We start from the raw sequence: 576,716 nt of genomic DNA on the forward strand, positions 1-576,716 counted from the left end.
GTGGAAGCACAGATTCTTAACCACTGGATCACTAGGAAGTCCTATGAGAGCATTTTGGTCAGTAAGAAATTGACCAGTCACCTGGCCTTGCATATTCTCCTTAAGAGTTGAGCTTGGGAGAGAGGCAGAACAAACTGACTCCTGGTTCTCTTATGGGATCTGCCTACACAAGTGAAAAAGGTGAAGACAATTCTATAGCTATTAAGCACTTATTTGATACATAATTTCATAGACTCCTCAGAACAACTCAATGAGATAGGTTTCATTAGTAACTTCATTGGAAACATGAGGAGTCCAAGGGATAGAAGAATGGAATAATCAGCCCAAGTAATCCATCTAGGTACTGGCAGGGTACACATTCAGACTAGGTGACTGCTGGTTCCTACCATTGTCATGAAATTTAAAGACCATTAGTCATCTCTGGGCTTTCCCAGAGGCTCAGCAGTAAAGCATCTGCCTGCAATGCAAGAGATGCAGGAGACTTGGGTTCGCTCTCTGGGTCAGGAAGATCCCCTGGGGGAAGGCATGGTAACCCACTCCGGTATTCTTAACTGGGAAATTCCATGGACAGAGGAGCCTGGCAGGCTACAGTTCATGGGGTAGCAAAGAGTTGGGCACAACTGAGCACGCATGCATCCGCAGTCATCTCGAGAAAATTTGGCATGACCCTTTATCCTTGCCAGGATTTGGGGTCACTGTGGGTCTGGTGATTGCATAGGAATTCCCTAAAGTATATTCCTGACCTGCAGACATCCTTCTGATTAGAAAGGAAATTTCAGTTCAAAAAAGACAAAACATCTAATAGCCATTCAACCACTGCCATTCTGCTTTCCTACACATTTCCACTCTTGGAAAGATGTCTACGTTTCTCTGATCCTTGAATAGTTCCAAAGGTTTTCCAATACCATTAGAAAACCAAATCACAAGGGCAAATTCAGCTTCATGGAAACAGATAATAGAGCTTCATTCAAATATTTAAAACCTATATTCAAATTTATACTAGGTACTGAGGACAGAGAGCTAGGAATTACAAAGCATGGGGTCTGCCAACAAGAGTTGGCAGGGATAGTCAACAGAGTCTTCATGACCCCTTGACATAATACCTCAGATTTCCAGCAACTGAACTCCTTTAATGGACTTACGGATTTGTTTACAAATGATTAGGTTTATGGAAAAGCTCCTAAGACTTCCAAAGTGTTAAGAACAGATCAAATGAAAAGATATCATATAGATATCTCTAAAACGATATCTCCAATGAGTACGCCAATTTGATTGACAAAACTGTCTGTACACCTGTTTCATGATTTAATTTTAAATTTGAAAGACACTATCTTAGCCTGAGACAAAGACTTGCTTTTTTGAAGGCAATTTATCTGGGAGCAAAGGTTAGGGATGAAAGAGTGATACAGGGAATGAAGGAGAGATGATATGAGGATGCGTTATCGCATTAGCCACCCAATGAGTGAGTGGTACTCATGCCACAGAACCTTCTGAACGTACGTCTTAGTCATGTCTGACTCTTTGCAGTTCATGGGATTCCATGAACCTTAGCCCACCAGGCTCCTCTGTCCATGGAGTTCTCCAGGCAAGAATACTGGAGTGGTTGCTGTGCCCTCCTCCAGGGGATCTTCGCGACCCAGGGAGTGAACCCTCACCTGTTATGTCTCCTGCATTTACAGGCAGTTTCTGTACCACTGTGGCCACCTGGGAAGCCACTGAACCTTCTGAAGAGTCTTAGGAAATCTCAGGACTGCTCACTCCAAAGGATGAGAGGAAGAAGCATTTACCATAGACTCACCATTAGTGACAGGTGGTCCACACTTTAGGATCATGCACTTGTGACTAGAGAACAAGTTCCTATGGGTATCCCATGTTGCAACATCAGAGAAACTCTGGAGCAGGAAGCAGGAAGTACATGGCAGGATCCTGACAGTGCCAGGTAGCAACCACTTGAATGTGGCAAAACCTCTTAGTATAAGACATGAGGCGGAGAACAAAGTGACATTCAAGAAGTCTCCAACATAAAACTATTATCAACAACCCAGATACATTTTTTTTTTTCTGGCCGCACCACAAGGCATGCAGGATCTTAGTTCTGGACCAAGGATCAAACCTACACCAGTTGCATTAGAAGCGTGGAGTCTTAACCACTGGACCACCAGGGAAGTCCCTGCTCAGACACAGTTTTTAAAAAAATTCTGCCATTCATTCATAAATGCACCCAAAAAACATTTATTAAGCATTAACCACATGCCAGTGTCTATGTTAAGTACAAGGGATAGAGTAGTTTGTCTATTATAAGTGCTTTGCTGTCTTGGAACTTGCAGTCTACTGGGGGGAATCAAGGATTCAATAAATTATTACAAAAATTACTGAATTACAATTGTGATAACTGTCATGAAGCATAGGATGATAAAGTTTCTAGTAATGAGAATCAAGGAAGGCTTCCTGGAGGAAGTGGCATTTAAGCTAAAACTTGCAGAGGAGATGGTGAAGAAAACAAAGTGTAGGAGTGTAACTAGGAAGAGAGCAACTAGAAAGCAAGTTGCAGGCAGAAAGAAGGAATGTGAACAAATACCCTATGGCAGAAAAACTTAAACTATCCTGAGTAAAAAGAAAAATCCAGTGGAACTGGAGTGGGTGAGTGAGGGGGAAACATGGGCATAAGTCGATGAGTGAGCAGGAACCATATCACGTCTGGCCTGACAGGTCAGAAAAAAGATCTCGATTGTATCCTAAGGTCAATGGGAATCTACTGAGGGATATTGCACGGGGGAATATTTACGATCAGATTTTTTTTAAAAAACATAAATCAAGGTATGCTGGTACATACAAGCAACAGAAGCTCGTAAATATCACACAGCAGGTATTTAAAAAGAGCACAGTCTGTAATGAGTACATAATCGTACAAATATAAGCAGGAGTGCCGATGGGGTGCGGGTGGTGGCCTGAGCCTGGAGTCTGGGAAGCCTTGCAGAGTTCACCTCTTTGCTGGTTTTGGAGGACTGGTTGTTCAGTTGATCTGATGCCAGGTTTGCATTTGGGTAAGCCAGGATGAAATCCCCACTGAAAACTCTTCCCCTGCTTCAGAAGCTTCAAAAGAAAATTTCTCCTCAAATTTCCACTAAGACTAACCTCGTAGGTGGGCGGTGGTAGGGACCACCTACAGGGCTTGACCTGAAAGGTGCTAAAACACCACTCCTGTTCAGTGTAAACTTTCTCTGCCCCACATTAGTGTTGAAGTTCTACCATCACCATTTTACTATGAAGAAATTTTAATTGTTAAATATAGTAGCACTGGATCTATTCTGACTTTCTGAAATGGAGTGTTCTCAGGGATGGGAGAATCTGAAGCTTTTTGAGATGACTGGCCACATAGGAATAGGGAGGGCCCGTGAGATGGGGTAGGTTACAGGAGGCATCCATAATATTGTGTATGAATCTTCACATAACACTTATGTAAACACACATGGTGTACTTAGGGCAAATACATAACTTCATAAGACGGGGAACAAAAATGACAAGGAACCTAGGCCCTGGGATTAGGCCAACCTAGATCACAACCTCTGTGACTCTGGGAAAGTTATAGCATCTGCCTTGTAGGGTGGTTGGCAGGAAAAGGAGATAGTCTGTTCAAAGGGTTAGCACTGCTCTGGGGCATAAATGTTACATTACTTGTCCTTGTGCAAGCATGTGTGTGCCAGTGTGTGAACGTGCAGATGTGGGTATGTAAGAGAGAGAGAGGATGTCCAAGAACAGGAGAGGGGAGCAGGTAGAGTTCCCACAGGAGTGGCCCTCTCTGCAGGGTGAAAGGACAGGGGCCGCTCACAGAGGAGGCAGATCAGCTTTACCAAGCAGGGACAGCAAAGGGTCTCAAATGGCAAGGGCCTTCCTAATAAGCACAAAATCTAAAGTGGAAATTAACTGAAGGAGACAGGTAATAGAGTGAGGTGTGGTAGTGTTGAAGCTCAAAACACCCTCCATAAAAGGGAGAGGAAAAAAAAAGAATTGAAAGTGATCTCTGAAATTGACACAGATCCAAACTAGGGCTCTGCACCTGGGGGACATATGACTTCATCTGTTCCATCCCTAAGATCTCCCCTGTTTTGAGCTTCAAGCATGCTTACTTTTTCAGAACTGACACGGAAGAACTTTCTAAAACAAACAAATCACCACAATCTGTTTGCTTTCTGCCTGATAAGGAATTGTCAGCCTTATGTCTGAGAGAGAAGACATAGTAAAAAGAGAACACCCACTCTCTAGTCCCAGCTCTGCCCCTAGCTCACTGAGCAACTTCAAGGAATCTCCCAACTTCAAGAATCTCTCAGCAGCCTCGTCTGCCAAAGAATTTGATTGGTCACTTTAGTCATTATCTTTTGACTTTCTGCTGTCTTAGATGAGGTCCAGCTCACCTCAACCATCTCTCCTCCTCTTAAAGTTGTATTACCACAGGACACAGTAGTGAAGGAGGCCACAGATCACCTGCCTCTTGCTCACCGTGTCTCTTGGGATGACTTATTTAATGTCTTGGGTCTCTGTTTCCTTCTTCATAAAATGAGGGTAAGAGGCCAGTGTATCATTGGGTTGATAGCAGGATTAAATGAGTTCATGAAGATAAAATATTTACAACAACACTTGGCACAGATAAGGGCTACACTACTCTGTTGTTAGGTATTAATAATAAGATTATTATTATTTACTTTATTGGATAACTTTGTAGTGTAGTGTTAAAGTGTTAAATTAAATATACTATTGATAAATCAAGAAATAGAAGTATAAGCATTATTTGGGGCTATAAAAGGCTCCAGTGGGTAGGGTAAGGAAAGCTGGAATATTGCTTTTTCTTTTTACCTTTTTAAATTTATTATTATTATTTGGACCATGCCACATAGCTTGGTGACTTGTGGGATTTTAGCTTCCCGACCAGGGACCAAACCCAGCCCTTGGCAGAGAAAGTTCAGAATTCTAACCAGTAGACCACCAGGTAATTTCTACTAGCCCTTCTGTGCTTTGATTTTTCAAGGATGTGTCTGGACTACCACAACACTGTTGCTTTGTTTTGTTTTGTTTTTAATTTCATAAGATTGAGCAAATAGATCACTCAAGTCCGTCTCAAATCTCACAGTTAAAGGACTGGCTGATTTTATAGAGTAGTACTTTTTAGGTGACCGGTTTATCTTTGTGTTCACAGCTACCTTAATACGTTTGAACTTTTCAGGAAATCCTCATAAAGGTTTGAAATAAACACAATCACCTTGGCATGTTCATAACTTGAGTGTGTTTCAATTTCCGGGAAAGGACAGAAAATGAGGAAGGGGAAATATAAACTTTGTAAATACTTAACCTTAGAGGAAATTGACTTGTATTTTGCCCCCTTGTAATCTTTTCCCTGAAATCGACTCCCACAAAGGAAGGATCGGTAGCAGAGTGTGAGAGTGCACAGGACAGAACGGCGGTGAAAGCGTTAACTGGGCTGGGTAAGGCGATCCCTGAAAAGAGTTAAGACTCGAGTTAAAGTTTTCAAAGCGGCGGCAGCAGCAGCTCCAGGAGAAACGGAAGCCGGTGGAGGGAGCCTGGCGGAGCATCGAGGACAGTGCCGAGCTGAACTCAGTCCCGGGTGGCAAGCTCAAGGTTAGTGGCCCCCCGCACACCTCCGCGTGCTGACATCTTTGGAGCTGTCTCAGGAGGCTGGGCGCCTTCTCCCAGCCTGGCTTGTCCTGTCTGCGTGACTCCACCAGTGGGGCCACCGGCTCGTGCCAACCCTCCCGCTACAGGTTCCCCTAAGCCCTGGAGCTGAGAGGGATCGGGACCTGTTCCCAAGCCACTTTCCTTAAGGAGGGGGGGGGGACTTCTCAGACATCCACAAGGAAACTGTTTCTGGAACAAGGGTAATTTTCAGAATATACACACACACAGGTACACACACACACACACACACACACACACACACACACACACACCTGTATGTACTGCCCCATCTTGGTTCTTGCAGGCTGTGACCACAATCCCAAATTCCTATCTGCTTCAGTTGAAACTGAGAAGTTGTCAAAGTAACAAAACAGGCTGTGCAACTTTATCGTGTGGGAGGGATAGTGTCTCTGAGGCTAAGATAATCAAGGTAAGAAGGCCAAAAAAAAAAAAAGAGGTACGAAAAGAAAGAAAAAAACTTTCAAGCTCCACAGCCTGGAGTTGAGGCAAAACAATTTTTGAAAATTAGGTTCTCGTAGAAATTGTACATTGCTAGAACAAAATAAAGGGGGAAGATGTACTGTGAAGGACAGAATTCTACAACTACGGGAGATTCCCATACACTTATGTAAACAGCTTGTTATCAGCGTGATGCAGATAACAGATACACTTAAAGAAGGGAAAGAGAGAAAATAGCTTCAGAGAAATTACATCCTGAGGGGCCTTTCATTTGAGATCCAGACGGACTGCTGGAAGGCTTCATCCTTGGAGCCCTGGGTCAGTTCTGTCTCCCTTCTCCCGCCTTGCTCACGGAGAGGCAATGAGTAAGTTAGTCCGGCAAGCAGTCAGAAGCTGTATTGGCTGCTCCCTCGCATCCTCCAGCAGGCAGGAGTCGAGGTCTCTACCTGCTAGCACTGAATCAGAATGAGTCATCTGAAACTTGGGTGCGGAAACAAAGTCCCTGCGAACCGCCTTATGAGGCTCTGCCTCCTGTAGGTGGGATATACCTCTGAAAGCAGTCACGGTTTTTTCCCTCTTCCTTTCTCCTTCAGACAAGCGGGCATCCTGACGCTCTCAAGAAGCCCCGTCTCTGCCCCACTGGCTCAGCTGACCCGACCATGTGGACTCTGCCCCTCCAGGTCAGGACTGGAGTTTTAAAATAAAATGGATGACGTGACGTTACTTGATCTTCTGGAGTGCCCCGTGTGCCTTGAAAAGCTCGATGTCACCGCCAAAGTTCTCCCTTGCCAGCACACCTTCTGCAAGCCATGTCTCCAGAGGATTTTCAAGGCCCACAAGGAGCTGCGGTGCCCCGAGTGCAGGACCCTGGTGTTCTGCAGCATCGAGGCGCTGCCGGCCAACCTGCTGCTCGTGCGCCTTCTGGACGGCGTGCGGGCCGGACAGAGCTCCGGGAGAGGGGGGTCCTTCCGCCGGCTCGGGGTGCTGACCCCACAGGACGGCAGGAGGAGCAGGACTCACCCCAGAGGTCCGCAGTGCAGTCCTTTCCGACTGGTGCCTAACGTCAGAATCCACATGGATGGGGTAAGAAAGATCTCTGTTCCTTCGTGTTTCCTTGGAGGTTTGGTTTGTGTGCGCCAGCAGTTGGGGCTTCTCTTCTTTTAGCTGTGTTTCAAAGAGCCGCTGCCGAGGATTCCCTGAGGATAAGTTTCTGTGGGTGGTGATTGTCGTACTGAGACTCAGTGGAACCCTGAGCCTATCCAGTCCAATCAGGAACTCTTAAAATTCTTAAAGCTACCCAGGTCCTCCCTGCTTGTAGTCCAGAAGGTGGTGGAACATGGAAAGCCTTCTTGATTGTTTATTTATTTATGTGTTTGTTTTTGACTGCACTGGGTCTTCCTTGTGGTGCGGAGGCTTCTCATTGCAGTGGCTTCTCTTGTTTGGAAGCGGGAGCTATAGAGCCTGGCTCGGTAGTTGTGGTGCACAGCTTAGTTACTACTGGCATGTGGGATCTTCCATGACCAGGGATCGAACCCGTGTCCCCTGAATTGGCAGGTGGATTCCTAACCACTGGACCACCCGGGAAATCTTTTGATTATATTCTTGGTACCAGGGCATGGGAAATGCACAGAGGATGAGAAAAAGAAAAACAAATCCAACTGCTTGTCGCTTTTGTGATCTCAGAGAAGTTACTAAATGTCAGGTTTTGTTTGCATTTTACCCAAGTCCCTCTTTCCACTCCCAGTCATAAAGTGCCATGATGACAATGCTCATTCACAATCACTCAAAGTTATCAAGACACTGGACACATAAAGTTCGATCGAGAAGGAAGCATATATGTGGGTGGAGTGACTGACAGGAAAGGCTGGGCTGTGAAGTACAACTGACATGTACAGGAGCCCCGAAGATGTGTCTTATTTTACAAAATGAATAAAGCATACAGAAAATGCACATCAGAGCCTGCCATGAAAAATGAAGCGCCTCAGGCGAGCCGCAAGAGATCACCCAGTAATGCGTTTGTGTTTGGACAACGTGAATCGTCCTGTCCAGCCTTGTGGGCACATCCTTGAGACTTTATATGATCTGACTGTGAGCCTCATTCTGAGAAGCTGGGGAAGGGGATAACTTGAGAGAAGATCATGGTCCTGTGGCTACAGGAGGATTATTGGCTGTCACCCCCAGAGTCAGTGTGTCCAAGTGGGCATGGCACGCCATGGCCTGGGTGGTTGGCATACTCAGAAATTCTGTGAAGTGCCACGTAAAGCAAGCTTTAACCCTGGCAGCTAACCACGACTTTAACCATGACTCCCTGCTGTGAAAGAGTAGCAGAGGGAGGGAGGGTCTTCCCCGGACTCCTTCCAAGGAGAATAGGCTTGGGTGTGCATTCAGGACAAGTTTCTAAAATATTCTTCTCAACAGCCTATTACTCCTTGGGCTCCCTGCACCCTTAAGCCACCCATGCAGCAGGGTAGTGTGGAAACTTTCCAAAAGGAGAGCAGGAAGAAACCAGGCTTCAGTGTGATTTCTTCACAGCAGACTTTTTACTGCCATTGTGCCTGTGTGTGAGAACACATTCCACAAAAGGGCTTGGTGCCCTCCTTTAAGGCTCCTTATTAGCCCCAGGTCTAGTCATCAATCAGAATCCACAGGCTTGGAAGAGGAGGGGTAGGGGCGCAAGCTTTCCCAGGCAGGCTGTGTTTACAGAGCATCAGGCTGAACCTCGGGTCAGCAGATCTCCCTTTGAATTCCTGAGACCCAGCAACCTCTCTCCTCCCTCACCCTGCAAAGTCTGACTTGCCTCCCCGCAGGGCGGAGTATCATCCATCACTCAGAGAGTGCTGGGAGACTGGGAGGAGGCAAGTCCCCTATCAACTTCGCATATTTTTGTTCATGCTTTCTTCTTTTTGATGTGGCTATGTTGCTAAGAAAAGGTAGCAACAGATGGAGCCACAGCTACCTACTTTTTGAACCACAGCGAATTCCCAGGTCCCTCCTGGCATGGGGAGCTATAGGAACTAGAGCTCTTATTCTCTTATAGGAATAAGAGACAGCCAGTAAGATCCTGCGTGTCCCTGGAAGTCTTTCCCAAGGACCCATCACTTCAGACCAAGGGGCCGGTGACGGGGTTGTGCCCATCCTCCGAGCTGCACTGGACCGAGTCCTGCCATGAGGCTAAAACAAACCAAGCCATTGAGGGTACCTGCTTTCCAGCAGCACCTGGTTTAGTGAAGATGCTCTGTGAGAGGGCAGAGCCGGGGGCCACTCCACACCCTCACCCATTTCCTCCCTTTCCTGAGCCCACCTTTCTCCGTGTGGCTCATCTCATCCCTTTTGACTCTCTCAGTGGGGATGTGAACAAACTATTCCTGGATGTAAATACAGCTATAATTCTGCATCCTGTTTTACTCCCCCCAGTTGTAGCTGCCTCTCCTGAAGTGTGAAAGCAATGGTGCATCCCTGGGTTCAGACAATTGCAGATGATCTGAGAGTCTACACACTGTTCTGAGAGGCAGAAGTGTGGCCTTACATCCTCAGTCAAACCCTCATCAAGCTACTTGCCCTCTTGGCCTCAGTTTACCCAACCCAGTCAACTCTTAATATTTACTACCCCTCTTCCTCCAGGATAGTGTAAACATTATCTTTACAACATACTCATATCACCTTAGAAAACCTATGCTGGGTAAATGCAAAGCATCATCATTATCATTCATTTAAGCTGACTATATGACTGTGGGCAAGCCACTTCAGCTTGCTGGGTCTCAATTTAAAATTCTGTAAAATGGGAAAATGTATTATAAGAGTGGAGAGCCATGGTGAGGCTTAACTAATGAGTGTTTTCAAGGCACTTTGAGATCCTTAGATGAAAGGCATTTGGAAGATCTGTTATCGTAGTAAACATTATTATTGACTGTTTATTGTGCCCTGTTGTGCATGAGACATTCTACAAAACACAGCAGGAGTGATAGTCCTTGCAGGAGAGTGTAATAGGTGTTATTATTGAACTTGAGTCTACAAGGAGTCCAGGCCAGTATAATACTAAGTGTAAAGTACTCTACTAATAGGGTATAAACAACCTGTTGTCACTGGGTACCATTTTGCAAAATACCTCTTCCAGAGGACTCAGTGTTAAGGTGGCATTCTCAAAGAGTTAATTTAATTTCGTGTTCAGGAGCTTTTTAAGTCCAAAGTCTGTTCTGCTCACCTTGCGTCATCTAAAAAACAAGCTCATCGAGATCTTTCTGTTGGCTCAGAGAGGTCTGGTACGTTCTGTGCTAGCCAGTGTGCCAGGGTGGAACCAAGAGCCACACTTCATAGTGCCAACTCAAGAGAGAAAAAAAAAATAGTCCATTGTGCCTACCTGTCTAAAACCCTCCCAAGCCAGTTGTGTAAAAAGAAAGCTTGAGAAATGGCTTTAGGTTTCTATAGCAGGCAATTATTTCAAGCCAACACGTAAGACCAACAGACTCCTGGAGGACCCATGTCAGTGCTGATGTCATTGGTTCTTATTCCTTCCCATATTGTGGCCGAGCCAAAGGAACTTTGCAAGTCTTCGAGAAGATTATGGGCTTCTAAATTGCTGATCGCTCTTCCTCCTTCCTCCACTACCCTTTAATAGTATTTCTGATTTAGAACAGGCAGGAAAGCAGTGAAGCTAAAAACTTGCAAAGTTAGACTTTGAAAAAGCCAGAATTCAGATTCTGATTCTGCCTCTCGACAGTTGCATACTTTGGATGAACCTCAGGGCCAGCCTCCAATTCCCCTTCTGAAACCTGGAGATAATAGCAGTACCTACCTCTGAGGGTTGTTGCTGCTGCTAAGTCGCTTCAGTCGTGTCCGACTCTGTGCGACCCCATAGACAGCAGCCCACCAGGCTCCCCCGTCCCTGGGATTCTCCAGGCAAGAACACTGGAGTGGGTTGCCATTTCCTTCTCCAATGCATGAAAGTGAAAAGTGAAAGGGAAGTCGCTCAGTCGTGTCCGACTCTTCTCGACCCCATGGACTGTAGCCTACAAGGCTCCTCCATCCATGGGATTTTCCAGGCAAGAGTACTGGAGTGGGTTGCCATTGCCTTCTCTGTTCTGAGGGTTGTTGGGGAGAAATAAATGAGACAGTTCATGTCACTTAGCTCGTAGCACCGTGACTGGTTCATATTATGTGCTCAATAAATTTTAGCTGGTATTGCTATTGTTATTAAAGCAACTCAAGACTTTCCACGCTAAATTATGCACCATCTCTCTTGTTAATCGAGTGTCCCCCAGAGATGGTCCTTGGTACCCTGATTTTTGGTTGGTATGTGTGTCTCCAAAGGATGTGAGGCCATAATTCACGTGTGTGATTCCTCCCAGCATGAGCTGGCTTGGCAGTTCATTTCCAAGACCCTTTAGGAGCTAGGAATGGATTCTAGGAGAAACAATACTCGCCAGCTTCTCTTCCCCAAATGGTGAGCTCAGCAAAACACCATACATGGAGCAACAACCTGGTCCAGCTTCCCAGCATTGCCAATGCCTCATTAGCATCTGTCTTTCCTTTCCCCTGCATCTTTCAATCCCCAACACAAATGTCGCCGTCCTGGGTCTTGCAGGGCCAGACTCTCTCGCTTCTTTGTTAAACATCATGCCAACCACACACATTCCTATCTTGCTTGCCCTACCTCAGCAAGAACACACCTGCCACCTCCAGCACACAGACCAGGTGGTTGTGTCCTAGAAACTTCTTCAGCTGGTGTGGCAAGCAGTTGAGATGAAAAATGAGGTCAGAAGGCACAGGGGGGAACTGAGGCTGGGGAGAAACCAAAGGGCATCCAGGCCCTTTCCTGGGTCTCAGCTGCTGTGTCCTGCAGCAGTGCCGCGACACACATGGTCATCTCTGCTAAATTTGCAAGGCAGTTAAAACCATCCCAAGCCCTTGAAGATAGCAGGCAGATGGCACTGGGTCAGCGAGGCCTGGATGTGGCACGTGGAGGAGCCAAGTTTGAGAAGTCAGGAGACCCAGATAGTTCTCCGGCTCCCCCCACCTTTGCAAACCTTTGACAAAACCATATGGCTCCAAACTGACTTGACCCCTACCCTCTGTCGATATACCACCCTCTTCATTACAGTCCTCCCCATTTCACTGATTACTGTTTAAGGACTGTGGTCAAATAGAGCTGAGTTTGTGCTGGTATTCAATTACTTTTGAGCTGTGAGGCCTCAGGCAAATCACTTAACCTCTCTGATCCCCAGTTTCCATATTTGTGCAATGGTGATATTAATGGTATACATATGTCATAAGGTTACAAGAGATGATGTATGTAAAATGCTTAGTATACTATGGTAAATGTTAAGTAACAAAACAGCAACAGTAGAGGACAAAGTTTGGAGCTTTGGATTTGGAGCTCTTTGTACCCACACATAAACATACAGAGACCTCTGTTCAAAAATTAAGCAAAGGGGATAACAAAAGAAAAAGGGGTTCCTGACAAGACAAAACTAGGGACTTCCCTGGTGGTCCAGTCGTTAAGACTCCATGCTCCTAATGCAGGTGGCATGGGTTTGATCCCTGGTTGGAGAACTAAGATCCCACATTCCAAGTGGTGTAACCCAAAAGCAAAGGGACAGAACTACAGTGATGAAAAAGTGTGGTTTTCAGTGGTGACCAGGGGTTATGGGTTGGGAGAGGATTTATAAAGGATAGCATGAGGGAGTTTTATGGGATGAAGGGACTATCCTGCATCCTGTTTGTGATGAAAGTTAAATGAATCTATGTATGTGTTAACATTCATATGAATATATGCCAAGAGGGGAAAAAGTCAATTTCATTGTATGCCAATGTTTAAAATAATATTTTTAAAAATGAAAGGAAGCTCTTGTACATTTCTTTGAGTCTCTACCTGATTTTCACCTGGCCTGCTCTGATGTCCCTTCATGTCTGTGTGTATTGGGTCAACGCTATTTTGGAGAAGGATTTTGCCATCATTTAAGCAATCAGGGTAATTCCTGCGGGTGGGCTTCTCTCTGTTTTAGCAAACTATTCTATTAACTGCTTCAGTTTTCTCATCAGTTAGAGGTATCTGGCCAGTAGACAAACAGCAGCGCATCCCCTGGTGGAGATGGCCCAAGCAGATGGCTGGGGCAGAAGGTTCTCCTTACTCAACCTCAATTATCCATCATGTGCACTGGGGCGTGTCACCTAAGGGATTAGTCAGTGCATATTTCATGTTGTTTCGATGCCTCTTAGGAAAGGTTGTCTGCCCATGTGTCCCTTCATACTATGAAGAGATTATGGAACAAGGGAAAGTGCTTGTTCAGCCCTTGACACGCAAAGAGCATCCCCACCTATCTCATTCCAGACGCCACTGCATAGCTTTTGGCTGAGCAGGGACCAGCTCACATATGGTTCTCTTCAATCTCAATATCTTCCCCCTTTTTCATTTATTTAATTTAATTTATTTTTTTTATTTTATTTTGCCTTCTGGGACTTTGTTGAGGTGTGCAGGCTCTTCACTGGGCACGTAGGATTTCTCTAAGTTGCATCATGCAGGGGTTTTTTTGTGCTATCGAGCATGGGCTCTAGAACACCTAGGCTCAGTAGCTGTGGTGCTCAGGCTTAGTTGCCCTGTGGCATATAGGATTTTAGTTCCTGGACCAAGGATCAAACCTGTGTCCCCTGCATTGGAAGGCAGATTCTCAACCACTGGACCACCAGGGAAGTTCCTCTTTCTCATTTTCAAATCTATACTTATGTGTTAGACCTGTCTTTGACAAACTGTATTATGTAAGTCATTAATGGAGGTTCCATAAAGCTCCAGAGTCAAAGAAACCTGAGGTTGAAACAGAGTTAAACCTTTTTTCTTTGCTGCAGGACTTTTTCGTACTTTTAGTACTAAAGAATGGTGAATCTCCAAAGAGCAGACAATGATAAGAAACATTTCCCAAATTCCTGTGACAGTGGTAACCCTAAGACTTTTATTAGTGCCCTGAGTTATATGAATTGTCCACAGAACAAATTTTGGGAAATGTTGTCTCATATTAATGCAGAGATAGCTGAGCCCTCAAAGAGAATCCCTATTATAATTAGAGACTACTGATGCATTCCAAGAAGAGTTGTAGGCAAGTTTTTGTCGTTAGAAGATATTTTTGGAAAACTGTTTGAAACTTGCTACCACCAGTTTCTGCAGTATTTATTTAGCTTCTATCATTTTATTTTTTGGTCATGCCACACATCATATGGGGTCTTAGTTTACCCACCAGGGATCAAACCCACATCCCTTGCACTGGAAGTACAGAATCTTAACTGCTGGACCACCAACGAAGTCCCTTAGCTTCTGTCAGTAGTCAGCCATAGGTACTGTGGGAATCTACCCAACAAAGTAAAGATTCTACCTTCCCAGTGCTTACTGTCTGATGGTAAAACCAACTAATTAGATACGTGTATTAAGCATATGTGTATAAATATATACATACATATCCCTAATTTAAAGACATTATCTATTATAAGATACATTATTTAGTTATAGCCCTAAAGGGAATAAAAAAAGCACTACTATATTAGATGTTCACTGTAAGATACATCCAATTTTAGAAATGTTAAGATATGAAAAAAGGACTGTCTTACTGAAGAGTACATATTGTCTGATTCCATTTATATAAAATTCCAGAAATGGCAAACTATAGTGCTTTTTGGGTAATGCAAATGTTTTATGTGGTGTTATATAGGTTTGTCTAAATTCATCAAATCGTACACTTAAAAAGAGTACATTTTTGGTGTGTATATATATATATATATATAACCCAATAAAGTGATTAAGACAAAGAAGTCTTAGACTCAAAAGATACTGGTTTATGAAAATGTCAGATGAGGAGGTGGTTCAGTTTAAGGGAAATGAAGTTTGTCTAAAAAAAGAAACTTCCTTTAAAAATATGGGCATTTTAATGGTAGGAAGGACACGGTCAGAGAATGAAAAGGCAGGGTCTAGTCTGGGCACGTGGGTGCTAGGAAAGATGGGATATCTTGAACAGAATGAAAGTTGGAAGAGAGGGAGAAAGAGATGGAGAGGAGTTGGCGTGACTGGTTATCTGCTTCAAAACCACCACTAGGAAGGCACATGTCAATTACTCTGTAATTAAGTCTCTCTGTGTCTACTTCCATGTAATCACGTGGCCTATGGGTTGTATCTACCTGATGGATTCAGAGCAGCCAAACAAGATATCTCTGCTCTGAACAGACGGCCAAGCTCCCTGGGTAAACTGAAGAGCAGTTTCCACTTCACTGGCAGACGGACCACTCTTTTTCATTGAAATGGTCAGGTTACCTGACAACCCCAGCATGCAGGAACACTAGCCAGCACATCCACAGCAAGGGGCAGAACACAGGGCAGGGAAAGACAAGTCTATTCGTCATGAGCTGCTTCCTGCAACTTGGGTCTGTGTCAGCTGCCAGGGTCACACTGTTCCCGATGCCTGGCTCAGAAGCCAGGGCATTCAACAGACTGCTTCTAAGTGCCTGCTACGTGCCAGGCTCCATCTTGAAAGCTCACACCTTTGAAAGCTCACAGCAGGAATGCTCATGGGCTCAGACTCCAGGACTCAAATAGCAGCTGAGTTCACTTTAGATCTCTGTCATTTTTCCAATCTTTTATCCAAGCAGCAGCACAACAGGCAACTTGTCCTGGGTCTGGGTCTGGGTCTCAGTACCATGCTTGGAGCACAAACCTACAGTCTGGTCCAGATTAGGAACCCTCAAATGTTTTTTGAATTAATTAATGAACACATTCACGTTTTTGGTAGACTTTATGGAGTCATGGAATAATAACCCCTCATAATGTGGAAATGAACTCTTCCTGAATTGAGCCATGACAAAGCTCTATGAGGAATGAGCAGCGTATTATATTAGGCATAAAGCCACGTGGTGAATGAAATATTCTGGAGGTGAATCACCTTATTAAATACCTTTTGGGGTGACAGACAGTACTGCCCAGAAAACATAGTGGGCCAAGTTCAAAACCACTTAGCTCATGAATTGTTAACCCTAAGAAGATAGGAAATGTGTCTCCATATATGACCAAATTCCTGTATCGGAATCCACAAATGCTATGTACTCCTCTGATGGTGGGAAAAATATTCATAGTGAGTTAATTTACACTTAGCCCCAGTGGCAGAAAAGACGAAACATCAGAAGAATTTGCCAACAAGTTATGTACTAAACTGGCCTGGCCTCCTCCATGAAGGAAGCAGCATTTCAGGTAGGAACATGGCTCCTACACCTCTCAGGCTGACCAACCTATGTCACACATGTATATAATATAGAGAGCGTAAAACTGGCATTTTTAGCCCCTTTTGTGTGTGTAGGGCCATCGCATTAAGTATATTTATATTGTTGTGCACCCAGCACCACTATCCATCTGTCTCCAGAAGTTTTCATCATCCCATACTGAAACTCTGTACCAATTAATAGCTCCTCATTGCCTCCTGGTGTGTATGTGTAAGTGTGCGTGTGTGTGTGTGTGTGTGTGTGTGTGTGTAGATAGATTGACAAATAGATATTCACATGTATATTTTTTAACTTCTTTCTGGGTAAGAGGAATAAGTCTTTTAATATCATTTTTTAAATATATACTCTAATTTTCTGCTGCTTCTGACCTTAGACTTCCAATGAGATAAGCAAACAAGATAATGCTGTGATTCAGAACCAAGGCTCTTCATTCATGTGTACTGGCTGTATGCTTCTGGTCAAGTTATTTAGTAACTCTGAGCATCATTGTTACAAGATGAAAATAGGAATCTTAGCTCCTAGGGTTCTTGGGAGGATTCAATGAGGCAGTTCCTGTAAACTGCTTAGCACAGGGTCTGGATGAGGTAAGCTCCTGCTAAGGGTGAGCTGTCTGCTCGCACTCATCTGGGTAGGTTAACTTGTAAAGCACTACCACGCTTATTGCGGTCAGCCTGCTATTTTACTGCATTGAAGACATGGGGGTAACTGTGATCGTGGCTTCATTTGGAGGATAAGTCAAGACAATTCTTGTAAAGTTCTTAGCACAGGGCGTGACACACAGTACTTCTTGATAATAATTGTGAGGCATTATTATTATTTCCTATGCCTCATTCAATCAGCAAGCATATACAGGATGCCTTTTATGAGTAAGACCCAATGCCAGGCTCTAGTGAAGAACAAAAGCAAATAATATATGATTCTTATTAACATGTAGACATGGAATAGACCCAGGAAAACTGAGTAATTCACCAAAATGGCTGAAACCCTGCTTTAAAGAGCTCATGGACTTTGGGGAGGCAGCCACGTAAGGTAATAATTACGAGGCAGATAATAAGTGTTAAAACAGAGACTTACTGTGTCAGGCACTGGGTAAAGCACTCTTTACTACAGAATCTACAGAATCTCATTTAACTCTACAAATCTGAGTTGACTGTTCCCGTTTTGTCTACTTCACACATACGAGGTTTGTGCTCAAGAAGAGCTCATATACGAAAACACAATGGGAGAAAACGGGTGCAGATCAAAATTGAGCATTCCTGTGCTTGTGTTCAGGGCAGTTGTTGAGGTTGCATTTTATTTTATTTTTTTAATGCAGCTTGTTGTCTAGTTGTGTCTGACTCTTTGCAATCCCATGAACTGTAGCCCACCAGGTTCCTCTGTCCATGGGATTCTCCAGGCAAGAATACTGGAGTGGGTTGCCATTTCCTTCTCCAGGGGATCTTCCTGACCCAGGGATTAAACCCTCATCTCTTGCGTTGGCAGGCGGATTCTTTACCACTGAGCCACCAGGGAAGACTTAAATGCAGCTAGTCTTTGTTTGTTTTTAATTTTATTTATTTCTTTACTTGGCTGCACTGGGTTTTAGTTGTGGCACTTGGGGTTTTTAGCTGCTGCATGTGAACACTTTAGATGTGGTATGTGGGGTCTAGTTCCCTGATCAGGGATTGAACTCCAGACCCTGCATTGGGAGTGTGGAGTCTTAGCCACCGGACCACCAGGGAAGTCCCTGCAGCTAGTCTTATTCTTGACCATTCACAGCAACCCATGACACTGAGGACTGCAAACCTCAAAATACACTGAGAGGCACGTACACTGGGTGGGGAGCCCTGGCATCATGGTCCCCACACCGCTGGTTTGAAAAAATATGCCTTTTGGCTGCCATTCACACTCACAACATGGAAAGGCAAGAGAACTGATGAGAGAGCTTGGATTATTCACTGTTAATCTTCCTTGAGAAGCTAAGGAGAAAGAAGACAAATATTTCCCAGAGTGCCTGACGCAAACCACCCCCGTTTAAGGGTATCAGCCACCTGCCAGTGTTGGAGAAGGCAAGTGTGGAACCACTTGCCTAACTGGAAAATTGGTCCACATAGTCAGCTGCAGCCCATCCTCCCATCTCAGTGTCCCCTTCGCTCCTCCAGAAAGTCAGCCCTCTGTCCCAAATCCCAAGCCAGTCAGCTGCAGGTTCCTCAGGCTCTCCGAGACTACCCTCCAGCCTCCCAGCATATGTAAGCTCCTGAGGTTAAGGAGGTGTCTTGTCTTCTCTGTACCCAGCAGAGTGCCTGAAATGCAACCAGAATTCAATAAATATTGAAGTACTGAATACGTAGTGTTGGTGATAATGCAAGAAACTGCAGTTAGATTCAGCATCTTTAAGGCCCTGGTGTTTTTGCCCGGGACAAGAGGAAAGGAGACATCCCCACTATCTCATCCCCCGGATCCCTTTCAGCCCCTGTCTTGTTGACCAGGGTGTTTCTTGACTCAAGGCCAGGTGTGTTAGGAATGGCACATAAGTGCTTGCAGGGGATTCAGAGGTGAAAAAAAGAAGTCAGACCAGTATGGAGCCAGATAGAGAGAACACCAAAACTGGCAAGTGCGTTCCTCTGAGCAGGTTCCCCTGGTTTTGCACAATTAAGGATGATATCGCCACACACATAGGAGTATTTTAATTGGTTGCCAAGGCAATGCGGCAGAGTCAGTGGGCATGAAGCAGGAATAGATCTCTGCAGAGCTGTGCTCAGGAAGGGTGCTTGGCTGTGACATTAACGAGCTGCCTGGATAGGAGAAAGGCAGGGCTGCCATAAATCTTATTTGGGGCTTTTCTTCAGTATATGAAAATGGTAGAGAAAGGGAGGGGCAAAAGAGAAAACTTCTCTTTCTGGCCCTCTGGAGAAGCAGGAGAGGTAATCGTCTGGATTTCAAGTTTCTCCTCGGAGTGGTGAACTTTTGTGGATGAGAGAAATCCAAGGAGATTTGGTTGCATGCTGGAAGGAAGAAGGAATAGGATGACTGAAGAACAGAAGGAGATGACAGTGTTTTCTTCTTCTTGAGAGATCATAAAAAGGGCCCAGGATGCAGGAGCCTGTATTTTCACAAAAAGAACACTTTCTATCAACTCCTTTTACTTCCCTTTGTGTGAGCAAGGAAAAGAATTTGCTATTAAATACATTTCTTTTGGGGGCTTCCCAGGTGGCACTAGAGGTAAAATACCCGCCCGCAAATACAGGAGACATAACAGACACAAGTTCGGTCCCTGGTTGGGAAGATCCCTGGGGAAGGCATGGCAACCCACTCCAGCATTCTTGCCTGGGAAATCCCAGGCACAGAGGAGCCTGGCTGCCTACAGCCCATGGAGTCACAAAGAGTTGGACATGACTGAAGTGCTTAGCATGCATGCATGTTTCTATTTACTTTTTTATTTTCTTAAGTTTTTGAATAACTAAGTTTTTGTTTTTTTTCACAATCATAGAACTTTGTGGTTGAGACAGGTCCTGGGTTTTCTAACTTCTCTGTTTTACTTGCTGTCCCACAACCTAGAGAATCAGGCAAATTCCATCACATGGAATGCTCGTCCTGATGGCCTGGGCAAGGAGGGTGGGACCAGAAGAGAGAGAAGCCAGAAAGGAGGTGGACATTTCTCATTAGCACCTTAATAAGTATGACCATCACGCAGCACACACCGTGTGCCAGACACTGTGAAATAAGTATGATTTTCTTGAATTCTCCCAACAACCTCTGGAAGTCCATGATGTTTTCTCATTTTACAGATGAAAGAAGAGGCAGGATTTGAACCAGGTTTGCCTACATCCAACGACTGGGCTCTTAACAAGATCAGTTAGGGTGTCCAGAACAAGCATGGTGCTCCCTTGGCACCTCAGGGAGCCCTGCACCATCTGCCATTGCCGGTCACTTTCTGTTGGCACCAACACCACCATTCTAATGTGGTTGATAGACTTCCAGAGTACGAGGTAATCTCTAACCAATCCAGCTCCGTGTGCATGATATGCTGTGTCTTAACTGGATGCCACTTGGTCATAAATTGAAGGGTTTAAGTAGTAGAAATGAGTCTAAGTGAGGGGATAGAGAGGGAGACAAGAGAGGAGGAAATGGAGTCAGAGAAAAGAGAAAGGTAGGGATAGAGAAAGGCAGAAAAGATGCATGGGAGATGTAGACAGGGGCGACAGAAACCAGGAAGGAAGGAGGAGGAAAGGCAGAAGCTGGTCAAGGCAACAAGTGTGTGGGAGTAGCGGGGCTGGGGGGGCAACCTGGGGGAGATATGTTATCAGGAGACATGTCAGGCTTTGATCCAAAGCTGGTCTGCTTTTCTTGAACTTAAACAGAGTTAGAACAAAATATTTATGCTCCATTCCTTTCAGAAACCTGTCATCAGGACAGGCAAAATGGTCTATTATAGGTGGGGAAAAATAGAGCCTGAAATTCAGGAAAGTCAGCTTTTAATCCTGGCTTAGCTGAGAACCACCCTGTGACATGAAATGTATCCGAGTGCTTATTAAATGTTAGCAGTTACTATGGTTAAAGAAAAAGGCAGATTCTCTGAGTCTCTGAATTCCGCTGTATCACAGATTTTACAGAATATGGAAATGATTCAGAAGTATTTGCATTTATGTTTTAAAGAAAAAGATGCATAAATTTCTCCCTTTTCAAGGCTTCTCTGGTGGTTCAGTGGTGAAGAATCCACCTGCTGATGCAGGAGGCGCTGGTTCAATCCCTGGCTCAGGAAGCTCCCCTGGAGAAAGAAATGGCAACCCACTCCAATATTGTTGCCTGGGAAATCCCATGGACAGAGGAGCCTGGCAGGCTACAGTCCATGGGGTTGCAAAAGAGTTGGACACAACTTGCACATTGTTGCAAGTGGCAAAATTTCATTCTTTTTCCTAGCTGAATAATATTCCATTGTATATATGTACAGCACATCTTCATTCATTCACCTGTTGATGAGCACTTGGGTTGCTTCCATATCTTGGCAAGTGTAAATAGTGCTGCTCTGAATACTGGGGTGCATGTATCTTTTCAAATGGGAGGTTTGGGCGTTTTTCACATGTATGCCCAGGAACGGACTTGCTGCAGCTTGTGGTAGTTCTATTTTCAGGTTCTTGAGGAACCTCCACACTGTTCTCCACAGCAGCTACACAAATTTACATTCCTACATGTTGGCGATTTTTGTTATTGTTTAGTATTAGTATTGCCCCTGTCTTTGCATAGTTGTCCATCTTATTCTACTGGGAGCGCCTGGTCCAGAATCCAGTTGCCTTTTGCTTAAACTATCTAAAAAGTAAACAGATCTGTCTTATGAAAGATCTCTGAAGTATCTCCACACTGGAATTTCAGGAAGCAATGACACAGTCTTAGAGAATGTCTCTTGAGATCTCTTCCAGTAAAGAGCCTCCAGCCATAATAAACCTTGCTAATCAATACTGTAACAGGAATGCTACTCTTGAAAGCACTATGGAAGACAAATATTTTTTATTCTGTACATTTGGGAAGAAACATGTAACATTTTGTGGGTGCAAGATATGTGTGTTAGTCGCTCAGTTGTGTCCGACTCTTTGTAACCCCATGGACTGTAGCTGTCCAGGCTCCTCTGTCCATAGAATTCTCCATGCAAGGATACTAGAGTAGGTTGCCATTCCCTTCTGCAGGGGATCTTCCTGACCCAGGGATCGAACCTGGGTCTCTCGCTTTGCAGGCAGATTCCTTACCATCTGAGCCACCAAGGAAGCAAGGTAGGTTAGTGGTATAAACTAAACTCAATGAAAGGAAAAAATGCTACATTGCAGTAGTAATACCACTAGCAGGTACTCGTTACACAATTATATATTGCGTGTTCTCACTATGTACCAGCAGAAAACTAGACAGCAGGATATAACCATGAACAAGATAGACATAAAATGTATGCTCTACTGGGATCGATGAACAAAAAAGCCATGGTCTTAGTTAGGTTCCCCCAGGAATCAGACTCTGACATGAGAGTTGAGTGCTCACAGATCATTCGGGATGTGTGAGGACATTGATCAGGGCGTGGGGACCTCATACAGGAGAGGGAGGTGACTAGTTAAGGTGTGTTTTGAAGCCACTCACCACAATGGGTTACTGATGCTTAACCCTTTGGAAAAACTGTGGGAAACAGTGTAAAACTCAGACCTTAGAATTACTGTGGCCAAGAGGTGAGAGATCTGGGGCGTTTAAACCCCTATACCTGTCAGTCATTGGTTAAGAGCTACCCCAAGGGGCACAGTATGTTCTAGAAGCTCAAAGCAAGTCTTCCAACAGAACTGCAGGTGCTGGCTATTGGAAGTGAAGCTGAATTGCACAGAAATGGGAATGGGACCTGAGAAGATAAAGGCAGAGCACTAACTGTGTCACTTACACGCACACGAAATAACCAAGATAATCACAAATTGTGCTAAGTGTCTGCTGTATAAACTAACTTTTATCTATACAAGGATATGAAATAGAGGATGAAAGGGAAGATCCTTGATCAGGGGAGGCATTTGTGCCGAGATCTGAGTGATGAGAAGAACGCAGCTCTGTGATGAGGCGAGGATGGGTTCTAGTGATGGGGGACATCATGAGCCTGATCCCAGAAGGAACTCGCTGAGTTTGGGGAACTGACCGAACACCCACTTGGCTAAGGGATGATAAGCAGTGAGGTGAGAGGCATGAGAAAATGTTGCAAGGGAAGGTCTACGGAGACCAAGAAGCCATGGTCAAGAAGGGAACTTGGATCCTGGATACAATGAGAAAGACTAAAGCAGGGATGCCATCTGACCTGATTTTCAATTTAATATATCACTTTGGCTCTTGGGTGGAAAGTGAATTTCTGAGGAACAAGAATGGAAGTACTGGGTTGACTAAAAAGTTCATTTAGGATTTTCTGTATGATGTTATGGAGAAACCCAAGTGAACTTTTTTGCCAATTGAATAGAAGATCAATTTCAAGTCTTCTGGATGTGTGATCTGGACTAAGATGGTATGTTTGATGGAGAAAAGTGGATGGGTTTGAGAATACACTTGGAAGTAGAAACAGTGGAACTTGATGGATTTGGGCATGCACACTGGACCCTTGATGTGTCACTGAAAACTCACTATGTGAAGCACTTCCATTTAATTCTTGCAACTTCTGTGTGAGGCAGATACCATTACCTTCATCCCATTTTACAGGTAGGGAGACTGAGGCTCAGAAAGAATAATTTGCTTAGGGTCTCACAGAGATCAAGAGACAAAGCTGGATGTAGTCATAGCTGGTGACTTTAAGGTGCTCTACGTCACATACCAAACCCCTCTTCCAACAACACAAGAGAAGACTCTACACATGGACATCACCAGATGGTCAACACTGAAATCAGATTGATTGTATTCTTTTCAGCCAAAGATGGAGAGGCTCTATACAGTCAGCAAAAACAAGACTGGGAGCTGACTGTGGCTCAGATCATGAACTCCTGTATGGTCTAAATCAAATCCATTATGACTATACAGTGAAGGTGAGAAAAAGATTTAAGGGACTAGATCTGACAGAGTGCCTGATGAACTATGGATGGAGTTTCATGACATTGTACAAGAGACAGGAATCAAGACCATCCCCAGGAAAAAGAAATTCAAAAAAGCAAAATGGCTGTCTGAGGAGGCATTACAAATAGCTGTGAAAAGAAGGGACGTAAAAAGCAATGGAGAAAAGGAAAGATATAAGCATCTGAATGCAGAGTTCCAAAGAATAGCAAGGAGCGATAAGAAAGCCTTCCTCAGTGATCAGTGCAAAGAAATAGAGGAAAACAATAGAATGGGAAAGACTAGAAATCTCCTCAAGAAAATTAGAGATATGAAGGGAACATTTCATGCAAAGATGGGCTCAATAAATGACAGAAATGGTATGGACCTAACAGAAACAGAAGATATTAAGAAGAGGTGGCAAGAATACACCGAAAAACTGTACAAAAAAGATCTTCACGACCCAGATAATCACGATGGTGTGATCACTCACCTAGAGCGAGAGATCCTGGAGTGTGAAGTCAAGTGGGCCTTAGGAAGCATCACTACAAACAAAGCTAGTGGAGGTGATGGAATTCCAGCTGAGCTATTTCAAATCCTGGAAGATGATGATGTTAAAGTGCTGCACTCAATATGCCAGCAAACTTGGACAACTCAGCAGTGGCCACAGGACTAGAAAAGGGCAATTTTAATTCCAATCCCAAAGAAAGGCAATGCCAAAGAATGCTCAAACTACTGCACAATTGCACTCATCTCACATGCTAGTAAAGTAATGCTCAAAATTCTCCAAGCCAGGCTTCAGCAATATGTGAACTGTGAACTTCCAGATATTCAAGCTGGTTTTAGAAAAGGCAGAGAAACCAGAGATCAAATTGCCAACATCTGATGAATCATTGAAAAAGCAAGAGAGTTCCAGAAAAACATCTATTTCTGCTTTATTGTCTATGCCAAAGCCTTTGACTGTGTGGATCAAAATAAACTGTGAAAAATTCTGAAAGAGATGGGAATACCAGACCACCTGACCTGCCTCTTGAGAAACCTATATGCAGGTCAGGAAGCAACAGTCAGACCTGGACATGGAACAACAGACTGGTTCCGAATAGGAAAAGGAGTACGTCAAGGCTGTATATTGTCACCCTGCTTATTTAACTTATATGTAGAGTACATTATGAGAAACACTGGGCTGGATGAAGCACAAGCTGGAATCAAGATTGCCGGGAGAAATAGCAATCACCCCAGATATGCAGATGACACCACCCTTATGGCAGAAAGTGAAGAACTAAAGAGCCTGTTGATGAAAGTGAAAGAGGAGAGGGAAAAAGTTGGCTTAAAACTCAACATTCAGAAAACTAAGATCATGGCATCCGGTCCCATCACTTCATGGCAAATGGATGGGGAAACAGTGGCAACAGTGGCTGACTATTTTTCTGGGTTCCAAAATCACTGCAGATGGTGACTGCAGCCATGAAATTAAAAGATGCTTACTCCTTGGAAGGAAAGTTATGACCAACCTAGACAGCATATTAAAAAGCAGAGACATTACTTTGTCCACAAAGGTCCATCTAGTCAAGGCTATGGTTTTTCCAGTGGTCATGTATGGATGTGAGAGTTGGACTATAAAGAAAGCTGAGCACAGAAGAATTGATGCTTTTGAACTGTGGTGTTAGAGAAGACTCTTGAGAGTCCCTTGAACTGCAAGGAGATCCAACCAGTCCATCCTAAAGGAGATCAGTCCTGGGTGTTCATTGGAAGGACTGATGTTGAAGCTGCAACTCCAATACTTTGGCCACCTGATGCAAAAATCTGACTTTTTTGAAAAGATTCTGATGCTGGGAACGATTGAGGGCAGGAGGAGAAGGGGACGACAGAGGATGAGATGGTTGGATGGCATCACCGAATCAATGGACATGGGTTTGGGTAAACTCCTGGAGTTGGTGATGGACAGGAAGGCCTGGTGTGCTGTGGTTCATGGGGTCGCAAAGAGTCGGACACGACTGAGTGACTGAACTGAAGTGACTGTCACATTAAACCCAAGAAGAGGTGGGGATCAGCCCCGTGTCCCCCTGTCTGAACGTGTCCTTGGTCAGTGGTGTTGACTGGCAGAACGTCAGTCAGGCAGAGGGAAAAGCACAGGCATTAAAGCCAAAAGATTTGAGTCTGATCCTAGCTCTTTCACTGGCTGGCTGTCACTAAAACTCTCTGAGCCTCAGTTTCCTCCTCAGTAAGTCAGCTTCGTCTTTTCAAATGGTTGTTTTTATTTAATTTTATTGATGTATAGTTGATTTACAATGTTGTGTCAAATGGCTGTTCTTTATATTAAATGAAGGACGGGGAGCCTAGCGTGCTGCAGTTCATGGGGTCGCAAAGAGTCGGACACAACTTAGCAACTGAACAATAACAACAAAGTGAATCACTGGGTTGTCCAGAGCCAACTCAGACCAGCTCCCTGGGCGCCTCCAGCCAGGAGCAGAATTGGGGCCACATCAGGCTTGCATCCTTAGGCGCTGTTTCAGGAGACTTGACTCTGAGGACTCAGAAAGACAGATTCCTTTAGAGGAGAAACCCATCCAAACAAATTTCTCCCATGACTCTCCCTGAGGCCTGACTGAGACTGGGTGTTACATAAAAGGCGCTCTTAACCCAAGTTCATCTCAGGCTTTCTTTTTTAAAGAAAATGCCACCTTGTAAGGAATCATAAAGCACAGGTGCTGAGAGCTGAAAAGGATCATAAGAAACTGCCTGCCACAGTGTCTTCCTATACAAATATGGAGTCTGAGGCTTAGCAAGAAGAAAAGACTAGCCAAGGCTACACAGTTTACCTGTGAATAGACACCAGGAGCAATGCCAGGCTTTCTGAATCTGGGCCTGAGCACCTTGTATTTTAACTGCCTTGCCTCTTGCCCAGGCCATTGTAATGAGTTTGCTGGACTTGGATTGGAGGCCTCCAAAACAGATTTCAGCATAAAGCACTCCTTTAGAAACGTGAGCACATTCAGATCACGTGTAGTGTTTTGCAGCGTGGCCTGGTAAGGGCACTTTGAGACCTCTGGCCCTCAGCTGCAGTTTGGGCTGAAAAGCATGTAAACATTTCCACAGTCTTACAGTTTACACCAATTTGGAGCCTCAGGAGGCAGTTTCTAAAGACTTGGGGGAAAGAACAAGGGACAAACTACACAGAGAGACATAGAGCAACACTGGATGGCAATGAAAGAAAAATCTTTCCTATGTGAAACAAAAGGTATGAAAGAGGTGAGCCTGGCATTGGCATCAAGGGGCTCAATTTCATGGATATTGTTCTCTGAAAGCCCTTTCTTATGCAACCATTTGCCTAATAGCAACCACTATTTTGGTTTTGTCTTTTAAACATTTTAAATTATTTCCAAAGAATAGAAAAGTGATTACTGGCTCAAAGGGGATGAATATTTTTGAGCCTCCTGATACATAATATTCATTTGCTTTCATCTGTGTTCGGCTGAACTCTTTTACTTGCAAGTGACAGAAACCCACCTCAAATGAGCTCAAACAGAAGTGGGAGTTTGTTAACTCATGAAATGGGAAGTTCAGAAAGCTGGTCTCAGGACCTCAAAGGACCCAGATTGTCTTGCCAGATCACTCCTATATCATAACTCCACTTCTTTCCCTATAATGGCATTATTCTCCCCAATTACAAATAACATTCTCTATAATATGGTTTTTCCTGTGGTCATGTATGGATGTGAGAGTTGGACTGTGAAGAAGGCTGAGCGCCAAAGAATTGATGCTTTTGAACTGTGGTGTTGGAGAAGACTCTTGAGAGTCCCTTGGACTGCAAGGAGATCCAAGCAGTCCATTCTGAAGGAGATCAGCCCTGGAATTTCTTTGGAAGGAATGATGCTAAAGCTGAAACTCCAGTACTTTGGCCACCTCATGTGAAGAGTTGACTCACTGGAAAAGACTCTGATGCTGGGAGGGATTGGGGGCAGAAGGAGAAGGGGACGACAGAGGATGAGATGACTGGATGGCATCACTGACTCGATGGACGTGGGTCTGGGTGAACTCCGGGAGTTGGTGATGGACAGGAGGCCTGGCGTGCTGCGATTCATGGGGTCGCAAAGAGTCGGACACAACTGAGCGACTGATCTGATCTGATCTGATCTGATAATGTGGATGGAAGAAGGTGCATCCCCCAGGGTTCTTAGTTGCAAACAAGAGAATCTATTGCAAATAATAATAGTAGTAGTAGTAATAGTGTACTTCCCTGGTGGTTCAGTGGTAAAGAATCCGCCTGCCAATGCAGAAGACTAGGGTTCTATCCCTGGGTCGGGAAGATGCCCTGGAGAAGGGCATGGCAACCCACTCCAGTATTCTTGCCTGGGAAATCCCATGGACAGAGGAGTCTAGCAGGCTATAGTCCATGGGATCACAAAGAGTCGGACCTGACTGAGCAACCAAACAACAACCAGGTGTAGAGGTAGTAGTAACAAAAGTAAGAAGAGGCAGGATTACTAAGTTCACAGAATTTCTGGAAAGGCTGCAAAGACTGACTTGAGGCCACTTTGCCAGGAACACCACCTCAAATGACCAAGTGCTGACTTCCAGGGCGGACCTTGCAGACACTGAACACTGAATCTCCCCCGCCCCAACCATGGCCTTTCTCCTTCTCCGGCAGTTGGAGGTCACCTTGGTGTTATCCCCACCACCTTCCCACAGAAGTGCAGATGAGCCTTCCCTGGGTGCCTTCTTGTGTCACTCACTCCCAATTTGAAGTCCAAGTCAGATTTCTGTCACTGACAGAGCCTGGCCCCTGGTGGAAAGTGGTACTGATAAAGCTGGCATTTACAGCTTCGTAATTTTGAGGCAGTTTCTCCCATGCACTAAAATTCATAAGGAGGGTGACTTTCTAAACATAGAAAGGGAGTTCAGATACATGGCACTCAAAAGAATCACGAACACATACTACAAGAAATGTGACAACAGACAGCTGAGAGTTACATCACTCTAGCTCCACAACCCCAGAAAGAAAAAAAATTCTTTTCCGACACCACCTTGCTCGGTGCCTGTGTGCATGAGCGCTCACTCAGTCGTGTCCAGCTCTTTGCCTGGCACATCGTAAATACCTGTTGGACTGAAATAATCCTGAAACTTTAACCAATAAGACCTGATTCCAAATCGCAAGACTCCTTTGTGTCTGATACTGACTAAACTAAGATGAAATTAAAGTCCTGTGTTCCCCTGGTTTCCTTGTATTTAAAGTATTTCTTCCCTGAACTTTTGTTTAAAGGTGGGCAGGCTGACATACCTTGTTTGTGTCTAATGTTCATGGCTGTCTGATTTCTTCTTGCAGAGGGAAAAAGGGGGATATAATAGTTCTGATAAATGGAAACCTGGCATTTTTACCAATGGAAGTCTGCTGAAATAGAAGATGAGATTCTTACCTAGGAAGAACATTAACAGCATGTAAAATTGCTATTGGCACTTAAAGATACATTAGTAGGGTCAAAACTGGGATCAAAAAGAGTCCAATAGGCAAGGCAGATGACAAATACAATTCTCAGTTTCATTGAAAACAAGGCAGGAAGTTAAAATGCAGTCCCTCAAAGAGCTTTCACAGGTAGCATGATATTTGATAGCAGCACGCCACTGATGGAAAATTTTATACAGATGCTGAAATTAGCTTTGCTAACACATCCTCCAACAGTGAGCATTACCCAGCTTTGACTCTTGGAAAGTTGCCTGTGGAGATAAAATGAAGAGGGTACACTGGTATGGTTTTTGAAGACAGTAGGATTTTTCAGGAACCACTGTATTCCTGCATCTGCGTCCATCCTTTTTTTTTTTTTTTTGCTTCATGTCAATTCAAAAGAGTGTAGTACGGAAAAATCCTTAGAGGTTATCTTTAGTTATCACTTGTGACAGTCTTTCCCTAATTTGGTAGTAGAAATTAGCACGTATTGAGTCATTAGAATTTTTTCATTTCTCAGGAAAGCTCACTGACTCTTCCCCAGACCATCCTGCCTCTTTCTCCCTGTGGGGAAGGAGGGAGCCAGAGAAAGAGATAACCTTTCAGAGGCAGATGAAGTAAACACTCAGAAAATCCTAGGTGCAGATAGGAAACTATTTCAGAATTCTCTGGAATGAAAGGAATCAAGACCCTAAAATACACGAATAATAATGGTGATTCACGGTTTAAAGAACTTTGTGATTTTGGTGTAAAGAAGTCAAAGTCAGGGCATCTACTTAGTCTTGTCTTAGAACCACAGTGGTTTTATCATTTTAACTGCAGTTGCTGATTGAAGCCGTCAACTTATCAAGCATGAAAAGTTGGCCAAACCAGATGTCAACCTGAAATGTCAATTTTTATTATTACTGTTTAGACCAGCTTATCCAAGAAAATTTCCCTTGTGTCAACACAGTTTATCAGCTCTATGTGTGAGGATGTTTTCAGCTGCAATTTGCAAAACTCCTTGCCAAAAAAAAAAAAAAAAAATGGGAGAGAGTGACTAGAGGATGGGTTGTTTCATGGGGATTTGAAGAACAGATCTTAGGAGTGGCAGGGTTTGTGGGTTCATGGCAATCTGAATTCCATAGCTCTCTGTCTCTGCCCTACCTGCCACTGCTTTCTTCACTCTTAGAAAAGTTCTTTGCAGGAGAAAGATACTGGCAGCCAAACTCTACAACATTCTTAAGGCTGTTACTCTTACAGAAACTGCGGGTATTCTCCTTGACAACTCTATACCAGAGATGCTGATTAGCTTGCCTTGGGTCTTATGCGACCCTGTGAGAAATTGCTGTGGATGGGATGTAAGGAATTCTCTGATTGGTCAGGACTAGGTCCTGTGGCCACAGAGAGAAGGCTGGGGTCAGCCATCTGCACTACAGGGCCAGAATTATTAGGGAATAAAGGAAAGGTAGCTCACAGAAGGAGAAGAGCCTGTGCAAACATCTCAGTAAGAATATACCTAAATCCTGGGCACATCTTTAGTATTATTTAGGATTAACTAAATGCATGGCATTTATTCATGGCAGTTAAAAGCAAAAACAAACCAAAATACCAAGTACCTCCCAATGTTTTATTATTTCCCTGAACTGTCTGACTTTCCATCCAACCTTTTTACCACCCCACAGTTGAGCACATCAAAATCCTGCTTTGCTACTTCTTCTTTTTCTTAATTTTTTTTAAATTGAATTATAGTTGATTTATAATGTTTTCAGGTTTACAGCAAAATGATTCCATATGTATAACAATGAGGTATCACCTCACACAGGTCAGAATGGCCATCATCAAAAAGTCTACAAATAACAGGTGCTAGAGAGGGTGTAGAGAAAAGAAAACCCTTTTACAATGGAATGTGTATATATATATATATATATATATATATATATATTCTTTTTCAGATTCTTTTCCACTATAGGTTATGAGGAGATACTGAATATATTTCTCTGTGCTATACAGTAGAACCTTGTTGTTGATCTGTCGTATATGTGGTTGTATGTGTTTGTTAATCTCATACACCTCATCTATCCCTCCCCCACCCTCTTCTCCTTTGGTAGCCAAAAATTTGTTTTCTATGTCTGTTAGTCTATTTCTGTTCTGTAAATAAGTTCCTCTGTGTCATTTTTTTTTATTCCATGTGTAAGAGATATCATATGATATTTGTCTTTCTCTGTCTGGTTTACTGCGCTTAGGATGACCATCTCTAAGTCCATCCATGATGCTGCAAATGACATTTTTTCACTCTTTTTTGGGGGTGAGTAATATTCTGTTGTGTGTGTGTGTGTGTGTATGTATGTGTACACACACACATCACATCTTCTTTATCTATTCATCTGATAATGAATATTTAAGTTCTTCCATTTCTTAGTTATTGTGAATAGTTGTGCTATGAACATTGGGATGTGTATATTTTTTTGAATTACAGCCTTTGTCTTTTCAGAATATGTGCCCAAGCATGGGATTGCCGGATCATATGGTAACTCTATTGTTAGCTTTTTAAGGAACCTCCATACTATTCTCGGTACTAATTGGCACTCCTACCAATAGCGTGGGAGGGTTCCCTTTTCTCCAGACCCTCTCCCCAGCATTGTTATTTGTAAATGACTTTTTGATGATGGCCATTCTGGCTGGTGTGATACTTCACTGTAGTTTTGATTTGCACTTCTGTAATAATTAGTGATGTTGAGCACCTTTACATGTGCCTGCTGGATATCTGTACGTCTTCTTTGGAGAGATGTCTGTTTAGGTCTTCTGCTTATTTTTTGATTGGGGTGTTTGTGGGTTTTTTTTTTTTTAATATATATTAACCAGTATAAGCTGTTTGTATATTTTGGAAGTTAGTCTCTGGTCAGTTACCAAGTTTACAAATATTTTCTACCATTCTGAAGGTTGTCTTTTTGTCTTGTTTGTGGTTTTCTTTGCTGTGCAGAAACTTTTAAGTTTAATTAGGTCCAATTTGCTTATTTTTACTTGTGTTTCCATTATTCTAGTAGATGGATCTAAAAAAATAAAAATTGCTGTGATTTAAAGAGTTCTATGTTTTCCTGTAGTTTTACAGTATCTGGTCTCACATTTATTTGTCCCTGCCTGAGATTCTGTCTCCCTCTTCAGTTCCTGTAGCAAGCCTCACCTGGCACTCACTTTGTCCTGCCTCCATGTATCCTATATATGCATGGTTTTACTGTACACACTCACCCCACCACCTCTGTCACCAGACTAAAACTCAGAAAATACTTGAAAAAGATAAGGAGGCAAGCTAAGAGGAAGAAAAGAGGCTTAGTCAGAATCCCCTTTGGACTCCATGCTTCCCCAACCATAACACTTCTCTCCTTTTCTTTTTTTTTGGGGGGGGGAGGGTGGGTGTGGGGAGCACCCAACACATACCAGGCCACCCACATCGGTGCGCTGCAACGGCCTGGCGACCAGTAGTGGCCACCACAGCAAACTTCTCTCTTTTTCTGATGGTTATTTCTTGCCTTTTTCTCCTCCTGGACTCAGTTTCTTGAAGGCAATGACTATGTTGCTCAATTATTTCTTTCTTTTATAGTTTGCACAAAATAAATACTGGATGCATGGATGGATGGATAAACAAAAAATGATGACTTAATAGAGTCAGCTGTGGGCTGGCATAAACCTTCCCCTTACCCAATAAAATGGAGAAGGCAATGGCGACCCACTCTAGTACTCTTGCCTGGAAAATCCCATGGACAGAGGAGCCTGGTAGGCTGAAGTCCATGGGGTCGCTAGGAGTCAGACACGACTGAGCGACTTCACTTTCACTTTTCACTTTCATGCATTGGAGAAGGAAATGGCAACCCACTCCAGTGTTCTTGCCTGGAGAATCCCAGGGATGGGGGAGCCTGGTGGGCTGCCATCGATGGGGTCGCACAGAGTCGGACACGACTGAAGTGACTTAGCAGCAGCAGCTACCCAATAAAAAAGAGGTCCAAAGAACGAAGGGATTAAGCTCAGCTGGGTAAGAAATGAAAAACTTCATAAAAGGAAGAAAGAGAGGAAGGATGGAAGAAAAAGGAAACAAATGGAGCACAATACCTTAAACTATTGCATAAGAGAATTTGTTTTCATATAATGAAAACCCACTAAACTAATCAGTCCTGTCAGGCTGATTAAACACCAAATCCCCTCCTACCTTCGCTTGTATCTACCTTTCAAGCCCCCTGAACACAGGGGCTGAATTAAATAACATCAGGTGACCTTCTCAACCCTCTCCCTCATCCCCAACTCTTTGATTCCTTGGAGTCCCTCTTAATTGTTTTGGGTTTTTATTGCTGTGTCGCCATATTATTAGAAAGTATGAAAACTGCAGTTCTAGTTCAATTCTATTTACAACAAAACCAGAGGCGAGCATGTTATAGATGCGTGCCGTGTCAATTTTGACTATGGATCCTTAAGTGATCTGCTTCACAGCTCCACTTTGTTCTCACAAAAAAAACGCTCAGTAGAAAGACATTTTCTTGTATGTGCCGAGAATAATTAAATGGCCAACTCATTTTTCAGGCTTTTGTTATTTCTGACAGGTTTTTCAAAAAGCAAAAGCTAGAAGAGCCCTACTTTAGCCAATTGCAATTTTTCAGGTTTTCTCCTAGAAATGGCACTGCCCTGTTTTGTCAGAGGTGTTTACCCTCAGTTTCTGTTTGATTCTGCAGGTAGTTATCAAATGAAGAGTGCTGTGAGTTCACATGTTTATCTGGGGCTGTATTAGCCCAACAGTCAATGGTCAATTGACTCCATGTGTTACACATCACCCTAAGACCATTCTGAGCAATCATCATTTTGCTATCTCGAGCCATCACCATTTTGGACTAGGATGATGGCAGTCTTCTGTTAAGCTGCCAGAAAGAAAAGAAAGTTGAAACTCGATTATATTCATTTCAACAAACATTGCCTTTTGCACAGAGAGCAATAGAGTGGGCATTTTGGGGTGTTCAAAGTTGAAAAGAGGTGAGGTAATCAGTGTTGATATGAGCCACTCTAAGTGTCATTCATCCTTTCAGCGGGTATTTGTCAGCCACCATATGTCAGGCATACTGCAGTGGAGGGAAATGGAGATGCAGCTTCCACTCTCACAGAGCGTGCCTTCTCATCAGGGATGCTAAATAGTAAAACACATAGACACATGGAACATTCTAAGGTGTGTCTGGTAATAAGATGAAAAAGGTCCGAAAGCTCTAGCCTAGTCTTGGGGAGGGATATTCTAGACAGGAGTTGATGTTGTTATTCACTCACTAAGTCGTGTCTGACTGTGACGCCATGAACTGCAGCACAGCAGGCTTCCCTGCCCCTCACTATTCCCCAGTTTGCTCAAACTTGTGCCCATTGAGTTGGTGATACCGTCCAAGTGTCTTGTCGTCTGTCATCCGTTCTCCTTTCGCCCTTGGTCTTTCCCAGCATCAGGGTCTTTTTCAATAATTTTTTTTAAATTAAAAGAAGTTGATGAGGGAGGCTTTCTTAAAATGAGAATTAGAGATGAGAAAAAGTTACTTCCTAAGGGAGTGAAGGATCAGTTGGGATGACCCAGCTAAAGAGCTGGACAGGGGTATCTGAGGCAAGGGTGTAGCTTCTGCAGGAGTCCCGAAAGAAGAGAAAGTGAGCTATTAGAGGACCCGCCCTCAGGCCTTGTACTGAAGGGGCGGGGAGTCACAGGAAAGGGGAGAGGAAGGCAGGGGCCCGGTCAGATTTTAAAGGCTATGAGAAGCCACTGAAAAGTTTCAGATGGAAAGGGTATGATCTAATTTAGGTTTTCTAAGGATCATCCTGGCTGTGTTTGTGTGAAGGACTGGATGAGAGCAAATCGGAAGTAGGGACACTGTGAGGAGGGCAAGGCAGAGAGAGAAGACGATGGAAGTGAGACAGAAGTGATCTAGCTGAGACCTATTTTGGGACTCAATTCCCTCACCTTTAAAATGGAATCAATAACACCTAGACCTTGAGGTTGTGAGAAAAAAGGAAGGCAACGTATGCGATGGTTTATAGCAATGTTTGACACGTTGTAAAAGCTCAGTAAATGTTAACTATCGTTGCTTGCATAATTTTCAGACCAATTTTCAGAATGATTTGGAAAAAAAAAAATGAACAAACTTCTCTTCTCTGTATTGAGGACCTCTTGAAAGGGGTTCTAGTTCACAAGAATTAAAGTACACGTTCTATATCCAGTCCTGTATCAGATGCTGGGGGACCCAAGAGACAGAGGAGATGTGGTTCTTACATTCAGAATAATCCAGACTTCATGGGTGGGACTGAAGAGATGATAAGATGGGTCCTCATGAAGCAAAGAGAATTAATGACTTCACAAACAGGGACCAAAGATCCTTCAAAGGACCTTTTTCTTTAACCCTTTAGCTCTTATCCTTTAGGTGAAAATCTGCCAGTTGGAACCCTGATACTGGAACAGGAGCCCTGGTTTGAGTTGAATACTGTTTTAAATGGTTCCTACTTAGGCAACTGCTTCAAAACAATAATTTTGTGTAGAGAAAAGGTGCCCAGCCTTTAAGTAAACTCAACATAGATATGAATTCACCCTTCTAATTCTCCCTTTTACGACTCCTGTTCAAGTTGGTCACTGACCAGGTACCAAGCACTGAAAGCAGTCTGTAAACTGTCGGTGGAACAAAGATGCCTCAAGGTAAAATCCTTCAGCAGAAGTGCCAAAAGAGAAATAATATTTGTTTAGTGCCTGTCAGACCTCGTGAGGTAGGCTGTGTTCCTCTGCTTCATGGTGGAGGAGACTGAGGCTGTGTGAGTTCAAGGTATAAGCCTCAGAGTGGGACTCTGAACCCAGGTCTGCCTACCACCAGGGTGTGGACTTTGGACCACTGCAGGCTTGTTGCTCTCTTCTAGTCAATAGTCAGGACTCCTAGAAGCTGAATTTATGGCAGGTTGTTTCACCAGCAGTAGACTCCTTAACTTTGTTTTGTTGTTTTTGTATTTGGGGTTTTGTTTGTGTTTTATTTTAAAATTTTATTTTATATTGGAGTATAGCCGATTAACAATGTTGTGATAATTTCAGGTGAACAGCAAAGGGACTCAGCCATACACATACGTGTATCCATTCTCCCCCAAATTCCCCTCCCATCCAGGCTGCCACATAACACTGAGCAGAAGATACTATGCTATATAGTTGGACCTTGTTGGTTATCATTTTCCATAGAGCAGTGTGTACATGTGCTTCTTAACTCTGATTTCAGAAGATCCTTGAATTCCTGACACTCTATGGAAAACCATACACATGTTTGCCTGTGTGCAATTTCCTGGAGAGAGAGTCCATACCTTCATTAGATTCTCGAGAGTGTTTAAATTTGGCTTAATCTATCAAAAATTTGAGATATGTGTACTTATTACTTTAATAATCTCACTTGTGAAATATTAGTGAAGTGCTTAACAATATTTGTGTATAGATGCTCAAGCTCTGCATCATTGCTTATAAAAGAAAACACTGAAAACAGCCCCAGTTGTGAGAAATGATCAAATAAACAATGATCTATCTATACAACAGAATATCTATTGCCATTTTTTAAAATGAAGATAGATCTAAATATACTAATAAAGCATGTCCACAAAGTATAACTAAATGAAAAAAGGCAAGATGCAGAGCATATCTACATGTGCTATATGGATATTTTTGTTAAAATTATGTTTACATATGTTTGTGCATGTATATGGATGTGTATATGCATAGAAAAAAGTCCTAGAACATTATTCTCTAATATAATGTGAGCCATGTATATGATTTAGCTTTTTTGTGGCCACATTAAATTTTAATAATGTATTTTAGTTAATCTAATACATCAAATATATTATTTCGCATGTAATCAATATAAAAATTACAAGATATTTTCATTTTTTTTGCACACTAAGTCTTTGAAATCTAGTGTGTACGTGAAGCACATTAAATTTGACCAGCCACATTGTAAGTGCTCAGTAGCCACATGTGGCTACCCACTGAATAGTGCAAATCCAGAAGCATAGACATCAAACTACAGTCTGCCTGCAATGCAGGAGACCCAGTTTCGATCCCTGGGTTGAGAAAGATCCCATGGAGAAGGAAATGGATACCCACTCCAGTATGATTGCCTGAAGAATTCCATGGACAGAGGAGCCTGGTAAGCTATAGTCCATGGTGTTGCAAAGAGTCAGACACGACTAAACAAGTAACACTACACTACTGTCCAGGAAGTAGAATAGAGGAGAGAGCAGAAAAGGGAGCTATGTCTTCTTAATACATTTTATAATGTCTAGATTTCTTTTATTTTTTAAAATTTTAAGTCTTTATTGAATTTGTTATAATACTGCTTCTATTTCATGTTTTGTTTTTTGGCCGGGAGACATGTGGAATCTTAGCTCCTCCGCCAGGAATCGAACCCACACCCCCTGCATTGGAAGGCAAAGTCTTAACCAATGGACCCCCAGGGAAGTGCCTAGATTTTTTTATAGATAAGATTTAGTTCTCCTTAATCACATATTAATATGTGATTAAAATATTTAATCACATAAAGAACTGTTAGGAGCAGCATAGAGGTACCCAAATTTGTTCTCAAGTTCAGCCAGATATCCAGCCAGACTAGAATGTATTTGAATGTATTTTGTAATCTAGAACAAATTTTCTAGATCCAGGATATGTAAATATTTACATGCTTCTGCCAAACAGATAAGTCAAGCCATCAAATGTTTATTAAAAATGTACAGTGCACTGTCAGAATGTCTGTCATCAAAAGTAACATAAATAAATGTTGATAAGGATATGGTGAAAAGGGAACCCTAGTACACTGTTGATGAGAATATAAATTGGTGTGACCACTATTGAAACAGCATGGAAGTTCCTCAGAAAAACTAAAGAGTGTTTACCATATGATCCATCTAAGCCACTCCTGGGTATAATGAAAACACTATTTCAAAAAGATATATGCACCTCAGTGTTCATAGCAGCATTATTTATAAGCTAACCTAAGTATCCATAAAAGATGAATGGATAAAGAAGATGTGGTGTGTATATATACAATGGAATACTACTCAGCCATAAAAGATAACGTATGTTGCCATTGCAGCAATGCAGTTGGACTTAGAGGGTATTATACTATGTGACTGCAGCCAGGAAATGAAAAGGCGCTCACTCCTTGGAAGGAAAGTTATGACCAACCCAGATAGCATATTCAAAAGCAGAGACATTACTTTGCCAACAAAGGTTCGTCTAGTCAAGGCTATGGTTTTTCCTGTGGTCATGTATGGATGTGAGAGTTGGACTGTGAAGAAGGCTGAGCGCCGAAGAATTGATGCTTTTGAACTGTGGTGTTGGAGAAGACTCTTGAGAGTCCCTTGGACTGCAAGGAGATCCAACCAGTCCATTCTGAAGGCGATCAGCCCTGGGATTTCTTTGGAAGGAATGATGCTGAAGCTGAAACTCCAGTACTTTGGCCACCTCATGCGAAGAGTTGACTCATTGGAAAAGACTCAGATGCTGGGAGGGATTGAGGGCAGGAGAAGGGGACGACAGAGGATGAGATGGCTGGATGGCATCACTGACTCGATGGACGTGAGTCTGAGTGAACTCCGGGAGTTGGTGATGGACAGGGAGGCCTGGTGTGGTGAGATTCATGGGGTCACAAAGAGTCGGACACGACTGAGCGACTGATCTGATCTGATCTGATACTATGTGAAATAAGTCAAACAGATAAAGAAAAGACAAATATTACATATTATCAGTTATATATGGAATCTGAAAAAACCAGCAAGCTATGAATAAAACAAAAAAGAAGCAGACTCACAGAGAGAACAAACTAGTGGTTACTAGGGCTCCCCAGGTGGCACTAGTGGTAAAGAATCCACCTGCCAATGCAGGAGACATAAGAGGTGCAGGTTCCATCCCTGGGTCAGGAAGATCCTTTGGAGGAGGGCATGGCAATCCACTCCAGTTTTCTTTCCTGGAGAATCCCATGGACCCAGGAGCCTGGTCCTGGGTCCTGGGACCTACAGTCCATATGGTCACAAAGAGTCAGCCACAACTGAAGTGACTTAACACACACACACACACAGACACAAACACAGTGGTTACCAATGGGAAAGGGGGAGAGGCAATATGCGAGTAATGGATTAAAAGGTACAAACTATTCGGTATAAAATAAGCTACAAGAATATATTGTAGCTTAGGAATATAACCTAATGTAACTCAGGAATATAACCAATATTTTATAATAACTATAAATGCAGTGTAACCTTTAAAATTACAAATCAGTACATTGTACACCTATAACTAATATAAGATTATACATCAACTGTACATCAAGTTAAAAATGCATAGTGTGAAAAAAATCTAGTATGAGCTAAACCCCATATGGGTTATGAAGAAGAAGGAAACACAACTCCTGCCCTTGAATTTAGAATTTTGCTGGAAGAAAAGACGTATTTATGGAAAAACTAGAGAAAAAAATTCAAGGTTGAATGGCATCATCAAGTAGGCAGTGTAGGGCTGACAATGCAATGGGAATTCAAAGAAATAGGAATTGTGGGAAGTTGAAGGAAAGGATGGAAGGGAAGGAGATGAGAAACAATTTCAATAGATCAGAAGGACTCCAGGTTGTCATGTAGCTAGCTGAGTGGTGATGGAAAGGGCTGGAAGGCAGATTCCAACACCTTCTATTTCTCTACCTGGTTTTTGTAGTAGCTACAGAGGTGAGAGGATAAACCAGCTTAGAGGAAAGAAGGATCCCAGCTGTGAGTTGTCAAAGAACACCAGGCAGATCAGGATGGGGTGGTCAGTATACCCGCCAACATGTGTGTGTGGCTCCCAGGATTTTGAGTGACCAAATTCATCCTGTAGCATCACATATCATGAGCACATTCTCCTAGGACTTGTTCTCTCCCTACCCCTTTAATCTGAAAATACTCTACTTAACAAGAAAGAAGAGATTCATGTGCAAAGAACCTACTCATTCTGCCTAATAATAATAATGGCTAATCATGACCAAACCCTTTCTTTCAGGGCTTTACATGTATTAACTCATTTAATCCTCACAGAGACCTTGGGTAACTGTACCAACATCATCCCATTTTATATCCTGGAAACTGAGATTCAAGAAAAATTAAATGTTTGGAATGCTTCTCCAACATTTTATTACATTTTAACTTAATTTTTAAAAATAAAAATAAATTTATTTTTTCTCTAATGAATTACGATGTCACCATTATCTCATATTAACTGAAGTGTGTCACATTATGGACTTTATTTTATGCCACACTTCTATTATAAAGACTTCATAGTGTATTTAAGTATCTGAGAAGTCTAGTTTAAAATTTCTCTAATTTTTCAATGCTTTCCTGAATTACATGTTTACATATAAATTTGAAAATCAACATGTATTGCTTAGAAAAATAAAAAGAAACATTAAATAGCTTGTTTGCCCAGATTTCTACTGCCAGTAAGGGCTGAGTTGGCATTTGATATAGTCTGAGCCCAAACCAGCATTCTCCCATCACCTCTTAGTGGCTTGTTTGTTTTTTGAAGTAACATTGATTTGTAACACTATATGTTTTGTGTGTACAATATTTTATCCCTACTTCTGTATAACCTACAGTGTGCTCACCACCAAAAGCTTACCTTCCATCTGTCACCGTACAGGTAATCCGCTTTACCATCTGACTGTCTTCCCCCACTACCCATCCCTTCCCCTCTGGTAACAACTACCCTGTGTCTATGTGTCTGTTTCTGTTTGATTTTTTCCTTGACTTTGCTTTGGTTTGTTTATAGCTTTTCTTATTCCACATAGGAGTGAAGTCATACAGTATTTGTCTGCATCTGTCTGAATTATTTCACTTGGCATAACACCCTCAAGGTCCATCCCTGTTGTTGCAAATGGCAAGATTTCGTCTTTTGTACGGCTGAGTAGTATTCCATTGCATGTGTGTCTGTGTGTGTGTACACAGCCATGTCTTTTTTCCTTCTTTATCCATTCATTCGTTGATGGGCACTTAGGTTATTTCCATATCTCACGTGTTATAAATACTGCCACAATGAACATGGGGTACGAATAAATTTTTGGATTACTATTTTCATATTCTTTGCATAAATACCCAGAAGTGGAATAGCTGGATTATATGGTTAGTTTGTTTTTAATTTTTTTGAAGCACCTCCATACCTTCTTCCATAGTGGTGGCATCAACAGTATGTGAGGGTTCCCTTTTCTCCATATCCTTGCCAACACTTATTATTTGTTGTCTTTTTGATAATAGCCATTCTGACAGATGTGAACTGATATCTCACTGTGGTTTTGAATTGCATTTTCCTGACAATTAGTGATGTTAAGCCTTGTTTCACGTGCCCGTTGGCCATCGGTATGTCTTCTTTGGAAAAGTGTCTGTTCAGCTTCTATATACGTTTTTAATCAGATTTGCCCGCCCAGTACTCTTGACCTCTGTGCTGTTTGTTTTCCTTCCTATTGAGTGTTGAATGGGTCCCATCTTACTCTAGCAAATGAAACGGAAGTCAGCATGAGAAAACTACTCTTTCAGTTTTTCCCAACCCCCTGGGAGTTAAGAGCTTTGAGAATTTTTTTTAAGAGAGAAGTGAACTTGGTGATTTTCAGATGTTCTGACAATTAATGAATGTGTGATTTTCCCTGACGTGCTTAGAAATGCAATTTGATTTCCACATTATTCTCAGAGCATGTGAAAAGGAGGGAAATCAATCTCTTTACAAAGCTTTGACTCATTTTTGAGTCATAAGGAATATTAATGAGAACCCAGTTCCAAGGACTTCCAACCCTAAATAGTCTCAAGTTTTGAGGTTTCCTTTGCATTAGGCTGGTTCTTCTTAGATCAGGGCTCTGCTTTGTCTTGTAAGAACTTAGAAATTCAGCCCCAAACAGCCTATGAATATTATTTGCATGACTGTGTCTGGACTTGAAAACTCTGCAAGAAGCCATATTTGTCTCATCTACAAACTAAGCCCTTGGGCTTGGAAACTCTTCCTACCAGTCAAAAGCTGACAAGCAGGCTTTATTGGTTTGTAAGTAAATGAAGCAACGAGCCAGTAAATAGCAGTCTGCCTCTCTCTTTCCCTCTGGATCCCAGCATCAGGACGTAACTGTCCTAGTTACAGGAGCTGGTTGAGGGGAGAGGAGAGGGGATCAGTGCATGCGGGGCTCCTCACATGTGTCATTTCACCTCTACAGGGACTATACAGGGTGGGAGTTATTCTTTCCACTTGACTGATGTGGAAAGTAGAAATTAAGATGGGTTGTTTTTCTGAAGTCTCCCAGCCAGCAAATAGCTCTAAAGCCTGTGTTTATTCCTCAACACCATGCTGTTTTCTAAGATAGGGGAAGCAAGCATCCAGGCTTGAATGACTGATCAAGATGTCCACTGTGTCCAGCTACATGCTAGGTGTTGTGGTGAGGAAAAAAACAAAAATCACGTGGTCTTAGCTGATCCCAGCAGTGTTGGTACATAAGACTGTCAATCCAGAATGGTCAGATTAAGACCCATCCACAGAGTTAAGACACAAGACAAAACACAAGACCTGGAATAGCCAAAAAGTGAAAGTAACAATGGTGATTCTAACAAATTGGAGCATTTAACAAAGTTCTGAGCATAGTATATGGACTATTTCTTTTAGTCCCACAACAACTGCATGAAGTCGGTGGTATTATTATCATCCTCGTTATAAAGAGGAAGAGACTGGGCCAAGGTCACTCAGCTAGGAGTGGAGAAACTGGGATTTGAACGTACTTTCCCTCTTCAGTGAATATGCTTCTTGGAATTTAGAACCAGAGAGACTTTGTTTTAGTCCTTACTAGACCATTCATTCTGGCAACCCACTCCAGTGTTCTTGCCTGGAGAATCCCAGGGACAGAGGAGCCTGGTGGGCTGCCATCTATGGGGTCACACAGAGTTGGGTGTGACTGACGCAACTTAGCAGCAGCAGCAGCAGCAGGCCATTCATTTATCTGATGACCTTGAGCATGTTATTTAACTTATTTTGCTTGCATCAATTCCTCTGGAAAATAAATAAATAAAACTAATAATACTGAAAGAGGGAGGGAGGGAGGAAAGAAGGAAGAGAGAGGTCACATTCTTAATCATATTAGGTGGAGAAAACAGGAACTCCTCTAGCATCCCAGCAGAATAGCAGAGGCTCCATTTCTACTCTTCAGGACCAGCTGGTGTGCTACCTCCAAAGGGAGTGCAGAAGTAAAGGCATTAGAAGGATGTGGAGTCCCCCCATCACCATGACTACCACCCCAAATACTTGACTTGCTCCCTGCAGATCAGGCTCCAGGGTGCTATTCACAAGGTAATCACCAGTGCCCGTCCACAGCCATAGACGGGGCAATGGATTGGATGCAAAGTCCTCTCCTAACCTGAGCACTGCCTCAACATGTGAGTATCTGGGCCCACATGATGCCAGAAGGAAACATCTGCTCTGCAGTTGCTCCTACATCCTTTGTACCCTTCTGGGAGTTACAGAGGCTACATATGTTATCTTTACCTCGGATGATCTACCACCATGGCAAATCACCTGGCCTATTTGGTTGAGAGATTTTGAGAGGAGCTGGGCCTGGCATTGTCCATTACCCTGATCCTAGTTTGAGCTCCATGGGGGTGAACCTCGGTCCTATTTGCTGCTTTAGTCAAGTGGTAAGCACACAGCAAGGTGTGAGGGATACAGAGGAACCAAGCTATGAACCTTGCCCTTAAGGAACTCACACTTCACTGGAGTGAGACAGGCATGTGAACATGCAATTAAAATGTAGTATATTAAGAGCTATGGTTGAAGAAGGAAAGGTCCCCTGGAGAGAAACCTGACCTGTGCTTGGAAGTCAAGAAAGGCTTTGAATGAATGACACCTCAACTGAGACTTGAAAGATGGATAAGAGACAGCCAGTTAAAGAACATGGCAAAGAGGGTTCAGGGCATAGGAACAACATATTCCTGTAGCAGGAAGCTTCTGAAACAAGAGAGATCTAGGAACAACAGAGAAAGAAAGAGCAATAATGAAGCTGAAGAAGTTGACAGCAGCCTTTAAGCCATGTTGGGCTTCCCAGGTAGCACTAGTGGTAAAAAAAAAAAAAAAAAAAAATCTGCCTACGAATGCAGGAAACACAAGAGACATGGGTTCCATCACTGGGTCGGGAAGATCCCCTGGAGGAGGAAATGGCAACCCATTCCAGTATTCTTGCCTGGAGAATTCCATGGACAGAGGAGCTTGGTGGCCTACAGTCTGTGGGGTCACAAAGTGAAGTGAAGTGAAAGTCGCTCAGTCATGTCTGACTCTTTATGACCCCATGGACTATACAGTCCATGGAATTCTCCAGGCCAGAATACTGGAATGGGTAGCCTATCCCTTCTCCAGTGGATCTTCCCAAGCCAGGAATCGAACTGGGGTCTTCTGCATTGTAGGTGGATTCTTTGCCAGCTGAGCTACCACAAAAGCCCTGATCGTAAAGAGGGAAGCCACCAGGAGTCTCAAAGAATCGGACACAGCTGAGTGACTGAGCACGCATAACATTTATTGCCCATGTATTGTGTGCAAGGCCCTGTGCCAGTCATCTTTACGTTCATTGTATCCCCATACGCGGTAGGTGTTACTAATATTCCTATTTTGCAAAAGAGAAAACGAGGGTTCAAATCAAGTCCATTTCTCAAGTTTACATAGTGTAAAAAGTAAAGCCAGAATTTACAGTCATTTCTACTAGATAGATGCCACTGTCCAAGTTTATAACTACTATTCTATGTTTTATGAGAGCTGAGAATGGGAGAGAGAAAGAAAATAAAAGAGAGAATAAAGAAGTAAGAGAGAAAAGGGTTTCCAAGTAAATGCAAATTTGTTCCTAAAAGAGTTGGCAATCAATAAGGAAATCTTAGGTCTATAATATATTGGATTGGTTTCAGCAGGAAGCAGCCAGTTAGAAAAACATGAATTTGAACTGAAGCTGGTAGGACCACTGATGAGTCTCAGCTTCTGAACCCTTTTCTGGCCCACCTGGGTTTTTCAGAACCTGGAATGAAGCACTGCAGTCTAGGACCTTGGAGATGCCAGCTCATCCAGGCAGTGTCCTATACCCACCTTCTGCCAAATTTCTACAGGAGCACATCTGGGCCCAGGTGGCTGGGCTGGAGCCTGGGCTCGTGTTTCACGGCTCATTTGCAATGTCCTGTTCTATTCCTGGGCGCTCCATCCTTCCCAGGTGACACTGGAGCTCAGTTTTCCAACAGTAGCTGTAACTCAATTGCTCTAAAAGTGCTACTCAGCATCAGTCCCTGGAACTAGTATTTTCCAACCTGTGCTCCAAGAAGGAAGGCTGAGCACTGTACAGCCCTGACTGCTCTCCAGTGTCTGCACGGAGCAGCTCTAGGCAGCACAGGAAGCCTCCTCCCGCGGACAGAAGATGACTCTCAGCCAGCAGTGTGGGGGAAAGGAAGGGTTTAGACACAGACCCCCTGCACCAATCTGGGGCTGGCAGTATGACTAGCCCCAGCCCCCACCCCCACTGCCTGCACTGTTTGACTTGACAAAGCCCCCAGCTGGTCCCCTCCTGCCCAGAGAGAGATGAGTAAAACCATTGACCTTATGGTTCACAGTCAACCCTGTGGGAGTCTGACCAAGCCTTAAATTTGAACTGAGTTCAGACTTCACACTGCGCCCGCAGCAGAGAGACCAAGGAAACAGAAGACATTTTGTCCTCATACCTGGCCCCTGCCATTCACAATCTGTGGCGTTGCTTGGGGCCTCATGTCCCTTTTCTGAGGGTTGGGACAAGAGGACCTACGTCATGGACTGTTATGAGACTCAGGTGAGATGCTGCCTTAGGACGTAGTACTAACTAACCAGTAAATGTAACTTACAGCAGACACTCAATAAGGAATGAAGGGTGTTGAAAAATTCCATACCTGCATTGAACAATGTATACAAATACTGTGCAGCTTGAGCCAGACAGTGACATGTCACATGCACAGCAACAAAGAGCTTTCCTTTGCATGTGACAGATTTAGTAATATTTGTGGAGTTCATTGACCCGAAATATCCAGCAACTACAACCGAGAAGCCACTCCTCTAACACTACCTGAAGAGGGATCATTAATAAATGTAGGATGCAAGAGGCTGGGCTTCACCCTCAGACTCCAGCACCTGTTTATCAGCAGGCAACGCCTCCTCTCTGAGCTTCAGATTTCTTTGCCTGTAAAACATCAGTAATAACTGCCTCAGGACTTCCCTGGCAGTCTAGCAGTTAAGACCCCATGCTCCCAATGCAGGGGGCACAGGTTCAATTCTTGGTTGGGGAACATAAAATACCACATGCTGCACAGCACAGCCAAAAAAAAAAAAAATGCCTAATAGGCTGGTTGTCAAGATTGAATGAGATATTGCATCTAAAGGTACTTTAGCCTGGTTGCTGATCCACAGTAAACACTCGATGATAAATAATGACTTTCATTCACTCTTTTACAGACTGAGTTAAGAAGGGAAAACAAAAGGGGATTTATCAATTGACATGCACTTGCCTAAAGATGAAAATGACTAACTGCTTAGAAACCACCATGCTGCAGTTTCACTCCCCAAATTGAGAGAAAGATTGCCTCATTCATGCCTGACTGGGAATTTGAATAGTCTTGTTCTAACTGGAAAAGTCAATGAGAAGTGAAAGATATTAGTCACCGACTGATAAAGTATCTAAGCTGGATAGACTCTTAGACCAAACTGAGCAGAAGTGATATCGCCACTGTAACCCAGTCAGCCCGGGCAAGCCTAGGACATCAAAGAGAAGCGCACATGCCTCGGCCATCCAGTTGACAACTAGGCTCTCCAGCCAGTCCTCCCCGTGGTTCTCTAAGCTCAGGTCATTTGAAACCATGTAGAGCTGACCCACTGTGTGATCCTGGGCAAGTCCTGTCATCTCAGTTAGTGTTTAATAATAGAGCGTGTTAGAACAGAAAGTCACTCAAAGACTCACCCGCTCACCGTGGTGCAGAGTCTGGCACGTACCTTTTTGTCTATACACACACTGCGCAGGGCAAGAACTCGTTACAGAGAAGTGCATTCACGTCGTAAGAGCAGCACACAACTGGACCAACCCACACCCTCATCTCAGTGACAGATGAGAAAACTGAGGTTTAGTGAACATCCGATGAACAATTAGAGGCAAGCAGTGGGTGAATGGAAGCCAGAACCCAAGTTTTGTTTCGTTTTTAATTTGGCCGCACCAGGTCTTAGTTGCAGCATGCAGGATCTTTAGCGAACTCTTAGCGTGCAAACTCTCAGCTGTGCATATGGGATCTAGTTCCCTGACCAGGGATTGAACCAGGCCCCCTGCTTTGGGAGCTTGGAGTCTTAGCCACCAGAACAGCAGAGAAGTCCCTCAGGTCTTCTGATTGCTAGCCCAGAGCTCTTTTTCTCAGGTCAAACTACCTCCCGCACCAACTATAATAAAAGAGAAGACAAGGTAGCTAATGGTTGCCGGTCACCTATACTTTGTTCTGACATATATGTTTATTATTTTTCCACAGACTCAAGGAAGGGAATTAATAGCTATTGAATACCAACTATATACTACAGATGCCTTACATACATTAAAGTCTCATCATACACCTCATCTTTTATATGTAGAATCTAAAAAGAAATGATACAAATGAACTTACACAACAGAAAGAGATTCCAGACTTATAAACAAACTTATGGTTGATAGAGGAAGGGATAGTTAGGGAGTTTGGGATTGACATGTACACACTGCTATATTTAAAATGGATAACCAACAAGGTCCTGCTGTACAGCACAGGGAACTCTGCTCAATATTATGTGGCAGCCTGGGTGGGAGGGGCATTTAGGGGAGAATGGATTCATGCACATGTATGGCTGAATTTCTTCGCTGTTTACCTGAAACTATTGCAACATTATTAATTGGCTATACCACAATACAAGATAAAAAGTTCAAAAGGAAAAAAAGTCTCATCATACACCCACAGTAATAAAAGATAGAATTTATTGATTAAAGATAGCCAGGTGCCATTCTAGGAGATTTTTTTTTGGCCACACCTTGCGGCTTGTGGAGTCTTAGTTCCCCAACCAGATATTGAACGCAAGCCAGGCCCTCAGCAGTGAAAGTGTGGAGTCCTATCTCCTGAACCACCAGGGAGTTTCTTCTAGGAGCTTTATGTGTATTTGCACATGGAACCCAGCCAAAGAGGTATCATGTGGGCTGAATCCAACCTCTGCTTATCCAACCTTGACATTTGACCATATCAGCTGCTTGGCAGGAGGACAGGCCTCTAAGCATAACTTACCTGCCCAAATATACACACAGGCACACGTGGATATGTGGTGCAGGGGTCTTGACAGCATCTCCACGTGGCTAGTCCTGTTACCATTCACTTGCGGAGATGCCACAGCTAGGTAGTGGGGTTGAGGCAGGATTTGAAACCAGGAACTCGGACCCTTGTCTCATATGTGGGCTTCGTGAGAGGCAGGTTGGGACAGGAGCTCTAATATATCTTGAGGACAGAAATTCTGACTGCTTTACTGACGTAGCCCCAGTGTCCAAAAATGTATCAGCACGCACAAAAACACTCAGTAAATCTCGTGGACTGATTGACCCCCATTTTACAGATGAGGAAGCCAAGTGTCAAAGAGGCTAAATGACTTGCTTCAAGTGACACAGAGAGTCAGAGATAGAGCTGGGATTTGAATGCAAGTCGCTCTGACTCTAAAGCCCCTGTTCTTTCCACAGTAGCATTCTGTAATTCATAAGCATTTGCTGAGTGTATTGAACTCTATGTACTCAGAAATATGGAGCTACAAAGATTAATAAGATTTAGTGCCTACCAAGAAATTGGAATCCCAACTGCCGGCAAGAATTCTTATTCCCCGAAAAAGGATAGAGATATGTTTATGTATGGCTAGGTCACCTTGCTGTACACCTGAGATTAACACAACATTGTAAATCAACTATACTCCAATATAAAATTTAAAAATTAAAGAATTCATATTCCTAGATTCACGTCCCCCAATTTCTTAATTCAAAGCAGATCCAAATGGTATAAGCCCACAGTACATTTTAAGGCAAGAGAGTTTGCCAAGCCCAGGATTGCAAAAGTGGCCCACTCAGTCCATCGGCCACATCTATTTCCTTCTCTGCACAATTGGCTGGGATGTCCACAGAAGACTGTTACCAGGAGAATAGATTAAATCTGTGCAAACCTGGGGCAGCCAGATCCACATCCCAGTTCCTCTATATTCCTTTGAAATGATGTCCACAGGTGACTTTTTATATATATCTCCTTGCCCTCTTTTTTTTTTCAATATTTTTTTTAATGCAGACCATTTTTAAAGTCTTTATTGAATTTGTTACAGTATTGCTTCTGTTATTAATGTTCTGGTTTTTTACAGTGAGGCATGTGTGAGATCTTAGCTCTCCAACCAGGGATCAAACCCAAACCCCCTGCATTGGAAGGCAAAGTTTTAACCACTGTTCCGCCAGAAAAGTCCCTCAGTGCTCTTTTGCTTTCTCCCCATTTACCAAAAAAAAAAATGAGATACTTAAGTCAGAACATTAGGTTAGGAAAGTTATGCTGTTCTAAAAGCAGCAATCACGTTCTGATGAGGAACATTAATTCAGGATTTGCTTCATTTGCCTTCCTGGTTTTGTGTTCTATCATATTTAAGAGGCAGAAAGTGGTTAGAAGAGAAGGGTGGTTTAACAAAATACCTCTAAATTCGTTAGTTGAATTCCACAGGGCTGTGTGAGCAATCTCTTAATAATCCTACATCAATATGAGAGAAGTTGTAACTAGTTCACTTGGTGTAATTATAGGGCAGCTCACTTTCTGCCAGGCTTTAAAGATAGACTTTCAAATGTTCCTTTTTTTTTTTTTTTGATTTGCCTCCCGCTGTGTGTGGGGAGCAGCTCAGGCTCCTGGGATACCAGCCAGAGCTAAATGGGGCCAACCGAAGAGAGAGGCACCAAGATTTGGTTCCTGTCTCCTTCTGCTCAGACTGCTGAGAGGATAAACCTCTTGCCAAAATGGTCTCCTGTAGAAAGCTCTGGAGCTGGAACCAGTACGGAAGTTCTCCCATCTTTTGATCAGAGAAGAGTTGGTCAAACCACTAGGATGATTGCAAAAGATACAGCACAAAGATTTAGAGATTGTGCCAAAACTAGTTCCCCATGAGTGGTCCGCAGACCAGCAGCATCAGCATCGCCTGGGAACTGGTTAGCAATGCAAATTATTGCACCCCACCCCAATATACATAAGAAATTCTGAGATCACCAGCAATCTGTGCTTCAACAAGCCCTTCAGGTGAATCTCAGGTGCCCTAAAATTTGAGAACCTCGTCTCTAGGGACATGATATTGATGAGCATGATCCTACTAGCTTTGTCCAGGAGATGAGAATTCTCACTTGTAAGGAGAGATTTACTCAAACAAACCATATCTAAACATTAAGATCTTTGGAGCTGAGTAGAGCAGTTCTCAAATCCAGGCTCTGCCTTTTACCAGCCACGGGGTTTAGACACAAGTAATTTAACTGCTCTGAGTGATAGGGTGCTGGTAAATGTTTAACAAATGGCTCAGTGGGAATGTAGTGTTTGCTGATTTCCATGGTATAAATACTCCCATCTCAGCTAATTTCAAGCTACCTTCATGATGATCAACCAACTAAAAAAATTCGTGAAAATTTAACAATTAGCTCTCATAAACCCATGCAAGCTGGTGCCAGCACACCACTGCCTCTAAGACTCAGTTTTCTCATCTGTCAAATGGATGAATTTAGTATTTACCTTGTAGATTTGTTGAAATGCTGAAGAAAGACAATAATGAGATACTTATATGTGCAGGCACTTAATATGCCTTATGTCACTGAATTCTCATAACCATGAGTTGGGTACTATTTTCCTTTCTATTTTATTTATGAGGAAACAGCTGAAGTGTCCATGGTCCCACACTTAGCAAGTGGGAGAATCTGAGCTTGACTGCAGAGCCTGTAGGTGAGAGACATGTGTATAGACTTCTTAGCACCATGCTAGGCACGGGATGTCACTTAGTAACTGGTAGCTATTATCACCATAAAAATGAACTTTTTTTTTTTTTTTGGCTGTGCTGCACAGATGTGGGATTTTAGTTCCCTGGCCAGGGATTGAACACATGCCCCCTTGCATTGTAAACACGGAGTCTTAACCACTGAACCACTGAACCTAACCAAAGAAACTTCTTGGTCACAGACGCTGCATTCATTTTCTTCTGGGAGGAAGGGCCAGTGTCAGTGCATTCAGGCTGCTGTAGCAAATACCACAGACCAGGTAGCTTATAAACCACAGAAATGTCTTTCCCACAGTTCTAGAGGCTAGGAAGTTTACAATCAAGGCACCAGCATGATCTTGTTCTGGTGAGAGCCATCTTCCTGGTTCACAGTTCATGTCTTCTCCCTTCTGTCCTCATATGGCAGAAGAGCTAGGGAATTCTGTGGAGTCGTTTTTACAAAAACACTAATCTTGTTTATGAAGGCTCCATCTTCATGACCTAAGCACCTTGCTAAGTCCCACATCCTAATTCTATCATCTTTGGGGGTTAGGATTTTTAACATAAAAATTTTCAAGGGACACAACATTCAGACCAGAGCAGCCAGGTTGTCTGATGGAAAAGCCAGCTGTGTATTATTCATGGTACTTATTTAAGCTCCTCCCCTCCCCAATTTCGTATAGTTTTTCCCCAGGCTTTTTCTGTGCTTACACACTGATAAAATATATATATACCTACACATGTGTGGGCTTCCCTGTGGCTCGGTGGCAAAAGAATTCGCCTGCCAACAGAGGAGATGCAAGTTCAGTTTCTAAGTTGCCAAGATCCCCTGGAGGAGATGGCAACCCACTCCAATATTCTTGCCTGGGAAATCCCATGGACAGAGGAGCCTAGGGGTCTACATCCATGGGGTTGCAAAAGATTCAGACACAACTTAGTGATTAAACAGCAGCAAATATGTAGTTTTCTATCAGATCATAGTACACATACGTACACACAGTACACACATTTGTTTTTGTTTTTTTTTTTTTGCAGTTTTCTTTTCTTTTTAACCTAAAAACATATCATGGACATCTTTCTGATGGTGGTCCATACCAGTTTATTGCATCCTCTCTCAAGCTGTTTAGTACTCCTCACTGGCTACATGCCAGCATTTATTTAACCACTTCATGACTGAAGGACATTTAGACTATTTCCAATTCTTCACTCTTATAAATTATTCCCCACTCCATAATCTTTTATAAACTCTTGCATATGTCTGAAGGAAAAATTCCTAGAACTAGGATTTCTGGGTTAAAAAAAAAAAAAAAAAACACCCAGTTTAAATCTTGATCAGTGTATCCAAATTGACTTTTCAATGTGAAATTGAGAAGGTATTCAAAAAGAAAGTGCCTCATGTAAAGGTGCACAATATTGCTCATTATCAGAGAAATGCAAATCAAAACAACGAGGTACCACCTCACACCAGTCAGAATGGTGATCATCAAAAATTCTGAAAACTATAAATGCTAGAGAGACTGTGGAGAAAAGGGAACCCCTACGTTGTTGGTGGGATTTTAAGTTGGTACTATGGAGAACAGTATAGAGGTTCCTCAGAAAACTAAAAACAGAGCTACCATATGATCCAGCAATCCCATTTCTTGGCATATGTCCAGACAAGATTCTAATTTAAAAAGATACATGCACCCCTGTGTTCATAGCAGCACTATTCACAAGAGTCAAGACATGGAAACAACCTAAATGTCCACCCACAGGTGGACAGAGAAGACGTGGTGCACACACTCAACGGAATACTGCTCAGCCATAAAAAAGAATGAAATAACGCCATTTGCCACAACACGGATCCAACTAGGGATTATCATAGTAAGTGAAGTCAGAAAGAGAAAAACAAACACCATATCATATCACTTATATGTGGAATCTAAAATATGACGCAAATGAACCTATCTATGGAACAGAAGCAGACTCATGGACATAGAGAACAGGCTTGTGGTTGCCGAGGGGGAGGGTCGGAGGAGAAATGGAGTGGGGATATGGGGTCAGCACATGGAAGCTATTATATGGAGGACAGATAAACAACAAGGTTCTACTCTATAGCACAGAGAACTATATTCAATATCCCATGATAAACCATCATGGAAAAATATAAAGAAAAATGTATATGTATGTATGTTTATATATATATATATGTATGTATGTATGTATAACTGAATCACTTTGCTGTTTAGACCTCTAAAAGCTTTTATTATGAAAGTTTCTTAATACAAAAAACACAAAATAATAATTCTGAACTGCTGTGTAGCTATCACTTGGCTTCCATGATTATCCAGTCTTATTTCATTTATACCCTGCTTTCCCCTCCCACTAGATTAAATTGAGATAAAACTCATGTATCATCTTCTATTATCTGTGCACAGCTCAATAGGTACCTTTAAAAGATAAGGAGTCTTTTTTGTAAACATAACCTCAATACCATTATCACATCTAAAAATTCTTTGGTATCATCCAAAATCCAATTAGTGTTCAGATTTCCCCAATTGTCTCAGAAGTTTGTTTTTAATTTATTTATTTGTAATTGAAGGATAATTGTGTTACAATATTCTGTTGGTTTCTGTCATATATCAACATGAATTAGCCATAGGTATATGTGTCCCCTCCCTCTTGAACCCCTCTCCCACCTCCCACCCCATTCCACCCTTCTATGTTGTCACAGAGCACTGGGTTGAGCTCCTTGTGTCTCAGAAGTTTTTAATGATTGTGTTGTTTGAATCAGGATCCACCAATGACCACACATTACCACTTGATTGACTTACTTCTTACATGTCTTTTGATCTCTCTATGTCACACACACACACACACAACACTCTCTCTTCTCTCTCATTAGACGAACTCGGTCATCTGTCTTATAGTTTCCCACTTTTTGAATTTTTCTTATTGCATCCTTGTTGTGTCATTTAATATGTTCCTCAGTTCTTTGTATTTCTCACTCTCTCTCTCTCTTTTTTTTTTTTTTTTTTGGCCGCACCACGCAGCTTGTGGGATCCTAGTTCCCCAACCAGGATCGAGATTGTGCCCTCCGAGGTGAAGCGCAGAGTCCTAACCACTGGACCACCGGGGAATTCCCCTTTCTGTATTTCTTTTAACTGTTATATCTAGAGCTGTGCTGTCCAGTATAATAGCCACTAGCCACAGGTAGCTATTTACATTTATATGAATTAAAAATAAATAAAATCTAAAATCCAGTTCCTCCTTCACAATAGCCATATGCAAGTAGTCAGTAATCATGTGTGGCTGGTGGATACTGTATTAGACAGTACAGAATAGCACCTTTCCATCATCACAGACAGCCGTTTGGACAGAATGCTTCTAGAGACATCATCATATCCTCTATGACTGTTTAATTATTTTTCCCTCATTTGTGCTCAAGATCAAAGATGATCACCCCAAAGCTTGCATTACTAGGCAGGCTTAGGTAATATAAGAGAAGTCACTCACATGTGCCAGACCACCCCTACCTTTTTTAAGTGGCAGCCACCTGTGTTTCCAGACAATGATCATATGTTTGCAATGAGACATGTAGCTACGTATGAGATTCCGTGATGCTAAAAGGTCAGCAGCTCCCAGCGCACTAGCAGCCCGGACCCTTCCCTGCCTCCTCAGAGGGAAATTGAGGGAATCAGCGCTAACCTGGAAGGCTCAGGCTTGCAGTTATAGGGCATGCTGGTTCCAGAATACGCCCAACCATTCCTCCTTTCCCAGAGGGGCAGGTGCTTCTGTCTGGAACCTTCTTCCTGCCTTGGGTCTTTGTCTTGGCATGTGTGTAATGAGCACATTCCAGAGCACACCGAACAGGTTTCTCAGCTTGTTTCAGTGACACTTGGCAGAGCCCGGGGCGGGGAGGGGGCCCACCACGAGGCAGGGGAGGGGAGCGGCTCCTATGGAGATGAGCAGTCTGGCTGGCTGTGCATTCTAGCAGAAACCCCATGCCAGAATCCTGAGAAAACCTCAACCAATCTATGAGAAAAGGGATTCTCTGGGGATCCTGATAGGAAATAGCCTAGAAAGCAGAGCATGCTGTGAGTGTAGGCTTAGAAGACCATCGTTCATGGGTTCATTCATTCTCAAAATACTTATTGGCCATAGACTGTGTTTGGCACTAGGATCAATGAATTCAGTAAAAGTTTCTGCCCTCAGGGTGGGATGGACAAGCACACACTGCTATATTTAAAATGGATAACCAAGAAGGACCTACTGGACAGCACAGGGAAGTCTGCTCAATACTATGTAACTACCTAAATGGGAAAAGAATTTGAAAAAGAAAAGACACAAGTCTAACTGAACCACTTTACTGTACACCTGAAACTATCACAGCATTTTTAATCAATGGTACTCCAATATAAAACAAAAACTTTAAAAGAAGTGTCTGCCTTCACCAAATTTACAGTCTTGGAGGAGGCAGATCCAGAAACAAGCCGTTTAAACAACCCCGTGATGGGGGTGGTAGTAGGAAGTATCATTAAAGTACCTGGAAGAGATCCCTGCCCCTGATGTGGACTTTCAGGGACACACTGTTTAAGCTGAGACCTAAAAGTGAAGTAGCAATTGGGCAGGAGAAGAAGAGGGTGGAATGCTGAAAGAACATCCTGGAAGAACATTAGAAGTAAGTGTGCATGAGGCATTGGTAGCACAGGAAGATGCATGGTTGGGCCGCAGTGGTCAGTGTGAGAGGAGAATGACCGGGGTGAAGAGTGGAGAGACAGGGACTGAGCAAATCCCAGCTTTGGGAGCTGAGGCAGCTCTAGCTTCCTGTGCCTCGATCTTCCTCCACCAAATTAGCATGACTCTAACCATGCAGCATGATGGTTAGAGCCCAGTGACCTAACAGATGCAGAAGTACTTTACCGCCCATATCCTAAAGTCCCAGTTGCAGAAAGACAACTGGACTGGTCTGCACAGTCTTTCACCCCTGGAGCCAGTGTGAATTAGAGAGCTATGTCACATGGCATTTAACTCAGCTCCTCTGGGCCCATGAAAGGCAATAACACATGTCTCCTGTCTTCCCAACGCCATGTTCAGTGACGCCTGGTTGGTAGCCCAGGTAGGGTATTTACATCATAGAAATTGGCAAACACTACAAATCAGAGCCATCTTTTCCCCTTTGTTGGAGAGCTTGTTAACCAGCACACCACCAAGAGGAGGAGGAAAGGGATAGGAAGAGGAGGAACCCTGGGGCAGCATTTATCAAGGAATGTCCATCCACAATAGGAAAGATTCTTCACAGAGTGGGTCTCTCATTTTTTCCTGCCATCTGAAGCAGGCCCACCCAAAGCCAGCCCTCAGGGAAGAGAACAGCAGGGCCACTCTTTCATGCCAACCTGCTCTCAGACATGCGTGAGGAGTGCCAGTGACACCCAGGTCACGGGGCTGGGACTGGAGCCTCTCAGATCAACAGCTGCTGGGAGCCGCTGTCTTTGGCTCATGTGGCTGGCGAGAAATTGGACTTCAATGTTCTGAATAGGCAGAAAAAGATACCTCCTTGCTCCCTTCTGCTCCCTTTCCTGGGGCTGCCAGCTGGCATTTTTTGTCACTCATCATGGCTTCCTGCAGTGGAGATTAGACCCTTGATGAAAAGGACGTGTGGGCAAGAAAAAGTCTTTAGCAGTAGGAGGCTCCAAGGCAGGTATACATTGGCAAAATGGGGACGCAGACATAGCTCAAAGCACATTCCAAGTAATGGGGCCTTTTTTTAAGGATGACCTAGAGAAATACTGCTTTTATCTGTGGCTAGCATGCCTGAATACTCTTCAACCCTGGGAAAATAACTAGTTGGGCCTGCTAGAATTTTATGGCAGGAGCAGAGACGACAAAATATCAAAGTTGAAGTTGAATTTAAGTGACAATGGTGTGGCTTAATATTCATTCTTTCATTCATTCAACAGATGCTTTCATTCAACAAATACAAGTATTGAGTTACTAGGTGCCTCTAGAATGTAAGTCCCGTAAATGCAGAGACAGCATCTGTCTAACATACTGTAGGTTTTCAGTACATTTGTGTTGAATAATAAGTCGATGGCATTGCTTTGTCAGGTGTTACTGCTTTGTACACACCATGTTGCTTCAGTCATGTCCGACTCTTTGTGATTCTGTGGACAGTAGCCTGCCAGGCTCTTCTATTCATGAAATTCTCTAGGCAAGAATACTGGAGTGGGTTGTCATGCCTTTCTCCAGCCGATCTTCCTAACCCAGGGATCAAACCTGCCTCTCTTTACATCTACTGCATTGGCAGGAGGGTTTTTTACCTCTAGTGATACCTGGGAAGCCCAAGAGGAGGATAAAGATGGAGAAATTGTAGACTGTGCTGAGGCAGAGTTCAAATCTGGTGGACAGGCAGACAAGTAAACCAGCAGTTACGATACAAGGTGATGAGTGTTGTGGCAGGGGAAGTGTAGGGCGCAGTGGCTCACAGAAAAGGAGGCTCAACTCAACTTTGTGGGATGAGACAGCAAAGGCTTCCCAAAGACCGAGATGCAGAAGACAGAGACTCCATGCCAAAGATATTGGCATCTATTTGATAAGACCTTATGGAAAAAAACAACCATCCATGTATTCTGTAACATCTCATATTCCTAGGAAGACTACAGACTTTATCTTATTGGGAATATGGTTGCAAATAACTGCTGGACTACTTCTATGGCTTAGCCCGCAGAAGCAGTTTCTATTTCTCAGGGACTTTCAGAGGATTTCCCTAAATTCAAGCTTCCCCCTCCAATGATCCAGTGCCCGGTGTGACAGACGACTTGTGGGTCTTTAGTATTTCTCTGATGTCCAGTCACTGACTCCTAACATCAGGTACAGCTCTGTAGGCAAGCAGGGTACTCTCCTCTAAGGTCACATCTGTTCCATTTGATGAAAAGGAGAGGGATGCTATGAATTTTGATTTCAAAGAGGCAGACACGACTGCAGAGATGCAGAAGGTCCTGGTGGTGACAGTCTTGTCTCAGGGACAGCTGAACTGAGAGGGGAGATTTCTAACTTCCAGGGCTTTCTATTTTCAGCAAAGGCCACGCAGACGTTTTCTTTGGGTATCACCAGATTAAGATACCAGTAAGTCTGAGTGGGCACACATACGCAAAAACACCCGAGGCTGAAAGGAGGGAGACTAAGAAGTAAAGCATTTGAAACCCAGATGTAACTTTTGAACAGCAGAAGACAAGCCCAGACACTTCAGCTCTGCTTGCCAAAGTCACTTTCCCTGAGGGTCTGGGGCATCCCAGATCTTTCATCCCTCATCACACCCTGTCCAATATGGCACCTTTGCTCAGCAGCCATTCTCCGGAGGAACGCATACACGAGAGCAGAGAGAGTGCTGAGATAAAGCGCCTCTACCCAGGACCCTGCAATGGCTAGCAGCATTTTGCCAATTTGGTTTTGTCTCATTCATTGCCCTATTTCTGGTATATTCTGGTATATTCTAAAGTAGTTCCTCTAACAGGGAACTCTGCTCAATGTCATGCGGCAGCCTGAATGGGAGGGAGTTTGGGGGATAATGTATATGCATATATGTATGGCCGAGTCCCTTTGCTGTCCACCTGAAACTATCACAATATTGTTAATCGGCCATACTCCAATACAAAATTAAAAGTTTAATAAAAAAAAAGAGATCCTTTTTTATTAAAAATTAAAAAATAGAGATCCTCCTGGGGCTTTAATCATCTACTTAATTTCCCATTATCATAAGCATTGGAAGGAAAGGTAAAATTCACCTTCTTCACTTTGCAGTTAAGGAAACTGAGGCCCAGAGAGGTTCAGTGCTTCGAGGACCAAGTCTATGCGTTGTGTGTCTCATCTTGGGGCCACCTCCAGTGCTCAGACCCAATGGCTCCTTGATCAGAAACTCTGTGCTGTTTAAGTGCGTCATTCCTCCTTCCACTCCAGAAACCTCCACGCGGAGGTAAAAGGATAGAAAGAACTTGGGGGGAGAAAGCCAGTGTACATGCTAGCAGAGCTTACCCCCAAGGGGAGAAGTGGCGGTGACGGTGGGAGGGTCATTTGACTCATCTTTCCTCCCTGTGTGGTGGCTTGGGCTCAGTTTCTCAAACCAAATGGAAAGACACTCCAGCACCACACCTACAGGAAAAGCTCTCTCGGGGAATGGGAAAAATGAATGAGGGCAGAAGGGCCCCCAGAATGGGTGAGGTGGCTCTTCCCTTTGTCCTTCAGGCTCCCACACACCTCCAGCCCTTCCTTCAGGATTCCCTGTGCCCTCCTGGAAGAAGACAAGGCCACCAGCAGCTTCAGGATCAGACACCCCACTCATCTCAAAAGCAACCCCAAGCTGTGTATCAAAAATCACCTGATGGCAGGAGAAAGGGTTATGGCTATGAATGTGTAGGGCATTACTTCCTGTGCCGGGGGAATGAAATCACCTCCAAAGCAACCTCAGAGAAATGTTTGGAAGGAAAAATGAAAGCATGCTAATAGTGATCCTGAAAAGAGGCTGCTGGTTGTGAGTGGTTCTATCTCTGATCACTGGTGTGAACTCCTGCTTTCTTCGCCTTTTCCTGCTTTGCTGTGCTGTGCTTAGTCACTCAGTCATGTCTGATTCTTTGCAACCCCATGGACTATAGCCTGCCAGGCTCCTCTGTCCATGGGGATTCTCCAGGCAAGAATACTGGAGTGGGTTGTCATGCCCTCCTCCAGGGGATTTTCCCAACCCCAGAATCGAACCAGGGTCTCCTGCATTGAAGGCAGATTCTTTACCAGCTGAGCTACCAGGAAGCCCTTTCCGGCTTTCAGTTCAGTTCAGTCGCTCAGTCATGTCTGACTCTCTGTGACCCCATGGACTACAGCACACCAGACTTTCCTGTCCATCACCAACTCCCAGACCTTGCTCAAATTCATGTCCATTGAGTCGGTGATGCCATCCAACCATCTCATCCTCTGTCGTCCCCTTCTGCTCCCACCTTCAATGTTTCCCAGCATCAGGGTCTTTTCCAAGGAGTCAGTTCTTCGCATCAGGTAGCCAAAGTATTGGAGTTTCAGCTTTAGCATCAGTCCTTCCAGTGAATATTCAGGACTGATTTCCTTTAGGACTGACTGGTTGGGTCTCCTTGCAGTCCAAGGGACTCTCAAGAGTCTTTTCCAACACCACAATTTAAAAGCATCAATTCTTCAGCGTTCAGCTTTCTTTACAGTCCAGCTCTCACATCCATACATGACTACTGGAAAAACCATAGCTTTGACTAGACGGACCTTTGTCAGCAAAGTAATGTCTCTGCTTTCTAATAAGCTGTCTAGGTTGGTCATAGCTTTTCTTCCAAGGAGCAAGCACCTTTTAATTTCATGGCTGCAGTCATCATCTGCAGTGATTTTGAGTGTAGCAGTGTGTGCAGGAGACCTTTTGAAGGAAGTCGCCATTATCTTTATTACCTCCACCATAGTTTGATCTCAAGTCAAACAACAGAGAGGGAACAGAGCCCTGCCCATCAACAGAAAATTGGATTAAAGATTTACTGAGAATGGTCCCGCCCATCAGAACAAGACCCAGTTTCCCCCACAGTTAGTCTCTCCCATCAGGAAGCTTCCATAAGCCTCTTATCCTTATGGACAGAATGAAAACCACAATCACAGAAAACTAATCAAACTAATCCAGGGATCAAACCCAGGTCTCCCACATTGCAGGTGAATTCTTTACCAGCTGAGCCACAAGAGAAGCCCGAGAATATTAGAGTGGGTAGCCTATCCCTTCTCCAGGAGATCTTCCCAACCCAGGAATCAAACCAGGGTCTCCTGCATTGCAGGTGGATTCTTTACCAAATGAGCTATCAGGGAAGCCCCCATATGGACCACAGCCTTGTCTAACTCAATGCAACTATGAGCCTTCGTATAGGGCCACCCAAGACAGATGACTCATTGTGGAGAGTTCTGACAAAATGTGGTCTACTGGAGAAGGGAATGGCAAACCACTTCAGTATTCTTGACTTGAGAACTCCATGAACAGTATAAAAAGGCAAAAAGATATGACACTGAAAGATGAACTCCCCAGGTCGGTAGGTGCCCAGTATGCTACTGGAGATCAGTGGAGAAATAACTCCAGAAAGAATGAAGAGATGGAGCCAAAGCAAAAACAATACCCAGTTGTGGATGCGACTGGTGATGAAAGTAAAGTCTGATGCTGTAAAGAGCAGTATTGCATAGGAACCTGGAATGTTAGATCCATGAATCAAGGTAAATCAGAAGTGGTCAAAGAGGAGATGGCAAGAATGAACATCAACATTTTAGGAATCAGTGACCTAAAAGGGACTGGAATGGGTGAATATAATTTAATTCCTGCTTTAGGACCCCTGATAACTCAGGAAGGAGGCAGGAGGGACCAGGAGAAAGAAGGCTGGCATGTTCCGGGTGCCTTATTGATATTTGATTCAGGGGGAAGGAAGAAATGCCATATCCACTGACTCACAGTGGCTGGAGATAAAGAAGGCACATGTGGGTCTGTGCCCTTCCAGCTCTCTTCCCAGAAGCAGGAGAGGCCTGAGACAGAAGACTTCAGGGAAAGAGGAGAGAGATACATGACAGAAGTTGCAGGACAGAAGAGACTTTTTGAAATTGGAAGATAATTGCTTTACAATGGAGATGTTTAGCTATAGAACCAATAATAAGAACCTTCCTTGCACTGGTTCTCCTTCTATTTCTCAGGTTCTCTCACCTCCCTATTCTCCTCTATAGCACTCCAACTTCTAGTTATATACATAATTGTTTACTTAAGTTTGATCGTTGTTTCCCCCTACAACTAGACAACACCTGGCATAGTTGGCACTCAAAAATACTTAAGGGACTTCCCTGATGGCCCATTGGCTAAGACTCTGTGCTCCCAATACAAGGAGCCCGGGTTCGATCCCTGGTCAGGAAACTGGATCCCACATGCTGCAACTAAGGGTTTGCATGTCGCAACTGCAAATTCACAAGCCACAGCTGAAAGATTCCATGTGCCACAACTAAGAGCTGGTGTAACCACAGAAAGATTTTTAAAAAATACTTATTGATGTCCATCAGCAGATGAACGGATAAGAAAGCTGTGGTACATATACACAATGGAGTATTACCCAGCCATTAAAAAGAATACATTTGAATCAGTTCTAATGAGGTGGATGAAACTGGAGCCTATTATACAGAGTGAAGTAAGCCAGAAAGAAAAACACCAATACAGTATACTAATGCATATATATGGAATTTAGAAAGATGGTAACAATAACCCTGTATACGAGACAGCAAAAGAGACACTGATGTATAGAACAGTCTTTTGGACTCTGTGGGAGAGGGAGAGGGTGGGATGATTTGGGAGAATGGCATTGAAATATGTATAATATCATATATGAAACGAGTCGCCAGTCCAGGTTCGATGCATGATACTGGATGCTTGGGGCTGGTGCACCGGGATGACCCAGAGGGATGGTATGGGGAGGGAGGAGGGAGGAGGGAGGAGGGAGGAGGGAGGAGGGTTCAGGATGGGGAACACATGTATACCTGTGGCAGATTCATTTTGATATATGGCAAAACCAATACAATATTATAAAGTTAAATAAAATAAAATAAAAACAAAAAAAAGAAAAACAAAAAAAGAAAAAAAAATACTTATTGAAAGAAAGAGTGAGATGTGGGGCTGGAAAAGTCAGTCCAGAAGGTATAACAGCAAGCTCATTACTCTCCTTTCTTCCTTTGGGCAAAAAATATCTAAGCAATTCTATTTTAATACTTCTTATTTGCTAAGAATTTTACTAAGTATTCTGTGTAATTTATCTCATTAGGCTTCTCAGCAAACCCATGAGAAAGTGTGTTCAGGGTCCCCAAGAATCCCCAGGATTCAGTGATTCCCTAGATGGGCTCACAGAACTGAGCAAATCTGTTATACGTAGCCCACCAGGCTTCTCTGTCCGTGGGATTTCCCAGGCAAGAATACTGGAGTGGGTGGCCATTCCCTTCTCCAGGGGAATCTTCCCGATCAGGGATCGAACCTGGGTCTCCCGCATTGCAGTCAGATTCTTTTCCATCTAAGCCATCAGAGAACCGCCTTATATGCAGTTACGATTTATTACAGTGAAAGGATACAGACTAAAGTCAGAAACAAAAAGAAAAGAAAAGAAAAGCACAAAGAATAGAATGTGGGAGAGACCTGGCACAGCTTTTAGTCATCCTCTCCCAGATGAGTTTCACAGACAGCACTTATTTCTCCCTGTAACAGTGCATGAGCACACACATGAAGCATTGCCAACCAAGGAAGCGTGCCCAAGACTCGATGTCCAGGGTTCTTACTGCGGGTCAGTCAGGTAGGTGTGACTGGCTTCCCATGCAGCTGGCCTTAGTCTCTAGCCCCTCCAGAGGTCACGTTTTTACTGCATAACCCAGCCTCTCCCCAACATAAATTGCATTGCTCACTTAGTCTGCTATGTCCCAAGGCTCCAAGCAAACAGTTCTTCTCATCAGGCAGGATTTTCTAGCAGCTTAGAGGTTATGTCTCAGGTGAATGGGCCAAATCTTCCACTGGAATCTGCAGAGTTTGGCTAACACAGATTTGCCGAGTTTACTGCACAAAGAAGTGTTAGTATTAGCCCGAGTTTATGAATGATCCATACTAAGAATCAAGAAGGCTAAGTGATTTGGCCACAGTTACCAAAACCAGAATGTAAACCAACATCTTCCTTCGCTTTAACATCTGTGTTCTATTGCACCCTAGTACCATTCCCTGAACAAGTAAAATTCTCTACGATAAAAAGAAATTCTTATAGTATGTCTCATAAGCCTGGCCTCAGATAGGAATGTCCAGATTCAGACCTTCTGGTGATCTCAGGCTCCCAGAAACAGATGGTCTGGGACTTATCAAGGCCAGCCAGATATGATGTTGTTGAGTGAGTGCTGGGAGGGTGGGGGTCTCCCTCCTCACCAGAGATACATGAGCACAAGGGCCAGCCAGCACTTTCTAAAATATACTCCATTGCCTCCACTATCTGCTCCAAAAGGATTGTCACCATGAGGGAAGGAGGCAGGATGGCTCAGTTGGCCAAGAAAGCAACTAGGAAGTGAGGACCCAGGCCAGTCAGCTTGACTCTTTGCCTCATGAGCAGAGTGAAGTCACGGGCGAAGTTATGTTTGCTTTACCCAGCATTCCCCAGGCATATCCTGCCAACCTTGCAAAGTGGTTCAGATGGCAACACAAAGTCACATGAGCGGAGTGGAGCTTCTGAGAAGCCTGCCAGTAACAAGCCTGTATGAGTTTGTTCAACTCAGTGATTCCTGAGCCTATTTGAGTATGGAACACTTTCTGAGTATGTGTAGTGCTAAATTGTTAAAATTCAGGGCAATTTGGAAAATAGGACCCCAACTCTCCTTTTTTTTTATTTTCTAGCTCATGCCAATAGATCTTTCAAATAATTATTATCAGTCATAATTAGTAATCTAATATGCATTCTTTTCCTCCAAGAATGGCAATTCCTGGATGTTTCTGGATTAATTCACAAACGCATTCATTCACCAAGCATTTATTAAACACCTGCTTGTGTCCAGGCCTCAGAGATAGAATTTAAGAGGTGTTTCAGACATGAACCCTAAATTATCCGGTAGGGAATTCATAGCCTGGTGACTGATAACTTGAGCCAAAGGCCAGAATGTTTTCTCTTGGCTCCATTCTCCCGTGATGGGCCACCTTGTGACCAGCAAAAGGAGGTAAGCAGTTAAGTCAGCATGTTGGCTTTGGCCCCACCCAATGCCAGGAGTAGAGAACCAGGCCAGCCTCTTTCTAAACAAGTGGGGAGTGCCATTCATGCATGGTAAACAGCTCGTTACCCAGGAGCAGGCTGAAAGTTCACTGCAGCAAAGCTTTTTCCCTTGTCTGGATCACTGTGATGGTTCCATTCAATTTGGGCTCCTTTTCTCTTACCCTGTTATCATTCCACCTGCCTCCTTTATTTTCCAATTGGAAATAAGCTCAGAGCTTGTTGGCAGATAGACCTGCTGCTGTTTTTGAATTCTGCCATTTGGTTATTTCTCTGTTTTGCAGTTTTACTGTCTATGGGGTTATAATATGTATTAATCAAGACTTTTTCAGTTTCAGGGTCAGAAAACAATTCCAGGTAATTTCAATAATAAACAGTGCATTGGGAATATCATCTCATTTAACTGTGTATCCTTCAGGCATAGCTGGATGTAGACATTCAAATTTTATTGCCAAGGCTCTGTCCATCAATACCTATTATAGTTACCTATTTATCTTATGGTATCGCTAGTTCTTGTGCCTTCTGCACCTTCATTCAGGAAGGTGTGTCTGGTGTCTGGGAAATATCATCACTGGTAGTCCAAGGCTCACCACCTCCAGGCTCATGATCCAAAAGAAACACTCTCTTCTTGGGTGTCTATATATCACACATCAAAGAAGATTCTAACTGACCCAATTTGGAGCACATGCCTGCCCTGTACCGGCATTATACCAGGAGGATTTGGGCACTCTGTTACTGAGCCAAACTTGGGTCCACTCACCCACATGGTAAAACCAATCTACTGACATCAGTTGTGGTGAGGAAAGTGCAGCATTAATTGCGGAACACCAAGCAGGGAGAATGGGTGGCTAATGCTCAAAAGACCCAAACTCCCCAAAGGATTTCAGGGAAGGGATTTTAAAGGCAAGATGAAGGAGAGGGTTGCAGGATGCCTGATCAGCTCATGGATATTTTTCTGGTGGTTGGTGGAGAGGTAACTGGGTGGTATTTAGCGAGTTAACAGCGTCAACCTTTTGGTTTTGACTGGTCTGGGTTCTACGTGTATGTGGTCATCACTTTTTTCACCTGATGGGGATTTTAGTATCTATAAAACAACTCAAGGACATGGCTCAGAATATTATCTATCATCCTTGATGAGAAACGAAAGGTCCTTGACTTTGTATTATGACTAAACTATTTATTGTGTCTTACTTGGCTGTTCTTGTTTCTGCATTTTCTCATCTTAAATTTGTTTTCTGAAACTCAGGGAAGCCTTAGGAGGCTAAAACTTTTTTCATATAAACAAAAAGCAGAGGACATGGCACTGGATAGGGGTTAGTTCTGTCCCCAGAAAGGCCCCCATGGGGCCTTGCTCAGTTTATTAGTGGCCAGCCTGGGCCACATACCCATGTGTATGTGGTGTGACCAGAGTGAATGACATGCCTCTGAGAAGATGGATCCAAACAGGTGGATCCTCAGAGAAGGGACACCTGCCATTTTACTAGTAACACACATAAATACTGCAACATAATTTTACCATGAATATCTCTGCATGCCCCTGTGTCCTTATTTCAGTGTCCTGTGCTTTATCTTCCCTCAAAAGATGGCCCTCAAGGCATTCAGACCCTGCTGAGGTGACAGACCAATAGACCGGCACATTGACTTACTAAGTCTTTTGAATCTCAGAAAAGGATAGCTTGCTGGCCACACACTCAGCCTTCCATTGGATTGTCTGGGTCTTTGAAAAGCACCAGGAAAAACATTTGGTTATGACCTGACTCTGAAACCTCCACACTCACTTTATCCTCATCTCCCCTCCCACCTGCACCTGTCAAGACAGAAAACAGTCAGGGTAGTAAAAGCTGTTTCCAGCAATACACCGGGTGATGGCTGCTGTGGAACTTGGAGTCATTTTCCCTTGAGAGAACCTTTGAGGACCAGATAGAATCAACCAGCTCAGTCTCTTCAGGTGCTTAACTTTTACATGAGGGCTCTGAAGTTCAATAATTCATGCTAATGCTATCAGCAGCAAGCAAATCACATTCAAACTCTGTTCAGATTTTGATTATAAAACAACACCCCAAATGAATTTTATGATGGATAACATACTAGGTGATTTCAGGAGGATGAAACAGAACTCAGGCTTTGAGGTCAAATGAACGGAAGTCAGTCTCAGGGCCGCTGGTCATTGGCTGTGTGACTTTGCCTCAACGTTGGACAGCTCAGAACTTCTGTTTCTTCATTGATAAAATTAAGATAAAACTATTTCACAGGATTTGAGATCATATGAATGAGCTAGTACATGGAAAATGCAATTATTGTTGTTGTTTAGTTGCTAAGTCATGTCTGACTCTATTGCAACCCCATGGATGGTAGGTTACCTGCCAAGCTCCTCTGTCCATGGGATTTTCCAGGCAAGAATGCTAGAGTGGGTTGCCATTTCCTTCTCCAGGGGATCTTCCCAACCCAGGGATCAAACCCACATCTCCTATGTCTCCTACACCGCAGGTAGACTCTATCACTGAGCCACCTGGGAAGCCCACAGTAGGACAATAAGACAAATTTCTATGGCTTGCCACAACCACAACAAGTGTTCATTTCCTTCCCCTCTTCAGATTCTGTCTCTTTCTTCTTCCCCATCCCCACCCCCACCTCCACCACCTTTACAACGTAGAAGCCAATGTTTCCTATAAGTATGAATGTAGAACTGAGAATAAAAGGGGACAATGAAGAGAAAAGGTGATGGAAAATATTTTCATGTTAAAAGTAGAATTTACAATCTGCTTCCACAATCCTTTATCTCTACTGAAGGGAGATGGAGATAAGATGGTGATGGTCAGACAATTAGTACTATCTCAGGGTTTCAAAGTTTATGTCTCTTCAAAGAGATTTAAGCAGTTTGTGCAGTTTTAGTTTAATATTCTTGCCCGGTGGTCATTAAAATATGTAAGCCACTTGTATGGGAATGTCTTCCAGAAAAGAAAGGAAAAAAGCAACTTGGCCATTTACAACACCTGCGTTGAATCTCCATTGCTCCTATTTTAGTTAGAATAAAATGTAACTCAGACCAGAGGCTGAGTTGGATGAAGGGGAAAGTGCCATAAAAATGCAGCTAAACAGTTCATGAACTTAGGCAAATTTTTAACTTCTCTGATCCCCAGTTTTCTAATCACAGATGGTGAGAATTAAATAAAAGATATTGTGGAGTGCTTAGCACAGTATCTGGTACATAGGAAGAAATGCTGAATAAATATTAGATATTGATATCATCTTATTATGCAAAGTCAAAAGGGCTTAAATTCTTTTTTCCCCTAATTTTTCATTCCTCCTTCCTTTGCTTTCCTTTCCTTTTATGAATCAAAAATGACAGTGTATTAGGCAAGATGGAAGTTCATTTAGCTTTCAGATAAAAATTGGGATGTAAAGTAATCCAGGACTTGCCTAGCAGCTCTACAATGCAGACTACTTCCCCCCCTTTTAGGTGAGACTTTCATCCTCATTGTTCAAGATGGCAGCTGGAGCTCCAGCAATCATGTCCACATTCCCCATAACAAAATGGAGGAAAGGAAAAGAAAGTCAGTCCTTCTCAGTAAGGACATTTCCTAAAATGTACTTATATCCTTTTGGCCAGATGTAGCTGCTGGTTGAGTTCAGTTCAGTCACTCAGTCATGTCCGACTCTTTGCGACCCCATGGACAGCAGCGTGCCAGGTTTCTGTGTCCATCTCCAATTCCCAGAGCTTGCTCAAACTCAAGTCCATCGAGTCGGTGATGCCATCCAACCATCTTATCCTCTGTCGTCCCCTTCTCCTCCTGTCTTCAGTCTTTCCCAGCATTAGGGTCTTTTCCAGTGAGTCAGTTCTTCGAATCAAGTGGCCAAAGTATTGGAGTTTCAGCTTCAGCAGAGGCTGGTAAATGTGACCTGTGTGTGCCAAATGCTGACGTACCCAGAAAAATGTGATTTATATTACAACATAAAACTGAGAGAAGGCATAGAGACTGACAACTATTACTCCCTGATATAGCTCACCCTGGAAGTCTAACAGATTTAGATCATTCCCCAGAAATCCTCCACTCTCATTCTGCTTCCACCTGCTTACTTCTCATGTAAGGGAACAGCTTCTCCAAAAGGTAGTTCCATGGTTTGTTAGTCCTACTTAGCTTGGCTTATTTTCTTCCTAAATTCCTCCCATACCTTCCTAAATTCCTCCCATACCTTTCACTTCTCATCCCCCAGCTTCATTCATTTCCTTTTCACCATCCAATTTTAATAGACAACACAATTACTCCATTGTATAAAAGTTAGAAAACACAGCAAAGCACTTAGGGGAACTTTTTAAAAAAATATTCAAAAATCTCACCATTTAGAAATAACCACTTTTCAAATGTTAGTGTACAGCCATCTAGCATTTTCCTCAGGTGAATATATATATATATATATATATATATATTTATAAAGAAAGTCTAGTGTACATAACTGTTTTTAATCTCTTCTGTTATACTTAACAATATGAGTAACTCTCAATGTTGTTAATTATAGATCAACATCATCAGCTTTAATGATTGCAGGGTTTTCCATTGTATGGGTGTATCATAATTTATTCAACTGATTCTGTTTATACACAACACTGTGTTAAACCTCCTAGTGCAAACATCTTGGCTTATTTGTCCACCAGATGAGTGTGTTCCCGTGGTTGTCTAACTCCCCAGGGACCAGCAGAAACACACTGGTCTGCCATCCCATGAGCCATATGGTGCTGTTCAGGTCTCATCTCGATCCCTAAGCTGTTTACAGTTCATTTTTAAATGAACATTGAAGACTCAGAAGGTCCTTGAAGAACTGAATTAACGTCTCCTTACCTCCCCCTCATAAATAGCAAGTCTGTCCCCAGCCGAGGGGCTACTCCACCCAATGACTGAGGAAAACACAAAATACAATACAATTGCAGGTGACACTGAAGGGCTTTCTATAAAACCCAAGTTACTAGAACTTTCCATTTGTCAAACTGACTTCAAGCAAGACCAGAGTGAGACCGTTTCTCTGTGGAGAAACCAGTTTCAATTAGGGGGAAAAAATTGACTGAAATAATTGTTTAGACTGACAACTGATTTGACAAATAACAATTCTTTAGCTGATCTTTTTTAAGTGATGACTGATTTCTGACTGTTAATTTGTCTTAGTTGTGCTTGCTAAAGATACAAACACACACGGGGTTTTCAGTTTCTAGACAAGGCTGAAGACAAATTATGGTGTATCCCTCTCACATAGCACTTTCTATTTTCAGGGAGTTTTCACCTCAGTTTTCTTCCCATTAACACTGAGGAGTAGGTACAACTGATATCATTAGCCCTGCATTACAGATGATCATTCTAAGAGGTGTCATCTATTGAGCACATTCTATGCAAAATATGAAACAAAACCCAAATGCATCATTAATATTCTTTAGTCCTCACAGCAACTCTAATAAGGTAGGTATTGTTATCACTTCATCTTATAAGTGAACATGGTTTAAGAAAGATGAAATAACTTGACTGTAGTCACACAAGAGCAAAGAGGTGAAGCCAGAATTCAAAATCAGTATTCCTAGCAAGAATCACGGTCTTACTCAAGTTCCCCTAGTTGCAGAGTCAAGTCCAAAGTCCTGCTCCCTGCATAGTGATTAAGAACAGGGTCTCTAAAATCAGATTGTCTGAGTTCAAGCCCCATATCGCCATTTCCCAGCTGTACTACCTTAAGTGAGTTACTACACCCCTCTGTGCCTCAGTCACTCCACCTTAGAAACGGGGATAATGCTGTCTGTCTCAAAGGTTAAACAAGGTAATCCACCTATGGCACTTAGTGCATGGAAAATACTTTGTAATTAGTAACTAATGTGACCCCCTTGGTTCCTCCAGCCTCTAGGCCATACATATTTTCTTGATCTGTGTCGCTCCAGGTGCCTCGAGCAAAGGCCCTATGCAACTACCGAGGGCAGAATCCCGGTGACCTGAGGTTTAATAAGGGAGATGTCATCCTCCTCCGAAGACAGCTGGATGAGAACTGGTACCAGGGGGAAATTAATGGAGTCAGTGGAGTCTTCCCAGCCAGCTCCGTGGAGGTCATCAAGCAGCTGCCCCAGCCACCCCCACTGTGCCGGGCCCTCTATAACTTTGACCTTCGTGACAAGGACAGGAGTGAGAACCAGGACTGCCTGACCTTCCTCAAGGTGAGATTCTGGGCAGCCACCAAAGTCACCAGTGATCACATAAAGGCTGTGGCAGAACTTAAGTTGTTTGTTTAATATTTGTTGATTTTTTTTTAAATTACATTTTATACAGGCTTCCCTAGTAGCTCAGTGGTAAAGAATCCACCTGCCAATGCAGGAGACGCAGGTTTGATCCCTAGCTTAGGAAGATCTCCTGAAGGAGGAAATGGCAACCCACTCCAGTATTCTTGCCTGGAGATTTCCGTGGACAGAGGAACCTGGTGGACTGCAGTCCACACAGTCTCAAAGAGTCAGACACAATTTAGTGACCAAACAACGATGAACAACGTGTGCTTATATATGTTATGCGTATGTATACTTCAAACGATATGGAGGTGGTCACCAGAGAAATCTAACAGGAGTTTGATGGAGGTTCTCAAACATTTGTATTGCAATTATGAAACTAAGTATCCATATACTCATTCATTCATTCTGCAGTCACTTTTGACCACCTATTCTTTTCAGACACTGGGGAGATAGCATGAACAAGTCACAGCATCTGTGCTTGGGCAGAGTAGTGGGAGAAACAGATGGTTAGCCAGAAAATTGTAAACATAGTTTAATAGCATGCTATATAGAACTACAGATCTTACCTCTTCATTGAGTGTCTGTAAGGATATTCTTGCTGACCAAGTTCACTACTGCTTGTTTACAACACTATTTTGTCTGTAGACATTGCATTCAAAACACTCCAAACAGCAATTACTGAAGCCTGCATGCCTAGAGCCTGTGCTCCTCAACATCAGAAGCCACTGCAATGAGAAGCCCGCATACCACAACAATGACCCTCACTCTCGGCAACTAGAGAAACTCCGTGTGTAGCAACAAAGACCCATCACAACCATAGATAAATAAGTAACTTTTTAAAAACCACTCCAAACACACACAATAACATAATTATATCTTTACACATAAATAACCTCTTACAAGATATACTTTCCAAGGACATCAGTTACCCTATGATTTTTTTTACCTCTCTTTTTTATTGGCTGATTCTTCACCATTTGTAAGCAACAAGTCTGCTAAAGTCTAGACTATAGCCATCCCTGTATATTCGGGGTGAGGGGGTAGATCCAGGACACACTGAATCCTGAGGATGCAGAGTCCGTGGATTCAGAGGGTCAACTGTACTCTATCTAAGTCTCGAATTTGAGCAACCTGCAGGAGGTAGTGAGGACGGGGAAGTCTGGTATGCTGCAGTCCATGGGGCTACAAAGAGTTAGCAACGTAGCAACTGAGCAACAACAAAATTCAGTATTTATTATTCCCTAAACATTCAAATTTTCTCATAGAAACCAAAGTTGGGGTAATTTTTATTCTTTGCAACTTAAGTCAAATACAAGTGCAAGTAGCACTGCTACTCAGTTCAGGAAAAGTCTTTTGTTTTATAAAATATTTTTATTCCATCACTCCCTGAAATGAGATTTGCTTCAGATTCCCTCAGACCAGATAACTTCACTGTCCTCCATATTATGAAATACTGATCTTTGTTATTGTCGTCGCACCTCAGAGTGAGTCCCCTAAAGAATACCATTCAGTAGCCGACCTGCACATTTTATACTTTGGCTACAGCCAGAGGACAGCAGTTCAATTCCACAAGCATTTGTTGAGTATTTACTTTATCCCTGGCATTAGACACTGAGCTCTGGGGACACAGCCAGAGGAAGACATAGACAGGGAGCATATCTGCTTTTGTGTCCCCTCTCTGGGAATTTGCAAACCAGGACACTTACCCAAGAACTTGTTCATTCACTGAATTCATCCATGTACCAGGCTGTCTATGCAGATACAGTGAAGAGTCATTGTCCATATCTTCAAGGAGCCAGCAGTCTAGTGGAAGGAGCAAACACATAAATGGGAAGTTATGACAAAGGACTCAGAAGAGAGGATTTGTTCCCTCCTAGGAGATTATCAGGGCTTCCCCAATGGCTCATCGATAAAGAATCTGTCTGCCAATTCAGGAGACACTGGTTCGATCCTTGGGTTGGGAAGATCCCTTGGAGGAGGAAATGGTAGCCCACTCCAGTATTCTTGCCCAGAAAATCCAATGAACAGAGAGCCTGTCAGGCTATAGTTCATAGAATCACAGAGTCTGACACGACTGAGCACAGCACAGTGGCAGAAGGCTATCATAGACTGAGACTTCACTAGGAAATCTCATGGTGTTCCTAAATGCAGCATGTCTAAAAAAAACTCAAGATCTTTTCTCCCAAAGCTATTCTGTCTCAGTAAATTTTCCTATTTATTCACACGTGCATTAATTCATTTACCCATGCATGCATTCAAGAAATACTGATTGTTTAAAAATTGTGAATCACTGTGTTATACACCTGAAACTTATATTGCACATCAACTATACCTCAATAAAAGAAATAATAAAAACTGATTGGTTGACTGCTAAAAGGAAGCCACTGTATAAGGTCCTGAGGAAAAAAATGATCAAAATAGATCCAGGCCCTACAGACATAGAGTTTATGGTCTTATGGGATAGACAGACATTATAGCAATCACAACGTAAACATGTGTAACTGCAGATTATACTAAGGACAAAGAAATCTAAGAAACGGTATAATGCCGTAATGAATTTAGATTTAGATTCATCTACATTACTAAGGGACATAGATCAGAGAGATCAGTGGATGAATATTCAGATTTAGATAGATGAATATTCAGACTTAGATCGATGAACAGGTGTGGACATGGAAAGATGTTCCTGACATGATATTAAGGGAAAAAAACAACGTATCCTATATGACTTGATTTGAATTAATACAAAAGAAGACAAATGAATATACATGCTAGAGTCAGAGTGGAGGTAACTTCTTGCTAGGTGTCAGGGAAAAGCACAAGAGCCATCTAGGTGCTGGAAATATTCATCTCTCTTGCTCCAGATGGGGGCTTTGTGGATATATTCAATTTTAAAACTTCATCAAGCTTTACATCTAAAATATTTATGCTTTATTGTATGCCTGTATACATGTTTTTGAAAAAGTTTTTAAAATTTTAGTTTCTAATTTTATATTAAATATAAAATATATTATAATTTCATATATTTATTTATATATATTTTATCTTCATATAAAAGAACCTGGGGAAAAAACATGTTAACCAAGAGGTTAACACTGATTGTATCTATATTGTGATAGAATTCTTTGTTTTGCCTATTTACGTTTCCAAATGTTTCTACAAATCTCCATATAACCTTTGATAATAAAAACTTGAATAAAGAGCCATTTTATGTTTGATACATTAAAAATGGAACACGTTCTGAAAAGTGCTCAAAATCAGAATACAATGCATCCTTCCTTTTGCTAAGTCTGTCTCTCTATGTCTTCCATGTTGATTTCTCATCAGATTAATTCAAATGAAAAGCCCTGATTCTGCAGGTGATGGAAAATTAGAGATATTTCCAAGTTTTCTTAATGGATTTCCTTGGTACTCCAGATTATTTCTACTCCTCTTTTGGTCTTAGTGACCCAAATACTGCCCTTAATGGAGAAAAGAGTATTTTAGCAGAGAGATTTTGTAAATAGATTATGAAAGAGTTACCTTACTTGCACCTTACACCATCTGAGATTCCAAGCTGATCTCCATGAAAAGCTTTCCCTCCCAGAAAACTGAGAGTAAATGTTAACCAGGAGACTTTCTCTCTTTCAGGATGATATCATCACTGTGATCAGCCGAGTGGATGAGAACTGGGCAGAAGGCAAGTTGGGAGATAAAGTTGGTATCTTCCCAATCTTGTTTGTAGAGGTACGTGACTATCAAATCTACATCTGATGCAAGGTTAGAATTATACCTGGACTACAGTGATGCCTGAGAGCAATTTCTATTTGATATGAGGCTTATTTCAGAACTAACTAAAGTCTTGAAAGAAAAGATGCTAGTCCATAATACCCATTTCTGAAGTTCTCTGGTGGTTCAGTGGTTAAGACTCCATGATTCCAATGCAGGGGGCACAGGTTTGATCCCTGGTCCAGGAACTAGTGTCCCATATGCCATGCTGTGAGGCCAAAAACAATTTTTTTATTACAAAATACCCATTTCTGGCAAGAGTGTGGGAATATAGGCCTTTTCATTCTGCTGATGGGAGTACAAATCACTGTCATCTCTCATCTCCAGACTCAAATTCTTATCAAGGATATGGAAAAGGGACATCTCCTGTGAGTCATGAATTCCACACCTGAGAGTTGATTATAAGAAAATAATAAAACAAATGTGCTAAGAAGTATGTACAAAATGTGCAAAAATGTTTATCATAGCATTGTGCAAGTGGTAAAAAGTCAGAATAAGGATTTAGTTTTTTTTTAATTATGGTGATGGAAAAATACAAGCCCATTAAAAAAAAAATGTTAAAAGGTAATACTCAATATCAGGGAGTATCTGGTATTATGGAAAGATGTTTGTGATTATTTTTCAGTTCAGTTAGTTCAGTAGCTCAGTCGTGTCCAACTCTTTGCAGCCCTATGGACTGCAATACACCAGGCTTCCCTGTCCATCACCAACTCCCAGAGCTTGCTCAAACTCATATCCATTGACTAGGTGATGCCATCCAACCATCTCATCTTCTGTTGTCCCCTTCTCCTCCTGCCTTCAATCTTTCCCAGCATCAGGGACTTTTCCAAGGAGTCAGTTCTTTGCAGCAGGTGACCAAAGTATTGGAGCTTCAGCTTCAGCATCAGCCCTTCCAATGAATATTCAGAACTGATTTCCTTTAGGATGGACTGATTGGATCTCCTTGCAGCCCAAGGGACTCTCAAGAGTCTTCTCCAACACCACAGTTCAAAAGCATCAATTCTTCGGTGCTCAGATTTCTTTACGTCCAATTCTCACATCCATACATGACCACTGGAAAAACCATAGCTTTGATTAGACGGACCTTTGTCAGCAAAATAATGTCTCTGCTTTTTAATATGCTGTCTAGGTTTGTCATAGAAGAAACCAAGGAGCAAGCATCTTTTAATTTCATGGTTGCAGTCACCATCTGCAGTAATTTTGGAGCCCAAGAAAATAAAGTCTGTCACTGTTTCCATTGTTTCTCCATCTATTTGCCATGAAGTGATGGGACTGGATGCCATGATCTTCGTTTTCTGAATGTTGAGCTTTAAGCCAACTTTTCAGTCTGCTCTTTCACTTTCATTAAGAGGCTCTTCAGTTCTTCTTCACTTTCTGCCATAAGGGTGGTGTCATCTGCATATCTGAGGTTATTGATATTTCTCTCAGAAATCTTGATTCCAGCTTTATCCAGTCCAACATTTCACATGATGTACTCTGCATATAAGTTAAATAAGCAAGGTGACATTATATAGCCTTGACGTACTCCGTTCCCAGTTTGGAACCAGTCCATTTTTCCATGTACGGTTCTAACTGTTACTTCTTGACCTATGTACAGACTTCTCAGGAGGCAGGTAAAGTGGTCTGGTATTCTCATCTCTTTAAAAATTTTCCACAGTTTGTTGTGGTCCATACAGTCAAAGGCTTTGGCATAGTTAGTGAAGCAGAAGTAGATGCTTTTCTGGAACTCTCTTGCTTTTTTGATGATCCAGCAGATGTTGGCAATTTGATCTCTGGTTCCTCTGCCATTTCTAAATCCAGCTTGAACATCTGGAAGTTCTTGGTTCGTGTACTGTTGAAGCCTGGCTTGGAGAATTTTGAGCATTACTTTGCTAGCATGTGAGATTAGTGCAATTGTGTGGTAGATTGAACTTTCTTTGGCATTGCCTTTCTTTGGGATTGGAATGAAAACTGACCTTTTCCAGTCCTGTGGCCACTGCTGAGGTTCCAAATTTGCTGGCATATTGAGTGCAGCACTTTAATAGCATCATCTTTTAGGATTTGAAATAGCTCAGCTGGAATTCCATCACCTCCACTAGCTTTGTTCGTAGTGATGCTTCCTAAGGCCCACTTGACTCCACGCTCCAGGATGTCTGGCTCTAGGTGAGTGATTCCACCATCATGATTATCTGGGTCATGAAGATCTTTTTTGTTTAGTTCTTCTATGTATTCTTGCCACCTCTTCCTAATATCTTCTGCTTCTGTAGACCCATATCATTTCTCTCCTTTATTGTGCCCATCTTTGCATGAAATGTTCCCTTGGCATCTCTCATTTTCTTGAAGAGATCTCTAGTCTTTCCCATTCTATCATTTTCCTCTATTTCTTTACACGGATCACTTAGGATTGTTAACTAAAATAAATTTTAATGCCTGTAGAATTTCAGATTTAGTAAATGAAGTTCTAGAGTTCTGTTTCTCAACAATGTGACTGTGACTATAATTAATGTTAACAAATTGTATACTTAAAGATGATGATTATGGTAAATTTGCTATGTATTTTTTTCACCACAATTTTTAAAAAACAAAGTAACTGCATGAAAGTAGCTTTATAAATGTGTGTGTGTGTGTGCATAAATGGATAAAGGACTGGAAGAATATGTACCAAGATATTAACAGTGGTGATCACCAGATGGTGCGATTCTAAATGATTTTCATTTTCTTCTCCCACCCTGTATTTTGTAAATCTTCAGAAATTAGCACATATTACTTCTATTTTTTTAAATCTACTTTAAAAGAAAGAAAGAACACCTGTTAGGTTATCTCCCTGTTTCTCCAGATAATATATCATCTATAGCCTCTAACCCTCTAGCTGTCAGCCTCACCCCAGCTTGAAGCAGGTTATCACAAATTTTAAAGGGAGACTTCATTGTTTAACTACATTTGTTGAGTGCTTACCAAGCACAAAGCTTTAAAAGTGAGCAGTGCCGAGCTATAAAAGAACTAAAAGGTGTACTCTTGGCCCTTTAGGAGGGTGGGGTGAAACAAAACAGAGGCAGAGTTGCAGAGAAGGAACCAGTATTTCCATATGAAGAGCCAGAGCAGGTTGTGAAGTGAGTGCCCATAACACAGCCCAGTTGTTGAGGTTCCCTCTATGCCACCCCCTACTCAATCTGTATGGAAGGAAGGAAAGATGGAAGGGAGGGAAAGAGGAAGGGCCCAGAGAGGCTGGGCCTCCTACTCTCACCACCAAATGATAGTGCTTTTTCTCCTGTTGAAGCCCCATCCAGGTATACCCACCCAGTTCTCTACTTGTTCAATTTCACTCATTTTATGAGACTCAGCTAGAAACCTATTTTTCCATAAAATTCCAGTAACTAGTTGGAACATTCAGCTGTCTCTTTCTTCTCTGAGCACCTACCTGATGAATATGTGGATTGTACTTCACAGGCTAGGCCAACACAGAGCAGATACTTTGTTTAAAAAAATAATTTTAGCTTCACAAGCAAATGAATGAAAAAATATTTGGGAAGTGTTCCAACTGACTGGGGAAAAAAACTCAGAGAACCATCCTTTCAACATGACCTCGTCCCTCATCCTAAATATACATTCAATCATTCAACTAATTTTTCACTGAATGCCTGCCATGCCAGGTCTTGTGCTAAGTTCTAGTGATACAAGTCAGATATGGGTCCCTAATTTCAAGGACTGTAAGGTGAGACATTAATAAGTAATTATAAGTGTGATGAATGATGCAAAATGTGAAGGAGAGGGAATTACTGGGGGGAGGAAGGTATGATGTGCAACTTACTTGAGTAGGGTGTTGGCAGATGCCTTGTAAGCCAAGATCTGACAAATGATTAGGAGTTGTTTAGATAAGAATGGAGGGAAAAGAGTTTTGGGGACTGGAGGTAATATGTGCAAATGTCCTGCAGGATAAGGAAGTGTATTAGCCTCCAAAGAACCAAAAAATACTAGAGCTGGAGCTTAGAGAGTAAGAGAGAGACAGGAAAACAAAGCCAGGGAAACAAATGGGAACCAGACCAGAGGAGACCCTGTAAACCTTCCTGCATTAATCAGGATGAGCCAAGTTATGCCATGGTAATAAACAGCCCCCGTATCTCAGTGGCTTCACAAGAAAAATTATATCCAATCCATATCACTTGCTCACCACACAATGGTGAGAGGTGGTGCTCACATAGTCATTGAGGAACCCTGCAGGATGAGCAGGGCCATCTTAAAGCTATGCCAGCTGGAACACATGGACTTCCTAGGTTTCATGGCAGGGGAAGAGTAAAAAAGAGGGAGTTGTATACCAGTGAAAGCCTCAGCTCTGTGACATTTGTCACTCCTACTCATAGTTCATTGGCCTGAACGAGTCACATAGTCCCTTCTGTCCTGAAACCAGCTGAGAAGTATAGGGGACCACATGGAATATTTGCTGAGTATTCCTGCCATATCGTAAGAAGTTTGAACTTGACCTAGAAATCAGTGGACATGACTGAAATATTTAAAATGAGGCAGTGACTCCATCAGATTTGGGTTTCTTTTTTGATTATTATTTTTACTTCTTGGCTGTGCTGGGCCTTCGGTGCTGCACATGGGCTTTCTCTAGCTGCGGAGAGAGGGGCTTCTCACTGTGGTGGCTTCTCTTGTTGGGGAGCACAGGATCTAGCCCCACAGGCTTCACTTGTTGCTTCATGTGGACTGGGAGTTGCAGCTCATGGGTTCTAGAGCACAGGCTCAGTAGTTCTGGCACATGGGCTTGGTTGCTCCATGGCATGAGGAATCCTCCCAGACCAGGGATCAAACCCATGTGCCCTGCATTGGCAGGCGGATTCTTTACCCACCTGGGAAGTCCATATTGGGGTTTCTTAAAGATTGCTCTGAATGCAGTGGGAAAAATGATTTGAGGAGGAGGGATTAAAAAAAAAAAAAAAAAAACAGAAAGATCATCTGAGCTACTCCATCACTCAGTTAGAAAATGACTGTGGCTTTGACTAGTATACTGGAAACAAGTGGACAGATTCCAGGACCTTTTAGTAGGTAGATCCACAGGAGCGGGGGACAAGGGAGAGGAAATGGTCAAGGATAAAACCCCACTTTTGGCTTTGTGTGCCTAGGTCAGTGGTAGGGCCATCTGCTGGATGAAGCAACACTTGGTGAAGAGGAGCAGTTATGATGTTTAGGAGATGATGGTTGTATCTCCAAGGACAGAGATCAGCTACAATTAATCTCTGTGCTGAGCTGAGTTTCTCAGTCAGGTCCGACTCTTTGCAACCCCATGGACTGTAGTCCACCAGGCTCCTCTCTTCATGGGATTCTCTAGGCAAGAATACTAGAGTGGGTTGCCATGCCCTCCTCCAGGGGATTTTCTCAACCCAGTGATAAAACCCAGGTCTCCCTCATTGCAGGCTGATTCTTTACCATCTGAGCCACCAGGGAAGCCCAAGAATACTGGAGTGGTAGCCTATCCCTTCTCCAGGGGAACTTCCCAACCCAGGAATTGAACTGGGGTCTCCTGCATTGTAGATGGACTCTTTACCAGTTGAGCTACCAGGGAAGCCCCTCAACTAATCCCTAGCTGGATGCATAGGAGGTGCTTAAATTTTTGTAGATTAGAGCTTGCATAGTCCCTTGTATTATTTCAAGAAACTTTTTCATCAGTATGGGAAAACAAGGCATCATTGATTTTATTACCCATTTCTGATACCCTTCTTTCCCAAAACGTCTACATTTAATGATTATTCATTTGGATATTCTCCCCACCACTCCACCTCTAAAATTAGTGATTACAAGAACCCTCACAATCATCATCAAACTAGCCATCGCTTCATCTGTTCTTCTAATTGCTAGGAGGGGGAAAGATAATCAAGTGGTTGCTCTAATCTGGGAACCTGGTTTTCAAAAATTACTTAAAATCCAAATTGAGCTTTTTAAAGCAGCACTTAAATGTTGACTCCAGTCATTTCATTAAGACCAGCACTTGCTGAGAACTCTTTGAATAAATTTTGAACCACCAAGGCCATGCAGAACAACTGGAAGGAAGGAGAGCTTCCTTCTGGGAGCAGCAAGGTGGGGCGTTTTTGGCATCAACGGGATTTTTCTTGTTAATGTATCATTTGACTTATTGAATTGCACCTGGATAAAGGTGCTAAAACAAATGCCGAGCTTATGCCAGTTCTTGTCAGGACTCCTCCTGCGGGGCCTGCCTGGGTCATGTGAACCTCACTCAGCCCAATGAACCTCAAGGATATTGTTTCGAATGAGTGAGTGCAAATTGAAGAGCTCTGCAGTCCTTCCCCAACTAAGCTATTAATCACACTGGCAGAGGACAGGGAAGACCTACAGTCACATGGGGCTCTTTGTCTGTGTTGCTGATGGAAAACACTCACAATGTTGCTCACTTAAGGACAGGAAAATTAGATGGAACCAGAAAAAAATATATTTATTTCATTGTGGCTGTGAATGACCAGAAAGAACTTTATTCATTCAGCTCAGAGGGTATATTATCCTTTTCCTGGGGGAACAGTAGCAGGAGGCGTGCTCTGGGGGGACATGAGGCATGGTCCAGGCTTCCACTAGAACTGCCCTAAGTAACTTCAGTAATTTTCCAATTGATCGCTCTCCTTCTGGCCTGACACTTCTGAATAGCAGCCAGAATGAGCTTTTGATGTATTTATTTTTATTTACATACAGTAAAATTTGCTCTTTTAAGGGACTACTTAACCATCGTCTCCCAAGCATCATGATTGCTCCTCATCAGCAAATGTTACTTGATCCAGCAAATGGCTCTACTGCTGACCTAGGCACACAAATCAGAAAGTGGGACATGATGAATAACCACTTCCTCTCCCCGACCCATGCTTCTGTCAGACTCCCAGTCCTGTGGATCTACCTCCTGAAAGGTCCTGAAATCTGTCCACTTGTCTCCAATCTACTAGTCAAAGCCACAGTCATTTTCTAACTAAGTAATGGAGTAGCCTCTTAATAGGTCTTTCTGCTTTTGTGATACATGCAAACAATATAACCACACCACCATCAAGATGTAAAATAGTTCCTACACCTCCCCAGAAATATGAAGGCAGACTGCCCCTTTGAAGTCAGCTCCTTCCCTGACTCCTGCTCCCGGACACCCCACTGATCTGTGCTCTGCCCCTGCAGTTTTCCTTTTCCAGAAGGTCATAGAAATGGAATAGAAAAGAATGTAGCCTCCAGAGTCTGCCTCCCTACACTTAGCATAGCGCCTCTGAGGTTCACCCATGTTGTTGGGTGTATATGAAGCTCATCCATTTTTATTGTCAAGTCATATTCCACGGTAGGGATGTGCCAGAGTCAGTTACTCACTCACCAGTTGAAAGACATCGCGGTTGTTTCCAGTTGTTTGGCAGCTAACACTAAAGCAGCTATAAACACTTGCATGCCAGTTTTTGAGTGGGCCTAAGTTTTCATTTCTCTTGGGTAATTACCTAGGAGTGGGACTGCTGGGTCAGATGCTAAGTAAGAAACTGCCAAACCATAGCATGAGGTTTAAATAAAGGCATAAATCAGATCATGTCACCCTTCTACCCCAATCCTGCCAAAGGCTTCCTGTAACACTTAGAATAAACCTGAAGCCTCCCAACCTGGTGTGATCCAACTCCTGCCTGTCTCCGCGGTCTCCTCTTTACCACCTGCTCCTCGCTCACTCTAGACCATTCTCCTTTCTGATTCTTTCACGTCTTTTTCTCAAACAGTCTGAGCTTACCCCCTCTTGGGGATTTTTCCACTAGCTTACCCTGCTACCTGGTGTGTTTTTATCCCCATCTTCACATGGCTGGTTCCTTCTTGGCATCTATGTCTTAGCTTGAATGTCACCTTCTCAGCAGGTCTTCCTTGACACCTCACCAAACTCCCCAAATCTGAAGTCGCTTCCTCCCCCTGTCACTCTCTGACATAGCAGAGCATTTATTACTGCCTGAACTTTATTTATTTATTCATTTGGTTGTGCTGGGTCTTGGTGGTGACACATGGATCTTTAGTTTTGGCAGGCAAACTCTCGTTTGCTGCTTATAGGATCTATGAATAGCTCCTATAATATTACCAGGAATGAAACCCATGCCCTCTGCAATGGGAGCAGGAGGTTTTAGCCACTGGACCACCAGGGAAGTCCCTGCCTGATATTTTCTTGTTTAGTTGTTTATGTGCTGGCCTACCATGTATAAATCACCCCTAAATCACCCCTTTTGGGCCTCAACTCTCTTGTCTTTAAAGGAATAATGCCCCTTTCCCACTTGATGATTTTTTTCCCCAACAGTGTAAGCTTCTGGAGGCAGAAACTACATCTTCTTTAAAACTTTCTTTCTCAACTCTTTTAATCATCTTAATCATCTGAACATTTTCATTAATGTTAATGAAAAAACAGTTCTTAAATGAGCAAATTCCCTTTTCCCTCTATGGTTGAATTTCAGAATTAGAATGAGATGTGCAGTTTTAGAGAGCAACTGGTGACAAGCATCATGATGAAGATACGTATAACTGTCCTGGAAAGTTTATTCACACCATCCCCTTTGTCAGCATACTTCTGATTTCTGAAGCACATGAACTCATGGGCTGCTTGAAAGGCAGAGTATTCAAAAAATACAGTACAGTCAGTGGTGGTGCTAGTGCTGGAACTGGCTGAAACTTGATGGCAACGGCTGGTGTTAGGCTTACAGGAATCTTGCTAGACAGTGGTAGATATTTACACCACAAATCATGGTAAGGGGGTTGTCTGTTTTTCTGATGTACCAGCACTAAGAGGTATAGAACAAGAGAGAATGGAGATGAGACCAAAGTATTTAAAAGAAGTAGTAAAAGATGGCCTTAGCCTTAGATGATCCAGGGTCCTGAATGGATGTACATTCTGGTCAAACTTATCAAATGTGTGAACTTGAGCAAAATATCCACCCATTCTTCCACAAACACTTATGGAACACACACCCTGGGATACAGCAGAGAACACCCTGCCCTCAGGGAGCTAACAGTCCAGTGAAGGAAAGGAAGGTAAATGATTACAGTGTACAGTGGGAAAGCATGGGGGCTGCAGGAACAATGAGAAGGACAAGCAGTTGCGTCAAGGTTGGGGGAGGGGGCACTCAGGGGGAGCTAGAAGAAAAAGGAAGGGTCTTCCAGGTAAAGGAAGCTGCGATGATGCTGAGAGAGATGGGCAAATCAGAGCAGAGTATCATGGCTTGTTTTAAATTCTTCAGCCCTCAGTAGAGCTGTACCTACGTTGCAAGAGAGTTGTGAGAATTGATTGATACAGTAGAGGGATTGGGACTTATGGATAAAAGATGGAAACTGTCCAAGGAGTGACACCTGAGGTGGTGGCATTGGAGCTGGCTTCAGACCAGCCTGGGTAAGATATAGCTACTCACATGAGGTCAGGATGACTAAATTCTTATTGGATCTTTCATCTTTTCAGCCAAACCTCACCGCAAGACACCTCCTAGAGAAGAACAAAGGCCGTCCATCATCCCGCACGAAAAACCTGTCCCTGGTGTCCTCGCCCTCCAGAGGCAAGGCAACCAGCACACCCACCCTCCGAAGGGGCCCGGGATCCAGGAGGAAGGGGCCCGGCCAGTTCTCCATCACAACAGCCTTGAACACCCTCAACAGGATGGTGCATTCTCCCTCGGGGCGCCACATGGTGGAGATCAGCACCCCAGTGCTCATCAGCTCCAGCAACCCCTCTGTGATCACCCAGCATGTGGAGAAAGCGGATGCCTCTCCCAGCTCCGTGGGACAGGTAGGGAACAAACCTCCGGGAGAAGGCCACCCTGGAGTTGGGCAACTGGTCCACACCATGTCACAGGCAATATTGGATACTCAGTACCTGCTAAGTCCTTATAATGCATTAATGATAACTAATGTCATATGTATTATATGTCAGAGCTGTCTTTACATGATCTCATTTCACCCTTGAAACAGCCTATGAGCTAGGTATTATTATTATTGTTACCCCTGCTTTACAAATGAAAAGACTGAGCTTTAGAGGCAGGGGGTTGCTTTCCCATGCTAAGAGCCATGGCATGGTTCCTGCCCCTTAGAGAAGATCCCTCCTGAACAGTAATAGCATGTTTTCTGGGATCACAGTCTGACATTCACTGTTTCATCCTCTGGCAATGTGTCAGACATCACATGGAAGGGAAGGAAAAGAAAAAAAGAGAAACTATGGGTTATTGGGTGTTTTCAGGACTAGCTATATACTTTACAAGGCTCAATGAAAAGTGAAAATGCAGGTCAAAAATGATTAAGAATTTCAAGATGGCAACAGCAGAGCATCAAACCAAGTGAAGGGCCCTTTGGAGCAGAGAGCCCCATGTGACTACACATGTCACACACTCATGAAGCCAGTCGTGGTGTTTTCCTATGACACATTTAATAAGATAATATATATAAAGTGCTTAGTGCCATGCCTGGCACATACTGAGTACCCAATAAGCATTAGCTCTTAATACTATTATTATTATTACCACTGTTATTATTAAGCCTGGCCCCTGAATTGCCTATTGTAGGGAGATAAGCCAAAAGGCAATCCTGACCACCCGGCCGCACAGACATACTTCTAATAGCATGAGGCTATTTAGGTTGAAGGATGCTTTAAAATATGAAGGACCAGAGGTATGAGGCAAAGTAATTAAGAACTGCATGTCGGGTATTCTGCTATAAACACTCTTTGGAACCATGCAGGTGGCAACTTGAAAGGACAAACCTCAACTTGCAATTTTTTTAAGCTGTAAATCTTGTTTTTAAACATGATTCTCTACCTTGGGATTAAATGACTTAATTGGACTCTAATCCGTTTTTAACAAGACAAGGAGGAGGAGAAAGTCAAGGGCTCCTCAAAGACCTGTGAGCTGGTCTAAAAGGAAAACAATCACTTCCAACAGCACTTCAGACTTTATGCCACTGTCTGCATCTCTAGAGGGCTGGCTGTGGATGTCATTCTGCCCACCACTTGCATCACATACATACTGCACACACATACAGTTACACTCTCCCCTGCTTATACACTCTTCCTTCATTAAAAATCATGAATTTCCTTCACTTCCTATACACACATTCCAAATACTTTTTTACAAGTACACACGCAGTTTGTGCCCAAAGTTCAACACTCCCTATACACACACACACACACACACACACACTCTCCAACATGGGGACCTAGTGACACACTTAAGTGAAAGACCAGCAGAATTTTCTGAAACAATTCTTTCTGTACAGACATAGGTATAGGAAGAACAGCCCACATCCTAGGCTAGCTAGGCTAGGTAGACCTAGGCTAGCTCACTCAGCTACAAGTTAGCTTTCCAAAGGATTTAGCCAAGAGTCACTTTCCATGTGCTTTTTAAATTCTTTTTCCTGGTCAATTTACCTCATAGACAGAGAGGCTAGACCAAAGTAGAGAATCCTAGCGGGATTCCAAACAAGTATTAACTAATAACTAACACTGCTCTCAGATGTCTCTGACTCTTTGCAACTCCTTGGACTGTAACCTGCCAGGCTCCTCTGTCCATGGAATTTTCCAGGCAAGAATACTGGAGTGGGTTTCCATACCCTCCTCCAGGGGATCTTCCTCACCCAGAAATTGAACCTGCATCTCTTGCATCTCCTGCAGTGGCAGGTGGATTCTTTACCCCTAGTGCCACCTGAGAAGCCCAGGTATTGGGTGGCCAAAAAGTTCATTCAGGTTTCTGTACCATCTTACGAAAAACCCCAACTGAACTTGTTGATCAATCCAACAGTATTTTTTCTTAATTTTCACAAATGGTGAGAATTCCAAAGTGTAGCTTTGGCATATCCTGTCCCCAAGGAATCACTGCACAGTACTGATAGCCTTTTCTAGATTCAGATGGCGCTGGATTATCAGTATTTCTATGTTTGCCCAGATATTGTCAAAAACACCCTTGTAAAATGTCCCACCTAAGAGCTATATCTAAAGATGAGAAGCAAGTTGAGCCAGTGACAAGGTCTCCTATTTCCTTTGTCTCTAATATCCTTCAGAGCTGTGACTGGATCTGGCTTCTCAAGCCCCTCCTTCCTTCCACATCTCAGCACCATTTATGGTACATAGTCCCTAGTAGGTTCTCAGTAAATCAAGGAATCAAGACATTTGACTTAAACATCTGGGCAGATCGTAGTGACATATGCATAGAGAGGGAAGACGGAAGGAGGAATTGTTTTCTATAAGACCACAGGTCATTGTAACTCTTCCAGCCAATAGACATCTGTTGAGTGCTTACAGTGTACTAGTAACCATAGCAAGTCCTAGGTATTCTATACCAAAACAATAAGAACAGCAATAATAATCTCAAACGTTTATTGAAAGTAAAAGGATAGGAAGGAGGGAGGGAGGGGAGGAGGGAAGGAGGGAGGGAAAGAAGGAAGGAAGGACAGGAGGAGGGAGGGGTTTTCTTTGTTGCCAGTCTCCTGAGTGCTGCCCTACATTCTAAAATATGGTAAGAGCCTTTGTAGGAGAGGTATTCTTACCACTTTATAGCAAAGTAATTAAGGCCCCCAAAGAAAAATGGTTTGGCCAAAGTTCATGTAATTAGTGAACAGTAAGAGTCGGTACTGACCCTAGAATCATGTGACTCTGGCTCATAGACTCTTGTCACTCCACTATGCCATCAGCAAAGATGTCATCAGGCAAAACCATTACATCAATGTTGATTATCTTGAAAGTCTTTAGCCTCCCTTTTCTTGCATATCTTCATTCGACTCCCTGTAGACTCCAAGGCCTTCCAGTATTCTCTTCCCTGCCGACCCCTCAGTAAAGAATTTGCCCTAAGCCTTCTGCACCTCAAGAAGGTCTTCATTTAATAGCACTTTGTTCCTTTATGAACTACCAACTGTGCCCATGTTTTATTCACGGCACTGAAGGCAGCAGGAGTAAGTTTTTGTCCCCAAGGAATTCACAGTCTAGCAGGGATATAAAACATAAATGACTGTAGTGGACTTAGAACTTCCTGAAATGAGATGAGGACCCTGTTGGCACCTGCACTGACTTCAGTCACGAAGATACTTGGAATTTTACAACCAAGAACTGTCATAGAGATGGGTATTCCCTTCCCAGTTTTCCCCAAGCCTTTTGGTGATATCAGAAAGTCTCAGTTCGGTGCTGGTCTTTCTGGAACACCCTGTACTAGGGTGCTAATCTCCTTGCATCAGGAAGAGAGAACAAGGTATCAGACTCAGGGCTTCAGCCACCAGTTGCCCATGTCTGAACTTCATAACACTGCATGTTTGTATCATGTTGTTGGATGGTTATCCTCTGTAAGAGATGCCAGTTTTATGTTCACAGAAGTCTATGAAAAATTTTTGCTTTATTAAAATTTTAAAGCTTTTTTTTTTAAAGAACAGTAAGTTAACAAGGTACAGGTGGGAAGTAGATATGGCAAAAATCTATAAAGATGGGAGGCAATATAGTTTAGAAAGCAGAAGTCCAGAGTAATTACATGCAGAACTAAGACATGTGTGAGGTGCTATGGACGCAGAGAAGAGGGCATTCGTTAGCTTCATTCTCCCCATTGTGGCCTTCATACTCTTGAAAACCCAAATCTGATATGCTGCTTCTCCTCCCCAGACCACCAGTGGTTCCCTACAGTCTTCAGAGGCAGTAATACTGCCATTAATTAAGTGGCCACTGAAAATTAGAAACTATAAAACTTCTTCCCTTGCCTCCTCGGAGCAGTTCTCTCAGGGTTACTTGAGATGCTGCTTCGGCCCTAAAAACGTTTGCCAAATAAGATATAACTCTCAAGAAAAAAAGAAAAGAAAGAAGAAACTATAAGAGATGATGTACAGACATTATGTCTGTTCTCACAACTCTTCAGAGTAGGTGTTCATATGCCCATTTTACCAAACAGCCCAAACTATGGGACAGAAAAATTTGGAAACTTTTTCAAAGCCTTAAAGCTGGAAAGACCCAGGATTTGAGGGCAGACCTGTGCTCTCTCTCCTAAATAGTTAAGGGCATTCCAGACGCTCCCTGATCTGACTATAGTCTTCCAGCCTCCCTGCTTCTCCCCTATACGTGCACACATGACCATGCAGACCTGCATGCTAAGTCACTTCAGTCGTGTCCAACTCTTTGCAACCTTCTGGACTGTAGCCTGTCAGGCTTCTCTGTCCATGGGATTCTCCAGGCAAGAATACTGGAGTGGGTTGCCATGCCCTCCTCCAGGGGATCTTCCTGACCTATGGGTCAAATTCAAGTCTCTTACGTCTCCTGCATTGGCAGGCGGGTTCTTTACCACTAGTGCCACCGGGAAACCCACACATGAGCACACACACAAAAGTTGCCATGATCTCCTCAACATTCATGAGCACAGTAGATACTGGGCCACCTCTTGGCTTTTTGTCCTTCTACCCAGCATAGTGCCTGCATTATTCTGAGCAATGAATAATGTCTATGAAATAAATAAATGTTGCTCCTCCTAGAATTTATTTTTGGTGCAATTGCTTGTCACAAATACATCCATACCCCAACCCCTGTATGCATACTATTTGTTCAAGGAAACTTCTGCCACTCCTCTTCTGTAGAATTCATTTTTCCCGTGTTCACATCAGATTGTCTACAGTTGTGTTCTCTGTGCTGGAAGAACCTCATATATATCTTAAAGGTTCACCAGATTGAAAACTTCTTAGGGGCAGAATTGGAGTTTTATTCATTTCTGTTGCTGTTGACATTCCAAAACCCCAATAAGTTTTCTAATAGCATATTTTGCCTCAAGAATCAAAAACAAAGACAGAGGCCTCTGATTTACTTAAATATCGGGTTGGCCAAAAAGTTCATTCAGGGAACTTTTGCCAATCCAGTAACTACCAATCCCCTTCCACTCTTCTGATTACCCAGAAAACAAGAGGTAAGACAGAGAGGGGAAGGCAGGTCACTGAAATCATTCCTTATTGTGCGATTCCTACACCCAGGCCTCCTCCATCCCATCCCAGGCTGATAACGGCAAGTCTAAGCATCTTTTCCCTGGCTCCTGGGAAGATGAGCTGTTGTGCACCTTAGGGAATTCTGAGGTCTATAAAGCTGACTCTCCTTTTGATCTAATATCTGAAATATCCTGAATGAAGCAGTCTCTGGGAGCTTTAACTCTAAGTCCAGATCTCCTATGTCCCTTTGTCTCCACCTTTTGGAGAAGTCTCCCTACCCGAATTTCTGGTACTCAGGATGGCCATGAGAGGTGCTTTTTACTGAGTAGTAAGATCTTTTTTTTTCTCTGGACACAGTCTCAGTGCTAATGTATGTTTAAGATTCTTAGCTAATCCTCCATCTAAGGTAATTTACAGAAATAAGCTTAACCCTATGTTTATATTCTTATTTTGGTATCTCCCAATATAAATTTATTTTGTCTTTAAAATGTTCACACAGCAAATCCCTACTTGCTAATGATGCTGTTGGAGCTCTCTTGAACTGGCCAAACTGGCTACAAAGAATCATGGGTGGAAGGTGGGGAGGCTTCATTAAATGGACACTTGGCCCCTCAAACTGTTCTATATGATGTCTTCATTATCTGTCCCAAAGTACCACCTATGGAACATAACAGGTGCTTGAGATATCTGTATTAAATTGTCAAGAGCACACCCCTTGGGTGAAGACAGCCTCTTAAACTGTGCTCATACATTATCAGTTAATGCCTTAGCAGAACTTCCCTGGCAGACATCTGAAAACAAACAAACAAAAAAAGACCCAGAGTAGAACCAGAGGGCCTCTGCCACCCTCTGCTTTGCCAGATCCCCGGGTAAAGAGCAGTTAGGAGCCACCTAGAAAAGCAGTGTCACATAGGGGAAACCCCTCCAGCCTTAGACCCAGACACCTCTCCCCCATCGCAGTGAGACTTCAGACAAGTCAGGAGCCGCTCTAAGCTTCATTCAGTTTCCATCAAGAAAATAGGACGAACCCCTACCTCACAAAGTTGTTGGGAAAATCAAAAGATGTAAAATGGATATAAAATGTTTGGCTTCCATTTTTATTACTATCAAAAATGTTAGCAGTCAAAATTTCTTAGTAGTTAGTTGCTAGATTTCTCTTAAATCACTCTCCTGTAAATTTTTGGAACTTTTCTGTAACAGGAAATTTCAAAAATATACAAAAGTTAAAAAAAGAACACAATGAACCCTCCTGTATATATCACCCTGTTTCAGCAATTATCTACTCCTGGATCAATCTTATTTCAGCCGTATCCCCACTCATGAGCCTTCTCCCTCATCAATTGTTTTAAAGCAAAACTCAGATATCTTATTATTTCATCCGTACACATCTCAGCGTCTCTTTTAAAATATCAGTATTTTTCCCTAAAAGTTTAACACAAGCACAATCCCATTATCACAATAAGTTCTTTAAAGCATTATTCAGCCCATGTTCCAATTTCTATATTTGCTTTATACATGTTTTTTTTTTTTTACAAGATGGTTTGTTTCAATGGCATCTAAATGATGTAAACTCCTTGCATTGGGTTGATGTGTCTGTTAGATTTCTTTTATTCTACAGGTCCTCTTGCTTTCATCCTCTCTCTCTCTCTCTCTCTCTTATTTATCCTTTGCTATGGACATGTACAAAAGAGCCAAGTCATTTGTCTTGTTCCATTTTCCACATTCTGGGTATTACTGGTTAGGGCTATGCAGTGTCGACACACTCCCCTCCTCCATTCATGAGGAGCCATTCATGACCACTTGTTGGGGGTTGCAAAAAGGTGACATTCTAAACCTATCATCTCTCCTGAATTTTAAACTACAATGCTTCTTTAAGAATGCTTACTACTTTCTAAGAGCTGATGATGTGTAAGATCCTATCCTGTGACTTTTAAATAAATTATCTCACAGTGATGTCCAAACTTGCATATCATAGGCCCTCAGCGTCCACTGGGGAATCCAAAGTTAACCACTATATATTTATTCTCTACCACCTGCTCCATGTTAGTCTTTCTCTGTCTTCCTTGTTTGTTCCCGGGCGTTCCCCTGGTTCAAAGACAGGACTCATTTCTCAGCACCTTCTCTTTTCTGGCATGTTTGCTACCCGTGAACTGCTACCCCTTTTTCCACTGGTCGCTGCCAGCTAGGCTAATCTCCCCTGCCTGCCTGTGCCAGTCTCCTTGTTTACAGCCTTATCACTGCCCTCAGGCCGCCTCCTCGACCCGGCCTCTGCAGCCATATGTTCACCCTCCTGAGGATCGGCTCTCACAGCTGGGCTAAGACCAGGTTTGGTCTGCCTGGAGAAGAAAGGGCTTCGGGGTTGCTGTGGGGATAAGGAGATGACTTTATGTTTCCAAACGTGGGTTTAGAGACTGGTTTTGTGTTTGTGTGTCTGCAAAAGGGAAGGAACATAAATCAGCACAGGAAGGATCTCATGAGGGCCAAGGAGAAGTCTCTCCCATTGCATAGATTGTTAGAAACCAAGTGCTGAAAATGCTGAAGGAGCCTATGGAGACTGCTGTTAGATTTGGGGTGGTTTTTATGTTTCCCTATAGAGGAAAGGCTCTTAGTATGAATAGAAGGGCTCTGAGTCCTTCTCAAAGCTTCATGCCATGGCTTTACCTCCTAATGACTAAGTGACAATGAACTAAGTACCTTACCCCACCGAGCCTCAAGTCCTCATCTGCAAAATGGGTAGGTCCTTCCACCCAGGGTCTTTGCAGGCATGAGCCATAACCCACCAAGCTGCTGCCATTGCTTTTACCTGCTTGCCTCCGAGCAGAGCGTTTTGAACAGCAGTCCCCAACCTTTTGGGCACCAGGGGCCGGTTTCATGGAAGACAGTTTTTCACAGACCTGGGAGACGGGAGGCAGGTGGGATAGTTTCAGGATGCTTCAAGCGCATTACTTTTATTATGCACTTTATTTCTATTATTATTACATCAGCTTCATCTCAGATCATCAGGCATTAGATCCTGGAGGCTGGGGACCCCTGGTTTAGAACATAGCATCATTTGGTGTGATTGAGAAGAACCCCTGGTTTAAACCAGGCAATGAGCCAGACATCTTCCAAGATCTATGTGACCCTTCCAATCTGAATTCCTTAAGGTATATTTTTCACAACTCCTGGCCAACATGAGAGTGATCTTGTCTCATTTTATATGTAAGAAAATTGGCAGAAAGAGGTGATTCCATAAGAGTCAATGTCTTTTCCTGAAATAAAATAAACTAATTGCAGTTTAAGACCAAACTGAAAGTCCTTTTACTACATCATTTAATGCCTCACCCTTGAGCCATGTAGTCCAGGCTGCAGTAGCAGTTCTGGCACAGCACTCATGCTGCCACCACCTGACGTGCAACTGTGTCACCAGTTAGGCCTAAGAATCTGATCCAAGGGCTCCCTCCCATCCAGCCACATGGCCCTGGGGCAAGCATTTTGCCTCTCTAGGTCCCAGTTTTCTCACCTTCTAGGTGGAATAATCAAACAGACCTGAGAATTCTGTTGCTCTGTTAGTGAATAGCACACTCAAAAGGTAAATGGCACCCAAAGAACTGTTCCTATAATGATGGTCATGGTTGTGGTTCCTCTGGTCTTCCCTCTTTTACACAAGAGTCCTGTTTCCTTTCTGGCTACTGCAAAGCTTTCTCTGGCCCAGTAATGTCAGGTAGAGTTCTCTAAGAGCTTATTAACAAAGAGCTTCTTGGCACTTTAGGAAGAAGTAGTATAGTGAGAGAATGAAAGTAAGGGCTTTGGGGGTCAATCAGCTCTCATTCTGCTTCTTACTGACCAGCGTAACATCAGGCAAGTTACTTAATCTCTCTGGGCCTCTGTTTTTCCACCTGTAAAATGGAACTGGTGTAGTGATTCTTTTTTTCTTTTTTTTTTTTAACCTCTTAAGATTGCTGTGAGGATAAAATGAGGTGATGCGTGTACATGAGCTAATGGCCAGGGTTTGGCAGAGGTAAATGGCTCAATAAATGTTCACAGTGTGATTAATGTTGGGTCAGGTCCCCATGCCCGTGCCCCGGGGCTGGCCTGTGTGGAGCGTGTCGTTCACTGGCAGCATGCTTCAGAAGGATGCTCTGTCAGAGCCTGCCTGGAAGTGCAGAGGCTTCCAAAAGTCCCTGTGCTTCATTGAGAAGCAATGACAATTGTGGAAGTAGGGAAGGAGTATGGCTTTGGGCTTGTATCCAGGGGGGCCCTGGGGCAATTGTACTTGCTCAGCGCAGCCTCTCAACTGTAACTCCAAGGGGAACCCATAGGAGGAAAGTCAGGAAAAAAGACTGGACAAAGGAGGAGACCAGGGTGGAGACTGAGGCACGGTCTTGTTTCCACCATCTTCTGTTGGTACCTTTCAGCTTTTTCTCTAAACCGCATCCTTACCTGATCTGGTCACCCAAGTGCCTCATGGTCCACCGGTGAAGCAGCCAGTGAAGCAGCAGTTGGGTCCCCACATGCACCGGGCACAGGCAATATAGTGGACCAGACAGATATGGTCCCTATGCTCATGGACACTCCAGACCAGCAGGAAAGACAGATACTAATCAAAATACTATAAATACCTGATTACATGGTTGCAGATGTGCAAAGTGCTGTGAGGTTGAAGGATGGGGAGTGAAGAGACTCAGCATGGTCAGGGAAGCCTTTTAATAGGCTTCCCTATTAAATAGCCTATTAAAAGGCTTCCCTGAGGCTGTGACCTTCGGGCAGAGACCTGAAGGATAAAGGGAGTAGGCCAGGGTAAAGGAGAAGTTGACTCGAGTCCCTCTCCACGGCCCCAGTAACTGTATCCTGAAGTTACACCAGAAAACAGCAGCTCTTGGTGCCCTGTGAGGCCTGCAGTCTCAGATCCCAGGCCTGCCTAAGTTCCCTGAGGTCCCTGGAGAAAAGCCATTTTTGTTTCTGGTGACCAAAGCAAGTTCAGCAATTAACCTGGCTTGCTTCTTTGATTCAGCATTTCTCCAACAAGAGCTTAAACTTTACATCATCATTCTGCCCAATTAATCCTGGAGCCCCAGCCCTGCCTGGGTGAAAAAAGGAGTGGCCCAGCCTGCACTGCAGACATTTTAACACAGACGCTATAGCTTTGGGATCTGGGAGCAAGGGTAACTGATTCCCAAGGCCACCAGGGTCTGCAGCACACACACACACACACACACACACTGACAGAATTCAGCAAGAAGGAAAAGTAAGAGAGGAAAAATAAAATAGAAGGGCAAGAGAGAGAAAAGCGGGGTACAGTCAGGGACAAGGAGGGTTGTATAGAGAAATGTGGGATCATGGACAGTCCTTAATGGCACAGGGACCTTGTCCATGTGGCTCAAACTTGCAAGGACTCGGTAAGAGCACCTTTCACACAGACCTGTTAGGAAAGTGAATGAGATATTCACACACAGAAGGATTTCTCAACCTCGGCACTGCTGACATTTGGAGCTAGGTAACTTTTTGTTGTGGGGACTGTCCTGTGCATCACAGGGTGTTTAGCAGCATCCTTGGCTTCTACCTACTAGATGCCAGGAGCACCCACCACCCGGTTGTGGCAACAAAAAAATGCCTCCAGACACTGTCAAATGTCCCCCGGGGTCAAAATCAGCCCCAACTGTGGACTGCTGATGTGCAGGACATAGACCAGGGCCTGGTGTACAGTACATGCAGAATAAATGGCAGCTAAGGGGACTTCCCTGGTGGCCCAGTGGTTAAGACTCTGTGCTTCCAATTCAGGAGGCACAAGTTCAATCCCTGGTTGGGGAACTAGACCCACAGTGATGTGGGCCAAAAAAATAAAACAAAATTAAATTAATTTTTTTTTCCTTTAATGGCAGCTAACATGAGGTCTGTGCAAGGCAACCGCCCTTTCTGAATAGCAGCCCCTTCTTCCCAAACACATGCCAAGGCTATAAGGGCTTTGGAGGAAACTGGAACTTTCCAAAGGCAGGAGAGGCAGACTTGCCAGTGCCATCACTGGACATGTGCAATTGGAGACTCATGTGCCCTGGATGGAGAGGCTCAAGGGAACCTGTGTACTGACTGGACTGTTGGGACAGGTCCACTTTCCACTCTGCTCAGCTTGGAGGGGAAGGAGCTAATTTTGTGTCATGAGTAGCAGGTGTCAGGCCCAGTGCCAGGGTCTTATATACAGACCAGCTTCTGGGAGGACTGTGAACAGATGTAATTACTTCCATGTTAGATGGAGGAACTGTGACCCAGAGAGGCTAAGTAATTAGCTAAATACTATGCAGCAAGTACATTTCAAGATTTGGATTAGAAGATTTGGGTCTGACTCTCTTCCAAGCCCATACTCTTTCCCCACCCAGGTGGCAGGAGTGGGACTCCTCATACACTGACTTAATCATTCACAGGGATAGTTTAAGAGCAAAGCGAGGCCAGCAACCAGGCTCAATGGGATGGAATGATGGGATTGATTAGTAATGTCTATCACGGGCCCAGGAGTAGGAAAAGGAGGCAGGTGTGCCATGTATTTGCCATCCATGAACAGGCCCATAATCCAAGATTCTGTGACTCTGGATCATCCAGTCTGTGACTGGACTAGGGGTACATCTGGGTTTTTTCAGCAAATTAGCTGCTTTCATGCTTTCTCAAGTCATAGCTGAAAATCAAGCCTTCTCTGTAGGTGAGGGTTTCCACAGAGGGCACAAGGAGCCTGCTCTTAACAAACCGCTCTCAAAGAAAAACAAAATAAAAGCCCCTATCACAGCCCTTTGTTAATGCTTGAGAAATTTTATTTTCGGTGAGTAATCATGTACTCAAAAAAGAAAAGGAAAGAGAAACTTCTGGGGAAATGAGCCATCTTTTTTTCATAGAAAAAACTTGTTTATTGTATTTTCAAAGCACAGGCTTTGGAAGATGCCATATCCATCCTTCTCCCTCTCTTCCCACTCCTAAACAATCCAGCCCTGCTGGCAAATTGCACAACTAATGCATACTAAAACCTGCTTACATATGCAGAGAACATTGCAAACTCCAGGTTGTCTCTTTCCAGACACATCAGCTAAGGCAATGTGCTTTCTCACGGCTGAGTTGAAGGCAGCTCTGAGGACAAGAGAGGGCAGAGTCACAGGAACAGACCCTTCCCTCCACTGGGCTTAGTTCAAGCTGCCTAACTGAGCTATCTGCTCTGCCCACTGCCTTGGCCTTGACCTTGACCTGAGCTGCCACTGATTAGGGAAGGCTCCTTGCCTTCCCCATTCTATTCACATACATGACATGCCCACCATGTGCCATTCATTCGATAAAGATTTGCTGACTTCCTGTTATGTGCCAAGTCCTGGGCAAGCCTTGGGAAGACCAACCCTTAATATATTTGAAGCAGTGTATACCAGGTCATAGACAGCATTCACGATTTTTCAGTCATTTTCTTGCATCCCTTTCAAGTGGGCAGAACATGAATGAGATTGGAGAATGTCTGCCCTTGATGTTCAAAGTCATATTCCCTATGCCTAAGATTAGGCCCTTGCTGGGCCCTCATCTCTCAGTCACCAGAGAAGGACTATACAAACTATTTCTGCTGTTGACACTTGGAAATTGTCCACTATTCATTTATTTGGGGGAGCAGTTTAAATGGCAAACTATAGGCCACTGGCCAGATGCTGCCTTCAGCCTGGTTGTGTACGGCCCATAGCTGCGAAGGTTTTTGCAGGTTTGATTCGTTGGGGATAGGAGAGGCTCAAAAGAAGAGTACTCCATGATGTGTAAAATTTAAATGAAATTCCATTTCCAGCATCCAAAACTAAAGTCTTTTTGTCTTTTTTTTTTAACTTTCTGGCCATGCTGTGAGGCCCTGCAAAATCTAGTGCTCTGACAAGGGAACAAACCCAGGCCCACTCCCCTGCTTGGGAGTGCAGAGTCTTACCACTGGACCACCAGGGAAATCCCCCAGAATAAAGTCATATTGGCTCACAGCCCCACTCATTCTTTCCATATTGTCCCCTCCAGTATTCTGGCCTGGAGAATCCCATGGACAGAGGAGCCTGGCAGACTACAGTCCATAGGATCACCAAGAGTTGGATGCAATTAACACTAACACTATTCCTAATGAGTTCTGAGGTCCTAATGCCTTGGTGAGAATGCATGTACCTGGTCACTTGCAGCCACACAAGGGAAGAGGCAGCACAGAGGCCTGGGAGACACCAGAGGCACCAGCTGGTTGAACCCCCTCAGCCATTCATCTCTGCCTCTGGGTGTATGGCTGTCACCTCACATCTTGTTTTGGCATTTATGAAACTGCTGTCTTCTTACCCTAAACTCCTTAACCATAAGGTAACTGGGGCCTCCTGACCCCCTCCAGGGTTAATTCTAGTTAAGCCCGGCATGGGGACGTGTTTAGGAAATGTTAGTTGATTGGAGTGAAGAAGTGAGTGAAACCCAGTGAGTGTACCAAGGTGTCTGAGTTAATAAACATAAACAAGAGATTGAGAAATGGATGAATGAAGGAATGATCAAGTGATTGGGGGGTTGGATGAAAGGAAGGAGAGTATCAGTGAGGAAGTGTCAGTGAGGGAATGCTTGTAAGAGTGAGGAACTGAACAAAGAACTAAGTGTAGGACTTCCCTGGCAGTCCAAAGGTTAAGGCTGCACACTTCCACCGCAGAATGCACAGGTTCAATTCCTAGTCAGGGAGCTAAGATCCCACATGGCACAGCTGAAAAGAAAAGGAGAAATAAGGGTATAAGTGAAAGTAGGTGATGGGCTCCCTACAAATGCCACATAAAGAGGATGAAGGGTGTTACCGCCCAGCTCCACTGATCCCCATTGTGCCTTGCTTGCTCACGCCCTGCCAGCCCTGGGGATTTAGCACTTAATCAACACCCTCCCTTGCTGAGGGTGTGCCCATGCTTTAGTGCTTTAGTGTCTAGGGCTTCTGTCAGAGGACAGAAACACCTGCACCCCTGGGCGTGGGGCCAGACAACTGCCTCCCAGACTGTGGCCTCCCATATATGGAAAATATATGCCTTCAGAAGACGTGTCCTCCGCCCCAACCCTTCTGTGCACTGCGGGGGACAGGACCTACCCCAAAGCTGAGGGCCCCACGAAGGCACACTTTCCAGGTGCAAAGGGTGGGCAGCGTGTCAACCTGGATAACATTCATGGCCAAGATCATCCTAACCAGCTGGGAAGACTGGAATCAAAAACACCCTCTTCAGTGCCAGGCCCTCCCATTATCCTGTTTCCTTCTTGGCACATATATTTGAGTCTTTTGCCTCATTTTCCATTTTTGTGTTTATTGTTTTGTCTGCTCCCTCAGTAGAATATAAACTCTCTGAGGTCAGAGCCAGGTACAGAGAAGTCTCAATAAATACTTGGAAAAATGAATGAAACATAGTCTGGAAAACAAACCATGTAAACCAACCACTTGAACCAGCTACCATCACAGGATCCCTTCTCACAGTGGGGACCTGACCTGACTCTGCCACCAAATCCCACGTGTGACCTTCAGCATGCCATTTCCCCTTCAAAGACTCAGGAGATTAGGTCAGACTATTTCCACAGTCCCTTGCAGCTCTCGTATGTTGTTGTCCCTGGTTAGTCACTAAGTCATGTTCAACTCTTTTATGACTCCATGGACTGTGGCCCGACAGGCTCCTCTGTCCATGGGATTCTCCAGGCAAGAATACTGGAGTGGGTTGCCATTTCCTTCTCCAGGGGATCTTCTTGACCCAGGGATCAAACCTGAGTATCCTGCTTGGCAGGCAGATTGTTTACCATCTGAGCCACCAAGGAAGCTGCAGCTCTCATATACTAGAGTTGTAAAGCCAAGAGGAGGGACTTCCCCAGTGATCCAGTGGCTAAGATTCCAGGCTCCCAATATAGGGGGCCAGGGTTCGATCCCTGGTCAGGGAACTAAATCCCTTATGCTACAACTAAGAGTTTGCATGCCACAACTAAGACCTGGCACAGTCAGATAAATAAAAATAAATATTAATAAATAAATAAAGCCATGGGGTTTGGGCTTCAGGTTTTCCAAGGTTCAAATATAGTTAATAAGAACCTCAGTCCCCTTACCATAACTGTAAAATATATATATATATAGCTTTGACTATTACATAAAGGACAGCCATTCCATCTGACTCATGATCAGGATAAAGTGACACTGGGTGTGGTGACATCCCTGTTTTGGCCAGCAGCCATCTGAGCATCAAGTGTGACTATTCAAATGCAGCCATTCCTCCCCCTCAGGCTTTGCCAAGCCTCCACACAAAGCCAAAGTCCACCTTGATGTCCCACCGCCTATGCCTTATGAAAGCCATGATTGTGTGCCATGAAAGCCTGGGAGAGAAAGGACTCGGAGATCTGTTCTCAGGCATGCTTGCAGGGTTCCCAGAAAACAGGCAAACTTGTCCTGGCTCAGCCCAGCAGATAAGGTATAGACATCTGGAGAGGGTATGTCTGAGGGCTCCAGCCCTCACTGACTTGTGCACTCTGAGGACCCTCCAACCCTGACAGCCTCTTGATCCAACCTCCCAACTGCACACGCTGCTTTGAACACTATGTAGGGAGCTCTGAGAGTGCTAGCTCTCAAGTCCGGATGTTTAGGTTTGAACCCCAGCTCTTCTCACTTGCCCGTTCTATGGCCTTGGTTAAATTTCTTTAATGGATTTTTACCTTGACTTTCATCTGTAAAATGGGATTGGTGATGATAGTAATAGTATTAGGTTGGTGCAAAAGTAATTGAGGTTTTGGACTGTGAACTTTAAATCATTATAACTAGGCTCAAACACATGTTTATTAATCAAAATAGGAACCACTACAATCAACATATTTTTGCCAACTAGAAATAAATTTGCTTATTCCTGTAGCATAAAAATCCATGCTTTGGTATTCACGGAACTCTTGGAAAGCATTTTCTGCCTCCTGCTGGTTGCGGAAGCATTTTGCCTGCAAAAAGTTATCAAGATACTTGAAGAAGTGGTAGTCAATTGTCAAGTGGTCAGATGAATATAGGGCTTCTCTGGTGGCTCAGATGGTAAAGAATCTGCCTGCAATGCAGGAGACCCAGGTTCAATCCCTGGGTCAGGAAGATCCCCTGGAGAAGAGAATGGCTATCCACTCCAGTATTCTTTCCTGGAGAATTCCATGGACAGAGGAGCCTGGTGTGCTACAGTTTATGGGGTCACAAAGAGTCTGACAGGACTGAGTGACTAACACTTTCACAGATGAATATGGTGGATGAGACAAAACTCTGTAGCCCAATTCATTCAACTTTTGAAGTGTTGGTTGTGCAACATGCGGTTGCCTGTTGTTGTGGGGAAGAATTGGGCCCTTTCTATCAACTAATGCCAGCTGCAGGCATTGCAGTTTTTGGTCTATTGCATCAACCTGAAGTATATTTCATATACTTCTCAGATATAATGGTTTCACAGGGATTCAGAAAGCTGTAGTGGATCAGAAGGGCAGCAGACCACCAAACAGTGACCATAACCTTATCTTTGGTGTGAATTTGGCTTTTGGAAGCTCTTTGGAGCTTCTTCTCAGTCCAGCAACTGAGTTGGTCATCACTGGTTGTTATATATAAAACCCACTTTTCAGCACACGTCACAACTCGATCTAGAAATGGTTCATTGTTGTTGCATAGAATAAAAGAATATGACACTTCAAAATGGTAGCTTTTTGATTTGTAGTCAGCTCATGAGGCACTGACATATCGAACTTTTTCACCTTTCCAATTTGCTTCAAATGCCCAATGACCATAGAATGGTCGACGTTGAGTTCTTCAACAACTTCTTATGTAGATGTTAGAGGACCAGCTTCAGTGATTGCTCTCAATTGGTTGTTATCAATTTTTGACGGCCAGCCACTGTGCTCCTCATCTTCAAAGCTCTCATATTCTTTGCAAAACTTCTTGAACCACCACTGCACTGTACATTCTTAACAGTTCCTGGACCAACTGCTTTGTTGATTTTGCGAGTTGTCTCTGCTACTTTACGACCCATTTTGAACTCAAAAAGAAAAATGCTCAAATCTGCTTTTTGTCTAACATCATTACCATACTCTAAAATAAATATAAAATAAACAGCAAGTGATAAGTCATTAGCAAAAAACATGAAGCGAGAAATGCACATTAAAATGACATGTAACAATACTGCACTTATTTAAGAATGTATTCCAATATCAAACAGCAAATTTCAACAAAGCAAAAACCACAATGTTTGCACCAGCCTAATACTTAGCCTTTTGATGTGTTGTGAAGAGGACTTGAGCTAATAGGGTCCTTAGGAATGGGTAATCCTTAGGAAGCAATTTAAATATTAGCCCTTTAGGTGGTTGTGATTTCCAAGATCTGTTGTGGTGTTCTCTATCTTATCTCAGTGAGATTAGACACTCCTTCAGAGGAAAGACTGTGCCTTCTTTTCAACCCATCTGTCATTGCCTCACTCAAGGTTGGAAACACTCAGAACGCTTAACAATCAAAAGGCATCAGACATTCATCCTCAAATGGTACAGGAGGCCTGTTAGTCCAATTCCATGGACACTGAGACTCAGTGTGTTAGAAGAGGCTGAGCTAAGGAACATCAAAAGAAGATAAAGAACAAAAAGTAAAACTTCCCCCTCACACACCAAAAAATATATATGGCTCTTTTGTTTGGTTTTAACAAATTCTAAATGCCAACAGTAAAGAGTTGGGAGGATAGTGTCTTCACATCTCTCCCAGATGGTTCAGACATGGACTTTTCTGGAAGCAGACTCAGCAGACATTTACTGAGTGCTAAGCCACTGTTCTACAGGCTGGGAAAACCAATAAGGTGACAGTTGTTCTAAGCAAGGGCCTGCTTCTTAGTGCGTCCATGATTTCATTCCTTCCAACCACAATGAGATAAAAATATGATACCTGGAAATGGAATTTGTCTGAAAGGTTGTGCTCTCCCTTTATTTCCTGTCGGATGCAGTGCCCTGAAAGCTGAGGTCCATCAGTTGTGCAAACAGCCTGGGGTTATAAGCTGGTGTGGCCCACTCAGGACACACAGAATTGTGCCAAAGTCAGTGGAGGCACCACAGACTAAGTCCTCTGGGCAGACAACCAGAACTACTGAAATCTAAGTTGAGACTGTAGTAGACAAGTTTCTCCTGATTTCTACAAAATCTTATAAAGTCAACAAGCACGCTGTCCAGAAAGGGGCTACAAGTTCCTGCTCTGGAAATCCTACATGTTCTTTTCACTCACTGTAGATTCCTGAGCTTGTCTCAAGAAAGGACCTCTGGATCTTGGTGGATCCTGCTCTGGAAATCCTACATGTTCTTTTCACTCACTGTAGATTCCTGAGCTTGTCTCAAGAAAGGACCTCTGGATCTTGGTGGACTTTACAACCACATTCTATCAACCCCATGGGAAGGAAAAATTGTTAGGTGACAACCACATCAGAGGTCTCCCAAGTGTCTCCTGTAACAATAATCCAGAAGAGGAATGCAGACTTGTCAACCAAAATACATCAGGCAGTATTCCAGGGTACCATGACAGCTCTAGATCCTATAGTTTCTAAGATTGTAAATCCTTCATTTACTAAGGGGACTTAATTACTCAGAAGTAGCAAAGACAACTACTTCAATAATGTGGAGGGGTAGTGAGTGATTATCTTTTTTCTCTTCTTAATATCCAATTTTCTCTTCTAAAATATCCATTAAGGTTGCTATGATATCCTTTGAGAAATTTTTAAAATAATGAGACAATGGATATGTAGCAAGTAATTAGCTTTCTGAAGATGCCAAGAGAACTTGACATTGTCACATGATTCCTGGGCTCACTGATTTTTTTTTTTTTTCCTTTTGGCTGTACCACACCACTTTTGGCACGCTATTTCCCCAACCAGGGATTGAACCCAGGCCCTTGGCAGTGAAAGCACCAAGTCCTAACCACCAGAACACCAGGGAATTCCCTTCACTAAATTCTTTAGAAGGAAGTTTTTTTTTAACCATTAACTTTAAGTCCTGCTTCAATTTCCTTCTCCAACAGAGTCCCCCAAAGTAAACTTATAAACACTGACAATCCTTAGAGAAAATCCTATTAAACCTCACCTAAAACAGATGAAGGAATTTAGAGCCAGGCTGGTAAAATAACTTCCCCAGGGTCACATGCTGAGAGAGTAGTAAAGTGGGGAGCTGTACCTAGGAAAATCTGCATTCAGAACCCACGTTTTGTACAGTGATGCCAGGTTGTCTCTTGACTGGTCTTCGTCTGCTGCTTTCTCCTTCTAGCTCTCCTTGTGGGTCTGTTTTTCTTATTTCAACAAATAACTGTCTGCTCCATTCTCTCCATCATAATAAGCCACTTTCTAAGACATGGTGTCTGTATCAGAGGCAGGGTGAACATGTGAATTTCTAGATATTTAGAAATTGCTCCTATTTGGGATGTGAGGGCAGGACCCACATGTAGGACAGAGAGAAGAGTTCTCATTCAGTCTGTGCTATCCTGGTGAGCAGTGGCCTTTGTCATCCATCCCCAGGACCTGGCACAAAGTTTGGTACTCTGTAGATGCCTAACAAGCATCTCCTGTGAATAAAGGCCATGAGAGGACTCACAGCAGACTCAAGAGGAACTTTGCTTGTTTAGATTTTTATAGCCCCTAAGGAAGCCCAGTGAGAGGATTTAATTATAATTATTGCCAAGCAGTTACTTCTTCAAATGGACTGTTATGACTAGGAGGGCAAGAGTTGTAATTAAGGTTTTGGTATAGCCCAGCATTTCAAAAGGCACTGATGGCACTCAAGTCATCAGACTCCGCTTTGGTACTAAAATCCTGCCTTGCAGGCAGCAAGCTGTTGGGCTCAGGAGGACATGAGGTCAAAAATGGAAGGGGGAGTAGCGGAGCTGGGGACATCTTTGCCCAAATAGAGGACTCAACTTAAAAAAGAGGATTTTGCCTTTCTGATTTGAGGTGTGGGGTTTTTTTTGTTTGTTTTAAATTTTATTTTTCATTGGAAGATAATTACAATATTGTGATGTTTCTGCCATACATCAACATGAATCAGCCATAGATATACATATGTCCCCCCTCTTCTTAAATTTCTCTTCCACTTCCCTCCCCATCCCACTTCTCTAGGTTGTTTTTGCATTTTCTCAAGAAGTCGATGCAAAGTCCAGCTGTGGAGAGGTGCCAGAGCCCTCCTTCACTGGAACCTCAGCATGCATGAGAACAGCCCAGTCCAGTGTCAGGAAACAGACTCCTGAATACATGTCCCACGTACAAGGCTAGTCACCCATCACTGGGTCTTTCTCAAAGGCAATCTGGACTATTGAAGCTGGCCCTTGAGTCCCAGAGAAAGAATATTTCCTCCTTAAAATCCAGTCTTATTGAGAAAGTCCTATTTTCTTCTTTTTTGATGTTTTTTGTGGTGATAAAGGGGTAAGAGTCACATAATAGAAAACATACTGTTTTAACCATATTTAACTGTACAGTTCAGTGACACCAACTACATTCACACCATTACGCAAATCTCACCATCATCTATCCCCCAAATTTTTTACCTTCCTAAACTGAAACTGTCCCCATTAGAAACTAACTCCCCATTCCTCCTCCCCACTCTTCACCTCCCACTGCCCAGTCCCTGGCACCTACCAACATAGAGAAAGTCCTGTCTTCCGCTTCTTCTCACACGTCTGCTTTGTACGTCTCCCTTCTCATAATAGTAGCAATGTTACAGTTTGGCGGGTTTTCCATATGAGCCCAACATTGTGCAAAGTACTTTGCATGCACGTTCTGATTGAATCCTTACGAGAATCTGATGATGTAGGTACTGTCATTGCCTCTTTTTATAAATGAGGAAACTAAGGCTGGGAGGAAATATGCCTGAGCCTCATACAGTTGGTTAGACTGCCAAATTTAAAGCTCAGTTCAGATGGCCCCTAAAGTCCATTCTCTTAGCTATAGCTGCATAGTGTCTCAAGGAGTTAAACAGAAATCCACCGAATCAGTGACAGTCCCCATGGGGTTCTTCTTGAGTAATGCGGTGGTACCCTGGAGATGCTAAGGGCTTGAACTGACAGTGTGGGGGATCACATCAGCTGTGGTTTTCCAAGCTTCTATACAGATATTCCGATACCACATTTCTCCCCAGCAGAGGCCAGAGAAAATGAAAGTCGCTCAGTCATGTCCGACTCTTCGTGACCTCATGAACTATACAGTCCATGGAATTCGGTAGGCCAGAATACTGGAGTGGGTAACCTTTCCCTTCTGCAGGGGATCTTCCCAACCCAGGAATCAAACCCAGGTCTCCCACATTGCAGGCAGATTCTTTACCAGCTGAGCCACAAGGGAAGCCTCGGAAGAGGCCAGTAGGCAAATAAATTAAGCAGGAATTTATCTTCAGCAAACAAGGTTTATGAAAAATATTTTACATTTGGGACATAGCTCTTGGCAACCCTCTAGAATCGTATTATAACCATTAAAGAAATTTAAAATCTTCCCACAAAGGAAACCCCAGGCCCAGACAGGTTTACATGTGAGTTTTTTCACACTTTCAAGGAGGGGATAGTTTCACTTTTTACAAACTCTTCTAAAGAAGGGAAGAAAAGAAAGTATATCCCAACTCATCTCATGAGGCTGAGATATTCATAATTTCAAAAACCAGAAAACAAAAAAATAAATAAATAAAAATATTTATTTTGAATATTAAAAAAAAAAACACAGAAAACAACAACATAAGAAAGGAAAATTTGAGTTTTACCTCACTCAAAAACATAGATGCAAAACCCCTCAAGTGTCTATTAGCAAACCAAACCCAAAAATGTCTGGAAATAGAATATACCATGATTAAGTTGGTGTTTTCCCTAGACTGAAGGGTTAGTTTAATGTTACAAAATTAGTTGATATAATCTATCTCATTAACAAATTAAAGGGAAATAAAGACCTTTTCAACAGATATAGAAAAGGGTTTGATAAAATATCTATAGCTATTCATTATGCATATTTTAAAAATCTTAGCAAGTTAGAAGTAAAAGGGAACATGATAAATGGAATTTATATAGTCTACAGCAAATATCATACATAATGGTAAAATGTTGAAGGCATTCTCTGTAAGATTAGGAAAAAGAATAAAATGTCCATTATGTTTCAACTCAACACAGGCCCTCCCAGAGCACCTGGAAAAAAAGGAAAGATAGGAAGGAAGATAGGGAAAAAAAGTAAAAGGCCAAATATTTGAAAAGAACAAACATAGCTGTCATTATTTGTAGATGATATTATTGTCTATATAGAAAATTCAAAACAACCTAGAAAAGTGTATTAGGAATAAATAAGAACTTAGCAAAGTTACTACATACAAATCAGTACAAAAAAGTTCACTGCATTTCTGTATCCTAAAAACACAGAAAAATAATTTTTTAAAAAAAGATATATATCATTTACCATAGCAACTCAGTTTATAAGTCCAACAAAAGATATGCAGGCCCTTTTTGGAGAAAATGTATAAAACTTTACCAAAAGACATTAAAGAAGACCGAAAGAAGGTCGGGGGAGGGAAGGACTGGGAGTTTGAGATTAGCCAGTGCAACATACAGAGCAGATAAACAACAAGGTCGTACTGTATAGTACTGGGAACTGGAATATATTTGATATTCTGTGATAATAATGGAAAAGAATATGAAAAGGAATGCATACATGTATAACTGAATCACTTTGCTAAACAGCAGAAATTAACACAAGATTGTAAATCGGCTATACTTAAATAAAATTGTAAAGAAGACCTAAAATAAATGAAGAATTATGCTCTTGGATAGAACGACTCACGGTTTTTAGGATGTTGATTCTCCCCAAATTTTTTTACAAATTCAAATCCCAATGGGTTCTTTGTGTGGAACTCAGAAGGTGATTCTAAAATTCAAATGGAAGGACAAAAAGCCAATGACCAAGATACTTCTAAGAAAGAAGATGGAATTTGGTTAGGGTGAAGAATGGGACCTACCCTATCAGATATCAAATTTTATTTTAAATTTATAAGAATTAAGATGTCCTGGATTTAGCATAAAGATTCTATTAAACCAATGGAACATACTGGAGAACCTAGAAACAGATACAGCATGAAGACTTGATTTATGACAGAGCAGGCTTTGCAGATCAGAAGGGAAGAATGAACTACGGTGCTGGGTTAATTGGGTATCCATGTGGAAAAAGATGAAATTGTATTCCTCCCTTGTCAAAAAATCAATTCCAGGTGGGTTAAAGACTTAAATGGGAAAGACAAAACTATAAAACTTTTAGAAGACAATATAGAAGTATATCTTTATGACCTTGGGATAAAAAAAATTGTATTCAAGATTCTTCAAAAGTATAAACCATAAGGGAATATACTGTAAATTTGACTCTTTTAAAAATAAAAACTTCAGCTCTTCAAAGAACACCACAGAGTAAAAAATGCAAGCTACAAAAAATTCATATGTAAAATATTAGAACTCCATAACTTAATAAGAAAATAACTCAAGAGAAGGGGAAAATAGACAAAGAAAATGAACAGGCATTTCATATAAGAAACAAGAATGGCCCATAAACATTCAAAAAGGAACCCAAGCTCATTAGTACTCAGAGAAATTCATTTGAAACCACAATGAGATATCATTTCACACCCACCACAGACAGGTATTAAAAAGCTCAGCATTCCCACACATTGGGGTAACAGGAATTGTCATTCACTGCTGGTGGAGGTGTAAATTGTTACAGCCACGCTGGGAACCAGTTTGTTATTGCCTAATAAAACTGAGCAGGCTCCTACCCTACAGCCCATCAATTCTACACACAGGCATGGATCCTAGGGGAACTCGTGTACGTGTGCACAGGGGGCATACACAAGAATGTTCCTAGCAACATCATTCAGGACAGCCCTAAACTGAAAATCACTCAAATGCCACATAAATGATAGGATGATTAGATGGTGGTAGGTGCATATGATGAAATATGGGACAGCAGTGAAAACCAACCACAAAACCCTAGTGTTAAAGCAGAAAAACGCAAGTCACAGAAGAACACTCAACGTGCATCGATATGCCCTGTGTTCAGAGAAACAGGCAAACCTCAACAACACATGGTTTAGGGATGTATTCTCACATGGTAGAAGTTGCATAGAAAAGTGCCGGAACCATTAGCTAAATTTCTGCATTGTCAGCTCTGGGAGGAGAGATCTGATTATAGAGGAATATGCAGAGGGCCTCTAAGCACAGTGTTCGATTCCTGTTTTTATTTGGTTTTGTGAGTTGGGTGGTAGTGTATGCAGATGTTAGTTTTCTTATTCTTCTTTTAACAAAAAAATTATATACACATTTCTATGCATAGTGTGTGTGTATATATGTACTTTATATATACACATAAAATTTTTAAATGTCAGTAACAAGGGAACATAAAAGAGGAGAGGTGGGGTGGGGGTATGGAAAGGGCAGGGGTGACAGAAACAGTGTGATCTGCTCAAGGAGCTGAAAAAAGACCCACGGCTGAAGGAAGTGAAGGGGGGAGGGATGTGAGGAAGGTGAGGCTGGAGACGGGGCAGGAGCCAGATCACAGAGAATATTCTAAGCTTTGATGACTCCCTGGAAGATGGAAATGGAGTTGTCTTCACAGCGTTACACAGGATTACCCCTACTGACCTCACTATGTACTTTAGAAGACATTTTTAATTTTTTTTGTTTTAATTTTTTGCTATGTCTCACAGCATTGTAGGGGCTTCCCTGGTGGCTCAGAGGTTAAAGCATCTGCCTCCAATGCGGGAGACCCAGGTTCCATCCCTGAGTTGGGAAGATCCCCTGGAGAAGGAAATGGTAACCCACTCCAGTATTCTTGCCTGGAGAATCCCATGGACGGAGAAGCCTGGTAGGCTACAGTCCATGGGGTCTTAAAGAGTCGAACACAACTGAGCGACTTCATTTTCACTTTCACAGCATGTGGGATCTTAGTTCCCTGACCAGGGATCAAACCCTCGCCCCCTGCATTGGGAGCAAGGAGTCTTAACCATTGGATCACCAGGGAAGTCCCCTAGAAGATACTTATAGAGGTGGACCTAAAGTAACCTGCTGCCAGCTCCTGAGTGAGTTCTGTTTCTCAGACAATGCTTTTACTCTCAGGGCAGATTATAGCACTGGGCAGCTGCTCCCTGCTCATCCAGAACAGGGAGGGATTGCAGGCTGGGCTGGCTCTGAGCCTGGCTCTGAGACCAGCTTAGAGAAGGAAGGGGAGCAGTCTGGTAAACGAAGTTCTGACTCTGCAAGGATCTCGCTTCTGCCAGGGAATGAAGGAGAAAAACAAACAAAAAAGCACTTCATAGTCCACCTGTCTCCAGATCTATTGTATATTACAGGGGACACTGGCCAGGAACAGTGGTCACCAGGAACATGACATACCTGTGACTCTAAAAACAGAACTTTGAGGGCTTCCCTGGTGGCTCAGTGGTAAAGAATACTCTTGCCAATTCAGGAGATCCAGATTCAATCCCTGGTCTGAGAAGATCCCACATGCCACAGAGGAAATAAGCCCATGCGCCATAACTTCTGAGCCTGTGTTCTAGAGCCTGAGAGCCTCAACGATTGAGCTTACGTGCTGCAACTACTGAAACACTCGTGCTCTAGAACAAGAGAAGCCACTGAGATGAGAAGCCCACGCACCGCAACTGGACAGTAGCCCCCGTTTGCCACAACTGGAGAAGAGCCCACATGGCAATGAAGACTCAGCATAGCCAATAAAAAAATAAATACAATTATTCTTCTTAAAAAAAAAAAAGAACGCTGAATTTAGCTAGAAGGCTTTTCCTGGGATACCCAAGCATGCCTCACAGACATGAGCTCTCTAGGCACATGGAGTTAAGTGCTAACCTTGAAAGTGAAAGTCACTTAGTCGTGTCTGACTCTTTGCGACACCATGGAATAGTCTATGGAATTCTCCAGGCCAGAATACTGGAATGGGTAGCCTTTCCTTCTCCAGGGGATCTTCCCAGCCCAGGGATCAAACCCAGGTCTCCCTCATTGCAGGCGGATTCTTTACCAGCTGAGCCACCAGGGAAGCCCCAAGTGCTAACCGTGGTCAGCACTTACAAGGCCTCCTGGTGTCAACTTAACCACCCACTTGCTGGACTGAAAATCACATAATCTTTCCATTTCAGCTTATCTGTAGAAATGAGGATGACAAAAATGAGGCCTGTGTATCACAAGTTAGTGTTGGAATCGCAGCGTGTGAATGAAATACCTCTTGGAGATCAAGGCAAGCCTCTCCCAGCAGCACCCAGAGCACTTCGAGCCCCACCCTATCCCCCATGCCAACATGTGCTATGTTCATATAACTGTGGCTTTAAGTTCCTTCCCCAGTATACGGGGTGAGGTCCACCTGAGGAAGGAACTCTGTGTGTCTTGGCCATTCCATTAGCCCCAGTGCTGAGTACCAAGTGTGGCCCACACACTGCAGCTGCTGAATATGGCTCAAGTCCCTCGTAATAAAAGAGAAGAATGAATTTTTAACTCTATAAAGTTCAATGGTCAACTCTAGATTTTCCATAGTGGTGGTATAGAAACTACCATATAAATACTTAATTTTCTGTCTCTAAAATGCAGCGCTTCTTCCAGCCCTGAGTGAACACTCCATAGGTTCAGGCCCTTGTTCGTTCCTGGGCGCCCTGAGATGCTGGAGCACAGGGGCTGGCTCACGCTCTGTTGAGGAGGACAGTACCCCAATGCCCTGTAAGCTCCTGAGAGGCATGAGCCCTGGAAGCTGAGTACCACAGCAGGGGTTGGGGTGGGGGACACCAAACATATTTTGGAAAGCCAGGGACCTGAAAGCTCCTCTAGAAGAGACAAGAGGAGGCTTACTTACTCCCATCCCCCACCTCATTCTTGGGTCCTGCTCTCAGTCCAAGACCTTGCAGGGCTGTCACATAAAAGAAGGTGCTCCACCCACACCACCACCCACACCCTGCACAGCAGCTAATCTCTTAGTAGACCAAAATAAGTAATATTTAATTAAAATATACACCCTACTATATACAAAACAGAACACAAGGACCCACTGTATAGAACAAGGAACTCTATACAACATCTTGTAATAACGTATCAGATCAGATCACATCAGTCGCTCAGTTGTGTCAGACTCTTTGCGACCCCATGAATCGCAGCACGCCAGGCCTCCCTGTCCATCACCAACTCCCGGAGTTCACCCAGACTCACGTTCATCGAGTCAGTGACGCCATCCAGCCATTTTAAAGAATACTTCTAGGTGGCACAGTGGTAAAGACTCTGCCTGCCAATGAAGGAGACGCAGGAGAAGATCCCTTGGCGGAGGAAATGACAACCCACTCTAGAATTTTTGCCTGGAAAATCCCATAGACAGAGGAGCCTGGCAGGCTACAGTCCATGTGGTCACTAAGAGTCAAACACAACTTAGAGACTGAGCACATGCACACATGTATTTATGTCTATATATATTTATATCTATATATAACTGAATAGGGCTTCCCTGATGGCTCAGACGGTAAAGAATCTGCCTGCAATGCAGGAGACCCCTGTTCAGTCCCTGGGTTTGGAAGATGCCATGGAAAAGGGAATGGGAACCCACTCCAGTATTTCTGCCTGGAGAATCCCATAGACAGAGGAGCCTGGCGGGCTACAGTCCATGGAGTCACAAAGAGTCAGACACAACTGAGTGACTAACATATGACTGAATCACTTTGCTGTGTACCTGAAACTAACACAACACTGTAAATCAACTCTGTTTCAATAAAAAAATTTTTTTAAATAAGCAATATGTACTTTGGCCACCTCATGCGAAGAGTTGACTCATTGGAAAAGACCCTGATGCTGGGAGGGATTGAGGGCAGGAGGAGAAGTGAGAGGATGTGAGAAGTGAGGAAGTGAGAAGACAGAGGATGAGATGGCTGGATGGCATCACCGACTCGATGGACATGACTTTGAGTGAACCCCAGGAGTTGGTGATGGACAGGGAGGCCTGGCGTGCTGCGATTCATGGGGTTGTAAATAGTCGGACACGACTGAGCGACTGAACTGAACTGAACTGATTGAGTACTTACACTGTGCTAAATAATACACACGAGTTCTTTTATTCAATCCTCATAACAACTCTAGGAGAGAAATACCATTATTGCTCCCATTTTACAGATGAGGAAATGGAGGAGCCACAGAATTTAATCCTTACCCAAGATCATATATGCCAGAAAATGCTTGAGCCGCAGAGCCAAATGCCTGAGTAGGTTAGAGCTGCCTCCAGAGGCCTGGGCCAGGGTGCTGAGTCCCAGATCTGGGAGGCCAGGGCCAGCGGAATGCTGCAGCAGCTCCAGCCAGGCCTGAGCCCCCTCTCCTCCCTTACTTAACACCTGAAAACGCCCAGAGGCCACACAGCTGTGCATTCCTCTGCTCCTGAAAAAGACTTCTTTTCAATGAATCACTTCCTTCAAAAGAAGGAAAAAATGCTTTTAGATCATTGCAGAAATTCCCACCCACATTCTCTAATACCAGCACTTTCTCTCATCCTGCTCAGATCCCCGGATCCTACCCCAGGAAGCACCAGAGCCTAGAGGACCACAAAGGTAGCCTCACAAACCCTTTGTGGCACGGGGACCTGAGGTCATAAGTGACCTCAGGAAACCACCCACCAGAGGCCCTTTCGTTCAGACAGGCTGGGCCTGTGTCTTGAATACCACTGACAGGAACAGACCTGCCTTCCTCAGAAGCTGGCCATCTACCCGGCTGTCTTCGTTTACCGGGTGGGGCCTTCGTCTCTGTCTTGTTCTGGCTGTCCTTCCTCCCTGGCTTTATCTCGCTCTTATTCCATTCATTCATTCATTTTTGTTTTCACCTTACTCATGGAACCTCTGTCTGATCCCTAGGTATCCACATTTGATTTTTCCCATATTCAGGTGGCCCCCTGACATATGAGGATCACTAGCCCACTGTTAGGTTAACCTGTCACCCCTATATCCTTTGCTGACTAATTCCAGCGCTTGGGCTGGGTCAAGCTAAGGTCACTTCCTGCCAGCTAGATTATATAGTCATATTTTTTAACAGCTTTATTGAGTTATAGTTACATACAATAAAGTTCAACGATTTTAAGTGTACAGCTCAATGACTTGGCAGATGTTAAAAGGCATGTGATGACTACTGAAACCAAGATATAGAATATTTCTATCACCCTCAAAAGTTCCCTTTTGTGCCCCTTTGCAATGAATCATCTCTCCCCATCCCTGGCTCTTGGCAGTTCTTAACCTGTCACTACAGAATATGTAGTTTTGTGTGTCCTGCTGCTTTCACTTAGGATGATGTTAAGATTCATCCACATCATTGCATGTATTGCTGAGGGGTTTTCCATGGTGTTTATACCGCAGTTTGTTCACTCACCAGTTGATTGGCATTCAGGTTGTTTTCAGCTTCTGGCTAAAATGAATAAAGCTGCTATGAACATTCCTGTACAAGTCCTTGTATGGACATAAGTTTGCATTTCTCTTAAGTAAAAACCTGTGAGTAGGATGGCAGTGTGCTAAATGTATACTTTAATAAAAATGGCCAATGCATTGTCCTGTGGCACCCACCAGGAGCAGATAAGAATTCTAATTGTTCCACATCCCCATTGACACTTGGTATGGTCAGTCTTTTTAATTTCAGCCATTCTCATAGGTGTGTAGTAGTATCTCACGGTTTTAATTTGCATTTTCCTGATTATTGTTGATGTTGAACATTTTTCCATGTGCTTACTGGCCACTCGATATTATCTTTTGTGATGTCCTTTGCTCATTTTAAAAAATCCATTTGGCTGCAGCAGGTCTTAGCTGTGGGCATGTAGAGTCTTTGTTGTACCATGGAGAATCCTTCATGGCATCGAATGGACTCTCTGGTTGCGGCACGCCAGCTCAGTAGTTGCAGCCCATGGGCTTAGTTGCTCCATGGCATGTGGTCTTAGCTCCCCAACCAGGGATCAAGGCCACATTTCTTGCATTGCAAGATGGATTCTTAACTACTGGACCACCAGTGAAGTCCCTTTTGCCCATCTTTTAATTGGGTTATTTGTCTTCTGAATGAGTTACAAGAGTTTCTCCAGTCTTAATCTCCCCTTTCTTCTCCCTTCCTCTATCCCCCTGGATCTTTCTCTTTCCCCCATGTGTCTTTGCTTCAGGTTCTGACTCTCTCCCCCACTCTCAGAGCTGTCCACCGTCTCCCTCCCCCTCTCCTCCTCCTTCCCCACTTGTATTTTCCCTTCTCCTCCCTGACACCTCAAACTGAAAATCTGGCCTCCCTTCCCATTTAACCTTAGAAAGAAATCCAACACAAACCCAGTGATTTCAGTTCTGGCAGGTTTCCCTGTTCCAATTAGGAGCAAAAATACCCATCTCTCCAGCTGAAGACCTGGAGAAGTAAAAAGAGAACTTCTTTAGGTGTAATGGAAAGATGGTTTTCTTTGCATTCTGGCATCTTCCTCCCCTGTAAATGGTTAATAGTGCTTATGGATGGTAGGACTTTTTACTCAAGCATAACAATGGAAAGTCACAGGTGTTATGTGAAGTTCATCCTGCTTAATCAGTGATGCAACAGCCTTCACAAACATAAGATTAGTTGTTCACATAACGAGGCTCTCCCTTGGAACATCTCCCAATCCCAGAAGGATTATATCTTGCCCAGTTGCAGGGGAGGAGCAGCCTAGCCCAAAGCCGGCAGCTTGTTTGAGGGAACCAGTGTGACAATGTTTGATTGCAAAGTTCATAACACTTTATGAAGTATTAGAGACTTTCAGATGGATGACCAAGGAATGGTCTTAGGTTTTTTTTTAATAAAATTTTAAAGGTCATATTCCACTTACAGTTATATTGGCTCTATCCCCTATGTTTTAAGTACATCCTTGTAGACTATCTTATACCCCAATAACTTGTCCCTCCCACTCCCCACCCCTATATTGTCCCTCCCCACTCTTCACACTGGTAGCCCCAAGTTTGTTCTCTGTATCTGTGAGTCTGCTCTCTTTTTGTTATATTCACTAGTTTGTTGTATTTTTTAGATTCCACTATTTATTGTTGTTGTTAGTCCCCAAGTCATGTCCCAACTCTTTTGCAACCCCATGGACTGTCACCTACCAAGCTCCTCTGTCCATAGGATTTTCCAGGCAACAATACTGGAGTAGGTTGCAATTTCCTTCTCCAGGGGATCTTCTACATCTCCTGTACTGCAGGCAGATTCTTTACCACTGAGAAACCAGGGAAGCCCTGGTTACATCTTAAAAATGTATTAATACAAGGAAAAAACAATAGAATAGTGTCCATAATGTGGCATTTTTCTATAAATTAAAAAATAAACAGGTATAGATATATGATGTTGGTATATGCATACGTACATTTTCCCGAAAAAAATCACAAGAAAGCAGCAGCAGTGATGAGATGTGGATGATAGAGTTATACAGGGAAAAGGGTGTTAAGTAATGTCATATAGTATTTGTCTTTCTCTTTCTTATTTCACTTAGCATAATGCCCTCCAAGTCCATCCATGTTGCTGCAAATAGCAAAATTTTGTTCTTTTTTATGGCTGAGTAATATTCCATTGTGTGTATATGTACCATATGTTCATTATCCATTCGTCTGTTGATGTACACTTACATTGCTTCCATATCTTGGCAATTGTAAAATATGCTGCTTTAAGCATTAGGGTGCATGTATCTTTTCAAATTAATGTTTTTGGTTTTTTTGGACATGCACTCAGGAGTCAAATTGCTGGGTCATATGGTAGTTCTATTTTTAATTTTCTGAGAAACTTCCATACTGTTTTCCACAGTGGCTTCACCAGTTTACATTCCCACCAGCAGTGTATGAGGGTTTCCTTTTCTTCATGTTCTCACCAGTATTTGTTATTTGTGATCCATTCTGGCTGGTATGAGGAGATATGTCACTGTGGTTTTGATTTGCATTTCCCTAATGATTAGCAGCATTGAGAATCTTTTCATGTGCCTGTTTACCATCTGCATTTAATGTCAATTCCATTCTTCTGCCCATTTTTAAATCATATCATTTTGTTTTTTTACTGTTGAGTTGTGTGGGCTATTTACATATGTTGAATATTAACCTCTTACTGGTCATATAATTTACAAATACCTTCTCCCATTCAGTAGGCTGTCTTTTTATTTTGTCAATGGTTACTTTGCTGTGCAAAAACTTTTTTTTAACTAGGTCCCATTTGTTTATTTTTGCTTTTATTTCCTTTACTTTAGGAGACAGATCCAAAAATATTGGTACAATTTATATCAAAGAGTTTTCTGTCTATATTTTACTCTAAGTTTTATCATATCCAGTGTTACATTTAGGTCTTTAATCCTTTTTGAGTTTATTTTTGTACATGGTATTTGACAATGTTCTGATTTCTTTTACATGTAGCTGTCCAGTTTTCACAACATCATTTATTGAAAAGACTGTCTTTTCTCCATTGTATATTCTTGATTCTTTTGTCATAGACTAATTGAATATAAGTACGTAGATTTATTTCTGGGCTCTCAAACCTGTTCCATTGATCTGTGTGTCTGTTTTTGTCCCAGTACCATTTTTTTTAATGTAACTTTGTACTGTAATCTGAGGTCAAGGTTTGCCATCCCTCCAGCTCTGTTCTTCTTTCTCAAGATTGTTTTGGCTATTTGGAGTCTTTTGTGTTTCATACAGATTTTTAAATTATTTTAGGTCTGTAAAAAAAAATGCCTTTGATATTTTGATAGGGATTGCAGTGAATCTGTGGGTTACCTTAGGTAGTGTGGTCATTTTAATAATATTGATTCCCCACCAAGTTGGACTGTTTCCTGAACTTCTTCTGGCCTTTCATTGTTAGTGTATAGAAATGCAACAAATTCTGTATATGAATTTTGTAACCTGCAACTTTACTACTAGAGCTCTTGATGAGCTCTGAGCTATAGTAGTTTTTCTGGTGGTGTCTTTAGGATTTTCCATGTATAGTATCATGTCACCTGCAGACAGTAACAGTTTCACTTCTTCCTTTCCAATTTGGATTCCTTTTATTTCTTTTTTTCTCTGGTTGCTGTGGCTAGGACTTCCAAAACTGTGTTGAACAGAAGTGGTAAGAATGGACCTCCTTGTCTTATTCCTGATCTTAGAGGAAATACTTTCATCTTTTCACCATTAAATATGATGCTAACTGTGGGTTTGTCATATATGGCCTTTATTATGTTGAAGTATGTTCCTTCTATGAATGCTCTCTGGAGAGTTTTTATCATAATGGGTGTCAAACTTTATAAAAAGCTTTTCGTACATCTATTGAGATAATCATATGGTTTGGGACTTTTTAAAAAGCTTATTAAAATATATTTTATATACCATATCATATTTTACATACCATAAAATATATTTTACATTTAACCCATTTAAGATATATACATAGAACTATGTAATGTTTCTTGTGTCTTGCTTTTTTCAATTAGCATGATGTTTTCACAGTTTATCCATGTTCTGGCATATATCAGTACTTCATTTCTTTTGTGGTTGAATAATTTCCATTTTATAGATATTATTCCATTGTGTAGATATACCATGTTTTCTTTATTCATTCTTCAGCCAGTAGACATTTAGGTTATTTCCACCTTTTGTCTATTATAAATAATACTGCTGTAAAATTCACATACAAGCTTTAGTGCAGATGTATGTTTTCATTTCTCTTGGATGTCAGACTTAGTGAATCATATGGTAACTTTAGGAGTTATTTGAGGGACTGCAAAACTATTTTCCAAAGGGCTGGAACCATTTTACATTTCCACCAACACTGTATGAGGGTTTAGATTTCTCTATACTCTTGCCAACCCTTCTTACTATCTAACTGGAATGGTTTTCTGATCCTATAACTGAATTGAAACATCACACATACATACACAACCATACAAACATTTATACAACCATTGACACAGACACACACACAAAACTATGTCCATGCCTTCTTGCACACACCTCTAGAGTTCATAGACATATATACAGAATTCCAGATAGACATTCACAACCATACATACATATATCACACATAGCATACATGCTTATCTGACCCACATGCATTAACATAATAAGACATACAATAGACCAGTGCCATCAAACATGTACATACAATTGTCACAGGTTCTGAATAAACATACACACTTGTACATACATACTCAGTAATGGATTCACAACTGCTCAAACACACATTCTTCAAATAATAGTTGTACCCACAAAGCACAGTCCTAAAAAGGCACATATATGTAGTTATCATCATTAAAGGTAGATAACTGAAGACTGGTTGAATGTATTTACTTTGGATGGCATGGAGATTTCATTAATATTTGGTGTAGTGGGTAGAAAGATGTTTTCATTCATTCATTAAGTTACAAGTAACATATTAAGCGTATAAGAAACACAAAGATAAACAAGACATAGTCCCTTCCTCATGAACTTGTAGTCTAGTGATGGGGGATGGTCAGTAAATAAACAAGGAAACAATCACAGTCTTTGATACGTGCTGAGAAGAAAATAAGCAAGGTAAGACATTAGATAATAAGAGAAGCCTCAGGATAGTTAGTAATTTCCAGATGCTTTTAGAACTTTTGCTCCCTCTTTCAGCCTGGAAAAGTGAAGAGGTTGCAGATTTACCATCACTAAGTCACAGGATAAACTGGTGTGTGTGTGTGTGTGTGTGTGTGTGTGTATGTGTGTGTGTTAATACTAACATTAGTGAGAGTGTGGGCTCAGGACCTGGAGTACCTGGTTTTAAATGTTGGTTCATTCTAGTTGAGTGATTTTTCTCTTTCCCTCAGTTTCTCATCCAAAAATAGGGATGATAATAGTTCCTTTAATAAGGATTAAACTAGCTGATACTTATGAAGCACTTAAAACTGCCTGGCGAGTGTTCTCAACATTAGCCATCATATCATTTTTCGAGAACAGGTTTTCTTAGAGGGAGGTGAGTGCACTAGAAAATGGGTGGAGAGGGGCTGGGGGAACATAAGGAAGAGCCTGACAGTGCTCTGTTGACTGTAAATTGAACGGGCCTTCATCCCAAGCCTTATCTGAGCAGTCTTTCGGAATGTGACCCTGGCATACCACCCCAACAGACCATAAACCAATCTACCACCACTCCGCTCTGCCCACAGCCACAAACCACAGAGAAAAAGACACACGATGGGTGGTGCTGGGCGTGCCTGTTGGTTTTTAGTTGCGTCAGAATGCAGCAGCTCTGCTGTGGGTCTGGCTCCTAATGCTTGTTGTTTCTGCAGGTCAGCACCTATCACCCTGCACCTGCCTCCCCAGGACATTCCACGGCCATTGTCAGTCTTCCTGGCTCCCAGCAACACCTCTCAGCTAACATGTGAGTAAAAAAAAAAAGAAATGAGTTCAACCCTCCACTCCTGGTCCTGGCACAGAGCGGTCATCTTTGCCATCCCTCTCTCATCGAGCATCCCCCATCCCCAACCATCCCATGCAGAGAAAAAACAGCTTCCCTTCCTTTACAATGTCCAAAGGAAATAATGATGAAAAATACAAATTACCAAATTACATCATCCTGGCTCATTATTTTACAAAAGCAGAAAGAAACTAGATTATGTACGAAAACCCTACAGGGAGATTGGGTACTGAGCGATTTCTGTTGTATTTCTTTAGATTCACAATGCTTGGTCATCAGTAGATGCTGCTGTATCAGTGAGAAATAAATATAACATTTCATGAGGGAAAGAAATCTTGCAGATGAGAACATTCTCCTAGCCCCTTTGATAAAACCTTTCAGTGCCTCAAAGTCCTTAGAGCAGTTGTCCCCAACCTCTGGGCTCTAATGCTGATGATCTGAGGTGGAGCTGGTATAATAATAATAGAGATATAGTGCACAATAAATGTACTTTGTGCACTTGAACGTGTACTTGAATCATCCTGAAACCATCCCACTGGCACCAAAAAGGTTGGAAACTGCTGCCTTAGCGTCTATCCGGCTCAAAGCCATACACTTTTAACCCCAAATCTGGGAAACCAAAGTGGGTTATTTTTAATGCCTTTAGTTGGGTAATTATTCTCCTTCCAAAGCCGAACTACTCCCCAGGGTCTTTATCCCCCAGCTCATACCTGGATGTTATCTACCCAAGCTACTCTGTGGACTTCAGAGTGGAAAATCACTGCTCCAACCCAAGAACATTTCTACCACGTTTCAAGCCCATCCTTCTCCATCCCACAATGCAGCCAATATTCATTTCACTGTGTGCCAAAACACTGAAATTAACCCTTGCCTCCCACTTCCCCATGTCCATCTCCTGCCTACATTAAGCTAGCATCTTGGGGGTCAGACACGTCACTACCCTCAGGAGAGGGAATGAATCAGAGAGGCTTCTATGCTGACCCCTCGGTTCCCTGAACCTTGATGGCTGTGACCACTGTCTTGAGGGTACTCTAAGCAGTGTGAACAAGCATCCTAGATAGAACCATCACTTTCAGGCTTTCGACCTGACTCTGCCACTGATTCCTGGTCACCAACTCCTTTCTCTATTCTCAGCTAGTTTCCCCAATGTCAAAATACTGATGTGACCTCAGTGAGTGACTTGGAGCTTCAGAGCACGCTATGGAGGAGTGAGGAGATGGAGGGGGCAGGGATTTGGGCCCCTCCGCTGCAACTTCAACAAGGTTCCACCATTTCCATCTGCCTTACATAGTGAGGTTTCAATTCTTAAAGGATGTTTAGTGCTAACCACTGGGTTAGGACTCTGAGTTTTCCTCTCCCTTCACCCTTTGCTGGTTCCACTAGGCACACTCACCAGCATCCTTCACCAGTTCCCTGTGTTTCCCCAGGTTTGTAGCTCTGCACTCCTACTCAGCCCATGGACCCGATGAACTGGACCTACAGAAGGGAGAGGGCGTCAGGGTCCTGGGCAAGTACCAGGATGGCTGGCTCAGGGGCGTCTCCTTGGTGACCGGGCGAGTTGGCATCTTCCCCAACAACTATGTCATCCCCATTTTCAGGTGCGTCCTCTCCAATCTCAGGCATCAGAGGGTTGGATCATCTAGGCCAGAGTCCATCTCTGAGTTGAATGGCTGAAAGACTCAATCCTTTCAGAGTGTGGGCCAAGAAACAATTTTTGCTTCACTATCCTCCTAATGCTTAATTAAAAAAAAAAAAAGTAAAATGGTTATCTTTTAAATAGCTCTTCACATTTTACAAGTATTGATACTTTTGCATCTTTTAACTCTTTGGCTATGCTCAAGTATCCCAATAGGTGGGTGTTATTTTACAGATGATGAAAGTGATGTGCAGTTAACCAGCCTACTCAAGAGCTAGACTTCAGTTCTACTGTATAACCCCCACAAATCACACTTCACTGTCTTCACCAAGACACTCCATAATCATAGGACAATGGGAAAGCCCAATGATCAGAAGACCTCTGGGAGCACCTTAGGAGACTTCCCAGGATGTGGTGCCATTAGGCAGGGTTTTCGTGACTCAGACCACTACCCATACATCCAACCCCCAAGTCACATGCTAGTGACCCTGCAGGTCTTCTTTCCAAACAGCTTTCCCAACCTTTTTCATTCTCTGGCACATGCATCAATTGCACTGCTGCAGTTTGTCCAGCCACCTCATACAACCACAAGTAAACACAGGCCCCCAAAACTATCCATGGCTCCTCCTATAAGTCCAGGTGCTACCTCCACCCCCTATAAGTCCAGGCAAAGCCTATCACAAGGTACCAAGCCCCTTACCACACATAAACACTACCTTTATGACATACCAGAGAGTCATAACTCCAAGGAAAGGGATAATCCCATTGTTCTCTATGGGGGTCAGAGCAGGAGTCATACATGGCCAGTTTGGGGAACCTTCCTGTAGGTGGGCAGTGTGTCCAGAGGAGGGCTGCAATGGTGAGGAAATAGAAGCTACATCACTAGATAAACCTAGAAAGACACTAGGATTGTTTGAGTGCAGAAGACAAGGGTCAGAGAGACCATAATAGACTGTGTAGATCAGGAAGTAGGCTGGTTCCCTCAGGGGACAGTGAACCAGTGAATACAACTTAGAAGATTCTGGTTCAATAAAAGACTGCACTTGCTTTTATTGAGGTGGCGAATCCCCTTTCTAGATAGAATACAGGCAAAGTGTGGGTACCAATAGTTCCAGGCAAAAAGATTTCTTTGCATGCCAGAAAGTTGGAATAGAGGGTCATAGTTACTCCCTTCAGTGGTTCTTGGAATTTGTTAGAAATTTGCAAAATCCCCAAAGGCAAACTAAGGATGCCTATAACTGATGCTTTAATCCATTTAGTTAGCAAATATATACTGAGCACAGTAGGTTAGGCACCCTTCTAGACACTGGAGAAACACCAGTGAACAAAATACACAGAAATCTCTGCCCACTGGAGCTTATACTCTGGTGGGTTGGACAGAAAATAAATAGACGTGTAAGGAATATAAGTGGTGTGCTGATGATAAGGTCTAAGGAGAAAAAATAAGTCAGGAAAGGGGGATAGAATTTATGTGAGGGTGACTACAATGTTAATAGTCTGGTTGGGGTGGGCTGGCTGAGCGGTGAGAAGGAAGAATGGAGGAATGCGGGAAGTGTTTTCCAGGCCCAAGGAACAGCGAGGACAGATCAAAGGCCCCGGGGAAGGAGCATACTGACATGAAGGCCGAGAGGACTGGATTAGGGAAGTGAGAGGGGCCTCGTAGGAGATGAGGCCAGAGTGGTAACAGGGATTCAGATTCAGAATTTGCTCAGTCATAATGAGGAATGTGACTTCAACCATGTTATAGGGCTTGGAGCAGAAGCATTGACATGATCTAACTTGTGTTGTAATCAGAACCCCTCCGGGTGCTGGGTTGAGAGTGAACTGTAGACAGGAAAGGTGGAAGCAGAGAGACTAGTTAAGCGGATATGGTAAGAATCCAGGGGGTGGGAGTGCGGGGGAGCTGGGGCGGGGGGTGTTGACGGTGAAATGAACAAAGGTGCTGGCTGTGGAGGGAGGGAGGGGGCGGTGGTTAGATTTTGGTTTATTCTAAAGGTAGAAACAATAGGATTTTCTGACAAATCCAATTCTGGGTGTAAAAAGAGAGGATTCAAAGTGAGTCCTGAATAACTGAAGACAAGGTTGCCTTTTACTGAGATGGAGTAAATCCAAAAGAGAACAAACAGGTTTTGAGGTGTTAGTGAGGGGAAGCAAAAGCCTGGTTTGCAGCACATTGTCTCAGATGCCTTAGTATTCCTAGTAAATGGTTGCATCTATACAAGTCTAGCATTTAAGAAAGAAGTCTAAGCTTAAGATGAAAGCCCAAAGACTAGATGAAATCATCAAGGTAGGATCCGTTGTGGTGGAGAGAATGACAGTGAGCCGGGAGCTCAATTCCTCAGGGAAACAGGGAAAGTGATGTCTGCAACAAGGCAGAGTAGGAGATGGTAGAGTCTGTTCTTGTGAGTCCATGCTGCGAAGTCTTGAGGACAGTGGGAGGATAGTTCAGAAGTGACAGAGAAGAGCAAAGACCTACCTTAACTCATGAACAGTCTTCCATGGAAGAAACTATCATGAACTCTCTAGGGCCATCTCTACTAGTCTAGTGGGGCATTTGTATCAGGCCTTAGCCTGAAGTCCTGATTATTCCACAAAAAACCATTAAAGTAAGAGTCACTGTATAATTCATCATCCAAACTAGGACATTTTTGAGATAGAAGAGGGACACTACCAGGAGAGCAGCTATAAACTGAGATTCTCCCTGGAAAATCTGGACTTAAGATCACCCTAACTAGAATGCACATGGGACTCTGTTCCAATGAAGTTCAAGGCTCCAGCTTCCTATTCTCGCCTTGGCTTTTCTCCAAGGTAGATCTATTCTTGGGCAAACAATGAGCTTCTGGACTCACTCTATCCGAGGTGGCCGTGTGTCAGATGGTGGATGGATGTTCAGCAGCACCATAGGTGGCCATGAGTCCTTCCGCACCCCTGGCTCATAGAAACCTGACTATGTGCATATATTGAGATGCTGCTGATGCTGATGGGTGTGTTTGCTTCCAGGAAATCAGCATTTCCAAAAAGGAAAGTCACTGTCACCATATAATCTCCTTAGGGCTATTAGTTGACAGCAGATCAATGCTTTCTCTGTGTGTTATGTTTTCTCTGACAGCCTCCCAGATGCAGAGAAGGTTTCCATCCCCAAAACCTTGGATGCAGATGACATGCTCAGTTTGTCTATCTAGGGGCAGCTCACCCTTGTTCTTAATAACCCTTCCCATTGCGGGAGGCTTGGTTCCTCCCAGTTCTCAGGGCTAAATGAGGCCATTCTTTGTCAGCGGAGTTTCTGCTACTGAGTGGGTTGGACTACGTGTACGAGGTCCCTTTCTGCTCTTTGGTTCTGTGTGAGTGAGAGGTTTGCCCCCCATTTTCACTGTGTTTGCAGAGATGGCTCTGCACTACCTCCAGCCCCCATGGTGTACAGGACTGCCTTTTCTAAGACAGCCAGACCTCCAAGGTGTGAGGTGCCCCCTGAGATTTGAACTTTCGCTCTTAATCAGCATCATCTCCTAATGCATTGAGCCAGACAGAGTCTGGGGATCAATTGAGAGACCAGAGCTGACCAAAATGCGAGGGTTTTGGTTTACAGTTCAGCAAGTAAGCCTTTTAATTACCGGAAGAGGAGAGGCTGCTGTGGTGTGTGAAGCTCCAGCACTCTGTGCTTGAGGGTAATACCAGCCTATCCAGCTGTGCTGACCACACCTAGATCTCTGCTACCACGACCTATTCCCCAGATCCCAGAGATAGCCCTTGGGTCGAGGGTACACAACACTTGTCACGTTTTCATTCAGGCCCTTCGTAGCAGCACCTACATGCTTTTGGGTTTCCTCCTCCACACCCAGTCTCAATGGAGGCATGTTTCCTCCCATTTTAGAGGCTGCAGAAACCAGCTCCTCCCCATTCCTTCTCCTCCTCTTCACTTTCCCTCTCCCCTCCCCGTTCTCCCCAACCTCCTCAGCTCATCACCACAGCTGAGAGACAGGCTTAGCCTCTCAGAACTTGGAAATGGGAACAAGGAAGGAACAAGGGAGGAAAGCACATGGGCCAAGTTGAAGACTGTTCATGGTGGGCACTCAAGCAGCAGCCCCTGATCAGACACTCCCCGCCTCAGACTCCTGCCTCACTAGTCTCAGAAGCTTCCTTAGGATCCTGTTTCCAAGCTCTTTCCACTCCTTTCTGTCCTCCCAATAAACGCCTTTCTGCCCAGTAAGCCAGGATATTTCTCTTTCAGGCAGCCTTCACCAGACTCATATGCCATCCTGTTGCCTAAAGGGTAGAGAAAAGTGACAGGTGGGCCACCACTCACTGTCCTTTCACTTGCTACACGGCACTGTATAAAGACTGTCACAGTGCAAGCTTTTGCCTTACCAAGAGGCTATGCCAGTACTGAGCAGGGTAGAGGGCACGTGTGTCAGGCCCCTTTCATGTACTGCGCAAGTTCTTAAGGGCTTGTATCTCAGGTAGAAAGGGGGACACACTCAAAGCAGTGCAGTGGGGCAAACCAGAGGCAACACGCTCACCTCCCCCTTAAACCCAGGATGCCTTTCCGTCTCTCCATCTAGAAAACAGGGATCATAATGTCTGCAGATCTTGGGTGTCATGGGGCTTAATGAATATGTGTTAGCACAGCATTTTGATGTTAGAACATGCTGGGTAAGTGCTGAGGTGTTTGTTTGTTTGTTTTTTGGCTGTGCTGGGTCTCTGGGTCTTCTTTATTGCTACTTCGGCTTTTTTCTAGTTGCAGTGAGCAGGAGCCACTCTAGTTGTGGCGCATGGGCTTCTCGTTGCAAAGCACAGGCTCTAGGGTGCTCAGGCTTTAGTCGTTGCAGCTCCTGGGCTCCAGAGCACCGGTTCAGTAGTTGTGGCACTTGGGCTCAGTTGCTCCCTCATGGACCAGGGATCAAACCCATGTCTCCTGCACTGGCGGGCAGATTTGTTGCCCCTGAGCCACCATGGAAGCCCTTGTTGATCTTTTTGCCAAAAAACATAGAGGGGTTCAGTGTTGGGAAGGGGACTTGAAATTTAGGAGTTTCTGGAATCCAGCCTCATGCTGGGCTCAGAAAAATGAGGTCGCACCTCAGTCTGTAAACAGTTGGCCAAAGAAAGGACTAGTCAAATAAGCCTGGCTCAGGCCTCATTAACTTTTCTGTACTTGCTGCCACTGCCACTGCCAACCATTTTGGAATCTGTGTTCCCTGTTGCTGGTCCATTTTGCAGCATCCTACACTTTGAGGTCTTTGTTTAAAACACAGGCAGGTGCAGACGCTGCTATGAAAGCCAGCACTGGGGAGTTCTCTCAGCCCAGCACTCATCTCCAGAATGTAGTCTGAGCTCTGACTGGTGGCTAGCCCACTCCGCTTCCCTGACTGCATCCCCAGAGACCAGAGGAGAATGAAAGCTGTGGACAGAAACCCCCTCACCACAAGCATCTGTCCCCAGGGCATGTGGCTGCATATGCTTCATGGGCAGAGTTGGCCACATTAAGTGGTGCCTTTCCCATCTTGTGCAACACTGGTGGCTCATTATTAAACTACATACACTTTTTTCAAGCAAAAAAGGGAGAGAAAAAGGAGAAATAAGAGGAACTTACCTAAAGAGAAACCTGGAGGCATTGACAGGAAGGAAACTACATGGGGACATCTTTGTGCCAGGACCTTGGTTGAGTTGGTTTCCTCCAGGGAATTAGCAGAGGTTACTGAATCAACAGAGTGACAAGGTGACTGATGGGCTACTCCACTGGGGCTGTGATGTTGGGGTAGGATGGGACAAGGACAAGAGAAACATGTAAAGTGACAGCCATTCCCCACAGGGTTCATGGAGCTGCAGGCTGGAAAGCAATGAGCAAGAAATTGCTGTTTTCAAAATTTAAATACTATTCTTAAAAATTAGAGCCTAAGGCTGAAGGATTAGGTTTTGTGTAAGCATGTGTAGGGCCTACCACCTCCTTTGGTTTATTTATTTCAAGCAAGATGCAGGGTTTTCCAAATTATGAATGCTCTGACTAGCCAGAAGGTAGTGTAGCTCAGTGATAAGAGCGTGGGTGACAAGAGCCAGCCTGGACCTGAGTTCAAATCTCAACTACCTGTAAATCTGTATTTTTTTAATCTACAAAACAGTAGTATTTATAGTTGCTAACTCAGAAGGCTGTTGTGAAGAACCCATGAGATAATGTGGGCAAAGGACTTGGCCAATGCCAGATATACAGTGAAAGTGAAAGCATTAGTCACTCAGTCATGTCCGACTCTTTGTAACCCCATGGACTCCCCGTGGAGCCTGCCAGGCTCCTCTGGAATTTTCCAGGCAAGAATACTGGAGTGGGTAGCCATTCCCTTCTCCAGGGGATTGTCTCAACCCAGGAATCGAGGCCAGGTCTCCTGCATTGCAAGCAGATTCTTTACCATCTGAGCCTAAGTGCTCAATATGTGTGACACAAAATGGCTGGCTTCAGTGCTAAGTGCATTATGGCAGCCATTCAACACTTTAACAATATATGCAGATCACAGAAGATATCAGATAAGTCATATAAAATCTCTGCCTTCAAAGAGTTTAGAATCTAGTGGACAAGTCACTGAACAAACAAGAAACTGCCCCTCCAAAGTGAGATGAACACATACAAGGTCTTAAACTCAGGGCTAAAGGAACGTGGGGTGAGGAGTGATCAGAGCTGGAGGGAAAGAAGGTGAAATTCAAGTCTTCTTGTCCCACCAGGCCTCAGCAGGAGACCTCGTCCCTCCCTTAGTGTACCCACACAGTTATCCAGGTGTGGGAGCTGAGGCCTCTGTAGTTAAGACTCTGTGTAGTATGTATATATGGGTAGGAGCAGGTGAGGAGCGGCCACATGTGGTATATGGTTGGGAGCTGACTGTGGTATATGGTTGGACTCTTGACTGAACTTTTTCTTTTTCTATTTCTTCTTTTAAAAAAAATATTGCACAACCAGAAAGACATCTAGCGTTCCAGACTCCCGAAGTCCTGGTCTCTACACCGCATGGACGTTATCCACCTCCTCTGTGTCCTCTCAAGGCAGTATTTCAGAAAGTGATCCCCGGCAGAGCCAGCCCTTCAAGTCCGTCTTCGTGCCCACAGCCATAGTCAACCCTGTGCGGAGCCCAGCCAGCCTGGGGACCCTAGGGCAGGGCTCTCTCCGCAAAGGACGAGGTAGCATGAGAAAGAGTAAGTAGTGGTGGAGAGGTACGTGCCTAGACCTAAGGGATGGGGGCGATCTCACTCTGGGCAAACAGAGTGGTTTTGGGGGGTTTGTTCTTTTTTTTTTTTTTGCTAAAACAAGGATTTTTGCTTTAAGGTTGCTTTACATTTCCCAAATATCAAGTTGTTTTATTAGATTAAGCAAGACAGACTCAGGGTCACAGCCCTCAGTCTACATACACACACACTGATTGGGAATGATACCAGCCCTGAGTACCAACATGTAATTAGAATATGGCCTAGGTTGGATGCTGGTTCTTGCTGGATCAGTGTTTCTCAAACTGTGTTCCGTGGAAACCCTCAGGGGGTACCAAAAGGGAAATGAAGGATGCAGGGGAGGAGGAAAAGAGGAGTTGATGCTAAGAGCCCCTGAATCCCACTTTGTTTAACTAATATATGTATAAGTTTAAAAAATTATATTGTACAAAATTACGTTATATTGTACAAATATATCCTTCCAATCCTTCACCCTCAGTCCCAAGTTCTCATCCATGTACATGCATACCGTGTAATCTTAATACATTGTTCTTCACCTTGCTTTCATTTTTATATAACATCCACATTGCACGCATGGCAGTTACATAACTTCCTTCATCTTAAAAGTCATGCTTTTATCTTCTAATATATTGAACCTCTGCATAAGACTTCATTTTGAGGGGTTCTAAAAAGTTTCTGAGACCTATTGTTCTATAACACATCGAACCTCTATATTTGTACACCTCTCTAGAAGATGACAACAAGCCAAGCTAAGTCAACTTGATTTGTTCTACATCCCCTGACTTAGCCTGGGCTCTGCCATCCCTCCTTCTATCTTAAAAAAAAATAATTAAAGGTGAAAATTCAGTACTAGTCAGAGCAAAGGATTCACATGTGGGGCAATATGCCACACAGGAAAATGCCCTCAGAAAATTAAAGCTATTTTCTTAGTTCTACTGTTTCTCAGTGCTTTCCAGTCGCCTGCTTGCCTACTGATCCCAGCTCTTGCCTCTTCATTTGAGCCACTCGTGCCTCTCTCCTGCACCCTCCAGTGCCAGCCTCCCCCCTCTCCCTGCAACACACACAATAAGTAATCCCACCACAATAGCCTTGGTTGGGCAAGTTACTTACTTCTTGGGTCTTCAGTTTTCTCATTTGAAAAATGAAAATAAAAATAGCACCTATCTCATCAGAGTAAAAAAAGAATCCATTTAATAGTAATGACACGGTGCCTGACACACAATAAGCACTCAAGAAATGTTAGCTATTTTTACAGCATTAGTGTCTTACCAGTATTATCATAGCTCTTAGAATTCAGCAGATCATGTTAGGTCCACCCATAATGTGAATGTGTCATTTCACTTAGTGCTGAAATGTTCACACTTATGAATGCCGAGAAGAACATCCCCGTGGCAATGTTTCCCACTTCCTTTTGGACACTTCCTCTCTTCCTTTACATATATCTTGATCAACTTGGAGTTTTGACCGATTACATTATGTGCACATGTAATAAGCTCCAATCTCTTGGAAATTAGGAACCCATAAGATAAATAGATATGGCAATAAACTGATGATTTTTCACTCATTTCCGAGAGCCTAAAGACAGGTCCGGGCTTCCTTGATGGTTCAAACAGTAAAGAATCCACCTGCAATGTGGGAGACCTGGATTCTATCCCTGGGTCGGGAAGATCCCTTGGAGGAGGGTATGGCAACACCTTCCAATATTCTTGCCTGGAGAATCCCTATGGACAGAGGTGCTAGGTGGACTACAGTCCATGGGGTTGCAAAGAGTCAGACACAACTGAGTGACTAAGCACAGCACAGCAAGGACAGGTCTGCCCAGCATGGCTTTGACTTTTCTAGGTCCCCGAAGCTTTCTCTCTCTCCCTTTCCCCAAGGTGAGGCTGGTCAAGCTATCAATCTCCCCAAAGCAAAGAGAAATGACAGAGAATTGACTATGTGCACCTCACAGGGCTGTCAGTGGAAAAATAAATGTCGACATTGAAAGGTCAGACTCGTGTAAGCAGTGGCTGACTTGCCGGCGGTGGCTGAGAATACCGACGCTCTTGAGTGAGTGTCTGCTTTTCATGTTCACACCCATCCTGATGAAGAATCACGACACAGAACACGGCCTTAGATGGGCCCTCTGTGCCAGACACACGTAACTTTGATTCACACACGTGTCCATAGAGTGTCACAGAGGACTAACATCTCTGCTATGGCTACAAATGCTGGGAGACCCTTATGGAGAAATGACCCACAATGCGGCTCAGAGTGCCTCTCCCACTACCCCCCACAGAGTGCAATAACTTGCTGATTCTCCAGATCACCCATAGTACATGTGCTCAAGGGGTGGGGATCTCCTGTGTTCTAGAGAATTTGAGGGGAAGGAATGGCTTTCTTTTACAGAGGAGGCTCATCTCAGTTAAAAGCAAAAAAAAAAAAAAAAAAGGTGGGGGTGGAATGAGCTCAGGGAAGTGAAAGGGGCAAAACCAAACTCCTGGACCATTTTGCTTCTCCTTTACCTAAAAAAGAAAAAAAAAAAAAAGTTTTCAAACATGGGGGCATTTATTATGTTCCGGGCACTATCCTAACACTTTGCATGCATCATAAAATATAATCTCACTCCAGCCCATGAGATACTGTTGTTAGCTCCAGTTTACAACCAGAGGGGCCAAGGAGCAGGAAGGTGATGTGACTGACTGGCCCCCGGCTCCTTGAGAAGAGATCAGATTCCAGAGCCTGTGTCATGGGACTTCCGAAGCTCATCCACTCCCAACCCTAACTCGGAAATAGCCTTTCCAGATTTGCTTCCAGCTACTGTCACATTTGCCCAGTACACATGGTCTCTAAATCCCACTCAGCCTTCCTCCCCACAGACCCGATGAAGAGCAGAGGTCCCCACACCACAGGCCTAATGCTTCCATCAGAACTTTCTTCAAGAAGCTGGTCAGAGTCCCCTCCCCTCTCTCCTGCCCTCTCCCTCCTGCTCATGCCTCTTAGCTGACTCATTCTTTTGAGTCTCAATGTCTGCTGTCTCTTGAGTTGCCTCTGCTTTTGTGTCCTTTTTGGTCTGCATGACAGTTCTGTTCTCTTCTCACTGTGAAGCCCTGTCTTTAGTACTGTCTTCTTCATTTCCCATCTTTAAGGCCTGGAAGGAGATCATAGAAGTGTGTGTGTGTGAAAGAGAGAGAGAGAGAAAGAGAGACAGAGACAGAGAGACAGACAGAGGACAAATGGAGGTAATACACCTTCTGACACCACCGCCCACCAACATTCACCTAGCCAGTCATTGGCTGCCAGCATTGGCAAGCAGTACTAAAAAAAAGAATAAGGTCACCTTTGAAAGACCCTGGGAGAATGTGAGCACAGTCAAATTGGGAAAGCACTTAACTATTCTGGGATATCAGGACGCACTGCCTACCCAGCCCCTCCTGTCCACCCCCAGCTGCTGTCAGCTGCCCCAGGGCTGATATCTCTGTCTTGTAATTCCCCAGATGGATCTCTGCAGAGACCCGTCCAGTCGGGGATCCCCACCCTCGTGGTGGGCTCCTTCAGACGCAGCCCCACCATGGTGGTCCAGCCTCAGCAGTTCCAGTTCTACCAGCCACAGGGGGCCCCCTCCTCAGCCTCCACGGTGGTGGCGGAGCTGGGACCCAAGCCCACTTCCACCGGGGAGCCTGCCATCACATGCGTCAGCAGGGGCAGCGACACCAGGATCCACACGGCAGCCAGCTCCCTCATCATGGAAGGCAAAGAAATCCCCATCAAGAGTGAGCCTCTCCCCAAACCGCCTGCATCTGCCCCGCCCTCCATCCTGGTGAAACCAGAAAACTCAAGAAACGGCAGCGAGAAGGTAGGAGTAGGTGACATGGCGCAGTGGTAAAGAATCCTCCCGCCAATGCAGGAGACACAAGAGACGTGTGTTCAGTCCCTGGGTTGGGAAGATCCCCTGGAGGAGGAAATGGCAACCCACTCCAGTATTCTTGCCTAGAATGTTCTATGAACAGAGGAGCTTGGTAGACTACAGTCCATGGGGGTCACAAAGATTTAGACACAACTGAACATGCATGCATGACCATGAGGTGAAGTGAGGGGGGCCTGATTCTTTAGACCCCTAACTTTGCACAGTGTCTCAGCTCCTGAGATTTCAACTTTGAATGGACAAGGAATCAAAGGAATCCTCACACACAACCTTTCCCCTCCACATCCTCATACCACCTCCATCCTCCCTGGACATGTTACTGAATCTCCTGGATGCTTCCAGAATGTCTCATACATCCTACTTTCAAGGCCCAGAGGTGACTTGAAACAGCATGGCTTTAGCCTCAGATACAATGTTGTTTTGAATTCCAGCTCTGCTGCTTGCTAGCTGGTGACTCCGGTTGAAACATTTCACCTTTCTGAGATTCTTTTGCTTAATCTGTAAAATGGCAGTACAAAGAGTCATAGCCTCACAGGATTGGAGTGGAAATTAAACGAGATGAGTAAAGTGCTTACACAGGGAATAATGTGTACCTGTTCACAGTATGGAGGAAGTAAGTGAGACAGGAAAGAGTAAGTGGCTTGTCAAGGTCACACAGAGCTATAACTACTCAATTGACCATTATCAGGACTTTTGTGGTTCTATGGCTTTTCCATAAGAAGACATAAGAATTTTTGTAAATGTATTATGTTCTCAGTAATATCCTTGAGGAAAGAAGGATGGTGGGATGGAGGAGGTAACAAGAAAATTAGGTGACTGTTGTTTAGTTTTGGGGCTTCCCTGGTGGCTCAGCAGTAAAGAATCCGCCTGCAATGCAGGTGACCCAGGTTCAGTCCCTGGGTCAGGAAGATCCCCTGGAGAAGGGAATGGCAATCCACTCCAGTATTCTTGCCTATAGAATCCCATGGACAGAGGAGCCTGGCAGGCTACAGTCTATGGGGTCGCAAAAGAGTCAGACATGACTTAGCGACTAAACAAACAAAAGACAGGGAATGGCCAAGGTAAACACTGATTGTACCAGACAGATCCTGTAACAGGCTAGGAAAGAAGGGAGAGAGGAAAGGCTTATGCAAATGTGAGGTGGTGACTCCCACATAGACAGGGAGCTGCTGATCAGCACCAGCCAACTGTTGGCAGAATGGGCCCTGGCCCCGGTGCACCTGAGCTGTATCATAAGAGACAGATGAAATCCTGACTTTTATATATGCAGTCTCCCAATTTTTCATGTTAGCAGCTAAAACTCGTAAACCTTCTGCAGACAAAGTGTAGTCAGTGGTGTCTAGTTTGCTGGCTCTACTTTGAGGATTTATAAGTTTATCACAGAACTTGATGCAGTCAGCAGGTAGGCCTCAGGGAAGAGGTAGGCCTCAAGACAGGCCTTACTGGCAGGTGGAGAAGAGAGAGGGGAGGTGAACTTCTTATATTTTCTCAAAAGGATCATACCCTCTTGCCCAGGACCCTGTTCTTAGGTCAGTGATTGCCTTCTGCTAGATAATCCCCAGTCATTCTTCAGTTCTTGATTGAAATAACTCTGCCTTTAGGAGGCCCTCCATGACAAGCCCCATTCCAGCTTCAATTGGATACTCCAACCCCCTCCCTTAGCATCTTATTCTTCCCCACGGGAGCACTGGTTCTCACTGTCATCTTTCAGGGCAGTTCTGTTCACTCTTGGATTTGTACATAGCACCTGACAGAGTGGTGATCCTTGGTGGACTCTCATGCAGACACAAGTATTTGCTGGAGGAACCCATGAATGAGGCATTCCCAGAAGGGACAAGGGTAAAGGAACAATGTGAGCCAAGTCCCAGGGGGAAACAGCACAGTTCTCACACCTCAGCCATGTCCCTTTGTTCTCCTGTCTTACAGCAAGTCAAAACTGTGAGATTTCAGAACTACAGTCCTCCTCCCGCCAAACACCACACCTCCGGGAAGCCTGAACAGCCAGCCACCCCGAAGGGGTCCCAGCCTGAGGCAGCCCCCTTGGGCCCGGAGATGACCATCCTGTTCGCCCACCGAAGTGGCTGCCACTCTGGACAGCAGACAGACCTCCGGAGGAAGTCAGCTTTTAGCAAAACCGTGACCCCGGCGTCCACTGCCTCGGCCACGCAGACTGCGTTTCCCAGCAAATGAATCTACAGGTGGCTTTTCCTAGACCCCAAAGAGGTGAATTGCATTTAAATATAGTATGCCTCCACTGAGGGCGTCCTGCTGTTCTTTGGGGACTCGAGCATGGGTCCTGTTCTGCCTTGTTTAGCTCCAGGAAAGGACAGGTGGGAGCGCAGATTCCTGCCTTGGCTAGGAAGGTAGACTAGGTGACCTTGCAGACGTAATGATTCGATGTCTCAAGACGACTGCCCAGACCAAGGAATGGGAGCTCATCCTGCCCACTCTCATCCCAGTGTGGAGTGTGCACCCCTCATTCCCTGTGCTCTGTGTAGAATTTCTAAGATGCTCTAAAGCGGGGTTCAGCCGGGGGTCACAGTGGTAGAATGCTGGCATTACTTCTTTGACCTCAACATCTTAGAACAGTTTCTGCCATCTTCTGGGGCCTGGATACAGGCCACTAGTAGGCACTGTATCTTTTTCCCCTCCATTGAGTCACAATCCTGGCTGCCAAGGGAGAACTTTTGGGAAGGGTATGAGACGAATGCTGTGAACATTCCAAGAATCCTCTAAACCAAAAAGAGTCAGCTCCCTGGCTTTGTTCCAGACAAGGTCAGAGAGAAAGCTGACTGCTGTCATACTTGAAGCTTCTCAATCTGTTTGCCCACTTACAGTCCTACACAGTAGATAAGCAGGAAGCATGTACTTATGGAGAGGGTCCTGTATGGTACTATGGACCATCGTTCATCCCTGGCTCTAGACTGACTTCCCAAAGAAAACACAACATGCTTAGAAACAACTTCATAAGGGGTTTAAGTTTAGATATTCATTCTGTTTGCACTGCAAACAGTCTTTACTTCCACTGATTTCTTCTATTTGGGGCAGACTAGATGTTTCCCTGGGTTGCAGGATAAGGTTACAATGTTATGGGGAAGATGGCAATCCACAGCTGGGTGGGGGTCCCTTCTAGAGGAAAGTGTCTGTAAAAAGGGACTGGACAAATAAAGTTGGAGAGGAAAGGGAGTAAGAAGGAGGAGATGATGAGAATGAGAGAGAAAGACAGAGGGTTAGGGAATGAGTCAGAGAAGACCAAAGAGGAGGGGATCAACCTTGAAATTCTTGGCAGGTGGGGAAAGAAGGGCAGAGTCTGCAAAGCTAGGCAACCTCACTAAGATGGGGGCTGACTGAGTGGGACAGCCAGGCAGAGCCTTGTAAACAAGGCTAAAGGGCAGCCCAGGGAGCACAGACAATGCTGTAAGACAAACCATTAATTCTCATTAAACTTAACTGTTGTGATTTAACATTTATTGCATGCCCATCAATGTGGGCACTTCAGTGCATGAATGCCGTTTACTACTAAGCCTGGATATCATTAAAAAAAAAAAAGACAAGTCTAATTAGACCTTCTCCCTGGACAGTTCTTAAAGATACTGGGATTAAAAACATTTATCTTTTACATACCAACCACACACTTGGCAGATTGAATTATCCAGACTTTTCCAGACCTTCATAAAACACAAACAAAACCATCCTCCTGCCAAGGACTACTGCACATGTCAGACCTTTGGGGTTGGTAGGGCCAATGTGGCAACACGTTCTGGTGCTTCTGTGAGATACTGACCCATGTTCACTCCACAAAATCGTCACCCCAACTGCATGATTCAGTGAGGTGAAAACAGTCATCCAGATGGAGAAATGGAGAAAAGTCACCAAGACAGGCAGGCATCGTATGATTTGTCAAAATATGAGTACCTACCCCTCGTATTTACCCCAAAAAGTACTCGCAACGAGTTTAGCAGTCTGCCCCCAGAGCAGCAGACATGTGACATGCCCAAACAACCAAATATTTACTCTGTGCCTCAGTAGCACTGGAGCCAGTTAATTTTTAACTGTTGTGGCTGAAAAGCAGGTTGTTTGAGTGTAATGAAGACACAGTCCATGCCCTCCAAATGAAACAGAATATTCATTCCATTGCCCACGATCTCTATAGAGTAACTTTTCTGAGAACTGTAAGCAATACCAGACTGGCCACTCCCATTCCATCCAGCCCCCTTCCCCCTGCTCAGCAGCAAACTCCCTCCCTCCCAAACAAATCCCATCTCTGCCTAGTCACCTGAGGATTTGAAAAGGATGGTACAAGCTGAACTCACTGCCACTCCCTGTCATTTGTTCCATCACCATGTTGGATACTACATCCTCTCCTATAATGTCCACCATAACTTTATAAGGCAAATGTAACTATTCCAATTATAGAGCCTAGGAAGCTGAGGCTTGTAGGGTAACCACAGACAGTGGCAGAGCGAGTTTGAGAGCTGCCCTCACACTGAGTCCAAGCTATCTAACTTCAGAGCCTAACTCAGGACTATGCTCAGTGAACCAAAAGACCATCCTTGGTGTCAGTCTACCGCCTTCAGACCGTAGAGAGGAGGCACAGTGCGGTGGTCACAGTTGCCGGCTCTGCTGCACACAGACTAGGTCCACTCCTCATTTACCACGTGCTAGCTGTGTGATGCTGCGCAAGTTACTTGACTTCTCTAGGCTTTGTCTTCTTAAAAGCCATGATAACAGTGCCAGCCTCACTGGGTAACTGTGAGGGTTAACTGAGGTAACATAAAGTGACTGAAGTCATGCTGGTACATAGTGAATACCTGAAAAAGGTTAGCCTTGAATGTTTTTAAGGAAGTGGGCTGTTGAAATTCCAGGCAAGAAAGTCTAAATAAGGGCCTGCCCAGGGCTGTGGTGCTAAAAGGAGACCAAGTAACCTAGTCATGGAGGTCAAGACACAGTCTAAGCTGAGTCCTGAAGGACAGGAAAGAGTCAGGCAGGCAAAAGGATGGGAGAAAGGGTGTCCAAGCGGGGTAAGAAGCACTGGCAATGGGTTTAAATGTAGCAACCAAGTAAAGATCTCTTGTCCCCAAGCACAAAGAATCCACTCCTGTGTGGAACATTCCAGGGATCCCAGGTGGGTGTGGAACACCTCACGTCTGAAGCCAGACATTCCTGTGAGAGTTCTATACCCTCAGCCAAGACTCGGAGTCCCTAGAAGAGGCCCGCCTTCACCCTGTGATCAGCCCTGACACCTCAGTGCAAGGAAAGCTGCTGTGGGCAGGCACAGAGCGGGGGACACCTGAGAGACAAAGGAGGGGTGCAACCAGTTGAGGGCAGACCCTGAGGACCACACTTGAGGAAATGGTTGCCGTAAGCAGCTAGTGGTAAAGAAACCTGCCTGCCAGTGCAGGAGACCTAAGAGACCTTCAATTCCTGGGTCAGGAAGATTCCCTGGAGGAGGGCATGGCACCCACTCCCATATTCTTGCCTGGAGAATCCCATGGACAGAAGAGCCTGGTGGGCTACAGCCTGTGGGGTTGCACAGATCAGACACGACTGAGTGACTGAGCATGCACACAAACAGCATCAAGGTCCTCACTTAAAGCCTGTCTCCTTCCCGGCTCACGTGTGACCGGCTCCCCCACCCCCTCCCATAGACAGAGCTTCTACAGGAAGATTTTAAAGCAATGGCCCCACCTGTGACTCAGTGAGAAGCCAAACTAAATCACTGACTTCTGACTCACAGATTTCCAGCTTCCCTGGGACGTTCAGAAAGTCCATCTACGTCAGGCCCGCACTCCCGATGGGCAGCCATCCGGAGTTAGCTGCGTCAAGGTCAAGATGTCAGTGAAATGGACACGTGCTCTTCAATTTGCCTTGACCGCAGCAGCCTGTTTCACTCACTCACATGACCTGCACCTGAACTGGGCATGTTCCCCTCCAGACTGTGCTCCACTTCATCTCAGAAGCATTCTAAACCCCTTCCATGTAGAGCTGGGTCCCCAGATACCAGCTGATCCAGGCACACAGGTCTCAGGAGCATAATGGTCCCTGCCAGGGCCCTACAGGATGCCGTTCAGTAGTTTTGGGGTGGGGACTTAGGCATATGTGTTTTTGACAAGCTCCCCAAGTGATTCTGCTGCTACTGCTAAGTTGCTTCAGTTGTGTCCGACTCTGTGCAACCCCATAGTCGGCAGCCCACCAGGCTCCCCCATCCCTGGGATTCTCCAGGCAAGAACACTGGAGTGGGTTGCCGTTTCTTTCTCCAATGCATGAAAGTGAAAAGTGAAAGTGAAGTCGCTCTGTCGTGCCCAATTCTTAGCAACCTCATGGACTGCAGCCTTCCAGGCTCCTCCGTCCATGGGATTTTCCAGGCAAGAGTACTAGAGTGGGGTGCCATTGCCTTCTCCGAAGTGATTCAGAGGTACATAACAAATGAGAGAAAGTTCACCTTTCTTAAATGGTATAGCAGTGCTGACATTTGGCTCTGACATTCAGCAGGAATATGGTCACACTGGTTGTCAATATATTGAAAGTGTCCTGTACTGATAGGTGAATGATAGATTCTCTGAGCTCCTCAGGGCCTCTCCCCGCTCTTGCACCCTGGCTCTTTCTCCAGGTCCTCCCCATCGCTCTCCCATCCAAAAGCTAAGGCCAGCTGCAGTTGAGACCCGCAGCAATGAAACCCTTCTTCATTCTGATTAGCTGGTGCCTATGACATACTGGCGGAGAAGGCAATGGCACCAGTACTCCAGTACTCTTGCCTGGAGAACCCCATGGATGGAGGAGCCTGGTGGGCTGCAATCCATGGGGTTGCGAAGAGTCGGACATGACTGAGCGAATTCACTTTCACGTTTCACTTTTTATGCATTGGAGAAGGAAATGGCAACCCACTCCAGTATTCTTGCCTGGGAAATCCCATGGACAGAGGAGCCTAGGGTCGCAAAAAGTCAGACACGACTGAGCGACTAACACTTTCACTATGTCATACTGATTCTGAAATGTCTGGTTACCCTGTTCTACAGAGTAAGGCTCAGAGAGGTCACTCAGAAGTTGAGAGCACTACTATCAAGCCCAACACTCTTCCTGGCCCCCATCCTGGCCACTGTTCAGCCCTTAACATTTGCCTTTGTAGGCCCTCAGCTGAGGCAAGGAGCTGACTTGGAGGATAGGTGAACATGCCTGTTCACCTGTCTTTTTCAGCTAAGAGTTTCCTAGGTGTAAATGACGCACTTCAGTGTCCTAGCTCCTCTGGTCTCATACAGGCAGGTAAGGAAGCACGTACTTTACTTCAACAAGATGAACAGGCCCCCATCTTGATCCTCTCACTGCCTCTTCACACAGGCCAGCCCCACAGCGTCTGACTCCCTGCCCGAGGAGTGAGCAGCTGAAGCAGGCAGGATAACAAGGGCCTCTCCAGCTGGGAGCACGTGCTTAACAAGCTGGGCCCTCCCGGGGCGGCAGCTGCTGCCACCAAGGCTTCTCTCACTTATGTCTTGAGAGTGAAGGCCCCAGTTCCCCCTCGGGTTGAGCGAAGAGAATGTTAGCACTTGCAGAAACCTCTTAGGTGACCATAAAAGACTCACTAAACAGGCAAGACCAAGTGGGGGAATTAACTCCAGAGAGCCTTACAGCAGGTTGGCGTCATTAAGGATAAAGCTCACAAGGACATTTTCCCTGAAATAGAACAATGTTAAATGATGATCAAGCCATCTGCTGTTTGCCAAGCTGTAGTATCGTGTCCTAGACCAGAGTAGAAACAAAATGTTCCCAGGAAGCCCTTCCGCCGATTGACCTACACTTTGACAAATGGAAGGCAGCAGAGGTGGGATCAAAGATGATGGGATGGAGGACATGGAGGAGCATTATAGATTCACCCATCCATCCATCCAACAGCAGTTAATTCACCACGCACCCTGGCCCAGGCTCTAGGAGAGGCAATGAGGATACAGTAAACAGGATAGATAAAATACATATGGCTCCCACAGAATGGTGTTTCTTACTACTTCTTTTCTGGATTTGGGCTCCTTTCTGCTTTTCTCCCCTTTTATAATTAAATGTTCTATAGACATAATTATATAGGATCATGAAACCAATAACCATATATCTACCACCTAGCTTTTTAAAAAACAATTGAAACTTGCTGTGTGCTTCTCCCAGTTATTCCTTCCTTCCCCACCTCCCACTTCCCTCACAACCTCTATCCTGAATCCCATGTTTATCATTCCCATGTATATATCCCACTCATGTACCATATGGAGCTTTCAGCACAACTCATAGAGGTACTCAGTAAACACTAGTCAAAGAAGATATTGCAACCTGAGGCCATACACACCAGCCTGAATATTTAAACTCCCATCTGGTTTCTGTCACTGGGACTCAAACGCTTTGATTTACTGCTGGGATTTGAGATTTTGATGCACCGGCATGTCTGGTTTTGAGGCATTCGAGTTTAAAGGGTTTTTTACAAGAATTCTTCCAAGTACAGCTGCTTTAGGAGACCCTGTTGCTCCTGAATAAGGAAAATATGGGCTGTGACTGTGCCTACATTCCTTGAATATAGGGTTTTCAACACAGCTGTCCTCTGCACCTTGCCTGGAGCCTCTGGGTAGCCAACTGCAGAAACCAGAGTAGCTTCTCAGATTCTGAAACTAAAACACATCTTGCTGCTGCTGCCAAACTATTCCAAGAACTGCATGAAATGCTCAGAGAAAAATTATCTTTGTCCACAGACTACAGATCAAGAAACTGAGACTCAGGATGTTTCAGCAACTTGACTAAGGTCACATAATGAGTTTGAAATGGAAGGGAGACTACTAACTCTTCATCCAGTGATAATTGTTACCATTTACTGAGCACCTGCTGTGTACCAAGCACTGTACATATGGCATGCCATCCAATCCTACTCAAGCCTATGATGGCAGGTACTGCTGTTATTCCATTTTAGAGAGTAGAATTATGGCCCAGAGGTCAAATGATCTGTCCACGGTAACAAGGACTAGAACCCAGAACTCTTAAATCCAAACCTTAATCTTAAGTCACCATGTCCCAGGCATCCCTGGTGGCTCAGTGGTAAAGAATCTGCCTGCCAATGCAGGAGACGTAAGTTCAATCCATGACCCAGAAAGATCCATTAAAAAAAAAAGAAAAAAAGAAGTCATCATGTCCCTCTTCTTCAGTAGCAACTGTAAACACACAACATGGTTGAAGTTGGAGAGGATGCAAAATGTGTGTGTTCTGCAGAAACCACAGGGATGAAGATGGAGATGGGAGTGGGGGGATGGTTTAACTCGGGGTGAAGCCCTCCCAGAGAATAAGTCTAGGGGTCTTATCAACCAAGAAGTAGGGGTGGGAAAGAAGGTGACTGAGAATATTCTGTACAGAGATATCTGAGAAGCACATCTACCCCTGTTGCAAGGGCGGCCAGACACAGCCAACTTGAAAAAGAACCAAAGCTTGCAATGTGGTTCTGGATCATTGACATCAGAACATGATGATCATTCTGCGGTCTCTAGATCTCTCCCTCTTCACCAGTCTATTTCTGGTTTTGCCTGTCCTCACTCTAAATGATATACAGTTCAGAAGAAGGGGTTATGATTTCCAAAATGACCCCCACTTTCATCTTCTCTGTGGGAACAAGAGGGCTCACAGAGCTGACATCTTCCAGTGTTCCATGCTGATATTTATCCAAAGTTCAAAGGCAATTGCTTTGGGGGAGTAAATACACACCCACAGATGCAAGGTAATTATGCAAATAGGGTCACTGCTGGATGGACAAGAGCTGCAGTCTGGTAAAAACTAAAGCGATGCCAGCCAAGACCTGGAGAGAAAGGCAAAACACATTTGCAAAGGCCACTCTGTGTATCCTTGGTTAATGCTGTTAGAAACTGTGCTAGTGTGACCGACTGACTTGATGAAGGCCATCTGCAATGTCAGAGTTTGACTGCTGTAGGCCACACATGTCCTAGAGGCCACAGCCATCCTAACATCTTTCCCATGAAAATGAGGACTCCTCCCTGGACCATCCAAGTGGATTGTGAGAACTATTTGCAGTCAGGAGACTCTCACAAATTAGCAAAAGCAAGCTTGAATCAAAACATAAGGAGACAGCAAAAACACCTGAAGGACCAAAGAGGAATTCAAATAAATATCACCTTCAAAGGATCGTACCTGGATTCCCACCCCATTCTTGCCTGGTTCACTGGGAGATGTTTTTCTTCTCTGTCTAGAAGAGACCCAAAGGACCACACTCCCTGAGAAAGACATGGCAGTCACCATTCAAGAGTGATGGCAGCAGCTTCCATGACAAAGGACAGAGTGGTCAGACAGACAGAGGGGATCATACTGTTTGGAAGGGAAGGCTTCTTTTAGATATCAGAACCACATTTCCAAAAACTCCATCCTGCACGTTCTATTTATAAATTGAATTCTTTTTTAAGCTTACATTCATTTTAGGTTGGCAAATTTGATAATTTGGACCTTCTTCATGGAAACCACCAGTAAAGAACTAAATTTTAAAACATCAGTCAACAGGGATTTGGGGGTAGCTATTCTAGCTGTGTTCCCAATCCACTGGAACTTAACAAGATATGGAGAAACAACAAAACATAATAGCTAGAGTGGTGGGTTTTGGAATCAGATTATCTGGGGTTTGGTCCCAGCTTGTCACTTACTAGTTATGTTTCCTTTGGCAAATGACTAAAGCAACTCAGAAAAGTTACACCACCTCCCTAAACCTGCTTTTTCATCTATAAAATGGGAATCAGAATCTCCGCCTCACAGGATTCTCAGAAGGATTAAATGAGATTCTGCATGTACAGCCCCAGTTGTGGTATGCAGTACATCAAAGTATTCAATAAACGGTAGCTATTACCCATACATACATAGAGAGGCACAATTCAGAAATGGAGTATAAGAAAGAGCTAGTCTCGATCAAACAGACAGATGTGCGAGAGAGGAGTGATAAAGAAGTGGGGTTTTTTGTTTGTTTTTATTTTTTTTAATATGAACCATTTTTTATTTTTATTGCTTCCCTGGTGGCTCAGACAGTAGTCTGCCTGCAATCAGGGAGACCAGGGTTTGATCCCTGGGTTGGAAAGCTCCCCTGAAGAAGGAAATGGCAATCCACTCCAGTATTCTTGCCTGGAAAATCCCATGGACAGAGGAACCTGGCAGGCTACAGTCCATAGGGTTGCAAAGAGTCAGACACAACTGAGCAAAATCACATATTTAATTTACTACAATATTGGTTCTGTTCTGTGTTTTCAGTTTTTTGGCAACAAGGCATATGGGATCTTAGCTCCCCAACCAGGAATCGAACCCATACCCCCTGCATTGGAAGGCAAAATCTTAACCACCGGACCAGCAGGGAAGTCCTAGAAGGAGTGTTTTAGTTGTCAGGAGAGCTCCACTGAGCAGGAAGAGATTCTGAAAGACAGTAGCGTGGAGAATGGCTATTACATAGAGAGGAACCACCAGGGTTTTAGAATCACATGTCCTTGGGCTCAGATCCTGGCCCTACCACTTCGTGGCTGTCTAATCTTGAACCAAGTTAACTAACCTCTCTGAGACTTTCTTTACTCATCTGAAGAGTGAAAACAATAATCAGCACTTCACAAAGTAATTGGGAAGATGAAGTGAGACATATAGGCCAGGTGCTGGTGTGCAAAAAGGACCCTAGTAGTGAATTTTGTAGTTATGACAAAGGCGTGATGGCAAGATCAGGAGAAATGCTAGAATAAGAATAGATCCTTCTAGCTGCCATTCATTCATTACATATGTACTAAATGCCAGGTATTGGTCTAATCCCTTAGAGCAGGGGTCCCCAACCTCCAGAATCTATCTAATGCCTGATGATCTGAGGTACAGCTGATGTAATAATAGTGGAAATAAAAGTGAAAGTCACTCAGTCATGTCTGACTCTTTGTGACCCCATGGACTATAGTCCATGGAATTCTCCAGGCCAGAATACTGGAGTGGGTAGCCAGTTCCCTTCTCCAGGGGATCTTCCCAACACAGGGATCAAACCCAGGTCTCCCACATTGCAGACGGATTCTTTTCAAGCTGAGCCACCAGGGAACCCAAATAATAATGGAAATGAAGTGCATAATAGATGTAATGCACTTGAATCATCCCAAAACAATCCCCCTGCACCTAAATCATGGAAAAATCATCTTCCACGAAACTGGTCCCTGGTATCAATAAAGGTTGGGGGCCACTGCCTTAGAAGCTTGTTACAGGGAGGTTACAAACATTGTGAGTCAGGTGACCTGGATTCAAATCCAGACTCTGCATTTCTTCCCTGTATTACCACGGGGAAGTCATTTAATCTTCCCAACCTTTAGTTCCTTTGTTTGTAAAATGTAGGTTCTAATTGTGCTTTCTTTGATGGTTAGGTGGGGATTAAATGAGATAAGGGGCGTGAAGTCACTAACCCCATGCCCAGCTCATAGAAAACACTCTGTGACGTTAGCTGTCATGACTATTTACATGCCTTTTTGCACTTAACCTTCACAACAATCCCGTGAGTTGGGTGTTATTGTCCCCTATTTATAGATCAAACAGATCTGAGGCTCTGAGGATCAATCACTTGTCTAAGGTCACAGAAAGGAAGCAGTGGGGCTGGCTCTGCAAGACTAGAAAATCTCAGCTTCTTTGTTCTTTTCACTTTTCAGATCAGCTGGTGAATGGTGCCAGGGTTGAGGCAATATGACAGTTATTTTTAAAAGCATCTCATGCCATAACCCTCATCAGTCCTTTGTCTTCTGGTTGTCCCTACACCTTACCTGCCATCTGTTGAAGGTCTGCGGTTTAAGGTTGTCTATGACCCTGAATGCAGCTAGTGAGCACCTTGGTGCAGCCTCTCTGGGGACTTGCAGCCTCACAAGGTTGACAAGGTTTATGAAATGTCCATTCTGATTTGCAAACAGGTCTGACACAGACATGCTTCCAGCTGGCTGGTGATTTTGATAACAACCCCTCCTCCTCGGTGCCAATTAACAGAAATTAAATGTCCCTGGCACACTTTGTAATTCAGGAAATGTATGTGCTGATTAGTTAAACCCCTGCTGGACGTGCCATTATGACCAAGGGGCTCCAGGCCAACATCCCAGCTCTCACTCCATCTCCATTTAAAGTCACAGAATGTTTTCTTCCTGGGTAGAAATCAATGTCACCTCATTCACTTATTCATTCATCTTCATTCAACAAATATTGATTGAGCATCTACTGTGTGTGAGGTTTTGTTCCATACACTTCACAACAGTGAACAAAGCAAAGCAAGTAATATTCCTGCCTTCATGAAGGGCAATAAATGGAAAATGATTAAACACACAGGATTATTTCTATATGACAGATGCTATGAAGGAAACAAACTGGTGGGACAGACAATGACTGGAAGGTATGAGTGACATTAGGTAGAGTGGACAACAATGTTTCTCCAAGGAAGCCAGCTTCCTTGATTCCTGAGATTCGAAGACTGAGAAGAACTCAGACATGCACAGTTTCGAGATGAACAGGAACAAGCTCAAAGTGTCAAGGAAATTCATTCATTTATCAAACACTTTTGGTCATCAATCAATTATGTGTTGAATGAACAATTGGAGAATAAATGAATCCTCCCTTTTCCTGCCAAGAGGGATCTTCACAGGAAGAATGAACTTAAAGGAGATGCCACAAACTTAGAGGCAATTTGCTTCCCTTTTCTCCGGCCCCATTTCATCCCTCAAACAAGGGGCTTGGATCACGTATTAGCATTCCAGGACTGCAGGATCATAAAAACTCACCTTCCAAAGGAACTGGCCCTCGCAGCTCTTTAAAGCCATGACTCTGCAGCACGCAAAAAGCAATCTCATTTTTCTAAGTGGTCAAATGGTTGTTTGGAATTATGTAGACAAGGCATGAAATGTCATCTGCTTTGTTATCATTAGGATACGTTTATTGAATTCCCACGCCCACTTACTCATTCCGAGAATACTTATTATCAGTTGCCAGCCTCCCTCTCCCCTTCCCTCCTTTCCTCCTTCCCACTCCCCACCCCCAGCTCCTTCCCCCTTTTCGGCTATCCTCTCTCTGGCATAGCAATGAACAGCCCAGGCTATAGAATCAGAACACCCGTTATACCTCAAATGTGACTCACTATGTCACTCTGGGTAAGTCATTTCACCTCTCTGAGTCTCAGTTTTCTCATCTATATAGTAAGACGAATAATAGAGGCCATCTCATGACAATCATATAAAGTATAATAAATACCGAGCTACTGTTATCTTCATTTTGTTGATTAGGATATAAGATTTTAATAACTCTATTTAGGTTTTTAAGGCAAAAGAAACTGCAGTAATGAGTGTGATCATGAGCCAGTTTAATGGTCTATATCCATTTAATGGTCTGTATGGTTTTCCATTCTTTGAGACAATCAAGAAGCAGGATTTTAATACATAACCTTGAAGAGGTCTCTTAATTTATAGTAATACTTTTGAGCCAATAACGAGAGACAGATCCCCTGCCTTGTGCCAGACACTCTTTTATGTGCTTTACTTATATTGACTGATATTTTTAAATTTTCATCTTTTGTTTATTTTTAATGGGAAGATAATTAATTTAGAGTGTTGTGTTGGTTGCTGCTGTACAACAATGTGAATCAGCCGCGTGTATACATATGTCCCCTCCCTCTTGAGCCTCCCACCCCCCCATCCCACCCCTTTAGGTCATCACAGAGCACAGAGCTGAGCTCCCATTAGCTATCTGTTTTACACACAGATATATGTAGTGTATATGTCAATCCTACTCTCTCATTTCGTCCCACCTTCTTTCCCCACTCTGCCCACAAGGCCATTCTCTACATCTGCATTTCTATTTCTACCCTGAAAATAGGTTCATCAGCACCATTTTTCTAGAATAAGACAAGGGTGCCCACTCTTGCCACTCTTACTCAACATAGTTCTGGAAGTCTTAGCCATGGCAATGAGAGAAAAAAAAGATATATTGACTGATTTTAAAATCTCACCATAACCAGACAAAGTAAACACTATCATCACTATGTCCATTTTACAGATAAGGAAACTAAGACCTAGAGAGATTAAATCGTTTCCATGGGGTCACACAGCTGGGACTTGGTGGAGCTTGGGAATAAAGCCAGGCAATTGGACTCTAGTGTTCACTGGAAGCTGCTTGCCACCTCATTTAAGATGAGACACCAAAGTTTTCCTGCAGACACCAGGGTTTTCTACTTCAATAGACCTGTCCCCTGATCACTTAATAAACAAAGAATCATCACCTGCCAATCCTAAAGCCCCTGGCCTGTAGACACAGGACTGATATGAGCTGCTACCCGGTACAGCACAATGCCAGCCACAGGTAAATTCACACCTCCTGCCACTGATGGGATTTTGAGGTGTTTATTAAGATGTCAGTGGATCCTAGAGTGGAAGTTCTTTCTATATCACTTAGCACAACCCGAAGGTCAGATTCATGTGGCAGTCAGCCCTCCATTGGCAGTTGTTTCCTATCACTACCCTGTCCCTGTGCTGACTCTCAGAAATGCTACATCACAATAAAGGTACTTAAAGAGCTAACAAACCGCTACTACTCCCTTGAGATCAAGAAGCAGTCAACTCAAATCACCTTACCTGCAGTTTCAGAGGGATATGCCCCCAGCTGCTGATGTCAGGCCTGATGTGCAGACCAAAGCAGTCATTTCTGGGCCCACTGCGATAGCTATGGGTTGACCCATCTCTAAAGGCAGGTGCCCAGCATCAGAGCCAGTACCCACTTAGGCAAAGATAAAAGAAGCAGGATATGACTAACACAGGCACTTTCCCATTTAAGGACTAAAAGTTGTGAACTTACTCGGTGATCCAGTGGTTAAAACTCTGTGCTTCCAATGAAGGGGGCATGAGTTCAATCCCTGGTCAGAGAACTAAGATCCTGCTTGCTGTATGGCATGGCCAAAAAAGATAATAATAAAAAAAATTTTTAGATAATAAATAAAAGTTGTGAACAGCAAGCTGAAACTCCTGCCCACATTTGGGGGTGGACAATGGAGGCAGCTTAACTCCAGATCCTGTGTAACTTATTATCTTGATGGGAGGCAGACTCTGTATTTATGCCTGCTTCTCCCTCTCAATAGGAAGCAACCCCATTAAGCCCCTCATGCCTCTTACCTGCTGTTATGGAGAGTGAAGCACGTCAACAAAGGAGTAAGGCTCGTAATTCACTGGCAGGCCCTGAGAGGGTAAAGAAGTTCAGTGGTTAGCCCAGATGTGGCTGCCTGCTTGAAAGCTCAGCCTCCTTCAGTACACTCTGTCTCTGTAACAACAAATCATAGTTTGGCCTTTCGAGGGTTGGGAGTTCGAGTCAGACTCCCCAGATTGCTGTTTCCCATAAATTTTGCTTGCAATGTCACCCTGAAAAGAGTGAGGCTGTGATCATCACTAAAGTTTCCCCAAAGAGAAAACTGGCCTGTTAAATCAGCAGGAGTCCTTGGATAGAAAAGAAATCAGGCTCCAAAGGAAAGACATTGGACAGGAGATGGAAAATTCCCTCTCCTACTTATTTCCTGTTTTACTGGGTTTTCGTGGAACTCACTTGTGGACAAACCCTGAGCCTGGGTCTTTTAGAAAACAAGTCTTTCTCAATGTCCTGGGACCACTTTCCCATTACCCTCTTAGTTTTCTCCTGTCCCCCTTCAGCATAGTCAGTTGGGACTTCATTTGCATTCAGAAGGGCCAAGAGCCAAGCACTGGCAGCAAAGCCGTAGAGAGCAGCCAGCTCCTGTGATGCCCATCCAAACCACCTGCCCTCACCTGGACAAGGGAAAGCCAGAAGTGTTGGTTGCACTTCCTCCTGAATGTGCTCAAGAAGAGAAGAGGCCCCAAGGGACACACAGGGAGGGGAGGACATTGGCCACATGTGTGGGGGTGATAGGGATGCAGGTTGAGTTTGGAAATCAAAATACAATATTTCAGGCTTTGGAGAACTTCTGAGGCCTTGTGAATTTTAAATTATTTGAAATAATTTCCGATATCTAGAAATGTTGCTAAAAATGTACAAGGGATTCCTGTATACCCTTCATTACTAGGTTCCTTAGATATTAACATTTTCCTATGTATGTTTTGACCCTCTCTCTTTTAAATATGTATATACATATATACTAATTAAATGTCAAATTAAAATTTAATATAAATTATATATATAATCTTTCCAAACCATTTGAGAGCAAGCTAAAAATGTTCATTTTCCCCTAAAATATTTCAGTGTATATTTTCTAAAAACAGGGATGTTACCTAACCACAATATAATTCCAAAATCAAGAAATTAACATTGATATGGCACTATTAACTAATCTACAGCTCTTATCCAATTGTCCTATTCCTTTACAGAGAATAAAGGTTTTAATGTCCTGTCTAGGATACCATCCAGGACCACACATTTGTCTCTTTAGTTTCTTTTCATCTGTAACAGTTCCTTGAGTCATTGTCTGCTATGATCCTGGCATTTCAAAGAACATAGGCCATTTATTTTAGAGAATGTCTCTCAATTAGGGTTTGTCTGGCATTTCTTCATCAATAGATCCGATTGTTCATTTTTGGCAGTAATGGATAATAATCCTTACAAGTAATCAAATAGGAATCCTTGAGTCTATACTATATACATAGAGTAATGAGAGAGAAGGAAGAGCTCTTCCTGACAGTAGAGTCCCAGCTACAAAATATAGAAGGAATGATGGAATTTTTTTTAAATCACCATTTGGTAACCACTACAGTAGCCACTGGCTTGGGCAAGAGTCACTCATGGATATTAAAAGTAGTGGGTAAAAGCCTGAAGAGCTCAGAGTATCTCCTCCAAAGATACTTATTAATCTAAAAATGGAAAATAACAACTTGATAGTGGAGAATGCTATCAAGAATGTAAACAACCACCTTAACCCAAAGATCAAGTTAGCATCCACAGAAATGGGAAAATAGAGAGTATGTGTCTCCTGATATGATGAATGGAGAACACCGTATCTCTCTTGTGAAATTAAAAGACATATTCCTGCCCAAACTACTTAAAATTGTTAAAGAACTGTAGTTGGAACTGGGCTGCATTTACACACAATAGATTCTGAAATCCTTTTCACCTTCACAGATCCCGCCTTGGAAATCTTCCTTGGAGGAGTAGTAATAATGGGATACTGAAGAGAACAAACCGTCTGCTTGGATGGAAACTCCTCGGTGCAGAGTTCTGGGCCATGTGATACTCCCTGGACATCAGGGACGGTACAGGAATACCAATAGGCTGGCCTCCAAGACAGAAGGGGAATAGGAGAAAAAGTAAATCTGTCTTCCCACAATATCAATGGCTGGTGGGCCAGGCTGGAGGAAACACACAAGCCATGTGACATTACAGGTTACACAAGACCCTGGGCCCTCCTGTTTTTCTGTTCTGCTGTCAAAGCCAAATTTCCCCTTGCCAATTTCTCACACCTTGGCACCTAACCGACAAATGAAAAGACCAGACATCAAATGCCTCCCAGAGTTGTGTCTAGCCTGTCACTCCAGCTCGGTTTAGAGCAATACAGGGGGGTGGTATCATATTCTCCTCTCAGGTGTTCAAGCCAGAGAGGCCAGGGTTTCTTCACAATGTCCCCAGCCTTCACCTCCTCCCTTGACCACACACGCTGCATCACTCTACCACATCTGCATTCTTTTCCATTCCAATTCCATTCTGTCTTTTCACCCTGATACTTTCTGATCCAGAGAGTTTTTGTTAGAAACCCCACAGCATTGGCTTTACCTGCCAAAAGGTAAGTGAGGAGGCAAGAGGCACAATGAGACCACAGAAAGGCTAATGCAGTAATGACAGCTCCTTCTCACACATGGTCTGTGAGGGTGCCACCAGTTGTCAGTCATCTCTTTTCTCTCAACTACCATGACTAAATGTTGGTTCCATTTTCTCTGGTGTGAATTCGGGTTTGGTTGGCTGCTGTTTAGAGTTGGAAGCAATGAATATGGAGATGCTGCCTTCAGATTCTGGAATCTACTTGTTACAACCATGAAGCCCTACAGCTCACCTATAGATAGGTTTCAATGACTTCACTTTTCAGGGCACTCATAGAATGTCAGAGTTGGGAGGAATTTTAATTTTATAGATGATATGCCAAAACGTTAGGTATAGGCAAGCTGTGCACACAAAAGCAAGTTGTATAAACTGAGTTGGGGAAAACAATACAACTTTTAATTCCCAAAAAATATTAGTTCACGTTGGGTAATTATAAATATGTCCTCAAGGCTCTCTCATTCAGATTTGCTTCTTCTTAGACTGGCCATGGAGAAGGCAATGGCACCCCACTCCAGTACTCCTGCCTGGAAAATCCCATGGATGGAGGAGCCTGGTGGGCTGCCATCTATGGGGTCACACAGGGTCAGACACGACTGAAGCGACTTGGCAGCAGCAGCAGACTGGCCTCTGCCTCTCACATTTAGAACAGCAAGAAAGCACCACTCCCAATATTTACACATGCTGTTTTTTCATCTCTGGAATCTTTTCACAGCTTACAGTTTCATGGAGGGTTTCATGAAGATTTAGCTTTTTCTTTGAACCTGCTTAGCCAGTAAAACAGATATTTTTTCCCCAAAGCACAAATTAAAGAACCTGATTTGTTCCCACCCAAATTCAGAAGCTTAAGAAAAGCTCCCCCATTCCCTAAAGTTTTCATCTCTGGACTGTCAGCTTCAGAATATAGATTTCAAATGGCCATGAGTCAAAAGTGGTGGAGGTATGAGGAGGCAGATTCAGATGAATTTGAGTGATTAGAATGAAGTCAGGCCAGAAATCCACCTGAGAATAATTTGCTAATCATTAGTTCTGAGTTTCATCTTCTGGAATTGTTGCTTCTTATATTGGGTCAGGGAGCGGGTATTGTTTAGAGGAAAAAAGGAGAAAGAGAAAACAGAAGAGAAAACTTCACCTTTCCATGGAAATATCAGCAGATAATCTATAGACTCTTGTGTCTCTGCTTGTTTTTTCAGTACAGTGTTTTTTAATAGACCAAAAGAGAATCTTTATGAGGTAATATGTATGTGAATAATGTTTATAGAAGGGGTATTACATGTTAGTCATTATGAACAATTGTGTAAATAAACCTTAGACATGTTAAATATATTATAAAGATTATTTTATAGGTCCAGGGACACTTTTCATATCTTTGTTCTAAAACAAAGAGAGTTACAGGGCTGGCAGCTTGTTTCTTTGTTAGTATATGCCACTAGAAAGCCAAAAGGTGTGGTGGGGTTTCATGTGTTTATTTTCTGGTTTTGTAATTTATAATGATCTGAATGGATTACTTTGAAATGGCTGTTGCTTATGTATGGGTGTTGTTTGCCCACAAGGAGTTATCAGAGATCCTTTCCACATTTTGTATCTTAGAAAATCAAAAGGAATTTTCTAGTGAGAGGAAAAATACATAGAAGAAGCCTCCACTGTTGGGTAACTCAGATTTGTACCACTGACAGTGTCTCGTAAGTCCAAGGAAATAGACAGCTTAAGATCAAGGTTGTTGTCTTTCACTTAAACACTGGATGTTGGATAACTTTTCTCCTGAGAAGGAAGCACAAATTTTTGTTAATTTCTTTCTTCATGGACTTGACAAGTTCTAGGGGAAATCAGAAGTCATGGCCCTTAAGCCACCTTGCTTCAGGACAATTCTCCACCATCCATTTTCAAAGAACCATCTGTGTATTAATTGTTTGATATTCCATGATTCATTGGCAAACTCAATGCTTTTAGAGCCCAGAATTTTACTTTTTTGGATTTGTGGCTCTAAAGAAGTGCTAAGTTTGCTCTACCACCCAGGCTGATCAGCAGCAGCAAAGGGAAAGCGGTGGGGGTAGAGGGGGGTTTCCTTGTGGAGAGGTTCACTCACACCTCTAACCACCTCTGACCACAGCTGAGAGAAGCCCTGGGCCCATAGGCAGTGCACGATATGCCATCTACTCTTCACACAGCGAGGGGTCATCATGTGAGAGTGGAGAGGTCACCCCAGTCTCCTTTGCCAGAATTTCATATTGTTCCCAGCTATAAGCTTGTGAAACGCAGTATGTGTTTTTGGTCAAAACAATAAAAGAGGTTTATTTTTCACTTAATAGACTCATCCCTCAGGCCTGTTTTTTTTTTTTTTTTTTTTTTCCAGTAGCTGACTTGGAGAGGGGAGTACTTTATCATGTATTAAATGTCAACACTGAGCCTTTTATTGTTCCCAAAGGGCTTTGGCTGCTGGCAGCTTCCCTGGACACCCAAAAGCAGGGCTGGGAGGAGAGGAGTGACTCTGTCAGACAGGAATTGCCTATTGTCAGAGGGGATGACTGGAGGCAGAGTGAGTGACACTTCCTTTCCAAGCTCACCAGGCTGAGTTCACCTCCTTAGGACAAATCCCGGTTTGTAAAACCACAAGGGGGCCAAGACAGCCTCTTGGCCAGAAACTTTCTCTGCTTGCTTAATGCACAGCCTCAAGAGTCTGCCTGCCTGTCACCTGCTAGCTGTGTGGCCTTGGGCAAGTACTTAACCTCTCTGTGGTTCTTGTCTGGAAAATGGAACTATAATAGCAGTTTCCTGAGGAATATTAAGGATTAAATGTCCTAAAATATGTAGAGTGCTTTGAATAGTGCCTGGCACATACAAGCACTCAATTCATGTTTTACCACCTTCATAATATTTGCCCTATCCACCAACCATTTATATTATCATTTACTTAATGTTCTTCTTCTAATTAACTTAATTTTAATCTAAAACTTGATAGAAAACTTTATATTCCAACTGTAAATGGAAAAGTATATCATTTACTATCAATATAAGGTAATAGTAATAGTAGCTAGCTAATATTTACCAAGTCCTTGCTCCTTTCTGAACATTGAGCTAAGTGTCTTAACTTGTTAAAATCCTCACAACCCTGTGAAGTTAGTACTGTCATTTTACAGAGGAAGACACTGAGGTACTGACAGATTCGCAAATTTGCCTGTAGTTACATAATTAGTAAATAAAGGAGGCAGTTCAGCTTCAGACCCCACGGTCCTCAGCACTGCTCTATGCTGCCATGCTAACAAAAACAAGAGTATTCTACTCACATGGTAGATGGTGAGTGAACTAGTTTCCTACAGCTGCTGTAACAAAGAAACACAAACCAGATGGCTTAGAACAATGTAAATGTATCCTCTCAAAGTTCTGGAGGCTGGAAGTCCAAAATCAAGATGCTGGCTGGGCAGTGCTCCCTCTGAAACCTCTAGGAGAAAATATTCCCTTGTCTCTCCCAGCTGATGCTAAAGCTGAAGCTCCAATACTTTGGCCACCTGATGTGAAGAGCTGACTGATCGGAAAAGACCCTGATGCTGGGAAAGATTGAGGACATGAGGAGAAGGGGGCAACAGAGGATGAGATGGTTGGATGGCACCACCAAATCGATGGACATGAGTTTGAGCAAACTCCAGGAGACAGTGAAGGACAGGGAAGCCTGGCATGCTGCAGTCCATGGGGTGGCAAAGAGTTGGACACAACTTAGCGACTGAACAACTCCTACCTTCAGGTACCCCCAGGCACTCCTTGGTTTGTGGTAGCATCACTCCAGTCTCTGCCTCCATCTTCACACAGCTGTCTTCTCTATGTGTGTCTCCACCTTTGTGTCTCATCTCCTCTTGTAAGGACAATAGCTATACTGGCCTAGGGCCCACCCTAATGACTCATCTTAATTACATTTGCAAGACTATTTCTAAATAAGGGCACATTCACATATACCAGGAGTTAGGACTTAAACATATCTTTGGTAGGAAGGGGTTGGGGGAGGGGCACGATTCAACAGCTGCCCACCTAAGGCCTTGAGTCTGGGGCTAAAGATTTACACGTGCTGGGGAGTTGTTCAAAGTCAGCAACAAGCTGAGGCTCTCTCCTTTATGCAGTCAGGATTGAAGGAGTCAGGACAAAGGAAGGACAATGCTCCTATATTACAGTGGTGTTTAGGGCCCAGTCCAAGTCCTATGTGATTCACTTTGCTGTACACCTGAAACTAACACAGCATTGTAAATCAACCATACTCCAATAAAAATTTAAAAATAAGAAAATAAAACGTTAAAATTTAATTAACCATCTTCTGCCCCATCATCGATACTTTGGGAAAAGAGGCTTAGCATAAGAAAGCCATATAACAATTCTTCCAGCTTCCCAGACATCCCTTGTGAAAGGGGAAGATGGGGGGTGGAATTCAACCTTCCCAACTCCACGCAGGGTGTGGAGGGCACAAAGCTTACCTCTCTAACCTGCCTAGCATGGCCGAGCTGGGACAGCAACTTCAGACCAATAAGTGTTTTCATCAGGGGGTATGTGTGAAGAAAGGACAACAGTAAACACAGTAGTGGGAAACCATTTATTTTCATACTACTTCAGGGAAACCTTAAGAACAATCTCTCCACCAAGAGGGATTTAAGAGGAGGGTGTGGGGAAGTGAGGAAGGAGGAGTTTTCTTGCTCTGTCAAATAATAGTTTCTTTGGTCGAAGGGGCCGTATAGATTTCGTAGAGTTGGGAGGTTCTCACCTTGAGTTCCCGGGCCACCTGGCAGATGGAGCAAGGCCAGCAACAATATACTGCCAGCCAGTCCTCACACAGGGTACCCTAGGGGAGAAACCGTGTGTGTTCTGGTGCCGTCACACAGGCTCAGTTCCACTACCTGGGGACCTCCACAGTATTACCTCATGGTCCATCCCATCCAATGCTCCCAAGATCCACCACCACCCTGAAGTCATTGCCCATGGACACAATTCCACTGGGGTTACTCGGGTGCCAAGCACCTCGACTGCTAATCAATCCTTGCAATTCAGAGACCAGCCCTCAAGGCTTCATACTTGAAAAACACTGTCTCACTGACAGAAAATTCTCTGTCAACATCTCTTTTTTCTCTTAGAACTTAATATTTATAATTAATTATTTAATTTACTTATCTGGAGTAATAAGTGTACGTGATCCAAAATTCCCACAGTAAGAAGGGAGAGGAAGTAAAAAAGTAAATCCCCCTGGCCACCCAGTTACCTGTCAGGACACAACCATTGTGGGCAGTTCTTATATAGACTTCCAGATAAATTCTAAGTCTAGGCATACAGATATATATAGATATGTACACATTACATTTTACATATATATATATATATTCTTTTGCTAAATATACATCTTAGGGATCATTTCACAAGAATAGATAAAAAGATGCCTTTTTATCTGTACACATCTGAGTAGGTATGACTTGTCTCTCCTCAGTCTCTCCTTGTACCGCAGTCTCAACCACACTAGAAATTGTCTGGTTCTTTGAAGTGTCCTCAGGGAATCCCCTAAGTGAATTCTGAGTATGCCAGAGAGCCTACATTTTAAGTGAGGTTATCCCAAGTTTATCCTTCAAATCTGGTGCATGTCCACCTGTCATCATTGGAAAGATTGAGCGCAGGAGGAGGAGATGACAGAGGATGAGATGGCTGGATGGTATCACCAATGCAATGGACATGAACTTGGGCAAACTTTGGGAGATGGTGAGGATCAGGGAATCCTGGCGTGCTGCAGTCTTCAGGGCCGCAAAGAGTCAGACACAACTGGGTGACTAAACAACAACAACTGTCTTCTCTTGATGTAACAAGAGAGAAACAGAAGTGGCTCACTGGCCAACAGTCTAACTATAATAGGTCTCCCTTGGAAATACCCTTCAAAATGTGGCATTTTGGTTTAATATACATCCTAGTAACAAGTGAAATGAGAAATTTCTTCCCTTTCCTTTCCCAAAGCCTTCCACTATGTATGGTGTTTTTAATATCCTCACCCACACCTCACTTATAAAAATAATCACAGGTTTGAAAGGCATCCATCCAGGTTCTCATATACACATACATCCAAACACACTTACTTACCCGTATTTTATGTCTCTCTCTGGTGCCAATTCTCAGTGCAAAGGTGGACCCAGGTAACAATGGCCAACAAAAACACTCTCCATAATGCCTGGCGATGTCACACTCAAGACACATGGGACAAAAAAGACCACAGAAACCTGTCAATAATCACATAAAAGCAAGTCAAGGTTCTCAGAGGTGCTTGTAGCCACATCACACCTCAAAGAGCATTTACAACCCTATGCCATCAATTTAATACTGCTTTGTCTCCCTACAATCAGGGATTGAGGATGAATAACCAATTCTCAAAATTCAGTGTATTAAAATTGCCATAACTGAGCCACATCAAAATTTCTTCTTTTGTTAAACACTGGCAAAGCTGAACCTGCTACAATTCTTTTAACATTCACTACAGTAATTGTTTCTACTGTCAAGAGAAAAGCATTAAATTTTTATAGTTGAAACATGTGTTACTTCTATTATGTTCATCTATCTAATTTCAATATTTAAAATAGACACAGTATATAATACTTTTGAATAGCAGCCATCTTTTTTATATATGTGATTGAAAGCTCTTTTATGATACACTGATTCTGCCTGCTATTCTTATCAGGACTTTATTCTATTTCTCAGGCCTAAAGGTTTCTCTAATGTTTGCAGTTTCATGGAGCCACTGACACCTGCCAGTTTTAATCTGTAAACTAGTAGAAGCTTGGTTCCTCAAACATGTACTGGAAACAGTTGATCATTTATTCATTCATTCATCTTTAACTTACTGATACCATTCCCTACACATCCTGCATGAACCATTAACACAATGGTTCTGTTTTAAAAACATTTTGGGGTCATGGACCCTTTTGTGTATATGGTGATAGCTATGAACTTTTAAGGGGAAAGAAAAATACATGCACACAGAAATGCAAAATTGTGCATTCAGTTTCACAGGGTTCAAGGATCCATTGAAAGCTATCATTGGACTCCAGGTTATAAATCTCTGGTAAATGATTAAGATGTTAACATCATTCCAAAAGATGACAACCTTGATGAATACAAGTAATCTGAACTATGAAAGAAAAAAAAATTAACCATAACCTTTAAAAATGTATTCAATAAATATGTAATTGAGGCATAATTTATATACAAGAAAATCCACAGACCATAAACGTTGAGTTGGATGAGTTGTGACAATCACATTCACCGAAGTACCCAAACATGTAGAACACTGCCTTCACCCCACAGAGCTCCCTTGTGTCCCTTCCTGGATGATCCCAGTCCTCCCACCCCACTCCAGACGTGATCACTATTCTGATTTCTATTCCCATTAAGGGGTTTTACCTTTTTGCAAACTTCATATAAATGAATCATGTTTACTTTCATAACTGTCTTTTGTTCAACCACGTGTTTCTTGAGATTCATCTCTGTTGTTATAGGCATCTGTACTTTGTTCTTTTTATTGTTGAGTAGTAACGCCAATGTATAAATGTTCTATAAATCATTTATCCATTTTCCAACTGATAATTCCATTTTTTGCTATTATGGTTAAGTACTTTGAACATTCATACACAAGTATTTATGTGGATAGACATTTCCATTTCACTTGGGTGGATTCCTGCAGGTGGAATTGCTAGGTCATGAGGCAGATGTAAATTTAACCAGAAATTCACAAAGAGTTCTTCAAAGTATTTGTGCCACTTTACATTCCCACCAGCAACATATGAGAGTTTGTTGTTCCACAGCCTCACCAACATTTGCTATCATCAGTCTTTTTTTTTATCTTATTCATTCTGATGAGTGTTACATGGTACTGTTCATAGTGCAACAGACACAAAGGCTCACATAAGCATATTAGAAGAATCAATACAGTCAAAATGAGTATACTACCCAAAGCAATCTATAGATTCAATATAATCCCTATCAAGCTACCCCTATCAAGCTACCAATGGTATTTTTCACAGAACTAGAACAAGTAATTTCACAATTTGTATGGAAATACAAAAAACCTCGAATAGCCAAAGCAATCTTGAGAAAGAAGAATGGAACTGGAGGAATCAATCTGCCTGACTTCAGGCTATACTACAAAGCTACAGTCATCAAGACAGTATGGTACTGGCACAAAGACAGAAATACAGATCAATGGAACAAAATAGAAAGTCCAGAGATAAATCCATGCACCTATGGACACCTTCAGAGAAGGCAATGGCAACCCACTCCAGTACTCTTGCCTGGAAAATCCCATGGACGGAGGAGCCTTGGAGGGCTGCAGTCCATGGGGTCGCGAAGAGTCGGACATGACTGAGTAACTTCACTTTCACTTTCTTACATTGGAGAAGGAAATGGAAACCCACTCCAGTGTTCTTGCCTGGAGAATCCCAGGGACAGCAGAGCCTGGTGGGCTGCCGTCTATGGGGTCGCACAGAGTGGGACACAACTGAAGCAACTTAGCAGCAGCAGCTACATGGACACCTTATCTTTGACAAATGAGGCAAGAATACACAATGGAGAAAAGACAATCTCTTTAACAAGTGGTGCTGGGGACACTGGTCAACCACTTGTAAAAGAATGAAACTAGAACACTTTCTAACACCATACACAAAAATAAACTCAAAATGGATTAAAGATCTAAATTTAAGACCAGAAACTATAAAATTCCTACAGGAAAACATAGGCAAAACCCTCTCCGACATAAATCATAGCAGGATCCTCTATGACCCACCTCCCAGAGTAATGGGAATAAAAGCAAAAATAAACAAATGGGACCTAATTAAACTTAAAAGCTTTTGCACAACGAAGGAAACTAAACAAGGTGAAAAGAGAACCTTCCAAACGGGAGAAAATAATAGCAAATGAAGCAACTGACAAGAATTAATCTCAAAAATATACAAGCAACTCCTGAAGCTCAATTTCAGAAAAATAAACGACCCAATCAAAAAATGGGCCAAAGAACTAAACAGACATTTCTCCAAAGAAGACATACAGATGGCTAACAAACACATGAAAAGATGCTCAACATCACTCATTATCAGAGAAATGCAAATCAAATCCACAATGAGGTACCATCTTATGCAGGTCAGAATGGCTGCTATCCAAAAGTCTACAAATAATAAATGCTGGAGAGGGTGTGGAGAAAAGGGAACCCTCTTACACTGTTGGTGGGAATGCAAACTAGTACAGCCACTGTGGAGAACAGTGTGGAGATTCCTTAAAAAACTGAAAATAGAACTGCCATATGCCCAGCAATCCCACTGCTGGGCATACACACCGAGGAAACCAGAATTGAAAGAGACACGTGCACCCCAATGTTCATCGCAGCACTGTTTATAATAGCCAGGACATGGAAGCAACCTAGATGTCCATCAGCAGACGAATGGTTAAAATTCGTGGTACATATACACAATGGAGTATTACTCAGCCATTAAAAACAGCACATTTGAATCAGTTCTTATGAGGTAGATGAAACTGGGAGCCTATTTTACAGAGTGAAATAAACCAGAAAGAAAAACACCAATACAGCATACTAATGCATATATATGGAATTTACAAAGATGGTAACGATAACCCTGTATGCAAGACAGCAAAAGAGACACAGATGTACAGAACAGTCTTTTGGACTCTGTGGGAGACGGCGAGGGTGGGATGATCTGAGAGAATAGCATTGAAACATGTATATTATCATATGTGAAACAGATTGCCAGTCCAGGTTCGATGCATGAGACAGGGTACTCAGGGCTGGTGCACTGGGATGACCCAGAAGGATGGGATGGGGAGGGAGGTGGGAGAGGAGTTCAGGATGGGGAACACATGTACACCCATGGCTGATTCATGTCAATGTGGCAAAAACCACTACAATATTATAAAGTAAGTAGCCTCTGATTAAAATAAATTAATTTAAAAAATACCCTGTCAAAGACCAGTCTCTGACTCTTCATCCCTCCCTCCCTCTTCAACAGTCAGGAGTACAGAGTCCCACTCCCAGTTTCAGTGACAAAGAAGCAGAAATCTAGGAATGCTGTTTTATTTTATAACCTCCAGGGAATGTGCCTGGATTCTGGACTTCTTCCATTTCATGTAAGGGGTGAGGGAGCACATGCGCACGAAGGGCATGAGGCTGGAGTGGGAGGAGGATGAGGAGCAGCCTACCTTCCAGGAACAGAAGGTCTGTTTCCTCTCTTTCATCAGGAATCTTGAGATAATTGCTAGATTATGTATTGCAGTCATCACTTGGCCCAAAGCAAACACTAAATTCAGCCTTGATTAAGTCTAGGATGTTTCAGCCCACATTTAAAAAAATCATTACTCTTAGCAAGATCAGCAGGCCCCACACAGCACTGACTACTGGTACAAACAGGTCAGAGGATAGCAAGTGGCCCAAGAACTTACCGTGAGTTCAGAGTGGTAATATGGTATGCAGCCCTGATTTAGGGAACTTTGAAATCATGGTACATAGAAGTCAACCAAAACTAATTTTATGCATCAATTACAAAATACAGTAGTGTGTATCTCTGCAAATAAAAAATTAATCAAAGTTGCATAATTATAAAGCTGGCAAGCTAAGTGAATAATAAATTGTGTTTACACAATAGCCTGCGCTGTACCACTTTACTTGACAAAGAAATGCCCACCATCCTTCGTAAGCCTTTTGTAAAGATGTTGTTTTGTGCACTGGAATTCTTGTACCTTATTTTTATGACTCATACGTATTTTTAAATAACACATGCTGTTAATTTTATTTTTAAGCCTTCCCATTGTATAGCCACGTTATCTTAGTGTTCATTATGAGGCAGTAATAGATACTGAGGAAACACACCCAAAATTCAATTACCTTTGGACAGAAGCCAGATATAATAAAAACAAAGCACTATAAAAGCCAAAGTTTTATTACATAACAGCTGGTAATTTACAGATTTTACCATGTGCCAAGCCCTGCTAAAAGTACTCTGCATGTATTAACTCACTTAATTCTCACAACAATCCTATAAAATTTACTCTTACTAGGCCCATTTTACAGATGAGCAATCTAAAGCCCAGAGGATTTAAGCTATTTGCCCAAGTTCATACATTTATTAGGAAGGTGCAGAGGCCACGTTTGAACTCAAATAAGTCTGACTCCAAAGTCTCAACTACCACACATAACACATATGCCATATGATCTCACGTTTTACGTATTTATCTAGTAAACAACTCTGGAGTTATGTGTTCCAAGACAGTGCCCTCACTACCGCCACTTGGTATTTATTTCTGTGGGACAGGCTGAAATTATGCAGCTTCTTTAGGAAATGAAAGATCCTTGCTCAGGGCAGGATGATGGAATCCTTTGTCTGAAGGAGACTCTCAGAGGAAATTCTGCTACCTATACCATAGACCAAGGTTTAGGATCCAGAATATACACAGAAATCCTACAAATCAATATATAAAGGATTAAACAAAAGAAGAAAATGAACATAAGACATGAATAGGTAATTTACTCAACAAGAAACACAAACGGCCAATAACAAACATGAGAAGTTGTTCAACATCATTAGTAATCAGGGAATTGCATATTGACAATCGGAAACCATTTATTACCAATAAGAATGCCGAATTTTTCTTAATTTTTTAATATCAAATGTTGTGGGACACCGTAGAGAAATAGGTACTCCCCACACAGATGGGAGTGGAGTTGGCACATTTTTGAAAGCAACTTGGCTGAATCAAGTAAAGTTTTTAAATACTCTTGGATCCAGTAATTCCACATATAAGAGTAATGCTTACACATGCACACAAAGAGGCAGGTACAAGGATATCCACTGCTGCATTATTTGTGACTTAAAATTTAAAACAAGTGTACATTGATAGACAAAAGCATAAATAAATCATGATGGTATAAATCATACTAGGGAATGATTAAGAATGCAGTGAAAGATAAACTAAGTAACAACAGGGATAAATCTCTAAGATATATTTTGAGTTAAAAAAATCAAACTGCATAATAAAATTATAGCATAATTCATTTATGCTTTGTTTAAAGAGCTACAAAGCAGTAGTATATATTACTAATAGATGTATATGTAAATGAAAAAGAGTGACATGATTGTTTTCTGTAATGTTTCATTTTTTAATAAAATAAGCATATTCATGTGTTATTTGTATATGCATGTATATATATATATATACAGACACAGATATATATTCCAATACATACATATAAATATAGATATGTGTGTGTGTGTGTATATATATATATATATTTTTTTTTTTTTTTAAAGAAACTGAGGGTCAAGAAAGATCCAAGCCATAAATTCAGCCTCTTCCTCTTACACTCAAAGGCCTGGTGGTTATGTCAGCTCCCACTGCCTAAGTATTCCTGGCCTGTTCTCTGACATGAACTCCACCCTCAAGCATGGAATGTAGCTCACTATTCATCCCTCTAACTCACAGAGGGGTCAAGATAAAAAGGAGCCACACAGAACCATGTGGAGCCCCAGGGAGCAGAAGCAGGAAAGGTGGGTGGAAACTGCAGTGAGGCACATTTCAGATCAGTTATTACAAAAAGCAGAATCATCTAACAGAAAAAGATGCTTAAAAAAGGAATAGAGCTTGCTCATACATTGAGGCGGGTGGGAGTGTAAATTAGTACAGCTTCTAAATGGAGAGCTGTTCGGCAACATCGGTGGAGACGTAAAATGGGACGTGCTCTCTGACCAGCAGGTTTGCTGCTGCTGCTGCTAGGTCACTTCAGTCGTGTCCGACTCTGTGTGACCCCATAGACAGCAGCCCACCAGGCTCCCCCGTCCCTGGGATTCTCCAGGCAAGAACACTGGAGTGGGTTGCCATTTCCTTCTCCAATGCATGAAAGTGAAAAGTCAAAGTGAAGTCGTTCAGTCGTGTCTGACTTAGCGACCCTGTGGACTGCAGCCTACCAGGCTCCTCCATCCATGGGATTTTCCAGGCAAGAGTACTGGAGTGGGGTGCCATTGCCTTCTCCAGACCAGCAGGTTTACTCCTCAGCAATTACCCGACAGATCAACGGACACACGTATGGCGCCTATATGAGTATACTCACAGAGCACTGGTTTGAATAGCAAAACATCTGGAAACCACAAAAAGGTCTGCTAGTAAGAACTGCAGATAAATGAATTATGGTACATTCATACAATGGAATCTATGCAGCCATTTAAAATATTAGCTCCAGAAGAGCTGATATGGCCTGATCACCTATATTGTTAAAACAAAATAAAAACACAGAATTGTGTTTATAATTCCATTATTTGCATCAATTATATATACCACATATACAGAAAAAATCTGGAAGGACATACTGAAATATTAACACTTTATCTCTGGTGGCTGGAATTATAGGGTACTGCTTTCTTCTTTTATAGCCTTTTATATTTTTCTTTATTCCCATGATGATATGATACTTTTCTAATAAAAAAAAATTAATCTATCTTCATTAAAATGGTTTATATCTTTACAGACTACATTGGGGCTCAGGTAAGAGTGATGGGCTCTGGGAAGAACTGGGCGGCATAGGAGAACAGGGATGGACTTCCTGCTCTTCATATACTAAAGGGACAGGTACTTTTGAATTTTGTACCATGTGCCTGCTAATCTATTCAAAACCATTTTTTTAAGCACTGAGCAGGCTCCAAGGGAGAGGAGCCCTCCTCCCCAGAAATGTTCAGAAAGCCAAGGCTGTCAGGTCCTTGCCAAGCCTCCTGTAGGGGAAACTTAGACAAGCTGGTGAGGGCCCAGATCAGGTGACCTCAATATCCCTTCTGATTGTGTTTGTATGATTGTTTCAGTGAAGTGCAGGAAAGAAGGAAGCAAGTGAGAATACAGGTTAAAATTCATTCATTGATGTGTCTGTCATTCAGGAAATATTCATAAGCGCCTCCTGTTTGTCAGATCTCTGCTGGGCAAGACCAGTTAGCATGACCAGTTGTGACTGCTTACAGATGGTACACAGTGTACCCAAAATACCGTTCAGGGATGTGACTCCTAGTCTGGAGCCTTTTCATGCCTCTTCCTCTTCCAGAAAACCAAAGGGAAATTCCTGGCCTGCTTCCCCCTCCCCACCTTGGGCATCTGATGATTCCTCCTCCACACAAAGCTCTTTGCTGCCTGACACTTGTGGTGCCTCCACAGGGAAGGTGGTTTTAGTGGCTGGCTGTTTACCATCTTTCAGGAATCAGCTTAAGTCAGTTCCCCAGAGATGCCATCCTTTACTTACCCCCTATAATTTCCTTTCAAAACACCGTTTATTTCCTCCATGGCATTTAGCACCACTACAATTATTTGTCTATTTGCTTATTGCCTATCTCCTCTCAGAAACCATCTCTGTCTTATTCACTATTATGTCTATAACACCTATCACATGACTATACATAGGTAAATACTGGCTGAACTATAAACCCAGGTTGATTACACCTTCCACATCAACCTCCTCTGAGACAACATCACAAACATTCCCAGCTGGAATGGCCAGCCTTTCACCCATGAAGCCATTTCACAGCCACTTATTTCATCTTGGCTTCATCTTCTCATCTGAGCTTTCAGAAGCCACATCTTCAAAGGACATAGAAGCACCTATTTCTAATCCCTGTGCAGTGTGAATTCAGATGAAAGAGCTGAGGTGGGAAGAGGGAGGCAGTTTAAAAAATAGAGTCGCAATTAAATGAAGAATCAAAATGTCAAAAATAAATGGAAATCATCACTGCTCATAATGTACCCTTTGCTTAATGGATGACAAATTGTAGCAGTCATTCTCAACATTTAATGCAAAAAACGGTTCCCAGGATGGGAACCTGATGTGAAACAAAGTCATGGAAAGAAGATCTCTCTTTCGAAGGTTGTCACAACTACTGTCCCAGTGATTTGCTTGAAATAAAACTTTGTGGTTGAAGTAGACCTTTTAAACAAAGGAAAAAATCCACCACTCGTGGCACTAGTGCTCCAGCTGCATCCTGGGAACTGCGGTGCAGACAACCAGTGTATAAAGTCATACTGCCTTCAAATTTTCTGGTGAGGCAATGAGCTTAGAGACACTATGAGCAGTCATGAAGCAGAGGCCCATCCAGGGAAGATAAGTTAGGACACAGAACATTCGCGATCACCTGGTACTATAATATCCATGGCCTCTCCTGTGCAGGTCACATCCAACTGTAAAGAATACTGTATTCTTCACATGTCCTTCCTTCCTCGCTGGCCCCTCGAATGGGCTCTCAAATGGACAAGCAGGGACCCAGAAGACCCAGTGTGCTGGGTCTTGAGAACACTGTTGGGGGTGGGGTGCAGAGCTAAGCAGTGAAACAATGTTTAAGGCGGAGGGGGTGGTGAATGGTCCCTTCTTTGATCAACTTTTTTTAAGTACTCTTGGAATTAGGCAGCAGCTAGTCTAAGTCTCCTGATTCTACTCTTTGCTCTCAACACACTAGAAGATAAAAATTTATAATAACAATATTAATACCTGAGCTCTACTAAGGTCATTACTGTGTATTATTGCCGTGGGGAGGGGGGTGTTCATGGTAACACACCCCAGTAGTGAATTTAGGAAAATACCCCTTCACTATTGCCAGCCATAGTGGGAGAACTGTCACTCAAACTGCCCTGGGCCGGTCAAGCAGCAGGCATGATTAGGCTAGGCAAATTGGGCTCCATTGCTGACAGAGTAATTCTCAGACAGGAAAGCATAAGGATTAAAATGTTTGGAGTTGACCAGTTTGTCAACTATCTCTTGATTATGCATCTTGTCCCTCGTAAGCACAGGTTTTCGTTTATTTCCTGATTTTGTGAACTGCCCCATAGCCTCCTAATGAAATTCAATGTTTGCTTCAGTATTAATTTCCTAGGGCTGCCATAACAAAATACAACAGACTGGACGTCTCAAAACAATAGAAAGTATTCTCTCACTGGAGAATTCTGGAGGCTAGAAGTCTGAAGTCAATGCGTTGGCAGAGTTGGTCCTCTGGAAGCTCTGGGGAAAGTCTTTTCCATGCTTGTCTCCAAACTTTGGTGGTTGCTGGCGCTCGCTGACCGTGTCTGGCTTATAGATGCATTATTTAATCTGTGCCTGTCTTCACATGGCAATCTTTGTGTGTGTCCAAATTGGATTAGAGCCCACCCTAATCTAGCATAACCTCTTTTTAACGTGACAACAATGCAAGACTGTTTCTAAATAAGGCCACATGCAGAGCCTATAGGTGAACAGGAATTTTGAGGGGACAGTGTTTAACCCTATATAGTAGGCAACCAAAAAAGACTCTGATCCAGTTATGTTCCAGACCAGTGTTCTTGAGTAGGTACTATGCATTATCTGCTTTAATCCTGACAATCTTTAAGGTGGGCACCTTTATTTACCCTCATTTTAGGGGTGGAAAAATGAAGACTGAGAATTTGTTCAAGGTCAAATTGCCAGTAAGAGGCAAAGTTAAGATTCAAGGCGAGGACTATACTCAACACAAATGTGTTCTCCTAACCACTACATTATATTTCAAGCTTTGCTCTACTTGGAAATGCCTTGATATCCCAACTCCCAATCACCAGCTACAAGCTATGAAAGGAAAATCGTCCAGTTCCCAAATTGGGGTAAGGTCTCCATATCTCCCTATGGTTATTCTGCCTTCTCTGTACTACAATACTGGGTAACAACTGAAGTCAGAGAGTGTGGACAAGAACCAGGAAGAATCCTGACAGAATCAGAGAACAGCTGCCATAATTGTCTGGTCAGGAGTTCACATGGGTAGCAGTGGCAGGAAGAAATCTGCTGGGCTCTGGGTCAGATGGTCAAAGGGACAGCAACAGAAGGTATGGTTTAGAGCTGGGAGCTCTCTTGTCTGTGAGGCCCAGGCAAACAGTGAAGGCTCGGGCTTGGATGATCAGAACACCAAAAACGGTTTAGAGCTTTTGACTCAGCAAGACCCAGATGAATAAGCCTTGGATTGGATAATGGCTCAGAGCTCTCTGGTTGATATATCCTGTGAGGCTTTAGGACAAATTCAGATCTTGTTTGGGCCTCTACAGGGTGAGAAGCCATGAAAATATTAAAGTCTATTGAACTTAAGAGACTAGCCCTCATCCATCACAAAGGAAACCACCCCCACCCCACACCCCAAAAAAGAAGATTCTGTGACCAAGTTACTCCTTAGGGCGAGAGCATCAGGTCCTGGAAAAGGATACTGACAGGTGGTATCCAGTCAGAATGTCCCAAGGTAAAAATAGAATCCAAGTGCTCTGAACTTTAACCCAGGGGAAAATCATGCAGTAGAGGACAGTGTTGCTGGTGCTTCTTCACAGCTAAACCAGCATCTGAAGATTTCAGCCAACAAAGGGAGCTTCTTTTTATGATTGGTCTTACTGTTATGGGAGTAATACACTTTCCTCACAGAAATACTAGAAATAAGTGAAAAGAAAAATTATTCATTAGCATACCATCTGGAGACAACTGCTGTAAGCATTTGTATTTGTATCCTTCCAGATATTTCTCTAAATATCCTCCCCCCAAATAATGTCTAATGTGTATGGTTTTACAATCTGATTCTTTAACTTAAAAATGTATCCCAACATTTTTCCATCTCAGTAAGTATCATTCTACAATATGACTTTTCATGGCTGTATAATAATTCATGGTATGGAAGCCCCCATGGAATACTTGGTTTGTTCTAGATTGTTGCTACAATAACCAGTGCTGCCAATTTTAATGATGTTGCTAAAACCTTGCACATGATTTGTTTCCTTAGACTAAATGCCTAAAAATGTAATTACTAGGTCAAAGGCTACATTACACTTGAGGTTGTTTTTACAGGTATTACTAGCCATTCACCAAGAAACCTATAATAATTTATGCTCCATCAGCTGCAGACAAAGGAGCCCATTTTGTGCATCTTTGTTTACAATGGATTTTGTCATTTAAAAAATCTTTTAAGTTACCACTTACTCTTTCAAAACATCCACATCACTGAAAGCAAAATTCTTCCTGCCAAGGAGTATATTTGAGTCACTAGAATATTAGTCCAATTAGTCTGAAACCATTTAATTTCTGTCCTTGGACCTAACGTAGTTTTTCTACCTACTGGTGTCTCAGGAAAGAAAATAGTAAAGAACTTAAAGGAAGAGAAAAAACATACAGATTCTCCTATCTCTGCAGACACTGAAGAGGCCAGTGCTCCAGTCCCCACCAGTCTGGACAATGGCTGTGATTGCTGTCCTGCTGCTGGCTCCCCGGACAGGCTGCTTCACCACAGCCTGGGCTGGTGCACAGCTCCTGGAGAGTCAAGGATGGTGATTAACTTGGAAACAAAGATGATTCAGAAAGATACTCATCAAGCCAGGACAGAGTGATAAACAGACAAGGACCCAATGATGCCCAGTGGCTCTTGTTCCATAGCCCAAGCTGACCTTACCACTTCCCTCCCTCCTCCTCCATCATACCACCTCTTCCAATCTTTTGCCCCATTTTAATTAATGGCATTACTATTCCAAGTCCCATTACTCAAACTCAATATTCAGTCTACTACCTCAATGCTTCTCTGTGTTTCATAATAGTTAGATTCACAGATTTGGAACCAAGGGGCCTCTGTTCAAACCTCAGTGTGCCCCTTCCTGGAAGCTTGACCTTGGTTAAGCTGCTTAACCTCTCTGCTTTCTGTTTGTTCAAATTTAAGAAGAGCAAAAACTACCAACTACCATATACAGTTATTACATCAACTGAAGGACACATAATTCATTTACTGTGCCCAGAGCATGTGTAACAAGGTGACCATGAGGAAGACTATACTGCAAGGATTTTGAACCTTTATTGAAAAGACAAAGAATTAGACTAAGTGTACATCTAAATCTGGACGAGGCTACTGAAGTTGAACAGATGGTATCATTTAAGTGAATAATCTGGACCTTAGAATATATCTCGATACCATACTACTGTATGTAGGATTGTCCTAGTGCAGCCACAAAGTACAACTTTGGTTTGCTTTTGCCTGAAGGGCGCAGCTATTCTGCTCAATCATTCTGAAATAAAAAACCAGGCCCAGGGGACAGGCTTCAACAGTGAGGTGAGGAAAATATTTCCATCTCTTTCTTGGACTGAAAGTTAGTTTTGCCTGAACTCTTACCATAGAGATATATCTGGAATGAGTGCTAGAGTGAAGGATAAGCTGTTGTCTGGCCTTGGAAGGGGCAGGTCAAGAGTAGGGTAGAGGGGCTGAAAATGCATCTGAGCCTATACATAACAGGAGTTATTGTTTTGCTCTGCGCTTTTAGCAAGCTTCATTATGAGTTTGCACTTGGTCTCTGATGTGTTATGAAGAAATAAAGAGCCTGCCTCATACTTGAGAGAAAATAAAGAGACAGCAGAATTTCTTCCTGTAATAACTGTTGTTACAGGGCATGCATGCTCAGTCGCTAAATCATGGCTGACTCTTTGTGACCCCACAGACTATAGCCTGCCAGGCTCCTCTGTTTGTGAGGTTTCCCAGGCAAGAATACTGGAGTGGGCTGTCATTTCCTATTCTGGAACACAAAGACTAGAGGCCAGGAGAGAATGCTCCTGAACATCCTTAAGGCAACACTCTGGGGGCACTAGGGAAACAGCTGGGGAGTCCTTTGAGAACCTCTGATTTGGAACATTAAAGCCAATGGGATTTCATGTTATCCTAATATAGGGAACATTGTTCTTGTTATGAAGATCCACATCTCTTTTTTCATTTCACCAATATTGCCCAAGTCCACACCTCAAACCTGACAGCACATTAGCTTGTTAAAAAAAAAAAAATTCCCAAGCCCTGTTATACCCAAGCCCCAAGACCACTATACAGGACTCCAGAGATGAGGCATAGAAATCGGTATGCAAAGTTTCCAGGCAATTCCCATGTAGTCATCCTGATAACAGCTTAAAACCTGAAACAGGTGGACTTGGGAGACTTATGGTCACTGCAATGGCTTCTGAGTCTCCTACCAGGTAGATGGTGATGTCAGGGTAACAGAGATGGCAAGGAAAACAGGCTATGAGGTAGGGTGGAAGGGACAAGGGTGCGTAGAACACAGCCAGGCTATAGTACCAGTGAGACACATCAGCTGGGAAAGCCACACCAGAGTTTGGAAGAGCAAAGAAAGTTAGGAGTGACCTACCTAGCAGTGTGAAGCAGAGCTAAGAGACATCCCCACCCTTTCGTCCATTTGACATTATAGACAAGGCACAGGGCCTAGCAAGCTTTACAAGAGCCTACAGAAGTGTTTGAGACCTGGAAAAAATATATTGGCTACAAAATATAAAAACTGCAAAGTATAAATTAGTTAATGCTCAATTAAACATAAAAATCTAGTATCGTATCTATCTCATTAAGGTCAAATTTGGAATTTAGATGTAGTATTTCATTACATTTGAAAACAGTTGATGATTTTCTAATTTTGTAAAAAAAAAAAAAAAAATCCAAAAATGACTGACTGCTAGGCAGTAGCAGCCAATCATAAATTACTGAGAGCCCAATAATTTCAAAAGCAGAATTATAAAAATTCTTTCACTTACTATGCAGCAAAATAATAATAATGGGTATAACATTTGGTATGGGTGCATTTTAATATATTTGTTATGATGTGGGTTAGGGCCTATTGTTATAGACTGAATTATATCCTCCCAAATTCATATGTTGAACACCTAGCTAGCCTCCAATGTGCCCACATTTTGAGACAGGGCTTTGAGGAGACAATTAAGGTTAAATGAGAAATAGAGGTGGGATCCTGGTCCATTGGAGAAGGCAATGGCACACCACTCCAGTACTCTTGCCTGGAAAATCCCATGGACAGAGGAGGCTGGTGGGCTGCAGTCCATGAGGTCACTAATAGTTGGGTATGACTGGGTGACTTCACTTTCACTTTTCATTTTCATGCATTGGAGAAGGAAATGGCAACTCACTCCAGTGTTCTTGCCTGGAGAATCCCAGGGACAGAGGAGCCTGGTGGGCTGCCATCTATGGGGTCGCACAGAGTCGGACATGACTGAAGCGACTTAGCAGCAGTAGCAGCAGCAGCCTGGTCCATTAGGACTACTGGCTTATAAGAAAGGAAAGGCCATGTAAAAACACAATGAGAAAGCTGCAAATCAGGAAGTCTTCAGAGGACACAACCATGCTGGCAAGCTGATTTTAGACTTCCAGCCTCAAGCACTGTGAAAAGTATCTGTTCTTTGAGCTACCCAGTCTGTGGTATTTTGTTATGAAAGTCTGAGCAGGCTAAGGCCCTATGAAGATTTCAGACTGGTCCTAGAAAAACTACCTCTATATATATCTTATCTCCTCTCCTTCCATGTGGACTCTGAGGCCAGGGGGCACCTGTGCTTTCTCCCTGTATCCCCAGGCTCTAGCACACTCCTTGAAACCTAGTGGGTACACAACATTTGTTGAATTGGATAAAACTGCATTCACGTATCTCTTCTGTTATATATTGTTATTATTGTTCAGTTGCTCAGTTGCGTCCAACTCTTTGCAACCCCAAGGACTACAGCACGCCAGGTTTCCCTGTCCTTCACTATTTCCCAGAGTTTGCTTAAATTTCATGTCCATTCAGTCAGTGATGCTATTTAACCATCTCATCCTGTCATCCCCTTCTCCTCTTGCCTTCAGTCTTTCTCAGCATCAGGGTCTTTTTCAATGAGTTGGCTTTTCACATCAGGTGGCCAAAGTATTGGAGCTTCAGCTTCAGCATCAGTCCTTCCAATGAATATTCAGGGTTGATTTCCTTTAGGCCTGACTGGTTTGATCTCCTTGCAATCCAAAGGACTCTCAAAGGTCTTCTCCAACATCACAGTTCAAAAACATCAATTCTTCGGCCTTCAACCTGCTTTATGGTCCAACTCTTGCATCTGTACGTGACTACTGGAAAAAACACAGCTTTGACTAGATGGGCCTTTGTTGGCAAACTAATGACTGCTTTTTAATATGCTGTCTAGGTTTGTCCTAACTTTCCTTCCAAAGGAGTAAGCGTCTTTTAACATCATGGCTGCAGTCACTGTCCACAGTGAAGAAAAGAAAATCTATCACTGCTTCTACTTTTTCCCCTTCTATTTGCCCTAAAGTGATGGGACTGGATGCCATGATCTTAGTTTTTTGAATGTTGAGTTATAAACCAGCCTTTTCACTCTCCTCTTTCACCTTCAACAAGTTATATCTCTTATGAGTCTCCTCCTCAAATATAGCTATAAATTTTGTAACCATAACTGTGTTTCATTCTCTAGTAAAGGCACAACTCTCAGGTATGAACTGATTACATAAAAACATCAAGTTTTTATTGAGAGTAGCCTAAAAGCTTCTTACATGCCTCCACACAACCCAGTGCATTTACCTCTTAACGTAATCCCTCCAAGTTGGGACTTCCACTATTACACTAAGAATTTACAATGATTTTAGTAAAGGAATTTCTTAGAGCTGAGCCCTAGATTAGATTTTCCCCAGAAATGTACTTATAGCTTGGAGCCCTAGAAGGGAATTTTCTGCTTCTACCTCAGCATTATATGTGTAACACCTCATTACGGCAAGGAAGCCTCTCCTCTATTCCAAATCAAATAACTGAGATAGCTTTTCCTTGGTGGGGGGAAAAAAAAGTTGGTTTTTGTTTGTATGTGTTTGCTTAATTTTGAACTCAGGAACTGTATTATTTTCTTCCCTTGGATAATTCTGAATCTTTGGCCATTTTTATGTTTGAATTGACATGCATTAACTAAAACATTTCAAGATAATAGCTCATGTGTCAAAATTAAAATAAACATAGCTACTCTTAACTGAGCATCTGCTATGTGCCAGTTACTTCGTAGTTCCTTTAAAAATTGAATAGCTATTCAGGGGCTGCTACAGGTATTAAACTAAAGTAGTTATTGTAGCTTCCTGCACAGATTTTGGACACTACTGAAGTGAAAAAGTTGACTTAAGACTCAACATTCAGAAAACTAAGATCATGGTACCTAGTCCCATCACTTCAAGGCAAATAGATGGGGAAAACAGTGGAAACAGTGGCTGACTTTATTTTTCTGGGGTCCAAAATCACTGCAGTCAGTGATTGCAGCCATGAAATTAAAAGATGCTTGCTCCTTGGAAAAAAAGTTATGATCAACCTAGACAGCATATTAAAAAGCAGACATTACTTTGCCAACAAAGGTCCGTCTAGTCAAGGCTATGGTTTTTCCAGTAGTCGTGTATGGATGTGAGAGTTGGACTATAAAGAAAGCTTAGTGCCGAAGAATTGATGTTTTTGAACTGTGGTGTTGGAGAAGACTCTTGAGAGTCCCTTGGACTGCAAGGAGATCCAACCAGTCCATCCTAAAGGAAATCAGTCCTGAATATTCATTGGAAAGACTGATGCTGAAGCTGAAACTCCAATACTTTGGCCACCTGATGCAAAGAGTTGACTCATTTGAAAAGACCCTGATGCTGGGAAAGACTGATGACAGGAGGAGAAGGGGACGACAGAGGATGACGTGGTTGGATGGCATCACCGACTCAATGGACATGAGTTTGAGTAAACTGGGAATTGGTGATGAACAGGGAGGCCTAGCATGCTGCAGTCCCTGGGGTCACAAAGAGTCAGACATAACTGAGCGACTGAACTGAACTGAACTGCACAGATTTTGGGCTTCCCCAGTGGCTCAGTGGGGGCTTCCTAGGTGGCACTAGCGGTAAAGAACCCACCTGCCAATGGAAGAGACACAGGAGACAAGGGTTAGATCCCTGGGTAGGGAAGATCCCCTGGAGGAGGACATGGCAACCCATTCCAGTATTCTTGCCTGAGGAGCCTGATGGGCTATGGTCCATAGGGTCTCAAAGAGCTGGACGCGACTGAGCACACACACACACAATGGCTCAGCAGGTAAAGAACCCGCCAGCCAATGCAAAAGACACAGGAGACATGGGTTCAGATCCTGGGTAAGGAAGATCCTCTGGAGGAGGGCATGGCAATCCCCTCTGCTATTCTTGCCTGGAGAATCCCATGGACTGAGGAGCCTGGAGGGCCACAGTCCAAAGGTTTGCAAAGAACTGGACATGACTAAGCACACATGCATGCACAGCTTTTAACTCTGTATATTACTCTATATTCTATAGGTAGAATCTTATACTACCATTAAGAGGAATGAGTTTGGAAGCAGTGGGTAAAGCTGATGGTCATAGAGTTTCTCAACCTGAGCAGCTAACCGTTTGCTATCAAATCCAGCAACTTCTTCAACTAGTGCAAAGGGGACAGAGCTTAGATTTAGACACACTGAAGTCCAATGTGGCTCAGCTGCATCCTAGTTGTTTGACCTTGGAAAACACGAACTGCCCCAGCCCTTAGCTCTGGTCTCCTCTTGCATAAAACTGGATTTAAAATATCCTACTTACATAGTTGCACTAAGGATTAAACACCAGGTACTTGGCATATGGTAGATAGCAGCTACTGTTATTATTTAAATTAAGGATCTTGCATGTATGTACTGTTTTCTGAGAAACTAGTAACAGAGGAAGCAGACCTGGGGCAGTTTCTCAGTGGTCACATATGCTACCCAAATACCTCAAAATTCAATCAGGGGGACTAATCATTCCAGTTTGCCTTGGCCTAAAGGTTTTGCCTTGGCCTAAAGGTTTTCCCAGGATGGACAGTCCCAGGCAGACCAAGAAGGTTGGTCACCGAAAGGGAAGAAGCAGAGAGGGGCTTCAACTGGTGGAAGGCAGGAAGCTGACTCCAGTCATTCTCGTTATCAGCTCCTAATAAGTGAGTGCTGAGAGCTGGATGACATACACAGCCTTTCCCCATTTCACCCTCACTCTAACCTTCACCTCTTCGGGCAGCTAAACACACTCCCCATTGCATGTCCCCACACATCTGATGCTTTGACTGGGGGCGGGGGGTGGGTGGTGTTCATGTCACCATCTGCCTTACTGAGACTTGCAGCACTAAGAATTTACTCTGCCTTCACTGAGGCCTCCTTGATTATTTCAAACTCTTAACTAAAGTCAAGACTCTTGAGTTTTTATTTCAAAAGGGTGGAGATTACTGGCAGCCACCAGAAATAAAGTTTCACTTGATCAGTGTTCATCATTTTAAGTTAAGAACAGACGGACACCCTTTCATCCAAGTCAGCTCTTCTCTTTTCACCAGCCAAGCAAGGCCAGGAAGAACTAGTCAGTTGCCCCCGTTTCAAGTACACATGGGAAATGATAGCAGCTACTTTCTTCCTGAGCCCAGTTTTCTTTTTCCTGGCTCCTTATAAGAACAGATTGATTTGATATTCCAACCAAAGAGCGAAAGTTGGGGGTAAAATCACCCTACTTCGTACCTCAGGTTGGAGATAAAATGTTGTTCATCTTCAGATGACATGAGTGAAAGCAACAGAGGTGCATGTGTGTTGAGAAAGGAAACATCCTCAGGAAATTTAGAGAAGCAATTTCCAAACCAATCCATAGTTAACAGGTATTTTCTTGTCACTTGGGATATCCTTTTTCCCTTCAACAATAAGCTGACTGATTCTAAACTTAGGTTCAATTCAAAATGAAACACCTAAAGAATGTTGCCTTGATATTCTGGAACCTGAGGTCATAGCAGTGTAACTGACAGACATCTTATTTCTTTAAAGACAGGTACACACCTAACCGTGGGCAAGGCCATCTTACTAACATGAAAGGAGATACTGCTGAAGATATAGTGTAAGTTAAATTAAAAGAAAACTTCTCTTTGGCGGAAAAATCCCTTTAAGAGTTAATTCTAGCAAACATTTATCTAGCTAAGCATCACTTGACCTTTCCTTAAGGGGACTCAGAAGCTACATATTTCAGCCATGCCTTGTAGCTGAGAAGTGATAGGGAGGGGCCTCTCATCACCCCCAAGGCTGCTGGTCCAATTCAGCAAGAAGACATGAGTCCCAGAACCTGAGAACAGAGACAGAAGGTATTTAAGCCCAGAGATCATGCTTGAAACCACCTAATAAAAGATGGTTTTCTAAAGTTTAAGCTATGCTAAGTTGTCCCAAGCCTCTAAGGATTTTCACAATTTCTAGAAGTCTCCTACTCTTTGATTACAGGACTTCTTGATTACAGATGGACTTCTTTGATTACAGCAGGAGAATGGTACTGCCTCTTCCCTATGTGGCCAAATGGAATCTAGTGAACAAGGCAGGGCTTGGCTGGTGATTGCCTCCCTACTGCTCTGCATCTTCAGGGTCTTAGGAGCCTCTGAAGCATACCTTATAGAGACATGGACACCAGAAACAATAGAAAAATGTTCCTAGAGAAGAAAAATTCAAGAAAATTGCACATTGAGGGGAAAGGTCTGCAATCACAATTCAGTGTTACACTAGAAAGACAACAGCAGCCAACTACACTGTACATTCCTCTCATCAGAACCATAAAGAATGACTGTTTAGGGTTCTGAACTTCAAAGCATTTACACGAACACGGTTGTTAGCAAAAGCCTATATAATCCCTCCCAATCAAGATCCTTCAGATATAGCTTCATGACTGCCTTCATTCACTAGGTCCGGGCGGCTCTCATTGTCTTGTTAACTCTAAGGATGAATCCTACATGAAAGACAGCCATGTTGCTCACCACTCTATTTCAAGTGCTTAACACAGTGTCCGAAACAATATTAATAAGCACTCCATAATTTGTTGAATAAATGTGCTATCTATGAAAATTCAAGGTTATAACAGAAATTAAGAAGTGAGTACTAGCATTGCAAAAAGATTTAGAATAAGATTCCTTTGAAGAATGAACAACATAAGCTAATTCCATATTTTAAAATTTAATTTGTCCCAGCTTCTCTCATCAAACATCTATTGTACAGGGCTTTCCTGGTGGCTCAGTTGGTAAAGAATCTGCCTACAGTGTGGAAGATCTGGGTTCGGATTGCTGGGTTGGGAAGATTCTCTGGAGAAGGGCATGGCAACCAACTCCAATATTCTGGCCTGGAGAATCCCCATAGACAGAGGAGCCTGGTGGGCTGCAGTTCATGGGGTTGCAAAGAGTTGGACACGACTGAGTGACTGAGCACAGCACAGCATTTGTTGAATAAAGTGACCAATCCACATGCCACACAGCTCTTTCACCTAAAAAATAAATGAAAAAGAGAAAGAAGAAAAAAGAATGTTCTTCTTTATAGAAGAATGACAACTATTTATGGAAAAGAAATGATAGCTGAAACCCAGTCCCCTAAAACAGAGTTCCCTTGCTGAGTTCATGAATTACCACGCTATAAAAAGACCTTTTTTTCCTTGTTCAGCCCCTCTTCCCCTCAGGATTAAGGAGTATCAAAGAAGGGGGGAACTGAAATTGAGCAGGATATTGCAGGGGCCTCTCAGGTACAGAAATCCCTCCATGTTCCCTGTTTTTTATTTGCAGTAAATGCCTTTAGGCTCCTAGGCCTTCCCACTAAGTAACTAAGGCAATTACTAATTAGGAAGTGAGGGAATGCAAAAACAAAGGAAAAGCAAACAGTTCAGTGAGAAAACAGAGGCCTAGCTCCTCAAAGGATATACCTGACAATCTGATGCATATCTTTGAGTTTTTCTGTGGAAGCTAAGCCCCCTCCTCCACCAACCTGGTAGAAGATGGTGATTATCTGCTAATCATAAGCATAGAAACCTGAAACTAGCTGGAATGAGAAAGCTGAAGAGTAAGATTCCCCAAACATTAGCCTGTTATTTCGCCATCAACCAATCAGAAGAAACTGAAGGAGCTACAACCCTCACCCCAAATGTTGTCTTTAAAAACTCTTACTTAAAAGCCATCAGAGTTCCGGTCTTTTGAGCACAAGCTGCCCGTTCATTATCCCTGCTTGTGTGTTAATCACATGGTCACATCCGACTCTTTGTGACCCCATGGACTGTAGCCCACCAGGCTCCTCTGTCCATGGGATCCTCTAGGCAAGAATACTGGAGTGGGTTGCCACTCCTTTCGCCAGGGGATCTTCCTGACCCAGGGGTCGAACCTGGGTCTCCTGCACTGCAGGCACATTCTTTAGCATCTGAGCCAGCAGGGAAGCCCATTAACCCTGCTTGGCACCCCACAAATAAATGCTGTACTTCCCTTCACCACAACCCAGTGTCAGTAAATTGGCTTTGCTGCACAGCAGACAAGCAAACCCAAGTTTGGTTTGGTAATATTTTGGCATTAGAAAATCACCATTTTTCACAGTCTCCAACATAATGTATTCAGGAAAGCACTGGGGTAATAAAACCATGAGACAAAAAATTGAGAATAGGATATTCCCAAGATGCCAAATCATCACTCCACAGATTTGCATTTGTAAAAGAAATAACCAATCTTAACTCTGGAGAAATACTCAAAATGTATCTTTAAAACAAAAATTCTGAAAGTGATTTTAAAAATACATACTTTTATAATGAAAAGTTCTGCAAGTGATCAAAATCAAAATGTATCTTTAAAATGAAGGGTTTAAGAAATTATAAAATTTAGCATCACTAAGAGTGGGACAACAGGAAGTAATGTTTAACCTCAACCTCATTATCTACAGACCATGCTGTCCAACAGAAGTAAAATGCAAGTCACATATGCAATTTAAAGTTTCCCAGTAGCCCTTTTTTAAAAAGTAAAACAAAATCAATGACATTAACTTTAATATATTTTATTTAATCCAATTTATTCAAAATATTATGTCAGCATATAATCAACATAAAAGAAATTATTATTGAGGTATTCTATGTTCTCTTTGTCACAGTAAGTCTTTGAAATCTGAAGTGTATTCTCTGCTTTTACCTCACGGCTCAATTCAGACTACTCACGTTTCAAGTCCTCTATAGACACATGATTGGACGGCACAGTTCTAGACCTAACTCCAGTATAAGGCAAACAAGGGATACAACAAACTACCACTGACTTCTCCACAGCGAAAGACATGAAGCACTCCTCTGTCACATTCCTCAAGCCCGTACTTAGGAGCAAGGATCATGTCCTATCCTGTTTGTTTTTCAAGTGTGCAAGGTTTTTCCTCCCTACCTTAAAACCAAATAAGTTCTAAGGAGAGCAGTGAGCAATTAGAAAACTTAATTGATGCTACAAATCTTGGGTGGTAACTGAGTATTCTCTAAGACAGATGTGAAGTAATGTCCAAAGAAAGTGAGAGAGAACAGCAGAACAAAGTATCAGCTAATTCTGAGAACCAGGCACATAGATAACTAGTAAACAGTCATTAGAATGACTAAGTGAATGAATTTCTCAAGAGAAAAGCAGACACAACTACCACAAACTGTAAAAGACATGAAGGAACATGTCATCTTATTCCCACCTCAAAAATTTGCAATGATTCTTGAGGTAATTAAATCAACTTCGAATATCTGCCTAGAATCCAACAATCATTATAAGGCCCAACTTACTGCTAACTTATCTATTTCCAATTTCTCTCTCATTCTGCCAAGATAAACATTCCATTCCTGGCATCATCTCCCAAACAAGCCATGCATTTGCTTTCACCTCCAAGCAGTCATCCACACATCGTTCTAAAAGCTAGAAACACAGCTCTGCTCTCTCCTAGCTGCTGCTACTGCTGCTGCTGCTAAGTCGATTCAGTCATGTCCGACTGTGCGACCCCATAGACGGCAGCCCATCAGGCTCCCCCGTCCCTGGGATTTTCCAGGCAAGAACACTGGAGTGGGTTGCCAGTTCCTTCAACGCGTTAAAGTGAAAAGTGAAAGTGAAGTCGCTTAGTCATGTCCAACTCTTCACCACCCCATGGACTGCAGCCTACCAGGCTCTTCCGCCCATGGGGTTTTCCAGTCAAGAGTACTGGAGTGGGGTGCCATTGCCTTCTCCCTCCTAGCTGCTACTCCAATCCTAATCACCCTTCATGTCCCATCTCATCTGCGAAGTCTTATCTGACTCGAATCCAACAAACTTTTCCCTCTTCTGACCTAACAGCCCTGACATCGCTGGCCTTGGTCAAATGCATTCTTGTCTCTCATGCCTGCATTCCTTGTCTAATACGTGTGCTGCAACGGACTGGAGACATGGAGGCCAGGACTCTAACTCAGCTCTGCCACTGGTGTATGGGATATGGACAGGTCACTTGCTCTCCTGAGGCCTGTTCTTCATGCGGCATCTTTTCTATTCCTAGAACACACTGCATGCCCCTGCCTCAGAGCTTTCACACCTGCTGTACCCTCTGCCTAATATGTTTTGCCCAGATTATCTGCTAACAAAACTATATACACATTTACTCTTGAATGTACAAGCTCACTTCTATAACACTTCTATAAATTTATTAAGATACACTTCCACAAATACAAAACTACATATCCACAAAGTTTGCCACTATATAATTCTATACAGATTCTATAAAACATCAGAAATGTATAAACAACCTAAATGCCCATCCATAAGAGACTAGTTGAACGAATTATGGTACACCTTTATAATACTACAACACAGAGGAAAGAAGAGGAGGGACAGAAGGGGACAAAGGAAGAAAAGGAGGAGGACAAAGAAAGAAAGAGATCTCCATGAACTAAAATAGAAAGATATTTACATATATATTAATCAAAAATAAAGTTGTTAAAAAAGCAAGGTATAAAACAATTATAATATTGACTTTTTAATGATAAAAGAGTAAGTACATAAAAATAAACATTTGCTTGCTTTTGGATAAAGAAACACAGGAAAGATATCTAGAAACTAATGAAACGGTTAGCTACAGAATATGGGAAGGTTGTGCAAAAAGTAAAAATTCTCTGAATGGATGTAATTTTGACTTCTGAACAGTGTTAAGTATTTTAATTACTCAAAAAATAAATAGAAAGGGAAAAAACACAGCATAAAATTGAATGAAAATAGAAACAAATGACTGTATTAAAACCACAAATGAAAAGGAATTCGAAATTCAGGTAACATCTGAACTTTGTCTATATGCTTTGTCTATACGTTTTAGTGTGAAACATTTTAAGGACATAAAGAAGTGCAAAATTTTTCAAAAAAAAATCTATATTGAACTCTACTTAGTAAACTTGTTGTTCATAGTAGCCTTGGATTGGTAATTTCAAAATTATTAACAGACCAAATGAGTAAATATACTGAGGTTCTTGGGAACCAGAGTTCTCACTCTGTGAGAAGAAACATACAAATATTTTCAGGAAGAAGGCAAGGAAGAATTGTGGCATTAGATAAAATTATGATTTTAAAAATATGTATACATATATTTCTTAGCTCTGACCACTGGAAAGGCCTAAAAAAAAAAAAACTTAGGAGCAATGAGCACACAAAACACCCAGATCTTGATTTCTTAATACCATTCTCCATTAAAATGAAGCAGGGCTCCCAGGAGAAAAAAACTGATTCCTGCTATGGGACAGGACAATACAAGGTGAGCTGGAAACTTCTTGTACCAGTAAGCAAAGAAATGTTCCAAGACTGATGAGGAGACAGCAAAAGGACATAGGAACCAGCTTGAAGGGGCTCCCATTGGGTAACAACTCAGCAAAATTTGGGCAGTCAAAGCATAACGATAGTAATAGGTTATGGCATATATGAAAAAAAAAAATCCATCAGTCCATAGTGGTTTGTAAAGAATGAAGAAAGACAAAAATTGGAAACAAAGGGGAAATCTCTTCTTTACAGAAGAACGATACCTAATAAATGGAGAAAAAAAAAATCGTAAAATTAAGAACTCTCATACCAGTGTAGTTACTGGCAGAAAAATGATCCATGAGTGCTACCATTTCCTGAAAGTTTGCCAGCAAACAGGATATTCACATAAGTTTTAAAATATCACCTTATAGGCTATTTATTAATTATAAATGGGAAAGATCACTTTTTCAGTTGAGAAATCTAAAGATGCTACTTTAATCAATGATCAAACTTAGCATCATCAGTAATAGGAATATGCCAACAATATATGAATCCAGCAATCATGAATACATTATGCAATGGGAAATATCACTCATGTAGTGCTCTTGTCAAGACTTAAATCTGAATTCAACCAGGAGAAAACAGACAAATCTAGATTGTGAGGCAAACTTAATAACAACTGGCATAGAGTCCCATCAAAAATTTTACTGTGAGGAAAGACTAAAAAAGAAAAGCTGAGAAACTGCTGTAGTGTGCAGGAGACCAAGAGACATGAACACAAAATGTAATGCTTAATCTCTGGATAGATGCTGAAAAAAATTTATTGATGAGATATTTTGGAAATTTTATTACTTCATGTATTAGGAATGCTTATTACCTAATATTGCTAAACTATACTGTGCATATAAAATACATGTCCAATGTTACATTTCTTGGGCAAGATATGTGTATACTGTGTTTTATACAGGAAAATGTCCTAGTTCTTAGGGGTTCCATGCTAAAGTATTAAAAAATGAATTGTCATGGTTTCTGCAACTTACTGTCAAATGGCTCAAAATTTTTAAAAAGTATATTCTAAGTACAAGGTGGTATCATGGATAGGATCCTATATTAGCAAAAAGACATTAGTGGAAAAACTGGTAAAGTCCTAATGAAGCCTTTAGTTAATAGCGGTGTACCAATATTACTTACTTGCAACAACTGAATCAAGGCTACATAAAATGTTAACATTAGGGGAAACTAATAAAGGGTGTACTGGAACTTTCCATACATTGCTGCAGCTGCTGCTGCTAAGTCGTTTCAGTCGTGTCCGACTCTGCGCGACCATAGATGGCAGCCCACTAAGCTCCTGTGTCCCTGGGATTCTCCAGGCAAGAATACTGGAGTGGGTTGCCATTTCCTTCTCCAGTGCATGAAAGTGAAAAGTGAAAGTCAAGTCGCTCAGTCGTGCCCGACTCTAAGCGACCCCATGGACTGCAGCCTACCAGACTCTTCTGTCCATGGGATTTTCCAGGCAAGAATAATGAAGTGGGGTGCCATCGCCTTCTCCATTCCATACATTAGATCCAACTTTTCTATAAAGCTAAAACTATCCCAAAATAAAATTTTTAAAATGTATGTTTAAAGAGAGAGCACAAATGAAACAAAATGTTAAAAATTGATAAATCTCAGTGATGGGTGTTTACTGGCTGATTACTTTAACTTTTAGATAGGTTTAAAATTTGGCAAAATAAAATTTAAAAAGAACACAAAGCTATGGAAGGTTAAAAGTAAATGGATAGAAAAAGATATTCTATATGAACACTAACCAAAAGAAGACTGTTATTCAGTTTTCTGAATAACATCAGAAGCATCATAATATATATAAAACAAAAACTGTTTTATATAGATCAAAATATTATATATAGCATCAAACACAGCATAAAATATTATATATAAAACAAAAGTTGTCTGAACTAGAAGAGAAATGTATTAATCCGGGGTCATGAGATTTAGTACATCTCCAAAATGGAGAGTACACTAAGAAAACAGAAGAGTAGGATACAGATTTGGACAATTCAATCTGCATCTATGACCTAATGCACGTATGCAGAACTCCACAACTGCAGAATAAACATTCTTTAAAATCTCACATGTAACATGTATAAAGACTGTTCATACACTGGGCCATAAGTTTGTCTTTAAGGGTGGAGGCTTCTGAGGTGCTGACATTGTGCTATTCCTTGATTGTGAGGTGATTACATAGGTTTTTCCTTTGTTGATGAATTCTGTTTCATTGTTCATTTAGGAAGGTAACTACCTCCTATGATATTAATACAATAAGCCCAAAGCAACTTGTTTTTCCCTCAGTATTTCAATTAATTGCTGTTTTTTTCAGCTGCACATCAAATAAAATAATAGGCTTACATTTAGAGGCTTCCTTATACAAAACTTACATATCTTTAAACACAAAAAAAACATATTCAGTCTAGCAAGACATCTATTCTAGGAGAGAGATATTAGAATTGAGACTGAGGGAACAGAGAATCCATGAATCCCAACTCACCTGTAATCCAAGGAAGTACAGGTTCATAGGCTCATTTATTAAAACAGGCACAATCACTCACAATAGTATAATTATTTTCCTTTCTTTTTCTTTTTCTTTTTTTGACCAAGCACATTTCATTTAATTTGCCAAGTTACACCTAAGTAGCCTTTGTTTAGGCCTTAGGAAGGATTACTTACTTTGATTTAGGGAGTAACTACAGCTATGCAGATTGAGGGAGCAACAAAAGAATCTAATGGAAGGCAAATGAATTAGCTGCCCCAAAAGAACCAAACAAATATGACATCATTATCAGCCATAGTAATCCTATTAGTCCTAAGTCAATTATTATTACTACTACTATACCCTGATATAGTTGTATAGTAGTATTCAGTACCAATCATTGAAGGTCAGCAGCAGCAGCAGCATTTCAGAAGGTTTACCACTTGCCAGGCACTATGCTATTAATATATATGTAAGATTTTCCTCGATTGTTTCCTCTGAGTATCTCACAATAAGCCTAGAAAGTAGGTACATTATTAGTTTCATTTTATAAATGAAGAAATGGGTTGAGTAACTGGCCAAAAGCACACAAGTAGCAAATGGAAGAAATGGAAATCTAACTTAGCTAGTCTGACCTCAGAGCATGTAATCTTATCTACTCTACTATGCTGCCGGCTCCTAGCAGATAAACAATGATATGTACTTGATGATCTCTAAAGGATCGTTCAGTTCTAACATTCTATGATTTGTCTTAATGAATCTGTAATAAAGCATTCAACTAGGCCCTGTAATCTCAAATCGTATGAAGCAAACTAAGGAAGCGCAATAAAATCTCTTCATATGACCTGAAAGTTAGAGTTCAGGTTTCCTAGGATTATCAGAATTGGTCTTTCTCCACATGAAATCCTTCAAGAAATGCAATTGTTTTCTTGCTATCAGTCAATATCTAATATTTTCTCCTCATATGAAAAGAGATGACACAGACAATATCTAAAGACATTCCAGAAAGAATAAAAAAAATAAATATGCAATACTGTTGGCTTGATCTTTAAACACAACTGGACTAAAGGTAAATCTGATAAATGCAGATTTCTGAGGGCGGAAAAAATTCTCTTCTTTAAAACACCTAAATTTAATATAATCAAATAACTATTTATAAATTATCAATACTAGCCTTGAAAAAATACTGTTGGTGGCTAACTGAATATATCAAAGCTAAAAGAAATTATTTTAAGACCTATTTGTTCTTTATACAAAATACTGAGTGATCACAATCAAATCAAAATATTCTCATTTGTTCTTTTAAAATCATCATCAGAGTTCTTTTTAAAAAGGAAAACTGATTATCTAATTACTCTTCTTAAAAAAGAAAAACAGCTAACTCCATAACGGATGTAATAAAAAAGTTGCTAGCTACTCCTTACCCCTCATAAATAACATGAAGTACAGCTCATACAAGAAGCATACTGACACTTTTGCATTAACCTGAAGTACTCACAGCTTCTGGGAAACAGCAAACATCTGTTAAAAAACAAAAACAAAAAACAAAGTATGGTACAAACTATTTCTATTTGAGGCCTCAATAAGGAAAAAAAATTTATTAGGTCCAGGAATTGAAGAAAACTTGGTATAGTTACAAGTACATGCAGAATTTGGTGGTCAGAAATTAAATCTATTTAGGTCCAGCCTAAGGTTCTCAGAGCCTACCTATAGGCACAATCATAGCAGTAATATCCTCAAAAACCAGGGTAAATCTCCTGTGCCTTTGTTTAATGAACTAAATAGATCATTGTATCACCAATATCTGCCCGTAGCCCATTTTCAGTAAGATGAATTTTCTTGTTCATGAGATCCACGTGGAAAACAGCATGCTCAGAAATGGGGGTCTTTTCAGCGTGCTCTTTTCCCAGGACAGGAACTCGCCGAGGCCCCAACACTGGATCGTCAAATCTCATCAGTTTCACTTTGGAAAGGTCTACAGCAAAATAAAGTAGCAATACGAACATTTAATTACAGTCACCGGCTCAAACCCATGCCTGAGTCTCATAATTCATGTTTTAAACACACTCATTATATCTTAAAAAATATTTTCATCAGGTTATTAAACAGGACCCAAACTCAGAAAGCAAAGATAAATCTAATAAATCTTCATCCTCTGTCGGCTTTTACCCAGATCAAAAACTGGCAGAACTTCTGTATAACACATCTGGAATTATAAACCAAGGGGAGGGATTGAGTATATTTTTGAGCATTATCCTACATGCTCTCTCAAATCACTTTTAATACACTTCAATTAACCATTTTTCAGAACATTAAAAAACCTAAAAGTTTTTTGTTTTCCTTTTCTTATCTTGCTTCTTAGAATATTTAAAAGGGCAAGAACTGTAGCTTTCTTTTGGAAGATAATTTTGGAAAAAGAATTACTACTCTAAGAAACAGCATTACCAGATTCTTGTTTTGCTTAAATGATGAAAAGTGTATTAACAAGCTGATGAGAGACAACGAAAGGAGAAGAACACGGGGAAAGGGCACAGACTTTAGAATTTTGAGCTTCTGGATGAGCTCCAACCCTCCCCTGCTTGAGATTTTCCTGATCTGCTCTTGTGCAAGCTGATAAGACAGCTCCTGGCAAAGAAAGCGCTTGTCCCTTGAACAAATTTATGATGCAACAATCCTGCCAACAACTGAGCCCAAAAGAAATGTATTTATTTCAGCAATTCTGAGACTTTTCAACATCAAATGGCTTTATTTTACAAGGTGGAAAAACACCATAAATGACTACAAATGCTGATTCTGGGCTTATTGCTCATTCTAAGCGCAGCATGGCTAGTTTATGCTTAACTTGATCTACAGAAACTGAAGATATCTTCTGACTTATTTCCCACCCTTTTCTAAAGTAGATTGCTGGGTGGTCCGTGAGCTATACTCCCTCATGCTGCCTTGAGACTATGACTCTTAGCATGAGAGGGATAAGATTTTAAAAAAAGATAAAAGGAGACATTAATGCAGCTGGCAGCTATTCGAGGAGTACAAGTTATCCAGGCATTCTATTATCCTTGGGAAACAAAGACTAAAGGATGACAAGCTTAGAGTAGGGATCTGAGGGTTTACAGAGCAATTACCTGCAACTACCATGAAGGCAATCCTGCCTAAGAGTCTTTACAGAGGTTCTGCAGAGGCCATATAATCTATCCCTAGATACAGCACAAGCCCTGAAAATTAAAATGAGAAAGGAGCAGGCCCAATCTTCATGACAGCCATGGTCTTATTTGAGCGGAAGAATACAATTCACTTTAATAGCTATTGTAATTCAACATGCACATCGGTGGTATCAAATTATTTTCTTACAGAAGCAATGACAAGTCCTGCCAGCAGATTTTATGCACAAGGCTTTTTACCGCAGATATGCCTCTGTCCCTCCATCTCAATCTCTCTGAAACAGACCTCCCTCATCATTCCAAGCAATTCTGAATCAAACTATTTCAAAGAAGCCTTAATACCCAATCAGGCTCCTAAGTGACAAAACACATCTGCTTTGATGTTTCCCCATGTACTTCATTACTGCAAATAAAATTCTTGGGGCTTTCTTAGTGGCTTTACTATCTTTTCTTATCCCAGACCTGTCTTATCATTGAAAATGTTGAAATTTAAATCTGCAACTACACAAGATTTAAGGCACTTAGAGAAAAGATGAGAATGATTGAAAGTCCTTAGGGATTGATAATGCGAAATGGAGCTTTTCACCTCCAAATTATTAGTTCATATGTGGCATGGGTTTTAAGTGATTTAAAGTCATTATCATCAAATAGTTACTCCACAGCCTTTGTGGAGTGAAATGATGATTTTAGCTCCTAGTTCCTCCTGGACTTAGATCATAATCACCCTCAATACAATTGGCACTAATTGGACAACTTGCTGGCTATCATAGCAGACAGAGAAGTATGTTATTGAATTTCACTCCTTTTTCATTTCACATACTCAGTTCTCTTAGATATCAAAGAATCCTGAGGGCTTTTGGAAAAGTCTTAAGTTTAGAGCTCTTCTGTAGATACTTGGAGGAATATCAATTGCAAACTCCCCCTAATGTTTCTCTATTTTCCAAAATTCACAGCAGCTACTAACATCAAACTTAAAGCACTTTATGATAACATTATTCACAGCTAGAATAACAAAGGAAGTAAGAATTATGCCAAAAGCTCAGTGAGAAAAGACAAGCTGAAGAAAACACACCAGTACAGTTCCAAAGAACCTAGTCAGTGCTGTATCTGAGAGTATTTAAAGGGAAATCAGGTTTCACATTATATTATATAATCCAATTTCCAACACACGAATAAAGCCTCTTATGCACTACAACCTCATAATTATCCTATCCAGTGGGTGCACACAAATACCTATTTTCTTTAGAAGCTATTTTATTGTTCTTCAGAGTTAAGAGTTCTTCCCGTTACAAAATTTTCTCATGACTAATATATGCAATATAAAACAGCAAAAAGGAAGGCCACAAAATGGCTTCCTGTATGTTCACACTTCAAAATTTTCAAGTTCTGCTTTTTGTGGCCTGTAAGTTGCAAGGATGGCACTACCATTCTACAGTACCTGGTTTATTGAGGGAACATGCTAAATGGCTACATATATAAACCTTGAAAACATTTTGCTAAGTGAAATAAGACAGACACGAAAGGACAATATTGCATGATTCCACTTATACAGGTACCTAGGAGAGTCAAATACACAGAATAAAAGAGCTCTTGCTAGAAGGGGACTAGGAGGAGGAAGAATGGGAAGTTATTGTTTAATGGATAGAGTTTCAGTTTGGGATGATGAAAAAGTTCTAGAAATGGAGAGTGTGATGGTTGCACATCAATATGAATGTTTAATGCTAATGAACTACACACTTAAAAAATGATTAACGTGGTCAATTTTATGGTTTGTATATTTTACCACAATTTTTTTAAATGTCTACAAAAAACAAAACATCCCCAGTCCTAACATATTGCTGGTGCACAGTGAAACATGTTGTCAGTGTTTCCCTCGTGCAAGCACACACATTCCCTTCCCCCTCACAGGGCCCATCCAAATGATGTTTTCTCCATAAAATCACCCCTGATCACCAGAGCTGGAAACAAATAAGCTCACCTTTCTCTCTGCTATAAATGGTATTTGTACCTCTCTTACTGTACTCAGCAGTTTCTCCTTAGAGATTATGTACTTCAATAGTTAAGTCCCCTACTCCTTCAGGAAATGCAGTCTCCTAGTGAACAGTACTTTGTGGACTCCCCAAAACCCTTAGTACCTACACAGGTGTCTTTACATACACACTTATCTCTACACACACACCAAACACAATAGTCTCTCAAAAATTTCGAGAGAACAAAAAATGCATGGCAGAATGAATTCCACAGGGCTATTTTAAGTCTTCTATGTAAACGGAATATTGTTACCCTGAATACAAGGTCAAAAATTAGGTCACTGTATGGGATCTGTAAATCTTTTCAGGAAATTTTTATACTGATGGTATGTGGCCCCAATTAACTCTTGATTGCCATCAAGAACAGAAGGGAGGGATCATGCAAAACAGGGATCTCAACATTAATTTGTCTTCATAATTTGGAAGAAAAATAATTTAGAAACACACTAACTCCCTTCACACTCTTCTCAGCATAAGATCAGCTGAGTGATTTAAAAAAGGAACTATAAATTATTATATCAAATCTAATCATAAAAGATATAGACTTAATCTTGCTAATAAATTAAGATTATTTACATATTTTACTCAAAGGCATATTGTCTAAAAGAAAGAATATGAGCTTTGCAGACAAAGAGACCTGTGTTTGAACTGTTTGAATTCCAGCTCCAAGATTTACTAGCTGTATGAACTTTGTAAATTATTTAGCCATTCAAACCTCTATTTCATCATCTGCAAAAAGGGAATAATACCCTCAATGTTAGAGAGTTGTAAAAGGATTAAATGACTAACACATGGCAGACACACAAAAAATTTTATTTTCTTCTCTTCCTTCCCCAGGAACAGATTCAGTTAAGCAGGTTAATTTGGAATATTAAGGGAACATGTTACTTAATTTTGAATATCTCTGACAGATGGAAATTGCTTGTTACAATTTTAAAGCTACATGGAATCCTGGTACTTCCCTGCTGGTCCAGTGGCTAAGACTATGCTCCCAATGCAGGGGGCCCAGGTCCAATCCCTGGTCAGGGAATTAAGATCCCACATGGTGTAACTAAGACCTGGAGCAGCCAAATCAATCAATCAATATTTTTCAAAATAAAGCTAGATGGAATCCTGGAAAAACACGTAATCCAGTGCTCTCATTTTATGAAAAGAGAAATCAATTTAGAGCTTAAGTGACATGGCCACGTCACCAAGCTACCTAGTCAGAAGGTCGCAAAAGAGACCTGATTCTGTGTCCAATATTCTTTCCACATTACATGACTGTCCCTAAGCAAGCCAGTCACTCTTCTTTCTTCCCACTGCTCACAAATCCATGAGCTAGTGCCAAACATGCACTTCAGGAAAGCCATTTACCTTTGATTCCTCGGTCCACTTTCATTAAACGCCTGAGTATAGAATCACGGTTATCTCCTTGCCTGATTTCAATTTTGGTTGAGAAGTGGCCACTGAATGGTTGAGGATTTAGTAGGGAAACTAATACACCAGGCTAAGAAAATAAAGAGAAAATGACTATTATTAGAAGTCAAATCTGAATACTGCTGAGAGAGGAGTGTCTGCTAGACTTTTAATGTCCAAGGAAATACAGACTTAATTCTGATATTTTAAAATCAAGATCAATGGATACTCAAGTATGAAAGAAAAGATGTACAAAAGCTCATGCTTTTAACCAAATGCCTACATAAGAGTGACCATGAATACACATATCTATACTGATGATGGATAGTAACAACAATTCTACCTTCTCTTCCACAACTACCACTGTTTACTGAATTCCTACTGGGTACCAGATGATGGTACTTTATAGACATCATTCCTATATCCTGAAAAACAGTTCCTTAAGACCTCTTTTCACAGATGAAAAGCTGAAAACCAGGAAGATTAATAATGCAGCCCAAGGTCACATAGCTAGAAAGAGACAGAGCCTAACATTTACTGAGCATAAACTAAGTTCTATACCATATGCTTTCCACATTGTATAAGCTATATAGTTAAAGACAATGCTCATTATTTTAAGTGAAAGAAGTTAACTGAGAGTTATGAAACATAAATACATAGTAGCTTAAGGGAATGCTTGAAAGTAGCTTGAAATAAACACATTTGTATAGGGAACACTATTTCATGTACCTATCTCCATGGCTCAAATGACTGTACTTTTAAAGCCACCATATCTTAATGTAATGAGACTATTTATAATTTGATGATAAACTCAGGAGGTCTGCATGATCATCATTGCCTCATTCTTTCAAAAGAGGCCTTTTCTGTTTGCTGGGTTTTTGATGAAATGTGGTAAGAGTAGCAGGATCTATGTAAGTCTTCTGCTTATTAAGAAAAGTAGGGCATTTCATGGACTCTCACAAAGGCACTCCACCAGACTTTACCAAATGCTGCCATTCTGAATGGACTCTTTAAGAGTTAATAAATACAATCTCCTCAAACTCCAAAACCTATTTATCTTCACCAATAATGGCCCCAAAATAAGAAATTTAAAAAGCATTACAAGCAAAATATGGAATGATTCATCAATCTGGTTTATGCCAGAAGCCAAAAGTCTTAAATAACATTATCAAACCAAAACTCACCCGAAATATGAAAGCTCCCTCTCTCTGTTTAAAAGTCTCACATTTCAATGTCCACTATCTTTTTTAAGTCATGTTTTAAAAATCATATTCTCGATTTTAAAATCACAAGCAACATCTGATGCTAACCGTAACAGTAGTGTAAAGAAAAGTGAGGACTGGACTAACTAGGGAATTAGAGGACCTGAAATCCAGTCCCACTACTGACCAACTATGTGGCCTAAGTCAAACTAATCATTTAACTTCTCTGGACCTCACTTTGCTTCCATCTTCAAAATGATGGGTTTAGATGTAAAGCTCTCTAAGGTCTCTTCCAGCCTTAAAATGCAATGATTCAGTGAGATTCTTTCAACTTACTTCTGTTCTAAAAACATTAAGTGGTTTCCCAGGACAGCAATCTTCCCTGACTTTATCTTCTGCTTCAGAGGCAAATTTGACTTCTATATGTTCTAGCTAAATAGAGAGGGAAAAAATGCAAGTCATTAGTATCACTTAATATGATTGAAATTAATCATCACCTCATTTCACCAAATAGCAAAACTAGGTTCTCCACTTGACATGAAATGATCTGTGCCATTTTATTATTTTCCATATAAAGATTAAATGAAATCTATAATCAATTATTTAACACTCATCTTGGATGTCTCATAGTATGTTATTTATATAATCATGTTTACCATCTTCTATATGGAAATCTGACATTTACCTGCTGCCTACAAGAAAACAATAAAGAGGATAAAAAGCTTTCACTCAAATAAATGGAAAAGCTCAAAGTGAAAGTAGCTCAGTCGTGTCCGATTCTTTGCAACCCCATGGACTATAGAGCCCATGGAATTCTCCAGGCCAGAATACTGGAGTGGGTAGCCGTTCCCTTCTCCAGGGGATCTTCCCAACCTAGGGATCGAACCCAGGTCTCCCGCATTGCAGGCACATTCTTTACCAGCTGAGCCAACAGGGAAGCCCAAGAATATTAGAGTGAGTGGCCGATCCTTTCTCCACCGGATCTTCCCAACCCAGGAATCAAACTGGGGTCTCCCGCATTGCAGGCAGATTCTTTACCAGCTGAGCTACCAGGGAAGCCTGGAAAAGCTCAAGATATGTAGCAAATTGCATATATATGAATATAAGATAACCCTAAATAAAAATTGTTCCCACTGTCCCAATGAAAATATCCAAGCAGTGTTTTGACTTCCATGAATACATTTGAACATTTAGAAATACATAAAATAGATGTCTACTAATACTTAATTATGCATTTATAATTGTTGTTCCTGTTGTTTAGTGATTAAATCATGTCTGACTCTTTGCAACCTCATGGACTGTAGCCTGCCAGGCTCCTATGTCCATGGGATTTCCCAGGCAAGAATACTGGAGTAGGTTGCCATTTCCTTCTCCAGGGGATCTTCCTGACCCAGGGATTGAAACTGTGACTCCTGTTTAGCAGACAGATTCTTTGGGAAACCCACATACTTATAATTACATGATATAAAATATTTACTTAGAAATGATCGTTTCTTTCATTCCCATATTTCATAAAACAATTTTCTTAAAATCTAAACCTGTTCTGTTTTCGTGCTTAGTCGCTCAGTTGTGTCGGACTCTTTTGAGACCCCATGGACTTAGCCTGCAAGGCTCCTTTGTTCATGGGGATTCTCCAGGCAAGAATACTGGAGTAGGTTGCCATGCCCTCCTCCAGGGGATCTTCCCAACCCAGAGAACGAACCCAGGTCTCCCGCATTGCATGTGGATTCTTTATCATCTGAGCCACCAGGTTTTCATTATTATTAGAACCACTTTTTGAGTCCTCTAATACAATTTTCTATAGAAAATTATCTTTCCTTCTTCCTAAGTTGAATGAGAGACAGCATTTTTAGAATCTATATATTAAACAGTCACTGGTGCAGGAAGATGGGATGGGGAGAAACTCAAATATGTGAAAGCTACTGGTAATGTTCTGTTTCCTGAGTTGGGCAGTAGATTCATGGATGTTCATGTATTACTAACTAGGAAAAAAAAGGGCCAAACATGGACCACTGACAGTATACCATGAATCAAGCATTTTAATTAATCCAAATCTGTCAATCTGAGGTCTTAAAGGGAAGTAGGAAAAAGAAGCAATTCAGAGCATCCCATAATATAAGAGATTTTGAAAGTATATGACTATAAGGTCTCTTCCTCATTCTGAAGAGAAAACTTGGGCATATACAGTTAGTATTTTAGATACAGAATAACTGATAAGTGAAATAAGGTAAGAGATGATTTCTTCTTCCCGTAACTTCTGTACTACCCATTCTCTTTCCCCCTCCAGTATATTTGGCAAGGGTACTAAACACAGAATATGAAGTTTTTAAAAAGGCTTATTATAAAACAAAAGAACTGGATTGTTTACTATAGTCAGTTATTTATTATAACCCCGGCCCCTCTTACCTCAAGAGAGTTGGTCAGGTAGACTATGTTCTCCATGAGCACTGCCTGTTCATCAAATTCTAATTGCAAATCCAGAACATGAGGTCCCATCTTCTCCAGATTTTCCTAACAGCCAAAATGGTTTTGAAAAACAAAATCACATTAAGAATATGTTGAAAAGAACATATTTCCGCCAAAGCAATCAGTCTCTCAAGTGATAAAATCTTCAAATTTGAACAGTTAAAGGAAAGGCCTTGGACTCATGGTTTCCCTTATCTATGTTTGCTCGCTAATGAAATTACTAGCTGAGAGTAATTATCATTTAAAGTATGATAAGATTAAGACAGCATGGAAAAGACTAGAGGACAGGTTTTCCGATTTATAAAGGAAATATGATTTCATCGTTGTTTATTTAGCCTGACTTAAAGAGCAGATCCAAAGAACTTGTTTGACAAGGAATCAAACAAGTATGTTAAAATATTCCTTAGTTAACTAAAAAAAAAAAGTTAAAAGTTTCTAAGGTACCACATTAATAAGACTATTTCAAGGAATAGTAAATTAATAATAACCAGACATAGAGTAGCATGGATGCATATACAAACATATGTAAATAGAAAGCCAATGGGAATTTGCTTTATGACTCAGGGAACTCAAACTGGGGCTCTGTGATAACCTAGAGAGGTAGGAATGGGTGGGAGGCAGGAGACAGACTTAAGAGGGAGGTATATATGTGCACCTATGGTTGATTCCTGTTGATATATGACAGAAATCAAACCAATATTATAAACCAATCATTGATCAATTAAAAATAAATATTAAAAAAAAATAAGAGCACCAAAATGAAATAAATAAATAAATAACCAAACAAAAAAAATCCCTATATATTTTAAAATATCTTAAAAACTTGATTTAAATGGGTACTCGGATAATCCTAAAACATAAAAAACCATTTCTTAAAAAAAAATTTCCTTATTCTTAATTTTCTTTAACATTAAATAAAATATTTGCTGCTCAAGATGAAACCTTCAAGACCTAAGCTCAAATGCACAAATATAGCTAGCCTGCCTAGAACATGTTTCATTTATTTATATGAAAGTGACCTGACACGATTCTTGACACTCACTACCTTCATTTATCATCCAAGTTGTTTCTTTTCCCATAAAGTGCTAGAAAACCATTCTTATTCCCAGATTTATTAAATACTTTTCAAGGTTACAAACTACTAATTTGCCTGGCAAATCACCAATATTAGTGAAAAAATATTTTACTACTTGAAAATTCTAACACTGGTTTTTCAAAAAGCCAACCCTTGAATCTAACATTATTTAGAATCGGTTTTACTGGATTCTGTAAAGCATGTCACCAAAATTTATTGCCTGTGCAATGAACAATGGGATATTTTGTTGATTCCCATACTGACAATGGATCTGACATTGGACCAATGCCACTAGCTGAGAACCAATGAATTATGAGTATACCCACAAACATAACTTGATTAGTATAGGTCAAGCCAAGATTCTCAATTATTTCTGAAACTTCAAATACCATAAGGCTCAGACAGTTGACTACGTGTCCTTAGGAAAGCCTTTTAATTCTCCTAGAAGCAATTTACTCTAATACAGGACAAGCTATGAGTTTTGCTTTCTTATCAGGAAGGCATCTATAGCCTCCAAGATTCAAGAATTAATCTAAAGTATAATAATCATTACATGCTTAATAGGGCAGAAGACACTGATTAACTTTTTTTTTAATTTACTGAGCTTACTTTTTGACAGGTAGTATTAAAATGTGTTATATGTATTAACTCATTTACTTCTCACAGCACTCCTAAAAGGTAGATTTTATTAATTTCCTATTTTATAGATGAAAAACCTCGTGGCCCAGAGAATTCAAGTGATTTATCTAAGGCCTCCAAACTAAGAAGTAACAGAAAACAGGATTGGGGCCAGAGTCTGGGATCTTAAGCAACATTCAGTTTTGTTTCGGTTTCAAGACATAGATTAGCTATCTATATGAAGAAAACTAAGAGTTTAACCCAAAGGTTCTCAATGTGTGTGTGCTTAGTCGCTCAGTTGTGTCCGACTCTTGCGATCTCGTATTATAGCCTGCCAAGTTCCTGTCTATGGGATTCTTTAGGCAAGAATACTGGAGTGGGTTGCCATTTCCTTCTCCAAGGAATCTTCCTGACCCAGGAACCAAACCCAGGTCTCTTGCATGGCAGGCAGATTCTTTACCAAATGAGCTACAAGGGAAGCCCTCAATGGGGAAGCTGGAATTGGGGAGCAGACAACCAGGAGATAAATGTCTCCAATGTCTGGAGACATTTAGGTGTCATAACTTGAGTTGGGGAGGGAGAAATTCTACTGGCATCCAGTGGGTAGAAGTCAAGACGCTGTTAAATATCCTATAGTGCACAGGAGAACAGCCTTCCAAGAACTATCCAATCTAAAATACAAATAGAGCCATTACTGAGAAACCCTGGTCTAACCGCTATAAACAACATTTATCCTGTTAATAAGTTCAGATCACATCAGATCAGATCAGTCGCTCAGTCGTGTCCGACTCCTTGCAACCCCATGAATCGCAGCACGCCAGGCCTCCCTGTCCATCACCAACTCCCGGAGTTCACTGAGACTCATGTCCATCGAGTCAGTGATGCCATCCAGCCATCTCATCCTCTGTCGTCCCATTCTCCTCCTGCCCCCAATCCCTCCCAGCATCAGAGTCTTTTCCAATGAGTCAACTCTTCGCATGAGGTGGCCAAAGTACTGGAGTTTCAGCTTTAACATCATTCCTTCCAAAGAAATCCCAGGGCTGATCTCCTTCAGAATGGACTGGTTGGATCTCCTTGCAGTCCAAGGGACTCTCAAGAGTCTTCTCCAACATCACAGTTCAAAAGCATCAATTCTTCGGCGCTCAGCCTTCTTCACAGTCCAACTCTCACATCCATACATGACCACAGGAAAAACCATAGTCTTGACTAGACGAATCTTTGTTGGCAAAGTAATGTCTCTGCTTTTGAATATGCTATCCAGGTTGGTCATAACTTTCCTTCCAAGGAGTAAGCGTCTTTTAATTTCATGGCTGCAGTCACCATCTGCAGTGATTTTGGAGCCCCCAAAAATAAAGTCTGACACAGTTTCCACTGTTTCCCCATCTATTTCCCATGAAGTGATGGGACCGGATGCCATGATCTTCGTTTTCTGAATGTTGAGCTTTAAGCCAACTCTCTCACTCTCCTCTTTCACTTTCATCAAGAGGCTTTTTAGTTCCTCTTCACTTTCTGCCATAAGGGTGGTGTCATCTGCATATCTGAGGTTATTGAGATTTCTCCCGGCAATCGTGATTCCAGCTTGTGTTTCTTCCAGTCCAGCGTTTCTCATGATGTACTCTGCATATGTTAAATAAACAGGGTGACAATATACAGCCTTGATGAACTCCTTTTCCTATTTGGAACCAGTCTGTTGTTCCATGTCCAGTTCTAACTGTTGCTTCCTGACCTGCATACAAATTTCTCAAGAGGCAGGTCAGGTGGTCTGGTATTCCCATCTCTTTCAGAATTTTCCACACAGTCAAAGGCTTTGGCATAGTCAATAAAGCAGAAATAGATGTTTTTCTGGAACTCTCTTGCTTTTTCCATGATCCAGCGGATGTTGGCAATTTGATCTCTGGTTCCTCTGCCTTTTCTAAAACCAGCTTGAACATTAGGAAGTTCAAGGTTCACGTACTGCTGAAGCCTGGCTTGGAGAATTTTGAGCATTATTTTACTAGCATGTGAGATGAGTGCAATTGTGCGGTAGTTTGAGCATTCTTTGGCATTGCCTTTCTTTGGGATTGTAATGAAAATTGACCTTTTCCAGTCCTGTGGCCACTGCTGAGTTTTCCAAATTTGCTGGCATATTGAGTGCAGCACTTTCACAGCATCATCTTTCAGGATTTGAAATAGCTCAACTGGAATTCCATCACCTCCACTAGCTTTGTTCGTAGTGATGCTTTCTAAGGCCCATTTGACTTCACATTCCAGGATGTCTGGCTCTAGGTCAGTGATCACACCATCGTGATTATCTGGGTCGTGAAGATCTTTTTTGTACAGTTCTTCTGTGTATTCTTGCCATCTCTTCTTAATATCTTCTGCTTCTGTTAGGTCCATACCATTTCTGACCTTTATCGAGCTCATCTTTGCATGAAATGTTCCTTTGGTATCTCTGATTTTCTTGAAGAGATCCCTAGTCTTTCCCATTCTGTTGTTTTCCTCTATTTCTTTGCACTGATCACTGAGGAAGGCTTTCTTATCTCTTCTTGCTCTTCTTTGGAACTCTGCATTCAGATGTTTATATCTTTCCTTTTCTCCTTTGCTTTTCGCTTCTCTTCTTTTCACAGCTATTTGTAAGGCCTCCCCAGACAGCCATTTTGCTTTTTTGCATTTCTTTTCTATGGGGATGGTCTTGATCCCTGTCTCCTGTACAATGTCACGAACCTCATTCCATAGTTCATCAGGCACTCTGTCTATCAGATCTAAACCCTTAAATCTATTTCTCACTTCCACTGTATAATCATAAGGGATTTGATTTAGGTCATACCTGAATGGTCTAGTGGTTTTCCCTACTTTCTTCAATTTAAGTCTGAATTTGGCAATAAGGGGTTCATGGTCTGAGCCACAGTCAGCTCCTGGTCTTGTTTTTGCTGACTGTATAGAGCTTCTCCATCTTTGGCTGCAAAGAATATAATCAATCTAATTTCGGTGTTGACCATCTGGTGATGTCCATGTATAGAATCTTCTCTTGTGTTGTTGGAAGAGGGTGTTTGTTATGACCAGTGCATTTTCTTGGCAAAACTCTATTAGTCTTTGCCCTGCTTCATTCCGTATTCCAAGGCCAAATTTGCCTGTTACTCCAGGTGTTTCCTGACTTCCTACTTTTGCATTCCAGTCCCCTATAATGAAAGGACATCTTTTTTGGGTGTTAGTTCTAAAATGTAGAATCCTGTTTCCAGTAATAGCATCTAGTAAAAAGACCCTAATGGAAGCCAAAGAATATGCTTCCTCCTCAAACTGAAAAGAAGGGCAGGTAGAACATGAAGAGAATCATTTAGTGCAGTAATTCTAAACCAATTTTTCTTCCACAACACATATTTTAACACACTCAGCAATTTCACAGGTAAAACCCAAATATGATCATTCATTTCTACAACCACTGATTGAAAAGTGTTATTTTAGCAGATTTCCTAAGAGAGATCTTGCCCAAAGTTTTCCTCTTCCTTCTACTATCCTAGCTAACCATTACCCATGTGATCACAGCTGCACAAGATCCACAGCTTACCTTAATCATGGCGACAAATGGCATCACTTTCTTCATATATTTCTTCAATTCTGGCAAACTGCCTAGTTCACCAGCAATGACTTTGTTATCAGGCAACTTTCCACTATTGCTCTAAAAAAGAGAGTGGGAGAGGAATATGAGGAAAAATATTTTTAAAATAATGTAAGATAGTAGATATGCCTATAAGAAACTGGCCAGAAATGAAACAGTGGCCACCAGCCTGATAGAGAAGAACAGAAGAGGGGGCAAACTCCAGCATCATGGGGAAGTGAAAGGTAAATGGAGTCTCCTGTTTCCTCTAAATTCAAAGGACACACGTGTTTTAGGACAGAGGAGAAAAGCATGTGCATGATGCAGAGTATTTAATTTTTCCTTATGTTAATGACACTTTTAGGATCATATCATTAGTCTTACCTGGTGATAAAATGGTCTATAAAGATCTCATTTGTCTTTAAACTTCTAAAAGCAATTCATTAGTCAGAGCAAAATGAATATTATACAACTATCATACAAGATGTATATAATTTCTGGTTTTGAGCACTCTTTCTTATAAACTGTTACCACAAATGTGAAAAAAGAATATAATTTCTTTAAAATAATAAAAATAATAATATAATTAAAATAATAGTAATTTCTACCTAAAAGTATTATAAGCACTAATATGCACAAAGTCCCAAATGTGCTGCCTATATTTAAATTGACTCCTACAAACATCAACAGAGGAGTAATAAAGCAAGTGGCCTTTTCAGAGTTTTGGATGACCTATTTTCTCCTTATTATAAAAGCATAGCACCAAAGCCAAGGGTTGGGAATAAATCCAAAAGAAAAGTAACATATAGTAAGATTTCCAATAATCTATTGACATTCAATTCTAACCTTTACTAAAGTACACAGGAAAAAATATTTTCTCCACTGGCAAAAATGTTGCTTTGAAATACATAAGGAAGAGAAAAGGAGAGGGTGAGACACATTCCTTTTCCCTATGTCACTGAAAAAGTGTCATACTAAACATAAGAACATTCTTCTGGATTATAAACTGACACTCCTTTAGTTCTTTAGGATAAAAACAAATGATAATTTTAAAGGAAGCTGGTCATTCCAAATAATGTCAAAAGATGATGTTGATTCCAAAGTATATAATTTAGTCAATGAATATAAGTAAAAGTATAACTTCTAAAAGAACAGTGGTGATGGGTCTTTTTTAATACCTGGGATATTCCATACCATATTGAATTCTGCTGCTTCCTTGAAAATGCTGATAACGAACATATAAACCACTGAGGCACAATTTCATTTTTCTGACTACCAAAGTAGCTTTTACTCTTTTATTTACCATAAGAAAAAATCTATAAGCAGACTCTAAAAGCTACTTTCTCTTTCTATTACATACAATCAAAGGAAGAAATACTTCCCCATAAAATCAGGTTCACACAGATTATGAAAACACTTGCTCTTCTCTTTCCATCAAGTCTTACAAATATAAAAATTCTCATAAGTATTTCTTGGGTAACTATGAAAAGTAGTGAGACAAAATTGCAATAAAGGTCTAGAAAAATCAAAGCTATGGACTTCTCCTTTATATTATCACTTTATGCTTTGGCCATAATCCCTATTTTGTCTCTTTCTCAAGTGCACCTTAATGGTTTCTGTCCACCAATAACTATTCTTTATAACCTAGGCAAAAATTCCACAACATATACTTTGTTTCCATATTTTGAACATGAAAGGAAAAAGGTAGGTAAATCTTTTTTTCAGGAAAACCTAGAATTAAGTTTAAATATTAAGTTTCCTTCAAATATAACTATCATATTTAATAGCGATTTATCTGACAGTCTAAAAAGAGAAAAAGAAACACCAAACTCTCCACTTCTACTGGTAGTTATCAAACTGGACACTTTCTTTTAAATTACTCAAGCATCAAGCTTCAAATTTTTCAAACATCATAATGTTAAGGTTTCATGAATCCCAGTGTTCAAGGTACAATGAAACCAAAAGGCAAACTTAGTTCTTTTGCTTCATAATTTTAACCAACATATGAAAAAGTTCCACATCTCTTAATACATACTACTAGATCCAGTATTTTTGTATGAAAGTTCCTGAAATGAAACAGCTTTTCACTCAGCATCCATTTAAGAGCCACAAACGACACTCCACATCTAAAGGTAATTAAACAAAGATGCCGTTCTTCCTTCCCTAGACATTGCCAACATCCTAAAAACAAAAACAGCATAAGCAGTACACAACACTGCTCGGAGGGGAATGTCTACTGAGAGAATTACCTCAAAGTGATTACGTAGAACTGACAGGGTGATGTGTTGCCAAGACGGATAGTTCTTTGCCACATAGATGGTGCAATGTGAAGGCTTCTCAGGGGGCTGCTTGTCAGTCTTCTACAGGGCAGAAGAAAGGAAAAAAACATCTACTTATTTTTATATACACCAAAAATGAAATAAACTTCTAGTGTATACCACTACTCCCTTTAACATAAAAAAAAATCATATTATAGAACTGCATTTATAATGAAAATAGCCCTGTACATTTTAATGAAAGTTATCTTTCTCTTCATCACTATTAGATGTTATTTGACCAATAACTTTTAAGTAATGACTCTTTAAAAAAAATGACTTCACCTTCCCTTTAGCAGGCATCATATAGTTCTTGAGTCGCAATCTAAGGTCATGTGCTACTTCCATGAGGTACTGTGAGGAACGTATCAAGCTTTCATCCACAGGACCTGCCAGAGGCCATGAAGCAGTCATAATTGAGTCGGGCTTGAAAAAAAAAAAAAAAGGTTCACTGAGATTAGACAAAACAACTATTTTATGATTCTTGGTTACAGTTTCATACCAAGGCTACCATCTGTAAATGTGTGCTCAAAGTTCAAACCTGACTACACAGAACACACTTTCAGCCCCTGATCTAATGTTCCCTAGAATTCAAGCTGTGAAGTCTGACTCTACATTCTTAATTAGCATACATTTGTAGAAGCATATTAATACCCACACACATATGCTCACTTTCAAAGAAAATTATGTAATGCTAATTTGCCTAAATTTAATCATTATTATATAAATTACACACACTCTCAGTTTTTACCCTATTAATACATCTAGTACTGAAAAGTATGGCTATTTGAACACATTTTTGCATTGTTCATACACTGAAAAATACAAAAGAGCTTGGCTAATAAGGCTGGAAAGGAGTTATTAAACCAACCAATCTGTTTATCTGCAAGCCTGGGAGAAATAATTAAATTTACCTTCACAGTAAGAATGCTAATATAATATCCCTGAATATGCAGCCATATATATGCCAGAAATTTTATATAAAACAAGAATATTTATGCAAATACACACTTCTACCTTTGTTTATAAGCAGTTCATAACAGTTATATATATCTTTCAATATTTTCACCTTTTAAAACAAACAGCTAGAAAAACAATATTAGTTATACATATATTAAAATATATATTTGAATGTATTCAAATGTATTGTAACATTTCCTAATAGGAAGGTGATAAACAACACATACAAAGTCACATGTTTTTAAAATATACGTAGTGTGTATATAAAGACTCATACATGATGTTTCTATCTAAAAAGGAGACAGCTTCAATTTAAGCTGCTGTAATAATTATGAGATGATGAACCCAACACTATATTTAACAGTACTCATTTTCAGTCTTTTTCTTGTAAGTAACATTATTACCACAACATTTATTTAATGAGACCAAAATCAAAACCACACAGAACGTCTTAAATGCATAATGCTACCTTTCCCAGGAGTGTCCAGATGTGCTCACACAAATGTGGACAGAATGGAGCCAAGAGAAGTGTCTGAACTTCAATAAACCGGAACACGAGGTCTCGGTGCATCCCTTCTATGGCCAATTCACGGTACTTATCTTTCGCGGCCTACAAAATTTGGAATTATTTATCATTTCTCTCCCCCTACTTCTTTGAAATAAAATTATAGGAAAAAAATTCAGTATCTCTATCTTAATGCATTTTTAAGTACTTAGTCTTTAAAAATTTCATAATTTCTGAAAAGGTTTTGCTTTATTTTTAAGATTCTGAAAACAAATGTGTGTCAATCCTTAGGTCCATAACAATAAATTGTTTAAATTTGTACATCTTTGATGACCTTTGCTATTAACCATTTCTTTTTAAGCACTTCTTAGCCATTTAGGATTCTTTAGGGGGATTGTTTGTTCACATCCTTTGGTTATTTTTCTTTGGATACCTGTATTTTTTTTTTTTTTGATGTGTCAAAAATCCTGAAATACGGACTGTAAATAATTTTCCAATTGACCGTATTTTTAAGATGATTTCAGTTGTGATTTTCTTATCTGTGTTGCCAAATTCATCAGTCTTTTTTTGATTATTCCTTTCTTTTGTTTTTATGATTAGGAAATCTTTTAATTACAAGATCAAATAAATGTTTGATTAACCCTGTTTTTCAGTAAAAAAAAAAAAAAATTATCAATCCTAACAAAAGAATATTGCACTTTTATATTACTAATTCTCAAAAAAAAATACCTGAAAAAGACATTTTGTAATGGACATAAAAATTGAACAATTTAAACTGGGTACTAAAGGTGAATGCTCTAAGTAATATATATTAAGACTAAAAAGCCTGTAAATATGATACACTGATATGCTCAGCACTTATCCTTATTTATCCACATTTCTGAAAACCAAATTACATAAATCCCAATGTGATATTCTACAAAACTGAGAAAAGCTACGTTTTTAGTTTAAGCTCTTGGACTGTCAAACTTGAGGATATACTGACACCTTGTGGAAAAATCTCAGAAAACATTTGCTTTCAAACTAACAGCAATTAGTTTACAATTAGGCCCCTTTTTTTAAATCAATTTTAAAATGCTTTTCTGGAAAACATGACTAATTTTCAGATTTAACCTCAATTAACTCACAGCTCAACTAGAAACAGAATTATTTATATTAAGGAATTATTTATATAAAGGAACATAATAGAAAAAGTACCCAAGAAAACTACTTAAAATCATAATTTATTGAAGACTTTACAAGTTTTCACTCTCCACTTAAAAGATGAGTCATTATGCTATAGCAGGAGGGAAAAAAAAGAAATGTATAATATTCACATTGACTATTCTATAGCTATGAAAAGAATTAACAGCTTACCTGAAATTCAAAAAAACCCGTTTTCAAAGCTTCTTTAAACATCATCTTTTCATAGTTTTGATCTGTCTTTATAATTCCTGCATTCATTTCACTACGGAGTATGGAAAAAAGGTAACTGAGTTTAAAGGCAAGTATATATAGGTATAAAAAAAACTTCCACATATATTAGCAATATGTGAACCGTGAACTTCCAGATGTTCAAGCTGGTTTTAGAAAAGGCAGAGGAACCAGAGATCAAATTGCCAATATCCGCTGGATCATCGAAAAAGGAAGAGTTCCAGAAAAACATCTATTTCTGCTTTATTGACTATGCCAAAGCCTTTAACTGTGTGGATCACAATAAACTGTAGAAAATTCTGAAAGAGATGGGAATACCAGACCACCTGACCTGCCTCTTGAGAAACCTATATGCAGGTCAGGAATTAACAGTTGGAACTGGACATGGAACAACGGACTGGTTCCAAATAGGAAAAGGAGTACGTCAAGGCTGTATATTGTCACCCTGCTTATTTAACTTATGTACAGATTACATCATGAGAAACGCTGGGCTGGAAGAACCACAGGCTGGAATCAAGATTGCCGGGAGAAATATCAATCACCTCAGATATGCAGATGACACCACTCTTATGGCAGAAAGTGAAGAGGAACTAAAAAGCCTCTTGATGAAAGTGAAAGAGGAGAGTGAGAGAATTGGCTTAAAGCTCAACATTCAGAAAACGAAGATCATGGCATCTGGTCCCATCACTTCATGGGAAATAGATGGGGAAACAGTGGAAAGAGTGTCAGACTTTATTTTTTGGGGTTCCAAAATCACTGCAGATGGTGATTGCAGCCATGAAATTAAAAGATGCTTTTAGAGGCAAAGTTATGACCAACCTAGATAGCATATTAAAAAGCAGAGACATTGCTTTGCCAACAAAGGTCCATCTAGTCAAGGCTATGGTTTTTCCAGTAGTCATGTATGGATGTGAGAGTTCGACTGTGAAGAAAGCTGAGTGCTGAAGAATTGATGCTTTTGAACTGTGGTGTTGGAGAAGACTCTTGAGAGTTCCTTGGACTGCAAGGAGATCCAACCAGTGCATCCTAAAGATCAGTCCTGAGTGTTCATTGGAAGTTCTGATGTTGAAGCTGAAATTCCAGTACTTTGGTCACCTCGTGTGAAGAGTTGACTCACTGGAAAAGACCCTGATGCTGGGAGGGATCGGGGGCAGGAGGAGAAGGGGACAACAGAGGATGAAATGGTTGGACGGCATCCCCAACTCAATGGACATGAGTCTGAGGATGCTCCGGGAGTTGGTGATGGACAGTGAAGCCTGGCATGCTGCAGTCCATGGGGTTGCAAAGAGTCAGACACAACTGAGCAACTGAACTGAAGTGAGGACTTCCCTGGTGGTCTAGTGGCTAAGACTCTGCACTCCCAATGCAAGGGGCTCGGGTTCAGTCCCTAGTCAGGGAACAAGATCCCACATGCTGCAACTAAGAGTTCACATGCTGCAACTGTTAATAAGGCACCCTGCATGCTGCAATTAAAGATCCCACATGCCACAACTAAGACCCAACACTGCCAAATAAAGAAAGAAAGAAAGCTAATAGTATTTTTATCATATAAAATTGCTATAAGGCTAAAATCAGACAATGGATCCAAAGTACTTAGCATAGTTCCCAGCACAAGTAAGTTTTCAATGAAGAGTGGCTATTATTAACATCTAAATTTAAGAGTTAAAAAAAAAAGAAAATTTAAAAATACACCAGGACTAAGCAACTCCTTAAAGTAAAAGTGGTTGGGGACTATAGATTACCTGGCAAAAACTTTATCATTGAAGGTATTGGCAGGACCACTTCTTAGGCTATCCCAGTTGGCAACCATTTCTTTCACCCATTCCACCCAGGTGTATAGGCGGAGAATACCTGCATCTGCCATGGCTTCCACAAAGTTAGCATCTTCAACAGTGTCACCAGCATCAGCTAGAGCCAAGCGCATTCCTTGAAGAAGAAGAAAAAAAATTAATCGATGATTTAAAAATGTAGTTACTGAATATGAACTATGTGTGCAGGTGGGTACACTGCCAAGCCCACGTACAAATTAAGAAACAGCAAGTGCTTTAAACCACTGCATGGATCAACAGCAAAAATAAAGATCACCAAAAGCAGAATCCATAATGATGTTGTTAAAATATTTGAATTTTCCATATTGATTTGCATACACTCAGCATCAATATCCGTTTCTTCTCAGGCATGTTGTGCTAATGAGATAAAGTGATCTTTAATGAGGCAGAGGAAAAAATGATAAACTTGGGAAAGATATCCCTATCAACATCTCAGCCTCATTTAAAGGCAGCAAAATATTACAATTATTTTAATGCATAAGAAAACAGAGTGCTACCTTTTGTGCACAAATACATATTTTCTTACTTCTAAAAGCAGATTCTTCTAGGTTTCTTACTAACAAAATACAATTTTTAAAACAAAATCTTCCATCCTAAAATATTAAAAAAAAAAAACAAACAACCCACCCATCTGTAAGAGTCTAATCAATTAAATTACAGGACATCCTTGCAATGGAAGACGATACTGCTATAAAAGAGTGAGGAAACTTTAATGTATCCACATGAAGTGACCTCAAATATGAACTCATAAGTGAAAAAGGCAAATTTCAGAGTAGTATGGATGGTATGCTACCATCTGCACCTTAAAGAAGGAGATGAGAATATGTGATATCAAATTACGTATGCATTAAATATCCTTTATAATACCCAAGAAGCTGAACACATTTTTAACTTTTTATATTGTAATAATTTTACAATTACAGCAAGGATGCAAAAGACAAGGATAAATGTTTCACCATTTACCAGACTTTCTTAATGTTAACAACTTACATAACCACAGTTTCAAAAAAGCAGGAAGTTAACATCAGTATGACACTACTAACTGAACTACAGACTTAATTCAAAATTTCACCAGCCTTTTCTCTAATATCCTTTTTCTGTTCTAGGATTCAATCCAGAAAACCACCTTGCATTTGATTGTTTATCTCCTTAGTCTCTTCAAATCGTGACAGTTTCTCAGTCTGTCCTGGACCTTGACTACTGATGGGTAGTCAGGAATTTAACAAAATTTCTCCCAACTTGGGTTTGTCTGATGTTTTTGCATGATTAAATGGAGGTTATGAACCTCTGGCAAGAATATCACAAGAGTGATGCTGTATGTCTTCTCAGTGCATCATGATCAGGGAGGTACATGATATTGATATGACTTACTACTGCTATTGCAAACCCACCTCATGTGGTCAGGCAGTGTCTGCCAAGTCTCTCCACTGTAAAGTTACTATTTTTCCCTTTGTGATAAAGAAGTATCTTGGGATAGATACTCTGAGAATATGCAAATAACCTGTTGGGTTTTTTTTTTTTAACTTTCATCCATTGATTTTGGCAACCACTGATGGATCTTGTTGTAACCTCAGATATGCAGATGACATCACCCTTATGGCAGAAAGCGAAGAAGAACTAAAGAGCCTCTTGATGAAAGTGAAAGAGGAGAGTGAAAAAGTTGGCTTAAAACTCAACATTCAGAAAACGAAGATCATGGTCCCATCACTTCATGGCAAATAGATGGGAAAACAATGGAAACAGTGACAGACTATTTCTGTGGGCTCCAAAATCACTGCAGATGGTGACTGCAGCCATGAAATTAAAGGATGCTCCTTGGAAGAAAAGTTAGGACCAACCTAGACAGCATACTGGAGAAGGCATTGGCAACCCACTCCAGTACCCTTGCCTGGAAAATCCCACGGACGGAGGAGCCTGGTAGGCTGCAATCCATGGGGTCGTGAAGAGTTGGACACAACTGAGCAACTTCACTTTCACTTTTCATTTTCATGCATTGGAGAAGGAAATGGCAACCCACTCCAGTGTTCTTACCTGGAGAATCCCAGGGACAGAGGAGCTTGGTGGGCTCCTGTCTATGGGGTTGCAGAGTCAGACACAACTGAAGTGACTTAGCAGCAACAGCAGCAGCAGACAGCATATTAAAAAGCAGAGACATTACTTTGCTAACAAAGGTCCGTCTAGTCAAAGCTATGGTTTTTCTAGTAGTCATGTATGGATGTGAGAGTTGGACTGTAAAGAAAGCTGAGAGCCGAAGAATTGATGCTTTTGAACTGTGGTGTTGGAGAAGACTCTTGAGAGTCCCTTGGACAGCAAGGAGATCAAACCAGTCCATCCTAAAGGAAATCAGTCCTGAATATTCACTGGAAGGACTGATGCTGAAGCTGAAACTCTTACTTTGGCCACCTGATGCGAAGAACTGACTCATTTGAAAAGACCCTGATACTGGGAAAGATTGATGACGGGAGGAGAAGGCGATGACAGGGGATGAGATGGTTGGATGGCTTCACCAACTAGATGGACATGAGTCTGAATAGGCTCCGGGAGTTGGTGATGGACAAGGAAGCCTGGCGTGCTGCAGTCCATGAGGTCGCAAAGAGTCGGACACGACTGAACTGAACTGAACTGATGGATCTTGTCTTTGACAATATTACTATGATGTTTCTCTAATGATGATTTTATATTTCATTCAATTCTTCCACATTTATTACTTGGAATTCTTCTGAAAAGAAGAACAGTCCCCACTCCCCCACTTACTTATTCAATTATTACTATATATCCCTATGAGTTCATGAATATTTAATTTATGCAAGGAGTTATAATTCAATACTACGTTATTTACTTTATCTCTCAAAAAGTTCTTGCTTGGGCAATTGGGAGCCCCTTCAAGCTGGCTCCTGTGCCCTTTCAAATTGTCCCCATCCTTTCTGAAACATTTTCTCATTTTCTGGCATCATAAAATATTCCATGCCCATTTTGTATTTTCTCTACTCCAGACTCAAATCAATCCCTGCTCTTAGGAACCCTAGTTCCTTTTACTAGAGAATGGTATTTAGAAACCAAGATCTGAATGACAGGTGTTTCACCATTAACTAGTGTTTCAGTATCCACAGGCTCTCTCAGCAAAACTAGGAAATAAATGCATGACTAACCCACACATAAATCTATATTTATTTTTATTTATTTTTAAAATATTTATGTTATTTGGCTGCACTGGGTCTTAGTTTCAGCATGCGGGAACTTCAATTTCCACTGCAGCATGTAAGATTCAATTCCCTGACCAGGGATTGAACTGGAGTCCCCTCCATTGGGAGCAGAAAGTCTTAGCCACTGGACTACCAGGGAAGTCCCTATGTTTATTTTTATGTCTGTCTATATAAAAAATAAAACCCATGAGTTTATGCTGATACTGCCAATTCCAATCCAACACCAGGGAGTTCATTTGAGCATTTCCTCTTAACTTATTTATAGCTTCTGATACTGAGCTCTCACCCACAATATTTGTTCAATCCCAGTAAATATATAAAAGTTTCAGAACTGCTAATATACACTTCTTTAAAAGAAAAAAAAACCTACAATATTGTGTACAGTCCTTTTCATCTTGCTATGTTGTCATAATACTGTTTTTCTAAGTAATTTAGGTTAGTTTTTCCCCATCCCTTTCAGTACAGTCTCAAACTGTGGTAGTCTTGATCAACAAAAAGAAGTGCCATGATGACCAAAGGCTAGGTTACATAAGGAAGGACTGGCTCCTTCAGCTTAGATAGTGCATTTTTTCTCTTGACAAAGTAATGATTAAATGAAATAGTAATGAAGTCAGGGGAAACATATTTTTCAAAAAAATGAAGGCTTCTAGGTTCAACTTATCTATATCAAATATGGAGGAAATACTTTGAAAAAGCTTCCTATATGCTTAACGTCTCTACAAACTAACTATTTAATTTTAGAAATAGCATGAAATAGAGTTTCCACGTGGCACTACTGGTAAAGAGCCCACCTGCCAATGCAGGAGACATAAAAGATGTGAGCTCAATCCCTGAGTTGGGAAGATCCCCTCGAAGAGGGCATGGCAATCCACTCCAGTATTCTTGCCTAGAGAACTCAACTGACAGAGGAGCCTGGTGGTTACAATCCATCGGGTCACCAAGAGTCGGACATGACTGAAGCAACTTACCCCAGCATGAAATTAGGAACAAATCAGGTAGCACTAACAGTGAGTTTCCTTTGAAAGAAGACTCTAATAATCTTAGCTTAAATTTGTTTCTAAACAGATCATATTAACAATTCTTATATTTTAAAAATTATGTTGCTTGTACACAAAGAAAACATGAATATTTTAAAGTATTGGTAAAAGCTAAAGAGAAAAGCAATGAAACTGAAACAAGAATGCTAATTGCCTTCTGCAGTCTGAGAACTGGGGACACTAAGCAACAGCAATAAAAAAAACATATACTCACCATCAGCTGAATATTTATCAACAGCTTGGGACAAAGTGAGGAAGTTGCCTGTGGATTTTGACATCTGAAAAAGAAAGTCAATGATAAGGCTTTAGTAAGAGTACATATAAATAAAGTAAACCAGATCAGCCACATCAAATTAAATGAGCAGGCTACAACTAGATAAAGATAAAAAGGATTAGAAACATGCAAAGGAAAAGACACTTTACACTTATTTTACAGAGGAGAAAACTGAAATCCAGTCAACACAATGACTTGCCTGAGTAAGTAATCTGCTGCTGCTGCTGCTAAGTCGCTTCAGTCGTGTCCGACTCTGTGCGACCCCATGACGGCAGCCTATCAGGCTCCCCCGTCCTGGGATTCTCCAGGCAAGAGTACTAGAGTGGGGTGCCATTGCCTTCTCCGAGTAACTAATCTAGTCAGTGACAAAGCTAGGACAGCATCTCCTGTGTGACACTCAGTCCATGGCTCTTTCCATTAACTGATACTGTTGCTTGGGAATTGGTTTAGACGTGGAATGATTACACTATAACTATGGAACACTGCAGCTGGTTATAAGAGCTTTATAACAATTAGAGTCATTCAGAAAAGAATGGACAAGCTCATTAGGTCAAAATTAGGAAACTTTAGGAAACAAATTTAGGAAACTTCTTGTCATTAGGTCACAATAGTTGCTTACTCAAGTTGTGCTCTGCCTGAGGGCAGCACAAGTAAGTAGGCACTGTGCACAGCCCAGCAATCTTTATTGTTTAAAAAATTTCTATGCTTGGTAACTTTGCTAACACCAAAGAGAAGCGGCCATTCTATCAAGTTTCTACTACAGAGCAATAAATCTTGTAATAAAATGAGTATGAAAGTTAAGCGAAAGTGTAAGTCACTCAGTCATGTCCGACTCTTTGCAACCCCTATGGATCCTCTGTCCATGGAATTCTCCAGGCAAGAATAGTGGAGTGGGTAGCCATTCCCTTCTCCAGGAGATCTTCCTGATCCAGGGACTGAATCCAGGATGTCCTGAATTGCAAACAGATTCTTTACTGTCCGAGCCACCAGAAAGCCCTCTACCAGGGACATACAGTGTATACATAACACAACAATGTGGAGACCAAAGGAAACATCATGTTATATTAATAGCAGGATTTATACCTGTACTCTCATTTACACACATGCACACACATATATATATATAAATATATATATAGTTCCACCTTGACCTACGAAGAAAAAATGAGTTCAACAATCAAAAGTCCTTGCTGATTTAACAAAATCTATAAAGTAGCTATTTTTCAGCCTAATGTACAAGTTATCTTAAATGAACTTTTTTATTCCCTGTTAGGGCACTGGTTAAAAAAAAAATCTCATTTTGCAATTCATATCATCTGCTATTTGTTTAAATCTATAACTATTTTCATTATTATATAGCAATGAATATTCTTTCATCATTAATATTCCATCAGATATAGCAAGATTCAATGGTTGGAACAAGTCCAACTTGTTAGGATTGTTATTAATGAGAAATAAGTAACATTGCAATTTAATTTTTTTTTTTGTTTAGTTGAGGAAGCGTGCCCCTTTCTCCAGAGAAGGCAATGGCACCCCACTCCAGTACTCTTGCCTGGAAAATCCCATGGACAGAGGAGCCTGGAGGGCTGCAGTCCATGGGGTCGCTGAGGGTCTGACACGACTGAGCGACTTCACTTTCACTTTTCACTTTCATGCATTGGAGAAGGAAATGGCAACCCACTCCAGTGTTCTTGCCTGGAGAATCCCAGGGACGGGGGAGCCTGGTGGGCTGCCGTCTATGGGGTCGCACAGAATCGGTGTCACACGACTGAAGCGACTTAGCGGTAGCAGGACCTTTCTCATGTGCACAAAGGCATTATAGGGGCAAAAAAGCGCTTGTCAAGAGGTTGGCATAACTCCTGTTGAGGATACTGAATAATCAGATACTTATGAAGCATTAAAAAAATCATATATATTATTAATATATGTACTATGATTATACTACTGTGATACTACTAGTATAATTGTAGTATCATTAGCAGCAATAGGGGAAGTTGCAGTAGTATAGGGAGAGAGATACTTTCTAGAAAGAAGCATTAAATAACACTTAAGAATCCTACAGGCTCCAAAATTCTATTATTCTAATTTAGTGGCTAGTCACAATAAAAAGCAAAAACCACCAAATTATTTTCTCAACTTAATGAGAAAGATGCAGGGTCACAAAGCTAGAATCTTTATATTTCCTGTCCATTTCTCTGTCTCTCTTCTCTGGTAACAATTTGTCACTCTTTGCCACTCTAACTCTAAGACAATTATTATATAGGAAAGTTTTCCCCATCCCTCCTCTCAATTAATACTATCTACTCTACTCACTCAATTTTAAATATAAATCTTTAATTTACATTGGTAGTACTAAAAATTTTAAATGCAAGATTTTTAACTGTCTGATTTTCATATTCTTTATTTAAGAAAGTACAACATCCTAAATCTGAAAAACATTTCTGCAGAATTCTAACGTTTCAAGAGGTAATGAGCGTTACCTTCTCAGAGTTGAGGAGGAGATGTCCATTGGCTCTCACAGCTACAGGCCATTTATCACTTGACAGGTAAATGTGTAAAGACAGAAAATAAAATTTAAAGATTATGGTTTAGCCTTAAAAACTTGAGGTAAATGCTAAGAGTCATAATGTTTCTTAAGGCAAATGTGCAGGGATATTTATTGAGTCCTATTTATAACAGGAAACAAATGAAAACAAGTATCCATTAGTAAAAGGACTGGTTTATAAATTATGGTGCAGGCATACGATGAAATACTATGAACTATCTTAAAAATAGAGGCCAGGCTATACATATAGATATAAAAAGATCTTTGTTGTTTAGTCACTAAGCTGTGTTTGACTCTTTTGCAACCCCGTGGACTACAGCCCGTCAGGGTCCTCTGTCCATGGGATTTCCCAGGCAGGAATACTGAAGTGGGTTGCTATTTTCTTCTCCAGGGGATCTTCCCGCCCCAGGGACTGAACCCACATCTCCTGCATTGCAGGTAGATTCTTTCCCACTGTGCCACCAGGGACAGATCATCTTCCACGAAAAGTTGCAGTGAAAATTACATGAGTTACTAAAAGTGATTTTACCAGTGATAGCATAAGCACCTGAAGCTACCACTTATCTATAATTTTAACACGCTTATATATGTCCAAAACTTGATGCAATGGGATAAATATTCAACCATGTTACTAACAAGTATTTCTAAGACACCTGATTTCTCCAAAAACACATTTAAACCAATAGAGAAAACTAATTGAATGACAACAACCACATCAGATTTATTTTATTCCTCTTCTTCAAAATCTTTTATTCTTGAGAAAGAAAATGTAATCTCATTCTAAATGCAATCTCACCCTAAATACAAGAAGTTCCATGAGATTGCTTTGGTTCTGCAAAATAAAAATTGAACAGTGGGAGGGGTTTGTTTCTCCAGCTACTTGAAGACAGGAGAGAAAGACACAGGGGCATGTCTGGGTCAAAAGGGAAGATGACAGAAAGAATACTCTTGAGCACATGGTATTAAAAATGCATCTCTGATCCAGATTCTAGTCAGAACATCATGACTTAATACTGGAAACTTGGGGTTCTCAGCTCTAAAGGGATGTTTCCTTCCCATTCTAATGACCTAGGCTCTGTTTGAAATTGCCTGTTAACAAGTCAAATGAGTCATGTAATAGGTCAAGCGTATTACTGATTGACCATCAAAGTATCTGAAATGTGAAATGCTTTGGCAGCCCAAAGCAGGTATGAGAATTTCTGGATATAATAGGAGAAGGTGTGCTTTCTCCTTCAGTACATTTAATGTAAGAAAAAGAATGTATTGGCAAATCTAACCTTACCCTCTACAATAACATCAGTATATTTAAAGCCACAAGGAACCCTTGTCAATAATCAATACATGTAGTTCACAGCTTTTTTGGCACTCACCATTCTTCTGGCCACATAGCCACATGATTATAAAGGAAATATGAAAGATGATTTGGAATAAGATCCTTGCCAGAGGCTCGAAGATCCACAGGATACCAGAACTCAAATTCCTGCTTTAACTGATCTAATTTTTCCTTTGGGATCTGAGTCTTAGGAAATGGAGCTTCCTTGAAGAAAATATAATCCCAAACTTCCTTGGTCATTTGCTGTGGTCTGTATTAAAATAAAAGTAACGGATAAACAACAACAGAACATATATATATAGTTTCGTTGAAAAAAACCAGCATTCTAATCCAACCATGAAGTAGAAATCGGGTTTTTTTAAGTATTTATTCTATTTATTCATTTGTTTGGCTGTGTTGAGTCTTCGCCGTGCATAGGGGATTGTCACCGCACCACGCCAGGTCTTTCATTTCAGCACAGACTCTTCAGTTGTGGCACAGGGTCAGTAGTTGCACAACTCGGCCTTAGTTGCTCCTCAGCATGTGGCATCTTAGTTCCCCGACTAGGGATTGAACCCATACCCCGTGCATTACAAGGTGGATTCTTAACTACTGGACCACCAGTGAAGTCCCAGAAATCGCTTTCTTAATGTTTTACAGTAACAAATGAGAACAAGAGACTCCCATAAGAATAAAGAGTGAATAACAGAGGGGTTACTTATTACTTTTTCTCAATTCAAAAGCAAAACCATCATGACAAAATTCCACTAAATGAATTCTTATAAAAACGAATTATTAGAAAGTATTTTCACGGACTTCTCTGGTGGTCCAGGGGTTAAGAATCTGCCTTCCAATGCAGGGGACATGGATTCAATCCCTGGTTGAGGAACTAAGATCCCACTTGTCAAGGGGCAAATAAGCCCACATTCTGCAACTATAGAACCCATGCGCTCTGAAGCCTGCACACCACAATTAGAGAGAAACCTTGAGCACTGAAAAGTCCTTGCACTGCATCTAAAGATCTGGAATGCCACAACAAAGATATTGCCTCATCTAAGATCGAATGCATCCAAAAATAAATTAATTTTTTTTAAAAAAAGCATTTCAATACATAAATCAAAAGATTATATCTCACGCTAACAAATCACCTTTCTTCCCCTATCCATTTACCAACCTGATGCCCAACGGAGACTCTGCTTGTCCATGCAAGTCACCTCCCTGCAGCAGGTGTGCAACTGTGTAAAATGCCATGTAAATAGTGGAGTCAGAGAGCGATTCAATCAGCCACTGCTCATCCCATGGCAAACGAGTACCTGTAAGTAAAAGGAAGAAAATTCGTGCAAGATGAATCTAAGAGACACTTCACCCCAGAATTCACATTTTCAAAAGCAGGTCTCTAGCACTGACAAAGCTACTTTTGTAGGTTTCTAAATTTACTTGAATAATATAAACTGATAAATTTTTTTAAAAAAGGTGAAGCACTAGAAATTTTCTATTTAAAATAACTGCACCATAAAATTATATGGGTTAGATACTTCTGCCATCAGGTGAATAGGAGTGGGGACCAGACCCTAGTTTCTCTCACCCTCTAACCAAAATCCTCTCACTTCCAGCTCAGAAAAACAATGGAAGAGAAGGGAAAATGGTGAAGGGTTAACCTGCTATGTAACTGGCAAAGTCATTCACACGGAAACCTGAAGTTTGCTTACCTAAGCCATAAGTTCTCGAGCAAGCGTGCTCCTGTAGCCAATCTAAAGTTGCTTCGAAATTCCTCCTAGTCTCCTCACAGTACCTGGACAGATCAGAATATAAAGTGTCTCTCCTCTTCGGCTTCATTGTCTTCCCCGTTTCTCATCTCCTTCCCCTTCCCCTTGGAGAAGGGAATGGCAACCCACTCTAGTATTCTTGCCTGGAGAATTCCATGGATGGAGGAGCCTAGAGGGCTACAGTCCACAGACTCACAGAGCTGGACATGACTGAGCCACTAACACTTCCCCTTCCCCAGCACCTTCTCCCATCTTACGTTTCCAGGTTCTTCAAGCATTGGGATGTCTGTTTTTTCCAGTTCTCTTCTCCATAATCCAAGTACCTGGGAGTGGACAAATTGATTAAAAAAAAAAAGTCAAGGATAAGCAAAGTGATGGGAGAAAATTTCTGCTTGCCATCTATAAAAGAAACTAACCACTGGTCACACAGGGCCACAACACATTCATCTGAAGACCTGGATATAACTTGTTTCTCTGGTTCCATGTAAATATATGCATCTCCCTAGATGAAAGTAAATAAAAATATGTCAGATACCATGGCAAAGCAATCTCTATTCCTCAAGGATAAGAAAAGAAGTAACTTAAAAAAAAAATGCTCTACCACCAATAACTAAATTGCAAGTTTTCACTATATCTTCCCTCTTCCCAGAGTAGAAGTTACTTGCCTTTCTTTCTGTATATCACTTGTTTCTGAAAAGGCCTGCATCTTTATCAATCAGGTGGATCACCTTCCCTAGGTACAGCTTATTCCTTTGCAGAGTAAAAGATGTTTAACAGCTTCTACTGCTATGGTTTGAAGGCTATGGCAGCCTTCTATTTTTGTTATAAGAAAAACATAAAAATTGGAAACTAAATGCATGGAACAACTGCCTTTAAAAAAAACACATGCATGAAAACTAGATATGGAAAGTAACATTACTAAAGATTTACAGTATCGTGAAAAATTCCCACTAGAAAACTGACCATAAATTTTATTTTTTTTTTAATATTAAAACAAATATCTCTTAAGGTGTTACAATCCCAAGCTTATTAGGATAATTTTTAAAAATAATTCAGCATTGTTATTCATAAAATGATTCACTGCTCTGTATACTTAACGCAAGTTCTTCATACTGAAACAGGTAGGGCTTTGGTTTAACAATGGTAAATTAAAAACAGACATGCAATTAACTCTGCTCCTTCTCAAAATTCGAACAAATGACAACAAAGAGGTTTTCTTTTTATTGGTATGAAGTTACAAAGACAAGAATGGGAGAAGAAATAACATCAAACAAATTTTGGAAACTAAAAAGCAGAATGACTGACAATTGTATTAGTGGACCAAAGGAAGCTAGCTGAATCCTAAGCCCACAGACAAGAGAGCTGAATTCTTGTAGCTCAGTTGGTAAAGAATCTGCCTACAATGCAGGAGATCTGGGTTCAATCCCTGGGTGGGGAAGAACCCCCGGAGAAGGGAAAGGCTACCCACTCCTATATTCTGGCCTGGAGAGTCCCACGGACTGTATAGTCCCTACGGTTGTAAAGAGTCGGACACGACTGAGCAACTTTCACTTCACTTCACTTGCATTACAGAACCTCCAAAAGACTCGAGATTTGTGGCACAAGACAGCTCTGGAAAAGGAGGTAACATGAGGCTGGAAAGAGGAAGACTAACTGAAGTCTTTTAAAGAAGTTAGAACCAGATACCCTAATCCCACACTATGCAGACAGGCAGCTGCCTCTCCCTGTGCCTGCAGAGCAATGAGGGTTTATACTCCAGACAGGACAACACAGAGTCTCCCAACCAGAGGACAAAGTTGAGGGAATGGGTTTCATAGTGAAAAGAGGGGGATTAAGAGAAAGTCAGCACATGGGTGCTGATACCCACTCTAGCAATCTTCCTTCATGTTAGCTCCCAGAATGCTCACTTAGCTTAGACCCTTTAAGCCAGAAACTGAAGAATCTTCTGAGGGGAATCTAACAAACCACAAAGCCCTAATTAACAACAAGGCTAATAACATCAGGGCTTCCCTCTGGCCCAAATGGAACTTCCAGATCTCTCCCAGTGACAAGTCCTACCTATATCCAAAAAGGTTCCAATCATCTTTTTGTATGCACTCTTAAATTATCAATAGTTTTCCTCAGACTAATAAGAAATTAAAATTTCATATTCATGAAATAAGAATTGCAGCATCCTATCACAAAAGATCAGATAACAAGAATAAGTTCTTAAACTGGCTATGAGTTGGTAAATGCTTAAGCTGAGTAAGAGGTATACAGGAATTCATTACACTACTCCATTTTTTTATGTTTGAAATTTTCTACACAAAGAAAAAAATTTAGTGATTTTTTAGGAATATTTATATACACATGCACAAGCACACGTAGAGCTGATATAAAAAACACACAGTAAACAAACGCACAAAAACTCATAGCAAGAAAAAGTTGAGGGACTCCCCCAGAGAGAAAAGCAAAAGAACTTCCAGAGTCTAATAGAGCCAATATCTGAATAGTAAGAATTCCGAAAACAAAAATAAAGAATAAGAAGGGATAAAACAATTAAACAAAAAGTAAATCTTCCCAGAATTGAAGAACGTAAGTTTCCAGACTGAAGGAGCCGATCCTACACCCAGAAGAATGAATGAAAACTAATCTACATCAAATAAATCATCATGAAATTTCAAAAGAGAGGATTCTATAAGCTTGGCTGGGGAGGGGAGACATAGATCACGCCATACCAGAACGGTTTTGGACTTCTTAACAGCATCACTGAACCAGAACACTATGGGTAATGGCCTTCAAATTTTTAAGGGAAAATTATTTCTAACCCAGAATCCTACATCTAAGCATTCAAGTATGAGGACAGAATAAAGATATTTCAGATATAAAAGGTCACAAAATTTACCTTCCAGGTACCCTTTTCCAGGAACATTTCTAGACGCAGAGCTTCAACAAAACAAGAAAGTAAATAAGAAAGAAGCAGCCATGGGATCAAGGAGATCCAACTCAAGAAAAACTAAGGAAATCCTAAGTAACAGTGGAGGAACATCCCAGATGACATTCGTGCATGCCTACAGTAAGCAACCAGTCTGGATGACTGCAACAGGCTGGAAGGCTCTGGGAGAACTTTCTCTAAGATGTAAACAATAGCACACTGATGTGTTTCAAAGTATAGAAAAGAAAAATAAACAGTTGGACAGAGTTTGGGGATGAAGTGTCTATAATTATATTTAGAAGTAAAAAAAGTAGAGAAAGAAAAAAAAGACAGTTATTAACTCCAAGGAAAACCAAAAGCTAAGGAAGAGAAGTTCTCACTGTATACTATTTATGGATCAGCCATGTCTCAACACACTGACTACCTCTCTAACCTAAGTTATAATATACCTATACTAGGAAGATGTGGGGTGAAGAAGTATATACAAATGTGAGGTTAGAGGGGAAGACACAGGTTGGAGAAGAGTTAAATCTTGATCTTTCATAGCAGGAAATCAATGGCTAATGCCTAAAACTGAAATTTAAAATTTTAAAAATTTAAAAAAATTTTAAATTACACTATAAGAGTTTAGATTAGAGATCTGTAAGCGAGGTGGAGATACTAAAATAAATAACAAAACAGATGAAAGTAAGCCTGTCCAAGGAAGAGAAATTTAAGAGAATGTGGATGAATGGAGAGGAAACTGCTGCCTTTTTTTAACAAGTCTTACAGACCACAGTCTCTCTGTATTACAGGTATACGTAACTATCAAAAACAAAAATTCAGTTTCAAAAGTTCAGCAGCTAAGTAACTCAACAACAACAAAAAATTACAACAAAAATGAAGAGGGGGGAAAAGGATGAAAGCAAAAAGTAAAGCACTACAGAAAGAACTGTTAACTACCTCTACTGCAAACGGTCTCTGCCAGAAAGCATCATTAAAGTTCACTGTATGTAATCTACACATGCCAACTTTAGAACATTACCTTCATCAACATTACAGGTGGGATGTTCAGGTTAAATGAATTGCTATTATTAAACAGGTCTTCAATTTTATATGTAAATAAAATTATATCTTTAATACAGCTCCAGGTTCTACTACAGAAAATTGCTAATTAACATTGTAAAGTCTATGAACCAAAAGCACTTCTAAAACAGCCTTCAGGGGATAGTCTATTACATACAGTATCAATCATCTTGTTTCTAATAGTCTTCTTTACGTCTTGGACCTTCTGTCCTTTAAATCCATCCACCAACATTACCTTAAAGGATAAGAAGTGTAAAAACACATACAATTAAAATTTGCTTTGGGTCCCCCCTTAAACTTTCTCCTACCTAAATTTACCTCCACAAACAACCAGGATATTTTTAGTGTGAAATTTATCACATTTATAACCATACATCTTTATTTTGGCACAGCTTGGACAACTAATAGTTATAACACACTTGTTTTTCTTTTAGTGTAACTAGAATATGTATTATGAACATGATTACAAAGAAAAGTTCACTTCCTTCCCACTTCTTAGGTTTCCATGTGGAGAGAATTCCTTTGCCCTAATTCCCATCATTCCTAAAGGCTTTGGGGGAAGGAACTGAGCCAATGCAGCTCAGCCCCAGTTAGGCTTCTCTTTTCAACTCCATCTGTTGCCAGCAAGCATTCTCCTTTGCCTGGCCATGTGATAAACTTGGCTCTGAGAGGAAGGCCTATGGTTTCTCAACTCTGCCTTTTATGTAATGGGGAGATTTAATTCTTGGGCAAAGTATTGCCTTGCCCATTGCTGTCACAGAGCTAAGATACCATCCCCTTCTGGCTGATACTGACCTCTATCTATCTAATTCCTGTTGACTCTTTCAACAGGAATTTATAAGGTTTTATCCTTTTGAGGTTTTGGGTTTTTTATTTTTGGCCATACCTCACAGCTTATAGAATTTTAGTTCCCAATCCAGGGATCAAACTTGGGCCTTCAGCAATGAGAAGGCAGAGTACTAAACACAGGATCACCAGGGAATTCCCAATACTTTCTACCTTAAGTGGAAAGACATGTTTTCTATTTTCACCTTCAATCCTCTAACATGCCAAAATGCTCCGCATCTATTTAATTCATCATTATGAAATTATAGATAATTGATCATCATGGCACAGGGGTTAACAGCACAAATCTTAGAGCCAAGTTGCCTAGTTTGAGTTCCAGCTCTGCTTTGACCTAGCTATCTGGCTGATACAGGGTAAATTACTTAGTGTCTTAGTACCTTAATTTCCTTATCTGTTAAATGGGAATAAGTGCCTACTTTGCAAGGTCATTTTGAGATGTAAGTAAGTGAATATGTGAGTGCTATATTAGTGTTGGCTCTTAGTGTCATCCAAAACATGGATGAGTTGAGTTTTAAAGAAGACATATAAACAATATTTGGTCATACAGAGAAATAGAAAGCAAAAGTAAAAAACATTCTCATTTACAGCCTTCAAAATCTTCATTTCAACCTCAAGTCACTAACAACTTGACTGGGTTTTTACTTTCACAAGCTTCACCTTCTTTCCATGGAAATGTAAGCCACATTAACATATGTACAATTAAGAAGAAAAGAGAGGTTCAAAAATTGTGCTAAGATGGCATGTAGTAGTTGTATTAACAAGTAAATTAATGAACTGAATGAAACTGCTTATTTAAAATTTCATCTCAATAAGAGAGCAAAGGGATCGGGTATTGTCCATGCAATAAACCTTTGGCGTGTATTGCACAGTACAACGAACTAACCTTAAACATCTTCTTGAGAAATTCACTCAGAGATTAGGGGCACAAAAATGGAACTTCTGTAATACTACTGGACAAAAACAGATTAAAAAAAAAAGAAATTTGGAAAGAGAAGAACATAATCTTATAACCTTCAGTTCGGTTCAGTTGCTCAGCCATGTCTGACTCTTTGAGACCCCATGGACTGCAGCACGCCAGGCTTTCCTGTCCATCACCAACTCCCAGAGTTTACTCAAACTCACGTCCATCAAGTCGGTGATGCCATCAAACCATCTCATCCTCTGTCATCCCCTTCTCCTCCTGCCTTCAATCTTTCCCAGCATCAGGGTCTTTTCACATGAGTCAGTTCTTTGCATCAGGTGGCCAAAGTACTGGAGTTCACCTTCAGCATCAGTTCTTCCAATGAATATTCAGGACTGATTTCCTTTAGGATGGACTGGTTGGATCTCCTTACAGTCCAAGGGACTCTCAAGATATTCTCCAACACCACACTTTAAAAGCATCAATTCTTTGGCACTCAGCTTTCTTTATGGTCCAACTCTCACACCCATACGTGACTACCGGAAAAACAATAGCTTTGACTAGATGGACATTTGTTGGCAAAGTAATGTCTCTGCTGTTTAATATGCTATCTAGGTCGGTCATAACTTTTCTTCCAAGGAGCAAGCGTCTTTTAATTTCATGGCTGCAATCACTATCTGCAGTGATTTTGGAGCCCAAGAAAATAAAGTCTGTCACTGTTTCCATTGTTTCCCCATCTATTTGCCATGAAATGATGGGATCTGATGCCATGATCTCAGTTTTCTGAATGCTGAGTTTTCAGCCAACTTTTTCACTCTCCTCTTTGACTTCCATCAAGAGGCTCTTTAGTGCCTCTTCACTTTTTGCCATAAGAGTGGTGTCATATTCATATCTGAAGTTATTGATATTTCTCCGGACAATCTTGATTCTACCTTGTGTTCCATCCAGCCCAGCATTTTACATGATGTTCTCTGCATATAAGTTAAATAAGCAGGGTGACAGTATGCCACCTTGACGTATTCCTTTCCCAATCTGGAACCAGTCCATTGTTCCATGTCTAGTTCTAACTGTTGCTTTTTGACCTGCATACAGATTCCTCAAGAGGCAGGTCAGGTGGTCTGGTATTCCCATCTCTTTCAGAATTTTCCACAGTTTGTGGTGATCCACAGTCAAAGGCTTTGGCATAGTCAATAAAGCAGAAATAGATGTCTTTCTGGAACTTTCTTGCTTTTTCAATGATCCAACGAATGTTGGCAATTTGATCTCTGGTTCCTCTGCCTTTTCTAAATCCAGCTTGAACGTGTGGAAATTCTCAGTTCACACACTGTTGAAGCCTCGCTTGGAGAATTTTGAGCATTACTTTGCTAGCGTGTGAGATGAATACAATTGTGCGGTAGTCTGAACATTCTTTGACACTGCCTTTCTTTGGGATTGGAATGAAAACTGACCTTTTCCAATCCTGTGGCCACTGCTAAGTTTTCCAAATTTGCTGGCATATTGAGTGCAGCACTTTCACAGGATCATCTTTTAGGTTTTGAAATAGCTCAACTGGAATGCCATCACCTCCACTAGTTTTGTTCATATCTTATAGTAATCCCTCTCAAATCAGGACACAGCTGAAATTGTATTAAATTTTTCTATATTTTTTTCTAAATCAGTAAGAAGAAAACCAAAGATCATGGAGTACGTAAATCAAACAAAAATGATAACAAAAATATTACTTACACCATCATAAAAACCTCTTAGGTACAATTTCTCCTTTGCTTCTGCAAGTTTTTCTCGGTCATTCTGGCTCTGAATTTTCAACTCATCACATATAGTTACAGCAGAAAGCTTTCCAAAATCTGGGATTTCAATGACTGGCACCTGCAAAAAAGAGAAATGTAAAACTATTCACACTGAATGAACATAAAAACAGCCTTATGGGCACAGTCCTTTGCCTCCACTGTCCAATGAAGTCATATGAGATTTTATATATCATTAGGTCAGCTCCACACATTAGGGAAAACATCCAGATGTGAATCTATCTTCCTACTGTCCATAGGAACCAGCCAAATTTTCTGCACCAACCCCCACACTCTCCTTTCCTCACTACACATATAGCTTCCACAGCTCTCAAGCCCTCACTGGCATATAATTTACTGAATAATGTTCAAAACTGGCAAAATGATGCATGCATGTGTGCTAAATCATTTTAGTCATGTCCAACTCTCTGCAACCCTACAGACTGTAGCCTGCCAGGCTGCTCTCTCCACGGGATTCTCCAGGCAAGAATACTGGAGTGGATTGCCATTTCCTACTCCAGGGGATCTTCCAGACCCAAGGATTGAACCCTAGTCTCTTATGTATCCTGCATTGGCAGGCAGATTCTTTACCACTAGCGCCACCTGGGAAGCCAGCGAAATGATGTAAACAACTGAATTTATGGATGGTCTTATTTCTGATTTATATTAAGTCTTCTGGAGTCTCCATGAAAATTGTTCACTAGTAATTTACATTTCTAAAGACACTAACATGAAAGCATAAACTTTCAAGAGTAACGTGGCAAAATTTTATCTTTAGAAGCCTGGAAATCTGCCACACTAGAAAATAAGTTACTACAGAATTGGTGATACTAAAAGGCAAACTATTTGTTTCTTCTCGAACTGCAGGTGCCAGGTGCTAAGAAAATGCCTACTGTTAAAGTCTTTTGTTTGCTCTTATCCATCCCAGCAGATATCAAATTAAAGCAAATAAACTCTTAAACTCTCTCTTATTTTCATTCTCTATGAGTTGGGGATGGACAGGGAGGCCTGGCGTGCTGCTGTCCATGGGGTCACAAATGGTCAGATACGACTAACCAACTGAACTGAACTGAACCAATTATTTAATTCTGTTACAAGTGTTAGCTCTTTTCTTCCTCTAATGAAAAGATGGACATTAATATTCTGAATCATCTATGTACTCACAGGTTCAAATGGCAAGACCATGTCATCTCTAATTCCATACTTCACTCGTAAAGCCTACAAAAACAAAAAGGAAGTTAACACTAATGATCAGTATTTTTCTGGTATTATCATTAAGAGAAATACCCTCTAAACTTTTTTTTAAGTATTTTTCTTCTTTCCATAAAGAACAATTTTTTAATTTTATAGACAAAACTCTCAAGAAGGGATGCATGACTTTTAAAAACTAAACAGTTTAAGTTAGACTGAATAGCTTAAATGTTGAAACTATACAGTCAAAAGCAAAAGTTCACACAGACACACACATATCACTTAAAATGAAGTTCACATTTCAGTTGCAATGAAAATGCAAGTATCAGAAAACTTGTTTTTACAAAACTTTCTCTCGTTAGCAACCAGGTTGCTCTTCAGCAGGTGAATAAATAAACATACATCCAGACAACAGAATATTATTCAGTGCTAAAAAGAAACAAGCTATGATGCTATGAAAAGACATGAGAAACCAAAATGCTTATTACTAACTGAAAGAAAATCTAAGAAAGCTACATACCGTATGAATCCAACTATTACATGACTTTCGGAAAAGGTAAAATTATGGTGACAATTAAAAAGATCAGTGGTTGCCAGGAGTGGGAGGGAAGACAGATGAACAAGAAGAGCACAGAGGATTTTAAAGGCAGCGCTGTATATCATAATGATGGATACATGTCATTAAATGTTTGCATAAACCCACAGAATGTACAATACCAAGAATGAACCCTAAGGTAAACTATGGACTCTGGGCAATTATGACGTCAATGTAGGTTCATCTTTGATAAAAACGTACCACTCCGGTGAGTGACACTAATAATGGGGGAGGCAATGCAGGTGTTGAAGAAGGGGTATTACATGGGAATCTCTGTGCCTTCCTCTCTATTTTCATTATGAACCTAAAACTGTCCTAAGAAAATAAGTCTTAAAAAAGATTCTACGGGGACTTCCCTGGCAGTCCAGTAGTTAAGACATCACGCCTCCACAGCAGAGGGCGCAGGGTCAATCCCTAGTTGGGGAACTAAGATCCCGCATGCCTCACGAGACAGCCAAAAAAAAAGGTTCTATGAAATACTATATTTAAAATTCAAATCACAGGAAAACATATAAATATCAAGAAACAGGTTAAAGATAGCATTAAAAAGATATCTGCATAGTTTTTCAGCCTAATTCAACAGTTCAGTGGTACCTAACCAACGAGATGATAAAGAGGAAATGTGAACATGAAACACAGAAACTCACTTGCTTTTTCTTCAAGTCTCTGAGGGCAGCAAAATCATCAGGAGAGTCGGAAGGAACACTTGTGACCACACCAGTGCCTTATAAAAGAAAGTGTGGAATTAACTAATAGCAACCAGAATGTGTACACCAAAGAATTTCTACAAAGAAATAAACTCTTTACCTTTATCCTCCTTGATGGTGAGCATTGGGAGAACATAGATCACCTTGTACGATGTTAAAGGTGCAGAAAGTGATGCACCAAGAATATCCTATGTAAGAAAAAGATCAGTATAAAGAGGAAGTAACCTAATCTAATCATTAAATTTTAAAACTATGTTTATATTTTAAGCCACGAGAAGCTAGTAATCAACAATACTCATTCTTTTTTACCTACAAGACTGGAAATAACTGAAAATAATTATAAAGCCCAAATCTTGTAATGTTGTGAGGAAATTAGTACACTAACATATTGCTTTTAACTTTGCACTCCTTGAGGAAAACAATATAGGAATCCACAGCAAGAGTCACAAAAATGTTCACACAGCTTGGACCCAGCAATCCAATTCTAGGAATTTACCTCAAAAGATTCTTTGAGAATCTTCCCAATGCTGTATTAACTACATTAGCAAAACCTGGAAACAACTAAGACTTTAAATGATTTTTTTCTTTAAATCACTTAATAAAATATGAGACATCAACAAGATAGAATATTATATCTCTGTGTTTCTATTTTAAACAATAATTAGAAAGACAGTTAAGAAGACGTATCTAGTTTCTCTTTAAAATAAAAAAAAGAAGCCCCAACAATATAGGACCCATATTCTTATATATGAATAAGCAGCTTGCAGCTGTTTGTTTAGCTACAGAAATGCACTTTTCAACTCCATATAGTTTCCTTTACCCATATACGTAAGTTGCTTATAGAATTTGGAGCCATAATGATAAAGGCTAAATATCAATTAACAGTTTAAAGCTATTATACCACCCATTTCCCTCATACCAGAATATGCTCAAATTAACAAGGAAAGAAGTTGCATGTAAGAGCAAGAAAAAAAAAAATTGTGTCATTAATACCATTCCCCAAAACCTCTCAGACAGAACTCTAACATCAGGAACTAATGAGATGTGGCAGGACTGCTTATAACAGACGAAGCAATTCAAATATCCACTATACAGAGTCATTAAATAATTTGTGGCATAGCCAAACAATGGAATACTGTGTAACAGTAAAAAATAAGAACAAAGGGAATTCCTTGGCAGTCCTGTGGTTAGGACTCTACTTTCACTGCCAAGGGCCCAGGTTCAACCCCTGGTGAGGGAACTAAGATCCTAAAAGCCACATGGCACAGCCAAAAAAAAGAAAGAACGAGAACAAGGAGATGTTTATCTACTGACAAAATAATTACCAAGAAATAGCTAAGTAAAAAAGAAAGTAAAACACAGAACAATGTGATGAAATACACTGCCGTTTGTGTGTAAAAAAAGAGGGCTAAAGAATATATGTATGTATTTGCTTGTATATACATGAAATACTTCTGGAAGGATTCACAAGACACTGGTTTCACTGACTGCTTATGGAAGAGACAACTGAGTGACTGGGAGTATTTTGTGTACCTTTTGTTTTTTATTTTGGCTGCACAGCCTGCAGAATCTCAGTTCCCCAACCAGGGATGGAACAGGTGCCCTTGGCAGTGAAATCAGAGTCCTAACCACTGGGCCACCAGGGAATCCCTTCTTTTTGTCTTTCAAATTTTGAGTCTTATGAATATTTAGTAATCTAGTCAAAAAATAAATTTACAAAATAAGAAATAAAAGTCCAATTCAAAAGGAGAATTGAGATGGTATTCTACTCATCTTTTTCTTTTAAAAGATTATTTATTAAGATACCAAAGATCAGCACTTAACCAAAGGGAATAAAACACACCGGTAAATAAGTAAAAGTAAAATAAACCTAAGTAAAATAAACTCTAAGGATACTACACGTGCTCATGCACAGTCATGTCCGACTCTGTGCAACCCCACAGACTGTGGCCCACCAGGCTCCTCTGTGCATGGGATTCTCCAGCCAAGAATACTAGAGTGAGCTGCCATCTCTTCCTCCAGAGAATCTTCCCAACCCAAGGATCCAGCCCAAGTCTCCTGTCTCCTGCATTGTAGGCAGATTCTTTACCAGCTGAGCCATCGGGGATTTAGTTAAGATCAAGACTTCCTTTCCAGAAAAAAAAAAGCAGCTGCTACTGCACACCAGGAATGCAGTTAATCCTATTAAAAAAGTAGTATCGGGACTTTCCTGGTCGTCCAGTGTTAAGAATTTACCTGCCAATACAGCAGACATGGGTTCAATCCCTTATCAGGGAAGATCCCACATGCCATGGAGCAACTAAGCCCATGTGCCGCATCTACTGAAGCCCATGTGTCTAGAGCCTATGCTCTGCAACAAGAGAAGCCACCGCAGTGAGCAGTTGGAGCACCGCAACTAGAGAGCAGCCCCTGCTCACTGCAACGAGACAATGCCCACGCACAGCAAAAACGACCCATTTTTTAGAAGGAGTAATATAATGTCAACTGCAGCTATACTAAATCTCTTGAGGAGAACTGTATTTTTCAATCAGATAATTACTGAGCAGAAACGTAAGATTCAAAAATGCTATTTTAGGGAATTCTCTGATAATGCAATGGTTAGGACTCCAGGCTTCCACCGCCAGGGGCCTGTGGCTTAATCGCTGGTGGGGGAACTAAGATCCCACAAGCCACACAGTATGGTCAAAAAAAATTTTTTTCTAATAAATACATAAATAAAAATGCTGTTTTACTGATATGGTCACACAATGAATATACCACAGCAATTAAAAAGCAAACAAAAAGAACAAACTACTACTACATATACAACATGGGTGAATCTCACAGGCATCACATTGAGCCAAAGAAGCTAGACATAAAAGAGTACAGACTATACAATTTCACTATGTAAAGTTCATGAAGAGCGACTCATCTTTGGTGACTTAAGTCACGGTAGTGGTTACCTCTACAGAAGAAGGGATGTGAAATGGACATGAGAGTGCCTTCTGGAGTGCTCCAACTGTACATCCCTTGATTTGAGTGATGCATAACGTTTGAAGATATACCAAAATACACACTTACGACTTACATGCTTGACTGTACGTATACCTCAACTAAAATGTTTTTTTAAACATTCTTTTCTCAAATTTCATTTCTGACATTTTCCTCTAAGTGTATGCTCTAAACTAATTCCACTACCCAACTTACCTCTCCCATTAACTCTTTAACAACAGGTACCACTCCATTGTCCTTGGTAAAGCCCTGGTATGACATATTTCTTGCAGCTCTTTGGGTGCAGATGAATATATCACCGTTCATTGTCTCAAATCCAATGTACTTCATATCGGGGCGAACCCAACAGTTTGTTTGTCCAAACATAGTCTCAGGTCTGAGAGTAGCAGCTACCAAGAAGATATTTTTCCCTTTCAAGCCACTAAGAAGAAAAAAGCACACATTTATGGAAAATGTTATGGATTTTATCACAACTATCTGATGTTTCAAAAAGATGAAGCCACAATTCTTTGACAAACCTACCTTAATTTGGATGGGTATGGCTCAAGCACTTTCAACTTGATTAAAGTATATTCCTGAGGTCCAACACCCTAAACAAAATAAAAATTTGAAAGAGAAAAGAGTTGGATTAAACCTACTAATCTATGCAAGAGATCTGATTCAAATTTCTAAGACGGGTTCTTGCATCGCTAGAATAATTCTTCCTTCCAATGAAAAGACTGTCAGTGGTGTATTGACCACATGGAAGCCTAATGTGTAAGAAATGACTTGAGAGACCACCATCCTACCCCACACTAGACAGAACTGGTCAAGGAGGTCCAGACTGAGTAAGGTTTGCTAAGAGCTCTCTTGAGAGGGAAAAACAAGGGGAGAATGACTTGGATTAATCAGCCAAAACAGTGTTTGCCAAAATGGGAGTTAGAAGATAAAATCAATGTCAATCCTACAGAGTAGTCATCACAGACATATGATGGACCAGGGATCAAATGATGTGTATTCAAAACCTAGCTTCGGCCCTCACTTGTGGCTTGCCACAAGGAGTCACAATCACTCTGAACCTTCATTTCTTCATGAAAAATAAAATTAATTAATTAATTAAACATTTTAAAAATAAAAAACTGTGCTGTGCCTCACACAGGACTGTCCTGAGGAACACGTAAGATAATGACACATAATGATAATGACAAAATGCTTTGAAAAACTATGATGTACTATTGAAACTTAAGATGTTGCTATCATTGACTATATTAAAGCTTAACATAGTAAACTGGCCTTCTGAAGGCTCTCAAATCTTTCAAAATTTTGATCAACTCTCACTTCTGTCATGTAAGTTACATCATAATTGAAGGCTGATTTTGAAAGGTAGTCACTAGCCTATGAATGCGTTCAAAGGTGGTAACAGAGAATGACACACTCATAGGGACTACAAAGTTCATTGTTGTTGATTTACTGTGCCAAGGCTTTAGACGAATGATTTTCCCTTGCTTCATTCAAGTATTACAGGGAACAATGTCACTAATGTGTCCTCCAGGAATGCAGAATGAACTGATGTCATGCATGACTTGAAGTACTTTGAAAATAAGTAGGCATGTGACCAAAGCAAGTATAAATGGAATCTGTGTACATGAGTAAACCACATATCTCATTACCTTTCCTCATGGTCTCTTTTTAGAACAGTGCACTCTCCAAGTGGTGCTTCTCAAACATGAGCAGGCATATGAATCACACAGAGAACACATTAAAAGACAGATTCCTGGGCTCCACCCTCAGAGCTTCTGATTTAGCAATTTGGGGGTGAGGTTCAAGAATCTACTTCTCTAGGAATTCTCTGGCAGTGTAGTGGTTAGGACACCACATTTTCACTGCCAAGGGCCCAGGTTCAATCCCTGATCTGGGAATCCTGCAAGCCAAGCTAAGTGACAAAAAAAAAAAAAAAAATCCAAGAACGTGCTTTTCCAGCACAAGCTGATGCAGCTAAACCTACCAGCAAGGTTCTAGACAAGGTTCTAGAGAAGATACAGGTACCTATGATGACTACCTGCCTCCTTCTTAATAGCCACCAGAGTATCATGACTTATACCTCAATACTGGAATAAAGCTATTTTTAGGTTTCTGATTTATTTCTTAAACTCTATGACTATATTAAGAATTATGACAACAACTATTCTATGTCACAAATAATTACCTCCCCAGTTTGTCTGTCATGATCCATACAAGGCTGTCCATCTTTTGGAGAATAAATAGTATACCTGAAACAAGAAATAAATGACAAACATTACAATGTACAAGTTTTATCCTAACGGATTGGTCAGTGTTGCTCCTAACATCTCACAATATTTCTTCTAACTAAAACTTCTGAGTAAATGTCTACATCATTTTTTATGCGGAATTTTGTTGCCAACACAGTTACTCAATGAAAGCTTTTTGCCTTCATCAAAGGTAATACCACTGAAAAATATTCACTGATCTTGGCTTTGTGGTATGAAACAGAAGACTGTAGAATATAAATAAGCTTTTGAAATGCAACTACCTTTTAACGAGTCCATATGATCAAGGGAGAACTTTACAGAACAATTTATAGAGCAAAAGGATAAACTAAAACACAAATAAAATTATTTTTCTACTTGGCTAGAATACTTAAGAGAATCTTTCCTGAGACCATAAAAAGAGAATCTTTAGTGAGACCCCCTATTCTCCCTGGTTCTATTTGTCACAAACACTAAGCAGCTCAAAGAAATTAAGACACCGGCCAGACAAAAAGGAAACCAACAGAACAAAAAGAGGAATTATAAAAAGAGAAAAGATAATGGAAAAAAGTAGGCTCTGGGGCACATTGAATTACAATACAGGAATTATATGATTTTTGCTTTATTAAACTGAAGGACAATAAACTCACCGCTTCCCAAACTTAATTCTGCTTCTTTCTCTTAATGTTAGAAACTGCCACCTGACAAATGAATCATAGTAAGGATTAACATCAGTGGTGATGAAGGACCGGCGCCAATCTACCTATAGGAGGAGAAAGGAAATGGTAATTTTTTAGAAATTTATATAGTCTCTATAAATAGGAATTCCCATGAATCAATTATTTACTTGCCTACTTCTAACTTTTCAATGTAGAATTATATCAAATATCAAAAGCAAACCAAAAAACTTCAAGTTCCATCTATTAAATATATATCATAATTATCACATTAATTTATGCTTAATATGTAAGCTTTTAAACATATATATTTACATATTAAACATATAGGAATTATAATAAATTAAGAAGGAACACTTAAACAACATCTTTTTGTGTCCCTAAATATTTAAGCTTACATTGGGTTTCTTCGAAATCTCTTTTTTTTAATTTTATTGAAGTACAGTTAATTTACAATGTTGTGGGTTTCTTCACTTGAACAGTACTCCTTTTTACTAATTGCTAGTATATCTATATATATTCCAAAACAACAAACATTAAAGTACTTCATTGCTTACCTCAAGGCCCATGTGGTTCTAATCAGAAAATAACAGTACCAAGCCATTCGTGGAATACTGATGGAATATATTATTCTAAATTAAGAGGTGGACCAAATCTCGTACAGTCACACAAATATAACTAGGTTCTTCACATTGCCTTAAACTACAGAGGTAGCCAGCATACCTTCAAACCCATTCTCTTCAGATCCTGGACAGCCAGTGGTGGGAAATATTCAAGCCAATGTTCTGCTTCAGAAAATTTGACTATCTCATCATCAGAAAGGCCCAGGGATTTCATAATGTCCCACTGGTATTTAGAAGATCCAGCTTTAGCAGCAGCTTTACTCTGAAAATAACCAGCAAAACCAAACTCCATCAAAGAACAACTAACAACCAGTTAACAAACTCCAGAACCACAATAATTTTAAATGAATGATCCTATTTGGTAGTTTTTTTAAACTCTAAAACAATATTACTGACATATAGGAATACTGCTGAATCTGGAGGTACTGTTTTATGTGCCAAACCATACAGTCTGATACCTGTATTCTGACACCAAAGGTAAGTAAATGGTTGGAACCATAAAATAATTATCATCACAAAGATAAGTTCTTAGCACCAAACCTTCTCTATTTCCTTTTTTCAAATACCACATACATCTTTTTTAGTTATGAATAAACTACTAACAAGAGTTTCCTTCTTTTCCAATATTTATCAATATCAAAAAAGTAACCACATGCCAGGCACTGGAGGTGGGCCAAGGTGCTGGACCATGAAACTATAGAAAGGTAGGAGGAGGAATCTTGGGACTAAGGAAACCGATCTCTATGTACCGTGGTGGCAGAAACAAGACTCTATGCATTTGTCAAACCAAGGCAATGATATACTCCAGAGTGAATTTTACTGCATGTAAATTAAAAAAAAAAAATTGACCAGGATGTTGGAGGAACTCAAGATAGAAAGCAGACTGTGACAAAGTTATCTAACTGTATTACAAATGCATGATATAACCACACTAAAGGGGTAGGAAAGAAAGAACTTTAGAAGTAACTGGAAAATAGTGTGTTGGCTAGATTCTAAAGACAAAACGAACTATACACAACCAATGTATTTTAGTTGGTAAAACTGTTCTGTAACTACTGGTAGACAACTGAACAAATAACAGATATACTGTAAATAATGAGAGCTAGGTTTCCTACTGCTGGAGAAAGAAGTCACAAATAAGCAAAGAAGAATGCTAGAATGAACCCTGTGGTGCTAAAATAGAGCCAGAGGGATCAGTATGCACTCAGAAAAAATAGAGACAGAAAGAGAACGACAAATGCCATATGATATCACTTATATGTGGATAATCTAAAATACGACACAAATGAACTTATCTTTGAAACAGAAATAGACTCAGAGATATAGGGAATAGATCTGTGATTGCCAAAGACAAGGGGAGTGGGAGAGGGGTTGTTTAGGAGTTTGGGATTAGCAGATTTAAATTATTATACACAGATGGATAAACAACAAGGTCCTACTATATAGCACAAGGAACTCTATTCAATATGCTGTAAAAAAAAAAAAAAAAAACATAACGGAAAAGGAAAAAATATTTTAAATAAAGAAAAAATACAGGAATTCCCGGTCAATCCAGTAGTTAAGATTTGGCTCTTTCATTGCTGTGGGTGTGGGTTTGATCCTTGGTCAGGGAACTAAGATCCCTGGTTGGTGTGGCCAAAAATAAATAAAGTGCTTACATTAAGAAAAAAAAAGAAAAAAATCTCATTTAAAAAAAATACAAAGAAGTAAATACAGACACATACATGCAAAGGGGCTAGTAGACATACACATATTTCCTTGCTCTTTCTACTGAGAAGACCTAGAAACAATGAGCATACCTAGCACTCAGAATTTAGTTTCTAAATACCATTTTTCAATAAAAGGAAAAAGGACTCCTTGGAAAAGTGGCTGACTCCAGGGCTAAAATAGGGAGAATAGAAAATGAGCTTGCAGCATCTTATGGCACATGAAAGTACAAAAGTGCTCAGAAAAAAAAAAAAGGAATAAAAGAAAAATGGGGGCATGTCAAGTGGACACAGGAGCCAACCTAAAGAGTCCCTTAATGGCCAATGCTAGAACAATCTGAGCAATAACAATAACTCAGCAGCAACAACAACAAAAACCAATAGTATTAGATTATAACTCAAAGAATAAATAAATATGCACGAATCCACACTAATACAAAAAAGAAATAAGTAAATGAAGAAGAAACAGAAGAACTCTACATGAGGGAAACAGAAAATCAACATTAGAACAAAACAGCGATAACCACTGCAGGCAAGATCCACTGAAAAATGCTAAAATTAGTGAGGAAATATATATTTTTTAAAAAAACAAGATGTTATTCCCATAGTCTCAAAGTATCTCTCCCAAAACATACATGAATCACAAAGGGAAAAATGAAACCTTCACAGTAGGAAACCTGATAGATACCACCTAAACCAAATGATCAAGGTTAACATCACCAGTAATAAGACATCAATATCTTATACTCCTTGATTGGATTCACTGAAGACACATCACCTCTCAATCTACTCATGAGAAAGCATTACACAAGCCTAAAAGAAGAGATCCTTTATAAGTTATCTGACCAGTCCTTTTCAGAAGTGCTAAGATCAGGAAGACAAGACAGAAGAGACATGACAAGCAAATGCAAGATGGGATTTTGGATAGGATCTTAGAACAGACTAAGAATGTTAAGGAAAAACTGGTGAAACCAAATGAAGTTGGTAGTTTCTCAAACAGCATTGTTCAAATGTTGGTTTCTTAGATTTGAGGACTGTACTATGGTTATATAAGATGTAAAGGAACCCTATGCAATCTTGTAATTCTTCTGTAAGTCTAAAATTATTTCAAAATAAAGTAAAAAGGGGGAAAAAGGCAATCAAAAGGTGAGAAAGATATTTTTGCCTCATTACTTTTTAAACATTAATGAGTACATTTTATGTGTCAGATACTACTATATTGTTACTCTGGGAATGTACATATAAATCTGACAAATATAAATAAAACTTCAACCAAAATAAATATCATCAAGTCACCAAACCTTTTTTCCTTTAGCTTTATCCTTAATTATTATATTTTCTGTTTTATCATTGATTTCTTCCTCTTCCTCTTCCTCATCTGGAAAATCAGGGGGGCAACCATAAAGCTCTACTTCTCTTTTCAATTTATCAGCACATGCCTACAAAAAACACAACATTAGAGGCAGTAAAGTTAAAAATTCCAAGGTAGAAACACTTTGAGTTTTTTTGTTGTTTCTAAGGCCAACTAATACTGACTCTGAACTTTTTAGCAATACATCTACAGATGTGTAGATCATTACAGAAAACTCATATGATACAAATCATGTACCTAAAAATTCACTAATTTACTTCATTTACCTGGCAATGACTTATTCAATACCCAGACTACTCAATGCAGTATACTTTATGTTAGGTGTCAGAAGTACAAAGATAAAGATATAGTATTATCATATTGAAAACAACTCTAAAAACTGCATTTCTCAATTTAAAGATTACTGTCACATCATCACAAGGCTACTAGGTAGGTAGGACAAGAGATAACATGCTAGAAAACAGACACTGAAAGATGAAGTGATTTATCCAAGGTTATAAAGCTAGTGAGCTACAGAATTATAACATGAACCTACATTTTCAACTTCATCTTTTTTCAAGTGTACCCCATAATGGGTCCACTGTTACAAACAAAGATGACACCACGTATACAGTGTTAATGGAGAAGGCAATGGCACCCCACTCCAGTACTCTTGCCTGGAAAATCCCATGGACGGAGGAGCCTGGTAGGCTGCAGTCCATGGGGTCAGTAAGAGGTGGACACGACTGAGTGACTTCACTTTCACTTTTCACTTTCATGCATTGGAGAAGGAAATGGCAACCCACTCCAGTACTCTTGCCTGGAAAATCCCATGGACGGAGGAGCCTGGTAGGCTGCAGTCCATGGGGTCAATAAGAGGTGGACACGACTGAGTGACTTCACTTTCACTTTTCACTTTCATGCATTGGAGAAGGAAATGGCAACCCACTCCAGTGTTCTTGCCTGGAGAATCCCAGGGATGGGGGAGCCTGGTGGGCTGCCGTCTATGGGGTCGCACAGAGTCGGACACGACTGAGGCGACTTAGCAGCAGCAGCAGCAGCATGCAGTGTTAAAGTTTAAAAAAAATACAAATATAGAATTGTAAATTTTCAAAAAGGGAAAGGTTGCTTCTAAAAAGAAGAATTTCAGTTAATAAACAGGGAAAAAAACAAGACAACTAGAAAGTCATCATTTTACAACCACAAATTCAACTACTGAAAGACGAGGATCATGAAAGGATGCTAAAACCACTGAGTTATTGGATAACCAGATAGTCAAAGAGTCTTAATGGATCATTCCATAAATTACTTTTTAATGAGAAAAAGGAAAAGTTAACTTTAGGATGAGGAAACATGGACACTATTAATATCACTAAAATGATACAAGTTAACTTATATGGCTTTTGATGTCAGACAGTGGGAAGAATAAAAGTGGGAAGAATAAAAAGTAAAAACCTGCCAGAAAAGACATTTTGGGACAGCTAGGGAGATTTGACTATAGATTAGATAATGATAATATTACATCAATGATTAATTTCTTGGAGAGGATAATGGGATAGTGACAATGTAGAAGAATGGCTTTGTTCTCAACAGATAAAAGCTGGAGTGTTTAGGGGTGACATGCCATGATGTCTGCCAACTTACTTTCAATGAGTTCATAGACAAAGAAAGAAAAAGCGTGCATGTATTGTATGTTGAGAGACAGAACTAGAGCAACTGTGCAAATGTTAATATTTGGTAACTATAAGCGAAGGGTATCTGGCTGTTCACTGTACCATCCTTTTACCTTCCCTATAGGTAGGACATTTTTCAAAATAAAAGACTGGTGCATAAAAAGAAGTAAGTTAAATTTCCCAACTCCCAAGGATTTAGGGAATCCTTTCAAATGTAGTTTTCTTACCCATTTTATATTAAAAATTATTTTTAATATAAATTTATGACAAATTGAAGACACTTACAAAAATGGACCGAAACAGATAGAACTGTTCATTATTTTAGGCCAACAGCCTATATATGCCATGCATGCACAAAACAGTGTCCACTGTACTTGTTAGTAGTCATTATCTAATTCTAAACAGAAATGTGAATATATAAGGTAACCAAAAGATATCAAAATTAGTTAGAAATCACTTGGACCTTAATGTTTGCCCTTTAAGCATTTCTTCAAATGTTTTCTAAAAATTAACTTTTACTATAATAAATTCAACTCATTTCAAAAAAATACTTTAACATAGTACCGAAGTATGTATTTGAAAACCCTATTTCAAATTCTTGAATTGGATATTACTATTAGCTCTAAGCTAAAATGAGTACAAAACAATCCCCAAGCAATCTTACCTTAATGGGCATTCCAGTACAGTGTAAACCAAAAGGAAACAGACAAGTCTTCCCTTTCAGTCTCTGGTACCCTACTGCAAACTACAGAGAGAAAATTAATTTTAAACTACAAATTTAAATGCTAGATGAATACAAAATTCTGACTTTTCACAATTAGTTTTGTTTTCCTCTTCCCATCTTCCTTTAGAGCACCAGTTAGATGTTATAGTCATTCAAGAGTTATACGTTTTTCTATGTCTTCACCAACCTAAGAATTACTTTTGAACATATACACATACCTAGAACCCTGTGCACACACACATACAGCATGTGAAAACAGAAAACTTAAATTATTTAAAAATAAAAACCATGCTTAAAATTAAGGAACTCTAAGTTCCCTTAACAGGAAATAAATTCTATAGATGTCATTTTCTTCAAAATAGTATTCATTAAAGACCCTCCATTCCATTATATTAAACAAAAAGGAAGCTTTACCTCACATTTAGATAAAGAAAACGTGTGTCCCAAGTGAAGGCGCCCATTCATATATGGATATGGGAAGGTTACAAAGTACTTGTCCTTGCTGCAAAAGAATCATGTAAGAAAGAAAGTACAAAAAAAAAAATGTTAAATTCCTTTAACAATTAAGGGTGGGGCCAAGGGAACACTTTACTGTAAGTAACTTGCTTAAATTTTAGTTATTTAAAATATACCGAAAATTAAATTTATAAATCCAGAAATTAAAAGGTCTCTAAAATTGAAACATATTTTTGATTTAGGAAAAAATAAGATATTTATAGGTGGCTATTAAAGAAATAAATATCCTTGTAGCAAATAGGATTTAACAGGGTTTAACTTAAGCTAAAACACTGAGTAAAAAAGATATACAAAAAAAAATAATAGAAAACCTTAATGTTTTACTGATTAAATGAGATATGCTTTCACTAAATATACATAAAGCAATTTGAAGTCCCTCAAGTAAAACAAAACATCCTCAAAATGCATATGTGGCAAATTCACTTAAAAAAGCACCTGTTAAAAGCTGCTTAATTATGTTTTATTCTTTTTTTTAATGAATCAAGTATATCAAACAGACATATGTAAGTTATAAAACACAACGAACACCTGTAAGCACACTATCCAACTTATAAATTCACTGAAGCTACCTGTGTGCTCCTCCCCATCCTCCCACCAGAAATAACCATTATCTTGAAATTTACTTTTGACATTCCTTTGTTTTTTAATAAGTTGCACATATGTCTATGCCCTTAAACATCATTTAGTTTCACTCACTTGTGAGCTTTATTTTAAATATGGTCTACTTCACAAAGATTCCTCAATTCACTTTTTTCACTCAATGTTATATTTCTAAATTTCTTCAGTGCATTTTCTTTCACTGAGCAAAAGAGCTTTCAAATTCATGTTAGATTATTTTAAATTACTTTAGAGTTGACCAAAATTCTAGAACCAAATAGAAGCTTCAAATTCTAGTTTAAATTATAACGCCAGAGAAACTCTATGCTCCCTATGCAGAGGACCCAGGTTCCATTTCCAGTCAGGGAACCAGATCCCACAAGCCGCAATTAAGAGTGCATATGCAGCAACAAAGATCGAAGATCCCAAGTGCTGCAATAAGACCCAACACAGCCAAATGAATAAATAATTTTTTTTTAATTGGAAAAAATAAAGTATAACATCAGAAACTTTGTCTTAGAGCAAATCCTCCTCTCTTAGAAAAAGAATTCCATTAGAGTACAGGTTAACAGCAAAGACAGACTTTGGAATTTGAAAGTCCTGCTAAGAAGTCCAAGCCCTGTCAATTCCTAGCTATGCAACCTTAAGCCAGTTACTTAACCTCTCTGTCTTAGTATACTCATCAATAAAACAAGAAGTAAAATATTGGTAAACTTAAAGCATTATTAAGAAGATTAAACAAGAATACACAGTTTAAAAAAAGTATATTTCCTACTGCCTTGGCATATTGAACAACAACTGTTCAATAATAACTACTATTATTTCTATTTGGAGAAGGCAATGGCATCCCACTCCAGTATTCTTGCCTGGAAAATCCCATGGACGGAGGAGCCTGGAAGGCTGCAGTCCATGGGGTCGCTAGGAGTCAGACATGACTGAGCGACTTCCCTTTCCTTTTTCACTTTCATGCATTGGAGAAGGAAATGGCAACCCACTCCAGTGTTCTTGCCTGGAGAATCCCAGGGACGGGGGAGCCTGGTGGGCTGCCGTCTATGGGGTCACACGGAGTTGGACAGGACTGAAGCGACTTAGCAGCATTATTTCTATTGTCCATGTATATCCTCAATTCTAAGAAGCACATTTTGCTACATTCCAACATATCTGAAATTGCAACTCAACTTATAATTGATGAACATATTTACCATGGTACTGTGCAGCAGCAGTTACTTTTGGTTTTTTCCTCAGTATCATTTAATTATGTTACTATCAATTCTTAACATCAAGGCAATATACATTTATAAAATAAGATTACAGAAACCCTTAAAAATTTATATTCTGTGCCTTTGGAGATAATTATCACTATAATATGAATCTCTGTAACAGAACGACATCCTTTTATCAGTCAACAAAGACAAAACTTAAAAACACTCTCCTTTGTCTAACTATGAGAAATAATAGTTTTTTAAAAAACCTTTACATAGGAAAAAATCCTTTAAGAATTCCACAGGAAAGAGGATGCTAATTTGAAATAGAGAAAATGGAAGTCACCTCCTTCAGCCTATTTCAGACATTATAAATACAATCTGCTTTATTCCTGCCACACAGCCTTTTCTGAGCCAATGGTTATGGAAGTATGACATGGAGAACCTCACAAATGATTGCTCACCTGGTCTGTTTCTCTAAATTACATGCATTGACCTCAAACACCTTCTTGGCATCCCATTTTTGTTGGACTTCTTTCTCAATCTTCTTCAAAAAGTCTACTTTGGCTGTTCCTTTTCTTTCCTGTTAGACACAACAGATACAGAATAATCCACTCTATATTTCAGTAGACTTGTTTAAAAAAAAGCTAAAAAAGATCTGGGTTCACACAGAAGTGAGCCATTTACTGATAATCTTTCCATGGTTATCTTGAAATTTAAATGAGTTAAGATTAAAAATTAGGGTTATCATGACCTGATAGGGTTATCCACTTCAAATTCAAAGGGATGATTAAAGACTTACTTAAATACATTAAAAAGCTTTGAAGTTCTTTTTAATTAGATACTACAATAAATAAAACACTGATTTAAAATATTCCTATTTAGTTAAAATAGGTGAATACTTAAAAAAAGCATAGGATAGAACAGTGCCTGCTTGCTCAGCTACAATTACTGCCACCAAAGGAGGACGGTGAGGCCCAGTGGATACAGGCTGCAGGAGGATTAGTCATCTACATGTTTTGTTTTGTTTTTTCCAAGAAAGTTGATGAAGAACTTCTCCCCAAAATGGTGAGCAGGCTATTAATAAGAAATTTAAATGAAACAAAAATTATACAACAATATTATTAATTAAAAGAATATATGCTAGGCAAGTACTAACTAAAAACTGGTTAATTAATTAATACTAATTAACTGAATGAGAAACACTGGGCTGGAAGAAGCACAAGCTGGAATCAAGATTGCTGGGAGAAATATCAATAACCTCAGATATGCAGATGACACCACCCTTATGGCAGAAGTGAAGAGGAACTAAAAAGCCTCTTGATGAAAGTGAAAGTGGAGAGTGAAAAAGTTGGCTTAAAGCTCAACATTCAGAAAACGAAGATCATGGTATCTGGTCCCATCACTTCATGGGAAATAGATGGGGAAACAGTGGAAACAGTGTCAGACTTTATTTTGGGGGGCTCCAAAATCACTGCAGATGGTGACTGCAGCCATGAAATTAAAAGATGCTTACTCCTTGGAAGGAAAGTTATGACCAACCTAGATAGCATATTCAAAAGCAGAGACATTACTTTGCCAACAAAGGTTCGTCTAGTCAAGGCTATGGTTTTTCCAGTAGTCATGTATGGATGTGACAGCTGGACTGTGAAGAAGGCTGAGCGTCAAAGAATTGATGCTTTTGAACTGTGGTGTTGGAGAAGACTCTTGAGAGTCCCTTGGACTGCAAGGAGATCCAACCAGTCCATTCTAAAGGAGATCAGCCCTGGGATTTCTTTGGAAGGAATGATGCGAAAGCTGAAACTCCAGTACTTTGGCCACCTCATGAGAAGAGCTGACTCACTGGAAAAGACTCTAATGCTGGGAGGAATTGGGGGCAGGAGGAGAAGGGGACGACAGAGGATGAGATGGCTGGATGGCATCACTGACTAGATGATCTTGAGTCTGAGTGAACTCTGGGAGTTGGTAATGGACAGGGAGGCCTGACGTGCTGCGATTCACGGGGTCACAAAGAGTCAGACAAGACTGAGCAACTGAACTGAACTGAATTAACTGAAAGCTGATATAACTATATTGATTAGGAAATATAGCCTTTAAACCAAAAATGATTACTAGACAGAGGATAAAAAGTGTGGCATATTAAGAAATACATTTGGTCTTTGTCCTGTGTTCCTGGCCAGAGCTCCTAAACCCTCGGAATTTCCTGAGTGATGGGCGTATCTTTCGCTATTCCTAACGAGCCGCTTTTGATCAACCTGAGTTTGTGCTAATGGGGTGACTGAGACCCTAAGATAGCCTTAGGATGGGGCTGATTATCAAAAAGATCAAGTAGTTAGAGGGTTAGAAATTCAGGCTACTGATCTTTAAGAAGGGGAAGCGGAAGAGGGTGCTGAAGATCAAGATCTATAAAAACTCTTCAATGGGGAGACTCATCTCCCTGGATGGTGAACGTGTCGAGGTATTGGGAGAGTGGCCGCCTGAAGAGGACATGGAAGCTCTTTGAATTCTCTGTCCCCACCCACACCTTGCCCTCCAACTCTCTTCCATTTGGTTGTTTCTGAGTCATATCCGTTATAATAAATCAGTAAATATTAAAAAAAAAAAAAAAAAGAAACAAAATGGCAAGCATGCCTTCAGCATATTGGATCTTACCTGGCAACATTCCCATCAATCCTTATGCCACCCTTGGATGAAAATAAACAGGAAAAATACACATGATCACTCCAACTCTGAAAAGCAAGGGCTATCACTTCCCTCTCAGTTTGTGACTCTGTGAAAAAGAATTAGCTGCTAAAAGCAGGTGTGCTGAAGAACACAGCACTCATGCAACTGCCAAGTGTGAAAGCTGGATACCATACTCTTCGTTTTGAAAACAACATTAGTGTCTAGAATTTTATTTTCTTATACAAAATTATCTGAACCAAAATTAGATTTTCATCCCCTTCTTATATGCTAATGTTTCCAGATTCTGCATCATTTTTAAATGGGAAAATACCTGGGCTCTACTACTAGGCAGGTAACCTTGCCAAGTCATGTCACGTCTCCCTCTGTACTTCCACCCAACAACTCAAAACATGCTTTCTACTCGAATCACAGATATGCTGCTATTTTTAGACAGCTATTTTTTAAAATGGTTACATAAATTTGAAGTAATGATGCAAACAGTACTTCTGTGCAATTAAAAAAAAGTATTACTATTTCTTCAATAACTATCTTAAATATACCTTCTGTATTGTATGATAAAAATAAAAGTATTAAAATTAGGTAAGATTCAGTATAAATCTACCATAAATTTGTCAACTCTGTTTTACTATTTTCAACTTTATATATATATTTTTTTCTTTTTTTTCATTTGGCTGCGCTTGACTGCCTATAGGATCTCAGTTCCCTGACCAGGGATGAAACCCCAGCCCTCGGAACTGAAAGCACAGAGTCCTAACCACTGGACCACCAGGGAATTTCCTCAGTTTTCTATATTTTAAATCAAAGGATGGTTTATTATTCCTTTTTATTTTTTAAGTAAGTTTAAGACAGGAGAGGACAAGCAACAGAAAAGATGAAACGTCAAATCACTAGGAGGAGGTACAGTGATGGATTAAAAGGACCTTGCCACAAAGGCAAAAAGGAAGTAAGAAACAATTCCACACTTGAAACATCATGGACATAAGTTTCTCTAATAACCAAAGGAAAATAAAAATAAGTAAATTTTTTATTTCTATAAATCCTGACCAGATCATAACTGCCATGCATGGAAATTATATCAAAATACAAATATGATCAATGCAATTCCTTTTCAGAGGTTCTCTACTGCTCTCTGGACAAAGTCCACACTCTTAACCCTGGCACTTAAGGCCCTTCTTATCTCATCCTTGCCAGGCCCCTTCTTCTTCCCTCTCATCATCACTCCAGGCCTATCGAGCCACCTGCACTTTTCCAAATGTGTCACGCTTCCTCCGTCCCCGCTGGGCCTTTGTTCAAGCTATTCTCTCCACCCTCATATCCCACCAATCTTTTTTGCCTAGCTAGCTCATCCTTCAGTTCTCAGCTAATCACCTACTTTGATTCCCCAAGAGTGGATCAAGTACTATTCTTAATATGTCCCTACCTATCAGTATTACCTCTATGATAGCATTCATCACACAGTATCAGTATCTATCATCCACAGGACTATAAGTTTATTCACAGTGGGGACTGTGTCTCATTTCTCATTATATCCTCAACATCTAAGCTTATATTTTGTTTGTTCAATCACCCATCGGGTCTGACTCTTTACAACCCCATGGACTACAGCACACCAGGTCTCCCTGTCCCTTACCATCTCCCGAAGTTTGCCCAAGTTCATGCCCATCCAGCCATCTCATCCTCTGATGCCCTCTTCTTCTGCCCTCAATCTTTCACAGCATCAGGGACTTTTCCAATGAGTCATTGTTTGTATCAGATGACCAAAATACTGGAGTTTCAGCTTCAGCATCAGTGCTTCCAATAAATATTCAGGACTGATATCCTTTAGGATTGACTGGTTTGATCTCCCTGCTGTCCAAGGGGCTCTCAGGAGTCTTCTCCAGCACCATGGATCGAAGGCATCAATTCTTTGGTGTTCCACCTTCTTCACAGTCCAGCTCTCACAACTGTGGGGGTTCCCATGTGGCTCAGATGGTAAAGAATCTGCCTGTAGTGCAGGACTCCAGGGTTCAATCCCTGGGTTGGAAAGATCCCTTGGAGAAGGGAATGGAATCCACTCCAGTATTTTTGCCTGGAAAATTCCATGGACAGAAGAGTCTGGTGGGCTACAGTCCATGGGGTTGCAAAGAGTCGGACACGACTGAGTGACTAACACTTCACTTCACTTCTACAACTGTACATGACCACTGGGAAAACAACAGCCTTGACTGTACGGACCTTTGTCAGCAGAGTATGTCCCTGCTTTTCAACACACAGTCTAGGTATGAAGAAGGCAATGGCACCCACTCCAGTACTCTTGCCTGGACAACCCCATGGACGGAGGAGCCTGGTAGGCTGCAGTCCATGGGGTCACTGAGGGCCGGACTGAGTGACTTCACTTTCACTTTTCACTTTCATGCATTGGAGAAGGAAATGGCAACCCACTCCAGTGTTCTTGCCTGGAGAATCCCAGGGACGGGGGAGCCTGGTGGGCTGCCGTCTATGGGTCGCACAGAGTTGGACACTACTGAAGCAACTTAGCAGCAGGTTTGTTACAGCTTTCCTGCCAAGAAGCAAACGTCTTCTGATTTCATAGCTACAGTCACCATCCACAGTGACTTTAGAGCCCAAGAAGAGGAAATCTGTCACTACTTCCACCTTTTCTCCCTCTATTTGCCATGAAGTAATGAGCTTATAGCAGGCTCGCAAGTATCCGTCAAAAATTTAAAGATTTAAAAAGAGAAGTGAGGAAAAAAAGAGAGAGAGAGAAGTGAAGAACTTCTCTGGTGGCCCAGTGGTTAAGATGCTGCACTCCCGATGCAGGTGGCGAGTGCTCCATCCCTCGTCAGGGAACTAGACCCACATGCCAAAACAAAGATCCAGAACAACCAAATAAATAAAATACAATAAAACAAAAGGAGAAGTGAGCAACACACTGCCACCTTTTGCATATTGTGGCCATAGAAAATAACAGAGACCTGGGTTGCATATTTGAATCAAGATGCTAAACAATCTGAACTCTTTCCTAAGAATTTCCACAAAATTAAGTGTGCATGTATAACACAGTTGGAAATTTCCTTTTCCAAGAAAGAATAAGGGTCTCCATGGATTCACTGTTTTCTGAAGGACTTCTAAAAGACTTCATCTAGACCTCAGCTCCTTTGCCCGTCTTACTGCAAAATCCTCTTTTTAACAAGTAACCTATAAGTCTCTATTCCTATACATGCTGACCAATTTTCAATTCTAACATACAAGGACTATCATTTGAAAAAAAGCTATGGCAGAGATGGCAGTTTGCCTATGCGATATCCATTCCTTCCCATTCTTCTTCAGCAACAGAAGCCTAGTCTTATTTAGGGTAGTGCATCAGAGGCTTTCCTAGTGGCTCAGATGGTAAAGAATCTGCCTGCAATGCAGGAGACCCAGGTTCAATCCCTGGGTCGGGATAATTCCCTGGAGAAGGAAATGGCAACCCACTCCAGTATTCTTGCCTGGAGAATCCCATGGACAGGGGAGCCTGGTGGGCTACAGTCCCATGGACAAAGGAGTCTGGTGGGCTACCATCTGTGGGATCACAAAGAGTCGGACACGACTGAGTGACTAACATCAGAGGCAGTTAAGCATATGGTTCCAGGAGAATTCAGATAGGAACACTGCTTCTGGGTTCTGCCAAAGCTGTTTTGAGCAAAAGAAAGTAAATCACTTCCGCCCAGCCCTTAAAACAGCCTGTATAACTCCTAATAGCCACTTAACCTACAGATGGAACAGGCACACTGCTTAGGGCCCATAATGCTTCTAGGGGCATATCAAAACATTTTAGTATTTTTTAAAATCAGGAGAAAAAACAAATTTTTGGATAGAAGAAAACTCTTTAATACGTAATATTCATATGTGTCTTCATACCAAAACAACTGTCAAATATAACTTCTAATTTTTTTTTTCTTTTTACAAAAGATCAGATCAGATCAGTCGCTCAGTCGTGTCCGACCCTTTGCGACCCCATGAATCGCAGCATGCCAGGCCTCCCTGTCCATCACCAACTCCCAGAGTTCACTCAGACTCACGTCCATCGAGTCAGTGATGCCATCCAGCCATCTCATCCTCTGTCATCCCCTTCTCCTCCTGCCCCCAATCCCTCCCAGCATCAGAGTCTTTTCCAATGAGTCAACTCTTCGCATGAGGTGGCCAAAGTACTGGAGTTTCAGCTTTAGCATCATTCCTTCCCAAGAAATCCCAGGGCTGATCTCCTTCAGAATGGACTGGTTGGATCTCCTTGCAGTCCAAGGGACTCTCAAGAGTCTTCTCCAACACCACAGTTCAAAAGCATCAATTCTTTGGCGCTCAGCCTTCTTCACAGTCCAACTCTCACATCCATACATGACCACAGGAAAAACCATAGCTTGACTAGACGAATCTTTGTTGGCAAAGTAATGTCTCTGCTTTTGAATATGCTCTCTAGGTTGGTCATAACTTTCCTTCCAAGGAGTAAGCGTCTTTTAATTTCATGGCTGCAGTCACCATCTGCAGTGATTTTGGAGCCCCAAAAAATAAAGGCTGACACTGTTTCCACTGTTTCCCCATCTATTTCCCATGAAGTGATGGGACCGGAAGCCATGATCTTCGTTTTCTGAATGTTGAGCTTTAAGCCAACTTTTTCACTCTCCACTTTCACTTTCATCAAGAGGCTTTTGAGTTCCTCTTCACTTTCTGCCATAAGGGTGGTGTCATCTGCATATCTGAGGTTATTGAGATTTCTCCCGGCAATCTTGATTCCAGCTTGTGTTTCTTCCAGTCCAGCGTTTCTCCTGATGTACTTACTCTGCATATAAGTTAAATAAACAGGGTGACAATATACAGCTTTGACGTATTCCTTTTCCTATTTGGAACCAGTTTGTTGTTCCATGTCCAGTTCTAACTGTGGCTTCCTGACCTGCATACAAATTTCTCAAGAGGCAGGTCAGGTGGTCTGGTATTCCCATCTCTTTCAGAATTTTCCACACAGTCAAAGGCTTTGGCATAGTCAATAAAGCAGAAATAGATGTTTTTCTGGAATTCTCTTGCTTTTTCCATGATCCAGTGGATGTTGGCAATTTGATCTCTGGTTCCTCTGCCTTTTCTAAAACGAGCTTGAACATCAGGAAGTTCATGGTTCACGTATTGCTGAGGCCTGGCTTGGAGAATTTTGAGCATTACTTTACCAGCGTGTGAGATGAGTGCAATTGTGCGGTAGTTTGAGCATTCTTTGGCATTGCCTTTCTTTGGGATTGGAATGAAAACTGACCTTTTCCAGTCCTGTGGCCACTGCTGAGTTTTCCAAATTTGCTGGCATATTGAGTGCAGCACTTTCACAGCATCATCTTTCAGGATTTGGAATAGCTCAACTGGAATTCCATCACCTCCACTAGCTTTGTTCGTAGTGATGCTTTCTAAGGCCCACTTGACTTCACATTCCAGGATGTCTGTCTCTAGATGAGTGATCACACCATCGTGATTATCTGGGTCGTGAAGATCTTTTTTGTACAGTTCTTCTGTGTATTCTTGCCATCTCTTCTCAATATCTTCTGCTTCTGTCAGGTGCATACCATTTCTGTCCTTTATCTAGCCCATCTTTGCATGAAATTTTCCTTTGGTATCTCTGATTTTCTTGAAGAGATCTCTAGTCTTTCCCATTCTGTTGTTTTCCTCTATTTCTTTGCATTGATCGCTGAAGAAGGCTTTCTTATCTCTTCCTGCTATTCTTTGGAACTCTGCATTCAGATGTTTATATCTTTCCTTTTCTCCTTTGCTTTTCGCTTCTCTTCTTTTCACAGCTATTTGTAAGGCCTCCCCAGACAGCCATTTTGCTTTTTTGCATTTCTTTTCCATGAAGCGGTTCACAAAGGAAAAGTATCTAAGACCCCATGAAGCCTAGTTGTACTTTCTATGCTAGGGTTATGGGTCATATGAAATCCCTGTATATCATTACTAAATTCCTCTCTCCTTAAATCAACTTGAGTTGGCTTCCACTGCATGCAACCGAATAATTCCTGACATTTACCCAACTGGGTTGTGAACTTCTGGCAGACAGCGTCTTATAGAACTTTTATGCTCAGCTCAGCACCACATACAATGCTAACAGACACCGAAGTCACATGACAAATATTTTTTGCCTAAAAATGACCATGTCACCCACTTTAAAGAAGGACATGAAAGCAATAGTCTTCACAAATTGCTTAGTACTGTTTCTTTTCACTGTACTGAGGATGCTGAATGCAGGAAAGCTCTTCTTTGAGGTCTCTGCTTTTCAGAAAACCTTGTTTCTCAAAACCTCCAAGGTCAATTGTAATGAAATCTGATATCGGCCCCATCACCAACTTGCTGTATTACCTTGAGCAAGTCACTTGATCAAGCTGAGTCTGTTTCTTCATTGGTTACTCAACTAAACAACCAGGGGTTTTTTGGTTTTGTTTGGGGTTTTTTTGGCCATGCTGCGCAGCCTGTGGGATTTTAGTTCCCTAACCAGGGATCGAACTCTTGTCCCCTGCACTGAAAGCACAGAGTCCTAACCATTGGACCATCAGGGAATTTCCAACAATTGGCTATTTAATGAGAGCAAAGTTCCTAAACTTCAGCTCTATTGACATTTGGGGCCAAATAATTCTGTTTTCAGGGACTGGCATGTGCACTACCAGATATTTAGGAACACCCCTAGCTTCTACCCACTAGCTGCCAGTAGCATACCTCCAACTGTCCTGTTCTAGAGTCTCCAGACCAACTGTTCTCTGTGGGACAAAGTCACCCCCAGTAAAGAACCACTGAACTAGATAATAAACTTTGTCATATATGTATGCTGCTAAGTCGCTTCAGTCGTGTCCGACTCTGTGCGACCCCATAGACGGCAGCTCACCAGGCTCCCCTGTCCCTGGGATTCTCCAGGCAAGAACACTGGAGTGGGTTGCCATTTCCTTCTCCAATGCATGAAAGTGAAAAGTGAAAGTGAAGTCGCTCAGTAGTGTCCTATTCTTCGCGACCCCATGGACTGCAGCCTACCAGGCTCCTCGACCCATGGGATTTTCCAGGCAAGAGTACTGGAGTGGGGTGCCATTGCCTTCTCCAGTCATATATGTATAGCACTGTACAGTTATTAAAACATTTATGCACATTGGAAGGTCTGATGCTGAAGCTGAAACTCCAATACTTTGGCCACCTCATGCAAAGAGTTTACTCATTGGAAAAGACGCTGATGCTGGGAGGGATTGGGGGCAGGAGGAGAAGGGGACGACAGAGCATGAAATTGCTGGATGGCACCATGGACTCTATGGACATGAGTTTGGGTAAACTCCGGGAGTTGGCGAGGGACAGGGAGGCCTAGTGTGCTGAGATTCATGGGGTCACAAAGAGTCAGACACGACTGAGCGACTGAACTGACCTGACCTGACCTGAACCCTAACTTCTTTGATTTTAACCACAACCCTAAGAGATGGGCAACAATCACCCTAAGGAGAAGGAAATGGCAACCCACTCCAGTGTTCTTGCTTGGAGAATCCCAGGGATGGGGGAGCCTGGTGGGCTACCGTCTATGGGGTCGCACAGAGTCGGACACGACTGAAGCGACTTAGCAGCAGCAGTGACTATATAACATCCAGCTGAAGACTAGCAGGGGGGTACTCTTTCTGCTCCCTTCTGATGCCTATGTCAGAAGCTTTCTCTGTCTCCTTTATACTTTAATAAAACTTTATTACACACACACACAAAAAAAAAACAATCACCCTAAGAAATGGGCAGACCAGGTATTACTATTTCAACGATGACGAATCTGAAGCTCAGAGATCATTATGCCAGCAAATGGTCAGACTGGACAAAAACTCTCATCTTCTCACTTATATTTCCACTTTCTCTTAGTACTCTGGCCATATCCTAGCGCCACTGGTTATAGAACCTAAACAAGATCCTTAACCTCTTTAAGCCTCCATTTGTCTATCTATAAAATGAGATTAATAAGTAATAATTATATCTACCTTCTACTATTACTATGAGGATTAAAAGATATAATACACATGAAGGACTTAGTATAGCACCAGTGCGCGTGCACACTAAGTAGCTTCAGTGTGTCAGACTCTGTGTGACCCTATGGACTCTACAGCCTGCCAGGCTCCTCTGTCTATGGGATTATTCTGGCAAGAATACTGGAATGGGTTTCCATGCCCTCCTCCAGAGGATCTTTGGAACCCAGGGATCGAAGCCACGTCTCTCTACATCTACCTGCATTGGCAGATGGGTTCTTCACCACTAGTGCGAATTAGGAAGCCCAGCATAGTACCAGAGTGGAGAGTGAATTCATTCAGTCACGTCCAACTATTTGCAACCCCGTGGACTGTAGCGTACCATGCTCCTCCATCCGTGGGAGCCTCCAGGCAAGAGTACTGGAGTGGGTTGCCATTGCCTTCTCCAGAGGATCTTCCTGACCCAGGGATCGAACCTGGGTCTCCCACTTTGTAGGCAGACGCTTTACCGTCTGAGCCACCAGGGAAGTCCTGGCATAGTACCAGACCTATGGTAAATGCCCAATAATGCTAACCATTATCACAGAGAGACAACTGGACATCATATACTTCTTGTTGCGTGTCAAAATGGCATTGTGGTTATCTCTTAAGAGAATTTTTCATTATATTTTTAAAAACTTACTAAAATATGTATGGATGAAATCATACAGTGCCTTAAATTTGCTTAAAATGAATCTTAAGACGGGGAAGTGGACGTTCTGGGGAAGATAAAACAGAAACAAGACTGGCCCTAAACTGTCAATTACTAAAGTTGGGTGATGGGTACATGGAAATACATAATACTATTATTATCTCTACTTTGTTCACTATTTAAATTTTCCAAATGAAAAGTTTAAAAATAATTTCAAAGTTGACTATTATCTTTATTACATCACATCCCCATGTAACTAAAAGGGATTAAAACTTTCAAAAGTTCTATAAAATAAATACTTCTATGATATGAAGAAAATTATATTGCTTACTCTTCACCATTCAATTATAAAGTAAAAACTAATTTTACATCCATGCTACTCCATGTTTATTATCTTATACACTCTACTATTATAAGGGTTCTATCAGAGTTAGAAAACTTTCATTATAGGAGTGAGCTTGCAAAAGATATTTCCGCATTAGTTTACAACTGTGATAGTACAATGATTAAGAGAATGAGCTCCAGAATGGAACCAAACAATTTAAAATTCTACTTCTTAGTAGATCTGATCTCACTTTCTCTATTCTATTCAGGAACATGACTTCTCTCTTCTATATCCATTTTCCCTTTCTACAGGACAATTTCCATAAGCAAACAAGCACAATATAATTTCTCCTGTCCTCAAAAAAAAGAAAATCTCTTTTAATCTTCATCTATTACCCCATTTTTTTTGGTCTCTATAAATTCTTCAGAAGAGGTCTATACTCATCATCTCCACTCCCTTTCTTTCCATTCTTTTCAAAAAAGCTTTGCATTTTTTATTGGAATACAGTCAATTAACAATGTTGTAACAGTTTCAGCTGTAGAGCAAAGGGACTCATACATATTCATCTATCTATTCATATTTCATGCAAAAATGGGCTCCATAAAGGACAGAAATGGTATGGACCTAACAGAAGCAGAAGATATTAAGAAGAGATGGCAAGAATACACAGAAGAACTGTACAAAAAAGATCTTCACGACCCAGATAATCACGATGGTGTGATCATTCATCTAGAGCCAGACATCCTGGAATGTGAAGTCAAGTGGGCCTTAGAAAGCATCACTACGAACAAAGCTAGCGGAGGTGATAGAATTCCAGTTGAGCTATTTCAAATCCTGAAAGATGATGCTGTGAAAGTGCTGCACTCAATATGCCAGCAAATTTGGAAAACTCAGCAGTGGCCACAGGACTGGAAAAGGTCAGTTTTCATTCCAATCCCAAAGAAAGGCAATGCCAAAGAATGCTCAAACTACCGCACAATTGCACTCATCTCACACGCTAGTAAAGTAATGCTCAAAATTCTCCAAGCCAGGCTTCAGCAATATGTGAACTGTGAACTTCCTGATGTTCAAGCTCGTTTTAGAAAAGGAAGAGGAACCAGAGATCAAATTGCCAACATCCGCTGGATCACGGAAAAAGCAAGAGAGTTCCAGAAAAACATCTATTTCTGCTTTATTGACTATGCCAAAGCTTTTGACTGTGTGGATCACAATAAACTGTGGGAAATTCTGAAAGAGATGGGAATACCAGACCACCTGACCTGCCTCTTGAGAAATTTGTATGCAGGTCAGGAAGCAACAGTTAGAACTGGGCATGGAACAACAAACTGGTTCCAAATAGGAAAAGGAGTACGTCAAGGCTGTATATTGTCACCCTGTTTATTTAACTTATATGCAGAGTAAGTACATCAGGAGAAACGCTGGACTGGAAGAAACACAAGCTGGAATCAAGATTGCCGGGAGAAATATCAATAACCTCAAATATGCAGATGACACCACCCTTATGGCAGAAAGTGAAGAGGAACTAAAAAGCCTCTTGATGAAGGTGAAAGTGGAGAGTGAAAAAGTTGGCTTAAAGCTCAACATTCAGAAAACGAAGATCATGGCATCTGGTCCCATCACTTCATGGGAAATAGATGGGGAAACAGTGGAAACAGTGTCAGTCTTTATTTTTCTGGGCTCCAAAATCACTACAGATGGTGATTGCGGCCATGAAATTAAAAGATGCTTACTCCTTGGAAGGAAAGTTATGACCAACCTAGATAGCATATTCAAAAGCAGAGACATTACTTTGCCAACAAAGATTCGTCTAGTCAAGCTATGGTTTTTCCTGTGGTCATGTATGGATGTGAGAGTTGGACTGTGAAGAAGGCTGAGCGCCAAAGAATTGATGCTTTTGAACTGTGGTGTTGGAGAAGACTCTTGAGAGTCCCTTGGACTGCAAGGAGATCCAACCAGTCCATTCTGAAGGAGATCAGCCCTGGGATTTCTTGGGAAGGAATGATGCTAAAGCTGAAACTCCAGTACTTTGGCCACCTCATGTGAAGAGTTGACTCATTGGAAAAGACTCTGATGCTGGGAGGGATTGGGGGCAGGAGGAGAAGGGGATGACAGAGGATGAGATGGCTGGATGGCATCACTGACTCGATGGACGTGAGTCTGAGTGAACTCCAGGAGTTGGTGATGGACTGGGAGGCCTGGCGTGAGGCGATTCATGGGGTCGCAAAGTGTCGGACACGACTGAGGGACTGATCTGATCTGATCTGTATCTCCCCCAAATTCCACTCCCATCCAGGCTGCCAGGTAACACTGAGCAGAGTTGCCTATGCTGTACAGTAGGACCTTGCTCGTTATCCATTTTAAATACAGCAGTGTGAATATGGATCCCAAACTCCCTTCTGCCTGGCAACGCTAAGTTCCCATTCATTCAGTCAGGACCTACAAGGCTTTACCTGAACTACATCCAATCATCGGACAACCACCACCACCACCACCACCAGCACACAAACACCATCAGCATCATCACCATCTCCCCTGGAAGACCCCACCACCACCTTTGAAACATACAGTTCTCCTTGTTTTTCACTCACACGGTTGACTCTGTTCGGAAATCTTTTCCTTCATATAACTGCATGGCTTGCTCTCCTACCTCCCTTTTGCCACATTGTCACCTTGGCAAACGGAGAAGAGGATGGCACCCCACTCCAGTACTCTTGCCTGGAAAATCCCATGGAAGCGGGAGCCTTGTGGGCTGCAGTCCATGGGGTCGCGAAGAGTTGGACACGACTGAAGCGACTTAGCAGCAGCAGTACCTTGGCAAAGACACTCTGGATCCTCTTTGCTGATCTGTTCTTGTTTATAGCACTTACCGGCACCTGACATTTTACCGCATACTTTAAAATGTAGCGCGCGCACACGTAAACACCATGAATACAGAAACGTTTGTCTATTTTACAAAGAAGGCGCTCAACAACTTGTGTTGGAAGGAGGAATCAATGTTACATACTCTTTCTACAAATCAGCTTTTAGAAACTTTGGTAAAATAACACACGTGACATGAAGTAATCTGTAAAGTTAAAGATACCAGGGCCTGGCTCATCAGCCAGCACGAAAAGGCAAATCCTCACAACAGCCAAGCCTTAAACGTGAGAGGCAACCCGCCCCCCCCCCCGCCCCCCCACCACCCGCCTTTCTTTAGAAAATGATTTTTCCCTTCAGGACAGTGGCTACCACATGGAGCCCCAACTCTGGAGAGAGCAGACAGACGGGTTCCAAGCCCCAGCCAAGCGAACTTTCTTCCCGCCAAAACTCACCGCCATGGCGCCGCCCAGCAGACTGTGCAAATCCACGACACTGACCTCGGTGATCCCCCCAAAGGAGTGGTTACTATCTTTCCCCTCCCTCTCGGGACTGCCAGGCCTAACACGACACTAAAGCACACACTGCACGCCTGCTGAGGTAATCTCTGGCGCACTACCTCCGGGGGTATATCCTGGCCTTCGGGGAATTGTAGTTCTCAGACGCCTAAAACCTATGTCCTGCAGGCATATACTGACTACATTTCCCAGAGAACAATAGATTACCGGAAGTCTAATCGATAAGCCACTCAAAGGGGCGCCGGTAGTGACGTCATGAAAAGTTGCCCTACAAAGCCCTAACTACAAAGCCCATGATGCAGTTCAGGCCACTGATGCCGCGAGCGCGCTATGACTCACCTAGGGTTTCCGGGCCTTCAACCTTTTCAGCCTACATAGCTGGGTTGGGTGTCTTGCCAGGATGCCAGGAAGCAAAGTGTATTCGTCTTCAGTAACTGAAGTGCTAATTATGACTTGCCATTGTGCACAGATATTTATGACTGTCGGTGGTGGCATTCAAAAGTCGAGAATTTAAACATTTTAAAGGCATTTTTTAACAACCTCCAATTTATTAAAGGAGAGGCTGGAAACCTTCTCCTGGTCCCAGTGCCTGATTGAGATTGTTTCATCTGTGTCACCAACCAAGATGGAGCTGTCTAGGTACTAGACACTAGACACATATGGCCATTTAGTTCTTCAATTGCACTAGCCACTTTTCATGTGCTGAAAAGTCATGTGGCCAGTTGTTATCATATCTGGACAGTTGCAGATACAGAAAATTTCCATCATCAAAGAAAGATCTATTGAAAAAAACCGGATCCAAGGCTTTTACTTTCTGGATGTCAGATTAGTTACTCTCACATGCTTTCCTTTGTTAATTCAGTAAACAGTCATTAAGCATCTATTGTACAGAGCACTTGGGAGGGGTAGAGAGGTGTGCCCAAGCCAGAAATGTGTCTTCCTAAAGAAATCAGATTGATTATATTCTTTGCAGCCAAAGATGGAGAAGCTCTATACAGTCAGCAAAAACAAGACCAGGAGCTGACTGTGGCTCAAATCATGAACTCCTTATTACCAAATTCAGACTGAAATTGAAGAAAGTAGGGAAAACCACTAGACCATTCAGGTATGACTTAAATCAAATCCCTTATGATTATACAGTGGAAGTGAGAAACAGATTTAAGGGCCTAGATCTGATAGAGTGCCTGATGAACTATGGACTGAGGTTCGTGACATTGTACAGGAGACAGGGATCAAGACCATCCCCATGGAAAAGAAATGCAAAAAAGCAAAATGGCTGTCTGGGGAGGCCTTACAAATAGCTGTGAAGAGAAGTGAAAAGCACAGGAGAAAAGGAAAGATATAAGCATCTGAATGCAGAGTTCCAAAGAATAGCAAGAAGAGATAAGAAAGCCTTCCTCAGCGATCAGTGCAAAGAAATAGAGAAAAACAACAGAAAGGGAAAGACGAGAGATCTCTTCAAGAAAATTAGAGATACCAAGGGAACATTTCATGCAAAGATGGCCTCGATAAAGGACAGAAATGGTATGGACCTAACAGAAGCAGAAGATATTAAGACGAGGTGGCAAGAATACCTGGAAGAACTGTACAAAAAAGATCTTCACCACCCAGATAATCACGATGGTGTGATCACTGACCTAGAGCCAGACATCCTGGAATGTGAAGTCAAGTGGGCCTTAGAAAGCATCACTACGAACAAAGCTAGTAGAAGCGATGGAATTCCAGTTGAGCTATTTCAAATCCTGAAAGATGATGCTGTGAAAGTGCTGCACTCAATATGCCAGCAAATTTGGAAAACTCAGCAGTGGCCACAGGACTGGAAAAGGTCAGTTTTCATTCCAATCCCAAAGAAAGGAAGTGCCAGAGAATGCTCAAACTACTGCACAATTGCACTCATCTCACATGCTAGTAAAGTAATGCTCAAAATTCTCCAAGCCAGGCTTCAGCAATACGTAAACCGTGAATTTCCAGATGTTCAAGCTGGTTTTAGAAAAGGCAGAGGAACCAGAGATCAAATTGCCAACATCTGCTGGATCATGGAAAAAGCAAGAGAATTCCAGAAAAACATCTATTTCTGCTTTATTGACTATGCCAAAGCCTTTGACTGTGTGGATCACAATAAACTGTGGAAAATTCTGAAAGAGATGGGAATACCAGACCACCTGACCTGCCTCTTGAGAAATCTATATGCAGGTCAGGAAGCAACAGTTAGAACTGGACATGGAACAACAGACTGGTTCCAAATAGGAAAAGGAGTACGTCAAGGCTGTACATTGTCACCCTGCTTATTTAACTTATATGCAGAGTACATCATGAGAAACGCTGGACTGGAAGAAACACAAGCTGGAATCAAGATTGCCGGGAGAAATATCAATAACCTCAAATATGCAGATGACACCACCCTTATGGCAGAAAGTGAAGAGGAACTAAAAAGCCTCTTGATGAAAGTGAAGTGGAGAGTGAAAAAGTTGGCTTAAAGCTCAACATTCAGAAAACGAAGATCATGGCATCTGGTCCCATCACTTCATGGGAAATAGATGGGGAAACAGTGGAAACAGTGTCAGACTTTATTTTTGGGGGGCTCCAAAATCACTGCAGATGATGACTGCAGCCATGAAATTAAAAGATGGTTACTCCTTGGAAGGAAAGCTATGACCAGCCTAGATAGCATATTCAAAAGCAGAGACATTACTTTGCCAACAAAGGTCTGTCTAGTCAAGCTATGGTTTTTCCTCTGGTCATGTATGGATGTGAGAGTTGGACTGTGAAGAAGGCTGAGCGCCAAAGAATTGATGTTTTTGAACTGTGGTGTTGGAGAAGACTCTTGAGAGTCCCTTGGACTGCAAGGAGATCCAACCAGTCCATTCTGAAAGAAATCAGCCTTGGGATTTCTTTGGAGGGAATGATGCTGAAGCTGAAACTCCCATACTTTGGCCACATCATGCAAAGAATTGACTCATTGGAAAAGACTCTGATGCTGGGAGGGATTGGGGGCAGGAGGAGAAGGGGACGACAGAGGATGAGATAGCTGGATGGCATCACTGACTCGATGGACGTGAGTCTGAGTGAACTCTGGGAGTTGGTGATGGACAGGGAGGCCTGGCATGCTGTGTCATGGGGTTGCAAAGGGTCGGACACGACTGAGCGACTGAACTGAACTGAAAAAAATAACAGGAAAGAAAATTAATAAAATTTTTAACAAAAATAAAATTTAAATTATATATGTATAATGTACATTATATTTACACTGTTCAACAACTAGTTTTGAAATATAAATTTAATGTTGGCATAACACAATGCCTGGAGCATGGTATGGGCTCAATGAAAATTCAGTGGCTGAAGAAGTTAAAGAAGGAACCTTAGGTTATAGAGAACCAAGAAATAACTTTAGGTTATAGAGAACTTACCAGTGGTTCCCTTGCTTCTGTACTCTTACACACAAAAATACTCCCCTTTATCCTCCACCTTTAGCTACTAACCATTTAGACATCACTTCCTGACAGCCCAAGTCTGGGTTAAATGTCCCTTTTTTGATGTTCCCCAAAGCAGCTCCTTCCTGCCCTCCCTTGTGAAAGTTATCTCACCAAATTTTAATAGTTTGTTGACCTCTCACTAGACATAAGCTCCATGACAGCAGAAGCTGCCTAGCATAGTGTCTGGCACATAGCAGGTGTCTTACAAACATTTACTGAATGAATGAAAGACAGGATCCTCATCCTCCATAGCTCTTATAACTATGGTTAGGCTTTCCTGTTCCAATTCTGCCCTAACCAGTACTATTTGTCATCTTTGATTCATCAGCTTCCAGTCCACATTGTTCATACCACAAATATTTATTAATCATCTCCTATGAACATGACATAGAGGTAGGATATAGTAAGGAGAAAGACATGGCCCCTGCCTTCATGGAGCTTACAGTCTAAAGGGTGAGAACCATTAAAGAAGAAAATAAATAAGTAATTGTGTGATAGAAAATTGTGAAAATTATGAAAAACCTACCTCCACGCATCCAACTGCATCCTTGTTAACTTTCTTATCTAAGTGATATTTTTTCAAGAGTCATTGGTTTTCATTCATTCAACAAAAAATTAATTCACTTATAGTATAACCAATGCACTGTCCTAGATGCTGGAGATACAACACTTGAACAAGACAGGCGCTGTCACCTCTTTCTAGTGGAAGAGGCAAACACTGAAGCAATGGGAGGCCATGGAAGTAAGTGTTTTAAGTGAGGAAGGGGCATGGTCCTATTTGTGTTTCATAAAGATCTTTCTGAAGAAGGGTTGAAAGGAATAAAAAGTGGAAGCAGAAGGCTGTTGCAATTGTCCAGGTGAGAGGTGATAGTAGTTCAGACTATAGTGGTGACAATCAAGGTGAAGAAAAGTAAACAGAGTCCAGAAATATCTAGAAAATGAAAATTGCCACAACTTGATAATATGGCTTTTTGAATGGGAAGTGTTCATTCTTTGAGTTTCCCAAGTGGCACAGGGGTAAAGAATTTGCCTGCCAATGGAGGAGATGCAAGAGAAGCTAGTTCAATCCCTGGGTTGGGAAGATCCCCTGGAGAAGGAAATGACAACCCACTCCAGTATTCTTGCCTGGAAAATTCCATGGACAGAGGAACCTGGTGGGCTACAGTCCATGGGGTCACAGAGTCAGATATGACTGAGTGCGTGCGCACACACACACACACACACACCCATCCATTCTTTGTTCTGCTATGTGGAATACCCTCTCTAGATAAATGAAATTAGAAAGGTAGCAGAGTGGTTAAGAACTCAGGCTGTGAATCAAACCAAGTTCATCATTTATTAGCTGGGTGACCTCAGGCAGTTCAATTAACCAGTCTGGTTTAAAGGTAATAATAGGAAGCACCTCATAGGATTGCTATGAAGATTAAAGAAATAATATGTATATAGATATAAACCCTGTGTGTGTGTGTGTGTGTGTGTGTATATATATATATATATATACACACACATATATATATGCCCAGCATATAGTAAACACTTTAAAATATCAGATATTTTTATTATTATTTTAGGAAAATTGGTCTATAAACACTAATCTGATTAAAATAGCAAAAGCTTGCCTGCAGTCCATGATAAATCTCTTTCCTAGCCTGACTGAGCTAGTTATCACCATATAATTGTGTGGTATACCTTCACCAACTGTCAGATCATTTGCACTCATTCTTTAAAATTCCACAACAGAGCTCATTTCATTTTGTTTTGTTTTCCAAATCCATCTCACTGGTCATTCTACTGGATTCAATTGAGTCAGCATTTCTAAATTGAGATCCATAAAACTATAATTAATTTTGGCTTGTCTCTGAGTCCCTTTATATTTGTTTTTCATGCTTATTTACCTAACTTCCCAACCTTTATATGACACGGGCCAAGGAAGGAATTGTGGGCATTTATTTTCACACTTCTGTCTCACAAATGTGGCATGCAATAAATATGGTTGTCACTTCCCTACCCTATTAGACACCTTTTTTTTTTCTTTAGGCTATTTAATGTATTTATTTATTTGGGCATTATCTGATGTCCTGTGGGATCTCAGTTCTGCCACCAGGGATCAAACCCACATCCCCTGCATTGGGAGAGCTAAGTCTTAGCCACTGGACTGTTAAGGAAGTCCCTCATCCTTTGTTTTTAAATGATTTTGTTTTCTGACATTAGTGTTCTGCTTTTACTTTTATGTTTCCTGAATGATGGACTGATTATTTTTTATAGTCTAGGTGATTAATATAAAGAGAAGGAAAGATAATCTAGGATTTATGGACTTTAGCTGATCCCGGGGTTGCACTGTGTCCAATTTCCAACAGTTAATGGGCAACAGAGAAAGTGTATGTATGTGTATGGTGCTCACAAGCTTTTGAGTAAGACGTCTAGGTCTGACTTGGAGCTTTGTCCTGTGCTAGCTCCGCTCCTTCAACCCTGGGACTCCAGGTCCTCACATGTGTGTGTGTAATGATAGAACCTACTTCCTAGGCTTGCTGTGAAACTAAAATGACTTATATCGAAGAAGGTGATTAGTGTGGTTTATGATCTAAGTGCTCAAGAAAGATTATAGAGAAAGAAAAGTGGTTGACTGGAAGCCAGTTTGATCATTGTCATGGTCTGAATGTTTGGGTCCTCACAAAATTCATATGTTGAAATCTGAATGCTCAATGTGATAGTATTAAGATTTATGAGGTGCTTAGATTAGAAGGATGAAGCCCTTTTGAAGGGATTAATGTGCTTATATGTGATTCCCAGGTGGCACTGGTAGTAAAGAACCTGCCTGCCAATGTAGGAGACAGAAGAGACATGGGTTTGATCCCTGGAAGATTCCCCTGGAGAAGTAAATGGCAACCCACTCCAGTATTCTTGCCTGGAGAATCTCATGGACAGAGGAGCCTGAAGGGCTACAGTCCATGGCATCACAAACAACAGGACATGACTGAAGTGACTTAGCATGCACGCATGCAATGTTCTTATACAGGAGAGCCCACAAGCTCCCTACCCTCTTCCACCTTGTGATGATACAAACAGAAGTGTTCTACATGAAGAGGGCCCTCACCTGGCCATGCTGGCACCCTGCCCTCAGGCTTTCAGTCTTCAGAACCATGAGAAATTTTCTGCTGTTTATAGGCCTCCCAATCTATGGTATTTGGTTATAACAGCCCAAATGAACTAAGATAGTCATTCAGTTAAATGGAATTCTGAATCTGACTGACATGAGCTAGGAACAACTAGCCATATTAATTAAGAAGACAAATGTAACCAAATTAGAGAAGTTGCACTTCCAGGTACCAAAGTTTTGAGAAGCCCCTGTTGCCTAGATTTCTCCTAAAGCGGTGATACTTGTAATTCTTAGGACTTGGAAGTCACTCATTCATGTCATCCCACTGCAGACTCAGGATCCACATGCCTCAGCCTGTTCTTGTCAACATTCCACAGAGCATTGCCAGGGTGTCACAGGGTCATATGGGAAATGTGACACCTGAGTCATCAAAACACTGCCTGTGATTCCTAAATAACCTGCCCATCCAAACTGCTACCAACATTTCCATAACCATGGTGGAGCAGTCCAAGGGCCTCCAGAAATAGAAGGAATGGGATTTCCCAGGTGGTCCAGGGGTTAAGAATCTGCCTGGCAGCACAGGGGACACGGGTTCAATCCCTGGTCTAGGAAGATCCCACATACCTCGGGGCAACTAAGTTGGTGGGCCACAACCACTGAAGCTTGCGTGCCTAGAGTCCATGCTCCATGAGAGAAGTACCACAATGAGAAGCCTGAGCACCACAGCTGGAGAAAGCCCATGCACAGCGACAGAGACCCAGGGCAGCCACACATACATGCATACATGCAATAGAAGGAAAGAGGGAAGGATAGACAGATGGAAAAGAAGAAAGAAAGGGAGAAGGAAAAAACGAACAAGTAAAGACAGCCAATCACTTATTACACAGTTTCAAATTTCAGTGACTATATTTTTAAAATTTAGCTGGTGCATTTACTACATTTGGGATTCCTATTTTTACAGTATCAGTGAAATCAGACTGGTCTAAATATAATACTGGAGTGAGTTGCCATGTCCTTCTCCATGGAACCCAAGGATCAAACCCAGATCTCTCAAATTGCAAGCAAATTCTATATGTTTGAGCTACCTGGGAAGCCCTAAGTTCAAATATGTAAATTAGGAGCACAATCATGGTCTTACCTTTTTTCCCTAGTAATTAGCCAGGCCCCCATTTTCCATGTAGCCAGAAGTCAGTATCTTCCTCTAGATGCCATTCGAGGTAGCGTCTGAAAATGTGGGCTCTAATGCCAGGTTGCCTGACTTTGAATCAAGCACACCCCCATTCCAAATTTGCTGTATGACCTTGGGCAAATCACTTGATCTGCCTAGGCCCATAACATAGCAACAATAATAGTATTTACCTGCTGCTACTGCTGCTAAGTCGCTTCAGTCGTGTCCGACTCTGTGCGACCCCAGAGACAGCAGCACACCAGGCTGCCCAGTCCCTGGGATTCTCCAGGCAAGAACACTGGAGTGGGTAGCCATTTCCTTCTCCAATGCATGAAAGTGAAAAGTGAAAGTGAAGTCGCTCAGTCGTGTCCGACTCTTAGCGACCTCATGGCTCCTCCGTCCATGGGATTTTCCAGGCAAGAGTACTGGAGTGGGGTGCCATTGCCTTCTCCGAGTACTTACCTAGAAATATTGTTTTCATGATTATATTAGTTATTCATTAATATTTATTGCACATCTATTATATACCAGGTTTTGTTTTCAGCACTAAAGATATAATGCAAACAAGGAAGACAAAATCCTTGACCTCATGAAAATTCTAGTTAGGATGAGGTAAAGAAAATAAACTCATGAAAAAGTTTCAGACCATAAAAAATGCTATGAAAATAAAACAGGATTATGTAGCAGAGAATAACTATAACACTAATAATAATAACACTAAGAGAAATGTAGTGTTAATTTAGATGGATGGTCAGAGAAAGTCTTCCTAAGGAGGTGATATTTGAGCTGACAAGAAAAAGTCAACCATAAAAAGATGTGTGGAGGGACTTCCTTGGTGGTCCACTGGTTAAGACTCCACCTTGAATGCAGGGGACACAAGTTTGATTCCTGGTCCAGGAACTAAGATCCCAGATCCCTGGTTGGGGAACTAAGATCCCACAGGCCACAGGACAGCTAAGCACTTGTGCCACAACTACTGATCCCATGTGGCACAGCAAGAGAGTCCACGCACCTCAACAAAAATCCCTCATGTTGCAACTAAAACCTAACACAGCCAAAAAGAAAAAAGATGTGTGGAAAAGAGTTCCAGACATGGCTTCCCAGGAGGGTCAGCAGTAAAGAAACTGCCTGCCAATACAGGAGACGAAGGAGATGTGGGTTCAGTCCCTGGGTCGGGGGGATCTCCTGCAGGGGGGAATGGCAACCCACTCCAGTATTCTTGCCTGAAAAATCCTATGGACAGAAGAGCCTGGCCTGCTACAGTCCATAGAATCACAAAGAGTCAGACACAGCTGAGCACACACACATGTCATGTCAATTATATCTCAATAAAACTGGAAAAAAAAATTTTTTTAAGTTCCAGGCAAAAGGGCCAGCAAATACAAAGGCCCTGAGGTAAGAAGGAGCTTGAAATGTTTGAGAAACCTAAGATGCTTTGTCCTCACACCTCTCTTCTCAAGCATCCAGCACCCCTTCCTCACATTCAACTGATGCTTCCTTCCTAGTTCACTGAAAACATAGAAGCAAACTGTAAAGAACTCCCATGAGTTCCTTTTACTACATCTACCATTATACCTCCGCCCCTTATCATGAGCTCTGTTTTCTACTTATCATGAATAATCAGGGCTCCTATTAAGACCTAAACTCCATTTGTACACTAAATCTCATTGTCTTTTCCTACTAAGAGATTTTATTCCCGCAGTTGCCCACTTCACCTTCCACATCATCAAATTTTCTTTCCCCACCAGATCACACCCATCTACCTTCATACATTTCTAACCTAACACAAGCAAAAGAAAAACAGAACAAAATATAAATAAATCCTCCCTATCCCATCATATCTTTTGATACCCTCATTGTTCTACTCCCCTTTACAATAAAACTCTTCAAGAGAACTGTCATACTATCTCCAATTCCTCTCTTCTCTTTCTCTCCCAAACTCTTTCCAATTGTGTGTTCACCTCCTCCATTCCATGGAATTGTTCAGATCACCAATAACCTCCTCATTCATATTGCCAAATCTGATGGTCAATTCTATGTCCTCATCCTACCTGATGGAGAAGGAAATGGCCACCCACTCCAGTATTCTTATCTGGGATATCCCATGGACAGAGGAGCCTGGTGGGCTACAGTCCATGGAATCACAAAAGAGTCAGCCTCTACTTAGCAACTAAACAACAACAACAACAACATCTTACTTGATGCAAGAACTACATGACATAGTTGAAAACTCCATCTTTCCTGAGGCACATTTCTTGTTTCTCTATTCTCCTTCATTGCTGGCCAAGTCTTCTCAATTTACTGCATATTAGTCCCTTTCCTTGTAAATAGTAGTATGCCCTAACGGCCTTTCTTTCTAGATACACTAAATTCCTAGATGATCTTTTCCAGGCCCATGATTTTCAACACACTTTACGATGTTGATGGATCCACCGTTTTAAACACCAGGCCCAACCTCTCATGAACTTCAGACTCTTAGACTCAACTGTCTACTTGGTGTTTCCACTTGGATTTTTTTCCCCACACTCTGCATCTTGTAGGATCTCAGTCCCTTAGCCAGGGACTGAACTCAGGCCATGGCAGTAAAAGCCCAGAACCTAACCACTAGGTCACCAGGGAACTCCCTCCACTTGGGTTTTTATATTATGTGTCTTGCCTAAGCTGCTGCTGCTGCTGCTAAGTCGCTTCAGTCGTGTCCAACTCTGTGCGACCCCATAGACAGCAGCCCAACAGGCTCCCCTGTCCCTGGGATTCTCCAGGCAAGAACACTGGAGTGGGTTGCCATTTCCTTCTCCAATGCATGAAAGTGAAAAGTGAAAGTGAAGTTGCTCAGTCATGTTCAACTCTTAGCGACTCCATGGACTGCAACCTACCAGGCTCCTCCATCCATGGGATTTTCCAGGCAAGAGTACTGGCGTGGGGTGCCATTGAAATTAACCCAAATTCAGGGGCTTAAAATGACTTCTTTTAACTTTTGGTCATGCTGCATGGCTTGCAGGATCTTAGTTCCCCTACCAGGGATCAAACCCATACCCTCAGCAGTGAAAGTGTAGAGTCCGAACCACTGAACTGCCAGGGAATTCCCAACAATAACCATTTATTATCACTCACAGTTTCTGTGGGTCAGAAGTTTGGAAACAGCTTGACCAAATGGTTCTGGTTTGGGGGCTTTCATGAAAATGCAGTCACATGCTGACCAGGGCTGTGGTTGTCTGAAGGTGTGACTGGGGCTGGAAGATCTACTTCTACCATGGCTCACTCACAAGGCTAGAAAGTTAGTCCTGGCTGTTGGTAAGAAGTCTCAGTTCCTCTCAATCTGGGCCTCTCCAAAGGGTTAATTGAGTGCCTTTGGACATGTGACTGGCTTTCCCCAGAACAAGAGGTCCAAAATAGGAGCTACAATACCTCTTATCCTAGACTTAGATGGAAAGGACTGTCATTTCAATGTATTCTGTTGATCATACAGAGAAGCCCTGATCCAGTGTGGGAGCAAAGGACACATGAGCGTGATCCTTACAAGTTGAGGATAGTTGGCAGCCATCTTGGAGAATGGCCACCACCATGTCTAATGTCTAAGACAATGTCTAATTCGCGCCCCAAACTGAATTCATGATTTACCAGCCAGTCTCTAAATCTGCTCCTCCTTCATTTTCCCCACTTCAGGCCAAGCACCTTGGTTTTATCCTTGACTTCTCTTTGTGTTTCACACCAACAATTATTCTGTCAGTAAAACTCCTTGACTCTACCTTTAAGATACATCCAGAATTTAACTTCTTACTCTCTCTTTCAGTGCTAGTCTGGTCCAAACCAACATCATCTCTCACTTGGATTATTCCTTCCTAACTGGTTTCCCTTCCTTCATTTATGTCTGCTCCAGTTTGATAACCATGAGGCAGCCATAGCCATAATCATAGCTAGTGTTTAAAAATAAAACATTAAATCATATGATTTGATTCCTCTGTTTAAAACCTTCAGTGTCTTGCAGTCTCACTCAGAACAAAAATTCAAAGTTCTTACCATGACCAACAAATGATCTGGCTTCTTACTACCCCTTTAATCTCTTCAACCATTATTTTCTTCTCGGCTCATCCCATTGCTTTCCTCCTTTCCTCAAACTGTCAGACCACTGCTTTCAGATCACTGCTCAGTCCTTTTAACTGCTCCATCACTCTCTTGCCCCTAACTTTGCTTTATTTCTTTATAGAATGTATCTGGCTATATGATATAGTTGTTTACTTGCCACCATTCTCCTGATGCTAAAACAGATCTCCAGGACAATGCATATTTTCTTCACTGAACCAAGGCCTATTACAGCGCTTTGCTTACAATAGGTTGTCAATCAATATTTCTTGGAAGAAAGGCCAAATCCAGGAACCAAAAGAGGCTAATACATGCAAAGTTGGTTGGCAGAGTACCTAGCACACAAGGAGTATGAGTTATTATTACTTGCTGTGTCCAAATCCCAAAGGGCTTCTTCAACCCAAGGAAGAGAGGGCAGTTGTCTTCCAATATCAGAGAGATAACCAGAGGGAATTAGAGTCAGTCTACTGTTGCTATTTCCTGCTTGAAAAAATAAAGTCACTATTATTGCTGTAATGCTTCCCATATTTTTCCTGGATGTTTTTCTAATCTGCAAGGAAGGATGGCAGACTGAGGCCCCTGTGAAACTCTTGGAGAATAGCACATGAACTAATTCTGGTCCACACATCCAGAGATGCCACTTTCAACCTTTCCTCCCTGTTGACATGGCTCTCTCCATGTGAAGCAACTTTTTAAAAAATTGAGATAATTGTAGTATCATAAGCAGTTGTAAGAAATAATACAGAGAGAACTTTTGCACACTTGTCCTAATTGCCCTCGATGGTAACATTTGCAAAACTATGGTATATCATAATCAGAATATTGATATTGACACATTTTATATGTAATCATTTGTGCACATCTGTGTGTGTGTGTGCGCGCAAAATTCTTTACAGCATTATCATACCTGTAGTTCCCTGTACCCATCCTGGTAGTCAAGATACAGAGCAGTTCCAGCTCCACAAGGATCCCTCACGTTGCCTTTTTAAAACCACAGTCATGGGACTCCCTTGGTGGCCCAGTGGCTAAGATGCTACACTCTCAATGCAGGGGACCTCGGTTCAATCCCTGGTTGGGGAACTAGATCCCACATGCTGCAACTAAGACCCAGCACAGCCAAATAAATAAATAAAATTAAAATTTTAAAAAAATATTAAAATCACACTCATGGGGCTAATCTGGTAGTTCAATGGTTAAGAATCTGTCTACCTATTCAGGGGACATGGGTTTGATCCCTGGTTGGGGAATTTAGATCCCATATGTCACAGGCAACTAAGCCAGTGCCCCACAACTACTGAGCGTGCACTCCCTAGAGCTCGTGTTCTGCAACAGGAGATGCCATGGCAGTGGGAAGCCCACAGACCTCAGCTAGAGAGTTGCCTCCGCTTTCGGCCGGGATGCAGCAATGACGACCCAGTGCAGCCAAAAATTAATTCATTAATCTAAAAACTCATAGCCACTTTCCCTTCACACCCCCATCTCTGTCCTCTGTTATATAAATGGAACCACACAATATGTAACCTCTGGGGATGGGTTACATATTGTATTGCATTTTTTTTCCTCATTCAGCATAATTCATCCAAATTGTTGCATATATTAACAGTTCCTTCCTTGCTGGAGGGAAGCGTGGAGTCCCATTCCATGGTATGTTATATCATAGAGTTTAACCATTCACCTGTTTAAGGTCATCTGAACTGATTCTTGTTTGGGGCTATTATAAATAAAGCTGCTCTAAACATTTGAGTACAGGTTTTTCAGCGTAAACATAAGTTTCCATTTCTCTGGGATAAATGCCCAGAAGTGTAATTGTTGGGTCATATGGCAGTTGCATGTTTAGTTTTTAGAGAAAATACCAAAGTGTTTTTCTAAGTAGCCGTACCGTTTTACATTATATCAGCAAAATATGAATGATCCGGTTTCTCTGCATCCTTATTGGCATTCAGCATTGCCAGGTTTTTCTTATATATATATATATTAGCCAATCTTACAGGTATTTAGAGAGAAGCAACTTTCTAAAAAAACAAACAAACAAACAAACAAAACCTTTTAACATAGTTCTCCTAGGAAAACAATCTACATTTCCATTACCAAGAGGCTATTCTGATTGACTGGCAGTTTGGCCGCCCACTCACCTGGACTTTGTATAAGGAAGATTCGAAAGACTTTTATTAAAGCAACTTATCTCTGAGCCAGATGGGCTGCTGCAGGGGACCTAAACTTAGGAGAGACTGACATTTTGATGGGTGTGCTGTTCAATTAGCTGATTATTTACAAATATACAGACATGACAGGGTCTGTTAGTAAGCATGAGCTTTCTAGTTTGAAATTCCACGAAAGTTTAATTTAACAGTTAGTGCATGTAAAGGAAGTCTATTATCATTGTAAATGTCACAGAGAAAATTCAAAGATGACTCTCCACTTCTCTTATTGCCATCTGGGACATTCTCATAGGTTGGAGAATAAGGACCAATCCCCCTTCCCCAGCCTTCCTGCCCCAAAGTAGGCACAACACAATCTGATTTTGCAAAGCCTGTCTATCCCTGTCAACACTTGTGCGAAATCACCCACTGACAGCTCTTCCTGGTGGAGAAAGAACACACAGTTGCCCTCAAGCCTAGGAAGAGAACTTGGTCAGAATAAGCATGTCTTTTCTTCTTGTAGTCACTCTCTCTTTTCAACGTCCCATGTTAATAATCTCTTTTTTCCTTTGATTTCTTTCTTTCTCCTCTGTGCAAATAAACTGAGAGAAAAGTCAATATTTGTTAAGTATTCATGTTAACATCCACCTTAACTAAGGAAAGAACATTTATTTGAAATCAGTTTCACTCTGTATTATCCAAGAGCAGTGCCTAAGATATGGTAATGGGTTCAATATGTATTTGCTGAATGAACCTCATATTTCAGTGTTTGCCAGTGAGGTGATTAAGTGAAGGTTACAGGTGTGGGCTTTGGAATCTAACACACATGGTCAGGGCTGGGCCTCTTCACTCCAGCTTCATGACCTTTCTGGGATGCAATTTTCTTGACTATGAATATTGTTTACTATACAGGGCTACTCTGAGCCAGATAGGCAACAATACAGTGAGATATTTAGCATGGGGCCAGCAGAGAGTAAGTATTCAACAACCTTGGGTTTGGTTATTATTTCCAATGCCTGAATATCAGACCACCAGAATCTGAGCTCCCCAAAGGCAGTGAATGGATGCTGCTGCTGCTAAGTTGCTTCAGTCCTGTCCGACTCTGTGCGACCCCATAGACAGCCCACCAGGCTCCGCCGTCCCTGGGATTCTCCAGGCAAGAACACTGGAGTGAGTTGTCATTTCCTTCTCCAATGCATGAAAGTGAAAAGTGAAAGTGAAGTTGCTCAGTCATGTCCGACTCTTCACAACCCCATGGACTGCAGCCTACCAGGCTCCTCCGTCCATGGGATTTTCCAGGCAAGAGTACTGGAGTGGCTTGCCATTGCCTTCTCCAGTGAATGGATATAACTCTTCAAACTTATGTTTCTGCCCTAGCCCAGCACACAGAATCTGGTACCTTGCACAGCGCTTAATATAGGTTATGTTGAAATAGTACGTATGTGTATGCACTGTCTTCAGGGTAGCCCAATAACTGAATGACTGAAATCAGTACCTCATTCATTCATGGACTTCAGATGAGTCAGTTCTATGCATACAACAAATAAAGTATAAGGAAAATTCTGGACCATGGCTACAGACCAAATCTGAACCAACTATCTAGGAAATGGAGTGAGCGAGGCTTGAGAGTGGGATTCATCGTATTGTATTCCACTTCTGGAAAAGCGACTCTTCCATAGATGCCACTTTCTCAAGGTATGGTTTGGAGTTTCACATCTACATTCAAATACTGAGCTTATATCTATCCAAAATGCTATCCTACTCAGTTTAGAAAAGTAATGACATCATAACTTGAAAAAATAGGGAAAAGGAAAAAACTATCCATGGTCCGCAAACCCAAATATGACTATCGTAATCATGTCTGTTTTATTCCCTGTAATAGTCTTGATTAAATGATGCCCTCAGCCACTAGAAAGCCAGTATCTTGGCACCCTCACCTCTGAAGTAAGGCTTGAAAATTTGTTCTATAAATATTACATTTGAAAAGTACTTTGAAATTCTGGCAGCAGAGTGATTTATTGTGAAAAAGGCATTTCCTATTCCATATCAATCATGCTATCAAGTTCTTGCCTAGCTGCAGGCCTAAGCAAATCACTTTTACATTTCTCTTTTTAAAATATCTATCATTTGTGGGTAATACTTCATCTCTGCAGGGGAAAGAAGTGAAGGGAAAATGAGGATAAGGATAAAGCAAGAAGAGGAGGAGAGAGAGAAGAAAAGGCAACAGCTGAATGTGTCAAAGCTCTGGGCTTGCTGTTAGAAGATCCAGATGTTACTTCGTCTCTGTGGACTTGACTCAGCTGCAGAGCTGGGGAGGAGCTGACAGTGAAGGAAGTTCACTAGGTAATTTCTAAGTGTGTTTCGCTTTTACTTTCACCTATTAGTTCGCTACGTAAGGGGTCCGGGCTTCCCAGGTGCATGTGTGTGTGCTTCACTTGTGTCTGACTGACTGCAATCCCATGGACTGTAGCCTGCCAGGGGATTTCCCAGGCAAGAATACTGACATTTTCTGTGATTGTGATTTTCATCCTGTCTGCCCTCTGACAGATAAGGATAAAAACATCTACTTCTGCTTTATTGACTACGCCAAAGCCTTTGACTGTGTGGATCACCACAAACTGGAAAATTCTTAAAGAGATGGGAATACCAGACCACCTTACCTGCCTCGTGAGAAATCTGTATGCAGGCAACAGTCAGAACATGGAACAACAGACTGGTTCCAAATTGGGAAAGGAGTACCTCAAGGCTGTATATTGTCACCCTGCTTATGTAATTTACATGCAGTGTACAACATGCGAAATGCAGGGCTGGATGAAGCACAAGCTGGAATCAAGACAGCCGGAAGAAGTATCAATAACCTCAGATATACAGATGACATCACCCTTATGGCAGAAAGCGAAGAACTAAAGAGCCTTTTGATGAAAGTCAAAGAGGAGAGTGAAAAAATTGGCTTAAAACTCAACGTTCAGAAAACTAAGATCATGGCATCCGGTCCCATCACTTCATGGCAAATAGATGGGGAAACAGTGAGAGATTTTATTTTTGTGGGCTCCAAAATCACTGCAGATGGTGATTGCAGCCATGAAATTAAAAGACACTTGCACCTTGGAAAAAAAGCTGTGACCAACGTAGACAGCATATTCAAAAGCAGAGACATTACTTTGCCAACAAAGGTCTGTCTAGTCAAAGCTGTGGTTTTTCCGGTAGTCATGTATGGATGTGAGAGTTGGACTATAAGGAAACCTGAGCACCGAAGAACTGATGCTTTTGAACTGTGGTGTTGGAGAAGAGTCTTGAGAGTCCCTTGGACTGCATGGAGATCCAACCAGTCTATCCTAAAGAAAGTCAGTCCTGAATATTCACTGGAAGGACTGATGATGAAGCTGAAACTTCGTTACTTTGGCCACCTGATGTGAAGAACTGACTCACTAGAAAAGACCCTAACGCTGGGAATGATTGAACGCGAGAGAAAGGGACCATAGAGGATGAGATGGTTGGATGGTATCACCTACTAGATGGACATGAGTTTGAGTAAGCTCTGGGAGTTGGTGATGGACAGGGAAGCCTGGCGTGCTGCAGACTATGGGGTGGCAGAGTCGGACACAACTGAGCCGCTGAACTAAACTGAACTGAACTGAATACTTTAGTGGGTTGCCATTTCCTCCTCCAGGAGACCTTCCCTACCCACAGATGGAACCCAGGTTTCTTACTTCTCCTGCACTGGCAGGCAGGTTCTTTACCACTAATGCCACCTCACTTCCTAAGTGGTTCAGGGGTAAAGATTCGCCTGCCAATGAAGGGGACACAGGAGACGTGGCTTCTATTCCTGGGTCAGGAAGGTCCCCTGGAGGAGGAAATGGCAACTCACTCCAGTATTCTTGCCTGGAGAATCCCATGGAGAGAGGAGCCTGGTGGGCTAGGGTCCACAGGGTTGCAAAGAGTTGGGTGCACACACATATAGGGGGTCCACAAACTAGCCTGCAAGCCAGACCATGTTGGCACCTGTTCCTGGACACCTGTGAGGTAACAATAACTTTTACACTTTTAAATGGTTGGAGAAAAAAAATCAAGGGAATAACATGTTGTGACACATGAAAACTCTCTCACATTGAAATTTTCATACACCTTTTATTGGAACACAGTCACAGTTGATTTGTTTCCATATTACCTATGACCTATTTCATGCCAAGAGGGCATAGTTGAGTAGTTGTCAGAGACCTCATAGCCCCCAAAACCAAAAAATATTTGCTGTCTAGCCTTTTACGAAGAGTTGACTCATTGGAAAAGACTCATGCTGGGAGGGATTGAGGGCAGGAGAAGGGGACGACAGAGGATGAGTTGGCTGGATGGCATCACCAACTCGATGCACCGTGAGTTTGAGTGAACTCCGGGAGTTGGTGATGGACAGGGAGGCCTGGCGCGCTCCAATTCATGGGGTCGCAAAGAGTCGGACACAACTGAGCGACTGAACTGAACTGAACTGAGCCTTTTACAGAAAAAAATTTGCCTACACCTGCTACATATATATATATTACAGTCTGCCTGCTTATTTTGGGTTGACCCATCTCTTTTATATGAGGTGTATGCTCATCGGGTATTTTTCATAATGTTATGATTACAATGCATAATCTCATAAACTGTCCGGCTTTCTAGGAGGAAGGACTGTTTGTTTTGCTCACCACTGGAATCCCAGTGCCTTACACAGTGCTGGTGTATAGCAGGTGCTCAGTAATCGTTGTTGAAAACATTCTAACACCAGTGCCAAGCCAGTCATTTCAAAACTCCAAAAGGGAATTTTTCATCTGGTACAAACCAATTTGCCAATTTCAGTGATTTCCATTTTTTAAATATTATTTTAAAAAACTTTTTTGCTGACCAACATCTTCCCTGCACAAAATTCCCATCGAACTTTAGAGAAGCAATGAAAAGAGAATTTTTTAAAAAATGGAATCCTTTTTCTCCCTTATGGAGAATATACTAAAAATACTGATAAAATTGAAATGGCTTCTGTCTTTTGCAACCGTTGCGCCACGTTTTTAAAATGACGATTATTGGAGTCCAAGGAAGGGTTGCCATAGCATTGTGCATAATTTAAGCACAGCAGCAAAAGATACCAGCATGCGTGCCGAGCAAAAAGAGCGTGTGAGGGGAAAAAAGTAAAATTTTGCGTTCTGTGCACAGTGTCGAACGTGAACGTATTGCACGTTATGTTGCAGATTTACTACAGCTGAGTCATTTCGGGACACTAGTGTGTGTTTCCAGGAAAAAAACGGGAGGAAGGAACCAGGCTGAGGGGCTCACCGGGTTCCCCCAGGCACTCCCAGCAGCAGACACCGGTTTTCCGCGGCGGGCGGCGGCGTGGTTAAAAAAAAAAAAAAAAAGTGTCGCGGCCCCTTTAAGAGCCACAGCACCTTCTCTAAGATACCATCTTGCACCAGGAGTTCACGTAAGCTCTCTACCTACCTTGCTAAATCCCTCCTCATTTACTGGGTACGACCGGCGGGCGGGCCGAACGAGCCTTTTCATTGGCTTTGCGCGCAGGCCCTCTCTTTCCTATTGGTTCCAGCACTCGCCACTCGACGCTATCTCCCCCCTCTCCTGTGCCGTCGGGCTAGGTTGAGCGAGGGCTCTTGGGTTAGTTCCTGTTAGGCCCCGGCCGGGGGAGTAGATTGAAGTCCTCTAAGATGCCCGGTGGGCTGAGGCACCCGGAGCTGTGAAGAAGGCGTGAGGAGGCGGCGGGGGGCGACTCGCGGCAGGCCCGAACAAGAGCGGCGGCCGAGCCCGCCTTCCCTGCACCATGCTCATAGAGGATGTGGATGCCCTCAAGTCCTGGCTGGCCAAGTTACTGGAGCCGATGTGAGTGAGGCAGGCTGGGCCGGGGCTGGCGAACGTGGGCGTTGGGGGCCCGCGGGGGCGTGGGGGGAGGGGAAGCGGCGTGGGGGAGGGCGGAGCGGAGGGGCAGCGGTCGGGAGGTCCTGGCGACGTCTTCTCTGTAGTACTATCACCATTGTGGGGGGGTGGGGGGAGGAGAGCAAGGGACGTAGAGGCGGTGTGGCTCTGGGAACTGGGCGGGGGGGGGGGGGAGGCGGGGAGGACAGCGAGGGCTTTTGAAATACACATTTTGGGGTGCTCAAAAGGGTAGCGGGAAGTGAGGGAATTTAAAATACTGCTCTTTTAGAACTGAGAGAGTAATCGGGGCTCTTGAGGGATTTTAGAATATCGGGATCTTGAAGGGAGTAGCAGGATATCAAGGGTTTTACAAACAATATTATTCCGGGACTAAACGATCTAGAAGCGGAGTATTGGGGACCTTTTGGAAGCATGAAGGGAGAAAAGGAGAGTAGGGACATTAAGGGCTTTAGAGCGATTACTGATGAGTTCTAAGGGTTCAAGAATATTGAATTAAAATACGGTAGTGGATAGGGATTTGTGGACACTGAAGTGTTTTGGGAATTATTAGGAATTTGATAAGCCTATTAAGGGATGCTATTATTGAGGAGTTGATAGTGCCAAGAGAGCTGATGATTTTTAAATACCATTAGGGGTTGGGAAAAGTAAGGTTTTGTAAGTTTGACTGGGGGTTGAAAGGACTACTCGAGTATCTAATATTATTGGAGGACAGGCTGAAAGGGGTATACCGGCAACACCAAGGGATTTTTAGATGCAGGTATTGGAATAATGAAACGGGTAGTGGAAAGAAAGAGTTTTGTAACTACTGAGGATTGCCGTGTAGGATTATTGGTGAGTGGCTTGTTTCTGATATCTGGAGTAGTATGGTGGAAATATTGTTGGGACCCTTGAAATAAAGGAATAGCGAAGATATGAACTTTCTGTTGGTTTTGTAACCGTTTTAAAGGGATGAGATGGTGAAGTGTTAATTTGGGACACTGGGGTATAGGTAGTCTCTGAAAGGTATCTCAGTGAGGAAAGAGGAAAAGCTGGAGGGAGGGTGGGAGGAGGTGATAACTAACTCTCTTGGGAAAGAAGGCATGGGAAGGGAAGGAATCATTTGCTGCCCCTTTGTCATTTCTACTTAATACTTTTCCTCCTACTGGAGGTGAGGGCTTTCTGGCTGAAAGAAAAGGAGTAGAAGAGATGAGTAGGCTTTGATTCATTAGATCAGATAATTTTAGTGGAAAAATTGAGTTTTTGCAGAGGTGGAAATAAAGGGTAATTCGGGAGGTGTGGTGAAGTTGGTTGTTAGGAGACTGCTACTTCCCTGTTTGTCTCTTTCCTTGTGCTCCTGAGAAATCCTGTTAACTAACTTTTGATGTTTTGCTATTTCTGTTTCTTGGGTTGGGATGGTAACACCTAGGAAGACTCATTTGTAGTCCAGTGTGTCAGCCTTGTGAAGATGGTAGGATGGTAAAGTGAGACAGCATTAAGGGAATTTTGATGTCTGAAGTGGTATTTGCTTTCTGAGGATATGTATATGACTAGAGCACAGGTATGAATGAATGTACACTAAGGGCTTCTGAGTTTTACATTAGTGATGGTCTAAGTAATATGCAAATGACTTCTGGGCACACTTAAAAGTTTTATTGAAGAATATGGGCCTCTTGAGTGTGCATCATACTTTTCTTACATACAGTATCAAGATTGGAGCACAAAGGTGGAAATGGATTGTGATGAAGGTGGGAAATCATGAAGTAGAGTTAGTGAAATTGACCATATATGGAAGAGGCTAAGAATAGAAAAAGGTCTATTAAAATATAGAACAGGAGAACCTTTGTGTTTTTAGTTGGATGGTAGATACTTTTGAAAGTATTAAATGTTGGTAGTACTTTTGAAAGTATTAAATGTGTATTTTATGTCTTCAGAAGAAGGTGACAAGTTTTAATATTATAGTTAATTATTTTTTTAAAGCTCCCTAAAATGTTTTGGTCTGGGTAATATTTTTTGATTTTTTTCTTATTGTCAGAATTTAGTTTGGGTGGGAACTTAAGTCTCCCTAGGGTGCTTTCACCAGTTTTTTTGGACTATTTATATTGATTTTATTCATATATATTCTGTAATTTTTATGGGTAAAAGTTATCTTTCAAAATGATTAGTTTCCCCACTTGTTTTGAGTTATATCTTCAACATAAAGGTCACATCATGTCTCTTTTAAATATTATTTTTGTTACTTTTTTAGTGTTAAGAAAGATCTAAAATCACTGCTTAGACTTAATAATATAGATGATCTTCCTAGAACTACAAAATTACAAAATAAATACTTATTTTTAACTCCTATAGGTAATGGATTTGGGTGAAAGTGTTCATAATAAGCAGTAAAGACAAGTGGAAATGTCACATATATTCTCATTCTTAGTATGTTGTCATGGGAGAGTATTTTTTGTTTAGACATCCTAAAATGTAAGAAATGATATGCTGAAGTGGGTTGTATTTGTAAGTTTACTTTTTGCATATTCCAGATTCAAGAAAATTTTCATGGGAGATTGGCATGTTGCTACAACACAGCATTTCAGAGCAGTTGTCATGCTTTCATATAATGTAGTTGCAGTGGATATGTTTTAATCAGACTGTAGCTATGTACATGATTTCCTGTTGCACTTTCTTATTTAGCTTAATTTAAAATTTTCTAAATTTAGGGAATTCCCTGGTGGTCCAGTGGTTAGGACTCTGTGCTTTCACTGTCGTGGACCTGGGTCAATCTCCATTCTGGGAGCTAAGATCCTGCAAGCCACATGGATGCCCCCCCCCCCCCCCAAAAAAAGTAACTGAATTATAAAAGGTTTTGATTTTTAGGGATTTTTAAGTGTGGTCCACCTTGTCATTAGTGAAATGAAGTCAGGTAACAAAATATTATGAAACCAGTCTAGTTTGTATGTGTTTGTGCCCCATAGACAAATTAGAAATCTCATACTGTTAGAGCTTATCTGTTTCCACTCCTTTTGTAGATGTGGGGCATATCTGTTACCTTATTAGAGGAGGGACAGGGGGAGGGAGACTAGAAGAAAGCACTCCTGAACTAGCTGTGGGCCACCTAGTACCATTTTCATTGGCAGTGCAGTAAAAGGGAGAGAAACCATCTTAGTCCAGGAGTTTATCTCTCTTCCTACTGCTGCATGAACAGACTGAACACAGATCTTGTTTGGGGTCCTCATCTTCCTTCTGTTTCAAAATCTTCTAGATATCCTAGTTATAGAGACTATGTAGGGATTATACATGAGTAGGACATGTCATGATTTCTTTTTATTACAAATAACTGCTCACTTGAACTATCTGGACTCCTTAAAGATAAGGTTCTAAGTAAATTTAGAGGATAAATCAGCCAGTGGAGAAATTTCTACAAGTTTAGAAAACATTCAAGCAAGCATTTTAAAATAACAAACATGCATTTCTACCAAAAATGTTGTCTTTAATGAGGAATGTTTTAAGTTATTTTTATTTTATATATATTGAATATATATAAGTACATCTAATTCACTGCTGCTTATTAGGTTTATTGTAAAAATTTGTCGTGTGATAATAATTTTGTAATGTATAAAAATACCAAATCACAGCGTTGTACACCAGCAGCTAACATAAGTGTTTTAAGTCAATTTTACTTCAAAAACAAACAAACAAACTCATAGAAAAAGAGATCAGATTTGTGATTACCAGAGGTGGGGTTGTCTTTACCAGAGGAGGAGAGTTGGATGAAGATAGTAAGTAGGTACAAACTTCCAGGTACAAGATATATAGTACTAAGAATGTGAAGCATGATTAATATAATTAACACTGCTGTGTGTTACATATGAAAGTTGAGATAAAATCCTGACTTCTCATGACAAGGAAAAAATGTGTTTTTTGTTTTTGTTTTGTATCTATGTAAAATGAATGTTCACTAAATTTATCATGGTAACATTTCATATATGTAAGTAAAATCATTAATGCTGTACAATTCAGACATACATAGTTCAATTATATCTCAAACTGAAAGAAAAAAAAAAGCTATGAATAACCAAAAAAACTTGCCTTGATACATGTTTTGAAGAGAGTGATAGGGTTTGTAATACTTTCTGAACAGTTGCATTCATCCATTTATCTGTCATCTTTCGGTAGAGCATCATTGTGCGATGCAGGGCATTTAGTTTCTAGATCTATATTTGAGTCACTGACTTTGGAGAGTTTTCTTACCTTTCTGTGTTAAACAATTAATTATATTAACCTTTTACCTATCTTGCAATAATGCAGACTATAAAAAGTATTTTATGTACCAGAATCATTAAATATAAATGAATTTTATGGTTTTTGAAATGTGAAAATATATTAAACTCTTTTTGCAAAAATACTTATTAATACTAGTGGTAAGTCCTTCTGCTGCTTACAGAATAATCAGTCTAGTGCATGACAGATTCTCATTGCAGGCCCTAGACAAGAATTGGTAGAGAAACCCATCAACCTGATGTGCAGTTTCTGTGAGTTTGGGTCATATCAAGGTCTTTGTTAAAAAAAAAAAAAAAGCTGTAAAACATTGACTTTATGTCATTTCTGAGTATGATGGAAAAGACACAATAATGTTCATTGGGATGATTCTATTGACCCAGTGGTCAGGGGGTGTGTATTTGGGTTGAACTCTAAAGTTTACATGCTGTTTGTACATTTGCAATCCATACCAAATTAATTTTGACTAGAAATCTCTGCAGTTGCTCAAATGGGAAGAAGAATCACCATGTAGCAGCTTGTTAGATCTCACATCTTGATAAATGAACTGCAAGGATAAAATGAGTATTTTGTAGGTATGTTCTTAAGACTGAAAAGTACTGATAATTTTCTAAAGCATATGTAGTAGATTCAAAGAATTGATGTCCCTCTAAAGTTCTGTGGGACGTGTTTAAGAAGACCACTCACTATTTCATAGAAGACTTACTCTGGCACAAACACTTCTTGGCAAGTTTTAGTATACTAAGTTAGGAACGTATTTGTTCTTATGTTCTTTGGTGTGACTCCTAAATATTTCTGACTTCATTCTCCCTGGCCCATTTGCTGTAGGCTAGGAGCCATATATTGCCTTCATAGCCTTGTTTCCTACCAATGTCTTGTTCATCCTCTCACAGTGTTGTTACTTCATTATTAATCTCTTTGTTTAGCCATTTGATATTTTGTACTATAATTATTATTTTTTCATTTCCTTGTGACTGAGGGGCAAGGTCTGTCATGTTCAAAGTAATTCCATTACCCAGCAAGAAGGTTGGCATTTCCTTAACATTTAGTAAATGTCTAATTAATGTCCTCATGTGTATTTAGGTTGGTCACAATTAGAAAAGTATGATTTTTTTTTTTAAAGTAGTCTCATTTTCTGAGTGTGCTTAGCTGGTGGCTACTGTGCCAGGGTATCGCAATGGTGTCTGCAACTGAGTAACATCTATTTTTCCCCTCCAGATAAATCTAGGGGTATTTTCTTCCACATCATCTTCATTCATGAAAGCCCCTAAGTAATGATGGGGAATGTGAAAGCTTTCATTTGAAAAGACGTGGAAGTACCAATATTTTTGTTTCCTACACAATAGTAGTAGTGCAGTAGCCAGCAGCTAGGCACATTGAGAAAATCAGATTACTAAAAGTATCTGCAAGGCTGAGTTGATAGCTCAGTGGATGTGTTAATACCCGCAATCGTGATTTCATTAAGAAGAAAAAAGACAGATTTGAGATTTTTACAGATAAGACATTCCTGGGCAATATTTCTATTAACTTCTCGTGATAAAAATTCATTCTAAGCAATTTTTATTCTTTTAAATAAAAATAGATAATAGAAACATGTTTGTAGAACAGTATGCAAGATGTGAATTTTAAAGAATCCTCATTTGTAACTTCCATTAAACTTTAGGAAACTTCTTATGGTTCTTTATTTTAACTGAAAGGTGATTACCGATGAGGCTTAGAATACATTAATTTGTTGTGCAGATAAACATTAGAAAAAATGTATATGCTGTGATAGATTTTACTTGCATGGAATTGACACTGAGTTTTAGTTCCACAGGTAAGCTGTCTCCCTGGTTTTGAATGGATCACTTGATTTGTCTTTACATATTTACAAATTTAGGCATCTGTAAAATGAATAATAATTGATCATGGTATTAAGGGGTTTCCCAGGTGGGGCTAGTGGTAAAGAACCCACCTGCCAGTGCAAGAGACATAAGAGATGCGGGTTTGATACCTGGGTTGGGAAGATCCCCTGGAGGAAAGCATGGCAACTCACTCCAGTATTCTTGTGTGGAGCATCCCATGGACACAGGAGCCTGGTGGGCTTCAGTTCATAAGATTGCAAAGAAACACAACTGAAGTGACTTAGCACATGCACACACATGCTATTAAGACCTTTTAAAGACTATAGAATAGTACTTTTTGGTGGATATTATTACCTTTCCTAATCTCTTTGTTATAATGGAAGCCCCTTTTTGTCTAGAAACATGTGTTTAACATGGCCATGGCCCCATAATTTTAAAACCTCTTTCCAAGATATACTTTGTCCCTATAGTTAGGCAGAAATGAATTTCCATAGCTTTGGTTATAAATGAGAGCTAAAAGGGATTTTTAAAAAAAATTAATTATTTTGGCTGCACTGGGTTTTAACTGCAGCATATGGGATCTTTGATCTTTCATTGCAGCATGTGAACTCTTAGCTGCAGCATGTGGGATCTAGTTCGCTGAGCAGGGATTGAAACCCAGATCCCCTGCATTAGGAGAGTGGAGTCTTAGCCACTGGACAACCGCGCAAGTCCCAAGAGCGAAATGATTTTAATACTCTTTGGGTACTGTTTTTGTGTAAGAGAAGTAGGAAGTGGCCCTGCATTTGTCTTGTAACCTATCAAGGGTCTTAGTCATGCTCATATTTTTGTGACATACTTCTGAAAGTCTCTTTGGTCTACTATTAGTATTGGTATCATGTCCGTGTCAGTGAAAGTCTCTGAGTCATGTCCGACTCTGCAACCCCATGGACTATACAGTCCATGGAATTCTCCAGGCCAGAATACTGGAGTGGGTAGCCTTTTCCTTGTCCAGGAAAGTTGGTACCATACTAATATTATAGTATGGCTACTACCATAGCTACTATTACAGTATACCTACTATAGTAGCTATACTATAATCGTACCTATAATAGTAGCCATACTATAATAGTAGCTATAGCTATACTATAATAGTAGCTATACTATAATAGTAGCTATAATATTATAGCAGTTAAAATAGTAGCTACTATAATAGTAGCTATAATAGTAGCTACTATTATAGTAGCTATTATAGCTACTATTGGTATCATAGCTACTATAATATTTTAATTGTCAGATTTAAAAGAGTATGGTAAGTGGTGATGAAAGAATAAATAAGAGCAATCATAAAGGTACAAAAAAAATCACAGCAACAAACTTCCCAATGTATTTGTTTCACCATTCAATTGATGTGAATCATTATTTCAGACTGGTGATTTCCTTCATTCTTAGTGCACTTTATGGATACATAGTCAGTTCAGTTCAGTAGCTCAGTTGTGTTCGACTCTTTGCGACCCCATGAATCGCAGCACGCCATGCCTCCCTGTCCATCACCAACTCCCAGAGTTCACTCAGATTCACATCCATCGAGTCAGTGATGCCATCCAGCCGTCTCATCCTCAGTCATCCGCTTTTCCTCCTGCCCCCAATCCCTCCCAGCATCAGAGTCTTTTCCAGTGAGTCAACTCTTCGCATGAGGTGGCCAAAGTACTAGAGTTTCAGCTTTAGCATCATTCCTTCCCAAGAAATCCCAGGGCTGATCTCCTTCAGAATGGACTGGTTGGATCTCCTTGCAGTCCAAGGGACTCTCAAGAGTCTTCTCCAACACCACAGTTCAAAAGCATCAGTTCTTTGGCGCTCAGCCTTCTTCACAGTCCAACTCTCACATCCATTCATGACCACAGGAAAAACCATAGCCTTGACTAGACGGATGGCCCTTTGTTGGCAAAGTAATGTCTCTGCTTTTGAATATGCTATCTAGGTTGGTCATAACTTTCCTTCCAAGGAGTAAGCATCTTTTAATTTCATGGCTGCAGTCACCATCTGCAATGATTTTGGAGCCCCCCAAAAATAAAGTCTGACACTGTTTCTGCTGTTTTCCCCTCTATTTCCCATGAAATGATGGGACCAGATGCCATGATCTTCGTTTTCTGAATGTTGAGCTTTAAGCCAACTTTTTCACTCTCCACTTTCACTTTCATCAAGAGGCTTTTGAGTTCCTCTTCACTTTCTGCCGTAAGGGTGGTGTTATCTGCATATTTGCGGTTATTGATATTTCTCCCAGCAATCTTGATTCCAGCTTGTGTTTCTTCCAGTCCAGCGTTTCTCCTGATGTACTTACTCTGCATATAAGTTAAATAAACAGGGTGACAATATACAGCCTTGACGTACTCCTTTTCCTATTTGGAACCAGTTTGTTGTTCCATGTCCAGTTCTAACTGTGGCTTCCTGGCCTGCATACAAATTTCTCAAGAGGCAGGTCAGGTGGTCTGGTATTCCCATCTCTTTCAGAATTTCCCACAGTTTATTGTTATCCACACAGTTAAAGGCTTTGGCATAGTCAATAAAGCAGAAATAGATGTTTTTCTGGAACTCTCTTGCTTTTTCCATGATCCAGCGGATGTTGGCAATTTGATCTCTGGTTCCTCTGCCTTTTCTAAAACCAGCTTGAACATTAGGAAGTTCACGGTTCACATATTGCTGAAGCCTGGCTTGGAGAATTTTGAGCATTACTTTACTAGCGTGTGAGATGAGTGCAATTGTGCGGTAGTTTGAGCATTCTTTGGCATTGCCTTTCTTTGGGATTGGAATGAAAACTGACCTTTTCCAGTCCTGTGGCCACTGCTGAGTTTTCCAAATTTGCTGGCATATTGAGTGCAGCACTTTCACAGCATCACCTTTCAGGATTTGGAATAGCTCAACTGGAATTCCATCACCTCCACTAGCTTTGTTCATAGTGATGCTTTCTAAGGCCCACTTGACTTCACATTCCAGGATGTCTGGCTCTAGATGAGTGATCACACCATCGTGATTATCTGGGTCGTGAAGATCTTTTTTGTACAGTTCTGTGTATTCTTGCCACCTCTTCTTAATATCTTCTGCTTCTGTTAGGTCCATACCATTTCTGTCCTTTATCGAGGCCATCTTTGCATGAAATGTTCCCTTGGTATCTCTAATTTTCTTGAAGAGATCTCTAGTCTTTCCCATTCTGTTGTTTTCCTCTATTTCTTTGCATTGATCACTGAGGAAGGCTTTCTTATCTCTTCTTGCTATTCTTTGGAACTCTGCATTCAGATGCTTATATCTTTCCTTTACTCCTTTGCTTTTCACTTCTCATCTTTTCACAGCTATTTGTAAGGCCTCCCCAGACAGCCATTTTGCTTTTTTGCATTTCTTTTCCATGGGGATGGTCTTGATCCCTGTCTCCTGTACAATGTCACGAACCTCATTCCATAGTTCATCAGGCACTCTATCTATCAGATCTAAGCCCTTAAATCTATTTCTCACTTCCACTGTATAATCATAAGGGATTTGATTTAGGTCATACCTGAATGGTCTAGTGGTTTTCCCTACTTTCTTCAATTTCAGTCTGAATTTGGCAATAAGTAGTTCATGATGTGAGCCACAGTCAGCTCCTGGTCTTGTTTTTGTTGACTGTATAGAACTTCTCCATCTTTGGCTACAAAGAATATAATCAGTCTGATTTCGGTGTTGACCATCTGGTGATATCCATGTGTAGAGTCTTCTCTTGTGTTGTTGGAAGAGGGTGTTTGCTATGACCAGTGCATTTTCTTGGCAAAACTCTATTACTCTTGCCCTGCTTCATTCCGTATTCCAAGGCCAAATTTGCCTGTTACTCTGGGTGTTTCTTGACTTCCTACTTTGGCATTCCAGTCCCCTATAGTGAAAAGGACATCTTTTTTGGGTGTTAGTTCTAAAAGGTCTTGTAGGTCTTCATAGAACCGTTCAACTTCAGCTTCTTCAGTGTTACTGGTTGGGGCATAGACTTGGATTACTGTGATATTGAATGGTTTGCCTTGGAAATGAACAGAGATCATTCTGTCGTTTTTGAGATTGCATAGGAGCTGTTAAATTTAAATGGTCCCATTCCTTTGGCTGTAAACGTGCTTTTTGTATTTGGTGCAGAATTCTAACTATCATTTATTAACAATCACTGGTTCACTCACATTAAACAAATATTTAGAATCTATAATCTTTTCTTGGTGTCTACTCTTACCTTCTTGTAACTATTCATCTTGAGTTTTATCAGTGTTACATCAAAATGTATTTCATCAGAAACAACCTAATTCTGCATTTGTTTTTTAGAGTCTGAATACTAACCATATGTAGAAGATACCTGGATTTGTTTAACTCACCTCATTTTCCAGTAATCTGAGTTTTGCCTGTTTCTCACTGGAAACCTCATATTCTTACCCAGTGTTATACCTGTTAGGTCGTGAGACTCCTCGAAGGTTCCCATAAGATCAGGGAAAATAACATTGCTTCTTTTCTGTTATTCTTAGTTATTTAAATAAAAAAATCCTTTCTCTCTGTGTTTAGAATATAATTGGAGATGCTATATGTCCATTTTAGAATTTAGCAGTTGGATTTATTAAGGTAATCTGTTCATAATTCTCCAAAATACAATCGTTTTATTTAAGGATTCCAGTTTTCTTTTAATTAATACATAACTCATCATCTGTGTACTTAGACTCCTAGTGCACTCTGACATTTGCCCATCATTTTTTTTAATTAGTTTTGAGTTTTGTAAAATTGGTAGAATTGAAATTTGCTCTCAGAATTTGGTGCATAAATGTTTTAAAAGTATACACTAGAAAGGAAGTAAGGGTGTTGGTGTTGTTTTTTACTTACTAATTTCATACATTATTGGAAATGTGATTGATACCTTGAGCTGAAACTTTTTTAACTTTCTGATTTATAGTAGAGGCCCAAGGATCATAGAATAAGATTAGTATTTTATAGGGATATAATCATTTTGCTTGCATAATGATTTTACCTCCTGTCATTCTGAGTTTTTTCATTTTATCTTCACAACAGTGCTGTGAAGCCACAAAGGATATATGATACTTAAATGTACATTTATGGGGAAAATAGAATATAAATATATAAGCGTGTGTATGTATATTTTTTATAAGAAGAAAACTTGCTATTACTTGTAATATATATAAAATGTTAAGTCTGGCGGATTGCTGTACATTAGGAGTTGGCAACTCAAGGATCTTGTGCTGCCCTGGCATAAGAGATAACTTAGAATGTCAAAGTCAGGTTACTACTGACTAGAAAAAAAAGTGATGTAAATAAAGGTTATCTCTGCTGCGCTTTCACCACTTCTCTTATCCTTCCTGTTCTAACGCCCCAATCTTTTCTTTCTTCCTAATAGCTGCTGAAGTGTTTGCCAGTAAAATTTAAGGTGACATGCTTTTTGTGTTCTTACTTTTTGTCTTAAAATGATCCTTAAGATACTCACTGAGAAGATTAGAGGTAGCAATGGCCATTTTTAGATGTTGGTGCTTGGCATTACAGAGAATGGAAAAGCTGTCCCATCACTTCCCCTGCTTCTTCATTGATCACTCAGAACAGAGAGTTCCTGAGCAGATCTACAGCGCTTCTACAGCCTGGGAGTCAAGCTGCACCTTAAGAGTCCATTGCCATCCTTTCCCTATTACCACTGAGAGCAAATAAATGTAGATTCAGTCCTAAGTTCTGAGTATAATTGGAACATTAAAAATAGGAGGCACATTATTTTATAAAAATAAGCAGGAAAAGAAAAACTTAACTGTATCATATTTATAAGTATGTTCTTTGTTAACGATAGTTGCCTGTGTTTGCAGTCATTTTTTAAAATAAAGTTTTTTATTGAAGCCTTCCAAAATAGGGGTGGTTTCGTTAATGACATCAGTATTTGAAAAAAATGTTTAAAAATACTTGTTTTCTCTTTGTCTAACTAGATGTGATGCTGACCCTTCAGCCTTAGCCAACTATGTTGTAGCACTGGTCAAGAAGGACAAACCTGAGAAAGAATTGAAAGCCTTTTGTGCTGATCAACTTGACGTATTTTTACAAAAAGGTAATTATTATAGGCCTTCAACCAAGTATTTGAATAGAGATTTTAAATTTAAAACTTCCTGATAAAATCTTAAAGCTTGAAAGGAAATAAACTGGTCAGAGTTCTTTAAATACTTGAATATACCTATTCATGCGTAATTATTTATTGTGTATTCGGCAAAACTTTTTTCCCTTTCCTACTCTGCTCCTCTCCGATATTGAGGCGGTTGTAATTCAAGTACTTTTTAAGTGAATGAATCCTTGGAGCTTGTGGTAGAGCCTAGTTAATGGTTAAAGAGTAACAATTTTAAAGACTCTTATTCTTACTGTTTATTAAGACAACGAAGGTAACTTTTTCTCCTTCTTGACTGGGGCTTCTTGATATGCAAGAAGAAATGGGCATGCTCCTCTTCTCTGTGTGTCTTTAACTTCTCATCTTCTTAGCAAAATCTTGTTCCTAGTCTGCGGAGCTTCCTGGGGGCCTCCCTGCTGCTTGTCTGACCTCATCTCCTACCACTCCCTGTCATTTGTTCCATTCTAGCCACATGGACCACCTTGCTGTTTTGTTCAGCATGGCAAACATGTTCCCAAATGAGGGCTTTTGAACACTGTTTTACCCTTGCTTGAAACACGATTTCTCATGGTTTCTGGCCTCTTCTCAAATGTCATCTTCTCAGGGTGGTTTCTCTCTCCTCTTCCCATTTTTGCTTTATTATTTTTTCATGGCATTTGTTACTCCCTGTCATGTTATATGTTAATCTGCTTGTTTATCTGTGTGTGTCTCTCTCCACCTCCCGTTTGTCTTTTCCTTTGTTAAAATTGGAGACTCGAAACCTACAGACTTGACATATAGAAGATACTCAATAAATACTGTTGAATGGACAAACAGGAATGTGGATATTTTATATTTAGTAATGAGAAAGGATCCTTTAGCTCAAGTATCTTCTGAAAAAGAAAAGATAGTCATATGACTTCTCAGTCTGAAACTAAGGATTACATATTTTTTGTCCATTTTTAAGGCTTTTTATACAAAATTAATATAGGATTCTTTCAGTACAGATGAGTATTTTCTAAATGTATTAATTAATATTGCTTAGTTTTAACTAAAGATAGTAATGATGTGTGTATCTTTTAAATTACAAAAGTAATACATGTTTTAAAAAGTGCTTTAGAAATACAGATGCATGTGAAAACAGTCTTCTGATCATAAAGTCTTTCAAATGGTCTGATTAATTTGTCTTAAAGTTATGTGTAAGAAGAGCTTACCATTTTATAATCATGGAAATGCTTACTGCACAAATTAATAACCTAAAAAGTTTATGAAAAGATGCTTTTCTGAAGAAAAAATTTGACATTTTAGAAATAGTTATTTGTATAAAACGTGTAACAGTTGTGGTGTAAGCAGAATCTGTATTATACTTTTAATATCCTCTTTAGTTCTTCCTGAGGGGTAGGACCCTTGGAAGTGACTTAAATTTGGTTTAAATAACATAATATAAATATCTTGACATTTAATTTTTAATAACTTCCTCTGGTTCTCTCCATTAAAGAGTCTGAAAAAGTTACAAAATAGAGCAGCCTTTTTCATGTTTTACTTAAAACACAAAATATTTTCATACCATTCTCATGTCAAAATTTATTTTTCAACTAATTTAAAAATAAATATTTGAGTATGCAATTTAGTTAATCTAACAATATAAAGGTATATCATGAAAGTCTCTCTCACCTCATCTGATCCCTTCCCACCCCTAGTACATTACCTTGTCATTTTTGTGTCCTTTCAGAGTTCTCTTTAATGCAAATATATATGAATACAATATTTAATTTTATATCTTGGAGCGTTGATATTATCAGTACTTATTCTTTTTATAGCCTCTGTGTGTTATTGTTTGATTGTCATATGATTTAGTCTCTTATTCATGGAAATTTGGGTTGTAGCCTATCTTTTACATACTCAAACAGGCAATCTTGCATATAAATCATTTTGTACATGTGCAAGTATCTTTAAAGGGTTTTAAACCCCAGAAATGGTTTCTCCCCCATAAGGGTTAAACTCATTTTTAGTTCCACCAGCTTTGAATGAGATGTCCCACTTTCCTCAATTTTGCCAATAGAGTGTGTTGTCAAACGTTTGGTTACCTACTAGTCATTCCTCATTTCCCTTTGTGTAACACTTACATATTATATTTTCTCCTTAGAAACTTCAGGTTTTGTGGATAAGCTATTTGAAAGTCTCTATACTAAGAACTACCTTCCTCCTTTGGAACCAGTTAAGCCTGAGCCAAAACCACCAGTCCAAGAAAAAGAAGAAATTAAAGAAGAGGTAATGTAAAGTTTTCTTTTGCTTGCAGGGACTTCTTAGCTCTTATTACCAGTATCATCCTCAGTTGGTAGTTGACCTCTGTAAAAGTTATTCTCTTTTAATTGGACATAGAGAACGGACTGATGGGTTGCACGGGGGGAGAGGACTGGGAAAGGGGTGGAGTGGGAGTTTGAGATTAGCAGATGTAAACTTTTATATACAGAATGGATAAGCAACATAGTCCTACTGTACAGCACAGGGCACTATTTTCAATATCCTGTGATAATAAACCATAATGGAAAAGAATATAAAGTGTGTGTGTGTGTGTGTGTGTGTATATATATATATGTAACTGAATCACTTTGCTGTACAGCAGTAATTAGCACAACATTGTAAATCAAGTACACATCAGTTAAAAAAAAAGAATGGGCTCCCAGTATGTTTTTTCAGGTAATGGAAATACAAAGAAACTTTTCTTCTATATTGGATAATGTATAATTTTTGGTTTAAGTTATAGGTTAGGGAATTCTGGCGGTCCTTGTTAGTATAGTGGTGAGTATCCCCACCTGTCATGGGGGCCCAGGGTTTATTTCCCTAATGGGAAGGCAACATGCCCTTGGGCTTCCCTGATGGCTCAGATAGTAAAGAATCTGCCTGCAATGTAGGAGACCCAGGTTTGATCCCTGGGTTGGGAAGATTCCCTGGAGAAGAGAATGGCAACCCACTCCAATATGCTTACCTGGAGAATTCCATGGATAGAGGAGCCTGGTGTGTTAAAGTCCATGGGGTCGCAAAGAGTCGGTCAGGACCGAGTGACTAATGCTTTCACTTTAGGGCTTCTCCGATGGCTCAGTGGGTAAAAAACCTGCCTACAATGCAGGAAACATGGAAGAAGATGCAGGTTCGATCCCTGGGTCGGGAAGAATCCCCTGGAGAAGGAAATTGCACCCCACTCCAGTATTCTTGCCTGGAAAGTCCCATGGATAGAGGAGCCTCGTGGGCTCCAGACCAGGCTACAGTCCATGGGGTCGCAAAGAGTCGGACATGACTGAGCAGCTAAGCATGCAGCACTTAGGACTCCGTGCTTTCATTGCTGAGGGCATTGGTTTAATCCCTGGTCAGGGAAATTTTTTTTAAAAAGGTATAGGTTACATCTTTGTATAATAAGTTAAAATTTTTGCAGCATGTGTCCTTTTTTAGAGTCACTGAAGGTCAGTGGATTGAAAGTGTCTGTTTGAAAGATAGCTCCTTTGAGTGAGGAAAATTACATTATCTTGAGTTTTGAAAGAACAGTTAAAGAAAAAAAACCAAATTGTTACACTATTTCATTTTGTATCTTTGCAGTGAATCCTAATTTTGAAAATTGTGGAAAATGGATTTCAGCTTCTATGTATACTACCCCAAATGTCTGGCATTTTTTCCATTTTCTTAGCTTTTATACATAACTTAATTGTTATTACTGACAAATAATAGCTTGTAGAATAGTGTGTAAATATAATAGTTTAAAGTAATTGTTAGATAACATTGAAAGGAGGAAGTTGTCTTTTTTGTACCTTCAGCCACTTGCCATCCTCATAAATATTTAGTAGGTATCTCTAAAAGGTTATATTTTTAAAGCCTCCAAATATTCTTGTATATAAAAGTAACAATAACTCCTTAATATCAGATACCCAGTGTTTAAATTGCTTATTGTTCGTAAATGTCCATTTTTTTCCCCATTTGTTTGAGTCAAGATCTAAATAATCAAGTTGGCTGAAGTGTCATTTTTTTTTTTAATTCCTTCTTACATATTCCCTCTCACTTCCTTCATGCCAAGGTTACTGCTACTCTTATTTCTAATACAGTATGAAGAAGTGAAGTTGCTCAGGCGTGTCCAACTCATTGCGACCCCATGGACCGTAGCCCACCAGGCTCCTTGGTCCATGGGATTTTCCGGGCATGAATACTGGAGTGGGTTGCCATTTCCTTCTCTAGGGGATCTTCCCGACTTAGGGATCGAACCCAGGTCTCCTGCATTGTAGGCAGACACTTCACTGTCTGAACTACCAGGGATACAGTGTATTCTTGTTTTTTTCAGTTTATGTAATAAGAATCATACAGACTTTTTTTAAAATCTGTACAAATCAAGCATTTTATTTATATAGCAAGAAAGCACTCATTTGTTCTCAACTTAAATATACTTGAGATTAAAAATCATGTTTGACAATGTACTGCAGGATGCTGAATAAGACTTCACCCATATTGCTTTGGATTTCTTTGTATATTTTCCATACCCATAGGAATAATTAATTTAACTTCCTTAACCTACTGGATGCTCCCTGGATGTAAAAGTCTTACACTCTTTTGTCTAGCTTCCTTAGCTTATTTTTACATGAGATTCATTCGTATTGTGCATGCCCTTTTGACTTTTTTAAACAGCTTATTGATACGTAATTCACCAGCTTTGCAATTCACCTATGTAAAATATACAAATGTGATAATTTTCATTGTATTCAGAATTGTATAACCATCTCCATAGTCCATTTTAGAACATTTTCAGCATCTAAAAAAGAAACGTCATGCTCATTAAGCCATTACTTCCAGGTCTTCCAGTCCCAGTCCCCACCCCAGGCCATATACTAAACTATTTTCAGTCTCATTAAATCTGCTTATTCTGGACATTTCATATAAATAGAAGTACGTGGTATGTAATCTTCTGTGGCTGGCTTCTTCTGCTTAGCATAACACTTAAAAGGTTCCTCCACATTGTAACATGTATCAGGACCTCTTTTATTTTTCATGGCTGAATAATATTCCATTTTATGAATATATCACATTTTCTTTATCCAGTCATCAGTTGATGGATATTTGTATTAATAGGCAAATAGTTAGTACTTTTTATCTATCATAAATAATACTGCTATGAACATTCATGCATAGGTTTTTGTTTGGCTTTATGTTTTTATTATTTTGGGTCCTTTAACTTTTGAAGAATAGGTTTTCCTATTAGAAAAACTAATTAGTAGTTTAGAAAATTACTTCCCTAAAATTAGGAAAATTCAAAGAGGAAATTAATAGATGTCCATTAAAAAAAACTTTAGAGAATATACAAAAGCAAAAAGAAGGATAAAGTTCTCCAAGTTGATATCTTTTAAGTCTCTTTATATCTTTTAACCCCCCGCTTCCTACTTACTTATATAACTCTCTTCTTTTCATCACCCCCTTTTTTCCCTTAAATTTTATTTTGTTGAAGAAACTGAGTCAGTTTCTTCATGACTGAAGAAACTCAGTCATTTGCTGAGCAAGTCATTTTGCTCAGCAAAAAACTGAGTCGTTTGCTCCAGACACTGGAGTTTTTTACTCTGGATTTTGCTGATTGCATCCTCTGTATTTCCTGTGAATTGGTAGAGAAAATGATTTTTAAATATAGTTTAATAATTGTAGAATGTTTTTGTCAGCAACATATGGTTGTCATATTGTGGCTGCCATTTTATGTTGCCTGGATTTTACTAAATTGTTATCTTCTGTTCCATTCACTCATTTCCTGATTTGTGCATTTTTAAATGAGCCTCTCATTAGATGGGCATTTGTTTAGCTCTTCCAAATGTCTTCATTTGTCTTAATTTCCCTCTAGTAAAGGCCATATATTTATTTTTTTACTTATTTATTTTTGGCTGTGCTGGGTCTCCGTTGATCATGTAAGCTTTGTGTAGTTGCAGGGGCTACTCTCTAGTTGTGGTATGTGGGTGTCTCATTGAGATGGCTTTTCTTGTTGTGGAACACAGGCTCTAGGTACCTGGGCTCAGTGGTTGTGGTGCATGGGCTTAGTTGCCTGAGGCATGTGGGATCTTCCCAGACTAGAGACTGAACCCGCGTCCCCTGCATTGGCGGTGGATTCTTTACTACTGGACCACCAGGGACGTCCCATGTATTTGTTTTGAGATTAACTTGTGTTTAAAAAATTTTAATAGAATCACTAGTTCTGTATTTCTGGTCAATCTTGACTTCAAGTTTTAAAAGAAGCCTTAACATTTCCAATAATTCTGATACCATTTTTCCATAATTCACACGAAATACTTAGTTTTATAGCAGTGGTTAAATTAACCATTTGTTCCTTAAACTTTGTCTGTGAAATAAATCTAAAGTTCTCCTCAAATGAATTATATTGTGAATATATTTTATAATTAGGAAAACACACAAACCATTTTACTATATGATACTTAGAAGTAGAGATTTGTTATTTTTACTGTTATATTTTAAAGAATGAATTAGTTTTCCTCCTACACTGCTATTAGGGTGAGATTTAAAATTTAACATATTGCTGTTAAAGTAATTTCAACATCTTTTTTTACTTCTTCCTGTTGGCCAACTTTGGGGGATGTGATTTGATTGTAGTATTTAAATATATTTATGCCCTCTCTTGTGGCCAGAAAGATTTATCAGGTGGATGTGTTTTATAGTTTATGGAAGAACTGTTCTTGTTTCTAATGAATATTTTCTTGTAGGTATTTCAGGAGCCAGCAGAGGAAGAACGAGATGGCAGAAAAAAGAAATACCCTAGTCCCCAGAAGACTCGTTCAGAATCTAGTGAACGAAGGTTTGTGTTTATCTTTAATTAGGAAAACATTGATAACTCACTTTCCAGTTACCTTATAAGGACATTAGCAGGATTTTTGACATATGCTCTACTCCTCTCATTGTAAAATGATTAAAGAAGTAATTTTTTTTTCCATTCCCTGTGTTTTTTGTCTTTGTCATACTTTCTCTTCCTTTTATAAACAATAATCATTATGTGCTTTCCCCAGGAGCTCAGAGGTGGGAGCAGTCTCCTTAGAGAATATTAATGAAATGTTCCATTTGGTTAGGGGTGCTCAGTATTAAAATTGTCCATAGCATTTTATATTACAAGTAGTGCAGTTTATATCTTGATTCATCAGCCTACCATCAAAAAATTAGTTTTTGTTTAGGAACTCTTTGTTTTGAACTTTTTGTCTTTTCTAGTTTTAAATATGTTTTTCCTTTTACCCCTCCCCATGCTTTGGATTCACCTCTTTTTTTTATTTCTCCCCACCCAGTATACTTGAAGGGAATGTTTTTTCTTTTTATGTAATGGATTAGAGGAATTACGCAGTGGTTTTACGGCTCTCTGGAAAAGCTTAGAAGTTACGAATTTTGATGAATCACAGAGGATAATTCATATTCCAGATTTGTTTTCTGTCCTGGTTTCTGTAGTGTACCTATGGCTTTCATATCTGTATATTACAGGACACGGGAGAAGAAAAGAGAAGATGGCAAGTGGAGAGACTACGACCGGTACTATGAGCGGAATGAACTGTACCGTGAGAAGTATGACTGGAGAAGAGGCAGGAGTAAGAGCCGGAGTAAGAGCCGAGGCCTGAGTCGAAGTCGGAGTCGAAGCCGGGGGCGCAGCAAAGACCGGGATCCAAATAGGAGTGTTGGTGAGTCCAAGTGGCTTCCCCCTAAAACTCCATAGTTGCTTGTCTTCTTGTATCACAGGGGTGTCAGAATCCCTTTGATGGAAACATTGAAGGCAACAGGAGAAGGAGGCGGCAGAGGATGAAATGGTTAGATAGCATCACTGACTCGATGGATATGAATCTAAGCAAACTCCGGGATATAGTGAAGGACAGGCAAGCCTGGCATGCTGCAGTCAGTCCGTGGGATCGCAAAGAGTCAGACATGACTTAGGGACTGAACACCAACAAGCAACCTTTAATACATCTGAGCAATGTAAAATCTGGAATTGTGTCACAAAAACTTGATTTTTGTTACAAAGTCAGGGCTCTATTCTCAGGGTGGAGTCAAAGGAGTTTGTCTAAAAAGAAGCCATTTGTTCATGTATCATAGGACATGTCTAAATTTAAGTCATTTTGTATAATTGAAACATGTGTCCTTTAATCAGCAAAACTATTACTGGTGGGAGAGGGTTGTCTCTTTCTGTACCCACACCCCCACCCCCTGCCTGAAAATAATTGATTTGCTTTAAGGTTGGCTAGAGTATTTAAAAAGAAAAAAATTGCGGTAGATCAGTTTGAAAGTCAGTTCTTAGCATTCTTACTAAGTCAGTAGAGAAACTGATCTTTCTTCATTATGTATTGATGTTGATATATCAACATTGTTGTTGTAAAAGATGATTTTATACAAGTTACTTGGTCAAGACCCATCACATTGTTGATGTTCCTGGTTTTAGACTATAGTAATAATGAGAGCACTTTAAAATATGGACAGCTCAGTAAATTTACTTCAGTATTCTCATCTTGCCTTTTCTGTGAGAAAATACAGTTTAACAATATAGAAATCTGGTCTTACTTGTTTCTTGTCTTTATTTTGTCTCCAAAGCAGAACATAGAGAAAGATCAAAGTTTAAGAGTGAAAGGAATGACTTGGAGAGCTCCTATGCGCCTGTGTCTGCACCGGCTCCGAACTCTTCTGAGCAGTACTCCTCGGGGGCGCAGTCTATTCCCAGCACTGTGACTGTGATCGCACCTGCGCACCACTCTGAAAACACAACGGAGAGTTGGTCTAATTACTATAATAATCATAGCTCTTCCAATTCTTTTGGTCGAAACCCACCACCAAAGAGGCGATGCAGAGATTATGATGGTAAAACTTCTCTTTTATATTGTACCCCAGAGTACTAGTAAAGTAAATGTTGCTAGTAGTACATACCATTTCATTACAGTCTGGATGTTATTAAAAGGGATGAGTGAGGAGGAGAATCTCTTTGGCATATGCTTCTTTACTTGTTGGATGTAATAGTTTGGCTCTTGTTAACAAAGTGTTCAGATTTGACCCTTTAATTTATGTTTTGTTTTCCTCTTTACTTCCGACACTGTAATTACACTGCAGAATTTGGTAGACACTAGGAATGGTCATTTTTTTGTGTGCTGTTTGACCCTGGGGATTTGTTAAGCATGTATAACCTACTTACAGTTTTAACTTGCTAACTTTCCATTTGAATGAATGGATTGGTGTTAATGTGTGCATTTATTTTAGTTTTTTATTATGGGAATATTTTAAATATTTACAAAAATTCACAAGGTAATATAATTAATCCTAGTGTATCTGTGACCTCATATCAACAGTTGTCAACTCATAGGCAGTCTTGTTTTCATGTATACTTCCACAGCTCCCAGGCTATTTATAGCAAATGACTAGACATCATAACATTTTTCTTTAAATATAGAATGTATATATTTTTTCTTTTTATTTATTTTTAAGTAGGGAATAGAATCACGTGATTCAGGCATTAACTCACCCCTACCCTGGTCTCCCAGCCCCAAAGATCTTCTCAAAGCCAATTTTATGTTGTCAGTTTCTTGTGTATCTTTCCACTTAATCTATGCATGTGTACATAAAAACATATTCTCCCCCACTCTGTTTTTAACATAAATGGTATTGTACTTTATACTATTTATACTTCATTCATACTATGCATTTTGTTTTTCTTTCACTTAACATTATTTCCTGGCAGTCATCCTATGTAAATATAGTAACTATAAAGAGCTTCTTCAGCATTTTTTTTTTAATACTTCTTTGTATGCTCTATGTACAAAAATGTGTTTAAACTTACGACACTTTTGGGATGTTTCAGATATTTTGCTGTTACAATTCTGCAGTGAATAACCTGGAACATAATACTCAGTTGAATAATTTAAAGTTTCAACTTATAGCAAAAATTGTTGCTTTAGAATAATATCATGAAAGTAGATAGTTGAAAGTAGGTCATCTAATTCACATTCCTTATCCTCTCTACTTTTGTTAAGTTATTTAAAATATCTGAATTTTTATTATGAAAACTCAGTAGCAAATGGGTTAATCTGATAGTGGTTGGTAGCCTGCTTTTGACCTGATTATTTGCTGTCTCAGTAAAGCATAGTGTCACAGTATAGCAAGTAGAGAGTACACCTGTTCCTACCTCAGGAATATGCAATGGTAACAGAATAACACTAAGAAGGCTTTAAATTCCTTGCACAAAAAGCACTCCATAAATCAGATTGGTGGATGTTTCAGGGAATTGTTTGCTGAACTCAGTGTAGATCATAGTGAAATTTATCTTTGATTCTTACAGAAAGAGGATTCTGTGTACTTGGTGACCTTTGTCAGTTTGATCATGGAAATGATCCCTTGGTTGTTGATGAAGTTGCTCTACCAAGCATGATTCCTTTCCCTCCACCTCCTCCTGGGCTTCCTCCTCCACCGCCTCCTGGAATGTTAATGCCTCCAATGCCAGGCCCTGGCCCAGGCCCTGGTCCAGGCCCGGGCCCAGGCCCAGGCCCAGGCCCTGGCCACAGCATGAGACTTCCTGTTCCCCAAGGACATGGCCAGCCTCCACCTTCTGTTGTGCTTCCCATACCACGTAAGTATATGTATAGTTTCTTTAGTGAAGAATATTTAAAGGAATCCATCCCTTTTATGTAACTTGACACTAGATTTTAAGAATTTGAAAAATAAATTATTAATAGAATTTGGAATATATTCCCATAATTAAGATGTTCTTCCCTTTTTTCTACCCAGTGTCATATTGCATTATTGCATTATTTATAGTACCTCCAAGTGTAAATTTTATTAGTAGTGCCCTAACCTATATTGACCTGGAGTCAAAATCTTGCTCGTTGATAGAAAGCCAGCATTTTGAAGAGGTCAGAAAAAAAAGAGTATGCCAGTAGTTTAGTGAAAGTTCCATCTTTAAAGGGGAGAAGGAAATGGCAACCCACTCCAGTATTCTTGCCTAGAGAATCCTGTGGACAGAGGAGCCTGGAGGGCTGCTGTCCTTAGGGTCGCACAGAGTCAGACACGATTGAAGCGACTTAGCAGCAGCATCTTTAAAGAAAATCTCTAAGAGAATATTGAAATACTCTTTAAAACATTTTGTTATGGGACTTTTCTGGGTTTTCTTCTTCCAGTTATATTAATCTATATACATACAGCACTGTATAGTTTAAGGTGTCAGCATACTGATTTGATTTGTATACATCATGAAGTGATTATCACGGTAAGTTTAGTGATCATCCATCATCTCATATAGGTATAAAATTAAATAGTAAAAAATTTTATTTTTCTTACGATGAGCACTCTTAGGATTTACTTTGTTAACAACTTTCATATACAGCATTGAGCAGTGTTAACTATATTTATCATGTTGTGCATTATATCCCTAGTACTTATTTATCTTATAATTGGAAGTTTGTGTCTTTTGACTGCCTTCATCCAATTTCTCTTCCCCTTTATGGAAATTTTTGAATACACACAGATGTAGAATAATAATATACCATGTTTCATCATCTAAATTCAATGGTTAATATTCATCTGTTTTTGTCTCATTTATTCTTCTTGCCTGCCCCACACAATTTTTTTTACTTTTTTTCCCTGAAGTATTTTTCAGATATCAGAGCATTTCACCAGTATGTACTTCGGTATGAATCTCTTTACTGATAAAAGACTTCCAAAAAAAAGGGGGTCAATATGCTGTTATCAAATTCACCAAAATTAGGAGAAATGTTTAAAAATGATCATTTCAAAAAAAACAGTTGCTAGTTGAGCTAAAACAGAAATAAGACTGAATTTTTAAAATATAACTGAGAAAATTCTGGAGCAGTCATTTTACGTGTGTCGGTTCAGTTCAGTCGCTCAGTTGTGTCCGACTCTGTGACCCCGTGGACTGCAGTACACCAGGCTTCCCTGTCTATCACCAACTCCCGAAGTTTACTCAGACTCATGTCCATCGAGTCCGTGATGCCATCCAACCATCTCATCCTCTGTCATCCCCTTCTCCTCCCTTCTTCAATCTTTCCCAGCATCAGGGTCTTTTCACATGAGTCAGTTCTTCGCATCAGGTGGCCAAAGTATTGGAGTTTCAGCTTCAACATCTGTCCTTTCAATGAACACCCAGGACTGATCTTTAGGATGGACTGGTTGGATCTCCTTGCAGTCCAAGGGACTCTCAAGAGTCTTTTCCAACTCCACAGTTCAAAAGCATCAATTCTTCGGTGCTCAGCTTTCTTTATAGTCCAACTCTCACATCCATACATGACTACTGAAAAAACCATAGCTTTGATTAGACAGACCTTTGTTGGCAAAGTAATGTCTCTACTTTATAATATGCTGTCTACGTTGGTCATAACTTTTCTTCCAAGGAGCAAGTGTCTTTTAATTTCATGGCTGCAGTCAACCATCTGCAGTGATTTTGGAGCCCCAAAGTAGTCTGTCACTGTTTTCACTGTTTCCCCATCTATTTGCCATGAAGTGATGGGACAAGATCCCATGATCTTAGTTTTCTCAATGTTGAGCTTTAAACCAACTTTTTCACTCTCCTTTCACTTTCATCAAGAGGCTCTTTAGTTCTTCTTGGCTTTCTGCCATAAGGGTGGTGGTGTCTGCATATCTGAGGTTATTGATATTTCTCCCGGCAATCTTGATTCCAGCTTTTGCTTCCTCCAGCCCAGTGTTTCTCATGATGTACTCAGCATATAAGTTAAATAATCAGGGTGACAGTACACAGCCTTGACGTGCTCCTTTTTCTATTTGGAACCAGTCTCTTTTTCCATGTCCAGTTCATGTCCAGTTGCTTCCTGGACATGACGTGCTCCTTTTTCTATTTGGAACCAGTCTCTTTTTCCATGTCCTTTTTCCATGTCCAGTTGCTTCCTGACCTGCATACACATTTCTCAGGAGGAGTGTAAGGTGGTCTGGTATTCCCATCTCTTTAAGAATTTCCCACAGTTTGTGGTGATCCACATACTCAAAGGCTTTGGCATAGTCAATAAAGCAGAAATAGATGTTTTTCTGGAACTCTTTTGCTTTTTCGATAATCCAACGGATGTTGGCAATTTGATCTCTGGTTCCTCTGCCTTTTCTAAAATTAGCTTGAACATCTGGAAGTTCACGGTTCACGTACTGTTGAAGCTTGGCTTGGAGAATTTTGAGCATTACTTTACTAGCGTGTGAGATGAGTGCAATTGTGCGGTAGTTTGAGCTTTCTTTGACATTGCCTTTCTTTGGGATTGGCATGAAAACTGACCTTTTCCAGTCCTGTGGCCACTGCTGAGTTTTCCAAGTTTGCTGGCATGTTGAGTGAGGTACTTGCACAGTGTCATCTTTTAGGATTTGAAATAGCTCAACTGGAATTCCATCACTTCCACTAGCTTTGTTTGTAGTGATGCTTCCTAAGGCCCACTTAACTTCGCATTCCAGCATGTCTGTCTCTAGGTGAGTGATCACACCATCGTGATTTATCTGGATCATGAAGATCTTTTTTTTACATGTGTACAGAGGTATAAGAAAATACCTATCTGAAGACATTTAATGTTTTAAGAGTTGGCAAATTATTTGAAAAAATGGTTACCATTCAGTTTATTTAAGTGGTACTTTTTCAATTCTTTTTAAAATTTTTAATTTTTAAAATTATTATAGGCTCACTGGAAGTTGCAAAAATAGTTTAATATGACATCATGTACCCATTGCATAGCTTTCCTGCAGTAAAATTCTTTGTAGAACACATTTCATTAAAATTGATAAAGGTTTGTATACATTTAATGCATAGATTTGGTCAACAGCAATATGGTTCTTTTAACAGTGGGTTGTGAGTATTTAATGTTGTCACATAAATGGTATAATTGTAAAGCTCAAGTTGAGATTTAATTTCTCAGATAAAAAGGCATCTTTGATGTACAGAAATTCTCACAATAAAAGATCCTACGTCATTTGGGGGAACATATCTGTGTAAAAGTTAAATCTAAGAGTGTTGTTTCCCCCTGAACACTTTGCCAAGAAAAATTTCAAGGAAACAAATACCATCTAGCTTCTACAGTTAGCACTTTACTATCCCCTAAAGAAGGGAATGGCTACCTACTCCAGTATTCTTGACTGAAGAATTCCATAGACAGAGATGCCTGCTGAGCTACAGTCCATGGGGTCATCAAGAGTCAGACATAACTGAGTGATTCACACTTTCTTTTTCATGTTGTGTCATCATATATCTTTCCATCTCTCCATTTTTAGTTTTAACGCATTTCACAGTACATTCTAGACATAGATACACTCAAATATGTTTATCATTAATTTAAGAGTTCTATAGAACTTTATTATCATCCCAGAAAGTTTGTTCAAATCTCTTGGCCATTTTCTACTCCCAGCCTCCAGATGCAACCAGTTCTGCCCTTTTTCCACCCTAGATTAGTCTATTACAGAACTAAAATGTCATTTAAATTAACAATCCTCTGAGTGCTCAAGCCTGCTCATATCAAATTTCTTTATTCTGTTCTAAACCAAAGTAGGTATTTTATATGTGAATATCCTTATTGTACTTGGTGTAGTGAGTGTTTTTATTATGTAGCAAACATTACTGCTCTAGCTCTCCCTTTTTGTTGTCTGTAGGACCACCCATAACACAGTCAAGCTTGATCAACAACCGTGACCAGCCTGGGACAAGTGCAGTGCCCAATCTTGCACCAGTAGGAGCAAGACTACCTCCTCCTTTACCCCAGAACCTCCTTTATACAGTGTCAGAACGTAAGTACACATTTGATTTATTAATAAAATTGTTAGGGCATAGAAAAGCCAGACGTTTTCTCAGAACACTTAAAAAAATACAGTTAATTTCTATTTTAAGGACTATCTATACAAAATTATACTTGTGTTTACAGGGCAATTTACTGTGTGGTTATGTTCTGTAACTGTATTTTAATTTTGTGTGATGATGGGAGAGAAGGACAAGGCCTTCTGTATTGGAGAAGTCTGCTCTGCTATAGTGTAGCAACATTCTTCTGCTAAAGGAATTATATTTTGAAGCTTCTGTTCAAGAATTGTTCTTCTGATTGAATTTCCAAAGCCTAAGACTTACCTCCTAAGAGCATACAAAAGATCGCATAAAATACACCTAATTATTTAACTTGTAATGCTGAAACGAGCATAGCATCATTTAAACTATAGTATTTAGTGGTTAGACTATCTTGTAACATTGATGCTTAACTGTAATAATATGTTTTTCTTGAATCCTGTCTTTTATTTTTCATAGTTTTGGTTACTGTTGTTTTTAGTTTACAAAGGCTTAAAAGAAAAATTTCTTTCTTCAGAAACCTAAAAATAAAGTAGTTGGTTGTTAAAACTGTCAGACTGTGAGAATTTCTTTACAGAGCTAGGTAACTTTATAAATTCACCTTTTTTGTAACTGTGTTTATCATAAACATTTCTTCATCTCTGTCATGACCTAGGGAGGCAACTCAGGAAAGTAATTAAGCTTAGATTCAAATTCCAGTTCCATCATTTACGTCACTATGACCTTAGGCAAGTTGCTTAACCTCTTTACATCCTAATTACCTCTTTTGTAAAAAATAGAAATGATAGTAACATTACTCACCTCATTAAGGTTATTTTGGGGAAACATGTTATATGTTAATACATATAAAGCATCTAGAATAGTATCTGGCACCTTAAGCTATACATAAGGAATTATTGTTATAGTTTTGTAGTTATGATTATCTCTATAAATTTCAGCCTCTCCGAAATCAAAACCTATTATTTTCCTCTAAGTCTCCATTACCTCCACAATCCCTGTCTTTATTTGCTAATGTAAATAACACCCACCTAATCACTTAGAATTGAAAACCCTATCATGACTGACTCATTGCTTTGCTTTTTTATTTCTAGTTAATTGAAAAATTCTTCCTCTTTTTCTTAGATGCATCCTTTTCTCTTTCTTCCCGCTATGGTTTCTGCCCTCATCCACACTTGAATCACTTCACATTTTTATTATTGCTGCAATCTTTTTGACTCCAATATATTTTACTCCCACTTTCCCTCCACGTTACACCATATAATGCTGCTAAGCTAGTTGCCTGAGAGAACCAACCAGGACAGTTCCTATGAGAATTCTTCAGTGCTGCTGTTCCTCCTGTGTTCCGCTATGCTTTCTCAGGACAGAAACCATATATGATAGTTAAATAACTAGCCATTTTGTTTTACTTTTAGTGTCTCACAGTCTTCTAATTACTATAGTATCTTGTTACGGTGCTTATTTTACTGCTCTCTTTTTTTAATTATGGGCAATTTCAGACATATATAAAAATAAAGAAGGTAGTATAATAAACTCCCATGTTCCCATCACTCAGCTTCAACAGTTACCAGTCTTGTTTCATCTTTCCCCTCCCTAAATCAGCTCTTAGCATTATTTCTTAGTGCTTTTGGACTTGTAAATATGAAAAATGGGTTATTTATCTGAAAGTCTTTTGCAGATGACACATTTTCATATTGTTAAATTTAGCATTTTGACTCATAAAAATTTCATTTTGTTTTTAATTTATAAAAAAAGTGGCAATTACGATTTATTTTGATATTGTTAAATTTAACATTGTGATTCCATTTGAATTTTTCCTCCAACATTAGATTTTATTTTCTACTTCAGATGTATATCTAATTTTGTGGCACAAAATCCAGCACTTTTTTTTTTCAGCTTTTTAAAAAAATTTCTGTTGGAGTATAGTTGATTAACAATGTAGTGTTCGTTTCAGATGTACAGCAAAGTGAATCAGTTACATTTATACATATATTCACTCTTTTTTTTAGATCCTTTTCCTGTATAGGTCATTACAGAGAATTGACTGGAGTTCCTTGTGCTATATACTAGTTCCTTACTCGTTATCTATTTTGTATATAGTAGTGTGTATATGGCAATTCCAGTCTCCCAGTTTATCCTCCCTGTCCCACACTTCTCTTTTTCCCCTAGATAGTCATAGGTTTGTTTTCTATATCTGTGAGTGTTTGTTTTGTAGATAACAAAACAAAATATTTCATTTTGTAGATAACAAAACAAAATATTTCATTTGTACCATTGTTTTAGATTCTACATATAAGCGATAGCACATGATTATTTGTCTTTCTCTGTCTCAGTTACTTGACTTAGTATGACAAAAGCTCCCTTTTGGTTTTAATGAAAAAATATTATAAAAAAATTGTAGTTAAAAAAATTATCATTAATATTCACAGCATAGAAAGTGTGTATAAGTGAAGAACAGCATATCATATGATAGTTGTGAAAATTTAATCAATAGGGACCCAAATAAACATAGATAAATGAAATCTGGTATTGTAGAGGTAGGAATAGGGTCTGTTCAATGCTCGGTACTGGGAATATGAGTGAGAGATGATTTTTCTCCGAAGAAGCTAAAAATCTAATAGTGGGAAAGAAATATGTCAAAAATTACAAACTCACAAAAAACCAATTACAGTGTATTTTGGTGTTAAAAATAAAGCAACAGAGTGCCTCAGAAATACATGTAACAAAGGAACTAATTCTGCCCGAAATAAAACCTTCATCTAGTCTAATTGTCACTCAGTTTTGAAGAGCACAATTGGATGTTAAAAGAAGAAAAAGAATTTCCCCACTGTATAACTGTGTAGGGTATATGGGGCTCCTGGCAATGCTATTTAAAACTTAATGGCAGGTATGGTTATAATTTAGAAAAAAACATGAAATTTGGTTTTTGTTGAATTAAAATGTCACAGATACTCTGAAAAGGATTTAAATAATGAAATACAGTTGGAAGTGTATGGAAAAACACCTATTAAAAACAACTATTTCCTTTGACATACTTAAGCATTTTTACCCAAATTCAGAGTCGCCAGTTTAGTGTATGGTTTTGGGGTTTGAGGTTTTGTTTTGCTTTGTTTTCACAGGACAGAACCATTTTAAATTATATTTCTTTAAATTTGACTTGTTTCTTTTGCTTCTTTGAAGAAGATGTAATAGAAATATTTTGTACCTGCTAAGCTCCTTGTATTGAGTGTGTGAAAGATTAGTAGTAGAATATAACAGCCTAAAGATTGATTCTTAGGTTAAAGGCAGTTGTCAGTCTTCAGGTGAATTTACATAAATTACTTTTATCTTTCAGAGAATATATTTCCTATTAGCTGTGTACGATTATTAAAACATCATATTCTTAAACTTGAGATGCCTCATTTAATTCTGTGAAGTACATAACATTTTTCTGTGCACAGTCACAGATTTTGATGTCTAGAAAAGTCAGTCTATGGAGTCATATATTGTCTAGAATTTCTCTCCCCTCATGTGTTACTTGGATTTGTTTTGCATTAGTTGTCATATTGCCCATTTCAAATAATGTCTGATGAATATCAAATAAAGGTATTCATCCTAAGAAACACTTAAATGTCATTGGGATGCAGTTAGTAAATAAACTTTCATCCATTGTGTTAAGTATTGAGTTCCTACTATGTGCTAGGCACCATTTAGACCCTGAAACTTTAAAAAGTATGCCAGGGACCTTGGATTCTAATAGAGAGGACACATAACAAGTATGGCCAATAATTGGAAGGTATAGCTTTCTATTTTCTTCTGATTGAGCTTTCAGTTTAAAACTCATCTTAAGACTTTTTTTTCCCTTGTGAATACACTTGAAGACAAAGTCAGGAGAATTACAAAGAGTAGCTAAAATTTTAGTTTGAATAAAGACTATCTTCAAAAGACTAGAGTTAACATTGTGTGTGTGTGTGTGTGTGTGTGTGTGTTGCTCAGTCATATCTGACTCTAAAGAATGAAAATATTGCTATCAATCAGACATATAAGATACATGAATGATTTACAATAGGAGCATGAACTTAGGAGACTTGCATTTTGAAATTATTCAGTCACTCTACACTGATAAAAACTAAATTGAATCAGAATCTGAAAAAGAATATATGCACACACCTATATTTATGTTTAACTGAGTCAAATTGTACATCTGAAATTGGCACAGCAGTGTAAATCAAATATATTCCAATAAAAGTTTGAGAAAAAACTAAAGTGAATGAATCTAAATTATGACTGGCTTATCTTCACCATCATTATAACCAACTTGATTTTTTTAAACTTTTTATTATGGAAAATTTCAAATATACCTAAGAGAATAAACACTGTAGTAATCGTCATTACTCAGTTGCTGGTTTCAACATTTATCAATGTATTGATTAACCTTGCTTTATCTGTAACTCACTCCTGACTTGATTATTTAAAAACAAGTTCCAAACATACCATTTCATCTATAAATCTCTGAAAGATAAGGGATAAATACACACACACAATTACTATACTTTATCACAGTCCCAAAATATAACAGGTATTATTGTCAAGTATCTAATCAGTGCTCATATTTCCCAGTTGTATCATAGACATTCCTTTATATCTGGTTCATTTGAAGATGAATCCAAGCAAGGTTACACATTACATTTAGTTGATGTGTTTCTTAAGCCTTTGAATCCATAACAATTTCTCCTACCTCTTTTTTTCTCCCTTGACACTTACTTGTTGAAGGAGCAGATAATTTGTCCTAAAGAATTTTACCATAATCTAGACTTGGCGTATCTTGCATCTGCTGGTGACATTTAATGCATTCCTCTATTCCCTGTTTTTTTCTGGAAATTGGAGATTTATCTAGATGTAGATTAATAGGGTCACATTTAGGGTTTTTTTCCTCCTTATTTTGCATGAATGTTGTACTGATGGGGTTTTGTACTTCCTACTGCAGTATATACCTGGTGTACAATATCAAGTTGTCTCCTTTCTGTGTTACAAATATTGATCACTGTGTACAGGTGTTTTCATCCTGATCCATCCTTTCAAAAAATTGCTCTTGGTTGTTTGTGATCCCTGCCCAGTTCTCTTTGCTTTATTGGGGGCTATAAAAATGTGATACTCTAGTTCTGTGATTTCTTCTACATTTATTGGCTGACAGTCTACAAAGTAGAACTTGGCAGTGTTCACCATTTGGTTAACCTGAAATGTACTTTTTACGGGAAAGACAGGATAAATGCTTCTGTCCTTTAATTTATCAGTTTTCAGAAAATGAGTTTGTTTCCAGAGGGACCACTGTACTTTTTCTAAGTATCATTATGAACTCATGGATTTCTAATGTTTGGTATATTTCACCCCATTGTGGCCTTTTTTGGTGTTCAGATTGGCTCTTATTTGACCATGGGAAGCCTCTTCATGTTGGCTTCTGGAGGTTGCTTTGTTGTATTTTTTACATGCTGGTGTTTGGTAGCCATCTTGCTTCTGGAGCATTATATGAAGGTGTACCAGACTCATCGTACAAGTTTTCTATCCAGACCTAGAATCAACCTTTTACCTAAGGAACTCTATTTTTCATATAGTATTTAGAGATCTGAATAGATGTTAAAGAAAATCAGGCCTCATTTGAATAAACAGCCATCTTTCTGAAGTGTAGGAATGCATGTTCTTTGTCATTCATTTTAAAAAGGCATTGTACAAACTAGCCTTTTAGTTTCTCATTTACTTTGAGATAGTTATTAATTAAATACACATGCTATATGAAATGCTTTATCATAAATTTAAGCTAGTCATATGAACTGAAATTGTACTTCCCATTTTTCTCTTTAGCACATGACTTCATTCTGCAAGGAATTCTCTGCAGTGTATCATGCTTCAGCTATTTTCAGATCATTGAGGATATGTTAGATTGCATTTGCAATGTAATGATTGATCTTTTTTCATGTAAATTTTGAAAAGATTGGTGCTAAGCACACAATTATGTGGTCCCCTTATACAATATGATTTGCCACCTTTTCTCCATGTATTGGAAAGTATACCATATCCATTTCTTCTCTACATTTACTGTGAAATCAAGTGGTTGCTTTTGACTTCTTATTAAAGTGTATTAAAAGTCTTCTGGAATTTTACAACTTTATAACAATATTTCATCATATTAAAAAATCTAAATTTACTTTGTCTTGTGTCACATAGTGAATGTCTGACTTCAGATACAAAATATTGAGTAAATCTTAAAAATAGGTCTCATATGGAGTAGTAAATGAAAAAGATACTATTAAATAACCAACCAAAGAGAGGTTTTGCTCCTTGATACCTTGTCTTTTTTAATCTTGTTCTATATAATTTGGCTTCATTGTTTCTGCCATTTTTGCATCTATAAATTCTAAATGTGCTTTCTTTCCAAAAGTGGTCTGTAATATCTGAGATACTTTATGTGTACAGTGGCTAGTCTGATCCTGTGGGATTTTGTCCTCTTGTCTGTTTGTTGTCCACCTACTTACAGGATAGCAGATTTTCACTGTCTTTATGTTTTTCTTTTGAATGTTTCTTATTCTCTGTGAGAGTATGCTTGTGGTGGGTATTTTTTTTTTTTTTAATTCCTTTATTACGTTTTTTTTTTTTTTTTCTGCTCCCAGATAGGGGAATAGTTTGTGCATACCTGAAATTATATGAATTTGGGAGGAGTGTTTTTATCTTTTTTAAATGGATATGACAGCTTTTATAACCACGTCTCCCTGAATATTAAACTCTACATGAATAATAGCTCAGGGCTCCTTTGTCAATAACTTGATATAGTTGATCAGTTTCTGGTAAGATCAGCATGTAGTTATTCCATTTAAGATGATAAAAAACGGACATTATGCAGTCACACTACCTAATTCGTACCCTTTCTTTATACCTCAGTGCATCCTACCCAGTTGCATGTCTCTTTCTTGAGTTAGAAAGAATATTAATAGCATCTTTCTCAAGTACTATTCCCATTGGTGTACTTTCTCTGTTCTTGGCTCAAGTCTCAGGAAGTAGATCATTACTTAGAGAAGCTTGTGACTCTCAATCCCAGCTGCCCTCCTGTTCTTTCCTCTGTAGGACAGCCCATGTACTCTCGTGAACATGGTGCTGCTGCATCTGAGCGACTTCAGTTGGGGACACCGCCTCCTCTGTTGGCAGCTCGTTTGGTGCCACCTCGAAACCTCATGGGATCCTCCATTGGGTACCATACCTCAGTCTCCAGCCCCACCCCTCTGGTCCCAGGTAAGCTTTGCTACAGATGGCCATCCACCTCTGATCTTTTGTACCATAAACTGGCCAACCTAAGAGGTGACCTGGTATCCTGATCTGCTCTCACAGATTCCCATTAAAGCTCCCAGGTGGTTTTGTTTTCTGTTTCTGTGCTCCTTTGGTTTGTCCCTAGTGCCCCTAGATGATTAGGCCTCCTATGTGTCTGTCATCTCCGGTGTCCTTTGTATTTACTTTCTGTGCCTCAGTAACTAAGGTCATGCAGTTCCTTGAACTAGTTTTTAATCCAGCAGATAGGAACAGTATCTACTTGAATGTTTTCTAATCAGTTATATGTTACAAGAAAAGCTAGGTTAATTTTTTTCTAAAACAAAACAAAACGTGGTTTTTTGCTGATCATGGATGAACATGTGTTTTTTCCCCTCTGCCCCTGTTGTATGGAATGACTGTGTATAATGATTTCTTGAAAACTCTTCCCTCCTATTGACATTTTTGAAGATACGTGGAGTGCTTTGAGGGTGTCTCATGAGGTTTTTAACATTTTTCACTTTGCCTTTAGATCTCAGTTCATCATAATTAACTAAAGGACCTTCAGTTTTCTTGGGGTTCTGTGTGGTCCCAGGAATTATTAGAACAAGGCTATTTGATTATATATCTTCTTTAAAACTTTTTGCAGCCTTAATGTAGGAGATTTTTCTGTCAGGAGTACCAAATTGTATTAATCACTGGAAACTTTTTAATTATAATTTGCTGATCTTATACTCTGAATTACAGAACTGATTGGCTAGTAATAAAAATGTAAAAGGTACCTTGTCTTGTAGCTAAAATCTAATATGAGCCACAAAGGAATTTTTCCGTTAAGAAAAAAAAGAGCTGCAAGGATTTATAAATGCATTTGAGAGAATGTCTTCACTCCATCTTAACCTTTCTTTGATTCTGTGTAGGATGCAGAGGATGTTTTGGAGATGAACACTTTCAGAATGCTTTTTCAATGCTTATAAAATATTTATTTAACATTAGAATTTTAGAAATTAAATTTTTAGTAATTTCCCTGGTGGTCCATTGGTTCAGACTACATGCTTCCACAGCAGGAGCTTGGGGTCCATCCCTGGTTTGGAAATTAGGATCCCGCATGCTGTGCAGAGAGTGGCCAAAAAAAACCCAATTAAATATTCAGTTGTAGAGAAAATATAGAGAAGATGATAAAAATGTGTTGATGAGGCAGGTGGTAGTAAGATAATGATTACATTTGTAAATATAAAATTTAGCTTATTTAGCTGTTTGAAATACAACATTTAAAATATATTTTACATATGAAATTGACTCTTTTCTCTAGTTTAAAGTGCAAATAGCCAGGGACTTCCCCAGCTGTCCACTGGTTACGATTTCTGCACTCCTTATGCAGTGGGTATGGGTTTGATCCCAGTTGGGGAACCAAGAGTCCACATGCTGTGTAGTGTGGCCAAAAAAAAAAATGCAGATAACCAAGTTAATAGATTTATTGTTTCTCTTTTAATTAAAAGAATACCTAGAAAGTGGTGAGACATGAGTACAGAGGAAACTCAGTCTTTTGTATATGGTGTTTGTATATGTGAACATTTCTATTAAAAATGTGCAGTGAAGTTTTAATTATGTGATTATTATAGAGGACAAAAATGACATTAGGTAAATGAATCCAGAAACATATCCATAATTCAGAATGGATTTGCATGTCTGTATTTTGTGACTGGATTTACTCTTAATTCAAAGAGAAATACATGTGGGTTGATATAATTTTATTTGTTGAAGAAAATACATTTTTGTGGTTATTTTATAATAAATTGTTTACTCTTGATTTTTACGTGTTCTGTTGTTTTGTTTTCCCTCAGATACCTATGAACCTGATGGTTATAATCCAGAAGCTCCTAGTATTACCAGTTCTGGTAGATCTCAATATAGACAGTTTTTTTCAAGAACGCAGACACAGCGCCCAAACTTGATTGGCCTAACATCTGGAGATATGGATGCAAATCCAAGAGGTGATACTGCCTTTAACTTTTTGTCATACTAAATGTCATTTGGGCATGGCATTTCTGACCTCACTGAGGTCTAAAAATTCTTTATCTCTGAAGGATATTATGTAATGATCTCTCATAAATGTTTTTGAATATCTATATCCAAATATTACTTTAAAGCTTTAAGCAGAATATATTTATTTTTAAGTAAAAGTAATACTAATGTTGACTAATTGCTCTTTTTGTAGGACTTTAGGCTATTCTAGGCACTGTGCTGGATGTTAGATGTAGAAAGAGGACATGATCCCTCTTCCTCCAGGAATAAAATCATTTAATGGCCTACTTTGTATTTTAAGAGCTATGCTTCGTACTAATAACACAGAACTTAAAACACTGTAATAAAATTATTCTTTGACTGTTGTTAGTGTTCATGATTATAACCGTATGTTAGGACCTTTATAAAGTATAGCCACAAATCTTAAAAGATTAAATGCAAGTATTGCTTTTAATATGGGTTAATATCTCCACTCAAAACAAATTTGGTTAAAGAGTTTGATGAGATTCCGGTTTCTTATTATAGTCAGATTTCTGGTATTTAATTTCAGTTTGAATGATTGGCCATGGGCCATCCTGATAATATTTTCCAGATTTACTTATCTGGTAGACATTTTCCTGTTCTTACCTACTTATCCTGATTCTGTTTACTATTCTTTACTTCCATTAATAGTACTATTGCCACTACAGGTAAACTCTACAAGACTAAACCAAATGCTTTTTAATACATTATTATCTCTCGTATTTCTTACCACCAACTCTTAAATGAGGTACTATTAATATTTTTACTCTTCTTTTTACAGTTAAAGACACTCAGGCCAACTAAGAGAGGCTAGATTAATTAGCTCATTAATCTAATTCCAAAGAATAGGCTCTTTCTTTCTGTGCTATAAGGCATATATTGTTACCAAATTAGTGGGAAGATCATGGGTTTCAGCCCCACAGTTGTTATTCTTTGCTATTAATTTTACTTTTGGTGGAGTTGCTAAAAGTCATGAAGAATACTCAGAATGTAACGTGTAGTTTTGCGTCGGTATTTGCTTTTTTTGTTCAGCATACCTCTTTCCACTGACAACCTGTTGTAAGGTCAGTGTGTTAATACAGTGTTGGGTTGGTGAAAGTTAATATATTATGGAAAATCCCAAACAAACTTTATGACCAACCCAATATTTTATTAGTCCTAACTATTGTGAATGAAATGTGTTAATTTATAATACTAGCTTTGAATTTTCCTTTCAGCTTTTAAGTTTGAATAATTTTGAAGCTACAAATCAGAAGTGCGATAAGCACCTAGATACTTTGACTTAGATTCACCAGTTGTTAAGGTTTTATCAGCTTTGGGCATGAATGCTCACTTGTGTGCACTCCTCTCTCCTTCCTTCCCTCTCCCTTTACATTTTTTTTCTTGAATCACTTGAAAGTAAATTTTGGAGATTAGTCTACATCTGAGAAAAAGACATAGTACTATATAATCACAATATTGCCACATATAAGAAAATCGTAATTTCATAGTAATATCCTATCCATGTGAACCTCTTATTGAATCATATAAGAAGATAAATATTCCACTCTGTTTATGGTCTAATAAATTTGATCACTTACCTAGAGCAGTAATTGTTTAGCTTTCTGTTGTAAAGTAAATAATTTGTAGAGTGGTACTTTGGCATCAGGTTAAGTATCTCATTCTCCAACACTGTTAAACTGATTTTTTTTCCCCTTTCCATTTATGATCCTAGCTTGACTCAGTCATTAGAGTTGGCTAGGACTTTTTAAACATATATATTGTATCTTTAAAAAAGGAGGAAAGGGAGGCAATTGATAATTTATTCTTACTGTTAAACATTTCTGAAAAGGAAGTGGTAGTATTAGGTACTATTCACAGTGATTTTTAACTTTTGGACTAAATATTTTAATCATTTGAAATTCCCCAAATATAATGCATTGCCAGTAATGTTAATTTTTGTTTTCAACAGCTGCTAACATTGTCATCCAGACTGAACCACCGGTTCCTGTTTCAATTAATAGTAACATAACCCGAGTAGTTCTTGAACCTGATAGCCGGAAAAGAGCTATGAGTGGTTTGGAAGGGCCACTCACGAAGAAACCTTGGTTGGGAAAGTAAGAGAATTTGCCTATTAGTAACATCTAATTGATGTTTTTGGCTTTTTGCTTGCATTAGTAAATTTGTAGAATTGAGTTGTCATTAATATTAATTTTCATTCTATGTGTATCAAAGCTAAGGTTCCCAGAGGCATCATTAGTATGTCTTATATATTAAAAAGTCAACAGAATATTGATAACAGATATTAATAATTTCTAGGCCTAGCCCAGTTTTATAATTATTGAGACATCAGTCTTTCTTTGCACCTGTTCTCTTCTTATGTAATAAGGATAATGTGAAAGTTACCTACTAATATCTGAAGGATGTTAAGTGCTTATAAAAGACAGTTGAATAAATATAAACTTATATTCTTTGCTGATTATCTCTTGCCTAGGGCATAATGTAGGAGATTATTCAGATCTGTTAATATTCCTTTCAGACAAGGGAATAACAATCAGAGTAAACCAGGATTCTTGAGAAAGAATCAGTATACAAACACCAAATTAGAAGTCAAGAAAATCCCTCAGGAATTGAACAACATTACCAAGCTCAACGAACACTTCAGCAAATTTGGAACTATTGTTAATATCCAGGTAGGTGTGGCTATGTTGGTGACAGAATCCGTATATATAATGTAGTTTTTAAGGATTTATTTCTTTTTGGCTGCACTGGGTCTCCATTGCTGTGTGGGGCTTTCTCTTGTTGTGTAGGTCTCTTTGTTGCGGTGTGCAGGTTTCTCCTTGTGGTGGCTTCTCTTGTTGTGAAGCACAGGCTCTAGGTACATGGGCTTCAATAGTTGTGGCACCTGGGCTTAATAGTTATGGTACATGGGGTTAGTTGGTCTGTGGCATATGGGATCTTACTGGACCAGGAATCGAACTTGTGTTCCCTGCATTGGCAGGCAGATTCTTAACCACTAGACCATAATGTATCTTTGGAAACAGCTCACTTTTGCTTAAGCAAATCAGTGATTAGTTTGATCATCTCTGCTATGTGTTTTAAATCCCACCATGTATTTGTATGCCCAACTTTACGTTGAAATTGTGCTGAATTTGTCCTCTGAATGCATTTGGTTTCTTTCTGAAACTCTTCCTGAAAGACATTGGGCTGGTTATTGTATCTTTGTTCATAGTTTTATGTCTGGACAAATGACTTTTTTTACCAGCTTTAGTATTCTAACTAGGTAGTGAGATTTTTGGTAGTTTCTAAGATTGTATTTTTGTCTACTGAACTGGCTTTTGTGAAATATTAATTGATTAAACATGGTTCTAATTGTGAGAATTTTAGATACTAAAATTTAACATCAGGTAAATCATAGCTTTTATATTTTGCTATGTGCTTGCGAAGTTTTTGAATTTACCAATTTGGTGGTTGAGTGTTTTGCTGTAATTGAGGGTAATAAGTAGAAGATGTGTTTAAATTGGTATTTCAGTCAGTTTACTTAGTGTTGCCATCAAATCAAAATATAGTTTACCTATCTCTTAACTACCTTTTTTCTCTTAAATTGTTCTAGGTCATTATTCTTTATGGCATTTAGAAAAAATAGGTAGCTTAATGTAGATGAGTATATTAGTCGGCTTGGGTTGCTATAATAAATACCATAGCCTGGAACCCAAGGTACTAGCCTATATGGATCTTGGTTTGCAGATGGCACCTTCTTGCTGTGTGTTTACGTGTTGGAAGGAGAGGGAGGGTAAGAGACAGAGAGATCTCTTCCTGTAAATTCACTCGTCCTGTCTGATTAGGGTCCTGTCCCTTAGATACCATTTAACCTTGTTTACTTCCTAAAAGCCCTGTGTCCAGAGGCAGTCACACTGGGGGTTAGGGCTTCAATGTATGAGTTTAGTGAGGACATAATTCAGTCCATAGCAGTAGGCCATAATTTATATAAACACTATTCTCTGGGGAAATTTACTTTTTTTTTTTTTTTTAATAGAAACAATGCTATGGTAAGGCTCTTTCTGGATAAACTTTTTTTTCTTTTAATGACACATTGCTGAAATTAAGGAAATTTTAAAACTTTTTATTTGAACAGCCAAATTGATACTCCCAAATGCAATTTATGAGGCCTCATCAAAACTATAATACAGATCCATTAAAAATTTTTAGACCAGTTTCATAAGTGAAAAATCGTACTTACTTGAATTTGCTTTGTTTTTATTCCTACGTAGACTCTAATTTATATACACCATTTGCAATACTTTTGCATTTACCTATCCACTGTCTTTGCTCATTTTTTTAAGTGAAGGCAGTATAATAATGCTTTTCCAAACCTTTGCTTGTTATATATATTAAAATTACTTTTTCATTTTGTCATTTGTTTTGTTTTTGGCTTGTTTGGACTGACAGTGGTTTAAGATTTTATTTGGTCAAATCTGCTGTTTGTCTTTATGGTCCTGCATTTATAGATGTGTTGTAAAAAGGCTTTCCAGACCTTCAGAGTATACAGATATTCACTTCTTCTCCCTGGGTTTTTGTGGGTTGTTTTGTTTGTTTATTGTAAAACATTTTCTGTCTCTGAAGTTTATTTGGATGTAAGATATCAGGAAGGAATTATTATATCTTTTCTCAAGTGGTTATGTAACATCACTAGGATTATTTATTAAATGATCTAGTATTCGTTCATATATAATATTGAAATACATATGTTACCTTATAAGAGATAACTATCTTTATTTACATATACTTCACAATGGATTTCAGCAGGCTGTTTTCTGCTTTTGAATTCTTTATCAGTAATTTATATATTTACTTGCCTATCATCACTCATTTCTGTGTTTTGTTGTTGCTATTGTTTTTTCTTATAGGTTGCTTTTAAGGGAGATCCAGAAGCAGCCCTCATCCAATATCTTACTAATGAAGAGGCCAGAAAAGCCATTTCTAGTACTGAAGCAGTTCTAAACAACCGATTCATTCGAGTCCTATGGCACAGGGAAAATAATGAGCAACCAGCACTACAGTCTCCAACACAGCTACTCCTGCAGCAACAACAAACACTTAGTCATCTGTCACAGCAGCACCATCACCTGCCACAGCACCTTCATCAGCAGCAGGTGCTGGTGGCCCAGTCTCCTCCCTCATCAGTACATGGAGGGATTCAGAAGGTAATCTGGGGTTCACAGGGAATTAAAGGTCCTTTTGGCCTATCCTCTAGATCATTGTTTCTCAATTTGTTGTCTTTGGTCTTCTACATCAGAGCCAGCCAGTTTGGTTTGTAGGCCAGCAGCATCTGATCTCCTAGGAGCTTATTAGACATGTAATTTTGGGCTTCACCTCAACTTACTGAATGGGTAGGGCTCAGTAATCTGTTTTAATAGGCTGTCCATATGATTTTTAGGTACCTTGAAGTTTGAGAAGCACTGTGCTAGAATCACATACCTGGGTGCACATTTTTGGGTCTTACCTTCTCACATCTACAGAGTCAGTCTCTAGGTACAAGGCCCATAAATCTTCATGTTTAAGAAATACCATCTTCTCAACACTCAGTTACAATAACCATCCACCACTGAACAACCTTGAATCTAGAACAACTTCTTTGTTTTGTGTTAGAATCAATCACTCTTATACCCACCCTCTTGTCCTATTTTTTCTCATATAGAAATATTCTGTTTCTTTGAAAACTGAAATGGGAGCCCAGGAGACTGGGATTTTGTCTGTTTTATTTGTTCTATCCCTGGTGCCTAAAACAAGGCCTGGCACATAGTGCTCTAAACATATTTGAATGAATAGATGAACGAAGGAAAGAGCAAATCACCCTGCAGTAGAACTATTCAGACATTGATGATATTGATAATCTCCTAGGCATTCTTTTGTTTGAATTAAATATACTCAGAATAAGAAGCATGTTCCTTAACAGAACCTAGTATTAACTCCATTCACCATCCTGTTTATTTGCAGTTAAGTTTTCATTTCTTTTGTCTCTGTCCCATTTCATGTTAGGTCCTGAAGGTAAAGGCTTTCCCTAGGTGTTGGCTAAATGGTGTATAAAAGTAATACAGTCACCTCTGTGATCCATTAGACCCCGTGCTGTTAATGCAGCCTGAGATTGTATTATGTTTTTAGGGTGGTCTTATCACAGTTACTCCTATTAAACTGTCAAAACCCATAAGTCTTTCAGCATTACATAATTGAAGGGATCATTGAAAAATTACTAATTTTATTTGTGAGTACATACACATATATTTGCATTATGTTGTGATATATTTCAGACATCCAAAAGAGTATGGATAATAACAGTCATTTATATGTCTCCCTCTTCACTTAAAAAAAAAACCTTATAAATAATAGAAGCACTCTACCTTCACATTCCTGTGTCTTCCTCCCCAGGGTAATCAGTCCTAAATTTGTATCATTCCTAGGCATTTAAAAAACTTCTGCCACAAATGTATTTATTTTGTATATGCAGATAATGAGCAAACCGCAGACATCAGGGGCATATGTTCTTAATAAAGTTCCTGTGAAACATCGTCTTGGACATGCCAGTGGTAACCAGAGTGATGCAGCACACTTGTTGAATCAGTCAGGTGGTGCTGGAGATGATTGCCAGGTATATATTTCTGTGAACCTTTGCATATATTTAGAATTGGAGTTGTTCAGTGACACAAAGAAATTAACAGATTGATTATCACCCAGATTTGTAATGTCTTCGTTCTTCAATCAAGATAGTTGTGACATCTAATTTTAAATTTGGCTGGTCAACTTCCCTAAATTTCAGTGATTGAGCCAGAAATTTGCTAAATTTTCTTTCCCTATTCAAAGCTAAGTGGGAATTTGAGAATTTTAGCCATTTATTAATAGATGTCTTTATTAATCCATTTCTTTAATCATTTGTCATGTTTAATTAACATCATGAAGGGGATTCAGTCATAATCAATTGAAAAGTCAAATTTTGAAATACGATTTTAACTAGTTTCCTTTGCTTTTGAAAATATATCTATATGGCTACTCTCTAGAATGGTGATTGTTTTTTCCCAAGAGAGCTAGGAAAACTAAAAAAGAACAAGTGGGGATAGCTTTCCTAGATATTAAAAACACTGTGAAGTCTGTACAACTCAAACAATTTGATACTGGCACATGAGAGAGCACTAAAACAAAATCTGAGACTGAGATTTATAGACTTAAGAATAGGGATATATAACCTCCAATTAAAATAAATTTATATTAAAAAAAAGAATAGGGATATATTATATGCTAACACATTATCTGAGATCAGCGGGGAATGTATGGGCTTTTGGTGAATGGTATTAGGATGACTGTATAGCCTGATTGGAAAAAAAAATTAGGTCCATTTTTAAAATTACCTAATAAACCAGGGTAATTTCTACAAGGATCTGAAATTTATATGCTGACAGAGATGCTAAATGGTACAACCCCCTTGAAATTTGGCATTGTCTATGTATTATGCTTTAAAATTATGTATGCATTTACTCTAAACCAATAATCCTCCTCTAAGAACTATGCCAAAGATGTACTTGTCAAACTATGGAAAGACATATGAGCAAGACTAGGAAACATAGACTCTTTTCAATAGTGAAAGACTGCAAACAGTCCAAATATCAATCAGTAGGCAATAGGTTACTAAAAATGTAGTACATCCACCCAAATGCATATGTGTACTTTGCAGAGGAATGAGGAGTATCTTTATATATACCATGAGGTGATTATCAGGATACGTTAAGTAAAAGAAATAAAATGCAACAAAAAATGTAGTCAGCCATTGTTAGAAAGTAGGGGCAGTGAACACATGTAAGTATTTGTTTATAACAGAAAAAAAGAACAAAAAGTAATCCATGTAATTTAAATCTTGGTGGTTACGGCAAGGATAGAGGAAACTAGACAACTTTAAAAACCTCCAGAACATCTCTCAATTCTGTCCACTAAAAAGGTCTGGAAACAATAACCCAGCCTGATTGGTAATGACCCTGACACTACCGTCCCCAGCATTGAAAGGAACCAGGGATCCTTGAAGAAATGTCTGTTCCCAAATCTGGGGCTGACAGTGTTCCAGATGAGCCCTAGAATATTTTGTCAAACCAGAAAGCAAAGAATTTGTCAAAGATCACTAGCGTCCTTTCAGAGAGTGAAAAAGTGTCATTAAGACTCTAGAACTCTTCACCAATTTAAAGGAAATTCAGAGGTCAGAGAAACATGTTAAAGGATACCATAGAATCCTGTGGTGAATACAACAGGATGAGTGACCTGGTCTCTTCAACAAGTAATTTACAATGATATGGACGGACTTCCCTGGTGGTCCAGTGGCTAAGACGTCACACTTCCAGTGCAGGGGGCCCAGGTTTGATCCAAGGTCAAGGAACTAGATTCCATGTGCTGCAACTAAGACCCAGTGGAGCCAAATAAATGTTTTTCTTTATTAAAGCAAAAATATGGAGAGGGAAACAGAATTAGAGGAGACTTTAAAGAAATATAACCAATTATACTATATGGACTTTGAGTTCAGTTCAGTTCAGTTGCTCAGTCGTGGCTGACACTTTGCGACCCCATGAACCACAGCACACCAGGCTTCCCTGTCGATCGCCAACTCCGGGAGTTCACTCAAACTCATGTCCATTGAGTCGGTGATGCCATCCAGCCGTCTCATCCTCTGTTATCCCCTTCTCCTCCTGGACTTTGCTAAGTCACTTCAGTCGTGTCCGACTCTGTGCGACCCCATAGACGGCAGCCCACCAGGCTTCCCCGTCCCTGGGATTCTCCAGGCAAGAACACTGGAGTGGGTTGCCATTTCCTTCTCCAATGCATGAAAGTGAAAAGTGAAAGTGAAGCCACTCAGTAGTATCTGACTCCAGCGACCCCATGGACTGCAGCCTATACCGTCCATGGGATTCTCCAGGCAAAAGTACTGGAGTGGGGTGCTATTGCCTTCTCCGTCCTGGACTTTAGTACATCCTAATTCAAATATGGGAAAATGTTTTGAAAATTATAATGTAATCTGGAGTTGTAAATATTTAATGGTTTTAAAGAATTGTTACCATTTTAGTGTGATGATCGTATTGTGGTTTTATGTAAAAAAGAAAGGATTCCTTATCTTTTAGAGATAAACTGAAATACAAGGACTTCCCTGGCAGTTCAGTGGTTAAGACTCCACGTGTCAAATGCAGGGGGCATGAGTTTGACCCCCCCCTTCAGGGAACTAAGATCCCATGTACCTCATGGTGAAGCCAAAAAAAAAAAACAAAAAACCACAGATAAAATAATATGTGGTGTTTGTTATGAGGATATTGTTGGGGATTTAAATATAACAATGTTATTTTACATAAAATAATGTAAATTGATCATTGCTGCTTGGTGATGGATGCATCATTTTATATATATATATATATATGATTTTGTACTTCTGTTTATTTAAAAAAAATCATCAATACTAAAAGATGGGAAAACAAAAACAATCACAGTTTTTGAAGTCACACAGTGCTGACTGACTCTTAATAGCTGTGTTAGATAATTGACAAGCATTGGTTTCCCTTTCAATAAACTCAGTTGCTGTGGGGATTAAAAAATTTTGTGTTGGTAAAACACAAAAGAAAATAAGTGCTCAGTAAATTATAGCTATTGGTATTTTTATTTTGATAAATAATAATGACATGAACATCATCTGTGCAGATTTCTACAGTATTTCAGTTTCCTATGTATTTAAAATAGTTTAATTTTTAGAGCAATTAAATGTTTGATTGAGAGAAGTTTTGTATTTGTATACATGTATGCATGTATACATGATTGAATTTTCTACAAATTTCTTAGTATTAAGTGTTTATAATTTCTTAGTATTATACACATTTATCTGTGTCCCTTATATGATATATTCAAAGTTAATTTAAAAATAAGAGTGGAGTATGTTAGGGAAAACTTGACCAGAGAGATTATAGTATAGTATGTTGCCCTGCTATGCCTTAAAGAGGGGAAGATTGTCTGGAGTCATCTGTTCATAAAGGAATCTAAATAGCAAGATAAGCAGAGTAAAGGCGGACACCATTTTGCTTGTAGCATTAGATATGTGAGCTGGCTACTTGTCTTATGGTTGGTTGTAATATTTGCAAAGAACCTTACTTCTTAGGAGGGTTTGCAATTATTAGAAACATGGGTTTTTATTTGACACTTGTGGAAGATAGCTTAATGACATTAGCCACCCAACCCCCACCAAAGACCTCCACAAACACATCTTTAGTTGAGCAAGTTGAATTTATTATTCAGTGAGAAAGTATACACAGCGAAACCATGGGACCTGTCACTTAGAGGGTGTTAGCATGGGCTGCCATCTGTGGGGTCACACAGAATCGGACACGACTGAAGCAACTTAGCAGCAGCAGCAGCAGCAGCAGCAGCATGGGCTTATTTTAGCATTGGCTGTGTTAGGTAATTTGGGGGAAGGTTAAAAGAAAGAGTAGTAATGCTATGATCAGATTTCCTAAGAAGTTTACCTAGAAGGAGGGAAGACCAGAATTAGGCCAAAACTGTATTTGGTAAAGAAGCTGTAGTCATTCATATTAGCCAGGGTAGAGTTTAGTCATTTTATGGTTTGGGTAGTATTTACAGGTTTTTTTGTGTTTAGTCATGGAATGATTTTATTTTTGCCTTGATCACCATGATCCACAAGAGTGGCCTTGTCTGAAGTTCATGTTTAACAAGGGAACACTGAGGCCCAGCTCTGAGTGGCAGTCTGGCTCCTAGATGTCAGAAGTAGTTGTTCTTTTTCTCCCAATTAAAAAAATATAAAGAAAAGAAAATTTTCTTTATATTCAGGAATGCAACATTATTGCTAAAAAGGTTTTGTATTTGAATGATAATTGAGTTTATATATAAAGAACTTGTTTCATAAATGGAGTTTTAAAATGTAAAAATAGCCAAAACTTTACTCCTTAAAAAAATTTATGCAGTCTTTTTAAAAAATTATTTTAGGGCATTGCTAAGATTTAATCATATTTGTGTTTCCTAGATATTTCCAACTCCAGGCCATCCAAAAATGATTTATAGCTCCACAAACTTAAAGACACCTTCAAAACTTTGTTCAGGATCAAAATCTCATGATGTCCAAGAAGTTCTTAAAAAGAAGCAGGTAACAATCTTGATTTTTCCTCTCCTCAAAAGGAAAGGATCTATTCTTAAGTGATTGTATTAATAATTTGAACAATTCAGTGTTGTTATGGAACTACTATAATGTTTATTTAACTGCTGCTTGATGCATTGTATACTTGAAAAATGTTTTGCAGTTAGTTGCCTTAGTACCTACATCAAGCACAAGGAAAGAATTTTTTTTTTCTATATAAAAATTAAAGACACTGAGTGAGTTGACCTTTTTTTTCTTTTTTTCCTGCAAGGGAGAGAAAAGGGCGAGAAACATATTTTTGTTTCATTATTTTCTCTTAATTTCTGTCTGGCTTTGTACACTAGATAAAGTTTCACATGAAGTATAACAATTATCATTTTAGATTTAAACTCACATAGTTTTTCAAATAAAATAGATGTTTATATATATATTATCTAAGTATAATTAAAGATTTAATTAACAGAGGGGTCAGAGACAACATTTTCCAGATAGATTTTGCTATAATTTCTAACGTAGAGCTGCATCTCACATTTTTAGACTTTAAACTTCAAAAATAAGGATTTGACTTATTACATGGGGAGGTGAAAACAGCTCTTGTTTTTCTTTGTGTATGCATTCAGGTCTTTTAAGTGAATAAACCTCATAGATACTGCTAATTTGTGTTCAGTATTTGAAATGTTAAAGTACAATTAAATTTAAAAAACCTTTAAAATAGGTTTAAAGGTTTCATATCTGGTCAGCTATTTTTTGATTAGGAGGAAGGGCTGTCTTGTGTAAGGGATGACTCATGGGAGATGAGTTGAGATTATAGTAGCCTTATGTATCATTGGCAAACTTCTAAGGAAAAAATTAGTAATGAGAAACTTACCTGTCCATACAGGAAGCAATGAAGCTACAACAAGATATGAGGAAAAAGAGGCAAGAAATGTTAGAGAAACAAATAGAATGCCAAAAGGTAAGACAAACATTCATTATTTGCTAGCTGGAATTGATGTACAGAATGAATTTTCCAAAGATACTCCCCCCAAAATCTTCAAGGTTATTTGTATTAGAATTTACTAAGCATAGTTTTACTTTTTTTTGTTTATTTTATAGATGTTAATATCCAAGCTAGAAAAAAACAAAAACATGAAACCAGAAGAGAGAGCAAATATAATGAAGACTTTGAAAGAGCTTGGAGAAAAGATCTCACAATTGAAAGATGAGTTAAAAACATCTTCTGCAGTCTCCACACCATCTAAAGTAAAGACAAAAACAGAGGTAATTGCATTTTTCTTTCAGTATAGGCTTATTGAACATTTGTGGTGTGCTTGGCAACTTTGAAAGTACAGTGGAACCTTAAGTGACTAGTGTGAGACACTAGCAACAATTTTTTTTTAATATTTCTGTAAATGCTATGTACTCCCTTTGAAAGAAATGATACTACCCAGTTTGAACAAAGATATATTTTTAACTGAAATGTTTTTGTTCTTCATGCTGAGGATGTAACTGCTAGAGTGATGACAAGCAAAGAGACATTTCCTCTTTTCATCAATTCTTTCCATAATTCTTCAATTACATTGTAATACAGCTATCTTTTTTAATAGTCCGAAGATAGCATTGACTTTAGTATGGGTAAAAATATGGCTTTTTATTGAAAACAATAGTCAAAAGTTCTAGATCTATTTAAGTCTAATTTTGTTAATTTCTATTTGTTTCCTTACTGTAGGAGAATGTTTGCTTTTACACTGAGGTTCTATCATTATTCTACAGGTCTGTAGTAGGATTTTAGGTAAATCTGCAGCCCTTTGAGAACTAGAGGGCTTCCCTGGTGGCTCAGATGGTAAAGTGTCTGCCTGCAATGCGGGAGATCTGGGTTCAATCCCTGGGTCAGGAAGATCCCTTGGAGAAAGAAATGGCAACCCACTCTAATACTCTTGCCTGGAAAATTCCATGGACTGAGGAGCCTGGTAGGCTGCAGTCCATGGGGTCGCAAAAAGTTGGACATGACGGAGCGACTTCACTTGAGAACTGGGAATAAATTTGTCACATATATAGAATGTAAATTTTTATATACAGCATTATATTGCATTTGAAATGGTGGTTTTCTTTTTTTTTTTTTTTTGGTTTTCTGTTAGTAAAAGAATGTGAATTGTTTCTTTAAGATTATATTTTACACATTGTCAACTATATAATCCAATAAAATTTTGTTTAAAATATTAACTTATGATTAAAAAAAGACTGCTTTTGCTTTTAAAATATGTAATAAAAATGTTATTTTTAATTGAAGCTTCCCCAATTATGGAAAGAACATTTAATTATAGAAATTTAAGAGAATATGGGGGAAGAAAATCTCTCAAAGTCACACCAGCTAAAGACTGATAATTTGTTCCTTTAAAAAAGAAAAAGAGTGGCAATAGTTATAGGGTTCAGATCTGAAAGCAATGATTATAACTGTTATATTTGTATTATTAGTGAATTTTTACCATATAATTTATTTTATACCATTGTGTTTCAGTTATGATGCTTTATTATGTGATAATCATTCTCAACTCCCTCATCTCAGATGACTGTTTCCAGTGTCTGATTTTTAGGCCATCTTAAGCATATTGTAATACTACTTGCTTATTAAGCAGTAATACTTTTTATTGTTATTACTGATAACATTATACTCTACATGTTTTCAATATTATATCTGTCAAGCTTACTTTCCTTAAAACACCAGAAGAGATTTCATGCTTTCACATTTACCCAGAAGAGATCTGTGTCATTCTAAAAGTTTAATATTCTGAACAAGATTTTGTAAGTTGTCTAAAAAATACATTTTTACTCTTAAATTTTCCACAGGCCCAAAAAGAACTATTAGATACTGAACTGGACCTTCACAAGAGGCTATCCTCAGGAGAAGACACAACAGAGTTACGGAAAAAACTCAATCAGTTACAGGTTGAGGTGAGATTAAGAGGAATTACCTATTACAGTTAACATCTCAAAAAATAGTTTCCCTCTCTTTTCCAAGGTTTAGTCTGACATTGTATATTATATTCTGTCTTTTGTTATTCAGGCTGCACGATTAGGTATTTTACCTGTGGGTCGAGGAAAGACCATGTCCTCTCAAGGTCGAGGGAGAGGCCGAGGCCGTGGAGGGAGAGGAAGGGGTTCACTAAATCACATGGTGGTGGACCACCGCCCCAAAGCACTCACAGTTGGGGGCTTCATGGAGGAGGAGAAAGATGACTTACTTCAGCATTTTTCAGTAAGTTTTTAAAGTACTAAATGCTAACTATAAAATCATTGTATTCAGCATTTCCTTGCTGCCTTCTGGATAAATGTCAAATGTTTTATAGATTAGAAAATTAAATTGTAAAGTCATGGATATTAGCACATTCCTGTTAATATATTTGAAGGTCAAGAAGTACCTCATGCTATATTCCATAATATTTCACATAAATGCATTTGTAGTGACAAAAGTTGCTCCAAAGGTGTATTTGATTTTTGCTTTAGGGTTTATTACATCTTTTACCAGGTGTTTACATGGCTTACCAGGTATCAATCAATGAAAATAGTCTGGGATGGAGATGAAATCCAAAGGAAAAATTTGTTAGGAGAAGTGTCATGCTTAGTTAAATTCTGTATACAGCTATGACCACTTTTAGACAAACATTTGAATAAATATTTGCCACAGGTAAATGTTTCTTTTATTTTGCATATATTCTCTTTCTAACCATTCATTAATTCATTCAGTAAATATTTTCTGAGTGTTTTTTGTGCTAGAGCATTTTCATATTTCATGCATGAAATAAAGTATGTATAAAATCCCACGTGTAAAGATGGGAAAAGTGAAGCTTAAAAAAGTCAACTGAGATCATACAGGACCAAGGTGATAATACACAGTTTACTATTAACATCCAAAATCCCTATTCCTCAAACAACTTTTTTGAGAGAAAACATTTTCAGCCCTAACGGTGGTGAAGGAAATCTTACACAGCAAGACTTCACAGTATAGTTTCATTAGTTTGATGCCCATTAACCTTGTTTTGCCCTGGCCATTGGAGAATGCTAGCTTGTTATAAAATGTCCAGATTTGAGAGCCATCTTGGCTGTAGCCTGTGTACACTCGAGCCAGTTCTTTCACTAGTCTGACTATTATTTTTTTTGCAAAGTGGAAGATTGTCTTTAAGAGACTTCTTCTAGGAGTAAAGAAGGTAACAGGTGGAGGAGCACTGTACATGTGCAGGGTGTTCTTCTGGAGCCCAGGTGAACGTTGATTTTTGTCCTTCAGTGTCGATTATATAACATTTGAATCTCCTTGCCAAATAGTTGGGCGTTTAGATCCATGGCCAGCTCTGCTGAGGTGACATTAGATAATATAAAGCAGAATTTTCATAAATTTGGCTCTGCAGAAAGTTTTCGTTAAAAAAGGAGGTTATCTTGTGAGGTAGGAAGCTGCTTTGCTCTATCCTGAGGGTTACTGGAGATGTATATGTAAATGTTAAGTTTTAACCCAGAAGTCATGCTCAATTGGCTCTCTGCCCTTCTCATAAGTAGAGTCATTACAGAGTATTTATAATAACCAACTTTTACATACATACATTTTTTAAGTCTGAAATAGAACACTCTGTGCATTATGGGACATGTCCAGACGTTTGGGGAAGGAGCAAAGAAAGCCAAGGCACACGAGGCAACTTAAAGAACGAGACACTACTGTTAGTTTTGATGGTGTTTTGTAGTTTGTTTTTTGTTTTGACAGGGTGATATCAGACAGTCTTGAGTGCTAGAAAAAACTCTGATAAGAGGTACTTGGGCAGTATAGTGTGCTTTCTTTGAAAAAAAAAAAAAAATACAGAAATACATATGCCTGAGACGTTATTGAAAGTAGATTTGACAGACTGACAGGGCAGCTCTTCTTTGATATTTCATATCTCACAAAGGCTAAAGTAAAATGTATGTTTTCAGTATCCTTTCAGTCCTTAATGATTGTGAAAAGCTCATGAGTGGCTATATCTGAATGAAAAGATGGTTGATGGGTTTTAGTGAAGCTATGTTGAACTGTGTCTATTTGGTTTTTTTCTTAACATTATATTTCTGAGATTTATTCATGTTATTACATGTAACAGTAGTTGGCTATTTTTATTTCTGTATAGTTTTCAGTTGTATAAATATACCACAATTTACTTTTCCGTTCTCCTATTGATAGGTATTTGGATTATTTCCATTTCATTTTTATGAACAGTGTTGCAATGAACATTGTTTTAGATGTCTTTTAATATATGTATATATTTCTGTTGATGTAGATGAAACTATTGAGTAAACTGCATCAATTTTATTAGTTTAGATTCCCATCAGTGTTGTATGAGAGTTCCTGACTTGAACTTAAAGATGTTAAAATACATCTTTATTCTACTTATTAATCTTATTTGTTGCAAGTTAGGTAGTGGGAGTTTTATATTCTTAGTTCCTGGCTACATGAAAATTAAATTTCTCCTCTTCCTTCAATAATATTAATAGAAATATAATACATTTAATGCCTTAAAATTCTTTCTGGAGGATAGAACTACTGCCTTCTTTGGAAAGCAACCCAGTTAATACAGATTAAAATTTTTATATTGCTTTTTCTTGCTAGTAAAAGCAACATATCTTTATTTTAAAATGGAAATAACAAAAGTCTAAGAACTTAATAGTGAACAGTGACCTCAATTGATTAGACTGTATTATAGAATTGAACTTTGCTAAGAGATTAGAACTTAAATGTTCTAGCCCCCTCCTTCAACCGCCTCCCTAAGGGCTAAATTTGTGAGATATGAATGTGTTCCTCAAAGGAGGAAGGGTATCTTTTCCCAGTGTTTCAAATCGTCACATTGTACACTTTAAATATCTTACAGTTTTGTCAGTTATACTTCAGTAAAACTGGAAAGAATTTAAATAATATAGGAATGAACAGAATACTGATAAAGTCTCTATAATTGGTCATATTATATGTTAAAGGATAGAGTAAGGGATGTCTATTACACAAATTAGGAGCTTCCCTGGTGGTTTGGTGCTAAAGAATTCGCCTGCCTGCCAATGCAGGAGATGCAGGTTCGATTCCTGGGTCGGGAAGATCTGGATCATTCTGGAAACAGAAATGGAAACCCACTCCATTCCATGGACAGTGGAGACTGGCTGTCTGCAGTCCATGGAGTTGCAAAAGAGTCAGACATGACTTAGTGACTGAATAATAACAACAACAAATCAACAAATTACACAAGTTGCCTTGATTTCAAGATTTATTAAGATATAATTGACATATAACACTGTATTATTTTCAGATGTACAACATAATGATTTGATATACATATATGATTACTAAAATTAGTTAGCATCTGTCGTCACCTCACATGAGAAAAAATTTTTTCCTAGTGATAAGAACTTTTAATATCTACTCACTTAGTAACTACCTAATTTTGAAAAGATGGTAAATGTAAACATTTTGACTCATGGGACATACTAAAATGAGTAATTCTGATATTCATTTTAATATGTCCCACGGGTTTTTTGTTTTCTCTTATTGAAATTTGATGGGGAAGGAAAAAAATGTTTTGTTTTGTTTTCTTTTCTTTTCTTTTTTTAAATTTTATTTATTTATTTGGCTGCTCTGGGTCTTAGTTGTAGCATGTGGGATCTAGCTCCCTGACCAGGGATCGAACCTGGGCCCCCTGCACTGGGAGCTCAGAGTCTTAGCCATTAGACCACCAGGGAAGTCCCGGAAAAAAATGTTTAGATGGTAGTAACAAGAAATACATTTGAAACTGAGTAATTTTACCCTGAGGTAGGTAGGATAGTGTTTGACTTTCCAGGTGGCTCAGTGGTAAAGAATCTGCCTACCAGTGCAGGAGACACAGGAGATCTGGGTTTGATCCCTGGTCAGGAAGATCCCCTACTCCAGTATTCTTGCCTGGAAAATTCCATGGACAGAGAAGCCTGACTGGCTACAGTCCATGAGACTGCAGAGTTGGACACAATTGAGCACGCTTGCAGAAGCAAACAAAAGCAAAACCGCAGGATCGTGTTTAGCATTTGTGGGATGCACAGATGTGCCATGGAGTGTTTGTCGTCGTATAGCATTTCAGGAGAGGAAGTGGAAACAGTTTATCAGATATGGATTGGGATAGAAGGGATGTCATGAGATGAATAGATGATTTTTAAATTATTTACATTAAAAAAAAATAATAAATTACATTTGTAGGATTGTACTCTAAATTTGTAATTATCAATGTGAAAGGTCAGTAATCATATTAAGGCAGTATTTGTTGTCCTCATCGTGATTTTTCTAAGTAGAATGACTGTATATAATTCATCTTCCAAACCAAGACAAATCTTAAAATTTATGTGGCATCAGCATTAATTATGGATTATCCTGGGAAAGCCAGACATGTTTTTCTAATTAAAAAGAACATCGCTTTTTCTAGCTCTCATTGGAGGTTATTTGTAGATCCATTTTAACAGATTTTTTTCCCTTCAAATAATCATTAAACTTTTTTTTTTTTTTTTTGCTTTTTCCATGATCCAGCGGATGTTGGCAATTTGATCTCTGGTTCCTCTGCCTTTATTCAGCTTTATATCTTAAATATATGTGTATCTGTGTCAACAGGTAGATAGGCAATTACTTTATTATTTACATTGAAGAAGTTGTACTTCATAATATTTAAGCTCTGAAATTGGACTATTTAGATATGAACACCTGTCTTATTGACTGAGCTGTGCAATCTTGTGCCAGATTAAACTTTTAATAGCACACAATTTGAAGAAATCATTAGTAAATGTGAGAACAAACTCTTGTGTTCTAAAATCTATTTTAGCCTGCAAACCAAGGGTCAAAATTCAAAGACCGTCGGCTACAAATATCATGGCACAAGGCCAAGGTGCCTTCTGTATCCACTGAGACTGAGGAAGAAGAAGTCAAGGAGGAGGTAAATTTAACAACTGAAAATAAAAGAGTTGAATTAGATTGTTTTCCAGTTATATGCTTTTCTTGACATTAAAGTAAATAAATTTTAAAATACATAATGAGTTTTTTCATGCATGTGATTAACACTAGTCTAGAAGTTTATTAAAGAGTCAGGACAGGTGCAGAAATGAAAAAGCTCTTTTGGGGATTATTTTCTGTTGTAGGAGAAACTATTCTTTCTTTAAAATTTGCATTTATTTTGGCTTTATTGGGGCTCTGGACATTTTTATTTTGGTAAATAAAGATGTGGATTAAGGGAACAGTTAAATTGTATCTGGTTGTTTTAGTTTTCACTTATTCAAGTTCCATAAGTAATAGATTTGAGTTTCTTATTTTCTATGTATAGTTCATTAAAGTGAGAGTGTAAAGAAGTTGGACATAAGAGGAAAGAATAGCAAAACCATGGACTTAAATATATAAATATTAAACAGCTTCTTAAAACAATGGGGACTAATATTGCTTTTTTACTCCTATATTTCTAGTTAGTTTCTTAAAGTAGACACTTTAGGGAGCATTGCTTGCAAGTTGTTCCTCTTTCATTGTAATTTTGATTTTAAAAGATAGCAAGCATTTATGGCTGATCAAGAGTTTTCCTGACCAAATGGGTAATTAATCAGCTTCTTAAAACAATGGGAACTAATATTGCTTTTTTACCCCTATATTTCTAGTTAGTTTATTAAAGTAGACACTTTAGGGAGCATTGCAAGTTATTCCTCATTCGTTGTAATTTTGGTTTTAAAAGATAGCAAGCATTTATGGCTGATCAAGAGTTTTCCTGACCAAATGGGTAATTTTACCTACAGCAGAAAATTTTACACAAGCAGAAACTTTTCCTTTGTTAAGAACAGAAAAATCTTGGTATTTTGGGAATGTCTGTAGATACTTTGTAATGTTTATAAGATTTTAGATTTTTATGGTAGATTTAGAATATCAGTGTCATAGGAAAGTTATATTCTTCCCTCACAAATAATTGGCTCTTAGAGGAAAAACTCTGGAGAAGGCGATGGCACCCCACTCCAGTACTCATGCCAGGAAAATCCCATGGACGGAGGAGCCTGGTGGGCTGCAGTCCACAGGGTCGCACAGAGTCGGACACGACTGAGCGACTTCACTTTCACTTTTCACTTTCCTGCATTGGAGGAGGAAATGTCAACCCACTCCAGTGTTCTTGCCTGGAGAATCCCAGGGACGGGGAGCCTGGTGGGCTGCCGTCTATGGGGTCGCACAGAGTCAGACACGACTGAATCGACTTAGCAGCAGCAGCAGCAGAGGAAAAATTCAGAAGTTCAGGTGGTTATTTATTTTTCTCACTTTTAAGATAATAGAATAAAATTAATCAAAAACGTGTCATAGATACCACCCCCAACTCAACATTTATATGTTTTTTAATTTTCCTGATGATATTAGAATGGAAGTCTTCTCCTATTAAACTAACAAAATTAACAAGGGAGACAAATATATATATATATATATGTATTTTTTTTTTAATAACATTTTTAGTTTTTCTTGCCCCTAAAAATACTTGGGCTTCCCTGGTGGCTCAGATGGTAAAGCATCTGCCTGCAATGTGGAAGACCCAGGTTCAATCCCTGGGTTGGGAAGATCCCCTGGAGAAGGAAATGGCAGCCCACTCCAGTACTCTTGCCTGGAAAATCCCACGGACAGAGGAGCCTAGTAGGCTACTGTCCATGGGGTCGCAAAGAGTCAGACACACTGAATGACTTTACTTACTTACTTACTAAAGATACTCTATGAGTTTATCACTTGTAAATCCAGTCTGGGCATTGTATACTAGTCTGTTTGTTCTTCGGCCTAAAAAGTATTCTACTTAGTTTTCTTGTGCCACTGAGCAGATTTTACCCTCTTTTTTTTCAGGAAACAGAAACCTCGGATTTGTTTTTGCATGATGACGACGACGAAGACGAAGATGAATATGAGTCTCGTTCGTGGCGAAGATGAAATCTGATGCGACTTGTATAATTTTTAGGAATATTGTTTAGAAGAACAACTTTTTAAAATTATTTAAAGAAGTCAATGAGCCAAAAAAAAATGTTTTTTTTTATTTTTCTTTTCAACACAGTAGGTGTAAGGACAGCAAGTTTGCTATTTAAATACATCTCATAACTGTTCATGATATTAAAGCACCAAAGGCCTAGTGACTTTTACACAGTTGTGAAGATCCACAGGAATGACATGGATAATCTCTAGAGCCTTATTTTCCACACCACCTGTTTTTGTTTCTATTGGTGTTGGATTATGATGTAAATGACAGGGTGTTCAGAAATTTTATTTTGGATTATAATCTGCTGATAAAATTTCATTAAATGTCAAATCGCCTGGAATCTCTTAACTCTCAGCTATTATGGATGGGTCGTCAGACAGTAGGAGATACTTGTAATTAAAATACCCTTTGGCTTTCAAGAGTTGTCTTGGAAGAAAAGTAAATTTACTTTTTTTTTTATTGAGGTGGAGCCCGACTTATATTCAGTCTAAATTTGGGGGGGATTTAATATGCAGCAGTGAGTACTATTTTAGTGTTAATCATAACTGTTCTTCAGTGCTAGGCAGGCTCTGTGGTATTTCCATTCTGTCATCACATTAACTCTTCTGAACTTCTGCTACTGAGTTTTAGTTTGCTTTGAAATTATCAAGCATTGGTTCAGTTGTGTTTTGTTTTTTTTTTTTTTATGTTTTCAGACTATAAAAAAGGCTTTTATCTGTTGCCCCTTTCTCATCCCCATATCCCCATTTTCTTTCTTCTGTCTTTTTATTAATAGCCTGACTTACCCATTACTGAGATAAGTGATTCTTTGGGGCCATCAAAAGTCAGTCCCCAATAAAAAGTTTAAACCAGCACCTTGATAAATAAGTGATATTTTGATGAGAATGATGGAAGGATTTGTGGGGAGAGTCACCAGCTTTTTTTTTAAGCTTCACTTCAGTTAATAGTTATGCAAAAGGGTTTAAAAGTGTCTGAAATGCTTTTCCTAAATTTAAACCATGATGGTGAGGTGACTGGGGGTAGGTTGGGGGTGGGATGGGGTAGGCGGATGGTTATGCTAGTAATAAATGGGAGTCATAACTTGACTTTGATCAGATGACCTTATATTTTCATAATTTTGTAGCTTGTTGCTATTCATGAACATAAGCATCTTTCAGTAGACAGTTTCCTTCACTGTGTGCATTTTTACTGTACACTGTATAGAGTAGAGTATCTGTTAAGTAAAATATATCTGTAAATTTATGTCCTTGTGTTCTGAATGTTAGATGGAAAAGCAGAGGAGCAACACTACACTGTATTGACCCCTGGGGAAATAAAATTATTAATGTAAATAGGATATCACTTTTTCAAGGATATACACATCTATGTTTTTATAATATGTGTGGTGTGAAAATTTGAAACCTTCTGTTGGCTTCAGAAGGTTCTTGGTGATCACCATGTCAAGGATTTTGTTTCCTGAGGTAAAGACTTTCTCACAGTAGAAACTATTCACTAAGAAATTTAAAACCATCAGGACTCTAGATTTTTTTGGCTATGAGAAATTAAATCCCACATGCTGATTATCTTTCCTCTTCTGTATATTTTCCTGGAATGATGTGTCAAACCAGGATCATTTTTAAGTTTTTATGTAATTTTCCCTTCATAATGGACTTCCTCTTTCTAGGTTATTACTATATTTCTGATAACACAAAGCTTATAAGAGAAGGAAAACATCACAATGGGGTACTAGAATAAGCAATCTTGCTCCTTCTTCCTCCATCATCTCTAATGAAATTTTCTTAATGTCTGTGGCTCAGTCAGTATATATTTTGAAAGATTCATTGTGGTGAATATTTTGAGTCCTGACAGTTTAAACGTGATAGAGGGAACAAAGGATTTATATATTTTTTGTACAAAGTTTTTTCTTAAACTGTATAATTTTGTAAATAATTTGTTTGGTTTTTTTTGTGTACTAAAACTACCAGCGTATAGATTTCAATAAGAATTGTTGTATTTTTGTATTTGGAAACTGAAAATTACAGTAAATTAATGGAGCTGTAAGAAAATTTTCAGTAGACTGACAGTTCAGCAGAATGAGATTCCTTTTCATATGATTTTTTTTTAACCTAAAATTGACATCTTATTACACTCTCAGTACAGACAGAGTTAAGGATTTGTTTGATTTTTAGTTCTTGGGGGAGATGGGGTGAAAGAGAAGGATGTTAAAGTGAAGAATAAATAGACACTTTTTCCAGTAAGTTTTTAAGCCCTTTAAAACTTAGTTTTTGATACACCTTAAATAGGACTAAAATGCTTTCAAAATGTCATTTCTAATGTTTGACTCTCAAAAATAATTCAAAATATGCATTGAATATTGGAAAATTTAAGGTTAGCATAAACTAGTTGAATGTATGTATGTTTTCCTTTAGGGCTGAGGTCCCAAACCATTAGAATTTCTCTTAAAAGCGAGTAAACATGATTTGTTTTCTTGGCATCTTCACTTACAGAAATAACACATACCATCTGAGGCAAATTCTGTTCTTTTGAATGTGTATGACATCTTTCTAAGTAGCTATTAAGCAATAACAACCACCAACCTGGCTTGGTCAACTTGGTTTTACTAGTGGCTTACTGCCCAGGCTTAAAAAGGTAACCCCGGGGAATGTAGAATTTCCCTCAGTTTCTTCATGTTGTAACATTGAGAAAATATTGTCACTAGCTAAGGTGATAAATTGGAAAATGTCTTGTGGGTGGAAAAAGAAAGGTCCATGGTATGGATCATTATTTAAAAAAAAAAAAAAAGAAAAAAATCATGTGAAAAGGAATAGTGGTTCCTCTTGATGTATAGTATGCCTGTATTATAGTTTTTACAAAATTGTGAACTTGTGTAATAGTATAATAGGAGATATTGTTGAATTTCTAACTGTTTATACATTTAAATTCATATATGTAATGTTTGTTTTATCAATTACAATCTGAATTTCTAAGAAGCATGTTGACTTTTGCAATAAAGATGCAATATGGAATGGTTCACAATTGGGAAAAAAGAAAGAAAAAAACTAAAAGTTACAAATTTAAAAGAATTTGCAAAATTTATGAACCATTCCAAAAATTATAACAATCACCAAAAGAGCTGTAATTCTGGCTTGTTCTGGAAAGAAAGAAAATGTGTGTGTATGCTTGCTCGAGTGAGAATGAATGAGTGATGGATATGTATGTGTGTTTTATGTTGAGTTCATGTACATGGGAGAATGTCACTCAATCTGAATTTGGGTACCAAAATCACTGGCTATTAAATATTCAGTAGAATAACTCCTTTGATAGGTAGAGTGGTCTTGCAAACAAAAGGGAAGGGCATTAAAGTGTTACAAGTAAACTTGATAGCGTAGTTCTCTGTTCATGAATGGGTCTTGGTATCCCAGATAAAAGCACAAACTATTTTATAAAAGCAGTTATTTTAGTATTATCTTGAGGATATTCAAGATGCCAACAAACAGTAGGAAGGATATTTCCCATAAGCACAATAGAGAGAAAAGAAAGAACACCTTGAATTTACAGTATAGTAATTGTGATGGCTATTTAGTGAGGAATAACAAGAGAAGGAGTGGTCTTAATCAAGAGGACTGGGTGGTGATGGGAAAAGGAAGTATATCGCTTGGGCTCCCATTTTCTTATTTTAAAAACTGCTTTTTGTATACAGTTCCCTCCAAATGTTTATTCATTGTCCAAGAAGAGTCGTTCTTCAAATCTCAGTTTATACAGGAAAATACTAAAGAATGGGAGTAAATTTCATTTTCCTTCTTTTCAAATAAACAGTTTTATCCATATTTTATGAATTAAGTAGCAAATAAGCTGTGTTGCCATTTGTTTTGAATAGATTATAATTTATCCAGTATATGTTTATGGTAAACACTAGTCTGAGGCTTTTGGGAGAGGGCAAGCATAATTCTGAACATAGTTAAATTTGTTTAATAGTAACAAGTCAAACATTTTACTAAAATGGAGCTCTCATTAAATTACTGGCTTTATTTGAAGTTTTTACTAATTTCGATGTAAATTATTCTAAAGCCAAGGATACATTTTGAATTGCAAACCCCATTGTAGTATCTAGGCTGGGTCTAGTTATGTTCCAATAAAGATGAGTGTGTATGTCAGCCCATGGGATCATTTTAAGATGCGCCAGGTTTGCTTTAAATGAACCAAAATTTTGCAAGTCAGACCTGTCCATTTTGTATCACTTTTAGTCTCCAAGATTATTTGAGGAGCCAACCTACACTGACTAAAAAAAAAAAAAACCAAAACTGTGCTTCTAATTGATGTGTTATGAATCACCTTCATTTATGCTAAATTGATTTACTGCCAAGTGATCTCCTTTCTACAGGATCATCTACCATTTACCTGGTTCTGTAATCAACCTTAGGTTTACTAAACCATCCCAAACACTCTGAGATGGGTGACCTGATATAGGTGAAATTAAGGTCAGAATAGTGGTTGATGATTGTTTGCAGGATATTTGTGGTTTTAGTCTCCTCTTAGGCTTCTGCAAAAAATCTGCAAAGATTTTTTTTTTTTTTTTCCTTCAAATTTTTATTTTGAGTTGTGGTAGTCAGGAGAAGGCAATGGCACCCCACTCCAGTACTCTTGCCTGGAGAATCCCAGGGACAGGGGAGCCTGGTGGGCTGCCGTCTATGGGGTTGCACAGAGTCGGACACAACTGAAGCGACTTAGCAGCAGCAGCAATCAGGAAGCATGATAAACATTGTTACTTTTTCTTTGTATTTATATTTTTCCTTTTATGAAAGAGAAGCAAGGAAAGAATGCCCTAGCCTAGTAGCCTATTAGTTTGTTCTCAATAGAAGCCTGTATTACCTACAGCACTTGAGTTTTCTAATCACTTCATAGAGTTCTATTACTTTGATATGTGACCCCTTAGTTCTTAAAACAGTTGAGTTGAGGTAATGGTTAGTACTTGATTGTTCAAATTTTTTGCTCTTCACTCAAACCTTTCTTGGGGAGTAGGATTATGGGAATAAGCCTTTTAGTTGCCTGGCTGCATTTCTGTTAATTTGAGTTTTCAACACTGCTTTGTGAAAATCTCATAAAAGTGAATGTCTTGTTAACAAGACTAAAGTCCTTGTGATTCTGTCTCTTAGTTTGCCCCCAAACAGCTGCTTTTGTGAGATACTTATTATTTCTCTTAATTTTAAATTAAACAAGAAGGGCTAAGGTTGACCTTGCCAAGTTAATATGTTTTTTTGAGGCTGGTATAACTTCAAGGTTGAGGCTGTGCCCATGTTTAGTTTCAGTTCTTAGACCAAAGGCTGCTGATTTATCTGTATAAGCGACTGTTCCTATAAACAGTCAAGTTCTAGTTCCTGAACACCCTCCATCAAAAGGCTTACTGTATTTATTTACTGTAAAACTCAAGATTTTAACATTTAAAGCCTGTAGGGGGCTCCAGAAGGCAAAATTTAGTTAGCCTTAGAGCAGTAACATAGCAATTCAAGAGTGGAAAACATTGTGCAGGGCAACCCAATATATATGTACATACATGCCAATCAAAAAGTTTACCAGACAGTGCTTGCCCTTACAATTTTATATGCACCTGATATTTTTTTCTATTGTCAGGACCCACTATTTTGCTTTCAGAACTGCAGTTGGAAAACACTAGCCTATTAAGTGGCAGGGTGAATTGCATTTTTAAATCCCTCTTCCTGTGACATTGTCAATACGATTTTGAGTATAAATGATAAAATATTACCTTCTGTGCTTTGTTTGGAAAAGTAGTCTGGGGTCTGAAGTTGACCTTTAGTCTAAAAATTAAAGATAAAAGGAACTTCCCTGGCAGTCCAGTGGTTCTGACTCCACACTTCCACAGCAGGGGGTATGGATTGGATCCTTGTTGGGGAAATAAGACCCTGCATGCCTCAAGGTGCAGCCAAAAATAAATTTTACAAAATGAAGGTGAAAATAATGTATACATCAGTCTCTTTATTGATTACTTGGTGCTCTTGAGCATGAAATTACTTCATAGTTTTTAATTTTTGTAATAGACAACTATGAGTGACTTTTAAAATTTTCCTGTAGTTTTATATTTTTGTCATTGTTTACCCTGGGAACGAAGTAGAATACTAGAATATTGGTGCTACTTTTTATGAAATTTAAAGCAATTTTCAAGAATTAATTATGTTAAAAACACAACTGCCCATGAAGTCCATATTACTACAAATACTTAGTGTCTGTGAATCAAGAAAAGATTATTTGGCTTTGGATTTAATTTTGCACTGAGAGTTCGCCTTAGCTAAAAATCATTAAAAACAAACCAGGTTTGATAGCTCTATGAGAAAACTGTACATATTCCAAAATTGAATTTTGGAATTGAATTTCACCCTTTTAAAACATATTCTCCTGTAGGTTCATAAGAAGTAGGAAATATTGATAAACCCCTATCTAAGAAAGAAGTGGGGCTTCCTTTGTGGCTCAGCAGTGAAGTTGCCTGCCACTGCAGGAAATGCAAGAGACCAGTCCTTGGGTAGGGAAGATCCCCTGGAGAAGGAAATGGCAAGCTACTCCGCTGTTGTTGCCTGGGAAATCCCATGGACAGGAGCCGGGCAAGTAAGACACGACTTAGCGACTGAACAACAGAAACAACAAATTGTCTGAGCCTTCCTAAAGCATAAAGGGAAAGATGGAGAACATGTCAGTGAGAAGTTTGCCATGTTTTCAGAAATCCATAGAAGAAAACCATTATCTGCAAAGTAATGAAATCAACACAGATCATGGAAAATACCTTACTGGTACATTTCAGTATTTCTACCTTCTTGTCCCTGTGCAATCCTTTTTGGATTCCTTAAGCAATAAAACTTGACTTTCTCTGATAAGTGGTGCCAAGTAATTATTTTCTATTAAACTGGCTGATAAACTATTCACTTCGGTGAATTCAATTCAGTAGATGTGTTGAAGGCAGACTGTGAACCGGATCATTGTTCAGTAGTTTGCCTGCACTCTGCTTGAAGCAGCCCTTTGAAAAAGGTGCTCCCTTGTCCCCTTGGGCCTTGGAAAACTGAGTTTATAAGAGATTAAGTGGCTTCCCCGAGGTCACACAGCCTGTAGTGGTGGGACCAGGATTTGAACATGGGTCTGACCCCCCTGTGCATGTGTTTAACCTCTCTGCTCTGCTGCTTCTAATAAAATGGGATATTGCAAGTCTGTGGAATGTCACTGGTCTTTTTTATTAGTGTCTGTCAAATACTGCCATTCTGGCTCCATCTAGCTCATCTGCCTTGGATTGGAACCAGGCTCCCTTGGGGAGCAATGCTGTTTTTAGGTAGTATATTGGAAACCACAGAGCATAGTGTTTATAGATGCTAATTTGTGGGGAAGCATTTTAAAGTAATAATTTTGTGACCTCCATAATGTACAGCCAGCCAATTTGATACATTTGACAATAATTTGGCTATATCATAACCTATGTTTATTTTATTTTCAATTTTATCTTAAATATTTTCCCTGTGGCAAACAGAATTATGATAATCTTGGAGTGTTTCTACCTTGCTTCTTTGTGTTTTTTCAATATTTCTGGTGCCTTCCTTTTAACCTTAGCATTAAAAAAATCATGGTGTACATAAATAAGTTTATATGCTTTAATTTAATGATGTTTTCATATAGTATACTGAATCTTCTAGACAGAAAGTGCTGAGAATAGCAGTGTGTGTTCATAGTTATGTTTATGCCATAGATTTTTTGAAAAGAGTATATTCTCAGTGAATAAAACTGATGTTCATGTCACTGTTCTATTGTTTATGGAGTTACTTTTTTTACATGTTCAGATTTCTTGTTTTAGTAATGTCATTCTGAATCCTGTGGATTTCTAATTTTAGCTATGTTGGCAACCATCAGGTGTTTGTTGGCTACTAATGATATGGTAGTAATTGTCATCGGCAAAAAGGAAAAGATGTTAGCACCCCTGGGAGAAAGGGAGTTTTTCATTTTTCAACAGCCCATGAGAAAAGTAGACATGTTCTAATAGATTCAACAGAAAAAACTTTATTCTTGACAAATTTAGCAGCTATTAGGAATATTTCCAGTATGGGAACTGTATCTGGGAAATTGCTAAGACAAAAAAAGAATGATTATAACATTCTGCAGGTTAACAGTTTTTTAGAAAGGCATTTCCTCTAAATTTTGGATTAAGTCATTTAAAAAAACATCAAATGCTAAAAAAGCATACATGTTCTTTTTAAAGCATTATGAACACATTTTGCTTTGAAATATCAAAGATGAGGAAGAATTTTATACATAGAACTTAATTTCTTAGAATTATTTATTTTCTTATCTTTTGAAAAATTTCTACCAATTATGTTAAGGCACTTCTCTCCCTGTGATTTATTTAAATCTTAATAAATTATACATTTCTGCACTTTAGCCATTCATGTGAAAATTATTTGGAGTCATCGCAATAGAATGGTGCTGTGTTGCCTCCTGAGACACAGTACGTCAAAGACGTTTCAGCCATTCTTAGTTTCATATCTTCCAGTGACTTATTGATAAATCAGATAAAGCTGGACAAAAGTCTTTAAAGATTGAAGTCAATGATTAAAATCTATGTAGCAGTTAAGGTTTTAAGTAAGGATTCTTTTTATGGCTAGCTTTTGTACTGAGCTCATAGTATTTTTGGAAAGCTATTTAAGAGTTGTAGGCACCTATCACTTTCTCAGAAAAGGCTGTGTCTAGGAAAAAGAAACTGAAGAATCCTACTGGTACACTCAAACATGTCCAGAGAGCTTTGAACATTGTCTGTAAAACAGTACACAGTTTATTTTGTCTCTCCTGCTGTATGGTCCAGGAGGACTGCCTTTTTATTCATTTCAAGGTTTCTGTGATCATCACATAACTTGATACTTCACAGACTCAGAGCGTAAGAACAGGTTACAGTAGAGAGTGTCACTTGTTTTCCTTTCTTTGTAACCTTCGTGAGTCAGAATCCAAAGAAAATTTGCACACTTAGAAGAAAATGACAATGACTTTTGATAGTGTTCAACATTTTTGTACGGTAATCCTTGACCACCCAGCCTTGCCCAGAAACCTAATGGGTTTTTTTCTTATTTCATAAATAAGAAATTTTTAAAAATTTGACAAGGTAAAATAGCCTGCAAGTAGAAGTTCTTTTAATAACTGTTGCAAAAATGACTTGAAGAACTAGGGAGGTCTCATAAAGAACAACCCTTTTCTGCCTTCTATTTAGTGTATTTTTGTTTCATTTCACCACAATTTAAATTATGCCGAAAAGAAATTATTGTAAACTTGAAAATGTGAAGGCTATTTTTATTCAGCGATGTACTTCTTATAAGTCCGTTTCTTTTCAATTTCAGTCTTGGTTTCTTTAAGCATAGTACCATTTTTTGTGTTGTACTTTTATTCCACTATTCCCAGTCAGAGAGGGATGGCGAGCAGAATGTTGAAGACCCACAGGTCTGATGAAGGAAGTTCCTCTCCTACAGATGGGGTATTCCTTAGCCTCTCAGGGGTCGAGAGAGCCCCAGGCGTGGTGTCAGACTGGATTGGACACCACTTCAGTGCTCATCACATGACTCTGTGCCGTGTGTTTTCAAACATTCTCATTTACTCTATGAGGTATACTGTGATTCTCCCCTTGCCATCCAAGGGACAGCTGAGGCACAGACCAGTCATCGTCTCAAAACAAAGCCAAGATTTGAAGCCACAATACAATCTGACTTCAAGGCGCAGCTTAAAAAAAAAAATTTTATTTTTGCCTGTGCTGGGTCTTTATGATTGCACAGGGGCTGTCCCTAGTTGCGGAGAGCAGGGGCTACTCTCTGGTTGTGGTTCGCGGGCTTCTCATTGCGGTGGCTTCTTGTGGAGCAGTGGCTCAGCAGTTATGACGCCTGGGCTTAGTTGCTCCGTGGCATGTGGTGAGATGTTCCCAGAGGGATCAAACCCGTGTCCCCTGCATTGGCAGGCAGATTCTTAACCAGTAGACCACCAGGGAAGCCCCCACAGCACAGCTTTTAACACTGCTTCCTTCTGTGTTAACGTCCTAGTAGTTGCGTGTGTGTGTGCGTGCGTGCGTGTGTGCGTGCATGCGTACGTTGCGTGCTAAGTCCCTTCAGTCGTGTCCAGCTCTTTGAGACTCTATGGAATGTAGCCCGCCAGGCTTCTCTGTCCATGGAATTCTCCAGGCAAGAAGTGAGTCGCCATGATCTCTTCCAGGGCATCTTCCCAACCCCAGGGATCCGACCTGTGCATCTCACGTCTCCTGCATTGGCAGGTGGGTTGTTTACCTCTAGCGCCACCTGAGAAGCCCAATAGCTGTATGAGCTGAGGTTAATTAATCTTTTGAATGCTCAGTTTACTCATAAAATGTACTTTATAATATCAGAACCCCTTTATTGCTTGCAGGATTGCAATAAGCATTAAATGAGATAATACTTCTGAAAGTACCTCGTGAAATGCAAACTTGTATTAGCAGATTTTCAAAGCTTCATCAGATTGTCCTGGAGCTGTTCGGAGCTGAATGGAGCTGTTTTCAACTACAATTGAATTTCCTACTTTGGTTGTTAAATCTTGTGGAATCACCTAAATATGCTTAGCAATGTTGGAGAAAAAAGAGGTGAATACTTTATATCTGAGATTGCACCTTTATATTTCTTTAACATGTCACATTAATCAAGGAGATAAAGACCACCAGACACTAGATAATGATATTTTGTAATCCTTACCAATTGTTAGTGAATATTACATATAGCCATGAAGTGATCATGGCTATCCTTCACCCATGAAGCTTCAAACTGCAATTGGGTGAAGGGGCTTGGTTTCTTGTCTAGTCTTCCACAGAAGAATGTATTTTATGGGCTTATGTAGTGTACCACAGAAAAGCCTACGTATTCCCCCAAAGTCTCAAGCCCTTTGAACTGACTGGGAATTTGCTTAACCGTCACACTTCACAACCACCTTTACTGGCTGTCCTGTTGTTTGCCGTATGATCTGCCTCCACCAAAGAACTGTGAACCTCTTCAACAAAATGAGATTTTTCCTTGGTTGAGCAATTCCGTGAAGTGTATGTACATCATAGTCAGTAAATTATGCTTTAGAGTGTGGCCAAAGGAAAATATTTAAAATGGAAAAATTAATGAAACTATTTTCCATACCAAATATATTTGGAGGATACTGGAATTAGCTCTTGAATAGATATATCATTAGTACAAATTATGTGAAATACCTGTACCAATTGTTCATGGCTTTTGTGTTTCAGCATAGAAGGCAGAATATATTTAAAAGCAAGCTGTCATTTTCTCCATCTCTTTGTAAAATTTTCAGTGAGGTGATAGACACTGTGAAAAGGATCAGGTTAAAACTCTTACACACTTCTTTTTCGGTTTCTATTGTAATTATTTAAACAAACATGTTGATTTATTGAACATTCTGGAAATAAAAGTGTTTTAAACACTCAGATTGAAAATAGATACATATTTTGCTCTGGAGAAAATGGGACCTTGTCTCTGCTTGCTTCCCCTCCTTACTTCAGATTTAACCACACCATTAAAGTGACCAGATGGAGGTATTCTCCTTTGAGACTCTTCACATTTCTTTTTTTTTAATTTCTTTTTTGTTTTATATTGGAGAGTAGTTGATTACAGTGTTGTGTTTCAGGTGTACAACAAATAATTCCAGTTATACATCTATCAATACATGTATCTATTCTTTTTCAAATTCTTTTCCTATTGAGGTTATTACATAACATTGAGCAGAGTTCCTTGTGCTATACAGGAAGTCCTTGTTGGTTATCCATTTTAAATACAGCAGTGTGTACATATCCATCCCAAACCAATCCTTACCCTTAGTAACCATCAGTTTGTTTTCTAGGTCTGTGAGTCTCTTTCTGTTTTATTTTACACTTCCTCAGGATATCACCTCTCTATTCATAAAACTGCAGGAATTTGTCTTCTTTAAAACAAAAACAAAAAACAACCCATTCCCTGTAGCAAAGGATTCCCTTTTAGGAAAGAAGGAGGTTATAGCAATATGCTTCTCTCAGGGATTGCTGGGGGCACCATGCTTAATTCACTGGGAGTCCCTCTGTTTTCTGCCTTTTTCTTTCTTATTGTTGGAATGACTAACCTAGTGTGAATACCCAGAACCCAGGGGCAGAGTTGCACTTCAACTGTAAAATCAAAACAGGGGGCTAGCAGCTGTGAACTTTTTGGTACTGGTTCTATCTGCACTCGGAGAAGGCAATGGCACCCCACTCCAGTACTCTTGCCTGGAAAATCCCATGGATGGAGGAGCCTGGAAGGCTGTAATCCATGGGGTCGCTGAGGGTCGGACACGACTGAGCGACTTCACTTTCACTTTTCACTTTCATGCATTGGAGAAGGAAATGGCAACCCACTCCTGTTCTTGCCTGGAGAATCCCAGGGACGGCGGGGCCTGGTGGGCTGCCGTCTATGGGGTCGCACAGAGTCGGACACGACTGAAGCAACTTAGCAGCAGCAGCAGCTATCTGCACTAGATCTGGGACACTGGGTGAAGGGGGCTTTCCCACTGGTAATGAATATCACCTGTGGGTTCCATTCTAGTACTACGCTGTAACCCCAAAGGAAAAACAGTGCAGAATAAAAATGAGCCTCTCTTATAGCTCACACATAGTTTTTTTCAGGCAACAAGCCTAAGAATTAATGATATCATTCAAACCTTTACAATGTTATACTACTTTCCACTCTACAATAATAGATTATGAAAGAAGCTGAGGCTTCATGGAGGAAAAGATCATTTACTATTGTCACTCTGTGCATTGGTGGTTAGTTCTGAAAACAAACTTACAGAATTTTTGAAGAACTTAGTCACCCACTGCATTGCATCAGAAACAAATGAGTATCATTTGCCCATTTGTTTAAGGAGTATATTAATTTATAAAATAAACACGGAGGGAATATTCTTTCCACTCATATAAGCTAATTTTTGCATAACCTTAATAGCTCAGATTTTTATAAGAGTTACCTGCTTTTTTCAAGCAATTAGAGGCTGGCAGCACCAGGAAGAGAAATTCTGGAATAGCTCTTTAATTTTCTTCCTTTCTCCCACTAGCTGGTTTAATTGTTATTGACATACATCCTGCAGATATGTTAGTAATGAGTGTAATTCTGGATGTTGCTTTTTAAAGTTGATAGTATGTTTCCTAGAAAGTAAAAATGCTATGTAGAAGCTTGTGCAAATCACTGGAGTGGAAGAGAGGTTGGAAATTGTCATTCTGAGTAGCTTCATAGGTAAATTAGAAAAGTTTGCTTCAGTGTGGCACAAAACATATGAGGATTGCCAGTTTTGGTAATTAGCAATGTATTTCTCTTTTCACTCTTTCTACTTTATTTCATTTTTATGGTTTATAAAGTATTTGTGTCAGATGTGTTCCTTTGGACTCAGAGTTTATGTGTTTTTACAGCTCACATGGCAAATAAGCACAGCCTTCAGGTTAGAAGGTGGCTCAGATGGTAAAAAATCTGCCTGCAGTGCAGGAGATGCAGGTTCCATCCCTGGGTGGGGAAGATCCCCTGGAGAAGGGAATGGCAACCCACTCCTGTATTCTTGCCTGGAGAATTCCATAGATAGAGGAGCCTGGTGGGTTACAGTCTGTGGGGTTGTAAAGAGTTGGACATGACTGAGCAAATAACACTTTCGCTTTTTCAGGTTAGAACTTTGTGGAGAGAGAAATGGAAATGTGACCATCGTGGGTCAAAAGACTTAAGTGTACTGTTGCCATACACCTGAGTGGCTCTTCGGATGTAGCTGGTGTGTGTACAGAAAGCAGTGCCAGTTGCACAGCCTGACAGGTCATGTTGTTTAATAAAACATAGAAGTGACACAGAAAGTTTTGTTGGCACGTGGGTTTGATTTTGTTAGTACAGCTAATGGCACATCGGCTTTTTCCAGTCCCTGCATATTGTCCCCATGCGTGTGTGCTCAGTCGCTTTAGTAAAGTTCCACTCTTTGCAACCCCATGGACTGTAGCCCACAAGGCTCCTCTGTCCATGTAATTCTCCAGGCAAGAGTACTGGAGTGGATTGCCATTTCCTCCTCCAGGGGATCTTCCCGACTCAGGGATTGAACCTGCAGCTCCTGTGGCTCCTGTAATGGCAAGTGGATTCTTTACCTGAGCCACCCACATATTCCCCACATTTGGATAAATGAGCTAATGTGCTACTTCCAGAGAGCTTAGTTTTAGGTAATAAGCTCTCCTCTCTTTGTGATTCAGTTCAATTTAGTTCAGTTGCTCAGTCATGTCCGACTCATTGTGATCCCATGGACTGCACAACATGCCAGGCTTCCCTGTCCATCACCAACTCATATCCATCAAGTTGGTAATGCCGTCCAACCATCTCATCCTCTGTCATCCCCTTCTCTTCCTGCCTTCAATCTTTCCCATCATCAGGGTCTTTTCCAAGGAGTCAGATCCTCTCATCAGGTGGCTGAAGTATTGGAGCTTCAGCTTCAGCATCAGTCCTTCCAGTGAATATTCAGGACTTATTTCCTTTAGGATTGACTGGTTTGATCTCCTTGCAGTCCAAGAGACTTTCAAGAGTCTTCTCCAACACCACAGTTCAAAAGCATCAATTCTTTGGCGCTCAGCTTTCTTTATAGGCCAACTCTCACATCCATACATGACTACTGGAAAAACCATAGCTTTGACTAGACGGATCTTTGTTGGCAAAGTAATGTCTCTGCTTTTTATTATGCTGTCTATGCTGGTCATAGCTTTTCTTCCAAGGAGCAAGTGTCTTTTAATTTCATGACTGCAGTCACCATCTGCAGTGATTTTGGAGCCCCCCAAAATAAAGTCTGTCACTGTTTCCACTGTTTCCCCATCTATTTGCTATGAAGTGATGTTCCATAACCTGATGACTGGTCCAGGGTTCACGGTTGCTAAAGGAGTAGGTGCACGGGACGGTGGGAAGCAGTGGGAGGATGGATACTACAGGAATCTGTCATTCTTGTCTTGTTTCCTGTCTGTTTCCTCGACAGTCTTGTGTGGGTCCTTGCCTGAAGCTGTCTCAGCTGAGTAGGCACAGAGGGGAAAACATATTAAGGAGAGGTTGATTATGGAGGCAGGGTGGACTCTTGCCATTGAGAGAGGTTCTTGTGTGAAAGGAGAGAGAGTCATTCTGGCCACAGGAGAAGATGCTATTTGGTCAGCTGCAGGAGAGGGCAGCGTCTGCCCTGCCCCACGTGGTGGGTAATGCATAGTCACCTGAGCAGCAGGCACTCTTGAGTGTATTGTAAGAGCGATTGAAAATAGCAGCCCACCCCTATTTTTTCTGGTAAGCAAAGCAATATTTCAACCACATTGGCTAAGGGCCCATCAACGGCACTCACTCATTCGAGACTCCTGCAAAGATGGGACAGGATACTGGCTTATGCACCAGCCATATAACTCCCTCTTCTCTCCAAGCAACAAAACATTAGAAACCATGAGTGAGGGAGAGTGACTTCATTATGGAGGGTGGGTAACCTCACATCCACCCTAATTTATGACGTTTCATAAACGTGGACACTCTTTAAATCACAGCAAATGATGCGAGACCTGCAACTATGCTGTGACACAGGATGTTGAGAATCCCTGCCCTTGAGTTTGAGTAGTAGCTCCAACATCTGAGTGCACACCAGAGGTTCTGGGGAACTTTAAAATATGCAGGTTCCTGGGCTCCAGCTACAAAGATTCTATTTCCACAGTCCTAGAGAGGAACCTGAGTATGTACACACATTCAATATAAATATATTTTTAAATCTCAATTTTAGGACTTCCCTGATGGTTCAGTGGTAAAGAATCCACCTGCCAATGCGGAAGACACGTGTTTGATGCCTCATCTGGGAAGACCCCACATGCCACTGAGCAACTAAGCCCATGCCCCACAGCTATTGAGCCTGTGCTGGAGAGCCTGGGAGCTATGACTGCAGAACCCATGTGCTGCAAATACTGAAGCCCAAGTGCCCTGGAGCCCATGTTGCATTACAAGAGGAGCCACTGCAGTGAGAAGCCCACGCATCACAGCTAGAGAGTAGCCCCGCTTGCTATGACTAAAGAAAAGCTCCCGCAGCCATGAAGACCCAACACAGCCAAAAATAAACAAATAAAATTATTTAAAAATTAAAAAATTTTTTTAATTTTGTTAACTTCTCCAAGTGATTCTAGCAGGCAGCATGAGATCACTCCCTGTATTGATGGCATGTAATTCCACAAGCAGGATATCTCAAAGAGGAGTCATTCCCTGTGACTCTTTTTTTAAAGAAAAACTTATTTATTTATTTGGTTGTGTCAGGATCTTCACTGTGGCGTGAGGGATCTTCTGTTCCTGTGCATGGGCTTCTCTCTAGCTGTGTCCTGTGAGCTTAGCTGCTCCTGGGCATGTGGGGTCTTAGTTCCCTGACCAGGGATCGAACCTGCATCCCCTGCACTGCCAAGAGGATTCTTAACCACAAGACCACCAGGGAAGTCCCCCTGTGATTCTTTGGATACAAGCTCTGAGTGCTACAAATGTCTTTGGAAAGTTCTAATCTTTAGTCTCCAGGGTGGGCCAGAATAGGAACAGTGGAAAAAGGACATGGATAGCAGACCCATCTGCTATCAGCTCCCATTTTGGTCGTATGTTGATACATCCATCTTGTAAACCTTCTGTGGAACATGTGAGGAACTGTGTTCTACTGGAAGAATGAGAAACATCAGCATGACTGAGACTACGAGTTAGGAGGCAAGGTGGAGCCGGTCACTATTCATTCATCGTGGAAGCTGTGACCAGATAGAATGTGAATTCCATGTTTTCCATAGGATGTCACAGAAAAACCCAAAAGAAACTTTTGGCCAATATAATAGAAGACCCAGTCTTGAACCACCATATATTGGGCTGCCCTGAGAATTCATTTTGTAACCTTTTGAGGTGGGTCATCTTATTATTCCATTTTGCCAAGGAGGATATCGAGGTACTGAGAGGCCATCTTGCCTGATTGCAAAGCTATTTAGGTGGAAGAGCCAGGATTTAAATCCAGATATCCTAGTTCTCAGAAAAGGCCCCACTCTAACTGTGACTCTGGGACTGTGGCTCATGGAATTATAGGAACTGCTTCACTCAACATTTTCAACTCAAAGGAGGAACCAGTAGATTTTTGTATGAAGGCAAAAAAACAAAGGTTTGAATCATTTCAGAATTGGATATAATGATTTCAGAATTTACAACCTTACTACTTACATAACCTCCACAAAAGAGGCTGCTTTTTGAATGTTTTCTGGCAATTGGGTAGTTTGCTAAACGCTGTTTTCAAGAGTAACAGGCTCATTCTTTTCATTCTCCAGTATTAGTGTAGCCCCCTACATTCAACTTCTATTATTATTGCTTAATATAATCCTTAAATGTTCGAAAACATGAACAGAACTCGCTCTGATAGTTTTATTGTGCCTTGCAGTTTGAACACACATTGTCTCGGGGACAGTGATACATTCACTGCTCTTGTTTCCTGTCATATATGTATTTTTTTTCTATTTGTGCTTCTTTTATACTCATTCTATTCTTCAAGATGTCTCTATGAAGATACATCTGTTCAGCTTTGGTGATTAGCAGAACATTAGCAGACCTACTGTTTCAGAGCATAAATAATAAATGGCTGCTCCTCATTAATTTCTTCTGAAACCGACTCTTGTTAGACTACAGTTAGATATATTTCTTGAATTAAGGGCAGATCTAAAGAACAGGGGTTCTCTGCCTATTTTGAAAACAGGCCATTTACTTATGCAGGGAAATTATGACATGTGAGTCCATCCATGGCAAGAAAAAACAAAACAAAACCTCTTTTAATGAGATGCTAAGCATCTTTTGTTTGCTAAGGGCCTTCCATCACATGGTGTCTGTTTTGTGATCTGTTCCCTCATTTCCATGCAGATCTGTTTTAAAAAAAATTAATGCAAATAGTAACTATGTATTGTATTGAAATAGTTATACAATATTACAGCAAACTTGCCTTTTCATCAAACCAACCCAAAACCCAAAGGTCCCCTCTGTCTCTGCACTGATCCTCTTCCTTCTTTACTGTGAATCAACCACAAGTCATTACCTGCTGGGGGCTCCCTCTTGGTGAATAAACAGGTAGAACCTCAGCCCAGTTTCACTTTTATTTCCCTCCCTTGCTATTTATTCATGTACATGCACTTTAAATAATCTGTTCAAATTAGTTGGCAGATAGTAAAAATATAGGTTCTGAAGCAAATAGCTCAGTGAAAATACTTATGAAATACTTCCCTGAGCACTTTAGCCTAATTAATAGTTAGATTTCCTCCTATGCAAAAAAAAAAAAAAAAATCTAATGCACATCAGGGTTTGGCTGGTTCTGACACCCAAAATAGGCAAAGGTCCTCCTACCCCAATATCAACAAAGTACCCAGGATCTTAAAAAATTATTCAGCCCAGCTCTAAACTGGCTGAAACTAGCTCTAAACTAGCTATACTTCACCCAACCAAGGCAAACTGTGGTTGATTTAAAAACAATAAAGCTAGTAGAATAATATGGAAGTAAGTACCTCCAATGTACTGATAAAGTGTCTCTCCTGTAGGGCTGTGCTAAAATTCTAAGTAATGGCAACCATTGCAGGCAAGAAAAGCTGTGTTTGTTAGATGTTTTCTTAGCCATGTGGCCTCTGAAGATGTATCCCAAAGTAACAGTGCCAGGTACTGATGAGAAATGTTGGTGTCGACCTGAAAGACCAGCATTATTAGTAGTTTAATTAAATAAATTATAGTTTGGCAATACAGCTTAATAGACCCCATCCATTATAAATAATGTTATCATAATAAAAACAGCTAACTTTTTGAGCACATTAAACAAGCACTAAGTATTAAATAATAGCTTTAAAGATGTTTATAAAATATCTCATTAAAAAAAAAATATCTCATTTAGTTTTACAATCATCCTGAAGGTGCATGTTATTAGCCTCACTTTACAAATGAGAAACTAAAGTACAGAGAGATTAAGTAATTTGCCTAGGGTCACACAGTGAAGAAATGGCAGAGCTGGCCTAAGAATCCAGGTAAGATGAAATAAAATTGTCCAAATGGATTGTTAAAGGAGAAAAAGACATCATGGAACTGATTATCTAGTAAGCTCCCATTTTAACTTTTTTTTTTTAGACAGTTTTTATTTTCTTCTTTTACTGTTTATCACTTTTGTAAAAAGTGCAAAAAATTGCTTTGACATTTGAGATAAACTGTGTTGGGTTATATTTCACATAAAGCATGTTGGCTCTTTATAGGACTACACTCTGTTGTTGCTGTTTAGTTGCTAAGTTGTGTCCAACTCTTTTTTGACTCCGACTGCAGCCAACCAGGATCCTCTGTCCGTGGCATTTCCCAGGCAAGAATACTGGAGTGGGTTGCCATTTCCTACTGCAGGGGATCTCTCTGACCCAGGGGTTGAACCTGAGTCTCCTGCATTGGCAGGCAGGTTCTTTATCACTGAGCCACCAGGAAAGCCCTAGGACTGCACTACAGTATCTATTTAGTGTCCAAAATCACTGCAGATGGTGACTGCAGCCATGAAATTAAAAGATGCTTACTCCTTGGAAGGAAAGCTATGACCAACCTAGATAGCATATTCAAAAGCAGGGACATTACTTTGCCAGCAAAGGTCCGTCTAGTCAAGGCTATGGTTTTTCCTGTGGTCATGTATGGATGTGAGAGTTGGACTGTGAAGAAAGCTGAGCACCGAAGAATTGATGCTTTTGAACTGTGGTGTTGGAGAAGACTCTTGAGAGTCCCTTGGACTGCAAGGAGATCCAACCAGTCCATTCTGAAGGAGATCAGCCCTGGGATTTCTTTGGAAGGAATGATGCTGAAGCTGAAACTCCAGTACTTTGGCCACCTCACGTGAAGAGTTGACTCATTGGAAAAGATTCTGATGCTGGGAGGGATTGGGGGCAGGAGGAGAAGGGGATGACAGAGGATGAGATGGCTGGATGGCATCAATGACTCGATGGACATGAGTCTGGGTGAACTTTGGGAGTTGGTGATGGACAGGGAGGCGTGGCGTGCTGCGATTCATGTGGTCGCAAAGAGTCGGACACAACTGAGCGACTGAACTGAACTGAATGATGTTGAGATGCCATTCCTTTTTTTTGAGCTTGCTGTCTAAATTCAGAAAAGAGTAGGCAACTTGTTGAAAAATTCTGGGGAAAACTATAAAGACAGTTTTCTGTGAAATTTGTTTCCACTGTAATTTAGAATTGGTTCACCGTTCAGGCAACAACTCTCAGCTGTCTAACCAATTGCCATGTAGCCAGCAGGCTGTGACTGAGAGTCTGTTTGGCAAGAGTTAGGTGAAGGTGCACGACAGGAGAAGTGCACACCAGTGCTCTCACAACTCCATTGCAATATTGGTTTCTATAATAAATGGCACCATAAAGTTGTATTGAAGTGAATATACATTATTAGCATCGCTTACCATGTTTACGATCCACTCCACATCAAAATGACATAAAAAGCAGAGTTAGTACCAATTAATATCCAATTGCTCATCAAACTTTAATTTGTGTTTGCTTTCCCTTGATGGATACATCTTTTATAACTGAAAGGCTCCATCTCTTTATAACATATGCTATCATTCAAGGCCACTTGTTTTAATCACTCTGCAAACCAGCGTGAAATTGTCTAATAATCCACCCAGATTTTGTCGCAAGCGCCTGAAGTTACAGCCGTCTTATAGAGGAAGCAGCAGTCTTCCTCAGGACATTTGGAATTATTAAAACAGCAGGTCAGATCGTTGACTAGGAAGCAATCTTGTCCAACTGATTGATGAATAAAATGCTGATTTTTTTTTCAGAGGCGTGAAGTTTATTTCCTTTTGTCACCCAGAGGTTTGGAGGTTGGTAGCACAGCCACAAAATAGAATTAGTAGCTGCGAGGCTGTCAGAGTGGGTTGGGGGGAAGGTTGCAGTTGAGAGGTGTCACTTGTCAGCTTAGTCCTGCAACAGCAATTTTCAGTAGCTGCTCATCTACACCCAGTGTTGATTTTGACTGAACATATGGTAAAAACAAACAAGGAAACAAATCCAGGCATCTTCCACGGTACCTTCTATCAGGCCTTCTACAGATGGTGAGTACAGAAGCATGCAGAGGCTTCTTTTTGTGTGGTAGTTGCAACATCTTGAGGGTTCTTCCCAGCACCGGAGGGGATTGCCAGCATACAGGCAAGTGACATATAAGACCCTGGCCTTCCCCTTCCCCCGGGGCTAAGCAAGGCTTCTCAGCATTGAAGCCACTGCCCTGTTTTTAAGGGCCCTACTGTATTAGAAAGTAAAAGAAGTACCAACGTGAGAATATGAAGTCAGAATATTTTAAATCATCACATTAAATAATATAAATGCTTTAGCATTTAAAGAAGAGGAAGAAGAATAGGAAGAAATGACAGGAAGAGGGAAAAGAAAACCTGCAATAACTCTCAGTGTAAGCTTATTTGGCGAAAAATCGTGAATATCTAAAGGTCCCCTTCCCCCAAAGGATCCTCTTGGCCTGCCATGGAGTAGATGCTGAGCCTTAGTGTCAGGGGACAGACACTGGGCACAGGCCTGTGTTTGGTGGCGTGGGAGCGGGTGTGGATGTTATCTGGTGAAAGTGAAAAGTGAAAGTGAAGTTGCTCAGTCATGTCCAACTCTTTGCAACCCCATAGACTGTAGCCTATAGGCTTCTCCATCCATGGGATTTTCTAGCCAAAAGTACCAGAGTGGGTTGCCATTTCCTTCTCCAGGGGATCTTCCCAACCCAGGGATTGAACCCAGGTCTCCCGCATCATAGGCAGACACTTTACCTTCTGAGCCACCAGGGAAGCACTTTGAACCTTTTGATTATGTATCAATAGATCAAAGCAGCTTATTGTTAGAGTGAAGAAGGGCTTGAGCAGAGTTACAATCCCATGGCTACTTTAATCCTTCCTTCCTACCCGTGGCATCTGAGTGAGAGTCTCTTGAGGGGGGAAAAGCCGATGGCCTCTCCCAACTATGGAAAAATACAGGATAGTGGTGACAAAACAAATCCTGGGATCAAAAAGGCCTGCTTTCTTTTATTTATCTATATAATTTATCTTATTTATTTGGCTGTGCCAAGTCTTAGCTGTGGCACAGAGGATCTTTGGTCTTCATTGAGAATGCTGAATCTTCATTGTGGATGTGGAATCATTACTTGTGACATGCACACTCTTAGCTGCAGCATGTGGGATCTAGTCCCGTGACTGGAGATCAAACCTGGGCTCCCTGCCTTGGGAGCTCAGAGTCTTAGCCACTGCGGGGTGTGTATGTGTTTGCTCAGTCACTCAATTGTGTCCAACTCTGCAACCCTATGCACTGTAGCCCACCAGGCTCCCCCATCCCTGGGATTCTCCAGGCAAGAACACTGGAGTGGGTTGCCACTTCCTCCTCCAGCGGATATTTCTGACCCAGGGCTCAAACCTGAGTCTCTTGAGTCTCTCTGCCTTGGAAATCGGATTCTTTACCACTAGTGCTACTTGGGAGAAGGAAATGGCAACCCACTCCAGTGTTCTTGCCTGGAGAATCCCAGGGATGGGGGAGCCTGGTGGGCTGCCGTCTATGGGGTCGCACAGAGTCAGACACGACTGAAGCGACTTAGCAGCAGCAGCAGCAGCAGCAGCAGTGCTACTTGGAAAGCCCCTTAGCCACTGGACCACCAGGGAAGTGCCTAGACAGGCCTGCTTTCAAATACTGGCTCCATATCTGCCCACATGTCACATGTTGTTCAAGTCACCAAACTTCCAGGCTATACACACAGGATAATAATGACACCCCTGAAGCCATAGTATTGTATGAGATAAGCCTCTCACATCACTTGGCACAGTGCCTGGTACCACATCCACATTCAGTAAACACAACTAGGTGTTATTATAAAACTATGAGTTGCTGGACTCAAGCCTCCAGAGTCAGGAGAGTGGGTGAGTGGACGGCTGCATTCTGCTGTCTACCAGGACAGCCCCATGTTACTGCCAGCAGCATTATATGTCAGGAGAACCCACAATACAGCCCTCACTTTATTCTTCTTAAACCATGAAATATTGCTGACTTCCTCCAAAGTTGAGAGAAGAATCCAGCAAACACCAGAGGTACCCATCACTCAGCTTAAGAAATAAAACGTGATGAACAATCAAGTGCCCCATAGCTATTAAAATGAATGAACTTGAGAGATGTGAATAAATCTCCAAAACAGAATGTTGATCCACAAGAGCAAGGGGCAGTGGGATGCATACAATATGATGCCATTTATAGGGAGTTTGTAAACTGGCACAGCGATGCTGCAGATGAGCTGTCTAGTGAGGCAGACGTAGGTGGTAAGCGTGTCAAGAGGTACAAGGGAATGAGAACCGATGCCGGCTTAGGAAAGCTTTGAAGGACGCGAGCCCTTTCATTCTCAGGTGTCCTGGCTTTGTTCTCAGCAGGGTCGAGGCCCGGAGCTGCCCTCCCTGCTGTCTTACACAGATGTCAGCCCCTGTGGAGGCAGAACTCTAGGCAAACAATGTTAAATACACTGAAAGCAAAATTCTTCCTTTGAATGTACTCAGCTCCCATTAAAGTCCAGGGGCGCTCTCTCTGCAGGGCCCCTGCACACCGTGGCACGACATATCCAGCCTGAATTCTGAAGGTTGCATGTAACATAAAAGCAGCCAACCAACAGCATAAATGTATATGAAATGAAATCAATAAAAAGTGTATTTTTTTTTTTTGGCTCTTGAAGATGGTCCTGGGAGGGTACATCACAGAAGCTGGGACAATGTTAGGGATATGCACACAGGAAGGAGGGAGGGAGGCAGGCTGTGGGGGCAGAGGCAGGGGAGCTAAAGGGAGGAGGTTGCTTCATGTTAATATTCATTGTATGAATCAAGGTTTAGTGAGCACTGTGCTCCCTTTTCTCTCATCACCTAAAAAAAAAATCAATTATCAATGCTTATATGATGAAAGAGGGATTTCTGGCTTGTTCATTCTGCTTTAGCCTAAGAACTCATCATAATGAAGAATTATTTCCAAGATCAGATTGATATTGCAAAAAGTTGATATCAGATTATGAGTTTAGGGGGGAAACTGATATCAGGCAGAGAGAAAGAAGTGCTTTTATTCATAACTACATTTTTTCTGCTATAATAATAATAAAATTTTTATATCTCATAAAAATAAAACACCAGGGCATAGCCACATGGAAAACAATGTGGAGGTTACTCAGAAAACTAAAAATAGAGTTACCGTATGATCCAGCAATACCTTTCCCCTTGCATAACTGTTCTTTCCTCCCATAGGCCTGGGCTTCTGTGTCTTTCTTTTCTGTGACATAACTTTGTTCTCCTGTGACCGCAGGTGATTGAACCATAGATGGACACCTGACCCAGAGAAAAGCAGTCACTGGATTCTGCTGGCAGAATTGGCCAGACTGTCTTTTTGGGATTTGGACAAAGACAGAGAAGGATGAGGAATAATGACATCTCCTTTCTAGACCTTGGTGTTGTCATTTAGAAATGCTTGGAGTCATCGGCTTTATCATTCCATCCTAACAACCAGCTCTTTTGATTCTCAGCCTAGAGCAGTTCGTAGGTTATGTCATCCCATCTTTGCTTCTTTTATCCCCCTCTCCCATTCAGAGCTCTTGACTTGGTGGGGTCACAAAACTTTTGCTGCTCTGTCATCATTGCTTTGGGTTATGTTTTCCAGGATTTCAATTTATTTTGCATTACTTGTAAATCAGAATATTTTTCTTTTTAGAGCAGATGGTGCTGGTGGACTATGCTTAATTTCAAAAGTGTACTATTTTCAGAGCACTGTATTATATATATATTTGTGTGTGTGTATTTGTATTTATTTTATGTAATTATAAAATAATAGATATTTTATGACCACTTGTCACCAGACTCCAGGCATACATTTATCATTATCCCGTATCATCTCATGACTTTCAAAGACTCAGAAGACTGGATGTGAAAGTGGTCCGTGAAAAGGGGGCTTTGTATCTCTTTGGTTCCTTGGTTGTGAGCAATAGAAACTAAATCTGGTTAACTGAAACAAAAAAAGAACTACTGGAAATATAGAGTAGCATACAGAATTGAAGGAAAGCCTGAAAATCTCGAGGAGTGGGAGACTAGGCAGTTCTGAGGTAACTGGAAGGAAAAGCCTCAACTTTGGGGTGTTGCAGCTGTTGTGAGTGAGCTCGTTAGCCCTTATCAATCCATTCAGTGTCCATGTAGAGAACACATGCCCAGCCCTCCTGGAGTCCTGTACCAAACCATCAGCCAGAAGAGGGCAGGACTCCTGACTGACAGTCCCACCAAGATTGTATCCACTCAGGAAAGGTGAGTTCCCCAAAGCAAAGCTGAAGTGTAAAGCAACCGAAGCAGTGATGGAAGATGATCAGGTTTGTAAGAGTTGGCTCTTCCTGTTCTTTCCACATTTCACTGTCTCCTTTCCCCAACAGTCCACAAGAGGAGCCGCCATATATAGTCTTGTTTTCATCTATAGTCGTAGTCATGGATCCACTGCTCTTAGCACTTAGTGTTACTTGGCACAGTAGGCTTGTACTTGGTGCACATGGATGCATTGATGGGCCATGAGACCCCTCCAGACTTACATGGGACAGTGTGGTACTGGGGGTCAGACTGATGACTGCTGCTAATAAGGAGAGAGAATCGGCTCTATGATTGAGACTAAATTCTGCATCATCGGCAGGGAAGGAGACTCTGATCTATAAGGATATTTGGAGACAGAGTTTTCTAAGTGGTGAAACAAAAGTCAATAACTATTCCTAATCAGGTCCCTGAATATGTCTACTTCGAGTCAGGAAATGCCTTCTCCCTTTGATTTACTTGTATCTTTCCAATGAAAACAGATATTTCATATTACTCAGTTTTGGATTGTGTCCATATACATAATATGAAAGCTTCCCGGTTTATTTGCTATTTAGGTTCACAAAGATCATTGGCCTCTAAAATATTCATCACTTACTTTAAAGTAATTTTTAGTGCTCAAGTAATTTATGTGTGTTGTAGAAAAATCAGAAAATAGAGATTGGCCAAAAGGAAGAAAGTGAAAATTCACAGACAACCACTTGATAATTGTGTGCATGTGCCTCTAGAGTTTTGCTCTCTGTGTTTCATGTATTTACATATATGGATGCTCGAAATTTTAAAACATAAAAATCATGCGGATCATGCCGCTTTCATCATCTTTTTCTTTCAGTAATAGGTTATCTTGCCATAATTATAAATAGTATTTTTTCTACATTGTTTGCATACATCTAATGAGCTTCTTATTTTAATATCATTTTGCTTACTGGTTCATTGTGGCACAAAGAAAATTTGCCACATATTGTATTTTTCTTTATTATATGTGTGGATATATGTGTGTATGTGTATGTATATATACATATATAGGGTTTAAGAAAATATATTTACTTATTTATTTCGCTGCACCAGTTCTTAGGTGCAGCATGTGGATCTGGTTACCTGGCCAGGGATCAAACCTGAGCCCCCTACATTGGAAGTGCAGAGTCTCAGTTACTGGACCACCGGGGAAGTTCCATATATACCTTATTTTCCATCAGTGCCTTCATTTTGACTTGCCCTCTTTATGTGACCATGAAGCCTAGATTCTTTTTAAAGTGACACAACAGAATCTCTGACACAATAGTGTTTTTGAAAAATTAATTAATTGCCCTGGGCACCCAAGTTTCTTTTCTGGATGCCCACTTGTGTTAAAAGTCTTTAAACACTTGTGTGTTTTCTTTCTGTGGGAGAGGCTGGCATCTCTGTCTCTATTTTACCACTAAGGAAAAGGAGACCGACAGTATTGAGACTCGGGGAGAAGTCACCAGCAGAGCCCCAAAGAGGACAGGAAGTTCTAATGGCCCAGCCCTCTCATGAAACCGCAAAGCCACACTGCTTCCCCTTCCGCTGCTTCAGGGCTGGGCTGGGAAAAGAAAGTGCCTCCCGAGGACGGCTGAATGGTGATTTACCATTCACAGTCCAGGTCACTCAGTCAAGAGAAGCACAGACGCCCCCGCTCTCAATTGCGGGTGAAAGCTTGTTATCATGTGCTGGACCCATTGATCTGTTTCAGCAATGACTCCTGAATTATATGGCCCCTAAATGTTTGCTGCCAGAGAGATCTATATTGTGGATGCGATGATGGGTACTTACTGGAAACTATTGTCTGATAGATGACTTTGGCTGTTTTGTCTCAATGAAATATCTCTGTGCACTTGGAGATCTCTCTCCTCCCAACTCTCCCTCGACTCTGGTATAATGTGCTGTGCTAGAAAATAGTGCAATACAAGAAGGTTCAAAGGTCTGAACGCTTAAAGCCATACTGGTTGTGTGTGGGAGTACAGAGGGACAGAAGCTTTTCAGAAGATGATTTGTCAATTCATTAAAAAAAATGATTAAAAATTGTGTGTACCCATTTACCCTGCACAGAGAAGGCAATGGCACCCCACTCCAGCACTCTTGCCGGGAAAATCCCATGGATGGAGGAGCCTGGTAGGCTGCAGTCCATGGAGTCGCTAAGAGTTGAACATGACTGAGCGACTTCACTTTCACTTTTCACTTTCTTGCATTGGAGAAGGAAATGGTAACCCACTCCAGTGTTCTTGCCTGGAGAATCCCAGGGACGGGGGAGCCTGGTGGGCTGCCGTCTATGGGGTCGCACAGAGTCGGACACGACTGAAGTGACTTAGCATTTACCCTGCAATTGTGCTTTGAGTAACGTATTCAAAGTGAATAATGGTGGAGGAGTGTGAAGAATGAATTACAAGAATCTTTTCTGTAGTGTCATTTACAGGGGTGAAAAAATTGAAGTCATTTCAGAGCTCAACAATAGGAGATGGGTTGAATGAATTATGAGTTGATTGTATAATGCTATTCTATCTGTCATTAAACAGATAGTTGTATTAGTGTTTATAATAACAAGGAAAGTTGTTTATTATATAAAACTAAATTTTAAAAAACAAGCTACTAAACAATTTGAGTTTGATACTCATTTTGTAAAAATACGACATGCATGTGCACCCCTGACACACACACAAATGCACGTCACGCAGGGCTGTGGTCCTGTCTGTCTCTCTTGCTACATTTCCTACTCTTCTCCCACTACCCCAGGCCTAATGCCCAAGAAATCTTCCTTCTCCCTTAGCTACACATCCTTCAGATCTTGGCTCAAATATCACCTCTCCCACAAATAGGGATCAGATCCCCATTCTATGTTCTCAGAGTCACCACAGATGAAAAGGACATTTTCTGCCTAGCATGGTGAGGGTCATGAGTGCTGCTGACCAAATACAAGGTATTCAGAAATCTGGAGGCAAGAAAATATAAATCTCTTACAAATGATGATATCAGTAAACTGTTCATTATGATTCTTCAGTGTTTTCAGACTTTGCAGACACCCTGTACTTCTGCTTTCCCTCACCTAGGGACAAGTTTGGATCACACATCCCTTGCCTCCATGGAGTTAAATGTGACCATGTGACTTGTTTTGGCCCAAGAAATGGGAGCAGAAACATGCACCAATTCCCTTTAAAAGCCTTTAAAAAACAGTCTGGTTTGCTCTAATCTCTCTTCCTTCCCATGGGCTTGGAACTGTCCAATAGTAAAAACTCAGCCTTTATTGCTGAGACCACCTCCCATCCCCATTGGAGTAGGATGGACAGAATGTGGGAGAGAAACAATTCTTTGTTATTTGAGATGACTGAGAGGTGAGAGTTATTTGTTATTGCAGCATAACCATGCTTATCGTGACTAGTACATGCACTTATCGTAGGTGTAGTTTTACATTTGCTTGCGTAGTTTTTAGTCTCATCTATGTGTATATCTCTTATTTGACAGACATAAGAACTGCCCTAGAACATAGAACCTCAGCAGTGAACGAGGTACACAAAGTCCCCTGCTCTCATGGAGTTTCATTCTGATGGGAAAGACAGATCATGAGAAAATAAAGCAGAGATCTGCATGAAAACAAGTCAAGTACACTTGTTTGAGAGCGGAGGGCTCCAGACAGATGGATGAGTGAATTTGGGGGAGAGGAGGGAGGTCCTGCTATTTCTGATGCTGGGGTGCAGGAAGCAGGGTGGAGAGTGGGAAGGGGTGGAGATGAAGATTGTAGGGGCAGTGGGGGAAGGGAGAAGGTCATATAGGTTCTGTAGGTCCCTGGATAAGTCTTGGGATTTTATTCTGAGTGTGATGGAAAGATTTTGAGCAAAGGTATGATATGATGATGCTATTTTTTCTCCAGGGAATCTTTGCAACCTAGGGATCAAACTCAGGTCTCCCACATTGCAGGTGGATTCTTTACCATCTGAGCCACCGGGGAAGCCCAAGAATACTGGAGTGAGTAGCCTATCCCTTCTCCAGGGTTAAAAGGATTACTCTGGTTATTGTTTGGAGACTTAACTAGAAAGACAGGGAGATAAAGGCAGAAGTCAGCAGGTCAGTTAGAAGGCAAGGGTAGGTTATGGTCTAGACATGATGACCTTGGAAGTAGATGTGTTTAGAAAGTGGGAAATGAGATTGGTAGTGGGTTGGAGGTGGGGTGTTCAAGAGAGGAATCAAACGTCATTCCAAGATATTGTTCTGAGCAACTAGACAGATGATGGTACTATTTTGGGCACAGGTAGAATTGAGTGAGGGGAGAACTTAGGGGAAAGATGGTAGAAATGAACTGTTGTATGAATGAACATGACTAGAAGATAAAAAAGGGCAGGATGACATATACTAAAATGTTAAAAAGAGTATTTGTGGGTTGTGAATTGCTTTTATTGCCTCTGCTTCTCTATATTGTTAATGGTTCTATAATGTGCACACAACGAGAAAACATTTTTTTAGAGATAAGTTGCGTTTTTTTCCATTTATAACTAGGGGATTGTGGAAGTCCAGCAAAGTTCTCTGATAGCCCTCACCAATTCTGTAACATTTTAAAATTTGTAATTTTCTCATTCAGCAGTACTCACTCACTGTGAAATATTCCCAGGTCAGTGATCACTATGGCATGAGAAGGAAGAAATTGAAGGGAGCAAGTATTATTTATAGAAATAATATTTTCCATAGTAAAAATGAATTTTTAACTACAAAACCGCATAAGCCTAGCACATGCTTGAGCCCGCCAGTTATGCATGAATTTATCTCTGCCTGTTCTAATGGCTTTCCTCATTGCTGGATGCAGTGTCCTCAGGAGGGCAGCTTCTGAAGTCACTCAGCCCCAGATTCAAGTCCAGGTTCTGATACTTCCTCTCTCCATTACCATAATTACTTAACAATATGTGCCTCTATTTTCACTCTGGCAAGTGGGGAGAGAAATAATACCAGCTGCCTAGGCTTGCTGTAGGGATCAAATTCAATAGTGCCATAAATGCTGAGCATGACGTCCGCCCTTTATAAATGTTAGTAAATGCTGGCTACCCTTACAGTTGCTGTTGTTATCCCATGTGAGTTTTGGGAGGGACTTGGCCACCTGATGCGAAGAGCTGACTCATCTGAAAAGACCCTGATGCTGGGAAGGATTGAGGGCAGGAGGAGAAGGGGACGACAGAGGATGAGATGGTTGGATGGCATCACTGACTCAGTGGACGTAAGTTTGAGTGAACTCCGGGAGTTGGTGATGGACAAGGAGGCCTGGAATGCTGTGGTTCATGGGGTCGCAAAGAGTTGGACATTACTGAGCAACTGAACTGAACTGAACAGATAGATCAAAGGGCTTTCCTGGTGGCTCAGCGAAAAAGAATCCACCTGGCAATGCAGGAGATGTGGGTTCGATCCCTGAGTCAGGAAGATCCCCTGGAGAAGGAAATGGCAACCCACTCCAGTATTCTTGCCTGGGAATCCCATGGGCAGGGGAGCCTGGCGGGCTACAGTCCATGGGGTCACAAAGAGTTGGACATGACTTAGTGACTGGACAACAAGAACAACAAGGGAAGATAACTTTCTCATACGGGGACTTGCTTATTTTTTGGTACTTGTTGTAATGAGCACTCACACTGACCCTGGAAGGTAGGTACTAATAGTATCCTTATTTTACAAATGAGGAAACTCAAGCCCAGAGTGATTAATTAACTTGTCCCAGGTCACACTGCTGAGAAGAGGCAAAACGAGGAGTCCAGCTCCTGTCCCTCTGTCTGTAATGCTGGTGTTCTTAAGCCATTATTGCACACAGACTCCCGGCTGATCTAATGCATGCTGTCTTTCGCTTGCATCTTCTGGGTCCCTGTTTAGGAAAGTGTATTCCTTGTTACCTGCTGCCATTCTGATTGTTGCAAACACGTGCTGATGGAACACTTCCCAACCTCAGATCGTGGCCAGAGCCTGACTCGCTGTCTTAACTGCACCTCACCATTCCAGCACTGGCCATTACTGTGGGCTAAGCAGGGGCAGATCCAGGAGTGCTTATCCAAACATTTTGTTTTCCAAGTCTGTGGATTTAAAGACTTTTTGGAGGTTACTATCATGCCACAAGTTCTTAATGGGAGTTGGATACATCAATTCTCTCTCATCCAGTTCTGTTGTATGGGACAGACTCAAGGCACTTGCTCTACTGCTACCACGCATGGCTGCCACTTCACAACACACAGGGAGCTAAGCCATGCTCACTGCTTCCCCACCGGGGATCGAACCCATACCTCATGCAGTGGAAGGAAGTACAGAATCTTAACCATTGGACCACCAGGGAAGTCCAAAGAGTGTATGTGATGTATTTTTTCCATTTTAATCATTTAAAAATCTTTTAATTAATGAATTTTTGTCTGCCCTGGGTCTTTGTTGCTGTTCTAGGGCTTTCTCTAGTTGCAGTGAGCAAGGGCCACTTGTCACAGTGGAGGAACTCTAGGGCGGGGCCTCAGTGATTGTGGAGCAGGGGCTTAGTTGCTCCTGGCATGCATGATCCTGCTGGACCAGGCATGGAACCAGTGCCCTCAGGGTTGGCAGGTGGCTTCTTAACCACTAGACCATCAAGGAATATTTTAAATATGTGTGTTTACACATTTAAAATACATAAGACACTTTATAGCACAAATATAGATCAATATCTTGTGATAAACCATGATGGAAAATAATGTGAAAAAGAACATATATGTATGTGTGTGTATGTATGTATATACTTGTTTGCATGTGAATGTGGGATTTTTAGGCAGTGCACTTGCCCATTGCAGTGTAATAGGAGACACTGTCTGGAACATCATGCTTATGTAACTGCTGGGCTGAAATTCATACTCAGATTCTTAATGACATTTAACTAGCTGAACATAACTTGAATGTTTGCAATCTGAATACTGTTAAACATCACAAAGAATAAAAACATGGAATTTTCTTGAAATAGAGGGGTGCCATCTAGATACCTCTAAAATGTATGTGCTAGGTCTCTCTAGAATGCTTAATTAGTAGGGATATGGGAAAATTGATTTGTCTGTTATTTAAAGATCAGCTAGGTGAGACTTTCTTCAACAACTCTAATATAGCACTTATCTACAAATGTGTGTTTAATAAGACTTTCAATATCTAATTAGTAGCAGGGACAAGTAATTGAAAGTAACAGTACTATATTTTGAATGCAGATGAATTACTCTCGGCAAGTAATCAGTTCAGTTCAGTCGCTCAGTCGTGTCCGACTCTTTGTGACCCCATGAATCGCAGCACACCAGGCCTCCCTGTCCATCAGCAACTCCTGGAGTTCACTCAGACTCACGTCCATCGAGTCAATGATGCCATTCAGTCATCTCACCCTCTGATGTCCCCTTTTCCTCCTGCCCCCAATCCCTCCCAGCATCAGAATCTTTTCCAATGAGTCAACTCTTCGCATGAGGTGGCCAAAGTACTGGAGTTTCAGCTTGAGAATCATTCCTTCCAAAGAAATCCCAGGGCTGATCTCCTTCAGAATGGACTGGTTGGATCTCCTTGCAGTCCAAGGGACTCTCAAGAGTCTTCTCCAACACCACAGTTCAAAAGCATCAATTCTTCGGCACTCAGCCTTCTTCACAGTCCAACTCTCACATCCAAACATGACCACAGGAAAAACCATAGCCTTGACTAGATGAACCTTTGTTGGCAAAGTAATGTCTCTGCTTTTGAATATGCTATCTAGGTTGGTCATAGCTTTCCTTCCAAGGAGTAAGCATCTTTTAATTTCATGGCTGCAGTCACCATCTACAGTGATTTTGGAGCCCCCAAAAATAAAGTCTGACACTGTTTCCACTGTTTCCCCATCTATTTCCCATGAAGCGATGCGACCAGATGCCATGATTTTCTTTTTCTGAATGTTGAGCTTTAAGCCAACTTTTTCACTCTCCACTTCACTTTCATCAAGAGGCTTTTTAGTTCCTCTTCACTTTCTGCCATAAGGGTGGTGTCATCTGCACATCTGAGGTTATTGAGATTTCTCCCGGCAATCTTGATTCCAGCTTGTGTTTCTTCCAGTCCAGCGTTTCTCATGATGTACTCTGGATATAAGTTAAATAAGCAGGGTGACAATATACAGCCTTGACGTACTCCTTTTCCTATTTGGAACCAGTCTTTTGCTCCATGTCCAGTTCTAACTGTTGCTTCCTGACCTGCATACAGGTTTCTCAAGAGCCAGGTCAGGTGGTCTGGTATTCCCATCTCTTTCATAATTTTCCACAGTTTATTGTGATCCACACAGTCAAAGGCTTTGGCATAGTCAATAAAGCAGAAATAGATGTTTTTCTGGAACTCTGTTGCTTTTTCCATGATCCAGCAGATGTTGGCAATTTGATCTCTGGTTCCTCTGCCTTTTCTAAAACCAGCTTGAACCTCAGGAAGTTCACGGTTCACGTATTGCTGAAGCCTGGCTTGGAGAATTTTGGGCATTACTTTACTAGCGTGTGAGATGAGTGCAATTGTGTGGTAGTTTGAGCATTCTTTGGCATTGCCTTTCTTTGGGATTGGAATGAAAACTGACCTTTTCCAGTCCTGTGGCCACTGCTGAGTTTTCCAAATTTGCTGGCATATTGAGTGCAGCACTTTCACAGCATCATCTTTCAGGATTTGGAATAGCTCAACTGGAATTCCATCACCTCCACTAGCTTTGTTTGTAGCGATGCTTTCTAAGGCCCACTTGACTTCCCATTCCAGGATGTCTGGCTCTAGGTCAGTGATCACACCATCGTGATTATCTAGGTTGTGAAGATCTTTTTTGTACAGTTCTTCTGTGTATTCTTGCCACCTCTTCTTAGTATCTTCTGCTTCTGTTAGGTCCCTACCATTTCTGTCCTTTATCGAGGCCATCTTTGCATGAAATGTCCCCTTGGTATCTCTAATTTTCTTGAAGAGATCTCTAGTCTTTCCCATTCTGTTGTTTTCCTCTATTTCTTTGCATTGATCGCGGAGGAAGGCTTTCTTATCTCTTCTTGCTATTCTTTGGAACTCTGCATTCAGATGCTTACATCTTTCCTTTTCTCCTTTGCTTTTCACTTCTCTTCTTTTCACAGCTATTTGTAAGGCCTCCTGAGACAGCCATTTTGCTTTTTTGTATTTCTTTTCCATGGGGATGGTCTTGATGCCTGTCTCCTGTACAATGTCACGAACCTCAGTCCATAGTTCATCAGGCACTCTTATCTATCAGATCTAGGCCCTTAAATCTATTTCTCACTTCCACTGTGTAATCATAAGGGATTTGAGGCCAGGGACAGCGGCCAGGAGGAGCTACCCCACGCCGGAGGCCAGGGGCGGGGGCCGCGAGGAGCAACCCCACTTCCAAGGAGTAATGGCTGCGGGGGCGCAGGAGGGCCTAGAGGAGCTATCCCACGTTGAAGGTCAGGAAGGGCGGTGTTGAGAAGATACCCCTCGTCCAAGGTAAGGAGCAGCGGCTGCGCTTTTCTGGAGCAGCCGTGAAGAGATACCCCACGCCCAAGGAAAGAGAAACCCAAGTAAGATGGTAGGTGTTGCAAGAGAGCATCAGAGGGCAAGCACACTGAAACCATACTCACAGAAAACTAGTCAATCTAATCACACTAGGACCACAGCCTTGTCTAACTCAATGAAACTAAGCCATGCCCGTGGGGCCACCCAAGACAGGTGGGTCATGGTGGAGAGGTCTGACAGAATGTGGTCCACTGGAGAAGGGAATGGCAAACCACTTCAATATTCTTGCCTTGAGAACTCCATGAACAGTATGAAAAGGCAAAATGATAGGATACTGAAAGAGGAACTCCCCAGGTCAGCAGGTGCCCAATATGCTACTGGAGGTCAGTGAAGAAATAACTCCAGAAAGAATGAAGGGATGGAGCCAAAGCAAAAAGAATACCCAGTTGTGGATGTGACTGGCGATAGAAGCAAGGTCCGATGATGTAAAGAGCAGTATTGCATAGGAACCTGGAATGTCAGGTCCATGGATCAAGGCAAATTGGAAGTGGTCAAACAAGAGATGGCAAGAGTGAATGTCGACATTCTAGGAATTATCAAACTCAAATGGACTGGAATGGGTGAATTTAACTCAGATGACTATTATATCTATTACTGCGGGCAGGAATCCCTCAGAAGAAATGGAGTAGCCATCATGGTCAACAAAAGAGTCCAAAATGCAGTACTTGGATGCAATCTCAAAAACAACAGAATGATCTCTGTTCATTTCCAAGGCAAACCATTCAATATCATAGTAATCCAAGTCTATGCCCCAACCAGTAATGCTGAAGAAGCTGAAGTTGAACAGTTCTATGAAGATCTACAAGACCTGTTAGAACTAACACCCAAAAAAGATGTCCTTTTCATTATAGGGGACTGGAATGCAAAAGTAGGAAGTCAAGAAACACCTGGAGAAACAGGCAAATTTGGCCTTGGAATACGGAATGAAGCAGGGCAAAGACTAATAGAGTTTTGCCAAGAAAATGCACTGGTCATAGCAAACACCCTCTTCCAACAACACAAGAGAAGACTCTACACATGGACATCACCAGATGGTCAACACCGAAATCAGATTGATTATGTTCTTTGCAGCCAAAGATGGAGAAGCTCTATACAGTCAACAAAAACAAGACCAGGAGCTGACTGTGGCTCAGATCATGAATTCCTTATTGCCAAATTCAGACAAATTGAAGAAAGTAGGGAAAACCACTAGACCATTCAGGTATGACCTGCAAGTTGTAGTCTTCAAAAATGTTTTTGTTGCTACCTATAAGAAGTTCACCCACTCCAGTACTCTTGCCTGGAGAACCCCATGGATGGAGGAGCCTGGTAGGCTGCAGTCCATGGGGTCGCTAAGAGTCGGACACAACTGAGTGACTTCACTTTCAGTTTTCACTTTCATGCATTGGAGAAGAAAATGGCAACCCACTCCAGTGTTCTTGCCTGGAGAATCCCAGGGACGGAGAAACCTGGTGGGCTGCCGTCTATGGGGTCACACAGAGTCAGACACAACTGAAGCGACTTAGCAGCAGCAGCAGCAGCAGCAGCATAAGAAGTTCAGAAAATACAGAAATTGAGAAAATACAGATAATAAATCAATCACAAAACATTCTTAGAATGGAATACTATACAGTCATGAAAAGGACTAAGACAGAGCTTTATGTACTGAAGTGCAAAGATAGACATGATAACCACCATCACCACCATAACAAGGGCAGCAGGTGTTGATGTTAATGAAGACCTACATGTTTTAGACCCTGAGCACTTTGTACACGTGGATTGAGTTTTCCTCTTAAAACAACCTTATGATTGTTATATTGATAAACACCATATTCTGAATGCAGATGAATTACTCTCTGAAGCTTTCCTACCTAAGGGTACGATTGTCTAGCTCCTAAGCCTGAGCTGGATTTGAGACTGAATAGCTGAGTGCCATCTGGCCATGCTCCCCACCCATAAGTCCTTGTAACCACTTGGTGAGCAAAATAGACACAATTTAAGACATGAAGTTTCCACAAGACATTTTGAAATCAGTGAATAGGATAGGGCTGTCAATTCAACAAACTTCACCCCATGTTCTATGACAGAGTAGTTCCTCTTGGTGGTCTAGACAGGCCCAAGCATTTGCACTATATATAGATTTTAGCTAGTTCTTAAGAAGCATATGATGGGAACTTCTTAAAATTAATGTTATTTACCTGCTAGGATGTAAATGCTAAAAGGATGTGGTCTACATTATGGACAAGGGCTCTGTAAAACATGATATTAGAAAATGGAAATTTTACGAGTTCTGGGAACAGAAACAGGTGATGTGAGTGAAATGGGAGAAAATTCTAATTTTTGCTGCCTTGCTAGAACTTAATCCAAAGTACTTTATTAAAAAATCATGAATACTAGAACTACAACATCCCTGGGTTAATTGTGCTCACCTTGACTTGCTCAAGTTGCCTATTCCTGAGAAATAACCCTTCTGCTTAAAGTGATGGTCCTTTCCACAGGTGTTCCTGGGTTTAGAATCATAGAAATCCCAGTTTAATGAGGCACTCGGGGCTGTTAGTCCATCTTCTAGCCTGGGGTATGAACTCCTCTTTGTTGGGGGTTATGTCATCTGTCTTGGAGACTTCCAGAACAGGTGGCAATAGAATGCAAAGAGTGAGACCTCAACAGATTTTGCTTTCAGATGGCCCTCGCTAACATTGTTGTGATGGCTGTTACTCAGCCTTCTAAGATTTTGTTCAACTCTTTTCTAAAACGAGAGTGCTTTAAGACTTCCCTGGTGGTCCCATGGTTAAGAATCCACCTTGCAATGCAGGGGATACAGGTCTGAGTTCTGGTCAGGGAACTAAGATCGCACATCTGTGGAGCAGCTAAGTCCACAAGCCACAACTACTGAGCCCCAGTACCACAGCTAGGGATAAGCCTGCGTGCCAAAACTATGACCTGACACAGCCACATAAGTAAATAAATAAAAATAAATAAATAAAATGAGAATACTTCATGGAACAGTTGGAAGGAAGTTTGTGCTTAAGTGCCTGACACAGCATCACTTGCTATCTTTATCCTTCTCATCATTATCATCACCAGCATCATGAAAAGGAGTAACCATGAGAGAGTTATCATGATGTGGGGGTTCAGACACCTGTTGCTGAAAGGCCTTAGGGTGTGTTTGATCATAAACCAACTCCCTTGTCTTGAACTAGGGACCAGTCTCCAGGAGCATGGTCCTTGTGAGAACTTTATTCCCTCCTTGTAAGGAATCCTGTGGTTCAGTTCAGTTCAGTCACTCAGTCATGTCCGACTCTTTGCAACCCCATGGACTACAGGACGACAGGCCTCCCTGTCCATAACCAACTCCCTGAGTTTGCTCAAATTCATAGTCTTAGAATCAGTGATGCCATCCAACCCATGTCATCCTCTGTCATCCCTTTCTCTTCCTGCCTTCAGTCTTTCCCAGCATCAGGGTCTTTTCCAATGAGTCAGTTCTTCACATCGGGTGGCCAAAGTATTGGAGCTTCATCTTCAGCATCAGCCTTTCCAATGAATATTCAGGACTGATTTCCTTTAGGATCGACTGGTTTGATCTCCTTGCAGTCCAAGCGACTCTCAAGAGTTTCCTCCAACAGCACAATTCAAAAGCCTCAATTCTTTGGTGCTCAGCTTTCTTTATAGTTCAATTCTCACATCCATACATGACTACTGGAAAAATCATAGCTTTGACTATACGGACCTTTGTCGGCAAAGTAATATCTCTGCTTTTTAATATGCTGTCTAGGTTCGGCATAGTTTTTCTTCCAAGGAGCAAATGTCTTTTAATTTCATGGCTGCAGTCACCATCTGCAGTGATTTTGGAGCCCCCCAAAATAAAATCCATCATGGTTTCCATTGTTTTCCCATCTGTTTGCCATGAAGTGATATGACCGGATGCCATGAACTTTGTTTTCTGAATGTTGAGCTTTAAGCCAACTTTTTCACTCTCCTCTTTCACCTTCATCAAGAGGCTCTTTAGTTCCTCTTTGCTTTCTGCCATAAGGGAGGGGTCATCTGCATATCTGAGGTCATTGATATTTCTCTCAGCAATCTTTTCTAGCTTGTGCTTCATCCAGCCTAGCATTTCCCATGATGTACTCTGCATATAAGTTAAATAAGCAGGGTGACAATGTACAGCCTTCATGTACTCCTTTCCCAATTTGGAACTAGTCCATTGTTCCATGTCCAGTTCTAACTGTTGCTTCTTGACCTGCATACAGATTTCTCAGGAGGCAGGTAAGGTGGTCTGATATCCCCATCTCTTTAAGAATTTTCCACAGTTTGTTTTGATCCACACAGTTAAAGGCTTTGGCATAGTCAATAAAACAGAAGTAGATGTTCTTCTGGAACTCTCTTGCTTTATCGATGATCCAGTGGATGTTGGCAATTCGATCTCTGGTTCCTCTGCCTTTTCTGAATCCAGCTTGAACATCTGGAATCTCAACATGCTGTTGAAGCCTCACTTGCAAAATTTTGAGAATTACTCTGCTGGCATGTGGGATGAGTGCAATTGTGTGGTACTTTGAACATTCTTTGGCATTGCCTTTCTTTGGGATTGGAATGAAAACTGACATTTTCCAGTCCTGTGGCCACTGCTGAGTTTTCCAAATTTGCTGGCATCTTGAGTGCAGCGTTTTCACGGCATCATCTTTCAGGACTTGAAAGAGCTCAGCTGGAATTCCATTGCCTCCACTAGTTTTGTAGTGATGCTTCCTAAGGCCCACCTGACTTTGGACTCCAGGATGTCTGGCTCTAGGTGAGTGATCACACCATTGTAGTTATCTGGGTCATTAAGATCATTTTTGTACAGTTCTTCTGTGTACTCTTGCCACCTCTTCTTAATATCTTCTGCTTCTGTTAGGTCCTTACCATTTGTGTCCTTTATTGTGCCCATCTTTGCATGAAATGTTCCCTTGGTATCTCTAATTTTCTTGAAGAGGTCTCTAGTCTTTCCCATTCTATGGTTTTCCTCTATTTCTTTGCATTGATCACTGAGGAAGGCTTTCTAATCTCTCCTTGCTATTCTTTGGAACTCTGCATTCAAATGGGTATATCTTTCCATGTCTCCTTTGCCTTTTGCTTCTCTTCTTTTCTCAGCTATTTGTAAGGCCTCCTCAGACAACCATTTTGCCTTTTTGCATTTGTTTTCCTTGGAGATGGTCTTGATCACTGCCTCCTGTACAATGTCACGAACTTCTGTCCATAGTTCTTCAGGCACTCTGTCAGATCTAATCCCTTGAATTTGTTTGTGTATAATCATAAGGGATTTGATTTAAGTCATACCTGAAAGATCTAGTGGTTTTCCCTACTTTTTTCAATTTAGGTCTGAATTTGGCAACAAGGAGTTCATGATCTGAGCCACAGTCAGCTCCTGATCTTGTTTTTGCTGACTGTATAGAGCTTCTCCATCTTTGGCTGCAAAGAATATGATCAATCTGATTTTGGTGTTGACCATCTGGTGATGTCCATGTCTGTTGTGTTTTTGAAAGAGGGTGTTTTCTATGATCAGTGCGTTCTCTTGGCAAAACTCTGTTAGTCTTTGCCCTGCTTCATTTTGTACTCCAAGGCCAAACTTGCCTGTTACTCCAGGTATTTCTTGACTTCCTACTTTCACATTCCAGTCCCCTACAATGAAATGGACCTTTTTTTTTTTTTTTTTTTTGGTGTTAGTTCTAGCAGGTCTTGTAGGTCTTCATAGAACTGTTCAACTTCAGCTTCTTTGGCATTAGTGGTTGGGTCATAGACTTGGATTACAATGGTTTGCCTTGGAAACGGAAAGAGACCATTCTAGCATTTTTGAGATTGCACCCAAGTACTGCATTTCAGACTCTTCTGTTGACTATGAGGGCTACTCCATTTCTTCTAAGGGATTCTTGCCCACAGTAGTAGATAAAATGGTCATCTGAATTCTCTGGTGCTCTTCTCCTACTTTGAAGGTTACTTGACATCAAAAAGACCAGCCTTGTGCAAGGGCTTTCTGTAGTATGGACAGAACAGAAAGCCAAAATTAAATCTATAAAAATAGGAAATATTCTGCCTGCTTCCCTTCTATCCTCCCCAATTAAAGCCTAATTATTTGTGTACAGTATGAACCTACAATGTAATTATAAATATATGGTGATAAATACTTTCTCATATTTTTTTTTCATTCAATTCCTACTAGCAAACCTGAGAGGAAGATAGAGCAGAGCATACATCACCATCCTATTCAGTGGTCCCCAATCTTTTTGGCACCAGGGACTGGTCTCATGGATGACAATTTTTCTATGGACCACAGAGGAGGGGGATGGTTTCCGGATGATTCAAGCACATTACATCTATTATGCACTTTATTTCTATTATTATTACATCAGCTCAGGTTATCCGGCATTAGATACTGCAAGTTGGGGACCCCTGCTATAGATAATCTATAGTTCTATAGATTAGGAAAACAGAGAGAAAGCAACTAACTTGCCTAAGATACACAGTTGTTTTTAGAAATAAAACCAGAGTCTCTACCTAGAGTCTTCTAGTGCCTTTTCACTGCACCAGAGAAGCAAACGTGCAGCGGCTGTCTCACTTGTCACTTGTCACAGACATCACTAATCAACCGTCCGATTCTCTCCAACCAGCTGAGTGTGTGCTCAGAGTCATTCTCATCACAGTACTCCGACAAGCATCACCAGCTGAGTATAAATGACACAGGAATATAGCAAACTTATTGGCCATTCCTGGGCCAGACTATCTGGCCTTCATTGTTCATCTCATTAGCTAATTCACTTGGCATATCAAAACTGGAGGGAAGATCTTTCCTTAGAAACCTTAGGCCAGGACCTATTTCCAGTGGGTATGTGGTCAACATTGATCGTGTGCTCTTCTGGGCCAAAATCCTGAGCATTTTCATATCCCATAACCTGAAACGGAACCTGACGCAGATAGACATTGAGCCATGCTTTGATGGATGGACAGATGGATTTACCAATTGAGTAGGCCCATAGAAACAGGCCCAGGGTGGGAAAGAGCCTCTACTGCTGATGGTTTTATAGACTTTTACTTCGGATGATGGCTTGACGCCTTTGTGTCTCCTAGGATTGGGCTGTCAATCTGGAAAGCACTTTCCACCTTCCAAACACTATTTATTTCCATTTATCAGAGGTTATTATTGGACACTGTGATGCTGAGGTAGCAAATTAGTTAGGGCTTTTAGTTCTGGGTCCGTGATAAGGATTTGGGGGAAATGTGTTCGGCCAGGGGAGGGCAGGATCATGGTCTCTCTATTACTCTGGCCTGATGACAGCTGTAGCACTCTGCTGAATGATCGATAACTGGCTGCCAGTCCAGTTACTCCTAGATGGCTATTTAAGGACTGTCACAGAGACCCACCTCGGACTCAGAAGGCAATGTTCTGATCAAGGAAGTTCCTTGTTTCTCCTATTCCAGCATTGACCTCGGTCTCAGAGCCCAGGGACGTGTGCAAGTTGAGGGGTCCCTTCCAAGGGGTACCCCTGAAAGCCATTTACAATGGGGGTGAGGTTGGGCCATTCCCATGCACTTAGTCATTGATCAGGGTGCTGTCTTCTGGCGCCTTGGCTCTGGTATTGTTGATGAGAACTTGAGGTTCCAGTTACTTCTGCCTTCCCTGGATTGCTTTCCCTTCTAGTTGCCTCCTTCCCAAATAAAGATAAAGGAAATTCTCAAGAGGTCCAGACAGTCATCAGAGAATCTTAGTTTACAAGAACAGTTGCTTTTCCAAGGACTGGTTTTCTAAAACTTGCCTTTCTTTTCTTTACTTACATTGTGTTTTATATACAGGATCTCTGGGAAGAACTTATAGGACCCAGGAAATTTTTTGACCTAATAACCATTTTTATGGGCTTAGAGTTTATTTACTCTGTAATATGTGCTAGAATTGATATCACATATGTATTTCCATTTCCTGTACTCTCTTGGAGAATAGACGTTACCATCTCTTCTGTGGTAATGAGAACTAATAAAAAATATTTTGTGCAGACTTCAGTTAACTTTATGTTTTTAAACTGAAATAGTTCAAAAATATGAAAAGGCATAGAGAATAAAATTAACCCATGTATCTATCCTTAGAAATAAAATATCATAAATACACTTAGAAATAAAATAAAAGAAATAAAATATCATAAATACACTTCAATCTCCCCAGTGATATTCTTTACTCCAACCTTCACCCCTATCCCCAAGGGATTCACTACACTGATTTGGTGTTTTTCATTCCCATGCATGCCATTATGCTATATGTTTGTATCGATAGACAATAATATTTTGCATGCTTTATAAATGGCATCAAACCAAATGTTTCTTTCTGGGAATGGATTTACTGAACTTGTCAACATATATGTGAGACTTTTTTCCCCCATTAGTACACAAAATTAAAGTTAATTTTTGACATAAAGTGATGGATTTTTTAGGACTGATTTGAAAGTCAGGGAGGATTTCTCTAATCCCCAGACCAGAGCAGCTCTCCCTGTTACAGACTCTCATCACACTGCTTTTCTCTGTAATGTTTCATTGCAATGCCTTTCATTATTTTTGTTTAATGATTAAACATAAGTCGTTATGGACTGCTGTCATGTCTGTCTTCCCTGCTAGAAGGTCAGCTCCCTGAGGTTAGGGACCGTGTGTCTCTTGCTCACAGCCACACTCACTGAGTGAATGAAACAGCCATGTTGGTTGGTTCAGAATGAACCTCAGCCATCAAACTCTTGTAACAGCTGCACTTTGCATGAAAAATTCACATCAACCCAAATCAGGGCCTTCTCAGGTGCTCACAGCTGTGAGAAGAAAGGAATTCCATTGAACCTTGTGACCAAGTGATACTCAAGTGCAGAGGGAAGGTGGTTTGCCTTGTTGTGGAGTCTCTTTTGCGTGCCTCCAGCAAACACTTGGCACCAGGCTTGGGAGGGCCCACTCCATTGGCACTGCTGCTGCTGCTAAGTCGCTTCAGTCGTGTCCGACTCTGTGAGACCCCATAGACGGCAGCCCACCAGGCTCCCCTGTCCCTGGGGTTCTCCAGGCAAGAACACTGGAGTGGGTTGCCATTTCCTTCTCCAATGCATGAAAGTGAAAAGTGAAAGTGAAGTCGCTCAGTCGTGCCCGACTCTTATCGACCCCGTGGACTGCAGCCCACCAGGCTCCCCCGTCCCTGGGATTCTCCAGGCAAGAACACTGGAGTGGGTTGCCATTTCCTTCTCCAATGCATGAAAGTGAAAAGTGAAAGTGAAGTCGCTCAGTCGTGCCCGACTCTTAGCGACCCCACGGACTGCAGCCTACCCGGCTCCTCCGTCCATGGGATTTTCCAGGCAAGAGTACTGGAGTGGGATGCCGTTGCCTTCTCCACCATTGTCACTACTTGTCATTAACATTTCCACAGCATTAAAGGTAGTTATTTCCAAAGGAGTGATCAGTATGAGCCAGGCAAGTCTCCCTTAATCCTCATTTGGCCCCCATTATTACCTCTGAGAAAATGGAGGCTCCTTGAGACCTTACAGCTGATAAAGGTGAAGCCTGGCCTCACCAGAGTGTGTCTCACTCTGAAGCCTGAGCAACCTGCAACCCAGGGCCCGCTTCAAGGGTGTGTAACCTGAGCGGTTGTCCAAGGCTCTTGTTTGGAAAGGCCCTGTGCTTGGTTTAATGCTCTGCAGTGGCCATCTTGACATTACTCATATTTTTAGAACAAGAGGATCCACATTCTTGGTTTTCACTGGTCCCCCAAAATTATGTAATTGGTCCTGTCTACACCACATGAGGCCGTGGAACAATGCAGTGGATAGGGGGAGCGTCCTAATTTTTTTATAATCCTGCATCAACCCCTATATGAGCTAAAGCCAGAATCACAAGCTCCTTTCCTTACAATCCTGGTATTCAAATCTGATTTTGTTTTTCTTCTGCACTGTGCAGCTTTCCTGATCAGGGATTGAACCCAGGCCCTCAGCAGTGGGAGCCTGGCATCCTAACCACTGGACTGCCAGGGAATTCCCCGTAAGTCCTTTTTAAATTTTTCTTTCTGATTACAAAAGTTACACAGAAAGATACTTGGAGTAGCAGTTGAGAGGATTGTATTTTTATCTATAGTAGAACAACTTTTTATAGGGAGAAAGTTAATTATGTTGCATGTATAGATCTTATATAAACTTTTGTATCCTCCTTATACATTTCCCTGTCCTTAACAATGATTTTTAGACCCAGTCTCATATGGATGCCTGAAGAGGAAAAAATCCAAGACTTTGTAGCACCCAGGGGATTTTTTTAAATTATGCTCATAGTCTATTCTTGCTCAATTATATTTGAAATAAGCATCTTTGACTTTTAACTAAAATATTAACAATGTGTATTGTGAAATATTCTTACTCTTCCTGGTAAATATTACTCTCATTTGGAAAAAGGTAACTTTGCTTACGTCTTTAAAAACTTTTTTTTAATTGAAATATAGTTGATTTACAATATCGTGTTAGTTTCAGATGTACAGCAAAGTGTTTCAATTATACATATATATATTCTTCTTAGTCTCTTCCATTATAGACTATTACAAAACTATGAGTATAGTTCCCTGTGCTATACAGTAGGTCCTTGATGCTTATCTATTTTATATATAGTAGTGTGTATACTTTAATTCCCAAACTCCTAGTTTATCCTTCCCTCCCTTTCCCCTTCGGTAGCTGTAGGTTTGTTTTCTATGTCTGTGAGTCTATTTATGTTTTCTCAGCCGTAACAAAGAATGAAATAATACCATTTGCAGCAACATGGATGGACCTAGAGATTATCACAGTAAGTGAAGTTAGCCAGACAGAGAAAGTCAAATATCGTATGATATAGCCTACATGTGGAATCTAAAAAAATGATGCAAATGAACTTAGCTTCTGTCTTGTACATTGTCTCTAAATCCAGCTCATCTACCCTAAGCCCCCATCCTGTTTCTGAAGCTGAAACTAGCCCCGGTGGCGTTTACCACTTGATCTCTTGTTCTGGTGATCCCTGGGCACTTTCTTGCCATGAAAAGACTCATATTGTGGAGGTTGCAGTGTTGTGAGCTGGTCAGGTAACTTCTGTTACTTAGCAACTTTCTCCTGCTTTGTTAAGTTGGGCTGTTCAATCTCCTTAATGAATAAGAGCATCAGGCCAGGTAATTGATGCCTGGACGTTTAGCTCATGAATAATTGACTGTCTGGGTAATCCTAGATACATTTCCTCGATCAGATTGTACAATGGAACAGTCGTGTCATAGCCAGTGTTGAGTTTTTTTGTTTTTTTGTCCTAATCGGTTTTATGATGTCAGAAATCTGCTTTCTTGACCCAAAGGCTCCGGTGAACAACGGAAGCAGTGATCCTCCCAAGGCTGGGACCTGCTTCCTCCTTCCTGTGCAAGAGCTCGGCATTTCCCCTGGAGTTTGGGCTGAGGATAGTTTCAGTCCCTCTTGTTTATCTTTTCAGGTATCTTTTCCCACATACATCGGGGAGGCAATGTGGTCTAAAGGGAAGGAGGGAATGGGAATTGGATTTCCTAGGCAATGCCAATCACTTACTCCTCACCTTTAGGCCAAGCCTAGCTTGTTTGACTTATTTATTCATTTATGTACTCATCCAACACACATTTTGAGCACCTCCCATGCGTCAGGCACTGGACAGTCCATGAAAAACAAAGCTGACCTTGTCTGCTTTCACTGAGCTTACATTCCAGTGAAAGTACATGAGTGATAAACAGGTAAACAAATAAGGAAGCGAGTCATTTTCAGATAATTGGAGAGCTAGGTTGAAAAGTACAAATGTAAAGGCATAAAAACGTGACCAGTAAAGGGAAGGAGATGGAGGGAAATAATTGTGATTGGATGGTCAGGGAAAGTCAGGGAAGTTCTCTCCGAGGAGGGGACATCTGAGCTAAGAACTAAATGACAAGGACCTAGCCAAGTAACGAAATGGGGAAAGAGGGGCTTCCCTGTTGGCTCATTGGTAAAAAAAAAAAAACCGCCTACCAATGTAGGAGACACAGAGTCAATCCCTGATCCGGGAAGACTCCACATGCTGTGGAGCAATTAAGCCCATGCACCAGAACTATTGAGCCTGTGCCCTAGAACCCGTGATCGGCGACAAGGGAAGCCACTGCAGGGAGAAGCTTGTGCACTGCGCCTATTAATAGAGAGCAGCCCCTACTCTCCGCAACTAGAGAAAAGCCTGTGCGGCATCAAAGACCCAGCACAGCCAAAAATAAGTAAATAATCATATTTAAAAAAGAAAGAAATAGGGCAAGATAATTCTATATAGAGGATCATGAAGGCAGAGGTTTAGAGATGGGAATGGGTTTAGCATGTCTGAGGGACACAAAGAAAGGCCATGGGGCTGGAGCAGAATGATGGGGAGCAAAGTATGAGGTGAGGTTGATGCCCCCCACCTTTGATATCTTTCAAGATCACAAAAAACTGTGTGGCCTCCCCTTAGATATGAGAGCCTGAATGAGGGATATGGATGAAGCTAACTTTTTCAAAATACATACCCTACTGGTGGTGCAGACTGAGTCATCTTCATCTATATAATCAGGTGCCATCAAAACTCACGTCAGGTTAATTCATTTATTCTGCATATATCTACTGAGCATGTGTTTGTGACACTAGGTGTAGAGAAGGGACTAAAGCCACATCCCTGCCCTCATCAAGCATATTCTATTTGAAAAATTGACAATAAAATAATAAAAAGTAATCATATCTTATGTAAAATATAGAGGATAATGAACTCTATGTGCTGTGTTGTGCTGTGCTTAGTCGCTCAGTTGTGTCCAACTCTTCACAACCCCGAAGACTGTAGCCCACCAGGCTCCTCTGTCCATGGGGATTCTCCAGGCAAGAATACTGGCATGGGTTGCCATGCCCTCCTCCAGAGGATCTTCCCAACCCAGGGACTGAACCCAGGTCACCCACATTGCAGGTGGATTCTTTACCATCTGAACCACCAGGGAAGCCCAAGAATACTAGAGTGGGTAGCCTATCCCTTCTCCAGAGGAACTTCCTGACCCAGGAATTGAACAGGGGTCTCCTGCATTGCAGGTGGATTCTTTACCAGCTGAGCTACCCGATGAGTGCTACGGAGGGAAGCCTGATGAATGCTACGGAGACAAATAAAGCCAGAAGGGGCAGAGGAAATGAGGGGGGAACAAGATGGTCGAAATGTTAAGTAGATACATCAGGGAAGGCTTCACTGAGTAGAGGACAGTTGAGCTGCCTCCTGAAGGGAGTGTGAGCCTTGTGACTGTCCAAAGAGGAGCATGCCAGACAGAGGAGGCAGCAAGAGTACCCCCCTTTTTCTGGACAACCTCTCTGCCTCCAGCCTCCCTCTACCCTGGGTTGTGTCCCCTTTTATAAGACATTTATCAATATGTATCACTCTCCTCCTTCAAACCTTCCACTGAACTTGGAGAAAAGCACACATTTCTAAGCACGGTTTACAACATTCTATTTAACCCCTTTACTTCTCCAAACTCCTCTCCCTTTCCTCCCTCTCATTCATTGGCTCCGGCCACAGTAGCCTCCTTCCTGGTCTTTGGACATGCACACTCATCCCCAGCTTACTGCTCTCTCTGCCTAGAAACTCTCCCCAGAGCTTTTCATATAACTGGTTCCTTCTTTTCATTAAGGTCTTAGCAACTCAGAAAAGACTTCCATGACTCCCCAAATCCTCTGCCCCTTCCCTATCACATGGCCACTTCCCACTCATAGTCGTTATCAAAGTCTCAACTATCCGGAAGACCTACCGCTTATTCACAAAGGATGTAGTCATTTCCTACTGCACTGAATCTGGCCAATTATGTATAATATGCTCTTTGGAGAATAAGCAGGTTTTTATAAATGTGAAATGAAATGTAACAGAGGACCCACCTACTCTATCGTGAGACTTACAGCCCTTTAGAATATGACATTCACTTTCAGATCCTTCTATTTACCACCAGACCTGCTTTTAAATTTTAAAAGACCCATTTGCATGCAAAAATCTCTATGCTGCTCAGGAAGTAGGACACAAGAGCAGGAGAAATGGATGAACTGCCATTTTCAGAGGGAAAAAAAACCTCTGAAAAAAACAGTAGAAATGAGCTTCCAGGTTACCTGTATTTCTTTGTGTGTGTGTGTGTGTGTGTGAGTGTGTATATGTGTGTGTGTGTGTGCATGCCCAGTCATGTCTTACTCTTTGCAACCCCGTGGGCTGTAGCCCATCAGCCTCCTCTGTGCATGGAATTTTCCAGGCAAGAATAATGGAGTGAGTTGCCTTTTCCTACTCCAGGGGATCTTCCGAACCCAGGGACTGAACCCTCAGCTCTGGCATCTCTTGCGTCTCCTGCAGCTCCTGCATCGCAGGCAGATTCTTTACCGGCTGACCCACCAGTGATATTCCTAACCTACTAGAACTCAGATGTTAAACCAATTCATAAGGTCAGACCTTCCTTGTTTTGTTATATTGAAAAACTAAGAAATAAAATGTTATAGATAAATATACACAGGAAGAAGTGGAAGGGGATAGTATTTGCTTATAGTGTTTTGCATTGTTTGTAAAATTATGAATTTTAGCAAAGAGAAAGCAGCCATCTGTAAAACCCTTCTGGACTAATATACTAAAATATGTCAATGGCAAGATCAAATTATGTTGAAAGCTGAGGTAACCTTTGACCCCAGTTCAGAAGACATGGGCCTTGGAAGACAAGGTCTCCACCACCACCACCTCTAGCATCAACATGACTCCCCTTCTAAATCTCATAGGTGAATCTACTTGGTGAAGATACTCTCGATGCCCTAGGACGGCAACCCTTTCAATTGTGCTGTGTTTAGAGCCACAGGGCAAGCAAAAAAAAAAAAAAAAAAATCACAGACACATATTTATCCTCCAGCTTAAATTTAATGGTGGAGTAAATAGATGGCTGTGTGAGTTTCTTTTAAGTCCACCTTTGGGGGGTACATTATCAGAGCATGGGACATTAGAGAGATTTCAAAAGGGAGTCAGACAGTTTCTCCTCAGTAAAGAAGGCCACCCTTGGTCTCACAAGGAAAAGAAAAGAGTGTGTTTAGATGGAGAAGGTTCTATCTGTCCCACCTTTGGACAGAAAGCTGTTCAACATGGCGCTACTGGAAGGAACCCAAATGGAGGAAGAGGGCACAGGGACTGTTCTTTGTTCCCCAGGCTGTCCACTCTCAGCCACTAGATAAGCACACCTTCCCCAGTCCCAAAGATTCAACCTTGAGTGAGTCATCACTGTTATTTCCACTTTGGTGGATTTTTCTTTTCGAATTCAGGAGATCCATCAATTATTTAGGGCTCTAGGCTAAACTAGGGTGGTGACACCTCTGTAAGTTTTGTATGGTGTTTCTGAAGGGAAACCATCTGGCTCTCCTTAACTTGTTCATCCCTGGGCTTCTCTCCCGGCTTGTAAGGTGTGGCAGCCACAGAGAGAGCCAAAACCATCAATATTTCAGGGCCTTAATTAAAGTAAGTCGAGAGCCTCGGGCCTCTCGCAACTGGCTTCCTTTTCCAGAACAAGTGCCTGTGTCCTTGAGCTGGGGGGCACACACAGGGAAATGGGAGTCTGGCTAAAGCTGGGGAGGGGGAGCGAGGGACCCCAAGATTTCATTCGCCAGGACTTCCGGACTTATAAGCCCTCCAGAAAGCTGCAGTCTATCCCCTGGCGCTGGCCCCAGGGCAGGAAAGAGGGAAGGGGGCTGAACCTTTGAGCTCTTTTTGGACAGTCCTGAAAAGAGATTAGACATCAGGTGGCCAGGAACTGTAGCCCAACTTGAAGTTGCATTTGCCAGTCTAAAATGAAATAGCTCCTGGTCCCAGTCTCAAAACAGGTCTCAAAAACAGGGGATGTGGCCGGGGGTTGTTATTTGGAGCACGTCTTTTTACAGTTGCCGCCTTGCCCCCTCCCACTTGGTCCCCAAGTGCCAAGGCCTGAGTCGCCATCCAGCCCTGAAGGCAGGAGAGCCGGGAGCCCTGCGATTTATACATCTATTAATTACCTCCAGCATGGAAGAACTGCCTATAAATACAGTGGCACTTTAGATAAAACTTTCATGCAGCTATTTAGATCCTTTAAAATATAAATGATTTCCTCTAAATTTTTTATCATAAATCAGGGCATGGAGCTAGGCGACAAGACGCCGATTTCCCCCCTGATGGGAGCAAAGCCTTCACTTATTTTCCCTCTTTTTCTTTTCTACCTTTCTTTTCCTTCTCCTTTTTTTTTCTTTTTTAATTTACAGAGGCTGGTTAATGGCTCCATTTCTCTTTGCTGTGTCCAGGGCTTAAAGTAAACAAGTGACAGAAAGTGTCAACCCATTTTCTTGGAGAGTCTAGTGTGCGCAGGAAAGCTTGTGGTTTCTGGGCAGCAGACCTGAGTTCAAATCCTATTCCTGTCCTGCCACTTATTCCTGTGTGACCTCGAGGAACACACTTAACTTCTCTGACTGAGCCTCAGGGTTCCCCTCTGAGAAACAGGGGTAAAATTAGTACCTGCTTCTTAAAGAGGGTGGCTGTGGGGACTAAGTAACATAATGCACAGAACCAGGCTGAGTAAGAAACACTGAGCTGTGCACTGATAGACAAATTACTTCATCTCTCTGAGCCAGTTTCCTTACGGAGAAAGAAAAGGGAGAGGGATGATGCTTTTTTCTAGGGCGTATTTTGAAGACTGAATAAGATAACAGTAGACGCCAAGCTACTTGAAGCAGTGACCATGTATCCCTTGTTTATCATCATATCTCCAGGCCTGGCACATTCTAGGCACAGCTGGTAGGTGCTCAGCAAGCATGTGGTGGATACAGAAAGCTATGGAGGCCCCTGCTTTGCTTACAGAGCACATGGAGAACCATCAGAATGTGGTTTCTATTCATGGCGATGGATTTAGCCTCTACACTTTCTCCAAGATCTACACTTACAACCTTGACACATCTACACTGAAAAGGCCTAACTTCAGCCCCAGTACTCTTGCCTAGAAAATTCCATGGATGGAGGAGCCTGGTGGGTTACAGTCCATGGGGTCACAAAGAGTCAGACACGACTGAGCAACTTCACTTGATCACTTGTTTCAGCCCTGACCCTCTTGTAGTGAGAAGGCCCAGAGTCCTAAGGTGACTTGTCCAGCGTCATGCAGCAGGTTAGTTATATATTCACGTTCGAATACACATCTCCTGTACCCTGTCCACCACCCCTTGCCTCTTCACAGCCAAGCTGGTTGGGTAAGAGAAATGGCCTAATCCTTTCGCATTGGAAGAGATGACAACCAACCAGGCCATGGGGGAATTGACTTTATGACTTTGAACTCTGAGTTACCTATGAACTGGAAAAGAGGAAGGCAAATCCAGTCCTCATGTGCAAGGACCATGTGTTTACTTTTTATTTATATATTTTTTGCTGTGCTAGGTCTTCATTGCTGCATGTAGACTTTCTCTAGTTGCAGTGAGCCAGGGCTGCTCTCTAGTTGTGGTGTGTGGGCTTCTCACTGTAGTGGCTTCTTTTGTTGCAAAGCACAGGCTTTAGGTGTGTGGGCTCCAGTAGTTGTGGCACACAGACTTAGTTGCCCCATGGCATGTGGGATCTTCCTGGACCAGGGTTGAACCTGTGTCCTCTACTGGCAGGCACTTACCCACTGGACCACCAGGAAAGTCCCCATGTGTTTACTGAGCCCAGGTTCCTAAGGACAAACAGAGCTGGCCATGCTGCTCACAACACACGTGACAGTGTCTGGAGCTCAAAAAAGAAGACAAAGGGGAACTACACTGGGTATGGGGGGTGGGGAGTGGTGGAGATTTCCCTAGGGAAGGGCACCTCAGATGCAAACCATTGACCCAGATTCCCCATAAAGCCACGGATTAAACCTAGAAAACTTGGAATCTCTTTCCTCCACTCTGGATCACTGCACCCAATTCCTAAACAACCAGAAGTAGACCTCAAATCCTATCACTGTCCTGCTTCAATGCTCGGGTGGCTCCCCACTCTCCCTGGAGCAAAACCCAACCTTGCTGTAAAATCCAGCAGCTGCTCTTTGTTTCTGCCATCCTCCATGTCCCTCCTCAGTTTTCCACCCCACCCCCCACCAGCCTTCCTGCTCTTCCCTGAATGCCCCCAACTTGCTCTCACTTCAGGACCTTCACATACGCTGTTCCCTATTATCTTCTATTTTCTCCTTCAGGTCTTGATTCAAAGGCTACTCCTCCCCTTTCTGTCCTTGCGTTTTCTGTTCCATCACCCTGGTTTATTTTCTCTGTAGCAGCTCTCACTACTGAAGGCTTTCTTTATTTATTGCTCATCTTCTGCTGAAGCATCAGCTGGTGGTGGGTAGGGGTGGTAGGGGTCGTAAATGAAAGCTGGGGACTGTTTCCTTTGCAGCTGAATTCCTGTCTCCTAACGTAGTGGCTGCCACATAGTAGGCACTCAATAAATGTATCCAAAAGAATGCATGATGGAGAAGGGCTCTTGGGGATCCCTTGGCTTGGTCCACTCATTTTTCAGATAAGGAAACTGAGGCCCTGCCTGGAGTCTGACAGCCAGCGCTTTGGCTGCAGTGTGGACCCCAGGGGCAAGGGAGGGCTCCAGGCGCGTGCTGGTCCCTCAAGGAGGGGCTGCTCGGCCCCAGGCTCCTGAGTCCCTCTGGGCATCTCGGATCGTCCGAGTCCGCACAGACAATGCGAGGTGAGCGGCCGACAGGCGAGTCCGCAGCAGCTGCGCAGGCGGCGGGTACATGTGAGAACTTTGTGAAAGGAGATGAGAGAAAGAGAGAGGCAGGCGAGGCGGGCGGCTGCGAACACCTGGCCAGGCAGCCCCGCCAGCTGCCTCCCCGCGATGGCATCTTGAGTTCGGGCCACCCTCTCGGGGCCATCTCCCATTCCATCCCTTTTGTCTCTCCCCAACTCTGGAGGGTAGAGCTTGGCCAGAGATGGAGGTGGGAGGGGGTAGCTGCTGTCTTTTCTCTTTGGCCTCAGCGGAAGCATGCCTGGAGCAGGGCCAGACTCTGAGCCTCTGGAAGCAAGGCCTTCTGAGAAAGAAGTGAAGGCCAGCTCACCCCACTCCCTCAACCCCTGGGCTGGGGTGGTGCCAGCCAGTATGTTAGTCAACTTTCAGCGTGGGCTTGGGAGTCAGACACCTGAGTTCCTGTCCCTACTCTGCCATGCTTAACTGGCTTTAGGCAACTCAATCGCTCTGAGCTTCAGTTTTCTCATCTGTAATATAGAGATAATGACATCAGCCTCACAGGCTTGATGTGGGGATTCAGTGTACAATACTTCTAAAGCACTTAGCCAACAGCCTGGCACACAAGGAACCTCTTGTGTGGTTCCTCTTGTCACCATCATAACAGGCCAGAGGCCTGGAGAGGATGTTATCCATGCATTCATTCATTCAACACAAATCATTATATTAAGATCCTGCGTGGTGCCTTGTACCTGTAAACACAGTGACAAATAAGATTCATCTTCAAAGAAGTCCCAGGGTCCTTCAAGAAGCAGAGACCATAAAACATCATGTTCTTCCCAAGATATAATAGAAGAAGATGCAAAAGACTGAAAGAAGGAACACTCTCTGTTGGAATCTTGGTGAAACTTAATTATGTCAGGGCTTTAACACCATCCTCATCAGATAACAAGTGTCCAGAGCAAGTTTTTTGAGTTGACGGTCCCAGAACATCTGTATGCAAATCATGAATGTCTATTAAAAAGCACCTTAGTCCTTGTAGTCAAATCTCTGTGTGTGGTCTTAGGATGCTGTATTTTAAGAGGTCGCAGATGATTCCTACTCACAGTAAAGCTGAAAACTAGTGACCAGCAGGGAAAATGCCTCCCTTGCCCTTCCCAGCATTCCTCTTGGGCTAGTCCTTCCAGAGAACATAGTGCTTTGTGTCCTGACTTAGAGTTACATGTAGCAGTTCTAGTGCCCCACTGACTCTAAGCCCCCCAGCAGTGCGCTCTATACCTGCAAAACCTATCACAAGGCCCAGCTGTCAGCAGGTATTATTATTATTTTTAAACTTTATTATTGGCATATAATTGCTTTACAGTGTTGTGTTAGTTTCTGCCATACAACAATGTGAATCAACTATTAATATATGTATACATATATTCCCTTCCTCTTGAGCCTCCCTTCCCCACACTGAGCTGAGTTTCCTGTGCTATTTAGCAGCTTCCCACTATCTGTGCATTTACACATGGCTGTGTATATATGTCAGTGCTCCTCTCCCCATTCATCCCACCTTCCCCATCCTTGCCCCCACGCCCCCACTGTGTCCACGTGTCCCTTCTCTACATCTGCATTTCTATTCCTGCCTTGTAAATAGGTTCATCTGTACCCTTTTTCTAGATTCAATATGTATTCAGCAAGTATTTGGAAATGATTGTACAATGAAGGAATGCCCCCATTTATGCCCCCCACTTGTGTAAATGGCCATGTGGTCCTTCCTTGGCCCTCAGACAGGTTTTGTTTAGTCCATACATGATGTTTGACTGTGTGAGTACTTTAACTGTAATTTAACGCCATGAGGGTGAGGGTGGGGACATGTGCTCTCCAGTTTACCATAGTCCCAATTCTCCCTTTTATCAGATCAGATCAGTCACTCAGTCGTGTCTGACTCTTTGCGACCCCATGAATCGCAGCACCCCAGGCCTCCCTGTCCATCACCAACTCCCAGAGTTCACTCAGACTCACGTCCATCGAGTCAGTGATGCCATCCAGCCATCTCATCCTCTGTCATCCCCTGCTCCTGCCCCCAATCCCTCCCAGCATCAGAGTCTTTTCCAATGAGTCAACTCTTCGCATGAGGTGGCCAAAGTACTGGAGTTTCAGCTTTAGAATCATTCCTTCCAAAGAAATCCCAGGGCTGATCTCCTTCAGAATGGACTGGTTGGATCTCCTTGCAGTCCAAGGGACTCTCAAGAGTCTTCTCCAACACCACAGTTTAAAGGCATCAATTCTTCGGCACTCAGCCTTCTTCACAGTCCAACTCTCACATCCATACATGACCACAGGAAAAATCATAGCCTTGACTAGACAGACCTTTGTTGGCAAGGTAATGTCTCTGCTTTTTAGGTTGGTCATAACTTTCCTTCCAAGGAGTAAACGTCTTTTAATTTCATGGCTGCAGTCACCATCTGCAGTGATTTTGGAGCCCAGAAAAATAAAGGCTGACACTGTTTCCACTGTTTCCCCATCTATTTCCCATGAAGTGATGGGACCGGATGCCATGATCTTCGTTTTCTGAATGTTGAGCTTTAAGCCAACTTTTTCACTCTCCACTTTCACTTGCATCAAGAGGCTTTTGAGTTCCTCTTCACTTTCTGCCATAAGGGTGGTGTCATCTGCATATCTGAGGTTATTGAGATTTCTCCCGGCAATCTTGATTCCAGCTTGTGTTTCTTCCAGTCCAGCGTTTCTCATGATGTACTCTGCATATAAGTTAAATAAACAGGGTGACGATATACAGCCTTGACATACTCCTTTTCCTATTTGGAACCAGTCTGTTGTTCCGTGTCCAGTTCTAACTGTTGCCTCCTGACCTGCATACAAATTTCTCAAGAGGCAGATCAGGTGGTCTGGTATTCCCATCTCTTGAAGAATTTTCCACAGTTTATTGTGATCCACACAGTCAAAGGCTTTGGCATAGTCAATAAGGCAGAAATAGATGTTTTTCTGGAACTCTTTTGCTTTTTCCATGATCCAGCGGATGTTGGCAATTTGATCTCTGATTCCTCTGCCTTTTCTAAAACCAGCTTGAACATCAGGAAGTTCACGGTTCACATATTGCTGAAGCCTGGCTTGGAGAATTTTGAGCATTACTTTACTAGCATGTGAGATGAGTGCAATTGTGTGGTAGTTTGAGCATTCTTTGGCATTGCCTTTCTTTGGGATTGGAATGAAAACTGACCTTTTCCAGTCCTGTGGCCAGTTTTCCAAATTTGCTGGCATATTGAGTGCAGCACTTTCACAGCATCATCTTTCAGGATTTGAAATAGCTCAACTGGAATTCTATCACTTCCACTAGCTTTGTTCGTAGTGATGCTTTCTAAGGCCCACTTGACTTCACATTCCAGGATGTCTGGCTCTAGGTCAGTAATCACACCATCGTGATTATCTGGGCCGTGAAGATCTCTTTTGTACAGTTCTTCTGTGTATTCTTGCCATCTCTTCTTAATATCTTCTGCTTCTGTTAGGTCCATACCATTTCTGTCCTTTATCGAGCTCATCTTTGCATGAAATGTTCCTTTGGTAGCTCTGATTTTCTTGAAGAGATCTCTAGTCTTTCCCATTCTGTTGTTTTCCTCTATTTCTTTGCATTGATCGCTGAAGAAGGCTTTCTTATCTCTTCTTGCTATTCTTTGGAACTCTGCATTCAGATGTTTATATCTTTCCTTTTCTCCTTTGCTTTTTGCTTCTCTTCTTTTCATAGCTATTTGTAAGGCCTCCCCAGACAGCCATTTTGCTTTTTTGCGTTTCTTTTCTATGGGAATGGTCTTGATCCCTGTCTCCTGTACAGTGTCACGAACCTCATTCCATAGTTCATCAGGCACTCTATCTATCAGATCTAGGCCCTTAAATCTATTTCTCACTTCCACTGTATAATCATAATCATAATCTCCCTTTTATACACTCAGCTAATTAATTTTATCAGACTTGCCCCTGACAATTTAAATTTGCAAATTCTGTACAGTATAGATGATGTTACTGACTGTGTTCTGGGGCTCTCCTTCCAGTTGCTTTCTAAATGGTCTCTTCCTTCTTCTTGAGTCTGTTGTCTCCAGAGCCTTCTCAGTAAGACTGGTCCCTGAGGATGGGTGTCATCTTACTGCTGGCCGCCTAGAGCTGCTGGTAGACCCTCCTGAAGAGCAGAGTGGGAAAAACCCAGGGAACACAGGTTGCCTGATGCAAGCGTGGCTTTTGATTTGTGATTCTAATGCCTCAGGATGTTGGAGTGGAGGTTGGTGAGCCAAAGGTCTGCACTGGAGGCCTAAGAGGGCTAGTTAGCTTTACTCTTTCTCTGACCTCTGCTTGACCTCGACCCTGGCCAGCATGTCCCAGGCCCCTGGGAAACAAAACAGGGAAGAATGGATGTAGATGGGCTTTTCCCTCCATTTCTGGGGGGGATTCCACTTCACAGACAACTAGGGTCTCAGGGCACCATGCTGCTGCTGCTGCTAAGTCGCTTCAGTCGTGTCCGACTCTGTGCGACCCCATAGACGGCAGCCCACCAGGCTCCGCCGTCCCTGGGATTCTCCAGGCAAGAACACTGGAGTGGGTTGCCATTTCCTTCTCCATAAGGCCAGGCAAATTATATATTCTTTTCCCTGGAGGATCCAGTATCCCCAGGTTCCCACTCCCCTTTTCCTTTTGGCTTCTAGTATTGTGCAGAAAACAAGAACAAGTGGTCCTAAATGCTGGTGAGTGATCAAATAATGCTACATTTAGCTACTAAGGAATTGAGAATTCCTGGAGAGAAGCTCCTGACTTGCTCACAATGTGTTGCATTTAAATTAACCAGAACAGTAGTCTTTTGCTTCAGCTGGAAGAGCTTAGCAATGGTCTAGTCCAGCCCTCTCTCCTGGGTAAACTGAGGCCCAGCCAGGGTCACATCCATCCAGTGTTTGAATACTATCCTACGCCTGGTCTTCCCGAGGCCCATGGTTTTTATGTGTACTCTATACTTCAAGAATCCCATCAGCCTTGCTCTGTGTGGCTGAGACAGTCAATTTCTTGTGCATGAGACAGACTATTTCCTGAAGTGGATTTTAGACTGGTGCTTTTGTGAGGGCAGAGATGGTGTCTGATTCGCATCTGTGTCCCAGCCCTCACCATGGAGTGTGGTGCAAAGCAGATGAACAGAGGACAGCAAGGAACCAGTTTGCTCCTGCAGACAAACCATTTTCCACAGAGAACCTAGGCCACTCCTGCTCCCAACAGATTTCTAAGTTGAGGGAGAAAGAAGAAAGGAACAAGCATTCAGTCCATGATTTCAGTGTGCCAAGCATGGTACCAAATGCTTATCTGTGCATTCCCCACAACTATCAGAGGAGGAGAGTAACAGATGAGGAAAGTGCCATATGCAGACTCTAAGGTGGCTCTTGGACTCTCCACCAGCAAGATCCGAGGTTACAGCCTGCGCCCCAAAGCATCAGGCAGTCAGGAAGTTGACTGAATGCTTTACGTTCTACTCCAGGTGGAAGCGTCTTCACCAGAACCCAGAAGGCAAACAAACAGCAGGGCAACTCCCATTTTAGAGCTCGGCAAACCGAGGCCCAGAAAGGGTTAGTAAAAGGGCGGCACGTGGCTTCTGGGGTTGGAGGACGGGATCCAGGCCAGGAGACAGGCTCCGATTCGGAGATGGCGGATTGGCAGGACCGGAGGTGGGGGAGGCCGGACCTGGCAGCGTTTCCTCTTAGGCTTGGGGGTGGCCCCTTCACCCCACCGCCACCCCCACCCCCACTCCGTTAACCTTCTGGGAACCCCGACTCACACCCTGAGGCGCGGCTGCCAGCATCACTGAAACCCGAAGGCCGCCCCGCGGTGGAGGCGGCGGCGAGGTGGGCTCAGCTGGGCCCACAGGGCTTCTCTCCCAACCCGGAGGGCGGCGCGGGCGGCCGCGGGCCTAGGATTCCCTATGCATTATTCACGCTGTTTACTAGCGCGGGGAAAGGCGAGGAGAGACGGGGAGAAACTAGGGAAGAAGCCGGGAGCAGAGGGGAGGGGGCGGGGCCACACTAACCCCGGGGCGCACGGGAAGGAAACTTCGGGAAGGAAGACAAAGTACCAGGCGGTTAGGAGCCTGGGACGTCAGACGTGGCGCCTGGCACATAGGACGCTGTCAGTAAATACATGTGGAAAACGGATAACGAGCACGGAACGAGTGAGTGAATGGCTCAGCTCCCAACCAGTTGTGTTGCCTTGGGCACAAACCCCACCGACACGCGTGTTCCTCGTCTGTAAAATGGCATCACAGCCCAGCTCTGCAGGGTGTGAAGACACCAGGGGCTAACACGCAAAACTGCCCAGCACATAGTAGGAGCTTAAAAGTGAAAGCTGTTGTTTGGGGAATAGGGCTTGTAAGCGTCACCGGCCCAAGAAAAGTCTGTTCACCCACTCCCAAGGCCGGTGGGCAGTCCTGAACGGTGACCACTCTAAAAAATACAGCTGTCCTTAGGTCCGCTGGTTGGGGAGACGGAGCTGGGGGGCAAATTGTCCTTTCAAGCGAAGGCAAGAAAGCTAAGTGCGGGGAGGAGACCTCAGGCCTCCTGGCCTGGGAGGGCAGTTCATTCTCCACATCCACCGGCGCGGCCGACTGGGAGGTGGAGGTCACTGGGGGCTCCTCCTGGTTGTTTCTCATCCTCCCCGGAGCCCGTCTGGGCGCTTGGAGGCGCCTCTTCGCTGCGCGGCTGGGCCGGACTCTAGTGGACCGCTCGGGCGTGTGGCCAGGAGCGCCCTGGAAATGGGCAGTTTGGCGGCAGCCGGGCCGACAAAGTGAGTGAGTGTGTCTGTGTGTGTGCGCGCGCCCGTGCGCGCGGTGGGTTGGGGTAGGGTCAGCTTCCTGGCCCACGGCTGCCCTTCTGTCTGGCTTGTGCGAGTTGGGACAGGATGGAAAGGTTGGGACTTAGGGGAGAAAAAGTCCGCAAAGAAGAAGTAAGATTCCGGAAGGTCTGCTGGCTGGAGCCGGGAGGGGCGGGGCGGACGCGGGGAGGCCCGGCCCGGCAGGGGTATAAATGCTGGGGCGGGGGCGGCGGGGGCCGGTGCAGAGAGGCGCGCGGAGCGCTGCCGCCTGGCCTCGCCTCCCGGGCCGCCCCTGCGAGTCTCGGGCGCGTGAGCACGCCTGCGCGCGCCCGGGCCCTTCCTGGCAGGCTGCTTGTAAGATGAGTGAAGAAGCAGGTGGGGGAGAGGGGAGGCAGCGAGCGAGAGGGCGAGGGGAGCGCGGGCGCTGAGCGGCGCTCACTTGGAGCGCGGCGAGCCAGCGAGAAGAGCCTGATCCATGTCCCTCGCTGCCTCCCTGCCCGGCGCGCGAAGATGATGGCCATGAACGCCAAGCAGCCTTTCGGCATGCACCCGGTGCTTCAAGAACCCAAATTCTCCAGCCTGCACTCCGGCTCCGAGGCCATGCGCCGAGTCTGTCTCCCAGCCCCGCAGGTACGTAGTGGAGCATAATTACCGCTCTAAGGCACATTTTTTGACAGGCACTTGCTTCATGTTTTTTTCATGTCGCCCAGAACAATCGCCGCTGTCTGAACCCCTCTCCTTGTCTCCCCCGCGCTCTCTCCCGGCGCGCTCTCTCTCTCATTCATGTCTCTGATCCACACGTCTGTTCCAGCAGAGCCTCTGTCTCCGTATTAATTTTTATGACCTGGGCTTTGAGGAGAGGCATCTCGGTTGCCTGAAAATGTGTTTTAATCCTGAGTTGACAGTATTCCCCACTGACCGTGCTGTGCGCCTTCTCGCTTGCAGCTGCAGGGTAATATATTTGGAAGCTTTGATGAGAGCCTGCTGGCACGCGCCGAAGCTCTGGCGGCGGTGGATATCGTCTCCCACGGCAAGAACCATCCGTTCAAGCCCGACGCCACCTACCATACCATGAGCAGCGTGCCCTGCACGTCCACTTCGTCCACCGTGCCCATCTCCCACCCGGCCGCGCTCACCTCGCACCCGCATCACGCCGTGCACCAGGGCCTCGAGGGCGACTTACTAGAGCACATCTCGCCCACGCTGAGCGTGAGCGGCTTGGGCGCCCCCGAGCACTCGGTGATGCCGGCCCAGATCCACCCGCACCACCTGGGCGCCATGGGCCACCTGCATCAGGCCATGGGCATGAGCCACCCACATGCCGTGGCGCCTCACAGCGCTATGCCTGCCTGCCTCAGCGACGTGGAGTCGGACCCACGAGAGCTCGAGGCCTTCGCTGAGCGCTTCAAGCAGCGGCGCATCAAGCTAGGGGTGACCCAGGCGGACGTGGGTGCGGCCCTGGCCAACCTCAAGATCCCCGGCGTCGGCTCGCTCAGCCAGAGCACCATCTGCAGGTTCGAGTCTCTCACTCTCTCGCACAACAACATGATTGCGCTCAAGCCGGTACTCCAGGCCTGGCTGGAGGAAGCCGAGGCCGCCTATCGAGAGAAAAATAGCAAGCCGGAGCTCTTCAATGGCAGTGAGCGGAAGCGCAAACGCACGTCCATCGCGGCGCCGGAGAAGCGCTCGCTGGAGGCCTACTTTGCGATCCAGCCGCGGCCCTCATCCGAAAAGATCGCGGCCATCGCCGAGAAACTGGACCTTAAAAAGAACGTGGTGAGGGTCTGGTTCTGCAACCAGAGACAGAAACAGAAACGAATGAAGTACTCGGCTGTCCACTGACTGCGACGGGGCACGGCGTCCGGGGCCGGGAGAGCTGAGTGTATGTCCCCCTGGAGTTGGGGGGAACGGTATGGGGGCTCCAAGACGTTTCCTGGCAGGTCAGGCTCTCACCCCCGAAGTCACAGACTTTCCCCTTTATCCTAATTAATTGCCTCACGGCCTTCCCTTTCCCTTCTTTCCTTTCTGTTCCCACCAGAAAAGTTTGGGCGCTAAGAAAAAAATTCAGGAAAGGCAGGCCTGGAGGGACTTGTGCTCTCCGTGGTGCTGAAAATCTCCTTCGCGCCCAGGACTGCGCGACCTCAGGGCAGGAGCCCAAAAGTAAGGGATAGTCAATTAGCCCGACTGCAAGACTCTGGCTTGAAGGCATCAGTTTGCTTAGCGTGATTAGACAAGGGGTGAAGGGATGGGAAGGAAGTGATAAGTAATAATACAAAGTCTAAGTGGGGTACAAACGTACTGGAGATTTATTTAGAGTATATAAAATACACGTATGTTTCCAAAGGATAGCCTTATATTCCCTTCTCCACCTAAATTCTATCCATCTCATCCTTTGGTTTGCTGTACGTTCTCTAAGGTAGCATGAATTAGGTTCAGGGAAAATGTGCAGAGAGTTGCCGGCTCCAAGCTGTTCTCCGCCATAGGGTGGGCTCCGGAAAAAGTGGGCCCTTTTCAGCGACTGAAAATGCTGGAATCCTGTAACTGGGTTGCAAGCAGCAGCCAGCCCCTGCTGTGGCCCATCCTCCACGATCTGCTGGCCGTTCGAGGGGTAAAGACTGCCTGAAGGAAGGCGGGGGATTGGTAGCTTTCCGGTCGGACTGAGGACTCTCTGACCCTTGCTCACTGTTCCAGCCAGACTCTCAGAGCAGCGTAGAGGCGGCTGCCCGAACGAAAGTAACTGTAACTCTCCGGAGCATATGCAAGTCCTTCTAACAAGGCTCACCTCGTTACGCTTTTATTACTGTTCGCATCATTGTTTACTATTATTTATTTACCGCCACTTTTTTCCCATCCCCCAACCTCTTGGTGGAGGTTCACTCATAGTTTTGAGCTGATTGTGGGGCCAAACCACTGGCCTGAGTCCTTTTCACCCCAGTGCCTCTGGCCCCGTCACATTTTATCTTTCGTTGCTTCATGTAATTTGTGTGTTGCCGTGTGACCTTTGGTTTTGTTGTCCGAATAGATGCAAATAAAATATTGTTTCCTTCTCTCTTTACCCCTTGAATTAACTTCTAAAATAAATGCTTTATTTTTCAACCCGAATCGCGGTGCTTTACTTTCTCGGAGGTTAAGGAGTACTAGTCTCGGAAAGCATTTAGAAGTGAGAACCCAGAAGGGCTGAACTATCGTTTCTAGCAGGTCAATCTCCTGCAATTATTTCTCCTTGCTCCTTTTCCCTGGGTGCCTTATCTTCTCACCCAGACCCTCCCTAGACCTCAGAGTTTCCAGATCCTTCCTCTACACTTCTCCAAGTGCAAATCTGTCAGCTTCTATTTGTTCAACTTGACTCAGACCGAAAACTTTTAGGCCTGACTAATGATGGGCTGTCGTCTCTGGGTCCCACAGAGTCGCACACAACTGAAGCGACTTAGCAGCAGCAGCAGCAATGGGAGTAGGAGCCCCCAGTACCTCCACTCATTGGCTGAATGATCCTGAATCCAGTTTCTTAAACTTCTCTGAGTCTCCGTTGATTGTCTGCAGCATGAAGATGCTAATACTTATCACAAGGTTATTGTCAGGATTGAGTAAGATTGTTTATTTAAGCCGTCTGGTGGTGCTTGGCTCTTAGTAGGAAACATTATTTTAAAAGATTCAAACGGCTAGATGGGAGGTGAACAGAGAGATGCAAAGAGGAAGGTGTTCTTTGCTGGGACAGAGTCGTTAGGACTTCTTTGGGATTACTTCAGAAATTCATTTGAAATTATCGTCCAGGAGGTTATTCCAGCGTCTATCTTGGTTTCTGTGTGTGGGGGGGTGGGGGGGGGTGGGGAGATGGGGGGTGTATGGGGGTGGCGGTGGTAAAAAGATACCTTCCGCAAAGATCCTATCTTAGTGCTTGTTCACAAAGGTGCTTAACAGATGCCGGTTTCCTTCTCACTCTCTCTTCGACACACTCTAAAAGGGGGAAGAAATCTTATTTGTGAGCCGCAGAAACACCTTCATGATTTAAAAATGAATGTTCCAAGCCCAGAAGTCTTCTGTACATTTCCCCACCGTGTCTGCAAAGAACTCTGGGTCATCGCGTCCAGCCTGAAATTCGAAGCAGAGCAGGTCTCCCCTCCGCGCAGCACGCCCCCCCTACTGCAAAAGCAAACCTGGGGATCGCCCCCAATCCCTGGACCTCAGCTCGTCGCCGCCGCCTTGCGCAACAGCCCCAGCGATTCCTCCACCTCCCCTCCATCGGGTGTCCTTTAATAATAAATGCCCTTATGCCATTACATTATATTGTGGGTTTTGAAAATTTAAAATACGGCTGATGCAATATTAATTGCCTATAGTGGTATAAAACACAGGGCCGGAGCCCAGCCGGGCTGCAGAGCAGGCGGCCGTGAAAGTCCCGCGCCGATGCGAAGCGTTCCAGACAGACGCGCCTTTGCGGGCTGCGAGGTTTCCTGCAGGTAAGAGCCTTCGGCTTTTTTGGATCGGGGAAGAACTCGATATCCGCCTCCATCTCCTTTTTCGAAAAGTTCCCTGCTGTTTTTTATTTGCTTATTTGTTTGTTGTATTAATGACATCAAAAGTTTGGGAGACTTTTTTTGAAGAGGGCGCGATGAGTCGCCTGAATGCAAGGTCTGTGTCAGTCTTGGCCCGGCGGGGTGTTGAGTGGGACCCGCGCCTCTGTGCGTCAGCGGCTTCAGACGTCCTGGACGGTATGCGCACCGTACTTTTGACAAGTTTCTACCTGCGGGCGGGAGCTGCGGCCCGGTCCACGCCGCGCCCCACCCTCTCCCACCCCCCGAGTGCGCCCGGCCGGCGCCGCTGCCTCTCTCTTTGGGCTTGTTCAGGAAGCATTGGGAGCTGCGGTTTCTCCGGAATTGTTCAGTCGCCTCTGTTATTTGTCCGGTGGAGGCACAGACCTCTTGAAGGGTGGAGTGAGTGTGTGGCCGGGAGCAGGACGCGGTGGGGGTGGGGGGTGGTCCGGGTACCAGCCGGTTTGGGGTTCAAGCAGGCCCGATTTGCATCCTGGTGGATCATTTCCTAACCGTATGACCTTGCGCAAGTCACATCACCTCTAAGGCTCTGCTGATGGCTGTAAAACCGCACAAAAATTTTTTTGAAGAGTAGTTGAAAAGCATTGTGGAGCAAATTTGCTTTTCCCAAGTCCCATCAACTTGGAGGCCTTCACTGCCCAAAGGCCCAGCTAGGGGTTTCTTTAGCCTGTGCCAAGAGAAGGGGAGGCCAGTTCTCAGGGCTTTTTGTATGGAAAGCTGCATTTGGCCTCTCCTGGTGGGACTTTGAGAGTTACCTGTGGACCAGAGTAAGGCTTCTAGGCCCCTGCCTGGCTGGAACCAGGGCCTGACCTGCAATGAGCCAGACATACACAAGTCAGCATGGCTGAAGCCCTGGCAATCAGAATGTGGAGGTAGGAACTCTGGGCTCCTGGGTCCAGGCTGTGTGATCTCTGGCCAGGAACTTACTCTGGCCTCAGGTAGTGTGAGTTTTGTCTGTTACAAGCTCAATGCCAGCTCAGGATCTGGCCCAGAGTGGCAGACAATTGATATCTGTTGAATAACTGAATGAATGAAGTTTTGTAAATGAAAGGACCTCTCTAGCACAATCCTCTTTGGATTCTGGGGACTATGAGGAGAAACAGAGACCATCAAGAATAGACAAGTCAGGAGTAGGGCCAGGGCCAAGGTTGTGGTCTACATATCAAGCTTCCATTCAAAGACAATGTTTCCTTCCTGTTTAAATTAGAAGAGGCTTTGCCTCCCTCTGTTTTGATCATGGGTAGAGATGGGGTCCTCTGTGACATGGGCCCTGGGAACCTTGAAGAGGAATCTCCAGGATGGGGGGCGCTGACCCCTGCCCTATTGAGTGTGCCTGACCTTCTCTTGGCCCTACTTTATGCCTGGATTATTTTACTTTCCTGCTAAGATATAAACTGCTCCAGTTCTGAAGTGGACAGACCTAGGGTGGAATATCTCCTCCATCTCTTACTTGGTTAAGTGACTTGACACTCTGAGCCTCAGTGTCTTCATCTGTCAAATTGGAAAAAAAAAAAAAAGACTGTCTTTCAGGATTACTTTGATAAGTAAATGAAATCACATAAGCCCAGGGCCTGACACATAGTAGGCATTACTGGATACTCTCTTTAAAGTATTACTTTTACTCAGAAAAATGAGAGGCTATGTTGCAGGGGCAAATTGCCAGATTTGGAGTCAGGTGGGATCAACAGTTTCCCTCTGTAAGCCACCATCTGATCATGTACAAAATGAGAGTAGTGAGAGCTGTGTCTGTCCGAGGCAAGCTAGAAAGCATAAAAGAAATCTCTTTGCACTCTGTGCATCCTAGCTAGAAAGGAAGGAGGAATTCGCTTTTCAGAAGTCCATGGTGCCAATGTATATATAGTTCCCACTACAGGCTTGACCCTCTGACAGCTCCTTGGACCCAAACCTGTAGACTCCTGGCAAACATCAACTGTCAGTGACAAAAACTCGGTGCAGGCTTCACCCGAAGGGGTGGGGCTCCAGCGGGCAGAGGAGGAGCCGGGTATGGGGTACCGGGCTTGTTCTCTCCGCCCTCCAGCCACTGTCGGGCCCGGGGTTAGACTGCTTCAGCATGGATGAGGAGCGCAGAGCCCGGAGACTGAGGCCCAGAGAAGGGAGGAGGGATTTAGCCGACTCTTTCTATCTTAAATCGTTCTTTCCTTTATCAGACTACCTTGTAGAATTTCTGTCTTAGTCTTATCACTCCTTGATAGCACCCTGTTTATTTACTCAGCAATAAAAGCACTTGGGGCGAGCAAGCACCACGTAGACCCAGTTCCCTCCTGCCTCCCTGAATCAAGCGCAGGGCCACACACAGAGTGAGCGCTCTACAAGTGTTCGTTGGATAAATGAATAATGATGGTATCTGACATGTATTGAGGTCTTCCTATATGTGAGGTTTTGTTCCAAGCACTTCATGTGCGTTAATTTATTAATCCTTCAACAACACCATGAGCAGGTATCCTTTTTAAGCCCATTTTACAGATGAGAACTTGGAAGCATTGAGTGTTTCTGTGACTTTCCCAGGGCGGATCGTGAACTTAGCAGTTTGGTGAAGAGAGCTGGCAAAAACTGGCTTCTTCGCCTCACCCTTGGCGAGGGGCAGGGCAGGGGAGCCTCCAGGAATGGGGGCGGAGCAGTCGTGTCATATTAGGCTGGAGTCGCCGGACGATCTGGGGAGGTGGTGGAAGGCGAGGATGCCCGCTGTCCTCGCCGGGTTGCAGGTCTTCCCGTCTCCGTTCCGCGCCTCTCACATCTCTGTTCCTTTTTCTGTTACCGGTCTCTCACACAACCCTCTCTCAGCTTCCCTCTGACCTCTCAGGCGCGAAAGTCTGGCCCCAAAGTGCAGGGGTGGGCGGGCCGCGTCCCCAGGGCGCGCACAGAGCCCTCTCCCCATCTTTCTGCTCTTTCCTGGAGCGGCGGGAGCCCCCGCGTAACCCGCCCGGCGGGCAGACGGAGCCAGTGAAGACCCCAGCGGACAAATTAGCCTCGCCTTCGATCGCTCTTTTCCGATCAGGTCAGGTTTCCCTCCGCCCTGTGACGGCGCTTCCGCACCCGCCCGGCTCCCCGGGTTCCCCCGCGGGGTCAAGGTTCGCCCGGCTCCGCCTGGCGCCTCAGGAGGGGCTTCCCCTCCGCTGCGTTCCCGCCCGGGAGCCCGCCCCACCCCCTCGGACTTTGGGGAGGAGCATCTCGGAGAGAGGGTTACGCGCGGGTCCCTGGCCCCTCCAGGGAGTCCTTCCCACTGTTGCTTCCGGTCCTCCACGCGTGGAGACTTGTCTCTAAAAAACATCAGTTCTCTGCTCCATCAGTCCTCTGCGCCATCCTAGGCCCAATCCGACCCAGTCCGACGCGGGAGGTAAACTGGTTCCGAAATAGTACTCCCTCTGTTTTGAGTTTGTTTCAGAATTTCACACACACACAAATCCTACTGCTCATCCTGGGAAAATCAGTATTTCATTGGACTTCTTTATACATAGTTAGGATTTAATATTGATTCTACTTTGAATTACATCGGGAGTGGGGACCACCATAATTTCAAGAGCCCTCTGCCCGAATCCCATTCCTGAGGCCACTATCTCTTTCCTATATTCACAACCCCCCTGCCCCCATCAACCCAGATCCGACCCAACATCCCCCCCACCTCAGTGGCCCCCAATGCCTGAGGCTTTGCTAAGCAGCTCACCTCTTGGCAGATATAGTTAATGCCCAGCCCTCATAAATCAAGACCATAAAAAGCTTGCTTTCATATGCACTCAATTTCTACCAAACCTAAACTAATTGCATAAATTCCTTTAGGCCACTCAGAGCTGCTCTCTGGGTTGGGATCTGATCAATTAGTCATTAGGCACTCCATTAGCTGGGGTTTAAGCTGCCTCATATAAATGTCTCCTGTCAATTTGCTTGTAATTGAATGAATAAAAAAGGGTACAATTATTAGCACAGAGGATCAGAATGAGGAGAGGTCAATTTTATTCAAATATTCTAAAAATGTCTTAATTTAAGAATAATTAAAAGAACGCAAAAGTAGACACCAGCTACTCCAAGAGTCTGTTCATGTTAAGGAAAGGTCCAGCCTGAGATACAGCAACCTGAGTGGTTATCCCAGCTCCACCACCCTGGGAAACTGGTCTCTCCCACCCCTGTGGCTTTACATATAAGACAAGTTGGTTGGGATGATTTTTGTTTCTTTTTTAATTAGTTTTACATTTTGTCAAAGTGATTTATGCACATAGTTTAAAAAGTTGAATACAGAAGGGCCACATGACCAAGGCTTTCCTTCAGCCACTTTTAGTTGTTTTTTTTTTGGAAATAAATTATATCAAAATATATATTGCTGGCACTATTTCTCAATGCAAGGCTTATTTTAATATTAAGATTGTTAAGAATTTTAAGAAATGTTAAGATTTTAATTAAATAATGATTCAAATTCAAAAGAATTAGAAGATTTGCAGTGGAAAATCTTTCTCTCACCTTTGACCCAAGTTACGCAGTTCCCTTTCTTCAAGGCAAATAACATCAATTTCTTGTATATACTCCAGAGATGTTTTATGAGCCACTGTTTCTTGATTTGTCCTTCTTAGTCACTGTGCATTAACTTCTTGCTATGATATCAGAGAACTAGAGATACAATAATCCTGAATAATTTCCCCACACCAAGTATGCTAAGAAGTTTTGTATAAAATCAATAATTAAAAATATGAACTGTGTATGCAGTTGAAAATTCTTATTCTTTTTCTTTTTTGTGAGCAAAAACTAATTTGGAGGTGTGGACATCACAAATACATAAGAACTGCCTGTGAGGATGAAGCATGCATATAGGTGGATTTGAGTTCTAGCCTTCCAAATAGAATTTAAAGCAGTCTATCTGGGGATGATGTGGATGACAGCATTTAATAATCTACCTAAGGTTAGGGATTGAGCATCAGACTGCAGAAACTCCAGCTGAGCACCCACATGAGAGACAGCCTAGTGCCTTGGAATACGAACTCTATCTCTGTCAGAAGTTCTAGGTTGTGATCCTGCTTGGCTGCTGGGAGAGGTACTGGGAACCATTGTTCCAGGGCAGGGTGGGTTTGTATCGAGTCCTGCATATTGTCTCAATGAATTCCTCTTGTAGGGAGAAGCTTGTACTGGAAGAGAGTTAACTGGGAGAATGGGAATCATCTCTGGTCAGCAGGCAGACCACAGGTCACATGATTCCTGGAGGGTGCACAAAAAGGTCTGAATTCCAGGCCTTATTCTGTTCTACATGGTGTTGGTAACTCTATTCATTTCTCAGTTTCCACAACTCTAACTTGAAGAAATTGACCTAGATAATAGTTCAGTTTTAGTGAGGGTTCACGGTCTTCCTTGAGAATCTGAGGAAAATTGTTCTCCTAACCCAGAAAAATGCACATCTGTGCTCTCAAAAGTTCTGCTAACTTTACTTAGAGTTCAACCCTGGAATCCCTGGGTTCAACCCAGGAGGCTTTGGATCCAAGGTTAAGACCTCTTGGACTAGATGATCTAAAGATTTTTCCTTATGTGACTGTATACCTGAATTTATAGTCAAATACCCATAAACACTGAAATCAGTTTAGGAAACTGGAAAGAACTTTAGTGAAGGCAAAAATAAAGTGTTAATTAGACCATGAGCCAATTGTCAATAAAGATTCCAAATGGCTTTAGCAAAATTATTTTTCAGATCAATAGTCAGTCTCCCAAGAGGTAATGTGATGGAGTGAAAAAAAAGCACTACATTAGGGGTCAAAATCTAGGCCTTTTTTTTAAACCAACCTTTTAACACTTAGAATTGAGATTTTGAGCTGGGGGTTTCCCTTCTTTGGCCCCCTCTTTCCTTCTCAGTAAAATGAGAGGATTGGACCACATGACTTCTGAAGCTGCCACTGCTCACTTTATGTGAGCTTATGTGTAAAGACCCTGGCATGTCTTATATTCGGTATTTGTTTCAGCTTATTTTATCTTTCTATTTTGTTTTCAAAAGGATAGTTGTAAAAAAGTGGTGATGGACAAAAAGTTAGTTCCAAGTTTCTGGGTTCCCAAGCACTGAGGCTTCTAAAACCATGTGGCAGAAACACAACTTCTACTTCTTAATGGAAAAATAAAAACAACAACAGTTTGTAAGTTTAAATTTTAAAGGCAGGGTGGGAGTAGGAGGCCGGATGAAATTAAAACGTTTTGTTAGACTAATAGTTCTGGAAGGCCAGGGGAGACTCAGCCCAGTGGGGAGCAGAAGGCGGTTGTTGTGGGCTGGGCAGGGCACCGAAGCCTATCACAGCTCTGGCCCGAATCCACAAATAAGAGAATGATGATCAGCTCCTGTTCTCTGCTCTTGGATCTTCACTTTTTTCTGCCTTCTGACTTGAATTAATGTTTGCAGCTGTGAGCTCACTCAGCTTTTGAGGGTCTGCGTTACTGGTCACATCGCTCAAGTGAAATGATAGAAACATTATTTCAATTTCAACTCTTCCATTTCTGACTTAACCAGAATTTTTCCAGTTGATTTTATGGTGCTCCCCTCTTCCCAGTTTCATTGAGATTCAATTAGCATATTACATTGTGTAAGTTTAGAATGTACAGCATAACAGTTTGATATATATTGCAAAATGATTACCACACTAAGATTAGTTAACATCTATTACCTTGCTGCTGCTGCTGCTGCTAAGTCGCTTCAGTCGTGTCCAACTCTGTGCGACCCCAGAGACAGCAGCCCACAAGGCTTCCCTGTCCCTGGGATTCTATTACCTTACATAGTTCCAATATTTTTCCCTTGTGGTAAGAACTTTTAGCATCTGCCGTCTCAGCAACTTTCAAATCTAGAATAATACACAGTAGTGTTTAGTCATCATGCCGTACATTATATCCCAGGACTTATTTATCTTATAACTGCAAGTTTGAATCTTCTGACCACCTTCTCCTAATTCCAAGCTTTTACTTCTTGAGTTTTTCACTGTCAGTTCTTTACTGTAACTTAGGGCATTGTGTAGTATGGCTCTGATCTTCTACTAATTCTAGTAGGTCATTGAGGGGAAGGTTCGTATTTCTCGACTGTCGCAGTAGGGTTTTTTTCCATCACAAAGAAAGAGTGTTAATAATATTTACTCAAATGCTTTATATTGTCATTGTCACCCATGGAATCCTAGAAGGTGAGCCGAGATGAGTTCTTAGAGATTCACTGGCTGAAGAATATGGTGTTGTCATTCTAGGGGCCCAGGAATCTATGTTCTTCACCATCTCTCCATGTGTCTCTGATTATTTGCTCAGATTTAGAAAGATGTTTCTTACAGTATTTTTTTTTTCTACCCAAAATGCCCCCACCCTGGAATTTGAGAATATAGCCTGAAACACAAAATTCAATTCTTATTTCATTAAAGGTGGTATAAATGTTGTGTTCCATTCGCAACACAGCTGTTACTGTTTTGGCCTCCAGACCATTGCTCTGGGAGTTTACTTATCACAGAGTAAACTGTTGCAACACCCAGAACTTTGGCTACAACCACTCACTCCCTGCAGACTGACAGGCAGCCTAATTTGAAAATAAATCTCATGCAACCTCTTTGCTGTAGGGCAAAAATGAGACCTAAAAGAAATTTAGTAAATATATAGTGTAAAATGTATTTAGTATACAACAATACAAAGCAATATCTCTACTGATCACTTTAGAATAATAGGGATTTAGCAAACATTTGACACTGAGTGCATGAATGAGCCATTCTTACTTATTATTCTCGTGACCACATCCCTTCACTTTAAAGGGGACTGAAGGCAAGGATGAAATTCTTTTTTTTTTTTTGCTTCATTGCATGGCATGTGGGATCTTAGTTCCCCAGTCAGGGATTGAACCCATGTCCCTTGCAGTGGAAGCTCTGAGTCTCAACCACTGTACCACCAGGGAAATCCCAAGGATGAAATTTTAAGGTATGGAATGTTCCTACATTCAATGCACTGCCCCTTCTAAAATGGTCTACAAACCCAGTTTAACCCATATTTTATGAATGTCTAAGGTCACACAACTAATAAGTGATAGGACTTAGCATTAGGCCCAGAATTGTCTTCCTCTAGAACTGAACTCTGTGCACTATACCATGCTTGCTCCTGCAGAAGATGATGGACTTATGTTTTTCAGGTAAAATCTGTAGGACTCCTATGTGAAAGAAGCCTTATTCTTGTTCTGTAGGGCACAAAGGGTACAATTAGTAGAAAGTCACAGAGAGGAAATTTTTCATTTTCATAGGAAAAAGAAAACTCTGGCCGTGACCATGGTCTAAGGAGGGGGCTGTACTATGAGTTCTTGAGTGGAGGATCTGAACAGAGATTTTAGTGAATGACACTGAGAGTAGATTTCAGTTCAGACATGTGGTTGCAAAGAGGTGACATCTCCTTCTGACCCGAGAGCCAGTTCCTCTCTAGATGGTTGTTCATTCCTGGATCCCTCCACTGAAAAATATAAAGGAACTATCTCATTTAAAAAAAAAATGCACAACTCCCTTAAAGGAGCATGGGAAGCAAATATTGTTTAAAAATATTTGTCCTTTGCATTTGCCTTTTGGAAGGCCAAGATAATGTACTTGAAACTAACAAAAATTAAAATGTTGAGCTCTGCTCCTTTATCAACTTACTATGTTAGAAGAATCTAACAACAGATGACTCACTGAGTGTGAGCAGAGGGAGTCACTAGAGACTTCAGGGAAGAATGGGAGCATCCCTGAGGAGCTGTTATTTAAAAATGGATTTCTAGCCTAGGGACTAGATTGGGGGCCCTGCCTGCCTTTTGCCTACAGGCTTTGTGTTCTCTCCCATCTTTTCTTCCTTAAGAAAAAGCTTCTTTTCTTTTGATCCTTCAGTTCTTTCCCTCCCTGTCTTCCTTTCCCTGATCATGGCGTCAAAGTGCTTATGAGGACTGGCTATTGGTTTTAAGTTTTTCATTTGGATCCTTGAATGCTCCAGAAGCAACAGGCTAAAGAGAACCCTCTGAGCCAGGGCTCAGTTACCAGAAGGCAGTCTAAACATGTGCTATGCATACTTGCAAAGGAAAGAAACCCCAACATAACAAAGGGTGTTTTGGAAGACCTCAGTATTTGGTATTTAAAAAAGTATACTAGTCATCAAGTTCAAAATGGTGCTGAACTTCCTCTCATGTATTTTATGAGGTAGTGTTTTAAATTTCATACGGAAAGGACAGGTAACATAAAATACTCAGTGTTTCAAGCCTCTAAAGATCTTCATTTGATCCAACATTTATAATACAACTATAAAAGTGTTTATGAATACTGTACTATGTCTAGCACAAGTACACTAAAGAATGAAGAAGAATGAGGTCTCTTCTGGCTTCCATGTAGATGTTTGATTTCATCAGGAATAGCTGAGGTCTAATGGAGAATAGACTGGGGTGGCCAAGGAGGGGCGCTTAGGGGAGGGATGGAGTGGGACACTGGGGTTAGCAAATGTTAAGCATTTATGTATAGGACGGATAAACAGCAGGTCCTACTGTGTAGCACAGAAGACTGTATTCAGTATCCTGTGATAAACCATAATGGAAAAGACTATAAAACAGAGAAGGCATATATATATTAATATGTATAAGTGAATCACTTTGCCATACAGCAGTAATTAACACAACATTGTAAAATCAACTATACTTCAATAAAAGGGAAATAACTGAGGTCTAGAAATATGTTAGTTGAACAAATATTTGTTATGTTATTACTCTGTGACAGGCCCTATTCAAGACACTGGGGATTCAGCAAAGAACTCAGGACTCAGGCCCCTCCCGCAAAGAGCTTCCACTCAGACTGGGGACTAGGATATCTCATTTCTGGGACTCGGGACCAATTTCTTTGTGAGCAGTTGGCCAGGTTCATCTGACCTTTACTTGTCTGTAGTGTGGGAGAACTAGTGCTAATGTTTCTGAATATCTCTGTTAGCAGACTATTTAACCTTATTAATACTGCTCTCTACTTCCCCCACCCTTGCCCTCCTCTGCAGGGAGAAATGGGAGACTGAAGAGAGAGAAAATAACCTCTGAAGCCTGGTGAGTGTGCATCACATTGGTTGGTCGCAAATTGTGGAGCTTGACTATGAAAAAAAAATGATAAGAGGAAGAAATAGTCAAGTGGAGCAGAAGGTGTGTGTTCCTGGCAGCTGCATGGGATCATGACACTGATGGTGCCCCTCTGTGGGCCCCCTGTTGCATGAATCCAGCTTTTAGGTGGCCCTTTTCTTTGTACATGCTGTGCTGAGATGGATGCCTCTTCTCCAGAGTAAACCAACTGCTGACCTGTATGTAATGTAGCTGGACTCCTCAGAGTTTAAACCCAGTTTAAATGGTTTTCTAAATTGGGAACAGTGTGAGAAGAGGTGCTTCTTTTCAAATGAAGGATGAAAGGTTTGATACCAACAGGAAACAGAGGTTGTGTTCTAGCATTGAGATTAGTTAGGAGCTAGGTGATGCTTCCCTGGTGGCTCAGACGTTAAAGAAACTGCCTGCAATGCAGGAGACCCAGGTTCAATCCCTGGGTTGAGAAGATTCCTTGGAGAAGGGAATGGCTACCCATTTCAGTATTCTTGCATGGAGAAATCTATGGCTAGGTAAGTCTGGCGGGCTACAGTCCACAGAGTCGCAAAGAGTCAGAAATGACTCAGTAACTAACACTTTTACGTTTGTTTTTTGGGTTTTTTTGGTGATGCTTATGTTTTTCCCAAGAGTCAAAGCAAGATTTATTTTCTTTTTACTTTTTTTAAGAAATAAAAGTTCCATTGTTCCAAGACTCAAATAATTTAGCAAGGCTTGGTTTGATAAAGAGCTGTCCCCCAAGTCTCCTCCCCAATGCCCTGATTCCCCAGGGCAATCACTTTCAACCCTTGAAACTGGTTCTTTTGCTATTTACTTCACTATCTTTAAATATCATGTCTATATTGTTCTCTTTTTATTGTTTAGTTCCCTGTAGTGAGATGAAGATTAAGCTGCCTCTCATTCCCTACTCTAATTCTCATTCTGCCACCATTCCAATATAGTTAAATCTCAAATTTGAGTAGATCAAAATTCATTTGTTTTACTCTCAAAATCCTTTGCTGCTGAGCCATGTGAGATACTATAGTTACTTTTCCTTTCCTGCATAATATTTAATTTGGGGAGATGTTAATAATCATTGCATTTTAAAATTTTGTTTTCTATGTTTATTATTCAGGTCAGTTCAGTTCAGTCGCTCAGTTGTGTCTTTGCGACTCCATGGACTGCAGCACACCAGGCCTCCCTGTCCATCACCAACTCACAGAGTTTACTCAAACTCATGTCCATTGAGTCGGTGATGCCATCCAACCATCTCATCCTCTGTCATCCCCTTCTCCTCCTGCCTTCAATCTTTCCCAGCATCAGGGTCTTTTCAAACAAGTCAGCTCTTCGAATCAGGTGGCCAAAGTATTGGAGTTTCAGCGTCAGCATCAGTCCTTCCAATAAACATTCAGGACTGATTTCCTTTAGGATGGACTGGTTAGATCTCCTTGCAGTCCAAGGGACTCTCAAGAGTCTTCTCCAACAATGCAGTTCAAAAGCATCAAATCTTCAGCACTCAGCTTTCTTTATAGTCCAACTCTCACATCCATACATGACTACTGGAAAAACCATGGCCTTGACTAGATGGACCTTTGTTGGCAAAGTAATGTCTCTGCTTTTAAATATGCTGTCTAGGTTGGTCATAACTTTCCTTCCAAGGAATAAGCGTCTTTTTATTTTATGGCTACAGTCACCATCTGCAGTGATTTTGGAGCCCCCCAAAATAAAGTCTGCCACTGTTTCCACTGTTTCTCCATCTATTTGCCACGAAGTGATGGGACCAGATGCCACGATCTTCGTTTTCTGAATGTTGAGCTTTAAGTCAACTTTTTCACTCTCCTCTTTCACTTTCATCAAGAGGCTCTTTAGTTTCTCTTCACTTTCTGCCATAAGGGTGGTGTCATCTGCATATCTGAGGTTATTCATATTTCTCCCAGTAATCTTGATTCCAGCTTGTGCTTCTTCCAGCCCAGAGTTTCTCATGATGTACAATACATATAAATTAAATAAGCAGGGTGACAATATACAGTCTTGACATACTCCTTTTCTTATTTGGAGCCAGTCTGTTGTTCCATGTCCAGTTCTAACTTTTGCTTCCTGGTCTGCATACAGATTTCTCAAGAGGCAGGTCAGGTGGTCTGGTATTCCCATCTGTTTCAGAAATGTACCCCAAATGTTCCCCATTTATACAAACCTCTGTTCAAAACTTTCAAACACCTAAAGTGTTTCATCAGTGTATTCTCCTCAAAGAAACCTCTCTTGGAGTCTTCTGACCTGCCTCAGGATGAGCTAGCTGTTCTCCAGGTCTGCTGACAGTTGTCATTCTGGGATCCCCCTTCACCATGATCTTCAGTTCAGTCACATAGTCATGTCCAACTCTTTGCTACCCCGTGGACTGCAGCATTCCAGGCCTCCCTTTCCATCATACTCCCGAGCTTGCTCAAACTCATGTCCATCAAGTCAGTGATACCATCAAACTATCTCATCCTCTGTTGTCCCCTTCTCCTCCTGCCTTCAATCTTTCCCAGCGTCATGGTCTTTTCTAAGGAGGCAGTTCTTGGCATCAGGTGGCCAACGTATTGTAGCTTCAGCTTTAGCATCAGTCCTTCCGATCAATATTCAGGACTGATTTCCTTTAGGATTGACTAGTTTTATTTTCCTGCAGTCCAAGGGACTCTCAAGAGTCTTCTCCAACACCACAGTTGAAAAGCATCAGTTCTTTGTCACTCAGCTTTCTTTGGAGAAGGCAATGGCAGCCCACTCCAGTATGCTTGCCTGGAAAATCCCATGGATGGAGGAGCCTGGTAGGCTGCAGTCCATGGGGTTGCACAGAGTTGGACATGACTGAGCAACTTCACTTTCACTTTTCACTTTCATGCATTGAAGGAAATGGCAACCCACTCCAGTGTTCTTGCCTGGAGAATCCCAGGGACGGGGGAGCCTTGTGGGCTGCCGTCTATTGGGTCGCACAGAGTCGGACACGACTGAAGTGACTTAGCAACAGCAGCAGCAGCTTTCTTTATAGTCCAACTCTCACATCCATACGTGACTACTGGAAAAATCATAGCTTTGACTAGATGGACCTGTATAGAATCCTCTGTTTCCCAGAAGTCTCTATCTTCTCTTTAGGTTTATGCTCCATTTAGGTGGTACACATGTTCTCTGAGAAAAAGTGCAATGGAGACAGTATTTTTGAAAGCCATCAAAGACTGTCTTTATTCTGTTCTTACACTTGAATGGTTATCTGACCAGGGACAGAATTCTAGGTTAGAATTAACTTTCCCTATATGCCAAAGACTTTGTGTGGATCACAATAAACTGTGGAAAATTCTGAAAGAGATGGGAATACCAGACCACCTGATCTGCCTCTTGAGAAACCTGTATGCAGGTCAGGAAGCAACAGTTAGAACTGGACATGGAACAACAGACTGGTTCCAAATAAGAAAAGGAGTATGTCAAAGCTGTATATTGTCACCCTGCTTATTTAACTTTTATGCAGAGTACATCATGAGAAATGCTGGGCTGGAAGAAGCACAAGTTTCTTCAAGATTGCCGGGAGAAATATCAATAACCTCAGATATGCAGATGACACCACCCTTATGGCAGAAAGTGAAGAGGAACTCAAAAGCCTCTTGATGCAAGTGAAAGAGGAGAGTGAAAAAGTTGGCTTAAAGCTCAACGAAGATCATGGCATCTGGTCCCATCACTTCGTGGCAAATAGATGGAGAAACAGTGGAAACAGTGGCAGACTTTATTATTTTGGGCTCCAAAATCACTGCAGATGGTGACTCTAGCCATGAAATTAAAAGACGCTTACTCCTTGGAAGGAAAGTTATGACCAACCTAGACAGCATATCGAAAAGCAGAGACATTACCTTGCCAACAAAGGTCTGTCTAGTTAAGGCTATGTTTTTTCCAGTGTTCATGTGTGGATGTGAGAGTTGGACTGTGAAGAAAGCTGAGCGCCGAAGAATTGATGCTTTTGAACTGTGGTGTTGGAGAAGACTCTTGAGAGTCCCTTGGACTGCAAGGAGATCCAACCAGTCCATTGTGAAGGAGATCAGCCCTGGGTATTCTTTGGAAGGAATGATGCTCAAGCTGAAACTCCAGTACTTTGGCCACCTCATGCGAAGAGTTGACTCATTGGAAAAGACTCTGATGCTGGGAGGGATTGGGGGCAGGAGAAGGGGATGACAGAGGATGAGATGGCTGGATGGCATCACTGACTCGATGGACAAGAGTCTGAGTGAACTCCGGGAGTTGGAGATAGACAGGGAGGCCTGGTGTGCTGCAATTCATGGGGTCGCAAAGAGTTGGACAAGAATGAACGACTGAACTGAACTGAACCATTTTAGAGAGATTACTCCATTGCCTTCTAGCATTCGGTGTTACAATAGAAAATTCAAGACCATTCACATTCTTGATTTTTGTAAGAAACCTATTTTATCTCTCTGGAAACTTACATAGAGCATATTCATTTTGTTTATTCTGCTGAGCAATTTTCAATCTTGATATTCACAATTTTTATTCTGGGAGATTCTTTTGCATTATTTCTTTGAAGTTTTCTGTTTTTTTCCCATTTTTTTTTTCATATTTCTGAATGCCTATTGTTTTGATATTGAACCATCTGAATTGGTTCCCTGATTTATCATTTCTCTACTGTTTTTCTCTTTGTCTTTTTGTTCTTTTGTGTGATGTTTTCTTAAATTTTTTATTTCAACCCTTCTATTGAGTTTTAAATTTATCCTGTCATTAAAAACAAGTCTAATAGGTCTTTTTCCTTTAAATTAAGGGGAAAAAATCTTTTTTTTTTAATTTTATGAGTGCTATCTTTTTAGTTGGAGCTCTGAGTTCTATTCAGTTATATCTCTAATATTGGTAATAGTTTCTCTTTAATTTCTTCTTCCCTCAAAATCTATTTCCTCCAAAGTGCTTTTGTTTTCAGTATGAACTACCCTGGTTTTTGTGCTTTGTATTAGATATTGTTTGGTTAATTAGGTAAAAAGTTGATAGGAAGCTCTGCACATCTGAGATGGCCTTGTTCATTTTGGTTCTATCTATAGTAACATGGCTGGGCTGTTTCCTTGGGATCTTGGGATTGTCTAATGGCAGATTTTTTTTTTTTCTTTTATTTTGGAATGGCTGATCTCCCAGTTTCCTATTTGGAGGATACACCTCAGGCAGCTGATGTTCAAGGTGCTCAGTGAGGGAACAGGAATGGGGTTTTTAATATTTAGAATGTAAAATTGTACTTAATTTCTCTGTTTTCAGTATGGTTTCCAACCCTTAAGTATGGCTGGTATCTCAAATACAATGACTTAAAAAAAACAAACAAACAAACATTTTTTTCTAGTGAATAAATAACCAGTATTCTTCCAGGTTCAGTGAGAGAGTTGCCTACCTGTGCCAAGTGGGTAAGGTAAACTGAGAGTCTAAATGCTTCTGAAATAAACTCTCAACCAAGCCATCCACTTGCATCTTCGTCTTAACTCCAGTGACGTGTGCTACCGGGAATCTTTCGCTGGAGCCCAGCGACTCTCCGATGGTGGAGCGAGGGCTCCGGAGTGCGCATGCTCAGTAGTTGAGGCGCGCCGGCTTAGTTGCTTCCCAGGAGTGTCGGCTCTCAGTTCCCCAATCAGGGGTTGAACCCACGTCCCTTAAACATTGCAAGGCAGATTCTTAACCACTGGACCACCAGGCAAGTCCCTACTCATCATTTTAAGGTTAGATTCGGAGAGAGAATGGAGCTGTGTGCTGTGTGCAGTCTCCTATTTTGACTGGAAGTCTCTAGTACCGGGATTCGGAACTAAGGTCTCCGGGCTCTTCAAAGAATCAGGGATAGGTTTTCCTAAAGAGAATCTTGTACCCCATGAAACTAAACTATATGCAAAATTATGTGTTTTTATGTGTATATTTCCACCCTGTTGTTTAGTCGCTAAGTCGTGTCTGACTCTTTGCCACCCCATGGACTGTAGCCGGCCAGGCTCCTCTGTCCAAGGGGATTCTCCAGGCAAAAATAATGAATTGAGCTGCCATTTCCTACTCCAAGGGATCCTCCCAACCCAGGGATCGAATCTGACTCTCCTGCGTTAGCAGGCAGATTCTTTACCACTGAGCCACCAGGGAAGACCACTGAGTCTATACATGCTGCTGCTGCTGCTAAGTCGCTTCAGTCGTGTCCTACTCTGTGCGACCCCACAGACGGCAGCCCACCAGGCTCCCCGTCCCTGGGATTCTCCAGGCAAGAACACTGGAGTGCGTTGCCATTTCCTTCTAGCTTTTATCAGATTCTCAAGGTGATCTGTGACCTCAAAATCGAAGTATTATTTCTCTAGAAGCCAAGAATATGTTACATTGAGTGAAAATGGCATAGGCTTGGAGATATTCATATTCAGCAGAATATTCAGATCAGATCAGTCACTCAGTCGTGTCCGACTCTTTGTGACCACATGAATCGCAGCACGCCAGGCCTTCCTGTCCATCACAAACTCCCGGAGTTCACTCAGACTCTTGTCTATCGAGTCAGTGATGCCATCCAGCCATCTCATCCTCTGTCGTCCCCTTCTCCTCCTGCCCCCAATCCCTCCCAGCATCAGAGTCTTTTCCAATGAGTCAACTCTTCGAATGAGGTGGCCAAAGCACTGGAGTTTCAGCTTGAGCATCATTCCTTCCAAAGAATACTCAGGGCTGATTTCTTTCAGAATGGACTGGTTGGATCTCCTTGCAGTCCAAGGGACTCTCAAGCGTCTTCTCCAACACCACAGTTCAAAAGCATCAATTCTTCGGCGCTCAGCTTTCTTCACAGTCCAAGTCTCACATCCATACATGACCACAGGAAAAACCATAGCCTTGACTAGACGGACCTTTGTTGGCAAAGTAATGTCTCTGCTTTTGAATATGCTATCTAGGTTGGTCATAACTTTCCTTCCAAGGAGTAAGCATCTTTTAATTTCATGGCTGCAGTCACCATCTGCAGTGATTTTGGAGCCCAGAAAAATAAAGTCTGACACTGTTTCCACTGTTTCTCCATCTATTTCCCATGAAGTGATGGGACTGGATGCCATGATCTTCATTTTCTGAATGTTGAGCTTTAAGCCAACTTTTTCACTCTCCTCTTTCACCTTCATCAAGAGGCTTTTTAGTTCTTCTTCACTTTCTGCCATAAGGGTGGTGTCATCTGCATATCTGAGGTGATTGAGATTTCTCCTGGCAATCTTGATTCCAGCTTGTGTTTCTTCCAGTCCAGCATTTCTCCTGATGTACTCTGCATATAATTTAAATAAACAGAGTGACAATATACAGCCTTGATGTACTCCTTTTCCTATTTGGAACCAGTCTTTTGCTCCATGTCCAGTTCTAACTGTTGCTTCCTGACCTGCATACAGATTTCTCAAGAGGCAGATCAGGTGGTCTGGTATTCCCATCTCTTTCAGAATTTTCCACAGTTTATTGTGATCCACACAGTCAAAGGCTTTGACATAGTCAATAAAGCAGAAATAGATGTTTTTCTGGAACTCTTTTGCTTTTTCCATGATCCAGCGGATGTTGGCAATTTGATCTCTGGTTCCTCTGCCTTTTCTAAAACCAGCTTGAACATCAGGAAGTTCACGGTTCACATATTGCTGAAGCCTGGCTTGGAGAATTTTAAGCATTACTTTGCTAGCGTGTGAGATGAGTGCAATTGTGCAGTAGTTTGAGCATTCTTTGGCATTGCCTTTCTTTGGGATTGGAATGAAAACTGACCTTTTCCAGTCCTGTGGCCACTGCTGAGTTTTCCAAATTTGCTGGCATATTGAGTGCAGCATTTTCACAGCATCATCTTTCAGGATTTGGAATAGCTCAGCTGGAATTCTATCACCTCCACTAGCTTTGTTCATAGTGATGCTCTCTAAGGCCCACTTGACTTCCCATTCCAGGATGTCTGGCTCTAGGTCAGTAATCACACCATTGTGATTATCTGGGTCATGAAGATCTTTTTTGTACAGTTCTTCTGTGTATTCTTGCCATCTCTTCTTAATATCTTCTGCTTCTCTTAGGTCCATACCATTTCTGTCCTTTATTGAGCCCATCTTCGCATGAAATGTTCCTTTGGTAGCTCTGATTTTCTTGAAGAGATCTCTAGTCTTTCCCATTCTGTTGTTTTCCTTTATTTCTTTGCATTGATCGCTGAAGAAGGCTTTCTTATCTCTTCTTGCTATTCTTTGGAACTCTGCATTCAGATGTTTATATCTTTCCTTTTCTCCTTTGCTTTTCGCTTCTCTTCTTTTCACAGCTATTTGTAAGGCCTCCCCAGACAGCCATTTTGCTTTTTTGCACTTCTTTTCCATGGGATGGTCTTGATCCCTGTCTCCTGTACAGTGTCACGAACCTCATTCCATAGTTCATCAGGCACTCTATCTATCAGATCTAGGCCCTTAAATCTATTTCTCACTTCCACTGTATAATCATAAGGGATTTGATTTAAGTCATACCTGAATGGTCTAGTGGTTTTCCCTACTTTCTTCAATTTAAGACTAGCCCAAAACTTGTCAATGTTGCTAGTAGATGAAGTTTCCACAGACTGGACATTTCTTGAAAACCAGTTCATTCCTATTCATTACACCATTTGTCCTAGGTCTGTAAAGAACCATTGCACTATCCCTGAGGAGAGAACAGCCACATGTTTGAAATCATAGGTGGAAAGTAACTGATGAAACCTTTGAAATGATCCTTTCAGAGTAACAGACTCAAATGCTAGAAGGCCATGGAGAACAATGAACCCCACACAAGGTGGCAGAGAATGTGGAAACTGTGGTGAACTGGAGGGCAGTTCACCACTAAAGGGGGCAGAAGTTATTCAGCATCAGCCAGTGACTGCCATGTGGGAAGTGACCCCCATGTACGGTGAGCAAATCTGATTTTCCAAGAGAAGCTGGAATGCTAGACTTTTTTTGAAATTGTTTTTGTCTGTGGTAGGTCTTTGTTGCTGCGTGGGCTTTGACTAGTTTTGGGAAGTGGGGGTACTCGCTAGTTGTGGTAGGAGGGCTTCTCATTATGGTGGCTTCTCTTATTGCAGAACACAGGCTCTAGGCAAAAGGGCTCAGTAGTTGCTGCATGCAGGGTTAGTTGTCTGGCAGCATGTGCCATCTTCCCGGACCAGGGATCGAACCCCTGTCCCCTGCAGTGGCAGGTGGATTCTTAACCCCTGGACCACCAGGGAAGTCCTTGGAATGCTAGATTTCTAAAATGTGATATCTCCTTGTCATTCCTTCTTTAAAGTAAAGGTGAAAAAAAAATCAAGTAAACCAAACACACAACCAGATTTAGCTCACAGAGCGCCAGTTTGTGATAGCTGATCTACTACAATCTTCTTTTGCATGTTAGGATCCAGCTGCCCAGAATGATGAAGCTCCCGTGTCATTATTACCCAGGAGAATGTTCTAGACTGGTCCTTGGATCTCTGTGGGCAGCCCTGGGTCTTTTGAATGTAGACCAAAGGGTGGGAGCTGATGGCATTGGAGTGTGTATGTGTGAGAGGGAGAAGTAGAGTATGAGGGGAGAGAGGAAAGGACTCTGGTGAGGCAATAAGATGAACAGAGAGTGTTGACTTTGACCCCCATAAGTATACTTCTCAGAGTTTGCTGGGAGAGTTATATAAAATTGGGCAGGGGTGGGGATTGCGAAGGAGGCAACAATGACTAAATCGTTTCAAAAAATTCTTGAAAGGTCCAGTGCTGGCCAATAAAATTTTCTGTGATTATGGAAATGTTCTCTATCTGTACTGTCCAATGTGCCATTAGCCACGTGTGGTTACTCAGTACTTGGAATGTGGCTAATTTGACTGAAGGGCTAAATTTAAAGTTAGAAGTTAACTATGGCTAGTGAATTAGGCAATGTGAGATAGACCAATATATCTTAAAGTATGTTTTGTCTTCCTTTGTGGGTGACATGTGGATAACTAAGACTGAAAAACAAGTCTGCATTTGTAGCGACACTTATTCTCTACACACACACCCCCCAAGCCCATGATTTCATGGATACTGTTGCCTGGCTGAGATCAAGTTTAAAAAGGAAATTAGTTAAAAAGAAATGTTAGTAAAATTTTTTAGTAAATGTTTAATAAATAGTATATGGTTGGTATATACAAAGGACAAATTTCATAAAGGTCATGCAAATGACTGAAATGTGAATAACAAGGGACTATATGGATTTTTATCAAGTTGTGGTCTTACATACCACTGATAATTCATAAAATACTATTTCAATATAAAAGTATCACATCAGAAAGTAAAATAAGTTTGGGAAATTTTCAAGCAGGTTTGTTGTTGTTGTTTCTGTTTTAACTGCAGAATTTTTTGAAGTCGCACTTTCACTTTTCACTTTCATGCATTGGAGAAGGAAATGGCAACCCACTCCAGTGGGGATTCTTGGAGAATCCCAGGGACAGGGGAGCCTGGTGGGCTGCAGTCTATGGGGTCACACAGAGTCGGACATGACTAAAGCAACTTAGCAGCAGTTTTCTTTATAACCCAGTTTGGGAAACAGCGTGGAAGGCAATGGCACCCCACTCCAGTACTCTTGCCTGGAAAATCCCATGGACGGAGGAGCCTGGTAGGCTGCAGTCCATGGGGTCGCTGAGGGTTGGACATGACTGAGTGACTTCACTTTCACTTTTCACTTTCATGCATTGGAGAAGGAAATGGCAACCCACTCCAGTGTTCTTGCCTGGAGAATCCCAGGGACGGGGGAGCCTGGTGGGCTGCTGTCTATGGGGTCACACAGAGTCGGACACGACTGAAGCGACTTAGCAGCAGCAGCAGTAGCCTCTGTGCAGTCTTTGTTGCAACTACTTAACTCTGCCATTGTAATGCAGAGGCAGCCACAGGTAAAATAGAAACAAATGGCTGTGTTTCTGCAACACTTTACTTATAAAAGCAAGCAGTGGGCTGGATGTTGCCTGCAGGCCATTGTTTGCTGACCCTTGGCCTAAGGTTTCTTCCAGGGTCTCCTGGACTTTTTCTGGGTCTTTTCTAAAAAATCTTTCCCAATATTTGGCAATTCTTAGATCTTCTAGAGGCTTCCTGAATGGTTTGCTTCCTACCCTTTGAATCATACACACATCCTTGAGTGATCTTTGGGAGACATCTTGGTCTTGGAAAATCCTAAAGCGTTTTCACTTTAAAAAAGTTCTGCAGCTCACAGAGCATCCCTCCAGCAAATCTTGAGCCTTTTGCTTTTAAAAAGTCCCTTCAAAAAGAGAATATCTTGTTCATCTAGAAAAGAAGTGGGACAGAATCTTATCACACAAAACTTTGGGTTGAATGAGAAATTCTGTGTTGTTGTTGTCAACTTAAAAAAAGTGCACAATGGGAGAGTTGCGAGTTAAGTTTTATTTGGGGCAGTGTGAGGACTGCAGCCCTGGAGAAAGCAACTCAGATAGCTCTACAAGACTGCTTCAAAGAGGCAGGGGGGAAAGACAGTATATGTGTGATTTTGGTGAAGGGGGAGTATATGCAATCAAGAACGTATTTTTTTGTAGGAAGTTTCTGCTGGTCTCATGAAGCTTCTGCTAGTTACAAGAAACAGTCATCATTATGAAGGATTTTAGTGCTGTTCTGGATATGAGGAAATACAAGAATTGGGCTCATAAAATCAGCTCCTGAGAATATCTAACTATCTAAAGACCTATCCTGCCAATTTGCTGGAGCACAGAGTGCCTCATTTCTGCTCTCCACCGTGAACTCCTTCAGGGGGTGGTGGAGGTCAGCAGCTGCAGCAGCACATGATTTAATCCTTGTAGAGATAGATGGCAAGCACCCATGGTGAGTGCCAATTTGTGGTTGACCCTGTCAACCTAAAAAAAAAAAGCACAATGTGTGAGTTAAGTTTTATTTGGGGCAAAATCAGGATGATAGCCTGGGAGACAGCATTTCAGATAGCTCTGAGAAACTGCTCCAAAGGGGGAAGATCAGGGTATTTGTGATTTTGGTGAAAGGGGAGTACATGCAATTAAGCACATATTTTTTTGTAGGTTTCTGCTAGTCTCATGAAGGTTATTACTAGTCACCAGGAGCATACATTGCCATGAAGGATTTTATTGCTTTTCTAGGTATGAGGAGACACAAGAATTGGGCTTATAAAATCTTTTCCTGAAAATAAGTATCTAAAGACCTGTTCTGCCAGTTTTTTCCCCCCTCAGAGCACAGAGTGCCTCATTCCTGGTCTCCACCCTAAACTCCTTTCAGGGTGCATTGATGGTCAGCTGTAGTGGCTCATAATTTGATCCTCGTGAAGGTAGACGGCAAGTGCCAATTTGCAGGTGATATAGCTCAGGCTTTTGGAGAAATGAAGGATAATGCCAAGTTTTACAAAAATCCATTCCTAATCTCTGAGAGACTCAGCCTGGAGCAGAGCCATTGAAACTTCTGTGCCTCATCGTCATGTGCAGAGCTGTCGCTTTGACAACACTGTACCCTACCGAAACCTGTCCTGAGCCCAGTGTGGAGGGTGGATGGGCTAACTCTGGGGCAGCTGGTTTTCCAGCTTCAGGATGTGGGAGAGTGGAGGAGGACATTCTCTGGAGGACTGATGACTCAGAAGCACCTGTTAAGAAATGTAGCCCCAGATGTTGGCCACTGCTAAACTGTAGGCAAGGTGGAAGAGGGCAGAGGATGCAGCAGGGAGAACAGTGCCTTAGGAGACACCTTGTCGGTTTCTAGTTTAACCAACCATTAACCTGAATTTGACCTCAGGCACAACTTGAAAGTGGAGAGAGTGGAAAGATAACAGGCTTTGCAGTCTGAAAGAGGTGGATATGAATGCCAGCTGTACCACTTACTGGTTATGTGACCTTGGGCAGGACTCATAGCTTAGCCTTTCTGTACTTATGTGGAAAATGAGAAAGGTGATAAAAGTAACTAACATTCATTGAGTCTCCACTATGTGCTGTGTGGTCACTCAACTAGTACAGACAAGGTGCTCACCCTGAATGAGCCTATGTTTTAACTGGAGCATAGGAAGAGACAGGCAGCACACAAATAATGTAGAGACTTGCAAAGTGTGATATGCATACAATGGAAAATAACTGCCAGGGTTGAAAGTGCCCACTTTCGTTGGGGTAAAAAGGGATGGGCTCCTTGTATAACTGACATTTAAGCTGAGGATGATTTTATTGTGTCCTTACCATGAAACAGATACCTACACTTAAATGCAGGACCTCACTGGAGGTAAGCACTGGCCTTATCATTTTATAAGTGAGAAAACTCTGGCACAGAGGGGTTAAATATCTTACCCAAGGGCATATAGCCTAGGAAAGGGCAAAGTAGGGACTTTAACTTGGACTTTCTGACACCAGATGCTCTGCTGTTTTTTTCATTCTGCTTATCTCACAAAGTGTGCTGAAGCTCAAAAAAGAATAGATGTGAACTGCTTGGCCTGCTTATTAAATATCAGTCCTGTCCTAATACCACTCCTCCACGGTTACTCTTTTGGGATGACTTTCCTGGGGTCCTGAGGTTAAGCCACTAGGGAGCAGGCCCCCAGGCCTTGATCCTGGAGGAGTTCTACATTGAAATAAATATAAATGAAATGGAAGAGGTTCTGCAGCTGGGACCCCACCCTTTTCTAGACTTTGGTCCAGGAAACAGGAAAGGGAAGGAGGGATCTGATCAGGGCAAGAAGACATTAATCCTTACTTAGACTCCAGGTGAGCTCAACAGAGTGTGTTGATCCAGGGACCAAAAGAATAGGTCTCTTAAAGCGGGTTTCGGAACTCTGCCCCGTCCCCCACCTCCCTTTCCTATCTTGGCATGCTCCCTCATGTTCTGCTCTGCCTCTCCAGAGAACTGGTGCCTCAGAGATGAAAGCCAAGAAAATGCAACGAGCCATTGGCGGCGCTCACTCAATTGATTTTTACACAAAATTTGCCTTCATGCACGAAGGATGGAAAAATGATCCCATAAATAATGGATAACAAAAACAAATGCAGGGAGGAAATCAATAGTCACACACTTGATACCGCAGGGAGATAGGAGAGGAAAATATGGAGCCCGGTCCAGCTAAACGGCACCCCAGGGAACCGCTTCCTGTTGGAGAGGGAGGGGCACATGTTCCCCTAGCAGACCCCAGGGGATGGTGAGCTGGGAGAGTTTGTCTGGGCTTCTCCTGGTGTGTCAGAGTCAGTCTCAGGACAAAGGAACCATCTGTTCCTCAAGGTTTCCAGCCCACAGACCCAGGTTCCTGCCCTGGTTCTTCTCCTGAGCCTCTGCAGCACCATCTTTCAGAGGTGCCTAAAGGTTTTCATGCTCTATCCGAGGTTTCTCCCTTTCTCTGTTCACAGCACGTTGCCTCCAGATCTGATCACCTGCTCTTCTGCTCCGGAAGCCTCCTGAGCGGCATGGGGGTAGGGGTTTGAATCCTGGTTCTAGCATTTCCTCTGCCTGTGTGACTTTTGGTAAGTCATGCATCCTCTCTGAACTTTAGGTTCTTCATCTGTAAAATGGGGCTGGTAAAATCTTTTCTGGTGGTGTGTGTGTGTGCTCAGTCGCTAAGCTGTGTCTGACTCTGCAACCCCGTGGACTGCAGCCCTCCAGGCTCTTCTGTCCATGAGATTCTCCAGGCAAGAATACTGGAGTGGGTTGCCATTCCCTCCTCCAGGGGATCTTCCTGACCCAGGGATCAAACCCACTTCTCCTGTGTCTCCTGCATTGGCAGGCAGATTCTTTATCACTGTGCCATGCTGGTAGGAAGGAGGAAATGATTCACTGTGTATAAAGTGCCTGGCGTCAGTAAATGCACAAAATAGGACAGGTAAAATCACATTCACCTGAGCCCTCCCTCCAAGCTCACCTCCACGACTTCACTGCTTCATGTGTACGTGGGTCAGTAGCCTCGTAATTTTTTTTTCTTTTGTTGGTCACACCACGTGGCATGTGGGATATTACTTTCCTGACCGGGGATTACACCTGCACCCCCTGCAGCAGAAGCATGGAGTCTTAACTACTGGACCACCGAGAAAGTCCTGTTTTGTTTTTTTTTTTCAGTTTTAATCATATTCAATTTGTTGGACTCGGTGGTACATTCAGTACATATACATGGTTCAAAATTGAAGAGATGCAAAATGGAATACAGTTAAAAATCCCTTGTATTCCTCTTCCTTTCCACCCAGAGCTACTGTCAATTTCTTATTAGAAATTATTATTTCCTCTTATTATTCCTCTTGTTAGAGGAAGTTGACTAATTCTAAGCATATATATTGGCTTATTTACATGTGCATATGTATAAATATGTATTTATGAATAGGTGTTTTCCTGTGTTTTGTTTTCAAGATAGTAATAAACTATGTATACTGTTTTATGCTTTTCTTATTATACTTACATCATGGAGCTTATTCCCTGTTAGTATATAAGGAGTTCATTCTCTCTCTCTCTTTCTTTTACAGCTTCCTATTGTACTCCATTCTAGGGATCTATCATAATTTATTCAACCAATCCCCATTGATGGAACTGCAGGTTTTTTCCCAGTCTTCTGCTTTTATGAGCAATGCTATGATTGGTAACCTTGTACCTATGTGACGTCACCATTTATCTCTTTGGGACGATTACTAGATGTGTCATTGCTGGGTTGGAGGGGCTATGCATTTGTACTTTTGATAGATATTGTCAATTTGTTCTCCACAAAGCATGTGCCTTGAATGCACCTGACAGCATTGTGAGAGAATGCCTCTGTCTCCCACTCTGGCTGGCATTCCCAGGACATCTTCAGCATGTTGCACAAGTCCCTCTACGCATCTGTTAGCCTCCACTCCACGTGCTCAGACTCTGCATGGATTCTCTGCTTCAGACATTCAGAAGTATCCCTTTTCCTCATTGGGTCATACTTTTCTGCTGCTGTAACTTTCACATGCTGTTCCCTCTCCCTGGCATAATTCCATCCACCCTTCAAGTCTTTACTTCAAGGCCATCTCCTCTGTGATGCTTCCCTGTCTTCCTGAGCGGAGTCAGCTGGGAGCTCCTTCCTCTGGCCTCCCACACGACTTGCCATTTGTATAGCACTCATCACAGGTATCATGTTTGTTTATGTACTTACTCTCCATGTCATACTCATCTGTGTGTCCTCAGTAAGAACTGTAAGCACTGAGTTAGTATTTACTGGAGGGACATGCAAGGTGCTGTACTAAACTCCACTGGGGATACAGTGAGAAAAAAGGCAGGATCCCTGCTCTTGGGGAATTACAGAGCTTATCAGAACTCTCTCATCTTAGATAAGTGGATAGATGTTCATTTTAATCATTTCCATAACCATCACAGAATTCATGTCAACCTTGCAGTGAACTGTACACAGAAGTTAGGGAATGTACGTGTGCCCTAGAGATAAAAGAATAGGCACATAAACAAGCCCACCCTCATCTGAAATAAGTTTTCTCTTTTTTTTCTTTTTTCCCTCCTTCCCTCCATCACTCCTTCCCTCCCTCCCTCGTTCTCTCTCTTTTTTCCTCCTTTCCTTTTTCCTTCCTTTTTCCTCCTTCCCTCCCTCTTTCCTTTTCATCTTTCCTTCCTTTCTGTTTCTCTCCGTCTTTCTCTTTTTCTGGAACAGGTGAGGAAAAAAACAACTTTGCCAAAGTATGTAGGAATCTTTGAAATGTCAGGTGCATGACAAAACACATTGTCCTGCTTTCTGCTTCTAATGTATGTATTTCACTTTAAGACCAAATCAGATGGCTCCCAGGAAGAAGTGATAGCAGATACAGTTCATACTTCAAGAAGTCACAGTAAGATACAGGAAGAGTTATAGGGAAGAGAAAACACTGACATGAGAAAGAATCCTGAGAAGTGAAGCCTGAGCCTGCTGGCACCAATCACTTTACAGAACTGGAAGAGAATTTTGAGCTTCTCATTCTCTTGGCTTCCCGAGTCGAAACCCCAAACCTAAGAGTGGAGCTTGATCCTTAGTGTGGATTATTATTTTATAAATTATTAAGAAGAGCAATATCTCTCCATTTACTGAATGTCATAACAAAAGAAATAGGAGGGAAACCAAGACATTGTCTACCCAAAGAGCCCCGCATTTGGACAGTGTAAAGTCACTAAATAATTCAGCAGCTATTTGAAAGTATAGTGTTTTGTAATTTCGACAGAACCATCTTAGTCTGGCTCTCTGTAGCACAGAATTTTAAAAAGATGCTTGCCTTCCTGAAGATCTATTTCTAGGAGAAATGGGAATCGGGTAGAAATGCTGGGCAGGAGAAAGAGGGCTATCTAATTAGAGAGCCTCGTGTTTACTCTGATTTTTAAACTTTCATGAGCCTGCCGAGGGTCTAACCATTTTCTAGTAATATCTTTGATTTCTTTCTCTGTGCCAACACATTTGTGCTCTGACTATCCAGATCTGTGCCCTGTATGCTTATGGAAAGGGAAACCATCGTGTCTGAGATGGCTGTAACGTATTGACAGAGAGAAGGATGGAGAAAACAAATGTAGCCCCACAATCTATTGCAGTGAGGTTGATCATGTGCGGTTTGACTTATTAAGAGCAGTTAGAGACTCCAGACCAGTGGCATCTGGGAGAGGCTGCATCCTGAGGGGGCTGGGGTGGGACAAGCGTGAGGGCTGATCCCAAGGGAAGCCATCACTCATGATTCGTTTGTTTGTTTGTTCATTCCTGACCTTCCTACAGAGAGGATCTCATGCCGTTTACACACAAAATTAAAGCACTCTCAGTATGACTGGAAGGCAGCGTAGCATGATAAATAGGAGGGTGCTTGAACTGGTATTTAGGCTCTGCCACCCCCTGGCTACCTGACCTTGGGTGAGTGACTTGAGCTCCGTGCATCTCAGCATCCTGATCTTTAGACTGCAGGTCATCATCACACTGACCTCCCAGGGCTGTTGTAAGGATTATACCAGAATAATACCAGAATAATGTAAAATAGCAGAATAGTACCTGGCACACAGGAAGTGCCTACTATGTGGCAGCTATTATCATTCCTTTGCCCTTAGTTCCTCTGAACCCCAAGAATTAGAGTAGGCAAGTAGCTAGTTGCAGAGGACTGAGCTTTGTGTTTTATGTGGCTATGATTGAGTGAGAGCCTCTGCAAGTACTTATTGGCAAGACAGACTCCTGTAGATGAGTTATGTAAGTGGCATCCCAGAGGTCCCGGCATGGATGCAAACCAATTAAGTTAAGCGCTTACCGCAATCACAAGTGCAACTCATAGCTTTAAAAGTGGGAAGAGAGGATATGTGAACTTGGCTTTGCATTACTCGGTTTTGTCAAATCTATAAGAAATATAGCCTGTGAATGCCTTACTCTTGTTCTTCTAAATTCTGAAATACTTTCTGTTGAATGAAGTATAGAATTCTAGATCCATGTGTTCTTAGCTGTGCAATTTTGAACATCTATTTACATTCCCTTAAGACAGTTTCCTCATCCATAAAAAAAGGTTCAGTGCAGGAAACAGAAATCACCCTAAGAATTTTGAAGCACTGAGTTTTATTACTGGGAATGAAGTACTTATGGAATTGGTGGGAGGGCTGAATGCTTAGGCTGTAGATTGGACATGTAGGGATGACTCTCAGAATATTAGGGGAGCTATAATCTTTGTCACAATCTTGGCAGTGAGTAATTGGCAGCTCACCACTGGAACAACTGAGGCCTGGAACACACCATCTTGGCTGCTGTCCAGGATTCAGGAAAGCCTCCATTGCCAGTGCAATGTCTGATCTGGACACTGGATCACTGAAACCAGCTGCCACTACCACCACAGCTGCCTTTGGAAGCTTGAGATGAGATGTTAGCATCTCCATACTTTTTCTTGCCAGCTGAAAACAGTACAATAGTAGGAAATGACACTTTACTTTATTTCTGCCTTCTTAATCTTGCCTGAGTGCATCTACATAATGAAATCTATCTCACATCTAGAACCGTAGCTGCAAGGGAGTCTGGAAATGAATTACTAGCTTTCTAGCCTCTCCAAAACAGGAAGCTACCTTAAGAAGATGGAAATTGATACTGAGTAACTGGCCATATCTAGACCAGAAAATAGTAATAATAATAACTGTGTCATAGACTTATTGTGGGGATTAAATGAGATAATGAAATAATTTGAGCACCAGCAAAAAGCAGACAAACAATAAATTAATTATATCTAACACTACTCCTTCAGTGCGATACAATGCTTCATCTTCTAAAGATAAGGGAAAGATTCTTTCTTTAGGTGCTGGACTGAATTTCCTGCAAGGACAGGAGAATTCTCTACCAGCTCAGTGGCCTCAGTGCCACCAATGGCTCCTTCTCTACCTGAGGTCATGGCACAGGTGCCTGTAACAGCCCTCCTTATCTATATACCAGTGCTCCAGGGAACCTTTGCAGGCCATTCTACCTGTTCTCGGTTCAACTTCTCCTCTCTGTTCTGAACTCTTCAGTTCCCTTCCTGTTGCTTTCAGGCCAAATTCCTAAGTCTCTGTTTGCCCCTGTCATAGTGAGACCTGAATTGAATGAACTGTCTGCTTCATCTTGGTTTATCTCTGGTTAGTACTGTTCCTATTTCACACCCAGCCTAGGCCTTTGAACCCTGTATTTAGCGTGGAGCCTAAGACCCCATTTGTCATCAAAGAAACCATGTAAGTACTGAGAATTCCAAGACAAAGCTCTAACAAAATAGGATGGCCTAAGGAAAACACAGAGAAGATTTATCTTTAGTGTCTTCCAATCCCCATTTTGTTTTTAAGTATTTTCCACATACATGTTGAACTGGAGAGTTGCCTTTTTACTTGAGATCATAATAGAATAGACATTCTCAACAAATCTTACTTGTTCTACATTTTTTCATGGTTTTATAAAGTATCCAGTTGGCTCAGGGATTCTCATGCCTGTGCCTCAGTTCAGCTCAGTTGAATCAGAATCTCTAGGGGAACAACCGAGGTCGGGGCTGCAGTGTATTTTAAAGCTCTCTCAAGATAATAATTATAATGTGTAGCCAGAGTTGAGAACCACATGGCCAGCTAGTCTGACAATCTAACTTGGATTCCAATCTAACATGCCAATCTAACATGCCAAATCTAACATGCAAATGTTTTCATATACTGGTCCAACCAGGGCAGTTCTGGTTCTCCTTCAGAACTGGTCTGCAGGCAATGCCATAACTCAAAAAGTAAGTTCATGATGGGATCCCCATCAAGATGAGACCTTGCCATCTCTTTGGCAAGATAAAGTGATAGGTAAAGTTCTGGTGTCAGGACAATATTTTAATAATCCTTCAGGTTATACCATTTAATCATGTAACTTTTATCCCTATTCATAAAACCAGTTCTAGCTGTTAACATTTGATTCTTGGTGAAAAATTTTTATTCTATAACGTTAAATTATATTTTAAATTATTCTTCGGTGTAACCCCAGGCAATTAGATTTTGTTTAATCTCTACCCCCCATTTCTTCATTTATTCAATAGGGAGTAATAACAGCTACCTCAGAGAGTAATACTGTGACAGTTATATGTGATTGATGACATATGTAAAGTATCTGGCATATTAGAGATGAAAAATGAATTTGATCTACTATTACTATTATTGAATTGTCATTTATTCATTGGCATAGTGTTTATAAAGCTAAGTGATGTCAGCAGGTAAATAAATTGGACATTCTCAGGTCTGTGATCGGTGGAAGAAATTGAAATGTGTCTTCTCAGAGAATCTGTGGAGTGCTACTTAACATGGAATAACCCTAATGGAAATTTCCAATAGGGATGGCAAGTTTAGGGTTACCTTCTTGGTTTGTTTATCCAAGTTGAACTGCTCCTGCTTTTGGGCTGCAGAATCAATGGAATAGGTAACATGTTGCGAGCTGTTCGCTCCACTGCTTTTCATATGAAGTGGATTACCAAAGTTCATTATATGAATGAGGCTGATATAAATGCAGGGAGAGAATGGGTGGTGGAAAACCCAAGATGTTCTAAATACCATATGTACACAACAGCATGAATGAAAGTCTTGAAAATTTGGAAAAAATTCATGTGTAGCCATACAAAAGGGCCAAAATAAAGTATGATGTGTTTGCTCATTAATTTAATGAGCTTTAATGAACACTTAGGTGTGTGTCAGGCACTGAGCTAGTGCTCAGAAGAAAAACAAAAATAAAACAAAGGCATAGCCCTCAATAGGTCAAGGACCCCTGGGGAAACTGATAAATATTAAACAGTGAGTGTGATTGAAAGTAATGGTTTTGGACTACTTGATGACATTCAACAAATAAGGAAACATGAAGTTAAAAATGTAAGACATGGGCCTCTCACCTTTGAAGACGGCCTGCACTCTGTGGGGTATGTTTCTCCTTTGGTTGCTTTTCTATTCTGAGAAGACCCCATGCCCCTGGACCGTTTTGGAAAGACTGAAAAGAAATACGGTATATCAGATCATTATGCTGGACACCTATATAGTGCTTTATGTCAATTGTTTCTCAACAAAACTGGAAGAAAAAAAAGTGCATGTGTGGGACTAGGAAAAAAGAGAAAATTAATGGATTAAGATGCCTATAATTCATAATTTAGAAAGAGATTATGCTTGTATTGCTCTTGTACTACCAGTGTAAGAAGTCCTAACTAATAAAATGAATGTACTTTAAAAAATTACATAAAAATATAGCATACAAAAACATTGGCTAGTAATCTGAAGGTGGTATGGTATTGTGGCTAGATTTCCTCCTTTAGTTCTCTAGTTCAAAAATTTCTTGATTTTTAAATATATATTTTTTCTTAACAAAGAATTCAAACATAAACTATTTCTGAAAGTCCTGAATCAAACAAAGATGATCTACCTTCCATCTCTTTGCTTGCCCAACTTCATACTTGCCTCCATTTAGGTTACTTGAAAGCCGAGATACAAACTTGGGAGCAGATATTTTCTATGAGAGGTGATCCTCAAAAGACTGACTGAGAGAATGAGGAAAGTGAGACACAATGAAGAAAAGTTAATACACGCAGGGTGTACTTGTGAGCTGGTTATCACTGGAGCAACCAGAGCTCAGCTTCCTTTGCAAACCTCTGAGAACCATGTGATTTGTGCTTCAGCTGAATGGTCCCTCTCCTCTGAAAGATGGGAAGCTGGGCATTTATCGACACCTATGCATCACTGACCGGAGAAGGAAATGGCAACCCACTCCAGTGTTCTTGCCTGGAGAATCCCAGGGACAGGGGAGCCTGGTGGGCTGCCATCTATGGGGTCGCACAGAGTCGGACACGACTGAAGCGACTTAGCAGCAGCAGCAGCAGCATGCACCACTGACAGAGGACTGTTCTTGGAAACTTCAGCTCCCTCCCAACTTCCAGGCTGTGCTTTGCCAGGAATAAGTGGTCATCCTTGGCTTGGAAGAAAGCCTGGAGGCAGAAGAGCAGAGACACCAGAGGGGGCGCTAGATGCAGACCATGTGCCTTGAGCTATCCACACTCTGTGCTGAAATCAGGTGGACAAAGGCCTGGGCAGGGCACACAAAGCCCTTGCAGTATCCAAACACGTGCAACTTCAGGCTCTCTTCTCTCTGCTATTTAATATTTGTCAACAACTAAAGAAAGGCAATGCCAAAGAATGCTCAAACTACCGCACAATTGCACTCATCTCACACGCTAGTAAAGTAATGCTCAAAATTCTCCAAGCCAGGCTTCAGCAATATGTGAACCGTGAACTTCCTGATGTTCAAGCTGGTTTTAGAAAAGGCAGAGGAATCAGAGATCAAATTGCCAACATCTGCTGGATCATGGAAAAAGCAGGAGAGTTCCAGAAAAACATCTATTTCTGCTTTATTGACTATGCCAAAGCCTTTGACTGTGTGGATCCCAATAAACTGTGGAAAATTATGAAAGAGATGGGAATACCAGACCACCTGATCTGCCTCTTGAGAAATCTGTATGCAGGTCAGGAAGCAACAGTTAGAACTGGACATGGAACAACAGACTGATTCCAAATAGGAAAAGGAGTACGTCAAGGCTGTATATCGTCACCCTGTTTATTTAACTTATATGCAGAGTACATCATGAGAAACGCTGGACTGGAAGAAACACAAGCTGGAATCAAGATTGCCGGGAGAAATCTCAATAACCTCAGATATGCAGATGACACCACCCTTATGGCAGAAAGTGAAGAGGAACTCAAAAGCCTCTTGATGAAAGTGAAGGAGGAGAGTGAAAAAGTTGGCTTAAAGCTCAACATTCAGAAAACGAAGGTCATGGCATCCGGTCCCACCACTTCATGGGAAATAGATGGGGAAACAGTGGAAACAGTGTCAGACTTTATTTTTCTGGGCTCCAAAATCACTGCAGATGGTGACTGCAGCCATGAAATTAGAAGACGCTTACTCCTTGGAAGGAAAGTTATGACCAACCTAGATAGCAAAAGGTTCGTCTAGTCAAGGCTATGGTTTTTCCTGTGGTCGTGTATGGATGTGAGAGTTGGACTGTGAAGAAGGCTGAGCGCCGTAGAATTGATGCTTTTGAACTGTGGTGTTGGAGAAGACTCTTGAGGGTCCCTTGGACTGCAAGGAGATCCAACCAGTCCATTCTGAAGGAGATCAGCCCTGGGATTTCTTTGGAAGGAATGATGCTCAAGCTGAAACTCCAGTACTTTGGCCACCTCATGCGAACAGTTGACTCATGGAAAAGACTTTGATGCTGGGAGGGATTGGGGGCAGGAGGAGAAGGGGACGACAGAGGATGAGATGGCTGGATGGCGTCACTGACTTGATGGACATGAGTCTCGGTGAACTCTGGGAGTTGGTGATGGACAGGGAGGCCTGGCGTGCTGCTATTCATGGGGTCGCAAAGAGTTGGACACAACTGAGTGACTGATCTGATCTGATCTAGAAACCTGAAAGGGAAACTGATCACATGTGGGAATAGTACGGAGTTGGGAGATGAGAACAAATTCAATGAATGTCAAGTTCTGAAACATCTCAAGAAGTTGGAATGATGGACCAACTTTTAGGATGAGGTTGAAAGAGTGAGAAGTGCAAATTAAAAATGTATACTTCCAAACAAACAACTGCAAAGAAAAAGGCCTGGAAAACACAGTTTAACAAAAGAAAATTTCATGCAACAAAACACATGTGGGTTGAGTAAAGCCTCAGTATAAAATATGAACCAACAGCAATTTCATTCTGGGACTTCCCTGGTGGCCCAGTGGTTATGATAGGGAAGCTAAGATCCCGCATGCCTCGGGGCCAAAAAACCAAAACAGAACATAGAAGCAATATTATAACAAAAGTCCATAGACTTCTAAAATGGTCTACATCAAAAAATCTAAAGAAAAAAAATAAATTTCATTCTATTTCACACTTCAGTGTCTGCATTGAATGTGGGGAGTATAAAGGCCATGGTATTCTGAATGAACTAGCCAGCAGGAATGCTGGGCTGAGTTGTAGGCAACCCCCCTTCAAGTAGGACATAGAGCAAGTAGGTACAGGAGAATCACCAGTGTTTGCTCCCAGTGATAAGGAGGCAGAAACCATTCACTTTGGGATGAAGGGACTAGGAAGAGAAGCCTCAGCAAGTCAGGATAGGATGGGGAACATGAGTGCTTACTTCAAGTATCTCATGAGCTATATTATAGGGGAAGTGGAAAGAGGCTGTATAGCATGATGGCAGAAAGCATGGAGTATAGAATCAGGCACACCTGGATTTGTTGTAGTCCCATTCTGATGTTTATTGATGGCCCTGTGCAGGTCATCTGAAAAATGAGAAAACTAATGATACCTATGTCACATGCTTGTGTGTGGATTAAGTGAGATGTGTATGTAAATTGCTTAGCATAGTACCTACCTACGTGTGTACTCAAATACTAATGATAGTTAGAATCCTACATAAGAGAGGAATTAGACTTGGTTTCTTTGGCCACAACTTGGTGAATTAAGACCACTAGAAGTTAGTAATCTGATCTTAATCTACAAAAAGCCTCTTGCACCATCAGAATGGTCCCAATATTGGATAGACTGCCTTTGGAATAGTGGTGTCCCTGACACTGGACCTAGGTAGTCAGCAGATGGTCTCTGACTGCATCCTTAAAGGAGATTCAAGAGTATTTTTAAGTCTCCTACACCTGGGGTCGCCACTAGGCCTTTGCTGCCCGCCGTGACTGGTTTGGAGTCACCAGGGTTTCTATGGGAACCATGAGGGACTTAGAATTCTGTGTCTGAGCACTGAATCCCAGAGAAAAGAGACAAGCACTGAAGCAGCTTCCCCTACAATAGCATTCATTTTAAAAAATCGTCTAATTAAATATTAACCCCAGAGATGGAGCATTAATGGGTCTCTTATGTAAACTTTGTACATCTCACTCATAATTATCTGGGAAAGGACTTAGGTAGAACACTCCAAGGAAAATAAACCTATATACCTGTATCTTTCTTCCATGCCATCACTAACAAAAGGCACAGAGGGCGGTCCTCAGCTCACTACCCTCTTTGTATTGCACCTCCTCTATTGACCACAGGTGCCTGGGAGGAAGATGGGGCAGAAGTGTCAGGAGGGAGGGCTTGGGACCAAACCTGACATCCTCTTTGCACCTATCCTGCTTTTCCTTCTCATCTACTTTTTTCTGGTCCATCTCTGGACTCCTAATGTAACGGATTCTTGGGAGGCGACACAGGCAGAAGTAGTGGGGGTGATTAAAAAGGGGACAAAAGTGAGGAGGAGACAGAAACACTTGGTGGAGTAGCTGGGCATCAGGAGACAGGGCTTTTGCCTAAGCTTTGTGATCTTGGACAAGCCCATTGATCTTCCTGGGGTCCTCTGGGTGGGGGAAAAAGGATTTGAACTACAGCTCATGGATTTCTTGAGCAAACATTTTGGAGCATTTCCGATGCATTTGGGATACAGTGAGGAAAAAGGCCCAATTCTTGCCTTGGAGAATTCCTAGTATAGCTCAGAGGGTCTCGGTGTGGGGTCCATGTAATCCTTGTGGTCAGAGAAGGGCCTTCAGGGGACCTGCAAAACCCTTGCGTTTGCACTCTAAATTTATGAGTATTTGTATTCAAGTGTGGGGAGGTGGTGGCGCAGGCAAGTCCTCTACTTTCATCAAATTGTTAAAAAAAATTTTTTTTTCCATCAAGTTCTTATGGGAATTCATGACCCTCCAAACTATTAAGAATCCCTGCAGTTCTGTTATTTGTGTCTTTATCAAGTTTGCCATCTTTGCATATCAACTGTGTAGTTTAATTTTTTTTTAAAGTTGAACACAGGAGTATGTCTGCTTTAACAATAATCATGAAACTATGAGTGTGGGTCTGATGAGTCCATCAGTTTCTATCTCTCTCTCTGTTTATCAACTTTAAAATAAATGCAAAACCATTCAAATAAAAGCTGCTCCTTAGTGTACCACCCCCAAACATTCCTTACCACCGGATACTGGGTATCTGGCCAGCAGCATACTTCCGGAAACATGGGTCTGGTGGCTCCCGCAAATCCATCCCAGCCCTGGGCTTCTTAAGACTTTCTCCCCACTTTCCTTCTACTCCCTCCTCTGCTTCCTCTGGGCCAGTCAAGGGGCAGATATCAACGTTCCTGCTTTCCACATTGTCAAAGGCAGCCGCCCAACTCCAGAGTTGTCCCCGGACCAAAGCTAGCAGCAGGAGACCCCGAGTTTTCGCCTTGAGCGTCCCCTCCCCACTGCGGGGCCTGCGCCGCTGGCCTTGCCGCCGCCTGGCTGACTTCCGCGTGAGTGACAGGGGCTGGCGAAGGGCTGGCAGTGAGTGGAAGCAGTCCTGACACCCGAGCTGTGTGCGGCGCGCTAATTACACTGATGTGGGGTCTGGGCCGCTCGGTCGTTTGCTCAGAGGAAGGATGCAATGCAGGCGCGGGGAGCGAGCGGCACTACAGAGGAAGCAGGGGAACAGCAGCACCTAGGCACATCCATAATTTATAAAATGCCAGCAGCAACAAAGGCAAAGAGGGACCAGAACCAGGAGAACAGAATAGCATAAAGCTTTTTAATGGTCTTTTTCTATTAATGTCAGATGGGTGACCGTTTTTCAAGTGGGTGGAAGGGTTCCAACGCCTGCACGGTTCAGTCACAGAAGCTAAATGCTGCCATTTACCCCTCCTCCCCCAGCTTCATGGAAGAGCTTAGCTGTCCTCTAAGCCAAGTGTAATATTTGAGGTTTGAGTGGGCATCTGATCCATTTAAACTGCCTGATTTTCCAGAGGAGTTTCTAGCATAAGAATTGAAACTGCTCTTTTCATCTGTAATAATAATATCCCCAGCAATCTAGTATTCCTAACATTTGTAGATGGTCCTACAGCAGCAGTCCTCCACCTTTTTGGCACCAGGGACTGGTTTTGCGGAAGACAGTTTTTCCACGGAGAAGAGGGATCAGGGCAGGAGGATGGTTTAGGAATGAGTTGAGCGCATTACATTTATTGTGCATTTTATTATTATTACATCAGCACCCCCTCAGATCATCAGGCATTAGATCCTGGAGGTTGGGAACCCCTGCCCTAGAGTAGATTTTAAGAGCACAGACTCTGGAGTTGAAACTAACCAGCAGTTGAGACCATGGAAACCTACCAACTGTCTTGTTGCCTCAGCTTCTTCATTTTAAAAACAGAGATGATAAAATTAGCTACCTCTTGAGACTCTTGGGGTGATTTGGTGATGATGAATATAAACTTACCTAACAGAGTTAGTATTTGTTAACTTAACACTATCCAAGTGCTTCCACATTTGGTTTTATTTTTTTATGCTACTCATATTCTCCCAGAAGTAACTGTTCTGCTAAAGTTGGGTGTATTTTACCCATGCACAGTAAAAGTAAAAAAATTTTTTTTTCTTTTTTCTTTTTTTGCTATATTAGTATCTTTAAACTTCCTGTTTTGGAGATTTGTCTGTGTCACTATATGTAACTCTGGTTCATTTGTGAATTCTGCTAAGCAGAATCCTATAATTGATATTTCTGTTCTTTAATTGCTATTCAAAATAAAAATATATAATAATTAGGCCACTCTAATTCCCTTGCTTTACTGATAGCCCCCACACTGTCTGAATCTCCCTTCATTCTTTCTTTTATGGATTTTCTACTTGATTTTCTAGTAAGGAGCACATGCCAGGATCCCAGGATTATTTTCCCAGTGGATCAACATTTCTTAAGCATTAAATTTAGGTGAAAAAAAAATACCCTTGACTAATATTTTCTTCCCTCAGACTTTCTGGAGGCAAGTTTTCCCTAAGAGTCTCCCCTTGAATCCAGGAATACTTTAGAATCAATGATGCCATTTATGTCTAATATATACCCATACATAGCTTGAGTCACTGACCACCGAAACTGGAATAATTGTCTAACGTACTAAGTAGGGACAAGGTAAGAGTAACCTTGAATAGTAGCTAATTTCCAAAAGTGCCATGCAAATATTGTAAGCTCAAAGGAAATTTAAGGGCTCAGTGGATTAGAATTAGGCCTTCAGAACAAAAAGCAGAATGATAAAGAGCTAAAAAAAGAATGACAAACACATCTAAAAGACAAAACACATCTAAGCCAAAAAAAAAAAAAAACAAAAAAAACCACACACACTAAAAAATATCCATGGCGACAAAGGGAAGAGAAATTGATGCCAAAGCTGACATCCATTAACCTCAGATCATTGATCTTTCCTCATTCCAGTGTGCATGAGTTTCCAGGGGTTGCTGTAACAAGGCACTGCAGACTGGGTGGTTTAAACAACAGAAACTTGGCGTCTCCCAGTTCTGGAGGCTCAAAGTCCTAGGTCAGGGTGTCAGCATGATTGGTTCCTTCCGAAGGCTGTGACAGAGAAACCGTTCCAGGCCTCTCTCTGAGCTTCTAGTGCTTTTCTGTCTGTCTTTGGGATTCCTTGGTTTGGAGATGCTTCACCCTAACCTCTGCCTTCATCTTGGCTTTCCCCCTGGGTGCTTATCTCGCTGTCCAAATATCCCCTTTAAATAAGCACACAGTCTTAACTTGATCATCTGCCAAGACCGTATTTCCAAGGTCACATTTACAAGGACTAGTGGTTAGGACTTCAACTTCTTTCTGGTAGACACCATTCATGGAAACATCATTCATAACACCATTTATGGAAAGCATTTTGGAGACCTACTTTATTTTTGAAAAGTTTATACTTTTCAAAGGATTCACCATATATGTCCACAAAAGAACTGTACATCAATGTTCATAACAGCATTGTTCATAAAAGTCAATAAGTGAAATCAATCTAAATGTCTGTCATCTAATAAATGGATTAAAAAAATTGTGTTACAGCCATAAAATGGAATATTATTCAGCCAGAAAAATATAGTACTAATTTATGTTACAACATGGATAAACCTTGAAAACATTACACTAAGTGAAAGAAGCCAGACACAAAAGGCTTATATTGTGAGATTCCATTTATATGACATATCTAGAATAGAGGAAGCCTTATGATCCAGTCTACCTTATGGTAGACCAGTGGTTACCAAGAGCTGGGGGTGTAAGGAAAAGGTTATGGGATTTGGGTGGAGATGATGAAAATTTCTGAAATTAGTGGTAATTGTCTCACAACCTAGAAAAATATACTAAAACCCACTGAATATTATAGTTTAAGAAGGTGAATTTTATGGTATAATAATTAAATCTCAACAAAAATTAAAAAAAAATTTTAAATCCTTAAAAAAAAGATTCACCTATATGATCAAGGTTCCTTTAACTAAAAGCTCTTTTAATACTTGGAAGAACCAAGTACAAAAAAGGGCATTTATTAATATGTTAATGGATAACATTAGAGTGTTACGAATGATTATCTCTCATGGTGGGATTCAGGGTCATTAGTTTGTGTTTTTCTTTATTTTTCTATATTGTCCAAGTTTTCTACAACAAGCATTTTCTAATTCTACAGTAAAAAACTTTTTTTAAAGAATTGCTTTCTGATTCCATCACAAGTACTTCTGATGTTAAGTCCAAACGTCTAAATTTAGTCACACCTGGGGTGGACAGTTCCATGGAAAATTACGCTTAACACTGACAGCACCTCTTGTTTTATCTTTCATCCTAGAATTTCTCCAGCACAGCCCACATGAGTTTGCTCAGGCAGAACATAAGCTATGCCGCAAAGTGTAGAGTAGATACTATCCTCAGAGGATAGTGAAGAGTGTATATAAACTACTGATAAATGTGCCAGCTTCCAGATCTTTCTGGGGACAAGGTAGAGAGGTTTCTTGGGACACTCTGATGGAAACACGCCTTCACTGTCCAAAGCAATTACAGTGGCAGGTATCTTAATGATGACCATGCTTCTTCTATCTCATTCTCCCCCATTCCTGCTTTTATTCTACCTTGGGTAATTGTCCAAAGAGCTATCTCTACTCAAAAAAAAAAAAAAAAAAAGGTTTTCAAGTAGTGTTTAGCATAGCAAGAGAGCACAGAAATTTAAATAAGAGCTAAAAGTAACAATAACTGCTAACATTCATTGGATGTTTACTTTGTGCCAGGTACTATGTGTTGTTATGCACTGTTTGCTAAGACCTGGACAAACTCTGTTTCATACACAAAACGGGATTCAGAAACATTTGTTAATGTAACTCAAGGGAACGTAACTAGTAAAGAGTGGAGTTGATTCTTGGGCTGGCTGCTTCAAAAGCCAGAACACTACTGTCACATTATCATGCTTTGAAACACTGAAGTTTGGGCAGCAAGGAAACTGTCTGAACTCATGGTGGTGTGCTGTGCTTAGTCGCTCAGTCACGTCCAGTTCTTTGTGACCCCATGGACAGTACCCACCAGGCTCCTCTGTCCATGGGGATTCTCCAGGCAAGAATACTGGAGTGGGTTGCCATGCCTTCCTTCAGGGAATCTTCCCAACCCAGGGATTGAACCCAGGTCTCCCGCATTGCAGGTAGATTCTTTACTGACTGAAGCAGCAGGGAAGCCCAAAAATACTGGAGTGAGTAACCTATCTTTTCTCCAGGGGATCTTCCCAACCCAGCAATTGGAGTGGGGTCTCCTGCACTACAGGCGGATTCTTTACCAGCTAAGCTACCAGGGAAGCCCCTGAACTCAGCCAAGGGGAAAAATGAATATTAGTTAATTTAACAACAAAACAAAACAATCCTCAAATCATTTACATGTATCTTTGCAGAAATACATCTTTTTGCAAAATAAGACCCTTGTTTAAGGAGTCTTATCTGCCTATAACCCTTTTTCTCAGCAACTCTTTCTCCATGATTGAGCTAAAAAGAGAAAGATCTTGATGTTTCTTTTTGCACACAATTAAGAGATGACTGAGATATGCAAAGGACAATTGTAGTCTGGGATAACAATGAATTGTGTGAGGTTATTTACTACAAAGGCATTAGGACTCTTCAGCTGGCTGCATGTGCCCAGCACAAAGGAAAATGGGTATTTGATAGCTCTCCAGTTCTTCTGTCTGGGGATTCAGCCAAATGGAATCATCCAGACTCAGAACATACTTTGGGGTCTGAATTTTCTATTTCAGCTGTCTCTGATAATCAAATGAGCCAGGTAAGAGAAGTACAGAGCTCAGATTCTCCATCTATCAATGTTCCAGGCTGACTTTGGAGATTTGAAACTCTAATCTGGAGGAATGAGGAAGATTGGCCAGAGAGATGACAACATTATGTTTTGCTGTAGTGTTGAAGACTTGCCTGTATGTTTAAGCCCAGGAAGGAGATAGAGAAAGAAGAGGCAAGTGGAAACCATAGTCAAAGGAGTATTGGTGAGAAAAGTCACACTGTTTGAATAATTATTATTCAAGAGTCAACTATATTAGGTCCTGGGCTTCACTGGTGGCACTAGTAGTAAAGAACCTATCTGCTAATGCAGGAGTCATATAGACTTGGGTCTATTAGATAGACCATAATAGACTTGGGTCTATTAGACCCAAGTCTTAATAGACTTGGTAGATAATAGATCCCTGGGTCAGGAAGATCCCTTGGAGGAGGAAATGGCAACCCACTCCAGTATTCTTGCCTGGAAAATCCCATGGACAGAGGAGCCTGGCAGACTACAGTCCATAGGGTCTCATGGAGTCGGACACCACTGAAGCGACTTAGCATACGTGCACATATTAGGTCTTGTGTGCAGCTAGGTTCTCCAGGACTTGAATCTTCCAGGGCTGTGGTGAATGTGCCTCCTCTATTTCCTATTCCAGCACTTCATTTGTCCTTGGGGAACATCCACTGCCCCTCTTGATAAAGCTATCAATCAAGGTGTCCTTGCTTCTCTTGGACAAGCTAGGTTTGTGACCCAAGTAGGCCATGCTCTTCCCTGAGAGTTCTACCCTCAAGAGACAGTTCTTATCAGCTCCTGCCACATAGATGCCCCAAACTGCTATGGTTTCTGCCCTTTCTAGTTCCTTAAGTTTTGTGTATTTGTGTGAGCTCCTCCATAGCTTTTTTGTTAAAAAAGCTCCCCGCTTTTTGGCCTAAGTTAACCAGTCTGTTTTTTTCACCTAGCTAATGAATCCATACCATGTAAAGCTTTCATTACATGATGCTTCAGTGGTTAAAGAGAAAGTTGAAAAATTTGCAAAGCATTCTGAGGACAGTCACAAAAGTGACTAGCAGATGATAGATTTGTGGGGCCCACTTCAAGAAATATCATTTTGTCCCAAGAAAGGAAATTTGTGCTGACTTACAATAACCATTTTCGACTAAATCTGTGCTCCCGAACAAGATGGAGGATTGAGGAAATTATATTGGAAACTCATGTGAAAATGTTTCCCCCAGGACCAAGTTGTCTTTTAAGAGAGAAATTGTGTGAAAATCTGCACTCGGTTCTCCATGGAGACATAGCACACTTCTTCAGAGGGTTGTTTACATTTGTTGTCTGCAATGTTTCATGTCCATGTTTCTCTTTAATTCACTACGGTCTGGTATCTACCTTCACAGCTGCCATAGTCAAGTCAAATGGGCCTTTTCTCGATGTCATTTTATTTGGCCTGTTGGAGGTATTGCCCTGGGGACCACTCCTTCCATCTTAAAGCACCTCTTTCTTTGGCTTCCATGAGTTCACATTCTCCTGATTTTTTTCCCTCCTTCTTCTCCAGCTGATTCTTCTCAGCTACTTTTGGAAGCTCCTTCTTTTACCCATCCCTTAAATGTTGGTGTTCTTCAGGGGTTTGATTTAGGTCCTCCTTTCTTCACACTCCACACAGATGATGGGTTGTTTTATTCACTGCCATGGCCTCAATTGGCATCTATTTGCAGATAAGTCTTAAATGTACATATCTCTCTTTCTCACCTCCCTGAGTGCGAGACCCTGTGTATAAAAGCCCTCGAGAATATTCTTTTGAATATGTTATGGATACCTCAAGTCTAAATTTTCAAAACTGATTTGTGTATTCTTTTGTGTAGCATATTTCAGCAAATGGCATCACCAGCCACCCAGTTTTCCAGGTCAGATACTGGAGCATCCTCTTGGACTCTTCCTTTTCCTTGACTTTCCACAGCCAATAAATCACCAAGATCTATCAGTTCAACCAACTAAAACATCTCTTAAATCCATCCCTTTCTCTGTAGCACCACTGCCATGCACCTATTCCAAGTCACCATCAACTCTCACTGCATGGCCTTCCGGCTAGTTCAGCTATCTGCAGAGGAGATTTCCTTCAACTCTTTATCCACACCAGAGTGTGGCAGCCAGAGTGAATCTTTCAGAGCATAAATTAATTGATGGTGTCATTTTTCTGTTTAAAACCCGTCAATGCTTCCAGTGCTTTTAGGATCAAGTCTGGATTCTTGGCTAGCCCTTCCTTACTGCCCTTGCCAGCCGTGCCAGCCTCATCTTTTTGTTGCTTCTCTCCTGCCTCCTTGAACTCCTGGCACACTGAACATCTCACACCCTGCTCTCTCTCTCTCTCCTTCAGCCTTTCATACACATCCCTTTTGCTTTTCACTTAGTCTTGCTCAGCTTCCATGTCTCTTCTTCCTGGAAGCCATCCGTGTGCTTCTCCTTCCCTCTTTCTCCCCATCAGTTAGAATAGTGCCTCTGTCATGTGTCACATAAGACTCCGTTCCACCCAGTCACATCCCTTATCACAGCATATTGAAATCACCTGTACTTAACCACTTGCCTGTATAGTTAGGGAGATAAAGGACCATGGCGTCCCACTATTCTACCCTAGTATCTAGTTCATCACTGGTACTCATTACACATTTCATGAATTAATTAATAACATAAAATAATGTAAGAAAAGTTGGCAATTCACTTTTTATCACTACCATAAATACAAGATAAGGAAATAAGGAGCGAGGGAAGTTTGATTAAGCTATTTGGGAAAATTTCTGTAAGTGTGGGTTATTAAACAGTAGTCTTAGCTTTCTCTGGGGAATGATGGCATCTTCCTAGGAAACACAAAATACAAAAGAGAGTCTCACTTGCTTAGGAAAGCAGACAGAGGATGGGACGAGGTGACATCTTCATGTTGGTGAAGCTTCAAGCTTCATGAAAAGCTGCAAATACGGATTCTGGCTGACTCAACAAAGTGCTTTTTACCCATTTCTATGTTACATGATCACACCTTCATTATGAAAATACACATTTTGAAAAGATAAATAGCTTAAGTACTGAGAGGAATCATTATAATGCTTCCTTTTTGTATATCCTTAATCACTTTGCTCTTCTGTCACTTCTTCATGGTTGATGAAAACCACCAGCTTTGTTCAGTCTAACACCTATGCACTCTGAGCCTGTGTCTATGCCACTGAATGTGCTGGATGAAAGCCCATCACCCCCTCGACTGGATTCACTTTAAAAAGATGACTTTGAAACTAAAGTGGCCCCACCAGGCAATCATATCACTTGCCCTTGGTTCATTCATCCTCCTGTATCCTAGACAATTATTTTGCACATGTCCTCTCCCAGTTTCTAATACCTCCTCCACAATCCTCATTTTCAACTGGCAGGTCAGCTTTATGCTTCACTGAGAAAATAGAAGCAACAAGCAACCACACCTAAACTTCCCAACATCTTCATTCTCCTACTCTGCCTCTTGTTACTGTAGAGGAGCTTTCCATAGTCTTATCCAAAGCCAATGCCTTTGCTTCTGTACTAAATCCTCTCTCCTCTCACTTACCCCAAGACATATTAATAAATTAGAAAAATCTGTCCATACTCCCCACATAACCAATTTATGCTCTCTACAGCATATTAATCCCATCTTACAAAAACCTTCCCTTGACTCCATTCCCCTCATCAGCTACTGCTGTCCCACTTCTTTGCTCCCCTTTTCATTAGAACTTCTCTAGAGTTCTCTGTGTTTCCTGTCTTCAGTTCCTCTACTTTCCATCTCTCTTGCATCCAGTTCAGTCAAGCTCCACCTGAACTGCTCCATTAATTTAATCAATGACCTGCACTTGGTCAAATTCATTGGTTAATTAATCAGCCCTCAGCATCCTAAACCCATCAACAGTATCTAAGCTGTTGATCACCTCTTTGATTCACTTTTTACTTTGCTCTCAGAATGACACATTCTCTTGGTTTTCTCTTACCTTTAGGTTAATCCTTCACAATTTCCTTTGAGGTTCCTCTTCTTCTCTCCCAGCTCTTAATTGCAGTGCCTCAGGTTCAGTCCTTGGGCTTCTGTCTTTACTTGCTCTCTACTGGCCATCTCACCAAGTCCCATCTCAAGTCTGTTGACTCACACATGTATATTTCCAGCATCTATCTCTCTTCTGAATTTAAAAATTGCATATCCTACTGCTGATTTGACATCTCTATTCAGATGTACACCTGAAACTTAATTGTCCAAGGACAGAACTCCTGATCTTCCTCAATAAATCTGCTCCATGGAGAAGCCCCAGCCTTCTCCATCTCTGTTCATTGTAATCCCATCCTTCCAGGTGCTCAGGTCAAAAAACTTAGTCATTCTTCATATCTGGTCATCAGGAAATTCTGTTAACTCTTCCTTCGAAATATATCTGCCCATTTCTCATGCCTTCATGGCTACCACCACTGCCTTCATGGCTACCACCACTGCCTTCATGGCTACCACCCTAACCCAGGCTGTCAGCATTCTCATACAGCAGCTCCTAAGAAATGGGTTCCCCTGCTTCCACGCTGGCCCCTCTTTGCATTGTTCTCAGCAAAGCAGCTAATATAAATCAAGTCGGGTCATATCTATACTCAAGACATTTCCTTAGGGTAGATGTTGACATCTATACATGACCCACAAAGCTCTGTGTGCTCTAAATTTCTGCTCCCTCTTGGTCCTCATCCTCTACTGGGCTCACTCCATTCTAAATGCTTGTCTCCTTGCTGTTATGTGAATGTGCCAGAACACTCTGTGCTGTCAGTGTTCCCTCTTCTTGGAATGTTCTTTCCACACATTATTTGCCTGCTTTCCTCACCTTCCTGAAATGTTTGCTCAGATCTCATCCACTCACCTTCATAATATGGGCCACGTCCTATTCTCTTGATTCTTTTTACCTTGCTCAACTTTATCTTTTGTCTTATGGTACCTGTCACCTTCTAATTTACTTATTATTTTAACAGTCTGTTTTCTGACTTTTTGTAGAATTTATTCATCTTTGACTGTTTGGGGGTATTACTTTCCCAAGCCTCTAGAACAGGGTTTCTCACCTGCAACACTGTTGGTCTTTAGGTTTGTGATGGGCTGCTGCTCTGTGCTTTGCAGGATGTTAAGCAGTGCCCAGTTAGAACCCCCTATGAAACAACTGATTGGTTCAGGATTGAGAAAGGAGTCCAACAGGGCTGTCTATTGTCACTCTGTTTATTTAACTTATATGCTGAGCATATCGTAAGAAATGCCAGGCTGGATGAGTTACAAGCTGGAATAAAGACAGGTGGGAGAAACATCAACAACCTCAGATATGCAGATGATACCACTCTAATGACAGAAAGTGAAGAGGAACTAAAGAAATTCTTTATGAGGGTGAAGGAGAAGAGTGAAAAAGCCAGCTTAAAACTAAATGTTAAAAAAACTAAGACCGTTGCATTCAGCCCCATTACTTCATGGCAAATAGAAGGGGAAAAGGTGGAAGCAGTGACAAACTTAACTCTTCTTGGGCTCTAAAATCACTGTGGATGGTGAATGCAGCCATGAAATCAGAAGATGGTTGCTTCTTGGCAGAAAAACTATGACAAACCTAGACAGTATATTAAAAAGCAGAGACATCACTCTGCTGACAAAGTTCCATATAGTCAAGGCTATGGTATCCCCAGTGGTCATGTATGGTTGTGAGAGTTGGACCATAAAGAAGGCAGAGCACCAAAGAATTGATGCCTTCGAACTGTGGTGCTGGAGAAGACTCCTGAGAGTCCCTTGGACAGCAAAGAGCTCAAACCAGCCAATCTTAAGGGAAATCAACCCTGAATACTCATTGGAAGGACTGACACTGAAGCTGAAGCTCCAGTACTTTGGTCATCTGATGAGAATGGCTGACTCATTGGAAAAATCCCTGATGCTGGGAAAGATTGAGGGCAGAAGGAGAAGAAGGCACCAGAGGATGAGATGGATGGATGGCACCACCGATGCAATGGATGTGAACTTGGGCAGACTCCAGGAGATTGAGAGGGATGGGAGGCCTGGCTTGCTGCAGTCCATGGGGCCGCAAAGAGTCGAACACGACTGGGGGACTGAACAGCAACAACAACAATGGCCTGTGACCTCTAGTTGCCAATAGCTCCCCTAAATGTGACAACAAAAAGCGTCTTCAGACATTGCCAGATGTCTGCTGGGGAGCAAAGTAGTCCCCACTTGGGAACTAGGGTAGAGAAGAGTGCCTACCCCTGGCTGACATTCAATCATTATTCATTGAAAGAAAGGAAAAAAGGATGAGCAGTTTTAGATCCATGTATTCCTTGTGGTGTCTCCCAGCATTCATAATTTACCACAGTCATCACAGGAGCAGCTTTCACCCTTGAGCAGTAAAAGCTAAATCCCAGACACTCATAGGACACAATGGCTGGTTCTGTTCTTGTTTCTGTGCAACACAACTTGTGGGAGAGAAAGGTGTAAAGTTAAGGATAGTAAAAGAAAATTAGGCATCTGAAGAAAGACACACAGAGAGGCACACTGTCTCGGAAGGTATGCTTATGAGAGTTCTGTGGATTTGTTCGGAGGATTTATAGACCTTGGGACACTGAGTCTGTTTCTGTACAGCTTTCATTCCCCTGAACAGCCATCTTTCCTTCTCAGTATACCTAGAAATCAGTTTCAGGTGTCAACATTTGATTCTGTCCAAAGACAGTAAATGATTAAAAAAAGAAAAAGAAAAACGAATAATGAAAATTTTGTTGAGCCCATATAGGCATTGTCATTTAATTCATAACAGCCTTGGGAAGTAGGTCCTACTATTAGTCCCCATCCTAGATATGCAGAAATAGGCTCAGAAACGTTAAATAATTTGTTCAAGGCCACATAACTGGAAGTGTGAATGAGCTGGAATGACAGACTAAGGATGTTAATGTGCATATATTAGAGTATATAATATGTGCTCATGCTCAGTCGCATCTAATTCTTTGTGACCCCATGGACTGTGGCCCACCAGGCTCCTCTGTCCATGGAATTCTCCAGGCAAGAATATTGGAGTGCGTTTCCATTCCATTCTCCAGGGGATCTTCCACCTAGGCATCAAAGCTGCATTTCTTGTGTCTCCTACAATGGCAGGCAGATTCTTTACCACTGCGCCGTCTGAGAAGCCCTCTTATATATAGTGTTACTTATAAAAGGTTTTATTAAGTAATACAGTGCAATCACAAGACCCATGCACAAGTCAGTCTCATTAATTGACAGCTATAAATGCCACCTGAGCCCCTCATTTCTTTCCCACAGTCAGAAAATACATAGCACATCAAATCATAGAGACAATAATAATTTAAGACTTTGGGCTGATTCTCTGATTGGAGTGTTCTTTTTTATTTTCAAAGGAAAAGTACTCTTCAGGAAAGAATGAGGCCAGCAATTCTGTTCAATGAAAAGACTCCGTGGACTTAACACGCTCTGAGGCATGAGGAAGAGCTGCCTTTACCAGAATGTTTTTCCTAAAGGATGTGTCCTCAGAGTCAAGATTCCGTTTAGCTTGTTTATTTATTTAGTTGAAAGGCAAATCATACTTATGGCACAAAATTAAAAAAAAAAAAAAAAAAGACCTACAGTGAGAAGTAAGTCTCTCTCCCTCTCCTTTCTCCCAGTCACTGAGTTTCTCTCTTAAGAGACACTCCTCTCTCCAGTTCCATGGGAGTCCTTCCAGTCCCTCTGCACAGCCATGTCGGTGAATTCAGGACTTCATCTGGAGAGCACTTCCTGCTTCCAGAGCACATCCACATTGAGAGCATCTTCTCTCCTGATCTCAGCAAACTGCCCAACTGCGTGAAGGAAACCTGCTGATTACCTGCACGTGTGTCCCCTTCACAGCATTCATCCAGGGTCCTGAGACATTTAATGAGCTCTGGTGTCTCTGCCACAAGTTTCTGCTCCCTTTCCATACTCTTAGATCTGAACACAAATGTCCCACAGGTATTTAGTCGTAAAACCCAAATGAAATGAGTAAGCACTTGCCAAGATTGATTTTTTTTAAGGCAGTGATCCTTGAATTTCCCTGCACAGGCACGTTTCTCCCCTTCTCTGCTGGGCTTAGATGCCAGCTGTATGTTGCCATGGTCCGAAGAAGGACCTGTGGGTCTCCCCTGGCAGATGCTGCCACTGTTTTAGCCTGAGGGCCCTGCAGGCAGCCCCTGGCAACATTTTAAATTCAACATCAAACTTCAACTTGAAATTTGAAAAAGAGGGGGGGAAATGACAAGATGTCAAAGTCTCTGAACCCAGCAAGTGGTGCTTGCAAATGTACCCAATCTGGATTGCTTTGAGCAGGGGGGACGTTCCTTGTTTTTTGTGGCTGCTGAAAGTGACTGTACACCATCAAAGGGACCTTAAAGGATGTTGGAAGAGCTCAAAGGGGCTGCTGTGTCTCAATAAGAAACCTCCAGATCTGGCCAGCAAGCCTTGGAAGCAAAGGAAGGTGGAAAGCTTTCCAGAGTATATTTTTGAGGTCAAATAGCAGGTTGCAAAACAATGCATATAAAAGACCCATCCTTGGAAAAAAATTGTGTGCGAATACATAGCAAAAACTTTAGCAAGCTACACTCCCTAAAATTCACAGTTCTAAGATCATAAGGATTTAAAATTTCTTCCTTTTATCTTTCTCTATCTTCTGAATTTTTTGCAAAGACCCCATGTATTGCATTGTAACCACAAAAATGCTATCTGTATAAACTTTGAAAATACAAAAGAACAAAGCTGGGTGTCTAGCCCCTCAGTGCCTACAGACTCCTAGAGCAGAAAACAGCAAATTCTCAACTGCCCAGGCAACTTAGTGGTCAAATCTCCAGGTGTGTAGAATTCACGGGGCAAGTTCACTTAGCACAGTGCTTAGCGTGGCGTGAACCAGAGTTCAGTGATAATAGCGTCCAACTGGACAGAGAGTCACAGCATAGCACTACTTTCCTCATCCATTGCATCCCACAGCCTCTCTGGGAAGTATACAGAGCAGTCATCTTTATTCTCAATATGCATATGGAGAAACTGAGGCTAGAGAAATGTAGGAGGTAATGAGTAGCTTTGCCTGAAACTTGTCTTCAAGCATTTACCACCACATATTTTAAGATGTGTGCACACTTGGGAATCATCTTGTGAATTTCAAACTATATGCTGCTCCTTTGGAGTGGTGATGAGAAAAATTTCCTTGAGAACCAGAAACGTAAACTTGGGAATCATTTGAGGCAAAGGCTTCTGAAGGCAATACATGATCAATTCCACGTAGTTGCATTATTGGATAAAGATCATCAGATCGGGGAATTGTGCTGTCCTACCTGGCCTCCAGTGAACATTTTGCAGGACATTAAAGGGCTGAAATCTGACCAGGGGCTGCCTCTTATTCTAGGTTTAGCTCTGGCCCTTAACATGTGGGTGACACAATGTGACACTCTTTTCTTGATGAACAAAAGAATGAATGAATTTGATTCAGAGCTTTAGAGGAGAGAGACCCTTCCTTCTCTGTCCCACGCTTCAAGTCTGTTTCCCCATATGGCTCACCTCTGATCCTCTCTGCTTCTTCTCCCCTACCTGACTCCTCCCCTGCCTCTGATTAGAACTTCCACTTAGGGGTGGGTGGCTTGGAGGGTAGAGCTGAGAGAAATATGGGAAGTATAGGGGAAAAAAATATGATAAGAAGAGGGGTGAGTACTGTGTATAAAATAGGTAGCTAATGAGAACCTACTGGATAGCACGCAGAACTCAACGCTCTGCTGCTGCTGCTGCTGCTAAGTCGCTTCCGTCGTGTCTGACTCTGTGCAACCCCAGAGACGGCAGCCCACCCGTCCCTGTGATTCTCCAGGCAAGAACAGTGGAGTGGGTTACCATTTCCTTCTCCAATGCATGAAAATGAAACGTGAAAGTGAAGTCGTGCAGTCGTGTCCGACTCTTAGCGACCCCATGGACTACAGCCTACCAGGCTCCTCCATCCATGGGATTTTCCAGGCAGGAGTACTGGAGTGGGGTGCCATTGCCTTCTCCAACTCAATGCTCTATGGTGATCTAAATCAGAAGGAAATCCAAAAAGGAGGAGATATATGTAAACATATAGCTGATTCACTTCGCTGTACAGCAGCAACTAAGACAACATTGTAAAGCAGCTATACTCCAATAAATTTTTTTTAAAAAAAGAACACGTGGGTAGTCAAATATAAGATATTAAAAAAGAATGTAATCCCTTTGCTCCCTCATCTACCAGAAAAGGAATGCAATTTCCCCTCAATTCTAGCTGCTCTGGGCACTGACTATAAAAATACTAAATGAGAAACGGAGTCGGTTGTTGTCATTTCAAATACAAATGGGCATGTACATTCAGCCTTTACGGCTAGATAACTTCCACTTTCAGCGCTCTGTATTTATTGGCTTTGACTTATCGATAGAACATCCTGGGGCCTGTAGTCCTCCTTCCCACAGAGCAAAGACACCATCAGCAACCGCTTTCTCCTCTCAACCCATGAATAATAATGTGGATGATGATGACGGCGTTATTATTATCATTTGGTATTTAGCCAACGTCTTTCCCCGAAGTACTTAAAGCACTTTATAGGCATTGCCTTATTATTCCTCACAATACCTCCCCTGAGAGAGGGCCAGAACAGAGAGTTGATTTCCATTTCACTGAGAGGAGAGGCTGAGACCCAGAGCGATGAAAGGGCTGCCCCAAGGTCACCTGGAGAAACTGGGCTGAGGTTAGGAGAAGAACTGGGGGCTGGTAATGGCTGTTTAAGGGCGCCTTCCCACCCGCCTTGAGGGAGAAGGAGTCATTAGCTCATTCACTGAGTTGTAAGTGTAACAGGACATTAAAAGGGAAGTTTTGGCCAAGGCACATTCTATAGTGAGGTGCTGGAACAAGATACAAACATTTTCAAAGGGGGTGGCTGAGAAACCCCTCGCTCACCTCAAGGGTATAAAAGGGCCATTAGTTGGAGATGAGAGGAGTTTTGAAGATGATTTCTTCACCCCAAGGGGAGGCATGGAGGCTGCGCTTCACCTCAACCCCAAGGAAAAAGACTTCAGGACCATCAAAGAACTTAAAATGAGTCACTTGCTGTTTCTAGTGGACAGTGGACAGGTGTGAGCCAAGTTAGAGAGATCTAAGGAAGATGAGGTTGGCCTAGTGGCCTCTGATGATGGAGGTCTGAAACTTGGGAAATCATTGTTCTCCTAGAGTTAAATGGAGTAAAGGATACCTGAGTATTTCCCATGATCAGATGTGGACCACATGCAAGAAAAAGTCAGCTTGGGGCCATTGCAGATTCTGCCCCAAAAGTCCACCAGAAGAGGCAAGGGGGCTTTGGTAGACAAAAAACCTGGAAGTGAAATCTAAGATGCCCAGGGGTGATGGGTGGAGCCATAAGCAATGAACAGAATAGGAGGCATTAAGCAAGCAATCTGCATTGATGTGGGTCTCAATGAATGCAAGGAAACCTCTCAAGAGAGTGAGCTTTACACTTCTGCCAAGTCTAATATTAGCATTGTCCAGGGAGAAGATTCCTGCTTCTGTGTATGATCAGGCCACTCAAGATGGCTCTTTCTTGCTCTCTGTACATCCCCTGCCTGACCAGCCTGCCTCTCCTACACCCTACTTACAACTGACTGACCTTCCTATGTACTTGTCCCAGGCCCCAACTAGTGACTGTTCTTATCAAAGCGCAGTGAGTCGTGTGCGCCTCTGCTGGTTTCCCTGGTAACTAATGAGCCAACCTGATGTCAATTCTCCCTGTAACTGGCAATCTCTTTCCCCCCACCAGGGAGTGAAGACTAATGCCTTGTCCTGCCCACTGTCCACTGCACACTGGGGTGTTGCTCCAGGACCTTGCTTCAGACATGTAAGCTCCCTGTCCATCAAATCACTGATGTCTGTGTTGCTGAATCTAGGCTGTTTCCTCAGTCTTCAAGCTGGGCAAGTGCAGGCCTTGCAGACCTGTGGGTTCCAGCCCAACATCCTGTTATCTCTGTTCCTCAGCCTGCCTCTCCTGTAGGAATTAGGTGGAGTTAGGAATGAGAAGTATTTACAGAAGTCTATCAGATCCATTCCCCAACTCCAGCGCTAAGGCAGGGGAGCTGAACATTTAAGTTATATTAGATATACTTTTTATTACATGGTGACTGGGTATCTTAATTACCAAATTGAGACCATGTTTTATGAATTAAAGTAAATATAAGTTGCCTAAGAGTAAACAGAACAGTCATGGGACCCAGCCTAAATATTTATCCCATGGAAGAAGAACTCACCCCACAGGGCAGGTGTAAATGAACAGAGGGGTCAACATTAAATTACTTTGTGATTACATCCCATGAACTTGTTTAACAAAATAGTTATATAAGCTTTCCTGGGGTCAGGTGTCGTACCAAGAAACACTGCAATGCTGTAAACATGATTTTCACCATCATTTATATCCAGTTTTATCCAACATCATATAAAAGTGAAAGTGTTAGTTGCTCAGTCATGTCCGACTCTTTGTGACCCCATGAACTGTACCCTGCCAGGCTCCTCTGTCCATGGAATATTCTCGAGGCAAGAATACTGGAATGGGTTGCCATTCCCTTGTCCAGGGGATCTTCCTGACCCAAAGGATTGAACCCAAGTCTCCCGCATTGCAGGCAGAGTCTTAGCCACCAGGGAAGCCCTATCAAAAAGCAACTACCATTTAAAAGCACAGATTCTAGGTGAGGCACTGACAAAGCACTTCACATACATATCTCAGTTAATGCTCTCAGTTACCCTAAGAAGTAGATTTTCCTCCCATTTTCTTGATAAGGAAACTGAGGCATAGAAAGGTAAAGCCAACTTGCCTATAGGCACACAGCTTGTTAAGTGGCAGAGCTAGAATTCACCCCAGATTTGTCTGACTCTAAACTCTAAGGAAGCATGGCTTGCTTCTAAGCCATGCTATAAACCTTCTTCAGAGTCATACAAGCTGTTCTGGGCCTTTTCAGTGTCCTCCCATCCAGGGTGACACACATTTAACCTTTCTATCCTCTGAGTGTCTATATCACAGCCTGGAGGTTTGCCCAAACTGAGTACCCTGAGCTCAGCAGTGTCTTGGTCCATGGGTGGAACAGTCAAGTATCTATTGACTGGCTGGTAACACATATTCAAGTGTGAGCTTTGGAGTCAAGTTGACATTGGACATTTATTAGGTGTGTGATCTTTGGTAAAGTACTTATCCTCAGTTTCACCATCTGTGAAATGGGTTGATAATGCCTTCCTGGGAGGGCAGCTGGGAGGATTGAATAAGCCTGTTATCCATCACTCTACATGCCTTAAGTAATTGTTGAAAGAATCACTAAGTGTAACGCTGCCTTGTTGTTGTTTAGCGGCTGAGTTGAGTCTGACCCTTTTGTGACCCCACGGACTGTAGCCTGCCAGGTTCCTCTCTCCGTGGGATTTCCCAGGCAAGAATACTGGAGTGAGTTGCCATTTCCTTCTCCAGGGGATCTTCCCAACCCAGGGATCAAAGCTGTGTCTCCTGCATTAGTAGGCAGAGTCTTTACCACTGAGCCCTCAGGGAAGCCACTCATGCTGCTTTGTTGTTCCTTATTCACATATTTAACGACTAATATTTCCCATCAGCTCAGAGGTTTCATAACGGGTCAGTTCTCATCCTCTATGCAAGTGTTAGGTAGACAGTGCTGGGTGGATATTAGCAGCTGATTGACACCAGCCATTTTTGCCATGGAAGACTGCATGGTCTGGAAACTCTCCTATCGACATGGAGAAGGATCCAGTCAGGGGAAGTGCATTTCAGGGAAGTGAAGTAAAGGTATGTGACTAATGCTCAATTAAGTTGATAGCTAAAAAAGTATATGTTGTGAGTCAGTGCATATCCAAAGTGCCTATTATATATAATCTCACCGAGTCTTCACACAACGCTGTGAGTAGACTCTATTAGTGCATCCTTTTTTCTTTTTTTGGCTGTAGGAAAATAAGACTTAAGAGAGGTTAGGTAATTCATCCAAGGTCACATAACTACTGTGGGGATGATGGTACTGAAAACCCATTAACCATTTACTGGACCTAGGAAGTCTACCATTAGTAATTCCTACTTCTGATCTTCCTTATATATAATTCTAGTGTTCACCTAGCATAAAATATTATTACATGTCTTCTCTTATCTACTGTATTTTAACATTCACATTTTCATTACTTTTGATATTTATCAAGTTATTTGGCATCCCCCTTGGAAATAAGACAAAGTGGCTAGGAAAGAATGTATCTTACCTATTGTTTTATAAGAATTTTGAATTCAGAGACCATGTCTTCCCCATCTTTGTGTCTTTTCTGGGCCTTGCTCAGAGCATGTGCTCAATGAAGACTTGTTAACTAGACTGTTGATCAGATCTACTCCCAAAATATGTATTCAATCTGTTCACTTCTCTCCAACACCACTGTAACTCCAGTTCAAGCTACTAATAAGTTCAGGCTACTCTCCCCTGGAGAACAATAAGCTGGCTTCCGACTGTTTCTTCCATTTCCACACTGCGACTGCAGTGATCTTTTTTATACTATTTGTAACAGGAGTAATAATTTGGAAATTTTAAACTAACATACCATTCTTTTCCCCATGAAGAGTCTCAAATAGCTATCTGCCACTGCATGCAACTTCTGGTGAGAGTGAATGGGGATGTCTGTCCTGGAGGAAGGAAAAATGGATGCAGGAAGTCCACACCAAGGGAGAGGGAGAAGGAGAGGGAGAGGGAGAGGGAGGCTGACGCCCTCTATTCCAGGGGGCCTGGGGGTAAGATTAGGGGACAGAGATGGTGAAACATGTGTGCCTGCCTCCCGCTAGGTGGATTGAAAGGAGACTTTTACTTGGCTTCCTCATTCTGATTTGGCCTCTGGGAGGAGACCGCCTTGCCCATGCCAAATGTGGAAGAGTCACTTCAGGGTAAAACCAAGGGCATGGAATGATAGAGTTAAATCACAAAAAAATCTAACCTTGGCCCTTTATAGCACAGAAAGTATCCAGAAGCTCCCTTGTGCTCTGTGGAGGGCTGTAGTGGAATGGTTTGGAAAGCATATTGACCATGGAAAAACTAAGGATTGCAAGCTGACCCCTGAACCCAGAGTTGAATGGGACTCAAGAGCAGGCTGCAAGGTCTGTAGTACCAGGAAGATGGAAGTTGGTATAGATGGGCTGGGGTGTCGGGGCTTTACCACCAGGGGTAGTAAGACAGGCGTGCTCACTCAGTTCTGCAGCAGGTAGGAAAGGAGAGGAAGGCAAGGGCCCATTCCTGCTGCAGAGTCTAGAAAGGATTCTGCTGCTACTGCTGCTAAGTCACTTCAGTCGTGTCCAACTCTGTGCGACCCGATAGAGAGCAGCCCACCAGGCTCCTCCATCCATGGGATTCTCCAGGTAAGAACACTGGAGTGGGTTGCCATTTCCTTCTCCAATGCATGAAAGTGAAAAGTGAAAGTGAAGTCGTTCAGTCATGTCCGACTTTTAGCGACCCCATGGACTGCAGCCTACCAGGCTCCTCCGTCCATGGGATTTTCCAGGCAAGAGTACTGGAGTGGGGTGCCATTGCCTTCTCCAGAAAAGATTCTGAGGCCCTAACTAAGACCCACGTTTGGTTCAAGGCCCTCCCCTGCCCCCCACAAGGATTTGTCTGTCCTCTCCCATACCTCAGGGGCCATTGGTGGGGGAGGGCAGGCAAATCCTCCTGGCATTTTCTGAGACCAAGATACGATAAATATTGCTGAGTAATACTCCATTGTGTATATGTACCATAGTTTTCTTACCCATTCATCTGCTGATGGACATCTAGGTTGCTTCCATGTCCTAGCTATTATAAACAGTGCTGCAATGAACATTAGGGTACACGTGTCTCTTTCCCTTCTGGTTTCCTCAGTGTGTATGCCCAGCAGTGGGATTGCTGGGTCATAAGGCAGTTCTATTTCCAGTTTTTTAAGGAATCTCCACACTGTTCTCCATAGTGGCTGTACTAGTTTGCACGATAAATATTGAAATGTCAAGTTTCTGCTGAAGTTAGGAAAAAGTTAAGATTGGATCCATGTGAGGAAATAGAGAAACATTTTCTTTACACATCAAAAACAGTTGAGCATGTTTCCAGTTGCAGTTAAGTTAAATCTAAACTCCCTCCCGTGGCCTACAAGGCTCAGCATCATCTGGGCCAAGTCAAACTCCCCCATAACTCACGTCTGACATTGCGTCAGTCCTGAGAGCATATGCACTTCTCTCCAGTCAATCCTGAGAGTTTGTGCACCGCTCACCTGTCAATCCAGAGCGCACGTGCATCTCTCTCCCGTCAACCCTGAGCGCATGCGCACCTCTCTCCCGTCAGTCTTGAGCGCATACGCACCTTTCTGCCACGGGACATGACATTGATGCCACCCTCCGTGGAAACTGCCTTGTCCAGCATTCTCAGAATTACATCTTCCTCTCTCTTCAGGCTTCAGCTTACATGTCACCTACCTACTCAGAAAAGCCTTCGGTGACCCCCTCACCTCAAATAGCTGCCTGTCCCCGTTGTCTCTTTTCCTCTATCCCTGGACTTTCTTTGGGGTGGTGGTAACAATTTGGAATTATTTTATTTGTACGCTTATTCATTTCCTCGTTCACTGTCTGACTTTTAGACTCTAAGTTCCCTGAGGACTAGTTAACTAAAGTATCTGTTGAAGGGAGTGAGGAAAGGAGGGAGGGAGCCTTGTTAACAGATATTCTCAACACGAACAGAACTGTTAAGTCATTCTCACATTCTCAAAAACTGTTTCTCGAGCATTGTAGCAGATGCAATTGGTACCCAACCTGGATCCTTTTACCAGGCCAGTATATCCATGCCCCAGCCCTGCAGAGGTTGGCTGCTACTGGCTTACATATTTGTAATCTGCTCAAAAGGGCTGTCCATGCTTGCAGAGAGCCACATGGTGGGAGATGCCTCCAGAGGTGGGAATGGCATGGCATCTGGCTGATTGACGGGGGAGTGTGACAGTTCATCCCCTTTACCTGGGCAGGATAACCTCGGAGATGCAGTTCATTCCACAGAGATCCTAGGGAGATCACTTCTAGGCTAGGTTTTCCCTAAGTCCCATCTTTGCCCAGATCCTCCTGTCCTGTCGCCTAATCTCCCTCTTTCTAACCCCTCTCCCTGACCCTATTAGAGTCTTCTTCTGAGGGTAGTCCCTCTCAATCACTTACACAAGAATCACCATCTGGGCCTCTGCATCCAGAGAAACTCATTTATTGCAAGCTTCTTTCACGGACACTGTGCTGGGCAGGGGCAGTGGAGGAAGGGGTACTGAGAAGAGGACACCGGCCACCACTGAGGCTGGGACCACAGCAATGTTACCTTCCTCTTCCCCATCCTTCACACTCCGATTCAACCCTGCAGATGCCATGGACGTTCCACTCAGAACACCATCAATAATTGAAGAAGCTCCAAAAGAGGGACTGTAAACGAAGATGAAAGATGCCAATGGAAGACAGGCAGGTCCCACTGCTTGGGGAGGACCTAAGCGATCATGTCTGGGAAAAAAGCATTTTAGTTTCCTGCCGTGAGAAAGCTCCGAATGCTTTGGAGGCTGAAGAAGCAGTTCTGACATAGACAGGAGAGCGCAGGCGGGGCTGATGGGCCTTTTTCATCTCCCCTTCTTTGGCTGATCAAGAGGCAGGCATTATAAATCTGATGGCAAGGGCTGAGACAGTAGCAAACCTCTTTTCATCTCCCTTCTTGTTTTTTTGGAGGCACTAAGGAATGGGAAGCCAGCCAGGCCTCGACTGTCAGGCAGCCTCAGAAGGGGAGGGACCCAGCCTGGGGAGTTTCGCCCTGGTCCTCAGGTTGCAGTGCGGTGGGGTGGTGGTGCAATAATAATGCCTGTGTGAGGCGTAAGATGGCAGTCCATTTGGTATCATCCTCCAAGTCATCTCAGGCACTTGCAGGCAAGGAAGAATGAGAGAAATCAGGTCAAGAGTAAAAGAGGGAACATGTTAAAAGGGATATTTAAAGGAAGTGTTTTCATCGGAAACAACCTGCTCCCACCTCTTTTTGGAAGCCTAAATGTCAAGCAACAACTACTTATTAAGAATTTATAAGGATATAGACACTGAGTTAGGCATTGATATAAACCTGAACCCTCGAGAATGAGACATGCTCAGCAGTGGATTCAAACCAGCTGGGGAATTCAGTTATGCTGAAGACAGGCATCCTCTACAACATCTGTGGATGGGAGTCCTGACTTAGAATTCAGGCTGGATCGGGATGCATGGTGGATCCCAAGCTCCTTGAGAACAGGGGTCTTTGTCTTGTTCCCCAGAGTTTCTCCAGTGTTTAGAAACAGAACTCTATGAAATCAAATAATAAATAGGCAAGATAAGTGTATTGACTTGGCATTCATTGGCCATCCATCTCCTTTTCTCATGAGCTAGGCTTCTTTGGCAAGACAACTTGAATTTTCTGAGCTTTGGTTTCCTCAACTATAAAGCAAGAAAAGATAATATCTGCCTTCTAGGTTACAGATGAGATTTGAACATACTATGCTGTATGTAGCTCAGTGGATGGCACAGGGTGAGCACTGGCAAATGGCAGTGACTGTCATTATCGAGCCTTGTATATTTCATGTGACAAGTGAACAATAAAAGAATTTTACAGGCATGAAAACTGACTGCAGAGAAGATCTATGAACAAGCAGAGTAAAACAAGGCAGTGACCTCCCAATTTTTCCTGGCTGACCATTGCAAAAAGTGCCATAAAAAAATAAGGCTATTCTTACCTAAAATAGCAATTTTGAAATAAAGAGGCAATAATGTGTTATAAAATTCAATCTGTCTATTCAGATCTGCTTCAAAAGACTGGAAATTAAATGATCATAAAAAGATCTTGGATAAATACCACTTAGGGAAGAAAGCTAGTTATCTAATTATGTACTGTGTGAATTATATCTAATTCTAATCCAAATTTAATATAAATGCATTCATTTATAATAAGAACCTAATGACAATTTAAAAGCATCCTATTCAGCTTTGATTTTAAAGTCAAATACTTATTGCCTCACACAAATTTGATGTGATATGTCCAAGAGAGCCTATGAATATTCATAGCTAGTATATGAACTGCGTGTCCATATTCATATAATACACTTGTTACCCAAGCTGAAAGATGCATCCTTTTTCCTCTGGAAAGGCAATCATGAAAGTGGAATGGAAAAGCCAACTGTCTCTTAAAGAAAAGTCACAGCATCCAGAGGGGCTGCCAGCCTAATAAATTGTTTGTTGAACTGGTTTGGCTGATGAGGTTGACAAGGCAACATGAAGCTTAAAAAGGAAATCTGCCAAGGTGGCCGATATGCCTGGGGCTCAGGCTGCCTCTGGTGCCTCCATCAGGCTTGATGAAATTCTCAGAAGCCCCACATGCTCTGCTGGAAGCAAAGGCACAATTCACTGACCATGTCAGTTGGAGATCTCGCCCGGCCCCTTCCAACCTCAGGCAATCCTGATCTTGGGGCCCAGGAGGGTCTTTGCTACTTAGCGCTGCACCTGGCTGCACCATCTCTCGGAGGACGGCCAGGTGGAGACATCTCAAATGAGAGGCTGGAGTCCTGAGCCAGAATGCATGCATATAGTGGACTTTATTTTACTCACTAGATATGGCCCTTAGAATCACTTGTGTGTTAAAGAGATTTTTCTAAGTTGACTGTTGTTGTCCATGTACTGTATTGTAAAAGGAGCCTCGCTGGTGGCTCAGTGGTAAAGAATCCACCTGCCAGTGCAGGAGACATGGGTTCGATCCCTGGGTCAGGAAGATCCCCTGGAGAAGGAAATGGCAGCCCACTCCAGTATTCTTGCCTGGGAAATCCCATGGGCAAAGGGAGCCTGGCAGGCTGTAGTCCATGGGGTTGCAAAGAGTAGGACGTGACTTAGAGGCTAAGTAAGAACAATGACAATACAGTAAAAGAATCCTATGGCAAATTCTTTTGTAAAGTAAGGAATGCTTTTGGAGAGCTGCTTTCTCTTCTGCAATTATGGGGTGGAGTCTGGTGCACAAGGAGCTCTCAGCAAATACAAGGGAGTGGATTGGCAAGGAAGCACTTGGCCTTCAGAGTCATGTCCTACATTTGGGTTCTACCACTGAGTTGAGTAAGATTTTGTTTACCTGAGCTAAGCCCCTGAATGGAGGAATTTTCATCTCTAAACTGGGGGTAATAATATCTGCCCTATAAAGGAAGAGAGTGAATGAAATAAGCATGGCACAGTGACACAGGAAATCCTCCCTTCGTGTCAGCACTCATCAGAGTTGATGCTTCTTGAAGCGGCGACCTTCCGCACCAGCCAATCCCATAGGAACCGGCTAAGTCACGGCTGTAACTCATCCTGGGTTGAGGAGGGCAGGCCTCCAGGCAGATGTTACTACTCCTTCCCTGCTCCACAGCCTTTGCTGGGGCCTCTGGGAAAGCTCTTCTTCTACTCTCCCTGAATTGTTTGCATGTCTGTCTTCCCACCTAAACTGAAGCACGTAGCATCATGAGGGCCCAGCACAGTGATCGGCACACACTAACTGTGCAACTGGATTAATTCACATTGCAGTTTTAAATATCTCCACGGGTGGCTTTGGATGTTAAGAAAAGGGGAAAGAAAACCTTGTAGGTTAGGTCTCTTTTATTTTTAAGTCCAGAAAACCCAGTATCAGTGGGCTTAAACACGGGTAACTGCAAAGTCCAGGAGTGGGGTTGCCTCCAGTGATGCTTCCAGTGAAGTCAGGAACTGACTTCGCTTCCTCTGTCATTTGGCTCAACTTTTTCTGATTGATTCCATTTCAAACAGGTTGTTTGCCTCTAGCTGGCAAAATGGCTGCATAGGTCTGGACCTAAACTCTTGCAGTTTCTAATCCAGCAGGAAAAAAACAGCAAGAAGTTTTTGTCCCAGTAGGAGACTCGTTTCAACTTTATTGTGGTCATGGATCCATCTCTGAGACACTCGGGAGGTGGCAAGTTGACTGGCTTGTATTGCTACCTGAGCCATAGGTGAGAATAGCTTCCCTGAAATCATGAATTGAGATTGGAATTGGCATGGGTTCTCAGGCTTGAAACTTGTCTTCAAATGTACTTAGGATTTTGTTTTTGTTCAGATATGGACAACACATCAGGAGATGGCTGCCAACACATCAGGAGATGGCTGCCATTGGAAAGATGGTTTATTACTTGGAGTTCCCAAGAGGATGGGGCATGCCAGGCCAGGCCACAGCAACGAAGCACCAGGAGTCAGAAGGAGGAAGGGAGAGCTTGGGTAAGAGCCTGTATTTGCACAGGAAGGGGTGGGCTAGAAAGGGTAAACAGCTGAGCAGGTTTGGGATTGGAGAGTTTGAATAATTTGGAGGACTGTAGACCACAGAGGTGGTCCTTAGTTGTCTGGTACATAGTCCTGGGTGATTTAGCATAGGGGGATGGTGTCCAGGAAGGCAGGAGCCTGGTGAAAGGAGGAAGACAGTGGATAGAGACTCAGGATTGATTGGTTTGCATGATAAAAGATGCACTCACTGGTAAATTGTTTGCTATCTCTAGGAATTAGCTACCCCTGGGAGGGGCAGTTCCTCCGTGGGTCTACAAGCCCTCAGATGTCAAAGCATCATAAAATATAGAACAGTAAAGACATGATGAATACAGTACTGGATGATAAAAAGCCATTGATAGATAGCTACTGCAAAGACGAAGGTGTAACATAGGGATGTCATCTCATTCATTCATTCATTCACTCATTCAGTTATTCACACAGCATTTACTGACCATCTTTGAGGTACCACACCCTGAAGTGGGTGCAAAGGACATAGAAGTGAACAAGCCAAGCAAGGTTCTGCCCTCCTGATAATTAGAGCCATTGATCATATAATTAAAATTCTTTTTAATTAATTGAATTATTTTTGGTCGCAGTGGGTCTTTGCTGCTGCTAATGGGCTTTCTCTAGTTGCAGTGAGGGGGGCTACTCTTCCTTGCAGCGGCTGCTCTTGTTGCAGAGCGTGGGCTCTAGGGCACAGGCTTCACCAGTTGCAGCATGCGGGCCCAGCAGTTGCAGCTCACAGCTACTAGAGCGTGGGCTCAGTAGTTGTGACGCTCAGGGTTAGCTGATTTGCGGCATGTGGGTCTTCCCAGACCAGGGAATGAACCCATGTCTCCTGCATTGGCAGGTGGATTCTTATCCACTCTACAACCAAGGAAGTCCCATAATTACAGTTCTGAAGAATGCTTAGTTCGGTTTCACTAGGACTTATCCTACATGATCTGGGATCCAGTAATTCACTTGTAAAGGCTTTAATTCTCAGGAAGGGGATGACAGAGGATGAGATGGTTGGATGGCATCATCAACTCAATGGGCATGAGTTTGGGTGAACTCTGGGAGTTGGTGATGGACAGGGAGGCCTGGCTCTGGTCCATGGGGTCACAAAGAGCTGGACATGACTGAGCAACTGAACTGAACTTAACTGAATCCTCTTATGTATTTTAGGCTATAGTGCGATGTCTGGCCTGGAAGTATATCCTGGGCCAGGGAAAAATATCTGATCCCCATAAATAAAAACACTACAAGTGAGGCTTATCCTTTATGGTGTATATAGTATTTCAGAAATTACAAAATGCTCTAACTATTCTCCTGTATTCCTCACTATATCCCTATTAGATAGAGATTATTACCATTTCATTTATAGCTGGGGAAGCTGAGGTTTTAAGAAGAGGTGAAGTGATTGGCCTGAGGATTTTTAATCAACAAGTGGCCAGGCCATGGCTCAAAACCACATCCAACTCTATTTCCATTTCACTGGTGCTTTCCAAGCTATGGGACCCCTACCAGGGGCACACAGACAGAGCATCAAAGTACATGACCACACCTGGCAAGAAGTTTATTTCTGTTCCAATTCTCTTTTAATCCCTTTTGTTCTGCCCAGGGCGAAGTCTCCTTTATATCTTTATAACACCTTTCATTTGCTAACCTCTCTCTTTTGAAACCAAGGAGGTGTAGGACTCTGTCTCAGAACCTTTGGCAGGTAATTTTTTTGATCTAGAATCTAATAACATTATTTTGCTTTATTTATTACAAGCAGTGTTGGTTTTTCCATTGATGTTTAAGATATTAACTTTTTCTTTGAAATAAATTTATATTTGAAGTTAAGAAGGTGTTGTTTTAAAACAAATGCTAAATAAATAATATATAGGTGGTTTGTGGAGATGGGCAAGTCATGAGAAAAATATCCAAATTAATGCAGCCTGAGAATACCCCATAGACCAGGCAAGTAGGAAGAGACACATAGAAGGAATTAGAGGGTTTCTCTCGCTTCTTTCTCTTCCAGGGAGGAAGAGGACTTGGTCAGGTCCTGCTGCCCATAGAAGCCTGGGAGACTGTGGTTCTAAAGCCAGGGTCCACTGACTGATGCCAATCCAAGATGCTGTTTCCAAATCCTCTGTGAGAAGAAAAATAAGGACAATGTTTATGTCAGTGCAAGAATGCCAGTTGTTCTTTCTTAGGTAAGAAAGTACTTTATTCTGGAACTGTGTTCTTGTCTTGGTACAAGTGCCCGTGTGTTAAATGTTCATGCTTTAGTGGTTGCTTGATGATAGTAGATGACCACTGTTTCTTGTAATTATTCTAATAGCTTTACTTGGCAAAATAAAAAGCTGGCAGTCTTATCTTAACAGTATTTTTTTTCTATATATCACTGAATCTCTGCTCTAGGAGACTTCAATTGCAGGAAACAGCCTGCCTTCTATAGTTAGAGGAAAAAGGTATTGATAGACCCAGCATTATAGTTGTGGTTACTAACAATGCAAAACAGCAAGCCATAAATCCTTATTGAACCCAGGCACTGATGTTTATCATTGAAGAGATCCTTCTTTCTCTCCAGTGTAACTAAATAAAGATGGAAGATTAGCGAAATAAGATAGCTGTTAAATTAAAGAAGAAAAAAGTTCAAGTTTCAAGGAGACTGTTACAAAAACAAACAAATATGCAAATAAACCAATCCCCAAACCCCTATACCAATATGTAGCTCTCAGTGGCCTCAAAGGCCATCTCACTTGAGATGAGCGAGCTGATAGCCCATTTAAAAGGACAGCCCCACTTCCTCTCATACTCTGATGATGGAAATGCAAACTGGTGTGTCAGCCTAACTCGACCTTGCAATTCCTTTTCCACTCATTTGCCTGGGAAAATATAACTGTGCACAAGTAATTAATTATAAGGCTACTTACAAAGGACATCATTTACAGTAAATAGTGAAGAGTTAGATACAACTTGAATATCCAATCCCAAGAGATTGGTTGGGTGAATCATGGCACATTGATAGACTGAAATAGTGCAAATATATCAAAATATGCTGTAGAGGAATACATAATGTCTTATAAAGATGTTAAGAATATATTGTTAAACGAGAAAAGCAGAAGAGTGAAACAGGTATGGAACACTGGATGAAGGATGATTTCGTTTTGATTTAAAAGACAGATACAGTATACCTGGATGGTGACATTATGGGTAAGTTCTCTTTTCTTCTTTTAGTGTGTAAAGATATTTTCTAAAAATCTCTACAGTAAAAATGTACTACTTTTACTTTAAGGGGAAAAAAAAAGTGATTTCTTTAAATTGGGCTCCACTTAACCTGCTTAAATGGGTCAGCAGCCATACACCTAAGCTTAAAGTTGTGTATTTGAGGGCTTGCATTTTGCAGTGCTGACGTGCTTCCCCTAGAACCAAAGGGAGACACTAAACCTCTCTGCAAACTCTTTGTAGATTCCCATCTGTGACTTGATAAATATTTGATGCAGTGGCCAGTCAACATCCCTACATTAGTGAAACTTCTGCCCAGGAGCAACTGCACAGCTCTCAGCGATGAGATCGGAGTAAGTTAAAAAGAGTGTATTCATTATCTACTTCAAAGGGTTTGGTTTTTTTAGCTGGCAGTTTTGCAGACTGGCTTATTGGCTCTGCCGTCTACTGTGTGACAACCAAAAAACATACTACTGCAAGGAGGAGCCTGCTTCTTTCCTTCACAATATTTTCTTTCCTTTGTGTTCACAGCCCAGGAGGCAAATGCAGTATGCCTCACCCTCCTCCCTTCCCCTTGATTAAACAGCTGTGAATATGTAAAATGACTGTAGGATCTGTCCGTATCTTTAATGCCCAAAGCCTGAAATCCAGTCCCTCTGTCTGATACAGTTTTATATCATGAGATGGACCACTTATTCTTTCTACACCTTCATGGCTACAATGGATAATTAAAAAGTCAGCACTTTTGTTCCTAAATAGCTTGTGTTGACCGGTAGAATCAGTGAACAAAGTGTAGCAGGGCAGAGAAGGGACCTAAAAACTAGCTGAAATTAGTCACAACCATAGTGGCTTCCAGAAGGACCTGGACAAACTCCTACTCATTCCTCAAACCTCAGTTTAGATACTACCCTTTCCCGGAAACCTACCAGGATCCAGCTCCACAGTTTCAGGCTTGGATCCCTCCCTTGAACTTCCGTAACTACCGTGCTTCTAGTTACATGCTGGTTTATAGCTCTCTGCAGCCAACTTAGTTTCAAGAAGACTGTCCTGTCTACCACTGCCTAGCATAACCTCTGGCACTTTAAAAAGTACTGAATAAATAGTTACTAAATTGAATACATTTCTCTGGAAATGACTGCTGCAGAGGACTTAGAAACTTGCAGGATCATATGGTATCACATTTGAAAGGTTCCTTCGTTAATTTCTCCATGCCCTACCTGCCATAGCTTCCCAAGCAAATAACTGTCCAGCCTTCTTACACACCCTAATGTCAAGGAGTTCACCTCCTTCAAAATAGTCGGAGGTAGACTTTAAGTGACTTAGGAAAATGAGTAAAATAAAAAATGAACCTGATGGGTCCTGAGTTAAATCAAGAAGTAGTTAATTCAGCTTCTCATTTTTCTGCTGGACCTTTCTCTCACCTGGGGGTCAAGCAAACCCCACCCAAGTGCCCACGATAGCAGTTTAAGCTCTGCTTTCCATGCCAGAGGGCTATACAGTATGCCAAGGAGTTTTTGAACTCTAAGAGGAAAATGGAGTATTTTCTGAAGCATCATTTTTACTTGGAGAGCTGGAGGAGAAACATTTTTTAAATAGCTTTTTATTTACTTATTTTTGGCTGTGCTGGGTCTTCGTTGCTGTTTGGGCTTCTCACTGCAGCGGCTTCTCTTGTTGTGGAGCACAGGCTCTAGGGAGCTCGGGCTTCAGTACTTGCAGCACGTGGGCTCAGTAGTTGTGGCTCCTGGGCTCTCGAGCACAGGCTCAGTAGTTGTGGTGCACAGCCTCAGCTGCTTCGTGGCATGTGGGGTCTTCCTGGATCAGGGATTGAACCTGTGTCTCCTGCATTGACAGATGGATTTGTTACCACTGAGCCACCAGGGAAGCCTGAGGGGAAACATTTTCATATTAATATATATATATATCATATATAGTATGGAGAAAAATACATGCATGATTTTAAAGAGATAACATAAGACTTAAAAGAAATTGATCAGCATCTTTTGGGCTGACCACTAAGACTTCTAGGGGTTAAAAATTCAATTTTGGTCTGATGGGTTACTTTGGTGGCAAAAATATGAAAAATACACCTGGCTTCACACATTATCATCTTTTACCACCTGGGAGTATTTGCATTCCATTGGTTTCTTTCAGAGATTGGAAAGACTTTAAAACTAGAAGGCATCAGTATATAATGGTGGGATTTCAGGCAGCATGAGTTGGGATAGAGCAATAGACCTTTCACGGAAGATGTCTTACACTTATAAAGTCCATTGCCCAGTATTCTGTCAGCCTTAACAGTTAGTCCCAGTTCAGGATGGGAATGGTAAATGTCTTTTTGATTCAGTTTTGACAGTGTTTGAGCAGAGTATTTCCCCTCTAAAGCCTCAGTTTCCCTAGCTGTAAAATGAAATGATAATATTTCCCTTGCTTCTGAGGGGTGTTGTGAGCTACTGTATAAAAAGCACCCAGCTCAGTGCCCAGAACATGAGAAGCACTTAATGGTCATTCTTGTCAGCAGCACTTATAAAAGGAGCATGTGCTAAATTATACCCACCCCTGAATTTATGGACCTGGGCAAAAGTATAAATGGAGAAGTATACGTCTAAATATTTAAAAGTTATAAACAAGCTAACAACTGTTAAATATAGTAAAATATTTCCTATCCTTCCTACTTTTAAAACAAAATTGAATATTGGTCCTTTTTTGTCCTTAAACATTCTTTCTTTTCTCCTGTGGTAAGGACACATACACGAGATCTGGAGAACAAGTTTTATATGACTGAATATTAGCAAACTTTAAAGTTGACTGATCTTTAATTTTTTGCACAGATGTGGCAGTTTTGTTGTTTGGCTGAAAAACACATACATAATTCATACATTATGATATATTTATTACATAAAATTTTTTCTTCATTTTAGCAAAATTGCTAATTATGTTGTTATAATCATGATTTTTACATAATTTGCATTCTAATGGTAGTAATGCCGAATTAGTTGACCTTGCTTAAGTCATTATATTTTTATTTTTAAATTAATTTTAATATGAGCCTGGATGGAAGGGGTATTTGGGGGAGAATGGATACATGGATGTGTATGGCTGAATCCCTTCACTATTTTCCTAAAACTGTCACAACACTGTTAATTGGCTGTATGTTTGAGCTTAGTTGCTCAGTATTGTCTGACTCTTTGTGACCAGTTGGACTATAACCTGCCAGGTTCCTCTGTCCATGGGGATTCTCCAGGCAAGAATACTGGAGTGGGTTGCCATGCCCTCCTCCAGGGGATCTTCCCAACCCAGGGACTGAACCCATGTCTCCCACATTGCAGGTGGATTATTTACCATCTGAGTCATCAGGGAAGCCCAAGAATACTGGAGTGGGTAGCTTATCCCCTCTCCAGGGGAACTTCCCTAGCCAGGAACCGAACTAGGGTCTCCTGCATTGCAGGTGGATTCTTTACCAGCTCAGCTACCATTGGCTATACCCCAATACAAAATAAAAAGTTCAAAAGAAAAAAAATTATTTTTAATATGGAAAAAACTTTTTATTTAGCCAATAGCAACTGAAATAGTCAATAATGTTATTGTAGTAACATTTACACTCAGAAATTAACAATGAATTTTATACATTAAAGTCCAAATAGTATGATAGGGTCTTATGTTAATTATTATAGAAAATATTATTAAATATTCTAATTCCATCTTATAAATCATTACCACTTATATTGCAGTTCTCACAGTCTCTCAAAGCAATATCTAGATCCATAAAATATTAATGTCTTACCCTTCAGCACCCAGCAAATTGGAAGCCTGCCCCAACTGGAAGCCTGATGTCCTTTTTTAACAAATTTCGAGTCTGAAATATTATAAAGAAGACCAAAAATTGGCAATATTTTCTATGATTTATTCAAATCTCTATTTAACTGACACTGTACCTTGGTCTGTGTGTATGTGTGTGTGTGCTCAGCTGCTTCAGTCATGTCCGACTCTCTGCGACCCCATGGACCGTAGCCCACCAGGCTCCTCTGTCCGTGGAATTCTCCAGAAAAGAATACTGAAGTGGGTTGCCATGCCCTCCTCCAGGGGATCGTCCCAACTCAGGGATCGAACTCATGTCTCTTACTGAGTCTGTGCTCTAGATCCCTCGAGCTGCAACAAATGAGCCCATGTACCACAACTACTGAGGCCTGTGCCCCAGAGCCAGCCAGTAGTTAGAGCCAGCAAATCGCAGCTACTGAGCTCACATTCTACAACTGTTGAAGCCTGTGCGCCCAGAGCCTGTGCTCCGCAAGTGAAGCCATCACAATGAGAACCCGTGCACCACAACTAGAGAGTAGCTCCCTGCTTGCCAGAATTAGATAAAGCCCATGTGCAGCACACACACACACACAAAGTGAATAAATGAAAAGAAGTTTGGAGATTATTTGTGTGCAAGTATTTTTATGGGGAAAGCTTGGTGGAACAGTGGTAAAGAATCTACCTGCCAATGCAGGAGACACGAGAGATGCGGGTTCGATCTCTAGGTCTGAAAGTTCCCCTGGAGGAGAAAATGGCAACCCATTCCAGTATTCTTGCCTGGAAAATCCCATGGACAGAGGAGCCTGGCGGGCTACAGGCCATGGGGTCACAGAGTCAGACACGACTGAGCACATACACGTTCTTTATAGTGATGCAAATATTTTTATTTGCATAAAAATATTTACTTGTTTTTGTTTTCCTATATTTTATAGGAATGTCACATTTGTTACACACTTCACATATAGTTTATTTCAGTTTAAGGAAAAGAGTTTCTCTAAGTTAAAAAGAATTCATCTTATAAAGGAAAAGAGCCAAACTTGTATCAGTTTGAATTTTGAAGTTCCTGCAAGCTTTGGCTAATATTATTGACAGCAAGCAGCAGTTCAAAGATAGCTATGGGCACTGCAAATTCAAAAATAATCATTTTGTTAAAGATTACCATTCTCTTTACTTAATGATCATCTTTTATTTCTTGTACAATTCTAGTGCATCTTGTTACTTTGTGTAAATTAAATTTTATTGCTTTAATGGCATTTATTTAGTCAACTTTTTGTTTGTGTGTCTGAAAGTTGTTTTAGTGGTAAATATGACGTGTTTTTTAAAATCAAGATATTTCATATTTGGACAAATATAGAAAATATCCTATGTAATCACTGAATTGCTCCAAAAATGCTAACACTTAATATGGCTGAGAATATATCTCTGAATAAGAAACTCAAATAATGCATTGTCCATGGCTCACAAAAAAAACACTTGTTCCTTCCCAGTGGCTATTATCATTAGCGTGCCCTCACTGTTCTCTCCATCAGTGCTCGAAAGTTGTAGTTCAAAGTTGTTTTTGTAGTTCAGCTTTTTACAATCTGCATGAAACCAATAAAATGTTCATTTTTGACTTCCTCAATTTTTATCTTTTGATAATTTGACCATATGTACGTTGAATGTTGGGCTTTCCTGGTAGCTCAGCTGATAAAGAATCCACCTACAATACAAGAGACCCCAGTCCGATTCCTGGGTTGGGAAGTTCTCCTGGAGAAGGGATAGGCTACCAACTCCAATATTCTTGGGCTTTCCTGGTGGCTCAGACAATAAAGAATCTGTCTGCAATGCGGAGACTTGGATTCAATCCCTGGGTTGGGAAGATCCCCTGGAGGAGGGCGTGGCAACCCACTCCAGTATTCTTGCCTGGAGAATCCCTATGGACAGAGGAGCCTGGTGGGCTACAGTCCATGGGGTTGCAAAGAGTTGGACACAACTGAGCGATGGTTGTGTCATGACTGGACATGATGAATGTTAGTTGTTCAGTATGATTTGTCCTAGCATACTCTAGTTAAATTAGTCGTCATTAATGTTAAAACTTCTATGTGTAATTTCTTTTCTCATTTTTAATACTATTTTGAATTATCTGACTGATCTGATCTGATTTGTATATAACTTTTTAAAAATCTATCTTGCATTCTAACATCAAATTTGAAAGTTTTCTGACATCAAATTTTTTCTACCCAACTAGAAAATGTCCATTGATTTCTATGGGTGTTGCGCTATTGTCTCACAAAGCTTGGTTAAATACGGACATCTGTGATTATTCCTTTTTTTTTTTAACTTGCAGTTGGTTTACCATGTTGTGTTAGTTTCAGGTGTACAGCACAGTGATTCAGTTACACACACACACGTGTACATATACATACACATACACACACACACATTATATATTCTTTTTTCAGATTCTTTTCCATTATAGGTTATTACAAATATTGAATCTTGTGACTATTCTTTAAGAATATCATTCCAAGATTAGGATTTATGTGTTTACTGGTTTCTTGGTTGACTACTATTTGCTGTTTTTTTTTAAATACTCATTTATTTTTTGGCTGCATTGGGTCTTCACTGCAGCCTGCAGGATCTTCACTGAGTCGTGTGCAGTCTGCTTGTGGTGCAAGGGCTCTCTAGTTGCCGCATGCGCGATAGTTGCTCTGAGGCATGTGGGAGCTTAGTTCCCCGACCAGGATTCAACCTGTGTCCCCTACATTACAAGGCAGATTCTTAACCATGCGACCACTAAGAAGTTCCCTATTTGCTAATCTTTAGGACTTTTTTTTTTCAGTTCTAGTTTTTGCATATGCTGTGGTTTTGTTTGTTTTTGGTACAGGTAACATTTAGTATTCTTTTAATTGAGAACCTAAGTATTTCTAGTCACAAATGGTTCCCCTGGCCAAAACTAATTGTGAAAATTGACCGCGAAATATGTAATAATAGTAACAAAATACTTTGGTCTTCCATCTCAAGATATTAAAAAGTTTCTGTGGTTACTTTCTCTATTTGAAAAACATTTTGCTTTTATCTGAAATATTAAATTTTCTGCCGTTTATTCAATGGAAAATTCATAGCCAATAATTTGAATCAACTTACATTTTTCCTGAATCAATCAGATGATTTCAGAACGATATGACAGATTTTTCCCAGGATCACTTCACTTTCCAACAAACAATAAAGATCCGAAGATTTCATATTTCTCATCAACTTGCCAAATTTTTTTGCTGTTTAGCTTCTGATGGGCAGGCCAGAATTGCATGTGTTGTGAATATTATAGAAAAAACATACGTTTCATTGTTTTGACTGGGAAAAAAAAAACTTCATTAGTAAATAACATAAAGTAATAGGTGTTTCATTCAATCTTTTTGAGTCATGGATGGTAAATATACTTTGCTTGTGCATTTCCTTGTTTTGCATAGTAGCTAAAATATATTAAATAAAGAACTTTTCATACCTGTTTGTGAACTGTGTGGGTCATGCTCAGCAGAAGCCTGTTTACTTTCAATGTCTGAAATTAAAAAATGAAGCAGACCGTCTCTTTGAATATACTCTAATATCTTTTCAGTCCTTACTTTTCTGAGCCTTACTTTCATGTTTGTGTTTCTATCCCAGTCTCAACTTGTTCTCATTTTCAATGATCTATAGAATTAAAAGATAAAATGTAATTATATTCAAAAGGTTCTTTGATATATATCATCAAAAATACAATTAAAGGAAATGACCTCCAGTGTTCTTGCCTGGAGAATCCCATGGGTGGATAAGCCTGGTGGGCTGCAGTCCATGGGATTGCACAGAGTCGGACATGACTGAAGCGACTTAGTAGTAGTAGTAGTAAAATATTGAAAATTAAAATTATTTTTCCTATTTTTTGTCTCTCACAGAATAGGGACCTCCTTTTCTCAAAAAGTCATTTTTCTTCTAAAATAATCTATTAAAATTAAAAACAAAATTTAATAATGATTGGTCATAACAATTTAAACAAAACTTATTCAAATAAAGCTTAGTTTTTACTATAGTTTTAAAATGTCATTATAGCTTATATTCTCATAAGCATAAAATTATTTATAATTTTTATATTCAATATCCATCAGTTTCTAATGCCAAAAATTGCTATATATGCTCAAACATGTTATATCTGGAGTATATATAAACATGATATAAAGATTGTTGTTTAGTCGCTTCAGTTGTGTCTGACTCTTCGGGAGCCTATGGACTGTAGCCCACCAGGCTCCTCCATCCATGGGATTTCCCAGACAAGAATACTGGAGTGGTTGCCTACTCCAGGGGACCTTCCTCACCCACAAGAGTGAACCCATGTCTCCTGTATTGGCAGGTGAACTCTTCATCACTGAGCTACCAGGGAAGCGCGATATAAGGATAATGTTGTTTAATATTGTAAAATGTTCTCTGGCTGCCATATGTAATTATTGAAAATACTGCATTTATTTATGAGTGCTTACAGGTCTACAAGCTGGAACTTGAAGAAAGCAAGAAAGTAGACGCTCAGTACTCCTGGGAAACGATACTTTATCATGCAAGAATCTATAGCATTCATGACATCTGAGAGGAAGGATTTGACAAGTGAATTCATTTGTCTTTTCCCTTACCTAAATGCTTCCACAGCTCAAATTCTCCTTACTCTCCTAAGCAGTGTCCTTCTATGCTGTTGGCAGCAGGACAACTCACAATTCTTCTTGACATTTGATTAAGGTACCTTTTGCTTTCAGAACAGAGAGCAAGAGATGTGGAGAAGCATTTTCTGCAACCTAAATGGTATTAGTCATGAGTGTGGATGTTTAGGACGACGGCTACTCTGTGTCATCGTGGGTACCCAATCTCATAGGGTCTTTAACAAGCTTACCGTTTCACTGTGTGTTCGTGATCATCAGACTCTCTCACAAATGAGGTCCAAGGTAAGAGCCCTTCTTGACCAGATCTACGGGCCAACCTAAGCTCAATAAAAGAATCGAATACTAGTTATCTGTACAACTCATATGTATAAAGTAGACATAGCTTCCTCCCACCAGTACCTGAATAAATGGGTGTTCCTTTTTCTAGGCATCTTTTACACTAATATATACATATATATATTCTTAACATTAAAACATATATATAATATTTTATTTTTATTTACTTATTTTTGGCTCTGCTGGGTCTTTGTTGCTACGTGGGCTTCTCTCTAGTTGCAGTGAGCAGGACCTGTGCTCTAGTTGCTGTGTGCAGGCTTCTCATTGCAGGCAGCTTCTCTTGTTGCAGAGTATGGACTCTGGAGCACACGGACCTCAGTTGTGGGCTATGGGCCCAGTAGTTGCCACTCCCAGGCTCTAGAACACAGGCCCCATAGTTGTGGTGCAGGCTTAGGTGCTCCGCAAGTGGGATCGTCCCAGATCAGGGACTGAACCCATGTCTCCTGAGTTGGCTGGCAGATTCTTTACCACTAAGCCACCAGGGAAGCCCTAAAAATATATATTAAAAAATAAAAAAAAATTAATTATGTCATAATATAAAAACTTTGTATCTCCTATTTAACAATATATTATATACTGCTTTTCATATTGTTACATAAAATTGACCATTGATTTCACCTTATTAATAACTACAATGACATTATACTACATTTTTAAGCCAATTCCTTCTTGATTGACATTTACTTTTTCAAATTTTTGTTCTAGATGAAAAGGATATTCTCATGAACCTCAAAGTATGAGCAGATGGAGGAAAACTACCAATAGTTCAAGACCCACATCGTATCAGGGTCTGTGCAGGAGGAAGCCGTGAGGTATCTGACAGACCTGAGAACAGGAGAACTCTTAAGATTGGCACTAGTTCAGTTCAGTTCAGTCACTCAGTCGTGTCCAACTCTTTGCAACCCCATGGACTGCAGCACACCAGGCTTCTCTGTCCATCACCAACTCCCAGAGCTTACTCAACCTCATGTCCATCTAGTCGATGTGCCATCCAACCATCTCATCCTCTGTTGTTCCCTTCTCATCCTCTGTTGTTCCCTTCTCATCCTCTGTTGTTCCCTTCTCCTCGTGCCCTCAATCTTTTCCAGCATCAGGGTCTTTTCCAATGAGTCAGCTCTCTGCATGAGGTGGCCAAAGTATTGGAGTTTCAGCTTTAGCATCAGTCCTTCCAATGAATATTCAGGACTGATTTCCTTTAGGATGGACTGGTTAGATCTTCTTGCAGTCCAAGGGACTCTCAACAGTCTTCCCCAACACCACAATTCAAAACCATCAATTCTTCAGAGCTCAGCTTTCTTTATAGTCCAACTCTCATATCCATACATGACTACTGGAAAACTCATAGCTTTGACTAGATGAACCTTTGTTGGCAAAGTAATGTCTTTGCTTTTTAATATGCTGTCTACGTTGGTCATAACTTTTCTTATAAGGAGCAAGTGTCTTTTAATTTCATAGCTGGAGTCACCATCTGCAGTGATATTGGAGCTCAAGAAAATAAAGTCTCACGGTTTCTGCTGTTTCCCCATCTATTTGCCATGAAGTGATGGGACCAGATGCCATGATCTTAGTTTTCTGAATGTTGAGTTTTAAGCCAACCTTTTCACTCTCCTCTTTCACTTTCATCAAGAGGCCCTTTAGTTTTTCTTTGCTTTCTGCCATAAGGGTGGTGTCATCTGCATATCTGAGGTTAATGATATTTTTCCCAGCAATCTTGATTCCAGCTTGTGCTTAATCCAGCCCAGCATTTTGCATGAGGTACTCTGCATATAAGTTAAATAAGCAGGGTGACCATATGCAGCCTTGACGTACTCCTTTCCCAATTTAGAACCAGTCTGTTGTTTCATGTCCACTTCTAACTGTTGCTTCTTGACCTGCATACACATTTCTCAGGAGGCATGTAAAGTGGTCTGTTATTCCCATCTCTTGAAGAATTTTCCACAGTTTGTTGTGATCCACACAGTCAAAGGCTTTGGTGTAGGCAATATAGCAGAAGTAGATGTTTTTCTGGAACTCTCTTGCTTTTTTTTATGATCCACGAATGTTGGCAATTTGATCTCTGGTTCCTCTGCCTTTTCTAAATCCAACTTGAACATCTGGAAGTTCATGATTCACGTACTGTTGAAGCCTGGCTTGAAGAATTTTGAGCATTACCTTGCTAGCATGTGAGATGAGTGCAATTGTGCGGTAGTTTGAGAATTCTTTGGCATTGCCTTTTTATGGGATTGGAATAAAAACTGAACTTTTCCAGGCCACTGCTGAATTTTCCAAATTTGCTGACATATTGAGTGCAGCATTGATTGCTGAGGGCTTTCTTATCTCTCCTTGCTATTCTTTGGAACTCTGCATTCAAATGGGTATATCTTTCCTTTTCTCCTTTGCTTTTTGCTTCCCTTCTTTTCACAGCTATTTGTAAGGCCTCCTCAGAAAGCCATTTTGCTTTTTTGCATTTCTTTTTCTTGGGGATGGTCTTGCTCCCTGTCTCCTGTAATGTCACGAACCTCCATCCATAGTTCATCAAGCACTCTATCTATCAGATCTAGTCCCTTAAATCTATTTCTCACTTCCACTGTATAGTCATAAGGGATTTGATTTAGGTCATACCTGAATGGTCTAGTGGTTTTCCCCACTTTCTTCAATTTAAGTCTGAATTTGGCAATATAGAGTTCATGATCTCAGCCACAGTCTGCTCCCGGTCTTGTTTTTGCCATCACTTCATGGCAAATAGATGGGGAAATAGTGGAAACAGTGGCTGACTTTATTTTTTGGGGCTCCAAAATCACTGCAGATGGTGAATGCAGCCATGAAATTAAAAGACGCTTGCTCCTTGGAAGGAAAGTTATCACCAACATAGACAGCATATTAAAAAGCAGAGACATTACTTTGCCAACAAAGGTCCATCTAGTCAAGGCCATGGTTTTTCCAGTAGTCATGTATGGATGTGAGAGTTGGACTATAAAGAAACCTGAGCACAGAAGAATTGCTGCTTTTGAACTGTGGTGTTGGAGAAGACTCTTCAGAGTCCCTTGGACTGCAAGGAAATCCAACCAGTCCATCCTAAAGGAGATCAGTCCTGGGTGTTCATTTGAGGGACTGATGTTGAAGCTGAAATTCAAATATTTTGGCCACCTGATGCAGAGAGCTGACTCATTTGAAAAGACCCTGATGCTGGGAAAGATTGAGGGCATGAGGAGAAGGGGACGACAGAGGATGAGAAGGTTGGATGGCATCACCGACACAACGGACATGGGTTTGGGTGGACTCCGGGAGTTGGTGATGGACAGGGAGGCCTGGCGTGCTGTGGCTCATGGGGTCGCAAAGAATTGGACACAACTGAGCGACTGAACTGAACTGAACTGAGTGCAGCACTTTCACAGCATCATCTTTTAGGATTTGAAATAGCTCCACTGTAATTCCATCACCTCCACTAGCTTTGTTCATAGTGATGCTTCCTAAGACCCACTTGACTTTGCACTGTAGGATGTCTGGCTCTAAATGAGTGATCATACCATTGTGTTATCTGGGTCATGAAGATCTTTTTTGTATAGTTCTGTGTATTCTTGTCACCTCTTCTTAATATCTTCTGCTTCTGTTAGGTCCATACCATTTCTGGCTCACTGAAAATCAGAGTAGACCAGTCTGAGAACAACTTCTGGGACTGGGAGGGCGTTTCTACACTTCAGTAAAGATGGGGGCTATGGGGTCCCAGATAAGGTGTAAAGTGGCTGTGATGGTTTTGACTCTTTGAACTTCAACTTAATTACAAAGCTCCTTTTCAGAAGAAAACCTTACAACAAAAGAAGACTTCTGAGAGTAGAATCCAAATGAGCAAGTATGGGATAACAGAAGTAAAGGAAAAAGAAAGTCTAGATAAAGGAGCAGAGGAACTACATCTCAGAATGTATAAAAGGCCATTAAAAAAATTCTTGTTAAGGACACCAGAAGAAGGAAATCTAGAATAATGAAGCCAGAAAAGTTACCCCTGGTTCACCCTTCCTTCATAAAGGAAAAACTAAATTCCTATAAAAATGAATAATAGAATAAGATTGTGTTTAAATCAAACATTGTCAGATGTGTTAACTAACTTTATTGTGATGATCATTTTGCAATATATAAGTATATCAAATCATTGTACACCTTAAAATTATACAATGTTCTATGTCAATTGTATCTCAATAAAACTAGAAAAAATCCAACACTAAGTCATTGCCAAAAAAAAAAAGGAAAAAGAGTCTACTAACATTCTAACAATGAAAATATACAAGGAAGACATGCTTATAAGACATGAAAAATTTAACTATTTCAAAATGAGCTAAAAAAAACTAATAAAATCATATTAGACAGGAAAGAAGTATATAAATCAGAATTAGAGACTCTCAGAAATGTAGGAGAACTCCCAATTAGCATTAATATTAATCATTTGAGAAATGGAGATTAAAATTGGAAAAATAGAAGTGAATAAATACATTATAACACCTTTAAATAAACAGTAGGTGAAAAGGAGGGAATTCCAACAAATCAAAGAGATCTGAAAGGAAGTGATGGATGTAGAAGGTAAATAAACAAATGAACAAGCCATATATAATAAAAGACACACAAGGAAGAAAAAAGCAGTGGAAATTTAAAAGTAATTTAAATTTAAAAAGCAAACTTTTAAGACAATTTTTCCTGAGATAAAAAGAGATTTGATATTACTACCTAGGAAAATTAATCCAGAATGACTAATGTCAAGGTATATTCTCAAACTTCTGGACATTACAAGAAAGAAAATATCATTTGGGTATCTAGTCAAAATATCAAGTCACCTTGATGGGAAAGAAATAATTGTCTTCAGACTTTATTCCAGAAGAAATAGTGTAACATATTGAAGATATTCAAGGAAAGAAAACATCAGCCAAAGATTTTATATCCAGCTAACAGTTCACAAATGATGAACATGAAAGAAACAGAGAACACTGCTCCCATGAATTTACTGAAGAAAGGCTTTTTAGAGAATGAAAAGACATTGGCATAAAGACTGATGTGAGCATTAAGTATATATTTACTCATAAAACTATGATGGTTGTAAGAAGAGTACATGCTCAGGCAAAGAAGATATTATACAATAATTAAAAGGGAAGAATGATAAGAGAGATAGAATATAGAATATACTTATTGAATATACTTGTTGCTAATAGGGGTAAAGGATATTTATTGCAATAAGATGCTGGTGGATAGAGATGAGAGAGGAAAAGAAATTGTTGACCGATTTCAGTACTGTTAGGGAACCATTAGAAAATAACAAAATTAAGGTGGGGTTTGAGACTGAATTATTTTAGCTTTATAAAAGTAACCATAAAAATAAAACCTTTCTAAATACCAAATCCTAAAGTCAATCCTAAAGGAAATCAGTCCTGAATATTCATTATTCATATTGGAGTCCTGAAACTCCAATACTTTGGCCACCTGATGTGAAGAACTGACTCATTGGAAAAGACCCTGATGCTGGGAAAAATTGAAGGCATGAGGAGAAGGGAACAACAGAGGATGAGATGGTTGGATGGCACACTGACTAGATGGACATGAGTTTGAGGAAGCTCCAGGAGTTGGTGATGGACCGGGAGGCCTGGTGTGCTGCAGTCCATGGGGTCACAAAGAGTTGGACACGACTGAGCAATTGAACTGAACTGAAATACCAAATACATTTGAGAGAGCAAATAAGTAAGATACAAGTGCTATAAAACACTTGCATGTGTATAACATAAAACAATATGAAGTGAAAAAAATAAGGTGCAGAGAGGAGTGTATATAGTGTGCTACCATTTGAATAGAAGGCAAAATGAGGAGATATGTGTGTGTATGTATGTATACATTTGATTATTTTTGCAATTAAAGGATAAACAAGAAACTAATAAAATTGGCTATGTACAGGGTTGAAGAAAAGTTCTCTGTTATATTTTAACATAGTTTTGACTTTTGAACCATGCTGCTGTTTTACATATGCAAAATAATACAATTAGTGCTCACTTCAGTGGCACATATACTAAAATTGAAATAATGAAGAGATGATTAGCATGGCCCCTGCACAAGGATGACATACAAACTTGTAAAGCATTTTGTAGTTTTGTTACAGATATTAATTAAGTTTACTGTGGTAATCATATCACAGTATATACATATACCAAATCATTATGCTGTACACCTTAAACTTTCAAATGTTATATATCAGTTATATGTTAATAAAACTGGAAAAAATTAAGCCCACTATCACAAAAAAATAAATCAATATATTAGGAGAACCCTAACATTGAGTATTGGAGAAGGCGATGGCACCCTGCTCCAGTACTCTTGCCTGGAAGATCCCATGGATGGAGGAGCCTGGTAGGCTGCAGTCCATGGGGTCGCAAAGAGTCAGACACGACTGAGCGACTTCACTTTCACTTTTCACTTTCATGCATTGGCGAAGGAAATGGCAACCCACTTCAGTATTCTTGCCTGGAGAATCCCAGGGACGGGGAGCCTGTTGGGCTGCAGTCTATGGGGTCACACAGAGTCGGACACGACTGAAGCGACTTAGCAGCAGCAGCAGCAACATTGAGTACAAAGAGAAACAAATGAATCTATTTCAAGGTTTAAAGGTTTTTAACAGACCTTGTTACCTTTAGTGGGCTGTATTCTAGGGATTAAAAAAAGTGCCGCAAACAATCTGGAACTTATGAGTAGGTCTATGTTTGATAAAGGTACTGAGAACAGGCATTCTGACTCTTGGGTGTACTGTAGGGAGGAGCAAGTGAGTATTAATAAATATATTGATGTTGGATTGAAAACTAGGTTCTCACTGTAAGAGAAAGGAGATAAAAATATGAACTGGAGGAAAAGAAGAAAAATCTTCTGGTGCTGGACTGGAGTTGGAAAGTGAAAGTCGCTTAGTTGTGTCTGACTCTTTGTGGCCCCATGGACTCTGTCCATAGAATTCTCCAGGCCAGAATACTGGAGTGGGTAGCCTTTCTCTTTTCCAGATGATCAACCCAGGGATTGAACCCAGATCTCCCATATTGCAGGTGGATTCTTTACCAGCTGAGCCACAAGGGAAGCCCAAGAATACTGGAGTGGGTAGCCTATCCCTTCTCCAGCAGATCTAACTGACCCAGGAATCAAACCGGGGTTTCCTGCATTGTAGGTGGATTCTTTACCAACTGAGCTATCAGGGAAGCCCAGTTGGAGTTGGGGATCAAGATAAATCCATGATTTAAAATCAAACATACTTCTTGGCTATGTCTACTGACAGGACCTAGACACCATGACACTTCAATAGCAATGAGCACTCTATAAGCACCCAATTCTTGCTTTCTATGAACTACTTTTCATTAAAAGGATTAAGGCCTTCTTGTAGAAAGGCTGATTCCAGGTCTGGAAAGTACCAAATGAACTCGGGGCTTCCTCTGCTAGAGAGCAAAGAAGTGCTCAGACATTGATGGGGTCATGTCTGAAGGACAGAGACCAGTTAGAAGGGGCTCCCTGCTTGAAGGGGGGCAACTTGAAAATTGAAAATTAGTGGTAATGAAAAATCCAAGTTCATAATAATACTCAAGAAAATTGAGTGTGAGGGGAGAGAAAGCTCTTAAATAGAATGCCAGTTAATGTAGAGGAAATAATAAAATATTTTAAAAAGTGATTTTTGTAATCACTGATATAATAGTTGATTCAGGCAAGGTTTATGAATGGCTGCTAAAACATCGGGTGAAAGCTGTTGGGAAACAAGATACCCTCAAAGTGTTATCCCACAGATTACTTATTAATTATATAAAGTTTGAAAAGATGCCTTTACAGTGGAGCATTCTGGCAGACAGAACCTTAATCAACTGTTTAAACAGCAAGACCAGTAATAGGGCACAGTGGGTTCCTGTGCCTCCTGTGATGTGCTGAGAGGGACCCAACATCACCTCTGTAGAGTTTTTGCTAAAAATCTTTACGTAAATCTAATTCTGAAGAAGCAACTGGATAATCCAAATTATGGAACATTCTATAAAAGAACTGAACTGAAAGTCAGTGACAGGAAAGACCAAAAAAAAAAAAAAAAAGCTTTTGTAGAATAAAGGGGACTAGAAAAAAGCAAAAACAAAAAATTTAGTAAGATTTTTATATCATAGAATAACAATATGTATTGAATCTACTATAATGACAACTTAGTTATATAGGATAATGTCCTTGTTTCTTAGGAGATAATTGCTGAAATACTTCAGGATGAAGTTTCATAAGCTCTCTAACTTCCTTTCAAATGGTTCAGTGAAAATAAACACCCCCAAATATATGGAAATATACAATGAACATATGCAGCATTTAGCTGCATATATTAACAACTGGTGAATCTTAGGTGAGGGATATTTTGGTGTTCACTGTATTATTTCTTCAACTTTTCTGCAGATTAAAGAAATTTCATAGAAGTTTGGAGCAGGGGAATAAACACATGGATTGGAGGTAGGTGTGTGACTCCGAGACAGTGAATCTACAGGATAGCCAGCTAGTGACCTGGGACCTGAGTGACCTGGTCTGAAAAGATGAGCTATATTGTATCAGTCAGGATCCTTTGGCTTCATGTAACAGGACACCAGAGTCAAAGTAGCTTAAACTGTAAGGATACCTAATTATCTCATGTAACAAGAAGTTTAAAGGTACATGGCTCCAGGGTTGTTAATTTGTCAGCTCAAGGATGTCAAAGGCCTCTTCTCTCTAGGTCTTTAGGTTTTACTTCATGGTTGCAAAATGGCTGCCACAGCGGCTTGATATATCATGCCCTCACATGACATATCCAAAGTGTGCAGGAAGGGGATGGACTGGCTCCTCCTTGGGCTTTGCCCTCTTATATCAAGAATAAGATTCTTTCCATAAGCTCCTCAGGAGGATTTCTTTTACATCTCATTGCCTTTAACAAACCAATTCTGATTCATCACCTGGGGTTGTTCACTTGAGCAAAACTGATTGTGAGAGATGACTGTGGAATGGGCAGCTGATAGTATTTTGCCACATGAGCCAATCAGACTCTCTTGCTCAGAAATCTGAACCAAGAAACTGGCCTGGGTTTGCTGTTAGCGAATGCACCACCAGAAGTTGAGTTGAGGCTGTGGCACACAAGGCCACGAACGAGCCAAGGCCAAGGCAAGAAAAACTCCACAGAGAGAGTGAGGAAGCCATTTGATAGAGAAAGAAGGACAGAGCACACGGAGTGGAGAGGTGGGTCAGCTACCTCTCCCCCAACTGCCTGGATCCCTGATGTTTTCTGACTATGACTTGACTTCTAGATTACAGAGAATGTACTAGTTAGGACTCAGAAATAAACAAACAAAAACTGTCCTAGCACAAAAGAGGAATTATTAATAGTTACCAATGTACTTCCTACCCAAGGCAGGAAGTTGAGCCTATCCTTAGGAAGTACTAGAACCAGAAAGGGCCGGGACGAGGCACCTTCTCTCTGCCTCTTCCCTCTGGGTTTCTCTGTAGTTTATTTGATTTTATCTTTAAATTGAAATATAGTTGATTTACAATGTTGTTAGTCTCAGGTGTATGGCACAGTGATTTAGTTACATATACAAAATACACATATATCTCTATATATTCCTTTTCAGATTTTTATAGATTATTACAAAATATTGAGTAGCATTTCCTACCTATACAGTAGGTCCTTTCTGGCTATCAGTCTCATATATGGTAGTGTGTGTATGTTAATCCCTACCTTCTAATTTGTCCTGCCTCCCCCTCCCTTGTGGTTATTTCATTCTTATCTCTGCAGTAGGATGCCTGTTTCATGTTCCCCACATCATCATACATCTGCCTACATCTTCTAAATTTGAGTTAGAGATTTGTGCCCTTGAAGAACCCAGGTGGTACTCAGTCCCTGGGTCCTAGTTTCAAATTCCCAAAGGAAAGAAGCTGGGACCTAAGTTGGGTCAGACGTCCGATCTGCCTGGTCCATAGACTTTGGGGTCACAGCACGCATGCACAGGATAGGGAGGAGCAAAGGTAGGAGAAAGGGGTCATGGACTCAGGCTGGAAAGACACTCCAAAAGATTGCCACCATGATCCTCAAAACAATGGCTTTCAAGGTTGAAATGGTAGGAACATGTCCCCAGGGGACATTTTGCATTGTTTGAAAACATATTTGGTCATCACAGCTTACAGGTGGGTGCTACCTGCATCTGATGAGGACAGGCCAGGGAGGTTGCCAAAATCCTAGAATGTTCTCATAACAAAGAATTATCCAGTCCAGAATGTCAGTGGCACTGAGGTTGAGGAACTCTGCCTCCCTCTTGAGTCTTTCAATCAAATTGTACCTGTGCTTGTACCACAGAGCACAGAGCACCTTACCCAGGCTTGGTAAGTCATAAATCATTCTCCAGGCCATAATACTGGAGTGGGTAGCCTTTCCCCTCTCCAGGGATCTTCCCAACTCAGGGATCGAACCAGGGTCTCCTGCATCACAGGCAGATTCTTTACCAGCTGAGCCATAAGGGAAGCCCCCAAATACTGAAGCGGGTAGCCTATCCCTTGTCCAGTGGATCTTCCTGACCCACGAATCGAACCAGGGTCTCCTGCATTGCAGGCAGATTCTTTACCATCTGGCTGTCAGGGAAGCCCTGGAAAGTCATAAGTCTCAGTACCTATTTTGGAGGGGGTGGGGGCACAGATCAAATGAAAACACCATCCTGGGATTGTGTGGTTGCCGATTCTACTGCTGACTCACCTGGATTCAGGGTGCATTCTCCGTGAAGGAACCCACAAAGGCAGCAGATGCTGAGGTTCCCGCTCCGGGTAGGAGATTGTTAAAGAAGAAGGGAAGATGGAATAAGCAGAAACAGATCCACATGGAAGACAGAGCTAGAAACGCACACATACAACCTGCTTTTACAAGTGCTCAAAACATAAACAGCAGCTGTCTAGCTGGTACCTGCTCCTTCCCAAACACCATAAGGGAGAGCCTAAATCCTTAAGACCCACACAGCTGTCAGCTATGACAGGAGTGTCTTTTTTCCACACTAACTCGTCTGGCAGGAAGGTAAGGCTCCAGGCCATTGGTCAATACAACATCTGCTTTCATTTCTAAGGATCATTGTCCCTGAAATCTTAAAAAAAAAAAAAAATCTGTAAATGGCTCAGAGAAAAGAGGGCTTCAGGAATAAGGAGAGGAAAGAAAGTTTAAGGCAAAACATTTCCCCAAGATTCCTGATAAATCTGAGGCTGCTATTTGGCAAAGGAGGGTACGTTTTCTGGTTTCTGGTGGAAACCTCAGAAGTCAGATAACACAGGATCTTTGCTGCCCTCTACCGGTTATGATGAAGACTAGCGGGGAGTTTGAGAGGAGGATCGGCTTTTCGGTGGATTGCTTCATCCTTTGATTTAATTTTCAATACGTATTTACTGTGTGTAAGTATACTTTGCCTACACCCTGTGCCGATGGTGCTAGGGATTAGTGTAACAGTGAGAAATACACGTCCAGGTTCTGCTTTGGGATGTACATTCTAGCAAAGGAGACAGACTGTGTGTAAGTCAGCAAATAAGAAACATTTAGCATGCCATAACTACTGAAGCCACGCTCTAGGGCCCAAGAGCCACAACTGCTGAAGCCTGCATGCCCTGGAGCCAGCAAGTCACAATTACTGAGTCTGCATGCTGCAACTCCTGAAGCCTGTGTGCCTAGAGCCTGTGTTCCACAAGAAAAGCCACCACAGGGAGAAGCCCACGCACCACAACTAGAGAAAGCCTATGTGAAGCAACAAAGACCAGCACAGCCAAAAGTAAATAAAGCAGTATGTACATGTTAAAAAATAGAGAGAGAGACATTTAAAGTTTGTTCAGTGGGCTCTGAAAGCACTTAACAGGCAATTTAAGACTTGGGGAGCTGGAAGGTGACACATGAGCTGAGACTGGAAGGTTGAGACAAAACCAGCTGAGAGAAGAGCCTAGAGCTCTGTGAGAAGACTGAGTAGTGAGTATAAACCTGCTTGCTGGGTCCCTGAACTTGGTGTGGGAGCAGGGGTCAGCATGGAGGGAAGGCCAGAGGGGAGGGGAGGGACCTGCGTCATGGAGGGACCCTGCAGTCTGCAAAGGAACTTGGATTTTCTTCTGAGTAAATCTTAGCAATAGAGGAAGCTGTTGAAGCATCGCTGTTTTTGTTTTTAAAAGATTATTCTCTCAGTAGGACCTTTTTGTCTTAGAATTTACAATAGACTTTCCCAAAAGTATCGTAAGGCTTAGGATTGGTTCAAGATGGTGGAGTAGAAGGATGTGCACTCATCTCCTTCTGTGAGAGCACCAAAATTGCAACTAGCTATTGGACAACTATAGACAGCAGGATGCTGGAATCCACCAAAAAAAGATAACCCACATCCAAAGACAAAGGAGAAACTGCACTGAGATGGTAGGAGGGGTGCAATCATTACGAAATCAAATCCCATACCCACTGGGTGGACAACCCACACACTGGAGAATAGGAATACCAAAGAAGTTCTCCCTCTGTTGTAAAGGGTCTAGGCCCCCATCAGGTTTCTCAGCCTGGGGGTTCAGAAAGGGACTAGGAATTCCCAGGGGATGGGACTTTGAAGGCCAGTGAGATTTGATTGCAGGACTCTCAGAGGACTGAGGGGATGAGGACATCATTCTTGGAGGGTACACACAAAATCTTGTGCACATTCAGTTCAGTTCAGTCGCTCAGTCGTGTCCGACTCTGCGACTCCATGAATCACAGCACGCCAGGCCTCCCTGTCCATCACCAACTCCCGGAGTTCACCCAGATTCACATCCATCGAGTCAGTGATGCCATCCAGCCATCTCATCCTCTGTTGTCCCCTTCTCCTCCTGCCCCCAATCCCTCCCAGCATCAGAGTCTTTTCTAATGAGTCAACTCTTCACATGAGGTGGCCAAAGTACTGGAGTTTCAGCTTTAGCATCATTCCTTCCAAAGAAATCCCAGGGCTGATCTCCTTCAGAGTGGACTGGTTGGATCTCCCAGGGGAAAGGAGCAGTGATACCACAAGAGACTGAACCAGACCTCCCTGCTGGTGTTGAAGGGTCTTCTGCAGAGGCATGGGGTGGCAGTGGCTCACCACAGGGACAGGGGAACTGGCAGCAGCAGTTCTGGGAAGTGCCCATTAGTGTGGGCCCTACTGGAAGACGTCATTAGCCCTAGCTTAGGTCGCACAGAGTCAGACACAACTGAAGCAACTTAGCAGCAGCAGCAGCAGAGGCTATAGACTCCAGGGCCAAGCAACTAACAGGGAGGGAGCACAGCCCCACCCATCAGCAGACATTGGATTAAAGTTTTACTGATTGCAGCCCTGCCCACCAGAGCAACACCCAGTTTTTCCCACCACCAGTCCCTCCCATCAGGAAACTTGAACAAGCCTTTTAGATAGCCTTTTCCACTAGAGGGCAGACAAGAAGCAAGAAGAACTACAACTGAGTCTCCAGAACAAAAACATAATCAGAAAGTTAAAGTGAAAATGCAGAGGATTATGTTCCAGATGAAGGAACAAGATAAAACCCCAGAAAAACAACTGAATGAAGTGGAGATAGACGACCTTCCAGAAAAAGAATTCAGAACAATGATAGTGAAGATGATATAGGATTTGGGGGAAAAAAATGGAGAATATGCAAGAAATTTTACCAAAGAACTAAAGAGCCAACAAAGAGAGGTAAACAATACACTAGAGGAATCACTAACAGAATAATTAATGCAGAAGAACAGAGAAGTGACCTGGAAGACATAATGGTAGAAATCATTGCTGCAAAACAGAATATAGAAAAAAGAATGAAAAATAAAAAATGGAGACAGCCTAAGAGACCTCTGGAACAACACTGAATGTACCATCATCCACATTGTAGGGGTCCCAGAGAGAGGGGGGGGGGGACCTGAGAAAATATTTGGAGAGATAATAGCTGAAAACTTTCCTAACACAGGAAAGGAAGTAGTCGACCATATCCAAAAACTGCAGAGAGTTCCAGGAAGAATAAACCAAAGGAGGAACACACCAAGACACAGTAATCAAAGTGATAAAAAGAAAGATAAAATGTTAAGAGCAACAAAGGAAAAATGACAAGTAACATATAAGGGAACTCCCATAAGGTTCTCAGCTGATTTCTCAACAGAAACTCTGCAAGTCAGAAGGGAGTGGGATGATATATTTAAAGTAATGAAAGGGAAGAACTTACAGCCAAGAATAATCTACCCAGCAAAACTCTGTTCAAATTTGATGGAGAAATCAAAAGCTTTACAGACCAAAACAATTAAGAAAATGGTAATAGGATCATACATACTGATAATTACCTTAAATGTAAATGGATTAAATGCACCAACCAAAAGACATAAACTGGCTGGGTGAATACAAAAACAAGACCTGAATACATGCTGTCTACAAGAGACCCACCTCAGACCTAGGGGTACTTACAGACTGAAAGTAAGGAGATGGGAGAAGGTATTTCATGCAAATAGAAATCAAATGAAAGCTGGAGTAGCAATACTTATAGCAGAAAGTTCACAAGGTATGTACAGGAAAGAAATAAGTGAACATCTAGAACATCACTCTGTCTCCCAAGTTAGGGCAGGGGGCAAGATTAGGAGGCATGTGACTTCCCTTGTGGTCCAGTGGTTAAGACTTTGTCTTCCAATGCAGGGGATGCGAGTTCAATCCCTGGAGGGGAGCTGAAATCCCACATGCCTCAGGGCTAAAAAAACAAAGCATAGAACAGAAGCAATATTGTAACAAATTCAAAGAAGCCTTAACAAATTATTTTTTAATCTTAAAAAAAAAAAAAAAAAAAGACTAGGAGGCAGAGCTAGGTGGGGGCTGTGTGGGAGGCAGGCTGGACCAGAGTGGTGCCGTGGCGATGGGCAGAAATGGATGGACAGGAGGTGCCTTTGGGATTTGCAGCTTCAGGACCAGCTGATGAGTTGGAGGTGGCAGAGGATGACTGACAGCTGCCGGGGCTAGGAGGACAAACCAATCAGCCGTGACACGCAATAGAAGAAATGTGGCACCTGTGGGCTCCGTTGTGGGCGCTCTGTGGGCCAGGGGCCCAGAGCCATTACTTGCGTGTCTTTGCTCTTTCCTTCTGCTTGGCCTGGGTGATTATACCTGACAGGTCTCAGGGAGGCAGCCCTCATAAAAATGGCTGTAAAGCCTTTTGCTAATATGCCGCCTCCCATAAATGTCAGGTGATGAGAATTACAGCCCCGCAGGCTCATCAAAGAGCAGGCCGTGGCTTGAGGAAGCCACAGCGACTGTGAGGGCACCAAACTGTCTTTCCCAGCTGTATTTTAGTGTCGGGGAAAATGTGACCGGAGGAAGTGGAGTGCAAGCTGAAGGCAAAGTGGCTCAGAGCCTTTCTTGGAAGTTGTAATTATCAAATCTGTTCTGCAAAGCTCCTCTTCCCTTTGCCCAGGGCTTCTGCAAGGTGAAGGGGAGCACCATCTTCACTTGTACTAACTCAGCCAGGAGGAGTGGGAGTGTTAGGGAACCTGGCCTGGGGCAGCCTCTCATTCTGGCAGTAAACAACATACTGTTTCCCACCTCTTCCAAGCCTTGACCCACCTGTCAGCTAATTAAGACCCAGCACCCAGGAGTGTTTCCCTGCTCACCAGCTGTCTGGCGGCCCTTTGATGCACCCCATATGTCTCAGCCCCAACCCCAACCCCCTTTCTTTCTCCCCTTTTGTGTGTCTTTCTGTAATAGGCACTCAACATACAGCTAAAAATCACTGGGATAATATGATAAAACATGGCATTATGCTGGCGTCCTGGAAACTGGGCTGGGGGTGGCAGGGAGCGAAGAAATATGATATGAAAAAGTCCCGGTTCAGAAGTTACTCATCTCACTGACTGCCAGCTGGATGAGTAACTTCAAGAGCAAAAGTAGAACACTCACAAATAATGGTGGCTAGCATCCATTCTGAGAGCAAGACTGCAAGTCAGGTACCTGCCAGGGGCATTGTCTCAGGGGGTCCTCCTGATAACACTCACGAGGTTAGTACTGTTGACATTCTTACTTTCAGAGGAGGACGCTGAAGCTTGGGAGGTGGTGACTTTTGCAGGGTGAGAGCTTTTGAGTGCTGGAACCCTCTTTCAACCCAAGTCTACCTGACCCTGATGCCTGTGCACTACTGTATCTCTGGCCCATCAGTTAGGTTAACAGATTACTCATAGCATGGGGGATATTCGACATGCGCTCTCATTAGGAGGCCACACTACCTTTTGTTTTTCCCAAACTTCTCTTGTACACATGTGTGCACTGAATACACACACACAAGCACCTTGATCCATACCCTCATCCTGACCCTAATTCTTTGGATGCCAGTGGCATTTTTTTTAAATTTTATTTTATTTTTAAACTTTACATAATTGTATTAGTTTTGCGAAATATCAAAATGAATCTGCCACAGGTATACATGCGTTCCCCATCCTGAGCCCTCCTCCCTCCTCCCTCCCCATACCATCCCTCTGGGTCATCCCAGTGCACTAGCCCCAAGCATCCAGTATCGTGCATCGAACCTGGACTGGCAACTTGTTTCTTACACGATATTTTACATGTTTCAATGTCATTCTCCCAAATCTTCCCACCCTCTCCCTCTCCCACAGAGTCCATAAGACTGTTTTATACATCAGTGTCTCTTTTGCTGTCTCGTACACCGGGTTATTGTTACCATCTTTCTAAATTTATTTACTTAGCGGTGCCATTCATAGCTGCAGCATGCTGGATCTTCAATCTTTAGTTGGGGCATGTGGAATCCTTAGTTGGGGCATTCGGGATCTTTTCATTTCAGCACTCGGGCTCTAGTTCTCTGATCAGGGATGGAACCCAATCCCCTGCATTGGGAGCATGGAGTCTTAGCTATGGGCCACCAGGGAAGTTCTCCTAATGGCATTTTGACATTGAATCAAAATTATACCAACACTGTTATATGTTCATTGAGAAAGCATTTTCAGGAAGAAAAATCCAGTGTATAATAAACTCCAATAAATAATCACCCCCAAACACCAATACATTTCTGGAATAGTTTTCTATATTAGATAAGATTTTTCCATTTGCTTCACTATTAGTTTTTTTTTTTAATTTACTGAAGTTATTTCTGACAGAATTAATTCTCTATTTAAATTTCAAAGTGAAATTAAAAAATAAATTTACAAAATTTTTCAAAGTGAAGAATTGAGTCATCTGGCGGTTCTATCTGCATCAGATTTTACCACTTATTTTGTTTGTGTGAGGTTTCTTCAATGACTATTATTTCTACCAGGTCTAAGATTCCTTGATCAAATTTTACAGATTTGCACTTTAAGATTTGATCTTAAAGTTTGATCTCAGTAAAGTTTTGGTCAATACCACCTTTCACCACATGCAATGGTACGGATTTTCAGTTCCAATTTATATTGGTTAGTTTTACCAGACATGTGCATTATGAATTGGACATCAGACTAATACTTTGTATTTATTACTTTGTTGCTGTTGTTTAGCCGCTTAGTCTTTGTGACTCTATGGCTTATAGCCCACCAGGCTCCTCTGTCCAGGGACTTCCCATGCAACAAGACTGGTGTGGTTTGCCATTTCCTTCTTCAAGGGATCTTCCTGACCCAGGGATCAAACTCGAGTCTCCTGCTTTGCAGGTGGATTCTTTACCACGGAGTCACCTGGGAAGGCCCTGTTTATTACTTAGCTAAGTGATATTTAGATAACCAATGAGAAAATTGGAGCAGTTTATGTGACAGAGAGAACCAGGTAAAACAGAGACAAAGATTCAGACACAGAGACCTAAGAAAGACAGTAAGAAGAGATAAAATAATAAGAATAAAAAGTATATTTATAAAAATGGTAATGGCTAATGTTTATTGAGCACTTACTCTAAGCCCTGTTCTAAACATTTTAAATGGGCTTACATTCATCTAACCCTCACATAAACTCTTTGTGGAGATATAATTATTATTTCTATTTTAAGAAAGAGGAAACATGGGCACAAAGGCTGGAAATAAATTGTCCCAAATTACACAGCTGGTAAAAGGTGGACCCAGGATTCAAACCTCGACAGCTTATGACAGAGAAGTTGCAGTGGTCCTTGTCCATGGAATTCTGCAGGCAAGAATACTGGAGTGGGTTGCCATTACCTCCTCCAGGGGATCTTGCCAACCCAGGGGTTGAACTTGAATCTCCTGAATTGCAAGTAGATTTTTTTTTTTTTTTTTACCATCTGAGCTTCCAGGGACAGTGGATTTCAAGCAAGGGTTACTCACAAAAAAGTTTGCAGAAAAGTGAACAAATAGTTAAAAGTTTCTAAAGTCTTTTTTTTTGCTATCATATCTGTGGCCTCCTTGTGGTGATTCCATTCTGTTTAAAAAATATTTTTCTGAAAAGTTCTATATATTTTTAGACCTACGTGTAATAAGGATGAATCTATAAAAGATTTGGGGAAGGCAATGGCACCCCACTCCAGTACTCTTGCCTGGAAAATCCCATGGACAGAGGAGCCTGGAAGGCTGCAGTCCATGGGGTCGCTGAGGGTCAGACACGACTGAGCGACTTCACTTTCACTTTTCACTTTCATGCATTGGAGAAGGAAATGGCAACCCACTCCAGTGTTCTTGCCTGGAGAATCCCAGGGACAGGGGAGCCTGGTGGGCTGCCGTCTATGGGGTCGCACAGAGTCGGACAAGACTGAAGCAACTTAGTAGTAGTATTTGTTTAGAGCTTATCTTTGATGATATATTTGCAACATTTCATATCTCTGATCTTTGACCAACTTGAATTAAATAAACTTCTAATTGGAAAAAAAAATAGCTCCTGAACCTGTCCCCTCTTGTCCAGTCTTGCTGTCATTGTCTTAGCTAAAAGTCTCATAATGGTCAGTCACAACAATTTTTACTGTCTTAGATTTGGTTTATCTGCTTTCCCTTCTAGACTATGTACTCCACAGACAGTGTCTTTAGCAACTATGATAATCCCTGGCACATATAAGTGTTCATTAAATGTTTGTCAGATGGGCAAATGAATGGGTTTGCCAAATGGACAAATGAATTATCTTCTGAATTCAAAATCAGAACACTTGGTCTGATACATTTGTGTAATGGAGAGTTCAGGTAACTTCTAAGATGGTGAGTTGTTGCAACAGCAATAGTATATTATTACTTTAGTTATCAGTTTAAATACTTTTAGAAAGTTTCTTAGGTTTTAATATTTCAAGGGCTTAGAATATTTTCTCTGTTAATGGCCAACTTCAATGTTAAAAAGCAGAGAAGATAGTATCATAAACCTTCATCTCCCCATCACCTAGCTTCAACAGTTATCAAGATACAGTCAACCTTGTTGCATCTGTAATCTGCTCCCCTCCCCTCACATTCTCTCCCTGACCTTGATGCTCCCCATCTTTGTTTATTTTGAAGTTAATCCCAAATATTACTTTATCCAGAAGTCTTCAGTAGGTATTAGAATGTTTTTAGGTGTCAATTAGAAATGATAATCATTAACTAATTTGCACATTGACATTTATTGACTGGTACTGAGCTACACATCTCACACGCTAGTAAAGTAATGCTCAAAATTCTCCAAGCCAGGCTTCAGCAATACGTGAACCATGAACTTCCAGATGTTCAAGCTGGTTTTAGAAAAGGCAGAGGAACCAGAGATCAAATTGCCAACATCTGCTGGATCATGGAAAAAGCAACAGAGTTCCAGAAAAACATCTATTTCTGCTTTATTGACTATGCCAAAGCCTTTGACTGTGTGGATCCCAATAAACTGTGGAAAATTCTTCAAGAAATGGGAATACCAGACCACCTGACCTGCCTCTTGAGAAATTTGTATGCAGGTCAGGAAGCAACAGTTAGAACTGGACATGGAACAACAGACTGGTTCCAAATAGGGAAAGGAGTACGTCAAGGCTGTATATTGTCACCTTGCTTATTTAACTTACATGCAGAGTACATCATGAGAAACGCAAGGCTGGAAGAAGCACAAGCTGGACTCAAGATTGCCGGGAGAAATATCAATCAGCTCAGATATGCAGGTGACATCACGCTTATGGCAGAAAGTGAAGAGGAACTAAAAAGCCTCTTGATGAAAGTGAAAGAGGAGAGTGAAAAAGTTGGCTTAAAACTCAACATTCAGAAGATAAAGATCATGGCATCTGGTCCCATCACTTCATGGGAAATAGATGGGGAAACAGTGGAAACAGTGTCAGCCTTTATTTTTGGGGGCTCCAAAATCACTGCAGATGGTGACTGCAGCCATGAAATTAAAAGATGCTTACTCATTGGAAGGAAAGCTATGACCAACCTAGATAGCATATTGAAAAGCAGAGACATTACTTTGCCAACCAAGGTCCATCTAGTCAAGGCTATGGTTTTTCCTGTGGTCATGTATGGATGTGAGAGTTAAACTATGAAGAAAGCTGAGTGCCAAAGAATTGATGGTTTTGAACTGTGGTGTTGGAGAAGACTCTTGAGAGTCCCTTGGACTGCAAGGAGATCCAACCAGTTCATCCTAAAGGAGATCAGTCCTGGGTGTTCATTGGAAGGAATGATGCTAAAGCTGAAACTCCAATACTTTGGCCACCTCATGCAAAGAGTTGACTCATTGGAAAAGACTCTGATGCTGGGAGGGATTGGGGGCAGGAGGAGAAGAGGACGACAGAGGATGAGATGGCTGGATGGCATCACTGACTCAATGGACATGAGTCTGAGTGAACTCTGGGAGTTGGTGATGGACAGGGAGGCCTGGCGTGCTGCAATTCATGGGGTCACAAAGAGTCAGACACGACGGAGCGACTGAACTGAACTGAGCTACACTCAGGAGAAACTGATTAAAAAACATGAATGCATTCCTATTCTCTTGGATTCTGTATCCAACTGGACATTGAGGTTACTATATTAGTTATTTCTTTGTCCTAGTTTCTTGATATGTGAAAGAGATAGTGATGTTACCTTACTTGGATGATTGTTGTGAAAAGAAAATGGATAATGTATGAAAATTCTAGCCTCAAAAATTATTCATTTAGTTATTTGAAATGGGCTGAATAATTAAAAACCCATGAGTCCATAGTAATACTTAAAGATGTCAGAAAAACTAATTTGTCCTCAGTTGAGATGGCTATCAAACCATCATTTTATTTTGAAAGTTGATAAGTAAAGGGAAAGAACTAAGCGTTTATCCACTTATAGCATAGACACGGAGAAGGCAATGGCAATCCACTCCAGTACTCTTGCCTGGAAAATCCCATGGATGGAGGAGCCTGGTAGGCTGCAGTCCATGGGGTCACTAAGAGTCGGACATGACTGAGCAACTTCACTTTCACTTTTCACTTTCATGAATTGGAGAAGGAAATGGCAACCCACTCTAGTGTTCTTGCCTGGAGAATCCCAGGGTCGGTGGAGCCTGGTGGGCTGCCGTCTATGGGGTCACACAGAGTCAGACACGACTGAAGTGACTTAGCAGCAGCAGTGGTGGCAGCAGCATAGAAACTGTAATTTGGGGCAATAGCCCGGTTGTTGAAAGAAATCTTTAACTTTCAGAATAATTTTTAGTTAGTAAATGTAGAAGATAACATATAGTTAGAAAATCACTGTTTTGCTACCCCAAAGGAAAGTACTGATTCAGAAAAAGATACAATCATTAAACCATTAGGTTAATGGTTATTAGGTAGGGTGATATTTGTTCAATTTTGTTGGAGATGGGCCTGGTCTATGACTGTTGTCCAAAAATAATTATTAATAGTGCAGATAACATTACAATGTAAGGATTGAGCTGTCATCCCCTTTAGCCCAATGTCAGTCATTAAGGGTAGGAAATTCAGGTATGTGTCTCCTAGTGTGAGATACGCACTACTATTTCGAAAGAGTTCTTGATAAAAATGTTCACTTTATACTTGATCCAGTCTTCAGATCTAACTTCCAGCTTATAAAAATTACAGTGTTAGAGGAAGCAATCAGATTCAAAAGGTGAAACTGGCCAGGGGTCTTCAGCAAGTCAGTGTCATGAGAAAGAGGGACTGTTCTAGGCCAACAGTCTTAAGTGACATAGCAACGAGACACATCACATGATTCTGAACTGGATCCTGACTTGACCAAACCAGTTCAAAAGGACATCTTAGGGACCGTTGGGGAAACTTGAATATGGATTTGATATTACTATGACTTTGGTAGATGTGAAAATGTTATTTTTGATATGTGGGATTTTTGTTTAAGAGATATATAAATACTGATTTAATATTTTTTAGGGATGGAATGTTATGATGTTTATAGTTTAAAGTACTTCAGAATTAACAACAATAAAGTGAGTTGATAGGAAAAGAAATAAGATAAAATATGTAAGACATATTATAGACATAATGCTAAATGTTATCAGTTCAGTTCAGTTCAGTCGCTCAGTTGTGTGCAAAGAATATAATCTTTGGGTGCAAAGAATATAATCAATCTGATTTTGGTGTTGACCATCTGGTGATGTCCATGTGTAGAGTTTTCTCTTGTGTTGTTGGAAGATGGTGTTTGTTATGACCAGTGCATTTTCTTGGCAAAACTCTATTAGTCTTTGCCCTGCTTCATTCTGTATTCCAAGGCCAAATTTGCCTGTTACTCCAGGTGTTTCTTGACTTCCTACTTTTGCATTCCAGTTCCGTATAATGAAAAGGACATCTTTTTTGGGTGTTAGTTCTTAAAGTTCTTGTAGATCTTCATAGAACCATTCAACTTCAGCTTCTTCATGTTACTGGTTGGGGCATAGACTTGGATTACTGTGATATTGAATGGTTTGCCTTGGAAACGAACAGAGATCATTCTGTCATTTTTGAGATTGCATCCAGGTACTGCATTTCAGACTCTTTTGTTGACCATGATGGCTACTCCATTTCTTCTGAGGGATTCCTGCCCGCAGTAGTAGATATAATGGTCATCGGAGTTAAATTCACCCATTCCAGTCCATTTTAGTTCGCTGATTCCTAGAATGTCGATGTTCACTCTTGCCATCTCCTGTTTGACCACTTCCAATTTGCTTTGATTCATGGACCTGACATTCCAGGTTCCTATGCAATATTGCTCTTGACAGCATCGGACCTTGCTTCTGACACCAGTCACATCCACAACTGGGTATTGTTTTTGCTTTGGCTCCATCCCTTCATTCTTTCTGGAGTTATTTCCCCACTGATCTCCAGTAGCATATTGGGCACCTACTGACCTGGGAGTTCCTCTTTCAGTATCCTATCGTTTTGCCTTTTCATACTGTTCATGGGGTTCTCAAGGCAAGAATACTGAAGTGGTTTGCCATCCCCTTCTCCAGTGGACCACATTCTGTCACATAACATTATGCTAAATGTTATAGTAGGTAGTAAAAAATGATTGGGATGTTACAAAGCTACTTTGGGTGCTATAGGAGAATTATGATAGAAGAAATTACCTAGATGAGGGTGGTTAGCAGTCAGATTTTCTATTTGAAGAATGCTTCCTGGAGGAAGTAATTGTGTAAGTTGAGACCTAAAAGAAAGTGTGGTAGGTAAGATGGTCCCCAGTGGTACCACCTCTGGTATTTAGCTCTTGTGCAAGCTACTCCTCTTGAGTGTGGACTGGACTTACTGGCTTGCTTCTAATGAACAGAATATAGGCAGAAGTGATGGAATTTTACTGCCAATACTAGGTTACAGAAAGCCTGTGGCTTCCATCTTGGGCATTCTATCTCTGTCTCTGTTTCCCTTTCTCTCTCTCTCTTTATTGAATTGGTCATGCTAGGAGAAGCAAACTGACATGTTGTCATCAGCCCCATGAAGAGACTCATGTTGTATGTCCTCAGTTGAACAACCCATGAGAAAGTGACACATGCCAGCATCCAGATGAGAGAAGTAGGAAACAGATTCTACAGTCTTGGGTGAGTCTTCACTCCTGAGCCTCAGGGCCCCCTATGTAAAATGGGACAATACATTTGCCTTAAAGGGTTGTTGAAGAGATTAAAAACAGTTTATGAAAAGTATATATCTACCATGGGTATAAAATAGGCGTTCAAAATGGTGATTATTAAAAAGAAAAACCTGATTTAGCATTGGAACCACTTCTCAAGAGTCAATTCTGAAGAGTGATGTTATAGCCAGGACTTAGAGCCCTGATGATATTAATTAGTCTTAAGCCAACACTGTCTCTTACTTCACTTTGATATACTAAGTTTTAGGATCTATAATTCAATTGCTGTCAATCTGCTCCCTCCCCAAGGAGTTTCTTCCATTCATTCAAATTAACAGTTTGTTTTCATCTTTTATTAATGCCAGTGACTATCTTTCTATGAGGTATCTATTTTGAGGATTGTCCCTCTGCCCCTCCCCACCAGTGGGGATTAGTCTGTCATGGGTCATCTGTACGAGTATTATTTTCAGAATAGTTTGCCAGGATTTGGAGTTTGCTGATCTTGAAAAGGGGGATCTAACCATTCACTCTCATTCAAGCTCCATTTTGTTTAAGTGTTACATATTTAGTGAAACTTTAACCATAATTTCCTTCTCTAAATTTTATGATCAGAATTGTGTTTGGGTATTATCACATTTTATCATACTTAGTTAATTTTGAATATTTAACTGAGATTCAGTATAGCATGGTATTTATTGAAATACTATAATTCACATACAATAAAATTCATCCTTTTAAGTACACAATTCAATAGGTTTTAGTATGTTCACCAAATTGTACAATTATCACCACTATGTAATTTCAGAACATTTTCATCATCCAAAAAGAAATCCTGTACTCATTAGCAGTCACTCCTTCCTCCTGAAAACCTACTTTCTGTCTCTATGGATTTGCCTATTCTGGATATTTCATCAAATGGAATCATATACCATGCAGCCTTTGGTGTCTGGCTTCTTTCACCTAGCATAATGTTTTCAGGGTTCATCCATGTTGTAGCATGTTTTGGTACTTAATTCTTTTCGTGACTTAATAATATTCCTTTGTATAGATATGAAAGAAAGTGAAGTCAGTCAGTCGTGTCCAACTCTTTGCAACCCCATGGACTGTAGCCTACCAGGCTCCTCAGTCCATGGAATTTTCCAGGCAAGAGTACTGGAGTGGGTTACCATTTCCTTCTCCAAATATAGATATACCATGTCTGTCTCTTGTATAGATATACCATGTCTTTAAATCAATTCATCAGTTGTTCAGACATATTGGCTATTATGAATTATGCTGCTATGAATATTTGTGTACAGGTTTTTGTGTACATATATGTTTTCAGTTTTTCTTGGATCACGGTGTTTAGCAGTGAGGCTTTGCTGCCGTACTATCTCAGGTTTACGGCCAGGTTCTGCCATTTATTAGCTGTGTAAACTCTGACAAGTTACTTAACTTCTCTGTGTCTCAGTCTCATCTATAAACTGTGGCTGTTCATAGTACTCAAATCCTAAAGGCCTTTTTAGGAGGCCTAAAACAGATAGTACCTGGAAAGTAATTAGGACAGTGATTGGTATAGGTGGTTTGTTGTTTAGTCGCTAAGTCCTGTCTCACTCTTTTGCCACCCCATGGACTGTAGCCCTCGAGGCTCCTCTGTCCATGGAACTTTCCAGGCAAGAATACTGGAGTGGGTTCCATTTCCTACTCCAGGGTATCTTCCTGACTCAGGGATTGAACCCATGTCTCTTGATCTCCTGCATTGCCAGGAAGATTCTTTACCACTGTGCCACTGGAAAGCCCCTGCTGCTGCTGCTGCTAAGTCGCTTCAGTCGTGTTCAACTCTGTGCGACCCCATAGACGGCAGCCCACCAGGCTCCCCCATCCCTGGGATTCTCCAGGCAAGAACACTGGAGTGGGTTGTCATTTCCTTCTCCAATGCATGAAAGTGAAAAGTGAAAATGAAGTCGCTCAGTTGTGTCCAACTCCTTGCTACCCCATGAATCGCAGCACGCCAGGCCTCCCTGTCCATCACCAACTCCCGGAGTTCACGCAGACTCATGTCCACTGAGTCAGTGATGCCTCCAGCCATCTCATCCTCTGTCGTCCCCTTCTCCTTCTGCCCCCAATCCCTCCCAGCATCAGAGTCTTTTCGAATGAGTCAACTCTTCGCATGAGGGGGCCAAAGCACTGGAGTTTCAGCTTTACCATCATTCCTTCCAAAGAAATCCCAGGGCTGATCTCCTTTAGGATGAACTGGTTGGATCTCCTTGCAGTCCAAGGGACTCTCAAGAGTCTTCTCCAACACCACAGTTCAAAAGCATCAATTCTTCGGCACTCAGCTTTCTTCATAGTTTAACTCTCACATCCATACATGACCACAGGAAAAACCATAGCCTTGACTAGATGGACCTTTGTTAGCAAAGTAATGTCTCTGCTTTTCAATATGCTATCTAGGTTGGACATAACTTTCCTTCCAAGGAGTAAGTGTCTTTTGATTTTATGGCTGCAGTCACCATCTGCAGTGATTTTGGAGCCCAGAACAATAAAGGCTGACACTGTTTCCACAGTTTCCCCATCTATTTCCCATGAAGTGTTGGGACCAGATGCCATGATCTTCGTTTTCTGAATGTTGAGTTTTAAGCCAACTTTTTCACTCTCCTCTTTCATTTTCATCAAGAGTCTTTTTAGTTCCTCTTCACTTTCTGCCATAAGGGTGGTGTCATCTGCATTTCTGAGGTGATTGATATTTCTCCCGGCAATCTTGATTCCAGCTTGTGCTTCTTCCAGTCCAGCGTTTCTCATGATGTACTCTGCATATAAGTTAAATAAGCAGGGTGACAATATACAGCCTTGACGTACTCCTTTTCCTATTTGGAACCTAGGGAACTCAGTCCCTAGGTCTGAGTAAAAAAATCTCTATCATTAGCTTAATATTTTGAGGTCCTTAATGGTGGAATTTGGAACCAGTCTGTTGTTCCATGTCCAGTTCTAACTGTTGCTTCCTGACCTGCATACAAATTTCTCAAGAGGCAGGTCAGGTGGTCTGGTATTCCCATCTCTTGAAGAATTTTCCACAGTTTATTGTGATCTACACAGTCAAAGGCTTTGGCATAGTCAATAAAGCAGAAATAGATGTTTTTCTGGAACTCTCTTACTTTTTCCATGATCCAGTGGATGTTGGTGATTTGATCTCTGGTTCCTCTGCCTTTTCTAAAACCAGCTTGAACATCAGGAAGTTCACAGTTCACATATTGCTGAAGTCTGGCTTGGAGAATTTTCAGCATTACTTTACTAGCATGTGAGATGAGTGCTATTGTGCAGTAGTTTGAGCATTCTTTGGCATTGCCTTTCTTTGGGATTGGAATGAAAACTGACCTTTTCCAGTCCTGTGGCCACTGCTGAGTTTTCCAAATTTGCTGGCATATTGAGTGCAGCACTTTCACAGCATCATCTTTCAGGATTTGGAATAGCTCAACTGGAATTCCATCACCTCCACTAGCTTTGCTCATAGTGATGCTTTCTAAGGCCCACTTGACTTCCCATTCCAGGATGTCTGGCTCTAGGTCAGTGATCACTCCATCGTGATTATCTTGGTCGTGAAGACCTTTTTTGTACAGTTCTTCTGTGTATTCTTGCCATCTCTTCTTAATATCTTCTGCTTCTGTTAGGTCCATACCATTTCTGTCCTTTATCGAGCTCATCTTTGCATGAAATGTTCCTTTGGTAGCTCTGATTTTCTTGAAGAGATCTCTAGTCTTTCCCATTCTGTTGTTTTCCTCTATTTCTTTGCATTGATCGCTGAAGAAGGCTTTCTTATCTCTTCTTGCTATTCTTTGGAACTTTGCATTCAGATGTTTATATCTTTCCTTTTCTCCTTTGCTTTTCGCTTCTCTTCTTTTCACAGCTATTTGTAAGGCCTTCCCAGACAGCCATTTTGCTTTTTGCATTTCTTTTCCATGGGGATGGTCTTGATCCCTGTCTCCTGTACAATGTCACGAACCTCATTCCATAGTTCATCAGGCACTCTATCTATCAGATCTAGGCCCTTAAATCTATTTCTCACTTCCACTGTATAATCATAAGGGATTTGATTTAGGTCATACCTGAATGGTCTAGTGGTTTTCCCTACTTTCTTCAATTTAAGTCTGAATTTGCCAATAAGGAGTTCATGGTCTGAGCCACAGTCAGCTCCTGGTCTTGTTTTTGCTGACTGTATAGAGCTTCTCCATCTTTGGGTGCAAAGAATATAATCAATCTGATTTTGGTGTTGACCATATGGTGATGTCCATGTGTAGAGTCTTCTCTTGTGTTGTTGGAAGAGGGTGTTTGTTATGACCAGTACATATTCTTGGCAAAACTCTATTTGTCTTTGCCCTGCTTCATTCCATATTCCAAGGCCAAATTTGCCTGTTACTTCAGATGTTTCTTGACTTCCATGGAACAACAGACTGGTTCCAAATAGGAAAAGGAGTACGTCAAGGCTGTATATTGTCACCCTGTTTATTTAACTTATATGCAGAGTACATCATGAGAAACGCTGGACTGGAAGAAACACAAGCTGGAATCAAGATTGCCAGGAGAAATATCAATAATCTCAGATATGCAGATGACACCACCCTTATGGCAGAAAGTGAAGAGGAACTAAAAAGCCTCTTGATGAAAGTGAAAGAGGAGAGTGAAAAAGTTGGCTTAAAACTCAACATTCAGAAAACAAAGATCATGGCATCCGGTCCCATCACTTCATGGGAAATAGATGGGGAAACAGTGGAAACAGTGTCAGCCTTTATTTTTCTGGGCTCCAAAATCACTGCAGATGGTGACTGCAGCCATGAAATTAAAATTAAAAGAAATTAATTACTCCTTGGAAGGAAAGTTATCACCAACCTAGATAGCATATTCAAAAGCAGAGACATTACTTTGCCAACAAAGGTTCGTCTAGTCAAGGCTATGGTTTTTCCTGTGGTCATGTATGGATGTGAGAGTTGGACTGTGAAGAAGGCTGAGCGCCGAAGAATTGATGCTTTTGAACTGTAGTGTTGGAGAAGACTCTTGAGAGTCCCTTGGACTGCAAGGAGATCCAACCGGTTCATCCTGAAGGAGATCAGCCCTGGGATTTCTTTGGAAGGAATGATGGTAAAGCTGAAACTCCAGTGCTTTGGCCCCCTCATGCGAAGAGTTGACTCATTCGAAAAGACTCTGATGCTGGGAGGGATTGGGGGCAAGAGGAGAAGGGGACAACAGAGGATGAGATGGCTGGATGGCATCACTGACTGGATGGACATGAGTCTGAGTTACTTCCGGGAGTTGGTGATGGACAGGGAGGCCTGGTGTGCTGGGATTCATGGGGTCGCAGAGAGTTGGACACGACTGAGTGAGTGATCTGATCTGATTTTATCTGAATGGTGGAATTCCTCTTCATCGTGCCTTTGAAACCCCAGTATCCGAAGGTTTTTGTTTTTAATAAAAAGTTTAATAAATATTCAGAACTCCTCGGGTATTTAAAGTGAAAGTGAAGTCTCTCAGTTGTGTCCGACTCTTTGAGACCCCATTGACAGTAGCCTACCAGGCTCTGCCGTCCATGGGATTTTCCAGGCAAGAATACTGGAGTGGGCTGCCATTTCCTTCTCCAGGGGATCTTCCCAACCCAGGGATCGAACCTGGGTCTCCTGCATTGCAGACAGATGCTTTACCTTCTGAGCCACCAGGGAAGTATTAGGGTATGCTAATTTTACACAAGTATACTTTAAAATTGAAGGACGTATGGTTTAAATTATAAATTGCCAAGACGTTTCCTTCCCCCAACTTAATAGAGCAATTTGTAACACTCATCAGCCTGCAACTAATTATTGAATACAGTTTAACAGGTATTCTTGTGGTTAGTAATGTATCATTTAATAACACGGGTATAAACTGGTGGCCCCTTAGGACTCTATAGATTCTAAAAATCTGGGAAATAGCTCGTTTCTACAACAACTCTGTGATTGGTTTACCGGCGACCCAGGTCGATTTTTCATTGGCTCACTCAATAGAAATGGTCAAGGCCCGAGCCAATATGACCGGTACGAGGACAATATGGCCCCACAATTGGCTTTCCTGGAAGCCGACAGACACGTGGCTACCGCAGGCCTAGCCGTACGTGGGAGGACCTAGTTTCGCTAACCTCGAGAGGGCGCCGGCGGCTCCTCGTTGCTAGTGTCTCGTTTTCCCATAAAGCCTCTGAGCGACCAATCAACTGACTGTCTCCATACCGCTTTTAAAGTCGGCGGGCCCTTTCACCAATAATAAGGCAGACACCACCCTCAGCTCGGCGATTGATGGAGAGTTTGACAAATCACCTCACAAGTCTCCGCTATCTCCGCCTTTCTCTCACGGGATTGACGATCCACCCGACCAATAGGGGACGCCCAGTCGGCGGGTGGATGAAAGCGGCCCTCTGTAATGGCGGAGCGTGGTGGGGACGGGGGAGACGGTGAGCGATTCAACCCCGGGGAGCTCAGGTAAGGGCACTGCTCCGCCTTACATCTCGGCGCTCCGACGTCCCAGAGGCTAAGCCTGCTGCACGGAGAACCGAGGTGGAGGGTGGACTGAGGAGGCGCGGCGGCCAAGAGCCCGGACCGCATGGGGTTGGAGAAGGGGGAAGGGAAGGCGGCTTGAATGAGACCGGGCCGGGTTTCGGCCGCGGCCTCCTGTGGGTTCTCGGGGCGCTCATTTCCGTTTTCGTGGGGCCCAGGCGCCCCTCGCAGCTTGCGGCCCACAGGCTGGGTCCGGGGTTCCCGCTTTGGGGCCCCGCCTCAGACGCAGTCCGCCTCCGCTTGGGCGGCCCTCAGCCTGACTCCCGGCTTGGCGCCGCCGCGGGCCCAGTTTTCCTCCCTGAAGCCCTCCATGCCGCGGGGCAACTCCTCGGCGCCCTGGCTCGGCCTTCTTCACGTCCTCCGCCGCCTTTTGGTGTCCCCGCGTCCGCCTGGTTCCTTTTTGCCCACGTCGCTTGCTTTCCTTTAACTTCACGCGGCCTCCCTTTCTCATCGTTTGATCCCTTATCCCGAGTTTATGAGGAGTAACAATAGCGGCAGTCATTTGTTTCGTGCTTCCGAGAGCCAGAGAGCCTTTTCCTTAGTGTTTTCTCTTGTGATCCTCACACCCACCTTTTGGAGTAGTTGCTCTTCTGGTTTTGCAGGCCCCGGAGCAAGAGCCACCTTCAGTTAAGTGACTTGCCCATCCTTCAGGTGAGGAAACTGACGTAGAGCCAGGTGTCTTTGGTAGAATCTTGGCTTCAGGAAGTGGCTTGAACGCAGGCAGCCAGGCTTGGGAGCCTGCACTTTTCTATCCTCACTTCTAGTCGTCTGCCCACACTGTCTCCCTAAGGACGGCAGCAATGACCTTTCTCGCCCTGGTTTCTGGGCTGCCTCTGGAATTTTTAATTGTCTTGGAGAGAGAAGTCTTTAATCAGTGGTTTTTAGGGAAAACGAGGTACAGAGCTTTACGTCTGTTTGATACTTTATCTTTTTCTTGGGTGGAAAAAAATGGCATTTCAGATGTTTAGCCCCCATTCTGATTTGTGCCCGTTGTCATTCTTTGAGAATGAGGAAGAGTAGAATAAGTTATGATGACTCTAGCATTGTCTAGAGCTCCAGATAAAATTGTATAAGGAAACTGGGTATTGTTACTAAAGTTTTCAGGGGGGAAAAATCATGTCTTTGAGATGATGTTGTCAAAAATTTTTTAGTTTGACAGGAATAAAGTCTTATTTCAGGGATGGATCTCAAATCTTTAAACCCCACGTATATACTTCAATACTAAGTGATCAGAGTGCATTGCCAGGGTCGTTTAGTATTTAGTGATGAAAGGGTTATACCTGATTCTTATCTCAAGAGGTACTTAAGCTAGCCTTATGGATTGATTTGGAAACATTACTTTGCATTTAAGAGAGTATCTTTCTTCAGTTTTACAGTGAGTAGCCTTTTAGATTTTATTAATAGTAAGTGTAGACGCTGCTGCAAAACTGATTTGAATAGTGCTTTAAATTAGGTGTTCTCTTGCAAATGTTTCATGCCTTAACTTCTGGGGTTGGAAATTCCTTCCACAGCATGTGGTACAGACTTTTATTTTAGCGTTTCTCATGGTTTAAGAGGAATTAGTTTTTTGTGGCCTCTGAGTACAGAAATTGGGGCTTAATTTTTTGCATTTGTATTCTGAATATACGTTATGGTGTTGTCACCGTCATAGTGCCCCACGAATCAGGTTTTCAGGTATATATATCGTAAATAAATTGTTATAGGAGATTTAGAGATGGTCCATTTATTGGACTCACATTTATTGTGTGCTATATAAGAGTCACTGACCTAGGTGCTGGCAGTAGTCTTGAACCGGACTAAAATCCTTTGTCCTCTGGGAGCTTCCATGCTAATTAAGATTGATCTAAATTTCAAACTAACCACATCAGATGAGGAAATCAGCCTACAAGTGTGAAGAGACTACACAAAGTCACTGGGTCCGGATTAAAACCTAGGTCTCCTCACTTAGTCTACTTTATAATTTGCTTCCCATATATCAGCATTTAAAAATTTTGCTCCATTGTGCTAAAGTATTTGCAGTGCTTACCATTGGGAAGATTGCATATCTAGATATAGTACTTCTAGGGAAATAATTTGTTCTTGTAAAAAATCTTTTCTGCATTTCTGTTCATGCATGTACGCTTCTATTTTCGTAAAGATCCAAAGTGGTAGGAATGCGAATAATCCACAACAGGATTTATTTGGAGATCCAAATACCTTTCTATTCCTTTATGAGTAAGGATCATTAAGATAACTTTTAGAGTCATGTTGGTACAGATACTTTACCCAGGGCCTTTATTTACTTATTAATGCTTTATGACTTATGACAAGGTGCTTGTCTGAATTTCCTCAACTGTACACTGGGAATAAGAATACGCTGGTGTTACCACTAACTAACATGAAACAAGTTCTTTTTCTGTGCTATAGTTCCCTTTGTAAAACCGGTGCCAAACTTATCTCATTGAGTTTTTATGATGATTGAAAGACTTAGTACATGTACTAAGTACATGGACTTAGTACATAATGTCCCTATAACTGCTTGGTATAGAAAAAATACCTAGGGTTCACTCTCATTATTAAAACAGTAATTGAACACCTGCCTTCTGGGCTCTGGGAGACATCAATATACTAAAGAGAAAATACTAGTGAGTATAGGTAATATAAAACTAAATAAATGTGAGGATTTTTTTCATAGCATTTACCTCATAGTTGTAAACTCAGATTGGATAATGAGATAGAAAGGAGGTGGGAGAGACTAAGGTGGGAAAGAACTTTGAGCTTTAACTGAAGAATGAGAGAGTCTGTTACATAAAGCTCTGGGGGAAAGCACCCCAGGCAGAGGAAGCAAGTGCAGAGGCTTCAGGGTAATGAAGTAGTTGATCAAAAGGATTAGAGTCTGTAGAGAGATCAGCAAGGGCCAGGTTATATAGAGCCTGCTAATAATGATTATAATAATATTAATACTGCTACTAATATTAATACTGTTTAACAAGGTAATTTTAGTAGTCACTAAATTATGGTTTTTGATTGCTACTATTACTATACTGATGTTGTAGTAACAGCAATAATAATTAATAAAAATGTGCTGAGCACTGTTCCAAGTACTTCATTAGCTTCTTTAAACCTCACTGCAGGTAAGGTTGTTGTGATAAAGTGCATATAAAGAGCTCAGCACGTGTGATATACATATCTGACATAAGAAAATGGCAGCTTGAGGCTGTCGATAGAGGAAATGATGTGAATTTTGCTAGCATTTTCACTGCAGACATTTGAAAGCATCTAGCTTTTCAGGTAGAGTACTATGCTAGGTTTTGTGGGAGAATGAAAGTAATGATGGTTAAAATAGTTCACTGTGTCCCAGGTACCATCCTAAATGTTTCACGGGGATTATCTTATTAAACAGAGAGAGAGGTTTCATTTCTGTCCCCACTGCCCCTCACTTACATCTGAGTATATTCAGGTTCAGAAAATAGGTAAGAAGCCTGAAACAGAAGGCAGAGCCCTGGTTTGACTTGCCATGGTTTTAGAGCCTAAAATACTTAACTTCAAGTTAGAGCTAGAAAGTGTGACATTCAAAAGAAAGAAATAATGTATAGCTGAAGGCTGAGATGGAATATCTTTCCTTGGTGAAGATTTTTCCTGTCCCAAAGGTTAAGACATTGCTTCGGTACCAGTGACCCATCAGCGTTTTGGGAGTGCGTGTAATTTGAAAAAGGCTGATTATTGTTTCTGCAGTCACTGCTTTTAACTCATACTTCTACCATTGGAGTGTAGGATGATTTGCAGATTTGGTGAAATATGTTTGGTATAGTAGTTCTGGATGTGTTTACAATCCTTGTGCTCTCCTAGAAGGCAAGTTGGTTCTTTTATTAGGATTTTTTTAATGTCTGAATTGAACTACGATGTGGAAAATTTAGAGAAAGTTGAAAGGGTAGTCTTAAGCACAGGGTTGAAAAATGTAGGAAAGTTGGAAGAATCTGGTGAGGCGAGAGTGTCAGAATGATTATTATCAGATGCACATGAGGATATAATTGTTAATCTTCTCCTGAGCACTGGAATGTAAATTTCATGTTTATAATGGAGAGAATTATTGTAGCTAGTAGGTAGACTGTGATAGGTGCTCAGTAAATTCACTATGGCATATTATAGTAAAGATTTTTATAAGATTCTACATACCCTATTTATAAGGTACAGTATCACCTACATATTCATTGGTTCATTCAGCAAATACTACTGAGCCCTGCTATGGGCAGGCATAAATAACTATGTGCTGGGGATATAAAGGTGAACAGGACAGACAATTCTTGCTCTAAAGGGGCTAACATAGACAGCATGGTGTAGTATATAAGAGCCTTTCGCCTGTGTTTGAATTTTGGAGAAGTAAATGGCAACCCACTCCAGTATTCATGCCTGGAAAATCCCATAGACCGAGGAGCCTGGTAGGCTACAGTCCATGGAGTCGCAAAGAGTCAGACATGACTGAGCGACTTCACTTTCACTTCACTTTACCACTGAACCAGCTGTGTGGCCTTGGATAAGTTGTTTTACTTTTGTGTGCCTTAATCTGTAAAGTGAGGTTGATAAAATCTTATTTCAGAGTTAGGTTGATTGTGTGAATGCTAAGTTGCTTCAGTTGTGTCCAACTTTTTGTGACCCTGTGGACTGTAGCAGGTCAGGCTCCTCTGTCCATGGGATTCTCCAGGCAAGAATACTGGAGTGGGTTCCCACATCCTCCATCAGGAGATCTTCCTGACCCAGATCTTTTATGTCTCCTGCATTGGCAAGCTGGTTCTTTACCACTAGCACCACCTGGGAAGCCCAGTAAGCATTTGTAAGAGTGAAAACATTATTAAAAAAAAAAAAAGGCACTTAGGAGATAGAGAACACCATCTAATGTGATATTGCTTATCTGTTTGAATGCCATGGAGAAAGTAAAGAAGGTGTTTAGAGATTGAAGACTGGGGTGGGGTGAAAACAGTACAGAAGTACAGTACAGTACAGTACAGAGGGGCATTCCCTTTTATATGAGAATGCTAATTATGTCTTAAGCTGTTAGCCTCCCCTGCTATAAAAACCTTGTATTTAGAAGTAGCTTCAAGGTTCCAAAAAGTTGCAAAAACAAAAATAGTATGCTTAATGTTAATATTTTACCTGTTCTGCTTTGTTGCTTGGTCACGTATGTGCTCTCTGTTACCCTGAACCATTTGTGGTAAAGGGTCACACACACCACGGCCCTTTACCTATAAATACTCCAGTGCTTGTTTTCTGAGAATAGTGATCTTCTCTGGGACAGCACTGTTACCTCCTTTGTAAATTTGCACTGATAAAAAGTCATCTTTTGTCTTTATTCCAGTGTTGTCTGTTAATGCATTATGTTCTTTATCATATTTCTTCTCTCTAGTTTAGTATCCTGTCTAGAGTTGGAATTGTATTGTCATGTCTCTTTGGCTTCCTTTAATCTAGAACATTTCCACAACTTTCCTTTTTTCTTCTTTTTATAACAGCATTTCTGAAGAATATACTCCCTGCTCCCCCCTTTGTAATAGAACATTATTTTGTGTTTGTCTAATAACTCATTATGTTGAGGTTAAACATTCTTGCTTGGAATAGGTGGTATTGTGTCCCTCTCAGTTGTGTTAGGTCAGTTTCTCTATTGCATAGTGTTTTGTTTATCCTTATTTCTATTGTAAGAAACATGTGGAAAGATATAGTAAGACCATGCAAATAACCCCCTCATTTCCTCCTAGATTTGGTGTCCATTGATACAGTGATACAAAATGATGACTTTCCAACTCTGCTTGCTCTTAAGGGCTTTAAAAATTGATGTAATCAGAGTTTAGTAGCTATATTTTTCTTACTTTGAGAAAGAAAATTTTATTCATTGGTTTCCATACAGGATGGCTCAACAGCAGGCCTTGAGGTTCCGAGGCCCAGCTCCCCCACCAAACGCAGTGATGCGAGGCCCACCACCTCTGATGCGACCTCCTCCACCTTTTGGTATGATGCGAGGCCCTCCTCCACCACCTCGGCCCCCATTTGGACGTCCCCCTTTTGATCCTAATATGCCACCAATGCCTCCTCCAGGAGGGATTCCTCCACCTATGGGCCCTCCACACCTTCAGGTAAAGAATGTAGAGATAGCTATTTCTTTGTTGGTGTTAGTATCAATAGTATGTATGAGTTTTGTATGTATGAATAAAACTTGTATTCTTGGGTTTATAGGAGAATGAGAACTAAAGAGAACATCTTTATACTAATGTGTTGCTTCACAAGCACTGATAATGATAATTAGTATGGAAATTCAGAATGGAAATTTATATGGTGATGAAAAAATATGTATATTAGGATTGAATAAGGTAGTTCTAACTTGCTTTCATCTCTGACAGTTGTCTTTAATAATCTTCTTGATGGGAAATGATATTTGAAAGCTTATGTGTAAAGAGAGGGAAGTTTGTTTTCAATGATATACATTACTAATGAGTTTATATATATTTATATATTCCTGAAGAATTCTTTCCATGAATGATCCCTAGTATAGAATCTAGAATGTGACCATCAGCACATTTTGTAAGCACAGTATTTTAATTTTTTTCCTTTCCTAGGAAAAAATATGAATGTCTCACAGTTTTAGAAATAGAATTTTTGTGAAATTTCCTTAAATGAAAATTTTCCTAGTGTTTTAGCCTGAAGCATATATCCTTTACTGAAGTTATGAAGGTATCAACTCTCAAATACCTACTTTTGAGATTATATTCTTTTTGACTGTTTCTGAGTTTTCCGTTTATTTAACCTATACAGTTCTGAAACCAAATACAGTAGTATCATATGCCTTCTGTTAGCTTAGATAATCAAGAATGAATTTACTAAAAATAGAGATAATGAGGTACTATTTAAGTGATGTTAGCTCTGATAGAATTGTGTGTATGGCAGAAACACCAGATTTTAGTACTTTGCTTAGTTATTTTGTTGCCCTCCTAGAATAAGCCTGTCCCTCCTTTCCCCCTAGCCCTCTTAAACAGTTAAATGGTTTTATATTTTCTTTAGAATTAGAATATGAAGTAACTTTTTGACTTGTTGACTGTGGTATAACTTGTTACGTGTGAATTTACTCTATTTTGTGCCTTTAAGAGTTAAACCTCTTTGTGGAATATTATAAAATGTAATGGGTTAATGTAACCCTCTAATGGAAATATATCAGATGTTGTAATGGGATGCTTCCTAATGTGATGCTTTTTTTGGTCTTGATGGACCATTGTGTGATTTTACTTTAAATCCAAATGATTTTCAGATACTGTGTAGCATATATTTGGAATGAATATTTTATAGAACATGGGCCTGTGTGCTGATTGATGCTTGAAAGACAGTCATTTGAATCTAGAAACACGAGTATGGAAAAGAAAACTTTTTTAGGAAAAAAAGTAACTTTCACATTATTGGCATAGTGTCAATTCCATTATCCAGATTAAGATGCTTTGGATAATTAAGTTCTAATGTTACTTGTAGATTATAGAGGAAATCTTTTAATCCCTGTTCAAAATCTGTTTTCAGAATTGCAGACCTTTTTTCTACTTTAGTGAGTAAGATATAGCAGTTACAGTTAAATTCTTTGGTTCAGGATCTTGGGTTGAGTCAGCAATCATTGAAGGAATTATGAGGGATAGTGTTGAATCAGTAATGGTTTCGGGAGATTTATTTTTTTAATTGTAATATATACCATTTAGATTCTTTTCACAAAAGTAAAGTGAATAATGATTTTACTGTATCTTTTAAACTTACTAATGTTAGCATCTTTGGTGAGCTACATTATTATTATTTGAAAACTAGGAAATAAATGTTTTCCTAGCTAATAATTTTTTCCATATAGGAAAAGAGAATAAAAGGTTAGGTATATCTGATTTTTCTTTTTAAGTTATTACTTGTTATTTGTAAAATAACATTTCTCTTATAGTTTGTTGGTTCCTGTTGTAGGTGAGCTGTCAAGGCATTGGGTGGCTGGTGTTAAGAGAATCAGTTTTTTTCTTCTGAAAGTAATGTAGTGCCCAATATATGAAATAGCAGTTAAGGTATAAATAATAAAGCAAAACTCACCTATAATTCTACAACCCAGAGATGACTGTTATTAGTATCTTGACATACTTTCTTCTAGTCTGTTTAGTAATCATTTTTATTACAGAAAAACTTTGCTTACACAACAACCTAGGTAAATGTATTTGAATTGACTATAAAGCTAATTTCTCTTACAGTGCCTTACCTTTTGGGTAGAATTTAGTAATAATTTGAAGGAAAAAAGACAAACACAAGTGACATTACTTCTTGTGAATTAACAGAGACCACCTTTCATGCCTCCACCCATGGGAACCATGCCTCCTCCTCCTGGTATGATGTTTCCACCAGGAATGCCTCCCGTGACTGCTCCTGGTACTCCAGCACTGCCTCCTACTGAGGAGATATGGGTTGAAAATAAAACTCCAGATGGGAAGGTAAATTATGAAATGTATTTAGGTTGTTATCTTCTTGGTGACAGAAGAGTAAAACCTGGGAATTTGGCAGATTGAAATCAGTGCCTATATCCTTGCCAATTAAGAATGAAACTCAAGTAAGCCAGGGTAGGGCAGGACTCTAGGAAAGGTTCACTTGGTTGGACTTCTGCACAGACGTAAGGTGGCCTGGAGCACTATCATAGGTTTGCCTGTGATTCTGAAACCTGTGTTTTTAAATACACACCTTAGGTCCCCTGACAGCTCTCAGGTTTAGTGTTTACTGGGAGAACTCACAGGACTCAGCAGGTAGTTGTATTTGCAGCTATGACTAATTATAGAAAAAGGATACAAAGCAAAACCAGCAAAGAAAAAAAAGGTGCATGGGGCGGAGTCTGGAGGAAACCAAGCACAAGCTTTCAGGAGTCCTTTCAGTTGGAGTCTCATAAGAGTGTGTTTAATTCCTGTGCCATGGAATTGTGAAAACACTGGTAAAGTGTTGTCTGCCAGGGACGCTATCCTGAGCTGAGGAATCAAGGTTTTCACTGGGGACTGGTCCCATATCTGGTACCATCTGCCTTACACTTACCAAATTCCAGACTTTAGAAGGAAGGCAGGTATAGAGCATAAACTGCATTGTTTGCGTAAGTAGTTGAGCCATTCCTATCAGTTAGGGAATGGTGGACAATGGCTTTCTAAGGATAGCGGTCTTAGATCTGCTGTGTTAACTATGCACAAAACATAGCCTTGGTTCTCCTTTTTTGATGTGTTAAAAATACAGTATGCTCTTTATAGAAAATTGAGGGAAAAGGAAAAAGTGAAACATTACCAATAATCTCATATGAACAGCTGATTCTGATGTACTTTCTCTTTTCTAGGTTTTTAAAAAAATACTATTTAAGACAAAATATCATTGTATTATTTATAAATGATAGTTGACAGGTTCTTTGAAACTGATGATTTTGCTTCTTCTGCAGGTTTATTATTATAATGCTCGGACACGTGAATCTGCATGGACCAAGCCAGATGGAGTTAAGGTTATTCAGCAGTCAGAACTGACACCTATGCTTGCAGCCCAGGCGCAGGTTCAGGCCCAGGCCCAGGCCCAAGCACAAGCTCAAGCACAGGCGCAGGCCCAGGCCCAGGCCCAGGCGCAGGCGCAAGTGCAGGCGCAAGTGCAAGTGCAAGCACAGGCAGTCGGTGCTTCCACCCCTACGACCAGTAGCCCAGCGCCTGCAGTATCTACTTCAGCATCATCGTCAACCCCATCCTCTACCACTTCCACCACCACAACTGCCTCTTCAGTTTCGCAGACAGTATCAAGTGAGTATTGGTCAGCATGTGTTTTCATTTAGGGACTAGAGAAATGGACAAGTAGGAATGCATTCCCATATGGTCCTAGTTTAAGTATTATCCTTGATATTATTTAAAATACATTTTTGACATTAAGACTTTTGGCTAAAAAGAACAGAAATTTATATTAGTAGAAAAAATTATTTGTTCAATTGAAATTCATGAAGCTAAACTGGAAAAGTGCAGAGTTAGCTGTTCAACTTGGCCAACAGTAATGTTGGGTGCTGTGGATTTGCAAAATAAGTGTGAGTCTTGGCCCCTATCTTGCAGAGTTTCCAGTTTTTCTAATTGAGGAGGCAAGAAAAATGCATGTGAAACAATTAGAAAATAGTGTGCAGAGTTATACAGCGAAGCTAGAAGATATAAGAATTCAAGAAAACGGAGAGACAAGTGAGTGGACTACATGGGTATTGAGATGGATCATAAAGGGTGTGTAATAGGATTTGAATAGGTTCAAAATTTCAGAGAGGTGTTTCAGATGGGGGAAACATAGGTCAGGAAATGACGGTAAATATAGTTTGTAAGATTGTTAGGTGGGAGGCTTTTTATTAGGTAATATATTGAATAAGAGACCAGGTTATGGAGAGTTTTAAGAACCAGGCAGATAAGTGAGGCAGGCAGGCGCTAGGTGGTTTGTATAAATTTAGTATTCTGTAAGATTTTTTTCTTGTGCTCATTTTCTGGTTAATGTTGAAATTGGGGAAACTTAGGAAAACTTGCAGTAATCTTGTTTAAAGGTAGCTAGGTCTCGGAATGATGTGCAGGCAGATGTAATGAGGACTTGAGTTAGAAGCAGTCCAAAAGGTAAGAGAACTTTCAGGTATGAAATCACAGAAGCCCAAAGGTACGTCTTTTCTCTAAAGATTAGCAGTGATGAATAGACTTCAGGGATGAGGAGAGAAGAATGTTAATTTGCTTAAAAGACTGTCATTAATATTTATGATACTATTTCTGGGTTTATTTTTTTTAAATATATAAATACAGTACTTATTCTGCAGGTTCAGATTGAGCACCCAAATATTTAAATAATTTTATTGATTTGATTATTTAATATGATATGAAGATACATAGTTATCCTTATAAGGGAATTACAATCCTAAGAGTCTTTTCCTACCTGGATAATAGGTGAGAATAAGGGGGAAAAAAGAAACTCTTCTCCCTCCCCCAGTAGCTTTGGGGACTAGGGAATTATTAGTGTATATTACCTTATAAGAAATAAGAGAAATCTAGTCATTTTAAAAATTCAAATTTGATTTTATTTACACAAGTAGTAACTGAAGTAGTAAGGTACCTGTGTAAGGGAGACAGTTTTTTTAAAGGCCCTATCTGATATTTTTCAGATAGCTTGGGAGAAAATATACTTAATAGAAAGATGTAAATAATGCTTTATTAGTCTGATTTCTTCTGTAGCTATGTTGACTTCTGAAAATTTAGAAGTTTAGCAGTGATACCAGCTAGTTGGTTGAGGATCTTTGCCTTTTTATAGGCAAATGTTTCTTAAACCTGTGCGGCAAGGCAAAAAGCTGCCAGTTTTTATGGGGTACTTTTGGTCGAAATGGGAGACGGAGATCGTTAAAAGCATTGTGGTTCTGTGGGGGAGGCTCTGTGTTGATTCTGTTGTTTTCCCTGTCTTCTTCGGAAAGAGAATCCGTAGTATTTGTTAAGGAAAGTGGATAGCCAAAAACTTTGAACTGTTCTCTATATATTCCATTTCTGTATTGGAATGGTCTATCAGTAGGCCCATAGGTGTCTTGTGGTTATTAACCATTCTATTCAGAATTCCTGTGTTTTTTTTTTTTTTTTTTTTTGCATACTCTTCAGTGATAGAAAGGAAGGTCTTTATTCTAAGAACAAAACAGTGAAATCTTGTTCTTTTTACTGCCTTTAAACATCAGTTTTGATGTTGTCTTTCAGTATTCCTGACATCTATTTTTATTTCGCTTGATTCAGTCATGAAGTGTTACCATACTATAATTCTTAGTATAATTCTTACTATAATTCTTAGAATTCTTTTTCCATCTCTTAGAGGCAGTCACTTGTCTTTAGTTAAGGTCCGAGGCTGGATTAGTAGTATATTTTGAGTTCTAGTGTTACACTAGTCATTTTAGCAAATGAAGCTAATAGAAATTTACTTATTATAAAGTCCTAGCTACCATTCTCCCAGCTCCTCATTTAATTTTAATTCTTTTATTTCCTTTGTCCCTTTTCTGTCATGACTCCCGGCCCCTAATCAAATTCAGAAAATCCTGTTTCAGCAAGAGGATGAGTGAATACTTTCTGCCATCTCCATTGGTGTACCTTTCCCCTTGAAATTTGATCCCTTTCTAACTCATTTTCCTGATTCCAGTACTTTATATCATAATTTTAACAAATATTACTAAGTACTATTACCATAATACTTTGAAAAAATGTAATTCTATTAACTGCAGTGTAAATCTGGGTAAATGGAACTGAAAATTAAGGAGTTTATATTTTAACCCCAGTTGAGCCTAAACTCGTTTTATCTTGTGCAAATTTGTGAAAAATGCTGATGAAATCCTACTTCTCAGGGAAGTTGGGAAATAACTAGATTTATTTTCAGCCATTGCAGTAGATTACAAATGATAAATGGTATATGTATGGGACTGGGCAAATGTTGCATGTAATTTGTATTTTTCACACTGTTATAAAATTATATTAATATGATACTGTACCCTAAGGCTAGGTCTATGCTAGACCACCAATTCATTCCTGGGCCCCTGAAGATACTTGTTTGGCCCTGCTGTCTATTTAGCCAAGGTGAGTCCCTCATTAACAAGTATGAAATTGCACACATCTTCCCAGCCTAAGTGAGTTTTTCATTGTTAGGAGCTGAAGGAAAGATAGTGACACATTTTTCAGTTGAATTATTGGGTGGTTTGCATTAGACAGTGTGCTTTCCCTTAGAATAAAATTGGCATAAAGGTTGGGAAAGCACTGTTTTATTTATAAATTTGATGAATTCATTCTTCGTCCAATATAGGTAAAGTTTGACATTTTTCCTTCTGTCAAGATAAAGATGACGTATTTGTTACCAATGAATTATAAAAACAAATTTTGTTTTGGAACTAGATGGTTTAGTTCTGTGCAATATTATATTTGAGAACTGAAACTTTAAAGGAGAGAAATATGAATTTTGTATATTTCGAGAGTCACAATTTGATTTTATGTGCGATTACCAGGGGTGAAATGTTTTTATTTTTCATATCTAAAAAAGAATGTATTAGCAGAACCAGATTATCCTGAATTTCACATTCTCCTGGTCTCACATTGGAAACCTGAGTGGTTTTTTTTTCCCTCTTTTTTTAACCTTTTTATTTTGAAATAATTACAAAGAAACCCGTTTTTTTTTTACTCCATTTGTTCATATCCAGTCAGTCATTAGTTATTGCATATCTTTTTCCCTCTGTTCTTCCTTTCTTGGACAACTTCAGATGTGTTGAAATTGATTTTCACATCTCTGTTTTTCCTTTTCTTCCTATGCATCTGCCAGGTTAATTCATCAAATGAACAGTGATTATTACTCTTTCATTCAGAAACCTTCATTCTGCCTCCACTCATCCCTTTTACATTCATGAAGTCACATAAATAACACGTGAATGCATTCTTATTAAAAAAGAAAAATCAAACTCTGAAGCATGTGTAGTAAAAATAAAAGGGTATATACAGATACAGTTTGGTGTTCATTCTTTTAGATTATGTCTCTGCATTTACATGAGTTCTTCCCTTTCCCTCCCCAGTCGAGTGCAAACTCATAAGTTGTGTGTTCAAGGCCTCCCAATTTATGCTTCTTGCCTACCTTTCCAGCTGTAATTTACTGGTTCTGTTGATATGCCTAGTGTTTGACTAGTTAACTGCTTGCCTTCTGTTTTCTAAACAAGTCCTTTTTGTCCCCTACTCTTTGCTTTTACTCAGTTTTCTCACCACTTGCTTATTTTCTCTTTTCACTTTGTCATTTTCCTTGTTAAAATCATAATCTTTCAAGGCCTGTCATCACAGTATGAAATTTTCTGTACCGTCTCACAGTAGAAGTGGTCTTTGGGTCTTGATTCACACTCCTGTACATTTATCCCATCTCACTTTGTATTTTAGTTATTATTTGTGTTTCATCTAACTATTTTCAAGCTTCTTGAAGACAGAGACCTTGTTATAAATACCTTTCAGTGCATGGAATGGGCCCTTAAATACTGAATGAGTGAATGATGAATGAGTATAGTAAAATCGTTTATGAACGAGTGATACATATTTTTGTTTTATTTCTTATCAGCACCCACAACACAAGATCAGACCCCAAGTTCTGCTGTTTCAGTTGCCACGCCTACAGTTAGTGTTTCAACTCCTGCTCCTACAGCCACACCTGTGCAAACCGTTCCTCAGCCGCACCCCCAGACGTTACCTCCTGCTGTTCCGCATTCAGTGCCTCAGCCAGCAGCAGCAATCCCTGCTTTTCCACCAGTCATGGTACCTCCGTTTCGTGTTCCCCTTCCTGGCATGCCAATTCCACTTCCAGGTAACCAACAGATGATAACAGTTTCTCCAGTTATGTTTTCATATTGTCAGTTAGTTTGTTCTCATGTGTCTGTTACATTTGAAATTTGCCTTGAATCTCACTTGTTTGAAACATTTTTGAAAGATTCATGGCTAACTGCAGTATTTTCTCTTCAGTTTTGGTAAATGTCCTTTTTTGTTATTGTTGTTTACATGTCTTAAAATTAGAGCCACATTTAAAGCTACACTCGTTTTGGATAATGGCCTCAATGAATTAAAAGTGATCATCTTTTTGTGTAAATGTGTTCTAAATGCCATATTTTAAGGGATTGACTGTATGAAGTTAAGAAATCACGTGATAAGAGTTACCACAAGTGATTTATATATCATCCATTGGTCCAAGCACTTTACGTGTAATAAGTCATGTAATTTTCACCACCATCTTAGGAGGTAGATACACAGACAGGTTAAGGTTACTTGCCCATGGTCACATAGCTGCTGATAAGGTGTTGGGGTTTGAGTCTGGGCACTTCAGATCCAAATACTATGCTCATAATAATGATGTTATACTGAGAAAAAACTGTGAGTAATGTAATTTAAAAAATTCATGTGAAACAAAACGCGTGCTTCCCCTGTAACAATTGTGAAGTATAACATATACCACTTAAATGTTTACATAATTGCAGTGAATTCATGTGTTTTATTTTCTTAGGGGAAATCATTTCAACTAGAAAAGGAATTAAAAGATTTGGAGTAAAGTTTTTCCCCATAGGAATTAAACAATGATAGTGTTCAGCATCCTAAATATGAGAGTGTTTGCTGTTGTCAGACACATTTACTCCTTAATCCATCGTCTGTTCTCCTAGATTTATAGTTGAAAATATTGATCCCTTAAAGAGGTCAGGGCTTCCCTGGTGGCTCAGACAGTAAAGAATCTGCCTGCAGTTCAGGAAACCCAGTTTGGATCTCTGGGTTGGGAAGGTCCCCTGGAGGAGGAAATGGCAACCCATTTCAAGATTCTTGCCTGGGAAATCCCATGGACAGAGGAGCCTGGTGGGCTATAGTCCATAGTTGGACATGACTGAGCGACTGACACTTTAACTAAAGAGGTCAAGTTTACAAGGCTAGTTTGTAGCAAAGATGAATAGAACCTAGGCCTCCTGTCTCCTAATTTCAGGTTCTTTCCACCTGACTGCTACTTTATTGCATTATTTTTTATGTAAAATAGGGTTGTGGTACAGCTGTTAAGAGTTGTACACATGAATCATCACTGTTGCTCTAATTGTCTATTTCCTTGTATTTGAAAAGAACACTTTCAGCTATTATACCTGAGCAAGAAGCCAAAAATTTAAGAATTAGTGGGTTTTTTAGAAAATCTTTTTCATGTTCTTGTAGTGTTAGATAATGCATAGTATATGATATTTAAGAAACTGAAATCATTTGAAAGTAAGAAGAAAATAAAAAAATTTTCTCAAATACTAGGTATTACCCTTTTTCAAAATTAAAGATAAACAGCTAGATACTTTCCTCTTTGGAGTACTCTTTGTAGAAAATGAAGTGATAAATGGATAAAAGCATGACATAACCTCTTGCAATCTTGGTCTGCTTTAGGGCCAGGACAGTGTTAAGACCAGATCCTGAATTCTGAGTCATCTTAAGGATCCGGGGTTGTTAATTCTGTAGAGAGAAGATTGAGAGGTAGCATAATAACATATGAAACATTGGAAAGGCTGTTAGCTAAAAGAGTTTAGTTTTGCTGTGGAGGTTCTTAATAGTACCAGTGAGTAGCAAAGAGTAGCTACTCTTTGCTAATATCAAAGAGTAGCCAAAATTATTTTTATAGGAAGTGGAATTTTGTCACAATAAAATCCCTTCAGTTACAGCTGTCTTTGAATATCTTGGTCTTCTCTGGCCCTCACCCACCATTGAATTTTAGAACAGTTGGTAAACATTTGAGTTACCAGATGAGGTAGCACCTGTGAAGTTTGGCAGCAAAAAACATTTAATAAATGGCAGCCATTAATGACATTTTGTAGGTCAGTTGGAAGACAACCTGAATTAGATAATCTACAAAACTTTGTGCATGATACCAAAGATTCTTTGGAGAGGGAACTAATTTTTTATAGAAAGTAATATTAATATTTTTGAAGTAATATTTGTTGAATATTTGTAGTAAGGTAAATGGGGGATTTGGATGTAATTTATCTTGGAGCCTTAAATGCTGTTTGAAACAGCAATGTATGGCTCTGAGGATGATTAAAGAGGGGATGCTCAAACAAAATGAAGGAAAGGAGTGGAAGAGTTAGGTGTAAAATAAAACCTTCAGAGGTGGGCTTTGGGATAGTGAATTGGATTAGGATTATAGGATTTCTACTGTGAAATCTTATTTGCAATTTTAAGAAGCTTATAGTCAGTGACATCAGGATTATCCAGAATACTAAATGGAATTTTCTAATTTCCTGGTAGAACATAATTTGAGGATGGATGGAGTTGTAGGAAAATTGAACCAATGCTCCTTTTAAAAAGAAGACTAAAAATTTAGCCCTTTGGTTATTTTGTGAGTCTTCATGGTGTGCATATAGTCACCCTCAGAAAACCTCAATTTGGTCTTTTTAACATGAGAAGAAACAGACGTGTTCTTTTATCGTGACCTATAATATTGATAGTCAAATACAAGAGTTCTCTATTGGCTCAGTTGATATTAGACAATGGCAGTCAGGCCTAAATATCAGTAGGTAGGATTTTCTTCTGTTTTAGTTGTATAGTTGAAATTGTGTATTGGGGAATGTCTTTAGGAACAATCTTTGAGAATAAAGTTCATATATTCTAAGAATTGAATTTCTAGTGCTGGCTTACTAGGCTCAGTGGTCCTGCAGATGGCAGTATTTATACTAATTTAAACCTAATACATGTTGTAACTTCCTTAACCAAATGAATTTTTCCATTGCTTTCTTTAAACATGGAAAATAAAACTGTACATATAGCTACTCAGCATGCTTTTATGGTCCAGTGCATTTGTTTTAGTTTCAGTGTTAATAGAAGGTTTAGCTTTGTTTTTATTTAAAATGTAATTAAGAAGTTAAGGCAGTTTGCAAAAATTGGCAGTATTTTTGTGTGTGTGTGAGTGAACATAGGCACATTATTTATAAACCCAGGAGTTTAGCTTAAATTTTTTTCTCTGAATCATGAAGAATTTCTTTTCATGTACTTTGTGGGGAAAATAGTTTATTCTTTTTAATTTTTGTCAGTACTAAAATAGGTTTAGTATTTTTTTAGCCAAAACAAATAGAAAATAAAATTTAATTTCCAAACCCTTTGCCTTTTCCTTAAAAAATTTTTAAAAATTCACTCTCTAATTTCAAATTTCCTCAATTAAAAAATCTTACGTTTCCAGCTTTTCCTTTCATTCCCTTTTTATCATTATTGTAATGCATCGTGATGAGGCTTCATTCTTCTTCTAATGTACGTAATTTCCATTCCTTTAGCCAGCTTAAACAAATTGAGGTTTCTAAATTAATCAACCCATGTAGTCATCAGTGGGGCTGTATTTTTCTTAATTCGTTAGCCTGCCTCCACAGTGTCCCAAGCCCATGGCATTCCACAGAGCAGGCACTACACGTGGATATTCTGTCTTTAGTTGAATGCTACCCTCCTCTTCATCCTTGCCCTTTTATTATTTGCAGTAGAATATTTGGGTCTGTCTCCTACTTAGTTTTCTTCCTTGCTCTCACCCTCTTTGTCCTACCTTACTGTTCTCCTTTTGCATGGTTGTGCTCCATGCCTCTGCTTCTGCATGTAGTTCCCACTTAGCAGCAGCACAGAGAAGGTATCTTGTCAGTGCCATGCTGTGTCTGCCTTTCACTGGTTTCTTAAGCAGCATGGACTTGATATCCTGTGGGAAAATGTCCCACATGGAAACCTGTTATGCATATGTAATGAAGGGACTCTTCCTTTGTTGACTTTAAACTCTTGAGACTCCTTCAAAAATTACCAGCTGGTTTGATAAAAAGGTAATTGATGCTATAACTTAGAACTAGTTATCATTGAATTTGGCACCACTTCCCATAAAATGTCAAACAGAAAGAAAGTTTACTCCATCCTTGGTCTTTTTCATTTGGAAATAACATTCTAAATTGTAGTGGTAAATTATTTCCCTGAATCCCAGTGGTAGCCGACATACAATGGCAGCTTTCCAACGTATGCTTGCTTATCCATTTTACAGGTGTAGCAATGATGCAAATAGTCAGCTGCCCGTATGTAAAGACAGTCGCTACCACCAAGACCGGTAATTTTTAAAACCATCTTAGTTTGTTTTGTCTGTAAGTTGGCATGGTAGTGAATGTTGTTGTTTATCCTTTTATTTATTTATTTTGCCCAAGTGAGTGGATTTTTTTTATATTTTTCTTTTTAATGAGCAGTATAAATGCAGTTGTCATATTTGGCCAACACTTAATTTTCCCAGTTGCCTGTAGTATTAGCTTTGTTGGTTCACAAAAGCAAATAAGGTCAGATCACTTTATATCTTGATTTCTGTAATAAGTGTAAACAACTTCATTCTCATATTCATAACATTTAATTTTATTTTTGATGTGTGTTTTTAAGTTAAATATAAAAAAATCATTTCCATGTGTAAAGTGATGTGATTATGCTTGCATGCTAGTGAGTTTATGTGTGTGAATATTTGTGTGTTTATAGTATAAATTTGCATTTTAAAGTTACTGAAGTTAACTACCTGAAACTTAAATTCTAGTATAGGATATGAAGTTCTTTTTTTTTTTTTTTTTTCCAATTTTAATTCACATTTTTGATTATGTAGCACCAGCTTATTTAGCTGTCTGGTGAAAAATATAAATCTTGGCTTATCTTTTAAACATAAAAGAAATTTTGCTCTATTTTTGGAAAATAATAAACTGTCAGAGTTTACAGGACTATGTGACTTAATCACTTAGTATGCTAAAATTGATTTGATAACAAAGTCAGGGACTTACTTTTACTTATTTATTTTTTCAGTCATTTACTTTGAAATAGAGTTTTATTCATATCCTTTTTAGGTATCTTAGAATAAGAAAATAATTTTTCCTCAGGAAATATTCCTAGTAAATGTGCTTATTGCTTTGATTTCATTAGAACTTAAATTCTTTATAAAAATATATTTCTATTAATTAGAGAATTTATCATTTTTATAGTTTTATGTTATTATGATTTATCAAGATTTCGTTATAGGTGTGACGCAAATTTCTGACTTTAAGGTACTTCTTGGGTTGAATTTCTGAATCTAATTGAATTTAGGCATTAGAAGTAAGCCAGATTTAAGTAATTAATATTTTATATGATTTTTTTTGTTTCAGTTGGCTCATTCATTTATTGATGTTTAATAGATTCAGCTCATATTTTAAAGTTTTACTTTGTATCACAATTTGGTACTTGGATCTAATATTTTCTATTATTCTTCTTTTAGGTGTATTGCCAGGAATGGCCCCTCCTATCGTACCTATGATACATCCCCAGGTTGCTATTGCAGCTTCACCTGCTACCTTAGCTGGAGCAACAGCAGTTTCTGAGTGGACTGAATATAAAACAGCAGATGGGAAGACATATTATTATAATAATAGAACATTAGAATCAACCTGGGAAAAACCCCAAGAGCTAAAAGAAAAAGGTATAGTTGTAATGACTTAGTGGGACATAGTATACATAGAATGGTATTTGAAATTCTGAATTAATTCCTTTTTAAAACATTTGAGGGATTTTCTATTTATATAGTGTTGGATTATTTATTTCCACTGAATTGATAATGTATTTATTTAAAAAGCCACAGTTGTTCTGCTTACAGGTTTGTCTGTCATTTTACCATTTAGAGAAATTAAATTATATGTCCACACTAATAGATATATTTTTTACTGTTGTCAGGAATTGCATAATTGCCTAATTAGCTGTTGAATTACTATCACCCTTACTGAAATTGATAGTAGTGACCAGGAAGGAATGTGTGTATTGTGTGTGTTCTGAAGAAAAACTTTAGGCTGTTGGAACCTTGGAGGAAGAGGACTCTTATTTTCTATAATCACAAGTCCCTGTTTCTGTTTTTTAGTATGTTATCCCTTTCATTTGTAGCAAAAATGATATATGAATGTAAGACTTTATGTCCTTCTGAAATCAGTAGTTCTTTTCTGCTGACAGTTTCCTAATTAGTATAGCAAGGTATTTGAAGTTGAGCATGACATTAGATTCAAGTCAATGATATTACAGGAAGAATGTTTTATTTTTGTGGTTAACAGCTAGAAATGGAATATCCTAACTGCTTAGTGTCAGTGTTCATCAGAAGTTAGATCAGAACCACTATGTGATGTTATCTCCATTTTTTAATAGAGAAACTAGAGGAGAAGATTAAAGAGCCAATTAAAGAACCTTCTGAAGAACCTCTGCCAATGGAGACGGAGGAAGAGGATCCTAAAGAAGAGCCAATAAAGGAGATAAAGGAGGTAAAGGGCCATTTCCTACTGACATGAGAGCCAGTGTTGATTGTTGGGTACAGTGTACTGGTAACTGAAAATCTGTTTACTGTTGTTTTAGATAATTGCTGTAAATCTGATCCCTGAAATTTTAGGGTTCTTTGAAATTTGTAATTCAATTTTCCCTTTGAAAATTTCATTAAATTATTTCTTACACGAAACCAAAGCCCCTCTAGAAAGAAAGGCCCCTGGACCAGAGCTGATGTCTCCTCCTGACTTACAAATTGCTACATGTTATAATTTTAAGTACAACTTCATATTTGGGGATTGTTCATTGTATTTTACCTGTCCTCTCTTGCATAGAATAATCTCTGAACAACACTAAAAGAGCTCTGCTTTTGGACATTCTGCTGAGTAAGGAATTTAGCAGAAAAAGAAACAACCTTAAATGAAGAAATCTCCTCTAATATTCTATACCCCTTTCTTTATTTCTACTCCTAAACAGATAGTTAGTGACTCTCTAAGTTAGAAACATCTTCTGATGGGGTCTATATTTCTATGTGAGTGCCTTCTCAGTCATGTCTAACTCTTTGCAACCCCATGGACAGTAGCCCACCAGGCTCCTCTGTCCATGGAATTTTCCAAGCAAGAATACTGGAGTGGGTTGCCATTTTCCTACTCCTGGGGATCTTCCAGACCCAGGGATTAAACTTGTATCTCCTGCATTGGCAGGAAATTCTTTATCACTGTGCCATCTGGGACGCCAGTGGGTTCTACTGTCATGGAATTCAGCTCTGCCTAAGGGGCAAAGATTTAGAAATTCTGATTCAGAGTCTCCCCTCTGTATGGTAGCAACAGACATTATGTTAGTTTTACTTTAAGGTATTTGCAGTCTTGTGCTTGTGGGATATTCAAGTATAATTTTGTGATATGAATTTAATGGGAGTAATACAATTTCCCATAGGAGCCCAAAGAAGAAGAGATGACTGAGGAAGAAAAAGCTGCCCAGAAGGCAAAGCCAGTAGCTACTACCCCTATTCCTGGTACTCCGTGGTATGTAGGTTACTTAATTAGTAAGTTGTTTTATTTATTTATTTATTGCCATGTTTGATTATTACATTATTACACAATAGGTAGAGAAAGTACTTTAAAAAAAGTATGTGTCAAATACTGAATGTTTTTTGGTTGTTTTATTTTGGATTCTCAAACCTAAAACTCAACTGCTGCAGTATCTTGCTCTTCTCACAGAACTCCCTATTAATATTTACTGATTATAATTATAGATTTGAACCACTGTAAGATCCTGAATCTCCTTTTTTATTTATGAAGTGTTTATTTATTTATGAAGTGTTTTAAAATCGCTTTTATATATATCCTCATAAATGATTATGTTTAGAGAACTTTGTAAAATTACATCTTTTTATCTTAACTTTGAGTAGTCTGTTTTTTCTTTCCTTTTTTTGTTTGGTTCTCTCTCTTCTTCCTCTCCCCACATCAGGACTTTCTTTCCCTATTCTATTTAATCTGTACTCGGTCTACTCATGGCAATGAGTTGGCTTGTTTCTTGAGTCTTGTAATGTGTAAATTCCCCTTCAACTTGGTTTCCTTTTTTCTCCTTGGTTTTATTATTTGTTCTATAGAATCCCACAGTCTGGGTTTTATTACTGTATCCTGGTGGTACTTTTAAATAGAATCCTCCATTCTGAATTTCCTGTAAATTTAGCGGGCAGTTATAGAGATATGATGAAATTTATGCTTGATCTTTTTGGCCAACTAACTGATGATGACCTTTCCCTCAGGATGCATCTAGTTGTCCCTTTTTTGTGTGTGATTTTAGTGGTCATTGCTGATTTGCCTAGATCAGTGGTTTTCAACCAGAAGTAATTTTGGCCTCCTCCCCTCAGCCCCCCCCTCCCTGAAGTGGATATTGGGCAAAGTGTGCAGGCATTTTTGGTTGTCGTAACTGGAAGGCATGTGGTAGGTATAGGCCTGGGTTGCTCCTAAACACCCTACCATATACAGGGCAGCTCCCTGTAAGAATTAATTATTTGGCCCAAATGCCAGTAATGTGGAGTATGAAAAACCTGGCCTTTTGGCATATTTGCTCATTTGCTTTTCCCACAGACAAGACCAGTAGTGTCAGCAACGGTATGATTACTGAAGACGGTTTAAGATTTTTTCTGGTTATTTTCCTACCGAGGTGTGCTAATACAGCTCCAGTGGTATGAGTCGTAAGTGTGGAGTGAGAAGCTGTCAGGACATTTCAGAATTAATAGACTATGGATAAAGAATTCTTGAGTCACCAGGGCTTCCCTGGTGGCTCAGATGGTAAAGAATCCACCTTCAGTGCAGGAGACCTGGGTTCCATCCCTTGGAGGAGGGCATGGCACCCCACTCCAGTATTATTTGCCTGGAGAATCCCCATGGACAGAGGAGCCTGGAGGGCTACAATTCATGGGGTCACAGAGAGTCAGAAACAACTAAGCAGTCAACACATGGACAAAGAATTCTTGTGTCACAAAACTACCTTGTGCTAATAATATGCATGATAAAGTGAGTAGGGTGAAGTGTACTGATAATCTGCATCATTTAATAGATGAAAAAATAAGACTGGCAGATAGAGGAAGGATAGATGCATGATAAAGAATATATGATAAAATATTAAGTCTAAATCTAGATGGTCAGTATATTATGTTCACTGTTCTAGAGACATTCTTTAAATATTCTGTATATTTAAATTTTTTCATAATATTGAGTAAAAACCTATGGAAATAAACTAAAGAAATGCATCAGCAATTAATCATTAATTGATTAATCAATTATATCAATTAATCAATCATTAATTGATATAAATGTGTAAATAAAAATAAAGTCGCCATGCCAGTCTAGGTGAATATGAAATTTCAAATACTGTAAATTCAAAGATAAATTTTTCATAAGTTAAAATCCAACACAGGTTACAAACATATTGTGAATGGCAAATAAAGGCAGCCTCACTTAGACTTCGTTGTTCAGTTGCTCAGTCATGTCCGACTCTTTGCGACCCCATGGCCTGCAGCAAGCCAGGCTTTCCTGTCCTTCACCACTTATGGGTCTTGCTCAAATGTGTGTGCATTGAGTCGGTGATGCCATCCAACCATCTCGTCCTCTGTCGTCCCTTCTCCTCCTGCCTTCAGTCTTTCCCAGCATCAGGGTCTTTTCCAGTGAGTTGGCTCTTATTAGGTGGCCAAAGTATTGGAGCTTCAGCTTCAGCATCAGTTCTTCCAGTGAAATTCAGGGTTGATTTCCTTTAGATTGGGTTTAGATTGGTTGGATCTCCTTGCAGTCCAAGGTACTCTCAAGAATCTTCTCCAACACCATAGTTCAAAAGCAGCAGTTCTTCAGCGCTCAGCTTTCTTTATGGTCCTGCTCTCATGTTCATACATGACTACTGGAAAAACCATAGCTTTGACTAGATGGACCTTTGTTGGCAAAGTAATGTCTCTGCTTTTTAATAGGCTGTCAATGTTTGTCATAGCTTTTCTTCCAAGGAACAAGCGTCTTAATTTCATGGCTGCTGTCACCATCTACAGGGATTTTGGGGCCCCCAAAAATAAAGTCTCTCACTGATTCCATTGTTTCCCCATCTATTTGCCATGAAGTAATGGGACCGGATGCCATGATCTTCATTTTTTGAATGTTGACTTTTAAGCCAACTTTTTCACTCTCCTCTTGCACTTTGATCAAGAGGCTCTTTAGTTCCTCATCGCTTTCTGCCATAAGGGTGGTGTCATCTGCATATCTGAGGTTATTACTATTTCTCCCAGCAGTCTTTAATTCCAGCTTGTGCTTCATCTAGTCCAATATTTCTCGTGATGTACTCTGCATATAAATTAAAAAAGCAGGGTGACTGTATTCAGCCTGGACGTTCTCCTTTCCCAGTTTGGAACCCGTCCGTTATTCCATGTCCGGTTCTAACTGTTGCTTCTTGACCTGCACACAGGTTTCTCAGGAGGCAGGTAAGGTGGTCTGGTATTCCTATCCCACAGTTTGTTGTGATTCACAGTCAGAGGCTTTAGCGTAGCCAATGAAGCAGAAGTAGATGTTTTTCTGCAGTTCTCTTGCTTTTTCTCTGATCCAGCAGATGTTGGCAATTTGATCTCTGGTTCCTCTGCCTTTACGGCATGCTAAATCTTTGTGATGCAGTCTTAGTAACCAATTGGAAAAGTTACAAGTCTCCATGACCTTAAAAGATTTTTGTTTTGTCAAAACATTAAAAACTTTCTTAGAATCAGAAACTAAAGTTTACTGAACCTAGAAAATTTCTAATTTTTGATCCCTCTTTATTCTTAAAAAAAAAAAAAAGTAAAATAAAGTCAAACCTATGCTCTGAAATACCAAGAAAAAAATTCCAGTGTAATTATTCTTGTTGCTAGGACTGTTGTATCAGTGCAATGTTAAGTAGAAAAAATGAACGTCCCTGCCTTATTCTCCATGTAGGGGAAGAAATTCAGTCTTTTACATCAGATATAATAGTAGCTTATATGGTTTTTAAAAAATTTGATAATGTTTTTATCATAAATCTGCATCTTTTGAAATGTTTTTCTCTTACATTCTTTTAATATGGAGAATTACTCTGAATTTTGATTGTTTAACTTTGCATTTCTGTAATAAATCTTAATCATGGTAGATTAATCTTTTTAATGTATTGTTGGATTTGATTTGCTAATATTTTACTGAGTATTTTTGCATCTCTGCTTGTGGCCTCTGAATCTATAAGTTTCTTTTGTAATGTTTTTGTTGGATTTTGGTATTAGGGTTTTGCTGGTTTCAGGAAATGAGTTGGATGGTGACTGGTGATTTCTATTCCTCTATTTACTGAAAAAGTTTGTAAGATAATATTTTTTCATTAAGGTTTTATAGAATTAACAAATCATCCGTGGTCAGAGTTTTTTTGGGGGGAAGAGTTTTCGTAACAATTTAAACTTCTTTAATAGCTATAGGACCATTTTTTTTGCTGTTGTTTCTTCTGTTGTCTTTGGTTAAGTTGTATTTTTCAGGAAATTTGCTTATTTTGTGTAAGTTGAATTTGTTCTAATTATTTTCTTAGTATCCTTTGAATGTTTCTGTTATTATTATTCTCTTAATATTCTTTAAATGTCTATGCTCTGTGGTGATACCCCTTTTTCTTTCCACATAGTGGTGATTTGTTCTCTATTCAGGACCAGTCAAGCCAAAAGTTTGCCTGTTTTCTGGTCTTTCATTAAGACCACAAGTTTTAGGGTGGTTGGGCCCCTCCACTCTTGCCCACTCTTATTTCCTTTTTTCTGATTACTTTGGGTTTACTTTATACTTTTTCTAGCTTCTTTTTCTAGTAATTATGAAATTACTCTTAAGTTATTAGTGTTCTTTTCTTATCATTTAAAGCTTAACATAGTTTCCTTTTAAGCCCTGCTTTAGCACAAGCCTACAAATTTTGATGTGTTGTATTTTCATTGCCATTCAATTTTTATGATAAAATTTACTTTTGATTTTTGTCTTTGACTCACTCATTATTTAGAAGTCTTTTGTTTCAGTTCCTTAATTTGAGTTTTTTCTGTGTATTTCACTTGTACTGATTTAATTGTCCTGTGGTCAGAGAATGCGCTTCCTTTGGTTTTGATACTTTCAAGTTCATTAAGACTTTTTTTAAATTGTTCACCAGGTGGTCTTTCTTGGTACTGTTAGTTTTAGGGTTTGGTTGGTCTGGCAGTTGTTGAGAGAGTTCTGTTAATCTATTGTAATAGTGGAATTGCCTATTTCATCTACTTTTAAGCTCTGTAAACTGGCTTATTATATATGTTTTATAGTTGTTACATGTTCTTGATTGTCTTTTTTTTTTAATCATTATGAAAAGACCCTATTTCTCTCTCATAATACCCTTTGTCTTGTGCTTTTTCCACCATTTACTTTCAAACTTTCTATAATTTTATGTTTAGTTTGTCTCTTAAAACAGCTTATAGTAGTGTCTTGTGTTTTTACTCACTTTGTCAATTCTTGCTTTTTAAATTGGAGTGTTTAGGCTGTTAACATGAGTGTAACTTTTGGTTGGATTTAAATCTGTTATTTGTTTTCTGTCTTCTCTATTTTTGTTCCTCCATTTGCCCTTTACTCCCTTCGTTTGAATTATTTGAACATTTTCTAGCATTCCATTTAATAATTTATCTCTTGGCTTTTGGGTGATATCTCTTTGCATTAATTTTTAGTTTTTCTTGTATTATAATATACCCACTTAACCATCATAGCCTACTTAGAGTTATTATTGTAGCACTTCACATAAAATGTGGGAGCCTTATTTTCATATAGGTTCTTTTTTAACCTTGTACCTACTGACCTTTATGTTGCAGTTGTCATATGTATTACTATTACATACATTGAAAACCCCAACATGCATTGTTCATGATTTTTCATACATATTTTGAAGAACTTAAGAGGAAAAAAATCTTTGATATTTTCCATTTCTGTTTTTTTCCCTTCGTTACTAAAGGTCCCGGTGCTTTTTTGTTTGGTAGTTTTTTAGGTATCATTTCCTTTCAGCCCGAAAAACTTTCTTACAGGGTAATTCTGATAGAAATGAAATCTCTTAGTTTCCCTTCATTGAGACTATCTTCTTTTCCTTTGTTCCTGAAGGATGTTTTTGCTCTGTATGGGATTCTAGGTTGGATTTCTTTTTTTTCCCGGACTTTAATGATGTTGTTTTAATGTATTTTTGCCTCTGTGGTTTCTGGTAGGAAATCCACAGTCCCTGGACTTATTTCCCTGTTTGTTTTCTGCCATACTTTTTGTTAGCTGCTCTCGAGGATTTTTCTTTATATTCGATTTCCATCTGTTTATGTTGTGTCTAAAAATGATTTTCTTGAAGTCTGTTCTGTTTGGGGTTCACTGAACTTCCTTAGTATTTATGTCTTCTACGAAAATTGGAGATATCTTTGGGCCATTTTGTCTTTAAATTTTTTCTGCCCCAATATTCTCTTCTGGGATCCCAGTGACATGTCTGTTGGGCATTTTGATATAGTCCCATAGGTTCCTGAAACACCATTCTTTTTTTTTTTTTTTTCTTTTTTAACAGTTTCTCTGCTGAGAACCTCTGTCTTCTTTCATTTCAAGTTTTGGCTTATCTTTGTTTTGTTTTTATCTCATTAAGTGTAATTATAATTGCTGCTGTAAAGTGTTTGATTATTTCAATAATAGAGGCTTTGTCTGATTAATTTTAACATCTAGGTCACCTTGAGCTTGGCAGCTGTTGATTAACTTTGATTATCTGGTCATAAAGACCTGATTTCTCTTAGTTTTAGCTGCCTGTGCTACTATTACTGTGCAACCAGAGGCCTCAGCAGAGGTTTGAGGGTGGGGAAATTTATACCCTTGCTTCTCTAAATTTTGACTCCATATCTGTGTGTTTTTTTGTTTTTTTTTAAACCTTAGAGAGTTCTTATGTACTTGTTTTTTTCTATATTGTTGCTGAGTTTCTAGTTGTAATTAATAGGAACAGTGGGTTGTGCTGGGCTACAGTGCCATAGCACAATAGGTGCTTTTATTTTTAAATACTTGATACAGTCAGTTATTAAAAGCTTCATAAATAATTGCATTTGAGTTTGTAGTCTGTCTGGTTTGGTAAGAAATAGTAAGTATTATGTAATAGGTCAGATGCTGTGGTGTGTTCTTGAGCTTTAGAGCTGCTTAATAGTATTATTATCTGCTGTTAGGCTCATCTTTTGTGATAGGTTAACATTGAGTGTGCCAGACATGTATGTTCCTGAGCACTCTGAATTCTGATCATCAATGTTTTGCTTTTCCTAGTTTTCTGTTAATATGTTGAGTTGCTCTTTTACTTAACCCATAGCCAGTCACCTCTTCTGTTCTGAAAATCATATTTGGTTCTCTGTAAGAAATGATAATATGAATGTGTCCTTGCCCACCACCACCACCTCCCCTTTTGATTGGATGGCATTAAAAGACCTAACTATAAAATATGTTGCATAACATAAGAAAATGTTTGAATCTATTCCTAGGTGTGTTGTTTGGACTGGTGATGAGAGGGTCTTCTTTTATAATCCTACCACCCGTCTTTCTATGTGGGACCGACCCGATGATCTGATTGGAAGGGCAGATGTTGACAAAATTATTCAAGAGCCCCCTCATAAAAAAGGAATGGAAGAAGTGAAGAAACTAAGTAAGTCTTAAATTAGGATTTATCCTCTAATTTTAATATTCTTTTAACATTTTTATGGAAAATAGGCAGTTTAGAAGTCTTATTTTCAAGAAATATAAGGAAAGGAGTATTTGAGAAATGGAATGTAGACTGCTCTTCTAGATTGAGTTCATATAATTAAAAAATAGAGAATTTGGATAAAATTATGGTTTGTAAAATATTTATTGTATGTATTTTAAAAACACCTTGTTATTTTCAAGGTTGTCAGTTAATCCAAGATATGTTGGTGCTGCTGATGCTTGCTTCATTCTTATTAATAGTACTAAAATGCTCCTCAGTGAGCCTTTCAGCACCTTTTGTGATTAGTGTTACATATTTTGAAATAATTAAGCTGTGCAGAGTATTTTTAAAATATTGTTTATTAAAATTTGGCTAACTAAAACTGCAGTACTTTAAACTTGATGAAATTTAGGGAGGTAAACCTTTTTCCTGGGACTAGAGAGACGCCTGCACCTTATTAAGAGATAATCTTTTAATTCACCTTACCCTCAGACAGCCTTTCAATATATAAGATATATAATAAATATAAATATTTGTATATAATTTTTATTGAAAATTTGACATGGTATTGATTGTGTTTTTTTAAAAACCCTTTATATAGTATAGAAGCATGATAAATGACTCATTTAATACTTTAGTTGAAACAAATCCTAATATATCATTTATAATAATTGAGAAATCTTCATAGATTATATGTATACACATGGTACATTTTCTGCTTGCTAGTGATTTCCAAATTATTGGAACTTGGTCTACCTGGTGCAAAAGGTATAAGGGTTTTATTCATTTATTTGATAAATATTCACTTATTTGATAAATGAATACAATATTCATTTATTTGATAAATTTTATGTTAATAAAAATTTCAGAATGAGTCAAGTTTAATGTAAAGGGAAGATTAATAGAGGAGTTGTAGAATTATCATGATTTGTTTAATGTTTTATAAAGAAGTGTTATAGATATATAGTTAAGGAGTAATTTTATTAAAGAAAAGATTGTGTAATATATGCATATAAACTATTCATAATTTTTGAAATTTTTTTTGCCAGGGCACCCAACCCCGACAATGCTGTCCATCCAAAAGTGGCAGTTCTCTATGAGTGCAAGTGAGTGAGCTATAAGTTGCAGCTTTAAAAAAATACTGCTGACACAAGTGTTCCAGTAGTGGTTAGCAGAAGGATTCATACCTAAATATTTAAATTGTTGCTTGCTTATTTTTATTCTGACAGTTAAATTAAATTTTCTTATAGTTAAAGAAGAACAAGAATTAATGGAAGAAATGAATGAAGATGAACCTGTTAAAGCCAAAAAACGGAAGTAAGTAATACTTATAGTTTATGTAATTTAGGTAGATTTTTACCCTTAAAAGATGATTAGGCTACAGTCAGTTCATGATTAGGACAGGTAATGTGTGTGTGTTAGGAAGCAGAAGTTACGATTGCTCTCTTTAGGCCTATGACTAAGCCTTGCTTTAGGTTGTAGAAATGGTGTCCCTTCTGTTTCTAGATGTGGGAGAGTTTTGGTTATTTAAATATGTATTATGAAGCCAAATGACATTATTATGATAAATTGTTTTTAGAAATTCATTACACCTGAATTTTATAAAAAAAAGTTTCCTTCCTAATGTAGACCCCAACAGATACCGTTCCAAAAACCTGATAAATGTAGACCCAGACTTCCCTCTCTTTTTATATACTTGTCACTTCACTTAGTCCTTGTATCCGTGGTCATTACTTGTTGAAGAGGGAACCCTTGAGGCTATTATTATTAGAAAGTGCTCTGAGAGAGAGAGAGTGGTATAAACGGAAGCCTTAGTTTGACCAGTGTGCAGTAAAATATGAATGTTACTAATTATGGGGGGTGAATGGGTGGGGTAGAAGGTGTTTGTATATGAGTGGGGGAGGCATGGGACCATTATTTAGCAGCAAGAAGGAAAGTTTGAAGACATTACTATGGATTGGTTTATCATAGTCCTTATCTGAGGACAGATTGAATGCAGCCAAATTATGGCAAAGAAATCAGTAAGACAACCCCTGTTAAGGGTGTTTCTTTTTTAAAAAAAGTTTCTTTATTGGCAACAGTGTTAAAGAAATTAAGATATTAAAGTGTGACTCATAATTGACCACAGTAACAACAGCTGTTTGAAATTTTACAGTTGACTTTTTAGTTCTTGACCAAATGTATTTTTTATTAGTTGTAATCAACTGAATTTGTGTTCTAATAAGAATTTGTGTTAATTATTATAAATGACTGTATTCATTCTGTTTATGTACCATGATTTTGGATGTTCCTACAATGTTAAACTTTTAGGTTGTTTTTAATTGTTTGTTCTTATAGACAACTCTGTAAGGTTTTTAACTGCTTTTATCAGGAGAATGTCAAAGAAGTCCTTTATGTGGATTGCCCGAGCTTCTCTATTTAGGTACAAAGCTAAAAGCCTGTTTTTCCTGGCTTAGTTTTTCTTTTATTTCTTTTATTGAGATAGATAGTGATAGTTTGTATTGTGACATTTTCATTTAGTATAATTCTGTAAAGGTTATTTGTTTTCATTAGTTGTATTTCTTGTCTTTTAACTCTTTATATAAATAGTTCTTAAATAAATTATTATAAGAGGGTATATTGTTTGGCAAATTGCTTTTACCTGTTTGTTTTGTGCATATCTTAGGTCACAGACTATCTCGCTAAGTTCCTGCAGGTCACGGATTATATCTTCTATTTTTGATTCATTCCCTAAATTGCTAAATACCTCTCACCATATTTGTGGGGTAGCCTTAGTTCCATTTAAATCTCCTGGGCTACCTTCATTTCCCTATATAGCATGATTTTGAATTTCCTAATGTTCTGTTTTTCTAATTCCCTTAAGTTTATGCAGGAAATATGAACCAATTTTATTTGTATACAAAGCAGATCGAATTTAAGATGGAAGATCTGCTTTAACACACCTGAATATTACTGAATTACTTTTTTTGATTATTCACATGAATGGGCCTTCTTCATAGGGCAGATGTTTGAGAGGTGACTTAATTTCATGTTCACAATCTCACCTGAGTACTGTACAACAGCAGGGTTGCCCTTAGCCCTGAGGTGCATTTTTGGAGAAACAAGAAGTAGTTTAGTCATTGATGAACAGTTCTAATTCCACCTAACTACTCCGGGGCCTATGTTGCTCTCTGGGACCTGTCCTTCAACTTAAATCTCAACTTATCACCCAGAAAGTGAGTAAAAAAAATGTCAGGTAGGTAAGGTATATATCTCACATAATCCACTTGGCCAAATCTGCAGATATTTTATTTTCAAAATAAATATTTGAGATTAATAAGACTTTTACCAATTTTTGTTAGATTAAAAATCGTATGCATTTATAATGTAAAAACATTTTGGAAAATACTGTTTTTCCTATATCATTTCAAAAACTAAAAATTATATTCTATGCTGTTTGATTCTAACACTTAGAGTTTATTGCATTATTGGATAAGTTTTGTTTTTAAGTAAGGTCGTTTATTTTGTGTATCAAGTAGTATCAGGGAGAGACAGCATATTAAAGGTATTTTTCTTTCCTAACAATGTAGCCACTGTAACATCGTTAGAAGCTCATTGTAACTTTATTATTATAATGAAAGTTGCTTATCCCTTAGAGTTGATTTGAAAAGCTCAGTATAATTTGTTTTTGCCAAAAATATTCTGCTCAGTAGTGAGTCTTGAATATTCCAGTGATTTTAAGATTTTAGTAAGATTATATATTAATATTTTGTCAGTTGATGCCTGCATTTTCTTTTTTATAGGAGAGACGATAATAAAGACATTGATTCAGAGAAAGAAGCTGCCATGGAAGCTGAAATTAAAGCTGCCCGAGAAAGGGCCATTGTCCCTCTGGAGGCCCGAATGAAGCAGTTCAAGGACATGCTGCTAGAGAGAGGGGTCAGAAAACAATCTTTGGGGGAGATATTTCTGTTTTGTATAAGTAATATAAATATGTCTTGCTAAAAGGTCAAATCTAAGGTTAGTGCTCATGTCGTGGGGGCGGGATAAGGGAAGCCTGTCAAATCACTGTGCTCTTTTTCAGATAGCCGTTTTCTTGGCTAATTATATTATGTTTTAACTCAATGCCATTTTATTATCCTTTTAAGTACAAATAACATTTAACATTTATTGGGTCATTAAATTTTGGTGAGTAATATGACGAGTATTAACATTACAGAATGACGGACTACTCGGGATAGGTAAGGTAAATGTGATTCTTTTAATATCTACAGAATGGCTTTTGGTTAAAGGAGTACTGGTACTTTATGATATTACTATTAATGAAGCTTAATTGAGAAGGGATTTCAACCTTTTGATTATATTCACAGATTCATTTGAGTAAGTAAAATTGTTCAACTTTACATCACAACATTGTTCACAAGATTAGAGCAAGCTTGGGAAATCAAAATGCAAATCTTCAAGGCTTTTTCTGATGTACTGATTTTTAAAATGTCACACAGTAGTAGTTATTTTAATGAGTAATTAAGTGTGTTACTTCTATATAATATAGAAATGTTCAGAGCCAATTAGTGTGGAAATTTGCTTTTGCCTAGCCTCCCACTGCTTGTCATTTATTAGTGATGGAAATTGCAGTATGGTTTTTATTATGTGTCCTTTTTAAGTAGACGTCCCATAGATTTCAAGCAAAAATTATATGACCTTTCAGTTTTTAGAGCCAACTTAATTTATGAGGCAATACATTTTTTTATTTTAAAGGTGTCTGCTTTTTCAACATGGGAGAAGGAGTTGCACAAGATAGTTTTTGATCCTCGGTACTTATTGCTCAATCCTAAAGAGAGAAAACAGGTAAAATGAAAATAACAGTAAGAAATGTATATCCCTTGCCAGCATAACTTTTAAATTGAACCGTTTCATACCTTAGTGACCCTCTGTGTGGACATTTCTGCCTCAGAAATACTTGGATATTTTTGCCATTATGGACATGGCTTTTGCCTCATGAACATTTTGTCCTTACGTTTCATATATACTGATGTTACACAAAGGTTTCAAAATCAGCTCATGTACATTTATTAATTTTTACTGGGCAATTCTTCCAAACTGATAGTTCCAGTGTTTGACCCTTCCCAACTATTATGTGTCAGTGTATACATATATATGTCTGTATTGTAGATAGACAAGACTCAGCATGTTTTATCTCACACGCTCTACATATACATCTGTTAAGTGGCAGCTGTTAGGATGTCTTTTCATAATTAACTTAATGGGTACTTCAGGTCTCTACTGAACTAGAATTATAAGAACTAGAGTTGCCTTATTACTGAGCTGCTGTTTATTCCCATTGTGATTCAGTGATATATATTTCATGGTGAATGCTTCCTCTAAAGTATTGCACACTGCGAACTTTTCTGAATTACCTGGACCACCCTGACACTGATCTGTGTAAAACGTTGAGTATGTTGAACCACTTGCTATAGTGCTGTTGAGGTACACAATTGCATTTGGTACAAGTAGTGTTCATCTTCCATATTTATAATTTAATGGTTGAAATAATTTAGGTCTAATCATAGACTTTTTATGAAAAGAGGAAGTTTACACTATGTCAGAAATGTATTTGAGACTTGAAACAGGAAGACATGACTTTCCATATGTATTTACACCTGTATTTCATGCACAGTAGTCTTTTTTATTTTAAACGCTTTGTGTGTGATGGTCTCATTTTCACTCATTTGATGGCCCTATCAGAACCTGTAAATTAGCCTTGATTTTTTAGTTTTCCCCACTGTGCATTTCAAGTCTTATCAGCACAATCTACCTCCAAAACCTTTTCTAAATCCAACCTCTTATTTACCATTTCCCTCACTAAACCCTAATTCAAAATACTCTGATTGTGGTGCCTAACTGAACTCCTTGCCTCCTCCATTCTTTCTGTCCTCTGTAGTCAAGTTCTTATTCCACACAGCAGCCAGACTAATCTTAAAATTTAAATGACAAATTAAGGCAGTATTCTGTTGCTTGAAAAATGTGCACTGCTTACTGTTTTAGTTAGAATAAAATTTTCATGGCTGTAAGATTCTCTATATACTCATATCTGCATACTTCTCAAGACTCTTATGTTCATTTATTCACTGACACTGATATGCCTTGGCCAGTACTGGAATATTCTGATGCTTACTAGTCCCTCTTCCTGGAGTGTTCTTCCCCCAGGTGTTTGCATAGCTTACTAAATCATTTATGTTCAGATACTTGCCCAGATGCCTTCTGATTAACCTCTTTGCCTTCATTACTCTCAGTAGCACTCAGAACTCTCATCTAAAATTATTTTACCATCTGTCTTTTCCTACCACAACCTGGGGACTTTCATGTTTGAGAGTTTGCTTAGATGTCTTTGTAGACCCTGACTGCTAATGTTTAAGAGCAAGGCACTAAAATGCTCTTTGGGCTCTCTTAGCATCTGGGTGGGCTCTTATGAGTTTGGGCTTTACTGTAGAACAGTGGTTCTCAACCAGGGTTTTTTTTACACTGGAGGACATCTTAGTTTGCCCCAGTGAGGGAGGGCTGCTGGCATCTGTTGGCCAGGGATGCTTCTGAACATGGTCTGGTCAGTGCTGAGGTTGAAAACTGCCTTTCTGTGGGATGATTTCAGCTGGTTTATTGAGATCCTCTAGAGCAGGTCATTTTTAAGCTGGTGAGATCCTGGATAAGGACTGTGTCTTGATAACGTATGTTTTCTCAATCTAGTACGCCTCAATCCTAATTTATGTTCTCGCAGTCCAGAGACGATTTTGCCTTTTAGAGGAAGGGTCAGCAAAATTTTAACATAAAGGATTAGATAATAAATACTTTAGGTTTTGTGGGCTATGTGGTCTCTGTCATAATTGGTAACTCTGCTGTTGTAATGTGAGAACACCTGTAGATTTATGTAAAGGAATGAGTAGACACTGAAATTTGAACTTCATTTAATTTTATGTGTAATTAAGTTTTCAATTTTTCCCCCACCTTTAAAAATATCAGAACTCTTCTTGGGCTGTATAGAAACAGGCAGCAGGCCAGATTTGGCCAACAGATTGTGATTTGCTAACCCTTGCTTTCTAAAATCACTCCTTGCCTTTTACTGAGTTTCAAAAGTGCCCCAGATACATAAAGTTGGCAAGGGGGATCTAGTGATTAAACTGCTTTTTCAAAATCTTTGTTATAGCTGTACTGTGTCCTTACTTCATGGGTGTCTGGTGCTGTCAATTCTCGAGCTAGTGAAGGAGTCTCTGATTTTAAAAACTGGTTTCTTGGTTTCCTGACTGCTGGTTTAGAGTCAGCTTTCTCTTGTCTGCCAAATCCTGTATTGCCTCTCTATGTGCTTTTCTTTTTTTCTTCCATATGCTTTCCAAGTTCCCAGAGTTGCTGTTTCTTTTCCCCCATTTCTCTGTTCTTATTGATTTGTAACTTTAAAAAGGAGGTCCTCTATCGTCATTTTATTGTTTCAAGAAAGCAGGAAATAGATATGTATGTTCAGTTCATAATCTTGACTGTACATTATTAAATGGAGAAAAATACATAGAATATATGTATTCTACGTATATACATACATATATATATGTATGCATGATTATATTTTGGTGAAAATAATTATATCTTAAAGAGAAGCACAGAAATAAAATTCCAGTGTAGATTCCATCCATGTTGTTAATGTTTTTTCTAAAAGGGATTTGTGAAGACTGTGATTTCTCTTTAACTGTTTATATTGCTTAAAATTTTAAAAATAAACCTGTACTCAGTTTGTAGACAGGGAAAAGGGCTTTTAACTTTTTAATTCTGGAAGCCTAAACACAAGACTTGTATGGTTGTATAATTCTGTCAGTTGAAGCTTTAAAGTTGAGATTTGCTATAGATCATTGGCATATAATTGAGTTACCTGTAATTAATATATTTTTCCTATTTGGGGACAGATATTGACATAGCATTTTTTTTCCATAGATTCTATAGTTTGGTATTTAGAGTACCAATATGAAAGACTGACATCAATTTGTGTTTTTTTTGTAATAGGTATTTGATCAGTATGTAAAGACCAGGGCAGAGGAAGAACGCAGGGAAAAGAAAAACAAAATAATGCAAGCCAAGGAGGATTTCAAAAAAATGATGGAGGAAGCAAAATTTAATCCAAGGTATATGGTTTATTACTGTCAAATATCAAAGCATGTATGTATTTTCTCCTAGATCAGTTAAAGTATATATATATCTTTTGTATTTGGGGACATGAAAAGCTTCTTGTTTGATTATTGATTTCTGGCTTTCCAAGAATCTTCTTTCTTAATACATTTTCTTTGGAGGATTCCTGGTACTGGTTCCTGAGGCACTGGTTTTGAAGAAAGTACCTTGTTTTAAAAGATTCTCTTTGAGAATAAGTTTCTTTCTCTGAAACTAGTAAATGATTAAAAATCTACTGTCTTCTTAAAGATTTACACATAATAAATTGCAGAGCAGGGACATTATTTTGATTGAATTGAAATAATGTAGGATCATTTTAAAAATTTCTAAATGTGTTGATGATTGTTCAACACTTTTAATTGATTGTTAATATATATTGAATATATATGATGGCTGAAGAAAAGGAGACATTTTAAACTTATGTGCTTAGGATTATAATACCATCATCAATTATTGGATATTTTAGATATATGAACTTATGCATATATGCTGTTAAAGTAACTTGCATATGTATGTGTGTATTACCACGTTAAATCTTCAAAACAGCCAATATGATTTAGGTCCTCATATCCTATCTATTTTAGAAATAACGAAAGTAAGCTTTATACACATTAGGTCACTTGACTGAGTGGATGTGGAATTTCAACTAGATTCCAGTATTTTAAATTGCTATGAATATCCCAGAATATGGAGAATTTCTGAACTATGGGGTAGAATCATGGAATCTCTGGGTTAAATGGTACTGTTTAAGGGTAATAGAGTTTCAGACTCTCCAGGAGATCTTGGGCTTTTTTCTTAATCAAAAGAGTAGAAATTCATGGGTCCGTGTAGTTGTGACTGTTATAAAATATTTTTTGGAAGGTAGTTGAAGTGGTATTACATATTAGAGATTAGTAATTTTCTTGGATATTGTAATTATGGTAGAAAAAGGATTTACTCTCAGGAGATGCATGCTGAAATATTTATTGATGGAATTTCATGATGTCTACAGGTTACTTCCAAATGATTCAGCAGAATATATCCATAAAAACCCTTTATGGATCTGGGAATAATTGAGACTCCAATGAGATTTCTCTGTTGTAGATTTGAAAAGTTAAATCTTGCTGTATCACAGTACCCTACTAATATTGTTTTGGGGCAGATAAAATTGTTTGAGTGATTTTTACTATGCAGGTTATATCAGAAAGTAAAGCCATCAGGCACAGAACTTGAAGTCTTAGCACTTGGGGCATTGGGCTGTATTGCTAAATTGATGCATTTGACACTGGCATAGAGATTAGGACCCATTTTAGTAAGTAGGAAACAAAGAGGAAAAACTTACTAAAGTTGAGAAAATACCATCCATAGACTTCCTTTGAATTGGGAAAAGACCACAAGCACAGAACTCTAAAGCACTGGAGTTTATTCCAAGGGAAGGAATGACTGGGAAGAATTACCTAACTTTAGTGCCTTTTTTTTCTATGTCTTTTTTCTTTTTTGTTGGAAATTTCAGGTGTACTTCCTATGGTTAACTTTGAGTCATTATTACTCTTTCTCATCCATTATCACCAAAAACTATCCACCTAACTCTTTTCTGTAAAGAACTTTTATGCCATGTTTGTTATAAAGTATGTAGCAAAATGCTATTATAAATCCTTTGCAATAGCATTTTTGGAGTTAAAAGATGAGTCATATGAAAACATCTTTATGGAATCTAATGCTAAAACTTCATTTTAGTCTGTTCTGATAAAAAATTTACTACCTTTTTTTTTAAACCTATTTTAAGTAGTAGAAATATGTATTAAATAATTGAATTCTCACTTCATTGATTTTACATTTTTAAGAAGTTTGTTCTTTAATCATAGTAATACTTTGTCTTAAAATTATAAAGTAGGGTACCTAAGAAAATAGATTTATTGGACTTAATCTTTGTTTTAATACATGAGATAAAGTGTTTTATTTTTGTATTGATATAGATAGTTTTTAAAGGGAAAAGTAAGTTTTATTTTTCACCTCCAAAAATAAGCTAAACATGGGGAGCATTTGAATTCTTACTATATATAATAAGGTGAAAAGCTTCAGATATTGAAACATATCCAAATACATGAAAGCTTTAGAAATGCTTCTTTTATTCATGGAAAAACTTCTTTAATACTTAGTTTCATTGTCCCTCATAGACTTGATTTTCCATATCTCTGCTGAAGCTACATAATTGTTCATCCATTAAGATCATGTTTTAAATTCTTCGAACATATTTTTATTTAATTCTTCCAATGTAATTATAGCAGTTTAAAAGATTTGTCTATACCTCAAACAACATCTATGCATCTTGGGTTTCTTTCTGTTGCTTAAAGTTTCCCCCCCTCCTGTGAATCACGTTTCTTTGTATGTGTTGTGAGTTTTAATTGAATATTGAAAATTTTGGAATAATAGGTAGAGACTGTTACCTTCCTCTCAAGAGTGTGGATTCTTGTTTTAGCAGGCAGTTCAGTTAAAGGCTGATCACTTTACTTTTAGGTTTGATTTTATGCTGTTACTGTCAATCTCAGAAAGTGGGAATTGTTTTTGTCAAACTTCCAGCTTTGTCGCCCTGTGGATCTTTTGTGGGTTTTGTTGTCTTCATATTGTTCTTTTTCCAGCACTTCTTAGTGTGTAGTGTCTCTTTTTTGCTCTTAAGTATGTAGCAGTTTGTACACAGAGTAGTTTTTCTGCTGTTTTATAGCTTGGTCTTGGCTGTCTACTTACTCATGGGGAATTTCTAAATGGTATTTTTCTGGGGTACCTTCTTTCTACAGCTTCTTCCTCTGCCATTTTTTTTAGCACCCCCAACTCTGATCTTTGCTAGTTCTAGCTCGTGCGGATCACTGTACTCTTTTTGGACTCTAGCTGTTTGCATTTTGGGAAATTGTCCTGAGGCAGAGGGCCATGGGGCTTCTTACAGTTTTACTCTACCTGTTGTCCAGTACTTGAAATCAATTGCCTCATATATTTTGTCTGGTTTTATAGTTGCTTTTGGAGGGAGAGCTAATTCAGGAAGAGTTACTCAGTCTCATCTTAGAGTGGAACTAAATGAACTCTGATGTTTCTTGAAATACACAGATTTTTTGCTCTCCGATGTCTGTCCCCCTAACATCATGCTGATAGTAATACAAATCTCTAACCACGTTTTCACTCTTTAGCCCTTTTACTCCTTTCTGTTGGTAGGTGTTGGGACTCATTGTCTTGTTGGCACATACTCTTATTGGGAAGATGGTATCATCTGTTCCTTTCTTTAAGTAGAAATAGCTCTACCAAAGTTAGCACACTTGCCATTTTGTTGCAGAGTTACATTTAGTGAATTTGCAGCCAAGCATGCTAAAGATTCAAGATTTAAAGCAATTGAAAAGATGAAAGATCGAGAAGCCTTGTTTAATGAATTTGTGGCAGCTGCAAGGAAGAAAGAGAAAGAAGATTCGAAGACGAGAGGTGAGAAGGTAAGAAGGTTTTTAGTTCCAGTGGTGTGGTTAATGGGAGTATGAATGGGAAGGGACTAACCTGGTGCTGTTTCTAATCTCATTCATGGGCATAAATATTAAGTTGGCTAAAAGGTTCATCTGGTTTTTCTGTAGCATTGTATGTATGGAAAAACCCAAACAAACTTTTTGGCCAGCCCAATAACAAGATCCATATTTACTGTCTAGCTTTTAAAGTTAACTTTTACAGTTGTTTATATGTGTGTGTTTCACTGCTTCCATAATGCACAGTTAGTAATGTCACTAAACTGCATAGATTTCCTTTGTATTTTATTAATTCTAAGATGCCCATTAAATCCAGAACTGGTTATTAGGCCGTTCACTGGTGCTTGCCTGCTAACATTTCAAGGTTCTTCATAGGCAGTAACATTTAAATTTTTCAAAAAGCATCTTTATATTTTTTTTGCCATCTAAAAGATAGCATTTTAGTGACTTTCTAATCTTTTAGTAAACATACCTTACATATGAATTATTGCTTATCAGAATTAAAGGTCAGCTATTAAAGATTAATGAATTCCAAATGTCATTTGATAGCGGTGTCACAAATGAAGAGGAGCACACCACTGGGGAGGCACACTAGTAGGGAGGTGGCACCAGTGGTGCGTGAACCATCAAAACATGCAGCCTCTCCTCAGTGACGCTGTGTGCTTTTGAATGGAGAAAAAGAGCCTCTGAAGCTTTATTATTCTTGACATTTAAAATTGCCTCTTATTCCAGAGAGTTAAAATATTTCAAATTCTATTAAGAAATGTTGTTGTGGAAATACCACTCTTGTTGAAAAGAAGCCTCTTTAATTGAACAATAACAACAGTATTAAGTGAAATAACTTTTGTCAGAAATAATTGAAATTTCCTGATTATGTGATTTATTATGCTTCATGGTAGATTTTTCCAGAATCATTTCACTATTAACTTTTTTGGGAGTAAATGATGGTGCTTCTCAGAGGAAGATTGAGTTTTACTTAAGCATTTTGTCTGTTGAATTAGAATCATGTCAATGAATTGTTTGCTACAATTGACTTTTAGTAAGAACTTCCTGATATCATATGATTGCTTTTAAACAAATTGAATGTTTTTGCATTTATGACTGATACTCTTTCTCTAAGCATGTTTTTTGATAGCTATTTAATGTATTGTTTTATAACAAGTGAATAGACTTTACAGTTTTGTGCTGTGTGGCCTGTCAGTCGGTTTGGTCTGACAGCTGTTCAGTTACTGATAATGTAATTCTCTGATGAGGAAAGAAGTGGCATCTCCCTGGTGGCTCAGATGGTAAAGAATCTGCCTGTAGTGCAGGAGACTTGGGTTCAGTCCCTGGGTTGGGAAGATTTCCTGGAGAAGGGAATGACTATCCACTCCAGTATTCTTGCCTGGAGAATTCCATGAACAGAGGAACCTGGCGGGCTGCAGTCCATGGGATCGCACAGAGTTGGACACACAATAAGCAACACTTCGTTACACTTGTGTGGTGCTTTTAGCCTTATGTGGTTCTGGTACATTACTTTTGGAGAGGGGGGGATCTTTTTTCTTATAAAGTAGTGAGAGTTGTGTCCAGAATGTGTTAATTAAAATAAGACATTAAATAAACATTACATCTGGAGAAGGTGATGGCACCCCACTCCAGTACTCTTGCTTGGAAAATCCCATGGATGGAGGAGCCTGGTAGGCTGCAGTCCAAGGGGTCGCTAAGAGTTGGACACGACTGAGCAATTTCACTTTCACTTTTCACTTTCATGCATTGGAGAAGGAAATGGCAACCCACTCCAGTGTTCTTGCCTGGAGAATCCCAGGGTCGGTGGGGCCTGGTGGGCTGCCGTCTATGGGGTTGCACAGAGTCGGACACGACTGACGCGACTTAGCAAAAACATCTAAATAAACTTAATTATTCAGCTTTGTTTTCTTTTGATTGTAAAATTTGAATTCTCTAAAGGTTTAGCCTTGTACTATTACATTTTGGGGGAAAAATAGGAAATTACTAAAGTGAAACTTTTCTTAGCCAATTTAAAGAATGCAAAGTCAATTACTAACTAGGTATTGAAAGTAGAGGTTTAAATGTATTATATTCTAATTTGAGAAGTATCTGGTTAATGAAGTTTTATCTCTTCATGACTGCTGCTGTATATTCTTATGAAGTATATTGGCAGTACATTAAAAATCTTTTTTAGTATTTATTTACTTTTGTCTGTGCTGGATCTTTGTTGCTGCACACGGGCTTTCTCTAGACTCAGCAAGTGAGGGCTACTCTAGTTGTGGCACGTGGGCTTTTTGTTGCAGTGGTTTCTCTTGCAGAGCAAAGGCTCTAGGGTACATGGGATTGACAGTTGCTCCTCGCAGGCTTCCTTGTCCCACATCATGTGGAATCTTCCCAGGCCTGGGATCAAACCCATATTTCTTGCATTAGCAGGAGGATTCCTTACCACTGGACCACCAGCGAAGTCCTGAAGTACATTTTTTAATTGCATTTTAACTGTGTATGATTGAATAGTAAACTGATACATTGGAATTTCTTTGTTCTAACTGGCTTTGTAACAGATAATTGAGTCAATAGCTGAATAGTAGTAATTGAAAGGTAATTTACTTGCTGAGTCAAAACTCATGAATGATACTGACTTTTGGTGAAATACTTTTTTTCTCTTTAATTGGGATTTTCAGACTAGAGTGCAGTCATCATTTTCATGTAGCTTTCATGGGTAGTTTTATTTAAGAAATGCCCCTAAAACTTGTACTGGGTGGTTTTGTTTACCAGAGTAGCTACCCTTGCGTTTTTGTTTGTTTGATAATAATTTTATTATTATTATTTTAATCAATTTTTATTAGTATTTCAAATAATTTATTTTTTGGAACAACAGATTTGAAGTTGCATATAATGGGGTTAATCCTTTTGTAAAGTTGGCATTTTTCTCTCTTCCCTCTCTTTCAAATTACCTGCTAAACAATTTTTGTTACAGTGCACTTGACTGAGGAGACTATTTCTCCCTTAACTTAACAGCTTAGTTGGTAAGATGCTTTCATTTTTAGAGAGAGGAAAATAGGGACAATAGGGTCTTGAATTGTTGCTAATGATAATTGACATTTTATAGTTTAGAAGGATTCTTATTTGATGCAGCTTAGCTATTTTATTAACATAAATTTTGCCTTCTGGGAATTTAGTGTTCATTGTGTCATATACAAAGTAGATAAATGAACAGAAAAATTGTTACATTGCTATTACATCAAGTTGCTATCTAGAAATCCTGGGTTTATGAGTTGTTTCTTATTAAAACAAAGTCAAGATCAGAGTTCCATGAGTGGAGAAATTCACTGAATAGTTCTTATCTTTTAGAAAATTCTCTAATACAGAAGCTCTGTTTCTTATAACCTTACAAGTGTTTGCCAAAGAGGACATCCACCTCCCTTTTAATCCTCTTGTAGGAGAAACGAAGTTACAGGGAGAAGTGAGGGTTGAAATAGACCTAAGGAATGATTCATTTTATTTTGTGCCCCCACAGAAATTCTGTTTCCATTCCTAATTTCTCATTCCTTTGTTCAGATGGGGAGACAGCATATTTAATCCCTACGGGGAAGAGAGGATCTTGACGTGGTCAGAATCCTCTGCTGAAATGAGTTTAGCTACCTCAGATGTCTTTGCTGGTAACGATACACAATAACCTAAATGAGACTGAATTTTAAAATGGATCCTCAAAGTGCATAGAAACAAATGCTTGATTATTTTCTTCTTCTCGTATTAAAAAATAAAAAATACAAGTTGGAAGAGGCTTTCTAAGTATTGCACATGTTGACACTAAAGGATTGATATATAATATCTTTAGTATAATGTTACTAATTTGGTACTTAATTTGTTAAGAACATAATTTCATTGACACATATTCTGGTGAAGGCATACATGTTTAATGGCTAAAAACTGCAAGAAATCTGAATATAGGTTTTTTGTTTTAGAAATGACTAATTATAGAAATTATATAGTTTTCTTATACATATAAAGGTAAAAACATTGCTCTTTTTTAAAAGCAAAATATAAAAGTTTATTTTTTGTTTTTACACTTTTGACAGTAAGTTTCAGATTTGTAATAAGGCTTGCTGTTTGGGTGCAGCTGTTTGCAAATTCCTCTATTAATTTTAACAGTTGAATTAATGTACTTTTAAAAATATTCTTACCATATTGATGTTGAAGTATTTTTGCCATTTGTTCATAAGCCTGAATTTTAATTTCATAGAAGAGCAGTTCTGATACTTTTTTTTTTTTAACTAAAATTTCACTTTAAATGTATTAAACAAATTATTCTCATCTTTAAGGTCAGTGAGCTTTGTTCTAGTTGTAAATCTTTATGAAGAATTTCTCATGGCATATTGTTTTCCTCCCACCTTACACCTGTTTTGAAATATAGATTAAGTCGGATTTCTTTGAACTACTATCTAATCATCACTTGGACAGTCAGTCTCGATGGAGCAAAGTAAAAGACAAAGTAGAAAGTGATCCACGTTACAAAGCAGTGGATAGTTCATCCATGAGAGAAGACCTCTTCAAACAGTACATTGAAAAAATAGCCAAGGTAACCACTGTGTTTACTTTTATGGTAACCATGGAATAGTAAAATTGTTAATTGCATTATAAAGGTATTTGCTACTTCTTCAGGGTTTAGAATTTTCTTGTTGGTGTTCCTAATAGAACCTTTAGTAATTAATTTTGGAACAAGTGTTTAGGTATATTCTTGGTAAAAACTAGGTTTGAAACCTTATATTTGGCAAACTAGTTATTCTGTGGGGTCATATGTTAATGGAGTTGGTAATTTCATTTTTACAGAATTTAGACTCAGAAAAAGAAAAGGAGCTTGAAAGGCAAGCCCGCATTGAGGCAAGCCTTCGAGAACGAGAGAGAGAGGTTCAGAAGGCTCGTTCAGAACAAACAAAAGAAATAGATCGAGAGAGAGAACAGCACAAACGAGAAGAAGCTATCCAGAATTTCAAGGCTCTTCTGTCTGATATGGTATGGTATATATTACTGTTTTGCTTTTTTCTGTAAAATATTGGGTATTAGAAATCTTTTATATTACCTCATTAGTGGACACTTGAATATTCTTTAAATTGACTCAGAGTTGTAATTTAGTAAGTTACCTATAAAGTATTTTAAAATTGAGTACTTGATATTAACACCAATAGAATAGGAAATCCTAGTTATTTAATATTTTCAGAAGTTTGATGTTTTGTATTTGTAAAATTTCATAATCTTTTAGTCTCAGAGCGTTTAAAAAATTGTCCTTGATGAAGTCATCTTAAATCATCATACACTTGCATGGGACTTAAAAAAAAATCCTCCTGTATTACCCAGGTTGTTCAGATATGTAGGGTTTTTTGTCCCTACAGTGAATGCCCTCAGGCCACCCTGCTGTTCTGCTTGCTTTTTCCTCCTTGTCACTGTCTCTCCTACTATTTGTTTTAACAAGGCTCCTCTCATCACTCCTGTTGCTTTCTCTGATTTCTTCCCTTGCTTCTGCTGGTCGGTTTTCAGTGACCTTTCTGTTTCCTGCGCAGTTACAGTTGTTTACTGTTTTCTCTCCCTGCCTCTGCTTCCCCCAGATTCATCCTCTTTATTGCAATCACAGAAATCTTTGTAAAAGGCACATCTGATTCTTGTCACTCTCCCTGTTGCTTGAAGAGAGTGAAGGTCCTTGCTACTCCTGGCAGTTCTTTTTCATTTTGTATTCCCAGTGCCAAGCTCAGTGTTCACTTGACATGTTTTTAGGTACTTGTTTTTTTTGGTAAATAAATGTTTTTATATCTTTCTTCTTTATTACTTTTTTTTGTCTTTTCAGCATCCAGTATTTCTTAGCGTTGGCAGCAGTGTGACTTAACTTGTAATGCCGTTGCTATCCATGAAGCATGCCTTTCTGCTGGTTGCTGACCCAGCCAGAGCTATCACGTTGTCTGTTCTCTTATCTTCTTAATGATGTTCATTTCTGCTTTATGTGCAAGTGTCACTTCCAGGATATAGTTAAGTCCCAATTTGACCTTAAGAAATCTTTTTTTCCTTTGGTCTGGTGAGCTGCTTATGCTGTAAGACAGTCTATTTCCTCTCTTATTTATATCCATTTCTACTACTAGAAGTTGGTAAGATCTTCAGTAAAGTACCTAGGAACTTAAAGTTCTTAGGGACCATGGTTTATGGGAGATAACTTCTCTTTATCCTTCTTACCTCTCAGCCCATACTATATAGATTAGATGTGCTCTAGGAGATGAGATTTCTGGTTTTAAAGAAGTAGATTTTCAGTTACTGTTTGGCTAAGACGGAGTCATCAGAAGCTTTTTTTATTAAGTGTATTGTTCCTAAACAAAATAAATGAGTCTTTTATTGATGAAATATTAAAAAATAAGTTTGTCTTGGGTGATAGATAGCATTCTCTGTTTTTAGGTACGTTCTTCAGATGTGTCCTGGTCTGATACTCGGAGAACTCTACGGAAAGATCACCGCTGGGAATCTGGATCCTTGTTGGAAAGAGAGGAGAAAGAGAAGCTTTTTAATGAACACATTGAAGCACTTACCAAAAAGAAGAGGGAGCACTTTAGGCAACTTTTGGATGAAACTTCTGCAGTAAGAGTCTTCTACTTTTCTGCTCTAATCTGGATGAATCTTTGTTAATAATTCCTATAAGTAAAACACTGATGTGATTTTTAATGTCATTGTCTTTAGAACTATTACTGAAGTTCATGGGTTTTATGGCTCTTCTCTGAGTTTTTTAAGTAAAATGGTACTCTTACTATTTAGAACTTACTTCATTTTTATTTTGTATTCCCAGTGCCAAGTTCATATGTCCTCCCTTAGTAATTCCAGATGTTCTTATCTGTGTGTGAACATTGATGCTTCCTGATGATAGATTTAATAGATCCCTTCCTTTGCTCTATTTTCAGTTTAGTCCCCTTGTTTGGCAGTTTGTGCTCTCTGCAGGTTTTGCTCCTATTTGATCTCTTTTTTGGTGGTGGTTTCTTTCGAAGTTATGATATTGCCCATGGAGATACAGGGTTTGCAGTTAATTGTCATAGGTCACCTTGACAGTATGGCCATGAAAATAACTTGTGGCAAGCCAACAGAAATTGCATTAAAGCTGCCTCCCTCTCCCTCACTGGTCCCATTACACTTGGGCCTAACGAGAGATTGCAGATCATTGTGTGATATGATGTATGCATGTGCTGCAGTACCACCCCTCAAGAAAAGTCAGTTCTGTTTTTTTATTCACTTGTCTTTCAAAGATTACCTTAACATCCACGTGGAAAGAAGTTAAAAAAATCATTAAGGAAGATCCTCGGTGCATTAAATTCTCCTCCAGTGACAGGGTAAGAAAATTTTGTCTTGAGATTTACTTTCAGTTTATAAATATTAATTGGGTGCTTAATCAGCAGCACTAGTATCTTGACTAAAATAAAGTTGATGGTTTTAAGTGAATAATGTTTAAATGTATGAGAAATAAATCTTGAGTTTTAAGTTTATATTTTCTTTCTTGTATGATATCATTAGCAAGACAACACAAGAGGAACTTTAAAATTTTAATCCTTGAGTTTAAACCTGATCCTTGGGTTTAAACCTGTGTTTGGGGATCTTCTAAAAGATTTAATGAAGCTGTAGTTTTTATTTATTGTATAGTCAGGTCCCACTAGATATATTCAGGCTGGCAATTGGTGCTAGGCTACCAAAAGTGCTTAACTCTTACAACCACGCTAGCAGAAAAACGTAACATGATCTCTAGTTCTTAATGTCCCAGAAACTTAGGGGAACCTCAGCTGTGTGAACCTTGTAGAAGCCCTCTTCTGGTACACTCTGACTCCGCTGTAGGAAAATAACTCACCAGGAGTCTGAATTAGTGAATGATGTCAAGGAAAGTGTAGCTTATTCCCGTCCATTTTGTCCCTCGGTGTTCATATTTTCCTTCTTCCCATTATTATCCGTCCTGGTTGGTTTCTTTAGGTCTAGAGTTCAAAAAGCCCATGATCTAATATTCTTCCCCCTCCTACTCCATTAAATTTTAGATGTATGGACCACAAAATATACATGATTGGAAAAGTATGGTAGACAGATAGCTGAGAGATCCATGCAGTCAGTTTCTTTAACTTTTCTGATTGTTTAGAATTAATCATACCTTTTTAAAGCTCGGAGTTTCTGCGTGTCTTTGCTGGTCCCTTACTAAGCTCTCTTACTGAGCTAAATGCTCAGTTGAGCTTACTAAAGTTCTGAGTATTACTTTATAAATTATGCCACATTATTTTTGTGCTTGAAGATATACAGTCTTTAGGAATGTACATTTAACTCTTAATTTCTGTATTTTTAAGAGTGTCTACCACCTGAAGTTGTGATGAAGGGTAAAGGAGATATTTTATAAAAGCCTCAGCACAGTGTAGCATGTAGCAAGCCTCCAAATATGATTATAACATAAACCATACGTTAGCTGCTACTAATATATGGTTTCTTATTCTTGCCTTTTACCTTTAAAGTGTACACTGAAGATTTTACTTTTAATGAATGTTGCATGAACAGAAATGTGTCTTACTGCTTTTGAATTATTTTATGTTGTGACTTATCGGTCATTAGTTTAATAAATAATTGATAATAATTCTGGAATTAGTGGAATTTTCCCCCTAATCTTACTGTCTTTTTGCAGAAAAAACAAAGAGAGTTTGAAGAATACATCAGAGACAAATACATCACAGCCAAAGCTGACTTCAGGACACTTTTGAAAGAGACCAAATTTATAACATATAGGTATGTGCAATGAAATGTTTCATATCGCCAGTCATTGTCTTTACTAGTCCTACTCTGATGGCCAAGCATACTTTGCATTCACACACATGGTGACATTGTTAATTTTTAGGAATAAGAAGAAGCCAACTTTTCTCAAAGGCTGAATACAGCCCATATTTACCTTTTTTTTTTTTTTTTTTTTTAAGAAAGGGCCCAGATGTTAATTCTTATTTTGCGTTACCCACCCATCTATTTTTTAAACACTCTTTTGTTTTTACTTCACTGCTTTTTCAGAAGTATTTTCAAATACCTAAAAATTGTATTTCATGAAGAGACTTAAAAAAAAAAATCTTTCACTGTCAATTATCTTTCCTCCTCTGAAGACTAAATATTTAGTGTGTTCATTCTAAAGCTTGAAATCATCCTATTTAAACTCAGCAAATGCATTTTTTCTCAGATGAAAGCAGTTTGCTGGATACTTTTAAATTAAAACTTCAAAATTATAAAATCAGCACTTTAAAACAAGATTTTGCTGTAACATCCCCAATAGTTCCCCACTCCCTAACAAGTTGTCATCGGGAAAACAGTTTTATATCGCTTAGCAGTCAGTGTGCAGGAAACTTTTGTTTCATGCTCCAACTTTTCTTATAAGAGAAAAATTTGAAACATCTTAATGAAGGGTATGCACGGGAGGATAGATAGTGCTGAGGGTGTGGTTTTTAGGATTTTGTCATTGGATTTTTTGGTCAGGATCCTTAATGTTTTGCATCAGCTTGGGCTTTTAAATTAGATGTGAAGTAAGACTTCTTTCTACATTTTTGTAGTTAATTTAGTGAAAGATGTGAAAGTGAAAAAGCTTGTGAAAGATGCTGGGATTGGCAGCCCCGCAGACTGAAGTCCTCTGTTCATCCACAGAACAGGTACAGCACGGGCAAGGTTACCCACCCACCCTCAGCCCTGATCTGGAGGGACCACCAGCAGGGGTGGGAGGGTAATTCAGCTTCTGAGGCCCTTTCACTCCTTGGAGTCTTTGCTGAGGCGACTTACAAAGGTGACCACTGCAGTGAAATTTTTCTTTAAAAAAAAAAAATGGAAACACAATTAGGAACTAGATGGACATTTCCAGTTCATTTCTGAAAGACCTATGAACAGCAGTAAGTAATTCTTGAACTTCTTTTCTTATTTCAGATCCAAAAAGCTAATCCAGGAATCTGACCAGCACCTGAAAGACGTAGAAAAAATTTTGCAGAACGACAAGCGGTATCTAGTACTAGACTGTGTGCCAGAGGAGAGGCGTAAACTGATTGTGGCATATGTGGATGACCTGGATCGCCGGGGTCCACCCCCACCTCCCACAGCGTCAGAGCCCACAAGACGATCAACAAAATAATTTGGAATACTCTTCCACAGGGTGTCTGTTCATTCAAAACGCTTGCATGAGCCAGTTTTCAGGTTTTTACGTGTATGTGCATTAGTCAGACTATTGCAGAACCATCTGATGAGCAGAAGGAGAAGCATCCGTAAACAGTTTCTGAACAGAGAACACTTTGGAAATATTTATGCTTTTCTTTGTATGGCATGACTGACTTACATACTCAAATATAGGCTGTCTCTAGTAAATCTAAAATCTTGAAGCTAAAAAATCATCCTTTTATGAGATGTGGAAGTCAGTGACTTTTGGTGATGTTCTTTCTAGCAGTGTTACAATACATGCAAGACGTAAGAGCATTTGTGGTTTGAACTTGCAAGATGCAAATACCACAGATTCCCAAAAAAAAAAAAAACCTAAGTTAGGGTTTGTTTTGTTTTGATTTTGTTTTTTAAAGCGGGTAAAAGAAAAAAACACTGAAAATTGAATTCTTATCTTCCAGAGGCTAAGATTATTATAATGGACATACTTTGACCTTTGTCTCTAAAGAATACTTTAGTTTCATTTGTTCACTTATGTGCTTTGATTATCCCCTTTGAATTATAGGCCAAGTCTTGTTGTTTAGCCTAAGAGAAGATTTATTTAGTAATTTCTTCTCAGGTATGGAGCCACAGTCGTAACTAACATGTTGGCCAGACTAGGACTGCTGGTTAAACACATTTTATTCACCATTAAGTGATCTTTATCAATATTCTGGATTAGACAACAAATTACCTTTCTTGGATGTTCCTTGTAAACTATACTCCTATTTGAATGTTAATTTTTTGTTTCTAAAGTTTAATTTTAAGATGTTTGAATGTTCAGTTTATGTATTTGAACTACAATAAACCAACCCTTTTTATATATGTGGATTGTATATGATTATTGTTATATAATGTATAAATACTTCTTTTAAACCTGTTCTTAAAAGCAGCAGCAAATGCAATTTGGCGCAAAGAAGGTTTGAATCTTGAGTATCACGTCATTTTAAAAGGCTTGAATATAATAAATTACTTGTACCATAAAAGGGAAGAAATTTATAAAGAACCATTTTGGTGCTCAGTCTCTTAGCAATATCATATTGCTTCATAGCAAGAAGATGCTGATTTTTGTCTGTTTTCTTGTTCTCATCTTTTATATTAACATATTGATGAATGCCTTTTTGGATTCCTTTCAGTGTGTTGAGTGCATCATACCATGAAACTTAACTTTGATTCCTGGTTACTCTGTCTGGCTTTACCTCTCCAGTTTAGAAAGATCTCTATTTCATTCCTTCATAGATTTCTAGTTTGAATCACCACCATAAATAAAATGTTTAAGAAAAAATATATGTTAATAGGATAATTTATTTTCCCTGTTATCTCACACCTTCTACAGTGGTGACAAAACCTTAAAAAGGGACGGCAATAGATATGTTTTATATGCATACAGACCCAGACACACATCACACACATACAAAAACACAGTCACATCCCTGTGATATAGTGCTTAGCTTAAATATATTAAGCGCCACAGAAATTATGTGGACTCTTATATGTAGAGTTGGCTTCCCTGGTGGCTTAGATGGTAAAGCTTCTGTCTGCAATGCAGGAGACCTGGGTTCAATCCCTGGGTCAGGAAGATCCCCTGGAGAAGGAAATGGCAACCCACTCCAGTACTCTTGCCTGGAAAATCCCATGGATGTAGAAGCATGGTAGGCTACAGTCCGTGGGGTCACAAAGAGTTGGACACGACTGAGTGACTTCTCTTTCTGTATGTATAAACCCAGAATGGATTATCTACGATTTTAACCTATAAAATTGGTAGTTGATGGGATTTTTACATAAATCTATTTGAGTGACTCTGAAGTCTGAAGTGAAACTGAAACTGTGTGACAAAAGAAACAACTATTATAGAACTAAGAGTGACTTACAAAGGTAAAGTTTTCTAGAATATTTATTTTGTTACTCTGAAATCCACATAGTATTGTGTGCCTGCTCAATACGCTCTGTTTCTCACTGTAGAAAACTGTGAAGAAAATGATTTCGTGATACCTATTTTAGTTTCCTACTTTTGCTGTAAAATACTTGGAATTAACTTATCACATAGGGTATAAATCAAACTTTTCTAGGCAGATTTCTTTAAGGGGGCAGGTCAAGACTTTGTATATTAGGTGTTTTTTTTTTTTTTTTTTTTTTTTAATTGATTTGGAGTATCAGGTTAGTGTCAGGTTACAACACAGTGATTCAGTTTTATATATATATATGTGTATATATACACACACACACACATATCTATTCTTTTTCAGGTTCTTTTCCCTGTAGGTTATTACAAGATAACAAGGATAATTCCCTATGCTATACAGTAAGTCCTTGTTTATCTCTTTATTAGTAATGTGTGTATGTTATACCTAAACTCATAATTTACCACATACACACGCCCCCATTAGGTTCTTGTTAAATTGTGTTTATTGTAGTTACATTGTGTTTCAGTATCTTCATTTTGATTTGGTGCTTACCAGCAAACTTTTTAAGAATACATGATTCCTTGCTCTCTGATACCTGTGCCAGTGTTAAGTTCTCACCTTCCTGTAAAGCCCCCGTGTGCTAAATGATAATTTTGAAAGCAGCATTCAAGACAAAGCTTAAGTCCAAAACTATCTGAAGCAAAACATAATGTGTTTATTTGTTTACAAGTTGAAATAGTGAAAGCGTACATCCTCCATTTACTATAGATAATGATCACAAGTCTTTAATTGAGATAGTTCATCACAGTTTTGAAGGTAATTCTATTATATAACTATTGCCTCTCAAGACAGTATTTTAGATACCTGTGTTTGTTGTAGTTTAATGTGCTTTTGTGAGCCTTAAAATGAAATGTATGAACCAAGGCAAAAAGCCCTGTCTATAAAAGTAAATTATGACCATTTATAAAGAATAAACAAAGCCACAGACTGTACATTAAAAAATTCCATCCACAGCATGTTTTTATAGTTTCTCCATTGCTTAGCCTAAATGTAGTTTTGTTTTCTCCAGAGAGAACTCAGTGAAAATATCCCAGAATTCCATTACAGAGTAGCCAAAAATCATGGATAAATATCATTTTTATATTTAATAGGGAAGACATGTATCATAATTGTTTTATTGGGTTTGTGTCATCATGCAATACATTTAATGGTTAATGCTTGTTACTCAAATTATACTGATAATATATTTGGAAACACAAAATTTAGTTTTACTGCTTAAGTTCAGTGTTAACTGCTAAAATCCCCAGACTTAGAAACTGGAAACTCACTGAGGTGCTTTAAAAAGATCAGTGAAGCAGATTTTTGCATGAGGCAAAGTCTGAATTTACTTAGACTTTGCCTGTAAAATAAACCATGGTTTGAAATTAGCTCAGGATCAGAATAAGGATGTTCCTTATTCTGCAACACACAGTCATGGAAATTATGGATTTTCATCAAGTAAATTAACATTTCTAAAGCAAATGAAGATAACATTAAAATTTACATGTTAAATTTAGAAGTAAATTTTGAGCTCTGGTTATGTGAAATAAGGTTTGATAGGTAAAGTTAGAATTAGCAGGTTCAGGAAGAAACTAAAAGGAAGGAGACTGAGCCTCTGACAGATAAGCTTTACTCCAGCCAGTACACAGCTGGCCCTACAGACTACCCAGGGAAACAGCCCCTGTGGACAAGTGAAAAAAGAGCTGGCCTTTCTAATCAATCACTTCTGACAGAAGCATCTTAAATACAGCAGTTAAATCTTTGACAGCCAGATGATAACATAGTTACTCTAATATGATGTCCTGCTTAACCAAATTGTACATTTTGCAAATGCAGACCGCAAAGCATTTTTGTAATTCCTAATGGTATTCTACTATGTTTCATATGGCAATGTCAGTGGTACTCATAAGCATTATAAATAAATACAGTAAACACTATTTTGCTTTGGAACTATTTATCACAGTCTCCTGTCTCTTGATCTTCGTGTTCCCAGGGGATAGGGTCATTGTCCTCTACACAAGGGACTGTGTCTCTGTCATGCCAAAACTGCTCGACATCAGGGAGGATGGGAATCTCTGCCTTCTCGGCTTTCTCTTTGCTGACGGAAGGAGAGCCAGTTTTCTCTTTCTCTGACATAGATGGTGGGGATTCCAGAGATGGAATACTGTCACGAAGGACCTGGGAGTTACCAGCTGGTGTCTCCTGAGACTCTGAAGCAGGTGGATGTTTTTTGGTTATCATCCATTTCCATATGCCTTTCAAGCCTTCCTTGAACTCCTCTGACATCACTAGAAAAATGAGAGGATTTGCTGAAGAGATGGAAAACATGAGGACTTGAGACAGGGCTATAAAACCCTGTGGTGGGGCTGGGCCTCCAGCCTTCAGATGCCAAATCCACAGCCAGGCTATCCACTCAGGGAGCCACAGGATAGCAGAGGTGATGGCAATGCTCAGCAGCATCACTGTGAGTTGCTTTGAACGCATCTGGTTTCTAAGATTTTGAGTTTTAGTTCCTCGTTTCTGACATTGGCCGTAAGCTCTCCAGAAATAAAAGCTGGCAGAGAGTAACGGGAGGCAAAATGCCAGCAGCGGGTAGAGCTTACCAAACGTTGACGTGAACTCTCTCGCCACAGTGGGCACATCCACGAGGCACATTTCCACACCTGCATGATGCCTGGTGGTGGTGAAGAACCATTCTGGCAGGGGTAGCAGGCTTGCCACAGCCCAAATGGCCACCAGCACTGACCAGATGGTGCAGTTGTGGATACTTACTGGTTTGGCTGGGTCACATGCATACATGAAGCATACCTTGGCTACTGCAACGATCGTCAGGCTCTTGGCTGCCATGCACGTGTGGATGAACCAGTCAGAGGACTTGCAGACAAACCAGCCCAGATCCCAAACACCTCTGGAGTATGCTGTAGCTCGGACAGGTGCAGAAAACAGCAGGAGAGAGAGATCAGCCAGGCTGAGGTTGAGAATCAGGGAGTGGATCATGGATGGCTTTCCTTTCCAAGCACTGTGGAGGAGGATGCCAATGACACACAGATTCCCCACGAAACCCACCAGGCAGACAGCCACCAGGAGAGCTGGGACTACTGTCCTCCAGTCCTTGGAGTCTGAGGGCAGGTACCCGCCGGCAAAGTGGAGGTGAGCAAAGGACACGTTCATGGTGTTGGAGTTGGAGTCTGCCAGGCAGCTGTCAGTGCACCCCCTTCCATCTAGCGCCTACGTGCAAAAGTTAGCTTCTTTTTGTCTGTCTGCCTTGGCTCTTTGGTGTAGGAAATACATACGTCATCATCAGTGTCCAATGACACCTCTGGGCCCTCCCCTTGCTTTATTCCCTGAGAGCAGACTGTGAAAAAGGTTGACTGCTAAGCTCTTTGCTGTGTGTGCTAGTCCTTGACTGCATTGAGTGACAAGCAGCAGGAGCTCATGGTTGCTGCTCATTAGCAAGTCTAATAACATTGTCAGCCCAGCGGAGTGAAAAACTCCCCGATAGACCCATCAATGATAAATGAGAACATACATGTAAGTGGGTTATGTTCCTGGGGGGTCGCTAGAGACAGTCAAGGTAATTATTTTCAACTAGCTGATTTTAAATCTAGACCCCCATCTGTAATACAGTCAACACCACAAATGAGTAACCCACTTCTTTAATCACCTGCACGGCTTGATCCAGCAGGTCTGGGGTAGGGCCCCCAAACTTGCATTTCTATCAGGTTTCCCAGGGATGTTATGATGTGAGTCTGGGACCACACTGTTCAAGGAAGAACTGGTGCTTCCCCTTTCGGCTGCAGGAATGAGCTTCCTCTTCTTTTACCCAAACCTCACCACCACTTCGGGTAAAGAATCCATCTGCCAATGCAGGAGACATGGGTTCAGTCCCTGAGTCAGAAGATCCTCTGGAGAAAGAAACAGCAACCTGCTCCAGTATTCTTGCCTGGAAAATTTCAATGAACAGAGGAGCCTGGAGGCTATTGTCCATGGCCGGACACGACTTAGCGACTAAACAGCACCACCACTTCAGCCTTATCAACACCTGGCTGAGATCAAATGCGCAGAACTGGATAATGGGGAAAAAAAAAAAAGCTGCTGGTAAGAAGTCCTATTAAAAAGTCTAATTATGGATTACTCTAAGTTTAGTCTATTGTGAATTTTTTAGAGGTGATTTTAGAACAGTACATTAAAATGAGTTTACTTACTAAGAAGACTTTTAAACCAGTGATGGTGATTAAACCAACCAAATGTTGAATTAGATTTTCTTTCAGAATTCCTAAAGGATTTATGGAGACAAATGAAATAAAAGAAAAATAATTTATTTGCAGAAGGCATGTAAGAGATTTTAAAGAAAATGACATTTTAAAGTTGGGAAAATAAAAAAATGATTCTAGAACCAGTCTTGAAATTTTATAATAGGCAGTGGAAAGATACTCTGGAGGAGGTCAGAGGAGCTGGAATTGTTCATGGAGAAGAGTTTGTGGAATTGAAAGGATTTTGAGGTCTACTCTGTGCTGAGTCAGAAATGCTTAGTGTCATATGGTGGAAAGTGTGCTGAGCTCAGAATCTGACCTCTAGGTTCTGGTTTTAACTCTGCTTTCACTAGTTTTTCTCTGGAAATTAAGGATGACATTTAAAATCTCCCTAAAAAAAAAACCAAAAACAAAAACAAAAACAAACTCCCTGAAATCCCAGAACTCAACAAGTATTGACTCAATAAAAACATATGGATATCAGGAAAGCTGTCAGTGGTTCTTGATTATCTTTTCTGTTTTCCTTTCCCTCTAGGAAGTAGTTGTGTCTATGAAACAGTGGAGGTAAACGTCTTGTCCCAGCAACTCACAGTAATCTCTAGTTAGTGCTGTGGACAGTGATATATCAAGTCTCAGTAGCACCATTTTTGGGAGTGAAGAGGCCCACACCATCATATGGGAAGGCAAATGGTTGGGGGCAGGGTGTGCAGAGAAACACCCTGAGTACTACTTAGAGCAAATGAATGTCTTGTGAATTACAGGCTACAACAGAGCTAGTTCTACTTGATGTACGTGGAAGAGATGAGCTCAGGACCAGAAAGCATATACTACTTTGCATTATGGCTTATAAACTTGAGATGGTCAGGCTCCTGAAGATACAGAAAACAAAAAGCTAAATGAGTTTGAGAAGGCTTTAACAGCATGGAAATTTGATTCTAACTTTTTATTTTGAAATAATTGCAAACTTATAGGGAAAAATGCAAAAATAGTACAAAGAATTATCATTCTGATTTTCCAGCTGTCAACAGTTTTTCACGTTTGTGCTCGTGCCCTCTCTGCACACACACACACGCTTATATGCATATATATAGACACATAAACATATATATTGTTTTCCGAACCAATTGAGAATTGGTTTTCAGAAAATTTTGAGTTTTCTTCCTGGATTATCATTAGATATAAAAATCAAAATGAGACTATGTGCTTATGGCAAAAAGGAATTCTTTCCTTTGGCAATACTCATCACCCAACCCAAGCTTCTGTTTATCTTCTGATATACCAGCACTTGTGCATCTAGACACTACACAAATATAATATGTAGCAGTATGTGCCTTATATCCACTTTTTGTTTTAACATCATTTCCATTGAGAGGATAAGTGTAACTTAGCCAACCTAGAAGAAGAATTACATCCTATGCATTTTTCTTATTTATATCATGAATTCAAGTTATTTTGATCTTTCTTCATAGCATATAGTTAAAAAAAATTTTTTTTAATACAGTATTCAATTGTATGCCTGGTGGACATTTGCCAAGTTTCCTTATTTTTATTTATTTTTGGAAGTTGCTTAGTATGTGAAAGTATAAGTGTTAGTCACTCAGTTGTGTCTGACTCTTTGTGACTCCTTGGACTGTAGCCTGCAGGCTACTCTGTGGCATTCTCCAGGCAAGAATACTGGAGTGGGTAGATATTCCCTTCTCCAGGGGATCTTCCTGATCCAGGGATCAAACCCAGGTCTCCTGCATTGCAGGCAGATTCTTTACCATCTGAGCCACCAGGGAAGCCCCCCTTTCTTATTTGATAGAAGGGATCTTGGAGAGAAATGATTTGGATGAGATGGATGGAGAAGTACAGTAAAAATACTTAGAGTATTTGGGACGAAAAGTGAAAACAACCCACCACCCCCACCCCAAAATACTGGAAACAGCTCTCCACCGGTTGGTGAATGGATAAAGAAATGGCTGTATTCACACAATAGACTAGTATTTAGCAATATAAAGGAATACATGCTGCCACGTGTAAGAACCTCACAAATACTATGCCAACTGAAAGAAGCCAGAGACAATGACGTATTGTGAGATTCCATTTATATGAAATGTCCAGAAAAGGCAAATCTATAGAGATGGAAAGTAGAACAGTGGTTGCCTGGAGCTACGGGTGGGAAATGGGAGTGACTGCAAATGGGCACAAAGCATCTTTTGGGGGTAAGAAAAATGTACTCAGTTGGGATTGTGGGGGGTGGTTATACAACTCTGTAACAATGTACTGAAAACCTTGAATTGTACACAAAATGAGTGAATTTTATGGTATGTAAATCATACCTCAATGAAACCTTTTTTTAACATGAGTTATTTGGTATGGAGGAAAGGTAAAGAGCAGATGTCATAGCTCTTAGAATGCTGAGTGACCTCCAGTAAGAGGGAATATCCCATTCTGAGACTGTGATTAAAGTATATTATGTGGAGCCAGGGAGAGACTGTGATCTGGCAGGACCAAACCAAAGGGCAGTACTAGGTGGGAAAGGGCCATGGGGAGAAGGGAACCCCAGAATGCTGGGATTCAGAACCTTGAGGCTTGGCTTCCCCAGCTTGGAAATGGGCTTTCATTGGAGCCTTCTCCCTCTGTTTCCACACTCCTGCTGAGAAACCAGCAACAGGGCAGCCACCCCCAACAAGGACCTCAGTTGGGTTCCAGTCTACACTTCCTTCTCCTAACAGGGACAACACCCGCAGTGATGATGCCAAGAGATAACCCTTGGAAATTGAGAAACGGTAATAAAAAAGATAAATTTGAGCCATAGACACGCCCCATTTCTTTTAAAATTTTTAATTTACAAGGGACCTCAGCCAGCTCAAAAGAACCAAGGCAAAGCAAACTGGTGGCTAAGATTTTAAGTGGCTCCTGATAAAAACAGAACTAGGTGTGAGCTCTTGCTGATGCTGTGCTGCTAAGTCACCTCAGTCGTGTCCGACTCTGTGCGACCCCATAGACAGCAGCTCACCAGGCTCCCCTGTCCCTGGGATTCTCCAGGCAAGAACACTGGAGTGGCTTGCCATTTCCTTCTCCAATGCATGAAAGTGAAAAGTGAAAGGGAAGTCGCTCAGTCGTCTCTGACTCTTAGCGACCCCATGGACTGCAGCCTTCCAGGCTCCTCCGTCCATGGGATTTTCCAGGCAAGAGTACTGGAGTGGGGTGCCATTGCCTTCTCCGTGAGCTCTTACTAGGAGCAGGTAAAGTTTATCCTATAGCTCAGTTCCATCCAGGGAAGGGGGAATAATAAAAACATCCATTTTTTTGAGTGAGTCCTCAGTGCCCATCATTGTGCTAAGCATTCTATGCCCCAAATCTTCACAACAGTTCCTAAAATACTATCATTTTCTCCTTCTTACAGGTGATGACCTTGGGGCATAAAGAGGTGAATAACTGGCCTATGAGGCTTTCCTGGTGATTCAGGGGTAAAGAATCCGCCTGCCAATGCAAGAGATGTGGGTTTGATCTCTGGGTCAGAAGGTTCCCTGGAGAAGGAAATAGCAACCCAATCCAGTATTCTTGCCTGGAGAATACCATAGACAGAGGAGCCTGGCGAGCTATAGTTCATGAGTTCTCAGAGTCAGATGTGACTTAGCAACTGAACAACCACAAACACCCCCATGTGAATGTAGGTTGCACAGCTACTAGATGAGGGAGTTGGGACAGAGACCCCCATGGGTCTGACCCCAGAGTCGGGCTTCCAGAGTGAGTATTGGTAAGCTGTATGCTGCTATTCTGCCCCACTAAGAACGTTCTGGGTACTAACTGTTCTCTAAACACTACAGTTGTGAAACTGATCCAACCAAGGCCGATATTCTAAGGCCCAAATAATGGACTATAGGTCACTTCAACAAGCATGTTTTGAGCCCTTGTGCACTGGGAATATAAAGCTCGTGTATTCTTTTCTTCTTTTCTGGGGACCTGGAATCATGAGTTTAGGATGGAGCTGGGACTGATGTACCTGGGTCTCTAGTGGCAAGTTGGGGACCTGGAATACCCTGGGTCTAAGAGGAAGTTGGGTGCTTCCGGTTCCTGAGTCCAAGAGAGGTGCTGGGTATAGGGGATCCCTGAGTAGAGAGGGAGCTGGCCCTCGGATCCCTCAGTCCTGGCGAGGGGATAGGTACGTTGGGCCCCATCGTCTTGAGTGGGAGTTGGAAACCTGCATGATGCTTGGGTTCAGGAGAGAAGCTGAGGGCCTAGGATCAGAGCTTGGACCTTATATGAAGCAGGTGTGAGGTGTGGAATTAGAGTGTGGTTCCCTTGGTCCTAGGAGGGAACTGAAGGCCCTAGCCTCTTGCGTTCTGGAGGGGCGCTGTTCCATGAGTCCTGGAAGAGAAGTCGGGGTTCTAGATCCCTAGGTGGAGAGAGAAGGGGCAGAGGGTATCGCTGGGTTTCCTCTTGCTCTCTGGGTCCCCCCACCCCCACCTTCACTCCCACCCCTGGAAGCGCTTGTCTGCAAGGCCTCAAGCAGGCAGGTGCCTGGCCCACCTGGCGCTAACCCAGTCTCTACCTATTTTTCTTTCAGTGAATATTTGCTGAGCCACTTTCCCTGGGCCAAACCCAACGCCAGCCTCCGGGAACCCACTGTGGTAGAAGAGTCCCATTTTCTCCAGGAGCTACCAGGTAGTCGGAGAGATGGACAAAGGAGAAGTTGCGGAGAGAGTGCTACGAGATACTGGCTGAGGAGCAAATGCCAGAGAACAGCTGCTTCTCATCAGAGAGGTGAACGTGGCTGGCTTGCGGGGTCTGAGAATAACCTCCTTCCACCTGTGGGCTGTCAGGCCCTGGATGTTGCACGGAAGCTCTGGGAGGAGCAGAGTGGGGCACACGGGGCGGTTTGACCAGCTGCTTTTGGTTGGCTTGTTAGACAGCGTTCAGTTCCGTCTCTGCCAGCAGTAGGGAGCTCAGCCCTCGGGTCTACAGTGTCTTTGCCACCCGCGCTCCCACTCTCAAGGTCAGTAAACCGGTTGGTGGTTCCTTCTTTGAGGACAGCCTTGCTTGCTGAAGCGTCCTCTTTCCGGTCCGCTCACAGTGCTCCTTTCTGGATCACAGTTCCTGGTTTTTGTGAAGCATCCTTTGCCGTGGAGTTTCCTGAGTGGCGTGTCCCATTACTTCTCATCTGGCATCTTGGAGTGTTGTTCCAGACTGTGGGTGCAAAGCTGCGTGACCTTCCATCTCTAACGTGAGTGCTGGGTAGGTCTGGCTGGGTCTGAGCTGCCGCTCCGACAAGCCGGCACCTCCCCCGTCCCTCTTGTTTCTGCTGTTGGTTAAGTGGCTCTTAAGTCCACCGTGGGGAAGATGGCGGAAGCAGATGGATTGTGCTGTTAGTTACAAAATGGGCACCAAGTCTGGAAATGTAGGTCTTCAACTTATCTTATTTAACATCAATAACCGTTTATTTTATTGGAGTATAATTGCTTTACAATGTCGTGTTGATTTCTGCTGTACAGCAACATGAATCACCTCCCTCCCAGCACCCCCATCCCATTCCATCCCACCCTTTTAGATCATCACAGAGCTCTGAGCTGGGCTCCCTGGCTACACAGCAGATTTCCCTTGGCTGTGTGTTTTACACATAATGGTGTACATATGTCAGTCCCAATCTCCCAGTTCATCTCACCCTCCCCACGACCACTTGTCTGTTCTCTGCATCTGTCTCTATTCCTGCCCTGCAGATAGGTTCCTCAGTACCATTTTTCTAGATTCCACATATATGCATTAATATATTTGGTTTTCTCTTTCTGACTTCACTCTGTATGACAGACTCTAGGTACATCTGCCTCACTACAACTGACTCAATTTCATTCCTTTTTATGGCTGATTAATATTCCGTTGTAGTAACCGTTTGTTGTGTGTTGGCACATGTTTCCAGACTTGATGGCCATCCTGTGTATCTTAACTTCCACAGACTGGGAGTCAGGCGATCTGAACCCTTCCCCACAAAGGGATACTGTTGGATCTGCCAGGGACCCTTTTGGATTGTCTGTGTCACAGTTTTCCAGACGGGGAGGCAGATGCTCAGTAAAGTGTAAGTGACCTGTTCTAGGTCACTTGGTTTCTCGGTAGCTGGGCAGCAACCGGGATTCAGGAGTCTCTTATTTTTTGTTCTACATACTGTTTCGGACTTCTTCCTGCTGTGTTTTTTTCCCTTTGTTAATAACTTGTGCTTTGACTTTATGGAGGGTAAAATTTGAAGATGTAGATGGGAAGCCTCTTTGGAAAGCACGAGGATTGTGAGAACATAGGAGGTAGCTGTAATGTATCAGCTGATGGAGAACTTAAACTTTCTTTTCTAGAAACCAAATTTCCAGTCTTGTAAAGCACAGCGGTGGTTTATATGATGATGTATTTCCTTTTATCTGTTTTTTTTTTTCTTTGCAAGACTTTGTTTGCTTTTTACATTGTTAGAATGGAAATTATAATTGCAGCTCTGATTTAAAAAAAAATATTTTATTTGTTTGGCTGTGCTGGGTCTTAGTTGCAGTATGTGGGATCTAGGTCCTGATCAGGAATCAAACCTGGGCCCCCTGCACTGGGCATGTGGAGTCTTAGCCACTGGACCACCAGGGAAGTCCTGAAGCTCTGATTTTTCTTATAATGAGAGGCTCTGATTGTCCAAAATGACCCTAGGGAGAACTGTCTCAGGGATTGATTTCACAAGCAGTGAAGATGACAATCTTCACTTGCTTTTTGTAGAGGCCATAGTCCTAGGAGAACAGCAAGTAAAGGACTAACACATACATATGGGTACAGAATGGTTAAAATCATGCTTTGAATGCAATGAACACATTCCTGGCTACAGCTATTTTGTTTTTGTAGGGTACAGTTTGCTGTGGGTTCTTACTAAATGACACATCCCATTATTTAGAGGAAGGTCTAGTTGTTAAAAAAAAAATCAAAATTTTATTGCCACATCCACCTTGTACAGTGAATTTTTTCATATTCCTTTTAAAAAAAAGCTTTATAGAGATAGAGCTCACATGCCCTTAGCACACATGCACGCACACGTCACCCAGTGAACGCTCAATTCAGTGGTTTTGTTATTTTACTCTTTCACGTTCTTGTCCATGCTGAGTGGCTACTGTGGGTGTGATGCTCTCTTCAGCACCAGCTAGAGCTGTTTCCATGACTACCGAATCCAGCAGGTAGAGTTGCATCATCGTGCACATTTCAGACATCCCAGGACTAGATGGGCTGGGCATGGAACATGCAGTGTTCAGAGATCCCATGCTATCTCAGGTTCCTGGGGCCCATTGGAAAAGAGAGTACACTGCCATCCCAGAGTCCCAGACTCGGCCCTCCTTTTTAAAATGGAAGAGGCAGTCTGCAGGTTTTGGCCTTCATGTTTACTTTGAGGAGGAAAACATTTTTCTTAATTTAAAAAAATCCTCAGTAATGAAATATCATACTCCATATCTTGGAAAGAAAAGGTGTTTGGATGAAGGGGAAGGAGGATTAGAGTTTGATTTCAAATGTTTCAACCTGGGTACAAAATGTTTGTCAATCAGCTATTCTGCTGAGTGCATTAAAAAAAAAGTTTGTTTTTTTTTTAAATACTTTTCAGTCCCTCATTGCAAATCCTTGTTGAAAGTTTAGGAAATTCTTCTAAAAGTTTAAAACTTTTCCACCTTGCTTTTTATTTATTTATTTAGTTGTGCATTATTTCCCTGCCTTGTTCAGTAGTTGAAAAATTGAACTTTGCAAGTTTGAGTGCTTCCTGTGATGTCTATAAATTTTACCTTCATAAACATTTTAAAAATTAGGTAGAACAGGTGATATTGTCATTATTTTGTATAGAAGACACTAAAGCATCCCAGAGGCTTTTGACTTGCTAGTAGTTTCAGAACTTGTTAGTTGCTGGATTAAGAGAGACCCTGGATTCCTGATTCTGCTTCCAACTCTTCCACCAGATCAACCTCACAGTGGAACATAAATCAGTATGCTGAGAGATGTTTTCAGGTGTTCTGTATTAGTTTCTTGTTGCTTCTGTAATAAATTATCATGAATTTATAGCAGCTGAAAGCAACCCAAATCATCTTACAGACCCAAAGTCCTAAAATCAAGGTGTCAGCAGGCTGCATTTCTTCTGGAGGATTTAGGGGAGAATCCATTTCTTTGTCTTTTCCGGCGTCTAGAGGCTGCTCACATTTCTTGACTCCTGGCCCCTTCATCTGCTAAGCCAGCAGCATAGCATCTTTTCAACCAAAATTGGGGTCCAGCTGCTCCCCACTCAAAAGCCAATAAAGAGGCAAGGTTGGTCATTATGTAGTTAACATCTTCCACCTGATGGGGGGTTTCAGCATCTGCAAGACAGCTCACAAGATATGGCCCAGAATATTATTTATTGCCCTTGAGCAGGAAATAAATGTCCTTAACTGTAGTTAATGACTCAGCTGATATTATTTAGTCTTGTTGGACTGTTTACCTTTGTTTAGGCAGTTTCTCACTTCTCTAATTAAACTTGCTCTTTGGCTAAAGTTTCTCCACAGACAAAAGGTAGATGGAGGACATGGGGGACAAGGACCATAGGGTCCTGCTCCTTTTCATCTTTACCTCTCTCTCTGTAACTTCTGCTTCGTCACATCTCCTTCTCTGGCTTCTATCCCTTCTGCCTCCTTCTTATATGAAAGACCTTTTGTGATTACATCGTACCCAGTGAATAATCCATGGTAGTCTCTCCATCTCCAAATCCTTACCTTAATCATATCTGCAAAGTTCCTTTGGTCATGTAAAGTGAATAGTCATAGGTTTCTGGAGTTAGGGCATAGGCATCTTTTGGAAAGCTATTATTGTCAGTTCCATGTATTCTAAAAAAGTTTGGTGGTAGTACATTTGGGACTTGCTGGACTAAACAGAATTAAACAGAATTTCTCTGCACTTTAAAAATGGTAACCAAAGCTTCCATTTGTTGAGACTTTAGTATCTCTGAAGCACTTTGCTAAATTTTATGTTGATTATCTCATTTCATTCTCATGACAATACAAAAAGGAGTTCTGTTTCCATTTATCAAATAAACTGAAGTTCAAAGTTAAGTGACTTATTCAAACTTACACTGCTAATAAGTGGCAGCACTGGGATTCAAACTCAGATCTATGTGATGCTAGAGCATGAGTCTTGGAGAGTCATTATATTAATGCTTTAATGTGGAAAGCAGGGGGTTTAGGATACAGACATTTTCATATTAATCTAGCCCAAATCATAGCATCTTGGCTTTACAGGTGGCTCTAGAGGTGAAGGATCTGCCTGCCAATGCAGGAGATGTAAGAGACACAGATTAAATCCCTGGGTAAGGAAGATTCCCTGGAGAAGGGCATGGCAACCCACTCCAGAACTTTTGCCTGGAGAATCCTATGGACAGAGGCGCCTGGTCGGCTACACAGTCCATAGGGTCACAAGGAATTGGACACGACTGAAGTGACTTAGCATGCATAGCATCTTACCAAGCTAGTGTTCTTCAGAGCACTTTATGAAACAATAAACTTGGTGGCCTTCATATCAGTGTTACCCGATAGAACTTTGTGTGACGATGGGCATGTTCTGTATCTGTGCTATCCAGTGTGGGAGCTGCCAGCCACATCTGGCTGTTGAGCACTTGAAATGTTAGAGCAACTGAGGGACTGAATTTTAAATTTCATGTGATTTAAATTATAGAAATAATCATGTGCGACTAATGGTTTCTATATTGGAGAGCCCAGTCTTTATTCTTCCAATACCTGATGTTTCAGTTTAGCCCAGGCCCATGCAGTTACTTTACTTTTGAGCATAATACTATATTTGACAATTTCTTGGTATCAAATGTCATTTGAAGAATGGTGGTTGAAAGCTTCTTCAGAAAATGCTCCTGTAAAGAATGTGTCTTTGTGGTGGAAGATAATAGTAAAACAGGATTTCAGGTGTCTTGGGCAGAGTCAGTAGAAATTTGTAGACCACTGAGTCCTGTCTTTTTTTAAATTTTATTTGTTTTTTAATTGAAGGATAATTGCCTTACAGAATTTTGTTGTTTTCTGTCAAACTTGAATCAGCCATAGGTATATATATATCACCTCCTTTCTGAACCTCCCTCCCATCTTCCTCCTCATCCCACCCCTCTTGGGTGACACAGAGCCCCTGTGAGTTTCCTGAGTCGTACAGCAAATTCCCATTGGCTATCTATTTTATACATGGCAATGTAAGTTTCCATGTTACTCTTTCCATATACCTCGCCCTCTCCTCCTGCAAGTCTATTCTCTATGTCAGTTTCTCCATTGCTGACATGTAAATAAATTCTGGAAGACAGTATGGAGATTTCTTAAAAAACTAGGAATAAAACCACCATATGACCCAGCAATCCCACTCCTAGGCATATACCCTGAGGAAACCAAAATTGAAAAAAACACATGCATCCCATTGTTCATTGCAGTGCTATTTACAATAGCTAGACATGGAAGCAACCCAGATGTCCACTGACAGATGAATGGATAAAGAAGTTGTGGTCCATATACACAATGGAATATTACTCAGCCAAATATACACAATGGAATATTACTCAGCCATAAAACGGAACGCATTTGAGTCAGTTCTAATGAGGTGGATGAACTTAGAACCTATTATACAGAGTGAAATAAGTCAGAAAGAGTAAGATAAATATTGTATTCTAAGCATATATATGGAGTCTAGAAAAATGGTTACTGTCTTTGATAAAACTGCCTGGGGAGCTGGTTAGCTGACAGTTTCCCCTAAAGATGGATGTCCTAGTAGAAGAACTCTTCAGTCATTCAACAAGAAGCTGTGAAAAGATGGTCTAGAAATTGTGGGAGAATCAAGGAAATAGGAAGGTCCTGTCCAGGCTTTGAAACAGCTCTGGGGGAACAGCATGCACTTTGGTGAAAAGACCGTCTCTAATGTTAGTGTGCTTAGTCGCTCAGTTGTGTCTGACTCCTCAAGACACCATGCACTATAGCCCACCAGGCTCCTCTGTCCATGGAATTTTCCAAGCAAGAATACTGGAGTGGGTTGCCATTTCCTGTAATGCTACATAAGACTGTATCATTGGAAATGTAAAGAAAGTACCAAGTTAATGTTATGGCCAGTGATGTTCGTATTTACTTTAGCTGTGGAAAACAACTTTTCAGGTGAAATCATAGGCAGAAGCTCAATAACGGTGACGAAGGGAGAGCTGCCCTGGGACTTGCTTGGTGGCCCAGTGTTAGAACTCTGTACTCTCACTGCTGAGGTCCTGGGTTCAATTCCTGGTCAGGGAACTAAGATCCCACAAGCCAAGCCACATGACAGAAAAAAACCAAAAAACGCTGTCCTGTGTGAAGCAAGTGTTGGGTGGAATCATGGTCCTGTTTTCTGAGGCCCTCCCCTCATTTACTGCTGTGGCCCTTGGGGTGCCTCCCTGAAACTCCAGGGCAGTGGTCCCCAGCCTTTTTGGCACCAGGGACTGATTTTGTGAAAGACAGTTTTTCCATGGACCGAGAGTGGGCGGGGGATCGTTTGGGGATGACTCAAGCCCATCACATTTATTGTTCACTTTATTTCTTCTTTAATGTTACTGCTGATCTGATAGGAGGTCCTCTGCCTGGAGGTTGGGGATCCTGCGCTGGGAGATGTAAGTCACTGACAGAGTCTAGAAAAGAGTTTAAAAGCTCAGAGGCAGGAGTGTTCCTGGGGTTCTGAGGGAATGCTGCATAGAAAGGTGAACTATGATACTTCCCAGGTATCTCTATATACATATTTTCAAATACATTTTCTACACACACACACACATATTTTGGTGGGAAAGAAAGGCCTTTATCACTCTTAAACAGAAATGTGATATAACTATACGCTTATGTCCTCTGGTACACACATATACAATTTTGAAAGGATCCTGCTGGATGCTATTGCTAATTTGCCTTTTCTTTTCATATCATCTCATCTGCCACTGTCTGTCATTACCTGATCTGCATCTTTAAAATGGTAGTTGAACATTCTCTTTTGTGTTTGTGCAGAAGAGAGTACAACTGGGGGAAAAGGGGCATCCTTAGATCTCATGTCACTGATACAAGTCAAGTTCTTCCAACATCCTTGGGTAGATTCTTCACCCAGAACCAGCCTTTTTTTCTTTTTTTCTTTTCCAGAAAGAGCTATCCTTGTGCATAAATCCCAAACGACACTGGAGATCAGTGTGCTAGGCTGTGTGTGCTGTGCTCAGTTGCTTCAGTCGAGTCTGACTCTCTGCAACTCTGTGGACTATAGAGATCAGTGAATTGGCTTTCAATCTTGCTACCGAAGTGTGTATTTCCTGTGTTGTGTGGGTACAGGGACCTCCTGGATAACTGAATCAGCTTGGGTCTTTGAGTTCTTTATAGCATCTGTTTCAAGGTCTCATCTTACCCAATCTTTTTTTTTTTTTTCCCCTGCAGTATTTTATTATTTTTAATTTGTTTTTTCTTTTTAAAAATTATTTTTAATTGGAGGATAATTGCTTTACAGAATCATGTTGGTTTCTGCCATATATCGACATGAATTAGCCATAAGTATACTTCTATCCCCTCCCTCTTGAACCTCCCTCTCACCCCACCCGACCCCTCTAGGTTGTCACAGAGCACTGGTTTGAACTCCCTGAGTCATACAGCCAATGCCCACGGGCTGTCTGTTTTATATATGGTAATAGGTATGTTTCAGTGCTGCTTTCTCAATTCATCCCACTCTGTCCTTCCCCCACTGTGTCCACAAGTCTGTACTGTATGTCTGCGTCTCCAATGCTGCCCTGCAAACAGGCTCATTAATACCTGGTCATCAGTACCAGCTTTCTAGATTCTATCAGTTCAGTTCAGTCGCTCAGTCGTGTCCGACTCTTTGCAACCCCATAAATCACAGCACGCCAGGCCTCCCTGTCCATCACCAACTCCCGGGGTTCACTCAGACTCACGTCCATTGAGTCAGTGATGCCATCCAGCCATCTCATCCTCTGTCGTCCCCTTCTCCTCCTGCCCCCATCCCTCCCAGCATCAGGGTCTTTTCCAATGAGTCAACTCTTCGCATGAGGTAGCCAAAGTACTGGAGTTTCAGCTTGAGCATCATTCCTTCCAAAGAAATCCCAGGGCTGATCTCCTTGCAGTCCAAGGGACTCTCAAGAGTCTTCTCCAACACCACAGTTCAAAAGCATCAATTCTTCGGCGCTCAGCCTTCTTCACAGTCCAACTCTCACATCCATACATGACCACTGGAAATACCATAGCCTTGACTAGATGGACCTTTGTTGGAAAAGTAATGTCTCTGCTTTTCAATATGCTATCTAGGTTGGTCATAACTTTTCTTCCAAGGAGTAAGAGTCTTTTAATTTCATGGCTGCAGTCACCATCTGCAGTGATTTTGGAGCCCAAAAAAATAAATTCTGACACCGTTTCCACTGTTTCCCCCTCTATTTCCCATGGTGTATGTGTTAATACATATTTGTCTTTCTGACTTACTTTACTCTGTATAAAAGGCTCTAGATGTATCTACCTTATTAGAACTGAGTCAAATGCACTCTTTTTATGGCAGAGTAATATTCCATTGTGTATATGTACCACAGTTTCTTTATCCATTCATCTGTCAGTGGACAGCTAGGTTGCTCCATGTCCTTGCTATTGTAAATAGTGCTGTGATGAACTTTGGGGTCCATGTGTCTTTTTCACTTATGGTTTCCTCAGGGTATATGCCCAGTAGTAGGATTGTTGGGTCATATGGTAATTCTATTCCTAGTTTTTTAAGGAATCTCCATACCGTTCTCTATGTCAATTTGCATTCCCACCCACAGTACAAGAGGCTTCCCTTTTCTCCACACCCTCTCCAGCATTTATTGTTTGTATATTTTTTGATGGTGGCCATTCTGACTAGCGTAAGCATTCCATTTCAAGGAGTAATGGATTCAAAAATTACGTGGCCAGTGAGTGAGAGGCCTGAAATTGAAGCCAGGTAGTCTGACGTTAGCATTTGTGCTCCAGGGCACCAACTTGTCTCCAAAATAGGCTTTCTTTCTGATAACTTTAATAGCAGGTAATGAGTTGTCAAAGGAGTTCCTGGTGAATGGAGCAAATGTTAATAAGCACCATCTCTCTTTCTCATACGAGGTGGTTATTTCTCCCTTCATATGGACCAGAACCTAGATATTTCCTCATTGGAGTCCCCTCTCAACAGCAGCCTGCTTCATGTGAAAGTAACTCAATGGTTTGGTGGACACCTTTCCATAGATGTCTTTACAGATTTACAAATAAATGACATATGTGTTTTTGATT

General features: G+C 40.8%; 7 protein-coding genes, 1 long non-coding RNA gene and 1 other non-coding gene across 28 annotated transcripts; 5 read left to right on the forward strand and 4 right to left on the reverse strand.

Annotated features, from left to right (window-relative positions):
* The first annotated feature begins 5,414 nt into the window (after positions 1 to 5,414).
* On the forward strand, positions 5,415 to 154,276 carry SH3RF2 (SH3 domain containing ring finger 2). 4 transcript variants are annotated; one of them, XM_070793744.1, is made up of 11 exons: positions 5,416 to 5,631; positions 6,741 to 7,230; positions 71,073 to 71,342; positions 75,039 to 75,134; positions 84,598 to 84,921; positions 120,296 to 120,387; positions 121,851 to 122,021; positions 128,997 to 129,229; positions 132,736 to 133,094; positions 135,090 to 135,386; positions 140,499 to 145,062. In XM_070793744.1, the coding sequence occupies exons 2-10, from the start codon at positions 6,853 to 6,855 to the stop codon at positions 135,351 to 135,353; spliced, it is 2,187 nt and encodes a 728-aa protein (XP_070649845.1). In that variant the 5' UTR covers positions 5,416 to 5,631; positions 6,741 to 6,852; the 3' UTR covers positions 135,354 to 135,386; positions 140,499 to 145,062. The 4 variants fall into 4 exon arrangements, with proteins under 4 accessions (XP_070649846.1, XP_070649845.1, XP_070649844.1 ...); XM_019963516.2 differs by lacking the exon at positions 140,499 to 145,062 and adding an exon at positions 151,281 to 154,276 and having other exon boundaries at positions 5,418 to 5,631; XM_070793745.1 differs by lacking the exons at positions 71,073 to 71,342; positions 140,499 to 145,062 and adding an exon at positions 151,281 to 154,276 and having other exon boundaries at positions 5,415 to 5,631.
* On the reverse strand, positions 120,263 to 123,632 carry LOC139184186 (uncharacterized). The gene is made up of 3 exons (XR_011567720.1): positions 122,581 to 123,632; positions 121,817 to 122,159; positions 120,263 to 120,380 (listed from the first exon to the last, which is right to left on the reverse strand). It is a non-coding gene; the product is annotated as an uncharacterized lncRNA (long non-coding RNA).
* A 953-nt stretch (positions 154,277 to 155,229) lies between the features above and the next one.
* Positions 155,230 to 187,293, reverse strand: PLAC8L1 (PLAC8 like 1). The gene is made up of 4 exons (XM_019965170.2): positions 177,313 to 187,293; positions 170,144 to 170,280; positions 158,064 to 158,200; positions 155,230 to 156,789 (listed from the first exon to the last, which is right to left on the reverse strand). The coding sequence occupies exons 1-4, from the start codon at positions 177,435 to 177,437 to the stop codon at positions 156,649 to 156,651; spliced, it is 540 nt and encodes a 179-aa protein (XP_019820729.1). The 5' UTR covers positions 177,438 to 187,293; the 3' UTR covers positions 155,230 to 156,648.
* Positions 187,294 to 187,436: 143 nt separating this feature from the next.
* Positions 187,437 to 257,979, reverse strand: LARS1 (leucyl-tRNA synthetase 1). Of its 2 annotated transcripts, XM_070793741.1 has the most exons (32): positions 257,813 to 257,977; positions 243,307 to 243,425; positions 240,942 to 241,029; positions 240,468 to 240,548; positions 238,081 to 238,218; positions 235,174 to 235,335; positions 234,424 to 234,536; positions 233,713 to 233,776; positions 232,050 to 232,117; positions 231,723 to 231,948; positions 228,637 to 228,724; positions 228,477 to 228,553; positions 227,208 to 227,261; positions 225,985 to 226,125; positions 222,670 to 222,747; positions 218,950 to 219,035; positions 218,791 to 218,856; positions 218,477 to 218,559; positions 217,942 to 218,080; positions 216,826 to 217,038; positions 215,391 to 215,448; positions 212,851 to 212,914; positions 208,310 to 208,493; positions 206,511 to 206,601; positions 205,119 to 205,259; positions 203,975 to 204,115; positions 203,624 to 203,734; positions 201,345 to 201,455; positions 196,048 to 196,152; positions 193,978 to 194,073; positions 192,398 to 192,530; positions 187,437 to 187,828 (listed from the first exon to the last, which is right to left on the reverse strand). In XM_070793741.1, exons 1-32 carry the CDS (start codon positions 257,816 to 257,818, stop codon positions 187,623 to 187,625), a joined length of 3,531 nt encoding a protein of 1,176 aa, XP_070649842.1. In that variant the 5' UTR covers positions 257,819 to 257,977; the 3' UTR covers positions 187,437 to 187,622. The 2 variants fall into 2 exon arrangements, with proteins under 2 accessions (XP_070649842.1, XP_070649843.1); XM_070793742.1 differs by lacking the exon at positions 192,398 to 192,530 and having other exon boundaries at positions 257,813 to 257,979.
* A 19,453-nt stretch (positions 257,980 to 277,432) lies between these two features.
* On the forward strand, positions 277,433 to 338,959 carry RBM27 (RNA binding motif protein 27). 4 transcript variants are annotated; one of them, XM_019965172.2, is made up of 21 exons: positions 277,434 to 277,687; positions 289,773 to 289,891; positions 292,068 to 292,192; positions 296,656 to 296,747; positions 297,416 to 297,609; positions 298,511 to 298,774; positions 300,243 to 300,530; positions 304,547 to 304,681; positions 311,820 to 311,984; positions 313,838 to 313,987; positions 315,991 to 316,135; positions 316,558 to 316,711; positions 318,926 to 319,222; positions 320,524 to 320,664; positions 325,066 to 325,185; positions 326,057 to 326,131; positions 326,272 to 326,436; positions 328,003 to 328,107; positions 328,220 to 328,411; positions 332,994 to 333,104; positions 335,018 to 338,959. In XM_019965172.2, exons 1-21 carry the CDS (start codon positions 277,629 to 277,631, stop codon positions 335,099 to 335,101), a joined length of 3,180 nt encoding a protein of 1,059 aa, XP_019820731.1. In that variant the 5' UTR covers positions 277,434 to 277,628; the 3' UTR covers positions 335,102 to 338,959. The 4 variants fall into 4 exon arrangements, with proteins under 4 accessions (XP_070649849.1, XP_019820731.1, XP_019820732.1 ...); XM_019965173.2 differs by having other exon boundaries at positions 298,514 to 298,774; XM_070793748.1 differs by lacking the exon at positions 311,820 to 311,984 and having other exon boundaries at positions 277,433 to 277,687.
* A 57,026-nt stretch (positions 338,960 to 395,985) lies between these two features.
* Positions 395,986 to 398,658, forward strand: POU4F3 (POU class 4 homeobox 3). The gene is made up of 2 exons (XM_019963654.2): positions 395,986 to 396,203; positions 396,519 to 398,658. Exons 1-2 carry the CDS (start codon positions 396,084 to 396,086, stop codon positions 397,413 to 397,415), a joined length of 1,017 nt encoding a protein of 338 aa, XP_019819213.2. The 5' UTR covers positions 395,986 to 396,083; the 3' UTR covers positions 397,416 to 398,658.
* Positions 398,659 to 480,959: 82,301 nt separating this feature from the next.
* Positions 480,960 to 481,066, forward strand: LOC139184343 (U6 spliceosomal RNA). Its single transcript, XR_011567920.1, has one exon. It is a non-coding gene; the product is annotated as a U6 spliceosomal RNA (small nuclear RNA).
* A 24,131-nt stretch (positions 481,067 to 505,197) lies between these two features.
* Positions 505,198 to 557,069, forward strand: TCERG1 (transcription elongation regulator 1). 13 transcript variants are annotated; one of them, XR_011567721.1, is made up of 25 exons: positions 505,198 to 505,327; positions 511,278 to 511,503; positions 513,709 to 513,861; positions 514,836 to 515,181; positions 515,482 to 515,601; positions 519,497 to 519,739; positions 523,940 to 524,002; positions 525,176 to 525,376; positions 526,087 to 526,199; positions 527,134 to 527,222; positions 534,200 to 534,360; positions 535,449 to 535,505; positions 535,650 to 535,716; positions 536,771 to 536,821; positions 538,182 to 538,317; positions 539,137 to 539,226; positions 542,419 to 542,537; positions 545,882 to 546,032; positions 550,456 to 550,620; positions 550,872 to 551,054; positions 552,477 to 552,656; positions 553,313 to 553,396; positions 554,716 to 554,816; positions 555,620 to 555,715; positions 555,984 to 556,175. XR_011567721.1 is itself a non-coding variant. In XM_070793750.1 (24 exons), exons 1-24 carry the CDS (start codon positions 505,269 to 505,271, stop codon positions 556,183 to 556,185), a joined length of 3,360 nt encoding a protein of 1,119 aa, XP_070649851.1. In that variant the 5' UTR covers positions 505,198 to 505,268; the 3' UTR covers positions 556,186 to 557,069. The 13 variants fall into 13 exon arrangements, 12 of the variants coding, with proteins under 12 accessions (XP_070649851.1, XP_070649854.1, XP_070649852.1 ...); XM_070793750.1 differs by lacking the exon at positions 555,620 to 555,715 and having other exon boundaries at positions 555,984 to 557,069; XM_070793753.1 differs by lacking the exon at positions 555,620 to 555,715 and having other exon boundaries at positions 519,581 to 519,739; positions 555,984 to 557,069.
* Positions 557,070 to 558,843: 1,774 nt separating this feature from the next.
* Positions 558,844 to 561,445, reverse strand: GPR151 (G protein-coupled receptor 151). The gene has a single exon (XM_019965184.2). It carries the CDS (start codon positions 561,356 to 561,358, stop codon positions 560,138 to 560,140), a length of 1,221 nt encoding a protein of 406 aa, XP_019820743.2. The 5' UTR covers positions 561,359 to 561,445; the 3' UTR covers positions 558,844 to 560,137.
* Between the last annotated feature and the right edge of the window lie 15,271 nt (positions 561,446 to 576,716).

The sequence above is a fragment of the Bos indicus genome, chromosome 7 (assembly GCF_029378745.1).
Source record: "Bos indicus isolate NIAB-ARS_2022 breed Sahiwal x Tharparkar chromosome 7, NIAB-ARS_B.indTharparkar_mat_pri_1.0, whole genome shotgun sequence".
Lineage (NCBI taxonomy): Eukaryota > Metazoa > Chordata > Mammalia > Artiodactyla > Bovidae > Bos > Bos indicus.

Bases quoted from the DNA above. Each gene is read 5' to 3' on its own strand.
- SH3RF2 (XM_070793744.1), top strand. From the start codon at position 6,853: ATGGATGACGTGACGTTACTTGATCTTCTGGAGTGCCCCGTGTGCCTT. The intron at 71,343-75,038 runs GTGAGATTCTGG...TCTCTCTTTCAG, and splicing joins ACTGCCTGACCTTCCTCAAG to GATGATATCATCACTGTGAT. The intron at 84,922-120,295 runs GTAGGGAACAAA...TTGTTTCTGCAG, and splicing joins CTCCCAGCTCCGTGGGACAG to GTCAGCACCTATCACCCTGC.
- LARS1 (XM_070793741.1), bottom strand. The intron at 238,219-240,467 runs GTAAGATTGCTT...TGTTTTTTGTAG, and splicing joins GTACTGGAATGCCCATTAAG to GCATGTGCTGATAAATTGAA. The intron at 231,949-232,049 runs GTAGGTTTGTCA...TTTTCTTCTTAG, and splicing joins CCATACCCATCCAAATTAAG to TGGCTTGAAAGGGAAAAATA.
- POU4F3 (XM_019963654.2), top strand. From the start codon at position 396,084: ATGATGGCCATGAACGCCAAGCAGCCTTTCGGCATGCACCCGGTGCTT. The intron at 396,204-396,518 runs GTACGTAGTGGA...TCTCGCTTGCAG, and splicing joins TCTGTCTCCCAGCCCCGCAG to CTGCAGGGTAATATATTTGG.
- GPR151 (XM_019965184.2), bottom strand. From the start codon at position 561,358: ATGAACGTGTCCTTTGCTCACCTCCACTTTGCCGGCGGGTACCTGCCC.
- PLAC8L1 (XM_019965170.2), bottom strand. From the start codon at position 177,437: ATGGATTGGTTTGGAAATTGCTTCTCTAAATTTCCTGAGGATGTTTCC. The intron at 158,201-170,143 runs GTATGTTTTTTC...GATTATTGACAG, and splicing joins CTGCAGAGATAGGAGAATCT to GTTTCTGTGGTCTTTTTTGT. The intron at 156,790-158,063 runs GTAAGTAAGTGT...TTTCTCCCCTAG, and splicing joins GAGAGAGACATAAAATACGG to GGTACCCTGTGTGAGGACTG.
- TCERG1 (XM_070793750.1), top strand. From the start codon at position 505,269: ATGGCGGAGCGTGGTGGGGACGGGGGAGACGGTGAGCGATTCAACCCC. The intron at 525,377-526,086 runs GTATAGTTGTAA...ATTTTTTAATAG, and splicing joins CCAAGAGCTAAAAGAAAAAG to AGAAACTAGAGGAGAAGATT. The intron at 535,506-535,649 runs GTGAGTGAGCTA...ATTTTCTTATAG, and splicing joins GCAGTTCTCTATGAGTGCAA to TTAAAGAAGAACAAGAATTA.
- RBM27 (XM_019965172.2), top strand. From the start codon at position 277,629: ATGCTCATAGAGGATGTGGATGCCCTCAAGTCCTGGCTGGCCAAGTTA. The intron at 277,688-289,772 runs GTGAGTGAGGCA...TTGTCTAACTAG, and splicing joins GCCAAGTTACTGGAGCCGAT to ATGTGATGCTGACCCTTCAG. The intron at 313,988-315,990 runs GTGATACTGCCT...TGTTTTCAACAG, and splicing joins TATGGATGCAAATCCAAGAG to CTGCTAACATTGTCATCCAG.